The 514176-nt window shown below is 38.2% G+C and overlaps 5 protein-coding genes and 1 non-coding gene across 19 annotated transcripts; 4 read left to right on the top strand and 2 right to left on the bottom strand.

Annotated features, from left to right (window-relative positions):
• Positions 1–4640: 4640 nt before the first annotated feature.
• RP9 (RP9 pre-mRNA splicing factor) lies at positions 4641–11078 on the bottom strand. Its single transcript, XM_040083639.2, has 6 exons — positions 10876–11078; positions 9338–9368; positions 8428–8557; positions 8029–8120; positions 6530–6591; positions 4641–5437 (listed from the first exon to the last, which is right to left on the bottom strand). Exons 1-6 carry the CDS (start codon positions 11076–11078, stop codon positions 5218–5220), a joined length of 738 nt encoding a protein of 245 aa, XP_039939573.1. The 3' UTR covers positions 4641–5217.
• An 18094-nt stretch (positions 11079–29172) lies between these two features.
• On the top strand, positions 29173–46064 carry FKBP9 (FKBP prolyl isomerase 9). Its single transcript, XM_040070060.2, has 10 exons — positions 29173–29444; positions 33154–33299; positions 33903–34092; positions 34733–34878; positions 36319–36508; positions 38559–38704; positions 39883–40069; positions 41926–42071; positions 43738–43901; positions 45253–46064. The coding sequence occupies exons 1-10, from the start codon at positions 29188–29190 to the stop codon at positions 45433–45435; spliced, it is 1755 nt and encodes a 584-aa protein (XP_039925994.1). The 5' UTR covers positions 29173–29187; the 3' UTR covers positions 45436–46064.
• A 6147-nt stretch (positions 46065–52211) lies between these two features.
• NT5C3A (5'-nucleotidase, cytosolic IIIA) lies at positions 52212–79578 on the bottom strand. Of its 4 annotated transcripts, none has more exons than XM_040061458.1 (10): positions 79324–79463; positions 64340–64446; positions 57657–57755; positions 57145–57214; positions 56418–56464; positions 56186–56271; positions 55840–55929; positions 54559–54721; positions 54043–54243; positions 52212–53321 (listed from the first exon to the last, which is right to left on the bottom strand). In XM_040061458.1, exons 2-10 carry the CDS (start codon positions 64439–64441, stop codon positions 53220–53222), a joined length of 960 nt encoding a protein of 319 aa, XP_039917392.1. In that variant the 5' UTR covers positions 64442–64446; positions 79324–79463; the 3' UTR covers positions 52212–53219. The 4 variants fall into 4 exon arrangements, with proteins under 4 accessions (XP_039917392.1, XP_039917383.1, XP_039917403.1 ...); XM_040061449.2 differs by lacking the exon at positions 79324–79463 and adding an exon at positions 64836–64963; XM_040061469.1 differs by lacking the exon at positions 79324–79463 and adding an exon at positions 61763–61813.
• A 345-nt stretch (positions 79579–79923) lies between these two features.
• Positions 79924–365949, top strand: BBS9 (Bardet-Biedl syndrome 9). Of its 9 annotated transcripts, none has more exons than XM_040068434.2 (23): positions 79924–80102; positions 81176–81296; positions 84623–84773; positions 86316–86380; positions 88815–88928; positions 111861–112035; positions 115657–115741; positions 117477–117660; positions 119399–119528; positions 134371–134552; positions 137795–137871; positions 140043–140096; positions 141962–142064; positions 143018–143122; positions 145109–145123; positions 146729–146869; positions 149038–149133; positions 153312–153484; positions 155306–155458; positions 208642–208824; positions 226760–226982; positions 253114–253224; positions 362893–365949. In XM_040068434.2, exons 2-23 carry the CDS (start codon positions 81185–81187, stop codon positions 362937–362939), a joined length of 2679 nt encoding a protein of 892 aa, XP_039924368.1. In that variant the 5' UTR covers positions 79924–80102; positions 81176–81184; the 3' UTR covers positions 362940–365949. The 9 variants fall into 9 exon arrangements, with proteins under 9 accessions (XP_039924368.1, XP_039924323.1, XP_039924333.1 ...); XM_040068389.2 differs by lacking the exon at positions 362893–365949 and adding an exon at positions 325958–326077; XM_040068399.2 differs by lacking the exon at positions 362893–365949 and adding an exon at positions 296717–296889.
• Positions 219372–219563, top strand: LOC120764433 (U2 spliceosomal RNA). The gene has a single exon (XR_005704219.1). It is a non-coding gene; the product is annotated as a U2 spliceosomal RNA (small nuclear RNA).
• Positions 365950–380392: 14443 nt separating the features above from the next.
• Positions 380393–484185, top strand: BMPER (BMP binding endothelial regulator). Of its 3 annotated transcripts, XM_040072327.1 has the most exons (13): positions 381080–381194; positions 382012–382097; positions 405265–405364; positions 417272–417354; positions 418839–418929; positions 420107–420189; positions 455407–455506; positions 458790–458899; positions 459553–459693; positions 461947–462051; positions 468187–468232; positions 476453–476782; positions 483845–484185. In XM_040072327.1, exons 1-13 carry the CDS (start codon positions 381080–381082, stop codon positions 484183–484185), a joined length of 1731 nt encoding a protein of 576 aa, XP_039928261.1. The 3 variants fall into 3 exon arrangements, with proteins under 3 accessions (XP_058277834.1, XP_039928261.1, XP_058277835.1); XM_058421851.1 differs by lacking the exons at positions 381080–381194; positions 405265–405364 and adding an exon at positions 380393–380463; XM_058421852.1 differs by lacking the exon at positions 405265–405364 and having other exon boundaries at positions 381178–381194.
• The last annotated feature ends 29991 nt before the right edge of the window (positions 484186–514176 follow it).

Raw genomic sequence — 514176 nt, 5'->3', positions numbered from 1 at the left:
GGTAACAGACTGATCTAGGTGAGGTGGATAGCTCAAAAATATGTAACTTTTCTCCATGTCAATGAAGGCTATTATCACTGTGTGAGAAGAATAAATATGATATTGCCAGTCTTGAATGATTCCCAAATACAGTGGTAGTGTGAGTGAAGAAGATAGGCAAACAACAAAAAAAACCAACCCAACAAAACAAACATCTGGTTTTCCTTAAAAAAGGGTGGTGTGAATGGACAGACAGAACTTACCTTTTGCCTCCTCTCCCATGTTCTTATTCTGACTGTGTCCTTAGAGTAACCTACATGGATAAAAGTGACAGGAGTCTTGTGACTGTGTTCAGGTTTTGTGCCTACTTTGACCTGTAGCTGGAGTTATGCTGTTTTCCCTCTCAGTGAGGAGTACTGATGTTTCCCTACCTAACTGATCCTTATCTCTCTATTATTTTTAATACCACCTGCTTAACAGTTAAAGCTCTGCTATAGCTACAGCCTTTACTAGAAGCTGTTAGGGGAAAGAAGTCATTGTGATGACAAGTTCTCAATTCCTCAAGCAATGAATAGGAAATAAATGCAATAAAAATACTGATTTGGCTTCTGTGCTGCACAAAATCTCTGCATCAGAACCTCAAAGAATAAAACAAGGAATTCAAGCCTGGAGCTTTTTAACACCCATTTCTGCTGATAGCCTTTGCTGTATCTTTTGTTGCTTATCTGATAAAGGAATAGTCATGACCTCACCATCAGATGGCATTCTTACTTTTGGGAATGGGTAATACTTGACAGGTACTCCAAATGATCATGCTGGTCACCCTTTTACAGATCTTGCACTATTCAGTGTGATTTCTACTCAGATGCAAGAAGCAATTTAGGGCCTGGTGAATGCTCCTGAGAAGATGTGAGGGAGTAGCAGTAGGAGAGTTTACACAGCTCTTGGTTTGAAAACAAATGCTATTTTAAACGGTTTCTAGCTTGTACTATACCCATGCTATGCCCAGTACTTAAAGTAGTATGCATGAATGCTTCAGTGTTCAAGAAATAATTCTTTGATAAGGTTAGATGCAGTGTATTCTACTCTAACAGTACTAGTCCTGTGACCTTAAAACTCCATCTTCTACTTGGCTTTTTTTCCCATTCAGTAGCACGGGGAATTTGTGGATTGCATCGTAACTGGTTTACAGTTGAATCTAATGTTCCAGTGAATAAAATGGCCACACTTCACAAAGGCTGTGAAGTACAAACTGCATTTAAAAGGCTGTGAGTTCAAGCCTAGGCTCTTTTTATTCAGCCAGGTAAGTAGGCACAGTGATATTTAGTTTTGCAGATGCACATACGTGTCAGCTTTTGTTCCCACTGAGCCAGACTGACTGCCCAGTGACTCACTGCAGAGCTGGCACTGCCGCGGACTTGACTTGTAACTGTCGCAGTACTGCATTGCCTTGGAAGTTCTCACATGCTCCCTGCAGCATCTTCTGAAAGGCAGCTGAAGAATCTATTTGCTGCTTGGCACACCAGCAACAAACCTTAGAGGCCTCTGGGATTGCCATACTGAGAGCATTGTTTGGACAGACTTACTGTCTGTGGCTCAGGATTTCTAAATCGTTATTTGTAGCTAACTGAAACCTCTGTTGCAAAGTGGGTGTGGTGTAGCTAGTGATGTGGAGCTGTGGGTTCTGCTGGCTTGCCAGGTATTAATTCTGTATTTTAATTTTCAGTTTGGTAGTAGCTAGATGGCATAATTTTTTTCCCTTTTATGATGTCTCATGTTCTGCCCTATACTGGAAAATAATAACTTAATAACTATGGGTCCTTCTATTAAAATCAAACAAAGGAAGATCAGAGCCAATGGCAAAAAAACCAAAAAATCAAAAAAACCCAAAGCCCGTAGCATGCTAACTGAAGGCGTACCAAGGAAAAACAAATTCATTCTTTTTTTAGAGTCTTTAGCTTCCCCTGACTTACTGCCACTGTCTGTCTCACTCAAAGACTATAAACCCCAGCTAATCGAATGGCCAAAGAAATAAGGAAGACATCAGTATTTTACCTGAAATACCTTTCTGACAAAAATGGTGTGGAATATTAAGATAAAAGACCTGGGAAGCTGCCTTTGAGGGTTTTTTTTTCCACTGCATTTTACACTTATTTAGTTTCGTGGGACTATGTGATTGTTATTACTATCATTTGGGCTTCAACAGAGCATTCAAATGGAAATACATGTCTACAAAGAAGGCAAGGGGAAAGAAGTTTTTTGAACTAAAACATTAAATAGTTATGATTTTTAAAATAATGCTAGTCAGTCTTTCAAGACTGTAACTTTCTATCCTGCTTTCTAGGTTTACTTCTACATAGGACTGTTTTTCATCAAGCTAAAGCAGTGCTGGTATTTATCTCTGGTCTACACATTTTTAAAAGACTTATCTTAAATGACAGCTTTGGCACTGTTTAAAATGCCAAATGATGACTTGAATCATGCTTCTCAGCACCCTAGCCCTGGCTGCTAAAAGTGCTCCTATAAATCTTACTCTATTGAAACTGTTAAATTTTGAAATGCTACTTTTATGAGTTGCAGTGAAGACCTGCATGGGATATGACAGAGGCTTATAAAACTGGAAATTATATAGGAATCAGTTATTCACATATCTTCCACTGTAAGATTAAAGGTGTATGAAACTAAACTAGTATAAAGCGGTGTGAAAGCCAATTTCTAATTAATAAATAATGAAGAAGAATTAGTTGCTGAGGAAAATGGCAAAGTTTACAAGCAGTGAGTGGATATAAAAGGAACTATATATACAAGGCCAGTAAATACTAAAATCTAACCCATGGTTCTAAGTACCTGCACCACACGTACTCCAAGCAGTAGAAGCTGAGAGAGCATTTCAGTAAAGTAACAGAAATAAGAGCAGACTTTGCACTGCTCTGCTGTAGAGGCATCTTACAGGACTGGAAAGACATGGATGTAAGAGACCTTTAGTCAGGCATAGAAAAGTGATTTGGCATCCCAAACATTTAAATTAGATTTGATGCAAGTTAGAAATGGTCTCCTAACATATTTTTCTTAATTGTTGAAATAATAAACCCTGATAGATACAAAGAGAGAGTTCCATTAGCAAGTAAGGGGAGTGTAAAGCAAAAACTGAATTTGTTTTTATTAAACTAAGCTTCAGAACAATCTTAAATGACAACAGCTGAAGCAACTGAAGGACTCTTCACTTAGCCCTGCTCTAGACAAACTGGAGTAAGAGTTCTCTTGGAATGTATTAGGTGAATATCAGGCTTCCAGCATCTGTTCAATAATCTATAAATGCATTAATCTCAGCACCAAGTGTGGCAATACAAGAATCCTAGAATGGTTTGGGTTGGAAGGGGCTGTAAAGATCATTTAGTTTCAATTCCCTGCCACACACAGGGCCACCTCCCACTAGACAACGTTGCTCAGAGCCCTGTCCAACAGAATCAGTCCATTATAGATCTCCCTATGCTATTTCAGCTGTTAAGTCCTTTTCTGGCGAAAGAGCAAGGGCCTTAGAATTTGATGATGATGCTGATATAGGGAACTACAGCAAGTCACCAGTAAATCTCCCTATCACATGGAGATTTGCTAAATACAAGCAAAAACATAACTCCTCCTTCAAGCTCTGAGAATATGATACACAAACTTTTCATAAGTAGGCCTTGCTTATCTTGTTTTTGCTCAGAACATATTTGCCAGTGAATGACTGGTAAGGAACGGGGGGTTATTTTTACTAAATTGCTCAGACATGTAGGAGGGAGAAAAAGCATTTTAATTTATACTTTCCCTTGTCCTCTCTTCAAAAGCTTTGAAGAAATTTTAAAAATATATGCATTTTAGTCTATGGTTCCTTGAATTCATTGTTAATGTTCACTCTACTGTATTAGAGCTTTATCTTGGGGAGGTTTTTTTTTTCAATCTTAGCATACCCACAAAGGCTAAATTCTATAGACGTTCTTTCAAAGCAAATCTAATTTTCTCTTTCTTTTTGCACAGTACCAATATCCATCATCTAGTTCCTCAAGTCACAGCTCTGTACTAATGTACCCTGAGGTTTCAAAGAGTTGATTACTGTAATGCTGTTTATGGCTGTCTCCATCTTCCTGGTTCAGGCTGCAAGATTCTTTAAAAGAAAAGTGTAGTCAGTACATAAGGTCTAAGTACACAGAACTTTCTCTTCTTCCTGCTTACAAGTTCTTTACTATTGCTCTGTGGCTTCATGCATATAGTTGAAAACTATTTTGAGAGCCTTACACATTTATCACATTTATATTCTTGTTACCTCATCAGATCTAGTAAACATAAAAAGTGGGAATTTATTAGCCCCAAGCCCTTCAAAAAGGAAACCTCCCTCAACTTGTATGAAAACAACTGATATTAAAGAATATGCAGAAATTAATCTTTTTAATTTGTTATGTGAAACTCCCCCTGTTTAAATAACTTAACCCACTACCTCTTTACCGTTAAGGTAAATATCTAACATCATTACTCTTAGCTCCCACGTCATTGGTTTAGACACTGTAGATGTTTCACTTTAGATGTTTCAGAACTGTGTATTAATGGTAGTGATATTGAGATTTTGTTACACACACACACACACTCACACACACAAAAATCAAGTCTTCCTGATTCTACAATTTTGTCTTAAAGTAAATCCCCTTGATTACTTTTTTCCCCTGCAGCAATCTTTATTTCCCTAGCTGCCAATATTAGGATAAGTACACAATTTCAGCACGTATGCAGAGAAGAAAATACAGTACAAACTGCTCGTTATAAGCACTGTAAGGGAACTCTTAGTGCTCTGCATGGTGCAAACTGCAGTCCTGTTACAGTGAGGCTTTGTATATAATAAAATAACTTCATGGAGTAAAGATACTTCAACAGAGAGTCTGCTAATGCTGCAGGTTTGTCGGTGATCCCTTGGTGGTAGCCATTTTCTGCTGCTGGTCACGGGCAGCAATGCAGAGGTCCCATCTGACCAAGCTGGATGACTCTCAGCATGGGTTTTACAGCACAAAGATATGGTTTAATGCAGCTTTCTTCTTTCTGACTGCAGAGGGGCAGAAGAGGATGCCAGTGTAGGATGCTGTGTGCATACACATGTATGTTTCAAGTTTAATAAAGCCCTTTCTGGTGTTTTCTTCCTCATTTTCTGAATCTTTCCTCGCAGCTCACAAGTAGAGAGGTCAATGAGCATGCAGCAGGTGACTGCTGTCAGTCAGATTCTGACTTGTCATTAGATTTGGATGATTTATGCTTCCTCTTTTTCTTCTTTTTCTTTTCTTTCTTTTTCTTTTCCTTTTTTCTCTTTTTCTTCTTGTGTTTATGTTCTGAGGAAGTGGAGCTGCTGCCATCTTCATCATCCTCATCACTGTCATCACTGCTATCAGATTCTGAGGTAGAGTCCTCCAGGAGCTGCTTCAGTTGCTGTATCCTGAGTTTAAAATATGTGAATGAGAATCCTTTCTAGCTCTCTTCTACCTCTAGTAATTTATCCTAGCTTTCATCTTTCCTTCTGGGCTTGAGAAATGGAAGCTGCAAGCAAAGGGCAGGGGAACACTTCCTCTTTTGCTTAATTACTCTCATTACAGATAATATCATGGACTGATAAAAGTAACTCCTTTGAGATAAGCAGACGTTCTGCTTTCAGGGACTTCCCATCCCATTGGATAGGAAAGGCAGACTAGCTTATTGGCTTATTTATGTGTGCAGAATAATAAGGCAACAGCTATCACCGGCCCACCAGTTGATAAGAAGTTCTATGCTTACGCCTACAAAGGCACATTGGGATATTATGACATTCATCGCCCTGCTGATACAGAGGGGATGTCAGTGAGGCTGACAGAGTAGGCTCTACTCTGGATGCAGAAATATTTTTGCAAGGCACTCTTCCTTTGAACTTTCAAGGATTAGTGGCAAATAGGGACTAAGTATTTGCTTATTTTATTGCTGTCTTCTGTATCCTCTTCAAGGATTCCTCTCCAAGAGTGCTGCTCTATGGGCTACCTATATTTGTGCAGTTATCCCACTGAAGCAGTTCAGGCAAGAAAGCATCAAGAACTGCCACTTTATATACTAAATAATGACCTCACAAAAGTAGCAATATCAGATGCCTAGAACTAGCTTTCTAACCACCCCTTAATTTCTACTGAAAGCATTCTGACAAACGAAATTTTAAAAAACATCTCAGTGATGTCAGTGAAAGAAAAAAAAAAAATCGAACTGTTTTTTCAGGCCTAAACCAAAACCACACCTAAGTACCTGAATATTATAGCATAAATACATACAACTGCTCTTTAAACTTTGAGAAAAATACAGAAACTAAAGAATCAAAGTGATTGGAAATACTAAAGAGTGATTATTTAGAAAGCAGAAATGCATTAGTCTGTCAACATAAAGAAACTGCCATTAAAAAAATGTTCTGAGCAAAAAATAACTTTCTTAAAAAGGTCACCTATACATTAGTGCCACATTACCAAAATAAAAACGAAATTGAAAATGCAGTTTTTACTACAGACACACTCACCTCTTTTCTTTTTCATGACGCTTATTTTCCCTTATTATATCATACATTGGATCTTCATGTGCCTTTAAAATGGAAAACAGGAAATACAATGTTATCACTAATGGTTTTATTTCCTAAAAAAAAGAAACCAAAGCAACCTAATGCAAGAGGCTTTTATCAAAAGACGGAATATGCTTAGCAAGCTCTTAATTCACTGTCAGACTCAGCACTGTTCACCTGAACTGGTGTAATTGCTTTAGGGAAAGGTTATCATCTCCAAAGAAGAGGACTCTCCTTAGGTATGTATCTCCCTAACTCTCCAATCACAGCCAACGATGAGAATCCCATACATAATCTGTGGGAATATAGCTAGACACAGATGGAATAATCAAGTTCAAAATAATGAGCTGTACCCTTACGGTATATTTAAAAATTTAAGATATAAACAAACAGGAATACAGGAGCAAGGCATGTAAGACACATGGATAATGAAGTTGCAGTTGTCCTATCATGCTATGCACTACCATTACTGGTTCTTAAATCAAATTAAATGGGCATTGCAGCAAAAGAGAGCTGTGAAGGAAGACAACAAATAAACTTTGCAGACATTTAAGGTGGGTTCATGCCATGCAAGAATGCAGAAAAGAGGTGGGATGTTCATTTCTGTTGGACAATTAAGCAAACAAGTCCAAAAGAGAGGAGAGATGGCAGATGCTGACCAGAGGTGGGAACTGAAATGTCAGGAGCAAATGAAAGATGTTGGGAATGCACCATGAAGGGCCTTGGACATACAGCAGGAGTTTGATGCAACAAAGAAACCCAAGGGAAAATGAAGAATAGAGGCAGTCTGGTCATGGGAAATGTCTAAAAATACTCTGTGCAGTTGCATACAATCAGTATGAATCCAGAATCTGGACAGACTAAGCCAAGATTACATTTTTCAAGGATAGAAATGAGGACATAAGACATGAAGTGATGACAGCTTGAAATATAGGTTAATGATGCATAGCAACAGAAATAGTTAAAGAGACCACACAGGAAGAATCTGCAGAACTGAGATGCAGCTTCGTGTAGCAAGAGATCAGACTTGTAGACAATGACTGGATTACAGACCTAGACAGCAGCATTCATGATGTGGTTGTTCACAGCAAGAGCAGAAGGCTTGAAGCAGCTGTAATGTGGGCAGCTCAAGCTTGACTAAACATTTTTTGTTATGTTAACATTTTAATCACAAAAAAAGAAGAATATAATGGTTGAAACAAGTTCTTGAAGATTTCCAATTTATATGTAAAAAAATATTAGTTTTCCTCTCGTAGAGCAGATTTTCTGCAAAGCAGTCAAACATCCAACCACATCTGTGGCTTTTTCTTTATTAGGAGATTTTCAGCATCTATATTATACTAGAGACAGAGGAAAAATCCTTAATAAAGCATCATCTAACAGGCTTATCTTCAGTTGCAAGATTATACATTATCTGTACTAAAAAATACAAACAGTAATACTACAATATTGGTACTCACTACTCTAAATTGCTCCAATTTCTGATTGCCTTTAATAAAGAATGGGCACTCCTTATCTCCTGTTCTGTGTCCATAACGTTTACATCTCCAACCTTCAAAAAAAAAAAAGCAGCAGTGAATTGCACCTCTGAGACAGATCAGAAGAAGCCAAAACCACATTTCTACAAAATATTTTCAATCTGTTGGAAGAAACAGAGAGATACAACTAGTATATTGATAAATGTAATGTCCATAAAATACAAGGCCATTACAGCCTTCAAGATACTGGTTGCTTTTATATCAATATGATGTCAATCTACCTGGACTTCATCATCTGTCCACCAGACATTCTGCCCTCCCCCAGCGTAAATGGATGGATATATGATGGTCCAATGACATCTGGAATATTTTCAGCCTTACACTGCATAACTTTGACTTCTTTTCCCAAAGGCATCCAAAGCCCTTTTGTTGGGGCATGTGCCAGGAATTCTCGTGCACTTTCATTGCCTGGTACATCAGGTATGCAGTCTTCTGGTTTTGTTTCATTCTCCTACAAAAAAAAAGAGGAAACATAAGGACAATAAAATAACTTCCTTTTTTTAACTTTGCAAAAACTAATACTTCAAGTGTACAGACCTTCATTTAACAGGAAACCTGTTTCCCCCATTACCTTTTTCCCTTGTAACACACAAAAGATCTAAAATACTTGACCCTTTCTTTTCTTCTCTTCTCTTCTCACCCTTGAATTTTGCAGCCAGAACTTTGCTGCACAGGAATTGCATTCCTTCCCATCCATTTTAGTAATTTATTTAAATAAATAATAGAAATGAAAACTTAACACAAAGCAGAGACTTTGTTATCTTCTTCCTGCTAGTAAGACATAACAATTACAATGAAGCCTTTACAAAACAGAGCAGTTATTTTTTAGGCTAAAAGAATTGCTTTATTGCTTAGGTATATAAATTTGGCAAAAGTAATGATCATAATGAAAGAATGATTTCAGCCTAAGCAATAGAGAAGAATCCTGAAAAGATGTCATGCAAACTGAAAATCTGCTTTCCATAAATGACTCCCCTCTGCCCACACTATTAAATACTGCATAAAATGTGCTAGGAGATGATGAAAGACCTGGTGTCCTATCTGATTCTGGGCATTTCACTCTGGATCACCAAGACAAAGTGATCATGTAATGTAATGATTCCCTGAGTTTTTCCTGGGAAGCACTTATTTCTCTCTGTAATTTATATAGGCAACACAGACACTTAACACATAAAGAACACATTTTGTGAAAATCCCTCATAATCCTAAAAAATTACTGCTATTTACCAACCTTAATTAGCCCAGGGGGAGGTTTCTCATAGCTGAAAAGCAATAGAAATATTGTTACTCTGCAGCTTAGCACAGACAAATAAATTGAAAAAATAGAGTTCTTCAGTAGTACTGAGTTAAAACCTTCAGCTCACATTTTTCCTTAAATTTTACCCTAAAACTAATAACTAAGAACTACAGCAGAACACAGATGCAGCAAGCTGAGACACAGCATTTATCATATTAGTACATGTTTTTTGCAAACTTCTTTCAGATTCATATTCTTGTGGGAGCACTACTTCCTGGGGATATGTGGGATATCTTCTTTAGCTCCAGTTACCATACATGCATAATTCTCTCCTCTTTTTCTTCTGCATCCCTCCTCAAGATCTCCAAACTTCTTTACTCCAACACTGCTGAATCACATAGCTGAAAATGTCAAGTCAGACTGTTCCCTACATCTAGCTTTGCCAGCCAAACCTAATACAGAGTAATATCATCATCTTCTGTGTATTAAACCTAAAGGCAGAACCCTACTGACCAAAGTACCATACTTTCTCCAGCGTTTCTTTGGGGTTAAGAGCAGATAAAATATTCGTTAAAATCCAAGTAGCAGACAGGTATTACACAGAGCAACTGAGAAAATGCATGTGCTAAGGAGTTAAATGCCAAAGCAATACAAAATGGTCCTGGAGGTAAAGAACACACAAGATGAAGGTCTGTGTAAGTGAATTTGTATTGGGTTTTTCCCCCTAAAATCTCATCTGCATTTTAACAGATACACTGTTTCATGTAAACTGCCACCTTAGTGAAAAGTGTAGAGTGATCTTAGAAGAATGGAGATTTTTTTGGTTTTGTTTTTCAATGGCACAAGAACGGCACTGTGCAAACCCAGAGCCCCGAAATCTTCTGCTTTATGGAAGACTCTTCAACAGGACTTTCCAGACATTATCCACATATGAAAACAGCAGGACGTGAAACATCTGTACTGGCTGTGCATCATTTTAGGTCGTAAGTTTGATGGCATAGATAATATTTCATTGGCTTAGCAGGGAAAAGGTGGTTAAAGTATGTTCATTCCATCTTTATAACAGTAACTGCGGAGCACCGTTTGGTGCATTTAATAACAAACTGATTTTCACTTCCACGCGGAAAAGAAAAAACCAAAATCATGTTCTTGTGTACCTTCTGACCTTTTTATTCCATTAAAACAATAATTCCTTTTCAGAGAAATAACATAAACCTTTTACAGCACCTTTTTATCCCAAATTATTTTTTTTTTTTTTCCCATTCTAGTGGAACAACCTCTGCTGTACCTCTCAGACTTGGAGGAACCAGGGAGAGCCCCTTCTGAGCCCCAAGAAGCCCTTCATAAGTCACCAAGCGACTCTGCAAGTGGCCCCGAAGCCCTTCTGCCGCCTCACCCTTAAGGGGACAGGGGAACAATAATCACCACCCCCCAAACCCTGCACTGGAAACGAGCCCCGAACGCCGGCGGGGCGCGCTCAGGGCAGAGCCGGGACGGGAGCCGCGGGCAGCCTCCCCTCCTCCGCTCCTTACAAAGACTCCAGGTGCTGGATCTTCTGGAGCTGCTGCGCCTCCTGCCTCTTCCGCTTCCTCTCATGCCGGTCCTGGGTCCTGCCGCCGCTCGCCGCGGGCTCCGCATGGCTCCTGGCCCGCGCTTGGCTGCCCCTCGCCGCCTCCCCCTCCTCCGCTTCCTCCTCCTCGTCCTGCCCCTGCCCCCTGCGCGCCCGCTGGGCCATGGGCGCGGCGGCCAGAGCCGCGGCGGACGGCGGGGCCCCGGCGACGCCCCCTCCCCGCCCTCCGCATCCCGGTTTCCGGCCGAGCGCCGACTTCCTCCGGCGCCGGCAGCCCCCGGCACCCCGCCCCTCACTGGCCCGGCCGGCTCCGGGCTCCCCCCGCCGCAGCCTCAGCACGCCCGGCGCCTTACCGGGGCTCAGGAATAACGTGTGGAGTGTTGTGCCTGCAAAACACCGATATTTAATTTAAAAAAAAACCATACCGACGTCCCAGTCATTTCTCCCTTGCCACCGCTCCGGTAGCGTGAGACCCCAGCTGCAGTGCTGAATCCAGCTCTGGGGTCCCCAGCACGGGAAGGACCTAAAACTTGGAGCGCGTTCAGAGGAGGCCACCAATGATTAGAGGGAGGGACCAACTCTCCTGTGAGGAAAGGCTGAGAGAATTTGCGTTGCTCAGCTTGGAGAAGGCTCTGGATGACCTAACTCTGGCCTTCAGTACATGAAGGGAGCGACAAGAAAGACGGAGGGGGACTTTCCACAAGGGTGTGTTGTGACAGGACGAGGGGGAGTGGCTTAAAACTGAAAGAGAGTAGGTTTGGATTAGATAATGGGAAGAAATTCTTTATTGTGATGGTGGTGAGGCATTTTGCATAGGTTGCCCAGAGAAATTGTGTCTGCCCCATTCCTGGCAGTGTTCAAGGCTGGGTTTTTCGGGGCTCGGAGCAATCTTGCCTGGTGGAAGGTGCCCCTGCCCGTGTGGGGAGTTGGAACGAGGTGATCTTTAAGGTCTCTCCCACCTCAAAGCCTTCTGTGATTCACACACACGACTGAGAGGTGTATGGGTACACATGGGGGAATATGGCAGTGGGTTGGCTCTGAGGTGTCAGGGAGCCAGTGTCTCCAGGGTGGAGGGGAGGCTGGGGGAGCTGCTTCCCTCACCAAGTTGAGGATGCAGCTGTGGGGCCTCTGAGGTTGGGGAAAGGGTATGGAAGGATGGCCCCATCATAGTGCTCAGTGGACATTCTTTACTGTGCAGGTGGTGAGGTACTGGAACAGGTTGCCCAGGGAAATTGTGCATGTTCCATTCCTAGAAGTGCCCAAAGCCAGGTTGGAGGGAGGACTGAGCAACCTGGTCTAGTGAAAGGTGTCACTGCCCGTGGTGAGGGAGTTGGAACTAGATGATCTTAAAGGTCCTGTCCAACCAAAACCATTCTATGGTTCTGTGATTCTGTGCTTGCCAAGTGACCAAAATACATGTGGCTAGAGGGAGGAGAAGGTCAGCATCCAAACCAAAACCCAAAGTTGGGTTTGGTTTCTCTTCCTTTTATTTTTTTTTTTTTTAATGGGTGAGTTGCTGCCTCGGAAGGTACATGTTGGTTATGGGGCAAGGTTCTAACGCCAAAAAGTCTGTAAATAGAGACTTTATTTTGGAAGCAATTCCAGCAAGGTCTGGCTAGGGCCATGCTGCTGTAGTGGGACCTAGCTGACAAGCAAGGGCAACCTCCTCTTCAGTGTATGAGCACCACTGGAGAGGGAAATCTACTCCCAGCCTTTGCAGCTTCCTGCTTTGGCTGTGATCTCTCTATTAGGGGATGAGCAGCAGTTGTAGATCGGTATTGGGAAGGCAAAGTTTAAATTTCTAGTTTCATTTCATACTGAAATTCAAGGGCTCATGAGGTTTTGGGAATTGCTTAAGAGCTGAGTGAAAATATATCTAAGAAAGTATATCTTAGAAGTCCAGGAATTGAAGGTGTTTTTAACTGTGATCATTGTTGTGCTTCAAAAGTGCACATCAAAGGCAAAGGATGGCAATTGCTATTACAGCACCCTGTGATTTTGAATTCAGTAAGACAAACATGGTTCTGAGAATGCCTGTCCTTTACAAGGTAAAAAACAATCTTACTCATTATTTAACAATGTGATATTGTTAATCAAACACTACTTTAATATTACTTTAGCTTTTACTCAGTAAAACCTTATCTGGGACGAACATTCACGTCTCGTGTTTCTCACTTGCATTCAGCTAAGTGGCTGCCATTGTAACTTGAGATCCCAGGAAACTATTTTTGTCCAATTAATTGTCACAGTCCTTTTCAAGGCAAAAGGTGCTTATTTTAATGTTTAAACAAAATAATCTAGCTTTTGCATGTAATGACGCTAATATATACTATTGATGAAGATTTCTATTTCATGCACCAAATTTTGTAGGTTTACTGGCCCTGGAAAGAATGAAACGGCCGTTCTTCCACAAAACAACACTCAGCAGCAAAGCAACATAACCTTGCATATACACTTGTCAAAAGAACCCAACTCCTGCTCTACATAAACTAATTCCGACCCATCCGTCTGGCTGAGATGTCATAGGATGGTGCATAAGTTGTGAGTAAACCATTTGCATTCATCCCATGGGCTTGTAGACAGCTTGTGTATTTTCCTTAGCAGTGGGCCTTTGGGGAGCAGCCTTTCCATGGGCCTAAACTCAGAACAGGCTGAATTGCTGGCATGTCTTGAACAGGCAGATCACAGCAGCTGACTCAAGGTGCAAAACTCCATTAAGACCGCTTGTCTAAAGGCTTAGAGGCAAAATCAGTTTATTTGCTAATCTGAGTTAAATATCTGTGTATGAGGCAAATGCAAGGTGATGTGGTTTAATATAATCCAATGTGAAGTAGATGACTGCATACTTGCTGGAGGCTAGGAGATTTGCTGCTGTGACACTCCTGGCATGTGGGAACGTGTCAAACTGCAATCACTCCCTTACATGGTCACGTATCTTCAAGCAACAAGTGAGGTAGGAGAAATATTTTTAGGTGTTGCAATTACATTTAAAATGTCTGGAAGAATTGAGATGAGACACATTATCAATTTTTCACTCTATTTAGAGAAACAGCAATAGTTACTATTACCAATACCTTGGGACGAGCTGGACTGATGCCTACTGAATAGAGACTTTATGTTGGAAGCAAACTGAAGTGATATAATAGAGTTTTTTGGCCCCCCTTTCAGGCCAGTGTTTTTATTTTCAAGCGCCTTTTTACTTCACTTTTTCAAACCAACAGATTAGTCAGACTCTGAGACAGCTTTCCAATGTGATAGGACAGTGACAGAAAACCGAATATGATTCCAAGATGGAGTGTTTCTAGTTCATGAATGGTATTCTGTGGGAGAGATGTGTGCAATAGCAGAAGAGACAGGAGTTTTCCAAAAACCCTGCCAGTCCCGCTTTCATACACTCTTGACTGTCCTAACTTGGCTGAAGACTTCTGCCAGTTTGGAGAAGGTAAGGGCCTGGCTTAGATGACCTCAGATTCAATGACTTCAGCTTTGACAGAATAATTGGCACAAATTCAGGAACTAAGTGCATGGTCTCAACAAAAGTGTGGGGTTCCAATGGAGGTAGAAGGACACATCATAGTATATATAATCCCCTTCTTACTGTTAAGTCAATGGGATCTTGGCTGTGTTCTTTGCATCCCAGTGGCTTGGACACCTGGGCTGTAATTTCTGATCAGATCAGGACATTTGGATATCATCTTTACTGCAATAACTTAATGGGCCACACAGGACATAAAATTTGGTAGATACATAAATCCACAGTGGTTTAAATGTGTTCTTCAGTTTGATACAAGTAATTTTCAGAGTATTTTCTCATCTGTTTTGGAAATGAACTTTATCACTTTATTACCTGTCTTATAAGTACTGAGATGAGGCTTTTTTAGTCAGAGATAATTATTTAAAGCTGTAGGTAGCTCCAAAGTTTATTTTTTTCATCCTTTGCTGAGAAGAAACCCTGGATTCCTGTGTTACATGCTTACCCAAGAATGCAATTGCTTTCATATTAGTCCTTAGGAAAAATCAAACCAAAATGAATTGTGGAAAGGAGGGAGTAGAAACAAATTGTTACTTTCATTTCTGTTTATTCTGAGGCAAAGGTGCTCAGTATCTGTAAAATGCTTAAATCCATTCTATTTAAAAAGGGTTTATATTCACTGAGGATCTGGTTCCTAGTACTTAGAAGGGTATTTATTTGAAGCTGTGGGATGAGTTTCTGTTTCCTTTATATGAGTGTAGTGCTTCAGTCATTTCAAGAAGTTAATTTTTTGGGGAAATGCTATCTTACAACGGGTGCCATGGCACTGTACTTCCAGCGTCATCCAAACATCTAAGCAGAAACATTGTTGCATTGTGAAGTATCCAAAAAGCCATTATCTTTCATGGTATCCACTACAACTTTATAATGTTTCAGCTACAAGCGATAATACTGGCACCGAATTAATTTACATCTATGTCATCCCATGGGCATCAGTACTCCGGAGAGATTGCAGCCCTGGCAGAATGTCAGCCAGTCTGTTTTTCTCCATTTTTGGCTAGCTAGAGCTTTGGGCCAGGATCTGTTTCTGATTATGTGTCAGATATTACGCATGAGAGAGGAATCCAGAACCTGTGTTAGGCTTCATGGGAAGTTAAGCACCTCCTAATGGGATCCAGAAGAAGCAGATCTGAGCAGGCTGAGCGGAGCACAGTCTAAATCCAGCATGCCCAACCCATGGCTGCCTGAAGCTAGATGGAGACATTCAGAACAGAGCGAGTCTAAGCTCTGGACCACTTTTGACCACAGGGAAAGTGGCCTCAGAACAGCAGTGGGCCTTTAATCACTTGGGAATCTCAGCTATTTGGAGAGATGCTAACATCCTTTCTTGCAGAGAAAAGTTTTGTCTGAAGTGAAAATGCTGGCAGTTTCTTTTGATACCAGTTTAGCAATTAGAAAATTTGGTTCCCTCCTTGGTCTGGGTATTCAGTGGTGGGAGTTCTGTGTCACTGGGATAAAATACCCCCTTAAGCATCAGGCTAACAGCTACATCAGTGGCTGCCATCCACCTTTTATACTGCACTCTTTGGAAGCAGTAGAGAAAAGCATTTGAGATTCATGGGGCCAGAAGGACAAGTGTGTTTGAATTTGGCTGTGAGTACACTGAGTGCCCATCCATCAATGGAAACTGTACTTCTTTCTGAGATAGAAAATCAATACTCTAAGCAGGGACCAGAGCTCAGTTCTTCCCTGTTTAGCACCTTTTCACCGGGTGACAGTGTTGTGCTCCTAGTTTCTACTTCTCAGATTAATCTCGTATTTACAATGATACTGCTCAGCAGTGAAGTGTTCCTACACATCTGAACCTTTACTGTGTGTTTACTACCATATGTCATCACATAAAAGGAGTGAGTGAGTGGTATGATCCAGTTGTTGAGAGATGCCTCACCAGAATGTACTAACCAGCCTTACCTCCACTAGGCTTGGAATTAGCATCTTCCTGTTGCAAAATCTTCTCTTCTGTGCTTATCTTGAGTTCCTGATGTGGTGTTTTATCATTCAGCAAGTTCCTTCTGAGGCCTTGAAAGTGTCTGAGACAGGCAGTTGTGATCTTTAAACCTCTTGCAGGCAGCAAATGTCTGAAAGAACAGGATGGCCACAGCTGCATTTTGTACAGTCCCGATCCTGGTGGTATTTGATATTATCTGTACATGTCCACAGGGAAATTTGATATTACTTGTATTTGATATTATCTGTACATGTCCACATGCCTTTTAGGAAAATTGGGCAGAAGAACATCAAACATCCATCAAAGCTGGATTCAAACCAAGCACAGGTGTGAACTAAGCATTGAATTGTTTATTTCTATAAAGACTAGGTTACTATGTAGTTTATTCAAAAATGTGCACTTGCAGGGAAGTTTTATAGCTAAGCAAGGAAGCATCTCTGGAAATGAGTTGAACGAAGTGATTTGAACTACAATTTTAGTCTGAAGTCCCTTGAACAGCTACATCCCATTTTAAGCACTCAAATATTTTTATTGGATCAATCCCAAAGTCTGATAAGCTGGAATTTAAAAGAGGAATGTGTCACCGAGACACACAAAGCAGTCACACACAGACAAGAGATTTTCGCAGAGGTCCTTCCGATCCAGCTCCCAGCTGAGAGAGCGGAGAGAAGAGAGCCCCTTTGTTTATTTCTTACTTTTTATACATTTGTGGGTCTAGCAGAAGATTGGCTTTTTGGGGTTTCCACCCCTCAACCTCAGTGGCCAGACCAATTGTCAGTTACAATTGTTTTCAGGTTAGAAATATGCAAACAAAGGACAGAGAATGAAAAACAAAGGATTTGTTTATGTTACATCTGTGGGAAAGGTAGAAAACTGCTCTTAATATTGTACAATAACTAAGAATATCTGATTCCATTTAAGAAAATCAAAAGGCTCAGAAAAACCAGGGTAACAGGAATGTTCATCTTCCTTTTTGTAGATTCTGTCCTTCAAAGCTTTGGTAGTTGATTGCATCAATGAACTCCCTCCATCCTTCTGTGGAGATACTGTCTTATTTATCACTTGGAATTTGTACAGTCACCTGCAGAAGTGCAATGCATGCCATCTTTTCAAGCCACCACTCAGTGAAAATAACCTTTCTTTAATCTTCTTTCATTATTTTAATTCAAGACATGGAATTTTAATTATGGACATGGAATCACTGAATAACTTACATTTTTCATTGTTTTTTTCCTTTTTCCCCTGATCTTTGTAAATAAATACAAATAATTGTAATGTAGTCCCAGACATTTTGCCTTTTTTTTTTCAGGAAGAAAAGAGTTGTCATCTTTGACGAGTGTATACTTGTGTGGTACACTCTTGATATAGCATTGCACTTCTGTGTGTACGCTGACATTGAATCATGGAATCAGTACAGCTGGAAAGACCTCCAGGTTTATTGAGTCCAACCTCGGACTGATCACAGCCTTGTCAGCTAGACCAGAGGACTAAGTGCTGTGTCCAGTTGTTTCTTGTACACCACCTGGGATGGTGACTCCACCACCTCCCTGGGCAGCCCATTCCAATGCCTGACCTCCCTTCCAGTGAAGAAATTCTTCCTGATGTCCAAGTGGAAACTCCCCTGGCACAGCTCAGTGCTGTGTTCTCTCATTCTATCACTTGTTGCCTGGGAGAAGAGACCAATCCCCACCTTCCTACAGCCTTCTTTACCTTCAAGGTACTTGTAGAGAGCAACATATTGTCTCTTCTGCTAACAGAGAACCCCAAGTACATCGTTACAGAGACAAAAGTTTTATTTGCCTTCAAAAGGCTTTACATGAGTAAGGACTGATCCCATTTGGGAACTGTGTGAGCAGTAGGAGCACTCAGATGCTAATGGCACGTTATATAACAGTAGGGAAGGGAGATTTTGGCTGACAACCCTTGGACAGTCTCCCAACTTCTTACAAAACATACCATCCTTTGTGGGATCACTTGTGCCCAAGCTGTGTGGCCAGGACTTTGGTTTCACAAGAAACAGCCAAATGCAATGAAATCCATATTTCCCTATATATATATATATATATATATATTTACAGATGAGAGTTTGAGTCAGCATTGCTGTAATTTGAACCCCTTATTAGGGGGACAATAATTATTTCAGATTGAATGTTTCTCTTGTATTAAATCTATTTATTTATTTATTTATACGTTGCTTCTTAAACCCTAATGGTTACAGTCTTACTGTCATTAAAGTTGGCAGGAGTTTTTCTACTGACAAAGTAAGAATCAAGGCTAGATTCTGGTAGCCAGTTGTTTTTTGGGTTTTTTTCACAGCTGCAGGAAATTCCTCCTTCTGAGCTTTGGCTATATTCTCAAATCAGTGATGGGTTTACAAGAGCTTTTTCCTTGCAAAAGCAGATTCCTTTCCTGAATTTTGTCTCTATAATGCAGTGACTGATAAAACAGTTCCCGTTTAAATGATGCCCAGCGTATCAAGTAAAATAGTCATCTTCAGAGCCAGCATCTGTCCTTGGTATGTCCCTTCTGAGCTGCCAACTTTCCAGTGGAACCTAAAAAGGCTCCAGTGTTTACTAATGGGTTACAGAAACTGCAGAAATAAAGTGATGAAAAATACAATCTAAAAAGTTGAAGGCAAAGATTCTTGGTTCTGCTTGCCACCTCTATTAAATGGGAAGATGACTTGTTAAAGTAGCTGATCTGTTAGTTCCATGCAAAGCAGAAAGCAGCTCTTCCCATTTAACGGTAGTTTTTTTTCAAAACTATCCAAAATTCACAGCTCTTTAGCTTAACATACTTCCCATATGTCCACTCACCAACAGCTTTCTAGGTAACTGAAATGGAAGGAATGGAAAGTCACAGTTCTAGACCTTCTTCTTTCCCTGTACATCTTGAGGGTAATATTGAAAGAGTAGTGTAGCACTGGCACAGCAATTAAGCAAGGATTAGTTAAGCAAGTTGACCTAGTAGTGTCTCTGACAGGAATGAGAAAAGAATTCTCCTATGGAACAGCTGAAGCTCATGCCAAACACACAGAAATAATGTTTTCCAGTGGTGGGCTAGGAATCTCTATGTTTCTATTCCGTTATGCTAGTTTTGCTATGAATGACATCCAGGAACACTCCCTCATAGTTACTTTTGCTTGAAAGCTACTGTCATCTGTAGTTATATAGATATAGAAATGGATAGATAAATATATCATTATAGATAGAGAAAACCACATTCTTTCCTAGTCCACTCTAGGCAGATTTGTGCATGGTCTGCACTTCTATTTGTCATTTGTGGAGTGTGCAAAAAAAAAAAAAAAAAATCAATTTAGCATCCTCTAACAGGGCTTTCTCCTGCCAGCCTTTCATGATGCTTTTTTTGGTCATGCTTGAATAAACTAAGAAATGAGAGGTGTTCTGCCCAGTTATAAAGTAATTTTAATAAAGTACCAGTGTTCTTGCCAAAACATGTTCTTGCCAAACATGGCTACAGGTGGTTAGACTGTGTTCAGAAAACATTAGGTGAGCTATCTGGAAACCACAGCTTGGAGGCTGTAGATTAAAAAAACAGGGTGTTTTGGGCCTCCCAAATGCAAGTACCAGATAAGAAAATTCAAGCAAAACAGAGGCCTCAGGACCACGACACAAACCACAGACTGTCAACCACAGATCATTAAAGAAATGAAGCCTTAGGAGTTGAGTCAATAGATTTTGTGCTTTACCTGCAGTATAGGTAAAACCTATAACCTGCAGTAAAGTGAGATGTAACACTGAACTGTGAGCCAGCAAGGAAGAAATAAAGTTGACAGACTGGTAGTGAACATGAAAAATGACCCCAAGCAAGACCTTGAGTGAGGAGGGTTTAAAAATACACAACATCATTTTCCTGGCAAAGAGGAAGACAAAGTCATAAATATTAGCACTGTAATTAAGGCAAAGAACTCAGGATGCTGACAACTTACTACAGCCAGCCCTTGCTTTTCCTAAAGCCTGATTTTATTGACTTTTAAACCCAGTGGAAAGGGGAGCATGAGACCAGAGAAAAGTATAGGTAATATTAACTTTGTGCATAGCTGTTCTAATTATAAATTTATTGAATTTGCCTCAATTATTAGCTGATTTGGACAATAAGTCTTAGCGTGATGTTAGCCAGACTAAAAATAACAACTCTTTCATTTGGTAAGGCTTTAATTCTTGGCTTTGTGTTTATGGAGTGTTTCTTTAGTCCACTTAGATTGCATGGGATGTTTGGTCTAAACTATAAGGACATACAGATAAAACTTGGGTGGAATAATTAGTGGAGAAGACAGGCAACAGAGCCTATGACTTGTGCTGCAACAGCTCAGCAAACCAGGAGTGGGTTCAGAATGTGCCCAGCACTCAGAATGATCTTAGCAGCTCTATGCAAACACCTAAGGATTGTTGAGTAATGTAAAAGTGCCCAATTTTGTGAGCCTGGGCCTAAAACTGTTCTTTAGTACACAGATCAGATGGCTGGAAAAGTTATTGAAATACCACTCAGAAGTTGCTCTACAGAAGGACTGTTCTGTTAAAGACTCACAGATGTAATAAATATCGAATAAATCTGTGTGAATCTGCTTCCAAAAGAATGCTGACATTTCTAGTAAAAGTGAAATGTTAGGAGCTGATGTCTGAATACATGATTATTTCTCTCTTGAGATGCAAAATGTTAATAAAAATTCACACAAGAGTCACTAAATACTTACTAATTAGGAGAGAAGACTGCTGAGATCATCTTGCACTGGTCTCCTGGTAAGCACCTGCTTTAATGCTTACACACACACACACACACTAATAAGAACCAATGAGCACTGTTTTGTAAAACCTAGGAACTTCAGGCAGTTCCCAGGGGATTCATATGTGAATATTAATGAAGGAGGGGAAAAATAACAAGGTGTCCTGTTACCAGTTTGCTTAAGCAGTGGCCTCTGGCAGCTACAGCCCTGGTATGCAGAGAAATGAATGACCTTACTTGCCTCTTTTCCAATCACTTCTGCAAATAACCCTTTTACCCAAGACATGCAAAGTGAGATTTGCAGTGTGCTCATTTCAAAATGCAAGCGGGCTGTACCCCTGGTGGAACAGATAGGTTTACATTTCAGGAAAGTCTGGATAGTTTGTTTTGTGCCAAGTTGTTTGCAGATGAACCATTTTCTCTTCTCCTCCCAACATATGCAGCTTTCAGAAGGCGTTTTATATGGAAAATATTATAGGCAGGGGATGGGTTGATGTGGGGGTGGGGGTTAGACTGGAGCTCGGATAAAAGGGTTCTGTCTTTCTGAGCAGGAGTCGTAGTCCGCACCTAATTTGCAAACCAACTTTATTAAGGCAGCTTTGTTTAAAAGAATGTTGGAACAAAACATTATTATTTTTTAATTATAGCACCATAACAGTTCTAGCAGTCAGAGTACAGATCAGGCATGGTAAAACTTAAGCATGACAAGTTACTTATCCAGTTGTGATCATTTGCTTTTCAGACCTTAGTGTCTACCATGCTTCTTGAAAAGCAATTTAGTCTTCGAATAAGTACATAATGCTTCTGCCCTCCCTTTTGACTGAGTGAAGACCCTTTATAACACGCAAACTACCAGTCATTGTTTGATTGTTTTTAATGCATTTAAGGAAACCAGTGTGACCTTGTTGCAGGAACCACCTCTTTCTGCACAGCTTGAGCAACACAGTTCTGAAATTGTTCATGCTACATCTGAAGGTTCAGTGAGACTCACTGTTTTGCGTTTTGTATGGCAGAAGGCTGCAGTCAAGCCTCTTTGTGTGTGTGTGTGTGTGTGTGTGTGTGTGTGTGTGTGGTGCAGTCTCCTAGATCCTTTCCATTGCAGATGCAAACCCCCACTCAAGGGAATTTAGGCCAGTGGACAGCAGGCTTCCTTGCCACTTCTGCATGACACTGTAGCAATCCCCAGACCAAACGCCTGTGGTTTAACTACATGTATCCTTTAGGAATAGGAGTCTGTTGTATCCGTTAGGAATATCCAAGTCTTTCTGCAGTTTAGTATAAGCAGTCCATTGTTTCAAAACCATTCTTTGACTTTGTGGGTACCTGCAATATATATTTAGAATATGCTTTAGTTTAGGTTTTAATAATTTGTTATGCATCACATTTCTCATTTTTTCTTCAGTTACTTATGTTACATTTGGTATATCCCTTATAACCAGATTTTTTAAATTTTAGCCCTCCATAGATTAAGTTTTCTGAAAATCTGGTTACTGATTTTCGTACTTACTTTGAAATGGTGAATTTTAACCTCTGCGTTCTCTACTTTCAAGGGTATTAAATTCTGAAAACCCTTTCCTTCTTTGTGAGGTGAGGGTGAAGGCATTTTGTTGGAAATACACATATAGGTATATCTTGCCTGATAAACTTAGCATGAACTTTGAATGGAAATTGGTGACATTTAAATATATATGGTTGTAAGAAATGCATAGGGTAGTTTTTCTGCAGTTTCACACTGGCACATTTACACTGAGGCCAACACCAGTGCTCTACGGTAATTAGAAAATAGTTTTGCCCAGAGCTGGCTTGCCACAGTTATTTGTTTGCTTCTAGTAGAGTGCAAACTACAACAGTTGCAGTGCAAACACAAAAGCAGGCGTGACTGATGCCTCGGAAGTGTGCGATCCGGGCCTCTGCTTTTGACAGACATTTGCCTTATAAACAATGGCAGTGTTGGTGGAAGACAACAGTCAAGTGTAGCGAATCCTCGTGTTTGGCTGTTGGAGCCACTGCCTCATCTCTGGTGGCAGTGGCCTTTTGTAAGAGCTGTCTAACTGGTTTCCGCCAAAGCGAGCCAGACTTGCTAAATCTCTTGGATACTAATTTAGCGTGGCACATTTGGAATGATGGGCTATTCATAAGCACTAATTAAGACAGCTCTGTTGGTGTATCTCGTTATGCTGTGACATCCAGCAAAAGAATTGCTGAGTACCTATGGCAAGTGAGACCCTTCTGGCTGGGCAGGGTCTGCAAGAGAGCACTGGTTCACAGAGCTACCCTCTCTTTGACTTTCCTTAGAACATCCGTAGTAGGTGGAGCAGAGATACACTGAAGATGGATTGGAGCAGGTGAAATGTATCTCGGAATCAGAAATTTAAAGTATATCTGTTTCTCTGATACTCTGTTCTTTATGTTCACTGCTAAACCACTATCAGTAATAAATCAGGATAAAAGCTGAGTGTTAGATAGCCTGTGGAGTGGCTGAATTGTCCAGCATGACTGGGAAGAGTGAAGAGTTCCATGTCACAGTATTTCTCATGACTCACCAAGGAAGAAAGAAGCCCAAGTCACCTGGATCATGTTGGTCACCAAAGACATTTAGGGTCATGTCAGTCCCTTGTGACCACACCATTTACATAAATTACATGCAATTAAATCATTCATGACTGAATTTATATTACAATATTTTGGGTGCAAAGAAGTATTTCATGTTCCAGATGCTCTGTAATAATCAGGTAGCCATATAAAATAGAAATAATATTTCTTCAAAATCCTGTTTACTAAAACCTGTACTTACTGAGAATGTTTTGCAGTTATAGTTTAGCCATATTTCATAGTTAAACCCAGTGTTTCTATTGTTGTTTCAAAATATCTGAAGAGCTCTACAACCTTTACAGATCTTTAGAAGCAGAAGCTTTTAAATAGCAATGAGCTTTTTTTTTTTCTACCTTTCTTGAAGTACAGTTCAGCAGTGAGAGCACAATTTTTTTTTTTTCATATTTGTTGTAATCCCAAACTATTCTCTAAGAAGCTCCTTAGGATTTTGAGAGTACATACCGAGGCAAACAGCTGTGGAAAACTGCAGAAGATAAAAATAATTGAGAGTCCCTTGTCACAGTCCTCCAGTAGACTATACAGCCAAAACCAGCAGCATGTCTTGATCTTTATGAATTGTTAAAGCAGATAGATGTTTTTTAAAACTGGACTTCATATCAGTTCAAGCTGTGATTTCCATTTTTCTCACTTTTTTTACTTCCGGTATCTTAGTTATCTCTAAATTTGCCTGCCATAATTTCAAGATATCGGCAAACTGCAGCATTTGACATGCTCTTTCTAAGAAAAAAAGGATTACCCCTGTTTTCCTTGATCTATAATTAATAGAGTATTTAGAAAACGTGGCAAATCCTCTCTGTGTTTTCTGTCTAAGTATGCCATCCTTTTAGGAAACCTCTGTATCAAAGCACAATGCAAACATAATTGAGGGCATCCAGGGACTCAATCTTTGGGCCTGTAATTTTAGCTGTGAGAGTGGTAATTGACAGCAGTCAGTGGTAAAGCAGTGAGTAAGTCCAAGAGCTACTCAGCACAATATTTTACTAGTCACAACTCCTCCTGTGTTTATGTGACCAAATGTGTTGTGAACATTTTCATTTATATTAGACCCACCATCTCATGACTGCCTGGTGCTTGGCTTCAAGCACATTCCAAGAAGCAGGGCAGCATCTCAAGTTACAAACCAGTGGGATCTTGCCTACCTCAGACTCAAGCTGAGGCTTTATTTCTTTTTTCCCAAGTTACCATAAATTAATCTTTAATTGAAGTGACTCATCAACGTACTCCTCAGCTTTCTTCAGTCCTTCTGAGACATGATTTGAATCAAGTAGTGTATGAAGGAATTTTCTTATCTACCTTCTTGGAATGTGGGCTTTTGGATTTCTCCTCTGTGTGATGCACTTAACGGTAATGCCGGTGTGATACAAGGGCGAACAATGAGAGCTGACACTTTACTTCCTTGCCCTTCCAAAAGATTTGGGAATGGCATCAAATCTATTTTAGATTGATAAAACATAGCTCAAAGCTAGGAGAGCTGCAGCCCCTTGGATGTTACATGAGGCACATTGTGTACTCCAAAGGCATGAATCGCAGCTCCTTAATCCTCATTTAATATCTGGCCTGTGGCATTCCTGAAAGCTAACTTTTCAGAAGGAGACTGAAAACTTACCTCAGCTGTACTGTGTTTTAAAGTTTGGAAAGGATGATACTCCTTCCAGGACCAGCTTCTCTAGGAGGTTCAGGCATGTCTGTGTTTTTCTCTCACCCTTCTCACACTGTGTTAGCCATTGCTGTGTGTAAAGCTGACTGAAGAACAGATCTGATAGAGATCAGCATCCCCAAAATTCTTCCAGGGAAGCTGGGTTACTGTTCAAACAAACTGACATATAAATAAGAAGTTGTGTGTGCTTGCCTGTGTATGTGCTTTGAAAAGACAGCAAAATTATTAAATTGACATTTCTAAGTGTTTCTAAATGTGCATTTGCACATTTGCTCCTTCTGTGAACACAACTATAGGGACAGAAGGGAATGCACCTTTCTGGCTGACAGCTGTCTTGAGCTCTGTATGTGCTTATGGAGAGACACGTGGCACATTAGCCATGGGGCAAATGGAACCGAGGCATGAAGCGAGCAGGTTTGGTAGCACAGAAGGGACATTTGGCTCTTCTAGGAGTTAATAAAACTGGAAACACTTAGAGCAGTGTTGAGGCAATGGTAATTACATCAGAAGTGGAGAACTATTATTGACACAGGTGAAGAGTAATGGGTACAAATCTGCATAAATATTAAGAGGCCAAGAAATTATTTTGAAAACATAGACCTTCTTAAATAAACATGCAAAAATAAAGATTGTGTCACTGCCTGGCAATAAGAAGTACCGAATTCAGGGTAAGCTTTATCTTTACGTTGGTTGTATCAACATATTCCAATGGTGAACTATGAGACCTCCTTGAAAAAATAAATTGTGTCCACATAAACCAACATCAAAATAAGCTATTTAATTCTAGGCAACTGCCAGACAATTTACATTGCTTGTTTAAAAGACTGATTTGGAATGTTCAGTGTGACTGTTTTTGGAAGGAGGATGTGATTTGTAACCTCAAATCTTGTTATCTTTAAATAACTGTCCAATTTGCTAACTTTTTCGACTGGTTAGGTCATCGAGCAGTACCCATTTCCTAGCAATGCATCAATATTGTACAAGAGCACTTTTGAATGCACTTAAAAAACCTTTGATTTGACTGCATCCCTTCTGCTGGGTTGAAACAGCTGGGTGGCAGATGTACAAAAAGTGGGGAACTGGCCCTGTGAGCTGTCGTCTCCCCAGCTGCAATGCTCAGGCACACCCTCTTCCCTGGTTTTCGTGGGTGTGCAACCACCCAAGAGTCCACTGTGCTTGTTTAATAATTTGTCAAAACCAAAATCTTATCATTGGTGTTTCTTACATCATATTCCTAGGGTGCCTGCATTTCCAATTGGTTGCCCCAATCCTGCTGTCATAAATTTCTCTGCTTTTCAAAAATATCGTATCATTTTACTTAATCTTGCTTGAGGCTGGTGCTTCACGTGCAGATGCTTAGCTTTCCCATCCTTATTCACTGAAACCGGTTAGAATAACAGAGAAAAAACCCTAAGTTCCTCCTCATCAGTGTGTTCGAGATCAAAGAGAGAGAGGGAATGGGATTGCTGGCACACTGGGATGGTGATTCCTTTCAGATGCTGTGTCTTACTGGGTGCTTGTCGGGTCAGGTTCACGACCACATAAAGAACCTGAATATACATCAGTCTGTGGAGCCTGATGAGATGCATCCCAGAGTCCTGAGGGAATTGCCTGATGTAGTTCCCAAATGCCTCTCCATGATATTTGAAAAGTCATGGCAGCTCACGAAGTCTGAAGTGACATCTTTAAAAATGGAAGACTCTGAGAACCACAGACCTGTCAGCCTCACCTCTATGCCTGGGAAGAACATGGAACACATCCTCCTTAGAAGCTGCACTAGGGCATGTGGAAGACAGGGATGTGATTCAGGACAGCCAGCACTGCCTCACCAGGGACAAGTCTTGCCTGACCAACCCAGTGGCCTCTTGTGATGAAGTGACTGCAAGAGTGGGCAAGAGAAGGGCTATGGGTGTTGTTTATCTGGACTTCTGTAAAGCCTTTGACGTGGCCCCTCACAACATCATTCTCTCTAAATTGGACAGAGATAGATTTAATGTGTGGACTGTTAGATAAATTAGTGAGTAGTTGGATGGTCCCATCTGGTCAATGGCTCAGAGTCCCGATGGACATCAGTGACAAGTGGTGTTCCTCTGAGGTCTGTACTGGGACCAAGTGCTATTTAGTATCTTCATTAAGGACGTTGGATCAAGTGCACCTTCAGCAAATTTGCAGATGACACCAAGCTGAGGGGTGTGCTTGACACACTCAAAGGACAGGATGCCATCCAGAGGAACCTAGACAGGCTGGAGAAGTGGGCCCATGAGAATCTCATAAGGTTTAACAAGAACAAGTGCAACGTGCTACACCTGGGTTGGGGCAACCCCCAGGATCATCACAGGCTGGGGGATGAACTGATAGAGAACAGCCCTGGGGAGAAGGACATGGGGGTGTTGGTGGATGAGAGGCTGGACATGAGCCAGGAATGTGCTTTTGCTGCCCAGAAAGCCAAACAAAGAAAGCCAGAAAGCCAAATGTGTCCTGGGCTGCATCCAAGGGAGTGTGGACAGCAGGGTGAGGGAAGGGATTCTGCCCTTCTGCTCTGCTGAGACCCCACCTGCAGTGCTGCATCCAGCTCTGGGGTCCCAGCACAGGAAGGACATGGACCTGTTGGAGCAAGTCCAGAGGAGGTCACCAAGACAATTAGAGGATGGGGCACCTCTTCTATGAGGAAAGGCTGAGAGAATTTGGTTTGTTCCGCCTGGAAAAGAGAAGACTTCAGGATGACCTAATTGCAGCCTTCCAGTACCTGAAGGGGACCTACAAGAAAGATGGAGAGGAACTGTTTACAAGGGGGAATGGATTCAAATTGAAGGAGAGTAGGTTTAGATTTGAGATTAGGAAAAATATTTTTACTGTGAAGGTGATGTGGCACAGGTTTCCCAGAGAAGTTGTGGATGCTTCATCCCTGCAAGTGTTCAAGGCCAGGTTTGATGGGGCAGAAAGCAGCGTGGTCTAGTGAAATATATCCCTGCCCATGACAGGGGTCTGGAACTAGATGATCTTTAAAGTCCCTTACAACCCAAATCGTTCTGTGATAGTGTCTTTTTCTCTGTGTCATTTGTAAAGGACCCCCGCCAGGGAGTTGCAATTCCCTGTGACAGCACTGGTGTGCATCAGTACGCGTTTGCCAAACACAGCCTCGTTATCTTTGGGGGTTTGATTTAAAACGGAACAATTGCGATCGGACTTTAAGCTTGCAAATCTTTCAAGCACACGAAGTCGTGCACCGAGTACGTGTGCAAGGCAGAGTGACAAAACCCCCTTATGAGGGGGGCTCAGTTGCCGCGTTTTCGGTCCCTCCCAGGGCGTCCAGCGGCCCCGCTCCCACGAGCTGCGGAAAACCCGCGGGAAATGGCGGGGTTGTGTCTGCGCGTTTGCGACTCTCGGGGTCCGCCCGTCTCCCGTGCTACCTTCGGGAGCGCAGGAGCGCCGGGCGGGCGGCCGGGGGCAGCGCCACGTCGCACCTGGGGCCCGGGGAGGGAGCGGGGCGGGGGCGGCTGTGGCACGGCTCGCTCCGGACTGCGCAGCCCCGCGGCGGGCGGGGGGAGCCGGCGCCGGGGCTGCTCCTCCCCCGTCCGACCCGGGTGGGAGCGCTCCATCCACGTTTGCAAGTTTGCAGCGGTGGGAGGGGGAAGAGCGGGCGGGCCGGGGCGGGCGGCTTCACTCCCTTCCCTTTTTTCCCTCCCTTCCCTTCTTCCCTTCATTCCCTCCCTTCCCTCCGTCCTCCCTTCCTCCCCTCCCCGCCGAGCGCGCCCTGCGGCTGCCCCGCTCGCCGCGCTCCATGGCGGGGCCGGCGGCCGTGCGGCGGCGGGGCCCGGGCTGCGGGTCGCTGCTGCTGCTGCTGCCGGCGCTGCTGGAGAGCTGGGCCGCCTGCCAGGCGCCGCCGGTGCCCGCCGCCGAAATCCCTCCGGACGGCACGGAGCTCGGCGTCGAGCGGCGCTTCGTGCCCGAGAGCTGCCCGCGGGCCGTGCGCCCCGGGGACTTCGTGCGCTACCACTACCTCGGCGCCTTCCCCGACGGCACCCGCTTCGACTCCAGGTGTGGCGCAGGAACAGCCCCGCGGGGTTTGGTTGGGCGCTGTGAGGAGGGGAGCGGGAGGCGCTGTCCCCCACGAGGGCGGCTTTTTGTGGATGTGCGGAGATTGTGGCGCTGGGTGGAGGTTCCGTTCAGGTGCCCCTGCTTTTCCCAGGGGTGCTCCGTGGGCTCTTTCCATGTGACCGGTTGGAAGCGGGTCAGCGGCAGGATGGGCAGTGTAGTACATGCGGGACGTCGAGATCACCATGGGAAGATGTCTTTGAAATATGAAGGGCAGAGAGCTGGGGTGTGACCGCTGGGGACGTGGGGCGAGACCTCTGTAGTGCCTGGGTCCAGTCCGCAGTAGTTTGCTTGCCCTTACGGATCCCCGCCGCGTTCTGTCAGCTGTTTCTCCAAGGCGCTGAATGGGAGCTTTCTGCTCCAAGAATGAAGGCCATTCACTCTTGGAGCAGAATAACACCATACGTTATTCAGCTAGCCGTAGCCAGGTAAACAGGAGTGTATACACAATCTCTCACAGTAGTGATTTCCTGCTCGTTTCATTTCCCTGTGTCTTCTCCAGGCTCAAACCTACTCGAATGCGATTGTTTCTGAATCATTATCCTTGCCGAAAACAGGAATTATCAGGCTGTACTTACATAGAATTTTTTGGATACTTTATCCTTGAATAAATGTGACCTATGCACAGTGAAGTGCCCAGCTGGTTTCCTGCTGTTATTTTGGGATCGGGAAGCCTAAATAGTGGGATCAGGAGATTGTGAAGGATGCTGCTGCTGCTGACAGCTTATTTGTTTTTTCTTACTTCGTTCATTGCCACTGATCCAAGTATTATTTAGAAAGATAAAGCAAGATGTATTTTCAGTAATCCTGGTAATCTCCCTTGTGCTTCAAGGAAAATCTGCAGCCTTAGGGAAAGGACTGTCCTTCAAAGCTGAGTTCTCCGTCTGGAGCTGTCTGTAGTTAGTATGCCAGTAGTGCCATATCACCGGCACTTCTCCGACTGAAATGTGGGATGTGATAGCTGGCGCTTCAGCTGGTGTTGGCACAGACAGTGAATCCATCGGCGTCTGAAGGGCTTGGAACATAAGTCTTAGCTGTGGCACGTAAAGGCAGCATCCTCGTGGCTTATTTTATAAATATGTGACAATTGGAAAGCTGGCCACGTGTTCAGAAGTGTGTTTCTGACTGCTACTTGTGCACTGAGAGACAGGGCGCCTGGAGGGGCTGCCCGTGTGCTGGCTCTCATTTTAGTTCCAAGTTCCTTGTCATTTTGTTCTGAATTACTTGGGGCAGGGCTGTGCAGAACTGTACAGCATTTATCTATTTGGATCCTCTAAATATTGGTAAATAAGTAGTAATGATGATAGTCTAGTCCAGCTTGAATATTTTTGTGGCTGCCTTCATTTCAAAAGGGTGCAAAATATCAGCTTTCTTCAGCTTGTTTTTTTTTTTTTCTAGATGGCAGCTCATGTTGATGTACACTTGTGTTATTCAATATATTTTTTTAAGGCTGATGACAGTGTTTAATCATGGTAAGACATGGAAAAATAGGATTTAATCTTCTGTAGGTTAATATTTTGGAGTGTTTGTTCTAAAATCTTTGGTGTTCCCTGCCTATGAGTTAGAGATTCAGTCAATTTATACAAAGATAAGCCCATCTTCTTACCTTATTTTTGTTTGTTTGTTTGCCCTTTTTTTTTTTTTTAAAGTTTATGAGCATGCTTGCCAGCATCAGTTTAATTGAACACTACTATGAAATCAGTCCAGAAAATACTCTAGGTGTTGAGCTAAGCGCAGTTTTGCTTTGTTCCTTCTTCAGCTCTTGAGAATGCTCTTGAGTTTTAAAATTACTTTTCTGTATTTCCAAGAAGCAGGTAGTGGTACTGCTCCTCACGTTATCAGGCTGTTGACAAAGTCTTAGTAAATGAGCATATTATTATCATTAGCTGGTTTGTTTGTTTGTTGGTTTGTTTGTTTGTTTTTTTGCATCAGCATTTGCTTTTTTTATTTCAATGGCCACAAAATGATTTGCATTTAAAAGTCGGAATTTAATTGCCTAGTCATCTCCTATTAATTTGGTCAATTCCACTAATAGAAACAAATTTGGCTTAGTTTTAAGGAGCCCACAAAGTCAGTCCTGCAAAGCTGCATGATCTGATCAGTGCTTTGTTCAGTTCTCTGCTTTGCATCAATGTTCTCTTAATTGTACCTTTATTTTACCAAAAAGAAAGCTCTTCTGTTCTAAGTTCATCCCAGATGTATTGCCAAGCTTTGTCAATTGCTACAAAATACCATTTTGGAGGGTTTCTTAGAACCTACTATGTTACGAGTCTTAACAAGTTAATTATGGGTTTGTGTGTATAATAGAATTTATCAGCACCTAATTTAAATATTTGCTCTCCTTTCCTGGGGGTGGGAATACTACTGCAACCAAAAGTGAATGCTCAGTAATTGAGGGTTTTCTGCTTTAAGAGAAATATTTTTCAGAAGAAAAAAAAAAAAAAAAAAAGAAAGATGGAGCAAACAGAGAGATCACTCAGTAAAATATTTGAGAGATTCAAGGCTGTGGGACTGTTGGGAGGCTCAGTCTGTTGTGGAAGTGATGTGTACAGTCTTGAAAGGAAAGTTTGACATCATTTCCCTAGGGATGTCTAACTACTGGCTGCTTTCCAGAATTTTAGCATGCAAAAGGCACAAGCAAATTTTTTTTTTTTTTCTTCCCCCAGGTCTGACTTTTATATGTGTGTGTATATATCTAAATGTAAACAAAACAAAACAAAACAAGTCCATGAAATTGTAAAAGGGATTTGGGAAAATGGAAGTGGTGAAAGTTCAAAAATAGGCATGAAGCTTTTGATGCTGCTTGACACGTGTTTATATATTGCTTCATAAAGTCCAATAGCAGTAATTCTGGCACATCAAAGTGGGGTCATTGTGCAGATTTAAGGTGGTGAAATGCACCATGTAAGAAAATGTTCTGCTGTAGTAACGCTGCTGTTCTCCATCCTCTAGAAAACGGAGTCATTTAAGCATCATTTATTTTACCTTTTGAATATTCATGTACTATCATGGAGGAGGATCATTTGTTTCTTGATTCCTGGTCTGGCAAATCTGCTGTTTAAAACAAGTCTCTGTGCTTTAAATGAGAGCTGTGAAAATGGAGGAGAAAATAAATAACCCGTTGGCAAACCTCACAGCTACTACTTAAAAAGGCATCTTTTTCCCTTTCCCCTTTTCCCACGGAGATTGGAAGTGTGATGTCTCACATTGTAAAGCTCATAGGTCTTATATAATATTTTTGTGATGTTACTGACTGAAATCAATGTGCCAAGATCCTGCTTGTGGGAACAGTTATTCTTTCATATCTGATAACAGTGTTTAATTTTTCTTTCTCATCCTTAATTTTCCAGTGCCGCTTTTAATATTAGCGTGTCAATTAGCTGTTTGTAGTTCTGACCTTCAGGTGCCTGTAGTACACACTGCACTTGCTAGAATGTGTTCCAGGTAGGTGATGAGCAGTGAACACAGAAGGAGACCTGTGCTGAGGTCTCAGGAACACCTTGGATTTGCCGCTTCCTTTAGGAGCTATCTTGTGATAAAGTTGTTCTAACGGGGCAAGGAGGGAGGCAAGATGCTCTCAAAAAAGAAAAAAAAACGCTGGAAGGGGGTGTAAATGAACCACTAACATTTCTGCCTGCTTTTCCCCCTTCAGCTATGACAGGGGATCCACATTCAACGTGTTTGTGGGCAAAGGTCAGCTTATTGCTGGGATGGACCAAGCTCTGGTGGGCATGTGTGTGAACGAGCGCCGCTTGGTGAAAATTCCCCCGAAGCTCGCCTACGGAAGCGAAGGCGTCCGTAAGTACAGCACCGGGCCAGCTGCTTGTGGGAGGGATTCAAGGGAGCAGATAGAAAACAGAGCCACGGAAGAGAAGGATAGGGACTGCAAGTCGTGAATTTCGGGGAGGTCATCCCCTGTTTCTCAGAGGTGCTAAGGCTACAGCCTAAAGTAATCTCTCCAGGCTCCCCCTGCATGCTGAAGGAGGAGCAGTTCACTGCAGAAGATCTTCAGGAAATGAAGCTTGCCATGATAGTTAACTATTTATTTATATCTACCTCCCTGTTCAATACCAAATTAAACCAAAACCGTGGTTTGGCGTTGCGGCGCTGCACAAGGTCTTGTCAGTTCCAAAAGTATCTTTGTTCTACAGCCTCAGAGAGGCAAGAAATGCTAACTCAGGATAGTTTGCCTGGTGGACAGCTGTGACAAGAGTTAATCTTGCCGGAATTCCCTCCATAAATAGCTGCAGCAATGGCAAGGGGCCAAGGAGTTGTAAGCACAACAGGAAATAAGGTGTGCATTGTGCAATTTTTTTTAGGGTGGGTGTGGGTTGGTTCCTTTTCGCTGATACCCTGTATAAAAAGGGAAAGAAAACTGTGTGTGTTGTTTTGCTTTTGCAGCTGGTGTGATACCCCCCAATGCTGTGCTCCATTTCGACGTGCTCCTGATAGATCTGTGGAACTCGGAGGACGAAGTGCAGGTTCAGACTTACTTCAAGCCTGAGAAGTGTCCTCGGACAGTCCAGGTGTCCGACTTTGTACGGTACCATTACAATGGAACATTCTTAGATGGGACCCTGTTTGATTCAAGGTATGCTGCTGGGCTGTGTGTCTCTGTGCACTTTAATAGGTATCACACCGTCATTTGTGCCCCTCTGACCTGTGTAACAATTAATGCTAATTGCCCAGAAACACAGGAAAGGAACCCTGGCATCGGATATGTGTTAGTAATTTATTCAGGGATTATAGGATAGCAGTACTGACTCAAACCAATAAAGCTGTGCATTATTTCTTCATGGGAATCCAGATGCTTTTCTTAATTTTAAATTTCGTTCCCTGTATTTTTATTACTATTAATTGCAGTCAGTTAAAAGCCTTTATAAGCAGTACAGCTGATCAGATTAGATACGAGTTTTGTAAACTTAGCAGGTTTTGTAATGAAAGTGAGCCCCTAACACTTTCTTACTGAGATTTTAAGTGTACAGCATGTGTGCTTCATTAGAGCCCAGTGGAAAATGATGCTTTAGTAACAGCTGCCTGAGAGCCACTTCTCAAAGCCTCTTTGAGGTTCCTGACATAGCTGAGCACTCTGGAGAACTTCCCACTGATACTTTCGAAGTAGTGAGTTGTGAGTTACACTGTGCACAGTATGTGGATTTAAAGGTTAATGTTGTTCTTTCCTGTGCCAGTCTGACATTTGGTTGTGATTTTTTTTCCTTTCTCGTGTTTAGCCACAATCGGATGCGAACTTATGATACCTATGTGGGAATTGGATGGCTGATTCCTGGTATGGACCAGGGTCTCTTGGGAATGTGTGTGGGAGAGAAGCGCATTATCACAATACCACCTTTCCTGGCATATGGAGAAGATGGAGATGGTAAAAGTTACTCCTTTAGTCGTTGCTCTTGTTTTTTTTTCAATCCCAAGTCATACATGTTTTAAAACAATCTTTCTGTATTTTAAATTTATGGGGCAGCATTATTACCCTGTTCAGAGAGACGCTGCTTAACAGACATACTGTTGATGCAACTGTAGTATTTATATACTGAAATTTTGTTTCAATCGGGGAATATAATCTGTGATTAATGTCTAGTGGCACCAAAAACTTGAAGGCGGGTGACTACATAATTCTTTCAGACTGCCACAGAAAGCAGAAAACTTTTGAGATAAAATGTGTTAAATGTATTTTCAATTCCAGAGAGGTTTTGTTGACTTTTTTTTTTTTAACAAATGCTCTAGTGATAACTGCAAAATGGATTGTCTTGGGAGACTATGCAGCCTGCAGATCATACATAGCCATCCCCATGTTAAATAATGGGGCAGTTAGGTGTAGTTTGTGACTTTACCTTATATTCTTTCTTTGCTCTGGTATTTAAGGATGTGTCTGTGGTGTACAAGGTTTCATACCCCTTCTGTGGCTTCATTACCATTAACTTAAATTAAACAAACTCGATTGTGTACCTGGAATAGGGCATCCCTGGTGGTGTGCACAGACTGGGCAGTGAGGGGCTGGAGAGCAGCACCGTGGGAAGGGGCCTGGGGCTCCTGGTGGATGACAAGTTAAGCATGAGTCAGCAGTGCCCTGGCAGCCAGGAGGGCCAACCTGGGCATCAGGGACAGCATCACCAGCCAGGCAAGGGAGGGGATTGTCCTGCTCTGCTCTGCTCTGCTCTGCTTTGGGGTGGCCTCACCTCAAGTACTGCGGGCAGGTTTGTGTGCCACAACATGAGAAAGATATTGAGCTGTTGGAGAGAGACCAAAGAAGGGCAATGAAGATGGTGAGGGGCCTTGAGGAGAAGCCGTGTGAGAAGCAGCTGAGATGACTTGGTCTGTTCAGCCTGGAGCAAACTGAGGGGAGACCTCACTGCAGTCTGCAGCTTCCCCATGAGGGAAGGAGGAGGGGTAGGCACTGAATTCTTCTCCGGTGACAAGTGACAGGACCTCTGAAGTTGTGTCAAAGGAGATTTAGACTGGATATTAGGAAGAGGTTCCTCACTCAGAGGGTGGCTGGGCACTGAAACAGGCTCCCCAGGGAAGTTGTCACAGCACTGAGCCTGACAGAGTTCAAGAAGTGTTTGGACAATGCTCTCAGGCACCTGGTGTAATTCTTGGGGTGCCCTGTGCAAGACCAGGAGTTGGACTGATTATCATAATGGGTCCCTTCCAACTCAATCTATGATTCTAATTTATTTTGGGAGGAGAGGTGCTTGATATATGGCAATATCAAGCTAAAGTTAGTTTTCTTCAGCAAACATGCTTCAGCTTCTGCTAGAACACCTGCTGTTTCTTACAATTTTCTGCTCTAACACTTTTGTAGGTAAAGAGATCCCTGGCCAAGCTTCTCTTGTCTTTGATGTGGTTTTGCTGGATCTACATAACCCCAAGGATGGCATTGCTATTGAGAATCAGCTCGTGCCCGAATCCTGTGAGCGGAGAAGCCAGACAGGAGACTTCGTCCGATACCATTACAATGGCACGCTTCTGGATGGCACATTATTTGATTCCAGGTAACCAAACCTTTCGACTCTACAGATTGCATTTCCAGTTTGACTCCTCTCTCGTGTCCATAATATGCTCAAACACAGGTCTTTGCTTTTCCTTCCTTTTTGAAAGCTTTGAGTCGATTTGGAGTCTTTTTCAAAGACTCATAGAAAACTTTTCCATATGGGAAGGAGCGGAGCTGTTTTGCACCGTGGCTTTGTCACAGACGCCATCTAGGGGTAGTGACCCACCCGGTGAGCCAAGTGCTTTAGGCACACAAGCCTGAAGACTCTTTGCCCTATAGATTTTTTTCTGCCAAATAGGTAATACCACTGAAGAGAGAGAATATAGATACAATTCCATTTTATGTCCTGAGAATTGTGAGTCAGTGTGCTAGTGGCTAGTGTGAGGTTAGTCATATTTATACTTGAAAACTCCTTGCATTTTGGAGGCTGATGTCTTTCAAGACTGAAGTATGGAATTGCAGAATTCATTAAGAGGGATTTTTTGGTGATAAAGGAGGAAGGATTACTGTGACAGTAAATTCAAAGCTCTATGGGAACATGAGCCTTGAGTACAGAATCAGATGAATAATAGCCTTGTAGCTTTCTGTGACTTTGGTTGCTTTTAGTGGAACAGTGCTTTACTGACCCACTCCAGCTTTCGGAACAGCTGGCAGAAGTAGCTAAAAGGAGGTGAAAATGTTTTACGAAATAAGCTCAGAGAAAAATGTTTAGTACTACTGCAGCAGCCATCTCTGTAGACCTTGATTTACAATTTGTGAAAGCTTATAAGTTAAGAACTCAAAGCTTATCCACAGTGTACCTATTTCTCTTTTTTGGGATATGAGTACTTTCTCTAGTAATTAATCAATTTTTGAAAATAGCTGTAGTATTTATATGAGGGTTGCTGTCAAGAAATAGTAGTAAGTGCTTTGTAGACAGCAGCCTCTACGTCATTCTGAAGTGCTGAGAGTTGTTAGAGGGGTTGTTCATTAAAACATGGTATCCTGACCTCCTTCAGAATTCATAAATGAAGAAATAGAGCAGCAACAATAGGGATTGAAAACCCTGGAGCTATCCAGGACAAAGTTTCTCACTAGTACAGGGAGCATGCCAAAAGCTCTGCAAATGGCTGGGGTTGAGAGCTCTAATAATATTTTCCTTTGCCTTTTTACACTGAATTATTCAGATGCAGAACTGTCCTGGCAAGGACAAGCCAAGGCTGTCTGGACTTAGAGCAGTTGAATAAACCTCTGAATTACATCAGGGTCTGGTCTTATAGTGGTTTAATTCTTTGCCAGAACTACCTTGTAAAGATGAATTAAAACCTTTCTGCCTTCTCATTCTTGGCCTGTGCCTTTGTGTAACATGCCTTGAAGCAAGGCAGAAGACAGTCATATCCATGTAAGAAACATAATTTGTTGTTGTAACTTTGTTTTATTCTAACATGAGCAGATCCTTTGACCTGTGTAAGTGGTTGCCTTGGTTTGGAAGGGAGGGATGGTGTTGCTACTGTTTTGTTGTCATGACTCGTTTTCGTGTTGAGCATCCCAGGAGAACCTATTTATCCCACCTGCTCCTTCTAGTAGTTGAACTACATAGCTGTGGTTGCAAAATGAGATAGTCTGCAGGGTGTCTCATGAGAATGAAACACTTATCAACCACAGCTTGTTGATAAGTGCTTATTAAAGTGGTGTCAGGGCAGAGGAAATTTTAAAGGAGTAAACAATTTTTTTTTTTCAGCTACTTGTCAAAACCTGTTTTTCATTTAGTTTAAAATACCTAAATAAGTGTGATTTTTCTTTCAAGATACAGTAGAAATGAATTTGCAAATTTGCTGGCTGTTCCCTTGCCAGTGTCTCGCTGCTGGGTAATCCGTGACCCACGTGTCACTGACTGATGAAACCCGGTGGCCTGGATTCTTGGGACACAGTTCCTTTGTCCCTCCCTGGTGCTGGTTAATGACTGTGTGTTTGACCTTAACTGGTTTAAGAATTGTGTTGCAGAGCTATTGCAAGAGCCCACGTTTTCTTGAGTACGCCTGACCCTGCTAAAATGCAAATATTTTCCGTAGTTATTCGCGAAACCGTACATATGACACCTATGTTGGGAAAGGTTATGTGATTGCTGGAATGGATGAAGGTTTGCTAGGTGTATGCACTGGTGAAAAGAGAAGAATAATAATCCCCCCTCATCTTGGATATGGAGAAGAAGGGAGAGGTGAGCTTGGCTTTGCATTCAAGTCTTCTGTAGTTAAACGTTTATTGTTTAGTTAATCTGTGTGTATTTTCATTTTTCTGGCATTTGAAAGGTTTATGAGTTAGTTCATTATTTTATGGACATCAAACTGACAAGATCACATCCAGAATTTGCAGGATTATTTTGATTAGCTAAATGGGTAGGGCAATATAGTACAGAACAATCTCACGTGTAACTGGTAGCCTGACCTCATTTGGGTAATTGGTGTTTCAGGCAGACTGGTACTTGGATGCCAGAAGCTCTGCTGTGTGAGATCTTCCTTCCTGTGTGTCTTAAACTCTCTGTCCTGAAGGAGTTCATCATGCTAAGTTTTCTTTCCCAGTCCTTCCACAGCCACAGATTTTGTGGACTTCTAAGCCACCTCTGTTAACGGTGGGTGCACGTAACAGTGAAATAACCCTGTATATGTGACATACAATTAACATTTCTTTGGGAAAACCCACTGCTATCTAAACAGATTGCTGTGAGAGGCCAAATATGGTAACCCTTCTAGCTGATCACAGCGTTGTGGCTGGTGTTTCAAAAAGTGCCTCCTGGGATGTTACTTGGATAAGTGATTTGGAAAAAAACCCTTTCTTCTGGGAATGCAAGTTCTGTACTGTTGATTTGGAATTAGACTCCTTTACTGACAAACTTCAATCCTAGGCCTGGATGTGTCTTGTTAGTGCTGGTAATGCACATCATTCTGGGAACAGGAGGAAGAAGTTGCCTGCTTTTAGGATATTTTTAGGAACTGTAACCTTTTTGTTAATGACATTCCTTGAAGCATGAGAAGTTCTTGAGAATTTTGATGATCAACATTGAATTGATACATGAAACACAAATGAGTTATTTAAGATAGTCACAGGAAATACATGGTTATTGCTTCATTTGTGCATAACTTTAAAATTCAGGATGACAGGCGTTCTTCCTTTACCACTGAGCTGAGTACATGCTTAGAGCTTTCCCACTGGTTGTCTTTCCTATGCTGGATGCAGCTTCCATCTGTCACATCCTTCAATTCTGAATGAGACGAGCAAAATGACTCAGTAGCAGACACAGCAGGAGTACATATTTCTACAGGGAATTCCTACCTGGACATCTTCTGCCTGTTTGGGTACCATTTCTTTCTCTATGTGTCTAATTTTCTTCCTGTTTAGGAAAGATTCCAGGATCTGCAGTGCTGGTCTTTGACATCCACGTGGTGGACTTCCACAACCCCTCAGATTCGGTCAGCATTACTGTTCACTACAAACCTTCCAACTGCACTGTACTGAGCAAGAAGGGGGATTACCTGAAATACCACTACAATGCTTCACTCCTGGATGGAACCCTGCTAGACTCCACGTAGGTATTTGAATGATCTGGTTAGGAAAATACTCCCAATAGCACTGAAGGCAGAATGAATTCCCTGTAAAGCAAGGTGGCAGGGAATAAAGAATTTTTTTTTTTTTTTAACTGACTATTTCTGTAGAATGTATTTTTCTCTTTATGGCTGCCTGCCAAAGGTACATAGGAGGAGGAGAATTTAAAGACAGTCTGTCAGCATAAGGAGAGAACCAAGAACAAAAAGGATGTAGCAGTGTGTTGGAGAAGAATGTAAACAGTATGTGAGGAGTGATGAAACTTGTTGCATGGCATTCTGTTTAAATGGGCCAGTTCAAGTGTCTGGGCCGGTCATGCCAGGACAACACAGGTCTCTTCATGAATGAGCTGTCCAGGTTTATTCAGTTTCTGGGGTAGGATTTGTGCTCTGTACTGATTCAGTGCTCCTGAGAGAGGTCTGGTAGCGCTACTCTTTGTGGTCTTGTTCAAGATACCTGGAGTGTGGTTTATAGTAAATGGTCACCTGTCATGTCAGTAGCACATTGCTGCTCCTGTATTGTAGTGTGGCTTTAAGTGTCGGCATGGAGAAACTATCAGAGGGCTTGATTGTGCCTGTGAGGATGACACGCCTCTTCCTCCTCTCTCTTGGCAGCAGATTTGTGAGGGAAGCAAAAGATTGCTCCAATCTGTCTCCTGTAGCACTGAAGTGAGCCTGGCGCACAGCTACAAGAGTATTTCTGTTAGCTTCCTTTTTTTTTTTGCCTTAATCTTTTGAATAGTGCAAGTCATCCAAACAATATTTTATTTTTTTGGAAGGGAAGTTGGGAAAAGCTATTTTTAACCAGGTTATAATTAACACAGGAAGCAGCTCATAGGTTTCACAGTGTACACAATAGCTTGCAGAGCTGAAAAGCTGCCTTAATTTGGAGCATGTGGTGCGATGCTGTAGGCAAGGACGTATACAAGTAACGTGTTTGGATTCAAGGCACTGTTTATATGTTAGGAATGCTCAATTTCCATTTTTGTAGCAGGAACCAAGGGAGATCGAGGCCATCTTATTCAAAGCAGTTTTTAGAGAATCAAAGAGCATGAATCATGTGCTCCTAATTTTAAGGCTGACCTCTTAGCCACTGAATTGTTTTCCTTCCAAATAATACTCTGTTGTACAAGCATGTCCTGCAGAGGCACAGCCAAGCCAAATAACCAAAGAAAGGCAGCCAATAGAATAAAGAGTCTTAATGCTGTACATTCTGCCTTTAGAATCACAGTATATATTTGACTTTTAGGCTTTTAACTGGTGATATTTTCTAATTTTAGAAATGAGCCATGGGCAGCAAGATATAATTCAAAATTTAATATGGTTAAATAGTAGTAGTAGTAGCTATTCATGTTAAAAACTACTACATTATAGTGACTGATTTCATTAAAGAGATGGCTGATCCATGAGAATGCCCTCAGATCCTTATATGGAGTTGGTAGTCCTGTTATGAATGGACATCTGGAATTTTTACATCTGCTGAAAAGTCCAATTACAGCAGTTTAAAATACATGAAAGGAAAAAAGCCCTTATTTCAAGATAAAAAATACCTTGGGGTTGTAATTGGCAGGATTAATGATTTTAATTGGATTTCATTCAAGAAGCCTATAATTTTAGTGCCAGAGGACATGTCAGCAGCAGAGACTTGTCTGTTTGGTGCTGGCTGTAACTTGAGAAGAACTTCAGGTAACTGGTAGAAACAGCATTTGGTATTAAGTTAATTTTTGGCAATGACAGGACACTACTAGAAACTGCTACTTCTGTGGTAATTTTGAACAACAGAAATATCTTGTATGTCGATTTTTTTTTTTTTTTTCCTCATTTTTCTCTTCCTTTCCAGACACAGCCTTGGCAAGACCTATAACATAGTTCTGGGATCTGGTCAGGTGGTGCTGGGGATGGACATGGGTCTTCAGGACATGTGTGTTGGGGAACGACGGACAGTCGTTATCCCCCCTCACCTTGGGTATGGAGAAGACGGAGTTGGTGAGTGCACATCCACTTAGCATCTCTAGAGTGACTGAAACACAGGCATGCATGTTTTATTAGCTGCTTGAAGGGATTTTTTTGGAGGTTTTTCGTGTCATTATTTTAGACACTCCCCCTCCTCCCTGTTCCCCAGCGGAATGCACATGCTGTCTGTGTTGCATTTCAAGTCACGCTGTTGCTGTGGCCAGTAGAAAGCCCATCACAGTACAAAAGGGAACACGCGCCCCCAGTAATGTTGCTTTGTCAGAACAGAAAGCTCCAGGCAGTCTGATGTTGCAGAGAGATGCAAACACTCTTTTCCATGATAGGGAGCTGGGTGCTTGTGTTTGTGGGACGTGTTATTCAGGAAACAGAGGAAACAGGGGACTGGTCAGCACTAATATGTCAGGAAATTCAGAAGATACATAAACTGAGTGTAAGGTGTGAAACAGTGTATTTATTGGTGCTGTTAAAACTCCAATACAAATGCATTTTAAGGCAGCTTTAGGGCATTAAGGCTAATCAATTTTTAATGACATGGACAGCAGTGATAAAAAGAATGATACAGAAGTGACAAGAACTTTCATGCCCAGGTATGTTGTTTCTGGTCTTCCTGGTTAAAAGATTTGAGGGAAAGGAGTCTCTCACGAGATCACCAAGATCACCAAATTCTGTTGTGTATGGAAACAGTTGCATAAGTTGCTGTGTTCTTGGAGTAGCTCCAGAACAGTTTGTAGTTTATAAAGACTGTCAAGCATCATGTGCCAAGCTTAATGGAGAATTAATTTGCATTAAGAGATAAGAATGCATTTCCACTTGTACCCTTCTTCTGTGAAAAATTAAGAGTATTATATACATATGCAATGTTTTATACAAGATTTTCTCTATTATGCATTATAGGTAATTGCATAACTCTACATAATAAATTAAAAATTTCCTCATACCATGAAAAGTCTGCTGTGTAAAACACCTGTCATAAGTATTTGCCATTGTTCAGGTTACATTTGATACACATTCTGAAACATTGCATGATTTGTTAGTGTGTTGGTATATACCCAGCTATCTGAAGAAATGGCTTGTTTGCAGTCTCTTGCAAACAGATTAGAGGTGAGTTTGATTTTTCCTTTTCAAAACTAAATTAAACTGCTTCCATGGTTTCCCTGAGGTAATATCCCAAGCTGTTGCAGCACTGTTGAGTCTCAGAGAAGTATGCTGATACACAGTGTATTGGCGAGATAAAAGAAAATGGATTATTCCCACAAGTTTAGTTTTTAAAAGTAAAAAAAAAAAAAAAGGATGCAATTAGAATCATGGAATTATAGAATGGTTTGGATTGGAAGGGTTCTTAAAGATCAGCTAGTTCCAATCCCCCTGCCATGGGCAGAGACACTTTCCTGTAGAACAGGTTGCTCAGGGCCCGATCCCAACCTGGCCTTGAACGTTCCTAGGAATGGGGCACACACAGCTTCTGTGGGCAGTCTGTTCCAGTGCCTCAAGTTTTATTATGAAGGGTTCCTCTTATGATCACCCTTGGTGAAGTGATCAGGAAGATTTGATGGGCTAGGGATCACACTAGAGAAGTGCCTTTTGGAGCAGGAAGATACATTTAACTGTGGATTAAAAGGAAATATCCCCTTCAATGTAAGTGAGGATAAATACCTCTTTTTGCCGTTTGTTGTGACAGAAGGAGAAGTGCCTGGTAGTGCTGTATTAGTTTTCGACATCGAACTGCTGGAATTGGTGTCTGGCTTACCTGAAGGATACATGTTTGTATGGAATGGGGAAGTCTCTCCCAACCTTTTTGAAGAAATAGACCAGAATCACGATGGAGAGGTTCTTTTGGAGGAGGTAAGCTGAGACGATGAAAACACCTGCAGTGGTTTTCTTCTACCCCTATCAATGCCAGTGTTGAAGGATGGAGTCTTTCCTCATTTTCTTCTCTTCTTCTGGAATGGTGTTTGTCATCAAGTGAACAGGAAGGCAGGGTGTCAGCTAAAATATGGTTATTCAGCTTTAGAGTTAAAGAAAAAAGGAAAAAGGACTGTAAAAATGGCCATACTGCCATTTACTGTTGTGGTTTCCTTGGTCAGCAACAAATCTTTAGGACATAAATGTGAGAGGCAGAGTTCCTTTGCTTCATCAGCCTTCTTGATGTCTGTCTCTGTGTTAATTGGCAGTTTGTTGTGAATTCTTGAGCCAAAGCTGAGCCTGCAGCAGTACATCCAGGAGCTGTTTAATCTCTTCTGGAGCCTGGCAGTGCTAGTGGCCACTCCTTACAGATGTGAATTGTGTGCTGTGCAGTCAAGATTTTCCCCTTGCTTGCTTTTAAAGTCTGCATTGTGAGAATGTCATTGGGTGCCCCAGTTGAATGCCACTTGCTTTTGCCACCATCTCTGATGACATAAACCTCTGCGAGATTTTCCTCTGCCTTTTCTTTTAAATCAAATTCTATTTTTTTATTCTCTTCTGAAGTCTTCTTTATCACTTTTATCTATCCTTCTGTTTTGTCCCTTCTTCTTTGTCCCTTCTTTTCTCCCTGGAGTGGTGCTGCCTGCAGTGCTCACAGGGCAGGCTGTGGCCCTGTGGAACTTGTGAAATGCCTTTGAGGATTTAAAAGCCTAATAAGGGAAAATCAAATTCTTGTTTTCCCTTTTCCTAGCACTCTTTTCCACCTCTTTGTTTTCCTTCCATCTCCATCTTCTCTCTTATGTTTACCTCCACATCTGTCCTTGCAGAGAAGAAAAAAGCTTTTACTGGTTTAGAGAAGGAGGTAGGGTGAGGCTGTTGGTGTCCACGTCAGCAATCATTCTTGTGTGTTGCTCCCTCTAAGATGCAGGTGGGTTTCTGTTTTACAGTGTGAGGTTCATGTATCACCATGCAAAATTACCGCCCTCCATCTGTACAGAGCCGTTCCTATGTCCAGCTGTCCAACCCATCTTCCTCCTAAATTATGAAAAAGAATTTTTCTTGTTATGGGTCCAAAACCCACTGTAATGAGTGAGGAAATCCCTGCTGAGCTCCACAAAGAGTCATTTAACCTCATGTGTCTGTTCTGGTTAGTCCAGTTTGAGTGGTAAACTTCATAGGGTAGTAATGGTGTCCCACCTACACTTAATAAGTAGTAAAATACTGGATACTCTTAATTTTAAAATGTCCTTTTCAATATGAGCTGTTTTCTTCTCCTTTCCCCCCCGCTTAGTTTTCAGAGTACATCCAAACTCAAGTTGATACTGGCAAAGGAAAATTAGCTCCTGGCTTTGATTTTGAAAAGATTGTTAAAAATATGTTCACCAATCAAGACCGGGATGGAAATGGCAAAGTTACTGCTGAAGAATTCAAGTTGAAAGATCAGGAGGCCAAAGAGGAGCACGATGAACTGTAAAGATAAGAAGAAAAACCAGGAATCCTGAGCTGACCTACTGTTCAGACGCGTGTACCAGAAGGAGTTTTGGCGAGCATGGTTCTGGAAGGATAGCCCTTGGATAGCCTGTTTCTGCCTCTGCCTGGGCGTGGGTAGGCTGTTAAAATAGGATGAGATTTTCAGCTGGAATTGTTAGGTATACCTGAAAAAAGTGTTAAGTGCCTCAAGGTGGGATGTGTAGACAGGTGAGGAGTGTCCTGCTGTATGTGGTGCCGTGAACCACATGTTTCTGTGGGGTCTGTTTTTATGCTAAAGATCCAAAGTTCTCATTGAACAATACACGGTCAGTTGGGTGGATGGTAGAGAGAAAACTTCCCAAGTGCTTTTAAAAGAGTTTTAAAAAACCCTTCTGTATCAGAAATATCTGAGTAGGAAAATGAACCAAAATATTCCCCGTAACAATAACCTGTAAAAATTGTCAGCTGTTGATCCCAGTTCCTTTCAGAAGGCATGAGCACTTTTCCCAGTAGCTGAAAAAACTCACGTGGATTTTTGCCAGCAGAAAATCTGATTTGAAAATTGCAGAACGTGGCTGTGCCATTGCAAAATTTACTTAAGCTGTGACTTAAATTAAACAGACCTAGAATTGATACTGTGTATGTGTTGGTTTTTTTGTCTCACGGAGTAAAAGTTTCCTACCATCTGTGCTGCGCTGAATTAATAACCTTGACTCTTGCTCGCCAGTGTTCCCATCAGTCATTCCAAAACCTTTCTTCTTGCAACCTTATTTATAGTTTTGTTAGGCATTAAAAATTAACATACAGGGTCCAAATGCAGTCATAAATACTGGACACAGTTGATTTTGTGTTGGGCTTCTGCCTCCTATTTTGGGAATTGATAGATTAAGGAGTAAATACTTAGAGTTTAAGCAGCAGAGCAGTCTGCAGTGGCAAACAAACAGACAGTGACAGAATCAAGAGACAGGCCCATCTGTTTGTGTTTGCTAACGTTCTGGTCCAGCCCTCGACACAAAGTCAGCCCTGGGAGTGCTGCTCAGATTCTGTGATTTGAGACAGTCACCTGTTAGCTCGACAAGTGCAGCAGAGCTGCTCAGTACTAAATACACGGAACAGACCCATTTTCTGGAAGGTCATGGGATCCCCCTCAGTACATAGCATGCAGAGAGCACAAACACATAGAGTGAGACGCTGTCAAAGAGGAGTGGGAAGGGAGTTGTGTTTCCATTATAAGCTTTGTGTCTAGTTTCTTGCTTTCTTTGATCTGTACATGTGGGATGTAAGCTCCCTGAGATGCTCTTTCTAAAAATCGATATTTCAGTTGGATGAAAACATTTTGTACTGGTTTTTAATGCAGTTCTTACAAAAAGTGCAGTGAATTTTTTTTTTTTTTTTTCAGTTTGATACCATTAAATGTTGGATAACTGATCTTTTTGTTAAATAAAATGTTGATCGACTATTAGTTTTAAAGTTTCTTTTTTTTTTTTTTTTTTCCCCTGGAGTTTTGGTGAGTTGTGACCACGAGTTGAAGCAAATACTCTTCCTGCAGCTCTCTTCTCTTATACACAGCAGGCTTACCCTGAATATGTTCAATACTGCCATTGATGTCTAGAAAAAATATTTTAAACTATGATAATGGATGATTTTATACCAGATGTAGAAGTTGTGGATATCAGGGACAGGCATTTCCATTCCAGAGTTTGGGTCCAAAATGGCTCCTTACCATCTTGTGAAAGCAGCTCTCTCAGCAGAGTGTTTTTCCCTTTTGGTTTACTTGGAAGCAGGTTGCTCAGTTTTTGATGTGGTTCAGATGCAGTCCCTTCTGTGTGCTGACAAAGCTGAGAGAAGGAGTGGGAAGCAAGTTGTGGCTGGAGTTCTGCCAGAAGCAGAATTCAATGTGGAATGAGCTCCTTACTCTGTTCTCATATGTACACGCCAAAACCCAATATCTGTCTTGTGGATATCTTCCCTTCTTTTGGGGGAATGGAACTCAATGATCTTTAAGGTCCCTTCCAAACCGAACCGTTCTGTGATACCCTGAATTGTCTGAGAAAACCTTAGTGAATGAATCCAATGTTCTTGCATGGAGGAACTTCCCCGAAGGATCCCAGGAGGTGGGCTGAAGAGTTCCTGGTAAACCAGGATAACAGAGTTGTCCTCCAGGGCAGATGCAGGGGAAAGAGCAGCCATCAATTGGTGATCCCAAAAATTGCTCTGCTGGATTTTTTTGGAAGTGCTTGTCAGTGATGGCATGGCAGGGATGACTTTACCAGAGCCTCTGGCTAGGGTAAGTACATCTGAAATTCTCAAGCCATTGCTCCTTAGGACTTGGCAAACATGGCTCGTGATCCACCGAAAGATGTGTTTCCTTCAAGAGAAAGTTTCTGTTGCCCCCTCACCTCATCCCTCCAAGCCTGCAGGTTGCCATTTCGGAAATAAGAATGCAGCTTTGGGGAAAATCAGAGAATATATGGAAAAGCTTGCTATAAAATAATGGTGTTTATTTGGGAACTTTTGCCCAAACAAAGACAACAGAGGCCAGGTCTGCCTGGCTGTATTAGGCTAAACTGCTTAAAATCCAAAATTTCTGATCACTAACACAGACCCAGTCCTTTTCCTTTCTTTTAGCTGCTATCAGCTTCTCCCTTGAAGGAAGGCTTGGGTTCACCTTCCTCAGCAAAGGGTTGCAGTTAGGTTGAATCCTCTAGCTATTGCTTCTCAGGGTGTGTGGCAGCCCCTAAAAGTGAGGGTGGTCTGCCTTGCCTGTTTACCAAACCAGAGCCTGGGGGTGACTGGAGCTGGCTGGGAAGTGAAATTTTGCTGGTGTGGACTGAGAGAGCTCAGAACAGCCCCTGCAACTCAGCTCCAGTGATAAATAAATCCTTTCAAGTCACCAGAAGATGGCCCATGAGGAGTATGGCTGTAAGGGAGATATTTTCTATATCAAAGTGTAAAATACTGTTTTATGGAGAAAGTAGCTATTTAGAATTTATCTATCTATCTATTAGAATTCATCTATTTATTAGCATTTTATTGTTAGTATTTAGACTTTGCCTATGTAGAATTTATCTATTAGTGTCTACTATCTCCTGGTATTTAGAACTTACCTATTTAGAATTATCTGTAGAATCTCTCTATTCTGGATCTATCTATCTATCTATCTATCTATCTATCTATCTATCTATTTATTTATTTATTTATAGAATTAGTATCTAGATGGTTGTTTTACCATACTTAACTGACATTACTTTATAAAAATAGATAATAACTCTCAAGGGTCATTGAGAACCAGATGTAACTGGGTGTAGCTAACGGGGGGCACTCCAGAACTCACGCTGTTTCGACTCCTCTAATGAAACAGGCAGGTGCTATTCTCAGAGCTGGCAGCTGACTGCTGTTAGGAAAGGAAGTTGCTGGCAGCCAGGGTTGGCAATTGGTGACTGAATTGTCAGAGGCTCAGTGGAAAAGGAACATGGGTGCATACCCAGAACAACCCAGGTATTTATGATTTTTTTTTTTTTTCTGTGTGATTTTTGTGTCCTAATTTGATAGCAACACTTTCTGCTGTATAACTCCATCTGGTCCAAGTATAACAGACACTATACTTAAATCAGAATATGCAGTTGTTGAACTTGAATATTATGTTTTTCTTTGGGAAAAAAAATTGGATTTTCCTTTAAACTTAAAAATGACTTAAATATTTAGCTAGTACGGGGTGCAAATTTTTAGCTCAGTTCAGCACTATCAGTGTTTGTTTGACAGTGAGAGGACATTTGAGCTGGCTGCAACACCTGCTAAGAGGAGGATTCATTTTCAGCTAAATAAAGGTCCCAAATACTTGACCTTGGACATGTACCACAAGACAGAACACATATTGTGAGTAGAGGAAGAAAAAAGAGCAACAAACTTACTTAATTTTGTTTATTTCTTTCTTTTAACTTTAGATATACTCTTTCAGCTATGGGAAAATGATCTGGGAAATGCATCTCTCTTTCCAAACTAAATCATAAATACATTTTTAGGGTTTCTGGTTAGAAACTTTATTTAGAAAGACATACTACTCACAGTTTTTCTTTCTTAAAACTGAGAGTCTTGATAGCAAGTGCAAGAATTAGACTGGCTGGAGAAGGATGACTTGACCTGTAGCTGTAGAATTAATTTTGCTTGCAGTTAATTTTGTTCACGGTTTTGGAGAGGCAACTGATAATACGAATTCTAATTTCTAGCCAACAGTCTAGTGATAAAACAATGGGATTTTGATAAAGTGGAGGAGGATATTTAAAAATGCATCTTTTGTTTTCCCATAAGTATTACATAAGCAAGGGTTATGGTTGGCAGTGGGATGTGAGACAATGAACAGACAATGATAATCTGTACAGCACAACACAGATTTTTAAAATCTGATCTCCTGGTTCAGGCTGATTGCCTAAGTACCTGTTTTGTCTGTAAAGCTGTATGAATGGCCTTTCAAGAAGTAAATTATTTGGCCCGGAGATACCCCTTGTACAGCAATGGGGTTCTATCAGGTAACTGCCACGTGGCTTAATTGCTTTTGAGTCCTAGCAAAGGATCTGCTCTAGCATATCCTTAACACAGCTTCTGAAACTCACAGGATTTAGTGATAGGAGAAAAGAGTGCTGGACATCTTAACTTACCTGCATCTTTGTGGAAGGGCAAGAATCCTTTTCTTTAAGTGACTGTCATTGTGGACTGAATATTTGGTGACTGTACATTCATTGTCCACCTGCTTGGAGGTGAGATTGGAAAATCTTCCTTACATAATGCTTGAAAGATGGTGGTTTCATCTGAAATCCTCTACCAGTTTTAGATTTCCATGTAGCTGGAAATCCATCTTGTTTCTTTCTGATGCGGGTGGGTTTTAGGGAGGCTGAATGCTAATTTCTGTAACTCAGATGAAGATATAGTTGGAGATCTGTTTTGGTAACTGTTTTCAAAGATGCTTCCTAGTCCTTTTCTATATTGCTCAGCATGTGCTCTTCTATATGTTTATTTGTTGGGTTTATTTTAAATTGTGGGTTGAACAAGATTTAATTATGTTGAAGGAGTGGTGGCTTGCTCCCCTGCTGCGTGAGGCTGAGGAAAACTTCTGGAGAGAGGATCTATGGGTTTATGTGTATCCTGAGGCAAGTTGATGAAAACATGGGACACTCTTCCCTTCTCAGAAACGCTGCACAGAGAGACCAGAACGGCTCCCCTCTTCACTGGTGCTGGGATAATCAGGGGCATCCATTACACTTGTAGTCAGGTTGCTAGAGTGTTGCTGAAACATCTCGTGCTGTGAGGCTGTGACTATCAGCTACACTTTACATTCTCTAAATTTTAGCTGTTATCTATACTCCAAAGATAAACTGCCTGCAAATGGAAAACTTTGTTCCAGTGTAAACTTTGGGAGTAATGTCTGGTAATTAGACTCTTGAAACGAGAGGCTGGTTGAGTAAGCAGTGCATCCAAACACCTTCATGTTTTTCAGAAGGCCTTTGCCTTTTGGACTTTTGTTTGGCAGCTGTGAAAAAAGAGCCAGCATGATTGCATGTTTAAAAAAGCTCTCTAAACCCAAGATTGACTAACCCTACTCCCCCTCTCCCGTAACTGTAACATTACCCCAGCTAATATAAGTTCTGCAGGTGCCTAAAACCCCAAAAGTAAACTGTTAAAGAAATTGTGTCTGCTGAGCTCCCCTGGAAATGCTGCAGCGTTCCCCAAATCCTTGCTGTGCCTGGGTGGTGCAGACCAGGTCACTGGGTGGGCAGCTCTTGCCGATGCCCGTGAGCTACGTGTATGCTCACAGGTAGCATGGCCCTGCTTCTCCTGCCCCTGGTGCTGAAGCTGCAGTGCAGGCACAAAGGAGGCTGTAGGAAGGCTGCTCCCTCTCTCTGTTTTCCCATGACCATCCTACCCTCCTTCCTGCCTCAGGAAAATGGAGGAGACAGGGAGAGAAGCCGCAGGGACTGGGACAAACTTCACACTGAGTCCCTGTGACCGCTGACTCAGCAGCTGTCACTGCTGCCTTCAAGCTCTCCCCATCTTTTGGCTTTGGCTGACAGGCTCTTAGCAGCTGTTGCTCCCATCTCCTCCTGTCCCTGGTTCTTCTAGTTTGCTGCTGCTGTCTAAGTCACGCCTCTGGAATAGAAGGCAGCCAAGGCACTATCATCAAGATCCTCACCTTGGCTGTCCTACTGGTTTTCTTCTCAAGGTTCCCACCTCTGGTCTCCTGGCTGCCCCTGTGTTAGGCCTAGGGAATTGCACGACTGTAGGTTTTGTACAAGGAGGACATCATCCCTCAAACACTCTGCCTGTTCAGATGCAGGCTGGAATTTCTAAAAGGTCCCTGATGGCACAGCATGTACTCTGTGATTTGTGAAAGGATGCTGACACTACCTCAGATTGTGCATTGAGCCCCTGCCCTGCATTCAAAATACAGGGATAATTAATTTCATTTTACTGCAGAGGATGCAGAGGTGAGGTATGGAAACTATCCTCTCTCTTCCCTTCTTGGAAAAGTTCTAGCGAGGGTAATAACAGATGTAAAGCTGCTGATTTGGAAAAAATGTGATAGCAAGTCAGAATTTTAATAACAGACCACAGGCTGTAAGGAAAGAGGCCATTTCTTGAGATGTGTATTAATTCTGGTGGAAGATAATGCTTCTAAGCTCTCCCACATTTTCATTACCATTCCTCAGGGAATGGAAGATGGCACAGTTTCTGCTCTGCATAAAAGAAAGCAAAAGGGAACAATGATTATATTGCACATTAGGGCAGTTGTACCATTTGCTCTCTTTTATTAATGAATAGATTTAGTACAGCTGAGACCTCACAGGAGCAGGGTCACATCATCTTTAACTTATGCTGCAACATATCTGAGCAAGCTTCTGAAATTGTGGCTGTATTAAGTTGTATCACTCTGTACAAAATGCTGAGAGGTGCTGTTGTGCTCACTACAGGGGAAATACTTTCTGAAGGATTTTTTTTTGTGGTGAGGGTGGTGAAACTGGCACAGGTTGCCCAGAGAGGTGGTAGATGCCCCATCCCTGGAAGCATTCAAGGTCAGGTTGAACAGGGCTCTGAGCAGGCTGGTGTAGTTAGGGTGCCCCTGCTCATTGCAGGCGGGCTGTGGACCGTCATCTTGTGAAACTATCTGTTGTTACAAAGATGAGAAATTTTACAACATTCTTCCCATTTCACAGTGGATAAAGAAACAGTAAGGATAGAGAATATTTTGCACTGATGCAAAAATTTGAAGAAGAAACACTTTGCCTGAATTGGGTGAATAAAAGCATTTTTTACTGAAGAAAAATATACGTATGAAAAATTTGTGTGAAACTACGTAGCATATGAGTAAGACCCTTCAAAGTACAGCTGAGACTGAAATGTCCTTGAAAAGGCAACAAACGCACACTCTCTTTACAGAGCATTTACACCTTCAATTTTACAAAATAGCCACGTTTTCTAAAATGTTCCTCTGAAAAGCCTGATTAAAAAGGACAGCGAACCACAGTATCCCATCAGCAGCAGTTTATCACATCTGTAAATCCAATTTAGATCTCATTATAACAGGAGTGTGAGACAATAAAGAACAGTGTAACAGCAGTAAAAGGAGCTTGTAGTTGACAATTGATACCATATATATTCCATAATACCAAAATGAAGATAAAAGTTTTAAATTAAATCAAACAGTTCTGTAAATGAGTAATAAACACATCTAAGCACATGTGCGCTCTTCTGTCCAGTTGCCTCCTGGAAGGAATGGAGTGACTTGAGAACTGCAATTTACAGGATTTTCTGTAGAATGGAGTTGGCAACTTCCAGGGATTCATCTTTCACCAAGACAATATCATAAGAGTCCATGTATTTTTCCAAAAGCTCGTCTACCTAATTGTAGAAGGGATGAAGAGAAAGACTCCCTTAGTTATAGAATCAATTGTTGAAAGCATTTTTGTCATTAAAATATTGCTCAGTCTTTCCACCAAATTCTGGAAATAAGCCATGCAAATAATGTATCACTCCTACAAGTGAATTCCACAGGAGGACACAGTAGGAGTGGCCTGACCTAATGTGTGTTCCAGGATGTAATAACTCATGTTTATTCCAGGATCTCACACATAGAGATACTGAAAGAAGAACTACTTCTGGAAGGGCAGGGAGAAATATAAAACGGAAGTTTTCTCCCTCCTCAATGCAAAAGGATGTTCATTATAACTTAGCAAATAATTAGTTAAATGTCACTTAAAAATGCCAAAAAGTAAAAAGGAAAGACTTCCTGAATTAGTGAGATTATATTTTTTCTCAATTATCAATTCAGTACTGAAAGGGAGAGGAGCCACAGGAATTTAAGAGAATTAATTTTTATAGCCTCTAAATTTTACTTCTCTAGGAGACACCTGTTTGGAAGAAGTTCTGTACAAAAATCAAGGCAATATATACTTGTTGCTCTGAGCTTATAGGTTAGAAAAAAATCCATGAAAAATGTTTGAAATTTCAATCCAAATATAAGCTAAACACTTGGTTTGATATTTGAACCATATTATAATGAACCTGTTTCCAACTCCCAGTGCTCCATTCAAAGCTTACAAGGTTATCTAAGGCTACTTACTTTATCATTGAGATAGCCAATCTTAAGAATGTGCTCAACATTTGCTACTCCATCCGCCATACTCAAGTCTCCTTGAGAATCACCCAGGAGTATGATATTGCTGTTGTCTTTTAGCTGTTTGAAGTACTCTGTGTTTTTCAAGGCACCATCATGTTTGTTGTAAACGTGAATCAATTCTCCTTTAAATCCTTTTAATATCCCCTATTGAAAAAAGCAACACTGAAGTTATTTTTGGTACCATTCAGACAGGACAGAATCTACAATGAAAGAGGTGATGTTACTGTTGAGCCAAGACTGAACTACATAATCTGTGATGATGAACAAGATAAATTAGTTTAGAGTAATGTCACGGCTGTGACAGCACAGTTAAGAGCACGCAGACAGTGATTCTCCCTGCTTGGAGGAGTGTATATATCTATATCTATATCATCTTGTAGTGTGTAAAAAAAAGCTACTAAATACCACAAACAGTGTGGTATTTATCAAACATATTTGATAAGAATGTGTTATACGTACATTTTCATCAAAATCCATGAAATTGGAAACCACTTTGACATTAGAATGGTAGACCCCAGCCTGGTGGATGACTTCCTCAAGAATGTCGCCAATCCCAGCAGAAAATATGAACACAGGAATATTATGTTCACTGAGCTTATCAAAGAAGTTCTCATACCCTTCTCTGCAACACAGAATGCAAATACAAATAAAATCACAAATAAAGAAAGCCAAGAAAAGTCTGAGTTTTTAGGAGACAATTACATCATCTCTGGAAAAGAATCTTTATTTCCTGAGCACTTTACTACATTTCTTTTACTTCACCTTTGCATGTCAGCAAGAACCATCAACCATCAACATCAACCATCAACATCAACCATCAACCATCAACAAGGCATGTTTGCAAGAAACTGCTGCATCAGCTATTTAGACTTGGTCTGTATAATTTTTCCCCCTAAAACATCTAATCATGTTTTAAAGATTTAAAAACACTTCCCCCTCTCTAAATACTCCAGAACAAGCAAGGAGCTAGCAGAACTCACTCTAGATACTATCAGGCTGTACATCTCCTTTCAATCTTCCTCATTTAAATATGTGACTTTCTATAGGGTCACTATATTAAAACAAATTTTGTTTTTAAATTTTGAAAACATTTAGTGTTGCTCTCTCCTGAAAGTTTTTTAGTAACCAGTACCCTACGTATAGTATTCGAGGAACAAATAATATTATCTCTATATGCTTTCCCCATACAGACATAGATGGTAGAATTTTACATTTTAAACAAGTATTGTGAAAGTTCTGGAAAGAATTTTAGCTTGTGGATGAAGATTCAATCAACATGGACTTAGGCTTTCAGACAGGCAGAGATTTGGTCCTTGTCTGTTGTACAAAAAATAGATTCAGCCAGTGTTATAAACAAATACTTCCACAATTTAAATTCTGACATTCTGTTTCAGTATTCTGAAATTTACAGATAGTTTTAGAGGGCTTTCAAAAAGAAGGAAGTGCAATTTAAAGAGAATGAAAGTCTACAGAAATTAAGGTTGTAGAGAAGGGACTAAAAAGAGTTCCAGATCTCTGCTTTATACAGTAAGATTATTGTCTGCATTTAGAAACAACACCAATTAAGTGGGAGCATGGAGAGCTCAATGTGGTCCAACGTTAAGGTGTTACAGTCTCAAGAACATGTGTGGGTTTTGTTAATTCCCCCTTTCTTCTTTTTTCCTCCCCCTAATACTCAGGAAGAATCTACAGAAAATGCTCTGAAACAGACTGATATAATTCAAATCAAAAGGAACTTACTTCAGCATAACATCAGATTCCCTTACAATTTCTGCAAACTTGTCCTTCTGTAAGCCTTGTTCAATGAGTAGTGCATGAGATTTATGGTACCTAGAAGATAAACAAAAAATGGGTTGAATGTTGCTCACTAAAGTTCACCTATCATTAAATTTCATGATGAAAAACATCGTGTATGCTTAATTCTTGCTCATTCAGGTTAAGAGCAAAACAAAGCCAGTTGTAAAAAACATTAAGAGATTAATTCAGTTAATGTGATGGCTAAAAGCTAAGTACTGCCATTACTTTGCTTTTAAAAATTTACTAAATCTAATCTTAATGCAACCTGAAAACAGGAGGTGTCTCTTACCATTCTACCATATATGGGTATTTCTCTTCAATAGTGAGAGCTGGATCAATTTCAATGGCATAATAGGTTTCTTTCAGCTGCAATAACTGAAGGGAAAAAAACCCCATCAGATGTTTAATGTATTTCATGAAATACACTGGTATTTGGTCTAAGCAATCAAAATAACATTCTTGCAGGGAATAATGACAGATGTTTGTACAGCAAACCAAATGCTTGTAGGTTTTTTGTTTACCTTTTTCCGACATTCATCCGTGATGATCTTGGAGTTATCAATGATGTCTGAAAAAGGGGTGAAAAAAAGGAGAGGTAAACAAGATGGTACATTATTTTGCTCTACAACACTGTAAATGGCACAGATGACAATGTCTAGTGACATACCAATATGCCTCCTCAGAACTTTTCTTACCAGCAAAAAGCACATTTTTCTTCATAAGTGTAAAGATGCTCTTCTCTTCATCTCTGAATTACAAGGTCAGTTATAAGCTTTTGAATCTGTTTCTTGAGATTTGTTTCTGAAATCATCCTAAGGCATCCTTTATGTTTTAGAGTTCCCACTTCTCCTTGTTTGTTCCAAAAAGACTACAGTGTAAGGATAAAATTGCCAAGAATTCTAAGGAGTTTACTATCTGGTTCTTGCAGGTGTCAGGACTACGATGGGCTCTTGGAAAACAAAAGTCAGCCATACCATATTTAGCCAATAACATCTGAGAGCTCAAAACTTAATGCTTTAATTGTGAATGGCAACTTATCTGATTTAATTCACACAGATTTTGATTAATATATATATATACACACATACACACAAAAACAGTCACTAGAATACTTTGTCAGTAGAATGTATAGATTAGGTAACAAGTCAATATAAAATCTCATTAGGAAATAAATTGAACAGAAAATAAAATATAGGAAAAACTAAAAGGAGTGAACAAATCAATCTGTATTAAAAAAAAAATACTCACTATGACAAGTTGGACATCTTTTTCCATTGTAGGAAAATCTACTTAATGTCATATCAAAATCTGTAATAATCTATTTAAGGAAAGAAAAAGCAAAACTGTCTTACAACATGGAGGAACAAAATAAAGAATGGCTAGAAATTCTGAACGATCAACAATAGCTGCAGCTGAGTAGCATGTGTGGCACAGAAGCCTCCCTATTCTATTGAGCCATTGTCATGGAAGCTAGCATATCCCAGAAGAGTAACTTTTTCTAACAAAACTGTTTTTCTCATTCCTTTGGTGAGAATATTTCCTGAAATTACTAAGCTTCTATGCTTCTGTCATTTACTTAACTAGTGTCTGGCTGAGTTACAGATGAATCAACAAGGACTATTACAAGAGTTAACCTGTCTAAGCTTTGGGCATTCCTTGAATATTGAATTCTATTACATACTTATAGATATGCTTAAATTTTTTTGGCATAGTGTAACAATCCCACAGTTGCTTTTATTCCAAACTGGTTACACCTTTACCTGAAGTTTGGCAGCTCCACCTTTGATGAGGCCACAAATAATCTCCTCTACTCTTGCTGGGTCCTTAATATGGACAGTCTTCTTCTGAAATTCTGGCATCTATGAAGGGTAAGAACAAAGACAAAAATACACTTGCAGAGGAAAACTTAGGCAATAGCTGCTATCCATCAGATTGAAGCTCTGCATCTACAAACGGTTTCATGTGACGTCAAGACATGGTTAGGACAGAAAGACAAGAGTAAGAAGAAACAGAAAATACTCTGGATGTATTAATTAATGACCGCATACTGTTCTGTTTGCTTACACCTGTTTTCATTTCCATTCCTAATACCACATTATTCAATAAGTTGACACTCACAGAAAAGGTCATTATATTTGTAGGAACAGAACATATGGGATCATCTTGTGATTCAGACATGTCACTAGAAGATGGTAAATCCTAAAACTAACTCTCTTTGCAATTAATATGCCCTTAAAGTATCAGCAGAGATGAAGAAGACATCCATTGTCTCCTTGAGAATGCTGAATGAGTGTCAACTGAGTACTTCAATACAAGGCTGTGTAGTAATCCCTCCTGCCTAGCCAGTACATCAGTTGCTACTATTTCACTGCATACTTTTGAAATAACACATGATATCACACTATATATTCCTTTTAGATAAAGTATATTTCTTTAATATTATGATAAATGCTGAATTTGGTGTAAAAGAAGAAAAAAAACCCCACAAAGCCCCATTCTTCTCCAAACAATTCCCCAAGCCTTTGTTTACTCTCAGAGTTTATCTTCAAACTTGCAGAAAGGTAAAATAACTATTTATTTACAGGAAATTCCCAATATAGCATGTATTTATTTCCTTTATAATTACGTATGGATCCATTCTATAAAAAAGGCATCGGACATCTGCAATCTGTCTAAATGGGCATTTACGAGTAGTAAGCTTTATTTTCTGTTTATAAAACTTCAGTGATAATAAAGTGTTAGGAATTACATTTTTAACATTCTGACCCTTCAACCTTCCTTTTTTTATAGCTAGCATGTAATCTTTGCTGCAATGAGCTAATTAAAAAAAAAAAAAAGGTGGGGGGGAACTTCTCTTTCAGGACATTGCTGGACCTAGAGTTCTTGTATTACCAATAGTCAGTAAATCATGCAGGATTCTTTCTTCCAGCTCTTGATGCTATTAAGTCTTTTCTTCATTAGTAACAGCCATCTTGCAGTCAAATTGAATTTGTTCATCACATAAGAAAAAGGTGGCATTTTAAAGTATTGCAGACATATGTTTTTGTACAGGAAAAGACACTTGTGTGCCAGACACAAGAAGGATCCGGACACACTTTGAAATATCAGCTCTAGTCCACTTACTTCTCAGGTGGGAGCAAAACATTGCAGCTACATCCTTACCAGATGAGCAGAGGCTAATCTAACTCATTCTTCAAAACCCCCACTCCCATATTCCTCATTTTCCTCAACTACCTTTATGTTTACAAAAGTTTGCTTAATGTCTAAGCTTGATTACAAGGTCTCAGCTGAAGGCCCACTTTGGCCCTTGTCTTCAGGCAGCATCTTTGCATGTACATTAAAATACCTGCCCTGTGTTAACAGTAATATGGTGAGAATGATTCAAATTCAGTTGGTAATGACCAAATATTCTTCAAAATGACTCCTAGAAAGAAATAGGTATTTGTGTATAGTGTTAAATTTTACATTTAATCTTTCTGGATTGTATCTTTTCTTTCATGTCAGTTCTCAGTTTCAGTATAACAAAATAATTCTAATCCCCACTGTTCTTACTGCTACTTTCTGGCTGATATCCTCAAAGATACTGCTGAAAACAGAAATTCTTCTAGAGCCCTAATCATGAGTCTCTGATAAATTTCCAGGTTTTTCTAACCATTCAAAAGTTTCACCTATATCACAGTATCTTGTCAAAAATTCTGTCCTGAACAGGGACATATTCACTACTCCTTTCCTTTAAAAATGCCATAAAGAAACAAAGTGTATTAATTTCACTTCGATCAGAAGAATTAATGTTTTCCTTTCCAATCCTTTGGCAAAGACAATTTCTGTAAAAGTAGTATCTCCTAAGCCAATATCCCTCAATTCCTTGTGTTGTTGCAGTGCCTTGCTGCTACTTCTTTTAGCACAGCAAAGTCACAAAAAGTACATTAGGACTGACTTCCAGCTCTCAGCTACTTCCCAGGCTGGGAGTCACAGAGAAAGCTAATGAGTGTTGACAAGAAATAGAATTCCTGAAAAATACCCATTACAGAATTGACTAATCTTTTGAGATATATCTTTACAAAGCATTTCTTTATTCACAATTAGCAGCACATCTAGCTTCACAATAAATATTAATAATCTGTAACTCTTTAAAGGTGCTTTATGGTATTTCTTTTGTATTTTATATGATGCTGGTAAACAAAAGTAAGCTTTCCACTTTTTTCTCCATATACCATATTCTTCATAATGAAACACAAAGCACTTTGACTTTGGACATTTACCAAAGCACTTTGACTGGGATCGGTAATTTTTTTACTGTAAATGGACTAATTTAATTCCTTTAACTTTCAGCAAGTTATATATGTATTTTTAGATTTGGAATGCAAAAATTAAACAGTGAAATCTGAATGCATGCTTTTCTAAGAAGTAGTTCAAGCATTATTTGGTTTACTTAGATACTAAGCAACAGATTTCCTAATATAACTAATTTAAACAGATGTTGAGGTGGATGGCGAGATCAGAAGAAATGACTGGATGAGGAAAATTTGATTGTTTGGTACTGTTTTATTTCAGACTGAGCCCTTTCGTAAGTTTCTGAAACAACATGAGGAATAGATCTTGGTAAACACTTTAGTAGATCATGTTAAACAAGACATTGCTTAAGATTTTAAGTATGACGAAAGCTTCCTGCTTTGATGTTGTAAACTCCTACTCAAGATCAGTTTATAAGATTATAATTTATTTCTAACGCACTTTTCATTTTTGCCCATGAACTGGTTAAAGAGTATTTTAATTTAGGGATGGGAGGAAAGTCTTCTGCAGCAACTACAACCCAGATATTTTCAGACTCATAGGCACTTTCAGAGGAAAAACAAGTCTACATTATGGGCATGACATCTGATAAATCCTCAGACAAATACTGTTAGACAAAATAGACACTTTTCCCATCACTAGTTCCTTGTATTAATATTTGCAAGTGAACATTAAGTGGCAATTTTTTTATTTAGTCTTTATCATTATCATAGTAGAGTTAAATGAAACTGTCTAAGGAATGTGCAAATGAAACAAACTGCAGCCACCAATATTCTGGGAAACTGTCTCCTCCAGTGTTTTACACTTCTTCCCAGTTTAGCTGTTGTTTCATTGTTGCATATTTGGCATTCTTCACAGTTGAAAGAGAAAAGCAGAGTCTAGTTGGAAAGAACTGATAAGACAGATGAAAGAGCAAAGGGCCAAAAGTTCAGTCAATTTGATAAAATTAGTATTTCTATTTACTGTTTAAGAAAATTCTAGCAGTCAACTCCGTGTGCACATAAACCTCCCCAAATTCTGATGCACCAGTTGACTGGGATGAGCACAGATAGAGAAGCAGCCAACCAAAAATCTCCACAGCACTTAACCAAGTCAAGAAAGCTTTTCAGAACCAGAAGCTTCTACATACAGAACTAAAACCGTATAAGCAGAAGAAAAGGAAGTCAGAATTCATTGTGACCTCTGAAAGTACATCATGTTAAATCACTTAAGTGCCCCTATTTATTCTGTCATATTATAAAAGTGTGAGAAGAGTTTTGCTTTTTTACCAAGACTATCTATATGCTACTGAATAGCTCAGAGCCTGGTGGGTCTTAAAACACATGTATGACAACTCCCAAAGGTATTTTGTCATTGGCATATACACTGGCCACAAATACATTTTAGTTTCTAGTCTCTGACATTTTTAAGGAGCCTTTGAGAGAAGGAAGAACAAAACTGAAAAAGATTATTTTAAAGGCTGAACTTAGTTGGATTTATGAAAAGGAAAAAAATTATTTGCTTGTTTGTGATAGCAGATACCTGAATAAGGATGCAGGAAATAATTTTGTAACTAAGAATGTTATTGTCATACCTTGAGGAATGAACAGTAATGGATTCACGCAGGTTTGGAAATCCCCCAGGCCTACAAACCACAGAATGGGTCATTTACAACAAGGATAGTTCTGAAAATTACAAATCTATTTAGTACATAAGACATGAATCTGTGTAGCTGGGTTTAATAAACAGAAGTACTTGCCATAAGGACCATATTGAATTCTAATTTTGAAATGGAGTTTCTTATATACCACTGGGTAACAGAACCGCAAACAGAACTGCTTTTATGTATCCAGGTGCTGCTTAATATGTAAGTTGTCTTCTTGGTATGTGAGGCAGTGTGTATCTAAGTGCATGCTGTGTAAATTTGATTATAAAACAGGAGCTGATGATAAAGCCTGTTGTTCATTTTAGTGATCTAGAGTGCATTTACAGCTGCCATGGTAGGCATTTCCAATTAGGTATCCCAGTAAATTAATAACTGTATCCACAAGGAGTAATGTCATGTTCTGGAGCTAGGATTATACTGAATTTTTCAGTCTGAGTGTTGGAGGTAGAGTAGTTACTTTCCTCCCTCTACACATAAAACAAGTCCTGATGATTAACACAAAAATTAAAAAAATGTCAAATAAAAAAACTCCATATAAAGGACAACTTAGTGACCTTTTGTTTTCACTGTCAGTAATTTTAAGTAAGGAAGGATGAGTTGATGAATTACTTGCTATCTTAGCTACATAGAGATATGGCTCATTTCACAATCAACTCTAAACACAGAGCCTGAAATAATACTACTAATAACCCAAACTGTAGGAGGTTGTCATCATAAGTCTGCTAAGTAATGCTTTGACGAAGGACATAAAAAAACTGGTGCAGAGTATTTTTATACTGATACCCTGTAAGCCTACACTACTTGGCAAATACCAAGTTTTCTTGTTTTATAAAGACTCATCTAGTATGGAAGCCTCCCATAAACCAAATAATTGCTTAGAAAACACCCTGGATTATTGGTGGACAAAATTTTGAGAGACCTTCTCTATAAATCTCAATGATTGACAGAGTACTTTGTTTTGATGTCAGTAATTCTGAATCACAGTAAGAACTGTTCTCACACTTGTAAATATATTTAAAATATTCCACAAAATTTCAGATTACCATAATGTCATAAAAGGGATAGGGCAATAAGTAAGATCTAAATAAAGATCTAGCTGTAATGCGCTTCACAGTAAGTGAATTTCAAGTATAACAAAATTTCCATTTTCCTACTTTGTTGGTAAACCTGCCTTAGACTAGGCTAGGTTTCAAACCTGTTATCTTTTGATATAGAGAAAACACAAGGGTGGGCTGGCAGCGAGAAAGAGCTATCCATGTTATTTCTGAGCAAGGCAAATGGACATTGAAGTGATAAATTGGATAGGGGCCAATTATTTGTAAAATTTATTCTAATCTATGGTGACAGCTTCCAGGTAAGAGAGTATAAACCAAGACTAAATGACATTTATTTTGGGAACTGCAGATGCCCAATTTCAAGGACATGTACCAAAAAAGGCAGAGCATGGCAGCAGTGATAGCTGTGAAATTTGATAGCCAGAAGCTACAGAAAACTGGTTTTGGTGTTCTTGGTGGAAGAAAGTAACAGTTTAGTGAAAATATAAAGAAATGGGGCACATTCCTTAATTTACATGTTATTTTCCAATTTTTTTTTTCTATTATTACAGAACATTACTTGCTCTAGAAAACAAAGCTTACAAAAGATTTCTGAAAAGCATGCAAGCTTCTCCATGTAACTTCTGCTACTTGCAACATTTGAGTTGCAAGAAGCGGGGGAGCTATAATAAAATCCACAGAATGACACTGTGGGGATCTTTTCCTCCATTATGTTTTTACTCATAAATATATATATAAAGCAAGACTGCCTATAATTCAGACAATTTGAATTCTGGCCCATGAGGGCAACAGAGGTTTCTCTTAGCTGCCCCAGCTGTTAGTAGGCTTATATTTTACACAGGAACATCAAAGGTACTGGACATGAGTGTAACCATAGCAGTCACTCCATTATGTGCAGGTTGTCAGAGAACTCCACTAGTTATTGGGCACTCTGCTAGCATAATCTGAGCTCAGGACAGAGATTTACTAATTTATAATTCCCCAAACCATAATACATTTTATATTCAGATGATGCAAGATCAAATATGGTAAGAAATCCCTAGTAACTAGTAATTAACAAATTACTATTTTAGTAGCTCTGCCAAGAAATAGCCTTAGGACTACTTAGCTAAAAAGTAGTTATTATGGGAATGAAACAACAGAACCCTAAGTGTCTTCACAGCAGCTTGATAACATGCTGTAAAACTAGATACCTAGCTACAGGTTACATGAAATAACTGAAAATGGGTTCACTGCCTAAGCTATTTTAAGACATGCAATAGGATGCGCACTAAAAATAATTTTTCCTGGCTTACTTTCTTTATTTATTTACATCTTTTTATACTTAATGTGCTGGGTTCTGATACTTTATTTGGAGAAACAAACAAACAAACAAACCCTTATAAAAATCTGGAGAGAGTGCTTTCACAGAGAACATGACATTTCCTCTCATCTTTTTAAAGGAGAGTACCTGTGCGTTGAGCTTAGGGCACTCCTGATTCTTCTGTCCTTGATTTTGTCCTACTGCAACAGCATAGGTGGCAAGCAGAGTCCAGAGATGCAGGGCTTGCATGCAGGCTGCCAACAAAAACCAACCAAATCCTTTTAAGAATTGGTCTGCTATATTATGTGATCTTTCTATTCCTGCTGTATAAAATAAAAGCCAACATGCATGGCACATAGCGACATCACTGTGAAAATACCAACACTTCAGAATAGTCTGGTACATACTTAATAGTAAAGGAATATTTAAGCTGAATTAATCTATTAAATGAAAACCTCTAGGTATACTCATTCCTTTGATGCCATTGCTTTTTCTGTTATCAAATTTTTAATTTAAAAATTCATTTTAAGTTTTTTCACAGTCACAATTAATAACTGTAAGTAAGCCCTCAGCTCATAACCTTGGCTTAAAAACACAGGCAAGAAAACAGAGTTGATACTGCTGTCAGAAGCTGTGCACTTACCAGAGGGTTTTGCAGGAGCAGCTGCAGAAGCAAAAGAAAATTCCTCTTGCTTGAGACACACTAATATAGCAGCACAGGGTGCAGTTGAGGGCGTTTCCAAATACAGCCTGACTAATCCCCGTGCAAAACCCCAGGGTCCTGTGACGCACGTCAGCAATGCACAGCAGTTTGTTATGCTCAGCAGTACAGCCCGACGGGCTTACAGATCATCAGCTGGTTCACTAACAACAAAACCTTTGACCTTCACTGAATGAACAGCTTTCATGGATGCAGCAGGCAAATTTGGGTTGCTCTAACAAAGGCAGGCACTTGTTTTTCAAAGCAGAAGTTTACTACTTTGTTACATTTTAGCCTTTTTACAAAATCTTTCCAAATATTTTAGGATTTCCTGTCTTACAGTGCCACAAATTACTTAGAGCTTCACTGACATGGTTTCATTAATGTTTACTAGGTAGCACACATTTATTCATGTAGAAGGAGCAAATGAATTAATTAATCCTTGTTTTGGCTGTAATTATCTGTATGATACTGAAACAGGAAATGAAGGAACCTTGTTTGTCAGGATTTTTGAGAGACAAGGCAACTCCACATAGTTTTAGAAGTTTGTCATTAGGCATGCTGCCTGATCAAAGACCATAACTAGGTGACATAGAAGATGGATTAAAAAGAAATATTTTTTAGAGTGAGGGGATGAAGGAACTATTGTCTAATCGTATTTTACATTTTGGAGTTGTGTAAATGCTTGTGTCACGCAAAGCTGACTATTGCTATAGCAGCAGTGCAAGCTTCTCTATACTACTCCATAACTGACGTTCACCTTCAGGTTTATGATCCCTGTTTCAGGATGCCAGGACTAACCACAATCATCAAGCCAATTCATACATGGCCACCAATGTGACCAGTGCAATCCTCAGGGCTGAAGCAAGGGCAGGTTACAAGCGTAGCATGTACAAAACCTTTAACACTATAAAAACCCCCCACAATGCAGGACTCTAGAAATTCATTAGTTTTGAAAATTTCCTTCAAAGGAGGGTGTGCTTTCTACATTAAAAAAACACCCCAAACCAAAAAAATAAACAAACAAACAAAAAAACAACAAAAATCCAAACCAACAGACTTTCTGAATGGTCCAGTAGATCCATGTTTTGTGTCTACATTCCAACTGTAGGCTACTACGTAGTCTATCAGGATTCCTTAGTGTATCTGACCTACATCTGCACTTTCATTTTGTTTTCAGAGGTGTTCTCTGTTCTGGTCCAACAAAACAATTGAAGTGAATACTTCAGCTAATATAAAACATGCAACTTTAATCAACACTTAGCCTCTTAGAATTGACCAAGATCCCCATAAATGTATGTGTTAAGGTCTGCTGTACCCTGAAGCAACAAAAGAGTTTGAAAGATATGTTCAAAATATAACGTAGTCCCTGCAATGTCTGTATACAGTAAATTGAACTTACCTGGCATTGGTGTTGTCAGGATTCATAGCTACCACTAAACTACTTGTTATAGCATTTGTACACTGCTGTAATAGGTAACATTCAGAGAATTTTACCCTTCATAGTATTTTAATATAGTCAGCATGCTTTTCATTAATATTTTTATAATAATGTTTGGGAAACGTAAGTGTAGTGCAGTGTCTCGAACAAATATGAATTATTTGCACAACAAAAAGCTGCAGCTTGTGTCCCTGCTAGATTTCCAATGTTAAAAAATCTTATGAACAATGAAGTAAAATACACTTGCTAGATGAATCATGTAGTTCAGGTAAGACACTACTTGATACATTCAGTTTGCAGAGAACCTGCCTTTGAGCTTTTATGTATTTCAGAGGTGACTGTACTGATACATAAATGAGTCTTGTGAACCTCATAGATGAGGCTAGGATTTGGTGGGTCAACAAGCTGGCCTGTTGCTATTCTGGTACTTCTAAGCTGTGATTCAGTGAGAAAATTACCTCCAGCACTGTCAAGAATCTAAAGAAAGTTAGTTTCCCTTTCAGAAAGCTGAAAGAAAATATAGCCAAGGTGGTTTTAAAAATAGTTATTTTATTAATTTTTTTTTAACATCAATAGAAAGAGTTACAGAAATTAGATCCAACTCTTACAGAATGTTTCTTGGTACACCAGACTAATTGGAATGCATTCTAAATGAACAATTACAGTCTTAGTGAAAGCCCTAGAAAATGTCATGAGCAAAATTTCTGTAAACATTAATAGAGCCAACACCTAATTCTTAGAAAAACATCTACTCTATCTTTATCAACAGTGTACTTTCACTTTAGTGAAAATGCCGTACATGAAACTTCTCATCTACAAAACAAGACTGTCTTTGCAACTCCAAGAAATCTTTGAGTACAACACTTAAATTACAACAGCTCCTACTAACCACATTATATTACTGCTGATTTGAGTCTGTTGAGCATTTTGTTTACAGTGTTTAATGCCCGGTAAAAGAGTTAAAATGAACACTGATTTTTCTAAAGAGAGAGAAATAAACTCCAGCATGACATTTCTACTCTTGAAATATGGAAGGTAATTTAAACATATTTTAAGAACCACAAACTGGAGAGGTATAATTATATCAACAGATAGAATCTATTTTAACATTTTCTCTTTGGCTGAGGGCCATATCTTGACTACAGAATTTTCTGCACAGAAAAAGAGAAGAAAAAAGGAACAACACTGAAAAGACTAGATGATTTAAAATTTATGTAAGACTGGGAAAAGGTTCAACTTTATATGCTCGCATGTTAGGTGACCTTGGTTTGTAGAGGATGCTCTCTAATATGAAGCACTGCAAGTTTTAGTCTAAAGCAAAGAAAAGCTGGTTCTACCAGTCCTTCCCCACCCGTGACCTCAGTTGCATCTATTTGTGAAAAGAATTAGCACAGGTATATTGCCTAAGCAAGTAAGCTGCGCTTTTTCTTTAATAAATTGAAGATTTCAGCTAAACTGACATTAACTTTTAAATATCAACAAAGAGGTCATAGCTTTTTAGAGTATTTCCTACAAAATTTAGAGGTGATTGAATCCTGTCTGCAGTGTAAACATTAGCTAGTGTATTTTCATGAGCTTACTAGCTTTTATTGCTGTTTAGTGACCCTACCACAACTGAACAACTTTTGAATATATCTCCATATATTTATTATGTTGCTCGACTTTACCTGAGCAATACCTTGCTTTATTGTAGGGATCAATTTTAAACATTAAAGAACTGTATTTGATGTCTAATTTTGCTTTTGTAATAAGTTTACTTAGTACATATTTTCCAAAACAGCCTACTTGATATAACCTCATGAGACAGGGAAAGGTACCTGAACCTTGGTACTCAAGTACCAAGAGCAAGCAGAAGAAAGGATTCAATACAACACAACTGTACTCAAACAGGATTATTATTCATGCCCTAGTGAACTGAGTTAATGAACAGCATAATGGTTCCAGGAATAGCTTTTTATATCTGTGACAATTACAAGGAAAGTAAGAACAATGGTTAGTTTGATGAAGCTGGGGTACGTAAAGGTTTCGAAGGCCTTGCAGGAATTTTGGATACCACTTATCCTTGTAATACAGGTTTGGTGTAAAACCCATATTTACAGTTGCTATGATGTGATACAGAACTATGATTTGTGTATGAATGTGGGTATCTGTCATAGAGATCACTTGTGGGGAGTGTAACTTGAACAACACTTTTTATGAAAAAGTGCTAAGAACATATTAAAGACTGAATTCAACAAATTGTGATAAATCCAGAGATGACACATGCTTAAAGTGAATGGTATCACAAGACAAATTCAACTGCTTTTTTAACAGAGTTTTTTGATATGATCAGAGACCCAGCTTTCTTTACAATTCATGAGAAAACTGGTGATCATCTAATAGTCTGATCATTTATGGCTGTACTGAACACAAAGCTTAATGTCAACACACACCCTGAAACAACTCTTTAAGCATTTCTTCTTCTTATGTTTAATACATCTTTCTGATGAGAGAATAAAAGATATTGCGGCATCATTTTCCTTTATGCAAGTTTTCTTGTGCTTACAAAATCATTCTAAAAGAAGAGTTTTCTGCTGGTGATAGAACAACAGACATTTTGAATCTTATAAGAAGATGAAGAATTAATAGTAACTAGGGTCTACATTTCCAGTTTCTCATGTGATCCTGTCAATTACTAGTTTGGGCAAGAATTTAGTCTGAGAGAATATAGGAGATACAGAACATACAGAACAGTTCTGTATGTTCTGGGGTGAATGAATGCAGCTCAGAATAGGCATTTTTTTCTCTGATTGCATGTTAGGGGAATCACCTCATCTCTGTGCTTAGTTCCCATTCTTTCACTGTGGAGAGAATTAACTTTTATAACTGGCAGGCTAAAAGAAAAGGTATGTATTATTTAGTTATCAGTGAGTATCTGGAAATGATGAAGAGATCTTCAGTCATTTCTAATGAGTATCTAGGAAATACCACACCTACGTAGCCAAATGTAAACTGACAGGGTTTTTTATGTTCATTGTTTCTCTCCTGTCCTTGTAAAAAGAAAAGAAAATTATATATATATATATATATATATATATATATATATATATATAATATTCTAAATGTAAGCAAGTTCAGATCAATACAATTTATCACATTACGCTTACATTTTAAAAATAGCTTCTAAAGCACCAGGATTGAAAGAAGAAGTCAAGGTTGTGGCACCCTTTCATTGCTTGGGAGAAGAAAATGGAGGCTTTTTTCTTGGCCTTCATACACACATTTCACCGATGCCTATGCTTACCAGGACTTTCTGGATAAAATCTTTGTAACGTCATTATGAACTTGGAGCTTAAGTACCAAAACCAGTTCTGGTTTCTCTACCCTACAGGGAGTAGACTAGAACTGGAAAAGGTGCTGAGAAGGGCAGTAAGAATGAGCCATGAGAAAAGATTCATACAATGAAGAACTGAATATTGCTAGAATTCCTTAACCTGGAAATGCCAGGGTGGCTTAGAAAGTGTTAATAGGGAAAGATTGTTCACAATCTCTTCCAGTATAAGAGGCAGAAGTCATCAACCAAAATTTAGAGGCAGGCTCAAAACAAAGGAGTCAGCTACAAGTCACACAGGAGTCACACAGTTAGGTAAAGTAGTAAAATGTGGAATTCCTTTTTGTTGATAGTGTGAATTTGCTTAGCCTCAAAATGGTACTGGGTAATAACACACAAAAAAGCTCATCCTAAATTACAGTCACTGTCTCTGAAATACAAGCTGCTGGAGGAGAGAAATCATTCTAGCAAAAATCCCCCCTTTGCTATGCTTTCTTTGGGCTTCTGTTATAGACCACTGTGAGACACATCATGCTATCAGTATGAGCTAAGACTTCATGGAAGGTAACATGTAGGGAGAATAATGTGCTTTTCATGATATTGTTTCAGTTTGATGACAAGTATCTTAGTTTTAACTCCATCCTTCCTTTTTCTTGCCAATTCTTCTTCTGAGAACATAGATATAGAAAATTAATTTTTGACATAAGTTTTTTGGTGGTTTTTTTTTTTTTTTTTTTTTTTTTTTTTTTTTTTTTTTTTTTTTTTTTGAGTGGTACTCTCATTTTCCTTTAATACTGCTATGGAGTATTTTGGAGTCTGCCTGCCTGAAAGATCCATTTCCCTCTCACATTACACAGAATCTAATGCTTTCTTAAAGAATGCTTACAGGTAAGGATGCTGGTACAAATAATTTTTCTTCAAAATACTTAGGCAAGCAGTGTGGAATTCTAAGAACTGGCAGTATGTAAATATACTGTGGTACATTTACAAATTCTTATTTCTTAATTAGCTATCAGGAACCTTGCATAATAAGGTAATTTTGATGAGCTATTCTATTTTCCTCCTGAACTGTACATTTGCATGTATACCTTCTATAATTAAATATCCTGTATATATCTATATGGACATGCATTGAAAGAACTTAAACAAATGCTTGTTTCCCTAGAAACTTCCCATGTAACACTATCTAGAATGGAATTTGCATTAAGGCCAAGGCTTGGACTGAAGCAGTTGCTGCTGATTCTCTTCTTCTCTTATCTGCTTCTAAGAAAAAAAAAAAATCTGCTTAGATTTTTTTTCACTAAGCCTAAGAACGCTGTATCTAGATCAAATAAACTCTGACCCTTGAATAGTGGAGTTGTGGGACTCAGTTTGAAAGCAAAGTCAGCAGGACAAAGTTTAATCTACAATACCTTACAAGACACTACATGTAAGAATGTAGTGCTAATACAATATTCCAATTAAATTACACAATGAGACTAATGAAGTTTTTAACTATTAGGTTCTCTTTGATTACAAATCCTTTTTTAAAGTCCTTGGGAAAAAATTCCATTAACTCCAATGATGAAATACAGCTACCAAATACTCCTTTTAAAGGCAGAAGCATCGACTTGAGGCATGAAGGATTGTTTTGACTACACGTCTCATTTTATGGGTGTTTCTCACTGCTGAATCCATTCAAAGATGCACTTGGATGCCTTATTCCTTGTACCTCTGTGTACTTGCCTTCTGGAAGTGTTCAAAACCAACAGGTAATAATATTACCACTACTATTCTTTGCACTCTGCTACTGCTAAAATACCGATACTGCTACTGCTTTGTGCTAATTCCTACCCTTCAGTTTCACGTAGGTTTTCCGTGGGAACATGCAGACCAAACTGAGGCTTACCCATCACTACAAAGGCAGATGCAGCTGATAACAGTAAGTGTTGTGATAATAGCTGCGAGTGAAAAAATCACATTTTTGGTCTCATAAGTAGTAAGTTTCTGACAAAGAGGGAAAACTTTAAGGGAACAAGATTAATGGAACATTTCAGTGGTATTCATTCTGTTAGATTAAGGTGGAGCAAAACAACTCCTGGGTAAAAAAAAACTAAACCACAAATAAACTTGGATTATTTCAGTGATCCAATTTGCAGAGCAGACAAACAAATCTTTATATGTGCTGGAAGGAAATTACAGTTATTGAGTGGGAAACAAGTAAGAACAAGCACATTGAACATGAATTTTCTTGGTGGAAAACCCAGCTCAGGAAGTCTGAAAGTCTGCATTCAGACACTTAATGAATCTTCAGTGTCCAAGCCTGGGCTTTCCCCAGCCCTTTCAATATAAAATAAAATGACAAATTAAATAAATTAATTATTTTTTAAAGATTGAGATATATGAAAGTAGAAGCCACATTTCTCTTTAGGAATAGGTATTATTGCTATGATTTAGAGAAATGTTATTTAAACTTATTTTTGAAATTATTTTCTGAGGTAAGTCAGTGCAATTCTCTATTCTTTTGAGGTATTAGTGAATGAAAATAATATAGTTACTTTAAGTATTTAAACATGGTGACTTCTTTGATCTGTGTGCTGCAACCTTAAACATATGTCTGCTTGTACTGAAAAATGCCTTCTCTTTTTTTCATATAAAATTCATATAAAGCATTCTTGATGATTAGCCAAATTAAAACAATTCTGTGGACTTTTAATGGACACTGATTTTATTTTTCTTGAACCACCAAAAGCTACATACAAAAAAACCTAAGAAGGAGTTGATGAACAAAAACAGCAAGAGATTCCAATTTAATGGCACACTGCCCGTCAAGCTGCTGCATGACAGACATTGGACTTAAATTTTGCCTACTGCAATCATAAGTTCTCTGATGTGTTACAGCAGCTGAGCCCTGGTGATTGATGACTTTTGGATGGGAGAAAGAGACTGACATCCAACAACTGGTCAAGATAAGAGCTGTATGAAGACTGTGCCCCAGGAAGAAGCAGTCGTTGCAGATCAAATGCTGTACAGTGCTGTGACTGCAAGAAAGCCAGTCAGACTTCACACCTTAACTTTTATTTTACACACCCTCCATGACAATATAATCAACTCTCTTGTCCAGTCCTATCTGGCCTTCTATCTCTGCACAGCGGTTAGGAAAGGAGGCTCGGAAGTGTAGCCGTAAGGTGTTCCTGCCTCTCAGCTGCGCTCAGCCTGATTTCAGCGCTGAGCACCCGGCAGGCAGCAGAGACGTGGCTGCTGCTGTGGGACCGGTGCAGCAGGAGCAATTCAGCTGAACGTGTGCGGCCGAGAAAAGCCCTCGCTGTGGGCCACCATTCATTCCTTAAGGGACACGTGCCTTCCAAAGCAGCGGCCGCCGCCTCGGACACGGCTCGCGCCAGCGCCACCTGCTGCTGGGAGCGGTCCGCTGCAGCTCAACCAGCCCAAACTCCGCCGTGAAAATCAATCACTCTGACAAACGCACCGAAACGCAGCAAGAAAACCGAGGTCTGCTTCTCTTCTAGCATTTTCCCTTAAGCTCTCTCCAGTAATAACAGTTCGTAGGAGGTGAAAAGTACACTCTAGTTCACTTGCACAAAATACGCTGATGGCTTGAAGACTATTACTGCAAATTGGAGCTAGCCAACACAGAAAAGAATGTGCATTTTGCATGTATGATGCAATTCATGCAAATGAAATTAACAGGTAAAAGACAGCTCTGGTGGTGTTTTTTTTTTTTTTTTTAAGAACTTCAAAAGTTCAGGCATTTTGCAAGTTTCCAGTCCAGACTTACACAAACTGTGACGTTTTCACATTTACAGGTGCATTGCTATTGAATTCACTGCTAGTATTCTCCCACTTATAAATGCATGGATCCATACCCTGGGTCTCTTCAATGCTTATATTGATCAGTTTAGATACTTTTTATAAAAGCTGGTAGCTCTTGTTAACTCAAGACTGAATGATATGATTGGAATGCTATGCAACTTTAATCTATAATATGAACAGATTTGCAATGATATGCGTATTCAGACTAAAACTAAAAAATCCCTTATTACTGTTTATATTGTTTCACAGTTAGAGGGAACATGTTTAAGACTTGCAGTATTTGCTATTGATTTCAAGCCATAAAAAGAGTTTAATAGGACACATGCCATTATAGCTCAACTGGTAAAAATGAATTATCACAAACAACAGGAGAAAAATCACTTAAAAATATGACTTAAGACATAGAAAGCATTTATAAAAAGGTAAATATATTTCAGAGTAGAATGAGTAATTGAAAGATTACTTTTCTGTCTTGGAGAAAGACTATGCGAAAGATAAATGAAAGCAGCAAACAAGCTTTTCAGAGCCCATACCTACAATCTATATTGTATCCTGACATGCCTACACAGACTCCTTGGAACTCAGTTTTCAGGCATCAATACATTTTTGGTAACTGCTATAACTTGCGTAAATGAGTTCTAAAGAAACTAGTGCAGAATTATGGATTTAATTAATCTTCCCATACCCATCCCTTGTAAGAATGTATGTTTCAAGACCTACTGAATTAAAACAAACAAGCAAACAAACAAAAACAACTAAAAACCCCACCAACAACATAGGCAGCAGCCAATTCCAGAAGATTAAAACCTACTTCTGAAACAGCTGCATTGTAGGATCAGCTTACTATACTAAATGAAGTAAAATATTAGTATTTATAATATAATTTTGACAGTGAGAGGAGAAAACAATGGGATTCAGTCAATTTTTATTCTCCTGGGATACAAATTTCTTAAATTTCCAACTGAATTATTTTACCGTGAGAATGAAAAGAGTTACTAGTATCCAAGTTGTATCAACATGCATTGTCCCTAGCGTTTTTCCTGCCCTGTGAAAACTTGCTTTACAAGCTGCAACTTAGGTGACTTATACGATGCACAGTGGCTTACATTAGGCAGCCTGACATCATGCATTATCTAGGTGGCATATATTATGATTATATCTGCAAACAGCATGTGGGCAAAACAACCTTGTTTTAGTAATTGGTGTCTACTACCATCAATTGATATTTCTACTGAGGAATACAGTCTAAACAAAACCCAAGGTTTATAGAAATAGTCATATAGCATCTCCAGTATTCATGTCAAATTTAACTTGGTTTTAAAATGTTAACAATAATCTAAAAATTATTCTAATACTCTAGTAATATAAGGGCTCTCAGTCATATGTCAATAGGTGGTATAAGGCCTCAGCAGTCCTTTCACTTTTCACTACTTAGGTTCACATATCACAGCACCATTCTTTTTGAACAATATTCTTTCCAAATGGATCATATCACTGCATGGCTCTCGAGCGCATCCAGACAGTGACAATGTCCTGCAAAGGCAGAATTAGAGGGAGTCCATCTTCCTTCCATTCCCCTTTTAGTGATTCTAGTTCACTCAGACTCATACTCTCCTTCAGCTCTGTACAGGCATAAGGTACATATGAAGGAGTTGCAAACACCAACCACTTGGATTCCTGAATATGTATGTTACACATTACATACTCCTCTGCTTCTCACTCTACTGGGAGGTCAACCTGCCAGAGTAACGTCACAGTTACTATAACAACTAGTTACCAGCAACAAGACAAGAATAAAGAAGTGGTGTGTGATTGCTGCCAGTTGTGTCTTCATCTGTGGTACAAATGCTCTTATGCCCTACGAAACAAGAACACAGTCTCACCAGAGACTGCCAGGTAAACAAAAATAATAATTAAAAAAATACCCTCTCCCTCCAAGCCCTCTAAGAGTCATACAGATAATGTGCCTTTATTTCTTAGGCAAGTAGATAAATACTAGTTATTAATTAAATATCTGCTTATAAATAACTGGGTTATTTATTAATTCCTTGTTTCTTATTAATTTCTTTATTTCCCTCCAGGTAATAAACTCTAATAAAAACTCTAATACTGAAAAAATCCATGTATTTCTTTCCTCATTTAACACAATAAAAAGTGCACTGTCCAGAGACGGTTGAGCAGTTGAAATGTTTCCTGTAAACTGAGAAACTGCTTTGAATTTGATTTTAATTTGTTGTTGCTGAACTTTGATACAAAGTCTCTTTAAATGTAATTACAGCTCTCACTTCAGAGGCAGATTGGAGAAATAGACCAACGTAACTACACATTTGCCCTGTTTTTTAGAAAACAAACCTGAGAGAGGAAGTCTCAGTTTAAGGTATTCTGCTATTCTGTTTTCAGCAAATTCTATTATGTTTGTTCTAATAAAAAAATACAATAAAAAGCTTCAAAACCAAAGAGTGAGGAACAAGCAGATGAAAAAATCCCCAAGATTTTAACAACTTTGTTTATGAAACAGACAACAAAAATACTGTTACTCCTCTAAGAAGGTTTTTCTTATGTTAACTTCATATTTTAATTAATTTGGGCTACTGCTTACAGGTGAACATTTTTGAAAGATTTAGGCAATGTTTTTCACTTTAGTTTGTGAACACCTGTTTTCTGCTGAGCAGATAAAAGGCTCAGCAGAGAGTAAACAAAAATTGAAGTCTATTGGAAGGACAACTATTTGCTGTATAGGAATCCACAACTTAATTGCAAATGTGCTTGTGATTTGGAAATTCCAAATGCCTGAACGCTACTAGAAGGTTTAATTTCTTTCTAAAATAGCTGGGAAACATTTTCTAAAAAGTTACTCTGAAATCTAATTAATTGTCAACCATCCCCTTAAATTAAATTAGCAACCTTGTGGCTAACTTTTGCTTTCACCTGACTTTGGAAACACGTTTCACCGAATTGGCAACATGGCTGCGCAAATAACAGAAGGCTGGGAGAGATGGTTGTTTCTTACTGCACGCCGTGAAACTTCATGTGCCCATTACTATTAATGCCTCTGTTACTTCAGAACTGGAGCTGAAGTAACTCTATCTACATTCATGAGTGCCTCAGGGAAACTCCCTGTTTGCAAACTACACACCTTGGATGAAGACACAATATTAACATTTCACTTATAAATTGAAATCTTTTTTATCAAATGAGATGAAGCTATTTTAAGGTGTCTCTATTAAGCTTGAATATCAGGCTAATTGGTGTGCTTAAGGAATTCATCTACTGAAATGGAGCTAGGTATTCAAGAATTATTTGATTTCGTTATTCAGCAAGGAAAGCAGGTTACTCTTCCCCACAATGCTTGTGAATCCTTTCCACTTTTCTTCAGAATAAACATTCTTGGCATCATAATCCTTGATATTAACTTGTCTTCTCCATGTTCTACTTGATTTGTAAAAGTCCCTATCTTTCTAGCACTTAAAGACAGCTGTATTTTTTTTTTTTTTTTTTACTTACACTTGGGTTTTATATTAATTTACCTTTATTTTGACTGAGAAAAAAAATTTAAAATGTGCTGTAGTTAGTTATAATGAAATAATATTTAATTCACATATCTAAGGTATAAATAGGCCCACTCCCTACTGCTTTCGATAAAAGTTATACATCAAAGTAATTCTGAGCCTAATGTGGATATAAAAGTAAAGTGTAATGTTCCTCAAAGAAAATTTGAAGCAGAAAATTTGCTGAAAATACAAGAATGATCCCATAATTTTAATCTTACACAGAAGACCAGCCTAGTGTTGGAAGAAAATACATTTCAATAAGGCAGTATTGTTCCTTACCACAATCCTAAATTACACTAAGTTACAGACTGAAAAACAGCATCTTCTCCTCCACAGCTCAAAGAAAGGTTTCTCTTGTCAGAAAATAAAACTGATACAGTGTCTTGTAAATGACAAACACTGAATCAAATCTGCATTGGTGGATAAAAGAAAGTTCTTCAGAATGGAGCATATTCAAGTAAAATGCAAGTACACATTTTTGCCCATACTTGACAAACTCAACTCCTTGGAATGAAGTTTACATAACTATTTCACTTATTTCAAAGAAATTGCACAGCCTGAATGCGTGTCCACTGGAAATACTATTCAAGAAAGAAGACTTGCATCTTGAGAACTATCCTAGCTGAGGAAGCTGCCAACCTGAATAACAGCTGAAATGCTCACTCTCTGAGTGTGAATGTGCTGCATCCAACTGATAAAATGTTTCTGCGTGAGAAATCGGACATGCCTTCAACAAGCTTATTTTTTTCCCTTGAAATTTAAAGCTGAGAAAAGCTTTAACCACAGAAGTGGAATTTTGGAAATATCTACTTAGGATCATAGGTTTGTGTCCAAAAACATAGCTCTGAAAATGTTATCTGAATTAAATACTTATGAAAATCACTTACCAGAAATCAATTTAGCACTGGCATGATGATTTTTTTTCCCTTACCAAAAGAAAACTCTTGGCAAAGTTCATGTCTTCCCAGCCATAATCCACTTAAATATCGGGCAGAAAGTTAATATAAATACATTTTAGCAATTGTTAGGTACTTTTTGAACTACAGCTCAAATCAGGTATTGTGAACATGAGTTAGTGAAACTATTGCGTTTGCCTTTTGAGCAATTATTTTTTTAATTATTATTTATGATCCAGCTTTTGGATGCTGTTATTTTATTGTCCACATAACTCACAAGTAAGTTCCAGTATTATAGTACTAGAACTAAAAAATTTACAGTTAACCAGTGTTATGCACTGTAAGTTTTCAAATGAGTTTTGTAAAATCCTACTATAGAGTCCAAAGCCTTTTCACAGCAATAAGTCTAAAACCTCTCTAAAGTGGCAATCCAAACTTTCTGCTCTCCCACAAGCTGTTGGAAGAGGGCTTGGAGAAACTAGAAAGCAAGGCATCCCCCTCCAAACTGTCAGATGACATGACTGATAACTAGAAACAGTATTTTTTCAACAGTAAGTGATGCCTCCACAATTAGCAAAAACTCAAAGTAGAATTCTTCTTTGGAGCCACGTTATCACAAACTGCACCGCATGAATTCCACGGGCAAGCATGGCAATGCGTGGCCAAGTGAGTACTTAGCTCGCAATTTACATACAGAATCCTATCTCTTACTAAAATCTCTTTCCACGTGCAATTATAAAAATTCATCAGAGCTTTCAGTAAAATTCAGCAGGGGAGATTACAAAATTCCCATTAGCTAACATCAAGTGCCTTGACAATTTCTGTTCAGTTCTTCGGTGGTGCCCAAATCACAAAATTTGAAGGACTTCCACATAATCAGCACATTGTCCAATCTAAGATATTTTACGACCCAGTTATTTACAAGCAGATATTAAACAATTTCCTAAACAACGAGTATAACCAGGGCAGCAAGGGAGAGCGAGCTCCATCTTCCTTTTATAGTAACCGTGAACACACTGTGCTTCCCAGTTTCAACAGATGGTTGAACACGTGTGTGTGCGTGTCCATTTCGCTTTTAAACAAACTGCAACCGGCTTGTAAATTACCACCAAGACCCACGGGTACATATGTATCCTACAGGTATATATATACGGGCTGGACACGACAGGGCAGGACGGCGCAGACCCTTTTCACACGCCCCTTTTCCGTGCTAGTGGGTCACGCTGAGGTGGAACAGCTGACTCCTGCCTCCAGCGCCCGTCCGTACAGAAATCCCAAACGGAGCTCAAGGTCCCCCCTCTGCCCATGGGATATCCGCCTGGCTTCACGCGGGCGGCCGTGGGGAGCCGCCGGCCGCAGGAGAAGGACAAGGAGAAGGGCGTGCGCCTGGGGGCCGAGGGACTCTGGGCCTCTTACCACGTACCATCTCGATGATCTTGGTCTTCTTACCCGTCTTCTTCTTCATGGTGAAGATGTACTGCGCCAGCACCACCCCGCCCACCAGCGCGCACACGCTGGCGCTCGCTACCGCTCCCATCTTGGCCACGGCGGTCCTGTCCATGGTAGTAGTTCCCGGGGCGCCGGGAGCCGCTGCGGGGAAGCGCGGCTGCGCCCTCGGTGTGGGCGAAGGAGCGGGACCTCGGCGGGTCCTCCCTGACCGACCGCCGGGTCGGCAACGACGGCGCCGCACGCGCCCCGCCGTCCCGGCCCCTCGCCGGCCCTACCACGCCACAGGGGAAAGGGGGAGGGAAAGGGTAGACGCACCGGTGGAGCTGGGCGCCTCGAGAGCAAGAGGTTTCTGTGAAGGGTTTGAAGAAGAAACAGAATAAGTCGCCGAGTGCTTAGGGTTTATGTTTTTTTTCCTCCTCTCAGAAAATATGAAATAAATGCTTCTCTTCTTTGCTCTTCCCCCCAAGTACAGGACGAAGTGAGAGAGCCCAACGGCCCATGGCGCCGCTTCCCAAACTACATTTCCCAAGCTCTCCCCGGGGCGGGGCGTGGGGCTGTGAGTCGGTGCTGGCGGTGAGGAGCGGTGGGTGCTGGAGATGGCGGCGGCGGTGGCAATGCGCTTGTAGCCCTGTAGCCCTGCTGCTTTGTGTCTCGCCTCGGGCTGCGAGCCACGAGCCCCTGTGAGGAAGCGGGGCTGCCGCCCCCGGGCGGCTCGGACTACGCCGTGCCAGGGAGCTACCGCCTCCCGCCCAAGTAAGCCATCGCCGGGCTCCTTCTCCCGCTCCACGGGGATGAGTGTGTGTGTCCGTGTCCGTGTCCGTCCGTGTCCCAGGCTCGGTGTAGGTGCCGAGCGTGCTCAGGGGCTCTGTGAGGGAGGGCAGGAGGGAGTGAGGGAGTGTGTGTGGAGGGCTGTGCTGTGCCAGCCCGCACCCGGCGGCAGCAGGTTGCCTAACGGACATAGCGACGGGAAAAAGGTGGAAAATAAGTGGTTTTGTTTGCCGGACTTGGTTTCCTTGAAGGAGGAAAGGCGCGGGCGGGCTTGCAGGCTGCGTTTGTTCCGAATCTCATCTTTTGCCCTTCTTTTCCCCGGAGCTGCTGGTGCGCGGCAGCCCCTCGGCCCCTGTGTGGGCTGTGGGGTCGAGTGTGTCCGGGTCCACAGGCTCCGAGCTGTGAGTTTTGAGCTAGGATAATGTTACTGTCAAGCTGCCCGCAAAGGGATTAGTCTCCTCGCTCCTTCCCTCCCCCCTTCTTAAAATAACATCAGGTAGGGAGCAGAAAAGCTGATTTGTGCCCTGTACGACCGAGTTATTTAGTCGTGTCACTGGAGCATCTTCAAGGCGATTATGCAGTGGAAGTTTTGATGTCGTCCGTTTATGTCTCCTTTTACTTGTCTAAAAATAATTTCTCTTGCAGAAGACTTGCATCAGAATTTTTTTCTTTTTTTTTTTTTTTTTTTTTTCTCTTCTTGGTAAGAGAAGAGACCTCAGTTCTGTGACTCTGAAAACTTTTTTATTACTTAGTGTTTGGAAAAGAAGGCATTTAGCATTTAACAGTTTTTACAAGCCTGTTATTGTGTTGCCTTTTTTCATATAACTATCAGTGTCTATCACAACTAATTTAACAAATGACTATAAGATTCCTGAAGTTGTTTTCTGAACTGTGTAACCAGAAAGTCCAGACTTTCTTAACATGTATTTAGCTCACAGTAGCGCAGTGTGAAACTGAGAGGTATAATATACTTAAGTAAACCTAACAAACAAAAAGCTTTTGAATAAACATTTGCATGTATTAGTATAAACTTTAACAATGGTTTGTTTCATTTTCAGTAAAGAAGAATGTCCTTGTTTAAAGCTAGAGACTGGTGGTCTACCATACTTGGAGAAAAGGAAGAATTTGACCAAGGCTGTCTGTGTGTTGCTAATGTTGATAATAGTGGCAGTGGACAAGGTAAATTCAGGCTTAAAATTGCTGGCTTTTAAGCCACATAGCTGTAGGTTTGCTTTGACCAATGCATGCTGAAAGCTTGTTAGCCAGGCTAGTTGTCTAGTTAGTTTTAGGTGTGCTATCTTTAATGTGTTCGTCTAGGCTTTAGAAGACAAATTCAGTGCTCTCTGTCTTTCCATATTTGTACGCTGCTAAATATGTTAATTCTTGCTTGTGTTTACTAGTAACTTCTCTCATGCCTTATTCCCTCAATGGTAGATATCTTTACAATACAGAATTTACAGTTAGTCATGGAAGCAGACACATTGTGACTTGTAAAAACCCAAGGGGAGAAGAAAGGAAGGTGAGAGCTAAAAATTTAAGAATTTAGATAAACAAATAAACAATCTTTTTGATCTGGAAAATTAAGTAATGTTTGAAGTAAGTGACTCTGCTTGAGTAAACCTGCATTTCTGTGTAGTCATTAATAATGTGAAATGATCTTTGCTGTCAGTGAGAGTTTTTGTGTGTGTATTTTTTTAAATTAATAAATTCTTGGTGTCTTTATGGTATCATGCTCGCCTTGGAACTTCGTTTTTGCACAGTAGAGGGGCTTGAGTTTGATTCCTTGCTGCCATACTCTTCTAAAATTATTTTAATGTAAGATTCTCCCTTTTCAGGACAATTTAAATAAAGTTGAGTTGTTACTGATTTGGTATACAATCTTTGCCAGTAGAAATTCATTAGAGTCATTTAGGTTGGAAAAGACCTTTAAGATCGTTGAATCCAACAGCTAACCTGTGTTTGCTAGTAAACCATGCCCTTGAGCACCATGTCTACACCTCTTGTAAATACCACCAAGGGTGGTGATTCAGCCACTTCCCTTGGCAGTCTCTTCCAATGCTTCACAACCTTTTTGGTGAAATTTTTCCTGATATCCCATCTAGGTTTTACAGCCCGTGGTGCACCTCTCAGCCCTTCACTGGCTTTGTTGCTGTTCTCTGGTCATGCTCCAGAGAGCTCCACCACCTCCATGACTTTCTTGTAGTGCGGGGCCCAAAACTGAGTACAGTATCTGAGGTGAAACCTCACCAGTGATGAGGGGCAATACTTCTCTGGCTACGCAGTTTCTGATACAAGCCAGGATGCAAGTGGCCTTCTTGGCCACTTGGGCACATGCTGGCTCATGTTGCAGCTGCTGTCAACCTTCACCCTAGGTACTTTTCTGCTGGGAGCTTTCCAGCCACTCTTCCCCAAGCCTGTTCTCTTGCATGGGGTTGTTATGGTTGAAGTGAATCACCCATCACTTGGCCTTGTTGGACCTCATACGATTGGCTTCAACCCATTGTTCCAGCCTGTCCAGATTCTTCTACAGAGCCATCCTACCCTCCAGCAGATCAACCCTCCCACCCAACTTGGTGTCATCTTCAAACTTACTGAGGGTGCACTTGATCCTCACATCCAGGTTGTTGATAAAGATATTGAATGGGACTGGCCTCATTGCTGAGCCCTGGGGAATGTCACTTTGACTGGTCACCAGCTGGATTTGACTCAATTCACCACCACTCTCTGGGCTCAGCCACCCAGCCACTTTTCTACCCAGCAAGTAATGCACATGTCTAAGCTGTGACTGTCCAGTTTCGCCAGGAGAATGCTGTGGGAAATGCTGTAAAAGATATATTAAAGTCGAGGTAAACAACATCCACGTTCTGTCCCTTTTCCTTTAAGCTGCTCACCTTGTCATAGGAGATCAGGTTGGTCAAACAGAACCTGCACTTAATAAACCCTTTCTGGCTGGGTCTGATCCCCTGGTTGTCCCATACAAGCTGCACGATGGTGCTAAAGATGATATGCTCCTTGACTTTCCATGGTACTGAGGTCAGGCTGACTGGCCTGTAGTTCCCTGGATCCTCCTTCTGACCCTTCTTGTAAATGGGCGTCAATTTTGCTAACTTCCAGTCAACTGGGAGCTCCCTGGTCAGCCAGAACTGATGACAAATGATGGAGAGTGGCTTGGTGAGCACTTCCACACTCAGTGTTCTTGGGTGGATCCCATCTGGCCCCATAGACTTGTGTTTGTGTCTAAGTGATGTAGCAGAATGCTGACCATTTCCCCTTGCATTATGGGGCCCTCATTCTGCTCCCTGATCCTGTCTTCCAGCTCAGGGGCTGGATACCCAGAGAACAGCTGTTACTCTACTGAAGACTTAGGTGAAGGCAGCTCTAAGTATCTCAGCCTTTTCCTCATCCTTTGTCACTTGGTTTCCCCCCTATCCAATAAAAAATGGAGATTCTCCTTGGCTATCCTTTAGTTGCTGATGTATTGATAGAAACATTTTTATTGTCTTTTATGGCAGTAGCTAGAGTAAGTTCTAGTTGGGTTTTGGCCCTTTTAATTTTCTTCCTGCATAACCTTACAATTCAGCTGATTCAGCCCCCCTGATTCAGCTGCCCCTTCTTCCAAAGGTCATATCTCCTCTTTTTCCTGAGTGCGCTGTGCAGCCAGGATGGTGTTCTTTACTGCAAACTTGTGTTTTGACACACAGGAATGGCCTAGCCCTGTACCTTTTAAGGCTTCTTTTGTTACAAATGTTCAGCCTTTGTGGGCCCCTATGCCCTTCAGGACTTCCTTCCAAGAGACTCTGTCAACCAGTCTTCTAAAAGGGTGAAAGTCTGCCCTCAGGAAGTCCATGACAGCCCTTTTGCTGTTTCCTCTCTTTCCTTCTCTAAGAATCAAAAATAAAACTTTGTGATTGCTGTGCCTGCTGCAGCCTCCAACCACTGCATCACCTACAAATCCTTCTTTGTTCACAAACAGCAAATCCAGTGGGACACCTTCCCTAGTTGATTCTTTTACCAGTTGTGTAAGGCAGTTTTCTTTCATACACTCTAGGAATCTCCTAGACTGTTCTTCTCTGCTATGTTATATTTTCAGCAGACATCTGGTAAGTTGAAGTCCTCCACAAGAGCAAGGGCTCTCTCGAGGGTGATTGTGAGACTTCTTTAAGCTGCTTGTAGACTATTTCATTGCCTCTTTGTCCTTGTTGGGTGGTCTTTCACAGACTTCCACCATGACATCTGCCTCATTGGCCTTTTCCCCATTCTTACCCATAAACACTTAAACCTATCCCTGCCATCACTGGTGTTGACAAATATTCACAGACCTGCAAAAAATGGCATCACTGAAGTTAAACTAGAAGACATAATGAACATTAATTGAATCATGTCAATATTCTATCTTTTTAGGGTGTTATTTGAAGCACTCTGCAGCAGATTGAATTCCATGTGTGCTATTGTATTGTGTAGTAGCCTATGTGTTGTTTTTGCTTGTGTGTTTGTTTGTCTTTTAGATAAAGTTATTGTGGGCAGTTATAAAGGATATCTCAGAATCTTTAATCCACATCCTGTGAAACCTGGAGATGAAGTACAACCTGAAGACTTGCTCTTGGAAGTGCAGTTGCGAGAACCAATATTGCAGGTGGAAGTGGGAAAATTTGTTTCGTAAGTAAATGGCATGTTATAGTGCTGTTTATTTAAGTCTTAGATGTGATTTTCTTTCTTTTTTTGGAGGGTGAGTTTTCAGTTTCTAGATGGACAGTTATGTGGGAAGACAGACAGACATAGTGCTGAAGGCAATCTTGCCCCTGATATATTGCAGCCGTGTTAATTACCAAAGAGTAGGAACAGCCTTGCCCTCATGGCTGTGGGTGTGATAAAAGAGTGAGTTAGCTGGTAGAGGATTAGTTGGAGTCTTCTGGCTGTGCTGTGAGGAGAGAGGGACAGGAGGTTGTGTGAGGGACAGGCAAGGTTAGGTGGCCATGCTAGGGACAGGAAGGAGCTAGCTGGAACTGCAGATGGAAGAGAGACGAAGGAGAGAAAAAGCCAGAGCTGCCCATGGGAGGCTACGTAGAAAAGGTGTGAGAGGCTTTTAGACACCAAGGTGCTGATGTTTGAAGCTTTCTTTGGTGTTAGTTGTACCTCCTCTGCCACAACTGTTAATTGCATCTATGAATCCTATAATATGCATTTGATGTATTTTTTGAATCATTTTCATTTGAGAGAATTTTTACTTAAGGTGTATATATAGAGGATAATCTTCTGGATAGTTATACAATTTTGTGGAAGTATGTAGAACAGGAAAAACTTAATATTGAAGGTTATCTTTTAAGGCATTAAGAATACTTGACTAACTTGTTATGGTCTAGGATGTAACACTGGCCAATTGTTTCCTGTTTGATAGAGAATAGAAGATCCTTAATTACAATGAATTTATTGGAAACAAGTGTCCAGGTAGAGGAGAGGTACTGTGACTCTAAGGAAAGCACCTTGTAGTTAATTGGTTGTAAGAGAATCTACTTAGGAAAACTTTGTTTTAGTAATTAGTTCTTGAAGGTTTAATTTTAATTTTGAACTTCTAATACTGTAGCATGATTTAAAAAATGAAAGTAAGACCTGTACTAACCATGGGAAAGATTCATGCTCTGAGACCAAATGGTCAAGTACTTCTGGAGTGACCCTTTGCAGGAATGATGTCTTACTCTGTGAAATCAACTAATTTGTTGTTGATCAACTAACTTTGTATTTACAACGCAAATACTTTGCTAGAAATACTATTTGTATTTGGAGGAAGAAGAATGTGAGGGTTCGAAGGGTCCATGCAGTTAGTACGAAAGTGAATTAAAAAAAGTAGTGTGATATTGCTGAATAATACTTGTTTGGAGGGATGATCTTCATATTCTCCCTCCATGAAGGATTATCAGCACCTTATTTCAAATGACTTTCAATCTAAACTGGGAAAATAGTTGGGTTGCTCTTTGTGTTTGAATCTCAAAATATGTTCTTAAAGGATTCATTTTGATTTTGAAATTAACTCCAAATACTTTAGCATGAATTTAGGAAGATCAGTACTTCTGAGTTTTTATGCTAGTATCTAACACCCAAACCTTTGCATGAGAGCAATTTCAACATATTACTTGAATTTTATCATTTATGAATTCTATTTGAATTTATCTAAAAATGTGTTCTTTATACCCTTTTTTACAGTGGTACTGAAGGACTTCATCTGGCTGTGTTGCATTGCCAAAAACTCTGTGTGTATGCTGTTTCAGGTTAGTTTACAGATCAAGGCTTTCCAGTGATTTTAAGTGTATTCTAAAGTCTGGATTAGGTGAATGTTAAACTTGGTGTATACAGTGTTTGCTCAGCATTGGTGAAGAGTTGCAGTCATGTTTTTTAACTCAAGCTCACATATGAAGAGGAGACATTAGTAATTAGGTTTAGCAGAGGTTTGCTGATCTGCTCCCTGCCTGAGATGCTGTGATGTGTATGATGGTCTGTGGTTAGCAGTGATTGTGAACAACTAGTTCTCATTGTAGTTTTATGAATTGCTGTTTTTGTTCAACATGCTAATGAACAAATGGGTGTATAATGCCAACCTACTTAGCTCTTTAAAAATGAACAATTACTATTCTTCCTGAACTCACAAGTCCAGATAATTTTTTACAAAGCCAGAATGTTGGTAAGGTAGCCCATGAGAAGATAGGACGTTAATACTGGTAAGAAGTTGAAACCATTGTGTTTTGTCTTAAATCCTCTTTCTTCTACTCCTTTTGGCTGGAAATTCTATGTGATGTGTTCTCTCTGTATGTGAAGAACCTAGTTATGAAATACATATTCTGTGCTTTTTGATTTTTTTTTTCTATGTGCTCAGAGCAAAGCACAGACTTGAGAGATTTATTAATGGTACACCTATCTTCAAAATTCAATACACAGCATGGTGTTGTTCATTTTCTCTATGCATGGACACACTCTGTGATTCCTTTCATTACAATAGCATGGTTTTCTTGTAGGAGCAGCTTGTTTCCCATTTACAGCCTTGTAGTTAGGTGACAAAAATGTGCTCTCTTTGCCTATCTGGAGACACCTGTGAAAGTGGTCTTTTCTGAGGAGGGATTCTTAGAGATGTACTGCAGTTTTTGTGCTTTCTCTCTGCTGTAATAGTGTTTATGCCTTAGGATTGTAGCCTACCAATTCAATTTTTATTAAAACAATATTTTAAAATTTGCATTAAGAGCACATGATAGTAAGTCTAGAAGTCTTTAGTAGTTATAATTTGCTGTTTGGTCTACATGGCTTAAGCAGTTAAGTAATAATAAAAGTAAAATTTTGTTATCTTTTAATAGACTTTTCATACTAATCTGTAAGCATTCATGCTTTAATGGCAATTTCTGTCATCTGAGTGAGTACTCTCAAACAAGCTCCTTTGAGAATGAACTATCATTACTTCTTTATGCTTTTAAGGCAAATTCCACTTTCATAAAGTGGAATCTTTACTTGCTTTATAGATGTTAGCGTAGCTGTTATTCATAATAAAAATGGCTATGCTGCTTCTTTTGACAAATGAAAGCATCCTTCAGGGCTGACTAAAATATGGCCTTGATATTGCATTACAGTCAATATACACAGACTGACTACTTTCTAAGTTGTTTATCTTTAAGTGTTGCTGATTATCTAGTTACTTGAGTAGGCTTTGAGTAACTTGAGTAGGCTTTCCCCCTCATGTCTAATTCAGTCTTTTCCCTCAAGTGGATCTGCTTTAGGGGTACTTAAAACTCTTTGATTGGAGAAATTCCCTAAAAGGTTATTGTAAGCTACAAATCTTTTATAGAATGTTGTTGAAGTTGTTGGAATAATCTTTGTATAATTAAAACTGTGGTAGGATTTAGCTCAAAACACCTTTTCCCAGCTGATGTGATTGTTATCAAAGGTTTTGGTTAACTTTTTTTTGTTTGCTAATATTAGTCTTTAAGTATTACTTTATGTAATGAACTTTACTTTCTTCATGGGGTTCAGGAAAAACTTCACTCTCAAAAGAGGAGCTTCAGTTTCTTTAGAAAGACTTATTTTCTGCTAGTTCCTTGAAGGAGTCAGGAAACTAAAATTCATAGAGACCTTTTCAGAGAATGTGATGTTTATCACAACATTATTTTTATTACTGCATGTTTGTCTTTCATCTTTGCATTGCTGATCACTCCATTCAATTTCAGGCAAAGTAAAGGCAAGTGATGAGTGTACCCTAAACACAGCTATGTCAAATGTAGCTAATGAGCAGCTACAGCTTAATTTGAGATAAAGACTATTGCAGCTGAAGCTGGCTGTTGGATGTAGTATATTTATCAAATAGCTAGAGAATCATAAGAATTCCCCTTTGAGTGGGGGGAATCAAAGCTTTTTTTTTCCTGATCTTAGAGGTATGCCCAACATGAAAAATACATTTGAGTAATAACATCTCAGCCTTTTGTGAGGTCTTTATACCATGTTTAGTATAATGAGACCTTATTTCTGGTTCTGGCATTTAGGAATTTTGTAGCTTGGTGATTTTTTTTCCCCCCCTCAGAAAACAGCAGTGTGAGCCTACATATCTCAAAAGTCACTGGAAATTAGGTTACATTTTCTTCAGATTGTTTACACTGATACTCCTCTGCTTCTTCCACAGTGTGTGGTTCAAATTAACAAGTATTTACACTTTTTTTTTTTTTGTAGGAACTCAGGGGAATGTGGAACATGGGAACCAGTATCAGATTAAACTGATGTATGAGCACAATCTTCAGAGAACTGCTTGTAATATGACTTATGGACCATTTGGTGGTGTAAAAGGTAAGCTCCTTGTATGTTCTTTACAATTAATTGTTTAACTGAATTTTGAAAGACAGCATGATGCTTCTGTCTAAAGGACATCATCTTTCTAGGCATGATGGTACTTTTTATCTGATTGATATTGAAAATAACTCAAATTGAAATAAGTGAAGAATATTAAATGCTGAGTAGTTTTTTTTTTTCTCCTCACATTTTAAACTGGATATGAGTTTACAAGGATAATACTGATTTTAAAAAATGTGACAAAATTACTGGCTCTTCCCTTGTAAAGTACTTCAACATCTAAAAATGTTTTCTTCTATACTTCAATTCTGTTTTACTTTTCTGTGCTTGCTTATCGTGGACAAGTTAAAAAGTTAACATCTTTTGCTGAACCTAAGGTGTCAAGTGTCTTGAAAGACGTGTAATGCAGACTTCTAAAAAACTACTTAAACTTAGACTGGGAAAACAGAACAGTGGACAGTAATATTTATGGTGTATTTGTAGATTTGAGTGAGTTTAATAGGTATCAGTATTTTTTTGAACTTGTTTTTGTGTTCCAATGTGGAAGCATTTAGATTGGCTTTGCATAACATCTCCTTTTCTACAGAAGTAAAGATTGCCCAAATATATTTGATGTTGGCAGTTGTCAACAACAGTAGTGTCACTAAACTGTTAGTGGAGTGATAAGTCACTTTCCAAGGCAGAAAGTCTCCTGCATCAGTATGGCAAATATATGCAGACAGTCCCTCAGTTCTGTGCCTGTAATAACCTTCCAGTAATAATGCTACAATGCTTTACCCTAAACTCAGACTTGTCCCTGGGCTTAAATACAGCTGAGCAAAATCCTTACTGATTGAAGAGATTTTCACCTACTAATTTCTTACATCTCCCTAGAGGAAAATGGTCAACTCATGTGGGTGAGAAGGTATAAGGGCTATGAATATCTTGAGGAGTGAGTGTATATAGTATGGGCATGTTCCTGTTAAAAGCAGAATATGTGAAGACAATACAGAGGTTCCTAAATCTGAGAAGAGGGAATAATGTTCTCTGACATTCTACAGTGTTGCAGTAACAAATGGATAGGGGATAGTAAACTAAGTGTTGTGAGTGTCTGTTAATGGTTCAGAAAGAATAAAACAGCTAAACTTGTATCACCATGCAGTTCTGCAGAAGACATTCTCTGGATTTTTGTCATGCATGTTTGTTTACTTTGGAGGTCTAAGTAGAGATCTGGCCACCAGCTCAATTTTGACTCCAGACTGGTCTCATGAGCTGTGGTGGATGCAAGTAATCTGATGAAGAAGGTGTCTTTGCAAGCTAGGGAGAAAGGAGGTAATGTTTAACCCAGAACCTACTCAGCAAGGCAGACACTTTTCAACACCTAGGATGGTTGAAATGAGAGCCAATCCTGACAAAGCAGCAAGAGTAGCAGAAAGAACTTCTGTAAACTTTTCTGAGTTTTCTGTGTTAGCATGTCATGTGTTAATTACCTTTTCCTTCACCATGTTCCAGTTGACATGTGTGTTTATTGCTGTTGGACAAAGAATGATCTCAAGTCATAACATAAATCCCTGCCTTCTTTGTTTATTTATGTAATGAATAATACTTCTTCCTATTGTAAGATCAAGATGCTTTCTGGGATGCTAAATCTAGGAAAATGATAGTGAATGTTGAGGTACTTGATAGGAGACTAATAAAGCATGTATTGAAGCATCACAGAAATTGCAAAATGGACACTGGCGAAAAGTCCTTTTTGGGAAATGAAGGAATATTCTTTTTTTTGGTAGATTTCCTGGACTGAATGTTCTTTGTGACTTTTCTGGACTATCTGATTAGATTTCTTATCTAATATTTCTTATCTTTCTTGCCCCAAGCCTTTTGCAGTGAATCTATTTCAGGCTTTTTAAGTACCATTTTTAATATCTTGTTCTGTCCTTGAGGCTTATGAAGGACAGTATTGTGGTTTTATTTCCATCTTGCAAGACCAGCCAGAGTGAACCAGAAAGGAGGTCCAGTAAGTGCCGTTAATTTTACTAAACAAATGCCTGTCCTGGTCTAGCCTGCCATGCTATCTATGTATATCTGTGTTTGGTGGGTGTTCTGGTGTGCCACTGAGAGTCTGTAAATAAATAAACTATTTTTTTTTTACCATCAGCCTTTCACAGGTTGCTCTGGAATTCTTTTCAGGCATCTACTAACTGTGTCTCTTGTCTTCAGTAAAGGTTAGTTCACAGTGGTGCAGTAAGCCTACAGCAATGAGCTTGCTTTGCTAACAATCTGCCTTCTGCAGCACGGTCTGGAAGTAGAATAAGAAAATAGAGGGAGAGGTTTTGCATTTATTGCTGTCTGTTGCTACTGTGGCTAATATGTGCCTTACTGTTATACTCAAGCATGTTTGAAACAATGTGAGGGTGAAAGCTGCCCTTCACAAGTCATGTTCACAGCGCTACTGAAGCAGACATAGCAGAATGGCAGTTGAACAGAAGGAGGAAAGCATGCGTACAGGGGAAGTGTGCCATGGGAATGTTGGGGAGAAGGGCTTGTCAGTTCCCCAGGAACAGGAATTTTCATCTGAGTAAGCAAAGAATGCTGTGGGAGTTGACACAGAGAACTTGATCTATGAAGTTGCTCAGTCTTGCTCAGATTTCTCTTGCTGAAGGTTATACTTTTTCCTTTTTATGAAGCTCTTAATCCTGTACCTTCAGTGGTAAAGCAGTGCGTTCTATACAGCCGTATGATTTAACACTGACAAAAGGAAAAAAAGGTTGAGTTTGCAGTCCTGAGAAGTATGGGACAGGTGAAAAGTAAAGTCAGGACCATGAACTTTAGGCAAGCAAACTTCCCAAGGAGTTAGTTGGACCCCTGGTGAAACTGCCATCAGGAACAAGGAGTCAGAACATGGCAGATCTTCAGGGATGCCTTCCACAGAGTGCAAGAGAATCAGGATCCTCAGGTGTGAGAAATTGGGAAAGGAAGGCAAGAGATGGGCATGTCTGAGCTGAGATCTTCTGGTCAAACTAAAGGGCAAGAAGGAAACGCGCAGCCAGTGGAGACAGGGAGAGGTGGTCTGGGAAGAATATGGTGATACTGTCTGGTTGAGTAGGGATGGGGTCAGAAAAGCCAAGGTACAGCTGGAGATGAACTTGGTGAGGGGTACAATGAACAACAAGAAGGGCCTCTACAGGTACACTAACCAGAAAGGGAAGATCAAAGGAAGCAACACTGTTGAACTGGTAACAGTGGACAAGTGGAAGGCTGAGGAACTCAACAACTTTTTGTCAGTCTTCACTGGTAATCTGTTTTCCCACACCTCTCAAGTCGTAGAGAGCAGAATGGGCACTGGGCGAACAGAGTCTCTCCCACTGCAAAGAAAGATTGGTTTTGTGACCACCTAAGGAACCTAAGTCTATGCAGCCTGACTGAGAGGCATCTGAGTCCTGGCAGAATTCTCTAATGTAGTTGCCAATCTATACTTCATGAATCTTGAAAAGTCATGGCAGCAGATGAAGTTCAGGGTTACTGGAAAAAGGGACACATTGAAAATGTTTTAAGGGGGCTGGAAAGGAGACCCTCAGGAAGTAGTGACCTCACCTCTGTGCCTGGAAACCTCTGGGAATAGAGCTTCCTAGAAGCTGTGCTAAGGCACATGGAGATCAGGGATGTGACTCTAGACAGCCAGCATGGCTTCACTAAGGGCAAGTCCTGGCAGATCAACTACTGGCCTAGTAGTAGAATGCCATGGAGTGAGTACATCAGTGGATAAGGTAAGGATTATGGATGTCATCTATCTGGATTTCTGTAAAGCCTTTGACACACTCCTTTACAATATCTGTCTCTAAATTGGGGAGAGATGGTGTTGATGGGTGGGCTGTTCACTGGATGATGAATTCGTTGCATCTAGAGAATCATAGAATCACAGAAAACCCTGTGTTTGAGGGGACCCATCAGGATCATCCAGTCCAGCTCATCCCTGTGCAGGGACACCCCAAGAATCATACTACATGCTTCTTTAACTCAGACTTGGTGGTGTGACCACTTCTCTGGGGAGTCTGCTCAGCTACCCTCTGTGTGAAAAGCATTTTCCTGATATCCACCCTAAACCTCATCTGACTCACCTTTTTGTCATTTCCTCAAGTTGTGTCACTGGTCACAAGAGTGAAGGATCAGTACCTGCTCTTCTACTTCCCTTCACGAGGATGTTGAAGACCGCAATGATATCTCCTCTCAGTTTTCTCTTCTCTAGGCTGAACAAATCAAGTGACCTCAGTCACTCCTTATAAGGCTTCCTCTCCAGACCATTCACTATCCCACAAAAGAATAGAATGACAAGTGGTGCTCCTTGGGCTCCTGTAGTAGGACCAGTGTTCTTTAATGTCTTCATCAATGATCTAGGCAGTGGGATTGAGTGCACCCTCAGCAAGTTTGCAGATGACACAAAGCTGTGTGGTGAGATTGGTACACACAAAGGATGGGATACCATCCAGAGGCACCTGGATAAGTTTGGGAAGTGGGCCCATGGGAACCTGACAAAGTTCAAAAAGTCGAAGCACAAGGTGCTGCACCTGCTTCTGGGCAATCACAGACATGAATACTGATGGGGAGATGAACTCATTGAGAACAGCCCTATGCAGAAGACCTCTGGTGTTCTCGTGGGTGAAAAGCTGGATGTGAGGCAACTGTTTGCAATCACAGGCTTGAAGGCCAAGTGTGTCCTGGTCTGCATCAAAAGCAGCATGACCATCAGGGTGAGGGAGGTGATTGTCTCCCTTGTGAGACTCCACCTGTAGAGCTACTTGTAGCTCTCGAGTCCTCATCAGAGGAAGGACATGGAGCTGTTAGGGCAGGTCCAGAGGAGGGCCATGAAAATGGTCAGAGAACTGGAGTACCTCTCCTGTGAAGATAGGCTGAGAGAGTTGGAGCTCTTCAGCCTGGAGAAGAAAGATTCAGGGAGTTCTTAATGTGGTCTTTAGGTACTTAAAGGGAGCGTAAAGGAAAGCTGAGGGACAAGCATTTTATACTAAAAGAGTGTAGTGATTTCATGTTCACTAAATTTTGGTTGCCAAATTTAGTGTAGTGGTCTTAGTGTTTATTCTCTTTTTTGTGGAAGAAAGATTAGGAGAAAAGCAAAGCAGGCTCAAGCTTAAAAAATAAATTGTTTTATTAACACACTAAAAGAATAGAAAAGGTGGGAGAAAAAAAAATTAAAACAGTGAAACTTCAAAACACTCTTCCCTCCCCCTACAAACTGTTAACTTTTCTACCAAACAACATAGAGAGACACAACCTGTGATTTTTCACTCAGTTTCACCATTTAAACAATCTTTCATCACTTTGGGAGAGGAGTCTCTAGAGTCTTATGGAGACACTTGCTACAAGACTACAGCAGTCTAGTGGCTCCCAATGTCACAAATCTGCAACCGCCTGGAGCTTTTGCTCCCACCCATTAGCAGCCTTTCCCCTGGCTACTTATAGGCCTCTTAGTGTATTTGGGGTATTGTTTAAGTATTCTTCTTTTAGTACAAAACAAGGAATCTCTTCTTCTATCTCTAAAATCATCTCTATCTCAAAAGAAATAGACCTCCTTTTACCCCAGGAGCCGAGGGCTTCAAATCACTTTTTCTCTAAAATCATCTTTTTCTCAAAGGCTGAGACCTCCTTTTAACCCAGGAGTGAGGGCTTTAAGGTTCTTAATTAAATCTCAATCATATCCATCCTGAATTTTGATTACAACCAGTGTTCTCCCAACAACATTAAGATGTTATAAGGAACAGTCCGTTTCTCCATAGTTTACCCCAGTGAAGTCAAGTTAAAAATGTCCACTTCCTCGATTCCACTTTCCAATGATATCAGTTCTTTCACTCTTGATCCACTGACTTCATGTGGTGTCTTTTCTACGTACGCTCTGTCTCTTTCTTCTCGCTCTCAGGGAAGGGTTAGGCCTTGGAAGCTTCATGTTGCCAGGAAAGGGTTAAATTTGCCCAGGCCTGCAGTGGCCATGTGCTCTCTGCTGCAGGGCTGTAGAGACAAAAAGCCATGCTGATGGAAGAGGCTGGTGCATGTCCTCCTTTCCACCTCTCGGTCTCATTTAAGGCGGCTCAGCTCAGAGTAGTTATAAAGCTGCAGGCTTTATTTCTCTGCTGCCAACTGCCCCTGAGCAGATCGTGGTTTGGCCCCCTCTGGTGCGGTCCCAGGCACCTGGCCAGCATTGCTGAGCTGCAGCTTCCCCTTTCCCCTGCCGGGAGCAGGGGGAGAGAGAGGGGACTCAGCCAGCCCAGGCTGCTCCCCATGCAGGCAGTGGCTTCCTGAGGCCAGGCCTGAGGACAGTAGGGCCTGAACTGGGCCCCCTTGCTGCCCATGATGTTACCTCGTGGTCAGCCTAGAAGGAAGAGGCTGATCTGCTGGGAATCAGGGTTTTTATATGGATACTTCCCAAAGTCACATTTGATGTTCTCAGTGGTCAAAACCGATATCCCAAACTAACCTTCTGATAGGTTCCTGTCCTTTCTAAAGCAATTCCTAGGTCCTGACAGGGAAAAAACACTTGACGATCCTCCATAACTAAAAGCCTGTGCCAACCCATGACAAAGAAGGAAAAAATAGATTGGATATAAGGAGGAAGTTTTTTTTACAATGAGGGTCGTAAAACACTTAAGGTCGGATTGGATGGGGTTCGGAGCAACCTGATCTAGAAGATGTCCCTCCTCATTGCGGGGGAGGTTTGGACTAGATGACCTTTAAAGAACCCTTCCAACCCAAACTCTTCTATGATTCAATGATTTTAATGTCTCTGGAATTGTTTCATGTGTTTGAAATATAGAAACAAACACCACTAGATGTGTATTGCATTCTTATTCAGCATCTTCAATGTAAATTTTTGATGTTCTGTCCCTGTTAGTATACGGCAAGCTTAGACCCTTCAAATATTTTTGGTCTATTTGACAGCACATCTCTTTGGCTGAAATCTGATGGAGATATAAAACATACAGTGTACAACTGTCACTTCTCAACTGTTGATGTTTTGTCTCTTGTATTAAGAAAAAAGCTATTAGTGATTTCTCTGTGGGGAGTGTTGTGAAGTAAAGAAACCTATTTTGTAGCCTAGTTTCTAAATTTCATTCTTGTTACTGTTTTCAGTTAATGATTTGATCTATTAGCAATTTTCATATGTGGAAGGATTGAGATAGATGTTCTCATAACAGGAACAGATGAAGAAACAACAAATTTAAACAAAAATTATTATCATAGGAAGTTGAAATCTAAATTAAAGTATTAAAGCTGTGGAATAAAAACCCCAGAGACTGAAAAGCTGCCCAGTGGCTTGCATAGATTAACAGTGTACATTTTTCTTAAAAATAGCAGAGTGTAAATTGTGGTTGTCACCACTAGATGGTCCTCGTACAACACTTACCGGTTAGCATTTCTAAAGCTGCATTTATTCTTGAACTGATTCTACAGGTGTATTTACTGCAACACTTAGTGACGCATAGACAGCACAAAAGCACTTTCTGAAAACCTCTATAGCTAAAAGTCTTTTATTGATTGAAACAAAATGTATTCTCTTGGTTGTAGAACTTTAGCAAAAAGGTGAAATGAAATTGACTCTTACTTTCAGCAGAACTGTTAAAGGCCCAGGGGTGTGAGAAATAACTATGAAATCCCTTGTAAGTTTTGCTGAAATTCTAAACAAAGCTAATGGAAATGTTTAAAAATAGTAAATGGAGAACACCTATAAAGATGAAATTATAGAAGTCAATAATTGACTTCTATAATAATAAATCACACAGTTGGTTGTGACTTAGAACTTTAAAATCTTTGGCAAAGGATTATAATGCAGATCTTTACATTTCTTTGGTGCTTTATCTATGTTTGTTCTTTGCTGTCTCTGAACACTGGTGCTAAAATGAAAACAAGAAACTATCAAGAAGGGACATAAGAAGATTAGCTATTTTTTAAATATTTAAAATCTAGTATTGTTAGCCCAGACTTTCAAAAGTTGAACTTAACTTTAAGACATTACCTGTCTCGTTTTCATTTTTCTGAATTCTTCCTCATGGTCTTAGAGCTGCAAGTTGAGTTTGTACTCCAATTCTAGCATATGGGTCACTTTAGAAAGGATGATTCATGATAAAATCATGAGTCAGTAGTGCTGAACCCTGGTTTTCAACCAAGTGAACTCTTAACCTAGCCACAAAATGTCACAGCCCTTAAGTAATGAACAGATTGTAAACTTCATGGTTCACTTCAGATATAAAATTTAAAGACCTTGAGGGGTACTCTACCTTAAGTGTTTGGTTTTTTTTTTTTTTTTTCTTTTTTTTCTTTTTTTCTTTTAGAAAATGAATGTGAAAATGCATGTGTCTTTATGATTTATGATGCACCCTTATTTATGGTGAGGATGCAGGTTTACAAAAATTTTATTTTATATAAACCCATTAGTTGCACAAGTTTTATAAGGTCAGGTTGTACTATTATGGCATCATGCAATTACTCCACTGGAGACTGCTGTGCTAAGAATTCAAATGTCATTAGATGAAGTGATGTTTGCTGACAGTTTACACTAGCTTGGAAAGTATTTTCGGTTTTCACATCTGTAGTATGTTCTGAGTCTTTATGAGTCAAATACCAATGACCTGGTATTTGGCTCAAGCTCATCGTTTAAGATGATGAGCTCATTAGAGGCGTTAAGCTTGGAGGCAGCCTGGGCTGTGGTGACCCTGGCCTGGTGGAGCTTGTGATCTCAAGGAGCATGGTCTTGACAAGAAGCAGAGTCAGGACCCTGAGCTTTGGAAGAGTGAACTTTCAGTTGTCTAAGGAGTTGGTGAATGAGATGCCCTGAAAAACTGTCCTTAGGGACAAAGCAGCTGACCAGAGCTGTCATTTTTCTTAGTGTTCAAAGCTCTCCATTGCAATGTTTGAGAAATCAAGCAAGGTAGGGCAGACACTGGCATGGATGAGCAAGGATCTTGTCCTCAAACTGAGAAAGTAAGAAAGAAATGCACAGCCAGTGGAAACAGAAGACATGTGGCCTGGGGAGAGTACAGGGGTATTGTTCAGATGTGTAGGGATGGGATCAAGAAAGTCAAAGCACTGATGGAACAGGACTTGGCAAGGGATGTGAAAAATAACAAAAAGCTATTCTTTAAGTACACAATGCCAGAAAAGAAAGGCCAAGGAGGGTGTACTCCCTAGTAAATGACAAAGGAGAGCCAGTAACAACAGATATGGAGAAGACTGAGTTACTCAATGAGTTTTTTGCCTCAGTCTTCACCGACAGTCAGGTTTCCCACATCTCTCAAGTCCCTGAACATCTAGTGAGAGCTGGGAGAGCCAAGTCCCTCCTGCTGTAAGCAAAGAGCAAGTTTGTGACTACTTGGTGAAACTGAATAGCCACAAGGCTGCGGGGCCTGATGACATGCATCCCAGGGTCCTGAGGGAACTGACTGATTTTGTTGCAAAGCCACTCTCCATTGTGTTTGAAAAGTCATAGCAGTCAGGCAGAGTCCTGGTAACTGGAAAAAGGGAAATACCTCTCCTATTTATAATGAGAAAGGAAGATCTGGGGAACTACAGGCTAGTGATCCTCTCCTCTGTGCCTAGAAAAATTACGGAGCACACCATCCTGGAAGCAATGTTAAGGCATTGCTTCACTAAGGGCAAATGGTATCTGACCAGTCTGGTGGTTTTCTGTGATCTATTTACTGCTCCAAGTGGTTGACAAAGAACAGTGAACGGATATCATCTGCCTAGGCTTCTCTATAAGGTGTTTGACACGGGCCCACATGGCATCCTTCACTCCAAACGTGAGAGATGCGGATTTGCTGGATGGACTGTTCAGTGGATAAGGAATTGGCTAGATGGCTGCAGCAGAAGAGTTGCTGTCAGTGGCTTTATGTCCATGTGGGTGCTGGTGACAAGTAGTGTATCTTAGGGACTCTGTCTTGAGACCAGTGCTTTTCAATATCTTTGTCAGTGATGTTGACAATGGGATTGGGTGCACCCTCAGCAAATTTGCAGATGACACGAAGCTGTATGGTGCGATTGACACACCTGAAGGATGGGATACCATCCAGAGGCACCTGGACAAGCCTGAGAATTGAGCCCACGGGAACCTGACAATGTTCAACACATCAAAGTACAAGGTGCTGTACCTGCTTCTGGGCAAATGCAGACATGAATACTGATGGGGAGATGAACTCATTGAGAACAGCCCTACGGAGAAGACAGTTTTAAGTGTTGTACTTGGCTGGTAAACCCTAAGTGATGGAAATTTTTTTTGCTGATTGAAAGCTTCTGATAATAAATGAGTTATGTGTTTCTTCCCTGTTAAAAGATAGGAATGGACCGAAGCAAGTGAATTTGATATAGTGTTTTAGTTGAGAATTCCTTTTCTTCTTCATTATGCAGTGTGCCTCCAGTTCAGTTTCTAAGGCATAAATCTGGTATGAGTCTAGAAACAGTCAATTCTTATTTAAGCAATATTATTTAGTCTTAATAAAGTTAAATCAATGTTAATTGAAAAACAAGTGAGAAGGGTTTATTTCTGGTAGCTAGGTAGTGACTGGATTTTGAGCTAGTATTGTTACATTTTGCTGTTGATATCATCTGGTAATAATTTTATATCATTCCTATGTTTTATTTATGGTTACACCAAAATCATGTAGGTCTAGTTACTTTAGTTAAAATAATGATGAATTGGATCTGTTCTACCAGTGCAGAATTTTGGTTAATCAATTTGCTATTGTTGACATCAGGTGTATGAAATTGTAGTAGTAAACTATATTCATGTAAAAATATTAGAACTCATTATAGATGCATAATCACACAGAGACTGGTTGGGATAATTATCAGCTGTTTAAGAATCTCGTGAATTTACATATTGACACAATAAAAGATTTGCGGGGAATGGGCATGAAGCAAAACTCAATTTTGACTCAGTGCAAATAAATTCATATAACTTCATAATTAATTTTTATTGTCTTTTCCTAACACAATATTTACATAATTAGTGCTTAAGTTACCTTAATTTTGTACCTACGACATACAGAATAAACTCTGACCTGTGCCTTGACTTTGTCATGTCTATATTGGAGGTATTTAGACATGTTATGTTTTCCTGCTTGTAGAGAAATCTGAGCAAGAAGACAGTAGATTGGAAAATGACTCTTACTCCTACTTTACCATTTTCTGTTCGATGGGTTAGGGACTTAGCCACTTTATAGTGCGCTTAAGTCCTTCTACATCTTGAGAAACAGCCAATGTACTTCTTGTGCCTGACTATTCTTAAGAAGAGATTTACTGATGTGGAACCTGCTTATAAGAAAGGATGATATCATGTGTTTTATAGCAGAAGAAAAGTGCCTTTATTCCTTTGAAAAAGTTTGCAAATCTGGCCACAATATCATTCTTTGCCTTGTTCACCTTGAGTCAGATGTGACTTATGTTTGAGGAAAGTATATGCAATAAATTTCTGCTGAAGTAATTGTAAAGAGTAGAGAAGGGCTTTAAAGTAAAAACAAAACCACTGTTACTTGAAACTCAGGCAGCTTTACAGATTGTCACATAAATTTCCTGTGGTCAGCTGTGCATTAGACTGAATGCTGGGCAGGATAGTCGCACTTGTATGAACAAACAACAGTGTGTAAGGAGTGAATACTGAAGTTCTCTGCTTTGAGGACTGGTGGATGAAGTGCAGGTTTCCGGAGCTGCTCTCTGAAGTGTTTAGGAAGTGTGTGAATGATCACATGCTATAGTAGGAGGATGCCCTTTCCCAGGATAGGATTGAGTTCTGTGGCTGTTCTTCAGGGTGTTAGTGGTACATTAAGGTGGGTGTATAAACACTCTGAATACTTCCAGTTTTCTTTTTTCCTTTTTTTTTTTAACTTTTAAAAATTTATTTATTTATTTATTAATTTTAAAGATTTCTTTAATATTCTTAAGAATTAAAGAAACAGCATATTGATAGCTTACCAGCAGGAGACACAATCTATAGGGTTGTTCTTGAACAGAATACTAATTTTATTTAGTGATAGGCAGAAATTGTAGTTTAATAACTTTGCTTTCTTAGCTGCTGAATTATTTTTGAATGGCATTTACTTACAGGTAATGGTTTTGCACTGTAAAAACACCATTACTGCTTTGTGTGATTCCACACACTTGTGTTATCTAATAGTTAAGTTATAAGTGATTTAACCATAGTTTTCTATAACTCTTCAAAGGAGTTGATAAATGATTTAGTATTGGATTCCCCTATTAAGCACAGGCTTTGAAATTTACATTTTTGTTTGAAACCTTAATGTCTTAAGTCAGCTTCCACAGTAGTTCAGATTTATTTGAAGTTGTTTTGTGAAAACTCTACCAATAAAAGCAGATAATAAAACAATAGCAAAAGGAAGAAAAAAAGAAAATACAGCTTTGACATGACAATGTTACAAGCAGAAAAGTGTGAAAATACCTTGAACCTATAATTTGCTCAGTGAATGGCCTTGAATTCATTTTACTTTTATAGTGCTGGCCTAGAGGAAAAGTGTGTTTGAGTGTTACAACAAAGAGAGTGCTATATGGAGAAATTTTTTAATAATGAAATACAACATATGCATAATCCATGCAACCTTGTAACAGGAAACTTTGTGAGGAGAGTAGACTGTGTTTAACTTTTCTACAATTCTTCAAGAATAAATTTTATTAGGTGTTAGTCAGAAAAAAAAATTATCAGCTGAGTTTTATGCTGTAAGGTGAAATTATTCTTATGAATATGTTTAAATACTGGAGCAGTATAAATTCAGACTTTGATTTATTGGCTAGTTCTGTTAAGGAGCATAATATTTAATGGCTGCCTTCCTGTTAAATTGCTTCTGCATAAGGGCAGATTTTTGGAAAGGTTTGGGCTTTGAAATTTTTTCATGGAATAGATCTGCTGATGACTTCTTCTAAATGGTTTCTCACTCAACTTTGGAAAACTTAGGGGTTTTAATTTTTTTTTTCTCTTAATAATTGAATTAGAACCTCTTCTCTGAATTGAACAAGTGAATGAAAAAATAATCAGGGAAAATATTCTGAGTGTCTTTCCATCTGTTTACTTTTCCTTCTTCAGCTCTTCTTAACAGTAAGGATTGTAGCCTAATGATCACAGCCTAACTGAAATAAAAATTCTCATTGCCTTCAGTATGCCAGAACTTTGCCTCAATTATGAATTTCTAGATAAATCTCTTGATCAGCCATTTGTTTAAAAAAAGAACTATAATTTAAGTGAAGTAAAATCAGTTGCAGAAATACATAACTTTGGGAACAGTTGTATATGTAAGTGATAGTTTGTTTTTCAAAACTTAGGTGAATTTTATATGACAGTTTTTCTAATTTCCCTTGTTGAAGTTTGGTGCCCAAAAGTGTGCAGTCACTGTGCACTGGTATTATAAAATGTTCGGTATCTTACATGTGGGATTATGGATCCTGCAGTGCTCCTGCCAAGAGTCGGTGAGGTCCAAGGCAGAACAATAATTACCTCATAAGTTTTTAATAGCACATGTATATTAATTATGACCCAATCTGTCTTTTTGATGACATATTGTTGACTCATTTTATTTCATGTCCTACTCTAATCTCCAGACTCTTCTTTGTGCTATTGCCTGCCGTATTCTGTTTTCTTGTGAGTCAGTTGTCTGAGATCACATCAGATGTTTTATTTCAATTTTGAGATGCTGTCTCTAAAGTTTAGAAATGCAGTGTATGTTATTTCCCTCTCTAATAAATAGTTTGGCATGATGAATTTTCTGTTACTTTCAACCTATGTACAGCTTTATTATTTACACATGTACTTTCTTATTTAAATGTTACAGCATTTCATGTGAATGCATTTGTCTGCAAGATTTGTTTGCTGCTGCATACTTTTTCCTCCAAAAGAATGCAGTTTTAGTTTCTAATTATTTGGTCTATTTTGTCTTCTCAAAGGGTCTTTCAGAAGTGTGTGTATGTAGCTTTTGTTTATTTTTCCAGTGGTCATCAGTGATTACTCCATTACAAAAAAAAGTCTCCAATCTATAGGAATTTATTTGGAGAGTCACCAAACCCTTGTTAGTTGCTTTACCTAGAGCGTTGAAGTGTATCTTTTACAAGGTATAATGCTTTATACTAATTTTATTTTGGGTTATTATGCTTGGTGCAAATAATTCCTATAAAAAAATCACTCTACTACATCATTGTGGTAGCTTAGTTCCTAAGCACCACACAGCTGCTCGCTCATTTCTCCCACTTCATCCTGGTGGAATGGGGAAAAGAATCAGAAAAAGGTAAAACTTGTGTGTTGAGACAAGAACAGTTCAAAATTTGAAATGAAGTATGATGATAATAGTAATAAAAAGAAGAGAGAAATGAAACCCAAGAAAAACAAATAATGCACAGTACAGTTGCTCACCACCCACTGACTGATGCCCAGCCTGGCCCCCATCAGCGATCAGTCCTTTTACAACCAGCTCGTCCTTTGAGTGTTCTCAGTATGTTTCCAACAGTTTTAAAATACAGGATAACAAATTGTTCCTGCTTATTAAACCTGTGATGTCTTTTCTGAGGTTGCCAAGAAGGAAACTAATAGGATGGTGATTTTTTTTTTTTTTTTTTGGATAGAGATGTAATTCACTGACTCATTTGACCACAAAGTAAGAGTTAAGCTTTTCTGTATGTTGGTTACTAGTCTAGGATATACATATATATATATATATAGACAAATGACTTGAATGTGAAAAGTGGCTGTGTTTCCTTGGTGTTTTTTAGCAAATTAAGTCAAGCTTTTAAAGTCAAGTTTATTTCTAATTTTTTAGGGTATATTTGAAACTTGAAGATATATTGGACTTTCATCTAATACTCCATACAGTAAACCCTCACTTTTGTGTTGTAAGCTTCTGACCATCTGACTTTGCTATAAATATTCTCAATGAGTTATTTGGATGTGACTGCAGTTATTCTGGAGATCATTTTTCAGCACATACCTTTAACAATTCTTTAGCTCAAAAAAATTAATAAATAATCATACAGAAGGGGTAAAGTTGGAAGGTACTCCTGGAGGTCATCTAGTCCACAAACCCTGCTTGTCCCTAAAGCATGTTACTTGGGAGTTGTTTCCAGATGGCTTTTGAATATTTCCAGAGAGGGAGACTCCACAATCCCTCTGGGCAGATTGGTCCGGTGCTCATCCACAGCCTCACAGTAAAGAAGTTTTTCCTTATGTTCAGGTGGAATTTACTGTGTGTAGCAGTTTCTGCCCATTGCCTCTCATCCTATTGCTTGGCACCACTGGGAAGCATCTCTGTCCGTCCTCTTTACACTCTCCCTTCAGGTACTTATGTACACTCCTTTCAGTCATCCTCCTGAAGCTGAATAGGCTCAGCTCTCTCAGCCTGTCATCATAGGTGAGATTACCTCATCCCTTAATCATCCTTGTTGCTCTCCCCTGGACCTGCTGCAGGAGCTCCATGTATCTCTTATAATGAAGATCCCAGAACTGGACATAGCATTCCAGACGTGGCCTCACCGGGGCTGAGTAGAGGGGCAGGAATACCTCCCTCAGCCTGCTTGTAATGCTCTCCTAATGCATCCCAGGATATTGTGGGCATTTTTGGCCACAAGGTAAGACTGCTGGCTCACCCTTCTATTTCCCCCAAGTTGTTCTCCACATAGCTGCTTGGACCAGCTATCTTAGACCCCTTGTCCCTCTAGGGCATGTTGCCCTGGGATTCTTCAAGGAAGTCCCTGAAGAGGCCAAAATTAGCTCTCCTGAAGCCAGGGTTGTGATCCTGCTCACTGACCTGCTTTTTCCTCACAGGATACTAATGGTCTCATGGTCACTGTAGCCAATGTTGCCCCCAACCATCACATCTCTTATCATATGTTCTGTGTTTGTTAGTAAAGGTGCAGCAGCACACCTTTCCTAGTGGGCTCCTTCACTACCAGTGCCAGAAAGTTATTGTCAGTGCTTTCCAAGAACCTCCCAGGTTGTTTATGTCTCACTGTGTGGTTCTTCCAGCAGATGTCCAGGTGGTTGAAGTCCTCCATGAGAACCAGGGCCTGTGGCTGGGAGGCTACTTCCAACTGTCTATATAAGACCTCATCTGCTTCTTCCTCCCCTTCAGGCAGCCTGTAGCAATGACCCACAACAGTGTCACCCTTAATAGTTTGTCCTTTAATCCAAACCCATAAGCTCTTGACTCACTCATCATCTTCCCTGAGACAGAGCTTCATTCATCAAAGTGCTTTGGGAAGTGCTTACCAGTCATGAAGCTTCTTAGTCTAAGGAGACTATAAAAGGAGAAGTAGGAGAAAAGAGGGATCATGTAATTCTGTTTCATTGTAAGTTTTCAGGTCTGTTTTAAATGGAATTTTAAAGTTGATAGATTTATTTTATAATGGTGAGTTAATATCTTACTGATAGCTTTTGAAAGTGCCTAAAATATTGAAAAATAGGGCATGTATTCAGCTTAGTGAAAGGTCTGCTGTTGATTTATGATTCACTACAGACATCCGTGTACCTGAACTATTCAGTCAAATGTTATGATTTCAGAGGACAACTGGTGACCGTATTTGTTTGTGGGAGATTTGCTAATTCAGCAAGATGTTCTGTAATATGTATGATAGGTATATTACTTCAGATGAGAGCTGAAAAGTTCACAGACTGGAATTTCTCCTACTTGCTTTAGGAAAAGTGTGTGCCTGTATTGTAATGCCTGTATGAATGCAAGGCTCTTAGAAGCAGATTTCTGCATTTGCCAGGGCCTGAAAAGTAGTTACTGAACAAGTTAAGACAACAGGCAGAATTTAGGGAGAAGAATTTTACCATCTCTTCATGAATTGTCATTATTTAAGCTACATCCACGCATAAGCCATTTTCAAGACCTCCTCTGTTTATGCTATCTGTAATTAATCTTCTGCATTAAAAAAGAGAACAACTTTGAGTGACACTGCTTTCACAGCTGCCTGAACATTTTTACTGAGAGTATTTCTTTTGCTAGGTGGAAACATCCACTTTTATTTGTAGAAAAAATTATTCACCTATTATGGAAGTTGTAATAAACAAGCTTTTGTACTATAATCTGTTTAGGGGAAGAGACTTTACCTGTCATGTGTACACAATGCCAAATACTTAATAAATTTTAGTATGTTGGATGTTGCAACTATAATACTTTGAGGTCTTCATACTCCATGCTGGTCTATCCTACCCCTTTGAACTGTACTAGTGTTTTTCCTAAGGGTCCTTCCACCACCTCAGGTTAATATGAGATTTAAAGGCGTCATTTCCAAGTCTCATAACTATGTCATTTTTAGTAAGGCTTGAATCAAGAACAAAGGAGTATATCACAAGTCTCTAAGGGATTAATTGTGTAAGTGATGGCTGACTGGCCTTTGGAGATATTTCAATAGTTCAAGATTCTCTTTCCATCTGAAATCCTTCATATGTTTTATGGCAGGAAGAAATCTACAAGGGGTTAGAATACAGTAGGATGGGTAAGAGAAGCAAGGGCAATTTTTTTTTCTTGTGGCAGATCTGACTCCGTGCTTTACTATAACTTGGTCAGGGAGGCTCCTTACAGAGAGAGCATCCCTTGTGTTGGGACATATGAATATGTTTTACTGCAATGCTTTAATATCCAGAATGGTTTAGAAAATAATTAAAGCTAACATCAGTAGAATAAGGACTTAGGGTTTTCCTTAAACACTTTGAGTTTCTCCTAAAGTTCTTCTCTTCCTATCCACTACTCTCTTTTTATTTCCTTCCCATTGGAGTGATTTTTCAATTCCATCAGAAAAGCACCCATCAGTGTCAGCTGGAATATATGTACACCTTGTGCATCATTTGGGATAGGTACTTGTATTAGCACTGAGCTATACAGGGCAGTTTTCTTCTCTGCTTGTATTCAGGGTACTGGTAGTGAGATCCTCTCACCTAGGATGAATGGCCACAGCTGAAGCCCTGAGCTTTGATCCTTTCTGTAGTTGTGCAAGGATAAGCCACCAGACCACTGAGCTATTAAATGCAGAGTTCTTTCTGAATGTACACTGACATGTGCTTCCTGCACTGGATTAGGAAGGTGATGTAAGACTTGCCTTTTACTAGGCATACATTTTTTGAAGAACTGCTCAAGTTATTTTCAAATTGTTTTTCCATTTGTCAGACCTGATTCCTTGAAGCTCTTTTCTCACAATTGCCCCAGATCTGCTTTGCTAAAGGAGCTAGGGTCAGCAGCAAATAGAGTTTTCCAAAATGGGTTTGAGCTGGAGAAGTCTGTGTTCCCTGTGCTGTGAGAAATCTCAGGGGCAAATTTCAATAATGAGGGAAAAGGAAAACATACTTGGTTGTTTCAGGTCAGGACAGGAACTTGTCTTCCTGTGTGTGGGAATACAGTTTATGTGCATCACTTCACTGGTCACTTTTTTATCACATTAGGAGAGCATTTCCCATGTATCACTAGAGGGCTCTTAGGTTCCTGACTGTGCTGTAAATGCCAGTTTATCTTTTAATTTTATTTCATTGATGCTTCCTTCCACACGAGGCTTTTTTTAGTGAGGCATTTGATTACCATTAAAGGCAGTTAAAAGTTTTCTCTGCTGATGTCTTCCTAAACTCTAATTTTATGAAATTTTTTTCTGATTTCCAATTTATCCCACTGCAGTTTTCATTGCCTAATTTCATGCGGTGCTCAGGCCCTGTGATTACGTGATGTACATTTTATGAAAATGATTTGGTGCCAGAGGGGAAGCTCAGAGTACAGGAAATCATTAACATGCAAAAAACCCTGAGCTCCAAAATAGCTTTAATTAGAAGCTTATTTCAAAGAACTACCACCTGCCTCTCATTTTGTCCTTGCATTAGCTCTAAAAATACATTGTGGCTTAAAAATATGATGTAAATATATTAATATCCTGCTAGAATAACAAAACTACAAAACAACAGTAGCTAGACTTGTGCTTGAAAGTAGCACTTTCTGGCTAAGGGACATTCCTCTTGAGATGCAAGCTGAGGAAACTATGTAGAGTACACTAAGTGATTCCATCTGATATGCAGAGAACACAGTGGTTTATATTTTCACTTTATAAATGTGTCACTGGTAAGGCCAACTGGCTGCAATAAGCTTTTTTGAAATGGACATTTCTGGTTGAGTGTTTGGAGGTCTGCATTTCTTAAAGTGAAATATAAAAACTCCATTTACTAGGCACACGTTAAAAACAAATGCTGAAGGAAATAAGTTGACCTATAAAAAGCTGGGAAATAAGAGTCCATACACAATTTAATTTTCTTTAATTATGCTTTACATGTAATTGTTTGGATAACTGGAGTTTGATTCACTAGTATAAGCTAATTAAAATCCAAATTTGAAAATTAGAGACGATCAAGGTGGTGAATATATTGAGAAAGTCTGCTGTACTTTTAAAAGCCAAAAGAGTTTCAGTCTTGTGCCTTGTTTCTTTGAACAGTACTGTTCAGTACTGCAGTGTCCTTGCAGATCATGGGAGCACTCTTAAGAACTTGTAATATTATGTCATGTCATATTCAATTGTGTCACTACTGTTAAAACAGGAGAGATTTTAACAATGATATTTGTGTGCGGTTGCGGATTATGCATGCTGAAGACGAACGCTTTCATTTGGCGTGACATGTAGCTTCATATATATTGCAGGAAGTGCTGTAGTGTTTCTCTTCATCACTTTCATGATGTTATGGAATTGGCAAGAACAAGATTGATATTTCCAATATAGAGAAGAACAGAAGCTGTTACTATTTGTTACTTAAGCAGTAATCTCAACATTTGTAATGACAGTTTTTTCCTATTATTTGAATTGTAATATGTGAATTAGATTATCACATTGAATCAATTGCATCTGCTATAGTTTTCATCAGAAGAGTAGAAATTAACAGCTTAATTGTATTTTAGACAAGCTTAAGCCCTAAAGATTGTGATCAGCAGTTCTCTAAGAGATAATTTTCTCACTACTGTCAGTATAACCAGGAGTACCTGAAATTTAATTCTACTATAAAATGTATTAAGATTTCTGTGTTAGTAAGGGCATTTACTTTGCAATTAAATGTCTTTTACTTTTGATCTACATCAAACAATGTTTAGAACTTTTCAAAATGTAATAGCAACATGATAAAAATTTAAACATACTTAACATAGTTATTTTTTTCTGTGACTGAAATAGTTTTATTTGTAATTTTAATTTTTCATGTTTGTTTTTTTCCCCAACTTTATATTTTTCTGTGTAAGAAAAGATGAAAACCAAGAAACCTTAAAAACTCCCAAAGTGCAAGTGTGTTATACCACTGTGCCCTTTAAAATAAAAATTTCCAGCTGCTATCTGTAATCAATTTGTCTTCATGTTACAGGTGCCAGGGAGTTGCCCTGAAGTTAGAGGCTGAAAGTTAAAGTTCAGGAAACAGGGCGGTCAGACAGCTGCAGATTTCTTCTGCAGCACACTACTGATGGTAGGAGAATTCACAGGAGACTTTGGAAGGGAATTTGAAGATTTTTCATACCCAGACTTACAGTGTTGCATTCTTGATAAAAGTGTAAAATAGAAGTGGAACCAAACAGTTAGCTGCTGTAAAGAGACAAGAAGGTTTACAGCATGCTTGATGCTGAATGTGAACATATGTGATTTTGAGGTAACAGAGGTAGAATGGCTGTGGTCACACAGACACCTGGGTTATGAAGCACTGTTTTCTTGTATGCCCAAAAAAATGCTGCTAGTTTTTTGTAGTAGCCAGTAACTATACTTCAAAATAACCGTATCTGAGAGAGTGTGGTGACAACCAGTAGGCGAGCACCTTTTACTAGATATCAGTGTTTATACTAGTTTTTAAGGGAACTTGTACTGGTTAACTCTTATTTTGTACAGCTGGCTCACTCATACTCTTTCTAGGCTGCATCAGCAGTGTGACAATAATGTCAGCAGCTGTTGGAAAGTGGAAGCTGGGTATCATTGATGTTGGTAGCATACCAGTACAAAACTTCTCAATTTTTCCTGCTGGTTCCTAGTCTTTTCTGATTAAGGGCATGTGATAGGAGTAAATCCTGTGAAATTTCACAGCTTAGAGGAAATCTGCTGTCGATGCCTTGGAGTAGTTCAGAGATAAAAGACAGAATGACTTCTTTGAACGCCTGATTTGAATGATTCTTCTCTTGACATCATCTAGTCCAATCCCACTTCCGGAGCAGGTTTGGCTAGAAGTTGCTCAGGATTGTGTTCTGTTGTATTTTCTGTATGTCTATGGGAGAAGATTTTACAACCTTTCTGGAAAATGGGCTGTAGTGTTTGATGACCTTCACAGTAAAAACCAAACCAAAACAACAAAAATCTTCCAACCGATGTTCAGATAGAATTTCATGTGATACAGTTTGTTAGTTTACTTTAGCCCTGTAAGTGGATGCCACAGAGAAGAGTCTGTCTTGCTTTTGTCTTTTCACTAGAGACTGAAAGATTCAACTTTGCCTCAACCAAATGAATAACATGAATTGCACTTTCAAATGTCCTTCTTATCACATGGTTGTTATTTGCAACAGAGTTTATGATACGTGGTATGAATTATATGCTGAATCTAGAAAAAGAGGATGGTAGATCTTAATTTTTAGAGAATAGGAAAATATATTTTCCCCTTCTGTTTTTACCCTAAGCCAATTTTTGTGTTTTTCAATCACAAGGACAAGTAATGACACATACTTTCTGGCCTTTTACACTGCTATTCATTTTTAAGTAGGTAAAGTTTCTATGAAGAATCACAGTGAAGATGAACAATGTTTTGCGCTGTATATTTGTTGCTTTTCAAATATTGAATATTTCTTTGACTTTTGTTACCTTTATGGAACTGTAAGAATGAAGCTTTAGTCTATTTTTGTTTTGCTTCACCTGCCTATGTTAGAAAACTTATTGAAGGATTGAGTGTGGAACTTAGTGAACAGACAATTTATTTGGGTCATTCATGCATACAGAATCATTCCTGAGACAAAAGACAGTATTTTAATTGAAGTGAATAGACATTTTGAATTAGATTTGAGTAGACAATAGACATTTGAATATTTCATGTAGTGTTTACAAGATAAGAGCTTATCTATGAATTTAGGAGAATGCATCTATCAGCTTCAGAAAGTGATAGTCTTAATGGAAATAGCTCTTTTTGAATGCCTAAAAATACTGTTTGTACGAATTGTTACTCTTACATATGAAGTGCAATCTGCATAATCAGCTTCTGATCTCAGAAATCTTCCCAATGAGTCTTTGAATTTAGGTTGGTGTACTTGAGGCATGACAAACCATGTCTTATGTCATGCTTTATGGCTGCTGAATAATGCATAAAGCTTGAAGTAATTTACTCCAAGCTGAATTTTTTTTTATTTTATATTTTTTAGACTTGCTGGTAATACAGAGTTGGACTTGATTTGTTTTTTCTTTCCTTGAAGACAAAATGTGAATGTAAAACGTGGAAGATATTACCATTGTATTATTTTCACAACAATACATATTTGTGAGACTTTCTGTTATGTCGCTTAAGTAGACTTGACTAGAATTATTTTAAACCACAGCTGTTATGAAGGTATGGAAGCAGTTAGGAACCAGAGTAATTTGGCGTTTTGGGAATATTGAAATGCTTCTTTAAGCTGAAATTGTAATAGTTATATCCTTAGGAATTTTGTTTTGAAATATCTTTTTATTTTTTATTTATTTTTTTTTTAATGTATTCTGAATGTTATTCCCCCGACAATCTTGTTTGTTTATTTTAGAAAGTAAGCTTTTATGAAGGTTGGAATATTTAGTGTTTTTCCTCATAGTAAACAATCCCAAAATGAAAATTTACTTTTGTTAGGATTACTTATGAGTACAATTTTAATTTAATTTAATTCACAGTTTTAGTATCAAAACTGCATAAATAACATTGCTTTGTTTCCTTTGCACTTCTTTCTGTTCCTTCCTTAGGTCGAGATTTGATCTGCATACAGTCCATGGATGGGATGCTCATGTTGTTTGAACAAGAAAGTTACGCTTTTGGCCGGTTTTTACCTGGTTTTCTTCTGCCTGGTCCCTTGGCTTACAGCTCTCGCACAGACTCTTTCATTACAGTGTCCTCTTGTCAGCAGGTTGAGAGTTACAAGTATGTGTTTATGTTCAGTAGTTATAGTATACTTCAGTGGTATCGTTTACTAGGCAAACACATTGAAAGTAATCTTGTTTAATTTTTAATGCCTTTACTAGAGTATCCAAAAGCAAGCAGTCATAGGAAAGATGTTACATGTTGCTGAGTGATTACTGTTTTAGTACAATCATAGAAGAAAGTGCTGTGAGTCCTGAGGTTTTATGGTCATATTTTATTTTTATAAAGGTAGTAAGTCTACTAGTTTATCAAGCTTCTGTTGCTCCCAAGTGCCAGGTTTTTTCCTTACTTCAGTTCAGTCTAGTCTGTGCTTTCAGCATTGAAACATAGATGAAACTGTCGTGAGCTATTTTAGTTTGTGACCATATTAAGTTTATGTGTTCAACATTTAGAAAAATAGAGCAGTATGGAAAGTAGAGACGGTGCAAGATTTTGAAAAGACAGACAAGGCGGTATTTGTGTTTACTGTGGAGGAGCAGCTTGAATCCGTGGGGCTCTGATGCAACCACCATGTTGAGAGTTTGTCAAGTATCCATCTGTTTAGAAGCAGATGGATGCTTGAGCAGTGGGACATTGTGGTGGATATCTGCTGTGAAGCCTTTCTCAAGCAAAGTGAGAACTGTTGCAGACCCTTGTTCTCACAGAGGACTAATGTTAGTTATTGAATCTCTATCCCTTGAGGTATTCTGGGGTGTGGTGGTGTTTGAGGCAGGGCTACTACCTGAGATGACAAAAATCTACACCCCTTAAGATGGATGAAAAAGTGGTAGAACTGTCAGGCTTACAGAGCAGAATTTGTTCACAGTTCTAACCAGCAGCCAAAGATGAGTGATGATGATACTAGAACCAGTATTTCTTTAACATCTTAATCCTGGATAGAAGGACAGAACGGGTGTCCTGAAATTCAAGGACAATGTCAAATTTTTGGAAGTGGCTAATAAAAAAAGGTTAGATAGGGCTGCCATTCAGAGGAATCTCATGAGGCTGAAGGAATGGGCAAGTACCTTAAGGGTTTTTTTCAGAGGTAATCATACATATTAAAGAAAATAAGAATGCCCCTTTTTATAAGTAATGATGTGGGGTTCTAATCCAGGGAATGTTTGTCAAACATGATGCTTTGTCACACTGCTCTGTTCTGTCACCTGTAGTTCTCAAGCAATATTCTTTTTATTTTGCTGCTTAAGATTAATCAGATTATAGGTACCATATATATGTGTATATCATGTATACTATATTGTTTTCTTAAAACTGGACAAGATATATATGTTGTAAGTAAAAGTAATTCAATAGAAAATTTGTAATTTTCCTAAGAATTGAGAATTAAAATTGTAATACAATATTTGAATAAAATTATTATATTGTTTATTAATGTTGTCAAGGATTAAAGAAACATTTTTTCCTTTAAAATGAACATCTCATATGTTTAAATCATGTTCAGATTCTTGACCTTTACAAAAAATGTGACTACAATTATTTATCAGTCTGCTACTAATTCAAAAGTATGCCATCCTTACTGTAGGGATATAGTTTTAAAGGAATTTTTCACTTGGTTATTGGTCTTCAGTGTCAAATGTTATGACACTAATGGAACTAATCTCTAGTCTGTGTCTGAAATATTAGGACATTAGAACAGAGTTAAGTAATCCTTTTAAGGTGAAGGAAACAGATATACTAAGGAGAGAAGACGTTATTTTTATGGTATTGAGTAAAAATGCAACAGTTCTATCTAGTGTTTTTAGCAGAATAAGTTGCCAAACTTCAAATTATCCATCTTCTTATAGCTCTTACAGACCAATGGCTACATTTGAAAGCAATTTTTACTGTGTTGATCCTGAAATCTTTCAAGATCTAAAAGCAAAATGCCTCTTATATGCTTGATGTGATAGCTGAATTGAAAGTGGCTAGAGTTTTTTTCAATCTGTGACTTGATTTTTTTTTCATGTAAGACTATATGTGGGTAGCTGGTACTTAAATATCAGTATGTGTTGCTGTTTGAGGTGAGCTTGGTTTGAAACCTCTGTATTACGTCTCTGGTTAGTTAATAAAATGTTAAGGTGCTTTCCAAGACTATCAGTAAAATATGGTGAAGAGAAAATTTTATTAGGTCAGAATCCTTCTGGCTCCCTTCCAACTCAACTTATTCGGTGATTCTGTGAATCTGCAACTTCTCTGACAGTACAGAAGAAAGTTAAAGACATCCTAGTTGTACTAAAAGCAGCTCTTTCAGTATCATTAACTATATCGTAGCATTCACCTTAAACAATAAGATTTCTTACTCCAAGTATGTAGTTTACTTTTGTAAGTAAAACAATTTTAGAAAATAAAATCTTTCAGTAGGAAGCAGAGAATCGCTGGATAGTTAGGGTTGGAAAGGACCTCTGGAGATCATCTAGTGCAAGCCCCTTGCCAAGACAGGGTCACCTTGAGCAGGTGACCAGCAGATCCAGGTAGGCTGTGACTGTCTCTAGAGAGGGACACTCCATGACTCCCTGGTCAGCCTGTTCCACTCCTCTCCCTCCCTCAATGTAAAGTTTTTCCTCATGTTGAGGTTGAACTTCTTGTGTTTTAATGTATGGCTATTATGCCTTGTGCTTTTGCTGCACCACAATGCATGCATGAAATGTGAGGAATATCATTGTCATAATTTTAAATCTCCAATTTTGACAATGAAATCTCCAACTTTGACAATTTTAGATTGAATTGGAACATTCAGAATTGTGTTGGTTTAAGTTTAGGAGCTGATGGCACTCCATGACTTCAAGAATTAAATGCTGTATTTTTGGATAAGTTTAGGTTGGGTCTTACTCTATTGTTTATTACACTCATGTAGAAGCCTTCAGTATTCCACAGATTATCTTTGTGCATACACAGGAGATGGGGTAGATCAGTGAGTTACGATACCAGCACAAATTCAGGAAACAGTTACAGAAGAATCAATGAGGACACAGTTTGAACATTGAGGATTGCATAGGTGTAAAAAGGACAGACAGATGTGCAGAGCTTTTATGGCAATTGATATCATTTGGTCAAATGTCTTCATTGCCAATTTTTCTTAGTATGGTTTGTTGGCCGTTAAAATAATAAAACCACCACAAACCTTCCATTTTTTTGCAAAATGTGCCACCTATGGATTCCAGTTTACTGTGGTCTCTTCCATTGGAGCCACTTAGTTTTACTTAATGGAGGTGCTTATGAGTTTCACTATTAGATAGAGCAGATCTGAGTGGTTTAGGAAGTTTTTTAGAAGCTTAATAAGAGCAAAAAATGTAATTTTTGGTTAGAATTCCAATTTTACAATTTGATAATTTATTTCTTCTGTCTTTGTGGTCTGTACTTCTACCTACTAATATTTAGATTGTTGAATTTATTTTAACTCCGCATAAAATCAGAATACAAATGCTTGTTTTAATCTCTACCTTTACACTTGGTTGCTATCCTACACTGTTACTAGTCTTAACATCTTTGCTGATGGTAGACATGTTGCAGTAGGCTTTCTAGCCATCCTTTTAGAATGTGATTTTACTGTGTATGTATACTGATGATAATTATTTTTTACTTAATGTAGAGGTACTACAAAGGTATAATTTTTTTTTTTTAATATTTTTAAACTGCCTGTAACAGGTACCAAGTGCTGGCATTTGCGACAGATGCTGATGAAAGACAAGACACAGAACAACGAAAACTCAGTTCTGGAAAAAGGCTTGTGGTAAAACCCATTTATTTTACATACTCTATATGAACACTGCACATATACTGAAATGACTGATGCTAAGTAATGAATGGAAACATTGTCTGCTGACAAAGAATCTAATCCAAAGGATCTGATCCAACTGCTGCTAAAGGCAATGGAAATACTCCAGTAGAATTCTATTAAGGTTTCTTTGGGCCTCAGTTGTTTAAGGCTGGGTCTTAAAACTTGCTGTTGTTCTATTGAGAAAATAAAAAACAATTGTGGTGGAAATAACTATTTCCAAGGATATCTTTGTAATGCAGAACCTACACTGTAGTAAAATAGAGAAACAGGTACACCGGAATTATTGCTCATGTTTTTAACTGAAGTCTGATGTGACTTTGTATTGTAGAAAATTAATCTCATTCTCCTTGGGGAATCCTTCAGAGAAAAATTCACAGTAAAATGTTTCCATAGATAGTTTCTGAATTTAAACATAAAGAGTTTCTGGACTGTTTTTGTCATAAACCTGTGGATTCAATAGTCTTCTTGAGGTCCCTGTCACTAATTTGTTTAATATTTGAGCTGCCTCTTCTTAAGAGGAGGAGAATTTAATTCTTTGTGGTCCTGCAGCAGAAGCTGCTTCTCTGCTAAATATAGTGCATATATAAAATGCTACATTCATCATATTTCAGGTACAACAGTAAAATATTGTGAGAGCATCTTCCTTCCACTGGCTAATTGTAGAATTTTTCAAATACACATAGGCTGAATCCTGCATATAGAAGTAGGAGAAAGCAATTTATAAATGAAAAACCTGGAGACTTCATTAGTTATACTGCAAATGAAAGAGGTTTTTTTAAATCTAAAACATGATGCATGCATGGAAGCGAACATAATAAGCTGGGTTTTTCCCTTTAACTTTTAAGATGGCACTTCCAGTTTCATATATCAGATATGCCAGGATATTTGCTGACACATTCTATGCTCTTTAAGCAAAATGATTGATGCTGTTCATATAGGAAGTGCTGACGGTTGAACTTTGATATATTTTTACTTCAAAATTCTAAATTTCTGTTTAATCAGCTTGGCAGAAGTCAAAAGCATTTTTCACATGTGTGTTTAGCTGAAATTTTTCAGAGGAGCTGAAGAAACAAACCAATGGAATGTGTCAGTAAGCAGTAGTATTGTTTAAAGACAGGTGAGACAGGATTTCTAAGTAGTTGTTTATTATATCAATGTATGTAGTTGGAGAAGTAAACAAACTATGACATACACGAGAATTTTCCAGGTTAAAGGGTGTACATGAGTGACTGCAAGCATAAATGTTTGTCTAGTTTTCCATTTACATATATTGGTAGAATAAATTGTCACCTTTTGCTCTCTATGCTTGTCCTTAATAATCAAGAACATGTATAGAGGCAGATGAAAATGATTTTAAATATCTATTCTTGGATTCATTAGTTAAAGTGAAAAGCATTTCCATTTTCAATGGGATGTGTATTTTAAATTCTAAATGTACTTAACCGAACTGCATAGCCAACAATTCATGACTGTTTTAAAAAGTAGTTTTTGTTGCTTGAGTCACATTAAGGAAAGTTACCGACTGCCCTCAGAGTAAGAGGATAATTCTTATCCAGAAAAAGACCTTGATTTTGCTTTTCTGTCTATGCTAATGACCTGTACTTTGATTAGTTCTGAGCCTTCTCAAAGTCTTATCTTTAATATGCAGTTCTCATTTGATTTCTGGAGCATGCTTTTTCTTTTGAAGGTGGATTGGGTTTTAAACATCGGAGAGCAAGCACGGGATATATGCGTTGTCTCATTTAATCAGGGATTTTCTTCAGTTTTTGTGCTTGGTGAGAGGAACTTCTTTTGCCTAAAGGATAATGGGCAAATACGATTCATGAAAAAGCTTGATTACAGTCCAAGTTGCTTCATTCCTTACTGTTCAGGTTTGTAAAAGGAAGATTTAACTTCAACTTGGTTACCTTTTTTTTTTTTTTAACCACTGAAATAAATTTTTCTGAATAAACAGTAGAAAGTGTCCCTGCCCATGGCATGTAGGTTATATAGAAGGAAGAAATTCTTTATTGTGAGAGTGGTGTGGTACTGGAACAGGTTGCCCCGGAGCTGGCAATGTTGAAAGCCAGGTTGGATAATTGATGTGGCTCTCTCTCCCCCTTGGAGCCCGTGCTCCGTTTTAGCCTTGGCCAGCTTGAGAGAGAGCCCACAGGAGAAGGAATCTTCCTTCACCAGGGTCTTTAAAGCTACCCAGAGAGGCTGCTGGAAGCTTTTTCTTTAGAGAGTATAGGAGACCGTCGATGGCAAAAGGAAGTCTGCTCTCTGTCCAGGGGGACATCACAGCTTTATTCTGGGGTCCTGCCCGTGCCGGCCTGAGCTCAATACAGAGCCCTGTCCCTGTCCAGTGCCAGAGAGATCGAGCCCCCGCCATCCCGGGGCTGTTTCCCAGGGGGGACGGGCCTAGAGGCAGGGACAAGCCACTACCCAATCAGGGACAAGGTGGGAGTGGAACAGAGTTGGGTTACATTCCAGTGTGGGGGAAGATGGGTGGGGCCGAGCAGGGACAAACCATGTGATACATTATCCAAGGGAACAGGGGATACAAAAGAGAACCCAATATAAAAATGAAATACAATATAAACCCAATTAATGCACTGCAACAGATAATGCCTTGAGTGACATGATCTAATGGGAGGTGTCCCTGCCCATTTAGTGGGGGTTGGGACTAGATGATTTTTAAGGTCCGTTCTAACACAAGCCATTTTATGATTCTGTGAGTCTGTGATCTGTAGAATCATAGAATTTGGAACTCTCTTTTTGAACAACGCAGGTTTATTTTCAAATGTTACTTTTTGTGAAGTGTCATGATTTTTGGAATCTAAATATTTTCTTATCACCAAATTGAGGTGCTTGTCTGGTGCCTAGGCTATCAAAGCAATAAACATAGAAGAATGACAGTCTTTGGAAGAGTAAACTAGTGTTTGAGGACCTTCTAGTTTATGATCTTCTGATATTTGCAGATTCTTAAAATACCAAAGTTTATTGTTATTACATTGGTAGAAACAACTTGGTTAGATACTTGGTTAGAATTACAGACACTTAATAACTATTCTCTTTTAATGTCTCAAAAACTATCTGATAATTTTTGACAATATGTCTCCTTTTGAACTTAAGATACCATTTTAGTCTTTAGAGATTTGATCTTAGCCATCTTCACATTTTATACTTTCTGATTTGACGTATACTATAAATAAACCCTATACATGCATACACATTTAATTGGTATTCACAAGTTAAAGAATTAATGAATAATGTGAGTAGCAGGTATTTAATCAATGTGTATTTTGTCATATCTATCCAGGCATGCCAACATGGCAATTGTGAGTCTTTGTCATGTTTTAAATTACCAGACATGGCTGGCCAGAACCTTAGAAAATTATGGCATAAATTGTGTAATATGCAATTGAAATTGGTATCCATAATTAATCTCATATGTCCTTGGTTAGTGTCAAGGTAACTTTATTATCTTTTGATGCTTTATAATGAATTAATTTGTAGCAACTAATAACTTAAAAATAAAAGAAAACACAACTATATAAGTCGCAAAGGAAAGTACTGGCTTTTGAAAAAACTTCCATCCTAAAATTGCTTTTTTTTATCTTTGAACAGTGCAAGAAGGAACAACAAACACTTTAATTGCAAACCACAGTAAAATGTTGAATGTTTATCAAGATGTTACATTGAAATGGGCCACTCAACTTCCCTGTGTTCCTGTATCAGTAAAAGTAGCGAATTTTCAGTAAGTAACTTGTTAAAGTTTACTTTTTACTTAATATCTGGTTGTGTGGTTTGCTTCTAGATCCTAACAAACAGTTCTGAGGTATGTAACAAATAAGGTAACTTTTAGAAGGAAAATTCTAAGTTTCTTTCCTTTGTTTTGTAAAATGTTCATGTCATTAATGAGTGTACTAGAACAATACTAGAATTGCTCTATTGTGCTTTAGGTTTTCTGGGTTTTTTTGAGTGAAGTTTGAACCTGGAGTCTCGTAGCTCCAGCCCAGTAGCTTCTTTTTGAAAAGAATGAAAAGTGTGGTTGTGCAATCTGGCAGTGTCCTTCTCTGAGACTGGAAAATAGGGAATCTCACTGAAAATCTGTTCTTCATTAAGCATTTGAGAGCATATGCATTCCAGAGATGATTTGTTGGAACAGATTATTAAAATCCAGTGTTAAATTATGGAAATTAAGGAATGTTTAAATTGCCGAGGGCTGCACTGCAACAGACTTTGCAGTCTTTTTGTAAAATAAGCATAAAACAGATTAGGGAAAAACTGCTTGGGTGGGGGATTGGGTGAAGGTAGGAATGTTCATAACTTGTGATGTGACTGTCACTGAAATAAGCAAATGACAGAAATGTTCAGCCAGTGTTTTTATACAATCCAATTTATGCCTGTGTTGTGTTCCCCCAGAGCTGGGCTGGGTGCTGGTTGCCCAGTGCCTATGACCATAGGGGATGCAGTAGGAGTGTCCTTGTCACGTAGATCTTATGATCCTCAGCAGCCTGGTTGCTCCTGGGCCAACATACGTTTGCTAAACATTTGATCATAAGTCAAGAATTTTACCTCCAAACAAATGGAAATAGAACATCTGACTAACTAGCTTTACTGAGTTGTGCAGAGTAATCTGAGGGATGTTTGTGTTTTGTTTGTTACTAATAGATACCTATTTTTTTTTTTTAATTACTCCTCATTTTTTTTTTTTTTAGACTCTGGAGAGATTTGGGCTGGCTTTCATCCAGCAGGTCTTAACAAGTAAAATATAATGAATAGTCTCAGTGGGCTGCTTAGTATAACCCAGAAGTTAATTTTGCAGAATATGATAGTACAGCTTTTGAAGTATGAAAAAAATATTTGTATTACAAATATTTGAAAAAGACAACAACAAAAATGTTGCTTACAATAGCAGATTGTACTAACATTTGTATATACAAGTACTTGTTTGGAAACTCATTACATTGAACCATCTGTTTCAATAATGTGTCTAAAATGTTTATGCAGATTTTGCCTGTTCCCTGTGAACTTCAACACTCAGCAGTTTGATATTAGGGAGAAATCTGAGAGCCTAAAATCTGTCCCAGCTCACTTTGCCAGTTAGATTCAGAATTCCCACAGACCTACAAATGCCAGGGTTTGACTTGGGGTTGTGTTCTTTAGCAGGTAGAGAGACAGCAATCTAGTTATGCAAACCTCTTTATACAGGTACTGATAAACAAAGAAACATCTGTATGCTTACACCCAATGGCCTGAAAGGCAGTGAGAAGTGCAGGGCTGTGTGTTTCTGAGCTATGCTTTTTTACTGTCTATTGGAATATATGCAGTATGCTTGTACTTCCTTCTAGCATTAAAAAAAAGAGATGAGCTAAACAGCAAAAACTGTAGTAAAGCCTGTAGAAGTAGTAATTTGGCTTAAACAGGGCATATGTGTATGTTTTGGTGTTTTTTAAAATATTTTGAAAGGGAATTCTTTGTGGGTCAGTGTGATAATGATTTTCTTGTACTCAGGCAAGACCTCAGTCTTAGCTGGGGCCTCTGAGCACAGCACTACTGTAACATAAATAATATTAAGGACTTTAATAAGCATAAAGTTGTTAATCCTACTCTGCTGAAAGATTGAAGTGCCTTAAATATGATGTATGCCAATTAATTACTTTCTTCGCTTTTATTGCGATAATACTTACAAAGTAAATGGAGCATTCTGAAACAGTTGTCTCTACAGTTCATACGCATTCATTTGTATTTTCTCCTTTAGGCATAATGTCCATTACATCTAATGTGTGACTCTAGCTTGCGGGATAAGAAAAACACAATTGTAAGATATTTTATGTAAATCCCTTGGGGCAGCTTGTAATTCCAGTGTATGCCCCTCCTTATTATATATGAATTAATATTTTTTCTCTTAAAATAACATGTGGTACAGTATTTCTCTATTGTAATACCAGTATAAAGATAAAGATAATAATATACTACAACATTTGAGATTAAATTCCAGTATAAACTGCTTGAATTTCATTACATTTTCAGAAACATGGAAGAAAAAATAGAATCAAGGAGAAGCGGTTACTTAGAACATTTTTAGATGTTTCTGCACTCTAAAAGTTATGCAATTTTAAGCTGTTAAATGACACTTTTTTTGCCTTCTGTTAAAACTTGAATGCTCTCTGTCAGGGTGTTGAAAATTTACTATAAAAGCTTGTGATCAGGAATTTGAACTGCAGGCAGAATTTTGAGTGTTTATCTTATTTTGGGGTTTCCCTGAATATCTCTATAACTAGTCACTGAACTGCAAGTTCAGTTCTAGTAATTGTTATAGAAGTTTGTCCCTTATTTTGTTGGAAGTTTATAGTCTGGTTCTGCTAATGTATATTAGTTACTGTTTCTGACTTATTTTTAATGTCAAGGGGACTCCTACATATTTCAAACTGACTGGATTGCTTCAGAAGTGTCACTGCTTACACTGACAGTTTCAATTAATTTGAACTGTTTATGCCTCTGTCTCAGCGCAAATTTATCTTCCCTGGAGATAAGCAGGGGAATGGATAAGCCTGCTTGTGCAGTTAATTTTTGCTTGCCTTGGGTTGTTACCCTTCGAGTTATGGCTGTGCAAACACGTTCTCACTGAAGCTGAAACTCTTGAAGAAAATGGTTTAGGTGTTCTGCCTACTGATTAAAACCCCCGAACATCCCTCCACCAGATCTACAAATAGCCCCTTCCAAACCTTTCTGGAGTGATTTGAAGAGAAATTGTCCATATGCTGCAGTTGAAACAGCTGAAAGCTAGGAAACTTACATAAAGGAATGACAAGAATTCCTACTCTGCTCAAAATGACAGTGTTGAAATTGTAGTTGTAAGCAGCAGTATTTGCTTGGTATCCATCACAATTATGTAAATATCTTCAAAGAATTGACTTTAAAGTCCATTCCCTTTTTTCCTGCTCTTGACTTTCCATTTTCTGTTTCATGAGAGACCTCTTTTCTAAGACCTTCTTTGTACCTCCACATCTCCTTTGCAAAGGAAATTTCATGAGCTATATCTCTTACATTTACAGGTTATAAATGCCATGAATTGTCCCTGGTTGATTCTTCTTGAGATGTATTAGGATTTCTCTGTCTCTTTCTTTCTCTTCTCATGTTTTGGAGCCAATCACAAGTCATATTTGTTTTCTGTATCTGAATTATTCTGTCTCCATGTGCTTGACCATAAAAGGTCCTTGGAGTTGATTATAATACCTCAACAGCTGTTTTGCTATTTATTTGACACTTGGCAGAGCTGTTTCTAGGAGTACATCTTTTAATGGCTGATTGATTGCACTGAGTATTAATTACTCTGTCCTGGTTGGCCTGAAACTAGAACATTATGTTAAGGTGCATTCAGTCTGAAGCAAAATAGTTTGTGTTGCTAGCCTCTGGGATATTTCTGTCACAAACATCTGAAATGCCAGTGTGGGCTGAGTTAGAACACATAGATAGAGTATTATATATACACATATATAGAGTTTGGGTGTAGTCTCAGGAATGGGATTTCTGTTTTGGTTACTACCAAGTTATGAACCTATGTTTTGCCTATGTATAGGAAAGCATGAAGCCTTTAAATTGGGGACTTTTTTTTTTTCTTCTGAACATTTTAAAAGTTCAGTACTCTCCACTTTATTTCTTGGTTTTGGTTCAAGTCTTCAAGTTATATCTGATAAGCCTGTGAATGTTAAAAGGTAGCCTGACTTCTTTCTTTTAAAATGAATCAGACTGCAAACTTGCTGAAATACCTCTTTTCTTCAAATCTGTGCTTCATGCTGTCTCTAATTTTGGTTATTTGCTCTTCTGACTGTCCCCAAGAAATTAAGTCTGGTGGTATCCACATAGCAAAAAAATGTTGATTTCATTTGGAATTTATCAGTACAGTTCTAACAGGAAGTTGACCTTAAAGTTTGGGGGATGTGTTGTGGGAAAGAGATTTCTTCCATCCCTATTTTGCTCGGGACTCTTAGTAATTTAGGCACCATTTATCAGCAAACATAATGTTTGAATGAAGGATAATTTCCCCTTCAGCCACATTAGAATTTGGTTAGTAATACCCAAAGAAAAAAAATTGAGAGCCACTGTAATGAGGCAGAGATTTGTGAATTTGTGCTTGGGGAAAGTCACTTGTTCTGAATATGGCAAATTGTGGTTTAATTTCTCATGTTTGTGACCCATTACTTCAGAACTTGTAGCTTTATATAGTCAGCTGTGCACACTGTTGTCCTGTGCAGGGCTAGGAGTTGGACTTTTGTGGGTCCCTTCCAACTCAGCATACGTGATTCTGTAGTACTTGTCACTAGGTAATTGGATGCTTTGCATATGTAATGCCTCTTGTTTTCAGAAGCTACATCTGGGAATTAGAATACAGTAACCAATTTTGTTTGTGATCATTTCTATGTACCTCTATATCTGTGAGTAGGCCTGTTCTTCATGGAAGAAAGATTCTTGAAAAGAATAAACCACATAATGATATGTGTGCCTTGTAAAATGTGAAGTTGCTTTTATTACCTGGGGTTGACAGGTATAGGCATGTTGATGAAAGTAGCTAGAATATTTGCTTTCACTTTCATTTATTTGACAGATAAATGTACTTTTACTTGGTAGTGGAACAGCGTGTTTTCTTAAGAGGAAATATAAAGAAGTATGGAAAGGTTTTTTTTAATGTGGAAGTAATTTATCACCTCCAAAGAATCAGAATTTCTGAATTTCCTAAAGTATTGAATTTCTAGCACTCAACTTTTTAGCTTGAGTTAAGCTAGTAAATACATTTTCATTATTTGAGATGGGGAAAAATATATTTTCTTTTTTGAACAAATAAAACTGTTGAAAAGTCAGGAAATAAAGTAGACTTTATATGTTCAAGATGACAAGCAGGGTTACTTAGCAAGCTTTATTCAGACTTCAGCTCTTTATGGACTTCAAATCTGCCTAGGTTTATTTGGAACAGTGATCCCATAAATATATCATAGAGTCCCACAGAATCACCACTGATTCTGTTTTGCTCAGTTTTCAATCAAGGAGTGATTTCTGTCTGTGAATTGCTAGTACTGCTTCTCCAAGTATGATCGCTGCAGTCTTGAGTGTTGGTGTTAATTTTTTGACATATGCAGTTCTGTATTTGATTTTGCTGAATTAGAGACTGAAATTTATTACTTTAGGGTTGCATTGTGGAGGCTGAGATGAAGGAATTGCTGCAGCTTACTGAATCATGGAAAAATTATTGATTTAAGTTGCTGTAGTAGTGTCTAATTTTCTTACAAGACAAAATGGTGAATCATTACATCTAAAAACTTGTAATTTTGTTCTCGTGTGACTCTTTTCCCTTGCATAAATAATGAAGAAACAGAGACTATTTAACTAATGAAGGGACTGAAAATTAATTTTCTATGTAATCATGTTAATAAGTGTTTGAATTTAAAAGAATATTAAAATCTGCAATCAATTTTTAAGTGAAGAAAGTATTAGCCTGGTTCAAATATGAACTTGAAATTAAAACTTTTTTCCCAGCACAGAATTGTAGTACGTTGGGTGGTTGGATGGATGTGCTTTATATGTAGTTCCAAACAGTAGAAAGGTAACAGGAATTGAATTTAACTGGAAAAAAACATGAGAAATATTGCAGTTGAATTAAGTATATAAGGTGTAAAAGTGCAACCACATATATGGTAATAGTGTGTGGAGTCAAAATAAAACTCCCCTCATTGGATTTTTTAGCTATCCAGATGCTTGAAAATACTTTGTTCTTCATTCCAGCCCATCTGTTATTCCTTATTATAACTGACATCACCACAGCTACCACAACTGTTAAAGAATCACTGTATAAAAATGGCAAAACTTACATAAAAACGCAGCAAAATTTAGCACTTATTATACAGTTTTATGGAAAGAAAAGTGCAGGAATCAAACTTTATAGTTTGTTGAAAGATTTTCCCTTTCTGTGTAGTAGTACTGTAATAGAGGCAATGCCAGTTATGACATATGGTATGAACTGTTCAGTTATATACATGTATATATATACATTTTAATTTGAGGGTTCTCAAATAAAATGTTGCCTGATCTGAGAAGTTAAATGCAGAGATTTCTAGAATCTTTATACTTAAACATAATTGCATTTTAAAGAAATGTTTTTAAGGGAAAAAAGAAAAAAGATTGTATCTGCTTTTCTTATCACTGATTTGCCACCAGATTTTTGAGAGATAGCATTAGAAAACATGACCCTTTTCAAGGGTCTCTTGAAGAGATAAATTTATTATGTGTATCCTAGCCACAAAATATGAATATGATTGTATTTCTTTTTCTTTAGTGGGATTCTGATCCTGAAAGACTTAGATGTGCCACATACTATGTCCGGCAAATACTGTGATTCAGGAGTGGCTTTTCTAGCAAGCTAGCTTCAAATGGTATTTACTCTATGATGCTAAGCACATGCCCGTATTGCCAGTTCTAATTTTACTGCGTGCCACTTATTTGCTTTTTCAAAGAGCCTACTTTTTACAGTCATATGATTTTGTAAGCGTTTCAGCTTCAGAATAACACTTAAAGTATTCCTACCTTTGTGGTTCTAGAGAAAATCGTAAAAGTGGAAATTCTCAAGAACAAGAAGGCAAGTATCTCCCCTCTAGTATTTTAAATAAGATCCCTGAGTTTAAACAAATACTTTTTTTTTTTTTTTTTTTTTGGCTAACCCACTATTTGTCTGTGCCAGTTGTGACAGAGTGGGCTATAACTTGTATCAGGTTCCGAACTCTCAGTCTTGGAGCTGGTTATTGAGCAGAGGGTTGTAGTTTATGGATGTATTCTCACATTCTACCCATGAAAGTGCTGGATGTCATGTTTGAAAAACAGTTTTATGAAAAGTTTCGGTCTGTTGGTTTTGAATGTCTTGATTACTATGGTGTTAAGCGGAAAGATATTTTTTTTTTTTACAAAGAGGAGCACATGGGACATGTAGAATTGAGAGGCAGCAAGCAGTGCAAAGTGCTAAAAATGCTTTGAAAAAGCAGCTTTGTTCTTTACCAGACAGGGTGTGGGCACAATTATAAATATTGTTAAAAGTAATAGTAAAAAGTGTGCATGCTTTTTCCTTGCTGAAATACTGGCGAATTTTGAAACTTGCAGGCAACCGTGAGGATAAAGAGATGTAAACTGATTTGAGTGTCTTAAATTTATGTAATTCTTCAAGCTTTCAGAATAAATCTGTTTTAAAGACACATTGTGGGTATTCTTAACATCTTTATAATCTGTGCATAGTTTAATTTTCCTGGTGTATCTCTCAGTATTATCTTATAGGAAGCCAACTGTTTGGAATAAACTTTATCTAAAATGATAAACTTAGAGTGTAGATTTTATCAGTAAAGCTCCCTCCATCTCTTTTATGTTGGAAGCAGAGATCCTAGGGGCCTCTCCAGCTCGCCTGAAGTGATGTGGGCCATAACCACCATCTTGAGGTGGGAGATGAGAAGGCTTAGAAGAAGGACAAACTTTTGAGGCTCTCCATATCCTAAATTCATGTGGCATAGCTGTTACTACAACCTTGGAAAGCTCTTATATACCTGCCTGATACTGCGGGAGCTTGGGCTTGAAACAGATTTTAGATTTCACATGAAGGAAGTGCAAATGCAGAAATATGCTCTAAGAGAGAATGAAGCATGGAAATGTTTTAAATGTGTCATGGTCTAAATTTTTTTCTTGTTGCTAATGCTGGTACTGTTACAGAGGAAATCACAATGCAATTTCACTTGTTTCATATTATTTAGAGCTCTGACATATAGGCTGCACTCTCACTAAAGTAATCAGATTTTCTTGTCAGTCCTCACGTTCATTTTCAGTTCTGCTAATGCCACTGTCTTAAATATGGAGCTGTGATACTACGAAATGCAACGTGTAAATTATGAATTTTTCCTTTAATACATTGTACTTCAGTGCTCTTTATTTTTTTTTTTTTTTTGCTTAAAGCAAGAACATATGTTTCTGGAGGCCTGTGTCATCACTCTGAATATTATGTTTTTATTCTACTTGGTGACAAATTTTCCTTTAAAACTGCATTTTGGATAGCTATCTGCTGTAATTTTTAAATAAAACTTTTGTTGCTTCCAAAATAGTTTTGATTTTATATTTAAAACAACAAGAAACAAAGTTCGTTCATTCCTTAGATTAAATTTTGTATTTTGTCGCAACTTTTGTAGCATGAGCTTAAATTTCACGCCTAGCCTGCCTTTGTTACTGTGTGGGACCAGAAGGTTGTCTTGTGCAGAGATGTCTGTCCCAGGGCATACATTGTTAAATATTAGCCTGGTAAGATTTCCTTGTGCCGAGGAATTACACAAGGTTAAGGCATTACACTAACTCTGGTAAAAAAACTCCCACACCTGCTCCACATAATGTGATGTAGCTCTCAGGGCTCACCTGTATGAAAGCTCTGCTGCCCCGCAGGTGGCAGTAGTGCTCTGGCAGAAAGGACCCCCGACCCAAACTTCTGTGAATAGTGCTTGGTTTTAACTTGGCAGTAAAAATAAAAACAGTCGATCCTCTTTCCTCTCCTTGAGAATACTTCTTTTTATTTGGTTGCTGGACGACATTTTAGGCTAAGAGTCTCTTTCAAAGAGAAAACTACACAAGGAGAGCTACAAAAGCTAAAGCCTGGTGGGAGTTTGTCTTGGTGCTGGCTAATTTGTTGTTTTCCTGTGTAGTGTCACCACATAAAGTTGCTTGTGGAGATGTCTTCACTCACAAGTAGGAAACAAAAGCGCCCATATAGGATTTGCAACGTGGACAATTCTTCAGCCGTTTCAAGTGGCCACATTCAGATTTTACTTAGTTCTGGCTCTCTACATTTCAGTGTTTCTAAGAGGGGATAAATGTCAACCTGTTGTTCTAGCATAACTATTTTTTAAACTGCTTTTCCATTGGTTATCAAGATGAAATTGTTTCATTTCCCTCTTCTTCTTGCATGTATTTCGTAATCTTTTAAACTAGATTAGTATCTGGTATTCTGTTAAGTTTAGCCATCCTAAGGTATCATACAAATGGGAAAGATGAAGAATGCTTTTCTGTAAAGCAGCCACTTTATGCTATTTAATATAATTACATATTGTTAAACAATTATATTGGAGCACTATATTTACATTATTTGTCTGCATGCCCTCTGTGGAGTGTGCAAGGCATGTTAAATATATAATATAAATTGTTTAAAAAGAATTCTAATTTTTGAGAGTAATTTGATTGTCTGTTTGCATGTGTAATAGCAGAATGGGGAAGACTTACACATACAAGCATTGCTTCTAATGTAAGTTGAACAAAGATTTTTTTTTTTTTTTTTTTTTTTTTTTTTACTGAGGAAAGAATTTCAAAGAAGCCTGAGAGTGCTCCACAGATGTGCAGAACAGGTATCAGTAGCAGCTTGCACTGAGTCACACTGGATGTACTTTGAATATTTAGCTGTGGGGGTACTTGGGATTTTGAAGTGTGTGTTTAATAAGAGTAAGGTGGGCTTTTTACTTTTATTCCCATTAATTCATGTTAGAAAATTCTTATAGTTAGTTACTCCTAGTCTGATCTTGCTTCGGTGTTTTATCAAATGCTTCATGTAGTTACAGCTTAAAATGACACTGAAATGGTAGTGAACATAGAAAAATTTAGGTTTTCAAAAGCACTAAACTAAAAAGTGCTATTGAGCTATGCTCTTGCCTGTAATTACCTCAGAGGGTGATAAAATGAGGAGAGAAATGGATTCAAAATGCTTGAGCACAATTCCAGGAATTAGTTTCCTAATTTAGTAGTTTTTAAATAATGCATTATCGATAAGGAACGGACAGTAGTATTGCAGAGAATCTTGTTTTCTAAAATGGTTGGTTTGAGTAATAGCAATTAAGACTGCTTCTAAAATTGAAGTAGAAATTTTATGAGCTATTATAAATATAAATAATTAAAACTGCAAATGGTGTCAATAACCAGACCTTGTCCTAAGAGTTGTTCAAAGCTTAGCATGTGTTGTTCAAGTAAAACACAGATCTGCAGGTTCAATTTCTAAATCAATTGTTTGAGTGATCAATTTGGTATTATATAACTGGAAGCATGCAAAGCATTTTAATTTCTTTAAGAACTATGTTGTGAGCAATTTCTTTAGTAAGAGAAGGCCTACAAAAAGCATATACCATTATTATTATCCAGAATCCAATAAAAGATAGTTTTTCAAATTATTACCATATGTGTGTAGGAGCTGCTTTGTACTGTAAAGTTATTTTAGATATCAAAATAATTTGTTTTGTACTTTGAGTTCCTCACTGTTAAAATGTCCCGTTAGGTTTACTATTACTCTGACTATTGTGTGATGCATAGTAAAAAAAATATCTTAAATAAAAGAAATTTAACAAGTAATTGAAATTCCAGATTGTATGTAAAATGTGCAGAATGAAGCAATGGTATTTGCAGGGATATTGTGTGAGAGCAGTAGCTGTGGGGAAACTACTATAAAACTGTTAAATATGCTTCCCCTCCCCCTGCTGTCTTTAACCACTGTTAAAAAAAGATTGAGAAAATAATGCAATTTTGACTGGCTGACAAACATTCCAACAGAGAAATGAATGTATTATAAAAGATATATTAGAACTGCTTACCCATATTTTTCTTATTGTTTCTATTGATGTGCATATTCATGGACCACTTTTAACAAGGAAGGATTACTGAGAAAGGCTTTTTTATGCTGATATGTTTTATGTTGAGCAGTCTTCTTGGGACCCAGCAGAACACTAACTGAAGCAAAGGAAAAGTGTAATTTGTAATGCTGCTTTCTTAAACTAATGCTTTTGTCTCTGAGGCAGTGTAGACTTCAAGGATGTCATGACTATCAGAAAAGCTGGTTAAAATGAGTTCATTTTAAGTTAGAGTTTCTGAATGTGCATTCTATAATGTTGACTCAGAAGTTAAGCCAAGCATAATCTACATAGGTAAATCACCTCATTGATTTAAATGGACCTTATTTGACAGCATTATTAGCTGCAAATAACTGCTAGCTTAGAGGTGTATAACAAGGGTTGTATTTACAAACCACTTTTGAATATATTATGCCTTAGTAGTATATCATCAAAGATTTATTGCTAACTTTGTAGCTATATTTCTTCATGCCCTTTTGATTTACATTCAGATGTCCTCATGGATCTTTCCTTAGTAGATTAACAGATGCATACCTTTGGGAAAAAATATTTAAGATTGTCCAAAGCTGTTGTGGGACAATTCTAGAAATTGTTTTGTTTTCAGAAGTTTTCTTTCTCCAGTTGTAGAAAGAGCTCCTGATGCTGTTTCTCTTGTTGTGCCTTCCCAGCCCTTTAAAGGAAAAAAAAAATTATTTGCTATAATTTGATAGCAAAGAGAGGGGCAGTGTATTTGGTAGCATGCTAGCATCTGCCTCAAACAATGCCCCATTTTTAAAGACTTTGCTGTATCTCTGACTCTCGAGTGTTTCACTCGAGATTCGGGTGGTTTCAAAGTCCTTTGCCTTCTGAAAAGCCCTGAGCCACATGCAAGAATGAAATGGAGTCTTCAAGTTCTGATTTCTCAAGGTTTTGTGCTTTGTTTATTATTTCTTATCTTACAATTCTTTCTGTGCCCAGCCAAGTTCTTTGCAGCTGCTCGGGCACCAGGCAATTCCCCCCGTGCTGGGAGGTCATTGTCTCTTATACTAATTATTATATGTTCTTTATTTATAGTTACTTGCCAATACCTGCTACCTATACTAAGCAGGTCATCTCTACTCTGACCCAGTCTCCTTAAATTACTTGGTGCCACCGTCACCACAGAAAATGGAGTGAATGAAGAAGAAAGAAGCAGCATGGGAAAACGCCCAAAGTCCTCCATCTTGCTCCCATCCACTTCCATACTAAAGAACCCCAAACTATAATTTTTCACCCTGTGATAAACAAAACTACTATCTTTCACACTCTTGTCTGTAATTCATCTCTCAGTGTAGGATGCCTTTCTCATGGACTGGGTTCAAAGCCAGTGTCTTCCTGGGCACTGTGCCAGGGTTTCAGACCCCCCTGTCCAGGTCTCAGACTTCTCTGCTCAGGTCTCTGACCTTCCAGGGTGACCAAAGGGATGCCCTGGACTCCGACATTTGACCAATATGACAAAGCTCCTTGCAAGTATTTGGCAGGCGTTGACAAAATCCTGTTCATTAGGTGTTATTTTCATGCCTTATTAAGATTGTGTTGCGGTGCAAGTATTCATAATAATCTATCTCCTCACATATAGGAGAATCTTCTCTCATATAGGAGAACTTAGGGTTAGCCCAATGTACTTGTTTCATGTGCCATCCAGAATTCTGTAAATATACCACAGGTTTGTGTTGTACAGAGCTTTTTGGACTTAAGAAAATTAGGATGGGAAGTTCTGCATGTAATTAAAACAACAGACCCAATCTTGAGCAAGGAAACCAACTATAGTCAACAATAAATATTCACTTAGTGAGAGAAACTAGGACTCATTCAGTTCCTGCTGATAGTTTACAGTTTGTCTGAAGGTCCCTTTAGGATGCAAGCCCCAAGCTCACAGGTCACAAAACGGTCATGATGTTCACAGGGTGGCTTCTAGCACAGGTACTGGATATGTAAGTTGAAAATCAGTGTTAACTCTTCCACTTTCTTTTCTTTAAGTATTTGTTGGGAGAGTCTTGGCATCTCCAGCCTTACAAAGACAGCTTCCTGTTACCTATTTGGTAGGGAATGCATGTTAAAAATTTCTGTGGTAAATGGAAGCTTTTCTGTGGTAGTAAGCAGTAGTCCCAAAAAGAATAGTGTTTTTGTTTAAGATGAGCTTATATGGTAGATAAGGGGAACTTTGTGTTTGAGCCCTTTTATGTGTGTTCTTTTCCAGAAGGCAGTTCAGATTTGCATGTTCGTTTAGTGAAGGTCTGACTGAAGGTACTGTTGTCCAAAAAACCCTCACAAGCAGTTTCCATACATTCATAATTCAACAAGGAGATTTATTTCTTTCACTCAGTAACAATTTCTTTCTTTAGAAAATAGAAAGGTTAAACTTACCTACAGCAATTACTTATTTGTTTAGTGCCCAGTAGGGTCTTCATTCCTGTGTGAAGTTATAACTATATAGAGTTCAGATGATCTCAGTTACAGCGTAGTTTTTCCAGATTATTTGATTGCAGCTGTAAAACCACCACTGGGATTGTAGCCTTAGTGTACTATGAAAAGTCATTTTGAACAGTGAAGTTGGACCATCAGTGGTCAAAATTAATCTGTGACGTTGTTTGGCTTTCATAATTGCTATTACTATGGCAAATTTTGGATTGAGGTTTCCTATCTGTTCTGGAGCCATGCTACAAGACGGTATAGGAAACTTTCTATAGGAAAAAATTCTATTTCTTTTACATAGCTACCTGCCTTTTTATTGTACTAGAGGAGGCATTTGAAAGGTATCAGTGTGTGTAAGTTAAAAGAATTTTTGTTAATTCTCTATGCGTTATAGTTTGAATACCTGCATGAATTCAGTTTTTTACAAGAGTTTAATTAGTAATAGTGAATTAGGCCTTCTTGTCCAAATCACATTTTATATCTAAGAATTAAATCTGATCTATCTTTGCTTTTTATGGCAATTGTGTTTGATCCAAAGGCAGTATCTGCTAGAAGGTATTCTAAGGATGGAGTAAGGGCAAATTACTGGCATGAATGTGTAATGTTGTGATTATGAAAGTGAATACAGTCTTTTAATTTAATCAAAAGTAGGCATTTAAAGAGATAAAGTAAAAGTTTATACTCCTAGTACTTGCTGTTAACATCTATGCAGGGCTTTACTGTTAAGTTTGTCTTCTGTTAGGAATAAGATTCAAATTAAGCAAAATACTGGCAGTAGTATCTATTGTCTCATAGTTTATTAAATACTTTCCTAAATCTTGCATTTGCATTGTATGGATCAGATAAACAAAAAGAGTGAGATTTTTGTAGGAGCAATGAAGTACTTTTCCCCTGAGAGAAAAGAGACTATAGTGTAGCTAATAAAACACTCACTTGTATTGATTCAGAGGAGTGTGAAGGGAATGCTCTGAATCCATGTGGTTTCCTTTCAGATGGATACTGCAGGGAGCAGCCAGCCAGGGTTTGAAGACAGCACAGTAGCTGAAATAGCAGCCAAAGATGGTTAGGGGAGCTACTGATACCATGAAAGCCCTAAAGCTGTTGTCTTTGTGAGCATCTTCCATTTGTTCATGATTTCTTCTAACTCCTCTTTCCTCTTCCCTTTTATTCCATTTAGCAAATTCCTTTTCCTGCATAATAACCTAAATATTGCAACTTCAAAAGATTTAGATGAATAAATAGGTTATAATTGTCCAGTCTATTCAGCTTGCTTGCTCTGAGCCTTTCCATTACCTCTCCTGACTGTACAGATTCACAGATTCTGAGGGCCCTTTAGTCATCTAAGACATTCTTAGTTGTGATTGCACCAAGTGGGAGTAATATTAATGAAGCTGTCAGAATTAAGGAATAAATATTATTATTAATGTTATTGCTTCTGTGATTCTTCCCAATTTCTTGGTAAGCTTTATTTTTTATTTTGTGCAGAGACTTGAAGGGTGTTATAGTCACTCTGAGTGATGATGGCCATCTTCAATGTTCATACCTTGGAACTGATCCTTCACTCTTCCAGGCTCCTAAGGTTGATTCTAGGGAAATAAACTATGAAGAAATGAATGCTGAAATGAAAGAGCTTCAGAAAATCATCAGGGAGGCCACAAAAACACAAGGTATACTTCTTTCTTGTTCTATATTTTTACGTATCTTTTTAGCAATTTAAAATATTTTATTTTCAGACTTTAATCATAGTTACATTTCTGTAGAAAATTTAGTGTTTAAGACAAATAAATAAATAAATCCTAGATGGTAAAGCCCTTGGATAAAGGGTTTTTTCTTTGTATTTTCATAATGCTGTTGGAAGGTGAAAGATGTTTACATTGGGTTGCAAATAATTCTCACTAGTGCAAGGGTTCAGAATATAAACCGATAGTGCATGGACTACCCAAAGGCAAGAAAACTTGAATTTCAATAGTCTGATATAGTTAGGCTTCAGAGACAGTAAAAGTACTGCCAAATTCTGTTTATCAATAAAAATGACTTTTAAAGTTATGAAATTAACAAAAAAATGACTTTTTTTAAAAGCAGCATTTCTGTTGGTTTAACTGTTCAAAAGCATATTTGTAGAACAGACTGACATATCTGATGATGATAAATTCTGGAATTTATATACATTGCTAATAACTTGCATTGATTTTATTCAAGTAAGGGCACATAATTTCTTCAGAGATCCTTCAAAGTTTATGTTTTCATGACTGTGTTTTTAAGCATCCTGGCTTGCATAGGGAGTTGGAAGCATGTGATTATACAGGAAGCTGTGGAAAAATATTCAACAAATAGAAAGAACAAATTAAATATTTTCCTTGATAAGTAGCATGTTCTTAGAGTACATTAAAGAAGTAGTCATGCTTTTCTATATGGAAAATAAAAAAAAGTGAAAAACCCTGCAGTTGATATTCCTAGGAAATAAAAATTATTTATCTACAGGCATGAGTTTGATTCTACAACACAAAGATCTTTGTTTTGTAATTATATGTAACTTCATCCATTATCACGGTAGACTTATATGAGGATTTTAATTTTCCAAATCCAGTAACGTGTTATTTAAGCATATAGATGTGGATAAATTCCACTGGTTTTTACCATAGTCCATCCTTATAAGTATTTGACAGTTTTGTCTGTCTATCATAACCAAAGGAAAGAAAAACATGATGGAAAGAACAAATCCATTTGAAGTGAATCAACTTCAGCTTGATAGTTTCAACGTGTTGTCCAGAAATTCTAAGGAGAGAGAAAGGAACTGCAGCTATCCTTTTAAAATTTTGTAATAACTGTCATGAATGATAAAACTGGAACGAATGATAAATTTGCTATGAATATTTTTTATTTTTTCACCATTCCTTTTCCTTTATTTCCTTTTCTTCCTCATTTTATCTAATCTGGTCTAAGTGGTATTTTCAGATGAGTTTTTATGAATGCCCTTTTTATTGTGGAGAGATGCTCTAATGATGTTTTATTTGGCTTTAACTGGATGTAAAAGTTGTACGAGAAACTTTTTATACAGCAAAACATTTTTCTTATGAAGAATATCTGTCAATTTTGGATGTTTTTGCTTTGTTTTATTTTGACTTTTTTTTTCTTAAAATTTTAGCTTGAACCTTGGTTGCCATTAAGTTGCTCCTAAGCGCAATCTTTAAAATGACCTGTTGACTTTCTTGCCTTTTGAATTCATGCTTGTGCAGTCAGAGCTTGTGTTGTTTTGAAAATATCTACCCTTATATGGAAATAATTTTTCTTTGTTTCATTTTGACTTTCAAACGTGGAAGGTATTTAGAATTAGGTCATTGTATTAAAAAACCCCTTAGAGTAGTTATTTCCATAAATGTCTTGTATTTCTGTCCACTGCTGACCATTAAACCATTGAACTTAAGCTGTTTTATACATTTCAAAGAATAAGGATTTACAGTATAAACTGATGAATTTTTTAAAATCTTAACTGTTATACTAAATTAAATCTAACGTTACTTGCATCAGTCTGGATGACATAAGTGATTAAACATACATGTTTTGGCTCAGTTTAATAGTAACAAAAAGCTGATACTTATATGTAAGCTTTGATTATGATCTCTGTTGTACTTCTAATAGAAAAATGACTCTATGACAGAGGTTGCATCATAGTTAGCTTGAAGAAGCAACCAGAAGAGAAATGGTTAAGAAGGGATAGAAAAAGAATGGACCATGCTGAGCTATATGTAATTGGCAGGACCAGTTCTTTGCAATTGTGGCAGTATGAAACAGGCCTAAACTTTTCTAGATGGTATTAGAGAAATGTATTTAGGTTTTGCTTTTTTTTCTTGTAGTAAAGGAAGGCATTTCTCTCTGAGCACAAGAAAATGAATACTTATTTTCTGTCTTCATCAAAATGTTTTCCCTTGACCCTCTTATTAGAAAAAGATAATGTGCTGTCTACTAGTTCTGGGTCATTTTCAGGACCCTCTGTGTAATAAAATTCTTGCAACTTTCTGAATGTGCTCATGCTCTCAGTTATTCACTATGTTAATTGCTCCTTTACATCAACTCTTTATTCATTACTTTAGGAACTATATAGTTCCTGTTCAGATTTTTCATTTTCCCATACATTCAATGTGTTCAAAAATGGAAGTGCTCATCAGAAAAATACAAATACCCTAAAGCTCTGCTTCTGGACTCTTAAGAGAAGGATGTAGTGTATGTAATTCCTCAAGGTTTTTAAGGCTTTAATTAGTATAACTTGTTTTTTGCATGTGTGAATCAGCAAAAGGTTTTTGGATATAAGTGAGTTCATAGCATTCTTTTGCCTTGTATGTTGACAGTCCTGGAAGTCATCTCATGACATACTTTAATCAAGCCACATGTAATTGTCTATACATAAAACTTTGATATACCTCCTTATACAGAGGAATTTGCTGAAGATTAGACTGTTAGACATAAGATCTCTTTTTTTTTTTTAAAAAAAAAACTTATTCACTATAAAATTATTTAGATGAAAGTGCCATGAGATGTGTGGTGTTATTTTGGAGGTAGTTATTCATTGTATATTGGTATATGCGTGTGAGGACAAAAGTTTAAAAATACCTTACAGTCTCTGAAGATCATGGATATTAGGTGTAAAATCTTGTTATAGAATGCATCTAAATTCTTTTTCATACATAAATCCAAAACCTAGAATGAGATCCAGGTTTAAGTTTGTAGAAATCTAATAAAATTGTGAAGTTTTTTTTGAAATTTCCAAAATCATGCACATTACTTTTTTTTTTCTTTACACTAGTAGGACTTTGAGACTTGATGCTGTTGAAGTTGTATGATTTTTAGGAATGCAGCTGAATATTTCTTAAAGGAGAACTGATTTGCTTTTTCTTTTTTCTTTTTCTTTTAGACATTTTGCCCGAGTCTGAAAAACAGAGAGATGTAACTGTCACAGCAGAAGTTTCACCTAATTTGGATGAAGAATCTGTATGTACCTGTATAAAAAGGAAATTACTCTGAAAAAAACCCATTGATTTCAGATGAGTAAACAATTGACTGATCATGCATAGTGATTACTATTTACATTTATGTGACTGAGCTTCACGGCCATCAGTTTTTCCATCAGCTAGAACCCACTTTTATTAAAGATTTTAACTAGAATTATTAAAATTATTTATCTTCTGTCAGGGGACCTTTAGATTCTTGGCTAAGCAAACATAAATGAACAAGGACTTAGGGTCTGGAATAACTTTGTAGTGGTGAGAAGTTGTAAACATTGGGGGAAACAGTCAAAGTGTCACCCTTGGATTTTTCAAAGATAGAATACTCAAACCACTCAAGCTGCATTGTAAGAAATAATCTTTCTCCAACAAGCTGTCACTCAATATTCTTTGGTGCTTCAGCCTAATTATTTATTAATGTCGTATACATATGTAGTTTACAAAAATTATTCAAATGAAGGTTTGGGAGAGCTTACATTGTCTCTTAAAACTCTTCCCTTTAAACATTTCAGAACATACTTGTTGCACTATAATATCTTTACCTGTTTCTGGCCACTAGTTTTGGCAAAATTGATTTTCACAACTACTTACTGTTTAAAAAATACATTAGGATATTATTCTTTGATAAATGGACCTCTTTATAATGCGTGCTAGTGACCTAGCACTTGTATGTGGAAAAAAGAACAGTGTGACCTGGTCTTGGCTAGCTGCAATAATCTGCTCACAACACTCGGAACTGTTAGGTGCACTCAATGCTCTAATGCTGCTGTGCTCATTTGCTCAATTTTCCAGATGCAACTCGTCTGTTTCATATGTAAGTAACTCAGTCTACCAAGCAAACCACAGTCTTGAATCTTTATCTGCCCATATTTCCTGTGTGGCCGGCTTTTCTGCAGGTTCTTTCAGTAGCTGCCTAGGAAGGGAAAATCTGCTAAGATACTTTGTGGGGAAGGATCAATAAGCAATTTTAGTGCTTCTGCAGTTACCTTGGGAAAGACAGGATTTCCAATGCTACTTCTGCACCTGTGAAAAGTTTGAAATTGCAATGTGTGTGATGAAAGCAAAGAGGATGTAAGAGTATTAAAATTGTGTAGATAAACAAGGGGAGGACCATTCTGTTACTTAATACCACCTTCTGTGTGCGGCATCTGACCCAGGAAATCCAGGTGATTTCTGAAAGCTGAATAAGGTTCCAGATATGGTAAGGTTCCATATCTTTATACCCCTGCTATTGTTTCAGAATCAACCACTGGTCACCAGAGAGCATGACAATCCAGTATGAAAGTATCTGTCTTTTTTCAGCTGAGAAAGGTGCACAGTGTACAAATGAAAGTCCTACTTCTAGAACCCATAGAGTCTACCAACTTCCCGACTTCTTAGGAACTTTGCACACCCTTATACTGTTTTTAATTTACTCTTTTATAATGAGAAGGTCTAAGTTGAAATCAGTAATATGGTATTATAGCAGAAATCAGAGAAGTGTTTCTTTATAATAGTTTAATTGGGAACATTTTCTTTAACTGTAGTGACTGACCTGTTTCAAAATGAAATATGATATAATATATAAATATTTTATATTTATGAAATATAAAATAAAATTAAAATAGACCACAAGGTCAAGATAAATTTTGAAACAGATGGAATTGCCTATTGAAATAGAAATTAGCAGGACTATTGAAGTGCCTGCTAGAATTTTCTTTTGAAGTTTCAGGTATATTTCAGATTATAAAATAGTGTGTGATGACTTTATAGCAGATGCTATGTTGTGTATATAATGGCAGATTGGAAGTCACCTTTCCCTACTGAATAGCAGAAGTTAGTTCAAGAATTTGAATAAATACTCAGTGAAAAGTAGCATGCCAAACAAAACAGTTTCAAATATACGTATATGCATCAGAGTGTATTAGTTTCTTATATATACAACATTCATGACCTTCTGCTATCCTTTTTGCAGGGAATTTCAAACAGAGACTTCACATTTTCAGAAGGAACTCAGAAATGTATTTTGTGTATTTTAATCTGTCATGGGAATGATAAGTCCTTTAATGCTAATACTGTGTTTACCAAGTTGATGATAGGAAAGTAATATTGCTTTTATTGTGTTTTCTTGTTCATGTGGAACATTGAATTTGCTCTGTTTGTCTTTTTTCTTCACAGCAAGCCATCGACAGTGAGGTAAAAGCAGGGGCAGTACCATCAGTCACAGTAAAGGTAATGTGCCTAACCTAAACAGTAGCATTTGAATAGTGGTGGCAAATTTTAACAAGCCTGTCACTTTCTGTGTATTTCACTTAAAACATGAAGATGAGTAGAATTTGAAATGCAAAATACTTATTTTTTTTTCTCCTTAGTATGATAAGGTGTCATTCTAGCCTTCTGCTACAGTCAGAAAGCGATTGGAGTTTTATTTTTGATAGGCTTATCAATAAGCCATCTCAGAAACATGATTAGGATGGAATGAAGTAGTTTTGGAAGTCATGAGAATATTTTTTCCAACGGTAATAAATGTTTGGTTACTCAGTTGGGAAGTTTATAATCTTCAGCTGCCTTTTTAGGTGTCAATAAACAAAAATAGACTTTCTTTTGTAAAAAGACTTTCATAGTGTTAGCAATTTTAAAAAAGGTAGGAAAATGTAATTAGAAAATTGCAGCTCTTCATGAGAGCTGGTGCCTGTACCTGATTGTAATGAAAGTGTGTGCAAATGCATGTGCATGCAAGTGTAGTTTTTCCTCAGTATTGCCTAAAAAGGATCATGATTTTTATTTCTGACTTTGAGATGATCTTCTAAGGATATCAGTGGAGTTTCATTTTTGAGAACCTTGCAAGTTCCCTTTCTGTCTAGAGTGAAAGATTCAGAGGGAAGCTGAACTGTTTGAACCAGATCCCCTCAGACTAGTGTGGTTTAATTGTACTTGGTCCAACATCTTTCTCTGCCTTTTTAAGTGATTAAAATGATCCAAGATAAAACAGCTGTTTTGATAAAGTCAGTGATAAGTTTGCTAAAAGAAGTTCAATTGAATTATATATTTTTATATTTCATAAGCTTTTTAATGGGAAGACATAATTAATTCCCCATTCTCTATTCTTGTTTATGCATCTTGTAACTTTTAGTGGAACAAAAATAGTAAATGTAGGAGTTACCATGAATTCAATTTTTTCTAGTATCTTTGTTTCTGTGATAAGTTCCTATAACTAATGTATTGTTAAACCTAAACCAATGTTGATGTTAATTGTTAAACTAGTCAGATTAGTTTTCTAACATTTGAGTAATTTTATAAGTAATATTATTCTAAACTGATTTAACCTGGCTGTAGTGGGCTCCTTGGTATACCAGCAATGCAAAATAGATGATATTAGATATATGGTCTCTGTCTATGCAGACCACATTCAGATCTCAGTCACCATTATACTTTCATTTTGGATATGAGTATGGGACACTGTTTTGATATCCATTGGTTTTGCAGTGGAATAATAATAGTGCACAATAGAAGCAATGAGGGCCACTCTATGTTTAGCTGAGCTTTCACTATCTGAAGTTGTTGTGCTGAGTATCCTGTATATTGATTTTCTTATTTTGTTTGCAGTAAAAAAACACCCAAGTAAAACTTGAAGTTATTCAGAAGACTATGCATTACTGTTTGCAGTTAAAGGAAGTAATTTCTTTGGTTATCTTTAATTTTTTTTTCCTTGATTTTTTTATTTCACTATAGTCACCTAAAAATTGCAAAATTTTATATTTGGTTGGATTTGAATGAATGCTCATGACACTTGCAGGGTCTTAAACATTCAATTAATACTTTGGCTTTAGTTTGTCTTGGGTTAAAATTGCAAAAACTTGATAAGTCCCCTCAGATTTTTCTTATCTTTCAAATTACTGTATCTCATTATTGGCTGTGAGTAAATAAGAATTGTAAAATGAAAATACTAGTTTTCAACTTGAAATTTTAGGTCCTTAATTGTTGTTTCTGAATTGGTCTTTGCAGATTTTTCATATCTTTCCATTGGCTGTGGATTTTTTTTTTTTCTGCTGTGGAGATTAATTAATTTCTTCCTTTAAATCTGTCCTTTGATCTAGATAACGATCCAGAGCAGAGTGACTGCGCAGAAGCCAAACCTGGCTGTGTGTGTGCAAGCTCCATTAGCAGTGACCTGTGATCAGTTTGTCTTTGATGATTTAGGTAAATTATCATCACAGCTGTTGTATTCTATTACTTTTTCTGATGTCTGAAAAGGTGTAGCCTAGCCTCAAGTGAGTGCATTGTTGCAGACGTGCAGTGTATATCTGCAGATATACAGATATAGCAGTTAAAGCAATTACAAGTTTGCCTTGCCTGCACTCCACAGCTTCTAGACACTGCTTGGTGGAGGAAGACAATGTAGATAGGAATGGAGTTGTTTCCCTGGTTGTGGTATGACAGGTGAAGAGAGACAGGGTGGCATCTTCATGACGGAGGCAGAAACCCCTCAATTATTCTGTGCTACTTCTGCTGCGTCATTTTGCTTTGCTGACATTTCTGTCTATGTAGGAGTGCTAGTCTTGATCTACAAATAGGGACAGTAAGTTTGTCAACTGAGGGACAGTCTAGCATCTGTTCCCAATGTAGCATCCACTGTTAGGTGATCCTAGCTTTTTCCAGCTCTGTTGGTAAGACTGCAGGTAGGATTGCCTTTAAGACTACATGGAGCTGAAGGTCAGACAAGTGTGCCTGCTGCTTCAATTTGAACTAAAGGCCATTTATGCTCTGAAATGGGAAGTAACAGGCCCTGTTGTAACAGAGCTTTACTGACTGCTACTCTCATTTGAAGGGGCAGTTCTTATATTTTCTCAACAGGTGATAGGAGCAAATGGCTGGTGGCTTTGTAGAATACTAAAATTGCAATGTAAATCTCATTTCTTTTTATATTCTCCCTGTTCACTGTGCTGAATTGTTTTATAGGTTATGTTTCAAGTTACTTGGAGGCTCTAGTTTGCCTTTTACAAATTAAGGATGAAAAAAAAGCACATACAGTGATTTGATAAAGGTGAACTAATGGAAACTATCATAAATTAGTAGAATAATTCCCAAAGTGCTAGAAAATACATTGCTCTCATTTGGATGCTCCTCTTACTTGATTTAATTTTGTATTTTAGAACCAGATTCATCTGAAACTGTGGTTCTGTCTGTCTTTTTGAAAGAGAATTGTTCTCCATCTGAACTAGAAGGAACTTGTATGGTTTCATATAACATACCAACAGGTAAGCCACTGTAGATTTGAAAATGATGTGCTTTTTTTTTTTTTAGGCCTTTTTCCTAATGCATTTCTTATAAATATGCTTTTGAAATATTCTAAAGGCAGTAGTAATTAAAGAAATAATGTTTGTCTAGTCTTCAGTTTTAGTTAAATTTTTATATTGCATCAATTTGTGTAATTGGTCTTAGGTAAAATCATAAGCCTATTGCTTGGGAAAGAGCTGTACCAGCTTTCTCACCCTGTCCTATCAATTTGCTTCTGTTCTGCTCCACCTCTTCGAGTGAGAAGTTTATTACATCTTTTTGACTATTCACCCTTCTGGTCTGCCAACAAATGTGACAGTAATGCCTCCTCACAGAGAATGAGATCTGAATAAGCATTTGGAGTGATTATTCCTCACTTTCTAACAGGTGAACATAGTCATTCCAAACAATAAGCTAACCCAAAGAAATAGAAAACAACTTGTTATTTTACAGTGTTAGTGTCCTAGTGATAGAATATGTAAATTTATTCTGCTATCCATAATTGAAGGTTTATTAGCTTACTGTTCTACACAGCCTTGTGAATGTGTCAGGCTACTGAGAAGCTGTATTTAGGCAGGGCTTCCATGTTAAATGCTGCATAAAACAGTTTAAGCTATCAGTTCTTCACTTCTTGCTGCTTGGCTTTGCTCCTGCACCTCCTCCCCTGTTGTGGTCACACAGTCACCAGTTGTTTCTCAGCCAGATTTGCTGATTTGTTTCACTCTGTAAAGACAGAGCTGTGCCAGCACAAATGGAGTAGATTGGCGTGAAAGAAGTGCATGTGTACTAATGGCTTCTGTGAAGGGTGGTGGTCTTGAGTACCTTATTCTATATTGATGCTTTTATGTAAATATTTTCTGTGTATCACTTCACACTTGAAGCATTGTGTTTATGATAGTAGTCTAGGCTGTGTGGTGACTGAAATGTTTATTTCTAGTAAAATAATGAAATGCATGCTTTTAAAGAAAAGGAAGCCCTCCCTTTTAATTGAGAACCTGCATGAACAGCTTGTACAACTTCAGTCCCTCTGTCTTGTGATTCTGACTGCATACTCCTTGGAATGAGATGTTGTGCATTCGTAACTGTCCAAATTAGTGATGTGACCTTAGACAGATTTTTGGCATGGCTGAATATGTAGCACACTAGTGAATGTCTTGAATACTTTGATTTTGAAAGCTTGCTTTTTGTTTTGCTGGTCTTGTTTCTGTAGTTTTGCTTTCTAAGACCAGAAGATTAATGTATTATTTCTTTCAGGTAATGCCATTTAAACTTACATTTGTGTTTTAGAAATTAAGTTGGATTTTGCAAGGCTTTTTATTAGGGAAATAAGAAAGTCTTATGTGTTTGGTGGTTTATATGCTATTGAAAAATAGAACAAGCAGACTTGACATCTAACAGAATTATAGAAACTGAAGAATAAATTTTAAGAACTTGTCTTTGGTGGTTGAATTTCAAAGTAAAGGAACATAATTAGGGTTAGGACTAGGATCTGCCTTTTTCTTTTGATATTTATTGAAATTATTTATCTGAGATAGTTTATCTGAGATAGTTTTGTGGAATTACATACGAATATTAGTGCTACTTGGCCGTCAAATCCTTGAGTGTGATAAACTAGCAAACAAGCTTTAAGTGCTTTTGTGACTTCATTTTATCTGAACAGAGACGGTTTCCTTTTTAGTTTTTTAAGATATCCATAATTGTGGCCAAATCACTCTTCAGTCTATCTCTGTGGGATTCATACAGCTGAAGCTTGATGAGTCAGTCACTTGGATGGGGTTGCACTATTGATGAATGTGGTCTCATGTCTGGTTTTTGGCTAGTATTATGTCTTTATATATTGTCTACTTAACAAATGTGGCTTAAATTCTTAAAAGCCTATTACATTTCCTTTTTTTTTTTTTTTTTTAATTTGAGTAATATCTCATGCATTTTTTTTCCCTTTTGTCCTGTTGCTGGTCATATGACAGAGCTCAATCCTGAAGGTGAGTGAATACAAAAGATTCAAAGTTTTATGAGTGGCAGTATATACTGAATTAAACAGACTTGGAAGGGAGCTGTATTATTTCTATAAGTTCTTATTATTCTTGGTTTGATGCTATGATGATGTGGGTGTAGAGAATAGAAGACCATAAGGACATTTCTTGGTGAAGCATATTGCACTTTCTCATATGTAATGTGGGAATTTTGCAGAATATTAAGTTCCTTGTGCACTGGGATTGGAAATTGGAGACAATTATTCTTTCTATCTTATATCTGCTTTTTTCCCAGTTTTAGCAGTTAGGCAGCTATATTGTATCTTTGATGCAACTGAAACAGCTATTAGGCATTTATGCTGTTTGGGCTGAGTAGCTCTGAGAATGATGTCACAACATGTCTTCATTCCAATTCCTATTGCAAACATCTTATTCAAGGCTGCAAGGCAGCTTTGTGTCTGAGACTACCAGCTGTGATGTGAAAGTGTAGCTGTGATTGTGGTAGATACAATTCTTGGAAAAGTTACAGTTAAGAGACAAAAAAAAGAGGAAAACTAACTTATGTATATGTAGACTAAAATGAGAGAAGGGTGGTTTTGCAGTGTAGTTGTAGATGTGTTGAGAAGCTGAAGTGCTTGTAGAAGATATTTTATGAATTTTTTTTTCTGACCGTAACTTACATTTGTCTTTAAAAATCTATTTTGTTAAATAAGGTTTTCCTGTAGGTGCTTCATCAAAAAATTGTCCTTAAAAACCCCACAATCTGTCTTCTCAACAGAGCAAGTACTCCATATTTCATAGCAAGTGAGCATTTTTTCCTTTTGCATGGAACATACCAAGCAATCACTGACATGCCAGCAATTTGAAACAAATATTTATATCTGAAAAAAAATTTGACACATTCAAGTGTCTTTTCTTAATGTTAGTGTTTAAGCTTCATCTTTTCTCCTGCACCATTCTGATGAAATTTTTTGTGATAGTAGATCCCAACATTCAAGGCAGTAACCAGTTTGTTCTACGGTTCTGTTTTATTATGATTCAATAGGTTGAAAGATAGAATTTATTATACATTTGGGTAATAACCTCCATTGGATACATCCTTTCTCTAAGCCACAAACCTCTGACAGATAATATGAAGGTTGCATAGATGTTACTTAAGAGTATATAAAGAAAGAGTAAATATGCTCATAAAAAGCATTTAGTTTGTTATATTCCTGATGAAAATGTTGATGCTTCAATTCTGTATTTGAAGCATCGGGAGTAATAGCACAGCTGTTTATGTCAAAGTGGTATTGTTTGTCTAGAGCATTTAATAAAACTAATCTTCATTGCATGTTAATTAGTGCAAGTACAGTATGCAGTAGTTTTGTTAATAACTCTTGCTTTCCCATCCATGTATTTAAAAATGTTCACCTGAGAAGATAATTAGAATTATTCAAATTTAACGATATTTTAGGTGGAAATTAAAAAAAAATGGGAATGATATAGTTTTGGTTTTAATATATTCCTTAATCACATTACATATCTTGTTATACCTCTTTGAGGACAGTGGTGTGAAGTATCCTGTATTCAGAATGTGGAAATGAAAAATGAATCTGTGTTCTTTCATTTTAGGAATACCAAGAGTTTCACAGTGTAGCTTCAGTCTGCCTTTGAAGTTAGTTTGCTTTCCAGCTCCACCTGCAAAAGCAGCAAACCACAAACTAACTATTGATACCAACAAACCTCCCATCAGTCTTGTCACTATTTTTCCAGGTAGGTTTTTAAACATAAAAGGTGTTAGAAGGTCCCAACACAAAATGTTTGTCCATGTGAAGTAATGAGGTAATGAAAAAAAGCTCATGTACTATATTAAAAAATATATTTTGAAAGAAATGATGGCATAATATTTCAATAATAATATACCTGGGCCTCTGGTAAAACTGCAGATTATAGATCTAATTTTTATGTATGCAGACAATAATATTACATAAAATTGCTTAAGTGGTGTTGTAATGGGGAAAAAAGGCATTAATTAAAAAAAAGGTGTTCTGGGAAAAGCAGAAGTGGTAAATGTTGGTAGATACATAAGGGGTGCATTTGCTTTGGAGGACGACTTGTGGAGTATTTGATGTATTGGTCTGAAGCTGATTATATTTAAAAATTTCAGTGGCCTTCTTGGACCAAAAAGAAGACTTGAACATAGCATTATTTTCTGATGTGAAAATCCAAGCTATGTTCTCTATACAGCATTATATTAAAGTAGCATGAAGTAGAAGTTCATTTCCACTTAGGACTGGAAAAAGAAGAAAGGCATTGAGTACTATAAAGTGTAATGTTAAGAAAATATGTTTTACTGTAATTATGTGCTCACAATGTGGGAGAGTGAGAAGGTGGAAGTAACCACAGAATTACTTTGCGGTACAATATGTTGTAATCAACAGCGAACAAATAAAAATTGAGGATGCATTACAAAAAGTGTTTTTATGGAGGAAACCAATATCCTGTTACTGTGCACTGCCAAACTGAGTGCTAGTGGCTGATATTAAATAAAATATAATGTATATAACTCAAAAGTGTAGAAAAATGTTATCTAGAGATTTCAAGAGAATTTAAAGAAAGTGCCTCATTTAGCTTAATAATACCCAGGCAAAAAAAGGTTGACTTCAGTGAATATTTTGTGGCTATATCATGGGTCTGGATGATCATATTAGCACAAGAGGAAATTAATAAACAGCTTACCAAGTAATTGTGAGTACGTTCAGTCTGGCAGTGATTAAGTTTTTGAAATCCAGATGACTAAGGTTCTGGAACAGTTTGCTGAGAGCTGTATGGGCTAACAACTTTACTGTTGTATTTTTAGGGAGTAGCTGCATTGCTTTTAAGGCTTATGTAGTATATTTGTCTGAGAACAGTGATGTAGGCTTTGTTGGTGTAGGTTTTATGTTTTTAGCATGATTCTCTTAATTTTAAGGGTAAATATAACTTTTCTCTCATCTGGATGTGCTGTGTAATACTTGAAACACAGCAACATTCTTTTTTTTTTTAGGGGCACTATTTTGAAGTTTTAATAATGGGCTTCCATTGTGGCTAAGTAATAATGCTTTCAGGATAGCACATTTTGTAGTATTTTATAGTATTTTATTTTTAAGCTAGGGATGCATTCTTGAGAATACAACACAAAGCATAGGACCAAGAAGGCATTAAAATGTTCCGATTTCTGTTCATTCCCTTTACAGTGATTAAATATAAAGAGTATGCTGTTTATAATGTTTATATTTATTATTGTGATGTAATTTGCAAACAAACTTTGAATTATTGGTGAATGCAATAAAAGTTGTATCTCTTCTCCCTGTTTTGCCTTAATTTGAGAAGCAGTTGTGGGAGTAGTGGTGACAGAGAATAGTTTTTAAATTTTGGTATTCTAAAATTAAACCTTTTAAATTGGTATAATCCACTACACAGAATGAAAAGAAAGATGGACATGGATGGACTTTGCAGAGTAGCTAGTTTTAGCAAGCTGGATTTTTTTTTGCTTTGAGCTGAAAGCTAAAAAGAGAGCGGGCTTAAGCATTTTAATGATAACTTCTGCAAAAGTTTTGCATAAATACCTGAATTAAAGATGACCTTTCATCTGGTGAAAGGTGGTAGTCTTTGGGCTCTACACTAATTGCAGGTCTTTTAGAATGTACAGACTGAACCTCTGGGAAACCAACCTTTTGTTTTCAGACTGGGGGAGGGAAACTGTGTGGCTCACATTCCACCTGTGAATGAAGGAAGGGTGTACCAAACTGCTGATATTTGGGGTTTTTTTTGAACCTTAAAAAGGGAAACAATCTCATTCATCGGCTTGTGCAAAAATTGATACAGTCCTGGCTGTGGATTGAGGTTTGCTGAATGCCAGTATCAAATTACAGAAAATGGTATTTAACTTTCTTTTCCAGACTTTGTTGATTCGTCTGAGGGTGATCAAGCAAATGCTCTGGGATTTCAATTTTTAACTGGTTCAAAGACTACTCTTCTTGCTTCAAAAACATCACGTAAGTTCTCTCAGTATTAGAGTAAAAGAAGCCTGATCATCAGTTAGAATATGTATAAAATGAGAATGTGGATCACACAAAGAAGGATAATCAGTGTTTGCAAATTAACACAGGAATTTCAAAGTATTGATTGATGGTTTCTTACCTCCTCTCAAGAATAAAATTTTATAACAAAAAATCATACTCAAAGTATTGTACACTACAGTGGTAGTTCTCTGAAGAAACTGGATTTTCTTAAAGCTTTTAGTGATGTTTTTATTCATAAACTAATACTGTCATTATAATAATGGAAAAACCCCTCATCTAAAAGGAATTTCAACATCTGTGTTTGGAATTAGTCACCTACTGAAATTTTTGAAAAGGAATAAAAACCAAATTTCTAACTTCCTGCTGACTTTGAGTAATCCTTGACTTAAATTAGGCATCAGACTCTGCTTGCTTCTCTACATCTAAGTAAATGCCAATCTCTTCTCTTTAGGTGCCTGTATATCTTTAAGAGATTATGGATTCAAGATCTTTCTTATTATGGTTACAGAGTGTATGAATGTATATGCAGATAGGCTGTTACCTGGTCCAGTATCTCTTGTATGGAGTAGTTTGTGGTTTAAATAGTCCTATTATAGCCACCTGTATTTGTGCTCTTTGAAAGAGATAGGTTCTCTTAATTTTCAAGAGTTTATGGTCTTGCTCTGTACAACTAACTGCTCAGCTTGCTAAATTCTTTCTTGGCATGTGTCTTGGAACCAAATAAGTTCAATTGTGTTTAGCATTTTCCATGCCAGCAGAGCACAAAGTCTTCATTTAATACAGCAGACTACAAACTGAAAAGCTAGAGAAGCAACTGTGCACTGCAGAGGGTTCAGTTAGAACACTGTGTGTTTTTCAACACAGAGTTAATATTCCTCGCTGTTTTCAGAAATCCATATTTGTGATGAGCTATATAAATATTGATGGGGTCAGCTGTGAGCTATGAGATAATATTTAATACTTTTTCTAATGTGTTTTCGTATGTGTTAAAAGCAGAAATCATCTGGAGAGTAGTTTTTATTGTACCAAGAATCAAGAAAAATCAAGTACCAAGAACTTTACATTTCTAAGGATCAAATCCATCTGTATTGTTTTTTGTATGTGTTATTTACATGTTGATTTATTTGTTACTTTGTTTTTAATATTTCTTTGAATAGGAGATCTTAAACAGTTTTAGCTAAACTAGAAGTGCAATGATAGTTTTTAGAAATGAAAGAATTGAAAGGATTTACAAATAACTTTTTCCTGGATTGCAGTTTAAATCGTTGATTTGGACTTTTTCTTGCATGGTTGTTAAATCTGATTGCTGTAAGGACAAATTTATTTCTATGTAATTAATATCTTTTAGTTTCTACTGAAGGCCATAACTTTTAATCTCACACACCCCCACCCCCAATCCTCAATCTTTTCCTCTCAGGTTTGTTTATTCACCAGCTAGGAATGATGCTTGCAGTCTTAGAATAAACTTTCCCACACTGCTTTACTTGTGAAGTTCACGTTACAATGGAGCTTCACAATATCTGTTTTTCTTAGTGTGGCTACTCATTTAATGTGTATGGGAATCCTAACTTTAGAAAACAAATGAGTAACATGATGTCACTTTCTGTGATAGCAGCCTTCCAGCATCCACTTCATACATTTGATTGAATTGGTTAGAGAAGGTCTTAGGGGGAATTGACTCATTTGAAATGGTACCTAACTAAAACTTATTTATAGGTAAATATTTATGAAAACTGTGATAGTCAAACGTAACTCAGAATATTTTTATAATCAGAGACTATTGATAATACAAAAGCATTTTTTGCTAGGATATCATGATACTGAAATGATTTTCTTGACTGAATAGATCTTCTGTGAAACTAATGAATGTAGATGAAATTATGTATTATTTGGTAGGTACTTACTCTGCTATGTAACACTGAGCTTATGCTTTGTAAAAGTACTTATGTAGCATTTTAATTGAGGAAGTGTTCTTCAAAAAGAAACCTGTATGTGTAGATAAATTTTGATTAGAAGTGATGGTGTCTCAGAAAAGTAAAAGTTTAAGATCAAGCCTTATTTCTAGTTTTCCATGAAAGGAGTTTATCATGGACAGTAGAAGAAGACCTCTTTCCAATATTCCTTATCAAATGGACCTTAAGATCTGGATGGGAAGAGTTGCATGTAGCAATGAAGATTGTCAGGTTTGGTTGGGTTCCATTGCTGAAGCTGCAAACAGGAGCAACATCTATTTTCATGTTAGTTTTTGATTCTATTAGCCAATCCATTTTGACCAGTGTAGCAATTGAAGATATTACTTCAGCTTGTCAAGACTGTTGTAAAGAAGTCCAGCCTGAAGTATATCTTGACAGAAAATATATATTAAAAAGTAGCTCACACCAGCTAAATTAAGACTTATAAAGGTGGGGTTTTTTTTCTGAAATTTTTAAAACTGTCTTTTAATCAAAGTGTAAGGAAGACTTGACTGCTAACTGTGGCTGGGTTGTTTTTTTTTTTCCTTCTGATGTGGGTTTCCTAGCTGAGAAGTGAACAGAACCTTCTAAACTTCCTACTGGCAGAACAGCTGTTCCTAATGCAGGTTATGCTATTTGGACAGCCTGTTGTGTGAAAACACTATGTAACCTATTTAATCAATTGGTTCCCCACAGTTTCTTGCTTTTCTGATAGAGAATTTTCAGAAAATCTGTTATAATTTTTTGTAATGGAGCTTATTTTAACAAAAAGCTAATACAAGTTGGTTAACCATCATAAAAGAATGGGATGAACAGAAGCACCATTATTTCTTTTTTCTTTTTCACTGTTTTTCTGTTTAAAGCATGTGTTTGGATTAACTACAGATTCTCAATATTGTAACATTTCTAAGTCTAGTTTGTCTTTTTTGAGACTTGGGAGTTCAAGTGAAGCAAATGATGGCAATGTTCTCTACTCAGGAGTAAAATTCTCTACTCATGGTAAAATTAGATTTTATTTGTATTGACCAAAAAACAGTATATGGAAACTAAATGTGCAATTTGGAGGAAATTAGTTTTGTCCATTTTAAACCATTAATGTATTAGATATGTCAATTATAAATGGAATGACTGTTGATTTGGCCTGAAAACATCTGAGCTAATTTCCGTGAAGGAAAAATCACTTAAGGCAAAGTATGATGATACATCCAAGTAAGTCCAGCCATTACATTGTGAGTGTTTAAAAAATGGGTATTAGGTCAAATGCTATCTGTAGCAGATGGTGTTCTTTTCTTTAACAAGCGTGTTTTTAAATAAAACTTGATTCTTTCCTGTTACACTGTAAACAGAATTTGTCATTCTGTATTCAGTGAAATACATATCCTGGGAATGATGCCAGTGGTAATGTCAAACAATCTTGAATTACTAATGTTGAGAAAATTTAAAATAAGTACATTCAAGTTTAGAAGAACTCTGGTTAATTTGATTTACTGAGGACCTTTTTAACAAGTGCAAACAAAAGGAACGATTTTGTGTCAAATCCTCATAGCTGCATTTCTATCTATCCTTATTTTGTTAGTTATTGGCAGATGTGTAATGAAAAGATGTAAGGAACTTAGGTTTGAAAATGCTTTGTCTGAAAATATTAACATTAAAAGGCTGCTATGATTTTCCATAATGTTTTTCTCAACTTTTATTAGTTACTATCAGTTAATTCTGTTAGTTAAACTATTATTAATATTAATTCTGACTTCCTAAAAGCTTGAGAGAGGGTTGAAAATGTGAACTAGAAATGAAATCTCATTCCACTAGAGCCTGGTACTTTGAAATTCACTGAAATCTGATGAGTTAAATTAATTTGCTGTTATAGATAACACTAGCTATCAGGATTTAATTTTTCACTTCAGCTTATATTAACACTTTTCATTTCTGCACTGAGCCATTTTTCCAAAGTCATAGTATGTAGTTGGATAAGAATTACTTTCTACTAATATTAGTTGTATTTAAAGTGAAGCATAGCACAGTCAATAAAATGCAAGTATTTCTTTAACACTAGTGAGTGTACATGTTTTAAGAAAATCTCATGTAGGCTTTGGATATAGTTAAGAAGTTCTATTTGCATGTCAGCTGAACTGTTTTATAGCAAATTTATGCTACTGAAAACTGTGTTTATTAGTCCTGTATTTGTTCTTGTACTCAAAGAACGATATAGGATTCAGAGTGATGAGTTGGAAGACCTTTGGCTGGTGACGAAGGAGCTCGTACACCGACTAGAAGAGCATTTCAAGAAGAACAACTGCAAGGATTTTGCATGTACCTTTTCCGGTTCAATTCCCCTGCAAGAATATTTTGAACTAATTGATCGACATTTTGAGGTATGTTACATAATATGTGAATTGCTAATGGTCTGGTAGTTTAAAATTGGATTTTAGTGCAATGATTCATCAGATTATAGCTATAGTATCACAGGCATTTGGCTTTCAGAAAATACCAAGCTGTATCTAAGGGAATGTCCCTTCAGATTTAAAAGAACTCCTACCCTTGTAGAAGTAGCACTGGAGCCTCTAAGAAGTTTGCCAGACCAGAACTAAAAGAAATGTGATTACTTTTTCCTGTTTGGCTATGCAGGTGACAATGAGAAATCTCCAGTGGTTCAGCTAGCTTGTAGGTACAGCTAATAAAATAAAGTTTATGCATTCTTTCCCCTATACCTTTCCAATAAAACAAAGAGAACTTGAAAATTTCTATTAAACTCATGTATTTGAGCAAAAGCAACAACATATGTGTGCAAGAACGGGAAATACTATTGGATGTTCTTTCATGCTGCCAAATTTTCTGTGAGGTAGAGCTGTTGCCTCACAGAAAGATGGAAGTTGTCACTGGGATTTTCTGGGATTTTTTAAGGAGTCAGCCTAGATCCTGGTCTATATTTCAAGCTCTCAAGTAGTTATTCTATTGTCTTTCAAGTAATTTGAGAGTAAAAAATGTTGATTATTTTTTTTTTTTTTTAATTACTCTTATTGTAGAAACACCTTAAACCTAGGGTTCTTTAGATTGCATGACAAGCTTAAATACATTGAAGTTCGAAATACAGGCGTGATTTCTGGGATGCTAATTTCAACTCTAATTAAGTTGCAGCTGGCTCTTTTGAAATTTCTGAATTTTTACTGTAGTTATGTGGTCTGAAAAAAATAAAATTATGTATTAAAGACATTCTTAGGCTTCCACCCTTGTTAGTTTCAACACGCTGGTTTTTTTTGGCAAGTTTAGGAGAATATTACCTGAGTTATCCCCTACCTGAGATGTCCCTTTTTTCCTACTACTTCTAGAAAAACTTCATTGTATTTCTTTTTCCCCTAGCACCTCTGACCTGTTTTTCATAATAATGTACTAACAGAATGACATTTGCTTATTTTTAAATATAATCTAGTATGTAAACTTAAGAAACCTACCTTTTCTCTTCATTTTGGGGCACTTTTGCTTGCATTTGGAAAGCTGTGTGTCTTGATGTTTCTTCTGTTAGTTATAACATCAGCTGTACAGAGGTATCACAGCTTTTTGAAAACCTCATCTTTAGTAATTTTTATTTTCGAGTTATATACTGGAAAGTGTACATCAAGTACCCAGATAATAAATATTCCTATTTTATCTTTTAATAATTTTATCTTTTACATGCTCTTTTGTGAACACTTTAAGGAATTTTGTTGCTGTTAGCTAATCAGTATAGATAAAGGGAAAGAGGATTTAACTTAAGAGAGAGACAGTCATTCAAGCAGTACATAATTTAATACTTCTATGCATGCTAAGGGAATGACCATTTGCTTCTTTACTGCAATGAATATCAAATCCGGTATACCGTATATGCATCATAAATAGCACACCAAACCAAGAAGAAGCCTTTGTGTCTTGGTGGTGAAATTTCATCTTGTAAATTTGCTTCTTGATGAGATATTTATGCATTTTCACAGATTATTGTGGCTGTTGACAACTAGTTTTGATTTCAGTGGCAAATGATAATTCTTGAAAGTGTTAGGCTTTACAAAGGGTATAAAGTATGAAACTGGCATAAATGACATCATATTTGAGTCCTACACTCTGTCTCAAATTTTCCTATCTTTCTCCCATTTCATTTGGAATGTGCATACATAAATGTATATGACCCTTAACCTGAATTACTGAAAACCCTTAAATTTCAGCTACGTTTGAATGCTGAGAAATATCAGGAGCTGTTATCTGAAAGGGCTGTGCAGTTTCGAGCTATTGAGCGGCGACTGCTGACACGATTCAAAGACAAAACTCCAGCTCCTCTTCAACATCTGGACACCTTGCTAGAAGGAACATTCAGAGAGGTCAGTGCAGTTTGATTATGAGTCTAACCTTTCTTTATCTTGTTGGTAAAACCCGGCTTAAAGCACATAAGCTATGCTTTCCTGGTTACATTTGCCATCCAAGAGACCAGGAAGCAGTAATTTGTTTAACCTAATAGTCCCTGTAACTTTCCAGATGATTTGCAATAGTTTTATTTAATCTGTGACCACAAAATTTTTACTCCTGGGTCATACCAGCTTGACAACACATCATTCTTTCCTAACTAATGTTGATAGTGTAAATATTTTATAGTTCATGTGAAAACATTTTATAGTTCATAGCTTGTGTAAATATTTTATGGTACCCTGTAAACTGGTGGAATGGTTTGGCTGGTGTAACATTCACAACAAAATTGTCTGAGACTGACCATGTCCTTCCTATGGGGATTTATGTTCTAATCATTGCAGAATGTGATATCTGCAGAAGAACAGTGTTTTTTAAAAATAAATCCTTCCCAAACCATCCCTTACAGGACAAGGAATAAACCAAATTTTTTTCCTGCCTCAGCTCTGCGTTGCTTTAGGATAGTTTTTTCATGATGTGTCCCCTCTGTTAAAAAGTTATTTTACCTGTTTCTGTGCTTTTCTGTTGGAGGATCTGATTTTACTTTCTGATGTGCCTTGTTTGAGAAGCTGAGTCACAATTAAAGTCCTTACTAGAAAAAAACCTCACCTTTGCAGTGTTGTCTATCACAACAACTAAAATCCAAGGGTGTTAAGGAAAAGTATTTCCCCCTACTTTTTCACCTAAGAAAACATTTCTTTAGATTGGAGACAACTGCCTTTCCTTGTATGATTATATGTAAGTCAGATTTGCTTTTATTCCAGTCTGTACTAACTTCACATGCGGTGATCTAATTTTGAAAGTGGGGATTTTCTGGTTGCTTTATTAAATGCTAGGTATTGTGCTTGATGGGTTATTCTTTAATACTTCAAAATGGCATGACTAAATAAGCCTGAAAGATTAACATAAGTGAGTTTTCTTCAGTCTGCTTTTGCTGTGTAGAGCTTTTTGCCTTTAAACTTAAGAGCCACTGGGATATGCTTGACAGATTTCTTGTGTAGTTGATGTGAAAGCTGAATTCTGAGAAAATGGCAAAAGTTAGGTTATTGAAATAGATGCATATTGCCAAAGCTTATTTTATAAAGAACTTCAGACTAACACTAGATGGGTGCTTTTCTTAACATTACTGTTGTAGGCTTTTTGGATTGGAGTTAGTGTAGTTGAAAGAAGAATGAGGAAAAAGATTTCTTTTAAAAAACCAAATGTTTACATTTTTTCATAATTGTTTAAACTTGGTAGATTTCTTGGTAGAATTCCTTTGTAGCTTCTTTTCTTTGTGGGAATCCCCTTCCAAAAAAGAAATGTTATTGTTACTATAAACAAAGTGTAGTAAAATGGTGGTTTCCATAGAGACCCCACTGCTGCATTCGTTGTTTTGGAAGTGAGAGCTGTGGTAGGATTTAATATTGGCGCTTCTCTGGGGGTGAAATGAAATTGCTCAATGTTGCATTCTCTATATTAGAAAAGACCTTGTTTTCTTTCATTCAGTATCATAATCTGTCTTTATTTGAACAAGTATGTCTAATGCAAATAGTTGAGGTATTCAAAATATGATAAATGTGCTTTCTGAAAAGGAATAATGAGGCTGTTTAAATATGAACAGTATGAAGTCTCACTCCAAAAATTCTTTTAGGCGTGTAACTTTTTGACATTGAAATAAATATGCCGTTTATTTTCTTATAATCGTCTGAGAATCTCATCCCCTCTATTATGTTAAATATTTTTATAATGAGAAGAGAAAAAATTGCCTTGTTTTATTCCCTCATTTTTCACTAAAGTATGTGCATAGCGAAGCGAAGTTTTTTTGTTACTTCTCACATTGTGTTTTGTATCCAGAAGGGAAATTCTGTGTTTTGGTTTTATAGTGTATTGCAAACCTTCTCATCTAGAGCAGAAAGGGGTTTCTAGTTGGTGAGTGTGTGATTTTATTAGTTTTTTAACATGAAATCTGCAGGCTTTGGGCACTATATGAATTACATTCTTAGTAAAATACCTATTATAGCATGGGATTTTTCTTAAATTGAAGCTTTAGTATTATAACCTCTGCAAATCCACAGGGATATATAGATGCCTTGTATTGCTGCCTGTATTTCCTTGCAGATGTATAACCTTTTTATGAACAACCTTTTAAATACAAATAAAATAATGAATATTCAACTTGGGTAGTTTCATTGCCTAGGTGCATACTTTAAACATGTTCTGTATGGTTTCTTTTCCCACCTGCAAATTGTTATGATTTGCTGAACTGATTCAAATTTTACAACTAAAGTAGATTGTAAATGTTAGTTTTCAGATTTTCAACTTCAAATAACAGTTGTGTTTTTGTGATCGGTAAATGTACAATGCACGTTAAAGTTATAGATGTCAAACTGGAGAAAATTAATCAAGCTGCATTTCATTCCCTGGTAAAAAGCATTTCTATTTATGAAGTAATTTTTTGCATTAATCCTTGGTATATTACCAACAAGGCAGGCTATATTTAATACCCCAATGAAACTACTGATTGGTCTATTATAAGAAAACTTTAGCTCTAGTTTCTATCTTGACAGTAATGAAATGTGTGAGCAGGCATCAGTGTGTGCAATGACGAAAAGCTAGCTCTTAGTTTTATAGTCTTGTTTACATTTTCTCCTAGAATTTGACTTTCTGAAGTAATATTTTAGGTCTAAATAGATTCAAGTGAGTGTTAACAAATAGTGACATCAGGTGTTCCATTCTGGAAGGAAAAGTAAATCTGTTATGTACATAGTCTTGTATGTTTGAAATAGGAAATGTTATTCTTATGATCTTTAAGGAGGATTTGTAGGTAGAAAGAAATCTGTATTTCATTTGCTATGAAAATAATGAAAAATGTCAATTTGCAATAGGTGGTATTTATATGCCTATGAAATTCTTGATCTGCTGAAAAAAATTTAGCAGTGCACTTGGACATGCTGCTAGCAGTTGTGCTAAGAAAGGATTTTAATTTGATACATTTAAAAGCCATTAAATGGGAGTTGAGATTCCATATATGTTTTGTAGTTTAAAGGACTTCAAATATGAAATGAGATTGCAGCAAATCTTATGGTACCTGTTGTAAACAGAATGTACTTTGTATAATGCAGCCCTACTAGAGACGTGTTATTGCTTGAAAGTGCAGTTTAATGATCTTTTATGTCTACAATGTGTTTTCTGTCATAATAGAAAAATATATTCATAGTTTGGCAGTAGCTGCATGTTCTTACCCTGAAATCATAATTTTCATGTGTTGACTCTTGGCAAACATTGCTTGGATTTCCAGGTACAAGCTGGAATTAATCATTGTCGTAAAAATGAGATGCTTCAATTTCTTATTTCAGCCACATGGATTTTATCCTACCAAATATAAGCAATATTAGCTGTAAGCTGTGTTTAACCCTTTTTGGAAGCCCACCACAGTTATATTCTTTTAGGGAAGGAGGAGGAGGATGAATTTTAAATATGGGGTGGAGTACTCTTAGGGCACTGCCTGTTCTTTAACCAATTTTAAATGCTTAAAGTATGAATCTGAAACAAGATTGAGCAGTTCCAGTTTACAAAAAAGAAAGTAATTACAAAGCAATCACTTCTACCTTGCATTGCTTCTGTTTGTATTACAAAAAAATCAGAAAAAGCGAGACAAACCATGATTTTCCCTGTATCCTTGCACTTCCAAAATATATAGTGTAGTTCTCTTCCTATTTTTTGACGGCGCTATTGTGCAGTACCTCAGGGTTCCCCTTGTTCTGAGGTCTCTGCATCCCCACCCTGTAAAACCACTGACTTTCTTGTGCTTTCTAATGATGAGCTTTTATCTTTTACCCTTGGCCCCAGTATCCCTCTGATAGTTGCTTATTTGTGCACTGTTGAGCCAGTGCATGAATTAATGATGAATGGCAACAGTCACCCAGACAAGGGTGATGCCCTCTGTCTCAGTAGAAAGAGTTAAATAGTGTTTCTCCCCTCACAGTCTGCAAATTAAAAAAACAACCAAAACCCAAAAAACATAGAGGAACTGAATGATTTCTGGCTCTTCATGTTACTTTAAAATTTTGTGTGGACATTGGAAATGACAGTTGCTAGGAATGGGCTGACAGAACAAATCTGACATAGATGGCCAATGGCCAACACAGTTCCATACCATTAGATATCTAGACTTAAGAACTATGTATTTTCCAAATTTATTTATTTATTTATTTAAGATCAGTGATACATTTTTGCTTTTCCTTCAAGTACTTTATAAATTTGAGACCATCAGTGAAAGGACCTAACAGACTTTTTGAACCAGAACTAATTGATGCTGAAAATTTGCTTCTTTTATTTTCTCCTAATTCAGCTATTCCTCTGTGTTCATCTTACTTATATTAGTATTGAATAACCTGCCCCTCAGAAGTACTTGGCTGTAAGTAGTAATAATGTGATTTTCTGATCCTCCTCAGTAAACAATTAGAAGCTGCCCAGATTATTCTGCTTTATTTAGTGCACGGTTTGTATTTATCTTGGTCTTCCATCTTGTAAATTCTGTATATGAATTGCATCTTGAAGAGATAAATGCGCATGAGAATTTTTCACCTTAAATTTTTTCTTGAAATAAGTGGAAAAGCTTTAAAATAATTTCAAATAGCTCATAGGTTTTTCTTTTAAGGTAGTAGGAAATGACACAGCTCCTGGAAATTTGTTTTCCAGTGTGACTTTCCTTGTCTGTTCTCTCTTCTGAAAAGTAAGTGTAGATTTTTTACCATCAATCTGTTAAAAGCTGTCAATAAACACAATTGCTTCCAGGTAGAGACACCATGATTCCTCATTTGGAATAAAAAAGACAATTCCATCAGGAGAATCAATTTAAATTACTTCCCTAGCAGTGAACTGTATAGGAATTTGTTGCCTGTTACTGAGAAAGCTTTATCCATATATAAAGGTAGCCCTTTTCCTTGAGGTCTGTGATGTCAGCTGTCCCTTCATATACAGCCCTGGATGTTCGTTGGGCATCTTGGAGCATTCAGTAGAGACTTTTGAAGAAACAAGTGAAGGATTTGGAAGCCAGATGTCTCTAAATGAATGCACTGGTTCTTTTAATTAGTAACATCACAGTTGTTGTCCATTCTCTTTCATATGGAAGCCTTGAAGAAAGGTGCATATGTTTTCAGAACTTTGTGAACTTCATTACATGGCTGTTTCTTTGACATAGCCTAATTTAAACAGAAGGATGGACTATCTCATGTTTTTGAGATGAAATTTAAGCAACTGTGCTATGAATGCCAACTGCAAAAACTTAGGACTGGCCCACAGTTTTATGTTGCAGCACAAGATTGATGCTTAAGTGTCCTTACTTTTGTTGTTTGTTGTAGGTGTGGATTTTTGTGTGTGGTTTTAAGGTGTTTTTTTTTTTTTTTTGCAACTCTTTTGATCCTTTTGGAACTTGTTGGAGTCCAGGGCATTCCTTTGGTTGCCCTGGAGGGTCAGGGACCTGGGCAGGGGGGTCTGGGACCCCAGCCCAGAGCCCAGGGCTCAGAGAGACACTGGCTTTGATTTCAGTCCGTGGGAGAGGCTTCTTGCACTGCAGGAGACATTGCAGGCCACAAGAGTGTGAAAAATAGTAGTTTAGAATATCACAGGGTGAAAAAACAGTGGGTTTGGGATTCTTGGCATTGAAGTGAATGGGGCAAGATGGAGAATTTAGGGCGTTGTCCCTTTCTTCTTTCTTCTTGTTCCCTCACTCCATTTCTGCAGTGACGTTGGCACAAAGTAGTTAGTGAGGATTGGGTCAGAGTAAAGATGACCTTTCTAGTAATAGTGATAGACATTGGTAATAAATAGTAAATAAAGACTACGTAGCAATTAGTATAAAAGATAAGGACAGCCCAGAGACAGGAGGAGTCACCAGATGTCCGAGCCGCGGCAAACATCTTTTGGACACTGAGAAAATTGTAAGATAAGAACTAATAAACGAAGCATGTAACCTTGAAGACTTCGTCTTTTCCTGTGTTTGGCACAGAGCTTTGCAGAGGGCCAGAACTCTAAAACCGGGGAATTTAAACTCCTGAAAAGGAGCCCCCGACAACTGGCGTCTCTGGGATGGGCAGAAACAACTCACCGTCCCTGAGATGGGACAGAAACAACTGGAACCCCAGATGGGACAGAAACAGGAACTCTTTGATCCCGTGTCATTTTGGCATGTAAGATCAGATTTGCAGCTCAAAGAACATGCAGTTCACGTTAAATAGTTCACTGATTTATTTAAAAAAAACCCAAAAAACAAAACCCAAAAACTCTAAAAAAGAGAGCTGTGATACAATAAACTTTCCAATCTAAGTGTATGGAGAAAAAGAAAATCTTTTTCATCCCTGAGCAAACTTAGAAGGCCAAGGGAAGTGCACGAAATATTTATGTTTCTTGAGATTTCAGCAAAATGTGTAATAAACTAAATTTTGGACCAAATTTAAAGGAACTTACTTAGAATCCCTCTGAGCACATCTTACTTAACCAGACAATTGGGAGGAATTTTTAGCCCAGTGTTACTGATCATGCATGTTTTGTCTCTCTTTTGTTGTGGTTTGTGATTAAGCAAGAGTGTTGAAACCTTGTCAAGCAATATTTTTTGTATTGAATTACTGTGTGTTGGTTCTTGTCCATTTTAGAGTATTTGACACTATCAGGCAAAGTTAGTTTTTGGTGTAAATAATTACATGATTGAGAGAAGTACTTGATTCCAAATTGTACCTTCCAAGTAATATGATTTCCTCTCTGAAATTTGGCACTTCATATAAAAACCAGTTAACAGCTGACAAATATCTAAAGGTTAGCATATTTTGTCCTCCTTGTCAAACACATGTGATCACTTTTCTGTGCAGATCATTAGCTGATTTAAGCCCTCATTTTTCCTGAGAACATTGTTATAAGTCATGGGGTTCTGCCCTTGGACACAGAGACTTGCCTTTTGCTGGGGGTATTGTCATGCATCTGGTTCACCTGCCTTCAGCATCAGCTAGATGGGAATGTGATGCCATCTGGAGGCTTTACACCTGTGTCAAAGTCAAACAAAAAGGTGTATTTATACACCTTCCCATAGTACTGCACTTCTGTGGCTCCCAGATGAGCATGGTTCTCCATCTCCTGTCTTTCAGCTATGTGACTATCTGCACCATTCTCTGCAGCTCTGATTTAGTCTTTTGCTGGGCTGTTGGGTGCTGTACCAAGCAGTACTTCAGGTGCTCTGTCTTTTGGTCTCTAGGTACATGCTCTAGGTTTGATCTTGTATATCTCCCGCTCAGAGTTTTCTGGAGTCCAGTTAACTCAGACTGGTGACAACTCTTCAAGGTTTGTCCAGTTCCTGGTATTGCATTCCTGCACTACTGAAAGAATGTGTATTTGACACTTACAGTACTTTATAATTCTGTGAAGGAATTTTTAAATGTGCATGTGTACATGAATTTCCTTGTCATCATGAAAAATACAGACAGGTGTGTGGTACAGTGAGCCACTCCAATTGGAAGGTCCAAAGTTATTTTCATTTATTCAGGAAGAGATTTGGATCTCATTGCTATGTTTGTGCTTCCTTTCTCCCTTCTTTGCTCCTGTTTGTTTCCCATTTTTCTCTTCTCTCAGAATAAGATTCCCCCAGCTATCAAATTACACCCTTACATATGATTTTGAGTCTGTCATTTCTGGTTGTTGGTAGGAGACTCACATGATTGAGCTGACTTCTGGCTAGATTTTTTTTTTTTTCAAGGGAGATGGAAATACTCTAAGTTAGTAATCCTTGGTGGTTTCAGACTGCTAGACAAAGTAATTTCTTTTGATATTTCCATAATGATTTCAGCATAAAGATGGAAAATACATTGAAGGCAAGTGCTTTTGCCCTCCTTAGATGTCAGGAGGGCACATGTGCACATGCATATCTATAACTACCCATAATTCATCATATCTTCATTTTAGTCTTCAGAGTTGTTCCTGGGTGTCTTTTTAGTATTGTCTATATAAAATCCAGATTTCTACAGCTACGACAGTTGATGCTAACAGGTCCAGCGCCTAAAGTACAGCACAAAAAAGATATTCTCTTAATTTTTCTCCTTATCTCTTATATCTACTGATTAGGAAGCCAGTCTTTTATTTTCTAATCTGTAATTTACTACACTGTTAGGTGTAATACAAAGTAAGTGTGTTCATTACAATTTCTGAAGTAAATATAATTTTCTAATGTTTCGAAAGGCACTGTTCCTTGCAGTATATTAACACTTGCAGTGTGTGGAGCAGCTGGATTGTTGGTGGTTTGTAGTCAGTGGCAAATAAAACTCAATATGTCACTAAAACACAGGGAATGTCATTAAAGATCCGTTAACTTTTTGTTCAAGCCCCTTAACTCTTTTCCTTGCTTATTAATCAGTTGATAAAAATCTAAAACGTGATCCTTAATGATTGAGTATTCTCTCTCCAGTGGCACTTCTGACACACAAGGCCTCAGGAACTTGGCATTTAGGGAATGATTCATTACTTGATTAGTAAGGACTTTTACCTCAAAGCAAAACCGTTAGGGTTTATCATGCATGACTCAAAGGCTATATATCACACTCTCTCCTGTAATAGTCATTTTCCCCAGATAATGTCAGTGAGAGCTTACACCCACAGTATAAATTAGCTCTTTTTGGCTTGAATAAATATGCTGTTCCTTGGAGGAGTTATATTTAGCTTCTCTTGTTTTATTGCTGTTTCTGCTAAATGTAGTTTTTCATAGCCACTAAAAGCAGCTTGTTGGCTATTACATATAATTAAAATTCTCAGTTTTACTGGTTTTCAAGTAGTGTTATGTTTCTATTTCTTAAGACTTATTTAACTTTAACAGTGGAATACTTACAATATCATCAAAGCCCCTTTTTATTAGAAGATGTATTCCAAAAATGTCTGAAAGTAGTTAGCTGTGCTTGGGAAGCATATATTAGGATTACTGGCAAAACTCTTCTGTCTTTGGTCTGTGGTAGCAATTACTTATTTCACTGTGGGACAGTCTTCTGACAGGTTAGTCAGTTTGTGGGACAAATAGGTAAAAATTTTCACATTATCAGTGAGGTGGAGGTGGTTGTGGTTGTTTTTTTTTTTTTTTTTTTTTTTTTTTTTTTTTTTTTTTTTTTTTGTGGAGGGAGTTAGATACATGTAAAAGTTGGAAACAGCACAGCCATCACAAGAGAAAGAGATTGGCAGTGAAGTATTTTTGTGTGGGTAGATATGGCAGAGTGTGCTTCAACTGGAGTGTGCTGGACTGCATTCAGCCTGGTCTGTCATATTTTCCACACAGCAGGGTTCCAGCTAGCTGTGCTGTGTCCCTACAGCCCCATCTACTGAATTACTCCCCTTGGACCTGTGAATAGCCGGCTTTGAGCATCCACTGCTCCATTCAAAGCAGTAAAGGACCAGAGGTGTGATTTTTATTATTTTTTTTCCGCCCAATCCTCTTTGGGATAGGATTCCCACTTTAGACCTATAGCACCTTTGTGACCTATTGAGGGATTCCCCACACATTGGTTCAGTCCTCAGGGGCATGGGCGGATTGTTCCCTCTGGTGTATAAAGCCAACAGTAAAGAGTAATTTTTGTCACTTCTTGTGATGTAAACATTCTCTGGCACTTTCTGTGACATTTGTTTCATTGGCTTATGACTTTTTGAAGGGGAAGAAATAATATTCCTTTGTAGTGGTAGATCTTGTATCCTCAGCCTAATAGGAGGTCACCAGACCATGTATGAGGTCTTTCTGTAGGAGCTGAAAGAGCCTGTGTTCACCTGAATGAGTGAAAATGGGACCAGTTGGCTACAATTCCCCAGTGAAAGGAATGTTGAAGTTTTATTTCTTTGAAAGAAATGTCACATCAGATAATCTGAATTACTGGATACCCTTGTAGAAGTTTAAATCATCGACAGTCTCACTGGGAGAAGTGTAATCCATAGGCAGCGGAGGAAGTGCTACACAGTAGTGTAATAAAAACTTGAATAAAAAAATTGATATCATCTTCATGGAAGGAGGGAAACACTCTTATTTCATGCTCCCTAGAAAGTTTTCTGTATCAGCCCAGTAATTTTGTAGTATGGAAGCATTTGAGGCATAAAAAATATATAGCTAAGAACTAGTTACCACATCTTGTAGAAGTCACAGTATTTACTTTGGGAGTTTCTATACATGATCTTTGTGAAATTTCTCATTTTGATTGAATACCCCAGCTATGATGAATTAAGTGACTATTACATGATTATCAGTTTTGGTTGATGCTGTACTAAGAGAATTTTTGGTGGCTTGGGATGTAATTTTAATAGTTTGCCTTTGGGTGGCTACTATATGCCAGTGTGTACATGGGTGCTGTGCCTTCAGATAGCTGCGATACCATTGAGCTAGATAATTTTCTGCTATAAGGTCAGGATAAGTATACTTGATTTCTTTGATATATAGTAGTTGACAGTTTTGCGTTGTGGATGGATGTCAACTCTATGTTGGTTTCAAATTCACAGAGTAAATATTTCACCGACTTTGATACTTGGATTCAGTGAAATTCCTGGTTATACATTCATTATACCAACGATAAATACTAAGGGGGAGAGCTACATAATTCATATAATTCAATAGCATTTTATACCAAACTCGTATTTAAAACCAAACAAAAAGATCTCCCTCCCCCCAAAACAAAACCAAAAAGCACGCAGGAAATAAGTATTCGATGGCCAAATTAACTAAAATATTTACTCATGTAATGCTTGCAGGTCTTGCTATGAGTTGGGTATTGAAGTGGATTTGGTTTCTGTTGTTGCTGTGTTGTAAACCCAGCAATACTGATCTATTTTGTCGGCAAGCTTAAGCTAAAAATGTTTTACATCAGTCTGTACTACTTATTTCCATTACCATATAGAGAATGAGTATCTAAATTACTATTCTGATGTTCTTGAGTAGTCTTGTAGATGTGAAATATGATTTAGTCACTGGTGATGGCTGGCCCCAAATGACTTGTACAGACCAATGTTAAAGGTGGAAATAACACCTCACATTATCAGTCCCCTGCTCTGCACACTCCTGTTCAGCTCAGTTAAGATTCTGCGTGGTATTACTTACAAGGTGCAATATAGTAGTAGACTGTGGGTTCCTGAAGAAAAAAAAAGTCAAGAATAGTATAGGTGATTTATCAATAAAAAATAAAAATGCTTCCTTGTGTGTGCATCCCTTGTAGTCAGCTCAGAGTTGCTGCTTTTACCGCTACCTTTCTGTGGAAAAATGTAACTTGGGTGGTCATTCTCCCAATTTAGATCTTTTTAATAAAAGGTACAGTTTATGTTGGAGCTAAACTATTGGTAAAATCTGTAAACTGACAAAAACAATAGGGAAAAGAACTTTCTTCTCTATTTCTTTCTGCCAGTTGGCATCTCAACAGGTCTATTTTATGTCTCAGTTGTGCTTAACTACTAACTTCTACAGAGTAAGTATTTCTACATTGTGAAGCCTTTAATTATTCTGTTGTGAATAGTTTAAATCAGTGTGAAAATGGCAAAGTTGGTTATTGAAGGAAAATTTGGCATAATGAACTGTGGAGTTCAGAAGTCAGGAATGAAGAAGGCAGTAATGATGAGTATCATAACCAAAGACACACTATTTTCAGGCTTTTATTAAGTAGAGTGTTCTCTCCATTGTGCTTGCTCTGAGTTCTTTGACAAAATTTTGTGGCTGCCAATTTCTTTGTTTAATATTAGCAATTTGTTTTGGATACAGACTTAGTGTTATTTACATATCTTAAAATTAAGTGTTTGCTTGAATTTCTTGTTGGATGGACAACAAGGACCCTGAAATGTTGAGCTGACAGAGTTTGACCAGAACAGCTGTAAATCCTTCTTTTTCCAGAAAGCTTCTTGGTGAGCTTAGAAAACTATATGTATGGCTGCTGAAGGCTGTACTTGCCAGTTAAATTCCTGTAATATGGGAAGGACAAGTATGGAAAAAGACATTATATATCACAGGAACTGGAATTTTAAAAATGGTATTTTTAAAGGAATCATTCCATTTCTCTTTAGGAAATTTGAAAGTATTTGGAATGGATAACATAATTTTTATCTTGTTCATTGTTTATATTCTTCAGACTAGTCTACTTAGAAAAAGCAACACCTATTAAAGGCCTTTGAATTCAGAGTCTTTCATGTTACAATGAGTCTATTATTGCTGTCAGTAGGCTTGTAATATATTTAGCTTGAAGAGGTTAACAAGCATACCTTGGAGTGTTACTTTTATTTTCTGTTCTGTGACACTTAGCAAAATCCCATTATACAATTGAGTAGTATTATAATGTTAAAATGTTAATTTGTTCTGCATTCCATTAAAATTGGATTTTTCTTGTGCACTGGCCCATGCATTTTGTATAAAACCTACAATTTAAACACTACTCCATAGAAATGCTCTAAATTAGTAACCTTTTGCCTTTGCTACCTTAATTACACCTCATTATTTAGTACTTAAAGAGCAACCTCTAGCTTCTGGTTAAATATTTGCTAGGTAAATAGATTTGTCTTGTTAAAGAAAACAGTAGCGCTTGCCTCAGTTGTAACGTGTTTAGGATTTCAGAGTTTTGAGAAAATTATGTACTGCGTGTACTTTAACTTCTTTGAATTTTCCTTAGTTTTTCATTTCTCCTTAATGAACATTTTATTAGCTGTCTTCTGCATTTCAATAGGCAATTGAAAGTCTGTCTTAAAATAAGTATTTTGAAAAAGGCTTGTGTTTTGACATGGTCTGTCTTCGAGTTAGCTGTATTCCTTTTAGATTTTTTAAGCATCTGACACAGTAAATTTCTTGTTTTATTGTGGAAGCAAATAAGAAACTTGTTGGCTACTAATAGCTATATATTGGATTTTTACCTCCTTTTGGAAGGAGGGCTGAATTGTTTGACCATAATCACAAGGAATAAGATTTATTAAAACATCTGATGAATTGTGTTTTCTGACAAATTTAAAGATCACTTCTCTTTGCTCTTTATTGTATGCAGAAATTATATGGCAGAAGTTATTAACAGCTTGCAGGATGACTTAATCTTCAGTATTACATTCACATCCACTAGATTGTATTTTTTTGTGTTTTTTTTTTTTTTTCCTTTGTGTTTTGCTATATTTTAATTTGTATAAAACCATATGGAGAGATTTATAATTGCAATCAGTTAGAATTCCATAATGGTGAACTCCCTGTCATATGCAAAGGTATTCTGTTTAATTTCCTATTTTACCTTTTTTTTTTCTTTTTTTTTTCCTCCTCAAGATCCACAGTAGTGGAAGCTTGTTTACAATAGATGTGTCTATCTGATTTGATTCCTACCCAGTACTTAACGACTGCTCTCCTTATCTAGTTATTAATTTCTTGTCTGCACTGTCTATTTGCTTTTGGAAGCCAGTGTCTCCAAAAAGTTCCTTCACCAGTTCTTCCCATATATTTTCTTACATTACAGGTTAAAAATTGCAGACTGGCATGGTTATAGTCTGAAGTATATCTGTACATTTATGCGTATGGTTGTAATACCACTGGCTTTGTTTTTAACAAGGGCAACAGGGGCAAATGGAGAAAAACGCATTGATGCAAATCTTTATATTGTTTATGCGTACTCGATTCTGTGGGAAACCATCTATGGAACTGATAAACATTTGCCCTGTAGCATATACTTTTGCTCCTGTAAAAATCAGTTTTAATTCCTGAAACATGTTAAACTTTTTCTTAGAAAAAGTTAAATGATAGGGGGAATACCAGCCATCCATTTACAGGAAAACTGATTGGCCTGTCCAGTTCTAGGCTAAGTACTTCAACCTTAGAAGTACATAGTTTCTCTCAATTTTTTTACTTTTGATTTTTTACTTATTGTCTGTATTTATTCTTGGGTTGGAATTCAGCCAGTCAGTCTGTAAAGGCAATGAATGCCTAAGAGGCCCTGTTTTATGTATATGTATTTCTTTAATTTTTTTTTTTTTTTTGGCAAAGCTAAAATAAGATTTGTGGAAATCTTTTCTGAGAAGTGTTTTTGAGATTTCTGTGGGCTACAAAGCATTAAGAAGGGTCATTCCTTAATTTTCTTTACTAGCAAAAATGCCAAGATACAATTTTAGCAGGTATTAGTAAAATTGAAAAACATGGTTTGTGTTTGGGGACTGGTTCCAATGTCTGTGTGTGCAACATCCAAGACAGGTCTAAGAGTAGAGGCTTTTCCTCACTGCCCTCATTGGAAGACTGCAAGAACATGCCTGTGATATTTCTGTTCAGTTGCATCTGTGATATTTACTTCCCCTTAAAAAGAAAAAAAAATTTTTTTTGGGAAGCCAATGGCCACTGCAAAGGAGTTTTTACTCTCTGGAGAGAGGGGAAGGAAAGAAGAAAAGTCAGAATATTTTGTTTACATAACAGGCGCATTTTTCTAGTAGGAGGTCACATTTAATTTGTGTAGTATGTTTTGGTGGTTCTGGAGCAGATCCTCAGCCAGAACGAATTATCATGGGAGTTGATATCTCTGAGTTTTAGTACAACCTGGGGTCTGTTCTCTAGCCCAGGTAAGTTTGTTCATTTTTTTTTTTTTTTTTAAATCGAAACAAATGCAACTCAATTTTAATATTTCATTTAAAAAATTGCAGTATCTTTTTAAAAGAAAGTCAAAGTATTGTCTCATTTTCTGTGAAGGTTATATAACCCATGTTGTCTTTTTTTTATTTTAATTTTTTATTTCTTTTTAATTTTTTTTTGTCTGTTTGTTTTTAATTTTGTTTATGGATCAAATGGAGAGGGCCAGGTGTCTGTGCATATGTTCCTTTTCAGAATAACATGTATTAGGTGAAGAATAGCTAAAAGGATGCATTTGCAAATCCAGGCTCTTCCAATCGCTGTTTCAAGAAGCTTTTCTGTGCCTTATTGAGACACTTAATTTATTGTAGTTTTATTCTGAACTTGAGGAACCCTCTTTAATTCTATTCTATCTAGGAGTGTTTTAGATGCTCTTACACTGAATATAGGCCACTTTATTAGGCAAACTAAATATGGCTTTAAATGTCTAAACTCTGGTTTGACATGTTCTTCAAAAGAGTACACTTACAAGAAATAAATTTCCCAGATTTTTGCCTCTCTCTTTTATTAACTTTTGCGTCGTGTATGGAACAGATTTGCTTTCAGTGGAAAAATGGATTGTTCCAGCAGAGAGCAGCAAAAGACAAATATTGTAAATAAGTTTGGGTGTCCTGTCAAGAGCTGGTATGTTGCAAAAAAAGAACTTAGATAAGGAGCCCATTATGCATAAAATATCAAATTATGGAAGAAATGTATAAGAAGATTGCAGTCTACTTAAATTTTTTCTGCTATTGTTTTCTTCTGAAACATTGATAGAATTCACAAGGAAAATTATCATTAAAGAAGTGTTAATCTATAATTAGATAAATTCTAAGATCTCTCAAACATTCCTGGTAAGTAGAAGCAGAACTTTGAACAGTAGGTAGCTAAATGCTACTGGTTAGTGCTTTATCTGAGGCCGGGCAGCAATCTGATGAAGAATTGAAACTACAATTCAGGGTTCTTGCCTTCTTCCCCATACTTAAATTATTAGCCTCCCCTGTCCTTTATAATTTTAGCTACTAATTTTTTTTTTTCCCCCCACACTTGCATAATTGCTTAGAAGTTTGCAAGTCTAATGGTTTTGGCTTTTGTTTCACCATAACATACTAACATTTTTCTTTAGCCTTTTAAAGCCTTAATTTAATTGACCCCATTAAAAAAAGATTATATAGTTGCTGTGACCCTCCAAAATGTAAGTAACAGTGGTATGCAAATAGAACTATGTGGATAATACATACAATTTGATTCAGTCTTTGAGAAATCTTGAGGGGAAATTCCCAATGATGCCAAAGGATTCTTCCATGTTCCCTATGTGTCTGCATGTCTAAACTCACTTAAGGATGCTTTTTTGTTTTCATATAGGCAAAAGTTTGCCGGATGGCAGCAATGTAGAAGTGAAGACACCATCTAAAAGTATAGTTTTTTATAACACTGGACCCAGTAGTAGTTTTCAGAAACTGAAAAGAAGAAATTTAGCCTAAAACATGTTGATGAGTCTAAGACTTACCTGTATTCAGTGTTTTCTTAGTGAAATATGTATATTCAAAAATTGAAAGTTAAATTTGATGTATAAAATATTTCTTAAGAAATTTCAAAGGAATGTTGTTTTCCTTAACCTGTCTGTTAAAATTCATGTAATTTGAATCGAGCCATAGTTTTTTCTAGTGTTGTTCCCATGTCAGAATCTGGATTTAGAGCAGGTTTATGTTTTCACTGTTTGGGTTGCAGCCTGATCCCCTGGTCCTCCTGATCCTGGGTTTCAAAATTCCTTGCACTGCCAAAGTTAAAGTGGGAACTGTTCCCAGAGAGTTCATTCTCAGCTCATTAATCAACATGAGCAGGTCAAATGAGAGACTGAGGATGAGTGAGTCTGCAGGGATCCCCATCCAGTCGTTTGTGGGCACTGGTGACCCATCACCCCCACAGTCTGCCTCCCATCTGTCAGCGGGTCCCCTTCCCCACTTGCCACCAGTGGCCCTTCCCTGACACTTTTGCCCAGTAGAAGTGCAGGATTTGTTGCACCAGTCCCTTCCCCGTCCTCCATGCTGGTCAGATGAGGACAATTCCCCAGAGCACAGTGGGAGAAGTAGCGTGTGGAGAAAGTGATGTTGCCATGCTGAAAGGGTAGGAATGTTTGGAGAGAAATCAGGTCAGGGCTTTTAGGAGGCTATCCTGACATTTCAGTCTGCTGCAACCAATAGTTCCCTAGTTCTCCATGTTCTCTGGCTCTAGCAGCTGTTGGTAACAGCCTCTGTGATATGCTGAATGATTATCTTCTACGGTGACTTTGGATCTCTCTGGAGGCAGTAAAAAAAAAAAAAAAGTTTCTGTTAAATTTAGAAATTCCTGTGTTTGTTTCTGATCAGGTTGTTCAATAAGTGTGAAGTAATTAAAGTTTTGTAGTACCTACAGACTCTAGTTAGTGTCAAGGCATCCAGTGCATTGCGTGTTCTGCAAGCACAGAATGAAGTTTTTTCTTTTCCCCCTGAAGATTTTGTCATTTCAGTTTACCAGATCCTAACCAAGTTTTGAATTTAGCACATCTACTATCCTTGGGTAAGGATGAGGGCCAGAATGATAAGAACACAGGGGTATTTAGGAAAGCTGTTACACAATAAGATGAATCTTGTTCATTTATTGGCTTTTAGTACTGTTTTTTGTTTAAATTTTTGGATCTGTCTCAGTCTGTAGTCTGAAGGGAATTAGTTACTGACCTTTCCCATACCAGGAGAACTTAACAGAGCAAGAATGGTGTAAAGCTCCTCTGGTATTTTTCTGGCCTTAGATTTCACTTATGAGAGGACAAGGGGGAATATACTTAAGAATCACTCACTAAAGAGAAAATGTGATTGTTGGAATGGCCATTATTCCTGTGAAAGTAATAATTTTACGAAGCATGTTGTTAGTTTTGGTAAACTGAAGAAAAAGTGATCAACAAATACGGGCCATAAGGTTCACAAAGAAAAGTTTAAAATTTTCTCCAAATAGCGTGGGACATGTGGCTATGACTAATTTTAGTCCTGCTCTACACTACTCTTTCACTCTTAACATTTCTTTTGTGGTAGCACACTGTGGCCACACTCAAGTTGGAACCTTTCTCTGTGGGCAGTCCAAACTTAAATTACCAATCATTGCCTCAAATACTGTACAGTATTTCTCTTTCTTTTTGTAGCATAATGGGTACCTTCACACTGATGGATTTTTACTGATTTTTTTACTTTCTAGCTCATTCAAATTTGGAAAGAAGGGAAAATACAAAATAAAGACAAAATCCATGTTATTTTACAGAAGCATTGCTTTAATACTATAAAAATGAATATTTTAAATTGGAACTGACTGCAGTCAGGAGCTGGCCTCTGACTTTGACTTCTGGCAGGCTCATCTGTATATCTGCCAGCACAATGGACTTCCTGTGTAGGTAGTTTTTATTTGTATTTTCAGGTGCTGGTTGCTTCATGAATTCTGCTAGGAAGACCACTTGTAGATATGAAATCACAATTTGAAAAACTTGCAGAGTTTTCAGGTGGCTGAACGATGTATCATTGAAAAGAGTAACATCAATAATATAATGAACCTGAACATAGTAATAAAAGCCTTTAGTATTGAGGAGTCTTTTGGATAATCATTACCCCTTGATAGTTATCATGATGGGACTTGGTAGGTTGGTTCTAAAATTATTATATGATGAAGTCTTTAGTCTTTGAGAACTACTTTCTGTAAGTGAAATGAAGATTTCAAAAACTGAGCAAGTGGGAAGAATGTTCTAAGAAAGCGTCTAAAAGGAATAGGCTCACTGGAGTTTTTTGAGATGGGAAAAGAGAAGGTAGAATGATAACTTGTACCCATATATTTTTGCTTCAATGATGATACAAACTATATGCCCCTGGACTGAACTGTTTTACTACAGCATGTGAACTGCATGCAGGGAAAGAGGAGAGTTTCAAGGCTCTGGAATACAGAGATGTCTTTGTTGTCATGATATGAGAACCTTTGCAGCCTTCTTTTTACTTTTCCAAGCACTGCAGCTAGTAGGGGGTATTTATGATCTGCACAGAGTCTGATTGTTCTTGAAGCTGTGGGGCAATAGAGAAGGAGATCTAAACCATGGATGGATTTGTGAAGCCCCCGGGAGAGATGGGTGCAGACAACTTTGAAGTAAGGTATTGTGTAGGAAAGCACTTTCTACATATAGTTTTCAGTGCTAGTGAGACTAACAAAGGTAGATCTTAGCTCAAGGGAGGCATGTATGTGTGGAATGTTGTTACTTTTGGGTAAGAAAATAAGAATTTAGGAAGACCGAAGACCAGAGAAATAGAGTAGGGATTGTACTTGGGATAAAAGATGGCTGAGGTGACACTGTAGAGAGGTAGAGAATTTGGAACTTTCAGATAAAATGAGGCAAATCATTTTTACACATACAACTTCACCTTAGTTTTTAAATCCCAATCATCCATGGAGGCCTAGAACTTATTTAAGGCAGAACTGGGCATTTAGATTTTGTATGTTGTGATTGGGAGGGAAAGCAGGGGGGAGGGGAAAAATTCCCAGCAAGTACAGAAGCTAGTCATGCTTCAAAGAAATAATAAATATTTGGTAAAGAGAGAGCAACATTTATGCTGCTTTTACACTTTTGTCACTAGTTGATTTTTTTCACCTAGTAAAGATAATAAATGAATAATCATAAAATATTTGTGTTTGGAAGTTCTTCCTTGGTGTTCATGAAGAGTATTTATTTTCCATCAGCCTTTTACAGTGTAACATTGATTGGTGTGTATAATGTATTATTCATACTGTTCTAGTTTCATCCCATTAGCAATGCCAACATTACGCTGAATTCTGCAGTGGTAATCTTGTATGAAGTCTTTGTACAGCAAATTCTGCTGTGGTTGAGATCCTGTTTCACATTTAGTGACAAGATAGAGTGAACTGTGGCACCTTATTGATACCACTCAGATTTTGTTCCCCTTCCTCCCTCCAAAGAAATGAGAATTATAAATGTACTATAGACCTATAAAGCCAAAATGTGAAAGGTAGAAAGTGTATCAGAAATGGTTTATTTTGGGTTCTTTATTTTTTCTTTGCTTTCCTGGTAGCTAATGCCTTTAGAAGAGCCAAATTACTAAACCCATCATATTGAAAAAATAGCAAGAGCAGAATTAAAAACAGCCTTCAGATAAAAAAAGTCTGGCATTTTGGTCCACTTGTGTGATCCTATGGGTACAAATTTGATTGTGCAAATTGTTCTATGTAGTGCTGATTTAAATATGTGCCAAATCCAGCTGCTCTTCATGGTTAAGATTACTGAAGGCCTGCCTAATGCTAGTACAAAAAAAAAAGACGTATTTAATTTATATCTTTAATATTTGCTGCTTTATAATTTAGTATGGGAACTTTTTTTTCATGTACAGTCGGCCCAACCCAACATGCATGAGATTCAATGATAGCCTGCTGGTTGAGTGACTGATTTGGGCCTGGTGTGCTTAGATGAATACTTAAGCTTTGGGTGTTTTTTTGTTCTGAAAAAAATGAACTTCTTTGTAGACTTTTCAGAGAATCTAGGTCACAATAAATTGAAAGCTTTAGACCGGTGATTGAAGATTAATTTAAAAATATTGTAGTTCCTCAATACTTATGATGTGGAATAAGAAGGAAGTAAAATTAGAAGTTTGAAGAAATTTTTTTTCTCAAATGTTTTAATTGTTTAAAACAGCTGCATAAACAAGGAAACAGTCTCTTCTTGGCATGAATACTTAAAGAAATACAAAATCCCTTGCTTTAAGGTGGATATGTCATCAAGGAGAAATGGTTGGCCTCTGTGAAACTGTATTTCTTTGGATTTTTTTAATCTTTGTATACAGGGAGAGCCTGAACAAAGGTGGGAGGTCTGCTGGGGAAATTGGAAGCTCACAAATCAACCAGACCCGCAGTTCTGAAAAAAAATGAGATGAGGGTGGCAAAGAGTCTAGATTTTAAGGAGTAAATAAGATGAAAGAAAGCTTGAGGGACAAAAGGAATAAATTCAGTAGTCAAGGAAGAGTACACTAAAGGAATAGAAGGCGAAAGTTTTACTTTTAAATGGTGATGATGGGAGAGGGTGATTTTTTTTTGGTTGAAGATGAGTGCTTATTCCAAGAGGCAGGATTGTACTATGGTCTTTATTGAAGCTGGGAAAAAGACTTGCTCAGCGTTTTGGAGAATAACTGGTCAAGATTCTTTAACAGACTCTAGATGTTCTGAAAGACATTTGTCTTATATGTGCAGATCTTTTTCTGTTTCTCTGGAAAGGAAATGTGCATGCTAGAACTTATGTCAGTAAAACACTGACCTTTCAGAACTTAAATGAGTGTGAAATAGAGAAAACTCAGTTATTTACAGCGGTGTTGTCATGTCTTAATTATAGTAAAATTGTGTGTGAGAGATCTTGACTAGATTTAATACAGAAAATCTGGGTAAGTTAGTATTCCAGTAAAAGCTTACATATTCATGTTTTCTTTGCTTTTACCATAGTTTTTGTAGAATAGGCTTTGGTTCATTGCCTAATGTGTTTATAGTCAGTTTTTCAGAAACATGCTAGAGTAGACTGAGTTCTTAAAATAATCCATTAATTGCAGCATGCTCATATATGCTGGCAGAAAATGATAACAACTTATCTTTTAATAATTAATCAAAATCCTAATTAAAACAGTATAGGATGAATCTATTTGCGTGCAAAAACCAAAGAGACTCGATTATCTGGCTGGTTCAATAATCAGTGAAACCCACTCCCCAGGGTATTTCCTCCCCCCTATACCTGATATAATCCAGCATAGGAGGAAAAAAGATTTTTATAATACTTTATGTGGTATTTGACACTCATAATAGTAGTTACATCTGAATGCATTCCATTGAGTAGCACAGTTATGGGGAAAGAATTTAGTCTGGCCAGAGTAGGATATGCCACAGCCAAAGAGCTCAGTGGATTATAAGATATTTCTTGTCACTGTCTTGCAGTTTGTATTAATTTAATTTCTGGCATTATAAGTTTTGCATTCCCTACTTCATTTGGGTCCAACTTTGGTGGGTGCCATTCCAGGGTCTTTTCATCCTGATGACTAGGGAGCTTAATAGGAATTAAGGAGGTTTGGGACCTGGAATCACAATTCCTAGGGCAGTGGTTTAACCCCTCTATAAAGGGTCCAGTGTAAAGATACAGAGCATCAATTAGACGCTTTCCTGGATTTGGCTTTCTGAGTCTTCAGGGGGTAGCAGGAGCTACTGTAAAGCCCCAAACTCCCATGGTCTTTCCAGCTGCAGCATGCTGAACCAGTAGTAGAGTTATAGAGACAATATAGACACGAGGTGATGTTTTGTGCTGGAAGAGCAGCTGGTCCCAGTAAAAAATGCAATCTGTAAGGAATCATTCACAATGCTGTTCACACACTGTAAAAAGCATCCCTTTAGAAGCTGGGAACCCCAGCACCACCTCTAACCTATGCAGTGTGCAGGGCAAACACCACCTGTGGAACAGATTCTCCCTTTTGGTCATTCCAGCTATTTAAAGGATTATCTAGGAAAACAAGCTAACAACTCTTTTAAGTAATAGGAATGGAATTATGTCCTTGGGAGACCTTGCTGCATGTTCAGGTAAAGACAAGGCCATGCAGGTGACGCAATTGCTGGTATAGAGCTGGAGCTGCCAACAGGCTCCTCTGCACAATGTGTTGGTTCTCGGCCTCTCTAGTGGCCGAGGCCTTTGTGCCATACAACACAAATTTGGTCTTCACCTCCCCCCTGCTTTCCCTCCCAATCACGACATACAAAATCTAAATGCCCAGTTCTGCCTTAAATAAGTTCTAGGCCTCCATGGATGATTGGGATTTAAAAACTAAGGTGAAGTTGTATGTGTAAAAATGATTTGCCTCATTTTATCTGAAAGTTCCAAATTCTCTACCCCTCTACAGTGTCACCTCAGCCATCTTTTATCCCAAGTACAATCCCTACTCTATTTCTCTGGTCTTCGGTCTTCCTAAATTCTTATTTTCTTACCCAAAAGTAACGTTTCACACATATGTACCTCTCTTGAGCTAATATCTTTGTTAAAGTCTCACTAGCACTGAGAAGTATTAGTAGAAAGTGCTTTCCTACACAATACCTTACCAATAATTAAAAAAGTGTAAAAAATTCAGCAATAGGATAAGTACTGTTTTGGCATCAACATTTCACTGTGTATTTTAGTAGGTTTCAAAAGTATTATTTCTACCAGGTTTGCTTGCTAAATTTTTATCCTTATACTTTTCTGTTCAAACGTTCTAAAGTCAGAAGCTTAGAGCTGTCTAAAGATTAGGAAAACTAACAGATTAATCTGTGCCGTTCAACCTCTAGATGTAAAAAAACCCCTTGATGGACTATGTTAGATTGTTTTGCTCATGGGATGCTCTCTTCCAGCAATTTTGAGTATTCCTTCAAATGTAGCTTGCAATCCATGTGACTCCTGTTTTATCATCCATTTCAACTGCTGATTGATTTTAGCAGTGAAGTTGTAAACCTGGAGCATAAGAAAATGGAATTTTCCATGTCTTCACAAATTTCACATTATAAGCCTGTGGAGTGTGTAAGGAGTAGTAGGAAGACTGATGCAGAATGATATTCAACTAAACACAAACATCAGTTTTTCAATGTGGGAGAGGTGCAAAAATAGTCTTTGTGAGGAGTCGTAGTAAATTATGAGGAAGCAGTAGAAAACTGCTAGAAGAATTGCACTAAGGTGGACCGTGAAGAAATTTGGGAGTACTTGAGCTTTGCTGAGGGTTTGCAATGGTTTATGTTTGGATTTTTTTCTTGAAGAGAAAGGTATACTGAAGGATACTGAGACTGTACAGATATGCACTGACTATAGAGACTCGTATGGCTGAAATAGTAGGAGAAACTGTACTCTACAATCACTGTTGTTAAAGCTAATGCTACTACCAGAATGGATGTCTTGTTCCACCTCAAGGTTATTGTAATATTGAAAGCATATTTAAGGCAGTGATTTCATAGCACAGATTGTCATCTGAAAAGAATAATTGCTAAAATATTTTGAGCTTGAGCTGGAAGTAATGTTATTACTTTAATTGTATTTTCTTCTACAGCTTTATGATTTTGAGTGTAAATGGGAAGTAATATTATTGCTTTCATTGTATTTTCTTCCACAATTTTATTTAATTTGATGTCTTTTAATGCCTACGAATCTAGATGTCCAGGGGCCACTTTTTTTTAGCATCCTGAATGTTTGCTGTAGATACGTGTCTTTCATGCTTTAATTTTTTTCTTTCCTTTTTCTGCCACACTAAACTTCTCCTTTTTATGTTTTTACTACACATACAGTATTATTCTGGATGATGCTGTCCCTTCTCTGGAGCACTTTAGTTTTTTTGATGGCGTATTTTTTCATCAGAAAATACCAAATTACTAAAATTGGCCTGTTAATTAGTATTAGCCAGGCTCAAGGCTTTCACAATTACTTATAGTTGTCAGCGTGTTCTATTCAAACTACTTCTGTGTGAGATATATGTGAATATTTCTTGTTCATCTAGAAATCTAAAGTGATTTGTATATTCTAATGCATACTAAAGGAGGAAATTGGAAAGGTAGTATTTTGAAATGAAGAACTTTAAATATTATTTTCTGCTCTTGATATTTTTTTGGGTTTTAAATGGTTTTGTATTGTTCATATTGATAACATGACTCTCTCAAAGCTCAAACCACACAAAATTAAATGGCTCAAAAATGGAATGGTTTCATAAATTCGACTAGAAAGTTTTAATGTTATGGGTTTGTTATTGAGATTTTAAATTGCCAAATATTGTGCAAAATCAAAATGTTCAAACTTGCACTTCTTGTTAATCATATTTTTCAAGATGTTATTCAGATATATTTTTATATTCATTAGAGAGGGGAACCATGTAACAATTTCTTGCATCAGAGAGATGTCTGAATCCTTGTTCTCAATTCACTATTCTCAGTATAGCATTCCCTTTCCAGCTAAATTCTAAAGGGAATCCAGATGTTTATTTGAATATTCATAACACAACTGCTGTTAGAGCTGGGAGGATCATAGATACCTGTGTTCGTTTCACACTACATTCATCTTGTAGTTAAAAATATCGTATTCATTACAGTGCTAGCAGATGAGCTCTTTGACAGGAAAAGGCATTTTTTCCCTCCTCTACAAGCAAGGCTTTATGAAAAGGAGGCAGTAGAGCTGTCTCAGAAAACATAATGTATTGAGTATTGACCCCAGCCTCACAAAAGAAGCTTTGTGTACTGTATTTAAATATTGTATTTTCAAAGAATTCTGAATTTATTTACACTTGCCTTAGTACTGGACATATCTAGAAAGGCCGTAAAACATTTTAAGGAGCCATTAAGATGGAACTGAATTACACATTTAAGGTGGGGATTTTATTGCATTGTTGTGGAAAAACTTTACTATCTTGCCTGACAATCAGTGAAGTGAGGAGGAAAAAAATTGAGACCTGCCAGATTTGTATTAATTTGTAAAGCATCTGAAAAATACTATATATTTGATGCTAACTGACAAAGTTTCCTAAGAATTATGATGAAAAACTTAAATTTTAAGCATATGTTAACTGATAAGTGATGAAATCCCAGTTTGTGTTAACTGTTTGTAGTGGTTTCATGTTCACTAAATTCTGGTCTTAGTATTTACTCTTTTTCTGTGGGAGAGAGACCAGGAGAAAAACAAACCAGGCCCGACCTTAAAAATAAACAAATAGTTTTATTAACATACACTAAAAGAATAGAAAAAGAAAGTTGGAAAAAAACCTAAATCAGAATGAAACTTTAAAAACACTCTTCCCTCCTCTTACAAATCGTTCACTTTCCTACAAAACAACATAAAGAGACAAAACTTGTAATTTTCAGTCAGTTTCACTATCTGACAATAGTCTTTCATCAATTCTTTAGGGGAAGAGTCTCTCTTAGAGTCATGGATCCCACTGACACCTTAGAACTGTTCTCTTGTGGGTTTTAAACAAAAACAAAAACAACCGCCCTGAGAAACCTGCTTTTGTGACCCTCCAAGGAGCAGTTTCCCAAGCTGCTTATGGGTCATGGGTCTTTGACTTTTGCATATTGGGGTGTCACCTTTTAAAGATGAATAACTCCAAAGCAAAGGATTCTTCATCTCCAAGTACAGAGATATCTTCTCACTTCTTCACTGGCGCAGAGGGCTTCTCATCTTTACCTCTGTTCAAGCATCTTATAAGATTAATACTACTTAGTCGATCACAAACACCTTTGCTCAAATCCACACACAAATTTAAACAATCATCTTTCTAAATGCTTATCTTTCCCATGATTTAAAAGAATGATCTAAATATAGAGTTCATTTCCATGGCTCAGGTAAGAATGGAACAACCAACTCTTCAACCTTCTGTCCCAATAGTCTTTTCACTCTCGCTCTACTGACTTCATGCTGTTTTTTTCTTTATGTTCACTCTGTCCTTTCTTACTCTCTCAGAGAAGGGCCGAGCTCTGGAAGCTTCATGTTGCTAAGAAAGGGTTAAATCGGCTCAGAGTCTTTGTCTCTCTCTCTGTAGCTTGTGGTGTTAGATGTTCAAGGTCGCAGTGGTGAGGGAGAAGAACTCACACAGAAACATCAGAGATTGGGGCAACTGGGCAGTCCAGAATCACAAAAAAACCCAGGCAGGGTCATGAATGCCTTCTCAGCCCACCCCTCGGTGTAAATCGGGGTAGCCTCAGCCTAAATGGTGCCTATAGCTCTTATCAGGGGCCTGGCAGAGATCTCTCCCTGCTCCAGAGAAGTTTAGAGAAAGTAGTTGTTGTAAAACAGCAACCTCTCCTTCCCCCCACCCCCCCCACCCGGGAGCCGATGGAATCCAGCCAGGTCTCAGGCCAGCTCCCCCCAAAAAGGGGGGAGCAGCAGGCCCAGCTTGATGTTGCCTGTCTCTCTCTGGCCAAAGGAAAGAAGGAAAAAGACCCACCTACAGGAAATCAAGGGGTTTTATATGGTACTTCCCAAAGTCGTAGCCAACAATTTTCAGTGGTCAAAACAGATGCCATATTCCAACTAACCCTCTGATAGGTCCTTGTCCTTTCTAAAGCAATTCCCAGGTCCTGACCTGGAGAATTATTCTATATTCTTCTATAACTAAAAAACCAAACTGTACTAACCCATGACAATATTTATATCAAGCCTTTTTTTTCCCTTCAGGTATTTTTGCATGAGTGTAAATGGTTATGGAGGTAGAATGTGTAGAATGTGGTATGTAGGATATGTATTAATCCTGGAGTAGAAGGGAATGTGTACGGTGAAAGGAAATTTATGCAGCGGAGCGTGGACGCCACCAAACAGGAAATTTGTACAGAAAGTCATGGGAAGATGCAAGCAGCAGTGGGAATCTGTAAGGTGAAAGGGAGAAGAGGAATGTGCTTTTCAGCTATTCTGAGAATATAAAGCATCTGTAAATCTTTCCAAACTGGTACTGAACACTTCTGCTTTTCTTCTTATTACGGAAAATGGCTCAAAGTCACGGTCTCTCCTTAAAAGCTTTAAGGGAAATGCAAGAGTAGGGAGGTATGATTGGTAATGCTAAAATACATAATAACTTACAGTCAGCAAAGATTATGTAGATTACTCTGTCAAATTACTAAGGCCCTGACACTACTCCATTCTTCACTTACTTAAGGGTGTACTCCTACACGTTATACTATGGATTTAAATAATGTATCTAAGAATCTAAAATGGAAATTTTTATCAAATGAGAGCTGGAGCATTAGAGGAATGCAACAAGATGAGCGAGCACAGTTTTTATAAGACTGTTGGAACATCTTCCATGGACGATTAGGTACAAATGGTGCTTTTTTCAAGATGTTTTCTTTCATCCTTACTCATGCATTCTTTTTCCAATATGGTATCTTGTCTAGGTATCACTGTTTGCAGCTGTGACTTTTCCATTCAGATTCAGACGATGGTGAATGATGATAAAACATATTTGCACTCTAAGCTCATAGCACTGGCTTTTTATATGCATAATAATGCATTTAAAAGTTGTTTGTGGAATGTCAAGCTTTATTTGGAAGACAAGTAATTCCTGTGGGTATGCAGTATGTACCATTACTGTCTGAAAGAGCTAGACAGGTATTTGAAACTACTGGGTTTTTTCATTCCTTTCAAACCCTGGGAAAATAGTTGAATATACATTGAATTTGTCAGAGTGAATGGTATATGTAGGAAGTCTTAACAGTAAGGGGGCAGAAATGAGAGCTTTAAATGCCATGTCAGGAATAGGGTTCATGAACATGAAAGAGGTTTGGTTCCATCAGGTTACCTCATCAGAGAACTGGATCTTGGGACAGAGCACACTCAGAAAGCTGTGCAACTCAGCAGCTGCAGTGCTACATACTGTACGATTCGAAGCTTACTTTCTTGTTTCCTGCAGTGAGCAATGATAGTGGGAAGTACTGGTCGGTAGGGATAAACTTTAAATCAGTCATTGGGCTTCCTGCCATGTTTCCTGATGCTTGGGCCACCTCATATATAAACCCAGGAGAGTTTAGTAATTATTAGAAGAAAGTGTAATTAATTTATAGAGTTCTAGTTATTTTGCTGAGTACTGTCATTGGAAATACAATGAAGCCTTTAAGTAACATCCAGTCACTGTATAAAGCTGTCTTGTGGCTGCTAAACTTTCACATTATGCTGAAGTTGGATATAAACACTCCTTTTATAACTTGCATGTCACTGAAGTACGCAGATGTCTTGGCTCTGAAAGCACGTTTATGAAACGAGTGCAGTACTGGAGTTATGCCAGGATTGAAACTCGGTAGTTTGAGGAGGAGTCCTAATACCTCTCAGGATGGGAGGTCAGCTCAGTAAGTGGGCCTCCGTTGTTCTGGAAGCAGAATACTAGTCCTGGGAGAGTGTGCTCTCTGCATATTAGTTGTATTGTGCTACAATTCGCTTCTGAAAAGTCTGTGCTGTAATACTGCTTTGGTTCTTAAAAAAGGCCAATTTTGTTTAGTGCAGGCATTTCATGTTAAAGATGAAAATTAGAATATAAAAAACCCCAAAACAGTAAAGTCGTATTATTTTTTGACCTAAACTCACAACGGTTTTGTGAAAAGTGGATAGGAAATGTATGGATTCCTCAAGCTACTTTTACATAGCTGATATGTGGATGTATATTTATGTAGTGTGTAGTATGTTATATATAATGTGTGCAAGTATGTATTTGTGTGTATAGATTCATATGAATATAAAAAATGGAGTTTATAAAGGTAACTCAAGAATACCTCTAGCAGCGTACATTCTGTTTGATTTCTAGAATGTTTCAGTTTCTTACATGTGAAGTGCTTGTACTAAAACAGGTGGGATAGCCTTGTCTCTCTGCTGATTGAAATGTGGCTGTACTACATCCAGGTTGGATATTACACTTTCTCTTGTTTAGACCTAATATGTTATATAATCTGAGAGAAATTTGGTGGAACAGAGTTCTTTTTTGGGTAATTTACATTGTAGTTTTGATCTGTCATTTGAGACTGAGGTGTGAGATTTTATTCTAGTTAGTTAGCACATGAGGAATTGATGGCAGAGAGTTGAGCCAGGAGTTGAAGCACTTGTTTTTTCAACACTCAGGCTCTTTATTCCTCTAGTGATAATGATGAAATGTGAGCTAAAATTAAAATTTGAATCATACATATTTTACATCTCAACATTACCTCTATTTGGCAAGATCATTGTCTCTGTGGCAATATTGCAAATAAATCCATGAGAGTTATGCTTTTGGTAGGGTTTGTTTACCCACCTATAATAGGCAGATAAGAGTTACATCTGGCTGTGCTGCAATTCTGAACTCAGTGTGTGAAGTGCTGTTCTTGAGATTACTGCTAAAAGCACCTCAGTAAAATTTCTGGCTATGGCTGTCTTGCACCTGACTGAATTGTTCAAGTAGTGACTGGAGAATCCTGTGCCATCTGTACATACCTTCTTAGATTTGGGGTTTTTTTTAGATCCTTCTAGGAGGATACAGAAATACCAGTTACTCATGAGACCTCTATAAAGGGTCATGCACAAGAACCCCTGAGGTTAGATAAATTGGGAATAGCTGCACAGTTCCTATGGCTGCAGGTAACGAGAAGGGAGTGGCTCAGGTCACTTCTGCCAAAAGACAGCATAATGCGCCAATTGCCCAGAGCTTGGCCACATTAGAGAACACGACCCCCTTATTTCTTTCACATTATTCCAAGGTATTAGGTGCTATCTTTCAAACCTATAATGTTGTAAGACACTTAAAAATTTTTTATGCTCAAATGTTCAGGTCTTGTGTAGTTAGGTACTCAACCTTATAGATGGTGTGTGAAATTGCTTTTAAATAAACACCAGATTTAGGAAAAAGGTATTGTTGCTTTTAAAAAATTGTCTATTTTTTTTTAAAAAATGGCTAATGTATTGAAACTAGTTGCTACCAAGAGTGAGATAAAATATTTAGTTTTAGATATTTTTGTGCAATGTTTTTCTCAGAAATACTAAGTGTAATCCTTGGGAACAGGATAGAACAATTGTAATATCTCCTGGCTACTGTAATACACTGCAGTTAAGCTGTAGAAGTAAAAAATCTGGTTGTGTTCCCCCAGCTCATTAATCTAAATATGTGTTCTACCTTTTTGCAAGTAAGTTTTGCTTAATGAGCAGCATAACAAATTAGCCATAGATATCAGAAAAAAAAATTGATAGGGAAATGCTACATATAGAGTGACATGGAAATGCCTAATGTTAGTCAACAGAGTCTTTATTTTAATATTTAGTCCTTTCACCAAAATGCAGAATGGTTTGGGTTGGAAGGAACTTTAAAGATCCCCTAGTCCCATTCCTTGGTGCTATGGACAGGGACACCTTCCTCTAGATGTATACTTGCATGAAAGGTTTAAAGCCATTAAAGCCATTCTCAGGCTGCCCTTTATGTGCATTACTTCTGATTTCATGTATTAATAATACTAATCTACTGTGTCAATACTATTGTAAATACTATTGGAAGCACACTGAATTAATTATGGATTCAAGAATATGAATTCATCTAATTATTTTGGTGATTTATTTTGTCAAGAGCTTGGCAATGGCTTTCTCATTAAAAATGTTATTTTTTAATTAATATTTTCCTTAACAAATAAAAAAGCTAAATATAAATGTTTGAGTTTAACTATTAGACCTCTATAGTATCTTCATAAGCAATTTTACTGCATGTGCAATCCTTAGACCTGTCTGACATAAAATTTGAGAAAAGCATTGGCTGTCATGTTTGTATCTTGCCTCTTAATTATTAGTATCAGAAAAAGGACCTGTCTAATCTGTTGGGGAATTTGGGGAATTCTGTACCTTCTGTTTTGCTGTCACGGGCTTCAAATGAATTTTGTTTCGGTCAAAATTACTCAAAGACAGCTGTTTTTGGGGTAGAGTATGGGGACATGGTATAGACTCTCTGACCATATTGCTTTTAGAGAGAGCCTCCAGCATTCCCTTAAACACAGGGATGACATGCTAGCATGTCCCAGATGTCATCCAGAGCACATTGAGATCTTGGCATCTGGGACTACTTATGGGCTCTATGTGCTGTGGAGCAGCTCTCAGGCCCTTTGTGGGGCAGTGGGTATAAGGTAGAACCTGCTGTGCTCCTTGGGATGGTAGAGGCAGTTTGGGCAGACTGGCAAGGAATCTTGCAGGCACAGAGCAGGCTTTGCTGCTTTGAAGTTTCTGATACTGGAGGAAGCCGTGTAGGAAGTGACCCCCATTTTGGCTTAGATGGTATGCATTTACTGTGTGTTAGCAGAAAGCAAACATCTGCCTGGTAACCAGGATGTGGTCCACTACAACTAAAACAGTGTGTATTTATAATGTTGCATCAATCCCTCATGTTATTTCTAACCACTGTTATCTACAGTTCTACAGCACAGTCAAAAGAAGAGATGACTGATGGTGATAATAAAAATGAGAGTGTACAGTAATAAATGGCAGATGGGTGATTTTTTTAAATATTAAAAATACCAGTCTTTACACTTTTGAATTTTATATAATCAACTGTAGGTTCCCATGCCTTATTTAGGTACCTCAAATAACAATGTACTTTAAACTACTTAGAGTATTTGTATTCTCCAAAATTACTGGAAGAGATTTTGTGCATTTCAGCGTCAATTCTGTGGTACTTAAGTAGGCTACATATTTCTGATTTTGCACTTGTGACTCTTACTTGTTGTTCAAAGGAGTAGTGAAATTGTCATTTTACTTTATTATTTCTTTTTTATTTTCAGCAAAACCTAATATATATATGTGTGTGCGTGTATGTATATTTCCATACTGGAATTTTGCAAAAATGCTGTGGATAACAAAAGGCTTATTTTTTAGAACTTTGAGTAGTTTTGCAGAGTAGAATGTTTATCTGTTTTATTTCTGCGTGTTTGCCTATTTGTTTTTGAACTTTAGAAAGGTAGCTCTATAAATTTGAATGACATAATTAATGAATGAGAAGTGTTGTGCACTTTGTGGGTTAATAATTTACCTCATTCATTCATTGTTTTCTAGTGTATATTTGTGTTAAGTAAACTAGACTAGTGGCACTATTTCTTTAGGTGGAAAATCTGGAAGCTGTTTCTGTTTCTTTTGCTGTTTTCAGGCACTGTTTGAAACACCTTAGATAAGTAGTCAAGCTGAAGGTTGCAATTAGTTGTCCAGAACAGGGGAATGGAATGCTGGTCTGGCATAGCCCAAATGAGTTGTACTGAATTTGGCATGGAGCATAAAAGAAGGTGAAGTCACTTTTAATGATACGTCCCATTTTGTAAACAGGTGTTTGCCCAAGGGGAACACACCAGTCTTACTTTGCAAACATTATGGCAGAGTGATTCGCTGGAATATGTGAGCATTTCTAACCCTTTCCTCCCCCAAAATATATTATGTCAATCCTTTTAGCAATTCATGTTCAGTGAGGTATTGCTTGCAGCAGTGAAAGAGATTGGATTCCAGAAATTGTGTCCCTTTTTATCTATTAACTCATCTAATGAATGGTGGTTTAAAATTTGATTGGCAGCTTCTTTTTCCATCTTAATTAAATTGCTCCTTCACCCCCGAGTTTTTGAAGGACAGAGCCTTTGTTTCAGATGTCAAGTTAGTCTTTTATTTTTTGTTTCTGTGGGGAGCAGAGCTTGCTGACAAGTTGAGATAAAGGTGGCGAATCAAGAATATACTTGTTAAAATGCTAATTTAGAAGGTCTTAATAGTACTTACTAGGACAAAGAAGGAAATGTGCCCAGTCACATTATGCTTCTCTACCTGAATTGCAAAGAGCTTGTAACATTTCTACTATATAAAATTCTTTACTGAAGATAAAGATTAAAAAGAAGGCAATAAGTAATTTTGGAGAACACAAATACTTCTGAAAACATGAAAACAGTTAAATGTGTAGAAAAAAAAAAATTCAGTCAAAAAGTATTCTGTTTCTTAGACAGAATCCTTGCTTAATTTCCACTGAAGTGAAAATATCAAATCAGCACTGCAGAAAAATAATACAGCTGTTAAGGGAGGAAATATTGATGGAGAAAACAGTTGATAAAGGTCTGCTTATTAAAATATTTGGTTTTAAATTAAGTGGGGATAAGAAGCAGATTATTTTAAGGGCAGCAATTGAGAATTTTTACACTAATCTCCTAAAATTTGTGTTTTAATATGCACCAGTAGAAATTGCTTTCTTGAAGCCTTTCAGGGCTTTATTTGTATATACATTTGACTTCAAGGGTCAAAGTGCAAAATGTACTATTTCAAGTTAATTGACATTTCTCACATGGATATATTCCTGTTCATCAGAACCAGGTGGCTGTAAAGACGTTGTCAGTTTAGTGAGACAGAATTTTCCTTGGCTTGAAGAAGACACAGAAAACCAGTTAGAAACAATAAAGGTAATCTTATGCTGTGAGGAATGTGTTTGCCATTCACATTAACCTTGTGGGTGTGGATGACTGTCGCTTGTAAAATTGTCCTTTATAGTCACAACTTTTTCCAAGGTCTTGTGCAGATTCTGACCCCTTGCAAAATACTTTGCTGGCAACTGAAATAATCTGATGAGGAGTTGTACTTTGGTATATAGCCTATAGTGATGTACAGTTGTGCTTTGTACCTAGGGTATGTTTTATGTTCACTTTTTAAATTGACTCACCCTTTGTTTTCCATCATGTTTTAATTAAGCGGGCATGCAAAACTTTTGATAAGCTGATACCACTTATGGAAATGATGTTAAAATTGCCCTTAAGTGTTGGCACTATACTATATGATAATTGAGTGATCTTAGGCAAAACCAAAGCATACCTTTATTAAATGGAGATTGAGTTAAGACTCAGAAAATATAGCAAACTGATGTAAAAATTATCCAGATTAATGATTCATATTAAAGGCCTTTCAATTAATGCTTTCTAAAGCAATTACAAATCACGCTGGAATGAGAAAAAAATCAGGTTACCATGTTCTAGCAGTGAAATGAAAAACGTGGTGGGACTTTGCTAACTTGCTCTTCTATTAGTTTTGGAATGAAAACACTATATTATAGAAAAAAAGATTAGGGAGACTTTTTTTTTTAAAAAACTTTTTACATTAAAATATTTTTATGGGCTGCCAAACAGTCAGAGTAAGTTTGGAAACAAAGTGGTGAATATGCAATGAAAACATTCTTGCTGCCCACACAGTACATGGCACCATTGGTTAATGTATTAGGCTTTCAATTATAGGGATCTTGTTCAGTTAATACATGGAATATATTTGTTTTGACAAGTGTATTGGTACCTACTATCACATCATCAATTATTTGAAGGTCAATGAAAGTAGTTGTAATGGGATATAGGGAAAAGCTCTTTACTTGTTACACTCCTAAAAATTACCAGGAGTAAGTCCAGACAGAAGTCTCATGTTTTGCCTGACAATTACTCAGATTAACTGCTAATTGCTTTCTTGAGAGAATAGTGAAGATGTAGTCTCTAAAAAGATCCTTTCTATATTATATATAGAATATGCATGTTGTCCATATATGGAGAAAATTACGAATTCTTCTCTCAAAATATCCCATTCTATAAATATGCTAGCCTGTGTTCTCCCTAGCTGTGGAGAATAAAACCCAGGAATCTTCAGTAATTGAATCCTCAAAATCTGAACTCCCATGATGAGTCCTGAGTACAGCTAGTGCCCCAGCCAATTTAGAGGGCTGTGCTTTATAAACAAAATCTGACCCTTACTGGGAAGAAAGCACCTTTCAAATAATGCTGTATTACCACGGAGCATAACTGCTTCCGTGCTTCCACTTTATATGGAGCTTGTGTAGTACAATTAGAAGTTTAAAATACTGTGGAAAGTTTAATTACAGCCACCCAAGACCTTGTTTGATAGTATAATCATCTTGTAGCAAATTGATGAAAACATCAGTTTTGTAGTCATAATGCCGCTGATGCTTTCCAACACATTTCCCGATGCATTTACATTGTAAAAAATCTGTATACTTACTGAGATACTTTTCTCATCCTTTGAAATTGAAGAACACACTGATAATAAAATATAAAGTTTATGTGTAAATAAACTGAACTCTTAGAAAATGAATTATCAATTACTTTATTGGGTTAACATAGATGAGCTGATATTTTCCTTACTGAATTTGTGGCATTAGATATTTTTGAAGCAGAGTGGAATGGAAGGAAATAGAAATTCAGTTGTTGTAGTTGAATTTGTGACTAAGATTAAGGAAAAAACTCTAAGAATACATTTAGTGCAGGTGTGAGTTTTCTTTCCTGTGGAGGTATTTGTGTGTCTTGAAGCAGTATCGGTTGAGTTGAGAACAGAAGACAGAGATAAAAGACCTCAGCACAATAGGGGAAAAAACCTGCTTGATCCCCTGCCTATTTAAGTTAATTAGTTAATAACACATTTTTCCTAAAGCTTTCTTCTGATTGGTTTTGAAATGCATGTATAAGCATCTGTATGAGAGAGCCATTCAGCAAACAGGAACGTTAGAAAGTTATATAGTGTTTAAATCTTTTAGAATCTGTAGAGTTTCAGTTACCTGAAACAGGTACATTCATACTTTTTGCCAATAGAAGTGTGTTACTTTATCATTTGTTTAGGTTTTTTTTTAAACTATGATGTAATATAGAACTTCAAGAAGAGAAATATTTATTATATATTCTTCACTGATTTAAAGGGAGATGTTTTTGGGCTCATCAAATGATTTAATAGTTTCCAGAAGTTACTAAGAAGAATATTAAACATTACTATAAAACTTCCAAAATCTTCAGTAAGTTTTACTCATATTTAAGAACAGAAAAAGTTTGGACAGACAATTCTGTGTTCAAAGAAGGTCAATAAGAAGTGACAGAGGATGGCAGTTATAGAGAACTGGGTAAAGCTGATATTTAAAATATAGATGAAGACTGAGATAAGTGTAAGGATATTGGCCTGACATTAATCATAAATAAGATAATGGAATGGCTGAAATGGAATGATATTAGAAAGTTATTTAGGAGTATAATGTAACCAGTAATGGTTGATACAACTGTGTGGAAAGATATGAGATTTTTATTTCACTTCTTTTATTATGTGTTTAGTTTGAACTATTAAAAAAATAATTTACTTCTTATTGAATTTTACTGTGCAGAAGTTAAGGAAAAAAACATTTTCAGGATTGTTGTTATTCAGTACAGTTTGTCTCCCACTTTTACTGTTTGTTCTGGATATTACTTTGCAGAATCACCACAAAAGGACAGGGGAAATTGCAAGTACCTGAAAATAAAGGAGAGGGGACAAAACCTGTACTTCTTTGCAAAGACTTGTAAATGGATTACAGATTCAGATAATATTATTTTTTTGTAAAATCTGTTTTTATGGCAGCTGTGAAACATCATCATCAAAGCTGAAAGAAAAAAACGTCTTGATGTCCTGTCATAAATAAGGCATGCTCCTAACTCATCCACCAGTGAACAAAAAAAATCCTTTGCAATATTTTCATAGATTGATAATAAATAAATAAATTGAGAAATACCCAGATGAATCTTGTTGTAAACTGGAAGATATTTGAAAAGAGAACAAGTAGTTATGGAGGGGTAAGACACTAATGGAGCAGCAGGTGAATTGAGAGAGGCACTGGCTGATATCACATGGAGAAAAACAGATAAGAAGAGCACTCACTAGAAAAGACTAAATGAAAGAAGGCAGTTTTCAATTAGCAGGGATAATTACTGGCAGAAGTACCCCTTGCCATATTGGAAGGAATTTTGTCCATCAGTACTTTGATAGTACCTCCTGATAATAGTAGTCATCTTCGAATGTTGAAAATTCTAAATATTAAATTTGAGAGAAAGATTTATTTTATTTAATAGAGAGCTACTTTTTATCAAGTGAATTATTGCATCAATGTTACTCTTTTCTTGTTTGTTTCAGTTTTTCAGTTTCTGTGAATATTGTTATGACTGATAGCAGCTGAACATGTTTCCTTCACGCACAGAAAACTGCTTTTTAAGAACAGAATTGTATATTAAGAATTATGCATATATATTTGTATCTAATTATATATTAAGAATTAGGATTATCTATTAGGAAAAAATGTGTTTTTCTAGCTTGCTTACATTCTGCATTTTTTTTTCCTTGTGTTAAATCTCAGTTATGCTGAAGTCAGCGACAAAGCTTTCTTTCTGGTTTCATTAAAGTAGAATTAATTTAATGTTTTATAATTGGTCAATATTTAATTTTTTTTTAACAGAATCACTGTAGAACAACTGTGAAGCAAAAATCTATGTTTTTAGACTTGTTAACAAATGAAAAAGATGTTAAGAAGTTTGACCTGCATATTCCATGTTTAATAAATTTATTTCAGTTAATTTTAAAGTGCCCAGATCACCAGATCATACTAGAAAAGATGACTGCAGGATACAATGATGTTTTTTCACTCAGTAAAGCCAATCACATCAGTGAGATTTCCTGAAGCAATAACTTCCTATTAAACATTTAGGCCACATTCTGCATAACTTGGCTTGTAAGCACTGTGACACCCTAATCTACCAGAGGTATGTGAGGTATATTCTAAAATGTAGTTTTTGAGTCTTTCTTGTTAATGCTAATGTGTTTTATAGTACGGATGTGTGGTTAGATCTGCAATATCTGATACTGTGTTTCAAAACCTGCTTGCTATATGAACTCAGTGTACAGTTGTCTGTGATAAAACTTCAGGTAAAATACTGTTAACAGTTTTCAGGTAAAGCTTTAGATGCTTATAGCCAGAATTAATTTTATTTTGGGCTTTATAGATTATGAATCAAAACATAAATGTACTAAAGTTTTCTTCTTATGGGAACTAAAATATTTGTAGTTAAGTTCTCTGTGGACCACTTTTCTTGTTGCTTTTGCAGATTTAAAACGTGTTACTATTCACAATAAAGGAAAGTTTTGGTAATTTTTTGTCTTAAATACTGGGCTGCTATATGGAAAAGAAAAGTTGTGGTGAATACCAGTATGTAACCTGCTTTGATCTTATTTCTATTCTCCTTTTTTAATTTTGCTGTCATGTGAAGACCTGACTCTGATAATTCATGCCTGGATGTGTATGCACCTCAAGACACTTATTGTCCTTCAAGGGTATACTGAAGAGAAATGGATAAAGGAAGGAAGGGTAGACTTCTGTGGTCATTTACAGGAGACTGGTTGTCCCAGTCAAACAGTTGTGGAAAACTGAACCTAATGATATTGTGGATAGTTTTGTATTTGATCCTAAGGAATTATTGAGCTGTGTCTCCAGTGTGCAGAACAGGAGGACTGAAAAGTGGTGTAATAAAGTCATTGTTCTATTCCCTTGTTTTAAGAAGGCTTAGAGTAGTGCCAAGCAAGCTGATGGTTTTGGGGATAGCTTTATTTTTCACTCCAAAAAAAAGCAATGAAAGTGGATTGCAGGACATATACCTCTCATAGAATATCGTGAGTTGGAAGGGATACATAAATGTTACCCTGGTTTTTCTGAGTTTCTTTATTAGCCTTTTGATTTTCATAAATGGAGTCAGATCTTTTAGTTGCTGTAGAACATTAGAGCAGTTTTCTACCTTTCCGACAGAAGTAATATAAACAAATCCTTTGTTTTTCATTCTCTGTCCTTTGTTTGCATATTTCTAACCTGAAAACAATTGTAATTGACAATTCGTCTGGCCACTGAGGCTGAGGGGTGGAAACCCCAAAAAGCCAATCTTCTGCTAGACCCACAAATGTATAAAAAGTAAAAAAATAAACAAAGGGGTCTCTTCTTCTCTCCGCTCTTTCAGCTGGGAGCTGGATCAGAAGAACCTCTGTGAAAATCTCTTGTCTGCGTGTGATTTCTTTGTGTGTCTCGGTGACACATAAAGATCATCAAAATCCAACTCTTTTGAAGATGAGCAATATTTTTAAAAACAAATAACTTAGGGATGCAGGTTTTTAATGTATTTTTTAAACTATTTCCTCTACCACGGCTCTGTATGTGGGTAGTTCAGTCTTTCTACTGAGATGTGGGGTGCTAATCAGCCAAGTGACATGCAGACTGTAATGTACAGTAATTCTGTAAAGTGGTAGTTAAAGCTTTGTCAACAGGGTGTGCAGAGAGTCAAACCGATACCCGAGGAGACTTCAGTGCGTGTACAGTTATCCATGTATGTGCTTTGAGAAAGAACTGTGCCTTTAACTGAAAGACCTCCCTGTAGGAAGTAGTGGAAATTGCTCCCAATGATACTGAAATGCTGGGAATGCTTCTCAAGTAGAATTAATGAACTGTCTGTGCAGGAAATTAGGAATAGCTAACCTACAAAATTGGTTACCATGCTTTTTGAATTGGTAGATAAAAAAAATTTAAACAAGATCCTTCAATGCTCGGTACAGTATTAAATTCCAAATGTTCCCTTGATTCCATATGTCATTTTAAATGAAATCTAAAAAATCATTCTCATCACACAGACTTGACTGTTTTCTATATTTTGTTTTTGTAATGGGGTATTGTGAACACTGGGGGAAAATGCCATTCATAAGCATATGTGTTGCAAAAACATTGATCTTAGTTTATTTCATTATCACTTGAGGGTTGATCACTAACTCATGCCCATACATGCTGTATTAAGGGTATCTGGTATTGTAAAAATTAAAATTTGTAATCTCCTCCAACCTTTATAGTTGTTTTTAGGGAAGAAGAAAGCTAAGATCTCCTCCACCTCCATGCAGTTTTAAGCGGTCCTGATACAGCATTGTGAGGCCTGAGAATACATCTGTACTGAAATACTCAAACACAGCAACAACTTGCTTACAATCTGCTGGTTGCTTGAATAACCAGTTAAGGGAAAGACATTTACTGATAATGAATTGATTTGCTCTGATGAGATGAAACTATCCTCATACAGAGGATAGTCTCTCATACAGACTTCGTGGCTAAGGGATATCTGTGGATATCCCTTGAAAAAAGTGGGAATGCTTTGCTATGATATAGGTGACTGAGATTCACAAAAGCAGATTTCATCTAGGGAAACTCGATTTTCTCTATAGTCAATGGAGATAAAGAAGAGTCTTCTGGAGTCAAAGATACTGAAAATTCCTTCTTTTTATCCAAACCTTCTTTGGTTAAAAAATGGATAATGATCTCTCCACTCTTTTATAAAGAAAATTAAAAGAAACTAGCCACCTCATCTTACAATTTGTCTTTGTGGATCTAAAGCTGTTTTAAACAGCTGTGGTCTTGTATTTGCTCCACAAGAAAGCAGGAGTCCATATCTTCCTGGTTCCTCAATTCTTTGCACTGTGAGGGTAGAAGGCATTTCTTCCTCCAGTTCCTTTAACAGTAAGCTCTGCAGTGGAGTTGTCTCCTTTGGGAAATTGTTTTTGTTTTCTATATTCCCCTAGGAACTTTCCATTTAGTAAAGAGCATCATGTTTGGTTCATATTCTCATTGCACAGCGGGTTCTCTTTAGTAGCTCTTTCCACAGGAATGGTGCTCAGTAATTCTTTCCAGTCATATAATTTGACAGCATTCCAGCTGTGTGCTTCCTTACATGATCAGTGGAGCTCAGGAAGCTTTTTCTATACCTGATGTGAGGTTTTATCTGTTTTTATATATTTTCACCATTAACTTTTGACAAGTGGCTCAGCATCACTCTAACAGGAATTGCTTACGTGGAACCTGACAATGCAGTCTGATTTCAGCGGTGTGGACCTGCAGTGTGAGTCTCAAATGCCATCTTTCTTTATGGACTCCTTTATGGACACTGTTGATAACAGTGGAAGCAGGCACTGCAGGTGGTCATGGAAAAGATATGAATATGGACCGTTCATATATGAGTGAAAGTACGCAAATGTTTTTCTTTAAGTTCCTATCATTTTATCCATGTTGAATTTTGCCCTCATCCATAACAAGTCTTTCTTTTCTTCCATCTTGATTACCCTGACAGATGCTAAGGAAGAGAGGGTTGCTACTCTTTCAGGGGGATGTAACTGTATAACTTAGGTCATGTTTCTGAGCTCCACCAACTGAAAACATCAAAATGAATTTGTTCTGAGATTTGGCCAACTTATTTAATCATCCCTCTAGACAAAACGTTTATCTGGATTTTTGGTCTGCAGTGTGGCTAGAATGTACGCTACCCAGATGTGTTTTCCTAACTTTGATGAAATAGAATAAAGGAAACATAAATACCCTTTTGAATACATCTTTTTATGGCCAGTAATAGTTGAAACTAAGTTAAAACTATTAGATTTGACTGAACCGGGGCATGAACCTCAGCTGTATTACATCAGGGGAACAAGAAAAGTTTAAATTAAGCTTTTTTTTTTTTTTTTTTTTTTTTTTTAGAAGCAAAATCTTTTCTTATCAGAAAGCCTATCTCGGCCAAAATCAGTAAGAGCATTTGTTACTAATTTAGTGGGGTGTGTTTGCATGTGGTTATATATTAGTGTTGAAAAGCGAGCGCTTTCCTGTTCTACGTAATTGAGTGTATATCCAGTAGAATTGTGCTTAAACTTCTGCTCAGACAATGAAGAGATTTTTCTAGATTTAAATCAGAGAAAGTTACAAGGTTAATTATCACATTTCAGACACTGAATTGTACCTGACTCTACCCTATGCTCCCCTACCTCTAGCAGCCCCTCTGGGAGTCTCAGTAGGACTTAAAAAAGACTATATATCTTGTCCCATCTCCTCCATGAAGTCAGCTGTTTGTTAGAATAAAGGAGAAGCTGAGGAATCAGATATTTGCATGGAAGGTTGTTATCTAAATACATTAAGGCTTGTGCATTTGATGGTAGGCTATTCGTCAAAATTTTCCTTCATGGATAAAATGGCTTTCTTCTAGCAAGTAATGTTGAACTGTTAATCTTTTTGAGTGTGACTCCAAAGACTTTTCAAAGGTGACAGATTCTTCCTTTTAACTCCAGGTGGCCTGAACTGTCTTGCTTTCCTAGCAGCATGCTAGGGTAATAGATAGTGAGGCTAGGTCAAAAACTGGTAAGTTTGCCAAAGAGGTCTTTTTCCAGTAGAGAATTGGTATTAAACATACTGGGAGGTGTTTCATTATACAGTTTACTAGCTCTTCTGTATTTTCATGCATTTGAAAGAGAAAACAACGAGGGGATATGAGTGGAGCTAGTAATTGTCTTACTGCTCATAGGTAAAAAGTCATATTTCCAAAGATATGAGTGAAGAACTTTTGCCATTACTTTGACATTTATCAAAGAATAAGAGACTATAAGTGCAGCATTAAATACTATATTTTAAAATGAAAGAAAGCCATATAGCTTCAGCTATGTTTAGAAGTGCAGCAGGAGAATGACATAGAATGTTATGATTAATAGTAAAGTCTCACTCCTGTGAGTAGGTATGTGCATATATAATGGCATACTTCCTTTTTTTTTTAAAACTAACTCATAGCCTATGGTGAGACATGCTTACTTCATTAGAATAATCCTTAGATAAAATGATTTTTGCACTCTAAAATAATCACTTGTATTGTGGCTCATCTTATTTTGAACATAAAATGAACCAGTTTGGGGATGAATCTTTTCTTATTTTGGTGGGAGGTGGTGTTTTTTGGTGGTTTTTTTTTTTTTTTTTTTTTTTTTTTTTTTTTTTAGTTTAATTTTCTTTTATTTCTGCCTAAGTTCTAAATCTCATGTTTACCAGGCAGAATGCACTGCCTGAGTTTGTGTGGCTAAGGCAGGTGTGCATGTAAAGAAAACTGCACCTGGTTGTGTACCTGTAGGCTTTGTGCTTGTGAATTAGCAGGGTATTTCAGGTGGGAATTTTCTTAATTCTTCACTTTGAGAGAAGAGACTTAGAAGGTGCAGTTCCAGGTGTGCAGAAGAATGAGAATCATTGGCCATTATCATTGGCAGCACAACTAATTTGATGACCTAAAAATATATGTTCCTTTCATCAACACCTGAAGATTTGCTGTTGAACACATTGTAATGTTACTTCAGGTGTTTTGTTGTTGTTGTTGTTTTTTGTTTTCTTTCTGTAGATCGAGGGATTCAGGCAGGGATATGATAAGATCTTTGCTGCTTCATTATTAGGTTAAGACTGCCTGCTGTATGACTTGGCAGTAGGATATTTTTAGTCTTACAATACTTATCTTGCCCCCTGAAACTACCTCACGGAAAATAGTCGTACCTGTATGGCAGTACCTGTTGACTTAGAAGTTTAATGTCATATGAAGTAGGATGCAGCTCGTAAAGGTTTTTATGCTGGGTGTTGTTGTGAAGCAAGCATTTATGTGACTTGTGCTGTGCTTCCTTTGTGGAGAAACACAAAAGTTTTCTTTGTCTGAAATTTATTGTTGTAGCACCTTGAATGAACAATGAATTTTTACTTTCCTAAGTGATACTTTTGGAATAATTTTTTTTTTCTAATAAATCCAGTAAGACTGGAACTTCAATTTCTTTGCTTAATTTTCTTCAAGGTTTATAAACTGTGTTTTTTGACTGAGTTTTACAAAACCTGCATTTCATCATGATGTTCATATGTTTGGAAATGGTTATGACTCTTTCAGTAAAAAAAAGAATAGAAGACATTATGGGAAGCTTGTAATTCAAAGAGAAAGTATTCAAGCAAGCAATTCATGTATGGCGACCTTTGCACTTTGAATTGGGAGGCTTGTTTTATTTCCAAATGTACTGTCACATTTGTCCAAGATTTGTTCTCAAGATTTTACTAATAACAGAGAATGTCTAGAAATGTCTCAAAATACAAAAGTAATTTTAATGAGAAAGGTCCTGAAATTAAGTGTTACAGTTAAGTCTGAGCTTCTAATTAGCCCGCCATTGATTTTCTTTGATTTCTATTTGGAATTTGTTTCCAGAATGTGTAGTTTTAATTTAATCATTCTTGGTCTTACTTTTACTCTTAGACAGTGTATTATCAACCACAACATTTTTTAATCACCTAAAATTAAATACTAGCTCAATTTGAATGACGAGTTCTGGAAATTTCTTCAGGTAATTCAGTATAAAGTGTAAGTGCCAAAATTGCAAGTGGGATTTGTTGGAACCCTGGAAGCTGAGAATTTCAGGCTTTCTGTGCTAACAGGCACTGACCCACAAGCAAGCACTACATTTGACTTGAGGCCGTGGAATAGGCTTCTGAAATTGAGTGATAGCACTGGGATTATGGGTGTGTAGTTTGAATAGAATTGTGTGATATCACAGGGTGCAAAACTTAGGATTTAAGGTTTAGTATATAGTAATATATATAAGGCAAGATGGAGGACTTAAGGTGTTGGCTAAGTTCTTCTTTCACCTTCTTCCTCATGGGTTTGGGTGGTGTATTATAATTGGGTGAAAAGGTCCCCATAGCAGGCCACAGGTGTCTGGTTATTGGGTTAAAAGTGAAAATAATATAGGTGGCATCTCATTATTGGACAATTAGTACTTAAAACACCTTGGAAAGAGTTAGAGACAGAGCCATTTTCTACCATGTTAGCTTGAACTCACAACTTGTGAGACTGTACTATAGATAAGAATTAATAAACAACTGAGTCCGAACATGAAAACTGCATCTCTTGAGCATTTCATCCTGGGCCTAACAGAGGAAAAGAAGATACCAAGCCCACAGGATTAGCAATAGCTTGGAATTCAGGTTAGAACTTCACTGTCTTCAACTGACTTGCTGATCTTTTTGATGTTGATACTTTTATTGTTAAAGGTCTCAGAATAGTATTTGGTGGAATAGCTTTGTGTACATTTATACAGAGAGGAAAATATCTATATTATGTTTTACTTGGTTTTGTTTTTATTACTTTTTCAAGATGTGTTTGTCAACACGTTTTTGTTTTTCACTATTACAATAAGCTATAGATATGAAACGAAGCTGTTCTAGGACATGTTTTACAGTGTACTTTCTGGGAAGCATTAATTTGTGAATTTATTCTAGATTTCTAAAACTACTCTCATCATGTGCTATTTAACATGCTGCAAATGCTTTTTTTTCCCCAGTAGGTGCATATGACTGATGACAGTGAAAGTAGTGGTCTTTGATAGGATGAAATTCTGCCTTTACTGAATGGATGCAGTGTTCCCACTGGAGTTAATGAATCCTTAATTTAACCCATAGAGCTTCACTGTACATTAATTTTTGAAGAAACATGATCTAACGTGTTTGTCTTGATTTCTTGGACTTCCATAATTTGCACTGACAGGCATTTAAAAATTTTTAGTTTGGATCTCCTGTTTTTTAAACTGTTTAGGTCCAAAGCTTTTTTAAACATGCAAAGCATGCAACTTCAACTGTTTAATTTTTTTTCCTTTATTGTAAAGTTTTTTTGGTCATCATTATGTAATGCTGTGTATTTGGTGATACAGACCCAGCTCTCCACCTCTCTGTCTCCATTTAGCTCATGTTTGGCTGTATTTTATGTACATTGCTGCCAATTCAACCACAGCTTCACAGTGAAACTCTGTCTTCAACGTTCATTGAATATCACAGATTCTGTGACATATCTGTGTGCTATGTAGCACATCCCTTTGCCTAAATAGCAATTTTGTTTTGAAGGGTTAAGTAAAGGATTCATTGCAACTCACTGTGTTCTTGGGTTTTATGTAATTTGTAACAGATGTTACTTCACTTGGATAAGCTACTAATTTTATAACTCCACTTTTAAATTTGGATTTTATAATGTAGAACTTATTTTTAAAGGTATTGCAAAGTATCATGTATATTTTCAAGCATGTTTGTAGCCTTCTTTCAAGAATTTTCTCACACCTCCCCCCCCCCCCCCCTTGCATCTTGGTGTTTAATAGTTGTACCGAATAAGAATTGGTTACTTTTATTCACTGCAAATTGTCACATGCAAAACAGCTTGCAATATTTACCTGTGGATAGGCCATGGAGAGGAGGTGTCAAGTATTTAAATAATCATCTTTGTATTGCTACTATTGACTATAATAATTCAACTGGTAACTCAAAAATGGTAAACCCCTAACAAAACCCCAATCAAATACAAAAAGCCAATAACATATGAAAAAAGAAGCCAATAGAGATGAGTATATTAATCAAGTTAAAATAATCTTAACTGTAATTCTTACTGCAGATGGGACACCAGAGACAAAAAGAATTCCTCATTTCTATTCCCATGGCTTTACACAAGGAAGCTCAGTTAAGGATGGGCAGCAGTGTAAAGCACTAAGATGTGTTTAAATAAGCAGTAAACTAGCAACAGTGATGGGAACAAGTAGGTTTCTGCCGCTACATCAGTAATGCCAAGACAAAAAAAATGGAAGTTGATTTATACGCATGAAGAGCTGCATGTCTAGAATCAAAGGAATATGAATTTGCTTACTTCAATTAGAATGTACTAATTTAAAGTAGAGCTAACCAGGTGGTCTTCATGCTTGGATTTTACTGGAAAGGTTGTTTATATACTTAGTACAAACAAAATAGTAAATTCTTATGGAACAGGGTGACATTTATCTATCAGGGTTTTAATGTATAAGTAATCAAGTACTTTTAGATAATGCCCTCAGCTGTCTAGGGTTCTAAAGCCACTAACTATTTTGCGGTAATTAAAAAAAAAATTCTATTCAGACTATAATGGTGTAGATAAAAGCTGGGGAGAGAGGCTTCTGAAGAAAAAGTGTATTTTCTTATTGTGTATTCTAAAGAGAAAAAATTAAAAAGCTGGAATTTTTTTTTTCCTTTTGAACTGACCATATTCATACTACTATGCTACTGTATAGCTGAAATTAGATTTACTTTATTGCCAAAGATTTTCTTACTGACATCATTGTCACTAGTTCTTAAAATGAAAGAATTAAAATAAATGATGCAACATGATTCTCTGCTGCAATAATCCACTCCCACTTTGGTTTTGTGGCAGTAAGACACAGCTTTGATACTTGTGAATTTTCAAAAGAGGGTTCTGAATTTACAGTATATACATTTGGCTCTTGTAAAGCATTTGAGTTGACTGTCATCAAAATGTGCAACCTTTGTTATGCTTGTAGACAGTATTGCTTTGTGGCAAAATCCAATTTCGAAAGGTGCAGTAGAGCTGTTAGTGATAATTCTGTCATGGAAGCAACAGAAGAAAACAAAACCACACAGCTTCCCTGACAGTCCTCAGTATTTTCTTAATCTAACTCTTCTTGTCTCCAGAGGCACAGATTGCCATAGTATTACTCGTGATAATTTCATGTTCATCAAGTGAGGCAGTAGATTTTCAGGAGGTAGCTGTGTGCATCCAGATTAAGCATGGATCATCATGCAGCAATGTCTTTTGTCTCTGCTGTCTTCTCTCATCAAGGCCATGTTGAGCTTCACTTGAAAGTCGAGTATTTGGCGTTTAGTGAATTGATGCTTTGTTGTCATCATGGTGGTCCTGTGCCACAACTTGAAAAGCTGCAATCATGGTTAGCACAAGCTGAGACATTCTCATAAGGGTCAGATGATTGTGGCCTGGGGTACTTAATCCCAACGTACGCTCTCAAGTCGCCACTGCCGTGCTGTGGGAATGCCATGGCGTTTAGAAGTGCTCCCTTGTGAGAGGGACATGGTTATTCTTCCTGGTGATGGAGTGTTTGATAAAGATCGCTCTCTGATATGGATATCTCTGCCCGCATTCCATGAAGCTTTAGTCACCTGTCAAAAGCTCTGTGCACAATGGCTGTTGAGTGAGATGGTCTGCACAGGAATCAGGCTGCTAATCACTATATCTTGGAAACTACTTTGAGAGTTGCCTGTTTAAAGAAACCCGAAAAGTTTACTCCTACAGTAAGGATTTTAAGAACTTTATATATTAAGGCGAACAAAGGAGCTTGTAAGAAAAAACATATTTGACTTTGAATGCTTAACGAATCCTATGTGAATTAAGATACGTGATGGAGACTTCTTAAAACTACACAAACAAAATGGTGTTAAATCTTGTTTTAGGTTTGGCAACTGAGTTGTATTTCCTTCTCTAAATTTGGGAAAATGGTGAGACTAGTAGTAAATATCCTGTGTCAATAGCAATGAAGAAGCCATAATTAGCATTTCTCAGGTCTCCATTTTTTCCTGCTTTATGTTTATTACCATCCTGCTTTATGAAGATTGAATTCTGCTTAAAAACAGTTGAAAGGTGATGGCTCAATTAACTTCCTTGCAATGTTATTCTGTAAAAACAATTGCCAGAAGAGACCTGTGAGCTTCTTCCTCCCTGTGTTCCTTTCAGAGTAGTTAAATTTCCGATGCTATCTTTCATATTTTAACAAACTTTTCATACAAGAGTCACTTATAAGTGCTATGGATGACATGTAAAGAAATTCTTTATTCCTTAAATGCTAAAATTCTGTTTCTTCAAATTTAATTTCTGCTAAAAATAAAGTTCAATACTTAAAAATTCCAGAAGCTAAACCCAATGTATTAAAACTAGATGACAGTAAAACTTGTTGGCTAATTTTTTACCAGTGGTGAATAGCTGGGTTTTTTTCCCCTTCTGTTAAAACAAAAAAAAGAAAACCAAATTGTCTATCACTTTTTCTGTTCTCCATTTTAGGATATGGTATAAAATCTGGCAGAGTTTTTAGTCCCAACGGTGTTAAGGAGTCCAAGAAAATCTACTACCAACACAAAGGAAGCTCCCTGGAACTTCATGGTCATTTCTTGCCCTTTACTTTTTCAGTTTTCTTCAACTTCCTATCCAGCTAAGAAGAAGGTGTTTTGTATTTTTGTAATTGTATTTGTATTTATTTTAATATTATTAGAATAAGCTTGGGAGAGCATTATTATGGCCGTTACTGCCTCAAGAAATTTGTCTGCATGTACAAGAGTGGGCTATGTTGCAAGCCTTTTTCAAGAGTAATTACTAATTTTGAAGTTATTGCTGGATGTTAAACAATGACCTAAAAATATCTTAAATTATCACTAATGATGGAGAACACTGGTTCTAAAACTTGCATCAGCATTAGTTTGCAGTTTTCAAATGCTTGAGATCTTACATGGCATACTTAGCAATGAAACAAGCATGGAGAGACATCTTTCTTAAACACTTAAGGCTGAAAACATTGAGAAAAGTTCTGTGCTTGGAAATTATTGAAGTCAAATCCCTGTAATAGTGTTGGGGTATGAAGTTCTCAAGATTATAAAAAAAATCTGGATTTCATCTGTACCATTGCAACTCTGAATATGAAATTAAGTAAGAATCTCAAACGTATCTTTGTTTAGAGAGTAATTCCTTACTTTTTTTTTTTTTTTTACAATATACTTTCATAATAACTGGCCTTTACCTATCTGTAGTTACGTGTATTGGAACAGAGTAGGAGTCTGCTAAGAAAAAAAAGTAAAAATAATATAACTTAAAGGCAAGTTTTGATCAGTTTTAGAAATATGTTCAATATTGTACTTCCACACTATTTTAGTATCTCTTGAATATTTCCTGCATCAAATACTTTCTTTCATGAATTTTTGAAAGTAAGTTAAAAAACTTATTTTTACTTCTCTTTGTTTGAAAGCTTTGTGGTATTAAAGAAGAAGAAAGAAAAATGTCAAGCAGGCAATGATAGGTCTTATGTAATATAGGTGGACTTTCTACTTAATAGTTTCCAGTTGGTCTAAAATCTTTATATGTAAGCTACATTTGAGACTGTCAGTTGCAATGTATTTTCCTACCTATCCTGTGAATCTTTTAATAAGATTTTATATCTATTTAGAAAGATGATAAAATAGATAATAAACAGATTGAACAGCTATTCTGAGAACTGAAAACAAAATTAGGAAATTATGGAGAATCATGAGTCTGAAGAGACTAGAATCTCAGATTGCAAAGGGTACAGATCCTTTATCTTCCTCAAATATTACAAAATATAAAGAGAGATGTTCAGGTGAAGATAAAATGACTAAAAACATGAATGTCATCTTGTTAAAACTCAGTCATTCCTAAATTCTGCAAGTGTTTGAATGAAGAGCCCCAGGACCCTTCTAAAATTTGTAGCTCATGTCCTGGGAGATTTTTAGAGTAATTTTACTCCATAAGAAAAGATTTCCCTTTTCTCCCCCCACCCCCTGTATCAAGTATTTACTGTGTAACCAACTGTATTGTCAAGGAATCTTTAGTCTTGAGGCTTTAAAAAAATTACTACGTCTGTGCATGCCTACAGTATATTGTGGTAATTCATATTGTATTGTCCTGTGTCCTGGATATTCCAAATCTCAGAAAGCTATATTGGGCCACTTCATCTGTTAAAAGAATAATTAGTACTTAGAAGTGTTTTTTCCCCCTCCTTGATTTTTTGCAAGTGTAAAGTAGAACTTGCATATATGCAGTTATCTAAAGATTTAATTGCTATGTTTCAGTGACCTGCAGTGCTTAAAGACTACACTTCCCCTTTAGAAACTTAGGTCTACCTCTTTTATAACATTTGCCTTACATTGTTGTGCATGAGAACTGTAGAATTTTGTACCAAAGAAGCTTTTAATAGTTGTTCTTCTTAAGGGTTTTTATGAAACTATTTTCAAAATAGGTTATGGACTTGTTACATCAGGTGTTGTTTGGGAGTACTGGGATCTCTATTTTACACCTAGAGCCTGCAAAAAGTTGAGCATCTCCTTTGTTCATGGTTATAAAATGGGAAGAAAACCTATCCTAAAATGAAGACTCTATAAGGTAAAAGGCAATTCAGTTACTCCTCTTTATGCTATTTGCATTTCTGAAGTACATGGGAGAGTGTCAGTTGAAATATAGCATGGGGTGAGAAATTATGAATTATAGCACAGGTGGGAATTTATGAATTACTCTAGAAAGTAGCCTTTGCTATATAAGTGGGGCTCAGGTAGTTGTAACACAAGGGTAACTCTATTTGCCTGGATCTTCAGCAAAATTAATATCATCTGAGCATTATCCATAATAGGATACAGGTGGCTTGCCAGGAATTCTGAACTGTACTATCCCAGCCAGTGATGACATAGGAAGCATACCAGTGAATAAGCACACCTCATCACCATGTTAAATTCATCTTCATTCATTGGTCTTCCCAGATTTTCAGTTGTATATTGGACAGGAAAAGAGATGACATATTTGAAGGCCTCTGTTAGACTGAGGAACATTTTACTGTTGTTGCTTGTCTCAGAAAGATGAAGCTGTATACGGTGCATGCAATTACTGGCTACGCGGGTCAGAGACAGCTGATGTAGGTTGCTACGTAGTGTGATGCTTATCAGGTGGCTTTGTCACCCAGAACTCTCGGAAAGTGACCGTGGTATGGAACTTCATCTTGTGTAGAACATGAGGTGTGGAAAGCATCAAGGCTTTGATCAGGACAGATTGGATGCCAACACAAATGCATCAGGTGATATATTGGTGATATTATTAGTATGCTCTGACCAAAGTATGTTATGTTGGTTTTCACTGCTTGGGATTAACTTCTTGGTTCTCCTTCATGTGGTTAGCTGGGTTTTTTTGTTTGTTTATTTTGTTACTTGGCTCTGATTTATGTAATGTTTGGACTCATGGGTGTCCTGTGGGTTCTCTGCTTTATTTGGAAAGATTACATTTTAAAATCCAAAACAAAAGCTATCAACACATTTTGTTTGAAATGTTTCATATTTATAGTTCCCTAAAATTCTGTTTTCTTTATCTTCCCAGTCACATGGGACATTGGAGGGAACACACATACATATCCAATGCCAGCATTGCAGGTTAAAAATAGTTTTCCTCCACCAAATGCTAACAGCTGGTTGGCTCTCTTTCCCTGCTGAAGATGCATCATATAGTATTTTCGTTTTCCTGCTGTTGCCAAAATGTTAATGGATCAGGCTGTGCAAGTTTTGCTTTGTAAATTCTGTTGTAATACTAATTACACTTTTACTGCATTTCTGTGAGGCTTTTCACAACTCCAGTTAAGCACCTATTACCCCATCTTGCAGATAAATAAACAGAAAGTGGTTGAGAGAGGTGTTTTGTGTTGATTTAAATAACAATCAGATAATAAACACTTCTGTAAACTAAGTGTTATTTGGGTAGCATGAAGATGTAATGGCACTCCTGAGATCAAGTCTTCTAAGCTGTGCTTGCCCGGGATGAACCCCTAACCTGTATACATTCCGTTTACTTGAAGTACTCCAGTGTAGATGCTGTGGAAAGTGTTTTGTAATATTGACATTACAACAATTGCCTATTGAAATCACTGTCATCTTCTCTTTTCACCAGTGATGGAAAATGTCTAAACATTCTATTTCAAGAATGAATACATTAATGCAAATATTTTTTATAAATATCTTTGTTTTAATGCTGTGAGTGGACAATGTTTTATACACTGACAGGTTGTTTCTTAACCAAGTAGAGTATCATGTAATAGCACTTCTGTTTTTTCCCATCTTGAAGTACTCATCAAAACTCTTACAATATTAGAAGAAGTGAATCTGCTACTTTTATTTTATTTTGAAAATTCGTTCATAATGTCTGGCACTTAAAGTGATATTGCCTTCATATACATGATCCATAATGTTTACATTTTGGCATAAAAGCTGAAGAAGCTAGGGCAAAACATGGAGAGACATGAGAGTTAATAAAATAATAGATGGCAGCTGTGTTCCAATGGAAATAATTATATACTGCCTTTTTAATAGCATAAAATCAATGTGTTGTTTTTGATTAATACAGTAGACTTAATGGTCATATGGAGATTAGTGTGTGATGTAAACCTGAAAATCAGTTTGTTGTCATGTATTATGTGATATGATGGGGATCAATTTCAGGATTGCCTTAAAAATATGCTCTAAACAAAATCCTTTCTACACTGATTGTCCTAGATAGATTAATCCTGTTGCCATATGGACTTGAAATTGCCTTGGGTATGCAAAAGAAGAATCTAGATAAATGATAACTCATTTAATATTTTGTGGTTTGTGTTTATGGAAAACAGAATTCCTCAGGATCTTCTAAAGGAAAACAAGAGTGTGCCAAAGGTAATTTCAGCATTGAGTGTTCATGGATGGTAAAATTATATTTAACAGATGTTTGTAATTTTTGCAGGTAATAGCTCTAGCAGATGCAGCTGAAGAAAATCAAGCCAAGATGTTTCAGGCATTTGCAAAGTTGAAAAGTGCCACCCATCTGGTGATTATGCTGATTAGTTTGTGGCAGAAGCTCAGCACTGATCAAACTGCTATTTTGGAAGCTACGCTTTTGCCATTAGCAGAAGACACACAAGAGCTGGTAAGAATCTGTAAGAGCTGCTTGAAAAATACTCTCACAGAGCTTTAAGCCCTTAAATTTCTGTAATTCTCCCTGTACTTTGCTGAAGACTCTTCTTTGAAGTAATTTAAGTAGCCTTATTAAGTAGGTGTTCAATTCAAACTACACTGATTTCACAGGAAAGTGGAAAAGTGGGAGTAGATTATAGAATGTTTCAATAGAGGATATGGGTGGTACCAGTTAAATTCTGCTCAGCTTTTCCTTATCAAGCCAAGTAGGAGTGTCTCTCATAAATTTAGCTGATTTTTACCTTCTGTCCTGTAGTTAGGACAAACAGAATAAGGTCTTGAGGACTAATATAAAATACTGTATAGCATACATGTCCACATTCCAATAGAAATATAAAAGGTACGCACAGCAAATACAGTATGTACATTTAAGTCTATAAATAATTCGCCATACTTTGTCCTTAGTGTATTTAGAGTAGTTTATATAATGGATGAAAGTTATCTAAGCAAAATACTGTGAATAGACAATTTCCTTGTATTCCACACCGTGCTCTATATACTTCTGCATTCTGTAGATGTCTTGCTAATTCTGTTTTTATTTAGTGGCTGTGACCAGGTGAGACTGTGTATAAAATCCGGGGGATGGTCTGTGAAGAAAAGTAATGCTGTTTATATCCACACCTCAGTTCCACTGAGCTAAATACTTCTATAGTTGAATTAAAGAGTATTCTCAACTTAATTAAGAGTAGGTCCCAAGTTAGTTTCAAGACTTATCTTAGGTACACATTAATTTTAATTTACATGCTCTACACATGGTTTTTCAATGTACAGTGAATCCAGATTTTGGTGCATACCTGGAATACTTAGAATGGTTCGTGGTCTTTTAGAATGCTTGTGCTGGGTTCCAAGTGAATGTAGGATCTTCTGCCATTTCCACCGGAGTGCAAAAAGTGTTTTGGCATTTTACATGATATTGACTCATAGCAGGCAAAGCAAAACAGTTTTGTTGGGATTTGTTTTGGATTTAGTCCTCTTTTAAACTTGGAAAATCAAGCTTCACAACTGAGGAACGTGCATTCCCGTGAATTGAATTCAAAAAAAGTTCCTATGAATCTCCTATAAGCCCAAATAAACATCTTTTTACAGGACTACTTTTTATTTTGCCATCAGGAATTGGGTTGCTTTGATGCAAGTTTTGATAAAATACAGTACAATTTGTTGTATCCTGTAATGCAGGATATTGCTTCAGCCTATATCTTGGTGTGGTTTAATGCGGTGGTTAAGAATGTTCTATGTTGAAGCTGTAGGACTTCATATAAGCATTGTAAGGATGTATATCCTGCAGAGCAGTCAGGATGAAAAATGTAAACCAACAATAACTAGAGGTGGAAATAGAAACAAAACCTTTACAAAATACTGAATTACGTGCCATATTGAAGTTGTTATGGTACCACAGAAATCTGAATGTAATTTAAGAAGCTTAGGCAGGGAATGGGGAAATCTTTTCATATACCAATGATATTTACAGACAGAAGCTCCTTGCTGGTGTTCAGGTTTCCTTGTAAGCAGTGAAGTAGAACACTGGTGAAAGAAAATACTCTGGGGAATTTTTATTTACTCTTCAAACAATTCTGCACAATGGTTTATTGTATTTTTATTTGGAGGGAATATGTTAGAAGACAGTTTGGATGCAGTCTACAGCTCCAGAACATTTTCTGCCTTGTGAGCATTAAACTATGGAAGTGTTTTCTTAAAAAAAATTAAATGTTTGGAATACAGTGTTAACATAAAAAGAAATGCCTCTTTTACCATAACATCAACATTATTCTCATACATGCCATTTCATTTAGAACAGATTGTATCTTGTTTTCTAGACCTGGCAATCCCTTCAGTTAGATATTTAGCAAACGTGAAAGTAATATTCTCAGTTCTCATTGTGTCACAATTTTTTTTTCCAGACTGCTAAATGGTTTCTGTTGCTGCAAACTTTTGTTTAAGAACATATAAAATTTGGGTTTTCTTGTCCACAAAGATATAGTGGAAGAAATACTGCAAAGTTGCATATTTTCTGCAAATAACAGATATTTGGCATCATAATTTGTTTCTAGCAGTATACTTCTAACTAATACCTAAATAACACTGCTTTGATAAAACTGACAAAAAAGGTTGTTCAGTGTTGGAAGTACAAGGGTGTTCCTCTGTTTCAGTGTATCTTTCATGAATACTACACAGTTGTAGAAGTTGGAAAAGTCAAAAAAGCCATCAGAAATTGAATGAGATCTCTTAAGTCTCAGTGTGATAAATGAGTTATCTTTTACCTTACGCTCATGAAGTCACTAAGAAATTGATGCCAAAACTGAAGAAAAGTAGTTGCAGGGAAGTTAGGTGTGGTTTTGTCCAATGTACTTTGCTACTGTGGTGTTTTTAGTACTTTTGGAGACGAAAGAATCCATGATTTGTTAAAAATGGACCACATATTTTGTTACATGATTCATTTTTTTCAGGAGAGTTGATCGCTATTCTGCTATCCTTACATATTTGTTATTAGCTTGTTACAGGGACTGACAGCAATTTTAAGTACTCTGAAATTACCCCCCCCACACACACCTTCCTCCCCCCCACCATTTCTAAGTGTTTTTCAGTGATTATCCTTTACCAAACTGAGTTTTCTGGATAGAGAAAGATATTTGAAAAAAGCTGAGTTTGTGATAAAGCATATGTTTACAATAGGAAATCCATTTGGAAGAGGAGGGAATTTGTCCAGGCTAACTTGAAGGGTTCAAAGGGTTCATGCTACACAGGGTAGTTTTGATATAATGGTTGGATGGCGTCTGGATTGACTGATGGCTCATATGCCTGATTGTTAAGGTATTAATGCTTTCTTTGTTTAAGGCATTACAAAGCAAGGATATGTCTGTCGATACAAACATTCTTACTTTAAGACTGATGGAGGGCCCTTGGCAGTACAGCCATCAACAGCAACTTTACTGAAGAGTAAATATTTTCATAGTTCTCCTGATGTTACCAAATAATGATATACAAGTGCTTCATTGCTTAGAATCATTCTTTGCTTGTCATAGTCACATTTGTATTGCTGTAGTTAATAGTAACAGCTATAAACTAGTATTGAGGAAGTACATTTCCATCTCTCTTTATTTGTGTTTGGAGTCATGCCAACCAAGTGTCTGTATTAGATCTTAAGATTTTATTGAAGTTCTAATTTGAAAGAAAAATATGCCTGAGGGTGAAATGCATATTTTAATTGACTCTATGAGTTACAGTAATTAACTTATGTTAGGGACTATAAATTTACCACTTTACAGTGCTGACTAGATAAAGTTGAAAAATATACTTTAAGGCAATGATGAAAAAGAAATGGTGTCAGAAAAAGTTCCTGAAGTGCTTATAAAAGTCACAGGAGTTACTGTCAAAACTGTCTCGGCTTTCTGTAAGTTGATGGTCTGAATGTAATTCATGAGAAAAAGAAAAGATCCTTTGGGAAAGACTAGATAGCTTGCTAGGTTTTATGCATGATAGCAAATGGATTTTACTCTAGAGTTCTTGAGTAATGTAAAAAATGCCATTTTGTGGAAAGAATAATTTACTGAGATTAAACTCCTAAAATCAAAGATAAGGTTATTTCTGTAATTCCAGCAGGATTAATTCTGTCTTGACTGACATTAGAAAAAATTTTCTCTGAATTTTCCATTGCTGTCGAGTACTTTTGAAGCTTCGAGCTAATAGTTGCATCTTTGGCAAGAGTAATTTTTATGTACTCTGAATTTTAGAATTTATTGGAAATTGTCACTTTAATTCTTGTAATTAATCCAAACTAGCTCTTGATTGTATTACAAATCATCTGGAATTAGTTTTTTGTGCCTTATATTTTCTATATTCCACTTGTCATTGTAACCACTTTTTACATGCAAAGCCCCAACTGTGTACCAGAATGAAATATTTTAAAATAGGCTGAACTCTTTAATATTTTTTTGTTTGCCACAGGCTAGTACAAATCATCTTTTAGTTAAAATTTCTTAAATGTAACAAAAAAAACCCACCCCAAACCCAATAAACTAAAAAAATCCCAGAAAAACATCTCAAGGCAGTGGGCCATGATGATGGGTAATTTGGAACCAGTTTTCCATATGGTTGTATTTTTTATTTTTGTGAACAAACAAGTTTACAGCAGATACATTATGTTTATTCCCCTCCTTCTCTTTAGAAACAAGGTGGATGATGCATCTTGCAGATATATGGTTTTAGAGAGAAAAACACATGATTTTTTTTTGCCTTTTTTCCAGCTTGGAAAATTACATTAAATGACCTTGAATAACTTTTTTTAATGATCAAAACTAATAAATAAGTCTTCCTCCTATTTGGATCAATGCCACGCAACAGAACCATTCAGAAAGACTCTTCTGGTACAACGAAATATCTAAGTCTAAAAGAAATTGGGGCAAAAAAAAGTAAGTCTTAAACCCTTAACCACCAAGATAAAAAGAAGGTGCTTTCAGCTTTTCCCAAAAAAAACCCCCCTAATTTTTCAGTAAAAAAGATCAGTCTCAGCCTGAAGTTTAGTTTGGTTCAGGATAACATAAGATGGTCAAGTTAGGGGAAGAAGGTGGAGAAATGAGATTACCGCTCTCCCCTGGGCAGGGGAAGTCCTATATTAGGGAGAAAGGTTAAAAATGGAGTAGTGGTGATTCCTGTTGATGTCCTTTGCTCATGCTTGTGTATGTGACCCAGCTGGACAATAAGAGAAGTCAGAGAGCATGGTTCAAGTACCTCAAACATTCTTTTATATAGTATGTTTTGATATGGAAATCAGTGCTCTGCCTGCTAGCCTGCTTTCAAGAGGACCAGAGTATACCAGAGATAACTAGAATCAAAGAAGCTTTAAGGCTGGATAAGACATGCAAGATCCTGGAGTCCAACCTTTGTCACATCCAGTCATTTCCTGAACACCTCCAGGGATGGTGACTCCACCACCTCCCTGGGCAGCCCTTCTGATGTCCAACCTGAACCTCCTCTGGTGCAGCTTGAGACTGTTGTCTGGTCCTGTTGCTGGTTGTGCAGGAGAAGAGGCCACCTCTCACCTGGCTAAAACCTCCTTTCAGGGAATTGAAGAGTGTGGCAAGGTCTCCCCTGAACCTCTTTTTCTTGGGGCTAAACAATCCCAAGCTCTCCCAGTCACTCTTGAGTAGGTGAACAGAAGGACATGTGGTTGTAAAGCCACTAGGTTACTGTGACTGTTTCTACTTTTATTTGTTATCCTTAGAAGCAGAGTTTCAAATTGATCGATTATTTGACAATGTTAAAATGTCTAAACACAGAAGATCAAATGTTAAGTAACTTGGACAAAAGAGGGAATTTGAAGACCAAAGATGTTATCTTACCAGTACTGCCAGCACTATCACAGTTCCTTTAACTCTCTGGTAATCATTTTTTTCCTGCAGTTAATTTTATTTACTGAGAAGACAGTGGGTTATGGTAGCAATAGCAAGTTGAAGACAATTGCACCACTGTCTAGTGATGTTTGTTTGTAGCTAAATTTATGTGATTCCTCACAGTGAATGCTCTGGGTAGAATAGAAAAGTGCCAGTGTTCTGTTGGTCTGAGAAAGAAAGGCTTAATGTGATCTGCTGGAAACTTTTATGGATGAGTGAAAATCTATAATATATCTTTATCTGATGCTTTCCACTTCAAAAGATTATCAAAAGAAGCTATGACCAACTGTATTTTCAAATTTTTTATCATTTGCTGTTTTTCTGGTGTTTGATAAGAAGGGGCTCTAAGATTTTAATTTTAACAGGCTTGCTTCTGGTGGTTGGCAGTAATAATGGTTTTCAAAAAATAAAGCTTTTTCTATTTCTTCTGGATGACATAAAATTGATTTAAACAAAATTTTGCAGAAATAGATTTGGTATGCATTATGAATTGTCAAAGTTCAAAGGACAGAAAGAATTGTTGTATTCTTGTCTTGTTTAGTTGTATTCCCTGAAAATTTATCATGTTAGAACAAGCATTCAACCTTGGTAAAAACCTTAAGCTAATGGATAATCTGACATATCTATTGGTTATATATATTTTAATTAAAAAGTATTGAGAATTTATCTTGGGTATTCATCTTATTTCTTCTGCTGCTATTGGAGATCCTGAAGCTAGTCTTCAGTGTGCTGTCTCTGTTGTAAGCAGAGACCTACTTAGGAATCCTATTTCTTGGTGTAAATTAGTCAAGGCAAAACTGTGTTCTCCTTTGACTAGTTTGCTTCCAGCATATATCACCTCCTTTTAAGGTAATTTGGATACCCTGTGGAGTACTGCAGTTGTCCCAAGAGATGTACTCTTTGATAAATTAAATAAGCTTCTGTTATCAGACATCTTTTCTTTATGTAATATTGTGAGGGGGACCTCTAAACTTTCTCTTTGTTAGGGTGATCTGTCTAGTTCAGGTACAAAGAGCCATTCTAGTGTAGTAGTAATTACTGAGTATGTGGTGCATACCAGGAGCTCAGATCAGTTGTCATCTAAACTGCTTAGTGACAAGAGTGATGCATTACAGTGATTACAGAAATGTTCTTCAGCAAAGGGCCTTAACACTCTCTATATAATCAGTGTATCTTTCTTTCACTTTTATTTTTTTCTTTTAAAGAAATTTTTCAGTGGAGAATTCCCTTGATATTGTGTCCTAACTGGAAGATCCTCAGACTCTTGGTATACAGTCTTCCAGTAAAAGGGTTTACAAGAAGGATAGAGAGGGATTTTTCACAAGGGCATGTAGTGTTAGGTCAAGGAAGGTAGGTTTAGATTAGATAATAGGAAAACATTTTTTGCTATAAGGGTGGTGATTCACTGGAACAGGTTGTGTACCCCCATCTACAGAAGTGTTCAAGGCCAGCTTGGATGGAGCTTTGAGCAACCTGGTACAGTGGAAGGTCTCCCTGCCTATGGAACTGGAGGATCTTGAAAGTCCCTTCCAACCTAAATCATTCTATGATTCTGTGTATTGATCAGTACAGTACTAGTATATTAAAAATATAATGGGATTTAGATTGCAGATTTCTGGTGGAATTGCTTATTTGCGGAAACAACAAATCTGTTTCAGCATCATTAGAGTATGACCTTTATGTTTCTTAATAGGACAAGATTTATAGAATTAAAAATTCCATATTTTTGTTGTTTTTTTTTTTTTTGTCTGGCATCAGTTCAAAATGATGATGCTTTTATTATAAATACTGTAGCGCTATGTTAGTAGTATTGTATCTAATGATACCTCATGGCGTTTTCTGAGAAAATGAGTTACTCCCAATAATTTTATGAAGCTCTCTGTTTATATTGAACACGTGGGAATGTTATGCAGCTAAAGTCATCATTTTGCTTAGATCTCACGGTCAGAAATGTTTCTGAGAGTGTGTATCAAGACCTAATTACCAAGCTAATTTTTGTTTTTTGGGGAAAGTGTGGGGGACCATTTGTGGTGAGACTGCTTTTGGTTCTGAAGTTGTTGATGGTTGTTCTTGGTTCTAAGTTGCAAACATGTTGCATTTTTTTGGTCATTACTAGATAAACTGTAACTATTGCTCACGTGGTGTGCTGCTGTATAATCTGTCTACTGGAATTTACAAAGATATCATGTCACACTGATAGGTAGATAGGGATACAGCACAGAAGATGTCATATGAATTTTCATCTTGTTGCAAGATCCCAGAAAAAAAAAAAATCCCTTTTTTTTTTTAACCATGATTTTCAGAGTACTAATTTTTTCAGATTTTTTTTTCCTTTTAGTTAATTGTGAGATGCTTTGTCTTAATTCCTAGATTAAGAATGATATGCCAGTATTCTCATATTTGCACAGGTAGTGAGAGACTTACATTAAAATAGCCAGATTAAAGGAGAATAAAGATTGCATGATTTATGTCCTTCATAATATCCTGGCTTTTTCAATGAAGTAAAAGTTTGATAAAGCCAAAAATATGGTTTAGATACCTCAAAAATTAAACAGCTTATAAATCAAATCTGTACAAACTGTGGAGGAGTTAATGAACTTTGCTTAAGAACTTTGCTTAAGTATCTTTGCTTAAGATACTGTTGTAGAGAAAAGAACCCTAAAACCCCCTAGCATAAAGTTGAAAGTTGGCTATCCAAGTAAACATGAAAGTCCAGTTTACCACTATCCTCTTTGTCCTCAACTGTGCATTTTGGGAGAGTAGAAATTCCACAATTTGAAGCAACAGAGTTGAGTTTAAAGATAGTGCTGTATAGATCTAAACTAATGTGAGAATTTAAATAGGAAAAAAAACTTTATAAAAACTTTTTTTTTTCCAGATCTAAAATAATTTAGTGTGTGTGCTGCCGTATTTCACAGGTTTTGGAAACACAATCTCATTTGTCAGTATTTCATAGCACAGTGTATTGGTAACCTAATAAGAGATATAGTGGAAGATGAAAAGTTCCTCTCCAAGAATATCAGTGATATAAAAAATGGAGTATGGTCTGAGATGCAATGAGAAGTTTCATTAACCTTATTTTAGCATATGTTTTATCTACTTTTTCTTCCAGGCTGAGTGTAACAAGGTCTGATTCCTTTTCCTCATGTTAAAAATTATCTTGCTGGACCTAATTGTAGAGTTCATTTGTGGCAGATCTGTTGCTGGATGTGTAGCATTCTTCAGCAAGATGCACAACTCCTGGTGTGTTTTCTTGCCTGCAGACAGCTTTGGCAATCACTGCAAGACCCAAACAGCACCTCAGTTTTCGTAACTAACTGGTGAAAAGTTATTGAGGAAAAGAAATATGAAGTGTGAGATGATTTCAGTGCTAAAAATCAAAACAATAGACTTCTGAAGCTGGCAACAAAAGAAGTCAAGCTATTCAATTCATGTGGTGCTTACAAGAGTTTCTTTCATCAGTTTCCATAAGGGATCAATGATCATAAGAAGTCAAGCTAAAAAGAAAACTAAGATGAAAAAAATCACTCCAAAATTCAGGACTGGGGAATAGTGTCTACAGAAACCCATGAAGTGTATGAACTTTCACTATTCCAGATAGGATGCATTAATATTACAACAATTAAGCATTACTAGATGAAAAATTGTAGAATTAAATAGTTAGAACTGATCTTTTGAAGAAATATGCCCTTTTCCCCGCCTCTTACCCACTCTTAAAAGACTAGTGGGGAATAGTGTCTACAGAAACCCATGAAGTATGTGAACTTTCACTATTCCAGATAGGATGCATTAATATTACAACAAGTAAGCATTACTAGATGAAAAACTGTAGAATTAAATAGTTAGAACTTATCTTTTGAAGAAATATGCCCTTTTCCCCGCCTCTTACCCACTCTTAAAAGACTATTGTTGCCCAGACAAAACCACAACAAAGTAGGTGCTAGGAAACACTCTGTCTTGCTCTAATTTCAAGATATGAGAAAATTTGAAAGAAGAGTTGAGTAAGACAGACTCATTACTTGTCAAGAAGAAGCCTACTGATCTAATTCTAATCTAATTTTAACTTGATTTTGAAAGTCTTTCTGTGCAAATGAAGAACACCCAATGTGAAAGGATGCAGCCCATGGGGAAATTTGGCTGCCTATACAGAGGTTAAATTTTAATGGAGGAACTAATGAAACCATCATCTCTATTCATCCTGGTATATAATTTTTTGGTGAGGCATGCACTTTCCAGAGAGTAAGCTGCTAGTCTCAAAAGCATCTAAGGGTTAAGCAGTGTTGAAAATATTATAACTATGGTGCCCACCCAGAGTTTTGCTTTCTTACAGGTTTTGCTTTCTTATACTCTTTAATCATGTTACCAGTTTCATTAATACAGAAAATGCTACAACTGCTGATAAGCATAATGTTGCTGTGTGTTATTTGTTTTCATATTGCATTTCATTTTTATATTGGGTTTTATGTTATAATGGTTTGTTATGTACTCCTCTGTTCTCCTGGAAAATGTTATATCCCGAGGTTTGTCCCTGCACTTTTTTCCCTGTCAATCCTCCCATACTCCTCCCAATCCCCTCCTACAGCCCTGTCTGTTGTTCGGCTGTTGCTTCCAGCTTCTGGAGAATTTTGATAAGGACATTGAATCATAGGGCAAGAGCCGAGGAGGTTCCTCCCTTTATTCTCCCCATTGATTCCTTTGAATGTCCCTCCAACTCAGTTCTCCTCCCACCTTATCCCTCACTGGGTGTTGGTTTGTCCCCTCCTCTAGCCCCTCCCCTCTATATAAGCGCAGCACACGAGGCGGGGGCGATGACTTGGCATGAGCTGTGGACCGAGGCAGACGTCCAAGCAGGATGGGACAAAGTCTGGAATAAAGACCTTGGACTCGCCCTCAGATCAAGCCTGACTCCTTTCCTCCGCCACTGACGGGGTCTCTCTCTTGTGATAAGGGGAAAAAGCCCCTCTGCTGCTCCCCAGGTTTTTGGGACCCAGGGGAGTTTTCCTGTTTGTCGCAGTCTCGAGCTAGCCTGGGCGAGGGTCAGCAGCACCGAAAGAGACAAGCGACAGGAGTGGTGCCCAATGTGGGGCTTGAATCCACGACCCTGAGATTAAGAGTCTCATGCTCTACCAACTGGCTAGGATCGAGTGTAGTATCTGTTCTTATCAGTTTAATATATGATACTTCCTCAATGAGAGGACTTAATATTAAACAGATTTTTGGGCTCGGGAGTTGGACCCGGGGCTTTCTCCCTCCATTCCATGCATCGTCCCTGTACTGCAGTGCCTCCGGGAACAGGGCACCCCCACCGGGGACTCCTGTCATTTGTCTCTTCCAGAGCTACTGGCTCCATTTTGCCCAAGCTAGCTCGAGACTGTGACAGACAGGAAAACTCCCCTGGGTCCCAAAAACCTGGGGAGCAGCAGAGGGGCTTTTTCCCCTTATCACGAGAGAGACCCCGTCAGTGGTGGAGGAAAGGAGTCAGACTTGATCTGAGGGCGAGTCCAAGGTCTTTATTCCAGACTTTGTCCCATCCTGCTTGGATGTCTGTCTTGGTCCGCAGCTCATGCCAAGTCATTGCCCCGGCCTCGTGTTCTGGGCTTATATAGAGGGGAGGGGCTAGAGGAGGGGACAAACCAACACCCAGTGAGGGATAAGGTGGGAGGAGAACTGAGTTGGAGGGACATTCAAAGGAATCAATGGGGAGAGTAAAGGGAGGAACCTCCTCGGCTCTTACCCTATCATTCGATGTCCTTACCCGAACTCTCCAGAAGCTGGGAGGAGCAGCCGAATGACAGACAGGGCCTTCAGGAGGGGACTGGGAGGAGAGCAGGAGGATGGACAGGAAAAAAAGTGCAGGGACAAACCTCAGAATACAACATTTTCCAGGAGAACAGAGGAGTACATAACAAACCATTGTAACATAAAACCCAATATGAAAATGAAATACAATATGAAAACAAATAACACACAGCAACACCATAACTTGTTTGTGAGCAGGATTTTGCTCAGAGTTTGACTTGAAAAATAAATTGAAACCTGAAAATATAGAGATCATAACCTCATGCATGCAGCTTTCAGAACCTTTATTTAGTAATGCTCACTTTGCTAGATTTCTAAAATACCCACTGCTTTTAATATTGCTCTTCTACAGTTTGATTTTTCCATTGGATTAGTTTAGGAGCACCATTCCTAAAAGAAAAATAGTCACCTATTCTACAAGATAATTTTAAAAGCACTATTTTGATTACTAAGCCATATGCATTTTTAACTTTCTTTCCATATTTGAAGACACTATAGAAGGATAGTTTTGCAAACTTTGTTTTAAAGTTAAATTTCCATAGAATAGAATACTCCAAAACCTGCATTTACATTTAATGCAGAAGTGTTTGGTGGTTTGTGAATTGAACTTCAGAGGACAAAAATACCAGAGAAACTTTTAAACAGCAAGTATACTTTCCAGGAAAGAGTCTTTCATAGAGATTTTTCTCAGGTGAAGTTGCCATAGGCTATCAGTATATGTTTACCAAGTAGGACTCAAAATGAAAAGTTCTTGTAGAGAGTTGTTTATGCTGCTAGAGTTCTATTAAATAAATATTTCTACATGGAATTGATAAAGTTGTTTTTTCTGTTATGACTGGTAATTACAGTATAGCTGTGCAGGAATTACAAGTTTGTCTCTGACAGACTTTTAAATGACCCCACTTTATTCACAAAGGATTTTTGCTAAATCTGATTTTTGCAGTCTATTAACCTCAAAATGTGAGAAACTAGTATTTCAATTACATGTTCTTAATTAGCTGGAAAATAGTTGCTGGCATAAATTCTTAATATTAAATAACTGTACACATCTGTTTTGCTATACTTGTACCAGTTTAATAAATAGTGTAAAAAGATCTCATACACTTTCCTGTACAAGTCTTGATTCCTTTCTGCAGTTTTTTATTTGTTGTTCTTTATAGACTGTTCAAGCTTTTATCTTAAATATCTGTTGTGCCAGGATTCCTACGGAGCTTGATTGCTCGTGTTGTGGTCAGAGTTATCAAGATGTAACCTTGTACTTCTCTGGGATTTGCATTTTCTTCTGTCCATTTGGCTTTTATTTCTTGTGTTTCAAGTAAATTGTAATTTGTTTGGAGTAGGCAAATATGCTAAGTCTAAATCCTTAAGAAGATTTAAATGTTCATAATGCCTATAATGTAGCTCTTCATAGCAGGTTTACTTCAGAATACCATCTCACAAATAAGGATGGTTTCCATGATTTAAAGTGATCGATTCATCCACTGTTTTGAACTATTTTTCTAGAACTACACCTCATACTAATTTTTTTCCATTTTTTTTTGTCGTTCTGTCTCTTTGTCTAGGAGGTTCAAGTATATCCTCACTTTGATATTGCTTTCATCAGTCTGTGAATTCCTATTAGAACTGAATTTCTTTAAATGGCAGTAGAAGTCAAAATCAGATCAGTTAATATTCTGAACATTATGCATCATAAATGATTTAAAGAAAGATACGACTAGAGAGAGCAGGTTTAATATAAGAATTTCAATTGTGATTTTTCCATCGTGCTCAATACAAATGTCCTTCTTAAGCACTTAATAGATTTGGAATGTATTTAAGCTTGAGTCATTTGTCTGGATTTTCATCAGACTTGAATTCCACTAGTCTGTAGGATTTTGCCAGTTCCCTGTTTTTTAGTTATCCCAGTGGTAGGTTGTTTTATATATATATATATATATATATATATATATATATATATATATATAATGCAAAAGTGAATTGTAGAAGATTCCAGATAATCTGTGATTGGTGTTTTGAATGTATTCTGTTAAATAAAACTGGTTATATATTGTCACAAGGATAGTTCTTCAGCCAAGAACAATTATTTTCTTAGAAAAACTTTTCTTAAAAATATATTCTCTTGACACTGTTCAGAGGTAATACATTAAGACTTCAGTAATATTTTGCTGCATTTTTTTCTGAGTGCTAAATAGGTATTGAGTGGATTGGTTTGCCTTTTTCTTTTCATTTGTTCCAATTATTTTCAAAAGGTCTCTTAAAGCCTTTATCAATTCTTTTTTATCCGTAATTTTTCAGGAACAATCCCAAGGAAGGTTTGTAATTTCCATTTCTGACAGCACAGGCAGAGGCTGCATGCCTACTTTATGGCTTCTGTGGCTTTTCTCTCCTCTTTGAGACAAATAGATCAGTTAGAAATATAGAATATGTTTGAACAATATGAGTTAGGAAGACTGGTACCACAGTAAATTCCTGGCCAAATTTGCTGATGGTCTGTGACTGTGTGGGTGCTGACCTGGTAGTATCCATGGATTAGTGGATTACTAGTTTGCTTGTGTAACAATAAGATAATTTTTTTTAATTGCTGTAAAAGCAGAGTGCTGAGAGACACATGGCTGGTGTTTCTTGTGAATTAGCATATACAATGCTTTCAGATACAGAAACCTTTTCTTTGGTGGTTAAGCATAATTGCCAAGATTGTAATTCATATTGTGAACTTTCAAGTATTCTATTTTTGAAAACTCATAAAATCACTATTGTGTCTAAAATAAAGAAATAAGATATAGCCAGGCAAATTCCTGAGTTAACAGCTGTAAGAATTCCCATAATTTGGCTGGCACCAATTTTGAATAGTTTACGCACTGTAGTTCACATTGCATTTGGATTCTTTCAGAACTGCCTTGGTTGTCAGTCCAGAATAAGTTACATCATAGGCAGCTCAGAAAATGGCTTTTGCCTTAGGAATATTATTACTAATGATAAAGGCTTTCAAAGTAAAAGATACACAATCAAATATGTCTGGCTTATGCATACAACGTAGGAATCTTGTTCAAGTTTGACTTATATGCTATTAGAATGCTTTATTTGTACTTCAGATGAATAGTACTCATTTGTAGATCTTTGAAAAATGCTAACTGTATAAATGCGTTAAGAAGGTACACTATAGAAGTAAACCTGCCAACAGACCCTATCTCAAACTTCTTCCTATGTATATGTGCTCTGTGTATCTTAACAACAAAAATATGGAAATCCTTCTCTCACTCTCACATCTAGCTGACCTTGTTTTTGACCAGCTAAACTCCTGGGGAGTGGAATCTTGCAGCCAAGTGTCAGGCTACAACCAAGGTACTCTGGATGAGGCCTTAAGCGAAAGTGAGATTGAATGTATAATTATGGTCACACTCAGATATGACATGATATCTGAGGATCCTTCATGGCAATTTGTATGGAACACGAGTGCTGCATACCAATATAATATCAACCATGCTAGTATCACATATCTACACTTCTTCAGACTCCTGCAGTGTATTTGACTTGGTTAAAAGAAAGTTCCAATCTCTGCCTGTTACCTAAAAGAGAAAAATAATAATGTATTTATGCAAAACATGAAGCCTAGCCTTTCCCAGTGAAAAAGTAAAATTTATGAATTAAATATATTTTTTATCTATTTCAATTACATGAAAAATTTGGATCACTTAATAATGCCTCTTTCTGTGAGACATTTATTGTTGCAGTCACGGCAAAGCTCGCTGGTCATGGAATGATGGATTACTGACATCACACTCCTGTTGAAGGTGCTCCTTTTGGTCCTCAAATATGTAGAATACTACACAAAAAGGCATTAGTGAATATTACAACTGTGGCAGCAGAAACATTCTGCAGTGTAGGTTATAGACAAGAATATTTTTATTTTCAAAGATATTTCAGCTTTTTTAGCATGAGAAGAATTTTTCTTATTACATCAATTCTCCTCTTGCACCAATAAAAATTGCTGACAAATGCAGTCTTGTTTGCAGCCATTAATTCTTAGTTGCACAAAATCACCTGAACGGTTTTCCAACGTGGTGGTTTTTTTGTTGTTTTTTTTTTTTTTTTCCCATTTAGAGGTAGCTTTTGTATACTCTTTCATTAATCATAAAGGCTGCTTTGGATTTGACTGGACTTACTAGGTCAACAGACCTTGAATTGGAGAAGATAGTTTTATGGTCTACTGAGAAACCAGTTTTACATGGAAATGAAATACAAGAACAAGGATTGGAAAATGTTAAGGCTGTGGTATAAAGTAAAACATACCTGTGTGAGCCAAGGAGAGAATACTAGCCACTTTTAATTTCCTGACTTTTGTTAGCTTGTAATTCAGTGCTTTTATTTAAGTGCTTTTGCCTGCATTTTTACAACTTATTTGGAGAGACATTGGCCAGCTTCTGAACTACTGTATGCTGACAACAGTTAATCATGTGTTTCTTTGTCTTTTAGTGAAACTCAAGATTCTCATGTTTATGTTGTTCTTATTTTTCATGATTTGTAGTATAATTAGGAGTGGCTGGCTTGGCTGTTTTGGGGCTTTGTACATATTGAGTTTCATTGCCCAGTATGTGGGAATGTAGACAGCATTTACCAGCTCATTAACCTCTTTAAATTGGCTGCAGAATGGATGATTTCCTGTCACCATCACAGGTCAGTGGATGCATTGCATTCTAATGGACTCTTTCTAGAGTATTTGAAAGGTGTTAAGCTACTGCAGCATTAATTGATTGGCATGATTTTTCTAATTTATGTGATTTTTGTTCTAATTTATGGATTTTTTTAATGGGGGGCAAATCCAGATAAGATAATAGGTTAATGTTGTTTTTCTGAAGTTAGAAAGGCAAATGCTGACTCAGAAAACCTCACTACATGATCCTGTTCCTCTACAAATTGTGACTATTTTATACACGCATATCTAGGATATACACGCATATTTCCAGGACACTCAGTATAGAGAATGTTTGGACAAGGACGACGTACATTTGACTGTGTGGTCTCACTGGTGTACTTGACCACTAGTAAGCATCTGCTCTGGATCTGTTCTTAGGAATTTAACAAATTCAGAAAGGTGGCCTTTGATTCTCTGTGTTAAAAGTAGTGTCCTTCACTAAGCCATTATGTATTTAATTGAAGAAATCCAAACCCCTTATTTGCTCAGTTGACTATGGCAGGGTTGACACCATCAGTCTTTCAAATCATACTCTTACTGAGTCATGTAAATTTGTATAGGTAGGCAATTTTGCCGTTTAGCTGAGCATTTTCAATCAATAGAATGCATTAGGAGAAAGAGCTTAAAAACAAGAAGATACCTGGGTCTGGCAACCTGAATTTTCTTTTCTGAGTACTTGCCTCATAAAGAGCAAACTTGGTGTTACCTTCTGTTAGTTTAGCAGCAAATTGAGCTGGGTGGTTCCAGATTGTTATGTTAAAACTTCTGAAGTCACTAAAGACTTGCCAAAATAAGTCCCAGCCTACCAGGAACATTGAGAGAGCAGACACAAATACTGCAATGATTAAATATACCTTTCTGTTCATGTAGGCAGCACATACATAGAACTTGTGTACAGGTGGCTGAATACTAAGAGATGTTATGAGTTAGACCACAAAGCCCTTTATATATTAATTGATAACTCAATCCAAGCTCTTTAAGATTGTCATGAAAAGACATGAGAAAACTTTGTGACTGTCTTGCAATTCATTAATTATAGATGGTGTGTATTAATCACATAGGATCATCACAGAATGTAATTTAAGATTCCAGAATGTATCAAGAGGAGACCAATCTGCATGTCATACTGCAAAAATGAGATAGATGTCATGTATTATATTTTATGCATTAACCTTTTAGCCTTGTCACCAAAAGTGAGACTTCTCCTATCCAGGATTCTTACTTAAATGAATGCCTTTGATTTGTTTTAGTTACTGAAAACTCAAAGCTAATTCAGACTCAAAGCTAACTTTTAAATGTGCTATTCAAGGTGCTTGGTGAAAAGAAACTTACTTGCTTTTACTGAGTGTAATTTGTTTGTTTTAACTGGAAGTGATTACTAAGCTGGTCTTTTCATAAATATTTACAGCTTGACGCTATGCTGAAATCAAAGTCCTTGTTCATCACAGCATCACACAAACCTGTGCTCATAACCTAAGGTTAATTGATCTGATAAATGGGTACTGAATACTTGTAGCTTTGTGTTGCAGTCATGATGTTCTCTGCTATTGGCATATTATGAGAATCTTTGTGATTCCAGGGAATGTATAATTGGATACGTATTCTTTTCTTGGCTTTGACATATCATCCTCATCATCATATTATATACAACATATTATGCTTTTATTTACATCTCCATTCTGTTCTTGATTTTAAATGTCACAAACAGGAACTTCTATTTTTCAGTTATTAACGCAATGACTGAATTTAACTGTACTATCACATACTGTCCATACGTTGTTATTATTGAAATTAGATTTCTCTGTCGACCTCAATATTAGAACAAGTTTGTTTTTTCAACTTTTGCTTGTACAAATTGCAGTTGAGTGTTCATGACACTCATTAGCCTCAAAATTATGTCATGTATCATTATAGTTTGAAAATTCTCAGTCCGTGATTAGTTACCTTATTTGTAATATGCTATATCATATGGTAATTCACCTAATTTTATTTAATTTCCTTGTCTCTAGGGTTGGGAAGAAACTGTGGATGCTGCAGTCTCTTACTTGTTAAGAACTTGTTTGTCAAAGAGCTCCAAGGAGCAGGCCCTGACTCTCAGCAGCCAGTTGTCCATGCCCAAAGATACCAGCAGACTGAAGAAGAACATCACACTCTTCTGTGATAGATTAGCCAAAGGTGGTCGCCTTTCATTAAGTACAGACTCGGCCACTCAGCAAGCTGCTGTCATGCCAGGTAAGACATGAAACTGATAAATGTTCAGAATCCAAAATACTTATTTGCATATTAAAACTAAAAATTTTGCACGCTTTATTTTTTTGGCAGTTTGTTTTTCATTGTTTGTGGAAACCAGACACTGTTGGTTGTGTTGCTTACAGGTAGAATGACTTAGGTAATAAGGTAATTTCAAGTCTGAGGTATTTTTCTCATTTTATTCAACACTTACTGTTGCTCTTACATAATATGTTCAGTAATGCAGCAAATGAAACACAGATGGTCATTGTTATGCTGAAAATTCTTATCACTTACTTCTTTGCACTATTCAATTGGATGTGCGTATGTGTATGTTTCTAATGTGATAGAAAAAGGAGGAATGAAATGCCCTGCTTTCTTGTTAAAAAATCAATATATTTGTATTAGTGGCTTTATGGCATCTTCATATGATGAAGCATGAAGTAGTGATAACATTAAATAACTTAGAGAGTACTAGACTGGGTATTATCTCACAGAAAGAATAAAATTGAAGGTGAAACTAAGTTAAGTATGTGTTGAGTAGTATTTCGCATACAGAATAAGAATGTGGGCAAGATTTCACAGTACACAGATTTACATGAATGTCATGGAATTACTATTTTTAAAGGAAAATTTATTATGTCCTTTTTTATATTCCTACTTTTTGGTTGTAGTAGGAGCAAAGTTGTACTTTTTCTGTAGAGTCTGAAGTTTAGCACCTTTTTACTGTTGCCAGACATTTTCTTCCTACTGTTTTCCTCCAGTGAGACAGATAGATAGACAGACTCTTGGTGAACATCAGATGCTCCTGGTGACTTGGAAATAGGTGTTTTTTCCCCGTCTTTCTGCTCCAAATCTGGATTGGTTGTTTTTCCAGCTTTGTACTCTCCTAAACCATAGTATCACTACAGTCTTTGACCTCAGTGCCTTCCTTCTTCTACAGCAGTTCTTCACATCTGTAAGGAAAAAATTTGTATTTTATATATACATCATGCTTAAAATCAGGAGTTTATTTTGTTGATTTAATGGATATTGTTTTTGATAAAGATTGGGGTTGTGTTAGGGCAGTATCTTGATTACCTGTATTTTGCTTTCTTACATTACAAAGAATAATTCTTGTTAAATTTAATATGAATGATCTGTACAATGTTTCAGCAGCACAAAAGTCCTTGTTATACAGCCCTCCTTTGCATGTGCTACTATAAATGATCTGGTAAAACAGCTGCAGACTATGTAGGGGTAGAAATTCTAGAAATATGTATTAATTTACTTTTGTATTACACTGTTGCCGTATCTAGCACCAGACTCACAATCATGTGAAGTAAGGAAGCGAGGCAGAGTAAGTGTCATATTAGCTTTGCAAATTTCTGTTAGTATTTTTTTGCAAGACTAAAATATATGTGAAAGGCATTTCATTTGTTGAACTTTGATTATTATAGCCATTGTTTTTCCTTCTAAGAATTTTGAAAAGGTGTGAAGAGCTGTAGTTCAACTTTTTCTGCCTAAGCTAATTAGGTGAATTGATTTAATAAGGAAATTCACTTCTTCCTATTCAGGTGATTAGTGTTATTGATTTTGGGGAACTATGCAATTAGATTATGATTCTGTTAGGAAAAGAGTAAAACTGCTGAAAGAATATAAGTTTTGAAAGCGGTCGAAACTAAGAAATGATATCTTAATTAATGATAAGCTCATTAGAGACAAATACTTCCAAGAAGTATTTGTCTCTAACGAGCTTCTCATTAATGCTTCGAATAGCATAGTATTTAAGTGGAATGCTCAGAATAGCGTTGTATTTAAGTAGTTACCCTCCAGCACAGGATGTGCTGCGTGATTTGAAACTGTGGGTTTGTCTTTGAACGGAATGAGAAAACTTGGAACTTCTTTTTGAGGATAAAGGTTTTACTGACACTTTCTAAACATGTTTGTCTTGTCACCTGTTCAGGTTTTCTCTGGCCACCTCTACCTTGGCAAGTAACGTGGGTCTGTAGAAGCAGATCTGCAGGCAGAAGGAGTTGAGGCTGGCAACACGTATCATGTTTGTGTTTTGGAACTAGCTCTGTGCCTGTGCTGGTTCTTCATTAGCAGTTGGAGTGCTCTAGGTACATTCTTGGAATTCATCTGCCTGCTTAGATTTACCTAAAAGAAATGAATTCCTTTCATTCATTCCTGTGAATTCACACTCCTCAGTGTGAAAACAGTGTCATTAGTGGGGATAATCAAAACATTTTGACTCACTGTTGAGTCCAGCTAAAAGCACCTATTCTGTCCACACATGGAAGAAATTGAGAATGATGTCTTATAAAGGGAAATGAGTATATAACTCGAGAATAACTGTGCTGTTGAGTCAAGCGCTCTTTGATAATGCCTAGAAAATAGAGGAACTCCTTTTCCCCACCCTTAAAGGAGAGAACTGGAATAGGTAGAGGAGAACAAGGTAGAACCATATGTGGAGAGAGAGACGGAGAATTGTATTTGCATCTGAGGATTTATGGTTAAATACTGGATGGTAGTGTAGGGGGGAAAGTTCTTCAGGATGTTTAAGCTCCAAGCCAAGCCAAAAATGGTCCCATAATTATTCAGTAGGGTAACCAGCATTAGCTTGAGGATTTTGTTGAATGCCACTTTTTCTTAAGCCCATTCTTTTTCTTAATGATTGAAACCCCCTTTTTTCAGTGCAACCAACTTTTAAAAATTTCTTTTGAAGTGCCTAGGACCCTTCTAGTAGCACTGTAGCAGTAGGCTCAATTTCTATAAGTTGTATTTAATACATTCAAGATGGTGTACCCTGAAATCTAGAGAAATTGCCTGAAGCCACATTGAAAAGCTGATGATTGTCTTGAAGTGTGCAACTATTTGAAAGATGCCTTCAAAAGTAGTTGTCAGTATTTGTAGATATTCCAAGAGTGTATGTTAGAGGTAGACTATGGTCTCTCCTGGGTCTGGTTTTGTTCGCTATTTTCTTTAATAGCTTCAGTGATGGAATATGGGCATGAATGTTAAAATTGTGGTTTTGCAACAAGCTTGCAGTAGTTTGAGGCATATTGAGAGAGCAGTAATACTGATCTTGATAAATTAGAGGAAGGGTCTAAAGTTATTAAGATGATTTTCAGTTAAGACAAGAGCCAAGGACTCTACCAAGTAAGAATCTGACAAACTAAAATTTGAGAAATAATTCCATAAGCACTATTGCCATAGGATAGGCTCATGGGGTTGTAATGGACCATCAAGTGAATAAAAGACAGCAATATGTTTCCACTAAAGGTGAATTCCAACTTGTTTGTAGTCATATGACTTTTAATGAGGAGATATGATTATTTCTTTCTATTCTTTGTGAGTAGATTTCAAAGAGAAGTACAATTTAAGGAAAACCTAGACAAATTGAATAGAGTTCAGGTTTTTTTCTTCTGAGGGAAAAATAAAGAGAAATTTCAGGGGAGACATGATAGTTTTCCAGTATGTAAAATGTTCTTATATGGGTGATTAAAATTTAATCAGAATCATTGGCTAGATATGATTTCAACTGTAAACCACATTAGGCTATATCGTGACCTGTGTTGCCTTTGGCAATGCATAAATGGCTGGATGAGAGGAATGGTGAGGGCTTAAGGAAGTGGTGCCAACGCAAAGTGTGGGTCATTGCCAGGGAAGTGCTTGGAAAGGTGCTGTAGACCACCCACATTGTCATGTATTGAGTTTAATGGGTGTGAGAATTTATAGCATAAATCCTGATGACCTTCAGTAGGTTAATTCTGTAGCTTTTAATGGTCTCTTATAATATCTCTGTGTTGCGTGGGATTGCTTTTAAAACCTTGATGAGTATTAAGTGTGAGTGTTTGAAGACTTGTTTAGATGTCAGTCTGATTGGAGCTCTGTTTACAGTACTGCTTCGCCCTTATTTTGGGAAGCTGTTACCCTTTGACTAGAATGTGATCCTGCTTTTCCTATAAAAGTTCCTGATGTGATGTGCAAATAGTGCCTGTATCAGTTCAAGGCTTTGTTCAAGCAATGATTTTTAACTTTAAATAAGGACTTTATTTTTCTTTAGACCATCCTTCTTCTTCTGCCTTGTTTTTTTTTAACCTGACTGCAGTATTTTTTCTCTTTTGGCTTCATTAGGAGATCATTGTACTATGCTTTAGCATGATTTACTCACATAGCTGAACGTACCTGGAGCAGTGGAGAAAATCTTATTTAACCGGAAAGTCAATTACTGATCTCCATCATTGAAACCTGTGGAATGCTAAAGACTGTCATCTTTGAAGATGGCTGAATCCTTAGAACTGAAATGATAAGGAAAAAGAGAATACTTGCATCTAAGAAATAGGACTTACAAATAGTTTTGTGTATGTGTAATATTTGAAAGTTATATAACATTAGAGCTAGAGGGCAAGATGACTGCCCATCTAGTTTTCCCCTTTGTATTGCAATGGGGCTAAGGGATTCAGAGCACCAGTGACCAAGTTTATCTGAACTCTTAAACACTGAATGATGTCTTGATAGCTGTTATAATAGCTTAGCATCCTTGTTGGAAGGTTTTCTTAATGCTTGATTTACGTGGTTTGTCCTGCAAATCAAAGTGCTTTATTGTGAATAGTGAAAGAGGAGCTGGCAATTAATGATGTTCTTTAACTGTTTAAAACTTTGGAATGTTTTTAGTACATTCCTCCAGTTACTTTTCTTTTATACTTGTTGTGAAAAAAATGCAAGCATTCTTTTTATGAATGATTTTCAATCTTACTCCTTGATTTCTGAAACAGAATATTTTTCCTTTAGTTTTTGCAGGAACTGTACTCTATCTCAATTTCAAGACCCTTTTCTACAAATTTGTCGCATAACCAGGTGTTTCCCATTCTGTATACAGAATCAGCATAGTAGAGTTTGCTTGACTAGATACTTTGTTTTCATATTTTTTTTTTTAATTTATCAAGTTGATTATAATTTTACTTTGCATAATAATGTTTTTGCCATTTAGATTGTGAATGGTTAAATGCAAACTTTTAAGGCAATGTTCTTTATCGCATTAAGTATATATATGCACCCAGAATCTACATTCATAATTTAGAAGACAAATTTTTCTAGGGTTTCTTTTCCTTGCATAAGGTTATAAAAACCTGTTTTCAAAATCCTGTAGTGGTATTTGTGAGTGAATACTGCCCCTTTGAAAGCTGTTTTCTTCACTGGAAAACTGGGATGAAACAGAATGTGTCATATTCCTTAAGGAACTCTCTGTTTACATGCTATTAAACTTGGGGAGAATGTTAGTACTAATTGGAAAAACATGTGGATTTGAGATCCTAGGAGAGTAATATTAATTTATGTATGAGAATTAGACATAAATATTGCTGCAAATTCTTAGTACACCGAGTGTATCAGAAGAAAGCCTAGTAATAGTTTGATCTGGAGAAATATGATTTTTGTAGTTGCAAATTCCTCTCTTACACCCTTAATTTTGAGTTCTTCAGTGGTCATTAGTGGAAAGGAACATTCACTATAAATCAAGTATTCTCCAGCTTTAATAGACTTAAATTCAGAATGTCTTGAAAAATGTAGTGGCTTCCATCTGTACTCACACAGATTACAGTCTGTATTTGTAACGTTATCTCAGTAGCAATTACAGTAACTTTTTCTTTTTTTTTTTTTTTTTTCCTTCCCCTGGAGAAGTTAGAACCATGTAGTTTGAATTTCAAGTAACCTGAAGGCAGCACAGATACAGAAGTTGGCCCTGAGGCCCAGACAATGCTTTTGAACCACCAGCAGATACTTATAAAAACCATGTGAGGCTGACAGAGCATGCTTTGAGATCTTTTCCTCTAATTTAAGTATTGTAAGCTTGAAACCATGATGCGTTGTCAGTTTTGTGTAGCCCCTCATGGTGGTGCAAAGATACATAGAAATATGGATCATTTCTCACAGATGTGACACAAGTCCAGTGTTGTTTATTTCTGCAGAAGACTATAGTCCATAATGAAGTATGATTCTCACTTAAGATATTTTCCATATATTTTCTGTAGGAATAAAATACAGAACTATGTTCTTGTTTTTCCTTTAGTAACCCTTAAAATAATGTTTTTAGATTTTTTTCTTATTTTAGCGTCAATATGTTGGGTGTTCATAAAGCTTTTTAGGACTGCTTATTAAATCTGTTTAAGGAAGAGTATTCACAAAGGTTGTTGATGGTACTTGGAAGGATTTTGTAGACTTGAGCACTGTTCAGCACTGACTGGTGAAACTGGTGGTCATCGACCAAATTAGATTCAGCATTTTACCCATCTTTATCATAGTATCCCTCACCTGTTTCCACTATTCCCTACCTGCTTCTGTTCAGGTAGCATTTACAAAAGTGTCTAAAGGACATTGGTAAGGGCCTTTGAATTCAGGAAATCTAAACCTTAATAATAGTGCTTATTTCTCATTGAAAATCGCTTTGCTAAGGACTTTTTTCTTAGATGGAGGCTTTTACTGCCCAAAGCACTCTGTCCATTGATTCCTACAGATTTCTTGGCACAGGTCCTTAAATACGAAGTTGACATGAAGTGACTCTAACTGTTGCAAGGCAAACTCTAACTCATCTTTTCTAACTTCTTTACAAGTTTTCAAGTGTACTACTTATAGTGAAACCAAAAGAGATCTATCATCATTGTAAAAGTCTTTTTGAAATTCCCATATTTTTCATACTGCCTTAAGGCAAACACACATTTGGTAAAATATATACTTTCTATCTTCTCCTTTTAGTTCTTCCTTCTAGTAAGGTTACCAGTATGGCTCTGATTAATTTTTTTCTAACTCTGGTTTTCCTTAATTGTTTTCTGTATTTCTCCTCTCTGCATTTGGCTTCACTGGTTTCCTTCTTCGTCCTGTGCCCTTTGACGTCCATGCAACTCCATGCACAGTCCCTTCACTGCAATAGCTGGAACAACTAACTCCATCACTAGCCACCCAAGGGAGTAAATGAGTCTGACAGAAGAGAGGTAGGGTAGGAACAAAAAGGGTAGGAAGACTTTTCCTAGTCAGCTGTCAATCTGGGGCACCCAAAGCAGAAACTGCAGGGAAAATCCTGTGGTACCAGTCTGGATCTAGCAGACTGAAAACTGGAAATCTGAATATCAGACGTGGGAAGAAAGCAGGGAACAATGTCTGAGGTGGTCTTTAATTTTAATTCACTTGGTCAACTTTCATCACCCTACAGGACTCCAATCATATTTCTCCAAGTGGTTAATTTTCAGGGATTGTGTAGACAATGGTAGAGTATTGGGATTTTTTTTTTTTTTTTAATTGAAAGGAAAGCACTAATAGAATATATATGCTTTGCTTTCTTCCAGAGCATTCCAAGTTCCAGAGTTGCGAAAAGGGGAAAAATAAGATGTAAGAGTAACAAGACACATTTTTTTGTAGGGTTGTGAAAGGTTTTTATTATGTTGTTTAGAACATCTCCCCTCCTCAATTGATATTACAGCTGGCAAAAACCACAGGGGGAAGGAGTACAAAGGTTAAGAAGGCTAAAGCAATAACATTAAAAAAAATGAATAATTTAAAGAGGAAAATGTCATGCATAATGAATAAAAAAGAAATCCCTCTTGAGATTTGGGATTCATTCATTTGTGGTACTATGAAATTTAGTTGGCAGCATTGCGATTCCAACTTGCCTCGACTAAGTACAGTTCAGATCAACACATTAGTGCCTTGGTGCGCATGATTCTATTGCTGGCTCTTTGCGTTGAAATCCATTAAATTTTAATGTGTCCTACTTAGATATAAGTGGTCACAAATGATTCAAAATGTTGAGGTAAGCTTTTGGTGAAAATAATTGTTGGTTGAAAAAATTTCCCCTAATGATCCTGCTTGTTACTGGACTTTATTTTCTATGTTGTTTGAAACTTTTAGATACCAAAATAAACTTCTAAAATCTACATTAATAAGGAAATTGTTCAAAATGAATAAGAATTGCTAATGGAGAACGTATACAGTCTCTGACCTTCCATTTCAGAAGATTCAAAAGTAGCAGGTAAAAAAAGTAAAGCTAAAACCTGGACAGTTATTTTGAGAGGCTGAAAAAAATAAGCCATTAAAAAAAAAAAATAAATCCAAACTTTAATAATATAGCATAATAATTTTATTTAAGGTATGATATTAAAAAAGATTCAGTCTTTCATGTCTAGATAGTCTTTGGATTTCCACTTACCAGATTTCTTGGTTCCTCTAAGCTTTTTTTTTTTTCCTGTGGTATTTGAAGAACAGCCTGTGAGAACAGCCTACATGATGAAGTGCACTTATATTTGTACATGAGCTGTAGGCATTTGAAGACCGTAATTACCTCTGCAGTATGCATGACATTACTTTTCCTTTCCAATCCCTATGTGGACAAGACCACCAAAAAATTACAGAGATTATCTACTTTTCTTAAGTACAACTATGGCAAATTATCCGTCCACAAATAGTTACAAGCGGTGAGATGATACAGATGAATGAAGCAGGGTATGTCAAGTATAATGACTTACTCAGTTTCTCCTGACTGGGAGTAGCATCCTTCTGTCAGCAGAGATGCAACTGTTTACATATCAGGAGATGTTGTGGCCATTATTTCAGGTAACATAATCCATTTATTTTGCATTTGCTATTCTGCTTGGTTTTCTGGCACATTGGAGTGCCAAAAACACAGGTTGAGTTAACCAAATCCTCTTATGCTGCCATAAATTAGGTGCACCTTAGCTGAAATTGCTAGTTACATTATTGTAGACTGTCCTTAGCAAGCGTGCCCAGAATGACATAGTTGTTTGCATAATTATTTTTATACAAATGTTATCACTGAATTTGTCTTAGCTTTTGAAAGTCCATTTAGTCTTCAGTTAAAAGAAATTAAGGGAATGTTTGGTCTTCATTAAACAAAAAATAAAAACCCACTTGAACAATAAATGTATTAATGTTATTTTTTTTCTTAATATTCAGATCCCTTTAAAATGAAAGTGTTTGTATATGTGGGATTGATTTCATAATTTCTATTATGTAGGCAATATAACATGCACAAGTCTATGGAACGCTATGGTGAATTAGCAGTGTAAAACTATATGTACATCACTAACACCATTTACAGTGTATTTGCTCTTCCACATTACCATAAAGGAGTCCAATAAATCTAAACCTAGTGAAAATTTCATATTTTGTACATGCAGAACTGATTTTTCAATTACTTCAGACTTTTTCAGAGCCTAATCCAATTCCTGATGAAATCTGTGGGAGTTTTTCCATTGACTTCAGTAAGCTTTGGCTCAGGCCCTCACTTTTCAATTTTTCAAACAGATTTGCCAAAAATCTGCAGAGAGCCAGGCACTTGGAAAGTTTTTACTTGCAAAGTACAGCTGGTTTTGAGTTGCATACAGGAAAGTTCCCAGTGCTTTTCTGAAACAACAAAAAAATAGTTTTAAAGGTCTTTTAACTTTAGGTAAAAGAGTGGAAGAGTGGCTTTGACATTTGAAGCTGAAATTGCCTTGGGTTGTAGTCTAAGCATGACAAACTCTGTACTACAAGATTGTTTCTAAAATGCTTAACTGTATGATAACAAAACTTTAAACTGCAGTTTTAATATAACTTTAGCTAAAATTTTCTTGGGTTATGAGTTTCAGAGAGCCAGGGATGTCTGTACTAATAAATGATTTCTCTCTCTCTCTTTTTTTTTTTTTTCTTTTTTTTTTTTTCCCCCATGCCATGGAAAACTACACTGCAATTAAAGACGTATTCCCTGAGGTTAACTGCACTAATTTGTGAGAGAGCTCTTGAACTTCAGGGAACATATTATCCAGCCAGATCCATCTGCTGATGTAGGGCAGTTTTCGCTGCCTCTGGGTGGTTGGATATCCCAGATTTGGAGGTAGATGAGGTAGATGTGACTGGACATGCTGGGTTTTAGAGAGCATGAGACACAGCCAGTGCCTGGGCAAGCATCACTCATACCCATGCACCGCAGCCTAAGAATAAAATAGTGCTAATAGTAGCGTCTTGGGTTCTGGATGACAGTCAGTGAGGTGTAGAGTCTCTCTCAATTTCACTTTTATTTTTTGTCTTTTTGAGTGGTCACCTCTAGCACAGATTGGATGCAGATCTGGCTGTAGTAGTGTTCTCAATAGCTATGTTGAGAAATGCACCCCCACGGTCTTGGTGGGTTTTTCTTAGGGAGGAAAAAGGGCAACATCTTCCTGAGTCTTAGTGCCTGACATTGTTAAAAAAGCTGTGTATCGTCAGTATTAAACTTGCAGATTTTTTTAATTCTGGATTTTCAAAGTATGAGAGCATGTTTATGACTGTTCCACTTTTTTGTGAACTGTTAAGTCTACTCATGAGCCTACATGGCATGCCTGCTACAAGGCATGCAAAAGCAAAGAGTTCATAGACTTGAATCCTTAAGCTTTTTTTTTCATTCAGTTATACTTTGAAGCAAAGATTTAGCTCACGCTCTACTAATTAGAATATTGCTAAAGAGCTAGTAAAAATGTAATGTGTAGTTAGCTACATAATGCTGAAGTACTTTTTTTAGGATTGTAAAAGCCTTCAGCAAACTGATAAAAACTGCAGGCTTGATGAGTTTCATGCAATTATCATGGTAGGCTGCTTATCTGGTGGGTGTTTGCTGCATGTTATAAGTGCAAATACCACAGCAGGGTGCATTGCCAGGAGATCTCTTCTTTCGATGAAAGATGTACTTTATTAATTCTGACCCTAACCAAAGCTAGACTTACTTCATTTTAAGAAAACTAGTTAACTGTAAATTAGAGATATCACCAAAAAGGATATTATTTCAAAGTTGGGAAATGATTAGGAGGATGTTCCACTGTTTTAATTGAGTTTCAATTTTAATGACTTACTGTCTTCTATGTAACAATAAACAGCTGTGTCACACTGTGTTTTCAAAGAACATTTACTCATCCTTTAAATTTACCATTAGAGATCAAAGAGAAGGTCTGATGTATATGGATGATGGAGGATGCCTCAATTCAAATGAATGGGTGAACAGAAATAGTGCAACTAGAGGTAATAAATATTATGAACAACCTTTTAAAGTACATTATGTGGTGCTGAACTATATTAAATTTTACAGCTACACTGAGAAATCTTTTGTAATTATCTTAAAACTGTATCAGAGTATTGATAAGCATGTGTTTCTTCTAGCACTTTTTTCAAATAAACTTTTCAGTCAAAACTGAGGATTTTTAAAGGGAAAATAATTTCTGGTGACATTCTTGAAACCAACTTAGAAATAAATGGGTGCTTGAATTACATATAGGAATTTGTGGAGGATATTTCTGGGTAAAATTTTGCTGAATGATCAGACTTTCTAATCTTAAAATCTATTTAAATAAACATGAATTTGTTGAGTTTTGTTTTCTCTAAAATGGAGCAGGTTTCTTGTAACTGGAGTCTTCATTAGGGGTATTAGGTTGCTATTCAGAGGTGCTTAAATGAAGTTATGAACTGACATTCTCTTTTGAATCAGGTTGTTAATAAAGCATGGAACAATGTGACCGGAGTTACGCAGGAGATTAAAGTTAGTGCCATAAATTATGTTATATATCCTGGGTCTGGTTACATACCAGAAAGTTGTTGAGATGGAGGAGATTCTATGGAGTAATGTAAAATAGACTCCAACCAGATATGATGAAGTAGTTAAAGATATTGAGATTTAGCAAGGGTCATATTACAAGTTACACACAGGATTTTCTTATGCTCCTGGGATTAAAAGTCCTGAAAGTAAGGCAAGTTCTTATGATGCCTTTGGCAGTAAACAACTGCCATGTTTCCCTACAAAGGAGCTGTATTGGCAGAATTAATACTTTGCAATAATTTCCCAGTGTGAGGAGAAAAAATGAAGCAGTTGTGCTTGGTTACTTCATTTAATTAGTTATCAAGGGAAAAATGCTTGCTGTACATTTTTACAACAGATTTCTCAAATATTTCCAAATAAAAAAATACCGGTGTCTGTGTCAAAAAGAGCCTTATTTTTGGTCATTTTTGCAGCAGATTAAAACCAGTTTTCTTCTAGCTTAGTGTGAAATTGATTCTCATTGTGTATAAGTTGATTCTCTCTGGCTATTGAATTGCATGTACATGACATCATTTTGGTTAGTGTAGCTACAGTGTAAACCCTGTGAAGAAATAGAAAAGGTGTTGAGTTATACAATTCACAGTTAATCTACTCTGAATTTGAGTCTGTGGTATGTAGAAGATATTCCTTCCAGTGTGTACTTTGTGATTCACTGGAAAATAGGAAGCTTTTTTTTGTAACACAGCATTGCCAAACCAAGAAAGCACTTTTTTTGTTGTGTCAAATCATTCTTATTTAATGCAGGTATGCCACTTCTGCAGGCATTACCATCAGTGGTTGGGAATAGGTGTTAAGGGAGTGATAATAATTCATTTGCAGACCTGTGGTAAGGTTATGCTAAAGAGAGCTTTGTTATGTCTGGCACATTTGCTAATATGAAGGAAAGGTCTTTGTTGTCTTTGTTGTGGATGTTGTTTATGATGTTATATTTTTGTCAATTGAAGAATTTACCTTAGTAGAATGAAGAATAAATAGTTATAGAGGTGTATATACAATTGCAACTCACTATGGTATACCAGCAGCTTTAAGAAATTCTTGGCAGGTGCACCAGTCTGGTCCTTCTGAACAGTGAAATAATTGCTTTGATCAACAAGATAAGGATGAAATCCTGGCCCCATTGAAGTCACTGGGAGTTTTGCCATTGACTTAATTTAGTCAGGATTTCTCCTGTTTACTTGACAATTCTCTTTTACTGTTCTACTAATATTCATGTAACCGTTGGTAACCTGAATTCCAGAATACATGAGAGTGAACTCTGAAGTAGACTTCTTTTAAAAGTACCCTCAGAGTCTGAATTCACATCAAGGCGGTCTTTTTTCAGTGTTTGGACTAAAGGAAGTTACAAAAGATGTTTTTTATCTTATTGCAGATTTATGATATTAGTAGAAAGGAAAACACAACTATGTAATTCTGTTCTGGGAGGAAAAAACTAGAGGACTGCAGAAGACTTATTTTTCCTTGTAACATTCATGCTATGATGGGCAGTGCTATACTCTTGTCTTTGTGACAAGTACAGAGAAAAAAGTATAAAGAAAATATGGAAATTGCATTGATTTATTTCTATTAATTCCTACAGAGCACCAAATAGGAAACTCTCAATATGCAGTATTAATAGCTATCCCAAATCCTTTAGGAAGACTGACATGAGCAAATCCCACAGATTTGCTGACATCTTCAAAGGAGAAGAAATAGAAGGACTCTGAAAGTACTTTTTTATGTTGCATTTGTTGTAAATCAAATACAAAGAATCTTATGATGCGTTATCACTTATACCATAGGCTGTAACAGAGAAGGCTTTTTTTATAATTGGTACTTAACAAATTCAATATAGCTGGTACGTATACCATATAGCTGGTACACAAAAACCCACATGAGTGTTAGAGAGTTCACAGGCTAAAATGGACAGTTTGCTTTAAGTAGCATTTCATGTTAGAGAAAGTGCAGATGCTGTGGCAAGATGTAATATATTTCCATAATCAGTGATAGATAACAAGAATTGTTTAACAGTCCATATCCTATATGTGCACTTAAGCCATGAGCAGATCAATAAAAAAGCATTAAGCCTGGTGCCAGCTGAAGATATTATACCTGCAGGCTGTTTGGCTACATAATGGAAACTGGAGCTGGATTTCAGTAACTCTGTTTAGGTAAATCATTATCTAGACAATGTCTTTTCCAATTTCTCTTTTAGTTCTGGGTAATTTGGAAAGGGAAAAAAAAAAAATCTGTATTTAGCCAATGGGGTTTCTTTTATAGCATTTCTAACAAATATTTTTTTCTACATTTGAACAAAATATAGCTAGTCTTTTAATTTTTTAATTTAAATTATGTAGCGCTTCATAACAATAATCACATTATCTTTTAAATGAAGTTAATAATGAGTTCATCTGTTAAAATTAATTAGAATAATCTTTCTCAAGACTTTTAAAACTGCTAATATGTTGTCATATACTCAGAATGTTGAGGTATGTGTTGCATTCTAGATATTGGTCTGATTTCATAAATTTTCAATGAGGAGGAAAGTACATTGTCCTGTAGGGAGCCTTTGAATAAGAAATCATGATTAAAACTTGAAGTTTCAGGAAAGAACAGAGTTAAAAAGCATTTTAAACGTCTTCAGATGGGACACTGAATCTTCAGTGTGAAGTCTTACACTCTCAAGATAGGCTACCATTGCGCTGCTTCGCGTGCTGGGTGTTGTAGACATGACCAAATTAAAGCAAAGGGGTACAGAACACTTTTTTACCAATGAAATGTATCCTTGGCCTTTGATAATTCTGTTTCTGAGGTCATTAAGCTTATTTTACGGAGAGAAGCCAAGACAACACAGCATGTTTCAGTAATCTTGAGAGAAGATTACTTGAAGAGAATAGAATCATAATGCCACAGTAAACTTAGCTATAGAACAAATTCTTTATATGAAACCAGACTTTTCATGAAAGGAAATTAAGAAGAATGATGTTTACATAGTGGGATTTTTTTTGTGGTGATTTGTGGGTTTCTGGGGTTTTTGATGGCTGTTGTTTATTTATAGAAATTGTCCCACATCAAGTTACTGTTTTTGATGAAGGAGTTCAGATCTTACCAAGGTCTGGAGGAGTTTTGGTGCTGTTGGAGTAAAAGTTGATAACAAGTCCAAAAAACCCTCAACCCCATTGGTCAAAATGATATAATTGTTTCTTCATATTGACTACTTCTTCTGTCTAATGACATGAAGAGGACAATATTTGATAATAGTGTTTGTAGTAAATTTGACTCTAAAATATTTAGATTAACTTCATATATTCCAGAATTGTGGGCACTAAGAAGTTGCTCATGCTATTAATGAACTATCAAAAGAAGTTGATATCATATATTATGGGTGTGAAATCAACAAGCTACAGTGATGGTCTTCAGATGCCAGATTTTTACATGGTCTTTTACATGGTTTGCCACTCAGATACAGGTATTTGGACTAATTAGTTTCTTTCAAGTAATGTACAAGTAGAGAAAGTACAGCTAGTAAGTCAGTGCAGTGGTAAGATAGTTTAAAGAAAGGACTGTAAAAAGAACCAGTAAAGGAAAAGTTTCATTGTTGAAGTATAGGAGAAGTAGCAGGTGTGATGTTACTTTAATCAGAAAAGTCCACTGAATAACTTAAAGCATATCAACATTTGCAAAATCCTGGCTTTGTTTGAGAATGGCTTTAAACAATAAAAACCAATTTCAAATAATATTTAGCTTTCCCAGACCAAGTAGTGTTTATAGCCTAGAAAAAGGGATGCTAGTATATTCTTTTGGTCTTATTCTTTAAGAGGGTGTACTGAGTATTGGCTGGATTTTGGTAGCAGGGAGCTGCAAGGATGGCTTCTCTGAGAGACTGCCACAAGCTTTGCCCATGTCCAGCAGAGCTAATGCCAGCCAGATCCAGGGCAGGCCCATCACTGGCCAAGACCCAGCCCATCAGGGATGGTGGCAGCACCTCTGAGACAGTGTATTTAAGAAGGGGGGGAAAAGTCTGTTAAACTACAGTTGGAGGGGGGAGTGAGACTGTGTCAGAAAAACAGCTCTGCAGATGCCAAGGTCAGCAGAGAAGGTGGTGGTGTTGGTATTCCAGGTACAGGAGCAGAGATTCCCCTGCAGCATGTGGTGAACACCATGGTGAGGCAGGCTGTCCCCCTGCAGCCTATGAAAGTAGATGGTGGAGCAGATTATCCACCTGCAGCCCATGGAGGTGGACGTGCCCAAAGGAGGTCGGGACCCCATGGAGATTGTTTCCTCTCTTTTTTTCTTGATTGGTGTGATTTGGCAAAGCAAGCCGTAAGATCTCTACAGTTTTGTGTTATTTGTCCAATACTTTTAGTTGTATTTGAAGTAGTATGTTTCATAATTTAGTCTTTATCTTGCTTTGTATACTTTCCTTGAAGGTGAGGTAGACATTTCTAAATTATGTTTTATTTAAAATAAGCATTACAAAATATATCTTTAAGTTGAAATACACTTTATCTCGTGTGTACTGATGTTGTACAAAGAAATATGTGATTTGGAGGGGAAGAGAAGTAGGAACTCTTCTTTTCATACAATTTTCACTTTGTACTTTAGCAGATTTCAGGATATCTAATCACGTTTAGGAATATGGTGTGTTTTAAAAATGAGTAGGCCCTTGTCCTGGTTAAGCTACAAGATGATCCTTAAAAACTAGAGAAATAAATAAGCATAAGGCATAGAGGTAGCAGACTGAGAGCATCACTTGCTCTGTCACTTTATTTATTATCTTAGACAGTAGCAGCAATGTCAGCTTTTAAATAAAATGAAACAGAACAGTTAATCCTCTGCTTTCTCATATAAAAAGCCACTTTGTTTCAGATATAGCATTTTTATTGTAAAAGCAGACCTTGCTTTTGACAAAAAACCCCCAACTAACCAAAAAAACCCCCACCAAAACAACACCACAAAACCCCAAAACAACAAAGCACCAAAAAAACCCCACCCACCCCCTCCGAATTCGAACAGAGTTCTCCCTAACTATTCATTATCTTCTAGTGGATGGAATTTGTTTTGTGATGTCAGTCAAACTGAATCTCTTCTCCATCTCTGAAAAGTTCAGTGCCAGGATTCTTCCCAGTTATTAGAGATTTTTGGAAGCATGATTTTTCAGATCTTCGAATACCTTGTGTTCAATCAAAAGATACTTTGCAATTTTGTAAAACCGATTCTATTTATGGTTTATCATATGAAGCGCATGAATCTCCTGGCTACTTCTTAAAATGCTTGCAGGACATATGACATAAAATGTTTATATATGCAAAATTGTTTATCCCTCAGTTATATCATTTTCATAACATATGAATGGTAGTGACTTTAGTAAAATTGCGTGATTTACACAGGTAAAGGTTTACACATAGGTGTGGTAGTAGTGAAAGAATAAAATTCTATGCAGTGTGTAGAGTAAAATTTTCTGAATAGAAAGTTCTGTAAACAAAGGAAGAAGTTCTTCCTATAGGATAAGATGTAATTTTAAACTCTTATGTACAGTTTTGTGGTAATTTCCTCCAAATAAACTAAGTTATTCAAATGATGATATGATACTTGGTGGAGCAAAAGTTGCCTTTACTTGATTCCTCATAAAGTCAATCCCAGAGATTTTAATGCTGTTGAAGGTTGATCTAATGTAAGATAATGCTTGGATTTATTTGGAGTATATAGTAAATGAAGTATTAAATGCTAGTGAAAATAAAGTAAATATAAGTAATTTATGTTTCTTTTTGCAATGTTAGAGCAAAGATGGGTTAGTATAATTGGATTGATTCTTAGCTCCCAGTGCAATGAATAAAAGTCATAGTTGATAATTATGTTAAAACAACATTTTTAATGACTAACAAATGCAATGTTATTTACATGTTCTACATATTATGGACAACTCTAATATTTAGGTACAATTGAGAAAGAAATTTTCAATACATGAAAGCAATGCTATGTTTGATATAATTTACAGAGAAGCATGAATTTTCAGCAGAGTTTGGTTTTCAGTTGTGGAAGGGAACTTCAGTGTTATAAAAAACCAGAATTCTCTTTTATCCTTATGAATGCTTTGATTTCCTAAACTCATTTTGGCCAAAGGATCTATATGCAGTTTGTTTTATAAATCTAGCAGACATATGTTGGTTTATTTCAATAACATTAAAAGAGAATGCTTTTATTCATGTTTATTTCATCACTAGATATATAAATGAATAGATAAATAGAGAAGAGTAACTTATTTAAGTTCTAGGAATTGGATGACTATTCATAATTAGATAACAGATAATTGGATAATTTCAGAATGCTAATAGATAAATCTGTATCTGTTTTGACCTCTGTTCCCTATATTATCTATATGGAGGGGATGGAAGGGAAGGAAGAAAAGAAACCCCTTGTTCAGAAAATCCATCTCTATGTTAGAATATGGTAATTAAGTCTCATTCGTAAACAAAATTATTTACCTCCATGGTTTCTGTTCAGGGATGATTCAAAGCCCTTGCTCTCTTGGTAGTCAGAAACCTCGTTTCTAGTAAAAAATAATTTTTGAACAATTCCTTCTTGTTCTAAGGGGGTCTTCTATTTTTCCAGACACTATGGGTTTCTGGCCTAATTGCATTATTGATAAAGATCAGTCTGTTCCCTTTTGAGTGGTCGTAGCTCAGCAAGACTGGTCATCTGTTCAAGTGTCAATAAGGTATATGATTCCTAGATGATCTTAGTAATTGTCAGCTGAAGTTTTCCAGCTTTATTTAGCCTGTCAAGAACATGGTAACAGGAATTGAACTCAGTGTTCCAGGTGTCTTACCCGTGTCTTATTCAGTAGTGTTACTCCTTTCTTGTTCCTTACATGAAGCATTTTCAGGCGGATTTCAAAATTTTACTAGTCATCACACTGGGACCTTTTCCTTCTGTCAGCCTGTGATTATTTCTGTGGGTTTTGTATCTTCTTTCATTTCTATAATACCATCATTTCTCACTCTCATAATATTAAAGTAACTACAATCACTATTAAAAAAAGATATTTGTGTTTTGTTGCTAAAATTTGACATTTTTTTGTACTAAACTGCTTTACAGTGGTTTTCCAAAGTGACCGATTCTGTATATTTCTTTCAGTAGCCCATCACAATATCGCTAGGAAGTATTACTCTACCAATTTAATTTTGTTTTTCTGAGCAACATGCATTTTTCATGTTTCATTCTACTTTTTAATCCCAGTTACTAGTCCACTGTCTTCTGTTATCCACATCATATCTGATATTACATCTGATGTCAGTATGTTTTATTCCTGTATTCTGTAGCCCAGAAAAATGCATTAGCATACATCCCAAATACTTTTTCTTTGATTTCACTCTGTTTCTCATCTGGATTAGGCCTAGGTCCCTCATCAGCTACTTCTGCCTTACTACTGTTCTATCAAGGCTGTCTCAAACATCCAAAATCCCCAGTATAACATAGCCTCATGCAGCAAATTACATGGTCCTTTCTTTCTTGTTCACAGCTAAGATCAAAATCTCATTTTCACTAACCTGCTTTTTTAGTGCTTCCTCCTGTTAAGTGTTCGGTTCCCTGAAGATAAATAGTTATTTGTTCCCCTGAATCAGTCAGTGGCTGCTCACTTCAACAGCCTTTGCGCTATGGTTTTGTGATGGAACACTTTGGTAGCTCATGGGTTACAGCACTGCAAACCAGGCCACAAACATTTACAGTCGCTTCAACTTCTGAGTGCAGGGAATAAGGACTTGCTCTTCCTTCACTTGTAAATCCAAAATTTGTGTGTGTATGCATATACATACAAATATATAGTGTCTGTATATGTGTCTTCATAATTGAGTCTTCAAGTAGAAGAAAGTTTCATATATGTGCTCCAGGAAATACAAGTGTGTTAAACGGGAATAGGAGCAAAATATTTCTCTATATTTTTTACAATGATGGATACCAGGAGGATTTGTTATCAAGACTATAAAAGTCAGTTTTAGTCTGTTTACTTTCACTGTATGCTGAAGAAAGGTTAGAGACTACATAAAGACAATACTGTGAAAGTTTTTTTGACAAGCACGCTCCAGAAATCCCAGCTGCTGCAAACACTGTCTGAGGTGCACTCTATTGCATTTGCCGATAGAAACCAGAATTGATATTGCAAATTCATTGAAATATGCTTTTAGGAAAAACAATCAGGAAAATGTTTATCAAAGGGAACATTACCTATTAAAGTTTTTGATGTAAATTACTATTAAAGTCTAAGGGTCTAGTAGCCTCCTTACAACTGTGTATTACCAAAACATTGCAATGCAGCTCTACAGATTAAAAAAAAATCTTACTAAAAAAATATTTTGTATGAAGTTCTTTATGTATTTCATATGAGCATATGCCCTAATACATATATGTATATTTATGCACACAAAATGAGTTTATCTTTATAAACCAAAACAAAAGCCTTGTATTTTCTTCTTGCCCAGCAAAAGAGTAGCATGAAATTAGTTTGTTACTGGATGGAGAATGTTGTCCTGAGAATAGATTGATGACAGTATATTCTGTAACTTTGGCCTCCGCTGTATTTAAGCATTTTGAAAGAAAACCATGTCAGGTTATGATAAACAAAAGTTATACTTAGTGATACACTGATTATGGGGAAGAGGATGTGAGACCCAGTTAGTAAAAACCATCAGGTGTTTGATGAGGCAGTGCACTCTGAAAAAAAGTGATTTTTATGGTTATGTTGTTTGTCAAGAGCTGATATTTGCCTTGAAAAATTCCTTTGTAAACTAATTTTTCTTTTCTGTTATGCAAAAGCAGATGGAAATCCTCCAAGCACTACAGAATTCAGTAAGTTGCCTCTCCCAATACATATCAGAACACAGAGCATCTTTTTCAGCCAGTCTGTGCTCATCAGGTGAATAGGTGGTTGGATGGAACTGTGTGTATTTGTGGCTGAAGCGTAGCTGTCATCGTTCGTCTTTTGTTTGCAGTGTCTTTGCCTTTGGTATTTGGTATAAATGCCTGGGTGGCATTTATACATTTCACTGTTCCTGCATTCTCCGTCCTGAGTTAAAGGGTACTACTGAATGTTGGTCTTGTGTTCCTGGCCGAATGTCCAATAATGTGTCTTTAATGAAAACAGATGTTGGATCTGCTCTTAGCAATGTGTTTCCCAATGCCATTCGTATGACTTGCATACCACATGCACTGAACCTCATCCTGGAAGAATGGCCAAGACTCTTTCACAGTTCAAAACCACAGTTGCTCCCATAAAAGAACTTCTGCTGCCAAAGAACCCTGAACTTTGTAAGTCAAGTTTTTATGAACTCAGGCGTGTTCAAAATATTTGAATGGGCTACAAGCTCAAACAGAAGCCACACAATTGGTGTGAATTTTCTTTGCATAGATCTCCATGCAAATAGTTGTAACTCATTATAGGGAAAAAAACTATGGAATTTAAGAACTGGAAGTTTTGCTAAGAAGCATTTCAGTAAAACATGAGTAAATCAGAACAACAGTCTAGTATGTCTCAGTCTGCTTCTATTGAAAATATGTTTTGGTGATTTTCTATGACCTTGGACTACATATTCCGTTGGTATAATTTTTTCCCCTAATTTATTATTCTACTGGAATGTAGTAGAGAAATATATTCTGTCATTTTGTTGAATTTGGTTGTTCAAAGCAGACAGAAAACAATGGAATTGTGTGACTGCAGGATTGTTAGACTGCCGCTGTTAGACTGAAATGATATATTCTGAAATGTATAACTGATTATTTAGTGACTCTACATACTGCAAGTGAATATCCAAACTGGGTATTGCAGTCCAATCTGGACTGTTATTATGAATTGTAACAGTGTTTGTTACCAGACACCCATTTAGGAGCAGCAAATAAACACATCTTTTTCTCTGTCTTCCCTTCTCCTTCCCCCCGCCTTCCTTTCTGTCTTAGTCCCCCCACCCGCTCTTTCTCCCCCGCTATTTCTCTCTCTTTATTTTTCCCTTCCTTATAATTCTTCTCTGTCTTTCTCCTCAAACTCTGCAATGGAAATGTGTTTGCATTCCTGGAATGTGTCTGTTCAAATGATAGTCTCTAATCCAGGGCTGGTATGTGAATAAATGTTCCATGGATCTCATAATACATTCAAATATGTATTGTTTTCTTCTATAGATTGTGTTGTTTTATCTTCCATTTGAAAAGCAGCAAGAGCACTTCTTATCTTCACTACCTGCATTTCACAATCTGTTTATTTCAGCAGGCGGGCTACTTTGCGATAGGCAGGTCCTAATAAAATTTACAGGACTTGAGTAAACGTAGCTAGCAGAATCAGTACAAGTAATTGATAAACTCTTTTAGAGAGAATAACCTCTAAAGCATTAGGCTGCATTTTTGGTGTGCACTTTCCTAAAATTGTCGACAGAATAGAAAACCCAAGTGAACATGGTCTTGGGTATAGCTTTTTGGAATCTCTATGAAATAATTTTACTATTTAGATTATCTCCATTTTATGATGGTATACATATGGTTGCAAAACCTGCTGTTTACAGAGCTTCCTGCTCACATTTTGACTATCTTGCTGCCAAAGACTGCTCAGGAAGCTGTTTTTTCTTCTTTCTGTGGACTCTTGTAAGAGCTAATTTCAGAGGAAAATGGAAACTTTATGCATCGTTTAGGTTGTGATTGAGTGGAAGAGAAAAAGGAAACTCAAATACTCTGTCTCAAAGTGCCTTTTCATTTTTTCTCATGTATACCATTTTTGTTTTCCTGTTTTTCCACCTTTAAAGCCATGTTAAATGCATAAAAACATGGTGATAGGAACCTGTAGGAAAACTGTCAGTACTTAATTTTTGTTCAATATGTGTTATATGTTTATGTTTCCTTTGGGTGTGGGTATCTTTTTCCAACTTAAGAACCAAAAGTGTTACAAAAACAGATGTAGTGAAAATAAGCAAGAGAAGTCTCATTTCCTATAGTTGAACGAAGTTCACAATTAGCTTGACTGTAATTTTATGCATGCTGTACCCTATCAAGCAGTTTTGTTGACAAAAGCTTTCTTTCTTGGATTTATCACAACTGATAAAAGATCTGTGATGCAAGACAAGAATTTAGCTGCACAGAAAAGGGGGAAAGAGTTGGTCAGATGTAATAACATATTCTAGATGTTATTCCTGCCAACAATTAATGGGGAAATTCATTTTATGAAGCTCTGTTTACAGACTGACATCTGGAGGACTTCTCAGCTTGGATAATTTCCAGTGTGTAGATTTATGTACTACTATTCCTCCTCTTTTCCCCTTTTTTCTTTAAATATTTCACTTTTCTGATCTGTACTATTCTGTTAATTGTGAATGAATGTGAATTATTTTCTTGCTAGGATTTCTTTTAGGATTCAATGTGCATAAAACCTGAAAATGTTTGCTAAAACAAACATTCAGTGCATACCTATTGAAATTTATTTAGAGATATAAAAAATTCAGAGTTCTTTTAACTTAAAATGTTCTGACCAGAGAAGTCAGAATATAGACCATGAGTAGAATTTTTGAAGTATGAAATGAAAAGCTTATAGTCCTAGTAGAAAAGGTGGTGTTTAATTTTTTTTTTTTATTTTTTCCCCTATAACTGTCCTTCTGAGTTGTAAAATTTTTTGTATCACAAAATCCTGGTCTACCATGGTTTAAATATTATATTCAGTAGTGTGTATTTGTGCCTCATCCAGTTTCTTTTTCAGTCTAGTGAAAGTTTGAAATGTGCTTTGAATATTTCCCTTCTTTTAGAGTAACAATAGTCTTAGTGTGGTCTCCACACCGTCCTCCCTGTGGGAAATCGTAGCATGTTGCTAAGGGTATCCATTGTTATCTTAGGCATGTGTTATCTGTGCAGATTGAAGCAAGAAAGTGGAATTTCCTGTTAGTTTCATTGGAGGAAATGAAAGTGGCAGGCCATGGGTAGATGAGTGTCCAGCCATGCTACCCAGCCCTATGCATCTGGAGAGATTAAGGAGCATGTTTAGCAAATTTGAGTAGCTCCCTTATTTAGAAGGTAGTACTGGTAGTAGAAGAGCAAGGTAGAAATGATCCTGTAATCCTTGATCCTGTAAGGCTCGTTGTCTCAAAAAAAGGTAAAACTATTATAGTGCTTTCTTGTCTGGTTACTTATTTAAATAATTATTTTACAAAAAATCCTAGTGAAATCCTGCCCCACTGAGAACAGTGCTTTTAGCACATGGAATGTCTTTATGAAACAATAGTATTTAAAAAATAATTCATAAGAAACAGTTATTGGCATCCTTGCAGAAATAACATGTAATTTCTACTCTTAATATTGATGCTGGTAGTACTGCTCTGTGTGTTCTAAATTTTCTTTTCACGTAAAATAGTATGTCACTGGTAATATTTCAGTCATCAGTATTCTCAGTAAAATAAACTTATGGAAGAAGTTAATTTTGCTTTTCGTTGTAATAACTTCTGATGGTATCATAACAAGTAAATCTCAATCTCTCACATTAAAATCAAAATCATGACATCCTGCTTCCTTTTAACAAGTAGTGTGTTGTAGCTAAGGGCAAATAGATCTTTTCCATCTCTTATTCAGTTACTGTCAGCATTGAAAACTAATGAAATATTTTGGCACCAAAGGCCATCAATCCTCAAGGCTATGTAAGTTACTGAATTTTGGGTTTTCGAATCAATGTTGGAAAAGTTCTCTATTTCCATTCATTCAATAGAAATTGAATATTGAATATTGAATATAGAAATTCAATAGGTACTAAACAACTTGGTTAGATATTGCTCATGCTGTTACAAAATGTTGTAATATTAAAATGTAATATGCCATTCTTAATTGTTTTTGGGGCAAGAAACCTTAATTCTGTATCCTGTATTTACAGGCTAATGTTTAAGAGTGCAGATTTTATCTGAACAATAAGAATTTTAAAAATCTATATTGACTTTTAAAGCACTGATTTCCATTTTGTTAAATCTCGTAGTTTACATTTTAGTCAAAATTTTTAAATGGCAGTAGAAGTATTGGTTTCTAGGTATTTATTTTCATTTAGGCTGTTGGTACATTTTTATTTAATGCAATGTCAGACATGACCCCACTCTTACAGTATTTTAATATGAAGAGGTTTTTCTAATTTCCAACTTTCTTTTCCATTTTCATAGCATTTTCAACATTGACACATTTACTCCTAACCTTCCTTTCTTACTGACAAAATTTGCTTGCTATCGATCACTCATAAATCCTGTGATGCACCTTATACTTTCTCTCAGGGTATATTTTGGATAAAGCAACTTGTGTCTGTACTCTTGCCTAGGAGCAAATGATGTTGCATTAGTTCTTTATCTGGTAGGATTGAGTGTTTTCAAAGGGTTCATTGGAGCTGCCGAGCATTACCCTTGAATTTCTGCAAGACGTGGTCTGTTGGTTTTCTGCTGCTTCTGAAACTGCCAGGGAGTATGCAACTCTCCTGCTTAGGAATGCAACCTTATTTTTAATTATTTTACTCATTTAGTTTAGTAAAGGGAGGATAGCCTGTGTTGCTATTTGATGCACTTTTTATGGGGCTTGGATTAGAACGTGTCTTTTCAAAATAGAGCAATTCTTACATGAAGATAAAAAGTCTTTGCGCACTGTTGGGAGTTGGTTTCAGCTTATAAATGTGCTTTCAGAGCACAATATATGAGTACATGGATTTGTTTGCTTGCTAGTGGTGTTCCTGGGAGGGCTGTGAGAAAAAGATGCAGCTCAGCTGTGTACTGTGTTGTTGGCAGTGCACTTACTGTGAGGCCATCTTTTTGCTGTTCAGTAGTGACGCATCCTCCAGAATCCTGACCACAGCTGTTCTGAAAAAAATGTACGTCAACCTATATCACTGTAAACCACTACAGCTGGTATTACTACTACCAGATTATACCTCTCTTCAATTTTTTAACATAGGCATTTAAACATATTTGAAGAAAAAGCTGTAAGTAATTGTGTTGTCCAATGAATGGCTCATAAAGCAACGTTGAAACATGCAAAGATGTTATACCCTACATCCTATAATCACTTGAAATGGGCATATTATTGGACACTGAAAGTGTCCCTGTTCTTCCATATCTTTAATAAAAATACTGTATTCAGTAGCCCATCCAAAAAAATCAGCATGTCATTCTTAGTGGCACGCTAATGATCTTCATAAGGTTTGTTGATTTTGTAAAGTTATTTCATTCACACTTAATTACTTTATTACAAAAATAGCTCACAGAAATCTGAGCTTTAACACAAATCACATTATTTTCCATGTTTTATGTGGAACCAGTTTTGCATATTTTGTGGCCTAAATTCATTTAAACTTTTTTCAAGATGACATAAGTAGTAGAGAGAAGTCATTAAAGCATAATCAGCCTTCCAAACAATGGTAATAGTTTTCTTTAACAGATGTTTCCTTGAAGTGAAAGTAAGGACTATTTTAGTTTTATATGTTCCTGTCAACTAATTTATCGCCTCTTTTCCTCAACTATGCACCAGAGAATTTGTTTTGTTGCATATACACCACATTAAGTGTCTTCCATTTTCAACTAGGTGGCTGTGCTACAATCCCAGAGTCTGATTTAGAAGAAAGGACTGTTATACCGGGCTCCACAGTGATGTTTGCCAGTCATGGGCAGACCACAAAGAAGAAATCCAAGCCTGGTAAGAAAAGGAAAATTGTTATTTCACTTCGAGCTCTACACCTTTTCAGAATGCTTGTGGACATATGAAATGACTGGCATATATTTCAGCCTTTGTTTCAGCATAATTTCTAGCTTTTCTTGCTACAGTAGTACAATGTGTAGGATTCTGAGCTTATTCTGCTTCTTCTGTCAAGAGTGGCTCAACTCTTGACAGAAGAAGATCAGTCTTGGAATTAAATAACTTCACAGTTGAAAGGTTTTCTGCTACATAATACTTGAATGAGAGTCTCACAGGTTTTAGTCACTATCTCTTTACCATAGAGACAAAATGAAACTGAGGGCATTTTGGTGTAATAAAGGAGGTTTTTTTTCCTGTGGTATGATGGTTATACTTTGTGCCAGCGATTAAAATATAGTCATTACTTATCTTTTGTGGGGAGACTTCCTAGAATTTCAGAAAAATATTATTGGATATAATAAAATGAAATTGTACAGGCTATAAAATATGCTGCATACAGTGATGACACATTTTCTGGAAAGACTTCATGCTGCCGGGAACTGTGATATAGTGTTAACATATTTTAAAAACAGCACTGTAAAGTACTGCCTTGCAGTTTAATAAAGTGTCTGGTAAATTCTCAGGGTTTGATTATAGCAATTTCACATTTTGCTTACTAAGTTGTACCTTCACACTTCTTCTTCCCTCTCCTTGTCTGATTTTATCCTATAATATTTATTATAAAGTGTATTTAAATGTTGCTTGTAAACCAGAAGTGTTCATTATGGATGGTTGTTGAAGTTCAGAAAAGCAGCTTAGAGGTTGTACCAACAGCAGTCAAAAATAGAAAGTCCTTATACATCTGCAAAACCCAGTTAATTGTGTGTTTAAAAAGCGTTCATCCACTTGTTTGCCCAGCTAAGTGTAGCACAGACAGGCAGGGAGTTGGAATAGATAGTTAATTTCAATAGCAGAATTTACATTAACAGATTTTTTAACAGTGGTCAGGAAAGAAGGATGTCTGGTACAGCAATGTATAGTGTCACAGTGTAACTTAAAAATAGTGCCTGCTTACAAAAACAACCTGAAAAATCACCTGAAAGCCTAGAGCTCTGACTTTTCTAGAGTGCTAATTACTTGTGGTCCTCATGGATTTCAGGTCATTAGAAGAAGAGAGCCTGTCAAAGTTGACATAAATATAGTTTAACCTTTGCCATCTGGATATATTAAGTAACCTCCTGGTAATGGAAAAATATATAATTTCTCTGATGTAGCATACAATTCTGATAAAATTCCATCTACAGACAACTAGACTAATAAATCACAAACATATGGCAGGTTATTTCTCTTTGTCTGATGCTTCAGTCTTCTGATCAACACCTATTTGTTCTTCAGTAGATAGTATTCTCCTATATTTAAATAACCTTATTATTGAAAGGACTAGCATGAGTGGAAAAGCGTAGAAATGTATTCATGAGATCCAGAAACAACAGCATGGGGACCTGCATATCCTAGTGTAAGTCTTAGCCCATGATATAAACTGAGACTTACGTCACATAGCTGGCTGTTGTTGCTTTGTAACTATAAAAGGCAGAATGAAAACTTTGAAAGCTTTTAAAAAGTCTTTAGGTTTACAGCCATGTGTTATATGAGTGAGTTTAATTCATTCATGGTAAGAATTAACTGCCATCTTCCAGTTAGTGCTGCAATATAGAGAACACCTAGAATATCTGCCACTGAGCTGTCTGGAAATTCTAATTGCTATGAGTGTAAGAGCCAAGGGAGCTACTTAAACCTGAAAGTAACAGTAGGCATGAAATCACAGCCTTTCAATGTTTTTCTGTACATGATATTTTTGGACTGAGATCTTGCTCAGGCACCACACACTGCAGCAAGACCATGGTGATTACAAAGAGCCCTCAAAGAGTATTTCCTGTGTCTTATGTATCTTTTTATTTGAGTTTGCATTTAATTTAACTGTGTGCAGTAAATAAAAGATAAAAAAGGACAAAGTAGACTAGAAGTATTTTTTCTTGATATAGCTTCCTTCATTTCCTAATGGAGTTCAAGATAGATTTTCATTATAAGTTGTAAATTGGTTGTTTGATGACCCTAGTGGGTCACATCCAAATCAAGATGTTCTGTGATTATATGATATATGTGTTCCATGAGCTATGCAAAGATCTGAGGGAAATAAGGGACTGAGACCTGGAAGACTGTTCTGTGAGAAAGTGTGCTGTAGGGCATCACCCTGTCAGACTTGCAAATTATCTCATGCAAAGTATTATACTGAGACTTTCCAGGCAGCTGCTAAGCATGTGAGTGAGACTTTTGGCTTTACTTGGAATAGTTACTTGGGAGGGCAGAAAATGACATCTAGTAGTCATCTACAAGTCTGTGCAAGAACAGAACGAATGGCTTTAGCCTAATCATGGAGTCTCTTTGGAAGGGGAATTACTGGTTTTATGATGTTTTCTTTCAATTGCTGAAATAGTTCTCACTGGCTTGTTTCTCTTATTTTTTTCTAATCTAAGTATGTTGTGATTTCATAGTAGAGAATGGGATCACATTCATGATGTTTGGAAGCTAATGGTATTGCAGTTGTAAGAGTAGACTCTCTTAGATGGCTTTTGCTTTGAGTAAGTACAAAATACTTCCTTGAATGTTCTCTGGCCCAGTGAATGTAAAATAATTCTTCCATTTCTTACCATCTGAAGACATGGAGTCTGTGTGTGTTGCATTGGGAGGAATAAGGTTAGTGTGATAAATACCTGCTAATTTTGTTCTTGTTGATTTGGTTAGAAAGTGGACAGAGCAGCGTATATTGCATATAGACTCTGCATTTAGACTGCATAAGCCTAGTGGAGAGTTTGAATGTAATTTGAAGTTCACTTGTTATGTCTTCGCTTTTTTCATGAGCTCACAGCTATAATACCAATGCTGACCTCTACTGTAATCGCAAGTACAAATGTAGTGATTGTAGATTCTACGTAGGTATTGTGGAGTTTCTTTCTCTTTTGGTGTACTCTTCCTGCTGTCTTTTGTTTTCTTCTTTACAATTTATGGATTTCTAACTGGAGTTGCATCTGCTTTAGTGGTTTGATTTTATGGAGAAGTTTTCATGTGTTCTAGAAGGTAACAATTAACAGAGATTTGCAGAGCACCACTTCTCAAGCTCTCACTTGTGCTAGAATATTTCTGATGGAACGAAGTGAAAATATGGTTTGTCACAAAGAGGTATAAAGAAGTTCTTGTACCTGCAGGCTTTTTAGAGAAATATCTAAGAAATAAGGGGAACAACTTTAAAAGAGCAATTAAACTGTGCTGGTGGTGACCTTTAGGATGTAATAACAGATGCGTTTATCAGGCTATAGTCCTTAAAGTGAGTATTTTGAACTCCTTATATGCTCTGTGCTGCATGGTACTTACTGCGAAAGAGAATTTCCTAGGATCTTCTTTTCTAACCAATATGCCTAATGAATATTTTACACAGAAAGGGTCTGATAGATTTTTAAGAGTAAAGAGATTTATGCTGATAAATCATGACTAATTTCACTAAATTGATGGAAAAGCACATGAAAAGTTAGTGTGAATAAAAGAATGTTTGGGTTGAAAAAGTGTATCTTTGGGGTTTTTTTGGTTGGTTTTGTTTTGGCCTTTTATTTTTTGTTTCTTTGGTTGTTTTTTTTCTGTGAAACAATTGTCATGAATACTTTGTAATTTCCTTAATTGTTCAGGATTTTACAGCACCCGGAGTCAGATTTGTCAAGTATGATGACACGCAGGTATTGGAATTTTCACAACTTGTAAGACTTGATTTTCCTGGCAGAATTTTTCATCTAAGATCCCTTAAACCTATTCTGTAAATGATCTATCTAAACAAGAACAAAAAAAATCTTTAATATTTAAGGGAAATATTTGCTTGACTTTGCCATGATAATTCATAGTAATTGTCTCTTCCTGTGAGAGCAGTATGGCTCAGTATTTACATTTATTGTTTAAACACAAATATTTCTGAGAAGCTTGCATAAAGACAAAAGATTAGCATTTGGATTTGCTACTGTGCTTCCACTGTTTTAGTTAAATTCTTTGTATGTTGCTGTCATGCAAATATTTAGATGACTTTAAGTTTAGATTTTGAAGTTCTCATCTTCTATGATTATATTTAGTAAAGTAAATAAACTTCCATAGTTTAATATTCAAAGCATCTAAGACCAAAACTGTGTCAGCATTTATATTCATGATTGAAATAGATTTTTATTTGTCTTTAGTTTGAGGCTTATTGTTTTTGATTAAAAGACAGGCAGCTATACTTAGATGACTGTGAGGTTGAGCTATAAAGTCCAGTAAATCAAGACATTCTGAGTTAGATTCTCAGAACACCCTCCAAAGTTGCACCCAGGCATTGTATAGCTGCACGTCTTTAGTGTATTTTATTTATTTTGTTACTTTTTATCCATCATTGAATGGCAATGTTCATGTAAATGTTGTAGGTGCCATTTAAGAGTATCTTTCAACTTCACTCTTCTGATAAAAGATTGCTGTTTTTAATAGCCTAGACAATTTTAGTAACTATCCCATGGTTCCAGCCCACAAAGATGCTTAGTTGCACTAACTTTTTAATAAACAAGATTGAATTGATTGATTATTTTCCTTTAAAAGGTCCAGGGACACATTTGAATTTATCTATGTGCTTAATTTTTCTAAGACTACACAACTGTGTGAAACTGCAAACTACATATGCTAAGTAGCTCATCAAAAAGTGACATAAGATGAAATTTTATGATAGTATTTCATGCATTTGATTTTAGAAAGGAGTGCTCTTAAACACTTGGCTTTGTACAAAGAGTATATATTTGGATATAAATTGCTGTTATATCTTCACTGAATCTTTTTATTTTGTGCTATACTGTTCTTAATATTATTTATTGCCTACATATATAAGGAAAGGCATATCCTGGAATCTGTTTTGAAGGGTCCCTAAATTTTCTGTAAAAACTCTCAGGCAGGTCTGTGAAAGATTTTCTCTCAGACATATATTGTTTATATATTGGACTAATAACTGCCCTACATTTTTAACTTGCATGATTAAGGTACTGATTGCCTTACTGTTGTTATTGTAATTATCATAATTTGCTGCACTAGTAATAATTTGGATACTGATGTTTTTGCCAATTACAGCAAAAGTATTTGCAAATCAATTCACTTTTCGAGGATAGACAGTATAATAGGACAGAAATCAATTGTAATATTAACAGTATAGTACATGAGATTAAATAAAAGGGAAATGTTTAAGCAAAGTTCAAGATAATTTTGAAGAAATGTCCATACTATCTGGAGAGGGATTTCATGCCTATAGTGAACTTTCTAAACAATCAGCTGAATGAATCAGTACTGTCAGCAGCACAGCCTTTTCACCTGCTCATGGCTACAGTATTGAAGCTGAAGTTTGGTTGCACACTCGTGGCAAGAGTAGAGAACAACAGACTTTTTTTAAAAAGATCATTGAAGGCCCAATTAACAGGGCTCATCTGAAGGGGCAATTGTGATGCTGACAGTTTGAGTACAGTTTCAAGAATTTTGACAAGTGAGTTGCAACACGTTTGGTCATTGGCTAGCAAAGAATCCTGAATTAGAAACAAATGGTCAAAAATGCAGAAACTTGTGATGGCCTCAGGTAAGTGAAAGTTCTTTCAGACCTAACCTCATTAGATGCTCCCTTAGGTAATTCCCACTGATGTATTATGAGACTAGATCCTTGTTTCTTTCTGTATGGACATTGCTATGCAATAGGAAAGATACCAGGAGCCTGCAGCTGGGCCCACCTAATACTTTAAAATTGCTAAGCTAATTGTTTCCACAAGAAAAGGTGCAAAGAAAATCACTGGGCTACAAAAAGGCTATTTTTCTGGAGAGAGCTGAAGAGATTTATGGAGGTTTTCTTTTCCACAGAGTCTGTTTTTCTAAAGAGAAGTACAGCTTAAGAGATTAATGTGAGAATTCCTTCATTAAGTCAATACCAAATGAAGTGTGGTTTCTCTTTTAGCAGGAGCTTGTATACACATCTCCTCTGAAATGTAATATAGCAAATGAGAACACAGCAAGTCTTATGTATGTTCTATTATTTGCAGATTGTACTGTATTATAATGTATATTGCCAACTGCAGTGAGTAAAGAGATCAGTCTGCGTGTTTGCCCCATACCAACTGATGGTGTAGTGTTTTACAAAATGTTTTCATTCAGAGGTTAAAAAAAGCCTCTGATTAATTCTGCTTTGTTTCATGACTGTCAGTGTAACAAAGAACTGAGGACTACCTCACACTGCTTTGTGGGTTGTCTCAGAATTTGCTGTGACATCACAGAAAAGAAGCAGGAGATGAACAAGTAATGGTATAGAGAGCCTGACACTTTTCCTTCAAATTTGGTGGCTTCAATAGAAAGAATTGTTTGTGTAAAGTGCTTTGTTTTGCTTTTAATGAAGAGAGAATTCAAAGGCACTCTTAAAATTATTAGCAAAAGGTTGCTATATTGCAGTTAGGGAGCAGCAAAGAGTGATACAAGGCATAACAACATATTCATGACCATATCCTAAGCTTTCTGGAATCTAGCAAAAAGCCTTTCCTTATTTTTAACAAGACCTGAATGTGAGAAATCCTGACGGAAAATGGAAGGTAAGGAACACAAAAGATAGGTTGAGAAGAGGGGGCCTGCTAAATATGAAACAACCCTAAAAATCAAATCTAAACACATTTTAAAGAATTATGATTAGGTTTGGAATTATGATTAGGTTTTGTAGGCAAGAAAGGGGAATTGTAGCACAGTGGAAGGAATAAAAAAAGAGACAAGTTTAAAAGGTTTTTTTGTGACTGAATGTTGGTTTTTATATTTCCTTGAAAGTTTTCTTGCATAACTATGACCTTAAGAAAAGTAGATGATTATCTGTCGCTAGGATTCATTCACACACTTGTCTTCTGCAAGTAAAGATGGGCAGGAAAGAAACTAGTCAGAGTTATCTGTTATTTGCGGCTGCTTACTTTTCATCTGTGTTGGTCCATTTTCCTTATGAGTGTTTAAAAGACTTCTTGTGTTGCTTTTGTTTCCTTACACTAGTTATTTCCTCCACTGCAACAAGTGTTGTCATTCAAAATGCACACTACAAATATGCCCAGCATTTTGTACTTTTTCTCGTGGTTTTAAACTGCTGGCTACTGTTTGCTTTAGCTGGCGTGAAATCTTTTCACTGAATGTTCTGTAAAGCTTGTTTCTCAGCGCATGTTCAGCTACCTAATGCATTACTGACTCTCAAGTTCTTCAACAGAAATTTTGGTACCTAGTTTTTTGTTTAATTGGGAAATCATAATTTTTGTTCCGAACATGGATAGCTTTGAATTTCATACATTCTTTGGATTAGTGCATTATTCCTGGCTTCACTTCTTTTGTCAGATCTTTGTTGGTTTGTGAGATATCTGTACACAGACATCTGTATTACTTTCTTGACCTTATAGAATAGTATCTATAAAATTTCCATTCTGCTGTTGATTCTTTGTTTATTTGTGTTAGATATTAATGGTTCCTGTATGTTCATGTCAGTTTTTGAGAACTATAAACATTTCATGCTGTTCTGGTTTCTAATGAGGTGTTATTAAAAAAAAAAAAAAAAAAAAAAAGAAGAGAGAGAGAGAGAGAATAAAAGGACAGAGGAACTCATCCATGTATTATTTGAATGCCTGCTCAACATTCCAAGCCAAGAAGAATTTAGATACTGCCAGGCATATTGAATCCTGCTCAGGTTTTCATAGCCTGGACAACACAGTTGGCAGACAGACACTTTTGGCTTCTGCCATCCATCTTTGCATAAAAGAGGTAATTAAATCAGAGGCACTCAATAGCACAAAACAGAGCCAAGCACTCCACTGTAAGATCTCCTCTACTGCTGAAAACTGGTATTGCAAATTTCAGGAATTCCCAAAAACTCATTGAGCACTCCAAGGAGGCTTTTTTCTGATGCAGAAAATTGGAATTGTATGACTTACGTTTTACGTAAAAGTCAGATTACACTTAGTAAGGGTTACTTCTGTCCTAAAACGGTTTCACTACCTTTTTTAGAACCCTCAAGTTAATATTTTTGTAATCGTTTGATATATCAGAAGAGTTTTAGTTTGTTAATTCCAGGACGAGCCTTTAAAATGGTTTTCCAGGTCTTTTTTTCCAGGTTATACAAAATGCCAAGACTCACTTTCTAGCTTGTCAACATTGGCCACCAAATGGAGATTAACTCTAGATCTTTAGGAACTGTTTGCTGGAAAAAAAAAAAATGACATTGTGGAGGTGTTAGAGGTTATTTTCCAAAATATCTTCTTTTAGAAGTAATTTTAGTGTCTTGTGCCCCTTTCTCCCCTCATCGTTCCAGAAGGCAGCCATCCATATTATGAGCTAATGGCTTAAACGTTCTTTAGAAAAAAGGACTGTTTTTGAGATACAGGATTGCATGAAAGCACCTGAAACTGCTAAGATCAGTTCTCTCTCCCTGAGGGCTGACTCTGCAACCCCCTTAAAAATATGGGATTTGAATGGAAACAGTGATTCTCATTTAAAGAACTGCTGACACGCCTCAAAAGAGGGAGCACATTCCCACATGCTCTTTGTTGGAGAGTGTTACTGGAACTGCAATTATGTTTTCCATGTCATTTTGTGGAAATTATCAGTGCCATTATAAGCCACTTTGGAGCTTAGCTAGAGCTTTGAATTGTCACAGAATGGATATTATTGGTAATATGGATGATGTATATTGCTAGTTCACTTCATCTTAGTTAAATAATATTGTGAATAGTATTGAAATATTTCTGGGGTTAAAATCATATGTTTTTCCTCTTAATTATTAGAATGAAATAGTCAAAATGGTGCTACTGCACCATCAAAGTTCTACTATTCACAGCTGTTCTATAGAGCCAATGTGATTGCCATGCTTGTACAGGTAGGTGATAGTGTGATGCTGGTATTGATATGTCTCAGAAGAGGCTTGTACCCCAGATCCCAGTAGACTATTGTAGATAAAATTTTTTCTCACTTTGGTCTGCTGGAGCAGTAAGCATTTTGGTCTTGCTGGCTGTAGTTCTTAAAACTGGTTACTTAAAATGGACACTAAAATTCTTATTTTACATTTGTATGCCATAGTGTTAAGAGCTCTTCCACACTTTTTAAATTCTCCACTCACTTCTCCAGGATGAACGTATGCCTAATCCACATTCTACTTTTAAAAGCAGTATCTTTTGTGGCCCCATCCCTGTGTGCTGTCACAACCATCATAGCCGTTAGACTGTCATGAACTCCTTGATTCGTCAATTGGTTCTCATTGCCTGTGGTTGTGAGATGCAGCACATGTGACTACATTGTACCTAATACTTGAATCTATCTATTTTTAACTTAACTGGAGAATTAAATGCAGTAATTATTGACACTTTGACTGTAGTTAATGCAGGTCTTCTGATGCTTACTGATCAAGGGGCAGATCAATTGTAATGGCAGAATTCAAAAGTCAGGCTTCCAGAACTGATTCAAGTTCACCACACTGATGAGGGTGATTGGATGACTTTGTTAAGGAATTGTTTAGTACCCTGGAACTAAACAATATTACACTTAGGATGATTTCCACAAAAAAGACAAGCAACAGCAGAGCAGTAGCTCTTGTTTTTAAAATCAACAGTTCCAACAATGCAGTGCTTATAACTCACCCTGAGGTAAGCAGTTATTTTGTCAGCCTCATCAAATATTTATCAGCCATCTCTGCTAAGCACATTCTCATTCTGAGTTTTTTTGTATTGTTGTATTCCACAGAGTATCCTCTCAGCTATTTCACCTGTTAGGATAATTATGTCTTCCTGTGGTTGGGTGTCAACCTCACCAACTTAGTATTAACTGTACCAAAATGTTTTCAAAAGTACGATATGAGGCTGAAGTTGGAATGAATGAAAAACAGGGCAAGTGCTGAATTTTGTAATAACGACTGGAACATACAACTGGATGTACTCCTGCTGCATGAAGCAGTGCATGAAGCAGGTGTGTCTTCCTAGCCTGTGTTAGTGTATGTCTGTACCCATCCACCAGGGTTACTAAGCAGTAGGTCAGTGCACAAGGCTGTATAAGTTTAGGACTTTGGTAACATAGGCTAGAAGCAAAAATAGTTTGTATTTCTTAGGACATATTTTGTTTTTAAAGCTTGGTTCTATTTTAAAAGGAAAAATAGAAAGAAGATTTCCAAAATATTAATCAGAACAGGATATGATATTTAGAGTGGTGTTAGAGCTGGGTCAGACTCCTTTCATGGTACCCCCAAAACAAATGCATTATATCACTTAATGAAGACACATTTCTTTTATTTATATCATGTTATTTTACAGCCCACATTGCCTCACAGGACAAGGTAAACCACAAGAGAAACCCTGTAGTTCCTTAGCTTGCTCAGTTTCTAAAGAGAGTAAAACATTTTGTGGCAGTGGTAGGCTACGTAGCTTTTCAGCTCACTGTGTAGTTACTATCTAGCAAATAAGATACTATTTAATAAAACCTGAACTCTTCATTTAGTTGTCTTTAAAATTTCTTTAGGGCCCTTGCCCTGTAGATGGCCCTTGCCTTCATGTTCATAATTGGATTGAATCAGTGATTTATTTTTTTCTGAATGTATTTTGTCTCATAGATGTCTTCAGATCTAATACCTTGAGTGTCATGGACAGAGTGATGGTCTGTGTGCAGTACCCCAGCTATGTATTAGCACCTTGGAGAATACTACTTTAGAAGTTAGAAGCTAAGTTTGTTTTCTGGAAAATAGCCTTAGTAAAATGTTGTAACTTGGATTTTGATTTGATCTCAATCCCATTCAAGAAAACCTTAAATGGAAAAGTTAGGAGTAAGAAATAGTAAAATTATATGCAGTTAGACAGAGTCAGAGGGCTCCTGTGGCTCTCTATATCAAGCTAGCTTTATTCTGTTGTGTATATTCCAGAAAATGTTATATTTTTTTCATGTTTATGAGTACTAACAATTTGTCATTTTGAGCTTGGCAACTGCTGTCATTGCTGGTGAGAAAGATGAAAAAGGAGCAAGGTAAGAGCAGGGAACAGAAGACAATAGCACAGTAGAAATTAAATGTACCCCATCACACGGGAGTTAGTTCTCTCCCCTTTAGCCATAATTTGGTAAAGCTTATAATTGTGAAAAGCATGATTAAAAACACGTGCACACTTTCCTCTGGGCTGCCGGGCTAGCTAGCAGCATTAAAAACAAGCTATCACTGCTACTGTTCCTCAGACCTGTTTCAAAACATGCCTGAAAAGATGATTTCTGCAGAGCTAGGCTGCCAGCGGTACCTGGGGTAGCTAACTCAAAACTAGACTGGTTGTATCCGAACAAGCTACAGCCTACAGTGGGGAAGTTGCTGTGGCTTTATGCTCTCGTCCCCTCAGCCACCAAGTGTTTCTCCAGTCACTGGTGCCAGCACTATTTATAATGACCAGGTAGCAAGGCAGCTTTATGGAGCTGAATGGATTGAAATCTCAAAATGTGCTTCAAGCTGCTATTTTTCTAACCTTTATCTTTATCCATACAGTTAGACCATCAGAAGGAGAGGTTCCTATCTTTACTGTGGGATCAGTGAGCTGTAACTGTGTCCACAGCTGCAAAACTGCTGTGGGAGAGGTTGGTATGTGCATCATGATGCAGGGAGGAGAGCATGAACATCCCTATGGCAGCAGGCCATAGCTGTGGCCTGTGCTGTCACAGTAGCTAAAGCACAATCAAACCCTTAAGTAGGAGCATTGAGAAAAGACCCTAGAATGCTAATAGATTTTAAATTGTGTGGTATGCCTTATTAAGTGTAATTGTAAAGTTATTCAAAGTTCTCTTACCTAATGAACCAGTGCAAGAAGTACTAGTTTATTTTTATGCCATAGAAGGTGGTTTGTGTATGATGGGGAGTCTCTTCATTCTTGTGTTTGCAGTCCATTGTGCCAGAACTCATTTAGGCTTTTTCCTGGCAATTTTCTCACAGCTCTAAAATTGTGGACAGAGGACCTAATCCAACAAAGTTTTTAAGCTTGTGCACTGCCAAGCATATGCAGTCTCACTGGACTCACAAGGGAGTATAGTAGGCAAAGTGAAAACGCCCTCTGGTCTTTCTATGTCAGCTGTATTTGGTCCTTCTTGGAGTAAAATTAGTTGTAAGCCTGAAAGAAATGTCATATTAGGACAGCTGCTTCTCCTATTCTCCTTAGCATTTGCTTGGTTTTGTCAAATGGAGAATAGGTCAAGACTTCATAACGAACACAAAGCTAAGCCAACACATAAAATACCCTTGAGCAGCAGTTTTAACATTTTGGAATATTTATAGCCAACAGCTAAATTTTAGGATAACAAATGTTGAAGGTCTGTGTTAGTTCGTTTTCTCTAAAATACAATTTTTATTCTGGGTGAATTCCAGATGTCTGAGCAAGGACTAGAGATCAGTCTGGAATGGTCTAAAATTAAATGCCATTCTTTCTTTTCTTTTCCCTTTGTTAACAGGACTTTGCAGAGAGGCTATATGATAAACACAATATCAGATAGTGTAATAATGTGTAATAACAATAAATGGGACTAAAAAAAATAATAACAGTAAATGGGACTAAACAAAAAAACTTGTTTTTTCTTTTGCTTTCTGAAGTAGTGTTCTGACAATTATGCACTGACTAAAAGTCCTGTGTCACATCCTGTATTTCAGAGTTTCTTTTCTGGATCCTCAATATTTGATATTTACAGTTGTGTAATACACCATTATTGTGATCTCGAACACAAAGACCAACTGGAAAACAGACTGTTTAGCCAAAATTGGTTTGTTTTCTCATTAGGTGACAACTCTTAAGATCTGTATTTCAGATTTTTTTTTTTTCTGTTGATCAGCTTTGTTTTGAAGTGATACCCCTTCTACTCCCACTTTCTTTTTTTTTTCTCCAGTCTTGGAGTAATTTTGCTTGAGCTTGTAATATTCAGTAGAGATGTCGAAGGTTCTAGCAATTATTGGTAGTTATGAAGGTGAAGGTGATCAGGACTGCTGGATTTTCTGTCCAGATATGATGTTTGCTCTGTGATTTTGTAGTCTGGGTTTCATTCAGAAGATTTAGGTAACTGTTTCTCAGTGTGTTCCTGAGTTTTAATGAACAGTCATAAGTGGCATTTAATATTTACTATATTACATTTAGAGAAAGGTAGTTGAAATAAATGCAAGATTTCAATAGTTTGCTCAATTATTAGAGTATGTTTTCCCCTAATTGAATTTTGTCTTATCTGTTTTTACTATCAGTTTGTTTCTTCTTTTAAATTCAGGGCCATTTCTTAAGCAGTTTAGGTCAATAGCTATCAGGGTTCCCTGCAGAGCTGAGCATTGCCACTCAGTTCTTATTGCTCAAAACAATCATTCTCCGCTAGGTTGTATTCCTGAACTTCTCCAGAAGTGTGAATGAGAACTAATTGTTATGAGCAGGAGTTTACACATAGGAAGCTACAAATAAGGTAGCAAGGGCATTGGCTCAAGCTGTTCCAGAGGTACCCCTCACAAGGTTGCGTGTGAAGCTGATCTGCAGAATCACAGAAGAGAGGTGAGAGTATTATATAATATAATTGTAATAAGAAATAAAAAAGTAGGTAACTAATAGTAAGTATCCATGAAACTCAGTCTAGAAAATCAGAAAGAGTTTTCAAACTTAATTCTGTAAAACGGTAGGAATGCATTTGTGGAAAAGATGGTAACAATTGAAGTTTATATAGGAATTAAAACATTAATATAAGGTAAATTAGGTATTGTAAGCAGTTTCCTAATTCTCAAAATCATCTACCTAAATCACTATTTCAAACAAATGATTTTTTTTTTCCGATGGTTATTTGGTCTTGGAATTATCTGTGGTTGGTTTCAGTACTTCTCAAAGTAGTCATCTTTCATGGTTTACCTGCTGAGTAGTACCCTGTAGTTGTGGGAGACACAGCTTATAAAGGTTTCGGTTTGGGTGGTGTGTTTTTATTTTTTATTTTATTTTTTTTAGTTGCAAAAAGCAACCTAAATGCTAATGTCTCTAATTTTCAGAATAGCAGCTTTGAAACGTAATTGGTTCTTATGTCCCAAAAGAAGACAAAGAAGGTGGAGGGAGCTCTTTCTTAACTCCCAGTGACATATTCTGCTAACTCTTTGAAAGCAGGTCTTTCATGTTTATCTGGTCACTATTATCTGCTTGCACAGAAAAATAGAAGTTGAATTTGAGTTCCTAAGGTAGGCTTTTAAAAGCCATTTTAGGTCTTTGGAATGTGATTTTGCTAGATATGTATTATTGTTCATATTGTATATCCATGGTGATGTGCTTTGTTCTCTATTTTTACAGCAAATGAGATGTATTTTAAAATCTGCAATATACATTAGGCAATGCTTGTTGCCTGATTTTGTCATAAGTAACAGTTTCAGGGGAGACTATTCTTGGCAGGCCATGCTTAAAGTAGAATTAACAGGCTCATCATTATAGAGATACCAAGAGACCTTTGCTCTGTACAGATATAAAATAACTGACAAAACTTTCCATAAGAATCTCTGTATAGACGTTCCTTTTTTTTGTGAACCTCTTTTCTCCCAGAAAAATATCCATCTCTCCTACCTGTTCATATCCATTTGCCCTGTCACATGACACCTCTTTCCACCTGCCATTCCACTAGAAGGTGGAATCATTATTTTTGAGAAAATATAAGCTTTTCTACCTTTGGAGGATATGCCAAGATCTGTAGTATGCTTCAATGGTGTACTTGAAACCTGAAAGTATGTTTAGCCAAGTACATTACTAAGCATGTGGTAAAATAAAGAAAACAATGCTAAACGTGTGTAAGACACTCCTTTTGCTTATGTGACTTGAAATATGTGTCCCCCTGCTTACGTCCCTTAAATTCTATCGAGCTCAGAGCAGTGGAATGATGCAAAGCTGCCAGTATCTTATATATCATTCATTAAAACTTTAAACAAAAGTGTCTTACTAAATTATGAACCTTTTAAATCTCTTCTGAAATGAACTTCTGAGTTATTTCAGGTACAATTTATTATTTAAAGGTTGTGACTGTGTAGTTTTGAATTCAGAATCAGGATCTGTGTAAGATTTATGTAGAGCTATTCATATTTAATTGGAATGTTTATCCAAATATTCAGGTTATTCACTTAATCTATTAGATTTAGAAAGAAGCACACTTTTGCCTTCTCCAAAGGTCAACCCTACTAGATATCTAGCATTTTAAAAAGATAAAAAGGGAAGACAAGTTTCTACTGTCTCCAGTGAATCTATAGATCAGAGTTTTGTTCCACTGACTTCACTATTCAGTATAGTGAAAGTAGATGGCATAATATTTTCTTAAATTATAGATTTTGAATATTGCTATTGGTTAGTATATTGTAACACCAATAAATTCAAGATCATTCATACCACTGATAGGTTGTCTTTTAAATTAAATGCACTTTGCATCAAGCACGAAGTGAGTATTTTGACTACTCACTTCAGGCCCCTAAGAAAATGTTTCAATACCTGAAAACACAAGCTGAGCTTTGGTTCGAACCTTGTCATTCATTCTACCTACATTAGCAGCTTTCAAGTAGTTAGTGAACAAAACAGTTTCCTCTAAAGAACTAGTGAAGATACCCATATCTGCCCTTATCTTTCCGTGAATTGTTTTGGAGCTTACCCTCGTGCCTGAATTTTGTGCAGGGGGCCACATGGCATTTGAGGGAAGCTCTACTAGGTTCAGGCATTCATGTCTGATGGTACCATTGTTTCGGAACTTCTCATGCACATTTTGCTAGTCCCACCTCAAGCAGTTCTGCCAGCCACTTCTCTGTACAGCTGCAAAAGTGTTTGAGTCAGTCCTGGAAAGTTAAATGGTGAGTGTGAGAAGAGTGTTGTTGCCGATTTCGGAATGAGTGTTGTTTATGCTCTTTGACTACATTTGTAGAAGTGTAGCATCAGCAGGTTATCTGTCTACCTGGGGCTGTGGAGACCAAGAGCTCTTTAAGTCCAGATTCCAAAGAGCAGGAATGAGTAACAGGTTCAGTGCAGTTTGTACAGTTTACACTGCAGTACTTAAAAGCAAGTGCATGTGACAGTAGGCATAATTTGTGGTCTAAAAAGTGATTGTAATGGCTGTGCTAAGCACTGCAGGGCAAAAACCACTCAACATTTGTGGAAGGAAACAGTTTGTGTGGAGAGCTTGATGTTCACACTATCTATATTTCAGGGTGTTTCACTTCCGACTCTCTCTAATCTGGTCCAGTGGACTCCATTAGTGGTTGGAGTACATTTTCTAGCATTGCTCCATCTAAAGGACTCTCATCTGTACTCTTTTAGTTCTGTGATATATGAACCACAGTACAGAAACTGGGGATGGCTTCAAAAGCTCACTTCTGTTCCAAATTTAAGTTGCAATATAAATGCATCCAGTATATGTTGCTGGTAGTGGCAACAGAATTAACTGAACGTGCTCTTCAATTTTTACTCATATTTGAGTAAAGCCTTTCAGTAATTGGTTTTTAATTATTAAATATTCAAATCCTGACTATGGTATTTAAGTTTTAAACAAAGTATTTTCTTACAGTAATTGCAATTGTTTTCATCTAGAATATTTTGTCCTCCTATCTCTGTTTTTAACTGAGTACTTCCTGTTATGGATCATTCAAATATTGATTGTATTTAGGTGTATTCCCACATTCAAGTAAAAATTGAAAAGCATATTTTAATCTCTAATCTTCCTGTTCTTACCTACACACCTACAGTTTTCCCCCCACTTAGAATAGGAAATGTTGCTACATTATGACATATGACTTAAAGGAATTTTTCTTAGTGCATCTATCACTGCTTTATACTGTTATTAGTTGATTTTGTGTGGAAATTTAGAGCAATATGAGTTTTAAAAAAATTGAACATCCTTGTCTGGTAGGGGCTATCTTACTATGTGAAAAACTGACCAAATGTGTCTTTATCAGTGGAATGAAACATAAGCTGAATATTTAAGTACCCGGGAGATACCATGCAGTATGATCCATGATCACCTTTTGCAAGATTAAAAGTGTGCCTTTTTGATAAAAATTTACTTCTGTCTGTCTTCAATACTAGTTTAGTTTGCCTTTTACTACTGTCCAGGACTTCTCTCTTCTAAGGCTGTGAAACAGCCTTTGCAAAATTGATCAGCTTTTCATTCTGTTTTGTGGATGCACTGTTAAGTTGATCTTCATGTAGCAGTCACAATTACATTTTCCATTCAGTGGACGTGTCTTTCGTATAAGCAGAATAAAAGTTAACTAGGTTGTGTGCTGCACAATCTTTTTAATCTACAGCCCTTTTTATAAATCTATAAATAATAATCAGGAGATGATGAAATTTTAGAATTCTTCTAGTCTGAGAGCTTAACTCTTATCAAATATTATGGGAAGTTTTGAAAGTCTCAATATAATTTTGAAACTAGCTCTTTATTGCTCAGGTGCAAAATTTTCCAATCAGTTTACACTTATCCATCAGTGAAGTGAACATGCTTTATTAACATGCTCAGTGCACTTCAGGATCTGTGTACTGTTTAAGAAAGAATGGCTTGCTCAATATTAGCCAAATATGTAGAAAATTAGATTTTCATGTGGTTTGGATTTTTTCAAGGGTTCTTTTAAAAGGAACCGGCTTGAACTTTGATATTACTTGGTCACCTTTATCCTCTATGTTAAAGCTTCCCCTGTACATAAGTCAGTCTAAAAGTGTCTGCCACAGCCACTTTTCTTATCCTTGCTGCCTCTTTAGACTATTGACTGTACTCAGTCTGATTTAAATGTATTTCTATTGAGAAAGGAAAAATACAGCTGTACCTTATTAGGTTTATGCATCCAAACCCCTCTGATTCAAGCACATTTCCTTTAGAAACCGTCTTGGGAAAAAGGACTTCTTTGAGGGCATATTCCCTTAGGCTTTGCTGGTCTGACAAGCAAAATCTTTTCTCAGAAGAATGATGTGCAAGGCATGAATATATTTTAACTCACTTTTTTCTTAGCGGAATTGAAATTTTGTTTAGTTTTATATTCTCTTATCTTGTTCTGCAGGATATAGAACAAAATTTTGAAGATTCATTATAATAGCTTTTAGGATCAACTATGTATTTGTATTCAGTTCTAGTTTCACCATTTGTATGCATGTTTTTAATATTCCAAATGGACTATTCAAATGTAGCAAAAATTCTGTGCTTGTTTTGGGCCTTGTTTGTAAAGCTATGACAATAAATTGGTTTATAAAGCATTGGTGCTATTCATAGACAGGTGGTTTGCCGAACTGAGGCCTGAGCCAGTTCTGGTCTTTTTAGTTTGTCCAGTAAATATTTATCTCTGCTTTTTTTGTTTAAGTGTAGAAGTATTTTGAAGTTGAAGCATTTCACTGCCACTCGAGAGCTGTGCTCTTGAAGTATTTTAACTATTTTGAATTACAGAATTCATAGTTGTTCTTATGCAATGTACCATGAATTTGTGGTTCTCTATTATGTTTCAATGAAGTATATCAAACTATTTTTTTGAAATGAAGTGTAGGACAAACCTGATTTTTTTACGTGTTCTTGTAGTTTAATTCTTCTATAAGTCAGTATGTGAAAAGTAATTTGTCCTCTATACATAAAAAACTGTATCTCTTGGCTGTGCTTCCTTTTGCCCGTGTTCAGTTATCATAAGGAGTGCTGTAAATTGCACTAATTCACAGGCTTAACAGGGGCAGAAATTTAAAGACCTACCTCAGGAAAAGACCCAGAAAGGAAAAAGCAACCAAATTGGCTTGATAATTGGCTCCATTGTAAAACTTCATAATTTTGATTCAACAGAAATGTGGAAGTAGTTACAGAGAGGGGGGTTCTTTTCTCTACCTCCAGTTCACGTTGGTCAGATTGGATGGCTTCATGTGTTTGAACTTGTCCACGGGCTTTTGAAGGAAAAGAAAAAAGGGTATAATGGCTTTATAAGCATGGTAGCTTTAAAATAGAGCACCTTACATCTGTGCTGGCGTAGTCTAAAGTGATTCAATAACTTCATCCACAGAACAGAGAAACCTCAATTAGAGCTTTGTTTTAATCAAGTTTGTAAATTAATTTGGCTCACTTGGATCAGATCTGTTTAATTATAAATCCATATGGGAGATTAAATACATAGCTGTTACTGATGAACGTCCTACAAAGTTCCTTTTATTTTAAATTATTTTGTTTGTTTCATTCTAACAGAAAATTCCATTCTAACTTAAAGGCCTTTGGGTGCTGAAGTGTAAGGATCAGTTGCTTTGCAAACCTCAGAGAAAGTATAAGGAACTCTCTCTCTTTTTTTTTTTTTTTTTTTTCTTCCTTCTTAACCTAGGGGGTTGTTTTTGAAAGATGACCCATAATTTTGTAAGCACAAATTTATTTTTGCTGTTTAACTGCAAAGCCATATTTTGGGATTTAGTCACCTACTCGCTTGATTGCACCTGCCTACTAGGTAGTTAGGTGACTAACCCCCTTAATTTGATTCTCCACTTAATTGCAAAAAGAACTCTAATAGAGTGAAATACTGACGACTGAAATAAAAATAAAAAATGGTGCTAGATTTTCTTCCTCTGGTAATTTTCTAAAACATAGTGTAAGATTGTTTACCAAGATTTTATTGCTGTCTCCTCTGGCTGCAGCCTTGTCAAAATTTAATTTTATTAGTAGATTTCACTGACGTTATGTTTTCTGACATTTCTTATTTTGACTGATAGTGTTGTATGAAAAGGTCTCACTGTGTGGTATATTTAACTGTGGTGGAATTTTACTTTCCATTTGTATTCACATATTTTTGTTTTCTGTCATACAGGTGGTGTGTTAAGTGGAATAAATGGTTGCAGTGATATTTTCAAAGTTGCAGTCACTCTTTTAGTGGTGTGTTTAATACACGTTGGAAACATGTCTTTTTTTAAAGAAAAGAGACCAGCTTGTCGTCAGTGCTCCTGATTCATAACCCATTATGTCCCGCACTAAAGATAGCCTTGCTCATTTATGCTGATCTCATTCCAGGAATGTGTTGTGTAACAGCTGGCAGTACACAACCAGAGGTGTCATCCCAAGCGACTGCAAATTATTTCAACAGAGGCTGTAGTCTCTCAGTACCTTGCATGCAGGGTTTTGTGCTTCCCAACATATGGCACCTACTGGCTGTCCTCATACCCTCGTGCTTTTTTATCTATTACCATGGTGCTAAGCCAAAATTTTAAATGTTTTATATTCTTGTTGTTTGCAAGTTTGTTGCTGTTTTTTAAGTTGGCAGGAAGGGAGGTTTCTCCTGAGGTATGGAAGCAGCACCAAACCCTGTATCTTTAACTTTCTGCCAGAATTACTTTTCCTCTATTGTCTTTCTCAGTTTTCTTCCTCTGAAACAGTATACCTGGTTATTGTTCACTGGGCTGTGTGATTGACAGTTGCTGGCTCTTTTTACATAGGCAATACCATGAATAGTGAAGGTGGGGGCTGCAATTACAAATAAAAGTTCACTGAGATACCATACAAAATTTGTTCCTGGGGAAAGTTGTTGATTTCTCTTCCTCCCCCGAATCCTGTACAGTGTATATACTCTTTGACAAAGCCACCGTGAAAGGATACATTTGAGAATAATTATTTTTCAAAAACAACTTAGATCTTTATTTTTAAAGAAGATATACAGTAGTTTATCTGTCTATCGTATTACATAGTGGTGTAAGGACTTTCCATGGTGGTGTACTGTACTGAAATTGATTTCACAGTGTGTTTTCTAAAGGCAAGATAGGAAACACCTGCTTGGTGTTTAAAATAGGACTTAGAAGTGGACAAAATTCCTAAGAGAACAGTAGTGAGCTTATGCTCTACTTTAGCCTTAGAAATGCCCTAAATACACTAAGAAAGTCTGTTGGATTGAAAGGTCCCTTATTTCACTACCTCTCACCAAGCTAGACGGGGATATGCCTGAAGATTCCTGGAGTCGTGTTCTTCGAGCATTATTAAAATACACCCACAATGTCTGCTTCAGAGCACAACTCCGCATGACAGCTATACGGACTCAAAATCAAGAGAGGATTTTGACCAAGAGACAATGGCTGTCTTCAGTGGAGACTTCTGTCCTTGATCACTTTCAAATGGAGAATCTTGGTAGGCAGTTGTGCTTTTGATAAAGAAGAGAGATGAAGTTCCATCACCTGTTTTTACATGTAATTACCATATATCCTACTCACCGCATTTATTGGCTCTAAACACCGCTTTTTGGGGTTTTGGACCCTTTGAAGATATTTTTTCTGTGACATTCATAGACTTTGTTAGGCAAGTGACCAGGACTGCAATCTGGAATCAAATGTCCACTTCTTAGGCATTTCAATCCTTAACTTAAAGATTCCTGAGAAGGTACTTCTGGATCTCTCCCATAATTCCAATTCAGTTTTTGACACATTGTCCATCCAGTCTGCAGAATCAAATGCAGAGTAAATTAAACTGCTGTGTTGTTGCCTCTTGTTTTTGCAGCCTGATTTTCATATCCAGATTTGCAAGTACACTTGGGGACCTAATTTCCCCAGGATTTGAGTTTGTCCTGATTGTGCATAGGAATGCATATGTCTATGGAAATTTTGGAAAGTATCTGAATGCCAAGAAGATAGATAATCAGTTCTAAGGAAGGGAAGGATAGAGACAAGCAACTCTAAGGAGTCTGTTGAAGGTGTCAGGAATACAAGAGGTAGATCAATACAGCCGGGGGCATGGAAAGGAGCAGTGAGGGCAAGAGGATTTATCTGGGGGGAAAAATGTGAAAAAATGAAGCCCATATGGATTTCTTTTAGCTGCTTTTTCCATTGCTGAGTTCTGCCTTGTTTTGGTTTATAATGATTTTCCAAGTACAACATACTTAAAAATAAATCACTGTTTTCATCAGAGTTTATGCACTTGCAGTCCTGATTCTGTTTTTAAAGTGCAGCTGTTGAGAATCACTCAAGATAGCTTACATTTCTTTGTGTTTTCCCTGATAAGTTATAGTTAGGGTTTTTTGCCTGCTATTTCTCTCACAATGTCAGAATTGGACATGTAAAAATGATTGAAATGGAGTTGACAGGCAGAACTAACAATTCTTGTGGGTTTTAATGCATTTTTTTTTTAAAAATTAATCTTACTTCAGACTCAGTTTTTAGGCTGACTGATCTGCTCTCTGAAAAGTAGGCCTGTAGACTAAGGCTCAAGACACTAAAAGATTCTATGGTCATATATAATATTTTGTGAGGGAATAAAACCCATTAACCATGCTGGAGGATTAAAACGAGTCCATTAGGGAAATAGATAACTATTTTTAAGAACTGTCTGTGAAGCAGAATGAATTAGCTTGAAGATATTGGTCCTGCTCATGTACAAGTCAATTGAAGGGCTTGTTTGAATTTTTCTAGCAGTTAAAACTATGCTTTTGATAGGTTAAGCACACAATAAAAACTTTTCTATAACTCTCAATGCATATGTGATACATTACTGAATGGATGCTCTAACTGGAATATTCAAACAACAAAAAACCCCCTCCAACCAACCAAACAACAGACAAATTCTCTACTTTAATTTTTTTCTTAAGTGATACTATCATCAACATTATGAATTCTCCTATTTATGGTTTTAGACCAGTAAAAAGGTCTTATGTTCCCATTCATTCAGGAAATGCTGTGTAGTCAAAATGTTCCCTGACACTATAGCTTTTTGCAAGAGATACTTGAGGTTGGACTATAAGATCTGTATGTTCCTTGACAATTATATTACTACAAGAAACAACAACATCTCTGACAAAACTGACAAATTTATAAATTGTTCTTAAATTTTCTCTGTGTAATTTAGATATGCTCAGGTAATTTTTTTTAATTGTTTGTGCATGACTTGGATTGTGCTCATTTCAGTCTGAAGAACTGATTGTATCCTGTCTAAACAAAAGTGGATTGGGCTGACATAATTCTAGATTATCTCATTATTATGGGTGCCTTGTCTGATTTTTATGTGTTTAACCAATCATCATCCTGCATTTTTTGTATGTCTCAGGAGGATAAAAGGAAGACTATATTTTAGTACGTAGAATTCCATGTTTAAGCAAAAGAAGATTGGATTAAATTGAAGTGAATCGGGAGATGACTGGATCTTCAGGTTACTTGAATAGACCCTGAGATTACTGCTTTCTCCTCCTGTTGATCTTTTGCTGATCTCCCTTTTGTTGCCTGTATTGTCTTTGCTTCAGTTAGAGATGTGTTATTTTTTAGGGGTTCACAGGCCTTCTGAGAGAAGAGAAGCACTTGGAAGAGGCATCAGAACTCAAGTTTAGCATCTTGTGGCACACTTTATATGTCAGATGATGGAGAGACTATAGTACCACTTCTTATCTGTATTCCCTTCATATGACTGTGGTTATGTCCATCCTATGAGTTAAAGAGGTTTAAAAACTCCCCAAAGTTCTTCAAGGGCTGTGTTTGTATTTATTGGCAAGGAAAGATTGCCAGTTTCCTCAAAAAGATTTTCCCATTCCCTGTATCTCCCAGAGATTTGGCCACATCTCTAGATATTCTAAACTAGCTTATTCTTTCCTTCATGTTTGATAATTTAAGTGACACATGAACTAGAAAACAAAAGACTTCTCTCTACGTATGAAAAATGCTGAGACTTTCAGCCTCTTGCCTCAAAATTTGTTCAGGGTATTTCTGATAAAGTGGAATGCAGTAGAAGGAGCTTGCTTAGTGTCTTGTCTAATTTTTGTGTCATCACATTTTATAAAATTAAGCACAGATTTTGGTCACATTGAATAATTTTTTACTAGTTTATATATTTTATCAGATGTCAATATATTGGATGTTCTTCATTCCAACCAAAGGAAATATTCATGAATTGTCTATGTTTTGTAATTGCTATGATTCTGTAAGGCTTTGTGTTTTTCTTATAATAATTATAGTTATTTAGTAATTTCTCCTGCAGTTGCAAATTATTTGAATTTATTTTCTGGCATTACTCCAGAGGTTGAAAACAGTAGCAGCTACATACAAAGAGAACAAGTACCTATTTACTAGCTAATAATGATGAGAAAATAACATTTTATAGTCTAATACTTACTATGCAAATGAATGGGGCCCAGATTTTTCAGCTATCTCTCTTCATAATGGCATTTAAATCACTGATGCTATTAGGATTTTGTGATGGAGTAGCCACAAGGGTACCCAATTCATTAGTCGCCTATTTTAGTGTGATAATTGTGGTGTTCAGACCACTGAAGTGAATGGTTTCCAGAATGTGTTTTAATATCAGTGGGCTGTTATACTGAGTAGGAGTGGATTTATGCATGTGATTATTTCATGCACCAAGCTGGAATTTAAAGCTATTAACAGTCCTTTTGTATGTGCAGGCTCTCTTATTTCTTTTGCTATCGCAGTATGAATATTAAGTTTATTCTCACATGTTTGCAGGATGTGTTATACCTGGAATTATTTGCTCTAATATAGATAAAACTAATATTTGTTTGACACTAATCTTTGTGCTGCATTGCTTTTCTGCCATCTGAAATTTTCAGAGTTCTTTGGTTCTACTGAACTCCAGTATTAACTACTTGATAAACTATGTCACATTCAGCAGGAATTCATACAAATCAAAAAGATGAGCCTTTAAATATGATGAGTTTTCTTCTGTTGATGAGTGACCACAGAATATCACCTGATTGTGAATTCTTCACTGTGCCTAATGACAGCTTTGTGATAGAGTTCCAGCCTATTTGCCTGCTTATGATGGGATTTTTTTTTTTTGTGTTACTAGTGTCAGCTTTCATTGAAAAAATAATTAAAGTAGGGAAATATTTAATGGAAATTTAACCTGAGTCACGCTGTTCACGACAACTCAGTCTGTTTAAATGTCATGAGTGACGGATTAGGAGATTTACACTGGCTGTTGCTTTTCACTCAATGGTCAAAATAGAACCAGCTCAAGAAGAAGGGTAGCAGGAAAACCAATTAAGCTCCTGCTAAAGTCATAGGTTGAACTGAGACTTGCGAGGCAGCTTCTCAGAATTTACCGCATACTTTCATAAATGATATTGTGTTGACATTCAGTTTCTCAGAAGTTCCAAGTGTTCCTTGGCTTTGCTTTAGGCCTCACTGCTATTTGCAGCTCCTGCAGAGCTTTTAAAGCTTTCCATAGGGAATGTGTGTATCTACACTTTATGCATACTGGCTTCAGATTGTGAACTCCTTGCATATACTTTTATCACACTGCAAATTTCATTTCTATTGGAAAACTACTTGCATCCTTGCCTCTTTTTTCTGAGACTTTTTCTGAGTAGAATTCCAGGCTCTTGGCACAGTGCTAGCAATGGAAAAATTTTGCATTCTGAGAGAAAAGATGGGTAGGTCTAGAGAACAGGTCTATCCAGATATATTATGAAACTTATAACTTTTTCAAAGACAAACACCTTTGTTGAAAAAATGGCTTAAACTTAATTCTTATTTATTTTTCACAATTTTGAATTCTAAAGCCACTGCCCTTTTTAAAAAAATGTTTCTGTTGATTGCAATTTTCATCAATATGGAACAGATCACAAAGTAAAGATGATCAAGGGTCGTCTGCTTGATAACAGCCACTTTAAAAAGGTTTCTTCTCTACCAAGTAGTTTAGAGAGAAGAAAAAACTCAAAGCAAGGAAAAGGAGGAAAAGAATGGGAATCCTGGATATGTGACAGGGACCTGATTTGTACCCACTGAACTCCCAGGAAAGGGAAGGAGACAGAGGCTGTGAAGGTCACACAGATCATTTATTGATTACTTTGGTATGTAAAACTCTTTCACTAAACAAAGGGTAGTTGTTTTTATAGCTCTTCTTGCAATTTTTTTCCCCTTCATTTAAACACTGAAGGTCTTGGAAGACTATACTTTAGCAGATCTGTGGATGCTGAATTTTAGACCTCTGATTCTTTAGAAAAGTTACAATTATTTATGCTCAAGAAATCTACTAGGAGCAAGAAAGAAAATGTAGCACAAAGGAAAGCTAAAAGCAGCTAGATCCAATGGTGGGACTTCTTGTAAATTAATGAGCGAGGTGAGTGTTTACCTCAGCATTGGCTGTCCTTGTTTTCTCCAAATTCTTGGACATATGACTTACCCATACAATGGCCTGGCAGCACTGCTTATGATATCCCTTGGATATAAATGTTTTCAGCAAAACGAAGGATATTAGATGCAGAAGTATATTTGATTCAAAACTATTAATGTCCCTATTTCAGGCTAGGTTGGGTTTTTAAAGCAATGGTTCTTACTGTGGTTTCACTTCCTTTTTGGGGGTCTTTCTGTGTATGACTAGATAATATATTTGGTACTGTCTGTCTCTAAATAATGCAGACACTGATGCATCCAAAGTATAATATATAAAGAAGTGCCTCCAAGAACTCCACTGTACCTTGAAGCTTTAAATTACCCTGAGGCGTCATGGGATTTAGCGGTTCTTTTTAGACCTAGATTCACAATTAGGGGATCCCTTGTATCTTTCGCTTCTTTTAGGATGAGATACTTTTACGGCTGTTAGAAAAAAAAAAATAATGGTGCTTTTCTACAAAAACTGCTACAGGGAGTTGCAGGTGCCTGGGGGATTTGTGTTTAGTTATGATAGATATGGGGGTTTTGTTGCTGCTCTTAGGTTGGTTGGTTTTTTTGTTTAATTCGTAGTAATCTAGAGATGATAATTAATTGGCAAGTGGAGAGGAGTTATGTTTTGTACTCTTTATTTTTATCCCTGTGTCTTGGAAACTGCTTTTGACATTTTTAAATGCATGGATTTTGATGGCATTTCAACTTCAATGTGTAATTGGTTACTGTTCATAACAAATTTTTGTTGTGAGGGATGAAAAAGTAATTTGTGTGCATTCTTCCTTAGTTATAATTTATTGTCACATTATAAAGCTGTCCTCATATTTGGGATGCAACAGTTTGCTTCTGTCATATTTTGACAGTCTGCTTATTTCAGTCAGTTGATCTATGGCTAATATAATGTTTTTCAGTAACCAAGCACTTATCATTTTTACAGAGTTTTACTCTCCCTCTCTATGCTGATTTTAATAAGTAACTTTAGCAGAGGTTGGTGTGTTTTAGCAGATCTACACTTGATTATTAAATATATCAACTCTTAGATAAATATAACCTGCTCCAGGTAGATTGTTGCTTTCTAGCTGAATGCATTGCTTTTTATTACTTCTTGCCAAGATAAAATAATTGCTAAATAAGTCAGCACTTCAACAGATCCAAAGCACAGTGATGGCCTTTAACAGCTTCCTAGTAAAATTCATTCAGGCCAAGTGTAGTCTTAAGATGAATTTTGGTAACTTATGAAACTGTAGCCAGCAACCCCACATAACTGGTGTCTGTAATAACTGGGAAATTTCTTTCAGTAATTTATTCCAAAAATAGATTACTAATGTGCTTCTTTTACTTATTAGTGAGTATTGTATATTTCCACTCCTTGCTATTTGAAGGTAGGTATTAATTCTGAGCAATGAATTGCATTCAATATTAAGAAATACAACAATCCAAACAACACATGATTCATGATATGGTGTCTTTGAATTCAGCACGATTTTTTTCCCCACAGGATTTAATTGGCCAGTATTGGCCTGGATGGTGCAGATTCCTATCATGTGTAGCGTAGCTTCAATTATAAGTAGGGTACTTATAATACTAAATATTAACTACTAAGTACTTTGTATTTTAAGGCAATATGTCATTTTTTTATTATAAATATTTATCTATTTTTAGTCCCACCTGTTGGGTTGGAAATTTGAACCTGTGTGTTTGCAATGAGCTGAAAAACCTAAATGTGAGGACGAAAGAACTGATCTGTAAAAGAGCCTCAGAATAACTCATAAACTATAGCTGAGAGCACCTCAGGACTAGTCCCAGCACACCACACAGGAACTAGGATTGTATCCACTTAAGGCTACTGGAAACTACTATAGTGGGAGTGCATTAAGATAAATAGATAAAATTACACAAGTCACTGCTTAAGACAGCTGATCTGTCAGGCAGAGGCATGTTTATATTGCTTTTATATTTCTGACAGAGGTGATCTGATCATTAATCAATAGTTGTCTTGCTAGATTTAAGGTAAAGGGTGGCCCGAACAACATTAAGTGAAGGGTTGTGGTAGAATGCTCCTTTAATAAATAACAAGATTTTGCACTTACATTGCAAAATGCCTTTCATCTAAGCAGGATAGAGATATACAGAGGTGGGTGCATTCATTTTAGTACAGGAGGAATTGATGTATATTAAGTTTGAAATTTAGCAAAGGTTATGCAGAAAGTCAGGATCAGAAGTAAGTTTTAGGGTTCAAAATATATTCTTAAAAGTTATACTTCATGCCAAATAAACATAGCTATTCCTTGAGAATTGAAATGAGCTGTATGACTAGTGATTCAGCCACGTCTTACTGCTCTTGCATAATTGCTGACCAGTGGAACTGCTTATGGAGTAATACCTCATATCAGGGGCTGAGCGCTTCCTTCCCTGAAGTAGGTTGGAGTACCCTCCCTTTGACTGCAGTATATCCAGGGTCCCAAAGTGTGGGTATTGTTAGGACAATCTACCTGCTCCATGGTCTTTGGAAGCTGCTACTGAATTTTGAATTGAGCAAAAGCTGGAGATAAATTTAGAAAGCTAATCCCTTGATAAGAAGGTCATTTATAGAACCCTGACATTGTGTTGTTTTGTACTAAGGGAGCTTTCTCTGCAGAATGCATTCAGGTGAACAGTGATTTTGACTACTGTTCTAATGGACTTTTCTCCTGAGTTTTAAATTTTTGGAAAAGAAAATACAAATTATCAACATGTACAATAAATTACTCCCATTTATTGACATGCAAGAGCATGTCAGTACTGTACCTTAGAATGGTTTTGCAAAAATCAGTTACTTTAAACTGGATTGTGCTGAGTTGGGTGTGTCTTACAAGATCACTTAAACTTGGGTAAGAGATTTTAAAGGCACCAGCTTAATTTTGTTTTCAAGCTGTTACTGCTTTTAATTTCTTTCTCAAAAATCATGTTGTACCTTAGGAATCATAGCAGGTGAAAATAAGGTACAATAAAAGTTGAATTTTTTTAATGTAAAAAGCCTGCACACATGAGAAAATAATGAAATATGGAACGTTTGGCATGACCTTCATTCTAGAAGATTACATCGTACCACAAATATCATATTCTATTAAGTCATATTCTTATCAACTGTGTAAAATGAGATTTAATTTAAAATGCTTCCAGAGCTGAATTCCGGCTATTTGAGGTTTTTCTGACCTCAAGGATACCTTGTAATCAAAGACATTTGCATTAGCATGGCTAGTGATTCTGTTCATTTGGCTACTTCCAGAGCAAGAGGATAAAGTCCAAGAACCAAAAGTTCCAAATGTTTTTCTACATTTGGTATTATCCTCACTTGGCAAACACCTTGCTAAGGGCATTGGTTTTGGTCTCATGGTCTGGCACTGATCTTTCCTTATTGGAATCATGGGTCCTACTGTTCTAGGCAATCTGAGGAGCTGAATGATGTTGCAGTAGATTTCAGAAACATCTTTTTTTGTCATGTAAGGCAGTTCAAAATTATATGGTTTGTCTTTATACAATCTAAATTCGCATTATTCTTGTGGTTAAGTATACTAATGCTCGGGTTTTTTTCAGAATTATGGAGTAATGACAAGTAAACTTTGAAAATGCACACATTTGCAAATTATAACATAAAATATATGTGTGTCTCTGCTATCCAGAATCCTTGCACTTCAGAGCTAGAAATGGTAACGCATGCAGAGGCAGTTAAAAGATTTTTAAAACAAGCCTGACTCTTTATTTACCTGGTTAGTCTAATTCTAATATGAAGAAGTTGAATGCAGTTATGGTTATATTACTCCTCTCCATTACATTTCTATTCAGTTTTCTCTTCCTGGCTGCTGTATTCCTTACATTAACTCTGATTCAGAAAAAACAAACAAACAAACAAAAAAACCCATGCATCTTGCTTCTGCTTATATATACACTCAAGAGGATTTTTTTTTCAGAAAGACTCTTCGCTATATGCTTACATCAATTCAGTAATAATTTCTGCTTGAGAGGCATGAGAGAATTCTATTCCACTCCATGAAAATCTTGATCCTACATATTTTTAGCTAATAGGAGCTTTGCCTTTGATTATTATTGTGAGCAAGATAGCGGTCAAACTGTCTTTTTTTTTTTCTATACCCAGTTTTATCTGTCTTGAGCCATTGCTTCCCCTTCTCTTTCAGCAGTTTTCCATGTGTTGTCGCAGACTATAAAGCTACTTCCTTGGTTATACTTTATGTTGGTTGCAAAATTCCACTGTTGAGTGTTCACTCTGTGTTATCCGTGTTCTTGTGGAAACATCTTTTAATATATATGTTAAAATAATTTCCTAGCACTAATAAAGCACCAGGATAGAAGGGGCCGTTGTGTGAACTTAGACTTGTTGCAAAGACCATGCCACAAGGAAAAGTTTAAAAGCCCTATAGGAATCTACAGATGAGAGAGGATATTAATTAAATGTATGTTTTGGAGTAGTGCTTTCCTTGGGGAGTAAGACCAAGGACCAATTCAATCGAGTTACACTAGGGATTAATTTGGCCTGCTGTCTTTGATGTTAAAAAACTGGGGACAAACTCATTTCTTTGGTATCTGCTTTGAAGAAGAAAATGTATAAGGGTGAGGCAGCGAGTTTGCATATTGCCAGAGAGTGTGTGGATGGGGTTCTGAAACAGTCTGTCTACTGACACAGTATTAGATTTCTGGTCCTGTTCTGTACATGGAAGCAGTGAATACTTGCGAATATTTGCGAATATTTTAACTACTTTTTTTTTCACATACATGTTTCTAAGTGCTACAGAATGGGCAGTATTTCAAAATGTACAGTATTAAGACAGAAACACTATTTTTAACAAGTAAATTAGCAGAAATCTAAAATTAAAGTCAGCAACACTGGCCAGATTTCTGAAGAAAAGTGAAGCTATTGGAACAGGCAAGGGGAAAATTCTCTGAAACTGGAAAATTGCTGTATTCCTCAGGCAAAGCCTTACTGATAAAGGGTAATCAAACTGACCCCTTGGTGACAGTGAAAGTCCTTGTAAAATTTGGTTGTTGATCTGTAACCTTACTCCCTTTACAGCTCTCCACATAAACTTATATATGTTCCTTGTGAAATCTTTAACAATAGACATTGTAAAACGAATACATAATGCTGCAGTGTTTTCCTTCGGGAAGAAAAAAGGATAATGGTTGTAAATAGTTTACCTCTTAAAATTTTTCTGCTACTTAGGACTAGGACAGATGTGGTGTGTGTACAGTGACAGCTTAAATATGTATAAAATCATCTGTGTATTAGGATGAAATTGGAGATGTAGAAGGCATAACTTTTCCAATAATAAAGTGAAAAGTGGTTCTATTTGTGCCATGTGTCTATTCAGTCTTAAAGATTTTGCCCAGAATCAGTGTACAGGGGACTTCCCTGTAGACCTGATAAACAGAAAGTCAGTTTAACAGAGATGTAATATTTTCAGTCATCATTGTGTAAACTGGAAGTTTTTCAGAAAATGTCTTTGTACTAAATTCCCATGTGCATTAACAGTCAGCCTAGGAAGGAGCTTTTATGGGAAGATTTGTATTTTTTGTGTGGGTAGTGTTTTTCTTCTTGCTGTTAAAAAGTCAGAATGGGGAAGGTAGTTAAATAGAAACAGGCTCTCTAGGATTACTTGTTTGTTGGTTTTGATATTGTTTTTTGGTTTTTTTAACTGAAATGCTGCTTTACTGTGCAATTAAGTTTGCAAGATGTGAAGGAAGTAAATATAAAGCTTTTTTCTGTATTTATTTAGCCTTCTTTTTTTCCCTTTTTTTTTAGAAGGGTTTGTTTGCAGGCTGATCAAAGAAACAAATGTACACTTGTGTATTATTTGATAGCTATTTTAAAAATCACTACTAAACGGGTTAAGAGTGTGGCTATGCATCCAAACTAATACTGGAGTTTGAGGCAGTAAAGGACAATCACTTCCTTAGATGTGAAAATCTGCCAGCTGCCTTACACTTTGGTAAGTGTTGGTTATTGTCTTCAGACCACAGAAATACATAAGGTGAAATTCAGTTTTATTTAGATACAACCATGCTTAGTATAACTTTTAGTATTCCTTTTACTTAGTATTTACTTTGTATTACTTTTGAGACTTCTACCCAGAAAGTTTATCTTTATTTGTAGTTATGATATCTATGGTCACCAGAAATGAGATTTTTCAGGTGTGTCATTGTGTCGTCTTGTTGATTTTGCTCCACTTACTGCTTTACTTGGTTCTGACTATGTAGGAAAGTATAATTTCAGCTGGAAGTTGTAGCAAGTTTATACATATATTTCTGTCTTAGCCAAAATAAATTTTTATTTTATGATCCATAGCTCAGAGTTTAATAAAAAAGAAATTATAAAAATGAATTACAGAAGTGCATTGCACACATCTCTTCCAATTCCCTTTTTATTAGCACTGATGATTTCAATCACTGAAGTGATTTTCAGTCTTTCTATCAAAGCATCAAAAGTGCCTGATCAAATCAGACTTTTGTAATGAGAAAGATATCGACTGTAAAAGTAATATTTGGCCATCTAGAACAACTGCATGAGATAATGAAGCAGTAGTTTCATTCTCCTGATCTCTGATCATGAGAATGGACCCTTACTGACAGTTTGACCCGATTAGAAACTATTTGTTTGTTATGTTAATCAGAGATATCTACTTTCCTATTAAAGTATGGGATTGCATTAATTTCCTTTGGTCTCCCTCTAAAAAAAAAAAAAAAGAAAAAAAAAAATTGCTGAAAGAAAGTGTCAATGATATTTGAATGCATTCAAGGATTCAAATGGCCCCAAGTAGTGATATTCATATTACCTTGAGATGTCTGAAGATGAACACTGAAAAGTGGTGTTTTGGCTGAGTTTATTGCTATGTATTGGTAAAGAGAGAACTTAAAAGTATTTTCTAAGTTATTATAAATATGCTATCACCTTTTCACTTTTTAAAAATTATATTTATTCACATTCAGAAACAATTTTAATTTTGTAATCATGAAGCTTTGAATTTGCGTAACACAGTAGAATCCTGAATTTAGCCAAATGACTACTTGGGTGCAAGTCATTGCGGCAATGCAAACTTCAACTGCAGAAGGGATCTTAGCAAAATCTGTGGCTTTTTAGTATTGGATTTACTATTAACTAAATTGTTTAACATCAATGAATAAATTAGCTACTCAGTGTGGTAGTCTATTAAGTAATAAATTATGCAGTTATGGAATTTAAATTTGTGAAAGGTTATAGTGAGTGATATGTGATCTTGTGTGCAGCATAATTGTTTTCCTCATGGACAGCTAAACCATAATTGATGGGTCTGTGCTTAACTTGTGTTGGAGGTTACATTTGCTTAATTTTCATGAACAGTCTTTTAGAAGACTTGGGTGTAGGGGAGAGAAAAATCCCTTATTTATTATAGGATTTTATAAATTAATTCCAAGTCAGAAAGAACTTATTTAGTGGCACTAAATTCACTGAGTATTTACTAAAGAATCTGTGTGATTTACTTCATTGTCTATTTAACTGTTTGTTCCAAAGAAAAGGAAAATCAGACATAGCAATGGTACAGATGCCTTCATGCCATATTGCCATGGTATATCTATAATTTATTTGAAAAACTAAATCAATGGATATATAGTTATTTTAATTTTTGGCCTCTGAGGTTGTCAACTCAGAGTTGCTGGTTGTTTTCTAGTGTCCGGGCTTCTAATGCAAAGTTCTTTAAAATTTAATAATAATTAAGGCCTAAAATTTCCAAAGATCTAATAACTCTATGCATTCTAAACATGTCTGAAGACATTAATAGAAGTCAGTTTTGAATCTTCCCATAGAAATCTGAGAGGAATGTAATTAAATATGATAGAAGTGCCAGAAATGTCTGTCAAATTCTTTACATATTTTTCATGGTGTTGATTTCTTACCCACTGGTACAGTGATTAAAGACATCAAGATCCCTATACCAGTGGTACTGAATGCGATCCCATAGGAAACAAAGATTTTGAATTATTTTAATAATTCTCCAATTCCTGATCTGTTTAATCATTGTGGAGATAGTGTCATAGCGAAACGTAGGAGATATATGGAATTGCTCACACATTTTGTATGAAACTAGTGGGGCTATCAAATATCTGAAGACTAGATTTTTATAATAACAGCCAAATCAACACTTTGAAGCAGATGATTGAATGGTTTTAACTCTAAGATGCTGCAGAGGAAGCAAATGCCTGACAATAAGTCTTTCAGTATTCTTTTTTTATTCAGTTAATTTTCCCAGTAAAACTTCTATGTGGGGAAAAAAAAAACCCCAAACTTGTAATATCTTGTCAGTGCTCCCTGTCATTCAGCTGTTTAAGAAAATTAGTCAATTTTTTTTGACAACCTGTAGAACAGGTCTTTGCATTTATATCTTCTTGGAACTAAGATGATGAATTTGTTATAACTGACCCTGAGAAGTCGTTTTATTTATCTTAAAATATTTATAAGGAAGAAGGCTGGCTTACCATAGGAACTATGCTTGGGGAGAAAACACTGCTATCAGAGTGAGGAGTACGCATTTTTCTCCTAGCTTGTTTTTTTTGTAACCTCTGGACAGACCTACCACAGGCGAACAGGAAATGCCAAAATGTAGTAGGTTAGCTCGAAGAAAAGATGAACAGAAGGTTGTTTCTGGATTTGTAATCCATTATTATTGCTAGAAGCAATGTAGGATCCAATGATTTACCTCATTAAACTTAGCTGTGAATTTTCTGACAGCTTCTTTCCAAATCGATACTGTTTTTTCAAGATTCATAAGGATTATTGCAGTAATAAATGGAGAGGACACATTTCTCAGTGATTTTAAGAAGCAAGGGAGGGTATTGTTCAAGGGAGCTCTTTGCCATCTGCACTGATGATTCAGTTTTTATTGTCTGTCTAACAGGCTCACTTGTGAAACAGTTTGGCCTTATTAGGTTCCTTGGGAATGAGCTACAGCTCTTGAAATGTTTTCAAAGTAGAAGCTATTCCATTCCTCTGCTTATAGAGGTAGCCTGTAAGAAGTCTAATCTTAACCTCACTCATAATTGCGTAATTTGCGTGAGCACAGATTAAGCTTGTGTTACTGATAGTTTGTAATGCTTTCCCAAAACATACCTTCAAACTTACTATCAATAGAACATTTTTGTTAAGATCTTGCTGTTTAGTTATTGAAGGTATTTGGGAAAATTAATTCTTCAGATGTACAAAGTAGTTGTTTTTGCCTGGAAATCTCTATTAATACATCTCAAGCAAGTTGCATTGTCATATGAAATCAGTGACAGCTTAGCAGTTAGAATGATAGTAGAGCAACTCTCTGCTCTACTAGTTTCAGTTTGCAAGAAGGCATAGATAACGTCCCCCACCTTAAGTAGAGAAGCTCAAATTTATGTATCTCTTTTAAAAGGGAGAGAGATGATTCTTACTCATTACATGAAAAAGCTAATTGCTCTGTATACCAAACAAATAATATGTCCTACAAGCAGGAACTGGGTGACGAAACATATTTTCTATTGCTAGTTTTGTCTTTCAATAGAATATTTACTCATTAGTCTTATTTATATGAGGATGAGGGGTGTGTGGATGATATGACACTGCAAAACATATATAGTTATGCATGCCTTAGAGTTGTGTAAGCCAATGGAAGTGATCCTTGTTAATGCTTGTGGCTGAGGATTCAGATATTTTCTTGTTTTCCAATGCTTTTTCAATTCCTGTATCTGGAAGAAGCCTTTCTCTGTCAGTAAAGAAAGAGGATGACAGTTACTTTGGTGGAATACCACTTCTATCAGGAAGTCATTGTACTGAGGACTAACAGCATAAAAGCAAAAAAAGAAAGTAAAATATTAGGATCAACCTTTGTGAAAGGGAAACATTGTATTTTAGATATTTATGGCTGAGATTTAAGCATAATACTGGCTTTAAAAGAAAATTAAGTCTTCTACAAACTTTTTGCTTTTCTTGTTACCATTCGTGTGTTTGATTTTATTGGTTTTTAATGTTTTCACTCCTTGGAATTTTTGTACAAACATCATTGCAAAGTTGAATATATTCAAATAAAACCTAATAAATCTGACAGAAAAATATTGTATTACAGTTCCATTTAGATGGTGAGAACCCTGCCATTAAAGACTCCTATGGCTTTTTTATGACTTTATTTTTTAATGTTTGGTTCCTACCTTCTATAAATTATGCATGTTGGCTTTTCATTAACATAGAAGGCAAACATAATTCATTGCAAAGAATTCTTTGGTCACACATGATTGAGAAGTTCAGAAAGATCAAAACCACTTAGCTTTGTGGTAGGAACAAAACTGTATTTCATGTGAAGGCTCCAGCTCCCTGATTTTTAATATTGATTTCCCCTCCCAGTTTCACAAAACTTCAGGAATGCTGATACATTACACAAAGACATTTTGTAACTGCTGGAACTTGACAAGGAGCCCACAGAGCAATGTTAACCTCTTCCTAACAAATGAAGAAATTGTTGCATTGGTTTTTTTTATATTATGGAGCTCATGCATTACAATAATTATTTTTGCCTACAAAAAGATTTAAGGTACTTCTTTTTTTTTTTTCAAAGACATTATGTTGGTTGAGAGAGAAGATTGAAGATACTGATCAAGAAAAGATCAAGATGACAGCAAATAAGGCAGGCTTTGTTACTACAAGCTTGGTAGGGTTTTGTGAGGTTTGGTGTTCTAGTCTGAAAAAAAGTTTTATATTCATAAGACTTCCTATGAAAAGTGACATGAGAAAATAATGACTGAGAAATATGAAGGCAAGGAAAATGCTTTCTAAAATGCAGCAATGGAGAAGGATTAAATTTCATAGTGCCGAAACAAAGAGTTTTCTCTACTGTGAATATAGAAAGCAGAGTACAGCATGAACCTGGTGTATGGGTGGTCCAAAGTGAGGAAGAACCCAAGCAGGGGCATAGAGTGATTTTAGCGCTTTGTGTAATAGAATAGTTATAGCAGGAATTAGTCCACAAATATTGTAAGCTAGAGAAAATGAGAAATAAAATATGGAAAGCTGGTGTGAATTTTAATACTTATATCTGATAATTTCTTGTTTGAATAACAAAACTATTATGAAAAAAATTCTACTTCTTTACGTGCAGATCTATTATTTCTAAACTATACCTGATCTCTGAACAAAATGGTATTTAAATGTAGTTCTTGGTTAAATAGACACTCCAAAACCAGTACATAATGACAGATGTTGATATAAATAAAGTATAAATAAACTGTATACTCAGAAAAGGATAGCCTTTAACTTAGGAGTTCATTACAGTATTAGGATATGAGGGCATGAGGTTTATATCCTTTTCCATAGTCTATTATATTAATATTTCTGATTAATGGCTACATTTAGATTAACTTAAGTAATTGAATAAAAAAACCCAAGCAAAACAACGCTCCCCAAATGTTAAAAAAAAAAAAAAAAAACAAACAAGCAAAACCACTGTCAAAAATCCCAAACAAACATGAAAATATGCATATGGGCAATACTGTGTTCAGTTTTGGTCCCCTCTAGTACAAGGAAGGTGTCAGCAAAATTGTGTAAGATCAGCAGTGGACTATGAATTTGAGAGGTGGAGTTTTTCTGTGAGGAGGAGTAGAGGCAATGGGACTGGACTGGAGGATGCTTAGGATGGACCTTGAATGTAGGTTGCCAGTACTGAATAGGCAACCTTCAGTAAAGGTTTTGAGAAGAAAGAGCCTGACTTTCACAGAGCTGCAAGGCAGGAAAAGAGAACACAATAGTGAATTGAAACAGGAAAGGTTCCCAAATGTTATAAATGGAAGAAAACCCGGCAATTTCTTGTGATGAGGACATTAAAACTTTGGTATAAGCTTCTGTGTGACACTGCAGCATCTCCTTCCTTGGAGGTGTCAGGCGTACTTAGGTTAGATAAAACTCTGAGCAACGTAATCTGAATTCAGTGTTGACTCTCTTTGGAGCAGGAGCTTTGATTTAGTCTATTTTATCCAGAGTTATTGTATGAATCTGAGGAATAAAATTCTCATACTCTCTTAGTATTGATTTAGTGTGTAACTGAAGTGCAATTTATATGCCACTGGATAAGACAAGTGTAAAAGACATGAAATTATTGTAACAGTTTAGAGAGTGTAAAATAGCAGGAGATGCTTTCTTCTTACATGTCTGTGTTAATTTTTGTATTTAATATGCCTAGGTTTCACTTTGCAGGCGCCTTGTGCAATCTTTCCTTTGTTATAGTTGTTTCAGAATCACCAATCTCTGTATGTGCTCCTCATTTTTTCCCTGAATTAAGTCAGTGCTGATTGTGGTCTAAAGTTTTAAAATAGTTTTTTTCAAGATCATCTTACTATTGTGCTACTATAAATAAGATATCACTGGAAAAGGCAATTGTAATTTGAATAAAAAAAATATGGCTATTCCCATTTTTCAAAGGGACGTCTTAAATATGTTTCAAAATACATCCTGAAAGCATAGTGTAATTTTGGTTAAACTGGGTGTACCTCTCAGTGCCAGCCTAGTGTCAAAGCCTCAAGATTAATTGTTCGTGTTGTAAGGCTTGACTTAGGTATCGCACTGCCATTTAAATAATTAGAATGGATGCTTTATATGGGTAATGCTTGGACACTAACTGCAAAAACTTGCAATATAATCTTGTGAATTTGTCCTACAAAATTCCTGGCAACTGTCAACAGAATTCAGTGCACTGAGATGGTATTCAAGTACCTGAAATTGAAATAAATCTCGAGATTCATTCTTGCTAGTAATTTGTAAAAGACAAGTATTTAACGCTTTGTAATTCACCCCTTAGACTACCTCAATGAGTTGCAATCTTGTGTAAATGTGAGTATGATATTTGTTACTTTTACAATGAATTATCTCAAAAAAAGGCAGTCCGTGTAAGTAAAATTTAAAAGGTAACCGTTCATAATAAACAGACCAAATTCTGTTATGTAAATTCAGGTTATTACCAACAACTTGTTTTATCCAGATTTACATGGGGGATTTTATGAAACTGTAAGTTACAGATAACTTTCACAAAATCTCTGTTAATTTAATTTTGAAACTGATTCCAAATTAGGAGACCGAAACTGAAAATAATTATTTTGAAATTAAACAATGGCTTAACCCCAAATTTTAATAAATATAAGGTGGACAGAATAATTAGTTATTCAATTAAAAGCTTTCAAACTCCTGCACTATTTTGATTCACAGAGTAGCAAGCCACAGAGTTATTGGAGCAAAACAGTGTGCTGAGGCACGTGTAAGTAATATTATGCACTTTATTTTTGAAAAGTGGCTGAGAGTGAATAGGCATAGTAGGCCATCTCCTCCATTCTAGTTTTTGAGGCCAATGGGCCACTGGTTCTCTGTAAATCTAATCCCCAAATCTTCGCTCAAATATAAAGCTTGCTGAAAGGTAAAAAGCAGAGGAGGCACAGGTAACCTACACGGGTGTCTCTTGAGCTTATTCCCAAGTTTTCCATATGGCTTTATGTGGGGCTTAACTACTACAAGGAGCCTTGCAGCACTTTTGTACATATCAGCTCACAACTTTTCTAGAGGGTATTAGAAATGCAGTCAGATACTGGATTTGATCCCACACCTTGGAAAGTGGTCAAAGCATAGTACTGTGAAAGCTGGCTAATGATAGTCCTATGAATTGTCAGATATAAGAAATACTAATGCTTTCTGATATATCAAGGTTGGGAAAGGGAAGTTATTGGGTCAAGAGTGAAATGCAATGCATGGGATGTGTTTTGCAATTGCTGGCTACATGTATTGACCTTTTCCAGTTTTCTTCTGAATAGCTGATGCCCTGTGAACTGGATAAAATGTTAATAGTTAAAATAAAGTGGCCCTAGTAAATCCCTCAAATTCCATAAAAGATGATAAATTAATGTCTCAGAGTGATATATTCGGCATGTGTTTCATTTAGGTCTCTGCAGTATTGGGAAATAGTATTTGGCACGGCCACGCTCCCATCATAAAACAAGTAAATCAAAATCTTTCTTCAGAACAAGCACTGAACTGCATTCACAATCAATTAAAATTGGCATCTCTACTGCCTTCATATTGATCTAAAATGTCTGAGCCTGATAAAAAGTTATATTGCAAGCCTTTTCTTACCTCACCACCTGCACTTTCTAACCAGAAGTTCATTTCTCAGAGGCTGGTTGTAGCTTTTAAGGTAGCGTCAAAGAAGCTTGACTAAGGCAGGCAGGAAAATATTTCACTTGGGAAAATGGGACCTAAAATATAGCTAGATGAGGAGATGAGTGTTCTCCCTGTGATTCTGCTTGGCATCCAGAACCTTCAGAATACGTTAAAGAAACTGGTTTATGACTCCTCTCACAGAAGTTAAGGAACCATTCCTGTACAAGAGTTGGTGTTACTATGTTCACTGGTTAATATCAATCGCTTTTTAAGTTTATAATATAATTTTTATGTAAACCCCTGTAGAATGCCAGGCTTTCCCCAGTGGTTTATAGAATCTTTGTCTACAAATCTATTTCTTAATGGCAGTGTCACATATATATATATATATATACACACACACACACACACACACACGTATATATTATAATAATTTTAGTTTAACCTTCTTGTGGTAAGAAGCGTGACTGAAATTGATAAATGTGAAATGGTAACTTGGAACAATGTTATATGTGTTCCTAGAATGCTTTTGACTGCAAGCACGTAGAATACTGTGGCTGCATTTTTTTGTGTATCTATACTAAAAGCTTTAACTTGAATTGAACCGTTTCATGTGCCTAATCCATAGCAGCTGTAATGGTCAGTGAAACTATGTCTGTAAACCACTTCTATTGGCATTCTGAGCTTCTTTTAGTATTGATTTAATTTTAGTCAACCACTCGAACTTTAACCAGAATAAGCTGGTGCCAGATTAAGCATTAATGACATATGTATTCTGTATTCTTCGGAAACCTCGCACAATTGCAGATTTCACTTGCCTATATGACCACTTTGTAACTAATCAGACCAGACGTGCCACTACAGAGAAACCACAAACACAGCAGTATGCACTGATAGATATTAATACAGTCCAGTCTGTTAACAAAGTGAACAATTGCCCAAATAATGATTTCCTGCTGTGGAGTTTTTATGCTTTGTTTGTTAAATCCTATTTTCCTTCCTACTTTCCTGTTGACTACAGCAGAACTGAATTTTATTCAAGCTGACTTGCACTGGGTCAGCAAAACTCTTCACCTTTGTGGGAGAAAAGTTAACTCATTGAAGCCTGTGTGGATTTGAACATACCTTATTGGTGCACTGAGCTCCCACCCACAGCCAAAGGGAAGGGGTTAACAGTGCTTTATGAAATGTGGGAGAAATGAGGCGCTGAGGAACGTATTTGCTAATGTGTTTAAAGCAAAGCCAGAGTTCACTGGACCATGATTTGCTGTTTTCACGTTCTAATTGTTCATTCTTTTCTTTTCTTAGTATTTGCTCATTGCTTTTGCGATTTAGCAAAAAGCTGTGCTAGATATATTGAATAAAACATTAGCAGTGTTTGCTAGCATAAACATCACTAAAAAACCTGAAGGTGTAGTGGAAATTAGTCCTGTGGAATATCGTATCACTAAAGTGAATGGCAACAGCTCCTCAGCATATTCATTCAGCTGCTAACATGGGGATACTGGAAGTAAGGTAATTTGTGACATAATTTACAGAAATATATGTCTAAATACATTTATATAATGATTTGCAGAAGCAACTTTGCTGTTGTATAGAAGGGAAATAATTTACCAGCATTCTGGTGTTTGCATGCAATGTAATTTTGTGCAAATTTCTAGGAGGTCATTAATTAACGTTGCTGCTTTCTATCTTTACAGTTAGAATAACAAACAGTCCAGTAGCCTTTAGGAAATTAGAGCTGTTGCGAGAATTTTTTTGTATGGAATAACTTTCTTGCAAGTACAGGAAAAGGAAAGGTCAGAGGGGTACATTTTTTGATCAAGAAGGCTCAGTCAAATCTTTATAACTTTTGATGACCTTCCTCTTTCATAATTTCATCCATGGGTAATTTTCTTCTAATAAACTTACAGGTGCCACACGACCTGCTCAGTTTTATACTCTGAAAATATTAGGCCCACAGGGATGCAAATGTTATTTATTGCCACAATTATTCATCAGCAGATAAATGATAAAATAAGTTTTTTCCTTTGTATTCTGTTTTGCACACTATAAAATGTATTGTGTGGATGTAATCAGTTGAGTAAAGATTCCATGCTAGCACTTTAAACCCTTAATTGCTACACTGACTTTCAATTTAAAAAAACATGTTTTACCAGAGTGGGAAATTGTCACTGTGGTAGGTAGAAAATACTACATTTAAAGCAGTAAATAAGTTTAGAAAGTTGCATTTTCTTTGAAAGAAAGAGTTTCATATTGTGGCTTTCTCTGATCTTCCAAACCACCCAAAACATCTGAATTACATTCATATTTTCCCCATTTTTATGTACTCTCATCTACTCAGATGTTGGGACATACAAAAACGGAAAGCTTCTCATATCTAGGAGAAAAAGGTCTGAATCTAAGCCTCCTCAAATTGCTTTCAATTGAGCAATATTTGCACAAGTCATTGAACTGATCAATGTCATGTTTCCTTTATCCACCCTTTGGAGTTTGGAAGGGCATGCAGGCATTTATTTTTGAATTCTGGCATAAAACATACTTCCAACTGGACAAGTTGCTCACCCCAGAATTAAGAAAATGTTGTATTTGGTCCACCCCTACAATATAGAAAAGGGGAAGAAAAAAAAAAAAAAAAAGCCAACTTCCAAGAAATTTAACTGTCATTATTTAAGGACATCTGCCAAGAATAGATGCTTTGTGCCGGTGTCCAAAGTCGGTCATATCCAACAGATATTAGTTTCTTTGGAGGAATCCCTGAATCAGTTTCTGTCCTTCAACCACAGTTGATGTTCTTGTTTCTCTACCTTATTTCCTGTCCAAGAAATGATGCTAACTCTTTGATGCACAGTGTCTTAAACAAACTTCAACAGTATTTTGCAAGAGGCAGCTGTGTAGATGAGGATTTTTCCATGCTCATTCTGCAGATCTGAGCATAAGCATTTTCTAGATTCGTCAGCAAAATGGTCAGTGATGCAAGTAATAGTAATTAGATATATGTACACAAGGAGAAGCTAAAGCAGACACATTACATGAATTAGATAAATATAAAGAGGAATTAAGGACCAAAATATAGAATTTACTTAACTTGAATCTTACACTTAGTATGTTAGACCATGATATTTTTATGATGTGTTTTATACTTAATGGAAGTCAAATTCTCTAATTGCAGGAACATATTGGAGAAAATTCAGATATAACCTGAATCACTGCCCTGGCTCTGAAAAGCTGAGTTTTTCCAGACACTGATGGCTCTGATTTCTTTTCACTTGAAGCTCGAAGAAAGAAAAAGAAGCTCAGTGATTAATAATATTTCAGAATAAAATAATGTATCTTCTCTGGCTTGTGGGGGAAAAAAGGGCTAAGAACCAATTTTAAAATCCTTGTAATTAGCTCTGCCATTTTAGATTTCCAGTATGCAGAATTCATGAATCTTCAAAGCCTATCTGTTCTTTTGTTAAAACTTCGCTCTGTTATTATGGGAATTATTCTTCTGTATTGAAAAAGGCAGCTTCTGTAGGGGAATATATAGCTTTTTTTTTTTTTTTTTTTTTTTTTTTTTTAAGATCAAGAGAAGGCAGTTGATGACCTAAGCATCTGCATTTTTTTCTGAGGTAAATAAGCAGTCTTTTGTGTATATTACACATGACAGTTAAATGTTACCTTGGATCATCACTAAAAAACTTCAGTGGAGCTGGAAAAGTGCAAGTTGGTGTTCCACCACCAGCTGCTGTGTTTCCAACCACATGATTTACTATTTTTCAAAGTTTTGAGAAAAACAAAATCAGTTTCAGGCTACCAGTATCTAACCAAAAACATTTGAGGTGTGATATTGGACCAGTGTTTGCTTATCAGGGAACTCAGAAGGAATTTTGGTAGAGAGGCAGGACCTGATATGAAGGTCAGACTATGGACCCCCTAATCCACAGAATGGGGGAAAAATCAATTGCTTCTACAAGAGAAATTATGTTAGTGCATTTTTATTGTGCAAATAATGAAAAAGAATGTTGGGCTCAAGGTTTCTTCATTACGTTTCTGTTTTATTGTGTTTGGTTCAAGCCAAAATTTGTGCATCTGTCTCAGATCTGTGATTACAGTCAATGTGTTTAATTAAAATGCAGCACCAAAATCCCCTCACTGTCTAATGAGGTAAAAATTTACTGCCATCACTTTGGCATAAACTGATTGTATAAGGGTACGTCATTGATTTAACATGGATTATCATAATATTAACAGAAGAAATTGCAGTCCAAAATTTTGATGTGCAAATGGGTTTAGGAAAGAGAAATTAGAAGGTCACTAAAAGGTCTGATGTCCTGTCCAAGAAGGCACTGAGGCAGGCATGTCAACGTGCTTGCATTTCCTGCTCTGAGTTGCAGAACAGGCATAAGTCATCTCCAGTAATCCTGCTAATACATCCTGCCCAGGGCATGCTAAACCACTTGACTATTCTGCTCCTGTTTTTTTCAAGGAGACGTTTAGATCCTGAATCACATAATTTTTACTTCTTTGAATTCACAGACTCCTGTCCTCAGCAGCTGGTAAGCCATATAATATTTTTCCTGGCAGGAAATGCTGACTCAGTCCTGGTTTGTTTTCTGTATGGTTTTATATAATGAACCTTGTGAGATGGAGCATAGGATTTTGCATGTTTGTCTAGACTGGCAGTGACACTGTGAATGGTCCTGCCTCTCTTGTTACACTTGGTTGTCCATGTAAAACTAATTTTGTGTTACATTTCTAAAGAAATGTAACTTTTATCAAAAAGCAGCAAGACCTTATTAAATCTTGGCCCCAGACAGAACTCAAATATTATAATACACAAGTTCCTCACATCTCCCTGTAATACACTGGAGCAGTTTTGTTTTGCCAATATTCAAAGCTGAGAAACAGCCTTGTAAAGGCTTGGCAATCCTTAGTGAGGCCATGGGTGTCGCAAATTACTTGAGAGACACATCTGACCTGTATCCAGAATGAACAGGAGAAAAGCAAGTAATTTTTCCTATTTAGATGCTAGAAAAGTTATAAAAATACACCTTTTTTTCCTCCTTTTAAATATGATCAAATTTATGACCTTCCCATTTCTAGAAGCCTGGTTTTATCTATATTGTTTCTTTGATGGAAGAAGATAAATGAAGCATAAATTATCTTTGATTGTGGCACATATATTTGAAGTGGGAAATTGGAACTTTCTCCTTAAATTAATTCTGCCAACAAGGAGGCAACGAAATTGCATGAATCTCAGATTTCATTATCCACAATGGAAATATGGTTATCTTTTTTCCTTTAATTGTTAAAAGGATGTTGGGGAGGGTTATGTGTGATTCTATAACTCTTCTGTTTCCTTTTCTGTTGGAGAACTGTTATTGTTCCCTGCTGCCCTTGCAAATAAAACAAGTTCAGTGGTCAGCAAACATGTGCAACCTGATGTATGAGGAATGAAAAATAATCCTTCACCTTAGTTTTCTTTATCATAGGCCTTTTTTGTGTGTGACACATCAAAACAGATAACCCAAAATTTTATAGAAGTTTATCTGCTACTGGGTGCCTACATTTGGGGGTGACAAACATTTTGGGGTGGCTTTAACTTGTTTTCTGGATGATTTGGGACTTTCTCGATGCTTTGGGACCAGTGAGGACTAAGCATATTTTTCAGCTGACTAGGGCACTAAGATTTAAAGATTCTTCCTGAAAATATTGCTGTTGAACTTGCTTGTTCCTATTTATGGTGAGAGAAGATAATTTGTAATGCGATCATTAAGATCTGATTAAAAAAATCTGAACGAGGTCTCAATAGGGTTTATACCCATATAGAGATTAGTTTTTCTGATGAGCGATAGAATTCAAACTTGATCAATCCCAACCGGGAAGGAATTTAGCAAGCAGTGGAGCAGTACAATTATGCATTTCTTGAGAATTTTCAGTGGCATATGTGTGCAACTTTCCTGGCTAGCAGTAAGTTGGTTACCTCTCACTTGCCTGTACATGTTTCTTCAGGTTGTGTGACAAGAAGTTACCTCCTTGCTTGATGTTTCCCTGACCCATTCCAAGAAAATCTTTGCAGAATGATTGCACAGAAAATAATTCAAAGATTTTAGCAATTATGACTGACCACAGAGGACAGGTTTATTTTTGTCCCTATTTTAATGTGGAGCTAGAATTGTGGAGCCAGGTTGTTTCAGCAACAAACATCAAAAGTAGATTTTTTTTTTTTTCCTGCTGTTCTCTTTCTTGCTGGGATTTTGTAGCTGGAATTTCCACATTTTTATTCGCCTACTGGAAAAAAAAAGAAAAAAGAAAAGCCACACTAACCTGCCTGTGACATTTAGAGATGAAAGCATTTGGTGCCAGCTACAACCAGGCATGATCACTGCAGTGAACCAGTTTATTGAACTCCTGCCTGAATCCAGCTGGCACAGTGAACAGTGACTCAACTTCTCCCTGTGGCAAGACATCAGCACACACTCACTGCCTGCCACCTTTGCTGGCTCGGGTGGTCAAATAAAACTACTTCTCCTGGACTGGGTCTGAGACCTGTGGCACATTTTAATGGCCTGAGAGAAGGCACGAGCAACTTGGTGTGTCTGGCACTGTTAATTCAACACCGGGGGCTGGATTTGTACTTCACAGAAGCGCCATGGTAGTGTAATGTAATTTGAGATGAGCTGCCTGGCTTAATCCAACTAAAAGCATTTGTAAGTGTGATTCTGGTCTGAATATATCTGTTCTTTCTTTTTCTTGGCCTGTTAGCCAGTAAGTTTCCATTTTCCATTATGCCCTTCCTGATACAACCACATCAAGGTACTTATTCATCTTCCAACTCCGTTCATCACTTTGCCTTTGGCCAGTATGACCAGATGTAGCTGGTGACCTCCAACTTTCCTCTCAAAGAAGCAGTTGGTGATATTCCTGTCCATTTGTTTCCTTTTGATTCTGCTGTTACCATTCACTTGCTGTAAATCTGCTGCTAAATATTTGTATTTGGCTTTTAAAGTCTAGTTTAAAGAAAGTGATGCATGAACTGAATATAGTCCTAAAGAAAGAGACATGATATTGTGTTGCTTGATCATACAGAAAGCAGCTGAGCTCAACTGATCCTTCTTCGTGTGGAGTTTTGTTACCTTCTGACCTGCCTTTGAACTTTCATAGTTGCCGCTACACCATTTGTTTTTGCAGGCTAATCAGGCTGGGTGGATGTACATGCAGGAGATTCCTGGAGTCCTAAAGTATGGTTTTGTCATATTTTGAATACATGAGATAGGAAGAACAGACAATGTGTAGTGGCGTGTCACCATAGCTAATGCTCATGTTACCGCTTTCAGTCAAATGATGGCTGAACATGCAGATACTTGAACTGATGACTTATCTCTAGAGTCCTGAAATTCTGTGGTTTTAGATGCTAAGAAGTGCAAAAAGTGCTTATTGTTGGGTAGGTGACATAAGGGTTTTTTTAGTTTGTGGTATGTTACTTTGTTCCCGGTGAATAAAATAAGTTTCAACATATGTTTAAAGTTTTACATAAAGGTGGGGATGTGGCTAAAAGTAATGTAGAATAAAATTCTGAGTTCTAGTTTCTCAAAACATAATAATAATAATCTTTAATAAAGAATAATAATAATTTTTAAAGGATGTACAGAAATGAAGTGTGTGTATTTGTGGTTGTCATATCTCTTGGTCTTTCTGGCAATACAACCCAGAGTCTATGTTGATTTGAAAAGAACAGTCAAAAGCCAGTTACATGGCTTCCCACAGTTTGTAGTTGGGTTAAAAGAGGTGTATAAATATTATTTTTCCCTATGTGTGATTATATATAGTACATGAAATCTTAATTTTCTGTAATTACTCTATAAAAAATTGGCTGAAGATGTACTAATTATAGAATTTGTAGCAATTTCTTATAATGAAAGAAACGAGTAATGGGTATAAGCTTTTGAAATAATCCTGCTTTGCTGTGTATTCTCTGTTCTTCTATCTGCACTTACTAATGTCACTGGGGGAATGGGTACGTGTGTAGCAGGAATGGCTCACAATATGCTTATCAGTTCTTGTAACAAGGAAAAGTGAAAAGTAGGTGGAAGTTCCCTGTTCCTGCAGCAAGCTGGTAAAGTCTACTTCTGGCACACTGTTGCTGCCAACATTGTTTTTTTTCTAAAATACAAGGCAGGATGCTGTGGCTATCAGGAAATTCCGGCAGTTTTCACAGCTGGATATTTTCCACAGGGGTTACAAGGAAACTTGCACTGTTCATGTCTAGACCAAGCTGTACCAACCAGCTACTGCTGGGAAAAATACTCTAAGAATGGATGGAGTATACAGGACCAGTGTAGTCCTGCATACTCCATCCATTTCTGTCTCATGGTAGAAACATGAGGATGGCTTTGCTGGTAGCAGAGGAGTGAAGATTGGGTTGCAATCTTCCCTCTCCCAGCTGCACCTCCCATCCCACTAGGGCCACTTAGAGCCAGTGCAGTGTCAAGAGTAGAAAGATTCACTAAGTGAAGCTGCATCCTACCTGACTAGATACTTTTTTTCCACAGGACGGAGAGTTCAGGTACAAATGTGTATTGAGTCGTAGCCTTGAAACTGGAGCGTTTATGAGGGGGCTGAGGTCAGTGTGGGGTGGTGTAAGTTGTTCTTGTTGTGCTGGTGAAGGTCTTAGCTTGCACCAGCAAAGGATCTGCCTATAAAGTGCTTTGCGTAAGTCAAGCAGAATTTCAGTAATTTTCACTAACAGCCATCTATAGTTCATTGTGGAAAACTGGATGATTTCATAAATCAGGAAGAGAAACTGCTTAAGAAGCCACTGGGAATCATGCGTCACCAAAATATACTCAGTTAATTTGCTCTGACAGGCCTGTTGGCGGTGGTTGTTTATAGTGTTTTAGTGCACTGGAATTTGTTTCACAGGCTGTGACCCTGTTATAGTAGGTGCTGTATAAACCGAGAGCAGCCTGGCAGCCTGTGCCCGAGCTTTCAGTCAGACAACAAAACAGGAGGGAGGAAGTGGAAATAGAGAAGACAATGAAGTACAAGGAGACAGTGTTAATATGCATGCAAAGCAATGACTTCAGCATGCTTTAAGCCTTGCTATTCTACTGCTGATTTACTGCTTGATTTTGTGGGAGGTGGTAGAAGTTCCGATAATGCTTCAGGGAAAATTTTGCTTTAGAAGCCATAAAATGCCTAATGTGTCCTGAAGTGGGAGCTTAAAAGAGGAAAATCACCAACAACCTGGCATTTCAGTATTCTAGGAGGAGCACAGAGTAGATTTTAGTCCATTTTACAAAAGGGAACTGATTCCTATCTCCTGCTTCTTCAAATGTGTTGTGTCCTCTAGGCTGGCACTGGAGAAGGTAAATGCACATGTGCCTTGCTCAGTTATATGTGCTGCCTGAATCCCAGTAGGTGACACTAGTAGCTATTACTACAAACTTTTGTTTATTAAGTTCTTCTTAATTGCACTGTGGAGAAACTTGACTCCATCAAGTCATTACTTAGGTCTCTCACCAAATATAGGTAACCTAAATTCCACTCACCACATCTTCACCTTGTGTTTTATGTTTAGATATTTCTGCAGGTTTATGCCATGGAAAGTGATGCAGGAACAGAGGTGGAACTGATTCCCTCTGATGTAATGTATAGTGGTATAATTCCTAAGATAGTTGTTTGATCCTTGCCTTTAAGCCTTACATGTTAGGGACCTGAGAATTCTATTTTCCTCGCTGGAGAATGGTAATACAGAATCTCTGTGTGCACCTGCTGTGCAGAGGAAGGCTGTATTTGCCATCTGAGCCTATGTGTTCACTTTTAGTCTCAATTGTAACGTAACACAGTCACAGCCTTTAAGAGAAAACTTTGAGACATCCTAGACTCACCTGAAATATGGAAAACTATATATGCTGCCTGGTCCATGGGGCTTATTGACCTCACCTGCCTTTAAAATATTGATGTGGCTGGTGCTGATAAGAAAGGAGGCATTGAAGAAGCTTGGCCTCATGGCTGCTGGGCAGGCAGGCTGTACAAATAGCCTGAACTCAGAAAAAGAAAAGTATTAAGTTCTTGGTCATGAAGACAGCCTGTGCTTTGAAGTACTTGGATGATCTCCAGCCTCAGGAGAACATAGACCACAGGCAGGCAGAATTTTCAGATTACTGAGAAGCTTTGTGGGCAGGGCAGAATGGCACAGAGACATATATGTTTCTGTTTTGTGAAGGTATGATTATGCTTATAAATGTATTAATTCATAATTTAATATTTAGTACTGTAAAATACTTTACATAATACCATAAAATGTTTTCACTCAGCAGCAGGAGACTCAGGGCCATCTTTTTGTGCTAAAGCTGTGTTCAGGTAAGCTTGCCTACCTTTTGAGGTACTTGAAGAGTTAGGATGGCTTGGATTAATGAAATATGTTGCTTCACTTCATGGACTATCTAAGGGATATCATTTAATGTAACTTTCCTGAGCCCTTTGATGTATTATTGCACTCACTGTGGTAGTGAAGGATAACTCATGCCCTTTATTACAGAGAAATGCAATGCAAGATTCTTTTGTTTCATGGATGAGAAAAACATATAAATCAACTGGATATAGTGAAGGTTTTGTTCTCTAATTAAGCCATCCTTTCTCATGTTTTTACACAAATAAAGCATTTTCATTTTCATTCATTTTCAGGCTAGTGATTTATGGGTTTGGCACTCTGTACTGATGCTGTAGGAACCCTGAGATGTTCATTGTTAGGCTCAAACTATTTCAATAATTCTCTTGCTTTCTGTCTCCATGTGTAATTTTCAGTCTAAGATTTACAGTTATGCACCCCATGGATCCTCATATTAAATTGTATCATCTGCAAAAACGAATATAAATTAGTCCCTTGGCTATTTTCTTCATAGTTACACAGCCTGCATATGGACAGCACACAAGAATAGTCACTGCTATTGATGTAAGAGCCAAGTCATGTTATTGCCACTGGCTGTAGGTGCACTTTTTATAACATTGTTTGTAGGATAGCATTATCCTTGCTTAATTTTGTCCTTTAATATGTCTTAGCTATGAAAAGCAGATAGGTCTGTGTTGCAGAAACATTTACAGAAAGTTCTATGTTATGTTACTCAGAAGGCAACCTCTTTCTCAACTGCACTTAAATTGATTAATTTTTTTTATGGTCAGCTTCAATAGTCACCATATGTTGACCATAGTTTGTGAACAAATTGGGTTTTGAAACCACCTGGGAGTTACTCTTTAAAACCTCGTTTAAATTAAAGAAAAAAAAAAAAGCACATTTTCTTAAAGACATAGTTTTGAACTGTAGAGTAAAACAGAATGTCACCTGTAGCTTTCTAACTCAAACATGAGCCATTTTCCTGTTACAAAAAAAGGTGCACTACTCATTTTAGAAATTTCGGTTCTCAAAACAGCCTGATACACAAAGATTGGTTCTTATGGACTCGTGTCATCCCCATATAGGCATGCAGAGCCCACAGTTCTTCTAGCTGGATTATTCTTTCTTTCTCATATTTTTTCTATCTTAGACAGTTTGGAGATGTGTAAATCTGTGATTTTTTTGTGTAACTTCTTAGTGTTTTGTGTAAGTGATTAAAAAAATATTATTTTGGAAATAAGCATATACAGGCTGGGAAAGATATAAGGATAGCTATAACAAAAGCAGGGTTGTAGTAGATGGAATACAGCCTTTTTTCTTCTACAGAGAACTTTCTAAAATTCTGATAGATTTCAAATTACTCTTTTCTGGGTTTGTTTCGTTATGCAAAATCACTGCTATTCTGTTTTGTCTGGTTTTAATCAGAATTCTCTGTGCATTAGTAAGTGTTGCTTTTCTGTGCACATCACTTGTGATTTGAACATATTTGCTTTTATCTGAGATGTATAAAATAGTGGGCAGAGAAATTGACTATCCCAGAATTCTGGCTTCAGTAAGTGTCAGGGGTTTTTGTTTGACTGTGGTTTTTTTTGGGATTTTTTTTCCCCCAATCCTTCAAATTGCAATCCGCTTTTTTTTTTCTTACTCATGTTACTGAACACAAAAAAAGAAGCTCAAATACAGCACCTAATAAGACCTTTGCATGACTCCATAAAAAGCTATGTCTCCAAGCTAAGAAGGAGGTTAGTGTTGACATACAAATGAAATTTTGAGGAGAAAGAGTCTTATTTTTGATTGCTGGTTATATCAGTGCTGGAATAACAGTTCGATCTTCTAAGAATTTGATTTTTTTAGTTGAATTAGTGCTGGCATGCTGCTTAGAACTTTTTAAGTGTTTATTTTTCATTAATTTAATTTATTTTAATTAATTAATTTACATTAATTTGTCTAATTATAGAATCAGAAACAGAGTGCTATTTAATTTTGCAATGTGTAAGTTAATCATATGCACTATTAGAGGTGTTCCTTTGGAAAAATAACGTTTACTACTAATTGGCAAAGTAAAACATACCTTTCACGTTTTCTGTGATATTTTTCCACACATCAGCCACTGAAGTTTTCCAGATTAATGAGAACAGGAAAGTAGTTTACTTACTATTTTTTTTTGCTTCCCCTTTGCTGTTCTTATACTTGGCTAGTTTTAAAAAAAAAGCTTCTGTTATTGCCCTACATTATTCCTATAATGGAATAATCTTTGATTTGGTTGCACATCATACAAGTTCATACTAAGTCTCAATTAGCGGCATAAACTTCATGGCTTTGGGTTCTTCAGTATGGTTAAAGATACTTGATCTTATCATTGCTTCACAGTTACTTTTCACAGTCAACCATGCATTACAAGTAGCCTTCAGTTGTGAAAAAGCATCTATTATATCCTTTTGGGAAAGTGAGCTGTTCTCTGTTGCTCTGCTTAAAACCATCGTGTCCTGTGTGCATACCAAAAACAGGGCCAGGGAGGTGGGGGAAGGCTAGACACCAAGGAGTCACTATATATAGTAGGAGTCTTTTTCTTTCCACCGCTTAAAAAGATAAGTAGCTGAAAGAGAGTCAAGTGTTGTTTCTCTGTAAATTGTGTGCCAGCAGGTTTATCACTAAATGCTGTAGGTTATGTTGAGTGGAATAATCTGGAGGAAGAAAGGGAGGCTAAAATAACAAAGCAGTAGGACTATTTTGACTCCACAATCAAACTCTCCTTGACTTTTGCCCTTTGGGTGGAAAGTGCTTATGTTACAAAACAACGTGAGGTCAACCTCTGGGTTCTGCAGTTGGTTTCTTTCTTTGCTGATCTACACTGAGGGAGTAGTTACCTCCTATTCTGTGTTCTGGTGCTAAAAGTCATGTACTTTTACTATTTAGGCAATAAGAATTGCAGTTGCTTTTCCTACACAGTGGGAGAACTGCTGAACTGAAGAATGAAAAATTGCCTAGATGGCCATTGAAGAGCAGTCCATGCCTAGGCTCAGAATGAAGATATCCTGAAAAAGATGAGCGCATCAACTTTTCAAATATCTTGTTCCCTCAAAGGCAGTGTACAGTGCTAGGGGTATTTTTACAGTTGTGAAGTGGATATATTAAAAAAAAATGGCTTAGGTGCACCCAATTGATAGCACTCTATAAAAATTCTACAGAGTTGTTTCAGAAAGATAGGTCATACATGGTCTAGTCAGGTTTTTTTCAGAACTATTCCCATCTTAGGATGACAAGTGCTTGGTTAGTGATCCAGTGATAGACCCATGATGTAGAAGAGGTGTGGGAGCCTGAGTATATTATTTAGTGGCTTTGGTACAGTGGAGGAGGCCCCAGCCAGGAAGCAATAAAGTAGTTATTGGGTAATGACTGTGGAGGCACCACATGTAAGGTTAAATTGATATATGTAAATCACCCACTTCAAGATGCCTCTTGGTGCCCATCTTTTTTTTACACAAGCAGGGATCAAATAGTCACTGTTTTGATAAGTGGTGTGCTGCTAACCTACATTAAAGACCTTAAGGGAGTTGAGCTCTTAATTTCCTTTGAAACATAATGGAATTTGGGTGCCAAGAACTCTTTTTAAAAAAACCCAAAAAAACCAGTTAGCTCATTTGCTTTTATTAAACTGTTTTTTTAAAAAATCATGCAAAGCCTTCAAAAGTAGCATAGGGTATACAAGCAAATAAGGACGTCTTATTTCAAAGGGTGATGGCAATGGCAGAAACCAGCTAGGATTAACTATTGATGGCCTTCTACTGTTGTGTGGAAGTGTGCTGTGTAACACTCATGGGGGTTTTTAGAGGTCTTTGCGCAGGTTCTATGGGATCATTTGAACATAAGTGTTTCATGTTGGTTGGTTGGGCTCCATAAATGTTAGTGAAAAGAATGTATTCTAAAAGTGAAAAAACCCTGTAATTTATTGGAAGTCCAACTCCTGTCTTGTATGTGATCCTAAAGTCAGCAAAATCTATAGGAATGTGCCTGAGTAATTTTCACTTTCTTATGTACCTTGTCTGCTATAAAACTGTATCTGAAAATATACCTGTTAGAAAATCTGGTGTGATTCTCATTATTACTCAAACTCAGAATAGATTAAACAATGCTTAATGCTCTTGAATTGAAGTCTCAGTCCTTGTGTAGTATGTAGCATTAGGGTATCTGTAGGGTATCCTTGTGTAGTATGTAGCATTAGGGTATGTATAAAAGTTTATACCTACAGTACATAGATAAAAATGGGTATGTTTGTGAGTAAAATACATATACACAAGATGTTACAGTGCTCTGTTAACTGCAACTTCACAAACAAAACCTGAGATTCTTTTAGGAATGTATGATCATTTCCACTTTTGAGGTTTGAGATGCCTTTTCCTTGTTCGTAAAAAATCAATGTTTTGTATTGCAGTATATTGAGTCTGTTTATGGGGAGCTAAACCCAACAAATTATCCTTCTTCAAACTAGTTCTACTGGGGGTGGGTCTGCAGTTTGATTTTCCTTTCTTTTTTCATGACTGTGCTGCAACACAAGTACAAACTAAAGTATCTATGGGGAACGGATTTTTTTTTTTTTTTTTGTCTGGGTTAGCAGCCTCGAAGGTAGTTCATCCTACTGAAACAATACAAAACAGTTTTTAGTTGGTTCTCCTTTCAAAAACATTTGTCAATTTTTTTAGATTGCAATCTGAATTATTCACCTTTCCATTTGCAATGAAGACTGTTAGGGGGTTTTTCTTGGCCACACCCAAGACTCTTTTGAACAATGTTGAATTATACAGTTATTAAGAAGCCGAAACAAAAACCAAAACAAATACTTCAAATCTTACACATCTGTCAGGCTTTACAAAAACCCCCTTGGAAACTATGAAGCACTGTGACAAGTGAGTAAAACAGAAAACTATTGCAGTCTGCATTTCTTAAGAGATACTGGGAATTAAGTCTCTGCATAGGCTTGCAGTTAATCTTGTGTACCCTGCTGCCTTGGTGTGGGTGATCACCAGGGGAACAGACTTGCTTTTGTTTGTGAAGGTATGTGAAAGAAATGCACAGAAAACATTTACATAACATCTTATATAATGTAAAAAATGCAATGAAAATGAAACTGAGTCAAGTGTATTTTTTAAAAATTTTTTTTAATTGTGTGAGTGCAAATTTTGCAAGTCTTCAGTTATAAATTCAAATTTAAATTTGAAAGTTAAGCTGTAAAGTTAAAACAGGAAAAGTACCTTAATCACAGTTATGCAAACGTATAGAATCAGCATGAAAATATTTTTGTACTGCCACATGTGATATATCATTGCTTTGCTATATAAACACAATTAAAGAGTGCCTTGGGGACTTCCTCAACAAGAGATTAAACAGGGAAACAAGACTGGCAATTCTAACACTTCGCATCTGATGACTTAATCAATCCATACAGGCTTTCATTCCCAAAGATTTCTATTCCCTGAAAATATGCATTATAGGAATTCACCAGTGCAATTTTCTAATGGATCACAACCATGGGTTCTTATTCTGCTTCTCAGTGAAAGAAATAATTTGTAACCTTTTCACAGATAAGCATTATTTTTCTCTCTCTCTTCCCCCCCCCCTTTTTTTTTCCCCTTGTTCAGAGATTAGCAACACTTTAGATTTGTGAGTGGAGCTAATTGCTGAATGCTGTCTAAACTGCTTCAGATGAAATTACCTTACTTAGAAAAATTCTACTGCTTAAATTCTTACGTCAAGCTCATTTGTTTTGTCTGAAATAAGTTAAGGAAGCAGATTGTAGGCTAGTCTGGAGAAGGTGGGCATTTTTGCATTTCTGGTGGGGAGGGTTGAGATGAGTAGCTAGCAAGCTCTTCAGGGAGCATGAGTTCCCTTTGCTGAAAGAGTGGCTTGCTGAGCATGTATCAAGTAAACTTCACAGAACTTGATCCCGACAGGCTGGAATGATGGGCTGAGACCAATTGCATGAGGTTCAACAAGGCAAAGCTCTGGGTCCTGCACGTGGGTCACAACAGCCCTAGGCAGTGGTACAGGCTGGGGGAAGAGTGGCTGGAAAGCTGCCTCGTGGAAAAAGGCCTGGGTTGTTGGTCAACAGCTGCTGAACATGAGCTAAGGTGTTCCCAGATGGCCAAAAAGGCCAATGGCATCCTAGCCTGGATTAGCAATAATATGGCCAGCAGGAACAGGGCAGTGATTATCCTCATGCACTCCCCACTGGTGAGGCCACACTTTGAGTCCTGTATTCAGTTTTGGGCCTCTCCCTGCAAGAAAAACATTGAGGGTGCTGGAACAAGTCCAGAGAAGGGCAACAAAACTGCTGAGGGGCCTGGAGCACAAATCTGATGAGGAACGGCTGAGGAAGCTGGGCTAAAGTCTGGAAAAAAGGAGGCCCATGAAGGACCTTATCTCTTTCTGCAACTACCTGGAAGGAGGCTGTAGCAAGATGAGGCTGGTCTCTTCTCACAAGTAATAGGATGGGAGAAAATGGCCTAAAGTTGTGCCCAGGTTTAGATTGGATATTAAGAAGAAATTCTTCAATTTCTTTCAAATTCGTCAAAGGATTGTCAAGCATTGGTATAGGCTGCCTGGAGAAGTGCTTGAGTCACTATCCCTGGAGGTGTTTAAAAGACATATAAGTGTGGCTCTTGGGGACCTGGCTCAGTGATGGACTTGGCTGTGTTAGGTTGACAGTTGGATTTGATAATCTTAAAGTATTTTTTTCAACCTAAATTATTTGATAATTCTTGGAGGACAAGAAAAATTCCATTTTGTTAACTTAGTTTTGATGCAGGCTGTGTTTTGGATTATAAAATTATTTTCAAAAAATTCCAGATGGTTAAAATATTTTGTAAAAGAAAACTAATTTCTTTTTGGCTTGAATTGTTTTGATTGTCATCCTTATATCATAGCAAAAATGTTAGAAGAATTCCATTCATATGCCAAATCCTAGAATGCATACTGCACCATACTGCTTAAAGTCTTTGTCTTGGGTCAGATTCAGTCTCACCATGGGCAGGGTATTAACTTTTCAACAGGTTTTTTTTTTTGCCTCCCAAAGTGTGTCACACTTTTGTCCATCCTTGTTTCTAATTTTGAGAAGGCTAATCAATGACACTGCAATAGTTATGAGATTTGCATATTTTGCAAACGTAGAGATACTTATGTATTTATGTCCTTTTATAAGTCGTGTGCAGAGAATGCATCTCATCTTTCAGTCATTACTGTGATCATATTGATCATATGCAGCTATTTTTGAGGAGTTTTCTCTTCCATGGCTTCCTTACTTAGTCCAAGCTACTGGAAACAGTTATGAAAACACAGTCTTTGTAATGGACTCTAAATTCCAGCACCTAACCAACCTGATAAATAGATTGTGAGAATTGTTTACAGCTGTTGGCTCTTAGTGAAGAGCACTCACAGCTTTACAGCTCTACAGTTAACTTCTTTTCCTTCTCCATGCTGCATCTGACGTGCAATGGTTCTCTAAAACAAGTTTTATTAACAATTCAATTGTCCTCCTGCTACCCAGAGATTTCCTTTAAAGCAATAAAATTCCTAGTAGCCTAATCCAAAAAGATTACCCAGAGGATCAAACCCCCTCATTAGCTGGTTGTGAAGATAGCCTAATTTCAGAAATGTAGTTTACGCATTTTCAAAACTAAATCCAGATGAAAAATATTGTCTTTTTAATCATCTTCATGGGCTCATAAGAGGGGAAAAATGTATTCAAGAGAGTAAGAAGTAGGAGTGGCGACATTAAAAGACTGTTCTTTAACTGTTCCTCAGCCTCAGTGCAGATGATAGGAATTGGTGAGTTGAAACGGTAAGGCATGAACTAAAATGAAACTTTCAAAAGAAAAATATACAGACATGGTATGTATTTACGTACTTGGTTCCAAAAAAGTAACTTTAATTCAGAAATATTGTACTGTTACATCCGAAGCCTTCAACAGTACTGCAAAGTGATGAAATGTTTAAGATTTTTGTTAACTGTCCAGGAATATTCAGTAGCTAAAAAATAAATAACAAATGGTAAGGGAAAGGAAATGGATTTTAAACCCCATTTAAAATTAAACCTGTGTTTATTAGTATCAATCCATAATAGTAATACTTGTATTTGAATATACTGTTACCAAGAGGGAACATTCGGTCTTTTTGGACATGCTGTGAGATCCAGGCAGCTGCTGTGCCTTAGACATTCTTAAATAGTTAATAAACTGGCACTCCTAAACCTGACTTATTTATTATTATGGACATAAAATCCCACAAAAGAAAGCCAGATGTTTTGGGGAAACAGTTTGGTTTCAGGGTTTTGAGCTGTGTGTCATGCTTTTCATTATAAGACTTCCTATTCCCAGTATCTGTATTTTTTATGTCTCCTGATAAGGCTTCCAAAAATTCTCGCAGATCACCCATTCCCCGCATAAATGAGTTGAATGAAAATTTTAAGGATAAAATGTGTGTGGTTCAAATGCATGCTTCAATATTTAGTCTGTTTTCAAGACTACTGTGAGTTTCAGTGTTTTATTCAGAAAGAGCAGAGTTGCTTTTAAAGGTTTTTGCAGATCTTGTTCAGCTCAAGTCCCAGAAAGTAAGCTTATGAAGTTTCAATCTTCAGAACGCTATTGCAAACATGTCCTTCATCAAATCCCACTCCATGTGATTGAACTATGTGACTCTTCTTGTTCTTTGTCCCATTTTTACATTGTTTTCATTTTCTCTCTGAAAAATTCCATGAACTCCAGTTTGTTTGTGTTTCCTTTCATATATATCACCCTCCCCTCATTGGCAGTGTTGAACGGCTTGGGTTTTGCTCTTCTCTTGAAATGTCTCATGTATTTCAAATTTTGTATTCATGTAGACTGAATGTTGACCCTCATTGAAATTCTATTTTCAAGCATATTTCTGTGTGGAAGCTTACACTGGCATATTAATATTAATTTAATTATATGTGCATCACAAGAAGGTTGATGGTTCATCTTGGGCACTATATTTTCCCAAAGAAGGAGTTTTGTAGTATCAGTGACTTGTTGTTTGAATTGTTTAAGATTTGTAGTTTGTGTATAGCATTTAATTAAATTTTATCTGTGGATTCTCTGATTAAGTGGGACTTGCTAGGGAGTTTGGAGGTCAAAATTACAACAGTAGAAGAAATCACGGCCAAGCAGAAAGTAATTTTGGTTTAGGAAGTATTCTTATTGATTATAGATAATGACTGTCTAATGGTCAATAAAATGGAAGAATGGAAGAACAGGCATGGATGTGGGACGTGTGCACAGTTGTGCACAGCAAATTTTTAAGAAGCAGTGTAGGTACATTCAGACTGTGACTTGACTCTGGAGATAACCTGAAATGCCATATTTCATCTGGCCTAGGTTAATAAAGCAGTTGTGAATGATGCATTTTTTTCAGATAATTTTCTGAGAAGAACAGTTTTCTTGAACAGTTCTATTAACTGTTGCAAAAATTTGTTACCAGGGAAGAAGAGAAGGAGGAAAAAAAAAAAAAAAAAGAAGTCCAGGTAGTTAAATAAAGAAGTCATTTGTAACTTGGATCTTTTCTCTTCAAGCTGCAGTTTTCTGAGATCTTTGAGACTTGAAATTGTCTCAGTTTTAGTTGCACAAGAGAAAGAAAGCAGTGAAGAAAGGAAAAAATAAGGTATGCATTTTGCACACAGAGAGTCCTGAATTGCGCTAAACTTCATCTGTCCCTGACATATGTGAAATAACAATTTAGTAATTTTGTGGCCAATACCACTTCAGATTATGGATGATGACAGAAAAATATTGTTGTCCTTAGGTAAGGGGTTTTTTTCAGTGCTGAAATAGTTAATATATGCGTACCAGCACCGATGTAAATAATTATATGGGAAACAAAGAGAAGGCTAATGTATATCAACATGCCTAATATTTCGTAGAGGGTAGTTTCAGTGGCTTGTGCAGAATTTTAAAATCTAGAGAGCTCTCCTTTTTACTCAGTGGCTACCGGTTTGATACTTAGAGCACAAAAAAGTGCTGTGTGCACGTGTTCATGCTTTATCATATTTATGTGATTAAAAAAATGTTTTAAACAGTGTAGAGACTAGAGAAGAAAGAGGGAATATAGATTTATTTTCAATTCTTGGAGTAGATGCTAAGCATAATTAATGAAAACAACGGAGTACACTAGTAAGTTGTCTTTGAAATAAGTATGAGAAGGATGCAGAGGGATGTCTTCTAAGATTTAGGATTGAAAATCTGAATAAAGATGTTCAGAAAAAAAATATCTTTTAAAAGATAAATCTTGTAAGATTTCATCAAAAGAATTTATCATAGCAAATAGTAAATCTTAACGGGCATTAAGAAAGCAACATATTAATTTGCATGCATTTTCCTCTACTTCTAGATGTGCTTTGAACAAAATGTTCTCAAATCAATGTCATAAATGCTGCTATTTACAATTTGGAATGCACTCTTATGGACATGTGGGTTCATGCTTAGATGTGTAGGTGCCGTTCATTTTTTGGTGAAAAAATCAAAGGCTAAAAAAAAAAAGGATTGAAATTACTTGAATACTGACATGGAACCTGAAGTGTCTGTTTATGTAAATGGTGGAGTTTACGTCATTTGGATGTTAACACTGTGACTGGAAGGTTAGTTATCTTCTCTTTTTATGAGTGCAAATGAGTGGAGCATTTCCAGCACCTGTTGGCCCCAAATTTAGCCTTTTAATTGTAATTAATTTGAGCAGCGCATGTATTTTTATTGGGGTTTCTGTTGTTTTCACAAATTGTATAGAACAGTATTGTTTTTAGAATACCTCTGAAAAAAAGGCTGTTCTTTGGACATGTTGCAAATTAACATACATAGAAGATGATCTTAATTTCAGTCTTTCTCTTTTTTTATATCCCTCTCTCCCTCCAAGTTTGAAAATTAAATAATTCGTATTTGGATTTTCTTATTGCTTGTATGCATTGCAAAATATTTAATTGCAGATACAATACTTTCTATGACAAAAGATTCTTATATTTTCAGTGGATTTTTAAAAAAAATTTAGATAAAATTTTGTTCCAAGTCTGAAATTAGTAAATGGAAAATAAGATTGTACAGTATTGTTTCTCTAGTTAATATAAATATTTATTTCATGTATCTAGATAGCCTAGCTTTACATAATGAATGTGTTTATTACAGGTAGAAGTATAAAGACCAAATATATCAATCTATACCATCAATTTTACTCCAGGTATCTCTCATCAGATTTGACCCTTTGCACCATGTATGCCTGCTGATTAAAAAAAAGAAAAAAATTAAATGAACAAAACCCAGTACCCATGGTTGCTTCTTAAATAGAGTCAGAGAAAGAACACAACCCATAAATGGTTTTCTGTATTGTACAATCACACCTACTATTACACCTCCAAACCTCAATCAAGGGTTTGTTTCTGTTCTACAGACTCTGGCTGGAGCAGGTGTAAATGGAAAGCAGATTTCTGACTGCCGAGCCCAGCAGCTAACAACTTCCTGTTGTAGTTGCTCATGCATTCCCTGTAGGGCTCCTAATTCCTTAAATAAAGTAGAGGTGCTGCTGGATAAGGACAGTTATCAAGGTGATAGTTTAAAGTGAATTCCATGTACTGAGGTACCTAACTGGTACCCAGGAGTACCCAGCTGCTGCCTGGCAGTTTCGGACTGGTTACTGTGCTCTGTACACAACTGGCGTGATTTCTAGGGCCAAACATAAAAGTAATGCGCTGCATTCATATGATGTATGGACACCACACCTGCATCGTATTTTATTCACAATCATATCATTAGTTTCACTGAAAGCAAAGGTCACTTTCCCCTTTCTTAAGTTGCTTTCTGTGTGTAAATATTTTTGTATCCTCGAGGTCTTTGCTATGCAGTAGCTTTTTTTTTTTTGAACTTTTATGTTTAGGCTTAGCCTAGTTGCTTCTGACCAAATCTTGAATGGTCTTGAACACAGCAAAATCTGATACTGTATATACTATTTTGATTAGATTGTCTAGTTAGTTGTGGTAAAATATTCAGCATTTTTGACTGGAGATGAGCCTGCAATATAGTATAGGATTCTGATTTTGGATCTATAATATCATCTGTGAAGTTCAGAAGTGTTCATATGGCATATGAATGGGAATGGCGTGTACGTACAAGTCACAGTAAATATCTGGATACAAAGCCAGGAGTGATTTACAATTGAAACATAATATAGATTAAATACAAGTTAATATATTTCAAAAATAATTGTATGTTACTGTGCTATTCTGTGGTCTGCATTAAAATGCAGAGCAAAGGGGGTTGCAAACCTTTGATTAATGTGCTTTTCACCAGGATGTCAATAAAACCCCAATGCCAGCCTTGTCTGTGAATAAAATACCTATAAACACAGTATATAACACGTTTTTACATAGTTGACCTTTTGAACAATTCCATATGGTTTTCATTTATGTGGAATTGTTCTCTCTTACTAGACTCCATTCAAAAAAATTTATTTTAGACTTGGTTTAAATAGAACAGACACCCTAAATATCTTAACAAGCATAGCTGACCTTTTGGTAGAATTCTTAAAAAAAGGATTGTCTGCAGCTGCCATGCCCATGGTGTGCTTTTATCTGGGTTGTGGAATGAATAAGGCAGAGCAATCCTTGGAAGAGTTTGTACAAGTGGAGTGTAAAAGCTACATAGGGGGAAATATTGGCACTGGTCAAAGAAGTGTATGAGGTACATAAAATTTCCCAGCAGTTGTGCTGCAGTGCATTCACATACACAATATATTGGTTAACTGGTAATAGGAAGCCATTGTTTTCTTTACAGATCAGAAACATTAACTCCTGGCATGTCATATGAACACGTGCATAATGTAATAACTTAAATGTGTGTCACTGTTGTAAGGCAGGTGTGAAACAAGGATATTCAGGCTGAAAGACCCTACAGCCAGCTTTAGACTCAAGAGAAAGTGCAGGAGGAGGCATGGTCTGGAAACAGACAAGTGCTTTAGGAAGTTGCTTTCATTCTGTTACATGGAAAATATACATCTTCATACATAAAAGTCATACTTAATCTAATTCTATTTTTTTTCCCCCTCCCTTCTGATCTGTGGGGGAAAAAATCAAGGTACCTTTTAATTGTTTATTGTTCTTCTTGTTTTTCTTTAGCTATAAAAGTACTTTCAGTTTTTCAATACCTCTGTAGTGAAAAACAGAACTTTGCATGCTTGGTCTTAAAAGGAATAGGTTTTTACCATTTTTGAGACAGAGAATTCATATTTGACATTGTAAAACCAGATTAATCTCTATTATATTGAATGGGCAAAATTGTTTGAAAATAGTTGTGCAATAATATTAATTTTTATTAATTTTTATTTGATATAATATTATTTTGAGTATTTGATATATAGCTTTCAGTATTATGTCATTCATCTGTTCTAGCTACTGAAAGCAGCAGCTCTTAGTCTGATGACAATCTGTGCTCTAAATAGTAATTTCAAAGTATGTTCATTTCCTTTTTGTAATGAGACAAACTTTCTCTGGCTCATAAACCCCACAGCAGCTTTAATGCAGAAGTAAAACTGAGGAGTGATTTAGCCATATTATGATCTTGATTTTGGATTTAGTTCCCTCCTTGTTGCTAGGATCTTTCAGAACAACAGATGTTTTAAATGTATAAAATGAGATTTTTAAGTACAGAGCAAATCCAATGGATAAATCACAGATTCAGAGTTCTATAAACTGTCTCTCTACTACAAAAAAGTAATATTAACAATCATTGTGGTATAAGGTACGTCTAAAGTTACTTTAAAATTTCCTGTATCAGATATTTAAATGCAGGTTTTATCTATTTATAAATCCTTCACTTGTGGATTGGGATAATTTGCAGAAGCTACCCACTGTTTTCCTGAATGGTATGCGTCCCCATTTCTTTTCTAACTTAGTAGAAATTCTTGTAAGCGTGAACTTTGTGTAGAAATTACTCCCTCCACAAAATCCTGAAGAGTTAGAAGGAAAAGAACATTTTAATTTGTCATTGAGACTCAAATATTTCTCATTCACAGGGAAAATTTATATAATATAATAATAATAAAAAAAGGCACATCCCCCCCCCCCCCCCCCCCAAAAAAAAAAATGAAGCTTCTGCATGACAGTGAGAAAGAACAAGAGAGTGAACCGTTCATAAATTATAAAAGTGGGGATTTGAAGTCAAGGGTTTTCTTTGCTCCCTCCAAACTTGTTGGTGAGTAGGCACTAGAATGGCTCTTCAGCATATTCCTGCTCTCCCCAGCTGTCAGCACCAGCAGGGTAAGTGTAGCTTCTGCGAATGGTGTGCGAAGCCTTGATGTGAAGCAAAGGAAGTTTGCCGCTAACTACAAGAGTCTTTGGATCGGGCCCTGAGCTTTTAGGTCTGTAACTGTCATGGAAAATAAATACTGCACTTGAAGGAGCAAGCTCCAGGGTCTCCTAAAAGTAGCTTAAATAGCTCAGAGAGGAGCAGTATAATAACTCCAGCTTTCATATAGTAGGTTCTCACTAGTTTTACATCCCAGGGATACTGCTGGGACTCCCAAATCACTGGTCAACAGTGTAATGATACATGGCAAATTACCTGGGTAATGGCAGTCGGATAAATCACCTCCAGCCAATGCTGGTTAGTCAAGCGAGGGGTGTGCTATGTATTAACTGGAACCAATTCCCCGAAGACAAAATCAAAGGGAAAATGGACTTGAGAAATTTTTTTTAACCCAATATGATGATTAGTGGTCATTAGTGAAGATGATTTATTTTTCCTTATGGAAAGGCTAGTGAGTGATTTAGAAAAGCAAATGTGAATGTGTAAGTTTTAACAGAAATTGCTGGAAAGGATCAGAGATCTCACAGCAGAGCTGTTCACCTTTATGACTGAATTTCTGTTTATGTTCTTCAAATAATGCAAAACAACACGATGGAAAAATTTCAGGAAATTCTTGATTGCTCCTAAGGTTACAAACCAGACACGATGACTTTGCATTATCATTTTTGTGAGAAAGAAGGAAACAAACAAATCTGCCAAATGTATTGTGAGGGGGTGAAATAAAATTGAAGATCAAAGTGCTGTCAACTTGATAGGAATTGAAGGTGCTGAATGTGTCATAGGATCTTGACACAGGAACGTGCTATGACTTGTCCTAGCCAGAGCACAAACTGTTTCTGGAGCCAAACCAGAAAGTCAACTAAAGTCACAGAAAAGTGTTATATCTTTCATACCTCCATTCAGAAATGTAGGACTTCTAAATCACATCTGATGATCACACTGAGCTGTGGAAAAGTGAATGTAGTTTAGGCCGATGCCAATTACAATAATAACTTGGATCCTAGAATGTTTCAAGATATTTTTCTGACAGTAATGGATCATGTGTTAGTAAGTTGAGCAACTAAAGGAAGGTGTTAATGAAAGGTAGGTTCACCGATGAGCATTAAGTACATCCTGTGTTGGGCAGTGATATATGAATCCATGGTGGTATTTTTGGAACTTCCTTTGTGGAGCATTGTTGAGTGCTAGAATTATCACCTCTTTATAATGGCACAGGCAGGAGAAAAGGACTTACCTATTTCTGTTGCAGAGTTCAAATTGTAACTGCATTATTTTCAATTTGGGCATGTGAACACAAGTCTAGAGGCTCCCATCTTGTTTAACTGATCATATGGCTGGTTTTATGCTGTTGTGATGTTAGTGTATGTGAGTGTGTCTATGCAAGATTTGCACATATTTTGATTTAAATAATTAAGATGATGACTCTCAGAATCACTCATGTGGTATGCCATCTGAGGCTTGTAATGATTTTTATGCAACATTCAAAGTCCTCTGACTTAGAACTGTTGTTTATATTTTTCTCTGATGAGCTTGCTTTCCTAATGTGACCTGCCCACCTCTGACTTCCCTGTAATGTTTCTGACAAAGAAAAAAATCCAAGACACTTATTCTTTTAATGCTGTGGTCTGCAGTCCTGACTAATCTTTTTTTCCTGGTAACTTGGATATAATGCGGCAGGAGAGAACCAGATATGATTCATCATCTACTGTAAAGTGCAGCCAAATAATACATTAATTCTAAAAATGAGTAGAGGTTGTATGACAGAAGGGAAGACTGAGGCAGTCACAGAGGATTTGTGCTAGCACTGAATACAAAGAACCTGAGCTGCTGCTTGATTAAAAGAGCATTTACCTTCTCAGTAGCTTTTCAGAGAAGAGTAATCCCATTGATGAATCTTAATCTTTGCATACTTTTCAGTATTTAAATTATAGACAGCATAATGTATCTGGAAACTCTGTTAAATTCTTCCTCTGTGACGGTGAATTCCATGGGCAGTTATATTAATGACATAAGAGGAAGTGAGCACCAGTGTTCATAGGAATGAATTTCTACTTGTTTTAAATACTGTCCAAGTGCTGCAGGGGCTTAGGCGGATTTTTATTAAGGATGTGGCTAGAATACAAAGAGGAGTAGTAGCAATTGAATCTTGTTTCCATCTTAGCTGATGCTTTGAAAGGTTTTAAGTGGTACTTTATTTTTTCTGGGATTTCAGCTTGTTATTAACAGCTAAAGCTGGATTGAAGGTCTATTCTTTAAGCATCTGTGGTTTCTTTCTATACTGAAAAAAATTAGAGGAGCTGCGGCTTTCTCTTCTGAAGAGGAATTCCTAGTGTCTGCAGAAACCACTGAGTCTTATCCATTTTTCAGACTTTTTGTAGGTGAACTACTTGTCTTACAGAGCTGATTCTTCTCTTTCCTAAGGAGTGCACAGGGATGATTTTTCTGTCCCTAGGAATTTGTTCCCTCATGGTGCTATTTCTAGTTTCAGCCAGTTCTCACTCATCTGAGAATGACTTCTGTAGTTTTCTGGCTGACTCCTCTCCTCCCTCCTTGCTCTTTTAGCAAAAAGGACCAGAAAGCTCATGACTTTATGGATCGTGCTTCTGACCTTGCTTTCAGTCACTGATGGAATCACAGGCTACTCTCAGCATAATTCCACCTTCGCCGCCCCACCCCCCCCCCCCAATAGATTTTTTTTCTTGCTAGTATCTGATCAGGAGAACCACCCAAATACTGGTATAAAACAGGAAAAAGCTATTATTTTCAATGGGATAAAGAGGTCAGGGGTCTATTTTGTTGTTTGGCCTTACAACAGGTTACACCAAAAGGAGAAAGTGACTCTTATGAATCAAGAGAACAGTTTAATGTTTCAAACTGGCCAAGAGTTTTTTTTTTTTTTTTTTTTTTTTTTTAATTTGGATGTTCACACCATTCTTAAGTGAATAATGAGTGAGTTGTATTTTCTTTGTGCTAAAATTTTAATATGGCTGACCAAAAAGGTTGAAGTTATGCTCCCCGACAGGAAATGGATCAACTAGAAGTCGTAGTCCTAGGCTGCCCGAGTTTGCCACAGGAACAAAATATCTGTTTTTTCATAACATTAACTTTTCCAAGATGCCTCCTAACTCCCAATTTGAGCCTTTCCTTGTATGTAACTGAAAAAAAAAGTTGTTCTTTCAGCGCATCTCCTAGTTTATTTAATGGATTCCATTTTTCTTTAGTTAATGAGAACATACTTTCTACTGTTGGGAAAATATTTCTTGTAAACAAAGAAAACAAATGGAATTTCATGCAGACTGGTTTATCTAATCAGAAGAGTGCTTAAAATAAAGTCAGGAGGGATTAAAATTCCTGATGTATCCATCAAATTGGATAGCCTTCCAAAGGCTCAGAGAAATGGGAGGGTGGGAATAGAAGGCTCTTGTTGAAAACTGCATACTATATGTTATGTTACACTTTGGAGTTCTTAGCAAACTGAAAGTTGACCCTTAAATGGGACATTTACTGTGATTCTATTTAGCTGCTTTGTTTGCATGGTGCTGATACCACAGTCTTGCTGAGAAAGAAGATTTGAAAGTCATTAAAACTGAAAAAAAAAAAAAAGATCTAAATAGTAAATATTTTTTGTCAAAATCTCTGACAAAACAGATACACAATTAGTTCTAATGTAACCTGCATATCCACCCATGCCAGACCCTTGTATAGAGGTATAAAGCCTAAATCTGCTGAACCAAGTTATGCTGCTGATAGTGTGGCAGTCTTAGTAACCAAGCTGGGCTGGGGAGAAACTGGGAACTGCATGTACTTAATTCCTATGGCAATGATTTTATTAATTACTATGGCAATATTTAGACAAATTGAAGGAATACTCTAAAATCATTAATTGTCCAAACGATAGATCATATTTTGGAATATAAATGATGATGTATATCTCAGTAGCAAGATAAACTCCTTAAAGAAACTTTGGCTTCCACGTCTTAGGTCTCCTTTTTGACCATTTGGAATTGGTGAGTTTTGAAGAATAAAACAGAACATATGACATGAGAACATAGCTCTGCACTATAACTACCCAAAAAGAAGGAGTGTCCAAGCTGGGGCCTTGTGGCCTGGAATGGAGGGACAAGTAGGTGAGCAAAAAACTGCCTAAAAAGTAGTTTTGAGTCACGCTCAGCCTGGAGGCCAGTTACAAATGAGATTTGTCTGTGACTAAATGTTACAGAACAGCTCTATCATCCATCAGGAGGAGGATAAGGGTGTGCTCTCATCAGGTGTGCACTACATGAAATTGGGGTGAGCAGCTGAGACCCTCAAGATCAGGGCTGCCATTCAGGACAGACCCAGCAGGCTGGAGGAAAGGGCCAAGAGGAAATTTTGTCAGTTTGGCAAGGATACTGTGAAGTGCTGCAGCTGGAAGAATTAACCCTTTGCAGTGATATCCAGGAGGGGCTGGCTGGGAGCTGTGGCTGAGAAGGGCCTGCAGAGGTTGGACAGGTTGCTGAGTCCCCAGCATGTCCTGGCAGAGATGGAGAACAGCACTGAGCCCTGAGGGGCAGGAACACAGCCTGTAGGTTGAGAGAACATATTTTCCCCCCCCTCCACTTGGCTCCTGTTGGATACACTTGGCCACATGTAGGTACTGCATCCAGTCTGGGACCTCTGGAAAGGAAGGATACCAGCGAACTGGAGCCAGTTCAGGTGGCCAGGGCTGGAGCTTCCCCACCAAGGGCAGAAGCTAGGGGACAGGACTGGTTCACCGTGCAAAATCCAGGTGTGCCTGCTTAATTAAATGCCTTCAGTAGATTCTGTAGTGCTAGTTATTCTTTACTGTTTACTTTTAGATGGCTTTAGTTTCAAAGTAACTTTAATGAGAAAAATCAATTTGAATTGTGCCTATGGGTGTGTTTTGAGATATTTAATGACTCACCTAAGCAGAGGCATGACCATGGCTCTCTTAAGACACAGATGAATGTGTTTGCACCATTAGCCATGGTGATAATTTTGAAGTGATTTTTTTTCAGTCTCTTCTGTTGAAATAGTTTCATTTCAAATAAAATATTGACGAGAGGGAAAGACCACAGTGAAGGGTTGTGCCATTGAGTTCCCTTAGGAAATAGAGATTTTTGACTTCTTGTCTTTGCTTCAGTGAATTTTAGTAATAAAAAATGTTGCATAGAATGAGTCAACCACCTCCAAGGAGCCAATATACTGATAGGCAGGGAATGCCCAGGTAGCTGGGGAAATAGTGGAATTCAGCTCTTGACTTAAAGACTCGTCTTTTCGAAGTGTATCCTCTACCTGGAGGCAGTTTTGTATTCCTTGGTTTTTGAATTGGGAAAATTTGCATTTTAAAGTTTAAAAAGTCTATTGAAAACTACTTGATGAGTTCTAATTTTAGTTTGATCTGTAACATAATACTTCAGATTTTTAATGCTACTTTTCTTCTTTTTGTGTTTATCTTTTCTGCTTCTCTGGTAATTTTTATTTCCAAGTATTTTCACAAAAACACTTCTAAAATCTTCTGGATTTAGAACTATTAGAAGTGAAACTTTTTTCTGTAAGACTAGTAGCTAGGGTAAGGTGGAGTACTGTTCTCGCCAACTATAGAACATTTGTTAACAATGTTTATTATCATAATGCTAAAAGTATGTTATTACAAACTTTGTATGAATAATATTTTTGTGCAAGTTACAGCACACAACAAGGTGTGCATTATAAAACATTGTGTCTTTGGCTGAGTGATCTAAGTGACTTGAAAAGTAGAATTTCTCTATGTATACACACAAACTTATTCATAGCATTAAAAATTTCCAGAACGAATTTCTTTTGAATGGTATGAGAGGCTAAAAAGGGAAGAATTATTCTGTATGATCTTGTGATGGAAAGAACTTTGAGCTAATAACTGAATTGTAATTTATAACCTCTTCCCATTTAATTTTTTTTTCAAGGTGGTTGTATGCTTTAAGTATATTGTAGTTTAAGATGGAAACAATACTGCATTGTAATTTTAAGGGAACTTATCTTCAAGGATTTGTTGAAAAACATCAGTGCTACATATCCTGTCTATTTACAACTCATATGGTTCCACATAGTTTAAAAAAAGTGAATTTCTGATAATTGCTATTTCATAATGTAGCAGCTAATATGTGCATTCTGCACTATGATTAATTTGTCTTTCAGTATGAGGTATGCTAAGAAAAAGAAAAAATGAAATAGCCAAATCAGCAACTTTTCATAATTACAGTGTCAAAGTCAGATATGTGATCAGTGCTCACTACTTGGACTGCAGAGTATGCAGGAACGTAAGATAGGGTGAAATATCAACATGCTCTAAGAGAGATGTTTTACGTAAGGATAATAGATAAGGATATGGATTAGTCTGTGGCTGTGAATTCCTTTCTCCATTATCTGTCAAAGGAGACTCTTTTGTACTATTGGAGCAGACGCCTAATTTTGCATAATTACCAGTGATGAGCTGAATCCTACTCTCCCTCTTCCCCCCCCCATTCTCCACATAATGAAGTCAATTGCTAGATAAAACTAAAGCTGGTAACAAATGAAACATTAACATTATTAGTGTGTCTGTATGATCGTGTTCTCATGCTTTGAAAGAAATTGTGCCTTTACTAAACCCCCAGAAATTCATTCCATGTAAAAATCAGTGCTGTTTTACTGAAGTCAATGGATTTTGCTGATTTTATGTGAGCTGAAGATCTGGCCTGTCTTCTGGAGCTAGTGTGGAGGACCTTCCATGTTTACTTTTACTTTGTTAAGGTCTCCAAAACACAGTGCACTGCCATATATTTGGGTCAGTCACTTTTTAGTTATTTCCTACTCATGAAACATGTAAAGATTTGGTAATTGATTGTTTTACCCAGAAGTAACCAAATGAAAATACAAAGCGGCTTTTGCTGTCTGGGTGTTGTCAGGAAATCAAAATGTTAAGCTCTAGTATATACCTGAAGTAAAACTTGACATAAAACAATGAAATGTTTAGAGAGGTTTGTTTCACTAATACTATATTGGCATAACAGAGGGCGAAGTTCTGCTTTCTGTTGAATGGAATTCAATTTCCTGATAACATTAATATGAAAGGGGAATTTGGCCTCCATTTTCTTAAGCCACACTGTCTTCGTTATTGATAAGGAAATGGTTGTCTTGGTCCACTGTGATGCTGTGGACTTTAGATTTGAGACTGAAAAAGAGAAACTCTCCTGAGTATCAAGAAATGTGGTATGTAGGTGCTGTTTAGTCAACCCACATTTACTAGCATCAGAGAATATGATGGATTGCACTGAAGTGAAACTGTCAGGTTTTTAAACAGAGTGGTTCCTTTTTTGGTTTCGAGAAAAAGTTTCAACCACTGGATAAAATTATGTGCCAATTATGTATAACTTCTTTACCACTAGAATAAAGGAAGCCATAATTCTGTGGACTTATGTTTTATTGAGTTCATCTGTTTTCATTTATAAATAGAATGTAAGAGAAAAAGAAATCTGTGCCGGTGGACAGTGAAATAATGCAGCTTTTATACATTTGCAGTGAAATGGTTTCTTTTCTTGACAGTTTGAAAAAAGACTCAGAAAAGCCAAATCTACTTTAAGGATGTCAGTCTCGAATAATGAAGTTGTTAATGTTGATCTTGAATATTACAGTTAATAATCAACCTGCTCATTTTTTACAGCATATTCAGACTCCTCATGGAATGAGGAAATCTGGGAGGAAGACAATTCCTTCAACAATTCTTCAGAGAAGAACTTAGGTTAAGTCTATAAAGCCCCATATTTGGGGCATAGTTTTTTTTTAGTTGCTTCAGAAATTCCTGTGGATGTAATTTCATTATTTAGAATGTTTAAACTTGTCCTGTTGTGTGAAACCTTTTAAAATTAAATACAACTTAAATCCAAAAAGCCATGGGGACATGAGGTATGTAGTACATAGGAAAATACATAAACTGGGACAATAAAGCAAGAAATCCTAAAAGTTTCTGTTGCCTCTAGCTTGGATGATTGCTGTCTGGAAAAGCAAACTATATTTTTATTTTAGATAGACAGACTTGTTCATATTAACTTCTTGAGAATGATAAATATATGTACTGTTAAATCTTGCTTCTATTTGCTACTCAACGGTAATCGTTTGTTACTTCAAAGCCTTGAAATTAATCCCTGGAATAAATCTTAATTAGGGAGGCAAGTGGTACAAACAGGAATGAAGTATTTAGTATACCTGTCACTAATGAAGAATTAATTTCTCTGAAGTATATTAATCTAAATATTAACATATAGCTTGCTAATTGAATTTATGGTATATAGAGTACAGGATGAATATATTCTAAAGTATCCTCATAGATCCCTTTAGTAGTAATTAGGACTGTAAGGACAGCCTTGTGGTATTTTCATTGCATCATTAAAATGAAATGATTAGTTAAGTAGTCTTTTTCCAGAGCCATACCAAAGGGGTAGTGTTAACTTAAGAAAGGGACTTTTTTTACTTCAAAAATTTAGTAAATCCATGATTAAAATAGTATGTGTGTATAGATGCAAGTATATTAATTACAGAGAATCTGGAAAAATCACTTACTGATACTAGTCATCGAAGGTAAACTAACATTCACTACAAAATCAGGTGTATGCAGTCTGTAACACCTCCTGTAAATTCCCAAAACATGATAGGTCCAGATTTCAGTAAATTTCAGTGAAATTAGAGTATTTGGGTAGTCGCTAAAAACTACTGCAGTATTTGCAAATTTTTATTGTAAGAGTGTCTGAGCTTCAATGAGCATCTCAAAGAAAGCATCTTCCATAGCTGGGCTGTGAAGCTCTCTGTGGTAAATTTCAGTCTGAACTGTGGACATCTTTTGGTTGACATCAAGTGCTGTATTTTGTAGTTGTGTGGTGCAGTGTGAACAGCAAACATCGAATTTTACTTTTCTGTAAATTTAAGATAATTAGTTTTCTCTTGATTTTGCCCCAAAATCTTACATCTTAGAGCAGTTCTTCAGCAGTGTTTTTCTAATCCCAATCAAAAACTTAAATCCTAATCCTTGACTTTGTTGTTTCAGTGTTGGTTGTTGGTGGTTTTTTGTTGTTGTTGTTGGGGTTTTTTGTTTGTTTTTGGTTTTGTTTTGTTTTGTTTTGTTTAAAATTAAGCGTAAGAAGAAGTAAGACTTCTACAGAGTCAGATGGGAGGTGAGGGGTGAAAGTTGTTTCCTGCCAAGAAACAGAGATATTTTGCCACTTAATGTTAACTCTTAGCAAGACACGTGTGGACTTGGGCTTCTTACTGCATGTTGTCTACATGCTTACATGTCTAGGCAGGGGAATGAATGTGACTTCAGCACAGGAAGCTTTACTCCAGCATTGCTGGTACCAGCAGTGGCAATGTGGTGGCACAAGCCAACAGTTCCAAAGAGCACTGAGGCGCAGTAGCAGGCTTGTAGTTTGACTTTGGGGACACATCTTCACAGAGGTGCCCATTAAAATTCCTGATAAGCTTTCTCTGTCTCTGTGGAAATACATGGAAGACAAACAAACTGAATCTGTGGAGAATTGTGAGATAAAAAATTGTGAAAATTGAGCCTCAGAAAAAGCAAAGACTGAGCTAAGATGAGGCCAAATCTGGGGTGAAAGGCAAATAATATCATTAGTGAGAATTTGCTTCAAAGAAACATGCAACTTTCTCTTCATTTTCTCTTTGTAATAGAAATACCCTAAGGATGCTGTATTTTGGTTTCCTGCTCAGGCCAAAATGAAGGAATGTTACTCATGCAAAACTCCCAGAAGATCTGTCCAATAAATTTGTGTTACTTTCTTTGATTGCCCTTTGCTGACTTACCAGAGATTTACATGACCTAACGTGCATGAGCAGTATAGATCTCTTTGCTTCTCTGTTGCGTTCAAAGTCATTCTTCTAATATCTATCATAAATTACACGTACCTGTTCTAAACCCGAAAAGCTGACAGCAAGATCCTACTCAGACTTAGGGCTACTACAGCTATTTTGCTTTTTTCCTTACCTTATTACCAGCAGGTGGGATGTAAGGAAATATAGGAGTCATTATACAGAACATCTGAGAGCTCCTTTGCAAAGGTGAGCCATCTGTTTACTACAGAAAATAATTTTTAATGATTGTTTTTCAGCACCAGAGCACCAATGAACAACTTTTAAAAGGTCAGAATGACTGCCTATATTTTGCTGCCATGGGAAATCCATCAGGCAATAATTTAACCTGTATGCCCCTGCATACACATATGCAAGTTCCATATTGTATTACACATCTGTCATCTACTTTGTATTTCCCCAAACAGTCTTTTTGACTCGTAAACTGTGTTTTCTTTAAAACTGTAGCCTGTATAATTCTCTGTGGAGACAGAGGAAAGGAAAAGAATTGCAGTGAATTGTTTCCAGAGTGCTTGTATATAGAGGGATGATTAAGAAAGTGAGAGTGAATTTACTTAAGATTGAGAAATAAAGCATGTAAACCAAAACTGGATGGATGCCCTTGTGAAGGGTCTCATTTTGGAATTCAGATCATGGTGGAGTGTGCCACCAGGGTGCTAAAAATGTAACAAATGTTATTTAATCCATTTGTCTTCAAACTTTTTTGCTTAATCACTTTAACTTTCCTGAATGAACCCAGATGCATGAGGCTAATCCGGCTAGTGGAGCACTGCCTCACTTCTGTGGCAGTAATGTGAGGTTTCTTTGGGGTTTAACTTCATCATGTGAACAGAAGGGGAAGATTTTGTTGAAAAAAGCCCGCAGCATTTTTCTGTGAAAGTGAGAGTGGCATGTGGAGAGTCATTGTAACACAGCCATTGTGTTACACTTGCCACACTTAAATATACCGGGTATTCCATAGCACTGTGTAGATTGACTGCCTTGGTCTTCTTCAGTCTCACTGAAGAAAGACCACTGCAAGAAAGTTTGGTCTCTTACTAAATGAAGAGTTTTTCATGAGAGACCATCCTAGGAAACTTTTCAGGAAACCATAAAATGTAAAATGGTGTAATTTTTTTCAAATAACACTGGGTCAATAATCAGTGCTGTAAGAGGATGGGGCTGCTCTAATGTGAGTATACACCTTTAAAAGATGCATTACTGATTTAATTTAGTAACTCTTTACTGTGCTATCTCATTTTTAGTTAGTGAAAAAAATAGTTCTACAAAAATATTTGATTTACTGTTATATGTTTTGAAGAAGAACCAATAAGGTTGGAGATAAAAGATGATGGTGTTCTTAAAAATTTGGTGTGCCAGGTCAATTATATTTATTATATATATATAAAATATATATATGTCTATATGTATAAATATATATTGGTATATCTTTATTATAGATAAAATATATAATAATAATTTACATTAATAATTTTGTCTTAATAAAGTTGCTTCTTCATTATAATTTTTTTATTCCTAATTTAGTATAGTCAAAATTCTATGAAAGCATAAAATCAGTAGTAGAGTTTTTGGGAGATGGAAATATTGGAATATAGAAAGTAAGGAAATAAACCAATAGATATATTGAGAGACTTTTTCTTTTTTTTTTTTTCTTTTTTTTTTTTTTTGTATTAATGTCATACATATTTTGCTTTGTTTTAAACAGTGGTTCTAAAATCTTACAAAGTTTGTGTTCAAGTCTATTTATCCAGCTCTAGGTTTTAGTCACAAATTTTACTTGAATAATGTGGAGGAAAAGTGACATAAGCCTGATAGGTTACTTGCTTCAAAATTTGCAGCTTATTCTTGTCTTTGTACATGTAATGGAAAACCTGTAGCAGAACTACGTAATTTTGCAGTGCCCAGACGACATGATCTTATCAGAATGTCATTATCCATATTGTCAAGATTGCAGATATCAACAGTAAATGTATTTTCCTGTGAAAGACTGGAAGGGGCACTGTATTCACAAAAGCATCTTTGGTATTTTCAAGATGGTTGGAGTTCATTTCAAACAAACCAATTAAGTTCACAAACTATTTAATAATATTGATGTTTTCTTTTGTTGATGTTTGTGGACAGTATTAATTTTTAAGAAAATAAATTACATGTCCTAAACGAGCATCAGAAAAATATGTCAAAAAATCCCTGTCTATCCAAATACTGGATAAATGTTGGATACATTTAGTCACTTTCAGTTTTTCTCCTGCTCTTTCTAAAATGAGGGATATGTAATTGACTGATTCTTGAAGAGGTATTGGTAATTTTAAGATTTAATTGAAACATCTGAATCTGCAGGAATTTTTCCTGTAGTATTCATGTAGTTGTTTTAGAAGTTAATACATTTGAAAAGAATTCTTTCCTATTTCTGCAGCAGTCTTGGCTGTCTGGCTGGGGGAGAACTTCAGTGTCCTCCCCTGCAAGGCACAATAGCTCAATTTATTAGTATTCATTATATGCATTATGTTTCCATTTAATATTTCTCCCTTGTCCTTTATGTCCCTCTCCATTTTCTGTGCATAATGCTCATTCTTGTCTAAGTACAGGAAGAACCAATTAAAGTTATAGTATTTCAGTTAGGTGACATTGTATATTGAGGTATATTAGGCATTTAGGAAATACCACAGATAGATGGCTGATGGCTTGCCTGCTCTGACATTTTATTCTCCCAGGTTACAGACAGCCAGGCTGTGTTTGCTTATGCCTGTGATCTTTGGGGAGCTTGTGTCTTTAGCCCAGCTATGACTAATGATCTTCACAGATATTACAGAGAGATGTTTGATGCAGAATTTTAAGATAGCCATGTCTGTGTTCTCTGTTCAAATAATGAAATATCACTAAATTTATATAAGGACTTAGCAACAGAGATACTTATGAAATAAATGAACTAGTGCTTATTCAAATTCTTTCGATTTGTAAATTATGTCACTGTTTCCAAAAGAGCTGCAGAGCTAAAAATGAATATTTGTGTTTTCAAGGCCTTTAGTTGCGTGTTTATTACAAATTAAAAATGCCTATTTTTGAATTTTGTTAATTGTCATTCCTAAGTGACAATTAAGACAATTCTCATAAAAGTTTTCTACTGTAAACCTCAGATTTTTGTCTTTTACCCTTTATGTCCTTTCTGTCATTCCCTTGACAGTTACAATCTTGTCTTCTTCATAGCTTCCTCTCCCTCATCTGTCGTGTTTAAAAATTATGCAGATTTCTTTTTTTAGGATAACTTTTTCCTCTGTCTCTCTGATGATATCTATTATTCTGTCTCTTACCACATCACACGCAGTCTCTCTACAATCTAATTTATAAACCAAGATATTATCCTGCAATAAAGTGTGCTTTATTCACAAGATGTTTTAATCTTACTATATTTTTATAAATATGTTCTCTGAAATCTATACAGATAACCCTTTTTTAACTTCTAAATATAGGACGACGGTAACACAGAACATTTCATCTAGGGTACAAGTAATCTAGCAACAAAAATGCCTGTGTTACAAGGTTTGAGTTCAAATGTTCAAGGGTAGAATTGGCTGTAATGGTATATCTGTGAAAAAAATAAGCCTGTGGTGAAGTTGGAACCACAGTGCCAAAGCACAACATATAATTGGGCCTAATTTTTTCCATATGTATCAACAAAAACAGTCTTTGCTTCCATGAGAGATGAAAGCTTTCCTTTCTGTCATATTTTTATTTTGTATATAATTCCTAACTCTTTATAATTTCATAGGCCTTTAAAAAAAACATGCCTAGATTTAGGGAGAGATGAGCTGTCACCCTGGATTTGAGTTTATATTTCTAATAGAAAAGCCTTTTTTGGTGGGGAAGGAAAAACATGGCTATTTCCCCTCCCCTGCCAAAAGGGCTACTATGTTAAAATCCTTGTACAGTGCCTGTGAGCTATCCAAGTTGGCGTGGAACAATCCATTTGTGAATTGATTTAAATACCTCATTTAAAATAAATAATCTAGTGGAATTAGTGTCATAAATCTTCATAGAATAAGCTTACTATTTATATAAGACCGAAGAAGTGTTAAATACATTTCTGTTCTGTCAACAATGTATGGCGGTGTTTCTCCCTCCGTTCAATTTTATGCCAAGTCCCAAATAAAGGATGCATATTTTTTTATGCATTTGTTCTGTTGTTTAATGTGGTATCCTTCCAAATAATCTTTCTTCCTGCTGTCTATAAGTCCAGTTAACACACAGATGAATTCTGTAGAAGACTGATGGTCTAAATTACATTTCACCTATATCATGGTGTATTATTTTACGTTCAATAAATTCGCTGTTATCAGGATTGTTGAGATAGTCTCTGTGCTGTATTTTACCTTCTCTTGGAAGTTACACACCCAGGCACGCAGACATTGTTGTGCTTTCTGCTTCAGTGCAGGGCCAATCAAAACTGCCAAGCAGAGTATCCCAAAAACCTTCTTGCAGGTGACATTGATGCAATGGCTGCTACATCCAAGTACTTTGCTACACGTATAAGCAATCTCCTGCCACACCAGTCTGCTTTCCCTGTTTGTGTAGTGGCAGCCACTGAGACTCCCAAGTGTTTGACTGTGTTCAGAACATGGTTAGTTAGGGCTCCGCATGCTGCTTAAACAGCCTTTCTGTGTGTCTCCTAAGGAGGAAAAAAAGAAGTCAGACTTCATGGAAATGTCTCACAGGATGCCAGCAGTACCTTGCTGGTTTACTAGTTCACCTCACTTCAACTCTAGTTACATCTAGAATTTGTTTTGTAATTTATCCCTTCCTTAACTGATTCCATGGACGTGAAGGGATTATTTTTCTCTCTGCCTTTACATCTACACAGAGTTTAAAACATTTTGCACTAGACATGGTTGTTTTGCTCAGAGAAGAGCTGAAAGTTGCTCTGGCAGTGGAAGGGGATGCCACTGAAGTGACCTTTGAGTTCCCCATATTGCTGGCTGTGCAGACCTTACTTGGATGCGGATGTGAGCTAAAGTCATCTTCAGAGTTGTTACTCATGGGCTGTTATGTATCCTATAAAGATAATGTACATAGTGCAGAACACCTTTCCTAAATTACTTTATACATTCGTTTTCTGTCTGTTAGGGAGAAAAAGAAAAAGCAGGCACTGAAGGAGGAAGAAACAGTTTTCTTCTTCTGATGAAGCGAGACAGCATCTAGCTAAAATCAAGGAAGGCATGTCTTGGTAACATAGCTGATTTCCATGGATCCCCACTGATGTATTTTTGTAGAAGCTGCCTTACGCATCTTTGCTGCTGGTTTAAGAGACTCCAGAAAAAGGAGCCAGGTCAGAAGAATAAAGCAAAGAAAATTTTCTTGCCTTGTTCCCATTTCAGGTCCACCAGAAAAATATTCTCTTGGACCATAGGTGACCACCAATGCCAGGGCCCTCATGTAGCAGGAGAAATCCTTTTGGATTTCTTCCAAAGGATTTCTTTCAGCCTTAATGCAGGTTAGCCACCTTGGAAAGAGGAGCTGCTAGTTTTGGTGTTTGCAGCTTCCAGGTGCAAGCCTTTTTTCTTCAGTCTGCTCCTGTCACTTGATTCACTTGATTGTTTTCAAGTCTTAGACTAGTTCTGTTTCCCTTTGTTGTATCCATTCTCCACATGTACCATGCAGACCTCTGAAATCCCCAGGCAATGGAACCTCACCTTCAAGTATAGTGCGGACAGAAGTGAGAAGTCTGGCCTGTATGCCCACTTCAGACTTGGATCAAACCCACCACTGAGCTGCTTAAGGCACTTCTACAAACCCCTTCTGACAACCAATAACCATATTCCTTCCACTCAACTATGTCAAATAAACTGGTCTGCAAAGTAGATACATCTCTTGTTTCCTCTATTGACAGCCACCGGTTTTATTTGCTTCCCTTAATTACTGACTCCGGTCTGAATCACCCATTTTCATCCTCTCATTTCATTGCTTTTAAACTGTCCTTTCAGACTTGTGCTTTTCCTGCAGCGGTTCCTCTCTAGCTGCTCCTAACTTGTCTTCCAATCTTGCCAGTGTGTTTTTATTCCAGTCTCTGAGTCTCCTCTTCATAAACTCCAGCATTTTGGACTCTTTACCTTCTCAAACAGGATTTCTTAAGCCAAAATTTTAGGAATGTAATTCTGGCCCTACTCAGTTCAACTGGCTGAGGATTTTCCCATCTGTCTGTGTTGGTTTTTTCCCATGTGTTTGGGCACTATTTGCATACATAATTGTTACATATGGATCTGTATTGTAAAAAAAAAAAAAGGCAAAAAAAGAGCTGAACTTCATCCAGTCTCTGTATAGTCAGATGATTGATATATGACCAGTATAGACTAACAAAAAGAACATTCTCCAATGCGCATATTGCTTTGATTACTGTGGTTTTTAGAACGTCCAAATGCTGTACAAAATGAATAACAAACATCAGATGTTTGAAAAGTTAACTCAATAGAAGTCAAGGACATAATGCTTAGTAGCAACTTGCTACAAAGGGTTCAGATTTTTCTATTAATGGAAAATGACACAAAGATGCCCTTAGGCCAGCTCAGTATTTGTATTAGTAAGTGACCAAAACTGTGTGTCAAGGCACTCACACACATACTAATCACTTGCATTTGTAACTGCTTCCTCTGTCATCCTGGCAAAATATCAGCATTAGGAAATTGTGACTAATGGTATGAAAAAAGAACACTGAAACACTTATCTTAATAGGCACTTTATCGGAGCAATTTTTATAGGTGTCAAAGAAAAAATAAAATACAGTTTGATTAACCTGAATAAGATAGAGTGTGAAAGAAGCAGGCAGTTCCTTTGAAATGTAAGTGAAAGTGACCAAAACAGCTCCTACAGTTTGCTTTTATTACTTATTATTTTTTATTGCGTTTGTTAGGAACATGAACAGTGTATGTACTCATTCCTTTAACCCAGAATCATTCCTTAGCCCAGAAACAGTTTTGTGTGTGTACAAGCATGAAAGAAAGGCAAGTCTACAGTGTTCATCTGTTTTGATTTTTGGATATTTTTACTCCTTTTAAAATCTAATATTTCTGGATAAAATTTACATCCTTTGTTCCCTTATTTAAAAATAGGGGGGGTGTTTTTGTTTTGAATAATTAGTTGTGGCGTCTGATTGTATAAGAATTGCTCTATTGTTTGGACAGTATGACAGCCTCTTGTGTTTTAAGGATTTTTTTCAGGCAAATGGCTTTTGAAAATGGCAGCATTTCAAGATTATGAAACTGCCGCTGATGGTAATGGCTCTGTGATAATTAAACTGTCCACAGTCTTTTTTTTTTTTTTGTGAAACTGAGACAAGGGTAGTTGTGATTTCATCAAAGGCTTTGTTTGAGCTCTGGCATCTAGCAAGGCAGAGCCCTCTGCTAGCAGACTGAGTACCGTCCTGAAGAGTTTTCACTATGCATTTCCTTCATCAGCTGCATATTCACCACATTTCATCTTTGCCCATCTTGTAAGGAGACTAGTCAACTTCTTGGTGTTCTCTGTTGACAGAATGGCCAATTTGTCCTCTTAGTAGTAATGTATTAAGATGGGTTTTGGGGAGCTTCTTAAGCTGACAGTGAGTTGGAGTTTTGTTCTTTGCATGACAGTTGTGTAAGAAAGCACAGTAACCTAAACTGCCCTTAAATTAAAACGAAAATGATAAAGCATATTGCATTCTTGCATTAAAATAATGTTTTTTCATAATTCTTTAAAGAAATCTGCATCCTATTCTCTGAAGATGTCTGCAATAGCCTGTGTGTCTAACTTTACACAACTGTGTCGTTCTCATTATTGCTTTAGGACTGGTCAAGAGTTTACAGTTAAGGGCAAACACAGGTTCTTGTAGCTGGAGCAGTCCTGAGAGGTTTTCACAACTGCTTTTTTGTGAGTGATTGTGCCATGTAGGCAAGAGATTATCTACTGTTTTCTGGAAAAGCATCCTTGTAAATTGAGTCTCTAGAGATTCATGGGAGCAGAGCTATACAGCCTGGCATATAAACTTTGTTCAGATCAGTGGTGGCATGTTGTTGTTGAGGCAGTACATTTATTTACTGCTCAGTTGGTACCCTCACATTAAATGCGTTGGACTTCTGGGCATTCAGAACCTCATGGGATCAAGTCCTTCTACTGGGGATATTGCTCAGCTCTTATTCTGTCCCTTTTTACACAGTTTTTCATTCAGCACTGCCTTATAACGCAGTCTAATTAGATCTAAATGTAAGGTGGAGAGCCCATAGATAGAAGGTGAAATTAAATTTAAAACTTACTTATGGTGTGATGTTTGTCACACATTTTTGATGGAGGACTGACAGCCTCTTTTTACAATAAATGCATCATTTGGTAGCTGTATGGTCCCTATTGACTTGTGTGTGTGTTATTCTTGGGATGAGATTCTGTTGTGGTGTGTACAACACAACTGCTGCCTGTTTTTTGGGTTAGGAAAGAGGCGGAATTTGTTCACTAGCAGAGAGAACAAACTGAATCTTCTGAGAGCTAGCTCCAAGGTGAGGGCTGGAAATTCAGAGCTGTTAAGGAAGGACATAATTGTAATAGGAAGTATAACTGGGCAAATTCCACTTCCAGTGAACAAGTTAAAAGAAGGACAGCATTTTACTATGAGAAGTATTTTGAAGAAATTTAGTAAAAGATACAACAGTAATGGAAGATGAAGGGGATTTATACATAGAGAATAGGGTGTTTTGGAGTTTGGGTAACTAGGGAATGCAAGAGTCAGCTAATATTCAGCAGAGCTTAACTGGTGAATTCTAAGAAATTAAAAGCTAAGAGGTTAAGAAAGAAAGCAGGAAGTCTACAAATACTGGCAAACAATGATTGGACAAAAGGTCTTTAAGGGTATTTGAGATAAAAGCCTGAAGTGTTTGCAAGTACAGCACTACACAGGCTGTACATATTTCTGGTTAATTCTCAACACTCTAGCTTGTGGCCCTTTCCTCTAGCGTGGAGTTACATGAGATGACTAAGTTGCTCCAGGATCACTCCTTGCTGGAAAGAGGAGATTGTTCCCCTTTCTCCTGCTCCTGCCTTGCCCATGTGCTAGCACTTTGTTTACTAAACCATCAGAAAATAAATGTTTGCGATTTGTATCACTTTAGCTTTCCTTTATGGGATAATTCAGTTGTGAAGTCTGTTGGTCTTAGCACCAGCACGAGGAAGAATGGAAACAAGCAGCTGGAGTAAGAGACAAGAGTTAAGCACTCCATTTTGTATTAATGACTCCTTAGAGCAGCCATCTGCCTGTCTCTACGCTGTGGCTGCAGTTTTACAGGCATCTGAATCATTTAAATTCAAACTCCTCCTGAAAGGAGCAGGAGCTGTGCTTGCCTCTTAGCCATGAGTTTTCTCTGCCTTGTGGTGACATGACCATGGTGGGATGGTCAGCTGAGCTGAGCTGAGCTGTGACAATTACCAACCTGACAAAAGAAAAGATCTATTTTCAGCAGTGTCATCGATTGCCTCATTTGGCTGTGTGAGCCCTGTTTGCAGGGACTCAAGAGGAGGGAGGAGAAGGAAGGGTGGACCTTCATTCTGGGCTGCAGCCCATACTTTAACGAGCTTCAGCCAAGGGTGAAGCCAGCCCATAGGCTTTTCTGGTCCCTGCTGCATTAGATTCTGGTTCTGTAATGTGGATATAGATTTACTTGCCCAGAGGGAAGAGAGTTGTAAATAAAGAGGCAGTTCCCGATGATACGGTAAAACTTAGCTTAAAGTGTTAAGTTCTTCAAGCTTTTTGGATAAAAGGCATTGTATAAATACTGTTTATATTAAACTGCAAAAATAACTGTTTAAAATTTCTGGAATAGCTGCAGGAAATAATTTTAGGTCTGTGTAAGGAATGCATGTTATTTTAAAAGAGGGAAGAACACTGAGAGAGAAAAGTTACAGCAGAGGAAAGGATAGCTGGGATAATGTAGTAATGTGGGCATTTCAGGTATGCCAAATAACTATATCCAAGTTCCTTAGGAAAGAAGAAGATCTTACTGAATTAAGAAGGATTCCACTTGAAAAGTGTGTAACTTTAAAGGGAGTTGAAACAGTGGGCCTTTAAAGACTTTTTGAACTGTAGTCTGGGGCAGAAAATAAGGAGATGTAGACAAGACCTAAAGTGCCATGTATGAAAGGAATTGAGGAGGAATTGCACTCAGTTGCCTTCTCTCTAGAAGCTCTAAAATTTTAATAACTGTTTACAGATGGTTATTAATATTGCAGAGCTTCCAGAGAGTAGGCAACAGAGAAGAAACTATTGCAGTTTCCAGAAAAGAGATGGCTAAGTATTTGAAAGAAAATATCTAGTGAACATATAAGGACTTAAGTGAGGAGAATGTCCTAGATGTGTTCTTGCTCTGGATGAATGGATATCTGTATGCGAATTGTTCCTACCCCATGGTGGTAAGCAACACAGGTAACAAAAATACGTGCCAGGCTCTGAAAGGGTGAGTTCGCCATGGAAGTTGTGGCATGGTTTTGGTGTGTATACGCTGGTGCAGTCACCAGATCTGACTTCTGTGGTTGCATGTGAGCAGAATACTCTGCAGCTGGATCAGTCTTTAGGCTGGTGGATGTTTATTTGCTTGTCAAATTGCATTGTCGTATAGTGCACATTCTGTGCACTATATTATCTTGCTTGATGCTGGTATTCTTGTGCTTTTTCAAGAGAATGGGTGTTTTCTATGTGGTTTTACTCAAACTGAGCACATATTTTTTTATATGCAGATGGCAATTAGAGTGAATATATATAGGGCAGCGATTGGGACTTCCTTCCTTTTGACCACAGCCTCCTCTGTTCCTGTGTAGTTACCTAACATAAAAGTAGTCACAAGCACTCATGCATACTCAAAAATGGTTTCTCACAGCAGTGTTATACAACCTGTAACTAGATGCCAAACCCCCAAAGTGCACCGAATCAATAAAAATTCCTCTTGGTCTGCATTGAATAAAGTGATACTGAAATGGAGTAACCATATCGTTTTATGTACCCACATCCTTCAGTACTTTCTTGCAGGTGACAGAGTTTCAGCATTCCTTCCCTCGTTTCCAGACTGCAAAGGAAATAAATGGTGACAGACAAATCTCAAAAGAATTAAAAGCTTGATTTCTACAGTTTTCTGTTTAGAATATTTATTCATATTGTTTTGACCCAGGAAGTAAGATGGGAATTTCATGAGAATGAACATTTTCATGAGTTTTCTGGGATTTAATTACTGTTTGAGTACAAGTTTTACATGTTGTGACATGATTTTAATAATTCTCTGTGTTTATGCTTTTTAGAAATGCATTTCTTATATAGTTTTCAGCTACGTGCCATGTAAATGGCTGGCCTTGGTTTTCATGTTAACAGAGCCCTTTGATTATAATTTTTTTATTTTTTTAAAAAAAGGAGACTAGGGCTAGGACCTCTTAAATGTCCTAGTTTGAACATATGAAAAAGTGTATTATTCTAAATGCAGTCAAGGAGGCTGAGGAGAAAACCCCATCTCTCCAAGCTATTGTTTTCTTCTCTGAAAACAATTGTTTCTCCTGTCTGTAGACTCAAGGGGACGATGGTAGTTGTGGCTTGCATTTTCCTTTCATCGTGCTATTGTTACTCAGGACAGTTAGAGACTGGAGCTAACTCTCCAATAGCAATTGATTGCTAATTGCAAAACTGTCAACTCACTGAAGATCCAGGACCTGGATATTTTGTATCTAATAAAGTTGCCTGCAGAGTGGATTACAGGTAAAAGGCAGCTATCTTCTTCAACAGTGATGAGGTTTGAAGTATTGAGTGCGCCTTTTTAAGTGGGCTAAAGTTAAAGCTGTAAATGAATGAGATATTAGTATGCTTTGTCTTGTGTAGCTCTAAAATGATTATTTAAATTGAAAGTGAAGTTAGGAATTGTAAAGGTCTTGAAAATGAAAACAAAATTAAAAACCAGGTTAACCGATACTTCAAAACTTTTACTTTGAGGAAAGATTTATGTAGGTTTTTAGTTTATTCAAACTGCTTCATCTATCCTTAGAAACACTAATAGTACTTTGGATTTCTGTAGCACCTTTCATTTGAGAACCTCAAAGCACTTTGCAGGCATTAATTTAATTAAGTTTCACAGCACTCCTGTGAGCTAAGTAATGTTTAAATAAGATCACTTCACCCAGTACTGAAAGGGAGCCACCCCTGGGGTGGAATGTGGTAAGTATTCAATAGCACATAGCAACACTCCACAACAGCTCAGGAGAGTGTGGAGAAAATACTATATGACACTGAGACTGCAGGGTGAATCTTGTTAAGAGACCGTATCTCTTTGCCTGGTACTTCTCCTTCTTAGTTGTAAGTTACATTCCACCATCTTTTTGATGACATTGAGAGCCTCGGAGCTTGCTGCTAGGTCCCCCCAAATGATCTTTGCTTAATGATCTCCACCTGACTTAGCTCAAAATGTTGTGACACTCTATTCCACAGGGCGTCCTCTCTAATAAACATGGTCCCTCTTGCTTTCATGCCTTGGTACTGTGATACTGGTTTAAAAAGAAGAGGATATAATCTGCTCTGTCACCAGTTGTAGAGTGGCAAGGCTTTTTTCATGTGCCTCTTTCTTGCAGCTGATTTTACTTTTATTTTTTACTTTTCAAAGACTGAGCAAATGCATTTAATCAACAAAGTCTGAGACCCAAAACAATGCATTTTTCCATGGAATCTTAACTTTCAATGTGCTCTGTATGACATCCAAACTGGAAAATATATCTGAGGTGGGGAAAGGGTGAAGGGACTCATGCCAGTTGTGCTTAGTTCTTAGTTCATGCTTTGGTAACCCATATTGGGACGTTGATAGGCCAACAACACATTGGTTATTGAAAGCAGATGGACATTTTTTTCCTATTGTCTGCAATGATGACATTATCTTGAGATAAAAAGAAATTGCTGTAATAACTCTCACTTTCTTTTCCATTGCATTTTGCACTATATGTTTTTGCTTTACTAACCCACCAAGGTGCTGAGTGTACCAACTATTAAAAAAAAAAAAAAAAAAAAAGAGAGACTAGGTTTTTGTTTTTAACCTCCTTTGTATGCATTTATCCTTTGCAATTGTCTTTCCTTTTCTAGCATGACACTGAAAATCTCCTGTCTTGTAAGGAGTATAGGGGAATAAAATGAGAAATTCTGTTCTGTCATAGCCAAGGGGCAGGTGGTTTCCATTATAAGCTCAGCTGGAGCTTCCTTCCATGCCAGCAGCTTCCCACAACTGAACTGCAGTGCTCATCTCTGCCCTTTTTGGTGGGAAATGTGGAGAGGAAGTGGAGCACAGCCCTGACAGATAAGGGATTACTCAAATAGCTTGTGTCACTGTTTGGGGATTAGGTTTAGGTTTGAATCCATTTATTTTGTGAGTCCTGTTTGTACTTGTGGCAGTCATGAATGAGGACATTCTGCTGGCAGGAATTTGGCATCTAAGGAGCAGGATTGGAAGCACAATGTCTGGAAGGGTGCAAGGAGGCACTCTAGCCAGTTTGGTACCTCCTGTCCCTCACCTGCTTGGAACAACAGGGCCTTTTACAAACAGGAGTGTTGTCTGTACCTGTGCGTTCTCCTCTTGGGGCTGCTGCAGGAGGGAAGAGTACGTGACTGGAAATCTTTTTGGAACAAAGTCTGACTGGGAGAAAAAGAACCTCGTAGTTTACCCAGCTGTGACCACTTACCCAAAGAGGGACAAATTCCTACTTTAGTTAGGAAATTGGTGTGCAGAGGTGATAGACTTACTAAGGCACTGACAGGATCTATTAGAAAATGGAGAGGAGAGATGCTGCTCCATGAGGACAGGAAAGACAAAGAAGGGGGAGGAGACCCATTTGAAGGACAAGATTTAAGCCACAGCCAAGGTGCTTCTTGGTAACATTTTCTAGACTAGAAGAGAGGCGAATGATGTGACATAGAAAAGCTTGAATGGTGTGCAGTAAGTCAGGACATCTTCAATTAGATCAGTTTGCTTTCAGAGCCCTGTCCAGCCATACCTTGAATGTTTCCAGTTATGGGGCATCCACAACTTCTAAATTCTCAAAATGCTAAAATTAGGGCCATTGAGTGAAATATCAGGAAGAAGGTTGCAGAAAAATAAAAGGGATGCCCTTCTACATGATGTGTAAATTGCAGTACACCTTCCTGCAGGATGTTGTGGAAACCCAAAATGCAAATGGATCGGATGAATTTATGAAAGAAACATCGAGAGCTAACAATATCCTGTGCTTTTATTTAAGTAATGTTTGAAAGTTTATTTTTTTCTTAAAGGTAAAGAAAGGTTTGGTTTTTGGCAGAAACGGAAGGCACAGAAGGAAATGGAAAGCAGGAGTTACCTAGTTTATTCTAAAAAATTGGATCATGCTTGACTCTAAACTTGTGAGTAGTGATACAGAAATAAATGGAAATATGTGTGTGCTAAAATGTAAGAAAAAATTAAGTTTTTCCCTGGTAAAGTGCCATGGCACGTGGCACCATGTGAACATTGCAATTGCAAGTCAACAGATTTTTAAATTTTCTTTTTCCCTGTAATTCAGTGTGAAAATAAGTGTAGTCATTGCCAGAGAAATTTTGGGGTTTTTTTCCCCTCTATTTGTTAGTTAGGAATTGGAATCAGTAGATAGTGAACAAGATGTGTAGCTCTTTTGGGGCATAAGAAAATAAAAGGGTGATCAACAAAAGCACTTCTTTCTCTTCCCACCCTGCCACAACTGAGGGTTATCAGTCCAGCTTACAAGGGCTACAAAATGTGCTTGCTCTGTACTTTCTGGAAATAGATTGTAAGTACCCATTTGATTCCTTTCAGGTTCCCATCACCATGCTAAAAGACTGCTAAGGAGAATAATCATAATCATAATCATGTTCCAATGATATCTGGGTAACTCTGAACTCATTTGGGAATTAAAGTTCTAAACAGAGTTTTAAAATGCTGTTATTCCATTTTGCTAAATTGACAAGTTAAATTTTTAAGCAAACATGCTACCTGAGCAACTTTAAGATGGTTTTTGGATTATAGAGTTTACTTTAATCCTGAAACTTAATTTTGTAGGAATAACTAATCTCCAAGTTAATTAAAAGTGGATAAATTAAAACTATGAGATATGAGATATCCATAAAATGTTATAATGGATTTGTTTATTTACAAAATTCTTATGATATTACAATTTTAAATGCAATTATTTGCAATATGACATGCATTTACCACAAAAAGACAGGAATCCCAGCTTTTTAACACAGCAAATGACTTTTAAGGTAATCAATAAAATAAAAAATCTAGTTCTCTCCACAGAGAAACAGCTAAAATAATGTTAATCTTGTTCTTTAAATTTTATGTTTTGGAGCCATTTTTACTCCTGTGTCTGCATTCATAGTTAAGGAAATGAGCTGAATGATAGCTTCAAACTTTAAGAACTTTTCCCAACTTAATTTTCTTTGTATTCCAGAAATAGCTGGCCTCTGTGTCCCAGGTTTTGAATGAACTTCCAGTTTATTTACACAGCCGTTCTTAAATTTGGTTTTCTATTTCAGTGATGGAGCAAATCTTTCTAATTGTCTGAAAGAGTTCACCAGATACTTCAAACCAGAAATATTGGCTTAGCTGGCAACTGGTCTGACCTGTGGCTTAGGTACCAGAGAATGAAATGGCCCCATCTCCTTGCTTCTCTGGTCACAAATTGCAAACTGTGCAGTATTCTTGTTGCTCCTCGAGGGATATTGTTTATTTTTGCAAATCAAATATAAACCAGGTGGGAAAAGACTAAATAGCCAAGCTGTAGTCAGGAAGTGGTTAGAAACAAAACAACAGTAGCCTGTTGATTTTCAGCCGGGTGACCCGAGCGGGGGACCTGGTCCCAGTATCTGTGTATATCTAAATTACTGAGCTGCTGTCTTCTGTCTAGCAGTGCTGCCTTCTGTGGAGCAGCTGCCAGGAATGACTTCAGGACTTGAGGCTATGGTAAAAGATGATGTAGATGCGGGTGTAACCATATTCCTGGTATTGTTCTTGGTTTGTTGATGAAGATGGTAAAACGATATTTTTCTGAAATGTTATGTTTATACTATGAATTCTGTTACCTCAGTTCAGCCAGTGTCCCACAGAGAGCTTGCATTGCTCTGTCCCTGCCTGCCATTTATTCTTGCAAGCCTGGCTGAAGATTTTACGACCAGCCACAGTCTTTGGTCAGTGCCATCTGTCAGAGGTGATGGAGAACCACCCATGGTTCAAAATTGGTCTTGCCCTTCCCTCTTCTACTGATGCAGCTTGGTGCAACTGTACTTCCATACTACTTGTTTTCCTACTTCATGTGCTGAAATGGTATTTTTAGGCCACTGTACAATGATGTAGTTTGTCTTTATCTCTCTACATGCTGCTCCTCTGACTTTCCTAATTTCTTCTTTGTTGATAGTGTGCACCTTTCTTAACAAAAATCTTATTCTACCATTGTTACTGTGTTATGGAACTGAAATTGAAGGCTTCTGGGGAAATATGTCTGCCAGCACCTTCTAGTGAGGAAAACATCAGCATCTTTCCTAATCAGTAGGGAACCTTCTGGTACAAAGTTTCAATATGCAGAGTAGCAAGTTTGGTAAACAGAAGTGTGGTGTCTCTCTCTCTCTCTCTCTGTCTCAGAGCCCCGGCTCTGTTTTTGCCTCGGCTGGCTTGAGAGACAAACCACAGTTGGAAGGATTTTTCCTCAGGGCCCCATAGATCCCAGAGCAGCTGTGAACCTTTTCCTTTAGAGAGAGTAGGTCTCCATCAATGGCAAAAGGAAAGAGTCTGCACTTGATTTGGGGGGAATCCGGGCTTTATTCAGTCTTTCTCCTGTGGTTCTGTCCCCGCAGGGTCAGGAGCCCCGCTCCCTTGTCCCCATTCCTGAGCCAAGAGGCTTTTCCACGTGGTTTCCTGGCTTTTATCCAGGGGGAAGGGGCTAGAGGCGAGGACAAGCCACTACCCAGTCAAGGATAAGGTGGGAATGGAACAGAGTTGGATTACATTCCAGTGTGGGAGAATGGGCGGGGAAAAGGAGCAGGGATAAACTTCAGGATGATACATTTTCCAGGGGAACAGGGGGGTACAGAAGAAACTATTACAAAACCCAGTATGAAAATGAAATACAATATAAACCCAAATAATACATAACAACACAGTCGTACTGTTAGTTTATAAAAAAATTGATCTTGCAGTAGAATGACTTGATAAAGTAAACCTTTTGCATAAGCCAGGTTATCTGGCTTTCAAATGCACTGTGGAAGAAAGACGGAGAAGTCCACCAGATTATTACTTATCCTGTGGAGAAAAATCTGCTGAATCTGCAAAAGCACAGTGTAGTGAGTGCAATTTCTGTCTCCTTCATTCCTTAAGTGCTCCCTGACAAATGAGGAAACTGTCTGTGTTGGGCATAATGTGCTTTGCCTAAACTTAATCCTTCTAGTACTGGCAAATTGAACTCACTATTCAAGCAATGGCAATTTCAGTAGGCAATGTGTGTTATATTCCAGATCGCTATCTCGTAGTTTGTATGTCACTAGCCATGAGATTAAGTGCTCTGTAATGTGCGTATTACAGCTATTTTTTACTTCCTCTTGTGTTTTGTTTGATGTAAAGTAGAGATGAACAAAAGCAGATAATGATTTCAGAGCCAATGTATTGCATACGTACGTGCCTGGAAGGAAAAGCAAGAAAAATTTGGACCTAGAAATAAAGGAAAATTTTGGGCAGAGAGCAATAACTTCCTTACAGATGTGATTCATTCTTCACTTGAAATTTTTACTTCAAAAAGCTCAACTTGAAGTTAACGGTTTGTTGAGCAGATTATTGGGTGAAATTCTATACTCATTATTATTCCAGGCATCTAACTAGATGGTTGTATTGAGAACATCATAGTTGAAGCCCTTCTGTTCTTTAAAATCTGTGAAAAGTGAGGGTTGCTTGCATATGTGTAGAAATTGCTTCCTCCCCAACACATATGTTTTCATGTTACCATGCTTTGTTTCCTGAAGTGGTGTGCCCCAGTGAACAGCTGCTCAATAATACCCGGTTTTCCTTTAAAATAGACAAATTCTGCTCAGTTTAGCTCCAGCTAACAATTTTTTTAGTTCCTAATAGGGAGTTTCACTGACACAGAGGTGCCCTGTGTTTGCTGTGCACGTGCCAGGTGCGTAATTACATCATCCTTTCCCCACTGATCCACTGAAGTCTCACTTTGGTGGTGCACCTTTAGGGTTGTACAGTAGCAGCTGAAAGAGCTCCACATCATACTTATGCTTCTGAGGATGAGGACCTTCAATTTAGGCTTCATCCAGGACTATATGTTTGAAAAACAACCCCCCCCCCCAAACCTCATTATTTCCTTTTGAAAATGAGCACCTGTTTTGCAAACCCTTACTGGGAAGTTTTTGCCCCAGAGATTCCTGTTCTCTTCTTTATTCTGTGGGCAGCGACCCACAGAAATTGGCTTCCACATTTTTCCTTGAAGTCTTCTCTATGCCTTAAGAGCAGCTGAGGGCCAGGAGGGTGAGCAGAGGAGTTACAGCTCTCCTTGTCACACCTCTGTGGGGCCTGCAGTGCTGGCCCTTGGTTTGTACATGTGCATGGAGGTATCTGATCCTGCCAGTGTGTTGTTCGTACCCATGTGGGACACAGCTTATGAGCCCCGTGCTCTGTTCTGCGGAAACATGAGGGTGAAAGTTTGGCATTCTCAAATGGTGTTGGTTCTTCCTGTCATCAAATGATGCAATTTTCAGTACAATCCTTTTACAGAACTTTTACAATCAGGAAGGAATTTTTAGAGGTATTGAGTTCACCCTGCTTTTTAAATTATGGTTGTTCTTTAATGTGCGTCATTTTTATAAAGCTAACTGGTGGTAAAATCGTAGGGTTATTTTTTGAAGTTTAATACCAGCCTCCAGCTTAGAAGGGCTTCTTTATGGACTATTTTTCTGGTCATGTATGTAGTTAAATGTCACGGTGTGGCTTTTGACTTTGAAGGGTTTTTTTGGTTCTCCAAAATTTCTTATCTAAAGTTACTCTTATCCAAGGAAAATCATCAATACCATTTTTTCCCACTGAATGGAAATTAGTGATTAATTCATTTACTTTTATTTTCTTCAACTTTTTCACAGAACTTCAGTGAATATTGCTGAGACATGTGGATTGTAGGAAACTAAGCTGAAAGTGCATCTATTTTTGTTTTTGAAGGAATTGGACGTATTGAAATGGGGCATTTAAATTTGTTGAGCTAGAACATATCAAAATTATAATTTCAAAATGGTTTCCATCCAGTTGTCTTGTATTGAACAAAAATACCTTTCATTTTTAATCCGCTTTGAAACCTTATGACACCATGACAATTGATTCGTATTGTCTCCTCACCCTTGTTCAACCCTCATGGCCAGTTTCTCCTGAAGAGAGATAAACTTCTCAAAAATGTATAATTTCATACAATTTTCATAGAAGTTTCCAGATGGGTATAAAGGAGAGGTTCAGATTACTAGAGGGAAGGCTCAAAAAATAATGAATTTAGGTCAGGAGTTGGGTTTAATATGAATTTGAATAAGTACGGCCTTAACTCAAAACCAGCCTAATTTGTGGTTCTTGCCTGGGAAGAAATTAGTAGATGTGAAAGGTACTGTGTACTGTGAGGTGAGATGAGAGGAAACATTGGCAGGTTTAGCTGGGCAACCTGTGGGAGAACAAGTATGTAAATCTCACAAAAAATCAGAAATAGGAATCAGCATGGGAGTTTTTAATTTCTTTTTTTCTCCATAGCATTGCTGATCTGAAACTTAGTAAAAAGTCTCTTTATTTGCCTTATTTACATGTTTTGATATAACAAATACCAACATTTTCCATAATGTAAGCATTTCATTTCCAGAACTGAGCTGCAATTGCAGGCTTTGTATTGTTCCAAATATATTTATACACCTATACAGATTTATACAAATATTTATACACCTATATATACATATACATACATATGTATGTATACATGCACACATACATATATACATATATGTATACATATATTTATGTCCAGTACCAGCATTGGAAGTCAGCCTTAAAAAATTTTGATTTCATTGTTCTGGCCTCTTGGCACTTCAGTGCTATATTCAGATCTCAGAACTGCCTTTGCCAGTTTAGGTGACGGTTCACTCCTTGACAAGTCAGATTTCAAAGAAAAATGTGTTTTTACAGTCACCCCTAATTTTAGTATTTGATACCAGCCATGAGCTAAATTTATGTCTTTTAAATGAAAATAGATAACTTGAAGTGGGAAGAATGAAAGACACTAGAAAGTTGCCTGTCTTTTTAATACTTCAGAGTGTTTCAATTTGATTTATAGCTGTTATTTTATCTCAACATATTCAACAATCAGCAGATTTACCATGTAAACCTCTTCTTTATCTACTTTGTTTTTCTTTCTCACTGTTACAATTCAACATAATGAGATGCAAGTTATCCTTTTATCTTCTTCTTACTTTTAAGTTAGCAAAAAATAATGTGGTAAAAGTTTTGTTAGCAGCTTGTGAATCTTTAATGACTGAAAAAGATGATGCTATCTACTGTTTACAGTTTTAAAGAAAATGGTCTAAGGAGTGTTTTCCAGCTATCAGATCAAATATATATAATGGTGCAGAATTTGGCAGAGTGATATAAATATGTACATGATTACCTAATTATATATGACTGTATAGGTATATTTACATCATGATAATAATGTTCTTTTTAAGTTTTAATCTCAGGTATATTATCCTTTAAGTTTTCACCAGTAACCTAAGGAATTTGAAAGAATCTGACTTTAGAAAGTTGTTTTTTTTCTTATAGATAATGTCTGTTCATAATGTATAAATCACATAAGTACAGCACAGTTCACTAGGAAAATTAGCTTAGTGTTCTCAGTTTAGTCCATGTTGGACAATTCAGTCCCATGAAGTGTTGCTCTTCTTCTGGTTCTGCTGATGGGTGTGAGGTTGGAGGGCACACGTTATTTGGCACAATCAAGTGGCCTCACTGTAGGAGAAGTAAAAGACTGAATAAGCATAGAGTTCTTATTATTTGAGTGAGCTGAACTGTACTTAGAAGGATGAGAAGCCCTTGTGCTGCATCCCACCTTCTTTCAATTACACTGATTTTATAAGCACTGGATTTACAGCAAAAAGTCTCCCAGAGAAATGCTATTCTTTCTTATCGTGTATAGATGAAAGGATGCATAGTACTGCCTTTTATGTACTGTGTTGGTATAGAAAAGAAAAGTTGTGCAAGTTTTTTAGGAACATTGATAAAAATGTTAGTGCATATTTTAAACAGAGGATGTTTTTCAGAAAACCAATGTGAGATATCTTATATTCAACAACAACAAAATTTTGTTATGTTGTCTATTGCTCTTGTGCCTTGCCTGTTGAACAAAACCTACTTTTAAGTGAAAATGCCCTTTTCTTTGTCCAATCTTAATGGCTCCTTGGTAAAACATTCGCTTCTGTTGGGGTACAAGTCTTAAATTATGCATTCAGTTCCTGTGAATTCTGATGTGGGGAAGGATGAGATTCATGCATTAAGAAAGAAGTCCTTCCAGTCACTGGAAAGTGTGTCTTGTGCTGAAAGACTGTAACAGAATAAACTGCCAGTAGTGAGCTTCCCATTGTGGAGGTCTTCACAAAGAGTCTCAGTTACCAGTTGGAAAGAACTAGCTCAAAGACAGGATTTAGTCAAAGCATGACAGAAGTCCTCAGTCTGGTGTGTCTGATGCTTTGCTCGGAGGTGTTGAGCATGGGGGCCTGAATTTTCAGACTATGATTGCAATAAAAGGATGGGATTATTAAATGAGGACCTTGCAGTTGACTCATGAGTTGAAGAGGAGCTATTGAATTTTATTTCAAGAGGGAAATGAAAGAGACTGTGTTCTGTATACAGCTCTGTCTTGGACCTAAAGTTGAAATGCACAAGGCATTTAAGATGGCTTGAGCTGAGGTTAAATAAATAAACTATGAAGTTAAGTGCAGTTATCAACTGCTCAGTCAAACAAAAAATAAGGCAGCCTTTTTCATATACTCTTGGCCTTCTTGGAGGTTCCAGAGGAGGAACTTCAGAATTAAGAGTGTTGAAAATAGCTAGTAAAGCAGAAGCCAATGCTAATAAACAGTTTTGGAAGTACTATGAGTGGTTTAAGCATAGTCTGGATTATTGTTATTACTGTGTTAAATCACAGCAATCAAATGGCCAAGCATCGCTTTGAATGATTAAGTGGAACGGCCGTCAATGAAAAGCCTTCAGGCTGCAAAGCAGACACAGGGATGGGTGTGGTCGTGGTCAGCTCTCCCAAACATTACTTTGGATGCTGTTGTAGATACAAGGCAGGGTGTTACATGATATTTTCAGGACCTGGCAGATTTTAGTTTGGTTTGGATGTTTTTTATGTACCTTGGCAGGCACGCATCTCCCTGCAGCCATACAGCACTCGGCATTAATGGCTGAAGTAACACCTACTGGTGAGGTAGAGTCAATCAGCAACAGCCTGCAGTTGACTCATGATCCCATTGAGCTTTGAGGGTCACTTTTGTTCCCACCCTGAAGGCCAATGCCAGTTCCTATCATGAATTTGAGTACCCATTGATTAAGCAAGTAGATGATGTGCTTTGTGGACAAATGAGCCAGGGTCTTTAAGGGAGTTATGGCAGGGCCTTGTATTATTTCCATCAGTTAAATAAGTTAATTAAAATGATTTATCCCTGTTCATAATAATCTACACCCAAGGTTTTAGGTAGATTGCACTAATAATAGAATTATAGAAGCATAGAATTGTCTAAGTTGAAAAAGACTTTTAAGATCATCAAGTCAAGCCATTTAGCTCAGTGTGCCATTGAGCCCAGTAAAGAACTCACTGTGTCCACAGGATACAAAAAGATCTCACAAAGAAAGGGATTTACTTCAAACTGTGTTCAGACTTTATCTTCTTCTTCATATATTTTTGTCTCTCCTGTAAGAGCATGGAAAAACAGATGAGTCTTGAAGTATGCCAGATCTGGGTATTGTCTGATGTAGGCAGCATCATGTGCTAGATAAAGGGATTTTTAGATGAGATTTAGAGAAAGAATAAAGGAAGAGAGCAATTTGATCCTGGAAATCCTGGAATTAAAAGGTAACAAAAGCATTAGAAACATTTCTATGGTGTCATTTTAAACAGTCTTGTCTTGAAAGGGAAGCAGTGTTGCAGCATCTCTGAAGATAGATATCTCAATATGATCCACTTCAGTTTTACAAATATTAAGTCATTTAGTTTATCATCCTATATATGATGGTAATAAATATGAGAACAGCAGGTTATTTTCAAATATGTATGTAACTTGTTAAAATGATTGGCCCTCCTTTTCCAAGCTACTGCACAGGAACTCAGGCTGGTAAAAGCTATGGAATATTTCAGACAAATACTGTTGCTGATGGCAGAATTTGATTTCTCCTGTGTGAGTGCAGAAGATATGGTTGTGTTAAGCATATTCCACCATGCCTAAAGGAACTATCTCTCTTGAGCTGCTGGGTAGTCCATAAGCAACCCGTTAAATTTGGATTCTATTATCTGGACCTATTTCAGCAGTGCTTCAGTTTTATTGCCTTCTGAAAGGCACGAGAAAAGGGTAGGTGCTACATTAAACAGTGTGTTTGAAAATTTGATACATGTTGTTGTTCATGTTTTACTGTTTTCTTGTTCATCATCTCTGGATTAAACTTGTTATCTTCATGCTTGAATGAGTGATTTTCAGTCATTCAATCACGCATTTCTGCTGGTCGTTTCATTCAGGTGATCATACCTTTGCACCTTTAGCTGAACATACTGCGAGGATGATGTTTATGTTCTTATTTAGTGTGATTTCATGGACTGCAGACAATGATTTCGTGGATGAGAGGCTGCAAAACACTCTTGCCATTCCAAGTAAGGATTAAACCAAAACTGGTCTATACCTTAACTCACAGCTCCTTTCAAAATATTTCACTTAGGAGGTATATTGCCCTTCTTCCAACAATACCACTGATTGCAGCAACAAGACCTGTAAACCGCAAATGCATTGGGAGAGAAGCAATAGCATCCTGCTTGCTTTAAGATCCTAACAGAAGAGATAATGGGCAGGCACAGTAGGAATATGTCTACATTTTGATAAATCTTCATCTACTGTATTTGGATTTCACTTTTGCTATAACAAAATGTCTCTCAGTAACATTTCTCCCGCTATAATTTTGCTGAAACTATCACCTTGAGAAGCTCCAGTGGAGCTTTTGGAGCTCTTTGTGAACTTTGATGTAAAGCTCTCCTGCAGTGAGAGACCAGAACTGCCATGTGTAAAAGCAGAGGCTCCTTTGAGAATACTTTCTTAGGAAACAAATGCTTTTCAGTCTCAAAAGTTTTAAACAAAATTGTATTGAGTTAAATGTAATATAGGACTTAGGCATTTCCTTGGGTGATGTCACCAGATTCTTTTTAGACTTAAAACCTCCCACAAAAACCCCATATCAACATTACTTGCAAGTCATGGGTACAGTAAAGTCTGAAAGATTAAAAAAAAAAAAAATTGTTACTAAATGTATGTTGTTATCAGGGAAACGTAAATTTCATCTTTCAAGAGAGATCATTGTTTGCATTAATTAATAATATTTAATTGGTAATATTATACTACTCGTCAGAATAGAAAGAGAAAACTGGTTGGCAGGTTCAAAGATATATAGTATGAAAATTAGGCTCAACTGCAAGCATTTACATGTGTGAGAATTCCTACAGGACTCTTTAAGTTCAGTTGAATTACTTATGCATAAACCACAGTAAGTGTTTAGAGTACCTGACCTTAAATCAAGGAATTTATTTTTTTTTTTTTAAACTATCTGTGGTATACCCTTTAACTATGCTGGGATTCGGCACTTTGTTTCAAAATGTGCCAAGCCACTGATGTTGTTTAAACTTCCTCCAGAGTTAGAAAGAGCTGCATTGATTGATAAATTGAAACATTGCACAACAAAAGGTCTCCTTCTCCTTGTACTTCAGTGTATTTTCTGCAATTTTTAATAGTTTTAAATCTTTTGCGATTGTTTTTTTGTTTAGCGTGTTTGTCTTTGCTTTCTCAGCTTTAGTCAGGTACTTACCCTCTTAATCAATAGTCAATGTAATATAACATTATAAAATCACCAGAATGAAACCTTGCTTTTCCTAGCGTCCTGTTTGTATCCAGTTCTGTGAAAAGCCTGTGATCAAGGAGTCATGTTGCATTGTAAATTCACATCATTTTCATGACATGAATTTATTTTGAGCAGTATCCTTGCAGAAGACAGTAATTTCAACATAACCTGCATTTGTTGTGGGAATCCCATAGCAGTGACATTTCCTGAAAATTTGTAATACTGAACTGCCTGTCTATAAAAGTTGAGCATGTTTTCCCTAAAGTCACAAAAAATTATGAAAGCTATATTGGTTTCCTGCAGTCTGACTGTACTTAGTTTTTATTGCTTCCTGAGCCCATGAGAAAATCCATAATACATTTAAAACTGTTACTTTCATCATTCCAAGCCTTAGATGCCGGTGTGTTGGCTTCTACTCTCTTTCTGGAGGTTATAAAAGGCTCTGTCCCACAAAGCGCTGCCTTTCTTCTGGTTCTGCTGATTGGTGTGAGTTTGGAAGACAGAAATTTCTAGTTGTTGTTCAGCTTTGGGCCATAAGGATCCTTAATTGGATCATCAAATTTGGAGCAGCTTTATAGTTTTTGTTGTGTGTACTGAAATTCCCATTTTAGTTACTATGGCCAAGATATGCCTGTAAATATTCAGGGGTGTAGTAAGGGGTAACTCACTTCCATTTGTATGAGACAAGACTGTTAGCAGTGGGAAAGTAGTGGATATAAGAAGGTCTTTAGTATGTTGAGATATTAAGACAGTTTAGAAGACATATCAGATAAAAAATACAAAGTGCTTTTATACAGGAGTTGGACTTGATGGAGTTGATCCTCATGGGACCCTTCCATTTGCAAATATAAGATTTTATGAAAAGGGGCAATGACACCATAAAACACCAAGACAACAAGAAAAAGCAGATTAAGAATGTTGGTGGGCAATAGAAAGGAGTTAAGTGTCCCTTTATAACACATTTAATCTGTCAATTTAGTAAAGGCTCTTTTTATTTTGTTCTTTTGCCTTTAAGCCAGCTCTGAGACTTATCAAAAGATTACATAGAGGAAAAATCTCCTGCAGCATTTTTCTCATATACTGTACCTTAAAAAGAATGTGTGAAATTCAAGATTGGAAAGTATTATACAGAAGCAGATTTTCCTTTTTTTTTTTTTTTTTTTTAATTAATACATTTTTCCTCAAACCTTCTTCTCTACCAAAGTCTTTTTTTCCCACAAGACTCCAAAGGAAAAATGACATCAAATGGTAAAATCCTGTTGTATGTTATTTCCAGAAGAATCCATGGAAATCTTGAATATGATTTTATCATTTGCACGGTAATGTTCCATTTTAACAAGGAGCAACATACTGAAGAGTATTCAGTTGCTGAATACTTGATGGTAAGCAAAAGCTGATGTTTTTTGTGAATATTACACAGCACTTAGGAATTTGCAGCACCTCAGATCTGTTGTACGGTAATAGAAGTTAGAAATGGAAAACTCTTGTTATATCAGCTTGACCATCTTCCTGACCACCAGATTTTTGTCTTCACTGTGGTACTAATTTACAAATGTCATAAGCCATGTGGCTTCCACTACTTCCCCAGGGAAAATACATGGCATTAAAGCAGCCTTGAATATTCCTTTCCTTGACTTCATCTTCTTGATCCTTTTTCATATCTGTTTTACTGAACAATTCCTAATGTTGCTGTGCCTTTGGCTATTTTGTTTCCCTCTCTGCTGTTTTCTACAAAATCACACAATTATTTATGCTGTGCCATTTGGAATTTTTTCTATTTTGTTATATCTTTCTAGTACTGAGGAACCATTGGCCTAAATGTACTGTAGGCTATAATGAACATGCTGTAAATCTCTACTGGAGAAACTGATGTTTATGTACAAAGGTACTGAGTTTTTTTGCAGCCCTACCGTTTAACCTCATACAAGAAGCACAGTACAGGCCCTAAGTACAAGTTTGTGTCAGACTCTTTATTCATGAAAAAGTGAGGGTTTTTTCCCCCCTATTAACTTAGTAAACTTTTTATTCTGTTTTACTGGAGGTGGTGTTGGATAAAGCTGCCTGCACTTTGTATGGATGTGTCATAGATAAGTTTGCTGAAAGCTTCATTCTAGCAACGATGTCCTGCTTATTAAGATGATAACTGCACTATTTTGTCTTAACTTACAGGTACACAGTAACAAGAGTAGAAGTCTGTAAATAACTGGTTGGTTTGGGGATTTTTTTTGAAGTTTCTGACTTGAAGAAAAAAAGATTGGAAAATTTGTGGGTTTGGGACAAGCTCCAGTGATTTGTTCAGGTTTCTTTTTTTTCTTCTTGAATGAAATATTTCACTTAGACTTCATATCAACTAACTTATTTTAAATATATATATATTCAAGGAAGTTTATTTGCAATGCTTCAGTGTGAAATAAAGATTCAAAGAATTTTTAAGATTTAAAAAATGCTATAGTTATTTAATTTTTAGCTAAATTGTTCTGATAAATTCAGCAGAAAATTGACCTATTCCTTATTTGACCTGTATAGATTTCAAATGAAAATAATTTCAGCTGAAAAGTTTGCTCAGTATTAGCTCAAGTGACATTATGTAGATGAGGAATGTTTGAAGATGGAACTTGTAGGTCTTCAAGATATCAATTATCAGCTGCAGCCAACCTGTAGGAGTAGAAATTGACTGTAATATATATATATATATGGTATCTGTGAAGGCTCTTAGATCTTCCTGCAGGCAGACACTGGGTGGCTGTCTCCAGGAGCAGGATTCACTGCTATTCACATGAAAATGGTGGAAAATCTTGCCCTAAAGCTAACCTACCCCTGGAGTTTTGCCTATCTGTCATGGTGATCGAAGATAAAGGATTTGTTAGTAGTCAGCTGACTGGTCGTCTGTCTGGCAAGTCAACACAACAGCACAACGAATCAGGCAGGCAAACGACTGATTGCTACGGCATTGCTTCTCCCCAGGAAAAAGCCAAGAGCTATGTCCACACAAAAAAAGACCCTGGTTTTAATATAGTATAGTCTGTTTAATCTCAAGGTACGTGGTCCAAGTGTTATTTTTTTTTTTTTTCTGAAAGCAAATTCTTAAATACCCAACATTTCTGAAAAGCTTATTAGGCTTGTGGGCTGCAGTGAATGGGAAGATATAGGCATGATGAAGAATAAATTGAAGCAATGGCATTTGTATGGCCATAATTACTTAAGTCTTAGATTTGTGTTGTGCATATTTGGCTTAGAAGCCACTGAATTAATTTACCACCTTGACAAAGGCAGATAGCCAATTAGAAAGAAGGGAGGTTTGGCTACTGAAAAGCAAACTCATTTGTAGGATTTACTTCCTGGCAAGAAATATCAGTTCCAGCTGAAATGTGTCATTTGTGACTTCTTGAGATCATCTCTAAATGAAAACAATCAATTTTTAAAACACTTGCAAGCTTTCCGAGAAAAATGTCCAGGATTTGCCAGGTGATTGTGAGAAGTCAGACATTTGGAGAAAATGAGTGGTTTTCATCCAAAATTTTGGCTTCATCGAAATGATGCTTCCTATAGTAATGATCATTGACATAATTTTAGATAGGTAACTGTTTTTTGAAACAGCTTGGCATCCTACAAGCATACTCAGTTTGCTCTGTATTAATTTTTGGATTTTTGTTGTTGTTGTTGTTCCTCAGTGGAACTTAAAACACTATTGTTAGAGTGCTGCTTACAGTGCTCTACATTGCTTCAAATTAACTAGCATCCCGTTCATCTTGATCTCCTTAATATCTATATATGTAAGCTGGATTTGGTGGCTTGACGGCCCCTTGGTTCTTAGAGAATGTGTTTATTCCAACTGTGTGTATGTGGAGTGCATGTATGTGTATATAGAAATATTTATATATACACATGTATGTAACTGGGGTTATTAGTATAAGAAACTGTGCACCTTGGGAAATTTTAGTGTTGCCACTGGATGTTTTTCCTGGTTTTCAAATTTCGTACCTTTATTTGAGAAACATTGCATATGTCCTTGGCATTTTCCAAGTGAATCAGAAGAAAGACCTAAAGGAAGCATACTGAGGGCTAATACCTAGAGGCATGAATGCACAAGAACTTTGTAAGGTGTTTAAAACTTAATTAAAAAAAAAAAAACCAACAAAAACAAAACTGTGCGGACACTTGGTAAATGTTGCCTTTGCCATTGTTACCTCCTTATTAGCTCCATTCTGTTACACTGGCTACTACATGTCACTATTAAGTCAGAATGACAAAAGGAAGACTTTAGCAAGGTTTTTGTGGGTTTTGTGGGAATAGACCCTCCTCTTTTCCCATGGTCAGAGCTGCCCTTGCTACCCGTGCTATTTTGTGGCATTTAGAAACTTAGCAGTGGATACCTTCGTGTAGGTTGGATTTGTCATGTTAGTCGCAGTTAGTGGGGGGCACATTTACAGGGATGGAAATGGTTGTCTCACATAATCCACCCTGTGATGTATATGGTCCCTTAGGACAAAGCAAAGTTCACTGAATGAGGCCCCTTCTCTCAGTCACACTAAATGAAAAACAAATTTATTTGTTTTACACCATTCTTTAATAAGTGAGTCAGCCATGCTTCCCACTTGTTCAGCTACCATCACTCCACTTTCTGATACAAAAATCTGAGCATTTTTAAATTATGTGTGCAGTGGTCAGTGACTCATTGGTGACTTGGGGAGGCAATGCTGAGGCCCCTCTCAGCTTATTAGCCCATTAAAAGTGATACAGAATACCAGTGAAGTTCAGCTTGTCCCATTAAAGCAGTATAGGAAAGTTTGCAGCTTGTTGATTTTACAGTAATCCATTTTTCACTCCTACTAAACACTGTCTGCTTGATGAGCAAGACTGGTGCTTTCCTCAACTTTTTGAAAAGCCCTTTGGATTGTGTTTACAGAATGAAGGTTAAATACTAAGATATACATTTCCTCAAGCAGTTTTTAATGAAAAGAAAATTATTAGCAATGAAAAGATGGGACTTCTTGAAAGAAGAATTATGATTTTCAGAAATATGACTTTAAGGTGCTGGGAAAAATCTGTCATCTTTTGTTAACAAAAAAGCAGAAAAGCTATTAACTTTGTTCTTTTGGAACATTTAGTTTTGGATCCAAAATTTTATGAAAAACAGTTGCTTTAAAGCTGTAGTGTGTTCTAAAGCTGTCTTATGTCAGGTCTGGAAATAGCAATACTGACCATCAGGCCATGAGACGGGGTGGGCTTTTTTCCTCTTTTAGGTGGGAATAGCTGAAGAACAGGGTGCCTCCCTTTTCTAACTTAATCTGAACTCAAAATAACTTTTGTCTTGTTATTACGACTCTTTTCTGAGTCACTGTATGAGAAAGAGACTGGAAGTATTGGATATTGTAGATCAAACACTTCAAAGCCAACTTTGACTTAGTTTTATGCATGCTTTAGAGTAGACTAATGTACAATAGTATCCAGGAAACTCAGCCAGTAATTCATAAGGGTCCAAAATGTTCTCCTCAGGATGAATCATAGCAGCATAAATGATAGGATTGGAGAAGATCCTTTAGGTCATCCAATTCAAAACCTGTGTATCTTCCTTTCCACTATCCCCACTAGGATTTCATCTGCCCTATCTCTGCAAACTTCCCATATCCCTGACTCAGCCACCTCCCTGGGTAGTTTCTTCCATTGCCTAATTATTTAACCTGAACATGTTTAAACCTTACACCATCACACTTAGTGTGAAAAATGTAGGAAAATGATTCTTTCTCCTCCCTTCTGCCATCATGCTCAGTATCATCTCTCCTTTAAAATGTGTCATTGGATTGTTTTCTTTTTTTTCTTTTCTTCTAACTGCATGAACAGTAATCCCAGGAAAGTTGGGGTTTTTCTGCTGTCTTTGGTGCTTCTGTCCCTGTAACTGATTTTCTTTGAACTTCTGGTTTTCAAGCCTCAAAAGTACATTTTGATCTACAAATGAACTTTCTGTGACTCAATGATATGTGTGTATTAAGTCATGCTTTTGAAGAGGTAAATAACATGACTGAAGTATTATGTGTCTTTGTTTATAGAAGCTGCTTTCTTGAGGGTGCTAATTGACATTTGTCATGACATTTGAGGGATTTAAGTGACTTTCTTGGTGTCAGATATCCTTAATCTCATGTTACTAATCAGGACAGTAATATAATCATATATTCTGGCTCTGTTTTGAAAACTGAACTCCAAAAGCTCTGGTAGTTGCTTGGAGTTGCCTACTGCTGTGTTAAAATTTATCATGATCATTTCAAAAAACAGCTTTCCGGTTTGTAGCTCTGCTGATAAACAGAGACACAAACCTTTCAATATATATTTCTCTAAGTGTATGTTCTCAGATCAGTGTTATTATGATAGGATTTCTGGATGCTCTATAAAATGAAACACTGAGAAATTCATAATGGGGGATATGAAGATGAAAGGAAGCTTTTTATTCCTGATAAATGAGGTAAAGAAGCCTTAATCTTCAGAATTTATATTTATATCCTGTATTTTTTAGCATCTGCCTAAGCTTGTTGGAATATGCTAATGAGAAACCTCTCTGATGTTAATTATCTCATCTGCTATAACACAGAATGTGCCAGTTAGATCAATGTGACATTTATGTTGTTCTCCTAGATGAGTAATAAAAATTGCATGTTGGAAAAAATACAGGGTAGAGGTGGGAAGGCTGATTATTGCAAGCTGTATTTTCCTGATTCTGTATTGCCTTCCATTTTGGAGTTGCACAACAAAAACAGCTGCAGTCTGTGCCTCACCTGTCAGCTCACCTCTCCCACAGTTTACTCACGTACTAGTTCTTTGATCCATGCAGCAGTATTCCAGGTTCCCTGTCGCTGGAACCTACAGAGCTGTTGTGCAAACCTGTGTGAAACCAGGGTAAATCTTGCTCTGTGACTTCAGTTCTGCCAGCCAGTAATTACGGTAAATATGTTAGATTTAGTGGATCCACGGCTTTTCGTGAAAGTAACCATTCATGGTTCACTTTGGCATGGCAATTTGTAGAAATAGACACAAGGGGTATTTGTAAGAAGTTAGTGTCAGGGAAGTAACAGATTCTGAAGGCAGTGTCTTGGGCACTGGGCACTATTTTTGGGCTCAAAGAATTTTTTTATAAGTTTATAATTACACTGTAATTTTTAACAGGCTATGTTTTCAGCCTAACAAAGGAAAAAAATGCATTATGATATGATAGCCTTCTCATTGAGAGGTCGTGTCCTGTCCTGTCCCCGTCGTGTCCCCCGCCCGCCCCCAGATATTTTTGTAAACCTCCCTTCTTTAATTTCTGGTTTTTTATGCTTCTTAGAGGTCCTGTAGACAGCCAGTTCTTGAATGTCAAGCAGCTGAGGGTACAGGGCAGTGGCAGTGTCATGGCTTAAACAACAATGCACACTTGGTAAACTCTTGGTCTCTGGTAAATCTGCAGCCATTCTTTTTGGGTACAAAGAGCTGGCCGTAGTCATAACTCCTTTTTTCTGTTTCTCATTTGGATTATGTGTGTGTCCAGCTTTTACAGAAGTGTGCAACAGGCAGTTTCATAATTCTGGCACTATTTTCCTTGACTAGGGTGAGAAAGCAATGTATTCTCTGGTACGTTTTTAATGCAGTGCTCTAAACAGCTCAGTGAAGCTATGTGGTCAGGAACAGTGTTAACTGTAGCTTTGCAGTGGTTTCTACACTGCATCGAGCTATGGTGTTTCGCTGCCAGTGCATAACTTGAACACAGATACTTGCTGAGGAAAGCCCTGCAGAAGCAGCACAGATGAAAAAGTTAAAGTTTGTTATTTCCACGGTGCATTTCACACGGTGTCTCTTATCTTCTCTCATATTTTTTAATCTCTTAGTCCTAGAGCAATATTTCTTTCTCCTCCCCAGCGTTTGTAGCTCATCTTGGTTTCCCGTAATCCACAAGTTTCATTATCATGCTACCTACCTCCTTCCCCATGATCATTACTGAAACAAGATGGGACCTGCTGCTGGTCCCTTTGGCATCCCAGCATGTGCTGCGTGATGAGAGCTCTGAACAAAGGAACAGCCATTCCAGGGCTGACCTTTGGAACCCCAAGTCAGTTCTTAACATGGTGCTTTTAATTGTCCTAAGAAAAAAAGTAGCCACTTCAGTAAGGGGAACTTCTTAGGCCCTTGGGGCCTTGGGCTTCCAGCTGTTGCTGAAATTTTACTGCTTTAGTCTTTTGTATCTCAAGGCTTGAGGTAGCATTTGTTCTGTTTAGTACCATCACCCATGAAAACCACTGTAAATACTAAAATCCCCGAGCACCAAAAATATTTGAAGTATAAAATAAAAGCTGGGAAATAAATCTAGATGGTTTTGATCATGTGAAATTGCAGATCTAAATGAAAGCATATTGATTTAAGTTTATGTAGGTTGTTGGGACTAAATTCTTTGTGAACATGATTGTGAAAGCAGTTAGGCTGACCGGAGACTGGCGGCTTTGGTTTAGACCACTAGATGGTCAAATTTATTCTGCTGACCTGCTGGATCATTTCACTGTGTGTTGGAGGATTTCAGCCTTCTTCAGAGAAGGAAAAAACCATATCAACACAAATCTCATAACATATGTGTGTTATTTTAGTATTACTCATCTATCATTTGGAGATGATGCCAAATTAGTTTAGATTAAAAATGATTTAACTTAAATCCTTTCCTAATTAATTTAAGCAATCCAAAATAAGAGTGCCTATGTAAGACACTTCTGGGTGAAATAGCTACTTTTAATTATATTAATTCAAGTATGTCTGTGTAAAATTTGTGTGATTATCCACTGTTTTCCTCCTCCCTAGATATTTCAAGCAACTTTTTATGAGTCTCTACCCCCTTTTCAAATTCAAACACAATTATTTTGTTATTTCCAAGATTATTATCCTATCCAAGACTGATTAATCTCTTGAAACAATATTTGAAAATGTGATAAAACTCAATTTCTTGGCTTAGGTAGAAGTTATCATCAATACAAGAGTTTGACTATTTTCCTCTTACCCAAGCTGATAGTCATTTCTATATATAGAAAAATATATATATATATATATGTGTGTGTGTATATATGTATAAATATATATATGTAGATATAAAAATATATCCTTGTTAATGAGTGTGTGTATTCAATTTTCTATTATTTTGCAGCTTGTACTGTCATTTTCTTTCCCAGAAAAAGGGACAGGGTAAATGCAGGTAGATTGGAGTAACTGTGTCTCAGTTATGTCTCATATGCCCAGTTGTTCTCTGTCCTTTTTTTTCTGATGCAAATTAGTCCATAATTTTGTAGTTTGAACTGTCATCATCCATGATACATATAGGAAAAGTGATGTGAAATTGCCTTTATTGCATTATTTTTTTCTTATTTTCTGAACTTGTGAGTGCTTGAATTTGCAAGTTAAGCGTTTTTACACTAAATGTTTTGTATGTAATAAATTGTTTCCTCCAGGTATAACCAAGGCTTTCACAATATTGAATCAACAATATAGTGCATGTAGCTGCTAACTGCACTAAATTTTTAAGCATCTCCTTTTTGCTTTACAGGTCTGTCTGAGGATGCAGCAGAGGAAACAAAAAGCCACGATCTCTGACGACAACCCTCAGGAGAAATTTCTGTCTGATGCCAGATGAATTTATAATGCAGCAGTACCAGTCCATCTTACTCTGTAGTGATTGCAGCTTCCAGAAGGAGAGGACTGTGCTAATTCATATAAAAACAAAAAAGTTCCACTCTAATAACTTGGTTGGTTCTCCCTGCCAACTGCTATCATCCTTTCTGTGAGCAAAGTTTAAGCACTTACCCAACTATGGTCGGGGTGTTGTGTTTTGCGATATATCATCCCTTTCTAAGGATTCAGTTGATTGATCAAAGACTGTTTATACATAGTTAAAAGCAACCTTTGTTTCAGGATATGTTTTGTCTTTTTTAAAAAAGATATTCTGAACTGCACCTCCCTTTGAGATTATATTAACATTTGTTATACCACAGTTTTGACAAAAGATAACTATCTCGTTTCCTCCTGTACTAACATTCATGATTCCAGACAGCTGAATTCACCACCAGGAGAAAAACTGGTGATCCATCAACTCTTTTCTCCCCTCTCTTATTGCTTATACAGACTCCTGCTCTCTAGAGATATAGAGTAAAATATGGTTACTGGACATAAAGGGCAAACCCTTTTGCCATTAACTATGCCGCTATGAATGGGAGTAAAGTTTACACTGTAAGTACCTTGAGCACAGCAACACATGGGGGTTTTTTATACTTACCTGTGATTTCTGCTTTTCTTGTCAACCAGTCTGCTCTAGTTATGGGCAAGATTTTCATAAGTAACTACCGATTTTTGAGTGCCTTAATTTTTATTAATCCAGCTGGATGGATTTGAGTGTTGTGTATTTAGAAGGTGCTGTGTATTCACCTTCTGAAGGTCAGGCTCATGCAAGGAGCCTGAAATACAACACCCAACAACTGAGGCAAATTTTGAGAGCATCTTGTCCTAGAGTTTGGATTTCTGAGAGTGAATTGAGATGTTACTGAAATACACTTGGAACTGAAAATAACTGGGACCTGGATCAAATGTATAAACAGGCATTTGAACAATTGTTGCTAGTCATACCAAAATATAAGTTGCAATCTCTTGGATGGCAAATACAAAATGCACTGATAGCTGCAGTTTAGTTTGTGGTAGATGCAATTGCATGAGCCATCTCCACATCCCACACTCCTGTTGGTTTCCTCAACAGGGGTTCACCAGCTCCTGTTCTAGCTGTACTAAAGGTCCCTCCAACTCACTTTTATGCTGTTTCAAAAGGGGTTGTAACAGTTGCTGTGATCAATGCTAGCTTAATCTACGGATAATAAGGAAACACTATTTTTCAGCATGTCTTAAGCCATCAACCTTCATCATCTCCCTGTCTACTTTCAACTTTCCATCCACCCACCCCTAAAACAAAACCAGCTTTGCAGCCCTTGTGCATCTGCTGCTTAACCCTCTGGACCTACTCTGGCTCAGTACACAATATAACTGCTTCAAGAAGCCTTTTTTCAGCATGTTAGCTATTAAACAGCTCAGTAGCCAAGGAACTGGGTAAGGCTTCTGACACCTCTAAGGCTGAAGTGAGCTGTAACTTCCAACAAAAATGACTCTTTCCCCAGGAGACCTCAGATTTATCTACAAGCTGTGAGGCCAGAAGTCTTGCTTCTTTCCCAGGAAGGAAAAATCCTACCCCCTGCTTGTTATGGAGTGATTCTGCTCTCTGAGTTTTCTTCCCTCTGATCCCTCCCCCATGGTTTTTGTCAGGAGGGTGGTATCCAACCCATTGTCAAGGTACCCTGCTGTGCTGTGAAAATTACACAATAAAATAATCTCCTGTAGTTTCTGTACACACCTCAGTGACCAAAGAAAATCCATGGAGAACTAATCAATTACTGTAGCTATTAGGCTTAAACGTTAACTATAGATCTCAAATCTTCTTTTGTCCTCTTGTCAGCAGCTCCTAGGGAATCTAGAAAAATCAAGCACAGTTTACTACAGAAAACATGCCATAAGGGTGTAGAATCCTGGACCAAAGGATCCTAAATTATAGGCATATAATATAGCTGGAAAGGACACTGCTATGAGACTTCTGTGAAATATATTACTCTGTGATGATTCCCATTATTATGATCCCAGGCTCAGACCTGCCTGGCTTTGTTGGGACTTTAGGGCAAATGACAAGTAGGCACTCAGGTCAATTATATCATCCACTCTTATTTAAGTTATTTTCTGTTATTTTAAGATGTAATGCTCAGAAGCACTCTTATTTGCCTTTTCTGCTCGATGCTTTGCAAAATAAGGTCTCACGAGAATAGTTTTACAAAAAGGAGAAAATATGCTGGTAATAAAGTGGAGGGGGAAAGGAGGAAAAAGGTAGAACTGTCTATAGTAGTAAAGCATGACCTCTTTGTATATTGTGCTAAGTTGCAGTATTTGATAGTAGCATCAAGATTTAAAAGTTACATTGAATAAAAATTACCTATTTTCCCCCAATGCCAAATAGTCCATCTAATTCAGAGGAAGGAAGTAATTGAAACGTAGTCGTTTATGCAGCAGCCTAACAGGAAATATTGTAAAGTAATTCTTAGCAGTTCTCAAATATAGTTTGAATTTTTAAGAAAGTTCTTTTTGGCTGGAAAAAAATCAGGCCAATTACAGGAAGTTTGGAAGCTAGAGAGGTGTAAGGAATGTAAGGAAACATTGCTAGTTTGGGAGAACCATATGTTTGGTTCTCATCAGCGATGTTTCTGAGGCTGAGAGAGGCACTGGTGGCCAGTCAAACTGTTCTGAACAGGATTTTAGAGTAATGCCTGGTCAGCTCTTCTGGTCAGCTTAAACATGCAGCCTATCTGCACATTTAGCTATTGGAGTAGGATTTTATATGTTTAAGTGACTCACAGACTAAAATTAATTTTAAATGACAATTTTATTGGAAATAAATCTAAAAGGATTTTTGTGACATTTTGAAAATAATATTGTGAGTCATGGCATCTTTATTATCTAGAACTTTGCAATACAATTTCTAAAATAAGTCGTAACATAAAGCGTATATTCTCTGTTAAACAGGTAAATACTTCTAAAGTTTATTTTCTTGATAGAAGTTTATTTTCAGAATATTGTTGTCCAATTGCTTTTCTTTAATTTTGTTTTTATTCCATTGCATTTTAGAAAAATAGATTAAAACAATTGCTACTCTGATGACCAAAATCTGGAGGTCTGGACGCTGCTCATCTTTTGGGCTTTGTACACAATGCTGAGTTTCCAGCCCCAGATTCATTCTTCTGTCCAACTATTATTCAACTGTGACACAGAAAAACAACATTTTTCTGCTTTCAAGGGGTTGGGCTTTGCTTTGTGATATCTTGTTATTTTGTCTTCTTTGGCATTTACTGTACAGAGACAATTAGAGATAAGTTTTGGTATTCATGTATTGCTTATAAAGAATAATTTACTGCCATGAACTGAAATTTGTTGAGCAGAGCTTGTATTTCTATGTGAAGTTCTTCCAGCATCAGAAAAAACCCAAAAAACTGCAAACATTACAGGGTATGCGTCATACTGAATCAGTATCTTTCCTTCTTATCAGCATCTTCTGTTTATAAATAATCTACTAAAAAAATCCCCAAACCTGGTGCAAATGTACTGTAAAATATATTGCATACTCCTGAAACCAAGCTTCTGTATCACTTCTTCATTTGAAATTAACCTTGAGTTTTCCACAGTTTTGTTTGTTGTCACCCCTTCACATCTTGCTGCTTTCTTCATTTACTCCTTTATAGCATAAGGTTGCTCTGGTATTTATGTGGTATCTTCATGTGCTGTTTGCAGGTGACTTAGCTCCTTTGCAGCTCAAAGGTAAAGTTTGTACAGCATTATGCTGCTCCATGAGCCTCGATCTTGTCGAGGGCACGTGCCCACAGGGCCAGGCTTATAATTAGCGAAATTCATTCAAGCAGAAAGTGGTTATGAATGCGTTGTTTCAATGAGAGTTTGTCCTAATACTCTAGCTAGACCAAGTTCAACACGAGTTTATTACTTATATAAACACTGAAGAAATTTGCTTTAGAGTCTTGAACCTCCTCTCTATTTTTTTGTTTCCTGTCTTGTAAATTCTTGTAGTAGTCAATAGTATTGGGAATGATTGCTTCTATTCTCCTTTGCAAGAGCTGGTTGCTTGCTGCATAGAAGCTGCTAACCTGGGGGAATGTGCTTTGTGCAGGAGACCAGCAGATCACAGCAGATGCTTCGCACTTCTATTTGCATGAAATGTATGGCAAGTGCTGTAGTTAATTATAGAGTGGAAGCACAACCCAGCGAATTGAATTGACCTGGTTTTCTCTGACAGTGTGTCCTGACTGCTCTATCTTTACATCTGCCATATCAAGGAGTACGAACAAATGCAACATGAACGTAGATTTAAATAAATATAATTGTTATTTTAAATGACTGTGGTATTTTTCAAGAGTTTCATGTTGTTGCAGTCAGGAAAGGGAGTAAAATACCAATTTATTTTCATGTGCAGTTATTGTAGGTTGATGTTTCTTTTGCATGATTTTGGATGTGTTTGGATTTACTATGTCTGTAAGAGGCATTCATGCTTGCAGATGAACCCACTGAATTGAAGATTTCAGTATCCATTCTTTTGCTTTAAATGAAAGGATTGAGCAAAATCCTGCATACGCATCAGGTAAAAGATCATGAAAGTAAGCAGAAGCCCTGGAAGAGATCCCCACCCTCAGGCTACACCATGTAAATTGATGTTAACTCTGATGGGAGTGTTTTCCATTTGATATAGCATCAACATATTGTATTGTTCATTTGTTTGTTAGCGCCACTGTAACATCACACTGTCATCATAAAAAAATATTCCTTTGGGAAATTATTTTTTGCAAAACTAGTTAATGCTCTAGAACAATGTGGTAACAGTGTTTGATATTTTCATTCATCTTTATGAGCAGAATAGAGACTTGGAGTGCTTCCTAAGTGGGAATGATCAGTGCCAATCATAGCTCTACCCCCACCACAGCTCCAGCAGACTGACAGCATATTCAGCTGCAGAAACAAGATAAAAACAGTTCCAATTGTGTAAGCTGCTGCCTGGCCTGAAATCTTGAAGGGAGGTCAGCCATCCTGAATCATTACTGTAACCTGATTAGAGGCCCAAATCTACTTTTCATAAATTTAAGTGAGTGTTTTGCTATTGATTTTGACAGGAGAGCATCCATAGTTTACTACTGGGGGCTGCATGTCAAAATAAGATGACATATAAGCACCACTGAACTCATAGCTAGACGATGTAATAAATTATGAGGGTCTCTCCTAAAGGTGCTATTCCTAAAATACAATATGCATGAGGCTCAGCTAGTGGGTATTCATTAAATAGCTGCCACCCTGCACCCTAGAAGTTATCGCTTCTCTGCAGAGTGATGCTGCATGTTAAATAGGCCTTTGCAAAACAAAACAAAACCCAAAGCATTTTATTCATGTTACTTCAGCCACTTATAGATCAAGTCACTCTTAGGATGTTGCTAGCAGCTTTTCAACAATCATAGCAACACTACGAATAGTTTAGGAAATGGAGCAAGGAGCAGCATACTCTCCCTCTGCTCTTCAACCAAGAGCATGTGGGAAGAAAGTGTCTCCAGGACACATTCTATTAAGAAGAATGAACTTACTTAATTTGACATTTGATCAGCACAAAGCTTGGCCCTCTTTAAAAAGTTGCAATGGTTTCTCTAAATTTATTTCATTTGTTCCAATTACTATTTCCTGAGTTTCACATACTATTTAAAAATTTGAAGTTCTAGTGTCCTCTGACTATACTGAGACATTTTATCATTGTTAATGAAGGTAGCACCGGTGCTATTCTTAGACAAGCTGAGGAACCAGCGAGGGTTTTGATCCAAGGATGACTTAGACCAGTCCTCCTTACTTTGTGAAATCTGATGAGACTGTTTGTAAAGTTTACAGTCTCTCTGGGAAAAAAAAAAAAAAAAAAAAGAGTTTTTACTCTATTGATTTTAATACTTCACTTTTTTTAAAGGATAGATCAGTCCCACAGCATCTTGGAAGTTTTAAAGAATATATGAAAAAGTTGGTCTATAACAGATGATATTCCAATTCATTATGAAGTGAGCAGTCAGTAATTAATAGTTACTTCAAATGCTCACAATATTTTATAATCATGGTTGGATTCAATTACAAGAGGCATGAAGGGAATTATTGTACTTTTTTTTTTTCTCCTGATGGCATAATGAAGTCAAGATCCATAAATATTGGAGAGCAGTCAAGTTACTGCATATATAACAGAAATTGCTTTTTCCAGCTGCCTGGATGTGTAGTGTCTTCCTTCTATTTGAGCAGTGAAGGCCTATGAACTTGTAAGAATACAGCTTGGTTAATATGGGGTGATTGCTTCTGATCCAGTAGAAACAAAGAGAATTTCTCTCGGCAGTGTATTTGAATGCCCTGTTCCAGCATTAACTGGATATTTCATGGTGGTACGACATGATTCTTTCGTCATGACACTGAACTGCCTATTTCAGGGTGCAAGTCTCAAAAGCAGAAAGGAGGAGTGTGACTTGTGAGGGGAGCATTTCCCCCTTGTTCTGGGCAACAGTATGTCAAATATAGAGGTTTGTCCCTTCTGGCTTCTACTTAGAAGGCATGGAAGGATGAAGAGGAGACCCAAAGAGCTGGATTCCCAGCAGAATCATGTCCAAATGCTCCCATGCCAGTTGCCACAGAGAAATGGGCTTTCCCCCCCTATTTTTGTCTCTTTTATAAAAAAGTCATTCCATGTTTAGCATTTATTAGCTCATTTCATGGGGAGAGGAGTCTTTGCTTTTAGTACTTCTCATCATCCACATTTTTGTAGGTAGCAGTCAGCTGTTTCAATCCTGTCATTCATTTCTTTTTCCTTTTGCCTTTTTTCCTACCAAATTCCACTGACTTTAAATTGATGATTTTGCCCAGCAGCCACTTTGTAGGTGTGTTTTAAAAATCCTGAAAGAAGGAAAATTTGCAGCAAACTGTGTGTTTTGGTTAAACTTTTGAAATATAATGTATCTATTATTCTCTGGGACGAATAACATTGCTTTCACCATCAGGAAAATAATGAATGGAAAACCAAATGTGCACTAAAGAAACTGATGCTTTTTTTTAAAGGGCTACTGCCCAAGTATGTCATCCAATGGAGGAAAGTTGGTAGCTGCATTGTTTTTTGTTCGACAGCTACCCAGACGGTGATGTGATACCTTTTATTGGGCTAACCAAAGTTAAAGTTAGAACTGAGCAAATAAATCCCAATGACTAACAGAGCTTCGCGCATTTAACCTTTCTTGCTGTGCTCACCAAGATCAACTTTTTCAAGCCTAGCCACTGGTTTTTGGCTTCCAGTTTACAGAATGCTGAGAGATGCTAAGCCTGGTAGGCTCCCTACCTTCAGCTTGACAATTTGATTGCACAAAACCACAGTTTGGTCCTCCTTGTTCAGGATCATTGCACTGGCCAGAAAAACAACTACAAATGCTCTTCCAGTTCACTGTCATTTAGAGATATCCAGAACACTAATCTGAACCCTGAAGGGTTTACCTGAATTAGACTTCTTAGATCTCAAACCAGTGAGTGTGTCCATACCTTGGGGGCTGAGCTAGGAAGTTCAGGAATTTACCTGTATACTTTTTTACTTGGATTGCTGCCGTAGAGCTGGGGGAGGCTTTGCCATAACATTTATTGAAATCTGCATGCACTGTGACTTTTTGTATTCCTTTCCAAATCATTTCCAGGTTAACTTCTGATTGGAAATTTATTTGTCTCTTTCTGGTGATTGCCCTCACTACTGTGAATTTTTATTCACCAAGTTCAAAGACAAATTATTCCTTCTCCATAACATTTTTACTCCTGGCTACCCATCCTTCAAAACTGGTTGTGCACAACCGCAGGCAGAGAGAGCAGCACAGCAGAGGTAAGTGGGTGAAACCTCCCATAAATAGCAAAGTTGTATAACTCTCCCTGATTCACCATCCCACGGGTGTGGTGCAGCAGCTCCCAAAATGGTAAACTTACTCACCAATGTGGCCAGGGGACATTTTTGTTCAAACCACCCACCCCCCTCCCCCCAGCCATGGGGCATAAGCAAAAGGAGCACCCTTCTTCTTAATTTTTTTGTGCCTACTTCATCATTGCTCAAAGCTAGATTGTTAGTCATGTGGCTTCTGTGGTGAACAGTGTGGGTTTTATTCTGAGCAAGGACAAACCAAATCTGGGTTCAGTCAAGGCTCAGACAGTGTCCCTGCGCAGCCCCAGAGCTATGCAGTAGCCCTTCTTCCCCTTCCCCACACCTGCACAGGCTCCTCTGTTCTGCTGAATAGAGCAGAAACGAGTTTTACAAAGCAGTTTTACTTCTCAAGGGTAAGTCTCCTGCTCCAGCACACAACTCCAGCAGAGGTGGTGCTAGCATCCCTTAAAACTCACCAAAGATTCCTGCAGCTCTGTGCCTTCACCTGGTTCATGTCAGACGTGTATTCTGGCTCCCCTTTATATATTTTCCACTCATTGTAAACTATACCACAGAGTGGTGCTTAGAAAATACCCACAAGCTGGTATTAGAGTTTTTTGCCTTGCCTTACTGTTTTCCACACCTCTCTTGATCTTCACTGTGTGCCCATGGGAATATTGTGGGGTTACTGTACCACATTCTGCTAGGGTTGGTTCAGTCCCTGTCCTTTCCCTTGCTAAGGCCTGAATTATCAAAACTAACCAATAATTTTTTTGATTGCACTCATTTTTAAATTAAACTAAAGGCCAGTGGCTCAGTGTGGGAACTCCAGATTTGGAGAAATTAGTTGTGGGAGAATAGAGCTATTGTTTGGCTGCTCTCATGCTCATACCTTTGCAATCTGGCCGGATCCTGCTAGCTGTAAAAAAAATACTTAGTTTGCATTATCCCTCTTCTAGGACAAAACAAAGTATAGTTTTCAGAGCCATATTTTCTTCCTGATTCTTCTAGCTTGCATCATGTAAATTCAGGCTGTCTTACCTTAATCTTTCTTTGCACTTGGGCCAGCAGCTGAAAGCCTGTGAAAGCATGTGCATTTTATCCTCTGTGTGCTCTGTAGAAACAGCTTTACAAACCACAGACTACTTTAAATTAAATGGCCATTTTTTGAAATCCTATCATTACAAAGCTGAGGCTTGATTGTTGTTCTCAGTGTGCTTCATGGCAGCAAAATTCCTGCATTTTGGGAAATGTGCTGCCTATTCATTCAGCTGGAGTGGATCCAAAAGCAAAGCGCAGAACCGTTGTGAGTGCTGGCTAGTGCTCACTGAATTACTTTGTCTAATGGATGGTCTGCATTGTCATTTTGTGAAATGCTCAGATGAGAAATCATCATCATTTGGATCACGAGGTTGATTTTTTTAAAATACAGATGCACAGAAATGGTCTTTTAAGAAGTCCAGTTGTTTTCATTACTGCTGGCACAGCAGCAATTGAAAGCAGCTCTACTGTGGGACAGAGAAACCCTCAATTCTGTAATATGTTATTTGATATTTTTCTTTCTTCACAGGAGCATTTATGAAAGTAAACACTTCAAAACAAACCCGTCTAAGAAAGTTATTGTGAAAGTTTAGAAATGCCATCCTGGGTTATCTCTAGGGAAAGGCTGGGATTCTCCATCTTGCAGCTGTCCCACTCAAGCCATCTAAGAGATGCCAGTGGGCAGCCAGTCATGCAGCTTGCATGGTGTAGTCTGTAAGCATGGAGCCATCACGCATCTTTTCTCCAGAGGCTTCCAGTTGGACTTTTGGGTTTCTTTCTGTCTAATTTCCATGACACCACTTTGTCCCAGGGAAGCCTGGGAGACCCTAGGTGCGAACAGCTGCTTAGCTGAGTTTGTGGATTATTTTAGGGCTGTTGCCAGTTGGATAACTGTACGGGATAACTAAACCGGGTGGAGTGTCCTCAGTAGCTTCTGGACCATGATCATGTATCCTCAGGCCAGAGGTGTGGCTGGCTGGCTGCACAGCACTCACTGCTGCCACTTTTAGAAGGCTGTGGACCCAAATTTCTACTCTTGGCAGCTCCCATGGAAGAAGGGACCCATTCCTTTGGTAATCCAACACAAAGTGAACCTTGAACACAGAGGCACCCTGATGCTGCAGTCACCCCACTTTTGAACGGAGTTATCTTGGCTTCCTCTGGGCACCTGCTGCAACAAGTGCCTGCAGGAGAGGACCTTCTGCCCATTATTCACACTGACCTCATTAGGACTGCTCTAATGTGTGAATTCAGGGAAAGGGTCTAAATTATGTGGTCTATTAGCATGGTGAGCAGTTTCTGAAATACTTTCAGCACCATAATTTTCTCTGTCTAATAATAGCTGTCTTATTTATTATCTGACTTCCATACTGATACAAGCTACCCTACAGCCATATAGACTGACTTCAATTTAATCCAAACATAGGAATAATAAAGATAATTTGATCAATATTAAAATAATATTTAACAATATTAAAACGGATTAGAATTTTAAGTAACTTGGTAAAGAGGCAGTTCAGTGTTGTTTTTCAAGTTAGCTTAATTAAAACTCCAGATCCCCTAAGCCACAAATTCTTTTCTGTCTGAAAATAGTTTATCACCAAACAACCTCTCAGAAGATGTTTTTTTATCTTGGAAGACCTGTCAGCTGCCAACTTGAGACTTCAGAGTCTAGGTTTAAAGATACCTAAAATAAATAGTGTACACCACATGTAAATACATATTTAAAAATCTGTGAAGCCTTAAAACTGTTGATTAATTGTTTTCTTTGGTCACAAGTAATTCAGCTGCCTCTCCTGGGTTTAACCTGCTAATATATACAAGACATGTGACTGATACTTTCCCAAAGTAAATACTATTCCCTGTCTCCGTTCACCTCATGCTTCTAAATGATGTATTTGGAGGTATGCTACTGTCAGACAACTTGGGGATTTGGCAAAAACTCCCTGCAGATTTGTGTAATGACACCAAAAGCCCACCTCTGGCACATTTAATGTTGCTCTCATCTCTTGAAAGAGCTTTAGATAGCTGAGAGGCAGGTAGATGAATTACACTGCCTTCTGGAAGTACATTTTTTTCTCTTCCCTGAGTGGCTCTGTGTTTTCTTTCTGGTGAAGGTCTGAGATTAATTTGACCTGGGTAAATCAGTAGCAAAATGAAATACATTTTTAATGAATTTCTGCTTTGTTGCTAGTGTACTTTCTTATTTCTGCCTTTTCTTGTGGGTGAGTGTGTGTGTGCACACATCTACTTGGTTTAAGTGTACGCAGAATATCCGGGGTTTAATTAAGCCAGTGGTGGGCAGCTTAGTATAATTACTAAATCTTGCACTATTGCTTCTTTAATAATGGTTACGTTACTCATTATGAAACTGCACAGCTTGCAGAAATTTCAGCAGATCAGCGCAGGTTCGCCCCAGTTTGCTCAGCTGCATTATTTGAACATATGCTGATGGATGGAGCTTTACCAGGCTGCTTGTGATTGCGGGATCATTGCTTTCCGTATGTGTGGTACAGTCAGTCAGCAGGACTGATAGGGTATTAATGTTTAATTGAGTGCGCTTCACTTAAATCAGAAGTCAAGAAGAAAGGGTAAGGAGCATTTCTTATCTGTAACGTTGTATAGCAAATATTCTGGAAATAAAAGGGAATCAGTAAGTTGATCGGGCTTTGTGTTTGGAAAATAACAATAAATAGGGGTTCTTTGTAAAACTCTTTTGTTTCCGGATAAAACAAGGCCTGTTGTACTAACCGCGGGGACAGCAAAAGCGAGTGTTCTGTGCAGAGACAAAGCCAGAAGAGTGAGAAGCCACATTCAGAGAACAAACCAGGGGAGTGTGTTTTTAGCTTTAAGGCAGGGTTAAGCGCCGAAATGAATGACCGTGCAAAAGCCGGTGCGGGAGCAAGGCGCGGTGGCGCGGGGGCCGGCCGGCTCGCTCCCAGCGGACCCGCGCCCCGGGATAGCCGCGGGAGCGCCTCCGGCCCGTCCGGCCCGGCGCTCCCAACGGCGCCACCTGCCGGCGGCGGCCCCGCACAGCGCCCGCCCGCCGCCCCCCGCTCCCTTGGGCGGGAATGAGGGCGCGCGCGGGACAGAGGAGGCTCCCGCTCGGCGTATCGCCTTCCCCAAACCTCACCTCTGAGTTTTCAAGCGTTTGGATGTCGTTCAAAAGAAAAAAAAAAAAAAAAAAAAAAAAGAGGCAAAAAACCAACAAAACCAGAAATTTTGCTGTGAAAGGAGACCAGCAGCAAGAGGAATGAGCTCATGGGGTACACTCTTAGTAGGTGAAGTGACGACCTTACAACATGCATGCCACGGACACTTGTTTTTTAGTAAAAATGCAAGCCTTTGCTTTTCTGTGCTGGGTAGAGGTAGCTGCTTCTCAACTGGATCCTGGCTGGAAGGAACAGTCTTCTGTCCCAATAAAGCATATCTTGGTTTTTTTGCAGGGGCAGGGTGTGGGTTAAAGAACCTCTCTAGTACAGACAGGGTCCGTCCTCATCTGCAATCAATCAGTTAATCAATCAGTCTTCCATTTTATAGAACGTTTCTTGAGTACGTCTTGTTTGTTGCACTCATCAGGTAGTAGAACAGACAGGCAAAATGCAGGGTTTGGTTTGTCTCACAAATTGAAAACAAAGCAGTACTTCATCTGTGCCACTCTTCATGTGATTTCATTAGCTCTTATCCTTTATCAGACACAGCAGATGTTTCAAGGGTAAATGTAACCGTAACCCACATAACTCACACAAAATAATTTTTAATTTCTCTGGAAGGCAAGCGATTTACAGCAGTGAAATAACAGAAAGGAGTACCAGCATACATCGCTCTACTCTGTTTGCTTGGCCTGTGGCCTCTGGAACAGCTTCTGCTGGGAATCCCATCACTAGGATGGCCTCAACATTTCTGCAGTAATTTACTTCTTTTGTTGTTGTTTTAGCATATTTGATATGGACTATTACAGCAGACTATTGTGTCCATACTGGAGCCATATTTTCTGCTGCACACAAGCATTTTTCAGTTCGAGGTAAGGCCGGCTTTTGCATCCAGTTTAATTTATGCTGTTTGGTTGGTTTGCTTTTCTATGAATACAGATGATGATGATAATCTTGAATGCTTTTGCAACCAGAAGCTCCCTTTTATAAGCTGTATTCTTTGAGTTCTTAGAAAATATAATTTAAACAATAGAAGTATGTAAGTATGACTGTGCCAGGACGTTCTATGTTAATAAACTTTTAAAATGCTGCTCATTATCTTTATCTTGCCACAAATAAATTAAATGCTTTGCATGTTCCAGGGGTTTATGGAAAACTGTCAAAATTATGAGTTGTTTGATAAAATTTATAAACATTTATGCAAGTAAGTCTCACTGTAAAGTTTAGATACGTTTTTTACTTTGCTTTTATTTAAAGACTTTGACCATATGTGATTTTTAATCGTGTTACAGTTTTAAAACCTCTTGGTGTGGTCTCCAGACCTTGCTTGCATCCATTTAAGTTTTCTGAATATTTTGCAGAAGGGGAGATTTGTCAGGAGCACCTCTTTGACACAATAAGGCTACTCTCAGGGTTTATTAACATCATCTCCTAGAGGAGAAGTGGCTGTGCAAGAAATACTGTTTGCCCACACTGGCAAATACTCTTAACTTTGAAACAGGATTAAGCACTGAAATGAGTGAACATGCAAAAGCATTTCAAAGGCTGCAGCCCACTCAGTACTGAGGAATGAACTGCAAACTCCCAGCTGCTCTCCTGCAGGAAAGTGCCATGTCTTCATCACAATCCTATGAGTTACTACTGAGCTTCTCAATTGCTGTGTGCCGATGCACCACAATAGTAAAACACTTTCCCAAATTACAGGTCTCTCTGCAAGAATTTTCAGGGCTGAAACTTATCGGACCCACACCCCCCAACTACAGCAAATGTATTCGCCCTGACCCTTGTTTTGATGGTGTAAGTTACTGGATGAGAGTTCCTTATCTTTTGCAAGTTGTTAATAACAATAGAAATGTGTAAGCTTGATCAGATATGCAAACCACCTTCAGTACCTTGTAAATGCATAGTTGTTTAGCAAGCCAGAACTGGAAACAGTAAGTTGTGCCAATTTACAGAGCCTTCAATACAGTGTATATCTGGGTCATATTTTTATTTTTTTTTCCTTAATGCTGAGAGTCTCATAAACACAAAGAAACTGTGTTAAAATAATGTATTAGCAATAAAAGCAGGGACACTTGCAGTATTGATGTTGACGCACGTTTATTACACTCTTTCTTGCATGGTTGGGAAACCCTAGGACAACCTATGTCCAAGACCCAGTAAAATTACTTCCCTAAAGAAAACAAAACAACCCCACCTGTTAATTCTAATGACTAGTTGCCTTCTGCCACTTCTGGAAGAACTCTCTAGCCCATGAAGAATGGGCCTTGTAGTGATTTTGACTTGCCAGTTAAAATCTTGAAGAGAAATATGAATGTGACCACTGTCTTCTTCACTGTTGCTGTTGTTAACCATAAAGCTTTGTTTTTCTTTTAGGGTGGGTGCTGAGTGACCAGGTAATGTGTGACATTCTTTTATGGCTGACCACTGAGAAAGCATCCCTGGAGAAGGAGCTGAACGACACACAAAGTGGTAATTGTCAACAGCTACCTCTCCATCAACTGGAAGAGCCAAGGCCAGCCACTAAATAGAGCTAATGAACGTGTCCTTTCAATAACAACTGATACCATGTAATGCTTATACAAAGGAGGTAAGTGGTTTGATGACATGACTTCTGTTTTAACTGCTGGCATACCACAAAACCACTGTATGCATCTGATAGCAGGACACTGTTTTTTAGTGCGACCCTCTGATTTTGCTAAACTGACCACAGCCTTGACTGTTGTTTGGAAAAATAAGTACCTCTTCAAACAGGGATACAAAAGGAAAAAAAAAAAAAAAAGACCAATCTACCTTGAAACTCAACACAACATTACAACAAAAGGATGCTGATCCCTGATAAGGCAGGCTTGGGAGAGTGGGTAAGGGAAGAGATAAAAAGCCAAGACAAACCTGTAGCACTGAGTGGGTGAGACTAAGGTGGGGAAGGATTAAGATGGTATATTTCCCTCCCAGGCTGGGTTTTACTTCATGAGAGATTTAAATGAGTGATCTTCCCCTGTGATATGTCATCATTATCAATATCAAGGAAGCAACAAAGGTTGCTGCTAAGGATGAGCGTCTCTCTCATCTCCCCTCTTCCCAGATGACAGAGGAGATAGGGAACCAGGGAGACTCACAGGCAGCACCAGTCCTCTTCCACTGGACAGCAATAGGCAGTGACGTGTGGAGTAGGAATGGTACAGGGAGACCTAAATTCCCTTTTCAGGAGGTACTTCAAGCAAGGAAGATGGGCAATTTCCTCACCTGAGCACTGCTGCTGCCATGGAAGATGCACAGATGGAGAAAACTCATCCCATGGACAATGTTTTCATGCTGCATGTGTTCAGAGGTAAGTTTCAGGCCTAATCAGTGTGTTGAAGGTGCTTTAGTGACGATCACAATGGTTTCTTTCCATGGGAAAAGGAAAATCACATCACAAATATATACATATTGCTTTGTGACTGCCCTGCCTTAGTATGATTTCATGAAGTATTTGTCTTAAGTGAATGAATTATGGCAGTGATTTAGTGTGATGCTCAGTTGTTGTCACCTCTTGTCTTCATTTCATAAAGAACTTTCCTCTTTGCATTTTCCAGACTATTTTAGTATGTTCCCTGCTGTTACTTGGATGCCTGGATTGTTATTTGATGCCCTCATTGTGATTTGTATGTTTCTCACACCGAGTGATGTTAATATTTAATGAATTTTAGACCAGGATAAAGAGAAGATTCGATGCATTCGATAATATAAGCACTCTCCTGTGGTTGTTGTCACTTAAGAAATTATTAGGGTAGATTTATTTTTCCTATGGCTGTTGCTTTAGAAAGGCTGTGGCTGCACTGTAATTAGAAAAGGGAAATGTAACCACTGATTACAGACAGAGAAGTAAGAAAAAGCCAGTGTACCAGAGGATTCAGTACATCTTTCCAATGGAAAAAACGTGGATGTGTGAAAATCTATTCTGGAGTAGTGCATAATAAAATGTACCTCTACAGGCTTATCTTTGTTTAAAATACATGGAAATGTAAAAATGACACTTCCCAGAATGAAAAAAAAAAATTCCAATTGCGTGCATTGTATTTATATACTGAGTTTATCATGTATTCTACACAGCATGGAGAAAGTTTAGGACCGCACTTGTATTTTTAAGGAATATCTTATAATGGCATCTAAATTATTCTGTGTTCCTAAGCAGCTTCAACCCGTACAGACTGAGGTTGGAAGAAAAAAGTAGGTTTCCTTTCCTGAGGGAGAGGGATTTTGATAGTGATGTCCAGAAGGTGATCCATATCAGTTTTCTGTAGTCCTTCCCACAGGTACAATTTCAGCTGTTTTAGGACTTTTGCTTTCTACCCTAAAGGTAGGTGACAAGCTGTATTGGAAATGAGGTGTATGCATCTCGCTTTTTAAAACAAAGCTGTAGACTCTCAAAGGTCTTGGCTTTGGGGTTTTATTCACAAAATGAACTTGCAAATCAAATTGTCTTGCATCTTCTCGGGAAGTAAAATGTATTTGAAGCAGTCTTGTATACACCAGCCTGCCATGCACCTGATTTGCCACCGCTTGTAAGCATTTTGGAAATTGCAGCTCACATGCAGCCCCCAAAGAAAAAAAATAAGAACGTCTAGGAATATGAAAGTATTTTGCACCTTGCTGTCAGACCAGTCTGTTTCAGAGCGTTCATTTCCCCAAATGAAACATCACAGTTTGAAAGAAATAGATTTGTAAAACAGGATCGGGAAGATCCGTCACAGAAGTGTCCCGCCAAAAGCCACGAGTGTCACCCCGTCCAAGACCCGCGCCTACCTGCGAGCGCAAAGGCCGGGCGTCGGCGATGTCTATCGCTACATTGCCCGTGTTTACACCTGAAAAGGCAAATCGCGGACCTGCAAACGGCAAGTGTTAAGGAGGAGCTGCGAGGGCTACAGCGGGGAGCGACGGGCCGAGGGTTCCGCTCTGCGGGCCGGGCTCGGGGAGGGACAGCGCGGCCCCGGGCGCTGCCCCGCGGCTGCTCCGCAGCGCCTCGGCCGAGCCCAGACCGTGCCGAGCCCCGGGCGCCCCGAGGGGGAGAGGCAGCCCCGGAGCCGGGCGGGGAGGGCCGCAGGGAGCCCCTTCGGGGGGCAGCGGCCCCGGGGAGCGGCCGGCTCCGGCTGCGGCTGGAGAGGCGGGCGAGGGGAGCTCGGCGGTCCCGGCCCGGCGGGCAGCCGGGGAGCGGAGCCCCTCCGCCGAGTTCCCGGCTGACAGCCTCGCTCCCTCCCTCCCTCCCTCCCTCCCTTCCTTCTTTCCCTCCTTCCCTCTCGCCGCTCGCTGGCGGCTGGCAAAACCTGCCCGCAGCACGAAGGGCACTGACACAAGCCGGGGACGAGCCCGCCGGAGGCAACCGGCGCCGACGCGCTCTGGCCAGGTACCCCGGCCCTGCCCGAGGATCCGCGTTTTCTCCCCTGCTACTCCTCTTCTACCTTTTCCTCCTCTTCTTCTTTCCTCCTCTTCTCCTCGATCCTCTCCCCCGCCCCTCCCGCCGAGCTGCCGCGGGCGCAGCCCCCCGACGCCGCCGCCGGGCCGGGAGGTGCTCGGCGGGGCCGGGGAGGGAGTGGCCGGGCATCTCCCGGCAGGGAAACGGGGTCTGGGGCTGGCAGGCTGTCTGTGCGTGTGTGCGCCGGGGGGGAGGGAGGCATGGGGGCCGGGGGGTGCCGGAGGAGGGACTATGGGGAGAGGAAGGTATAAGAAGGGATGCGGGCAAGGGAGGGGGGTGATGGAAAGAGGGGGTGCGCGGCCGAGGGGCAGGCGCTGACAGCTGCTTTCCCCGCACCCACAGTCCCCTCCCCCGGTGCCGCCGTGGGGTGGGACTCCCCGGCGGGCCGCGGTCTCCCGTCCTGCTCCCCACCCCCCCGCCGCTGCCCGGCGCCGGGGGTCGGTGCTGGGGCGGGCGCACCGGGGGTGGGCGGGCTCCGCCGCCCGACGGCGCGTCCCGGACGCTGCCCCGCAGCCGGCGGGTGGGCAGCGGCACCCCCGGGACGATGATGCCGCGGCTCGGCGGGGGCTGGCCGGCCGCCCCGCGCCTCTCCCCGGCCTCCGCCGCCGTCCTGCTGGGCGTCCTGTGCCTGCCCGGGGCGCCGGCCTCCTCCCTGCTCACAGGTACGCGGGGCGCGGGCTGCGCGGGGCCCACCTGCGCCGGGTGGCATTGCGCGGGGAGGGCGGCCCCAGGTGTAGCCGCGTGGTGTGGGGCAGGTGAGCACCGTAGCCGTGCCTCTCTCCCCCCCACAGAAAAAGTTTTCTTGTTCCTCTTCTCCCTCCTCCCCATTCTCCCTGTTTCCCCTCGAGGGTTTTAATTTCCTGAGATCTGGGGCACGGAGGGAAGTGGGAATCAAATTCTAGCGCAAGTGAGGAGCCGTTAGACTTGAGGAGTGATGCCAGCATGACAGAATACCGGCTAATCAGCATTAGGGCCGTAAAGGGTTTCCTAATTTGATTCCGTTTGACAGTCAGCCTGCTAATTTTGACTCATTTGCCGAGCGGTTGCCGCGCATGAAAGGGATGCTTGGTTTAGGGCTTGTGCTGGTTGCAGTCCTCAGAGCGCAATGGACAGCTTTCTGCTGATTTCAGTGGGCTCTGGATCTATCGTTATAGACGTGTCCTGCTTTGCATGGAGTACTCGTTATTCTCCACACGTCATCCGAGAGAAGAAAAAGCGTCCTTCTTTGCTATAACTGGGCACAAAGAAAGTCTAGGTTTGTGCAGCAATAGAAGGCCACTCATTTCCCCGTTCTCTTTAGAACCTTGCAGAGACGCTGAACATCCTTGCCTGATTAAATTGGACAAGTGAAAGCAGGGTTTAAAATCGAAGGCTAGGAATGGAGCAAGGGTTAAACGTGAGTGTGGCGAGGATAGTTTCGAAAACTGCCAGGGTAAAATGAAATATGCTAGTACTTAAAATTTTTTATTTCTATTTCAGGATCGGTTGCAAAATGTGAAAATGAAGGGGAAATTCTGCAGATACCTTTTATCACAGACAACCCTTGTATAGTGTGTATTTGCCTGGTAAGTGTGTATTTCAGCTAGTAAGAACATTCAGACGTGTACTAAATCTAACTACACAGAGCGGGAAATGTTTCACATAATCAAATCTTGGGTGACTCTGTTGCCTTTATGTAACACAAGGTTATCTCAGAGCTGAGCTAATGGAAAGTAACCCAATACATGATCTGGCAATCATTTATTTGACTTTAAAACCCGGGCACAAAATTGTACATGACTTTATTTCAGGACATTGTGCAGCCGTGTTTACCATGTGAATTTGTGGGGAGAACTTTCACAGAGTTGGGGGTGCACCCAGAAGTCTTTGCTTGTAGCTCAGCAAAAAAGAAGGAAAGGTTTGGAAACGCTGTTGCTTTGAGCTCCCACCTGCTCCCTGTCACAATCCTGGTGGGTGAGGAACTCCATCAGGGTGCAAGGTGAAGGCAGCAACGTGACTGTATGGGCTGTAATAACATGACAGTGAAAGCACAAGTGATGCTTTCGTCAGAGTGCTTTGCCTGCTGGGGTGGGAGTTCAGTGGTTAATGGTGTAGCTAGCTGATACACATTTTGGGGAGAAACGTTCTGCTTCCTTGTTGTTCTGTTTCAGAGTTAAGCATTTTTGGGAGCAGTTCAGTTGGACAAGCCAAGGCTTAGGAGTTATCGTAAAACAGTCATTCTAAATAAAACTTCCTATGATATTTTTAAATAAAAGCCATAAACCCTAATTTGCTGTTGAATGCAAAGAAAAGTATAGGCTAGAAAGCCCTATATTTTACATTTTGGAATTTAGAGAGTAGCTGAATGTACAGAATGTGTTCTACTTTAGGATTGAAATATCAACACACCCTCTCCCCATAATATTATTGTTATTATTATGAGTCTATAAAAGATGTAAAGAATTGTTTCAGACTGCCTTTTAGAAGGCAATTTTGGCAACTGTAGCACCAAGATCATCTTGAGGCCCTCAAGGTTGATATCTGTCACTGCGCTGAGTTCAGTAGATTTTAAGTGAGACTCATAGATAACATTTTAAGAAATATTGATAAAGAATTCATTATTGATTTCTTCTGAGCAGAGTTGGATGGGAAAAAGAGGAGCATGGGATGTGGCGAGTAAAGAAATCAAAGGGAAAACAAAAAGAGAGACAAAGCTGTGTTTTATCATGGATCACCTTCCCAAATATGTCTGCCACCACTTTTGCTAATGGAAGCTAGTGTTAACCAGCGAGGAAGCAATTTATCTGTGAAAGAGCAGAAGTTCAGTCTTGGGCATCAGGGCAATAATGCATGAGGGTAAAACACTTGTATTTATAGATCTCTCTAGACCTTGGCTTTATTAAATCAATGAGCACCCTTTTAGTGTGCGAGCATGAAGAACTGCAAAAAGCATTGGATGTAAGAACTCTAAATCCCTGTGGTTTGCAGGGCTTACTTTAGTGAAATGGCAGCTGAGGGCAGTTGGCTCCCTTCTGTGCCAGGAGAACACTATGTTTTATTAAGTGCACAGATGCCTAGTGAGTTACTGCAGTTACCTGCCCTGGCTACACTCTGCTTTATTTCTGCCAAAGGATAAATGCAATCTCTGTTTCTTGGACTGGAAGCTGGGAGACTTGGTAGAGGAGAAGGAAACCAGTCTGGAGATACTGGCTTTAATGCTGTGCAACATCCACAGCATCGACTTATTGGACTGCCCATTGCTGAAATCTTTGTTTTGGCCTGCCACAAGGGAAAAGATCAATTTTAAGACATCTGGGAAGAGACGAAACAAAAGAAACAGTGGGGTGATTTGTGACCAGGAGGGAAGAGAAAACCAGATTGCCTTACATTCAACGAGAAATAATGATTGTTTAATAACAATTCAGTGAGCTTAATAACAATTCAACTTTCTCTGGGAGACTGATCATACTCTTCAAGGGTAAACCTGATGGATGTTCATACTGTAAGAAGTGAGCAATTAAGAAGAGAGCTTGATCAGCTATTACAGAAAGGAAGCAATTACTGTTTAAGAGAGGACAGAAAATTCAACAGAGGGCACCTATGTTAAAAACACCAGTAATGTGTGTCACTGAAATTGCAGATTGGATTATGGCATGTCTTCCTTAGTGGTGATCCATTTCTATGACCGCAGGTTGCCATAAATAACAACACAAGTTATGGAAATCTGAACAGCTTGGGGGTGAAGAGGAATATCTAAATAACTGAATGTCCCATCCCTGGCAGTGTCCAAGGCCAGACACGGGGGTTCTGAACAACCTGATCTAGTGGGTGGCATCCCTGTCCATGGTGAGGGTTTTGGAACTAGGTGATATTTGGGGTCCTTTAATCCAAATCATTCTATGATTCTATTAACTCCCTTCCAGGACTTTGCCCCTCTCGCAAATTAGAGGACACAGAACTGAAATGCAGGGACTGTAACATCAAGTGTTTGACAGAACTTTGCAGACTGTCCTGTGGAGCATGCGGATGCATCCCAGCAAGAGGGAAGCAGTATAAACAAAATGATCTCTGGCTTTCTCTTAACGGGCTAAATCATTTTGGAGGGTAAAACAACAGGTAGTTCTCTAAGAGTAAATGTGGTAAATATTGGAAGCTCATGGATTATGAGTAAGTTGCAATAATGAAACGAAGAATGCAAAGAGCAATTACAAAATCAATTCCTTTTACACCACTGGAAAGTCTTGGCAGGAAGACCAAAACCAAAAGTTGTCTTTCTCATTGATTAGCAGAGACAGGGTGGACTGATCTTCATGGTAGGAACATAAGCAGAAGAAATGCAGCTAGGGCACAGACTGCTGTCTGTGGACACTGCTTTGGTTGAAGCTTCTAGCTCTTGTTTAAAATTTTATTGTTAACACAAACCCCTGAATCTTGAATACAAAAGGGACATTGGTGAGGATCTTCTGAGAAACAGCCAAGTTTAGCTAGCAAAACAGATTTGCTCATTCTTGAGCACTTGCTCTAACATGTGAAAAGAGAAGTTGAGGTGATAGAGGGGTTCACACGGAGGGTTTGTGCTGGAGGTTTCATATATAGTGTGAGGTAAGCCATTCACTTATGAACTATAGATAGTGCTTTCTAATAAAAAGGCACTGCACCCACAGTGAGATAGCTCTGCTTTGGATGTCCCTGCTTGTCAAAATGAAATGTGTTGGAGTGCACGGAACAGCTCTGATTCTTGCCTTTAAGGAAAAAGGTAAGACTAAGGGTGTGTAGGTGTGTGTGTACATAAACACTGTAATGCTCTGCAAGCAAGAACTACCAGCTGAATAGGTCTCTGTGCGTAAAATCTCGACTTCCCAAATTCATAATTTATATGTCTCAATGGTCTTAATAATGCTATAAAAATGGTCATTCTTTAATATCTCTAAGACAATAGTTTCAATGTGAGCTTTGACAATTACCACACTTTAGCAATGGCATAAACATGAGTGAATTTGATCTCCAAAGAACTTGTCATTAATTACAGCTGAGTGCAACAAATGGCCATTTTGTTTTTGCCCTTTCAGAGAAAAACATCAAAGTCAAAGAACAGAATGTGGTTTATCCACAAAGAATTTCTTGGTGGACTGATGAAAGCTCAGGTCTCCTAACTCCTGGTCTAATGGTTTGACTACAAAGACACTGCTTTTTACTTCATGCACTTCCACTATATGAGTGGATGGGGGTGATACAGTCGCAGTCTGAACATACTCATTTTCTTTCGTGTCTCTCTGACAACAGGCAGGCTGCACAGATGCCAGGTTTTTGGTGTGTCTGCTCTCCTGAGCTTCTTCTGAGGCGTGGATGGGCAAAATACAAATTAAAGCTGTCTTCATGATCCAGAGGTTTGGTGAAGCATGCTTTATTGCCTTGCTGTTGCTATCTGCAAAATGCTGTTAGAGCCAGAGTGCTCTGGTGTTCTGCCCACTTCCACTCTGAATGTCTTGTGGCTCTGCATCTCCTTGGAGATGCACTGTCTGTGGAAATGCTACATCCTACTTTGTTCTCCATAGGATTTGAGATTTGCCCTACTGGAAAAGGTCAAAGAAGGCTGAAGGCAACTGAAAGTACCTACTTTCAAATGCATTCACCTTAATATGCCATTGAACACAGACATTGGAGAAAGTACTCAGAGCTGATGGGTAAAACAGATACACAGAAGTTGCACTGGAAAATTGTTTTTCTGATTGTGCCGTGGCTGAGCATCCCATTGCAACTGTGTTTATAGCTAAAGACATTTCTGATGAAAGGATGGGAAATGCTCTCAGCTGCATCAAGTTCTGTATCAGATGAAGGTAAACACTCACAGGAAATGCTGGATGTGATGGGCAGTAAGTTAAACAACCCTATGAAGAAAAATTTTCAAAAAAAGGAAAACTACTCTTTCAGATGATGGTGTGGCCTCTGATGGTAAAAAAAAAAAGTTAGTGAGCATATGATTTTGACATTATGTCATGCTTGATGGCCAACACTAAAAACGTCTTAAGTTTTGTTGGCTTCTGAAAATCAAAGTAGTGAAACTGTGGATTATGAAGATGAGTGAAAAAAATTTGTGTTTTAGGGAACTAGTTTGAATTGGTAATGATGTTTATAGGTAAAAAATAATCTTGATGGTTTCATAATGGAGTTCTATTGATTCACTTTGAGAAATTGATTCCAGTTATTAAACTTTAGGACTGCAAGTGATTATAGCTACACTTCCTAATGCAAAAATTATCTTCTAAAATTATCCTCCCACATCTGTGGAAAAATGATCTTTTTTTTAATCCATAGGAGCACTTTGCACATCTTGTGCAGTTTGAGGACCCAGACATGTTGTGTATGACAGTTTCAGATCTTTCCCTTTTATATGTGAAAGTTTTAGGCTAAAAGTAGTGGAAGCATAAGTAAATTTCTGTTAGTACAATCAAACAAGGCTTCATAAATATGAAAGCCTTGCACATTTTGGTAAGTTTGGGACTTTTTGTATATTGAGGATTTTGAAATGTTAGGGGGAAAATGCTATTAACAGACTATTAAGGGAATTTTTGATTAGATTCCTTTTATTTGAATGTCAGCATTTAAAACAAGTGTGGGATATTTAAGTTCAGCTCTGGTACAAGTACGGTAAATGACCAAATTCATCAGAGTTTTTGTTGGTACAGCTTTTTGTCTGGAAGATATCTAACACTCAAAATAGAAGCAGGCTCACAACTGATATAGCATTTGCTTTCAAGAAATACACCCTTCAACATACACGTGGAAAAGACATAAAAGTGCTGCAGTCAGTCCATCAGAAATAGGTGAAATGAGAACCTGTGCATAATTATAGGGTGAGAATGTAAAAAGACCACAGGATTAACTTAGCCTGAGTTAAAGTTCTGAGTGCTGAGTTTTTTGAAGGTGAGATGAGCTCAGCAGTGACAACGATGACAGGTGGTGGTGCCAGTGGTGGTGTGGAGAGTCATGTCATTTCGTGCTGGTTTGTCATCATCTCCATGGACCCTGAACACCTTGCCAGAAGCAAGCAGGGATCCAAGAATAATGTATCTATTGGCCAGTGGTATATGTAGTTTCAAAATGAACATACCAAAAATGCAAGCTGAAATGGACAGGATAGACGTGAGGAAATGCAAAGAAATAGATATGTGTATCTCAGCTAATGGTGGTCTTGACATTGCAAGGGCTTTTAGAATTGAATGATTTGAGTTTTTGTATGGTTTTAATGGGGAAAAAGGGTCTTTTATTATCTTTTTTTTTTTTTTTGCCCAGCATAGTTTAGAACAAAGTGAGTTGTGTCGAGAAGTAGCTGATAAAAGCCAGCAGTGATCTTGACAAACCACATCTAAACCAGAGCTGTCTCCCCCACCTTTCCTCCTCCCCTCTTCCCTCATGCTTGTGCCTCAAACTTGCCAATTGCACCTGAGGAGTGGTAATCATATGTCTCAACCTTTTATCACCTAAATCCAGAGCAGAAGGAAATAAATGTAAGCCAGAAAGGATAACCAAGTGTTGGAAATCTGAGAAACGTTTGGAGACAGGAGTTCAGGAAACCAGAAATCAGAGCTTTGATTGCCATAAGTTTTATTCAGCATGAAACATCATTCCGTAGTTTAAATTTCCGCTTTTAAATCCAAATGAGCAGTGTATAATTTGACCTTTGCTCATAAAAAATTAGGTTAAATTTGTCATTTTAACACCTAGTGTTCTGCCTAGCTTGAACTAATAAATTTGTGAAACCAAGTGCAAGTAAACCGAAAAACTGAAGAACTAACTTGGACATTTGTTCCCCCCTGCACACACATAGCCCCTGCCAAAAAGAAGCCCAGTCCTAAACCCCATGTCCTCATTGCAGACTACAGCAAAGCAGCTGCTAGATGTGCTGGGCTTCTTTACCTATAGCATAGCTGATTTCTGTGGCACAGTGCACAAGTTAGAAGCACGTAGCTAGCCTGAGAGCAAGTGTTTGACACATGTTCAGTGAAGATGGCAGTGTTTTAGTACATGAGGATTCAATTGTTGTTGCTTCAAGGTATAATGCGGCCCAGATGACTTTTAGTGGAGTAGTGCATATTAAAAACCAAACAGAAAATCATCAAACAATTCTTTCATACCTGTTTTATTTAATTTAATTTCAATAGTTTACGTACATCAGCTACAGAGTCTACCAAGACTGCATCTTCTTTCAATTTAAATATTCTTGGTCCTTATTACTGTATAATACAATCAGCTTTCTCTTCACCCACAAAAATAATAAACAGAGGGACAAAAAAAGCCTACGATACAGTAGTGTACTGATAGATTTTGCCCCCATATTACTCCGAAAGAGAATGCTTTTTCGATCGGTGCACGAAAGGTTCCTGAAATGCAAACATGCTCCAACATGATGAAAGTTTTATTAGGTTTTTTCCCAATTACAGATGTATATGCCGTCTCTTATATGAAAAAACCCAACACCCCTCACCCCAGAAAACAAACCCTGAAAACAAAACCCAGACATAACACCATGTCTGGTGCAGCAGGGTGTCCCATATGGGCTTTGTCATAGAAACTAAAGGAATGTATGTATGAATATGTATATATCTGTATATACGAAGGTCTTGCAAGAGAGGAGTGGCTTGGATCAGGACCCAGAGGTGGATTGTGAATGCTTTGGTAGGATGATTCCGGTAGGTTCACCTGTGCTTGTTCTTAATTCATGCAAAACACCTGTGAAACAAGACTTAGACCTGCCTGACAAACTGTGTGGTAGAGGATGGTTACCCTGGCTTGATCCGTGAAGTTTTCTATCAGCAGCTTTGAGGAATGTTCAAGTCAATTTAGTTCCATATACAGGTATGCCCATCCTGGTCAAGTAGTGCCACATGCAACGTCTCATCTGATTTCCTCTTCTGGGGAATGAGAAAGGATTGTATAGTATTATTTGTTGTGTCTGTGCCCTCTGTGGAACTTCTGACGTCCACTTTCTTCACTTCATATCCAAGAGCTGCCTCAGACTGTGGCACATCCCTGCACAGGTATGCTGGCCTTCAGATCCCTCTGCTTTGTTGTGACGATTATTTTGGGGATGCGGTACACAGTTGTGTGTAACAGCTTATGATGAAACCTTTCTGGAAATCTGTAGGCTGGAAGAAGCTATTTCATGTTGTTCTCAGACCACATGGGATAGTGTAGAGTTCACTACTTGCACATTTCTAGCATAGTCAGCTGCACTGAGCTGATACACATATGCACACAGTGCTGAACTGATTATAGGTCTTGGCAAAATCCTCCTGGAAGAGAGCTGGTGATATGTCACTGTAACGATGAAGAAGATCCAATCCATCACATATGAAAATGAGATCCTCTTTGGTATAATTAAAGGATCAGATTGCTCAAATACAAAAGAATATGCATAAATAATACATGGAAAAGTATGAAGGGCACAAAAATGCCATAAACTAAATGGAAAAATGTAATATAACTTGCAAATGTCTTTGGAATGCATCTACAATAAGCACAAAATGGATCGGTCTAAGTTAAGACACTTTTTTATTGCCAATAAGAAAAACATTATTAAAGAGCTGGTCCAATATCAAAATGGCATTTTAAAAGCATACGGTTACCTGTATATAGTTTTTATTAGCTTTCAAGTTTCTTCCATTGAGTTGTTAATGGTCCTTTTAAGAATTATGGTTCTGTAAGTGAATGGCTCACAGTGTCAGTACTTCTGCTGCTCTGCTTTGTGCTGCTGTATAAAAATAGATATTTTTTCCCCACCAAATATCTGGTTTTATTTCTCCATCATGTTTTAATAGAAAATTATGAGAGAAGAAAAATAATAAAAAAACAACCAAAAAATCAAATGAAAGTGCAACCTCTTTATATTGAGCTTATGGTCAAATAAAAGGCCATTGTGAAGAAAAAACCCCAATATTACATAAAAGCCTTTACCTGTATTCCTACTATTAAAATGACTATCATACTGGTACTTGCTTATAGTGTACCTAATAACTGGTGTGATTGCTTCCTCTGAGGCCTCTTGGCCTCTTCATCTTATGCATTAAGCTGCAGCTAAAAAACTCCTAGTGTGACTGTTTGGCCGATTGAGCTCTGTGCAGTATTTTGCATCCAGCTAAATCAAGTACTGAGCTCTGGGTCCAAGTATATCATGGATCTCATCCCTTATCATCCCCAGAAGCTGACCTTGTGTGCTGACACCTGAATTTCATATACTTTTTGTCTGTCTCTCCATTTACTTATTAGACTCTTTTCCTGGCTTTTTTTTTTTTTTTTTTTTTTTTTTTCCCCCAATTTCCCCCTGTGTAGAATCCACTTGCTCCAGATAGTTGTCCATAATCTGGTGTTAAAGTAGGACTGTGTACCACCACCTCGCTGAGCAAATAACTTGTCTTCATGCATTGTCTATGATTTGCAACCTTTTTACTTGTTTTGTCATCCATTCTACACATCAACCTCCTGGCTATAGTTTTCATTTTCTGTACTGTATCCCAGATTTTTCAGAGTGGGAACCATTGTACGTGTGTGCTGGGAAGTGCTATGGCAAAAGGCAGTACGGTGAAACAGCATTAGAGTTGAGATATATTTATTCTTGTGAGTACTAAGGATGGGGATGTGATAAAATGCCATGTAGAAAAAATTATGCCAAAGACCTGATGTTTTCCCAAATTGCAGTCTCAGTTTTTTTGAGTCTCTGTTTCAAGTAAACCTTTGCCTGAAGCTTCAGTATTAGAGGTTGAGTGGGGCTATCTTTAACTCAGCCTCAGAGCTCTGCTGACCTGGTTTCACTGTGTTTTGCTCCAGAGATAATCTAGTTCACACCGGGCATCGGCAGTCGCTCACCTGGTAACAGTGCAGCCTAAAGTGTGTATAAACCTCAGCACGCAGTATTGAAACTTCCTGTAAGGCTTGAGAAGTTGGAGACTGCCATTTCTGCTTCACACTGAAAACCAGGTATAGCTCAGCTCTGGGCATCCCAGGTGTGCTCAGTGTAACCCCAGGCTCCTCAGCTGGTTGCAGGATCAGCTGCTCCCTTTCCCCATGAGGCCATGGTGTGGCTCAAATCCTCTTTCATGGCTAAACCTCTTGCTTGAGGCATGGCAGCAGCACCTTACGCTCCTCCACAACCAGAGGGATGCAAGCAAATATGTTGCATAGCTCTGTCCAGGAAAATCAGATTTCTGTCAGATCATAGGATAGAATTCTATGTGTTTCATTGTTCAGGTTTTTTTTTTTGTTGTTGTTGTTGTTTGTTTGTTTTTTTGTTGGTTTGTTTGTTTGTTTTTTTTTACCTGACCCTGACATGTTTATGTTCAGTTATATCGAATGGCTTCAATAGGAAATGGGAGTTTCCCCAAGGCTTGGAATCATCAAAATTTGTTCTGATGGGCAGCTAGAGTCATATGTTTGCATTTGTTTTTCTGTTTTGTCTTAGGACTTATTAGTGGATGAAGAATTACAGACCTTGGTGGTCCTGAGATTGTCTCCTTGTTCTTTTATATGTCTGGATGTATGGTTGAGGTATGGTTTGGGAGAGATGGAGAAGAGCTGATAAACGACTGCTCTAGGGCTACTTAATGATTATGATCTGATTGTGCCAATTAGTGAAACATCTTGATGTTGTGTCACCTAGAAACCACTGGGGCAGGAAGGAGCCAGGCACGGCGGCTGGCTTTGAGATAAGGCTGTTAGCTGAAGGATTGTCTGTAGGACCTAGAGCACTGACAAACCAGAAGACTCTCCTACTACAGGGAGGTTGTCCATCATTTGCTTGTGACAGAGAATTTATTTTTTTTCTGTACGTGACACTGCCCAGATGATAATTTTCATATGTAGCACTTTACCCTTCTACCCAAACAGTCCTGGGGATAGCTAGCCTGGTGATTCAATCTGAAAAATATTTTTTATTTAAAAAAAAAAAAATAAAATAAAATTATTTTGGCAGACAAAATGCAAAGCATAAAAGTTGTTTAGCCTGTAAACCAAGGTTTGGTGGATGTTTGTAAGTACAGTGGATAAAAACTGCTGGAAAATTAAATTTGCTACACCTTAAAATGTTGGGGTTCTGGTAGTGTAAAAAACCTTTTTTACAGATGCATGTTTGAGGCACTGATCCATGATCTGTGCTTCTGGAGGAAATTGTTGATGTAGACATTTAAGACGCAGCAAAATGCACTGATACTGAACCAGAACTTGTTTAACATGAAAATGCAGAGGAAACTAAGAAGTCTGCAATTTGCATGGGTTCTGAGAAGTTGTCTGTGTATGCTCAGTTTAACTTGGCAAGGTTTTCAATCCTCAAGCAAAAATCATTTGAACCAAAATCAGTCTGAAGCTGAAATTTATAAAATATCTAGAACTTGAGACTATGATAGTAAGAAATTTGAATGGTTTAATGCACTTGTTATGTGAAGTGTACGTATTTGCTGCCTAAAACTTTGTATAATCATTTTAGTATAAAAGTAGTATCTTTGATGTCATTGGGGTTTTTTGAAAATAATTAAACCAGTCCACATACAGAAACATACAAATGTGGGAGCCAGAAAAGGGAAAAAGGAAGCAAATCATGTACCAGAAAAGGGAATTTCACTGGAAGGCAGCCATTTGGAGAGAAGAGTAGGCAGCTCCAAGCCCGTTCAGTGGGCACAAGGACTCCTGGTGGGAGAGGATGTGGTTGCAACGTGACTACAGGAAAGCTATGCATGGCTCTGGAACCAGAGATTTAGAAGGATTTGAAGTGTCTTCTGGAGAATTAATTCGACTTCCGTGTGTTTGTAGACAGCTTGTGACTGTGGCCACAAGGTACTGTTCCCCTCAGAGGATTTAGGTTAACCCACTGAGTGGTGCTGAGGTTGGGCTGCTGCCCCAGGCAGCCCATGCTTTCTGTCTTGTCTCCTCCATTGAGAAGACAGCTCCAAACAGGAATTTCTTAGGGCCGTCATGCTGAGCAGAGAGCTGACAGCAGTTGCTGAGTACAAGGCCTTTCCCTAAACCCCTCCTCTGTTTCGGGGCCAAGCATCTCCTGCTGTGCCATTCAGGGTTCACTGCTCTGACCTAGGTGACAGGAGCATCTGCTTCTGTATCATAGAGCTTAATAGCTGGAGGCTGAGGGAGAACAGCAGTTTATTGTGTGGAGCAGTATGTTGAGAGTCACTGACCAAGAGATTAGCGATCTCACCTCGGCTGGGAGATTTCCCTCTCTTCGCTAGGGTAGAGAAGTGCGTTTCAATTGCCCATGTAAAACGCAGCAGTGTGGACAGGCTGGATGAAACAGAGTTTCTCTTCTAATCCAGACCTGGCTGTGACTTGGCAACAAGGACTTTCTCTAACTGCAGAGGAAGGTACAGTTAATAAAAAATTAGGTTTCCAAGACCTCAGGTGGATACTTTTTTAGTTTTCCTCGGTTCAGCTGCAGGTTCTCTGTTTTACATGACATTTGAGTCTCTCATCATAAAGAGCCCTTCTTGTGCTAAAGGCGTGAAACTTTTGGATTTCAGATCATCTTTCTGTCTCCCCTAGCTGTCCAGGTAGAAGGATTGCTGCCTGAGTTCTTGCTCAAAGGGAACAGTGCTGTCCCACACAATGAAATCATGTCTGTCTGCCTTCAGAGCACTGTGGACTTTGAGCCAGGCATAATCTGTTTCCTGACATTTGAGTCCCATTAATTGGGTTAACAAGATGCTATCTGCGCTCCATACTTATGTAAATAGAACCTGCTAGCAAAGATCTTAATGGCACCTGATATATCACACTGCCTTTACATCTATCAAGAGGTACCACCGCAGGAGTCACTTCCAAAAGCAGGTTGTGTTCTTGGTCCCATGGGTCCCTTTATAAGCTGTAAGAAATGCTGGTGGTCAAGGCCAACTGTTCAGATGTCTTTCAAGTGTCTCACTGGTGACCAAATCTCACTTTGTCAAGATGACAAATGACTTGTGCATACCCTGTTCACCTTCGAGCTTTGCTCTAATGTCAGCTCCATTTACTTGTCAGAAACTGGTATTTTTTTTACTTCCCACAGTGCAAGTGGAGCAGAGGAAAGGAAGGAGTGAAGGGAACACAGGCTGGGGAGAAAAAAAAAAAACCTGCTTGTATGGCTTCTATTCAATGTATTATTATAGTTGAGATTTGCAAGCTTTGGACATACCAGAATCTGTTTGTTTGTACATGTGCAAAACAGAAAGAAGGGAATTTGCTTTTCAGAAGTGAGAACTGTCCCTGCAGGGCTATGATTATGCAAAAACATGTTTTAACCACTGGATTTTTCAAGAAGAAAGTGGTTGTGCAAGATGAGTTTCTTATTTTGGACAGCAAATTTTTTCCGGAGCAGCATTTAAAAATAAGTGTTTAATTAACAGGGTCTACCCAGAGCATAGGGCATTGTGCATGTGTCTGCACTGAAGAGCTCGACTCAAAGCTCTGAGCTCTCTCATGGGTGGTTTCATTGACTGCAGTGGTATTGTTATGTGGCTAAGTGATCGCTGCTGTGATTGCGGGCTGTTACATCTCGCCCAAAAGCAGCCATGGCCAGGCCACAAAATATGGTCAAAGTCAGCTCAAGGACTGTGAAAGTGACATTGACAGCTTTGGCTTTTAGTTTCTTCTCAATGACTTCCATATCGCTTTTGCTTAGTCCACAAGTCAAAATATGCTTTTTCTCCTATTAGCTACAGCATTGGCTGAAGTTTTGAGAGTCACAAACTTACTTAATTTGGCAGTGTGATTAATCGTAACAAAGGAAAACTTGTTCTACCTTTCTTCTTTTGCGTCTGATGGGAGCAAAGCAGTTTCAGTAGATATGAAGTAGAAACACACAGAAGTGCGATGTGTCAAATTAAACATCATGGTGTCATAAGATTTTCTGACTAATTCTCCTGTGACCTTGAGCCTTCCTTTGCTGGCAGCAGCTGGATGAAGACAGCTTGAGGGTGATGCCTGCCGTGAGTTGCCCATTACCCAGGATGACTACAGCCCCTACGAGATTTTACTAGCAGCCAAGCAGCATTTGCAGCAAAAATGAGTGAGCCTTTGTGAGTTGAAGGCAGCATTAAAAGACCCTGAAAGCTTTTGCCTCCTTCGCTCCTACTCCTTGTCTCTTCCTGCTCTTCTCTGTGCTGACTGACGAGTTGGAGGCTGTGCCTTCTCTTTGCAGACTGCTGTGAATAACCTTTTTTTTATTTTCTAAAGCCACTGTGTAGCACAGGCAAGATCACGTAAGAAAACAAATTCAGGGTCAGTGCTCAGTTTCCTTGCAAGTTCATTAAAACAGCAGTGTCTGGAGGCCTTTTGCCTAAATAATTTCATAATAGAAAACAGACTCTCGTTGCTTCTTTCTTTTGGGCTACTATTTTTATTTGGTTGTTGTTCCTCAAGTGTTTTGGTCGTATTTCAAAACTTGTTTCAATTAAATGAAGACACTATTTTTTTGGTGCTTTCTGGTTTAAAAGCTGTACGGCAAAACTTCTAGGAGTCTTCTGGATTATAAAGCTACAATTGACAGATTGACAGGGATTTTCCTTTCAAAATAACATTAGAAAACCCCGAAGAGTAGCTTAAAGATTTGAAAGAAAATAAAAAAAACCCTCCCCTTTCTCTCCCCAAGCTGAGATCTCCTGTCGCTGCTTCTGGCATGCATCACATCTTTGAGGATACAGTATCATGAGAAAACTGTCACTTGGTGATGTATTAGGGTAATGTATCATGAGAGCATCGTTTTTTTAGAGGATATGGGCAGTAAAAGACATGATTCTGGCCAGACAGAGCAGCAGGGGACCCTGCTCTTTTTCTTTCCTTTTCTTTAATCTAGCCCTGTTTTTGTGTTGTACAGAAGTGAGTTTCTTCATGGGATATGACTCGTTGCAGAGTAAGTTAGGAGGCCCATTGGGCTTCTTAAAGTCTTTAAGAAGTACACAGGCCTCAAGGGCTGCTTTGTTCAAAGTTTTTAGAACAGTCTGAAGCCCCAAACTAGAGAATTTGCCACTGCTGAAATCTCCAGTGTAAAGACTGAGTAAGCAGGCTTCAGAAGAGGAGGTAATAAAGATGCAATGACAGGTAACTCTTGTTTGGATAATATATTTGTAGATTTAGCCTATCAAAATTTGATGAAATGCTACTTATTTAAAAAGCACTCAGTGCATCTCTTTTTAATAAATGTAAAATGAAATTTTAATTCACAACATTAGAAGAAAAAATACTATTGGTCAGTATTCAGTCTCTAATAGAAAATATAGTTCTCAAAAAATAGTAATTCTGAACAGATAGAATTTGATTTTGATGTGCTTTGATTTTGATGTCCTTTTTATTGTTTTAATGGCTTTGTTTTTCTCTTATTGACAATATCTACTGGAAAATAACAGTGTATAGTACTGGGATAACATTAGTAAAGAAACAAAAGCAGGATATTGTTAGGGCACTCTTTTGATGGGCAGGGTTAATTTTTGAGATGAGCCAGAACATGACACTATGGCTTGATTTAAAATCTGCTGAATTCAAATGATTTAATTATTTGTTTTAAACCTTTGGTGTAATTTGCTTTGCCCTCTGTGAAATTGCTTGATAATTCATGAGTGTCATCTTCAACGATTATTAGGACTAGAATTTATTTAGGATGTTTTCAGACCAATTTTCTTGGCAGACTTGTCCTTCTCCAAGCCATCCTGTGGCATTTAAGGGGGACCTGAGTGCTCCAGGAGTTAATACACTCAGGACAGCAATGCTATTCCACGTCTGCTGAGTTCAGCTGTGTTTGGTTGATCAGGCTCAGGTGGTGGAATCTTTTATGGCCCTCAACTGCCTGTCACTTCCCTGGGAGAATAAATTCTCCACCAGCTTCAGTCAGGGTAAACCAGACTAGGATTAGGCTGGACCAGCATCACCCATTTAGCTGAAAATAAGTTGGGCAGTAATCACCCAAAAGGTTTTGCTGGCTGATCTGTGCAGCTGAGAACATCCAGCAAGGGGAAAATCAAAAATTCACAGGGCTGGGTCAGTGAGCTGTTACCTTTTACAGCAGCATGGGTACAGGCTTCAGAGCTTCAAATTGACAGGTATTGCTTGTGATAACCTTTTTCTTAGGTATTGTCATCAGATTTAGATAACTGATAGTTAATTCCAACTCTTCATTGACAAAGTAGAAATATAATCCTGGGAATTAAAATTCACAGAAAAAGCTGTGAATTTTAAAAGTATGCATCTCATGAAATGTGAAGGTGTGGTCTCCCAGAAGAATCCCTGTGTGTAACCCTTCCTTGAAGTCTGGCTCCTGGATTACTATGGGTAACTTTTTCACTACATTATGAACTACTGGGAATTTGTGAAGACCCTGTCTCTTATTGCTAGAAGACTGCCATGCTATTCTGCTGTAAAGACAGGTAAAGAGCGTTGCCTATAACTGTGCAGCTGGAGAGCTCTAATCTGAAGCTGCCCTTGGAGGTTGAGGTGGAGGTGGGGAGACTGAGAGCTACAGGATCTGGATCCTGCTCTGGCTTTCCATCTGACCCAATCTTCAGTTGCAGTAATTGTGTCTGGCCATGTCTACTTTGTCCCTAAGCTCCCTGGAGCAGGGATGTGCTGCAAAACGTTTGATGTTCTGGGATTCTGACCCCAACTGCAGCCTCAGTATTAATGACAATAAATGTAGGAGGAGGAGACGGTGCTTTCTTTTCACCAAATACTGGTGCAGAGGGCTGCTTTCAGGCAATGCTGGGTTTGCAGCAGGCCACCAAGGTCACTTTCCTTGTGCTTGTGAACATCATTAAGCACAGTGAAAGAATTTTAAAAAAAATGTTCAGTCTGTAAGGGGTTGTGAGTGATTTGTCCTGAATCACTTGCACATACTCATGTCTTCCTCACAGCAGTGGGGAATACCCATTTGAAGTGAAATTTGGTGTCATCTTTCAGCAGGGCCTTTGTTTTAATCATCTTTCCTAGGGAGTGGGGAGAGCTCAAATTATGAAGGGGGATGGTTGATGCTGGCTGAGCATCACCACAGGGAAGGCTGCAGCCTCCTGTCTGCTCACCCTGAGAGGCCAGATAATCTAAACAGATTACAGGGAAGAGAGGACAAATCAGAGGCTACCGAGTGCTCTGCTCAAAAAAGAAAGAGAGACTGTGAACTGAACTAAAATACTGTCACTTGTATCTAATGCAATTCATGCTGAAATCATGGTCATGTTCTGCCACAGGCAAGGACCTAATGTTGAAGGTGCTGAAGGTACTTAAGCACGTGTTTGACTTCACTCCTGTGAGTTGTCCAATTATAATTTTACATGCTTAAAATAACGAGACCTTTCTCTCTCTTGGGGAAGCGTATGCCTTGGTTTTTGTAGGTTTATATGGGAAAATGGAGAGAACTCTATCATTTTCCAGAGAACCAACATAGTTTCATAGGGAAATATTTTTTCCACCTTGAATTTAGAAATGCATCTAGTGTGCTAAGCCATTTTTTTATTGAACCCACAAAATTTTTTTTGCAAGGGGAAAAAAAACCCCAGCAGATAATTGGAAGGGAGCAAGGGAAATGAGACCTTGTCCTCATCTCCCTTGACAGTGGTTCAAAGGGTCTGCAAACATCTCTCCTTGGGGAGTGATGTCTCCTCCCTGAAGCCTGATTGTGTGGCTCCTGCTCAGGTAAATAAATGCTCATGGAAGACAGCACTCCCACAGTTTTAGCAGGGATCTCTTGTCTGCATCAGCTCTGCCAGTTAAATGAGGTTTGTAAATCGGACCTGAGACAGATTTCCAGGCAGGAGTGCCAAAGAAGCGAGGGTACTATTTTCAGAAAGCGCCTCAGGATTTGTCTACACCATGAGTTAAGCATGTGTCTGAGCCTGTTCTTGAGATCAAGTTGGCCCAACATGGGGGTTGTTTGCACCTAAATAGAGGTGCAGGCACAGGCTTGGGAGCTCCCAGGCTTTGCTGATAGCAAAGAGCCTGTGACCAGTGCTGGCCCAGACCTTTGCTCCTGTGGCCTGTGTGGCATGAATGTGGCTTCTTGTGTGCTTGAGAGGATGCTCTGGCTGTGTGCAGCACCTGGCAGAGAGCCCAGCAGCATGGCCTAGGAACACGGGGATCACGGCACGTGGTGGGAGCTGCGTTCGAGCCTGCCCTTTGCATTGCGGTGGAGAGGCTGCCTATGTGAATTGAATTCACTTGTTTCATTAATTTTAAATGGCTCTTTCTTCTCCTTCTCACATGCGTATATTTGAAAGCTGCATCCCGAATTCCTTGGGGGTAACTTTGGCTATTGTTTGAAAATTGTTATTGTTTTCATGGGTGATCCCACTGGCTTTTCCTGGCAGAAACCTAAGGACACCCTGAGCTACTTGATGAGGAGTCCTATCAGAATTACTAGCGGGACTGTGATGAATAATGGTAAAAAATGAATGTTTTCAGGATTAGTCATTAATGGTAGTTGGTATTTCTACCTCATCCGTCTCTCTTGCTTTTATTATTTTTCTCTCCACAGCATTTTTTTGGTTAAATGAAAGTTTAAGTAACATTTTTCCCATTCAGTATAAATAATTAATACCTTGGGGTATCAGAAATGCAGTGCAAGCTTCCTAAAAGCATTTTCAATACATAAAAAGAAAGAAAGAAAAAAAACAACCCTAGACCATCACTGTGGACATCTGGCCCCCTGAGAAACCACATCTGCAGCATTTTCTGCAGCCAGCTGTTGCAGCACAAGAGTGGGCTTAGGATACCATTGGTGGAAGTGCTCCTTGGTACAGTCCTGAAGAAACGAAGCAGACTCCTATTTTTCTTTTTTTTTCTCCTCTTGGAGCCAAATCCAGGTTGAAAAGAGCCATCCTCCTGGTGGCTGCTGAGAGCCGGCAGGAGTCCAGAGGGGAACCCTGTAGAAAGTTGGCCGTGGCTTCCAAGCTGTGGTTTGGCACATATCCTCTCCAAGATCTCTGCCAAATATTCAGACTCCTTTTAAGTGTGTGTGTGTGTTTTGTTTTTTTTTTTTTTTTTTCTTTTCATGTTGGCATTTTATTTAGCTGTACCATATGAGTTTAAGGCTGTTAGTTTGATATAATTTGTCGCCAAAATGGGCTGTTTTGTCTGGGGTTCTTTGATGGAAGGTAAAAATATGAGGTGTATGTAGAAGGTGAACAAATTGTGTTGAGAGAAGGTTGTAGTAAAGGTAACACGAAGCAGTAGCAGTGATACTGGGTCTGCTTAGTGTATCTCTCCTGTATGGGAATTTGACATCACCTGTACATGCCAAGTTCAGGAGACCCTTGGTTCTCACTGCTAAGTGTGAGAGAGGGGAGAAACATGGACACCCAACAAAATTTCTGATCATTCCCCTAGATGCATTAAAACACGAGTTCTCCAGCAGTTGTGCTTGGTGAGTGCAGCGAAGAGTCCAGTGTGATCTTCCAGCACTTCCCTAAATTTTCCTTTTCAAGGGAGTCTGGGATTCCAGAGTGAGCCCTTTACTGAGCTGAGCACTGACTGGGGAGTTGCGTCAGATGTAGCAGCATTGTTCTGGATCAGCCTGACCTCTTTTAAAAATATACGTATTTTTCCAACACTAATAGAAACCTTAGCTGAGGTTCTCTCCCTTTCTGTGTATGTGTGCTTGAGCACTAAATTAAAAAAAATAAAAAAATCCCAGATGTGAATCTATAAACCATCTGTTTAAAATAACTGTTGTGCAGGACTATAATTAAAAGTTATTTATTATGAATCTTGGGATCCTATTATGGATTTGACTGACTCCCAGGTTTCTGACTTAGCAAACAGTTTACGTATTTATGGGCCATGTGTCTCTTCCGCACTTCTTGGTGCCAGAGTGCATGTTCCTTTAAACAAAAGGGAAAAAAAATTCCCCTACCCTCCCATAACTGTTGGCTTCTTACTGCTGCCGTCTAAGAAGTTTTCTCTTAAGAACAGCAAAAAGTATCAAAGTATCTGAGAGCTTTCAACAGATTCAGAGACGCTGTTGACAGCACAGATGGAGGTTTGGTAATACAGCTCTCCTGCATGCAGCTACTTAGCGACTTTCTAAACGTATGGCTGGGACAAAGAATGAAATGTTGTGATTACTGGGGGTAGGAAGGGACATAATTGGAAGGAATGGATTTGTTGCTTAAGTCCCATTTGCTCTTAGCCTCCACTTTGCCCTTGTGAGATGGGAGGGGAGGAGGCAGCAGAAGTGAAACAAGCAGACGGACAGTAGACATTAAGAGCAGTGTTTTGGGCAAGTGGGTGAAGAAAAAACCCCAGCCTCCAGATGACAATTACGCTTTTGTTTTATTTTTGTACTTTTACACCCAGTGGACCCAGGAGATCTGCACTGGATAATGCCTGACTGCAATAGACTAAACAATGATTTACCAGCCCTGCTTTATCTGCTGCAGGCCTGTGATGGATCAGCAGGGTACATTAACCCTTTCCTCCACATCTGCTGACCTTGTTTTTCACAAGGTACAGCATTGAGATAAAACAGCAGGACTTTTTAAAAAGAAATTTGGGGTAATAGTAATAATACTAATAGAAGCAGCAGGAGGATCCTCTTCCCTGGAGCTACATTAATCTCTTCTTCAAGAGGGATTTTGCCATGAGGACTATGCCAGGGCAGCAATGTGTTGCAACTGGGGCTCTACTGTATGTTTTTTCAGCAAAAGGCCCCACAAGGAGTGGTGGGGCTGCAGCCCTGAGTGATGCTATCTATACCTCACACCCTGGAAGAGAAGCCCAGCCCTGATGACAGGGAGTTAGGCAGTTTGGGATGACCTCTGAAACAGCCTGTTTTGGAGTTGTCTGGGCCTTGCCCATAACAAGCTAGAGAGGGTCAACATCAGCTTTGCAAATCCTACCCTGTTCCAGTGCTTAGCTGCTCTTCTTGTGCTGGCAAAGATTGGCTCTGTTTTCCTGGGATATGTGGAGCTGTCCTTTAAGGCAGGAGGATGCAGCTTCTCCAAGGGACAGAGTTAACCTTCCTTTTTAATTTGGGGGAAAAAAACACAACAAACAAAAAACCAAACCCACCAAACAAACAAAAAGTGCAGTGGGTGGTGAGTGTGACACCTCTTCCCCACCTTTTAGCACTGTGCTGTAATAACTGAGCTTTGAGTTTGCTGCCCTCCACATCCAGAGGCAATTCAATGACTCGTGCTTTCCCCACAAGTACCTCGCTGTAAGAACCAGTGACTTGTGGGAGCGCGAAGAACAAGCCCCTTTCTGCTGAAGGCAGACTGAACATCAAATAGTTCAAAGTCTACTGAGATAGAGGAAGGAAATGTGAATCCAGTAAGCTACTGCTTAAGACATCCTCCTAGGGGGAAGGACCCTCGAGTTCCTATCACGGTACTGTGGGCCACTAATATTCTTCATGTGGAGCAGCTGCTTAATGCAAAACAGCCCTTGGCATCAGCACATGAATCCCAAAATCTTCCCTCCCAGAAAACATGCTAAGCCAGCAGCTTTGCTGGTGATAAGGAAGGAAGAGCAAGACCCAAATTTGGCTGGCCCCCTGGGGCAGCTCAATGATACCAAGCTCCACACTGGAGAGAATTTTTCTGATTTTTAGCAATGTGGGGGGAACAGGAGGCTTCGACTGGGAATAGTAACTAGCAAGTAGCTCCTGTTTGAAGTATGTGTGTTAGGGTCATCCTTAGGAACTCCCTGCATTCCCAACGAGAAGAAACCATGTCAGGATGTACCTGAGGGCAGAAGGAGGCAGACAGCACTCAGGGGAGAAATTGCCTGGGAAGTGAGACTGCATGAGGTATTTGCCCCAGTAGGCCTCTGTCAACCAGGGAATTAAAAAAAAAAATACAGAGCTGTGTCATTTTTTGTCCCTCTCACTGCCCTCTGCAGCAATAATGTTGTCCTTGAGGAGGGAGTCCAATGGGTAGCTGCCCACTGGCCCCCCTTAGACACATCCAGCCCAGCTAGGTTGGTTCTGAAGGGCACTCTGCACCTCGCTTCTCTCAGAGAAGTTGGGTGAACCATGTTCTCCACAGGAACCAACTCTAAACTGGGTTTTGCCTTTCCTTCACACCTACTTTCATCAGGCAGATTTTCCCTCAGATGAAGGTAGCGGGACTGATAGGCTTATTAAATCTTTCCTTAAGCAAACTCCTTAAAGAGAATCAGATCTTACCAGAACCCTTTAAAATACAGACTGTAGTTGAGTTGGTAAGCTTGATTCTGCTGCCCTTCAACAGAATTTAAGGGGGCACCATGTTCCTGTAAAGGGAATCAAGATTCCACTGAGCGCTTTATAAGAGATATTGAAGCAGTTGCAGTTCCATGTCATGGCTGCTTTGTGCCAGTCCAAAGCTACAGAGCTGCTGGTTAAATTGCATTTATGGTTGCTCTGCAGTGTTGGAGTGATGCACAGCGGCCAGCACGTAGCAGTGACCTGGCTTTTTACAGTAATCGTTTGTGTTGCTGCAGCTGCGCTTTAGGGCCTGATTCTCATTTGCTGATTTCACACTGTCTTGGTGAGAGTGAGTCCTCATTTACACTGATAAGATTGGAGTGCCTTTATAGCTCCCATCAGATCAGGCAGTGACTTTGAAGTAAATAAACCTCTGATTTTAGACAAAGGGCTGGAGTGTAATAAAAGCTGCGTGTTATTCTTCACAGGCACCTTGAATAAGGCCACAGGGAGCAAAATAAAAAGACTGGGAAGCAAAGCTTCTTTTTCTTTAGTTTTATGATTTACATTTTTCTAGCCCTTTGATTTTTTTGGTCTCTAATTAAGTCATAAGATTGGGTGAGGTGGGTACTTGCATGTACTAGATGGCCACCTGTGTCACCTAATGAACTGAGCTACTAATTATAGGTGGAGGTGACTTCAGAGGACTACTTTAAGTAAGGAATTTGAAGTAGCAAAATTATACTAAAAGAAACACCCCAAGTATTTGTTTTCTGCACCTATTTAATGGCAGGGAAAACCAAAAGGGTTAACACCACTGGGGCAAGGTAGGCAATAAATGGAATATTTCTGCTGCCTGCTGTTGCACATCCTCCATTGACAATCCTTAATGTGGTCAATATGCTCTTTGGCCTTGGGAAATCACTGGCTTTTTGCCATAGCAAGATGACACTATAATGTACAGTGACTCTGTCTGCTTGTGGTGTTTCATTGATTCGCATCATTTTGGGGAGAAAGATGAATTACAGTAATCATTTTGCCTTATACAGTGCATAGTAGCCTCTTTTAAAAAAACTCTAGATAAAACTTCAGATAAAACACTTTAGATAAAAACTCTAGATAAAAACTCTAGATAAAACTGTTTTCTGCAGTGGCAGAATTTTCTCTTTTCTGAGGTTACCATGTCTTTCTCTTCTGTTTGTCCTTCCGTCACTGTGAGAAGCGATTCCTGACCTGTGCAGTTCATGGGGCAGCTTCTCAAGACCCCAAGGATATTTTAACAAGCACATCATGTAGGTAGTTGTTCATTTAAGTAATACGGATTTCTTCAGTGCAGAACATTTTCTGTACGAGACTGGGCAGCAGTCTTGAATTATTGTCTAAGTGGGTCTTAAAAGCCATTTACTTGGGCTCCTGGATTATTCAATGACTGTTTTCTACTGTGTTCCTTCAAGGGAAGAAAGACGTATTGAATCACAAGGACCTCTCCTGAAGCAAAAGAGCAGAATGCTGGCCCCAGATTTTATTTTCTGAATTGCAAGAGATGGTAGCCTTGGGTTTGGTTTGCTTGCAATAGCTTTTGTCTTTCTTTTTTCTTTTTTTTTTTTTTTTTCCAGAATAAGGAAGTGACGTGCAAAAGGGAGAAGTGTCCAGTGCTCTCCAAGGACTGTGCTCTCGTCATTAAGCAGAGAGGAGCTTGCTGTGAGCGTTGCAAAGGTGCCATTCCTTTCCTGTCATTTTCCCTATTTTCAAAAGTTTATCAGTGCACATTTAGGTTAAAGATAGGACTAAATTCATAGCTTCTTGACTGTCACAAGAGGTTAGAAGGGGGCAGTAACCATAATTGAAATATATATGTTTACAAAGCTGAGGGAAATACATAAATTCACATATTTGTCCTGCAATTATTAGTCCTTGCACAGCAACAATCCCTTAGAAATACATCTTTTTGCTTCATCACTCTGTTGTCAGTTTTTTATGAGATACCCCTAATTTTATGAGAAATATTTTAGGTCTACATCAATCTGCTAGTGGTCACCAGTCAGTAAGAATCTCTTTAACTTTTTATGTGGTTGGACAGAATAAGAATAATACTTCCAAATAATAAAAGGCAGGATAATTGTCCATGGCTATTCCTATTTCTCCTCATACTGGAAACCCACCAAGCAAACTTTATTCACTGTATTAAATGTTTCCTGATTCAAACAATAGTACTGTGGACATTTTAATGAAAACCAAATAAGCAACAATCTTAATATTATACATTTATTTATTGACCAATATTGTATATTCCTAGCTGTTTAAATGAGAGGATGATCAAATAATAATAAAAAACGGTGTAAGCATTCATGGCATGTATCTGCTATGTTTAACCACGTGAAAAATATGCTGGTAGATGAAGTTGAAAAGTAGTCTTTTTTGTTTATATTGATGCAGTAAGTAATGTGCTCTAAAGCACAAATTTTGCTGAGGCACTGCTTCCACAATCATGGAGGTGGAGAATGTCACATTCAGACAGCTTTATTTTATTTTTCCTCTGTAATTTTTAAATCTCCACTGGTGGTTGCGTGGGATTTAGAGGGAGGTAGGGTAGGATAAATTGTTGGGAAATAAAAGCATTTCTTGCTTTGCCAGCGGCAATACAAATGCAGGAAAACAGATTTCGCTGAAGTTCAGATGGAAGAGACATGATGGATGCGTATTTTTCCTGGAAGGTTGCAGAGGTGTGTTAGATGCTCTGCTTATGATTTGCTTCTGTGCTGCAGCTTTGGAATAGGTTTGGCAAGCCCCAATTCAAGGATTTGTCTAGAAACTTGACACTTAAAAGAGAAGGAAATGAACTAGAAAAAATATTAAAGCATTACTGGAACAAGAAATTGAAATTACAGATTTTACATAAATTACATGTAATTTATTTCTTTTGTCAAACCATGTTTATTATCAGCTACATAGGAAAAGATTGCTAAATGTTGGTTGGATTAAGATGGAGTTTGATTTTATAATGGGATGTGTATTTGCTCAATGGTCTGAAAATTCTATATACATACATATGCATATGTGCATGCATGCATGCAAAATGAAAAGAATGAATGTTTCAAAGCTGAACAAACAATATTTTAATTCAAACAGTATTTTAATTCAAACTCCTTTTAAGATTTTCTGTTTAACCTGAATTGGGGTGAGTACCTACAGAACGTTATTGATAGGCTTGAGCCTGGCATCTGCAGAGTGGTATGCTTGACATCTCTAATGGGATAATTAATAGAAACTATTCAAAAATTGAATTAGGAGGCACATGGATACTTGTGATAGAAGAGGGATGAGTTAGCTAGGGTCCTTTGAATATATCAATGGACAGAGAGATCCCACTTGTTCAACAAGATCCCTCACAAGGAAATTGCTGGAGAAACTAAGCAGCCCTGAGTTTTAGAGCTACTCTTCTCATCAGCAAATAAGTAACTAGTGTATGGTTGTTTTCATAGTAAAAAAAGGTTGCCAGCATATCCTTGCAAAGATCTCAATTTGTTGAAGTGCTCAGAAATGGTCTAGAAAAGGGGTGCAGAGGGACAGGAAGTTTGCTGCTGTTTGACCTGATCTCTGTGGCATAGTAAAGCAAGAGGGTGGCCTGTGAAGAGCTGCAGAAGGTTCTCAGGGCACTGAACAACTGATGACAAAGCAGCAAAGGAAGTTAGCATGAATGGGAATAAATGGATGCACACAGGACAAAACAGTCCTAACTTTACAAATACAGTACTGAGCTCTGAGTTGACAATAACTGGATGGCAACTGTTTCCAAGTGTTACAAAAGATACTTCTGTGGCACCATCGACTCATCCCTCAGAAGTTCTTCAAATGGAAAACTGAATGCTGAATTTCTTAGGAAAGGAGCAAGGTACAAACTGAAATGCACTGTTTTCCCTCTGAGTCAAACAGGCTGCTTATTCCTGGCCTTCTGGAGGCTAAACTATAGCTATGGACCTTGGTCTGTATTTTTCACACTTCCCAAGGTGTCTCTTAGTAGCTGCTATCAGACAAAAAATTATTGACTAGAAGAAATCTTGGTCTGATCTAAGATGGCAGTTTCTATGTCCTTAAAATGCAAGAAAAACATTAAATTTCCTATTTCAAAGAAAAAAAAAAGCTCTCAAGGATCAAATTTTCAAAGTAGATGTGAAATTTCTGAGTAAGTTTTTCTGTGCTTTCTGAGAGGCAAAGCAAAATATGCACCCATAAAACTCCTCCAGTCTTGACACCACACTCTGTCACCAGGTTGTTCTGGTTCCAGGGGAAGAGGCTGATGATACCACCTCTAATCCCGGGGAGGCTGCTTGCTCTCCCAGCACTCTGAACACTGCTGAAGAGCCTGCTTTGTTCTGTGTGAGACCTAAAATGAGTGTCCCACGGGGAGTAACTGGGGAATCAAGGCTACAAACACCAGCCTGGCAGTGTAGCTATTCAGCTACTCCCTTTGGTGGCCCAGCAACTCCCCGGCACTCCCCACAGAGAACTCAGCGCCAGCCAGGACTTGGCCCTGCAGCATTTATTCTCAGTTACTATTTTGTCAAGCTGCCAGAGTGCCCATGGGGAATGCAAGCAGGAAAAAGGAAACAGAGATTTTTTTTTCTTTTCTTTTTTTTTTTTTAACAAGTTGCATTTCATCTAAATGTGAACAAAAATGTTACCCAAGGAAAGACATCAGAAGCTGATGTCTTTTTTTCTTGGCTTTGCTCCCAAAGCCTGGGAGAGTTTAATCAGGCCTTACAGGCTCTTTCCAGCTCTCTTTGATAGCTTCACGTCTTCCTACCTTGTGAAGAAATGAATGAATGGGTGAGTGAAGGAATGAATGGCTGCTGTCATCTGGGTGCAACATCGGGAGGACAACCTTAAGACCAAAGGGCATCTTTCAGAGTGGGCTTGTGTAGGAAGGAAACCACCACTCACAAGTCATTTGGGACATCTCTGCCAGTGCATTTTATTCTATCATGAATAGCACAAGGACGTGCCTTGCCCATGGCAGAGGGGGTGGACTAGATGACCTTGCAACCCAGACTGTTCTACAACTGTATCTGCAGCAGTGTACACACCTGAACTCTCCTATTCAGAGCTTTGCATAAAGGGGGAAACTGAATTGCTGGTAGAGAACTTTGCCTGCAAATGGTTGTGTGCTGAGCATAAGTCCCTTGCTTCCATTTGGGTATTAGTATGCTGCTGCAGTAGAGATGGCCAAAGACACCTGTTTTTTCATGCACCATAGCCAATCTTTACTGTTCTTAACTCATATTTATATGGTTTTCTAAAAGCATCGTGTTTAATTCTAATTGGTTAGTAACTTTTGGCTAACTCAGTTCATTGGTTACTAGTAGTAGCTTGTGTGTGTGTCTGTCAAAAACTTTCCTGTCTAACAGTGTCTCATACCTGTCTCCTGAACAGAAGATATTTTACACGGATTAAGTCTTTCTTCTCACCAGTGCCCATTCTTTTCTTATGGGAACTGGTCAGGCTAACTGTTAGCTGTACTTAGCTGAAGCAGCAGGCCTGAGCCATGGTTTTAAAAGGCCTTTATTTCGTGAGGTTTTACCCATATGCAACAGGATGCTACTTAGATAATTTCTAGCACTTTTTTTTTTTTTTTTAATATATATTTTGTAATAAACAGAAAAAGTAACAGCCACTAGTACAGCTTTTGCAAGCAGAAAATTCACTGTGGTGGAAACTAGCATATGAAAAGATTCAGCTTTGCTTTGTTACAGAATCACAGAATATCCTGAGTTGGAAGGATACCACAAGGGTCATCAAATTCTGACTCCAGGCCCTGCACAGAATAAGAATGTGCCTGTGAGCATTGTCCAAATGCTTCTTGAACTCTGTCAGGCTTGGTGCTGTGACCACTTCCCTGGGGAGCCTGTTCCAGTGCCCAGCCCCCCTCTGGGTGAAGAACCTTTCCCTAATATCCAACTGGAACCTCCCCTGACACAACCTCATTCCCTCGGGTCCTGTCCCTGGTCAGCACAGAGAAGAGACCTGTGCCTGCCCCCCCGGCCCTCTGCTTCCCCTTGCGAGGAAACTGTAGGCTGCAATAAGGACTAAGATTTAAATTAAGATTTAAGATTTAAATCCTCCAGCCTAGCCATGTGTTTTAACACTGCTCCTGACTTTAGGCCCATAGGATCTGGATTGTAAAGTCGGTGGGGCAAAGCTCACTTTTGCTGTGTGTTTGGGAAGAGTCTGGAATAAAGAAATGTGGACCCATGATTATGGCTCCCTGCTGCAAGGAGAACGCAGGCGACTCAGTCTAATAGGAAAAGTTTTCAGTAAGACTATTCTTTTGACAGATATTTACTGTAGTTTATAAAACATACCACATACCTCTAGCATGCTATTCATTTTGAAAATACTAAAATATTAAACCCTCATACTACTTTTGCATAGGATAAATAGGCTACTTTTCATCACTCATTTTATTTAATATATTTAATGAAAACCTATGAGGTCACTGAGATTATAGAAATAGATTTGGCAGCATTATCTTCTTTAGTTGGATGGAGGCCTGTCACTTAGATATAGAGCTCTCTACACATCAAATAATAAGTTATTTGCACTCTGAAGTGGTATTAGTGGCTAAGGACTGCATAAAGTTTGCATTTCTAAAATTGTGTGCCATATTTTACTCTCTTATCTTAAGAACTTTAATCTTCTATGGATGTGCAAAGACAAAGTTGGTGGGAATTCTTTTACAATGAAGAAAATAGGTTCAGAATTTTCTTTCCCTTCCCATGTGCAATTTTGCATTTTCTGAACTTTCAAGAATTAGGTTTTTTGGTGGTTTTTTTTTTTTTTTTAAATTATTAATTATTGATCTTAGAAATTCTTGTGCTATGCTCTGTTGATATGGAATTTACCAGAGAATGGAATCCCAGCCCATGCAACAACAGTGCTAGGTCTACTAAATATTGAATATTCAAAGACATCATAATTAATTGTGCATTTCTTGGAAAGGATATAAAATACTATGGTTGAGGATTACAGCCAATTCCAACTATTAGGGCTGGCTTGTAAAAGAAGTTAGAGGGAGGTTGTGAGATTATCGGTGTTCTGGCTGCTCTACTGACACGCTGCAGGATCCATATGTACCTCTGTACTTCGCCTCTGGACACCCCTAGTACGAGGTACCCAACACCATTTTAGTGTCCTGCTGCAAGACTGATGGGGGGGCCTTTTTGTGGGGCCCCAGGGGGGGACTAGAACTTGCAGCCCATCCTTGCATGCTCTAAAGCAAGCTGTCAGAGGCAAGGGATAGTACATGGATGGAGGGGGATGGGATGTGAAGATAATATGTATACATTCCTAAAGAAATTTCTTTTACCTTCAACTGAATGATCTAGACTCGGCTTCTGTCAGGGACTGGCTATGAGATGGTTTGAGGACATAATCAAGTCTTAACTTTTCTTCTGACTCTTCTCACTGTTTCTGAGTCTCTTGGTGTTTCAGCTCTAAACCAGAAGTTTTGTTTCTTGAGGCTGGAAGTACAGGTTCATCTCAGTGTTCATTTAGATGTTAGCTTTGTATTTGAAGAAAAGGCAGAAGTTTTGAAGCAAATAGCCACCAGGGACAGTACCATTTCAGTATCATCACAGATCCACCTTTGATTACTTCTCGTTATGCCTAAGAGAAGGTCTCTATCTCTCCATCCTTTCTTTGAGTTGACTCTTCTTACAAAGGTCTTAGCAGATACGTTTGACATCTCTTGAATGTCTGGTGTATACTGTTGCAGTCAGTAGCACCTCAAATTTCAGATACTCTTTTTACCTTGGTGAATATAATTTTCCATTTATGTAAGAAACTTTTAATGAACAGTCTTGTTGTGTTTTGTCATAAACAGTTTTTCAAACATCAGATACCTGGATTTTCACATTGATGGTTTTACATGTAACGTTTCTATGGAACAAAATGATGAGCATGTTAGGACAAGTAGTACTGGAATAAGAATTTTTTTGCTATTTATTTTTGAAGGCATAAGCTGCACAGATCATGGATGATTTTGCTGGTGTGAGAAAACTGGGTACAAGAGCAAGTAATTCTGTCACTGAACAACATCATTCATGACAGCCCTCAAAACCCTGAGAAGAGAAAGTTCTCCAGCTGCCAGGCTCGGCAAGCACATTGAGTAGCAGCTCAAGATTCAATGGCAGCTCTAACTGTATGCCATTTTGAATTGCAAGGCTCTTAGGAACACTGCAGGGCAATTTTTTTTCACCCTATACATGGAACACAAGACATTTGGGAAGGGAAAAAATCCATTCCAGTGGTGTGCAAGGGGCAAAGACAGCCCTGGGAGGAGTTGATGTCTTTGTTTCTGCTGCTATTTGCTCAGCAAGTATGGGCTGCTTTGCATCCTCTGTGTGTGAAGTGTGCGGTCCTAGCATAGCTCACCCCCATGGCCTCTTCACTCTGCTGACTCTGCTTTTATATGGCCCCTGTGCATCCCTTGGGTATTGTAATTGCCATGGCTCGGCTGCAAATAGGTTTGCTTGTACTTGGTTACAGAGGAAAGAGTTGGATTTTCACTGTTTAGAGCTAGACTTGATAAGCATGGGAGGTTTTGTATACATTTTCATGCTTCTGTGTTGACAAATGAAGAGCAGGGTTACTTAACAGGAAGTTTAATTTTCTGGTAGCTGTCAATGGCTCTGCCATCACTATGACGTGAAAATATATTTCATAATAGGTATATGTGTGATTCACAATCCTTTTATTTTGGCTAACTGACTTCATGCCTGGGAAATGCCAGAATGTGCAAGTTATTGGTGGTGTGGTGGTGTTTTTGTGGTGGTGTTTTTTTTTTTTTTTTTTTTTTTTTTGGTGTGTGTGTGTGTTTTGTTTTGTTTAAGATTTTGGGGTTGGCTCCTTTTTTTTGGCTAGAACTGGTATTTAGTGTTAGCATGCCTGGATCCCTCCCTGAGGATTAATTTATCAAACACTAAATAAAACATGTCTTCTGACTCTTTTCTTTTTCCTAATGTTTATTTTCCATGCCAATAGAGAGGTTACGTTTTTAAACAGAAAGTGGAGGGAAAGCAAAAAAAGACTTAATAGGAGAAGAAGCTGAAGAAATGAGGGATGAGGAGCCAGTCTATTGTGCACCAATCTATCACTTTCTCTTGGGAGAATAAGGAAATGACTTGTCTATAAAATTCTCATTAGACTAAAATAAGCACAAGTTTCTTCTGGAATCTAATTAGGCAATGTCAAATTGAGTAATAAAGGGTTGTTTTTTAATGAACTCCTGAGGACACTGGCTGAGCTTTAGCACTACCAAACTGTCTGTTACAGTCAATTTTCCCATCTTCATGGTACTGTTATATGGGTGGGTATCTGGGGAAGAAAAAAAAGAGTTGTACAGATTTGGAAAGACAAATGGCATCCTCATCATCAGCTTGTCCACATGCCAATAGAAAAATCTGCTATAATTTGCCTCCTTTGTTATTTTAGTCCAATTCTCTGTAAGGATGCTTGTTTTAGAATGAAATTGTTCTTTCAAATTAAATTGGCCAAGGGTTGGTTTATTATATTTGAAACAAAGGTGTCCAAGTATGACATGCAAAATATTGAATCAAAGAAACTAAATAATTATATTGGAAGATATTTAACTATTTAGCTTTTCGTTTTTGTTTTGTGCCAAAAGAATTAAATCTGGAGGACCATTTTGCCTTTAAGAGGTGACTAGAAGGTAATTACCATTAGTTTCTACTGCATATGCAACAATTGACCAACTTCAAAGTATTTAGTGGTTTGGTTAGATTCAGATAAGCAACTTTAGGCTTGCATGTTTATCCAGGACTTATCTGAACTATTTGGGTTGAAGGAGGTAATGGCAACAAAACCTACAACTAACTAAAAGTTAATATTTTACATTAATAAAACACTAGCTATTTTTTAAAGAAAGGAGCAGTAAAGACTGAAAAATTAGGACACGCTCCTTGACTGATATGAATCACTTTAGCATTTTTAAAATTGATGTAGACCACTAATATTTAACTTTCTTCCATATGTGGAATCCTAAAGGTTTTCCTTATGGGGAATATAAGAGAGGATCAAATTTACTTCTTAATGTCAAATCTTTCACATACTCATTAGAGCGTTCTCAGGCTTTTTGGGTTCCCTTCTTGAAAACTTCCTCTGTAACCCTTTTAAAGTTTTCTTTTAAGTAGGTATTCAGGCAGAAGTAAGTAGATAGTGTTTAAGTGACAGTCTTAAGCTCTGATCTTTCTTGATTTATTGTTTTCTCCTGCTCTTCCTTTGAATAGTGGATGGAGAAAGTAAGTTAATGTACTAATATTTCCAAAGGGCATTTGGAGAAAAAAAACCCAACAAAACTTTAAAATATTTTTAGGGACTTCAAGTATCTTCTGTCATACTCTGTTGTGGAAATTGACATCAGGGACTTTGCTGATGCCCTTGAACACAAAGTATTCATTGACTCCTACCTTCCAGGCCAGATATAGTGGACATTTAACCATGAATGAGCCAGAATGGCTTGACTGGGTTGGCACATAGAATGGAGCAGGTTTCACTCAGATAAATTTAGGTGAGGCTCAGAAATTTCCATGCTATGAGTAGGGGGACTAGGAAAGTCGGGCTATATGTTTGCAGGTGTCAGCTGAGAGATTTGTACATTGAAAGTGAGGTTCAGAAAAACTAGCTGGTATGTGGTCTTTGTTTCTTTTTCCTTTTGAAGACTGAGTAGTGGGTGTAGCTCTGGGATGTCGAAAGGGCAGAGTGTCAGGGCACACCTGTTGTCAGAGACAGGTTAAAGCGTCACCCAGAGATTGTAAAACACTCCTTTCTTGCTCTTTTCAGTTTTGCCTGACATTCAGCCTTCCCCTATCTCTCCTTGAGGCTGCTTGTTATACTTGCTACCTCTCCCCTTCCTTCATGCTGCTCCTTCTGCTGAGCATCTGCTGAAATCCAGCTCCCACCATGCCCCGCACTTGTGCTGGACAGGTGCTGCTCTGCCTCCCTCATTCAACCCGCTGGCCCGTGCCAAAGCTTGAGAGCAGTCTTAGTAGCTCCAGTGCTCCTGCAGTCTTTTCCATTCTTGTTTCTGTTTTTAAACTTCCCTTTAGGTGCCTGCAGACTCTCCGTACCACGGTTGCTTCTGGTATGCCATCGCCTTGCTGCTTCCCACTGGGACGAGGGCTGGTGCTGCAGGGCAGAGGATTTTGTAGCATAGCTTGGATATGCGCTTCAAGCAAGAGCAGTGCTGACTGCATGAGTGCACCACCTTCATGCTTTGTTGACCAGACTAACCCTTGAGCTGAACATTTCAGTTTAATATGCACATCTGTACATGTAGATTAGCCCAGGGTCATTAGCTTTCTTATACAGGAAACATTTTACATTAAAGAACATAATTACTGAGCAAATATGTAAGGTATTTTGCAGTTGCTATTGTCCAACGATTCTTGATTCTGGTAAAATACACACAGAGCTATTTAATGACACAGCTCATTCCATGTTGCGTGTCCTGCACACCTGTAAACTGTTTCTCGGACCAGTATGACCTGGGCTTCAGCAGCTTGGGGATGTTAAACACATTGAATAGGCTCTGTATTCATCAGGGTTTTCAGTGAGCAGTAAGTGAGACCGTGCTGCAAGATTAACTCAGTGTTTTCCAGAATGGAACTTCAAAATGCATAAGAGGAGTGTAGGGCTTCACACTCCTCTCTTCATATGTTGTCCCGCATGTATTAGAGGCCAGAGAACTGTATTTAATGTACTGAGAATTGGAACATTTTTTTATTATTCAAACTAATTTCAAAAGGGCTTTTCTACTTAAAAATATGAGGCTCAGATGTTGTGCCTTTCAATGTTTGTCAAAGCTGAAATTATCTGAGCCAAGTTTGAGACTATTGATCATCTCTTTTTGAAAGATACCTGTTTTGGTTTAGGTAAGTGAAATGGCCACAGCATCTACAAATATCTCCCTTGCTGTTCTGTATCCTGGAAAAAGTATTTCTGATTACTGCAAATCACTATTCTGATACCTGCAAATGAAGTGCAAGTCTTCTGTTGTTTAGGAACTTAAATGGAGGCAGTTAACACATTTGCAAATGATCTTTAATATATCATGATTCCTTTAAATTTTGTGTTGAATTCAAAATGATTTTAAGGAGATTTTAAGTTCCTGAGTACCTCAGAGCTGTGACTCTCGAGCTTTCCTTTACAGTGGGCTCAAAGATTTACTGGTGCAGGGCTGATAAATTGCCTTTATTTTCAGAAGAACATAAAACATATTCTAAAGCAGGACAGTGCAACCTACACAGCAGAGAAAGACTTAGAGTTGTTGCTGAGGTAGGGTGTGGAAACAGAATGGTGCCATGGGCATTGTTTGACTGATTGTAGCTTTGTGATTCTGTAGCTCTATGTACACGTCTGTGGTTCAAAGTCTTTGGCAAGTCTCCTGCTGGTTTCATGGGCTCTTTGATCCAGCTAATTTTGAATAAAAAATACTAGGAAAAAAACCCTCAAACCTAAAAGCAATAAATGGAAAATGGGCATTTTTCCCACAGAAAATGGGGTATGTGTTATTTCCAAAATTTTTCTCAGAACCAGCTAGGTCTCCAAAGAATTATTTTTTAGTTGAAACAATTTTGCATTAATAAACTAACTCTTTTAAAACAAATATTATATTTCTACTTTACAAGTATTTTCTGGTTTTGCTTCTCTGGTGAGTTACTTTATTATTTTCCTTGTGTTATTTTTTGGTTTTATTTTTTGCAAAATAACAGAAAATGGCAAAAGAGAAAACCAAAAAGGAAGGGAAACTAGTAGGAACTTGTAATCAAAAATGGGAAAATTAATGTTTGTTTTGGTGTTTGCTTTTTTCAAATGGCTCCATGGAAATTCATTTTGCACAAAACAAATGTAGGCTGATTGAGTACACGAGCAAACAAACCTGTTTTCTGTTAAAAAAGTTGTCATATATCACACAAAGACGAATAAAGCCAAACTCTGATAGAATCCAAAATGTCTCCGCATGGAGATTCACCACACATACATGAGAACTTGATGGCTTTTAGTTCATGGGGATGGTGATCGCTCCTGTCATGAATATGAAAAAGCATAAAGGAGAGGTAGCTCTGCCAGTGTCAGCTCATCAATGCTGAGCTGTGCTTGCTGAAGAGCTCTCCCAAGGACTTTGGTTAATGGATGAAGATAGCATGGCCAGGATAGATGTTGAATGCTTCCAGCTCTTCTTTTACTCTCTTTCCTCCCTCTCCTCATTCCAGTGCTGGAGTAACAGAGTAGTTCCTGAATGGACTGCAGACTAAGCACTGACATACATTTCCAAGTGAATTGTCACTGATTTTGGTTTGTCTCGACCAGTCGGAGTTAGTAAGGAGTTTGGCCAGTTGGGCATCAGCAGCAAGTGTCTGGGGCAGTGCTGCCAGTCCTCCCAGGACACAATCCTTCTTTTCCTCCCAGCTCTCAGCTCTATCTCTTCTGTTAACTCAGGGTATGATAGGGTGAGTTGCATTTAGGATGCTGCCCTGTGATCCTCAGCAGCAGCCTCCCACAAGATTTTGTTCAGCTGAACTGATGGGTTTCTCTCTCGTCCTCTAGATTGCAGTTTTGGAGGAAATACGTACAACAGTTCCATGAAATGGCATCTCCCCAGCAATCCCTGTGTTACATACCAGTGCCAGGTAAGGATGTCATAAAAATCGTGCTAATTGAGTTGTAAGCTTTTCCCAGGAAATCCAGAGCCTTCATTTATCCAATACAAATAACCTGAAATATTTTATGCCCAAAGCACAATATGGACTTTGCATTTAAAGTAATTTAAATCCACTCAGATGCAGCTAGCTATAACCAAATATTCAGAAATACAGGTTTTAAGTTACTTCAGTACCCCAATACCCAAACTTTGCTGAAGGAAAGGTACACAGCCGTGCCATTTCCTGCTGTCTTGACCTTAAAGTAAGTTCTCTTTTCTTCAGCATTCTAAGCCTTTTGTGAGATACAAATTATTTTAGTAACTGGACACTTCTGTGTGTATGTGTCCATAGATTTTACCTTTCTTTAAGAAAAACCCACAACCCTTTTTTTTGGGCTCCTGCACTGCTAACACAATGGTATTTTTGGTACCTTGGCTATCTGCAGCCATAACATTTTCAAGATTGTTGCTTGTCAGGCTCAAAACAAGTAATTGTGTAGGCAATTTTAGGTTATGTCTGCAAATAGGCCTGCCATTTTTGCTGACAATTTGATCTGGTTTTAATAGTAACACTCAGGCAGCTACTAAGAATGCAGTTGGAAAGAAGAGAATAGTGAGTATGAAGATCTTCTACTAAGAGGAGAAGAGAGTTTCAAGGGTTTTTTTCTCTTTTTCTCTAATACTTCTGCTCTGTGACACCAACTCATTTTTGAAAATAAGTACACTGAGTTGACTGAAGCTGGAGCAGTACTCTGTATCCTTGCACTTAATGAAAATAAACTCACTGAATTTAGATATGTTGCATGAAATGGTCATTCTTTATTGCCTGTTTCAGTGTCTACATGTAGAATTGAGTGATCCTGTTTACCTTAGGTTCACACATTTTAAAAAAAATATTGCCTTGCCTCAAACAGCTGTAAGCAGAAAAAACCAGCAGCTTTTGTGCATAGACCCTCACACCCAGGTTTGTTGAGGACTCTTGACTTCTCGAATAAGTACAGGAAATGTTAATTTACTAATACTTATCAGGCAAAATATCAAAGATAAGCGTCTCCCCTCTACAGAACAAGATGCTTTCATCTGTTTTCTAAGTCCATTTTCCTCCAATAGGAGAGGGAGGAGAATGCCTTGTGTCTGGCCTGTTTTCACCAGAGCTGCATGGCAGATTACCGGGGTTAAGGATTCCCGATAAAGCAGGATTCCTTTCCCTAAGAGGATGCTTGGTTTTTTTACCTGATGCATTTTAAGGCAAATCCCATGTCTGGAGTCAGGGAGACTGAAGTGGGTCTTTTGACTGTGGATTAACCTGAATTCTGATACCAGGCAGAAGGTACAGAAAGAAAAGGAGTTCTGAAACCCGGTGCTTTGTGGCACGTGCTGGGCTTTAGTTCTACTGGCAGTACTTGTGAATTTTTACTTGTTAAAGCAGCCACAACGCTAACAATGAATGTGTCTAATCTGCTTCTTTTCCAGGAAGGAGTGATAGTAGAATCAGAAGTACAGTGTGTTGTTCATTGCAAAAACCCTTCCAAACTCAGGGGAATGTGTTGTCCTGTGTGTCCAGGTGAGATTTCATGGTTAAGATGCTGTTCTACATGTGCAGCTGTGTTTCTAACGATACCCATCATCACCTGGGAGGCTGCCTTCTCTGTTATATTCGACAAATTACTAAAATGTGGGCTGGTGACTCACAATGAACAAAATGACACAAGATTTATTTATTATGTTTTAGTAGAGGACATGCAGACCAGGGGATACATAGGCAATATCCTGTGCTAATATTCACAGGTGTGTTTACGTCATTTTTTAGAGGGTCTGTTTAGGTTGGTTTGTAAAACTGATGACCATGATTTTGTTAGGAGGGGAAGGGTAAGACTAATCGTAAAAAAGGAGATCAACTTTTTGAAGGGGAATGAGAATGGGTTGCATTTGTGAAGCACAGTGGCAAATTCCCTTGGTTTTTTAGGTTTATTTGATTTTATCAGAGATTTTGAAGGTAAGCACTGCTCCAGTTGTGATAAAATGGATTTATTATGTTTTGGTTAGGTATAATATCTGCTAATATCTAATATAAACTCAGGGAGTAAGAATGAATTATTAAAAAGCAAACAGCCTAAAAAACAGTTTTAAAGGCACTTCTAATGGGAGACTTAGCCTAGCCTTGAGTTAATTTTTGCAAATTTATCTGCTGTAGAGGGATGCTTTCTTCCCCCCTCTGCCTCCCCCAAAGACATTTATGGTTTCTCAAGGATTTGTTCAGGATTTTGCAGTGATTTGTTTTCTTCTGAAGTGATTATCTCTCTACAGCTACCTGAAAGGAGGTTGTAGCAAGGTGGAGATTGGTTTCTTTTCCCAGACAACCAGTCACAGGACACGAGGACTGAACTCAAGCTGCACCAGGGGAGGTTCAGTCTCCCCTAATGACATCAGGAGGAATTTCAGCATGCAAAGGGTTGTTAACCTTGTAATGGGCTGCCCAGGGTGTTGGAGTCACTATCCCTGAAGGTGTTCAAGAAATGACCGGATGTGGCATTCAGTGCCATGGTCTACTTAACTAGATAGTAATCAGACAAAGGTTGGACTTGATATCTTGGAAGTCTTTTCCAAGATAACAATGCCATGATTCTGTGTTGGAGAGGATGGTACCATTTACTTTTCATATTGCTGTGTAGTAGGGGGGTGTTAGGGAGAAGACTCAGCATTCTATCTTGAGTTAAACTTATTTAAATGCTGTTTTGCAGGTTGTGTATTTGAAGGGAGACTTTACAATGAAGGAGAAGAATTTAGGCCTGAAGGAAATAAATGTACCAAGTGTTCTTGTATTGTAAGTATTTGCCTTTTGGCATTGTATCTCCCTGTATGAACTTCAAAAGGCACATTATTATTGCCATAACAAAGCAAAAAATATAAGGAATCCAACACTATTATGCTTTCTTCTCTTGGAATTCAGGTCTCTTTTGAAGAATTTATGGCATTAGTACATTGTATCACTCACATTTTGAGTTTATAATCTTTTTTGTGACCTTACACTGTATGTAGATGGAGCAGGTTATTTGGGAGAGGGCTGATCTGCTGAATTAGTGGTGCTTTTTTTGTGATAGGATCATGCAGGAGGAGACAGAAATCTTTTTGGCCTTCATCTATTGATCAGCATTTATTAGATACTTCCTTAAGCCAAACTTTTCCAAGGACTCCTTTCAGCTATATGCAACAAGGGCCTTTGCTCTGAATTACTGAGTGAAAGAATGAGGGTTGCCTCCTGAGACTGTCCCAGGTGTATTTTTGGCTTGACGCTTGATGAAAAGGTCATATCCTGGATTTTATTCTTGACTAGCAGCAATACAGAGAGGAAGTAATAATTGCATCCTTTGAGTAATGAGTGCAGGCTTCTTTTTCACTTCCATTAAGTTAAAAGATAATGCTATATGAGTTGGGGCAGATAACTTTGGCTTCCTTTCTGTAACCTGTGAGAAGAGTAAAACACAAAGTTCAAATCGCTGCTTTTGTTGCAATTTGTGGGCTGGTTATCAGCAGAATTTGTAATGCTTTACATTTCAGTAGAATGCCAAGAAATTAGTCAGTACCAGATACAGCTCTACTGCATCATGAAAATAAAATAAAAAAAAGGATGAGAGAAAGCTAGACTTCAAAAATAATGTATCTTTACACATATACACACATTTAACGAAGGTGCTGCAGAGTACTTGAACTGTTCTGTGGGGAAAAAAACTTTGGTAATCTGCAAAATTAATTTACATTAAGTCATCACTGCTCCTGTGGAGATCAGGGTGCTCAGGTGGTAATTTTTTTTTAATTTTTTTTTTTTTTTTTTAAAGTTTTAATCCTGTAGTAATGAAAACATACTGTCACACATGTCACACTGATATATGCCCTGGGCTTCTGCTCTGCTGAATGCCTTCAGTCCCAGGCTGAGAACTCCCTCTGTACTTGGTGGGTCCTCCTCTCATTTCAGCTTCAGCTGTAGAGCAGTAGCTTTACAATCTGGCTTTCCTTAGTTATGTTCCTCAGGGTAAGGCAGGTCTGAATGGTTGAGAAGTCTGTGGAGACGTGTGGGTTCTGCTTTGCTCTTTTCTAAGTACTATACTGATATTGCCTGTTGCCCAGTTATTGATGTGCCAACATCTTGATCAACTTTCCTTTGTTCTCTGACTATCAAAAGCTTCTGTGTTGAGAAGAGCATTAGTGGGAGATAGCTGGGGAGAGCAGTGTAAAGAAATAAAGAATAAAGGGTCACACCTGAATGTCTGACCTTGAGAGTCACCAATCGCTTGGTTAGAGAAGGAGCTGCATCAACTATTGAGAATAAGAAGTTTAAAGCCACTTAATTATCCCTTTCAAGAAAGACAGCATGATTGTTTTGGATGTTAATGACATCTTTATAAAATGCCCAGCTCTCAGTCTGAGTCTTTCTGACAGCTAAAGAAGTGCCATCTATGTGTAAGCCACACCAGACCTCCCTTCCCCTTCTCTGCAGAGCCCTTTTTACCCTCTTACCAGTTTCCAAGTAAATAAAGAGAGCATCCTCAGGGCTGTGATAGCAGTTTGCTGCCTGCTTTGCATCCATTCCCTTTTGGGAATGGGTCCTCAGTGAATCTCTTATTGAAGCAGTTGGTGGATGGATGTCTTATTTTAAGATATCTATCTAGTCATGCAAAGTGATGGAAACAAGCTTGTGTGTGATGAGCTGTAATTTGTGCAGGTTTTAACAGATGGAGGGAAGCTCTTCAACCCAAGTAAGATTTCTTCTGGGATTTCAGTCTTTTGTGGAAACTTGGCATAGGAAGGAGCACAAACGGTTGCTAGGGTATTTTGGGGATGTGTATATAAGGATTCCAGCTACTCTCACTTCAGGGTGAATTCTACATTTCTTGGGAGCAAGCTCTTCAAATGATGGGTGATTATGGATTCCACAGGCCGTCATTGTCCCAGGGGTAGCTCAAACTTGGGACTGCCACTGAACAGATGCCATGGAACAGGAAGAAAGTAAAGAGGGATAACTGTGGTTTGTTTTCCTGGAGAGATGTGGGTTTGATCTGCAGTCACTTAATGTATTAAAATGAGGAATTACTTAAATGAAATATTTTTATTGTTGCAAAATGATGCACCCAGAAGTAAGTACACATCTTCAGATCTGGACTGTGGGAATGCTTTTTGCGACAGCACTTTGGTAGTTCAGGTTTGTGGTATTATAAGCTCCAAAGAGTGCCTACTAGATACTACTGAGCTCCCAAAGAATGTGAAATGGCTGTTGTTTGTTTATTTGTGGTTTTTTTAGACACTGTTTTTGTAAATGAGGACAAAACTGGGATCTTGGGAGCCTGGGGTCCTGATCTTGGTGGATCAGGCTGGCCAGTTGCAGGGCTTCCAATGTGTTCCATGGCCCTGAAGAGCAGACAAAGGCACGACATGGCTGCACCTGGGCAATTCACTTGGTCCTTACCTGCCTGGCGCTCAACTCATTAATATGGTTCCAATTTAACACCACTTGTGGTCCTAGCTATTGTCTACTGAAAACCAGACCTAGCCCACCAGCCTCATTTCATGGAGGTCAGTGAAACAAACTATTAGTTAATGAACTAATAACTTTTGGTTTGTTACTAAGCCAGGCTGTGCTCATGACAGCGAGGAGGAGATGAAAGGCCCTGTATTCCATTACTGCTCTCCTAAGTGAGCTGCTCCTTGGGGCGACTAAGATTTCTTGCTGAAAATGAGAATGTATCACCTCTCACTCAATGCATATTGCCTGTCAGGAGCGAACGAGCTGGCTTTTAATGACTCAGTTTCTCTGGGGAGAGGCATTTGTGTAGGAAAGGTGGACGGGATAATAGGGATCTCCTCGCACCCCGGCTGAAACCCAGCTGTCTCACAATAATTCATCTGTCTGGCCTGTTCCTGCTTTTCGTGATAGGCCAGTGGCCTGTTCTAGAGAAACCCTGGCTGTTTTCCCTACCATAAGCACCTACTTAAATGAAGGACTGGCTTCTTTAATCAAGTGTTATTTCTCAGATACTACTTTTATGAGGTCGAGAGTGTGTTTCTGCTTGCACAGTAAGAGCACTTGGCTTACATGTTTCCTTTCCTACAGCCTGCATTAAAATAGTCAGACTGTGATTATCGTAAATGTTTTCATTTTCTCCTTTGATGTAGCACGTTTGGGGAAAAGAAAAAAAAAGAAAAAAAATTGTAGAGGGGGAAGGAGACGGAGCCAGGGAGGGAGGAGAGGAGATTTGGCAGGAAAGTGACCTTGCGTGAGAGCGGTAACCATGGAGAAGCTTATCTTTGGGCGGTAGTATCCAAACTCCTAAGCAGCCCCTTTTGACTGCTTTGAGCGCTGTTACCCAGAGCGTGGGCGCTGCGCGTTCCGGCATGTGCGGCATGCGGCCGTGCGAGGCACCGCCACGCTGGGAGCGCGCAGCCCCGCGGAGACAACGCGGCCCCGCGCCCGCCCTGCTCCGCGCCCCTGCGGGGAGAAGGGAGGCGGACCTGCTCGGGAAACGGAGGCTGGGTTATGGCATTGCTGGGGCGCTTGAGAGCTGGGAGGGGGAAGTGTTGCGCAGCGTCTGTCTGTCCTGCAGAGACGTGTCCCCGGGACGGCCGTCAGCAGGGAGGTTATGTGCGTTTGGTCCCCGACCGGCATCGTTTTACAAAAGCAGCGCTGTTCTCTCAGCTGCTCCTCCAAAATGATTTGGAACAAATAAAACCCAAATAGCTGGAAGCAGAGTGCAGGGATTGGAGGCTCTCGGAGAACCGAGTCAGAAAGGAGCCCTTGCTCAATCTCCTTTGCATCATCGGGGGCTTTTAAGCCGCTGCTCAGAGGGGTTCAAGATGTGCCCAGCTACCGGTCTGTCTGCAGGTGCACTTGAGGGTGTGTGCGTGCAGGAAATGTCTCGTCGCTTATATTCCTGAGCGCTACGGTACAAATACTGGATAATAAAAGTTTTGCACAAAGAAAAGGAAATCACAACAGCAAAATCTGTTTCTAAATCAATGAGTAACAGACGTTTCAACTGTGATAAGTAATGAGAAACTACATATGTAAGTGTTTTGGATGCTGAGGGTGGAATTAATCTTGTCTAGCTGCAGCTATTCAGGAGTAATGCGTCTGATCTGAGCTACTTATCTGGGCTCCTCTTCAGTTAATTCAGAGAGAGAGGTGGGATGGATTACTCTCTGCAGATGCTTATCTTCCTCCACTAACTAGAGGGGGAGCCTGCCCAGCTCCTGGCTTCAGAGATGGCTGAAGATAGCCAAGACCGATCCTGCCCCTGCAGTCAGCTGGGTGATTAAGCACCCTGATACTGCTTTAAAGGTTTGGCTTTAACCGATATTGGGAGCTGCTGGAATACATTCCCACCACAAAAGACAGTGGGGGAGGTACACCAGTCTACTGGGAAACTCAGGGGAACGCACAATTAAATGTATCCTCAGTGAAGGCTGAGGATAATTCAAATTCAAATTTCCATCCTTAGTGCAGTGCCAAATACTGATCTTCCCAAATTTCCATGTATTTCAGCTGCTTTGATTCAGCTCCAAACTGCAGCAGACACTGTCTGCCCTTACTCTGGGGCTGAGAAACAGAGACAAACAGGAGGTGTAGTGCGGGGTGGAAAAGCAATGAGTTGGTCTTTTGGTAGGAGCAGTGTTCAGATTGTCAAAGTTAGTGACATTAGAAAAGTGGTTGGTTTATGTGTGGATGCAAAATGAAGACCAAAAAGGGAGTGCTCAGAAATGGGATGTGGAAGGTTGGTCACTGTGTCTCTCTGGGAACACCCCATAATTTTGTCTGCAGATTTTTTGCAAGGCTACAGAGTTTGGCTCTCCCAGTAGCCTCATAAAAATCTGTCCTGCAGGTAGGTGAAGTGTGGTTGCGGAGGTGGGTGTGGAAGAGCTATGTGCTGAACTTCAGCAAGAAAATAATGCAGCATGGAGACATAGGCATTCTTCTGCTATTTATATTTTCTTTATCTGATTTTCTTCAGGCTTCAAAAAGTATACCTGTTTTCATGAAGATTGTACACTACCTGGGCCATGTCTAAAATATTAAATTCCTTTAATTTTGGACATACCAGTGTTTAAAAAAAATTGGACATTTAAAAATAAAAGGTTAAAACAATTTTTTTTAGGTTAAAAGGTTAAAAACAGTGTTTTTTTCTTTTATCAACATGCATAGCCATTTTTAATATTTTTTTGCTGATTTCTCTCAAAAAACACATCTCTGAGGAAAAAATTCTTTTAATAAGAGTAGAGAAGCAAAGTTAAAAATAAAAACTATTCACAATTTTTCTGAAACAGAAGTAAACTGTGCCATAGCAGTGCAAGTGGGCACAATTCAGTGGAATTAATCACTGTAAATAATTTTTAATCATAATCACTTCATATCTTAGAATCTGGGAGGCATTTTTCTGTGTCAAGTTCTCATTTCCTCCCTCTGTGGATATTTTACTTTCATCCTACATCTCTCCTACCTCCAGAGCTTCCTAGCTCACCTACTCAGAGTATGTCCACAGATCAGGCTGCAGAAGCCCTTCATCATACTTGTAATTTTGGTGAGGATCAAATGAATCTTTCTATGCAGCGAGAGACTGTGCCCTGTTTGGGCGCATTCCCAAGGGAATAGAGGTATTGAGCAGCACCGTGAAGGTCCAGATTACTCTTTAAGGATCACAGGCTCAGAACACACAGCCTCTTTCTTATATCCCTTCCTTCCTTAGAGCCTTTTTTCTTGCCCTTCCTACTCTTCCAATTTGCCTTCCATGTTTCAGCGTGGCTCCTGTTCCTCTGGCTGTGCAGTCAGAGGAGTCTGCCTCCAGCTGTTCTCCCTTGTCTATCCTTTCACACAGGTAGCACTATCCAGTTACTGTTTCTGGGATGGCATGTATGGGCAGCAGGAAAAGATGAGTGCCTGTTGTGCTTTATATTCTAAAGACATGTATTCTGTCCCTGAGAGAAAATAAATGTGGAAAAAGTTTGTGAAAAAAGATGAAAGCATGATTTAGCAGATTCCTGTGGGGAATCTTTCCTGTTAAAAAAGGAGAGTGGAAATGCTGAGAAATTGGAGAGCTTTATAAAGCTCTTGTTTAGACAGAGACTGTCTTTATAGTTTTATGATCAAAGATGGTATTGTGATAATGAACGAATTAAATGATACTAGAAGCTATGAAAGACTTAAAGCTTCTTGGGTACCTGAATGGCCCAAACGAATGCTGATTAACAATACTCCTGAACAGGGCATTGCAGAACAGAGAAAAAGTGTCCAGGACTTCTTGTCATTTAAAGGGAATAAATACACAAAGCAGGGTGGTTTTTGCATTCTTAAAGCATATAAAGAAAGCAATAATGCAGTCTGACCACTTTTAAATGGTGATAATAAGGGCTTATACCTCGAGTGCATGTTGCTGTTGTTCCTGACAGAAAAGGAACAGAGCTTATGCTGTCAGGTGTCTGTTCCCTCTTAAACTTCTCCTAATTAACAGGCTGAGATTGATTATTCTTACTGACAAAGAAGAATTAACTACACTGAGCTTTAGCAATAAAGGAGAGCTGTTAACAGGCAGCTTCTGATGAGGGGACTATTTTTTATTGGCGTTGGGGTGCAATGAGGACTACAAACATCTCTGCTTTAACTCGCTCCTTGCAAAGGCAAGGGTCTGTCTTAGGGTAAAAACAAAGAAGTAAGATGGCAGAAAACAAAGAACCTGGTTAAAGTAAGCAAACAAACAAGCAAAAAAAGAACCTGCTGTCCATCGGGGATGAAAGGGTTGCACGTGGTTCCAGAAGCGCCCAGTGAAGACAAAGGTTTTATGAGAGAGGCTGTAGCACTTCTTGTAAGTGGCTTCAGATGGGAATGCGTGTGGCATCTCATGGGAACACTTGTGTGCAGAATTGATTTGGGTCTAAAAGATTCCCACAAATTGTGGTAGGAAGCAGTAAAAGCAATAGCTTGTCAATTAACAGGGCCTTTGTTTGCCAAACATTTTACGGAGAGTCCAAGACCCTTTTGGCTGGTGGTACAATGAAGAAAAGGCTGAAAAGAGTAGGAGTGCTTGGCTTTCATGTTTGCCATCCTTTCAGTTTAAATAAACTTGGATGTTGCAGGTTTGGGGCTTGTTATCAGATAGCAATAGTTAATGATTTTAAACTTGCAGACAGTCCTCTGTGTCCCTAGACAAGATGGTTTAGTATACACAATCCTGGTAAATGAATTTAAACGAGAGCTTAATTAACTGCGTAACACCTACTTGTTTTCCTCTCTCCGATTTTCAAAAGCAAAAAATAAAATAAAAATAAAGTATTGGAGACAATATATTGTTACATGTGGAACTTTAGGTTTTATCGCAGAGTCATAGAGTGTTAAGGGGTAAGAATAGGACCTTAAAGGTCATTTAGCCCCACCTCCCCTCCCACTGGACCAGGTTGCTCAAGACGTTAAGCAACCTAGTTTTGAAAGAAAATGAATCTTAACTCAGTTGTCTAGAGCATGGTACTAATAACACCAAGGTTGTGGGTTGGATTCCTGTATGGGCTGTTCGCTTAAGAGCTGGACTCAATGATCCTTGTGTGTCCCTTCCAACTCAGAATCTTCTGAATTTCTGTGATTTTTCCGCCCCTCTTTCTTAAGTCTGACCTTGTATCACTTTGGGTATTGAATTATTTTAGTTAATCATGTTATTGTTGTTGACATTGTTCATATTTAATATATTTTGTAGAAGATGTAAAGTGAAACTTGGGAACAATAAGTTTGAACTGCTGTTGAGCTCTAGTGTGGTTGCCAAATTCCATTTTGCCTTACTATCACTGCGTAAGTTCTCCTTGCTCTTTCTGCTGCATCCTAGAGCATCGTTTTTGTTTTCTGTCCTAGAAGCATTTTGTGTTGATAAGAGAGTAAGTTTCCAACTCTAACTGATAAACTAGTCTCTAGCTGGGAAATGTTGCAAATTAACATTTTGAAAAACAAAGCAGTCATATTGAAAGGGTGGCTATAGCTCCTTGGATTTCATCAACTTTTTAAATGTTAGCAAAAATACTTGGTGCTTTTGCATTATTTAGTGATTGGAGACAAACACACTGGATAGTCAAGGGGAGTAAAATGATACCCAGCAAATTATTTTCAGGATTGTTACAGGCTGTAACTTTTTCATACAGTGCATCCTGTTAGGCTGAGAGCAGAATAGGCAGAATAATTCATTGGCTGTCAAAATAGACATGGGAAACAGAAAAGAAAAAAAAAAAAAAAAAAAAGAGTGCTTTGAGACATGACAGTGATTTACTCCCTCTGGTTTAACCTGTCAGAAATAGAATGTGACTAGCTGCTAAACTATCAACATCCTTGGCACTCTGCTGTGGGTACGTCAATGTGAAGCAAAGTTGCAGAAATCCTTGCAGGCAGCAAAGGGTCAGTAGTGGGATGTAAACACCCAGCTTCCGGTGTGGGTGCCTGGATATGAAAGGTCACGCCTTAAAAATACTTTCTAACTCTAGCCATAGAAATTGCCTGAATCTCTTAGCTTTCTTCCAGGAAGTTCCTCTCCCATGGTACCTAAACTTCTGTCCCAAACATGACTAGAACACCATTAAACTTAACAACTCCAAGGTTCATTGAAAACCCAAGAAGTTTTCAGCTCTCTGCCAGAAGCTTTGTAATGAAGCATCGAGATTTTCTGCAGAAAGCAGATGTGTGTGTGCATGTGCTGGTGGTTTATTTTATTTTATTTTATTTTTTTTAAACTGGAGTTACTGGCATTAGTTGTTATTTTGTGCCAAAATCATTGGCATGGAAACTTCTTTATTGCCCCTACTTGGGCGTCAGTGTTGATGCAATTGAAGGACCAGATTTCCAGCATGCAGATCTCGTGTTTGAGGCATTGGAACCCAAAAGGATTTGAGTAGCTTGTGCGCTTTGTGTGGTTCCTTTTCTCTTTTTTCTTTTCCTTCTCCAGAACTCAGCACCAGGAATTTTCTGAGAGTAGGACAGAAGTTAATGTGCCTTTGCCAATAGAAGTTCTTCACAGGAAAAAACAGCCAGTCTCAACTCCAAGAGCATAACAATGAGGAGAGTCTTGTTCCTTTTACTACCCTCTGCCTTGCACCCAGATATTCAATATGCTCAACAAAAATTTGAAAATGAGTTAATGCATGTGAAAATGATTAACTGCAAGAAGTGTAAGGATTTTCTTCTCTTCAGTGCTCAGTCTGTTCTCTGCCCTCTCTCCTAGGGGCAGCATAACTTTCCTTCTCCTGGATGCAGCTGAATAGCAATTCCTCCTAGCACTCTCAGTTGCTGATGTACTATTTTTTCTTTCAGCAGCCAGCTGAACTGCCCTGCTCCCTGTCTTTTGAGGTCAGTTTTTTAAATTCCCAAAGGTTCCTGCAATTACCATTCCTCCCCCATCTAGGTTTTTTTAGTGCTGCACTTAAGCAAGTATGTGTATGTCTGGGATGATGCAGGGAGAGAAAATCCTATGTTTATTATATCTTCTACTCTCCACTGCTTTTTGTAGTTGACAGGCACAGGTAAAATCTCTTATCTGTAGTACTTGCACAGCATCTGCTACTGTGACTTTGTCTTTTTGACTGTGAGCCTGATTCTAACTTTGTGAGCATTTTATAAAGTAGCTAAGTGGGAAAAGGGCCCATAAAAGTTGACACCTGGTGGAAACCAAGCCAGGGAGGCATTTTCTTTCCTTGTGGTGGTGTTACATTCCTTGTGGTCTGCAGTAATAGCTCTGCCTCCTGAACTATGGGCTGTGGGGTTTTACTCCATGTTCAAATTGCCATCACTTGAAGCTTTAGCATTTGTGGTATTTGGAGGACACATTTTCGCTTCCTGAGCATTCAGCACAGCAGAGGTAACAGCAAGTGAATATATAAAATGAGGAGTAAGTTACAGGCTAGTTTCAGGATGGAGGGAGATGGAAGGAGAAGAAACTCTCTTGTTCATCAACAGAAGTATCATCAACCTGTGTAGTTTGCTGTCATTCTCCTGAGAATGGTATTCTGCAGTGTTTCTCTGAGAATACTATTAATATATCTAAAGGATATAATGAGGCTATTATTAATATATCTAAAGGCACTTTTAATATGACCAAAGATATTTTTTTGCAGTTTTCCTAATGAATGCCTGTTTCTATTTCTAAATATCTTGTCTTTGTGCCTCTCATTGCTGACAGTCTCTGAGAAATTCTTTATCTCAGGGTTCCTTCAAACTTACGGAAAGGTGGCAAAGTTCCCTAAGTAGACTTGGATTTGACTTGCTTTGCTCCCTGATACTGCTCTTCAGACTTCAGTGTGTAGCCTGCTATACTCTGATTACAATAAATTTTTGATTCCTTGTCGGAGTTTTCTTGTAGGGCAATGGGTTGCAAACAGAGAGGATGTTCCCTTCTCCGTATGTGACAAGGTTTAGCGGAAGGGAGCCAAGTCATGCCTAGGGAATAATTTTGTCCTTCATGATGTAGGGGTTGCAAGATAATGTGTGAAGCACACAGTGCTCTAAGGTAGCAAGCAGGGCTCAGACTGGCTGGCACCCTGGAGCTGCTACAGAAAACGAAGGTGCTAGCTTGCCCATGAAAACCCAGGGGTATCCAGGCAGTACAGAGATTAAAATCTATAATTTCCAGCTCCACACAAAATTCTTCATCTCTCCTTCATTTTGAAGTCTATCTTTTTCTAAATACTTAGATTTATTAAGGTGGGGAAGCATGCATAAGATATATCCTGGAAATGGGCAGATGAAAGCAAAGGCAAAAAAGGAATTAATAATTTCTGATGTACAGGATTTATAAGATCTTTGTGCTCTTGCAAACAAAGTAAACCAGTCATGATGGGAGTAGGAGCTTTGAGTCAGTATCATAAAAATAATTCTAAAATCTCATTTGCAGTTCATCTCAACTGTGATCAGATAGCAGATTTCTCCTAGGGATGACACTTGCCCACAGAAGGAAAACTAAAATAAAACATAGCATACCACACATGCCTAGTCAGAATAGCCTGGAATATTCATCTCCGGAATGCCAACAAGCATATTTGTGGTTCAAATAAATAACAAATAAATTCTGTGGTACAGAATAAATAACAATTTAATACTATTAATTAAAATTTATTTAAGCACACAATCTCTGGGTAGTGTATAATATGAAATGTATTTAACTATTAAACTCTTCTTCCCCACTTCCCCAGCGCTGAACAGGAATTTGGATAAAATCTACTCTTCTGTAGTAGCTTTCAAAAATACTGGTTTAATAAATCAGAACCAATATGTTGAGAATGTGTAGGAGTTTGACAATTTGTCTTCAACAGCCATAATACCAGAATGAGGATGTGTCAGCCCTATGAAATATTATCAAGATGTTTCTTTGCAGTCTGTTGACAGAAATGAAGTTGCTGGATTTTTTTTAGCATTCAGGATTTCAGCATTTCAGTGCAGGATGGAGAGCAATGAAAAGAAATAGGATGGAAATTTTCAAACACGATAACTTAAGATTGTGCTCTTAGTTTTGGATTTGGCTCCAAAATCTGCATGTCTTCAAAAAAGACAGTGCTGAATTCCACCACCTCATTCTCAAGTGAGAAAGTCTCAACAGCACTGGCTTTGAAAAGCTGGCACTTAGAGAATTTTCTTCTGGTCCTATTAAACCAAATTTCATTTAGACTCCATGTCTCCTCCTTTTATCTGAATTAAACAATGCTGAACTTAAAAAGTTACAAATATTTTAAAAAATGTGGTTTTCCATGATAAAATTGAGATAACTTTGTTCATAAAAATGGAAACCGGGAGCTGGGTTAGATAAAAATGAGGAACTAATTATGTCCACTGCATAATTTTATCACCTATTGCTAGTGCTGTCATAACAGCAGACTGCTGTCTTTGAAGACGACTATGTGCTATCTCTAAATTTTGAAAAACAAACTGGTTTTTGTATAATCCCACACAAACCCTGATTTCCTGGTTTAATTAGGTTCATTTCAGTAGTGCTAACTCAGAGACAGATTGAGTCTTGCATTTGTAACTTACTGTTTTGATACTCAAGAGCAAATACTGGCAAGCTTTACGTTAACATCCTGCATAAAGAAAGGCTTGGAGGCCAAATGGAAAGTTTCGTCTAAATGGATTGTTTTGCCATGTCGAGAAAAAGGGATTTGAATGGGGGGGAAGGGGAGCGGTGGTCGTGGGGAGAGGGCATTTTAAAAAAAAAAAAATTTGTTCTTTCGTTCTTTTCTGGTTCTTTTGCTCACTCTTTTGATCTCGTGTTCTTCCTTGGAACATCCCCAGTGGCATGGGAAAAGCAGAGTGTGCGTGGGTCCTTCTGCCTGTGCACACGTGTACATCTGTGTCTTTGCACGCGTGCTGCTGCTGCCTGCCCACGCGTGAACGTGTTTGTGCGAGGACATGCACCTGTGCGCACGGCCCTCGGTGTCTTTGACCGCGTGTCCCCAGGGGTCCCCGTGTCCCTGGATCCTTCCGTCCGGTGGGATCCCCGTGTCCCCGTGGGATCCCCGTGTCCCGGCGCGTCCCTGTGGCTGGCTGCGCGTTCCCGCCCCGCCACCAGGCGGCGCTGCCGGGCGCGGCCCCGCGGCGCGCGGGGTCTCGGCGCTGTTACCCAGCGCCACCTGGCGGCCGCGAGAGGACAGAGCCCCGCTCCGCGGTCCCGGCGCCTTTCCAATGGGCCCCCTCACAGAACAACGTGGCAACCTGCTTGGGATGGCAGGTTTTGTGAGAAAGACCAGGAGCCGTAAAGTGAGAAGGCGGCCAGAGAGGCGAAGCCTGTCGGGTGAAGAGTGACTTGTTAAGATGAGTGATGCTGATCCTGCAGGCACTTGGCAGGGTCACCTCAGCCATGCCTTGGTGGCTCAGCCCGAGGCAGGGCACACATCGCACCAAGGTGTGCCTGAGATCCATAACCAAAAAGCAGGAAGACTGCAGATGGGAGAAACAGGCACCAAATTATCCCCCTGGGCCTGGAGGAGCCGCTCAGGGCGTCCCTGGGCTGTCCGTGCAGGGTGTGGAGAGGTTGAGCCTGGCCTTCCACCCGGCCTGGACAAGGAGCACTTGCCTTTGCCAGCAGCACAAGGAGCTGCAGAAGGGGATATTTGATGAACAGTGGTAAAGAAGGGGTGGTTACACCTTGTGACAATAACTTACCAGTAGAAATGCACTGAGAAGTGCTACAACAGCCTGATGGGCTATCTTGAGTTCAGCAGCACCTAAGCAGAGAAATGGCCAACTATGACTGACTGGGCCATTAATAACAGACGTTTAATAGGAGCCATATCCAGAGATTCCATTAGCTCTGTTTCTGCAGTGAAACCCTGATTTAAATATAATTCCTTAGAACCTGAAAATACTTGACCCTTTTTTCTGTATGAGTTGACTTCCCAGCTGGTGGTGTTCCTGTGTGTGTATTTGTGCTAGTGAGGCCTTTTACAAGCGCTCCTCTTCTCTGCTTTTGCCTCTCCCCATCATCATTTCTCTGGTAAGGAAACTCAGGTCAGCAGGGTGAAATTGCTGGATTTGATTTCTGGTGACAGTGCAGTTTTTGAAGGAAATTTTGCATATACATATTGATAAGAAACTGGCAATACTGGAATAACAGGCATTAAGTTATAGCTTTCGGTTTTCAGCCTAATTAAAATCATAGGAGAATACAAACAAATGAAACCTGAACAGTTGTGCTCTACTGGGGGGAAAGAGAGTATTGAGTTGGAATCTGGTCAGCTGCAAGTGCTAAGTTGGAGTTGTTATTTATTATCAGAATGGAGATAAATGAAATCACCAGTCATTAACTCACAATATGTAAAGAGCTCTGAAATGCCTTTCCACACATGCAGACTCTCAAGGGGCAGCTGCAGCCTCTCTGCCTCCTTGCAGCAGTTAACAGGATGCAACAGCTTCGCTACAGGGTTATTCACACTGGGCATACCTTCTCTTGGGCTAGTTTGGTGGGTAAGATGTGCCCGTGCCGGGAAGCAAACTAGAACCAGCATGGGATAAGTGGGTGACTTGGCAGAGGGCTTGACTTAGGAGGTGGTGGCTGGTCAGTGGGTGGGTCAGCTGGTCAGCATTCACATTGCCACTGAAGTCACCGTGTAGGGGACAAATTTAAACTACAACCTTAAACTTGATAATACTGCCAGTTTTGCAAGGCTGGCAAAGATTTAAGGGAAGGGAGGCATTTGTAACCACCTGGAAAACAGAAAATCATTGCTTGGTGATTGGCCTCCCTGTTTTAGACTTAAGGGGAGGAAGTGCCAGAAGGCACTTGCTCCTCTTGTTCTCTCAGATGAGTTAGCAGGAAGATCCACCCCATGAAGTAAGTAATTAGGAGTGCCTGTCCACAGAAATGTTATAATTTAGAAGGAGAAGTAGTCTATATCCTAATAATTCACATTTTATATCCCTTGTCTCTGAAGTGAAGGGCCTGGAGGATGGTGTAGCAGACATGTAGAATAAAATGTAGACTTTTTTATTTTTCTTTTTCCACTTTCCTTTCTCTCCTTTTCACTCTAGTAGAGAAAGCCTTGCTAATCCTGGGATGAAGCACCCACATGAATTTCTCTGGGGGCAGCTCTGGCTGCCACGTGCTTGACTTTTCTCAGGGAAACAAGGAGGTTGGTTGAGCCATCACCAATTCACTCACAGCTGAATATTTAAAAATAAATATCTCGCCTACTTAGCCAGTGTCTTTGTGTTCACTAGGACTCCTAAGGACACCTTTCCATTGTGCCTGCTGCTACAATAACCTGTTTAGGTGCTCTGTATATCTGAATCCTCTGTTTGCTTGTTCAGACAGAAGAATTGACAGATTGAGGCAGAAGAATGGTTCATCTGGGCATGTGTCTTGTCTCCAGCAGTTCCTACAAGGAGGTGTTAATTTAATATTCATCCTAATACAATGTATCAAGTTTTATCACAGTTTCTTCAGTTGACTGTAAGAGATGCTGAGGCCAGGAACGTGGTGATTAAAAAGCATAGTAAAACTATCAATTACAAAACCTTGAGTAGGCCTTAATTACATAGAGCCCCATCATGCAGTAAGGAGAAGTCAGAGGGTCAAAGGCATTTTAGAGTTGGATATAGATAGAAGAAATGCCACAGGTTTGGCTCTAGGCCATCCCACGCCCTTGAGAGAGCGCAGTGGAAGATAGAGAGGAGGAGGCCAGTGCTGTCTCATGTAATAGAAGCTACAGGCTCTCTTCAGCGTGCAGAGGGAGACTGGCTTGATTTAGAAATAGAAAAGGTGCTTGAAATGTTGGGGGAGATGAAGGAGGTAATTTGTTATTTCCTAAACGTTTAATCATGCATTTGGGTTATATTTTTTTGCTCCACTACTGCTATAGCCTGTGCTCTCAGTACACACACTCTCTTAACCCTAGTTTTCTCTTGCTGGTAAGGTTGCTTCTAACTGACGTGGCACATATTTACTGTACGGTGGTGCTCCTTTGACTGGGATATTAGGATGCTCTTAGTAATTACCAGCTTTCCAATGAGCTACTGCAGTGTAGCCAGAGCATGGTGGTGAGCACCTTCCTGGGTCACCTACAGAGATGACATTCCAAGAACAAGGAGAGGGAGAAGTGTCTTCAGTAACTAGCAGTAACTGAGAAAACTCAGGCATATGGCACACTTTGAAAAGCACTTCTGCTTTTAAAGAGAGAATGTGACATACAGATGTTGGACTAGCATTAAATAGTTACAAATGAAAACTGGACAAACATGACAAGTTCTGGGAGCTTGCATCCTGTGAGCAGAGCATTGCCTCTTGTTGAAGGAGCAGGATTACAAGTTCTCTGTGACCTTTGAGTTTAACTGTGGGCGATGGAACACATTATTTGTAGCTTTTACAAATGGGATAAATGATTTTGTGTTACTTCAGTGATTGCTCTAATGATGAAAAATTTTGGGAAGTGGGGAAGGTCCATATGACTCAGCTACAGCTATATCCCTGGTAACACTTCTGGGGAAAATGGGCATTTGGCCAACCAAGCTTAAGTATGAGCTCACCTTCCACTGGGACTGCCTGTCCTGCTTTCCTGAAAAGCATCTGTATGCAGGACTTATTCACAGTGCTCTTTCCTTGGTTGTAGCTTGTCCTGTTGGAGACAAAAGAGAAAGCTTGATCTGGCTTCACACCTTATCCTTTCTCCCCACTTGAAGGCAGGCAAAGAGCCAGCAGGAGAGCAGCAAAACACATTTCAAGCTGGAACACTTTATGCATTTTCCCAGGAAGCATGGCTTTTCCCTTTCGTTGCACAGTATTTTCATGGTACTGAACGTTGTCCTTTAATCTGATATCCTTGAGAACTGTCAAAAATAGAACACTCATGTGAGTTGCAGGATTTATTTACCTTCCCCTGAAACGTGGAAAATTCTCAAAACACAGGAAATGTATTAGAAGCATGAATTATTATACTGTGGAGTTTGGTACTTTTTTTCCTGCTGCAATTCAGACCATTAGGAACAATGGCAGAGGTGTATTTAGCCAAGCATGGGAAAAACAGAGCACAAATGTGTTCCTCTTTCTCTGTTGGTAGAAAGCACAAAATTTCTGTGTAATTTTCAGTGGTGGAAAGGGAACTGAGAGATGCCCCAAGCTATGCTGTACTGAGCTGGAGGGGAGGCAGGAGGTGGACAGGCAGAAGTGCATTTAATGAAGCTGAACAGCCTTTGATAGAAGTCAACAGTGAAGCAGCCAGAGAGAGAAGTGGCTTCTTATGTTCTCAGGCAGGAATTCCCTCCCCAGACACAGCTGTTTGAAAACTTTGTTGGCAAATGAGAGCAAGAGACTCTCTCGTTGATGTCATGAGACTAGGAGAGCCTAAAGACATCACCAGTAGGAATGTGTGAGATGGAGTAAAATAAGAATTGATTGCACCTGGGAACAAAATAAACTGCTGTGAGATACAGGCAGTGTTAGTGGTGATTTCAAGCTGGGTGAAGCCAGCAGTGCCTGGGAGGCACGCTGAGAACAGGGTATTTCCAGACCAGAAAGATTTGTGATAAACACTGTGTGGTGTTTCCCTTCCACCTGATGCTGCTCTTTCTGTAACCTGGTGTGCATTCTCAGGTGGGATTGACATAACACTCAAGATCTGCTCTAGGGCTTTGAATTTCCAAATTCTAGAATTCTCTGTGTCTTAACCAACATCCTTTGATTATGGTAACACTTCCCTCTGCATGATACAAGGTGTACATGACATAGTTAGCTGCATCCAGGGGGCTTCCAGATCTTCCACAGTGCTTCAGAGTGGGCCCCAGTTTGTAAACAATGGCTTTGGCTGTGTATGGGACAGCTGATTGATAACAGTTAATTACTGGGTGCAAAACAATGTGAGGCTTTGAGAACCAAACCAGGTGTTATGTTCTTTAGGAAAGAAGTAGTTTGAGGTAATCACATTATTATCCAACATATATGCAGTACTGCTCATGCTAAGAAGTCATACAGAATATTCTCCTAGGTGTTGTTTCCTCTCAGGTTCTTTTCTGGATCATTTACACAAAACTTTCAATAAAAAAAAGTTAGTGTGCTTGATGCTGCAATACAAGTTAGCTGTTGATATACAAAGGAATCTATCCATGGTAACACAAACCATTGCCTGGGCTAATTTACATTGTGGACAAACTTGGCTGTGGCCAAGGTACTTAGTGAGGGAGCAGATACTTTTACAGTATGCAGATGAGCTTGTGGGAGAGAGCATTTTTCTTTGTGAAAGGAGACCTGGGCAATAGGCAGATGTTCACTTTGCCGGCAGCTGAGCTGGTTAAAATGTTACCATCCCCAGATGCTCGATATTCCCATCTTGCATACATTCTTGTCTCCTGAATTCTGCCAGTGGAAGGGAGCCAGAAAGCACTTGCTAAACAGGCAAAATCAGCTTCAAAAGCTCAAGCAGCTGGTATAGGTGAGATAACCTGACCACCTTTTTCTGAAGCTGATAGACTTGGCAAACCGCTGAGTATGGGATATCCTCCAGCTGGCACTGTTAAGATCTGGAAGGCAACCATCAGCTGGTGGTCTTAGAATCACAACTGCAACCCTTATTCTCATTTATCCCTTCTCTTGTGTTGGTCAGGAATGAAGTAAATGTTTTATACCGTCTTCATTGGCCTTACATTTCTGAATTGGTGGAGGCTTTGTCCAGGTAATGGATCTCACTCAGGGCTTCTCCAATTTATTTCGTGTTTTTAGGTCTCCCTGTAAGATTAAAATTCAGTTCTTGTTCCTTACTTCCATCACTCAAAGCAAAACTGGAATGAAAGTTCTAAGCTGGCCCAGCACTGAGTGTGGAGGACCTTGTAGTGATGGGGCCTTGGAGAGGCTGATTTTACTTGCAGTATTTGACATTGTGAATTCTTACCTGAGCAAAGCATGATCCAAACTCACCGACACTCAGGCTTCCCTCCATCAGAGTGGATAGGTGCCTCCTGGAAAAAAGTGGGCAGAAGATTACCAGCTCGGGGTTCATTGCTGTAGGCATTTGGAGGTTCTCAACAGAATTCTGCTGTGTACAGGAAAGCATTTTTCTAACTAAACTTAGAGATTTTGGCAGCCTCCCTGAAGCTGTCTAGCCATCTTGCCTAACGACTCCCGGGAAACAGTGAGATGAGTGAAAGTAAACAAGGTCTGTTGTGGCATAAGGGAGAGAGGACTCAGCTGGGGCTCTGTCCAGCACAGAGAGTAGAGGAGAGCATCATGGCAGAATTGGTGCTGAAGTCATGTCAAGCAGGAAAAAAAAAAAAAAAAAGGCAGCATAATTCAGACCTGTCTTGATTTAATGAGATTATTATGAAATTGACTGAGTCTGATAGAATTTGCTAGAATAAAAACAAAGGGGAAAAAAAAAAAAAGCAAAAAAAAAAAAAAAAAAAAGCGCAGTTGCCATCTATCAAGTTAGAAGTGTGTGTAAAAATTACATGAGGATTCCAGAGTTTGCCTCAGATGCAATAATGGCTTCATTCTCTAGAGTGATAACGTGACTGATTATCCTTCCTTGCTTCCTCTTAGAAAGCAGGGAGGAAAAAGAAAAAGGGAGAATAGTAATGCATCTCCTGTTTCTAATGCTGATATGCAATCCAAAGGGATTTGAGCCAACTTGGAGTGCTCTTTGAAACCACCAGTAAAATTAATTAAGAAAGTTTGAGAGGGCTATGGTCAGGAGGGATAATGCAGAGAAGATTTCATTTAGCTTTGAAGAAGAGCCCTTCCTAAGCAAGTGTTTCACATTTGGGTAGAGGATGAAATTGCTAAATAATCCCTTTCTCTGTACATTTATTTTGGTTGCTCCTGATTGTTTGAAACAGAACTGAGTTGACGGGGAAGGTCTCACATGCAAATTGTAGTGCTGGTATCCAGAGTGATGCGCTTTCCTCTGTGTCTTCACTCTAAGGACAAATCTCTTGCCTCTGATACGTATACTTACGTAAATGACATGGAAAGAATAGTCAGTATTTTGAGGGATGCTCTTGGTAGGAATTTCCTTTTGTCCTTACTTTGCTGTTTCTGCTTCATTTATATGTAAGGTATGAGCTGTGTTATGCCTGTGCCAAATCAAGAGCCCCATACTGCCTCTCCAAGGACACCTCTCTTGCTTATGCTGCCTCAAGAGCAGCTGGGACACAGTGGGCATTCTTCCTTGAAAAACAGTAGATTTCTAAATGGATTTTGGGTTGTTTTTCTCTGCACAGGTCTTAATTAGTGCTAGGGAAGACAGTTTGTGCTTAAAAATTACCATCTGAACAACCTTATTATGTGATTTTTACAGAGGCCTTGAGAGAAGGGAAGTCTCAAAGTTGAAAATGACCTTTTTGTCTAATCCTGTTTCCTCAATATTAACCAGGGCTTGCAAGTGTATGGGATTTGGCAGAGCTGTGCTTACACTTTCAAAAAGTTCAAACCAACCTTTTTCTGCAGTCTGAAAATGCATGAGAGAAAAAACATTTTCTCCTAAAGAAATCATAAAAATATTTTGGAAATAAAGTCCCTACAGAGTCTTTGAACTACAAAAAAATGGTGTTGCCAATCAGACTCCCCTAGTGTTACTGAAAAAATACAAGCTTAATGTGAGTCGGAATAATTTTTCCTTTACATTTTATGTATGATCAATCCTAATAATTAAGAGTTCAGGAATATTAAGCATAGCTAATGGAAAAAGGTCTTGTCACCCACAGAAAATAGTAAAATAGCCCTTAGCAAAGGCTGCTGTAGAATCAGTTTAATTTGGACAGAATTGCAGAGACCTCATGCAGACCTCACTTGGCAACTCTTAGTTTCTTCAGTCTTCTGTTTCTATCATTGCTATTTTTAGCCCCATCTGTAAAAATATGTTTTTGCCAAAGAGCAAAGGCAGGATAAATTGCAGAAAGCTTGTAAGCAAACAAAGAGATCACAAAGCTTACAGGACAGTCACTGTTGCAGTTTTGTTAAGCTGCTTCCCGTTTGATCCCTGGCTTTGTATTACCTATTTTGATCATAAGGCTGCCCAGACAAGAACTTGGTATTTAAGCATCTTTGTTTATGCTTAAAGCCTGCAGCACATTGTTTGTACCTATGTAAATAAATTGCTTACTCTTATAGGAGAAGATCTGCACTGCCCCACTCCAAGGAAAACTGGGAATATTTTGTTAAGTAATTTAGTGATAGCACTTTGTGCAAAGTGCCCCTATAACGGATGTGGGGAGCCTCAACTTCTCAGCTCATGTCCTGCTCTGAGCCGTATTGCCTCAGCACACTGCCATACTGAGAGGTCAGCGTGGCCTGCAGGCAAGCCAGAAGCAATGTCTCATCTCTGGCCAGCTCAAATCGTTGAAATATAGAGATTTGTCAGCACCTTTCTCTGCAACCATGCTGGAGAGGTTCCACTGTCACTGAAATGTTTAGGGTAACAACCTGAGCATTGTCTGAATAAAAAATAGCTGTCTGTGGAGGGCAGCTACCAGTTGGGGTAGGACAGCTTTTGGTTATTCAACATAATTTTTATGCAGTTAAATAGAGCACCTGGCTGCTTGCTGTTGTGCCAGGGAGGTATGGATCTTCAGTAGTAAACCCTTTAACATGTCTGCAAGTGCTATGATCATGAATGTTTTGGATAGTCACTGGGGATGACGTGGCACAGGTTAGCGACATGTAGGTGGATTTTACCCAGAGGGGCTTTTTAGCCAGTCTGGTCCATGCTTGCAGCAGCTCTAATTGGTTCGAACTGCTCACTAATTGTAAGATAGTTTATCTTGGGTTGCTGATGGTTAGCAGACATCTTCTAATTGCTGTTTGTTCATATGTCTGTTCGTGGTTTCGATGTACAGAATTATCCTTGAGTGATGTTTTCTATTGGAATGCATTTCTCTGGAAGGCAATGTGAGAACTGCAGAGATCTTCTGTGATGTAGATGTTCTTCATGTGTTTGTAGTAAGGTATAGGGCATCATGCTGTCTCTACTAACAATACTACGTAAATGATTAAAAGAGCAACAATTACTGTACTAAATACAAGGAAATGAATTATAGAATGGTAGCTGGGTGACCCAGAAGGCTGGACTCCTTGAATTTAGTAGAAAGTTTAGCTGTGTGGAGTGGTGTTGTGGTTTTTTTTTTTTTTTTTTTTTTTTTTTTTTTTTTTTTTGTTGTTGTTGTTGTTGTTGTTGTGGTTTTTTTTTTTTTTTGTTTGTTTTTTGTTTTTTTTTTTTGGTTGGTTGGTTGGTTGGTTGGTTGGTTGGTTGGTTTTGTCCTGTTTCTTAAAATATCCTTTAATCTCCAGTGACACCAGGAGCTACGTACAGTATTTTTGTACTGCATCTCATAACTTTAGCAAATGCAGATTCACAGAAATGGAACAGTCAGGTGGGAAATTCCTGTTGGGGAAGTGCAAGCCTGCCTCATTGCATGGGGAATGGGCAGTGGAAAATGCTCTCTATGTCTAATCAGACCTAACACATGTAGCACCAGTGACGTGCTAATAAAAGTGTCAGGCCTCCGGACCAGTAATTTACACCCATGTTTTCAGATTCTCTGTGCAAAAAAAAAGAAACTCTCATTGTGGGTGAAAAATGATGTGTGAGTCTATAAGGCTAGGCTGAAAAGAAGCAGATGCTGACATTTCTAGAATTAATATTTTTTGCCTTAAAGACGCATCTGTCATCAGTCTCCACTTTATAAGAGTGAAGGAGCACTTGTCTAAATAAACATGGCAGCTGTTTTAGATGATGGGTCTGTTTTTTAAATAGTAAGAAAATATTGTATAATTTTGAAAGGTATAGGGCCATTTATGTTTGCTTTCAGTAATAGTTTGGTGTGTGTTGCTATTCTCTGCTGTAGAATAATTTCAAATGACACTTTTTCGCATAATCAGAGAACCACCCTGCATGATTAGAGGGAAGGGTAATAACTGAAAGTGTGGGCAACTGAGAGCACTGCAAATGCTGAAAACTTGCTGAGAGGAGAGTTCTGCATTGTAATCTCAGGAGCATGTTAAATAAAATTAAGAGTAGGGAAAAAAAGACAAGAGTTTTGGAGAAGCAAACTATCAAAGTTCTCTGCTTATGGATGATGGTTGCAATATAAATAATTCACATTTTTTTCAAACGTCTTTGCTTGGGCAATTAGAATACCTTTTTTCTAGTACTACATGTGAAAATGTATGTTTCTGTTTCCTATGAGAGTTTTTAATGAGTTACTTTACACTGATTTTATGACCATTTTACATCATTAGACAGGTACAACAAAGGAGACTTAACAAGGCCCAGGAGACACCTACACTTGCAACCAACTCCAGATTTCATTTGCTTGCTTATTGTCTCTTTGAGGGACTAATAATGGTTTTCGATGATGAGGCAGTAAGCCAAGTATAAGAGTGATAGTAATTTACATTTCTAATTGCATGTAGTGTGCCCCCCTTTCTTAGTGTTAATATAAGTATTTTCTGAAATGTAAAATGCAGAAAGATCGTCCTGTGTGAGAAGTCCCAGATGTAAAAAATTCTTCTTGGGGTACATACCCCTTTCACTAGGTTCAGGAAACATACTCCTTCTTTCTAGACAACCTCATGGTTCATATGATTTTTTTTTATTTTTGACTGCTCTGTACTTCTATTTTGAAGTGCTTTGGTTAGCAGGACATTATTGTAAAGGTAGATACAAGCATTTCCACCTCTTCTGTCCATCTTTTTGAATGAAGTTGGTCATGTGCTGTGGCCTGGACATGGCCTATATATACGGCCTTGCAAAGAATTTGGGTATGGCCATCCACTTTGGGAATCTCATGTGAGCTTAACTTGGAGATAAGTTCCAAGCTGGTTGGCTTGCCGTAATGGGGCTGACACAGACCAAGAAGGGCAGCAAGCCTTTAGGCAGGTGCCAAAAGGGCTGGACTGCCCAAAATATAGCCAGGCTGGTGTGCTAGAAATGCCTAAATGGCATAATATTATTGTAGATGGTTCACCATGCCTAAGGTGTCTCTGAGAAAATTGCCATCTGGCCATCAGCCTTTTACAGGCGCTTTGCTGTCAATGAGAAGCTGTTAATTAGCAACGGAATCCCATCCATAAAGGAACAGCAATACCTAGACATGAACTTCATTGTGAAAAAATTAGAAGCAAAGATATGGAATATTGAATGTGTGTCATGGTGGGGTGTAAAGGAGGAATGGATTTCTTAGGGTTTCATTCACCCTCTCCCCATGCATGTGCAGATTGCAAGCTAGGACTGAGAGAAAAAAAACACTGTTATTCTTTTATCTATCTTGCTAGCCAGGACTGGGAAATGTCAAAATCAGCATTTTCTGCTGTAAGTCATTACCCCTGGAGGAAGGAGGAAGTGGCAGAGGAACTCTGACTTGTAAATGATTCCTAATCAAAATGCTTCCCAAGGCTATTTGAGGAGAACTGCAGATTCCTCAGCACCCCTTGCTCAGGCTTGTGTTTGAGATTAAAACACGTTCCTTTACCTTGATCACAAGCCAGAGTGTGCCCTACCCTGCAGTAGAGCCAAGTCACATCTCTGGGGATGGACACCTCTATGTAGTACAAAGCAGTGGAATTATGCACTCTAGTATTACAGAGGTTGCTCTAGATAGGTACCACTGGCTGACAGAGAGTCTAGTCTTATAACAATTTGGGTCGATTGAAGCTGTGACTACTTCACTGTAGGAACAGTTTCATAACTTACTGGTTTCATAAAAGTAGGCTAGTTTTCCTAAAGCTTTATTTTCCAAGAAATCCCCTGAGTGAGCTGCAGTTTACCTCTTTCTCAAGTAACATTTTAAAGTGTATTTTTAACTCACTTTGCTAAGTGCCTAGGACAAACAGGATCTCCTGTTAATGAAAATCTTTGATGGATGCATTAAGGAAGCAGTGTGTATGTAATCCTATATTTCCTGAGGTTACCTCACCAGTATACATGGAGAATAACATTAAGGAGTGTGGATGCATGTATGAAGGTCTTGTAAAAAGCTAGAAGCAGTGTCAGTGCTACTACTGCAACAGTATGATTTATTTTATTGTGGGTGTTCTTCAGATACCAGTGTGCTATATCATCAGACCTTGAGGCAAGGGCATCCATAAATTGTAGAAATAGATGTTGAAGGATTAAATCTCAGCCTCTCCAATACCTCACTGCCCCAAATCACAGAAGGAGATTTGTTCTCTTTGCTTGTGAATGGAACAGTGATTTGATGTGAATTATTCTGGTAGGTTTTCACCTAGTAACAACTTTTCAAAATTAAGGTGTGTAAGTATCTGCTTCTAAATTGTGTGCTTTTTTCCTCTTCATAGAACAACCCTAATTGATTTTATGAATGACTTTTTTTACTTGTTTGCATCCCAAAACCTGAAGTTCCAAACCATTCAATAAAATTTACCTTCATATTGTCTACAAGAAAGTATCTGATGAATAGAAAGTCTGTATCTAAACACCAGATGTCAGAATTTGGGCATTTAGAGATTTAATTCACTCAAGTCTTGAAATTTATTCCTGCAGATAACTTAAGGGGAATTATTTAAACTAATGCTCTAAGGCAAAGCTGTGTGGAGACATCTGTAGAGTTTCTGGTTGTGACCAAGTATTTTAAAGAATGATGATGAAGTGAGAGTCAGAACTGTCACCTTTCTCAGGGCCACAATGGTACTAGTATTCTGTGTGTGCAAGAAACACCCTAGGGACACTGGAGGGATTTAATAACTGTATCTCTGTGAACAAACTGGTCAGAGGGAAAAGCTGTTCTCAGAATGGAGGTCAGTACTGCACTATAATGGGGGGGTGAAGGGTGTCATCATTGCCAAAGTGTGGGGTTTATAGGAGTACCATTTATTGTGGGATGTAGTAAGAAAAGAATGTGAGGAACTATCACAAAGCGTATGCTGTAGAAAAAGGAGCCAAAAAAAAGGGAAAAAACCACCCTTTGTTCAAGTTTATTTTATGAAAAGTAAATAATCTTAATATAAATACATTGTGGCATTGGCTATCATTTTGCAGGCATTGAGTTAGGACTTTGAAATGTTATGCAAATGCGCTGGTGGTATATACACAACTGTACACTCACTGGACTGTGCTTCATGTGTTCTTGATGCCAATGAAAACAAAGCAGGCTCCAACTGATTTAGGGGAAAAGTCATGGCTGCAATAAGCCAGGACCTGTTTTACAGAGCTACTGCTCTGCTTCTAATAACTGAAGATAGGAAAGTCCCTTAAATTTACCCCTAACTTTCTTCTTATCTGGAATAGGACACAAATAAGATGAAGAAGCTTGTTAGTGGTTTATAATAGTTTTTCTGGCCACAGACAGTTTCCAGCTTAGCATGTTTTGTTGCAATTTTTCATAAAAACGCTCCTTTTTAGAAGAGAAATAAATAATCATGTGGCTAACAGCAAAGCTTCCATAGTCACTGGAGACCTCTGGTGCAACAGCTAAATTAATCACGAATAGCTGAACTCCCTTCTGCAGTGGTGTGCCAGAATTGTTTTCTTGCCAATGTCTTTGCTTCCCATCTGCTGTCCCTGCAAAGCTGCAGCTCTTTACCCCCAAGGTGGTGAAGAGCCCCCTTTCTGCAGTGTGCATCTGCCATCCTGACCAATTCCTGCCTAAGTGATTGTCTTGGATCATTTTTCACCTTTGCCCGTGCAACTTCTGGGACTTTTGTTCAAAGTGTTGTCATCCAAAGTGGACTGAAAATCAGTGGAAAGACTCCCACTGGGTTGATTGACCTTTGGGGAAGCGCTTGCCTACATCCTGCCTTAAAATCCACCTCTTCCACCTGGTGAACATGTTCTAACCTCCAACCTTGGCTCTGTTTGAGTGTGGTCTGTGCAGCAACTGGCAGGGAGATTAGAGGGGGAAGCATAGCCTGTATAAAGATGTCTGGTTCATAGAAAACACCAAGGTATGTGGAAGATAGGGGTATGGGTACCCGTGGTTGTGGCATTACTGTTAAGTAGCTGCCTATTAAAAATGAGCTATTTTTAATTTCAGAAGGCTAAAGTCTTTTGATACTATTACCCAGCATGGACTTTATAAGGCACAGTGACAGCAATCAGTTTAAAAAGTCCTGCATCAAGGAAGAGTTTGATTAGTAAGTGGATGAAATGGCAGCAAGGGATGGAGATGATGTGAAAGGATTTACACTAGAGGAAAAGCTGGATTTGAGATGCTGGACAGTCATCTGCATGCTGAAAGCAAGAACTAACCTGCTATGTAGAATTATTAAGGCATTAAGTGTTGTTGGTAAATTTGAGAAAATTAAGGTAACTTTTTAGATAGTCTCTCACTGGGAAAAAAATAAAGGAAAAGTGTTGATCTGTTGCTGGAAATAGTGCCTGGGATAATTAGACAGTCCACAAAGGTGCTTGTGATGCAGTGTGAATCCAGCCATCTCAGAGTTTTTGAGAGATACTGTTGTTTCTGGTTTTTAGTTAGTTAGTTGGTTAGTTTTTGTTGGTTTTTGTTTATTTTTTTGTTTGTTTGTTTTGTTTTTTGTTTCTGTTTTTTTTCTTAACTCACTATCAACCAGCAGAAAAAAGAATAGATTATGTTGTTGGAAGCTCTGCCTTCTGAATGAAACTTCAGAGACATTAAAAATCACCTAATGAAAGACAGTATAATCTGTGGGATACATCACTTCTGATTACAGGAGAGATTTGTTGAGAGGAGCAGACCTAACCCTGGAAAAAGCCTCAGCTGTTGAACTGTCCAGGAGAAGGATCAATAAAATAATGGCTCTCACAGCAGAACAAATACATGGGCTGCATCTGAAAGCATCCAGCACTTAGGATAGTTGATGGCTAGTCTGGAACACAGGTGTTATGAGTCCTTGTAGGTACTGGGAGTAAAAAAAACACCACAGGAATGGCATGAAGAAAAATGCCTCATCTCATGGGTAAAGTCCATTAGGTATGGGAAACTGATCTGTCTTAGGTACCACTGTCCCTGTTAACCTAGGAATAGAGATTATGTTCCCAGAGCAGCAGAAGCAGCAAAACTCTATTTCTACAGATGTGTGTCACTTAATCTGTCATATCTGCAAAAATCTTGGTGGTTTTTTTTTTTGTTGTTGTTGTTGTTTTGTTTTTTTTTGTTTTTTTTTCCAGCACCTCCATGACACAAGTGTTGAATGAAAGGCAGAAGGTCTGGGAGATGCTGGCTGGAAGGCCAGCTGCTGCCTAACACTGTAGGATGCTTTCTGGAGTTCCTCCTAGGAGAGAAATTGGGGGCTCTCTAATCTCTGAAGCAGCCTGGCTTTGAAAAAAAAAACCCAAACTTGTAGGAACCTAATGTCCTTGAGATTGTACTGTCATTTTGCTTTTGGCTGTTTTGTCTCTATATAGCTTTTTCAGAGTAGTCCCTTGATCATTTGTGGCTAGAGCTGGTTGTGATTCACAAACTACAGGTGTCCCTGGTTCCCGCCTGCATAAGCCTTCTTTCCTTGGGAAATCAGCCTGAAAGGGACTAAGTATGCACCACAATTAGACCTTTCAGGGCTTCCAAGAGAAGGGGGGCTATTTACAACATCACTTTCAACAGAGCCAAGAGCTCAGTGTGGAAGCCCTGGAGGGGAGAGGGCTGCTGGCTGTTCAGCTGTGTGACTTTGCAAGTAAGCTATTGGGTCAGTAAACTATTTGATTTCAGCTGGATTGTGAAGCCAGATTCAATATCATCCCAGCAACACTTCTGCATAGTGCTATTAGACTGGAGAAGTGTGGCCAAGTGCTGGTTGCACTGTCCCCCAGCTGAGAGCAGGATGCTGTGACCTCCTCCAAGGAGCCCTTCTGCAGTTCCAGCAACCGTGAAATTTAGGACCAGAGTCTCTGCCTGTGCATACCTTAAAGAAAGTTACTGTGCATCTCATAATTTCATGTCCCAGAATAGTCCCTTTAACCCAAGGCAGTAAATACCCCAGTCTTCCACCTCCTCCCACAGGACACTCAGTGCAACTCATGTTTTTGTGAAACTTGAAAGAAGCAGGACCAGCAGCCCCCCAACACTCTGATTTCAAAGTGGAGAGCGATATCCCAGAGGAGCATACTTCAGTCTCTGGGAGGATGCTGGGATATTTCACCAAACAAACAGCAACCCACTTCCCTCTATAGAAGAGCAATCTATTTTCTTAATCTAACCAATCCCAGGAAAAGTGGCTCTTGTGAACTGAAACGAGCGGCAAGACTGGATAGACCTGGCACATACATGTCACTTTGTACACACCGTATTTGGTTAACATAACACATAATTTGGAACATGTGGCAGTGTTTAAAGACCTCATTCTATCCTAAATTACTAATTAATGAATTGATGTAGTTAATCCTTCAGCAGATGGATGCAACTATATCCATCCAACACAGTTACTTCCAAAAGAGAGAGACGTTTTGGTTCTTGGTTTTAGGTCAAGATCTTCTAACTCTGTGACACTTTGCAACTGCACTTGCAATTTGCTAGGAATTCAGGGGCATATATTTAAATTATTTAGAGACGACTAGTCAGTCTTTTTTGTTATTGCAGCTTGTTGATGACACAGACTGTACACATAACAAGATGCATCCATATGCATCACAAGTTGCATATGGAAAGAGAGATGGCGGAATTCAAACTTTTACCTGCTAGAAATTGATGTAATTGTGCTTCTTTTGCTGTGTCAATGAAAGTCTTTGCATCAGATTGTGATTAAAAATTGAAATAATTTCAAGAATTGTGCCTTTGCTTTGCTCCAGAGTTAGTTTAGTAATTTATTCACAAGAATCTTGTATCTTACCATTTCTAATCTTTATAGATTTTTAGGTGATTTTTAAGAAACTTTAGAAGATTTATTTATAGCCACACTAATCTGTATGACCTGGTATTAAAATGTATGTGAGCTATGTGAGCATTTGCTTCACACGCAGTTCTTAGGACACCACTTTAGACTGTCACCAGGGCCACTTTCCAAAGCCTTGAGATCTAGATCCAGAGTTTAAAAATCTGGTATGTACAGGACATTATAAATAATACCTGCTGTTTTGAATTGAAGTTCAAGATCTCACTATTCTGAATTTTATCCAACATTTTCTAGAGATGCATTTTTAAAATCCTAATCCAGATAATAGGTCAGGCTGCAGGGATGTGGGGCGCTCTCGCCTGTCTGTCTGATTGATGTGCCAATTACTTTTATGCTGAGAACTGTATTGCTACTTTGTGCATTTCCTAAAAATCTTCTTCTTCCTGTGACCCTTCCAGGGAACTCTCATTCCACATGGCATGGCTATTCCAGGGGGCCTGAAATACTGTTTAGGGGTGAAGTTATTTCCAGAGGCTGTCCACCCTGTGCTGCACCAGCATTCTTACAAGGGGAGTGTTTTTCATCTAATTTGAGAGAAAACACCTTTTCAGATTAAATTTCCAGATTAAACCTACACTCTAAGTAGAGTATCCGCCCTGTTTTTTACCTGAAGTCTACTTACACATGGCACATCAGGGACTGTTTTCTGATTGTAAACTCAAGGTATGGGTCTTCAGGGCATGTGATTCCTGAGGCATTTTGGAGATGCTTGCATAGTACATGCTGCTGACCTGGTTTATGTTTTTAGTACACTTTTGGGAAGTGGTCAAAGTCTTTATTATCACACAGTAGTTAATAAGTCAAACAGACTTAGGAGGCCACCAGGTGTATGCAAGCCAAAACACCATCCGGTTCACCTAGGAAGCCCTATACACATCAGCCAATGTGGTATAATGAAATGAGTCCCAGAATGCCTCAATATTTTTTTAATTCCCGAATGGTAATACTCATTGTTATCTGAATCTTACATAATATGTCCATCTCTTTATTAGTATATGTCTATTTATTCTCTTTATGCCTTTGCTGTCACAGAAATGATAATGTTTCTTATGTTCCTGGTGGCTGTATTTACTTGCGCTGGGGGAGAGTAGTTGAAGACAAACAGCCACAATTGTGTGTTTTTTTGGCTTCTCTTGCCACTGTCATGGGGCAGACTTGCTCAGTAGTGACCTTGTTGAACTTTCAAAGTTTTTTTTTCATGCTGGTGGCGTAAAATCTTTCTTCATAGCTGGAGACAGCCTTGAACATCTGTCTTAGTTCTTACAACAACCCTGCTGAGTCTATAGTGTGTGTCTGACCTTGCTCTTAATGTCTGGAATATGTATCCCAGAGTTGAGGGTAATGTTATTTTGATATTTCCTTTTATTTCTTTTTTTTTTTTTTCTGTAAGGCTAGGCTCATTGGTAGCAAATGACACCTTTCATACTTCTTCTAGAAAGTAAAAAATAAATGTTTACAATCCACTGAATCCTAATGCCAGTCAGCACTTAGACAAAATATTCTGAAAAATCTATGGAAATTTTACTTCTGTTAGAGTATGAGAAGTCTTTCAAGTGCAAGGTGAACACAGGGCAAAACTAAAGAGGAATCTTTTTAAGATGATTAATAGCTTCACTGAAGCACACAGATGAAATCTGAAAGTCAAATGGAAAATGAGAGAACCATAAGAAACCTGGTTCTTCGTAATACTGATATTAACCTTTAACCTTAAATAACATGTATGTAAAATATTATTAAGTTTAGACATTATCAGTAGCAAACAAATTGGGAGTGTGGAAATCTCTGTCCTACTGGGATTTCATGAGTGCTTTAAAAATCTGCTATAGACAAGCTGTTGGTGGTGATCACTTTCTTGCTCTCATGGTAGATGAAGCCCAAAGTTCTTGGGGATTAATTACAACAGACTCCCAACCTGCAGACATTTTTTTTTTTTTTCCATCTGTCCCAGCACACAGGCTGTGCACCAGGCACGCGGGCAGCCTACCCAGAAACTGCCCTTTGTCCTCCATCCAGTGTGTCCAGTGGTCGGTGACAGCCTGGATGGGTGTGTATCTCAACACTGCCAAGTTACTTATGTCCTTATTAAACAGCAAAATATCATAATTGAGATAGGAGCTGAGAAGAAGTGACTGGATGGCTAGATGGACCAGCTCCATGCTTTCATTTAAAGAGGGATTCGTTATCTTTCTCAAAGATGGACCTCTCATGGGAGCATTAAAATTGCTGTTTAATCTGTCCCCCTCTTATCTCTTGAGAAGATTGCTTAGACAAGATGAAACCTCAGTCTACACCACCTGCTGAGCTGATGCTTCAGAGCCTTTCGGGTTGTCTTGCAGATATGAGGGGGCAGCAGGAGGTACAGTGGTTTTATTTTTCTACAAGGTGGAAAGTGAATCTTTTATTTGTAGACAGTAGATTTCTTGCAAAATCTCTTATCTCCAGGAGATTCTGAACTGCAGCAGCCTCCCCTGATTAAAGTTTCATATTAACTATTGCTCAAGGATTTATTTGCCTAGATCTTGAATAGCATTTCTCACAGGAAGCAGATGTCACTTGTACTTTATTGGTCTGTACTGGCTTTCAATCCAGGTTTGGTTTTACTGGAACAACCGGAGAGTATTGCTTCTGACCTGGAGCATTCTGTCTGCCTGGGAGATATCATACAAGGAAATGTGAGCTAAAAGCTGTAGATGCAATTGAGAAGTGGAAGAAGAAAGGTGTTCACTGTACAGTTCCCATCCTATCTTAGGTCATCCAAAGCTAATCTTCCTCTCCTGAGTTATTTTTTTCACTGATTTTGGGGTTTTGTTGTTGAACTTTTGTTGCAGCCATTTTTTCCGACCCTGCTCTATTCCATGCAATTTAAAGCACTGGATGCACCAGCTGCTTTGAAAACAGGTATTCTGAATGCTTTGTGAGTCTTGAATTATGATGACTGAGACTTTTAAGAAAATAGATATATTGTGTGTGTTTTAACATTCAAAGAGTGCCCAGAGAGAATTATGTCTCTAAATTCTACAGGGCAGGTAGAATTATTCTTACTTTAAATGGAACAAGTTCGTTTGTTTCAAACTGTTTTTGAAGTTGCACCAGCATGACATTCAAGCCTGGGAGAGATTATCTGGGACAGCAGTAAGTTAGAAAATAGTTTGGTGTTAAAAAGCAGCATTCCAGCTGGAAGCAGGAGTAGCAGTGAGGTGAAGAGACAGGTGGAACTAGTCTTAGTTTTGTGCAGAGAGGCCAGTACAAAAAGTAAGGCAGGAGCTATAAACAAAAGGCTGAAGTGAGAAAATATTTTACATTATCCATGCTATTTTGTATTTGTAAAGATATCTATGCAAGAGGCTACATCTCAATAGTGTGCTAAGCCTGAGCTTTGATTCAGTCTATCAGAGAAGCAAAACTCCATGACAGTTCTGCAGAGCCACAGCTTATGTGAGTTTTAAATGCAGCAGCAAGATTGCAAGAAAGGATCTGTGCTCATCATGTGTTGCAGTATTGCTTTATCTTCACAGAATCATAGAATAGCTTGGGTAGAAAGGGACTTTACCAGGCTGCTCCATGCCCCATCCAGCCTGTCCTTGAATACTCTCAGGAGTGGAGAGAGACACCACCTCCAACAACCTGTTCCAGTGTATTGCCACTCTCTCAGTAAAGAATTTATTCCTAATACCCAATCTAAAGCTGCCCTCAGTTTAAAGCCGTTTCTCCTTCTCCTGTTGCTAGATGCTCTTCTAAACAGACTCCACCTTTTTTGTAGGCTCTCTTCTGGTACTCAAAGGCTGCAATTAAGTCGCCTTGAATGCTTCTCTTCCAGGTTGAACAGTCCCAGTTCCCTCAGCCTTTCCTCATTATCTTCCATGGATATATCCCTGATCCTGTAACTAGTCTGGCTGAGACATCCATGCCCTGCTTTCCCTTTTGCTGAATTGTCACCGAAGTTTGAACTTTGGCTTCTTGCAGCCTTTTTCCCTGGGGTGAATCACAGCACTACTTCAGAGAGCCCTTCTTTGTTTTTTGTTTTTTTTCATTCTGCACCTGTGTCTCTTCTCACAGAGCTATTCCCTAAGCATACTAAGGAACATCACTAAAGAATTAATTTAGTTTTGTCAAGTTTCTGGTCTGACCCTTAATTTAGAGCAGTCGTTTCAGTCTACAATAAGCTCTGTGTTTCTGTGTGCCGCAGTGAAAGAATTACGAGCAGTCCTCAGCCATGTGCACTCAGGATGCTTTGGTAGTCCCATGAGACAGGTAGACTTCAGTGCCTGATAACTTATTATAGAACGGGGGTACAGTCAGTACGTTGTTTTCTGTGCAACAGTGGATCTGCCTACATGTAAAAGCTTTTACATGATTCACTGAGGCCATTAGGAATGGAGTGGTATGCCATCATTTCAGGCACAGAGTTCTTCAAAATGAACAGCTTTTGCTTCTCCCCAGGGAGCCCCAAGAGCTATTCAGCATATAAGTTGGAGGAGGCTGCTCATAAGCCTTCAATCACAGCATCAGGAACGCAAAAGCTTATTGCTGGGATGAGCCTGCAGCTCTGAGTGATAAATAAGGCATGACAGCTAGGTGAAAAAAACTGACTTTCCTTGCTTAGAAAAAAGTGGACTGACTTTTAAAGTTTGGCAACCTGGACCTCTCATAAACATTTGGAGCACAAGTTGGTAGAGGATATGGAGCCAAACACAAGATTCTGAAAGCACAATGAAGTAATCAGGCAACAGAGCAGAATGAGAAATGAGATCTCTTTTAACTGACTCAATCTTTGATATGTTTTCTGTGCTTTTGTCTTTGCCTCTGTTTCTGGTATTCATTGATACACCAGGATATATCCAGTCTAGTTTCCTTTCCTTTCCTTTCCTTTCCTTTCCTTTCCTTTCCTTTCCTTTCCTTTCCTTTCCTTTCCTTTCCTTTCCTTTCCTTTCCTTTCCTTTCCTTTCCTTTCCTTTCCTTTCCTTTCCTTTCCTTTCCTTTCCTTTCCTTTCCTTTCCTTTCCTTTCCTTTCCTTTCCTTTCCTTTCCTTTCCTTTCCTTTCCTTTCCTTTCCTTTCCTTTCCTTTCCTTTCCTTTCCTTTCCTTTTCCTTCCTTTCCTTTCCTTTCCTTTCCTTTCCTTTCCTTTCCTTTCCTTTCCCTTCCTTCCAAAATTTCATATACTCACTTTGTTTTCAATCCTTTGAAGAAGGCAGACCTTCTGGGTTTGCATAGTTGGCCTCGGAGGCTAACAGCAATGTTCTTTCTTAAGTGATTTTGGCTTATTTGGCTTCTGAGGTCACAGACATAAGGGAAGAACACCTGCTCTCATCTTGCTTCAGCAGTTAATCCCTGTCCCAGACAAGCCTAGAAGGGCACGACACAGGAGATGAAGAATAATATGAAAAATTTTCTCAATAACTTCTTGGAACATCCGGAAATGTTCATGGATAATGATTTTATTTTCCCTGGTTTTATCATATCCACACCAAGAAATAAGATAGACACTGTTTCTTCAATTACTACATTCGTTGTTTGAGAGACTAAAAAAAATATGGATAATCCAAGGTCTCTGCAAGTAATATAAAAAGTCTTGAAGGACAGTTGTACATGTCCTGTATGCCTGATGCAAGCAGAAATTTCTGTTGGAAAATACTGCTTTGGTAACACTTTTCAAGATCTTGTTGCCTCTCTGTGTGTGTGTGTTCACATTTACTTGATATTTTGCTTTAATTTTTTTTTTAATCGAGCCTATTTTCCTTCAGGGTGGAAGGACACAGTGTATCCAAGAAGTCTGCCCCATTCTCTCATGCCCCCAGCACCTCAGTCATATTCCTGCTGGACAGTGTTGTCCCAAATGCTTAGGTGAGTGGTTTTTTTCCCCTAGGAATTTTGTAATTAATACAGTATGTTTGTGCATAACATCTTTTAGACCAGTATTTCACAATACTGGTAAATTCCAGGAGGTGAATGAGACTCTGTTACTCAGAGTTTATAATCCACAGATTTTGAACAGGTACTCTGTGTTAGGGTTGTGGTGAGTGGTACTAAGCAAGCAGCTGCAGAAAAGCATTTGAGCATAGACCAGTTGCCTTGCTTAGAAGAATATAGGGATGCTTCCCACCTTCATTATATATTTTACAAAGGAGGTTGAGGTGGGAGGAAATGTTCCTTTGGAGTTTTCCACAAGAAAAAGGCCTCGCCATCTCATATTCTTACTCATTACTGGAGTGAGCATTTGCATTCTCGGTTTTGAGGAAATGCAGGTCAGAGGAAACTTCTGAACTGACATTGCATTTTTAGAAACTCTTGTTAGAGAGGCCATGGATCCAGGAGTCTATCTCATGATTGCCTTCTTAAGGTGGAATCACACTGTCATCCAGGAATATTTTCAATTACATCTTTCCAACACATTTTAAAGGTGTGAGTCATAGGCCTCTAAGAAGAGCTGGTTCTTCCAGGTCACGACAAGCAAGGCAGTGACAAAATGAGGCACTGTCTTGTTTTGTTCTTACTTTGTCCACAGATCCCACAGGTTAACATTCCATCTATTTCATTTACAAGGATTGCTTACATCCTACCAAGTAAATTGACTTTGGTTTGGTCTAGGAGTTATAACTAGGTTTGAAAAACTTTCAGAGCTAATTACTCCCAGTTCTTCAATGGAAACTTTTTGTAACTTTGACTGTATTTTTATCTGAAATCTCTTAACAGGTCTAGGTTAGGTATATAGAGATGCTTGGCCTTGGAGCCAGCAAAGCTATATGTAGTTCTGGGTTCTGATAATACTTTACCTTTTTGGTTACTTGAAACAAACCTGAATTTATTTATTTGCTAATTGAAAAGTGCTACAGATAGATAAATGTCTGCCTGGAACATTCAACCACAGTACCAGAGAGTAATGCAGTGGAGGAATTAAATGGAGAGGAGAACAGTCCGGAATGAAATGGAGAGGAGAACAGTCCAAATGCTGAGCTTCTGTTTTGGCTGAGGACATTTTTCCTTTCCTTCTGAAAACTCCCCTTCTCCTCTCCTCCCCATGCTTTTCCTGACTGAAATTTCCCCTCCTTGAACCAGGCATTCAAAATGCAGCTTTAATTTTTGACTGCTTCAAGGGGATCTTTCTACAATTTCTTTTTTCCCTTCTTAGAATGTAATCAAATTCAGCAATGATAATCAATTTCATTTTATATGGTTTTTACTCAAAAGCATTTCATATACCTGGGAATAAATTATATCTATTTACAGCGAGAAGCGTTAAAAGTTTTGGTGGGGAGGTAAAGTCAAGGGATGAGTAACACTGCATGGCAGTCAGGAAAGAGAAAATTTTCCAGGGATGCTGAGGCATGGTTTTTAAGTATCATGTGGAGGACCTCCCTGCACTTGAATTCCTGATACTCAGCGTACATAGCTTAGAAGAATGCTGTGGACTCTACTGGGACTTGAATTATTAGTTTAACTAGTGGTTATGAGCCAGCAAAGACAACCATTAAGCCAATATCTTCATCACCACATCTTTTAAAGTGGTGCCTCATTTGACAGTGGTTTTTAACCAGCTATTTGAACTGGGTTGACCACCCAGAATTGTGCTGAGCAGTTTGCAAGGCATGGCAAGAGGGTGTGGGAGAGAACTGGACTTTTGTTCACTTGCTGACACAAGCTCTGCAGTTGAAGTCCTGGTCCCACAGAGAGCAGCAGAAGTGTTGTTACAAGGCAGGACTATGGCATGGCTTTGCTCCTAAGTAGTGTATGAATGTAGACCAGTTTCTTTTAGGGCTACTGAGCATCCTGATGTGATTCCTTATGTCAGTCCTGCAACAGAAATGAAACCTTTTGAGACACACATCCCATGAAAGGAAGGCTGGATATGCAAGCACAAGTTAATTCCAAGTAGCTAATTTGCAGTAGAGGGATGCTAAATTGTGTCAAACTGAACAAAAAGCAATTCTTTAATGACTTTAGTTTAACGTTCAATTTGTAAAAACTGAAGGCAAATCCGATGGATTTTGCTGTGTGCCTATCCTCTTGTTCACTTATATCTAAGAGGAAAATTGAACTTTTAATTTTTTTTAAGATGCTCTACATTGATCAAGAATTAATGAAAAAGAAAGAAATTACAGTGTGCCAAGACCTGATGGTTTGAAAGCTAAAATATTGGCCTAGTATTTCATACTTCTACTATGTACTTAGACTGGGCATTCCCTACCTTGGATTTGATGCCTATTAAACATTAGACCTCAGAAATTATAAGGTAGGAGAGCAACAACCACTCATAAAAGTACTTATTAGTTGTCTGCCTCCAAAAGTAAATGGGGCAGTTCAAAATTAGGAGGGTAAGTATAGTGTTTTTGTGAAGAGCTCATGTATAAAAATAACTTACTGGGAAAGAAGCTGAGGAATAAGACAAGCTTACAGGAGTGCAGACTGTGTTTTAACTTGGGTCTGAAAGTGCTTGCAGGGTTGCATGACTTCAGGAGGGGTTTGATTTTGGTGCTGCCTTCCCTGTATAGTGGCCCAAACCCATGCCTCACTCCCATTAGACCCAAATAATTTGCAGATCATGGAAACTAAATATCTTGTGTTGCCTTCATTCTGTTCATAAACAATGCAAACTCCTGTATTTCTTGCAGCCTCTTTTTGAACACCAAGCTATCTTAATGAGACTGGACAAACCTATGATTTTTTTGGATCAGTGTCACTGATTTGATTTAGCTTGGCTGCTGTGAACCCCTGAGGTAGATATGCTAAAAGAAGTTAAGACTGCTTTATTTGATAAGTTATTGCTTTAAGTTAAAGATTGTTTAAACTAGTTTAAGTGTACCTACCTTAAGAGTTTGCAGTGCTTACTTTTTATTGCTTTAGCTGCACTGTGCACTTTATGATGAGAAGGAGAAGAAAGATTTTTCCTATATAAACATGCCATAAATCATTTATTTTCCATCCCACGGTAGACTTTATAGAGATGAATGTGTACTAAAAGAATAGTGAACTGTTAAAAGTACATATTTTTTTTCACACTGAAGTGGAAACACATAGCAAATGAAACATTGCACATGAATTTGGTCTGGTGACAGTAAGCCCTACTATTTTTGTTGACAATGTGGTGTACATTCAACCACATTTTGTTTCTATTACTGTTTATTTTCAGGACAGAGGAAAGTGTTTGACCTCCCATTTGGAAGCTGCCTCTTTCACAGCAATGTGTATGATAATGGTTCCTCATTTATGTACGACAACTGCACAGTGTGTACATGCAAGGTAAGTCCATAGTGCTTTGAAATTGTGTGCTGATGGTTGCTTGGCTTAGCAGTAATTTGTAGGGCTGTGGAATTGTAACTCTGATACTGTTCTTTGGCATCTTGTGTGGTCTCAAAGAATTTGATCTGAAAAGCACTTGCAGTTGTGCTAGGAAAGTTTAACTCTGACTTAAAGTTTAAAGCTGACTCCCTCAGCTGAGACATAATGCCTGATCCTGTGTGATGCAAAATAAAGTTGCTCACATTTTGTGGTCCTCTTTAAGACTGCATTAGAATGGAAGAGGAGTTTCTAAATGATGAATTACCATGTTTCTGCTGAAAGTCAGTGGTTTTTATTTAGTTCCCTAACATGACTGCAGCAACTTACACTTTTTTCACCAAGACAAAAAAAAAGAAAAAAAAAAAGAAAAAAAAAAAAAAAAAAAAAAAAAAAAAAAAAAAAAGAAGGGCCACTTCGCAGGCCAATAGAAGTACAAACTGAGCTTCAGCTTCACAGACCATGAAAGACTCCCTTTATCTATAAATAATATTCAAAGCAGTTAGCCTGTAGCTTGGGTGGATGCAATAATTGAGCAAGTAGAAATATATAAGGACTCACAGGAGCAAAAACATCTTGGTGATGATTTTATGATTTCCTTTCACCCTTGTGCCTAGGATTCAACAGTGATATGTAAGAAGAGGTGCTTACTTCCTGGTGAATGCAATAAAAACAAAGACCACTGCTGCAAGGAATGTGTCTCTTACATCTCTCCTGAGGAGGTTAAAGTGTGTAAGTTTGGCAATAAGATCTTCCAGGTAAGATTTCAGGTGTGGCTCAAGGGTAGATGCCATTTTAACAGCCAAAACAGTATGAGTTTGCTGTAAATTAGTATCGTGGCTTGTTTTTAGCAGAATTCTCACCATCCTGGTCAATGATGGGACAACTCAGAGGCAAAGCTTTGCAAAATTTTCCATCTGTTTATTTTCTTTTCTGAATTTGCGTAAATTCTGCTGATAGTCAACAGTTAAATATTAGTTCCTCCTTGAATGTTACATGTTGTCTCCCCCTCTGTATGTAGAGGTTCAAGCTGCTGTTTCATGACAATTGATGCATTTTTGGAGATACTAATGCTCTGCTCTCTCAAACAATACTCACTGATACTCATGGAGGAGATATTCTGAGTGGTATGTAGGCTTTATTGGCTGAGCCAAAGAGTCTTTTCCATAACTGAGCCAACAGGAGCTTTGTGAAGTTCGTTTTGGCTGAAAGTTCCTTGATTTACTACATTTCTCTGCTAAGGACAGCACCCCTGACATCTAGTACTGGGATAGCCATGTAATAACTGTTACCTACTGCACTCTCACCCAATGTATTCAAATCACAAGGGATTCCCTGCAGAACACTGCTGCTGTTTCTGAGGTCCCGTTTGTTTTTCCAAGTGGTGCAGCTTTTTTTCACACTGTGTCAGAAAAAGATTCTGTCACCTCATGGGCCATCTGTGAATTAAGAGACCCTTGAATCAGATCAAATGTTAAGTCCTGTGTGAATACTTGGTTTGCTCAGCCAGAATTGCTTCCCATTTATTCCATCTTTTGTGTACATAGCAGAAGTGTTTATTCTGGAAATTACATGTGAACCTACTGTACGCTGAGACTATGCTCCATCTGATTGGCACTTTCACACTGGCGCCATTGTGCTTCAGAAACAAATGCCTACTTCTTAGGCACCCAACTAAAATATTCTGCTTCTTGTGAAGATTTTATTATATTACTAGTATTATATGGAGTGTGAAAAAATAACGAGGCAGTACATCCATTTCTGGCCTTGTGTGCAAAAAAGTAAATTCAGTGCTGGTCTGTTGAAGTCAATGGTCTAACACAGGTAGAATGGGCACCACAAATGTGTTTTTGCACTCCTGTGCAAAACCAGCTGTAAGGCAAAAATTCAGGGCAGCTGCATGCAGTCAGCTGTTCTGTATTCTGGTACCTTGGCAGATGCATGGTGAGTGGTCATTAGGGACCAAAGAACATCAGAAACACCAGGCAATAGAAACATACCCTAGAAACAAAAAATAGGAGAGAGACAGCCTTTGAAGCAAGCTGAGCTGAATAAGTTAGGCTCCTTGGCATTTCAGATATAGTCTGTTTCTGTTTCTGGTCAGAACATCATGTTGAGGTGGGCACATAATTATTCACAGCTGTCTGGTTGAACTGCCTGTTCCTGTCAGGTCTATCCTCACCCTTCCTTCCCAGCAGCCCTGTAAACAGAAAACATGCACAGTTTGGCTCTAGGCGGACTAGCATAAGACTGTAAGTGGGTGAGACAGAATGTTTTAGGAACCACACTTGGCAGACGCAACACTGTGTAAAGAGGAGCCAGGGCAGTTCCACAAGCAATTCATCCCAAGTGGGGACAAGACCATGAGGCATATTATGCCCTGCACTTCATATTTTCAGAGCTATACATAGGCTGTCTTACCTACTCTGCTTTTGAGAGGTTCAGCACTGTATCTCTTCTCTTCTAAATATTTTCAGATGTTTAGCAGATCAAATACCCGTGAAAGTGCTCTAGTAATCTAAATTAGAATTATTTGACCATTCCTGCCCTATATTGAAATGATGCTACATATGGGAATAAATTCACTATCTCCTGACATCTTAATCAAATATTTTTATGTGCAACAACTTAAAGACATCACTCAACCCAGTGATTCAAGTTTTTCTAATTATGTGAACTTAAATGAAAATTTGTGGTAGGTGTGATCACAACTCAGATGCTTATTGGAGAGAAAACAAGGCAAATAATCAGGACACTGTTGAAAAATGCAAATGTGATTTGGTTAGCTTTGGAAAAATGAATTACCAAAAAGGCTAAAGGGAAGAAAACCTGGCTAAATTTGATCTCTGTCTTGAATCCAACTGGCTATGGACAGACACCTCAAAATAATTTAGACTAAACAATGACACAATGCCAACAAAGAAACTCATTCTTTCTTGTGCAATGATACATTGCTGAAATAGCTTCTTGTTGCCACCCCAGCTGATACTATATCATGTTCCCTCTTGCAGGATGGAGAGATGTGGTCCTCTGTGAACTGCACCATCTGTGCCTGTGTGAAAGGCAAGACAGAGTGTCGCAAGAAGCAGTGCATTCCTGTCAGCAGCTGTCCTCATGTGAGTTTTTTAAAAGAACTGAGCTTACTTTTCTGCTCCACCATTATCTTTTCCAATATTTCTTGGAAGTGCGTGCATGACAGTAGAGCATGCTGTTTGGAAAGGAGGGGTCATCTGGAATGTTGATTTAGGTTGGAATTCCCCAAATGTGCTACTGTTATTCTGAGTATGTCTTCCTGCCTCTGTCCTTGCTCTGAAGACTCTGTGCTCCTCCTCTCCTCTTTTAATTTTCTCTGTCCCAAATGTTTGCATTAGAACACTTATTTTTTACTTTTATTTAATAGTTTGATAGAGTGGTGAGATAACTATGTTAATATTTCAATAGTGTGTATATTGTTAATGAAAGCCACAGGATGTTGATGTACTTGCATTTCCAGCGCCTATGAGGCTTAATACTTGAAAATGTAAATTAGACAAATTGAAGAAAATTAGTTCAGCCAAGCCATGCTGCTTTCACTGAGGTTGTGGCCTCTGTATTTTTTATTTGGAAGTCTGTAGTGAACCCAAAGAGTGCTGTAATTGTAACTAAATGGCATCAAAAATTACCTATTGTAACTTAATGGCATCAAAATTTATCTTTACTTGAATCCCTGAGCTAAAGTCAGCCTTTGTTTCTTGGATTTCTGACTCTGACAAATGATTTTGGTCTTATGGCTCAAGCTTTCAGAAGACGGAGCTCTAAATAGCACTTCATGTAGGGGCAGATCTGTGAGCAAAACTGCAGAAGAAAAAGCCAAGTTGTTAGCATTACGCCTCAGTGTTTCCTTCTCGATCCTGGAAGCCAGTGGGGAAAATGTGAGTCACAGACACCTAGATATAAAATTTTTTAAATTAAAAATTCATAGTTTGTAAAATTTTATATGTGTAAACTTTTGACAGAAGCAGTGGTAGGATAAAGAGCCTGCACCTTGGCACCCCCCATTCTGGTGCGACAGTGGGATTCAAGATCCTCAGATGAGGGAACAACCTTTTCCTGTCACTCTGGCACTCACTTGCAGTGGGTAGTCCTTGTCTCAATGGGCCTCACACAGGATGCTGCATACACATCAGGAAGTGTGAACAAATTGAGATGTTCTTCTGGGAATGTTATATGGCTCATGACAGTCAGGTTTGCTACCTTCATGCCATTCACAGTATAAGCAGGAAGTGAGAGCTTGGGCTCCTTGGGTCTCACACACACTGCATTGCATTTATATTTTCCTTGTGCTTTAAATGTTTAAGGTGCTGCTGAGATCAAGTAGCTAATATGACTTGATAGAGATCTTCAGTGAAGTACCTCACTTCAGCTGTATCCATATTTAAATCTGAGCATTGAGATGACCATCTGAAGTGATTTCTAAAATGAAAATAGTGATGGGTAAAAATTCACCACTGACAGTGCTGCAGCTTGTAAGTGAGACTGACAAACTCATTCAATGCTGCTATAGAACCTGCTCCAAGGCTAATGTGAAGTCCTAAACTGCCCTTGACCTCTGAGGTGAGTCCACAAACAAGGTCTGGTTCCTTGCGGCTGGAAAGACCAGTTTTGTTACCATGCAGTGCCATTCCCCCAGTATATAACCAGTCAGCCAGGTCGTCACCTTAAAATGCAAGCTGCAAGCAATCCCACCCTCCTCCACAGGTGCACGTTGCATTTCTGCTCTTCAGAGCTAAATTGGAAGAAGTAGGAGAAAGAATGTAAACTCTTCAATAAGATTTATTTTCATATTCGAAGTGGGTACAAGTAGTTTTAAAGCAAATAATGCAGGCTAGTTGATTTAAGTATTTTACTTTTCATCTCTGCTCCACTACCTTTGATGAGACTTTCTCTCATAAATATACAAACAACACTTAAACACACCACATTTTTCAAGATAAAGATATATTGGTGGTTCTGATACTGACAGTCTGAATATCATGCATGGAGCTATGCTGCTCTCTCTGCAAACTGTAGATGTGTCCATTCCTTTTCTCTCTTCACAATATTTTTGACAGTAAGCGGTCTCCAATGACTATTGAAGACTGCTGTGGAATAAAATGTGGTTTTGTGTCCCTTAGGTGTCAGGCAACAAAAAGTTGTCTCATTAAACATATATTATTATACAGACAACTGGGTGTGAAAGGATTCAAGATTCAAGAAGATTTTTGAATATTATTCCTGGACTTAAATGTTTTACTATGCAGTTTTAATACTCTTTCCAATGATATTGAGGGTGGGTTTTTATGGTTATGGAATTTTATTTTATTTTGCTTATCATAATAAATTTTGTCCAATTATTTCTTGAAATTATGGGTTTCAAAGTGGTAATTCTGCAGAAATTTCCAATACTGCACAACTATTTGTATTATTCAATCTGTTGGTTGCAAGTTGACATATTTTTAAAGACTGTTTCTGCTATTTCTTTATTTTTCTTCATAGAGCTAGACACAAATTTCTGTTTCTTTTTTTCTTTTCTTTTTTTGAGCATTTAATCTCATATCAGCAATTGCAGGAAATATCTTTCTTAGATTTTTTCATGTGCTGTGGAGGCAATATATTTTTCAAATTCAGTCCTGTCTGCCACATTTATAGTAAGACTGGTCCTCCTTGGCATTCTAGTGAGCCTTGTGGCTTGTGGTTTCTGTTTCTTACTTTCTGACGACTGACTCCACAAAGATACTCCCTCTCAAGTCACCTGGACTGCCAGCCTGCAAGGTGCGGTACATACTGGCCCCCATTCAGCAAAGTTATTAAGCATGTGTCCAGTTCTGCTGAAGTTAGTAGGCCCTCCATGTGTGCTGAAACTTAAACACATGCTTAAATACTTTATAGGAAGGGAACGATCTCAACATTTGGCAAGACTGAGTTTCAGAGTACTTTTAGACTTCTTACTGAATTTGCTGTTTATTTGCCCTAGCTCTGCTCTGTTCTGTTCCTTGCCTTGTTCCATCTCCTTTCTGATTACCCATCCTTATAATTTGTCACCTTGCCCCCTCTCCTTCTGCCTTTGCATTCCTCACTAATATCTTAAGTCTGTGGTAATGATTAGTGGTCATGAACATGTCTCTTTTTTGTACTGCTAGAGGAAGCTTGGTGAATTTTACAGCATATAACCTTTTCTGAGCTCCAAGGCTGCGCAAAAATTAATAGAATTAAATTCACGGCAGGTGAAGACATCTGAAGAGTTCGATTCTGTGGGTAAATTTTGAACCCGTGAACTTCAAGTGAGCTGAAAATTTATTCAGAACACGTTCTCTCATCTCTAGCACAGACTGTGTATAATGTTATACACATCTGTTATTATTACAAACAAAAAGTTGCTGTTTTTACTCCAGTGCCAAATGAGGCACAAAAAAACAACAGCTGTTGCTATTGCACAACCAAACAACCCCCTTTCCCCCAGCAATTAGTCTTGCCTTAAAAAAAAATAGGAAAAAAACCCTTCAGACACAAAATTGAAAACCCCATAAAAAGGAAGAAAAATCCCCGAAAATAAGTAGACTCAAATGTGGTCTGCTTATAAATATTCATAGGGAAAAATGGGATCACATCACTTAGCTCACTCCTAAGGGAACCCTCAATGCTAACGAACTCTTGCAGCACATGTTAGCAATAATGGGTTTCCTTATTCTACAAGACAAAAACAGGATCTCAGGCCAACATGGTGGCTCAAGTAACCAGCCTCAGCAGGCTGCCTTGGAGATTCCAATTTCACTTGAATTCTTGCCACTTCCAGCTCAGCTGATGATTTCAACTCTTCAATAAACTCTGTTTATTGAAACAGAGAGTTAAGGCTGTGCAGTGCAGTGTGTGGCATTCAGCTGCATGTCTCCATTCCTGCAAATATGTGTTGTGAAGCTCCCTATTTCTGTGTGGTTTTAAGGGTTCCTCCTTTAAGGAGTTCTGTTCTAGCAGGTGCTTGGTTGGCCCCCCTGCTGCAGCCTGGTCCTCAGCTGTTCTCTTTGCCCAGGGACCTGGGAGTCACACAAACATTTAAGTGCTGCTCACTCTGTCAGTGCAGCTAATCCAGCCCTTTTCTTAAGTCAGATGCGTCTCAAGTCTGTTCACATGAAGTCGCATATTCAAAGACGAGCTTACACTGAGGTGTGGTTGACGTGCCCAAGTGCATTCATGACCAAAGATTCATTCATGATATGTGTGTACATCAAGCAAGAGCAGGATGGAACATGCCCCACTCCAGTTCACTAGCAGATACTTGGAGTTCATGCTTTCCCATGCACATTGTCAAAGCTTGGCAGCACTGTAGGCAGAAAGCAAGGCACACAGCAATAGGGCTGCCTGTGCCCATTTCCCCACTCTTTGCATACGCCTGTCACCAATTTTTTGCCTGTTTTCACAAGTTTTCTGTACTGTTTAGTGGGTAGGCTAGCACAGCTCCATATGCTCACTCTTGCTGTCCTCACCTTGCTCACCTACTTGGTGGGAATAGAAGCAGTAGTCACGCAGAGGGGACCTCCTCTGTGTTCAGCTGCTGTTGGAGCAAAGGATCAGTGCTGGGGAACAGCACAGCTCCATATACTTCTTCATTCCCTGTGTGGAAATATGGGTGAGCTCCTATATCACTGTAAGTTCTGTTAAAACATCAGTTTTTGCTTGGAAAAACACATTGTTCAGTCTGAAATTTTTCAGGCTTCCCTGCTACCTTGCTGATTAACTTTAGGCAATTTAGGTGAAATCAGAGAAAATGTCTTTTAAACTGATGGAGACTGAAGGAGCATAAATGTACATACAGAGAGGCAGACATTATATAAGGCATAACCAGAAACTGAATTTACCAAGTTCCTTCCTTCCCTCCTTCCTTCCTTCCTTCCCTCCTTCCCTCCTTCCCTCCTTCCTTCCTTCCTTCCTTCCTTCCTTCCTTCCTTCCTTCCTTCCTTCTTCCTTCCTTCCTTCCTTCCTTCCTTCCTTCCTTCCTTCCTTCCTTCCTTCCTTCCTTCCTTCCTTCCTTCCTTCCTTCCTTCCTTCCTTCCTTCCTTCCTTCCTTCCTTCCTTCCTTCCTTCCTTCCTTCCTTCCTTCCTTCCTTCCTTCCTACCTTCCTTCCTTCCTTCCTTCCTTCCTTCCTTCCTTCCTTCCTTCCTTCCTTCCTTCCTTCCTTCCTTCCTTCCTTCCTTCCTTCCTTCCTTCCTTCCTTCCTCCCTCCCTTTCCTTCCTTCCTTCCTCCCTCCCTTTCCTTCCTTCCTTCCTTCCTCCCTTCCCTTCCTTCCTTCCTTCCTCCCTCCCTTTCCTTCCTTCCTTCCTCCCTCCCTTTCCTTCCTTCCTTCCTCCCTCCCTTTCCTTCCTTCCTTCCTCCCCTCCCTTTCCTTCCTTCCTTCCTCCCTCCCTTTCCTTCCTTCCTTCCTCCCTCCCTTTCCTTCCTTCCTTCCTTCCTTCCTTCCTTCCTTCCTTCCTTCCTCCTAGCTCCCTTGTCCTTCTTCGCTTCCTCCCTCCCCTTTCCTTCCTATCCTTCCTCCGTCCCTTTCTCTTCCTTCCTTCCTCCCTGCCCTTTCCTGTCTTGCCTTTCCTGCCCTCCCTTTCCTTCCTTCCCTTCCATCCCATCCCTTTCGCTTCCTTGCGTTCGGCTCATCCCTCGCCTTATGCCGCTTCCTTCCTTCCTTCCTCCCATAGTCCCTTATCTTCCTTCCGTCTCTCCTCCACTCCGCTTTCCTTCTTCCTTGCCTTCCCTAAGGAGAGCTCCCTTTCCTTCCTTCCTTCCTCCCTCCCTTTCCTTCCTTCCTTCCTCCTCCCTCCTTCCTTCCTTCCTTCCTCCCTCCCTTTCCTTCCTTCCTTCCTCCCTCCCTTTCCTTCCTTCCTCCCTCTCTCCCTGGAATAAACAGGAAAGGTATATATTTTGGGAAGGTGGGGGAAAAGGTAGCGATCTTGTTAATCTAGTCACTTTTTAAACTATATCTGCAAGTCCGAAATTCTCTCACCCTCTCTCTAAAGAGAAAAGTGGTAACAGAAAACCCTTGTAGTATTTCATTTCTTATAAGACCGCCAGGAAGCTCATTGAATAGGTCTGTCTGTTTTTAGCCCCTGATATTTGAAGTTGTAACCAGGACACTGAGTTCAAACATAACTTGAACTATTTTCAAAGGCTTATCCAGTCTTACAACATGACACAGTCATTGCTCCAAGAAACTCTTTCATTAAAACAGCCTGTCTTTCTCTCAATTAGGGTAAAATCCTGAACAGAAAAGGATGCTGTCCGATTTGCACTGAAAGTAAGTCCTTTCATCATATTCTTTAAATTATTTTTTATTCTTTCTGAGAAAATAAATATGCAGAAGTATGCTTGCTTTTCTGCCTTCTTTTTCGAGGCAGCTAAAGGACAAGTTGTTATTTTTAGCCATGAATTTTGCCTCCTATAAATCTGTAATTTTAAAATAAAATGCTCGGGTATTTTGTTTTTATTTTGTTTTTCAAAATGATGCTATTTATGTCAAATTTGAGGTGCTGCACTTTGAAAGATATAGTTGGTCTGTGAAATTTGTAGGCAATAAAACAAGAAAATGAATAGAGTTATAACTTTTAGGACTTGGGTACCTTTTTCACCTGTAACTAACAGTCCAGCTATGTGCATATATAATCACAACTTTGTAGATGATTTATGAGAATTTAAAAAAGGTGTGCAGAAACCTGAGACACAGTCTGGGGCAGCAGTGGAAAGTAGAATAGAAAACTATTTTTCTTTGTTTATGATGTTTAGTTCAACCCTTATGTTCTTATCCCTTTGCTCCTCTCTTCAGGAATGATAATTAAATTGCAGTATCACCCTCTTAGTCAGCAAAGGACTTAAACAAGTACTTATCTTTAAGCTTGTTCTATTTAACTGAACAGGGAGACTGAAGTTAACAAGATACTATTACGTATTTCCTTCAATACATATCTAAGTATTTTACTAAATAGGGACAGACTGCTAAAATGGGTTTTATGATCTGTAGGAAGACTTTTGAAAGAAGAAAGTGTTCCTTTTGTCTAGAACCAAATGGTTTTACTGTTTAACTCAGTTTTGGGTTCTCTTGAATTGCACAAATCCCATATGCTAAATATCTGTTTTTTCACTCTGTGGTTCAGTTATTTTGAAGTGTGTATCTTGGGATAAAATAAATCCAGCTTGCAAGTCTTCATTATCAAAATGAGAGTAAATACAAGGGACAACCTCAGAAACACTTGAAATAATACTGAGCAAAGGAAGAAATGAAAGAGGATTCAATTGACTAGCAGCTGATTTCGTGTTAGCTCATTTTCAAGAGAGAAGAAATTTGCATAGGTGTTTGCTCAGATATGACATACCATTAATGTAATGAATTTATCAATCTCTATCTCTCCTCTTTTTTTAATGTTTCAGTCTCATTTAGCCTTTCTCTGGTGTTCTTCCTGTGTTCTTCTGTAACATGAGAGGGGGAGGAGAAAAGTGGGGTCAGCCATTCCCTCAAAGCACAGGCGACCTTCTACTGTAAGAGGTTCAACAGATGACAGTACAGTGATTCCGTCAGAAATGCTGCCAGAGAGTGATGACTTGTGATAATTGTTTCATGGGACAAGGAGGCAAAAAATTACTGTTCTTCAAAGTTAAAGTAGCTGATCTATGAGCCAGGTTACCTAAAATCTCAGAACTTCTTGATGATATAATCATGACTACAAACTTGTGAAATTAAGGCCAGATCATTGTTGCTTGTCCTCTTGCCATGCAGATCTGTAAAGAGCCTGGCTCTATCTTCCCAGTGACCTCTTTCTATGTACTGGCAACCTGCTATTAGGTCTCTTCAAAGGTTAAACAACCTGTACCCTTATGGGAAGGGGTCAAGGGTCTTAAGGGTCCTACCTGCATTGCTCTGCCTGTTTTTGAGCCTAAGATGCTTGTTGTCCTGTCTCACAGTCCCATGCTCCACTGTTGCACATGAAACAGAAGGGTCTTTTTTTTTGCTGAGTTATCTCACCGATTTAGTACTTGGAGAAGAGCTGATTCCAAACTTTTATGATTAACAGGGCATTCTTGTCTTTTAGAAAATATAATCAAGGAGCTTAAATACCCAGTGTCATGCAGCAGTGGTGGCTACCACTAGCTCTTTTTACATTGATATTTTAACATCTGCCATTTGCATAGAATTATTCCACCTTTGCAGCAGAAGTGCTGTAAATCTCATCATGACTATCATCTGATAGTAATTGGAAACTTTGCTAATTTGGCCAGTTTCTGATAAGATGTACACACAGCCCCTTCTCTCACCCACTCACTCATGTTGATCCTGATCCTGTCTCCACATACTAACACAGCAAACATTTCTGGTACTCCAGCAGATATTAATTTTCCGAAGTAAAAACAACATAGGGAGGTACAAGAACATACTGTACACGGGAGAGTTTTGAGTACAGTTTAAATGCAGCCAATTTCTGTGAAGTGGGTCAAAACCAGTCACGTTGTGAAAGGATACACTTTAAACTGAAAAAAAAAAAATAATCAAAGGATTATTTTCAAAGCAGTTTGTTACAAAGAGAAAAAGTACCTCGTCTCCTAAAGGGCTGGAGAGCCTCCTTTGTCTACTGTTGCTGAAGTTAACTATAGTTAGTTTTGGCATGTTGCTTTTTAAGCTCCATGGCTGGCGTACAGTTATCACTAATTAAACACAGTGGTCATACCAGTGGAAAATTCAACAGTTTAGTTTATGCTGCTGTAAAAAATGTAATGAAATGTACTCTTTTGGGCTTGATTTAGAAAAATCACCACTGACGTCAATTCCATAAATTAGTAATTCTATGTTAGACCAAGGTAATTTTCATATTAAAAATAAGAAAAAGCTAAACCTGAGTTCATATAACATTAACAGACTGCTCTCAACTTCAGGCAAAGATAGGAACTTGTAGTGGAAGTAAAATCTTTGTTCTTGACAAAGAAGAATTCATAGGCCTTGCTGAAATTACGGTACATAGGATGAAATCTTGTTACTAAAATCACATAGATATGCTTTATTCATTATTAATAGTTGTAACACAATCTTACACCAGTTGTTGTGAGATTTTGTGGTTGAAGTTTTTTTCAAAGTGGACTGCAGTCATTTAGGTTTGCATGTCCAGTACACATAATTAATTTTTCAGTAAATTCTGCTTTTGGGACAGAAAATATCATTCATCACAAATTATTCCACAGTTTTTTAATCGACAAAATGATCTACAGAGCTAAACCAATAAGGTGGGCATTTGGACCCACCTTAGGAGTAAGAGGTTGGTACTTCCACTTGGTCCTGCATCCTTTTTATGTGTTTTTATAGAATTACTGAAAAAAAGCACTGTATTTAAAAGAATAGGAAAAAAAAGGAAAAGAAACAAAGTGAGGTTATGCATTGTGGGTACCTGTGAGAGTAGAAAATGGGACTAAAGGACCACATAGGTCCCTGTTTTTTCTGTTATTTCCTTTCCTTGCAGAAATACAAGCAACAAAAAGACTGCAATTGTTTATTCATAGTGGAATACTGTTCATGATTTACCTCCCATTTTAGCTGTGATGATCTACTGTATAAATATGTATTTGGACAAATTGGAATAGGTATTTTATTTATGAAATAGACCATAAAGACTCCTGTGGAGTTTTTGACACCACACCTTGTAATGTGTATTATATCAAGCTCTACTATGCAGCAGTTGTGAGGAAAGTCCTCTATGGCTAGGCATTTTTTACAGAAAACCTAATGAAATTCTATTATGCGTGTTCTGTAGCTAGTATTTAGAAGTCAATAATGTGTTCTGTTTGATTTAGGGCTTAATTCAGCATGTAGGCTAATTACATTCAAAGTTTCATTTTATTTCTAAAAAGCTGAGATATTTTTGAATTATAAATCTGCTACCGGAACACCCTACACTGGTAAACTTGTGTTTTTTCCTCCCCCTCCATACTTAGAAAGTGTCCAAACCGATTTTAGTAATAATTTAAAGTATATTTTTCTTGGCCACTCTTAACTACCTACAAACCCAGCAGAGTGTGACCAGACATCTGGACATCTTGGACTTCAATTGACTGCTCTGATCTCCTGAAAAAACAAAACAAGCTATTCCATGAGCACCACAGCTAACAGAGCCTGGTTTCCTATGGATTTGTGTCCCATTTCCTTTATATCCCAGCAAATAATAAACCCAGCTAGCGACAATATATCCTGTGGCTGGTCTGGAGCTGCAAGTGTGCTAATTGCCCAGCCAATATGCTCATGCTCTCGGCTGGTCAGGATGTGTGTGCTGACTGACTGTCTGGCCCCCACCACACAGTATATATATTTTGCCTTTCTAAAAAGGCTAAATACTGTCTGGGGGAATGGAGGCACTGGGTGAAAGGCAGAAAGCTACTTTTTGGCAACCACTTAGTTTAATAAGTAGTTCTTACCTGTACTCAGTGTACTACTTACTAGAAATGAGTGGTCTTTCAGACTTTTATCCCTCTGCATTGGCCAAACAGGTTGTGATTTTTTTTTTTCTTTATGAGAGTATGTTGAAACTTAGGAAATGCTAATGTGTTCTTTTCCATGCTGTTGCTTTTTTAGCTTCCTTTTTTGTACAGCTACATGTGTTTTCAAAAGCACTGCCTTTTCTAATGAAAGTCACTGTTTCATTTGAATTGGGAGCATGATTTGAAAATTCAAGGAAAATATGCCAACAGTTCTATAGTATTCACTTTTAGCACCTAAATAGTATTATTTGCGTGTAAGCAGTAGAGCCTTAGGTGGGAGCTGAGCAAACTGCATTAATCACACATGTAGTTTAATATTTTAGTCAAATGTAAAAGTGTGAAGTCCGTATTTAGTTGCTTAAAAAACAAATGTGAAAGCTGCCAAGTTCCCAAAAGCTTTTCTGAATGCCAGAAGGTCTGAATATTGATTTGGGAGCAACATGGAGGATTTCCAAAAGACGTTTAGTGGTGTTTGCATTCAGCTCTCAATAATGTTTAATCAGAGTTGAGTGCCTGAGGTGTTTTGAAAATCACAGCCTACTGAACATAGCTCTGGGGCCCTCCTTCGAAAAATCTGTGTTTTTCAAGGATAGAGAAGGAATGGGTAAATTTGCATTCATGTGCATGTCTAGATGAGCAAAAGAAGACACCAAAGATCATGAATGCCATGTTCAAAATGAGGAAGAGGCAATGATTCTTCATTTCCTTTGCCCAAGGATGTTGTACATGCTGAAAATATTTTTGGACTGGAAAAATTCACAGAAAATATTTATATCAAAGTTTACTAAATTAAAAGAAACTATGTCTTTCTCAGTCCCTAATCTGAAAGTAGTTGGAAGTTGGGGGAGTCTCAGGGGGAAATATTGTATACAATTTCACTTTTCTAGCTCTACCTTAGACAGCTGACACATGGAGTGTTTGCAATAAGCTGGGAAAAATTTACTGTAGGGAAGAAAGGGAAAGATCTACACCTGGGACCCTATGCCTTGTTATCATAAACTAGCAAAAATCATACTCCAGGATTGGGGAACATAACTTTAGTGATGCAGCAGCACATCTTCATCTGTTATGTCCCAACAGAGAAGCAAGTCACACACAATCCTAACTAGAGATCGGTGGTTCCAACAGATTTCAAAAATTGCCAAGTAAAAAGACTGGATTGTTTCAGAAGGGAAAAAGAAAAGAAAAAAGAAGAAAAAGGAAAAAGAAAAATAAGCAGACCATAAAATATGATGTGATTGAAACTCTCCTAAAAGGAAATAAACAACAACCCAAAAGCTAAAAATGGAAGAATTCTTTTCATGTTGACCATCTTTTGCAGTCTTGTTACACCGGGTATTTAAGGTTTATTCCTAGGCCAACCAGTTTTTCTTACTGGCAGTGCCTGAGTTATCACACACACTCTTGTAGGGTGTGGATTTATTTTTAAACCCCACAATTTTAGCAAACCTTTCAAGAATGTTTTACACAGTGATATCAGAGAATCAATTATTCAGACTGTTTTTAGGTGGATTTTCCCTCCTCCATTTCCTTGGTTATTAAAGAAAACAGCAAAATTTGGATCAGACCTTCAGCTATCCAGTCCAAAATACATTTTTAACTGCATGGCATCAAGTTGACATATGACGTGACACGATGTAACATAACATAAAACAACATTACTCTCCATAACACATTAGAAATTAAAAAGAAATATTTCCTTTGGATCCCATTGGTACTATCAATTTTACTTGCACATCTCTAAATTATGTTTGTTCCTCTCATGTCTTGCCTCTTAGTCACTTGCTTAGGTGAAGAATCAGCTTCCTCCTCCCAATAGGTTGGTTTAAAACGTATAAGATGTCCAGATTCTTGGCCTTTAGAAATACAGAGAAAAATCAGATCTTTCCTCTAGATTCTTCACTGATGTTTAGTTGACTTCTTTTTTTTTGTTGGTAATTTCCTTGTTTTCATAAAAGTTGTCATTAAATTTAAGAAAAAATGAAAGCTGGAGTAGCTGAAGTACAATCTGAGCTGCTAATAACATGTATCTTAATACTCGTCATACAGATACTTAGATGTATACATAAGGAAATCGGAAACATGTTAGTGTGATTTAATACCATGTAAAGTCAGATGGTCTCCATACAAAAACTATACATTATTTTTCCTATTAGTAGAAATGATGTTGTTAATTAAAAGCCATATGGTTCCTGCCAATTTATGGAGAATCAATGAATCTTTTAACGAACTTTGGAAAGCAGTTATTGACATGCTCATTGGTATCAGTGAGGAGAAGAAAACTCACAGAAGTGCACATTTTTTAAAATACTCTCTTGCCTAAGTGTCTTTGTGTTAAGGATCTGCTTAAAGTCTGTTGTGCCTGTTTTCTGGAGATGTTGATCAAATATAGATCATTTGGATTTCTGATGGAGTTTTCAACACAGTGTCCTTGAGAAAGTGAAACATTTGATTCCTAGTTGCTCGACACAGTAGAGGGGGATAATAATGATGCCAGGATGAGTTACTGGTTTAGCTAAAGAAGCATTCATGTAGCCAATTAGGGGTAAAGTACAAATCACGCAGGTACCAGGTCTGTGATGGCTCTTTATCATGTGGTGAGGGGAAAGTGAGATTAGGCTTTAGGAAGACATTTCTTGCAGCAGGGACAGACCAACACTGCCAGAGGTGGCAATGGAGTTGCTGTTTCTACTGCTTTTTATGGGCAGGTTAGATAACAGTCTGCCAGGAATAATATAGGTGCAGGTGATTCTTCATTGCAGCTGGAGAAGAAAAAGGTAATGTCTCCTGGGGCCTCCTTCAGCTCCATTTTCTGTGTCTCCATTTATGTTCCCTTGGGTGCTCTCTACAGCTAGAAAAACACCAGAAAGAGTACAGTTACTTCAGCATAGCACTCTGCCTAGGCTGAAAAACTCTGTTAGGAAAGGTGTGTTGTGTAGTTAGCACTGTACTGTGCTCCAAAGGAGGAATTCCCTTCCCCTTCTCTATAACATTCTTGTCTCCTTCTTTTTTGTAGATTTGAATTTGGCTTTTTTAAGCTGGTTTTTCAGGCAAGCCATTGTTAGTTAAACAGGCATCATCTTTCAAAAGCAGCCTTAGCCCGTGGGTATACATCTGGCAATAGCAGTGTGCATTTCTCTGCCTTGAGACTCCTTCCAGGAACAGCAGCAATGTGGTTAGAACCTATTGTTATACGAGAAGACTGCAAGGCAGATGTACTTGCTACTATCTTTGGTTGTGAGGCAATTCAATCAGTTGGTGGGTAGCTGCAGGGTAACTCAACATCATTTCTATGAATATAGAAATTCTCTGTCTTTGCGCTGTGACTTCTCTGACCAGTGTTGGTTTCAAACATCCATAAGAGATCTCCATCCATCTGTAATGATGCAAATGATTGATAGACACACCATGCTCTTTGGCAGTCATTGCATCATGTTAGCCATGTACTACTGACTTTTAGTCGGTAGTGTGATATCCAGAACTACTACGAGTCAGTTGTATATAAATGACATATACAATAACTTGTAACACTGAATAAAGATGCTGGTTCTACAGGTATTTTGGAGAAAAAGCACGTAAACACATCTAGTTTATAAATATACAATATTTATAAGTGTGTATATGTAAAATATGAACCAAACCAGCTCATGCTAAAGTGATCTGATAGTTTTTAATTTCAGAGAGTCACTGAAATTTGAAAAAGTTCACAGGCATTGTAGCAACCTAAACTGTACGTTATGTTTAAGGGACAAAGCTACAGGTTAATCTTCCCATGCTGCCCCAGGGATGAACTGGCCTTTGGTTATCAGCCACTTTGGGAAAGACTTCTAAAGCAACAAAGCTTTTGTTTTTCAAAGATATATTTAATCCCAGTGGATGCCAGTCAAAATCTACCCTGTAGAGCAGATAGATTAGGTGAGAGCAGCATCTCTAAGTTCTTATCAACAGCTTTTTTCCAACTTTGATTGATCCTGATATGGCGCTTTTGTTTCTCACTCACCTGCAGAGCCTGGAGTTTGCACTGTATTTGGAGATCCTCACTACAACACTTTTGATGGACGGACATTTAACTTTCAGGGAACATGTCAGTACGTTTTGACAAAAGACTGCTCCTCCTCTGCCTCGCCCTTTCAGGTGCTGGTAAAAAACGATGCCCGTCGGACCCGCTCTTTCTCCTGGACAAAGTCAGTGGACCTTGTGTTGGGCAGAAGCACAATCAGTCTCCAGCAGCACCTCACAGTGAAGTGGAATGGGACCCGAATTTCACTACCTTGCGAGACACCGCAATTTCAGATCGATTTGGATGGTTATTTGCTGAAAGTGACAACCAAAGCAGGTAAGACAAGTATATGTGTGTCTGTGTATATGTTTGTGCGTGTGTCTGTCTTCTTTCTCTCTGAAGAACTTCTGAAGTTCAACATGAACAGTAGTCAGTAAAAAAACATGATAGTGGTAATAAATATCATTAAAAGTCTTTAGAGATCAGAGAAATTCACAGTGCTTTCAAATTTCCCACAGCCCACAAGCAGACAGAAATCCCAGCTATGAGTTTGAAGTCTGCAGGGTATTGCTAAGCTGTGTTTCATCCTGTGGCTGACAGTTAGCTGCCTGAATAGACAAATGTGCTGTGACTTTCACTTCCAGTAACTTAAAAGTGGCTGATGGAGAGTATGGTGGGTTGACCCTGGCTGGACATCAACCAAACATGGCCACCAAAGCCACTGTATCACTCTCCTCCTCACCTGGACAGGGAAGAGAAAATATAGTGTAAGACTCATGGTTCAAGATAAGGATGGGTAGAGATTCCTCAGCAATTACCGTCATGGGAAAAAATAGACTCAGTTTTGGGGAAATTAGTTTAATCTATTGTCAATAACATTAGGGTAGGATAATGAGAAATGAAGTAAAATCTTAAAAAAGCCTCAACAATCCCCTTCTTCACAACCTTAACTTTGCTCCCAGTTCTCTCTACCTCCGCCTGCTCTGAGTGGTGCAGGGGGGATTAGGAATGGGATTTGCAGTCAGTCCATCACATATTGTATCTGTCAGTTCCTCTTCCTCAGGGGGAGGACTCCTCACACTCATTCCTTGCTCTGGCAATGGGGTCCCTTCCACAGGACACAGTTCTCTGCAAAGTTCTACAATGTGAGTCCCTCCCATGGGCTGAATTACTTCACAAACTTCAAAAATACAGGTTCCTTTCCCAGGGTGCAGCCCTTTGGGAACAGACTCCAACGTGGATTCCCATGAGGTCACAAGTCCTGCTAGAAAATATGCTATAGGATGGGCTCCTCTCTTCATGGCTCCAGGATGGGCTTCCCACAGGGTCACAGACTCCTGTGGGTATCCATCTTTTCCAGTGTCAGGTTATCCAGGGGCTGCAGGTGGGTCTCTACTCCAGCATGGACCTCCATGGGCTGCAGGAGGGCAGCCTTATCTCACCATGGTCTGCAGCCTGGGCTGCAGGGAAATGTCTACTCCAGTACCTCCTCTTCCTCCTTCTCTACTGACTGCAGAATTGTTTATCTTACTTTCCCTCCTCTTTCTGACTGCAGTTGCACAGGGCTTTTCTCCCCCTTCTTACATATGTTATCCCAGAGGTGCTACCACTGTTGCCAAGGCCAAGCGCATCTTGAAGCCAGCTGGAACTGGTCCATCTCAGAGCCAGCTGCGATTGGCTCCATTGGACATGGGGGAAGTTTCTGGCAGCTTCTCACAGAAGCCACCCCTGTAGCTCTCTGCTTCCCAAATCTTGCCATACAAACTCAACACACTGTATCATTTGATTCTTACAGATAAGAACAGAGAAGATATCAGTTCTTAAACGTATAATTCATGTTTAATTCATGTTTTTCAAAGTTGCAGCACCTTGCAGTTAAGGTGATCAATTATATAAATTCATAGTTATAGATAGCTGGAATTATGTAAATTCATCCTTATAGATGGCTGGAATGAGTTTAATTTGTAAAATTATGGAAATATTTCACGGGGGCCATCCAGCAAAATGGAGGCACTGGTTTGAAAAGCACGGTCTAATTTACTGTTCAGTGCCATCTTATTTGGCTTGCTTTGTGCCCAAGTAAGAAGTTGTCTGCAAGGAACAAAGTCTACAACACCACAAGCAAGAGGAAATTAGAAACTTTATAGAATGTGTTACCTTATTTCTAGAATCAGGGAAGGGAAATAGCATTCTCTCAGGTCTTTTGAGTCTTAGAAAATACATTAATTGTCAAAATGCTAAACCAGAGGCCTTACTTTTGTTTTGATAAACTGTTCTGAAACTGCAGTATCCTTGCATAGATAAATACTGAGGGGAAGTTTAAAACTTTCTCATTAGCATGTGTTAGGTACTACTGTAGTCCTGAGAGATTTCACTTACACAGTGAAGTACTGTTTCAATGAAAATACTGTTTACTGTTAATTCAATTAAATGCCATGTGAAAGCAGCGAAACCAGTCTTTCTTATGGACTGATGCGGTCACAGGCGTGATGCATAGTCATACTCATTATCTAGCATACATTTTTTTCAATGGGAACACTAGCACCCACTGTTGAGCTGAGAATTTAGACACCTGTTCATATAGCCTCTGGAAAAGTGAGTCTGCATAATGTGAATCCCAGCTCTGGGTTCATTCCTTAAAGTGGCAATGCAGATTTTTGTGGCTGTCTGTAAAATGCACACAAGCTGACCATTATTCACAACTTCTAATTAGAAGCATCTTGAGGGTTTTTCTTTGCAGCCAGCTGAACACCATGAATTCAGATGATGTGGATTTCATTAGCCAACCACAGGCCAAGGAAAGGTTTTCAACTGAAGATGAATGACAGCTAATCCTGCTGCTATTCCATTTGTCTCTGGTGCAAGCCTAATAAATGACTACACACATCCTTGTCCATGTGTTGGCAGAGGAAGTGCAAACATGGCACATGACAACATACCAAACAGTGTGTAATCACTGCAAATTATAGCCTGAATAATTCCTTTCCTTAACGGAGCAAGATCAGGTTTCTCTTGCTGAATACAGCATGATGGGCCAAGTCTGCCTTTCCTCAGCACATAGGGCCTGAATAGTAGCAGAATGACCTGGCTCCATTTTGCTGGGAGAGGACAAGCAGAAGAGAGGATGTAGAGAGGAAGAATGTGCTGAGTAGAACTGGTTTAAAGGCAAACATTTTGTTCCACAGGAAGTTCTGAGTGCCGGGGGAAAAAAATTGGAGAAATTTCTGTTTCAGAGGGAAACATGGAATTTAAAAAAATATATGCTTTCCCAGTGTAGGGTGAAAAAAGAGAGGGAGGAAGTAGTGAAAAATCAGCAAAACTGCTACACTAGAAGTAAAATTCAAAGTAAATTTGGGCTGGGAAATGCAGGGTCTGGTGCTTACAGCTCAGCCAGCATTCCCACGGATTTTGGTTTTCCTTTTGCAGAACTGGGAATTGAGCCTTGGATAAAACAGGGAAGCACAAAGCTTCAGGAAGTCTTGTGGTCCCTGGCTACAGGGCAATGTGCATGGCAGGGACGTCCTGGAGTTTCATACCCTGATCACTCAGGCTTCCAGGCAGCCCACCAGGCGAGCTGGCAGGAAACCAGATTGGAGCCTTGCCGGTGCTGTGTTGGAAGTTCATTGAATACGATATGTCTCCCTGAAGCATTTCAGTTCTGATGAATTGGCATTTTCCAGTGAAAACCTGTTTTGTTGCTAAATTCCTCACCAGCTGTAGCCCTGGATGCCACGCAGCAGCAGTCCTTGCGCTCTGCACTGGCAGCGATGGGTGTGTTTGGGATGTGTTGAGTCCTTATCCAAATTTGTGTGTTAGAAAGACAAAAGAGTAGAGTTTCATGGGGCCGTTGTTGCTTATCTATTCCTCTGTTGCATGAACATTTTGCTGTTGTTTTTGCCCTATCTTTTGCACAAAGCCACTTTGCTGCACTTTTTCTGTACCACTTTGTCATTTAATCTTTAGGGAAGAGTTGTTTGCCAGTTCTTGAGAATGCCTTTAAATCTCAAGGATGCCATGAAAAATCATGCAGAACAATTGATGAGAGCTCCCATAATGGGGAACTCAGTGTGTGATATCATAAATCCAGAAAAGTTTTTTTAAGTGGAGTAGAGCAGACAATGTACCAAGTTAAGAAATCAAGTAACAGGTTGGTTAAGCATCCTTCAAAGAGAGGGGGTAATTGGAAAAAATGAAAAAGTAACTCAGAGAATATTCCTTTTCTGCACATCCCCAGATGGGACACATGTTGCATCCTTTGGTTTCTCATCTCTTTGATTCTGATTCTTGTCCAAGTGAATGGGAAACTCATCCATTTTGGGTGGGGGGAAGAAAGGGGGGATATAGGCACCAAGAAATTCTTCCAAACAGTTTCTCTCTGCCAAAGAGACCGTTTCAAATGCTGTTCTGTAGCACAATCCTATCTGTCACAGCTCTTACTGGTTTACGGAAACTAACTGGACTTTCTACTTGTGAACAAACAAAAGGCACATACTGCACAGTGTGATCAGGCTCCAACAAAATTATTGTGCATGTAGGATTAAATACCCTTCCTTGTTACTCCAAAAAGGAGTAAGTTCTGTTGTGGACAGAAACCTTTAGGCTGTTCATCAAAGCCAGAAATTACCCTTCCATCTGAGCAATTACAGCAGAATAAAATGTAATTAAGCCATACCAGCTAGAGGAAAGTATGTTCATGTGGTGATTACACAGTGAGTCTCTTGAATGAATCCACTAATCAAGGCAGGAATCTCTAGATTTCAAAATGTACATTTTTATATGCTGAGAAAAAAAGCCATAATTTTATGTTATTCTTCTGCATACCTGCATTCCTTTTGCAGGTCTACAAAAGCAACATGTAAAAAGTAAATTAACTCAGGTGAAGAGGACATAAATATTCGGAAAAAATTTTCAAGTTAACCTTTCATAATTAATGTATTTTCACTGAAGGTCAGTAAGTTTTGTCTTAAGGGAAAGAAAATAGTCCTAAAAGGAAACTTAAGGCAGAATCCTCAGCCAGTATTTTCTGACTTCGTTTAAAGTGGGGAGCTTGAGAGGTCTTCTCTTGGGGAAGAACTTGAACACAGCCTTAAAAAATATAGTTATTTTCTGAAAAGAACTTTCTGAAAATTTGGATCTTGATGCTTTAAACTTTGAGAAAGTTTATGTGACTCTCAAGTCTGAAGAAATCCTGGTTTATGAGTTAATGGCGAGTATTTTCTAAATGCCAGTACGGCAGTATTAATCTTGTGTCTGCAAATCAAGCTGTGTTTTGTTTTGTTCAGTGTTGTCAGAAGCAAAGACAGCTGGATTTTGAATTTGCCCAGCAATGATAATGTATGAAGCAGCTTAAAAGGCAGCTTTTCCCTTTGCCACTGTGCTGGCCTCATTAGCAGTTGTAGTCTTGCACAATTTCTCTGTTGGCTGGGTGTAAAGTGCCTTTGGAGGAGGAGACAGTGGCCTCATCCATGCTGGGTTTCTGAGGCAATTTGAAACTGATTTCAGACATAGTTAGCTCAGGATAGATTTGTGCTACCGTTGCTAACCTATGGTGGTAAGAAAACAGTGTAATAGACAGTAGTGACAGCTGATGCAGAATTACCTTCACAGCCTTGATGATAATTCCCAGAACTCTTGGAGACATGGTGTAACCTACACAAGCACCGGGGCAAGATGTTAAGATGGACCCATTCTATAGCCATAATTTCCTCTTGAATTTCACACTGTTCCTTTTCAGCATGGATAGGAACGGTCAAAGAAGGCAATGGGATGTGTTGCTGAAGGAAGGGTTCCAGCTTTGAACTGAGTCACTGGTATGTTAATTCCTTACATGAGGATAGGGTAGGATTTGGATCACACAGTGGCAAGCACTGATTTACAAGAGGAAAGGGTGCGGCTAAAGCAGCCCACACAGCAAATGGAGAAAGCTGGAGTGAAGCCCTGGTCCTGCACCTAAGAGTGATGCTCTTTGGTATTCTTGGCTAAGCAGAGGAAACAGGGTAAAATCTGGATTACCCTGTTGAAAAGCAGGTTCTTATGTTTATCCTTAACTAATGGCTGTTCATAGGTATTATATGAGAATGAGTTAACATCAGCAAAATGATTTGTGATCTTCAGATGCAGGGTTCCTGCAGATGTGACATAGAGCCATTCAGGAGACAGTAGTAGTAATTACAAGAAAGGCCATTTTTGGGTAGAAGTTAAGCAGCAATGTTTCTTGCTATTGTTTTTATGCCAAATGATATAAAAATTGTTTTCCCTTATGAGCTGCCTATTTACTCCTCAAAGAATGGAATTAATTTCATTTATAGTCACTCAGGTAAAAACTAGAAGTTTAATCTCCACCTGATCTCTGACCTCTTTAGAGTACTGGTGGGAACAGAAAGACACTCAGAAAGTAGTTTATTCCTTCTGCATTAGACAATCCTGTTGTGATCCAGAGCTGCCTGTTTTACTCTGTCAAAGGCTCTAGACAGCTGACTTAAGCTAGACACCTAGCTTTTAGATGGGTACAGACAGATAAAATGGATTTCACTCACAAAAGTAACTTTGATTTCGGTGTTCCAGAAGTGCCAAACCTTTCTGTAAAGCAAATTGTAGCAGAGGGCTTAGATCCCAGCCACTAGATGAAGGTTAGATGTTTGCCATCATTTCTCAGTGTTGATAACTTAAGCAGACAACTTTAAGAAGTTGGTAATTAATGCCTTTTGAATGAACAGTTTGAATCCAATACAGAATGCTTTCTTAAAACAGTTTTGCCCATCTGATAAGTCTTTGTTGTAATCTTTTAAACTCTTTTTACTCCCACAAAATAAGGTAACTTTTATTGGAACAGTTGTATACACCCCAATGAGCGATCAGTGTCAGCTTTGTAGACAAGAATAGGATGTTTCCTATAAGGTCATGGCTGGAGTCTCATGGGACATGGACGTCTTTGTATGATCACTACCTATGCAATGGGCAACAATGGTTGAAATTCTGGGCCCCCTGCAAAGTCAGCTAGAAATTTACCATAGCAAATTCAATTTGCAGAATTTTGCAAGAGCCCTCCTTTGATATTGATATCCTGCCTTGGCTCCATATTTTTTAGGATAACCCCATTCATCAGCAAGAAGCAACAGAAATAAGAAGAGACAGGCGTGAATGTATTGTAATTGACTGTAATTTAAGAAACACTGCACTTGCCAGAGGCACTTACTGGCAGCTATTTAGAAGTCTAACAGCATTATCAGAACTAAGCCAATGGCTTTGTTCAGGCTCCCATTAGCACTGTTTCACAAACATAAAGATACATAAAGTGCAGTTTATTGTCCTCAATTTCTTCTTCTTTCTCTTTTTTATTCCTCACCCCCGCCCCCTTTTTTTTTTTTTTGGTACTTTTTTATCTTATGTTTTTATTAGGCTTGGAAATCTCATGGGATGGAGACAGTTTTGTGGAAGTCATGGCTGCACCTCATCTGAAAGGCAGACTCTGTGGCCTGTGTGGCAATTACAATGGGCACAAACGAGATGACCTGATTGGAGGGGATGGGAATTTTAAGTTTGATGTGGACGATTTTGCTGAATCCTGGCGTGTGGAGTCCAATGAGTTCTGCAGCCGCCCGCAGAGAAAACCTGTACCCGAGCTCTGTCATGGGACAGTCAGGGTGAAACTCCGAGCTCACCGGGAATGCCAGAAACTCAAAGCATGGGAGTTTCAAAGCTGTCATTCAACCGTGGATTATACCACGTTTTACCGGTAAGTGTGGCTTGCTGTGGAGGGAGATACTAAGTTAACTGCGTGAGGAGAAAAACCACGTAGTAGGCCCAGTTTCAGTAGCACTTGAACATGTGTTGAGAGATCTTTGCTAAGAATTAATATACAGGCTTATATTATGGGAGGTTTTCTGAGTCTAGAATCAGAAGAAAATGGTCCTGAGAAAATAGAGAGTGAGCAGCCAACAGTGAGAAAAGCAGGCAGGCTTGTGATAACACAGAGAAAAAGTACTTTTGGAGACTGAAGAAAGAGGGGGAAGAGGCTTTAAAACATTTTTGTAAACTCCCTCTGATTTCAAACTCAGTGGTAAAGTTGAGGCTGACTTTAATTGCTATTGCTTGTGGTCCACAGAAGAGTGTCTTCCCAGAAACATTTGAAAATTACTTTATTAAAGCAGGGATATTAAATATGTCTGATGCCTCTTGGATGGTGTGGTTTGTGGGTTGGTAATTTGAAAGCGGAGAGTTAACAAAAAATTCCATGCATGGCCTGTCCTGCCATGGGAGAAAAGAAAGACAGATGAGGATCTAGAATCCTTGTTTGTGTGAATTATTTAAGATTCTTTTATCTTAAAATGCTTACAGTCTAAACCACATATTTTCTGTTCTTTAATTGGCTGAGTTTATTTACCCCTCAGTCAGTAAATACAATTCTCTATTCTCTATTCTTCTGATTGCCTGACATAAAAGGTAAGAGCAAGCTGAGTCACTCTTGTATGGTTGTGGATGGAGCTGCCTGATCTCTGTGTTCCCAGCTTTCCCCACTTGGGCACATCCACTTGATTTATTAGGAAAAACTTTCTAGGATGACTTGCTTTCCCTTATGAGTTGCCTTTCCTCTTTTTTTAATAATGAGACAGAAAGACTTTTATCTAATGCAGCAGAATACATCTGAGACTGGGAAATGCTAGAAGAAGACATACAGCTTGGCTTGTAGTCCATGTGCCTCTGCACTTATTTTTCTATGGTGTATCCCTGTGCTAGGAGCCTGGCAAAGAGTAAAGATTATATTGTGTGCAGGTTTTAATACTTTATCTTTTCCAATGGCTGAAAGCACCACAGAGAGCACTAGAGAAGCTAACACACACACAGGGTCTGTTGAGTGCATTTCAACAACATTCCCATCTCACTTCCATCGTCCTTTAAAGGTAAGTGATGACAATGCAAATGGAAAACAGGCGCAGAGAGATTTGTTTAATTTTGCAGTGGATTTTTTGTTCCGTTTTTAAAGTAGCTCATGATTAATTTAGTGCAATACACTTCCTGACACCACAGCAGAAAGTGATTTATATTTTGGCTACAACAGTCAGAAAAATTCTACATGCTTGCACTCAAGAATTATCAGAGAGCTTTTCTGTTCCTTTAAAATGATGTCTAGTGTTTGTGCTGGAAAGACAATGAAATCAAGCAAGTATTTAATTTGATTTGATTGTGTCCTTTTGTGGAAAAGTGTATTTTTCCCTCAGGAAATATAATGAAATGACCATCATATTTTGTCAGAAGTAGCTGTTCATTTGTTTCCATTTAGAGGTTGCTAGCTGTTAAAATGCTCAGCTTCCAACAAAGGAATGAAGATAAACTATAATTTATAGCTAAATAATGGTATGCAATGGAATGCTGCTTCTTGCAAGAAACTGATAAAGTTGCAGCAAGGAATTTTGTCAATGACCATGGCCATTTTTCATAGCAGGAAGTGTCCACAAGGAGGTATTGATTATGGGACACCCATTCAAGAAAGATTTGCATTTTTCATTAATTTATTTTCAAAGAACTCATTACTGGTGATATGCTTTTGCAGAAGAGTTAAATTTCCATTAAAAGAAATTCAAATTAACACAGCTTTTAAATGAATTATTTTGAAAGCATATTTTATTCTCTAATTTCAGGGTAAGTTTAACTATAATTTTTTAAATTATGCTTTTAAAACTATGAACAGGCTCCTAGCAGTAAAAAAAAAAGAGTGAGGAGGCAGAATGACATGATTAGATTCTTTCATTTTTTCCCAATGTCCTCATTGAATTAAATAGCTTCTCAGTTTTTACCCCCCAACATTACATATTATGGAACTTTTCCTTTTGAAATACTACATTTTCAAAAGTTAACCTTTCTTGGTCATTCTTGCCTATAGTACTGACATTGCTTCATTTTCATTTTTTTGCTCGGGTAGTGACCTGCTGTTAATACAAATTCTCAGAAATAGAAATAAACTCAGCAGGAACATTAGGAATTAGGGTGTGTTTTCTCCAAATACCAAAAAAGGCAGCGAACAATGCATTGCAAACATTTGTCTGACATTGTGTTACTGAGGAGATTTCTGTGAAGATATCTCAAATTCATTTTAAGTCTCATTCTTTTTACAGCTGTAGTTTCTCCTTTTGTTAGCTGTCCAAAAAACATACAGCATGATTGTCATGATTGTTAAGTGAAAAGGATATAGTTCATGTTTTAAAGAGTAGAGACCTAGCTGCATGTTAACTCCTGAGCTTGACCTTGTGAGATCTGTGACACCTTAGGTTTTGCACCTTGCCCTTAACCCTCTTTTTTTGGTGATGTTGTGACTTTGGTGACTTGTGTTTCCCTGCAAAGAATATGGCAGAAGAAAGTACAATGCAAGTGTGTGAAAAAGGATTTTGAAATAGTCCTGACTGCAGACTAACAAACTTAGTATCTAATTTTACACCACTTTTTAAGTTCTTTGTTTTGTAACTAAACACATTTTATGTTTGTGGGGGTTTTTTTTGTTTGTTTTTTTGTTTTTTTAAATTGTGGTTTTCTTTGTTTAGTTTGGGGCTGGTATTTTTTTGTTTGTCTTTAATGCATTTCTATTTGTTCAGTACTCATGAGTAATACTCTAAAAATAACCCTTAGGGTTCAACAGTTTGGAAGCAAGTTCATTAAACAGGGAAACTATTTTGAATTTCTAGGAGATTTTGGTAAATCCTGTGTGAAGAAGAGATTAGCAGTTAGGGTCATCACCATTGCCACTTGTCTATTTTGGTATTTCATTATGCTCACCATCCTGGAGTGGTCCTTGGGGAAAAAAAAAAAAAGTTACCAAGGTTACTCAGTATCAAGTTTTAGACAAGATATTTAAACCATGTATGTAATAAAGCTGTCACTCAAACTCCTGAAACTGCTCTTGAGTATAAGCAGAACTAAAAATAGGTGATACTATCTCAGTATCTTGTGCTGTTGTTACCAGAAAAATCTCTACCACATTATCGGGAAATATGGTACCATTTAAGTTCATGAATGAGGATTTGGGGATCTCGGGTGACTTGGAAAAGGAGAAGAGGACTTTCTGATTTCATGGTGCATCTTTGAGCTGTGCTGTAGCAGCAGCCTGCAGGTGACTCCAGCAGGTGAGGCCAGGGAGCCATGTGATCATGCAGGGCAGGTCACCAGTGTGTGACAGTTGCATCAACAGATTTGGAATGTGACATGAATATGACATCGACATGATATCAGTAGATCACCCAACTCTAATACACCTACTCAGCAGTTGACTTCATAAATGACTAATTAGGCAGTGCTTGAGCTTCTCACTGCTGCCTCAACTTCGGAAACAATTCAGTGTCTTGGTTTTGCCCTGCAGTAGATTTGTCTATTTTGCATTGCAAAATTTGTCTCTAACTCTTGAGAGAGTATTTTTTATGATTATTACTCTTCATATTATTAATATATGTTTTTCCTATTGTTATTATTATATTTTTAGCAGGCAATAGCGCTCTGAATAATTAATTACTCTTTTTCTCTTTTGTAATTGTTCTGAGATGCATTTTTCTCTTAAACACTTCAATTTAATCATCAGTATTTTAAGGCAAGCAATAATTAACATATTAATAGCACCATTTGTTTGAATCTGTTAATCACATGCATTCAAGAATTACAGATCTACTTTACTGCAATTCTTGACTTAAATGTTCCTTGTGATATGATGCCATTACTCCATCTATAGATCTGGGTTAATCAGGTAATGAATTTCTATCTCAGCCTATTAATTTTATGCAGTTAATCACTGCAGTCTTGCAGTTTTTCTAAAATTTTCCACTGAACTAGAGAAAATATTACTGCTTGGAGTTAAAGCATAAATTGCAATGTTCTTTAGCCTGTTGGATCTCTGTTACTAAGATTGGCAGTGATGCTGTAAAATGGCTGCAGGGAACATGTGAGCCTCTGCATTGCAAAGATAATTACAAACTCTGAAAGACGATGACCAAGAGTTTGTGGCTTTCAAGCAAAAGGTTGGAAGGTCTTTTTCCCTGTTAACAATGATGTCCTACAGCTGTAAAATTCATGTGGTTATGCCCCTATGTTCACTCAGCAGGATGGTGCAAAAGAAATGTATGCTGAAGAATGACTTAAGAAAATCCTGTTTCAAGTATTTAAGGGGTGGATTGAACTGGGATCTCTGGAACCCTCAGTTTACTGCCAAGGTGCATATTGCAAAATTCTCCCCACAAGGTTTTCAGGTCCTAGCTGTTAATTAGAGCGCAGCAGTTGCTCTGGCTGAGGCCAGGCTGCTCCAGGGCTCCTCTGTGGTGTAAGTCAGGGCAGCTGTAGCTCTTAGTGCTCACCAGGGTAACTCCTGTCCTGGCTCCTTCTCCTGAACCAGTCTCCACACGTCTTTCCCCGCACCCTAGGGCAGAGCTGGCCTGTGTCCCCCTTCAAGATAAAGCCAGCGGTGTTGGCTCAAGAAAGGGACAGATGACATGAAACTGTGACTAGTCCTTTTGCAGACCTGGCACAGAGCAAGGGTTGGCTCTTGCTTCCACTGGCCCTTGTGCTGAGGAATAGATGTTTCTGTGCCTGTCAGACTATCTGCCTGAAGCTGGCCCTGAGCCTGGGTACTAGCAGCAGCGTAACCACAACAGAGAGGATCTCAGGATGAAACAATTTTTTTAATTTCTTGGGCAAATTGTCATTGAGCAGCTGCACAATCCAGGGAACTTCTGGTTAGAAAGAAATTTAAAAATATTTGAAACAATTGTTGATTTTTTTTTTTTTTAAGCAAATCTGCATGAGGCTATGAGTTTTCTATGAATCACAGGATCACAAAATGGGCAAGGTTGGAACGAACAAGAATGAGGTCTTCTGGTCCAACCTCCTTGTCCAAGCAGGATCATCCTAAAGCACATGGCACAGGATTGTGTCCAGAGGGTTCTTGAATATCTCCATTGAGGATATTCACCTCCACATCTTCTCTGGGTAATCTGTTCCAGTGCTCAGTCACCTGCACAGCAAAGAAGTTCTTCCTCATATTTAGGTGGAACTTATTGTGCATCAGTTTCTGCCCACTGCCTCTTTTCCTATTGATTTGCACCACCAAGAAGAGCCTGGAAACATCCTCTTGGCACCCCACCTTTAGATATTTATACACATTAATGAGGTCCCCTTTTAGTTGTCTCTTCTTGAGGCTGAACAGGCCCAATTCCCTCATAAGCAATACACTCCAGTTCCCCAATCCTTGTTGCCTTCCCTGGACCTGCTGCAGGAGTTCCATAACTCCCTTGTACCCAGGAGCCCAGAAATGGACACAGCACTCCAGATGTGGCCTCACTGGGGTTGAGTAGAAGGGCAGGATTGCCTCCCTTGACCAGCTGACAGTGCTCTTCCTGATGCACCTCGGAACACCATTGGCCTTGTGGGCCACGAGGGCACACTGCCAGGTCCTTCTTTGCAGAGCTGCTTCTCAGCAGTTTGGCCCCCCCAGCCTGTGCTGGTGCATGGGGTTATTCCTCTCAGGTGCAGGACCCTGTGTTTGCCTTTGTTGAACTTCAGACGCTTCCTCTCTGCCCATCTCTCCAACCTGTTGAGGTCCTTCTGAAGGGCTGCACAGCATTCTGGTAGTAGATGCATAGGCACTGGGAGAGCCAGTGTGTCCCCAGCCCCTGCAAGAGCTCTGGTGCTTGGGAGCCTGTTCTCCACACATACCTGTCTGAGCTGCCTGCTGTCTTCTTTTATGCCCCTATATGAATTGACATTATCCCCCAAACCACTCAATGTCAACCTGTGCATTTTGTGTAATGCTGTGATGAACTGCTTGGAATACAGGTAAGAGGCACCATGACTTAGACTACTGGTGTCTAACAGTGCTAACAACGAGAGAAAATGGACTTTGTGGTGTCTGATGTGTTTTGGGATTCCTAGGAGCAAGCATCAAACTGTCCTGCCTATATGCTAATGGTAAGGACTAGTGCAAAACTACTGCATATATGTAAGTCTATAGATCACCACTGTTCTAAGACCCCTTGTTGAAGTATTTTTCATCTAATATAGCCAAGAGTGAGTGAGTGCAAGCTGCCAGAAAAATACTGTTTAGATGTAAAGATTAGAAGTTTGGACGTGGACAAATGGGTTGAGTGGTCAGAAAAGATAAATCTAAAGCCAAGCTGAGCTCAGTTATCTGCAGATCATGATTCCTCTTTGTTGTTCCCCACACCCCTGACCCTGGTGGGGTATTTTTCATGTAACCAAGTCCCATCCACTTGTGACTGTTTAGAAAAGTGCCTCAGGAATTTGGGGCTAGAAAACATTCTTCTTTTTGTATCAGTGGTTATTACAGCTGTAAAACATCGAAGCAGTGCCAGAGGATTCACAGATGTCTCCTTTCCTGTTGAGGTATTGGGATTCAGTGGGGGGGAGGGATTAGGGTGGAGAAGGCTCCAAAATCTGACAAAACAGTGGTGTTGCATAGACACCATTCACCTGGGACTGTCCATAGCTTGCTTCCAGCTGAGAAGTGCATGTTTCCCCAATGACCCACTTTGTACTTCCCTATATGGAAAGTAATTTTTTTTTTTTTTTTAAACAAGGAGAGATCTGTTATAGGAAAACCAGATGAAGCAGCACACTATACTACTATGTGATTAAACCCCTGTAAGTTTCCTTTCCTTCAAAGGATGGCTCATCTGGAATATGTTTGTTTTGCTTACCCAGTTACATGATCACAACCCTACCTGTCCTTTTACACTGAATGAGATGTTATTTCCTACAAGTGCATTATAAGGCCTCATTTCTCACTTTTCCAGGAAAGAACTTCATTTGTCATTATCATGGATGGAGGTATATAGAGACTAATGATGAAAACCTGCTTCTGCCTACTAAGGCTTCATTTCTTTCTGGTTTATTACCTGGCTCAATGAAATTCAAGTCAGGTATTTCATAACTGATTACTGTCTTCCTCATTGTTCATTGTCTGACAGATATGAGACTCTGCGTGTGAAACTGTAAGGTCGGTTTGACTGAGACAAAAGTTATCCTGAAGGATGGTAGGCACTATGGAGTAGGGAGAAGGAGGGGAGACATCTAACAGAAAAGCAGAGTATGCCCAATGCCCTTATCATTTGTCACTATGAACTGCATTCTTAGAACTTGTTGTTCCTGTATTACTCTTAATAGAGGTTTGGTAGTTTGGCTTTGCTTTTTTTCCTACAGTGCCTTGAAGTAATGAGGTAAAACTCTGTTCATTTAAGTCAATGGGAATTCTGCTGTATTTGAGTGACAGGTTTTCATCATTATGGATTTTCCTGTCCCAGGCAGCTGTATTACAGTAGTCTTTGCATCAGTTAGTAATCCTTGTTTTGTCTTCCCACCATTTGCTGTACCACAGATAATTTCAGAAATCTTCAGCTAGTTGTTTCATCAGCAGTCTTTACTGGCATAGACAAAAGAAAACACATTCATATCTGGACACCCATATTCTGTTTGCTGGTCTCTTTTTTCCTAGGGGAAAACTAAAAGGTGACTTTCCAAGGCAAAAACCATGATTTTTCTGGAAGCAGGCAACTGAGAGATCCTTTCTGTGTTTTGCTGACTAGAATTCACTTATGGCTCTTTTTTCTTGTCTATAAGCATCTTTTAGAAAAAAACGGCAATGATACATCTGCTGTCCCTCACATTTTTCAAAGCTTGTTTGATAGGCTTTAAAAATGCTCTAGACATAATTTCTTTAATGTAGAGTTCACCATCATAAGTATCCTTATTAAAGCTACAATATTCAAATGCCACTATTTCATAGTGAGCATGAACATGCTGCAGGACTGCCATGGTGAAATACAAGCACATTCCTGTTGCATACACTAATAAATAGTTTTTGAAAGAGCCCTTTCCCATTCTGGAAAGCACCACTGATGTTCAGTATTATAATAAAATGCATGATGTTTAAAAAGAGGAGAGAAGGTGTGGAGAGGAACTGGTAGAAAAGCAGAGTATTTTCTCCCTTGAGAAAATATTTTAAAAATATGCCACTGGCCAGTCAATGCAACTTAATCCATTGCCAAAGAAAAAATACCAGCTACACTGAAGTATTTCTTTTTAGCTGCAAAAATTAATCCCATTTTTGGAGAGATGCTATTTGGAAAAGTTTTAAACATCATCAGAGGAAACCACCATATGTCTCTGTCAGGTACCATAGATTTTTAACTACAGCTTCTACAAAATCCAAGACCTCCGTTTGATCTCATTTTAATTAACCTCTACAACAGCTTCCCAGCAGGGCTTTCTTTGCAAATTTGTTTTAATTTAATTTTAGCTTTTTATGTTTTAAGCTTTATTGCAGTATTGACTTTAAATAAAATACAGAAATGTTTAGCTGATGGCAATATGTCTATTTCTGTAAATAAATAATTCAAGAAGCCAACCCATCAGATCTCATATTCTACCTTAGGGAGAGGTCCGTTAAGTGTTGCAAGGGAGAGGAAACCCACCCATATGGTAGCTGGCCAAGTGTGCTATTTCATATATCAGGGAGAAATCCTTTCAGGCCCCTGAGATGATCAGCTTACATCTCATAACATGACATTTTAATTACCTTTCCTTCAGCATGCATAACTGCAAAACTACTATTTCAGTTCCTATTTTGAGCCACCTGCAGTATATTCTACCTAATTAGACACACTGCAAAGATGAGCAAGGGTGTTTATAAGCAGGCAAATGAGATGAATTTGTGGGAAATGTTTTAAAAATAAGCTTAACCTAACCCTCCTGTTATTCTTATGAGTTCATTTATGTTTCTGGCAGGATAACCAGACAAAGCAGGACATGAGCTGTGACCAGCACAAAAAAAAAGAAAAAAAAAAAAAATCCGTAGAAAGTTTGCCTTAGGAAAATTTTGACAGCTCCAAGGAGCTTATCAAGCTTGCTCTCCTTGTATTTTGGAGAGCTGACTTGCTGCACAAGAGGGGTCCATTCTAGAGACATTGTATAGGTTGGATTTAACAGAAAGCTTTCTTGTGGGTGTTTTTAATAGTTGGAGATGTTTTCTTCAGTTTTGCTGTCTTTTTTTTTTCAATCTCACAGGGCATCCAAAAAATCTGGGATCTTCCCAGGCTTTGAGATCTCTGTGGACCTCTGCATTATGTCAGCTTTTAAGTAGCTGTCTGTGGTATAAAGCAGCAATCCGGGGTATAGGCAAATCTCCTTTCCTGTCTGTCCCCATAAGGGCTTGCTATACTGAGAGATGTGTGAAGATCCCATACTCCACAGTTGCTCTCTCAAGTGTAAAACTGCTAGTCTGTAAAGCAATTAACTTTTAATTATCCAAGCCTCATTTTTCTATCGTTTTTCACAGCACCTGAAGGACTCAGCACTTCACAGGACTTGTGATTTACACAGTGCCTCAAACAAACACAGCACAATCCTTTTTGGGCTCCTCTCCTGTTGTTATTCAACCTGCAAAATGTTCACACCCTGGGCAGTGAAGCTCTGAGAGCAAGAGCAGGTGCCAGCAGTGAGATGAGAGACAGATGCAGCCCTTGATTAGTTGTGAGCACACAGGTCCTACATATGTGGCAGGACAAGTGCTGGTGAGGGCTTGGGGCATGACAACAAAAGGTCATGACCTCCCCTGGCAAGTTTTAGCACCTGAGGATTATCGAACCCTTGGGCATCGCAGCACCAAAGCGAAGAGCAGACTCAGTGGGAGCAGACAAAAATGGTGACACAGGTACTAGGGCTTGTCCAATAGTATGTATTTATCCACCTTAAATGTTTGCCACTACAGTCCCTAATGTCATGTGTGGGTATATATGTTGGGTTCACCCACTCTCAACCCACTGTTGAGATGCCCATTGGAAACACACATATGGTTGTGCTCCCATAATTAACTCGATCTCTGGTGGATTCATCAGAGCAGACACAGACTTAAGGAGATTGCCGGTGTCATCCTGGAGCACGGGTAGAACTAAAATTCCACTGGATCCAAAATACACTATAACGAGTACCTTCCTCACTCAAAGGGAGCCGTAGGGTTTTATTTTCACCCAAAACAGAGGGATGTGCATATGTGAGAGCAGGTGCTGTGATTTCACCCCTTCATCATGATATGCAGAGGACGAGAGTGTTAAAGTCTCTCTCTGACTCCTCCACTTAAGCCAGTTGAAATTAAAATTGTTGGTGAATATGCTAGGAATACTGAAGGGTTGGAGCCATATGTTTCCTTGCATTCCTGGATACTCCTACAACTAACATTCTGTTTACATAATACTCCTAAAACATAAAAGCTAAAATAAATCTAGCATGTGAAAATTAGTAACAAGTAATTTGTCCTATGAGAAGTCCAGGGGAAGCTGTTGTAAGTGTTAAGGTATTCAGACAGCTGATTTTTGTACATCAGCTCTCAGATGAGATATGTAGTTTACAGAGAGCGAGTGCTTAAGCTTATGTAGTCTATGAGTACATGGAGTAAGAGCTTATTGAGGATGGTGGATACCATGGCAAAGAAAGAGATTACAAAGTTCATTTCTCAAGTGCTCCTTCTTAGCACTTTACATTTTCAAATCACTGTGTAAACATTTAATTCTCACTGTACCCTGGTTTGAAGTTGTTGAAATGAAAAAAGACTTCTTTGCTGTGCAGGAAGCCAAGAGCAGAGTTAAGATTAAAACATGAAAATGCCTGCTTCCTGGCCTCAAGCTCAAGTCCTTCTGATGGGATTTAAGAGGTTTCACATGCACAAAAAGTGTACTGTCTTATTGTTGTCAAAGCACAAATTCTCAAACTTTCAGAAAAAAAGCTTTACTAGTTTTCTTAAGGGGGCACTAAATCTTCTCTGCTCCTTTAAGGCTCAGTAGAGATGACAATCTCATTAATATTCCCTGCACCAATGTGTCTTTGGCAAGTAAGAGCCTTAAAGTAAGTCAAAACCTAGTAATGAATGGAGGCATTGGCTATAAAACACTTGCTTTTGGAGCAGGAGGAGACAATATGCAAGAAAACCCCTACTGAACTCTGTTCAGATATCAAAGATTTGGCTCAGGTTTAAAAGCCCATTTTTGTTGTTCTGCTCATCAGTCTGTCTACATGGTTTTTCTCCATTGTATTAATTTTTCATGCCATTGTTCATGAAAAAAGATTTTCATACTTTATGGAGTATGGCAAGGCGATGACATAGATTATAGATGTCCTTGTTGTTTTCAAAGGATGACATAAACTTTCAATAATTTTATGTTTTACTGTGGTTATAGAAAACATTTTCAAAAACATCTTATGGACTGGCTGGCACAAGGAATACCCTTCTTGGCCTTGTGTCTGAAGGCAAAGACGATTTGCTGACAGTATAGAGAAAGATCACCACTATATCACTAGAAGGGGTTGAATGTTGTTCGGTAATCAGAGAAGAACTTAGATCCCACAAAAAAGTGCCTATTTTATCTGCCATTGAGTTTGTTAATATGATCTCAGGTTCTATATGTTAATTAGGCTGTGTTTTGTCAGCATCTGAAAAGTGTAGTTCCCACTATTTGTATCACAATTCCTCACTTTACAGGAGGTCCAAGTCTTCACTGCAACCATTAGCAGTAAAGATCTGACTTCAAAATATCCAGTAGCCCAAAATCAAAATACACTCCGCAGGCATTTCAGCCCATTTGTAAGGGATATTTCATTCGTATCCCAGCTCTCCTTTAACTCACCTGCTCTGATTTCCAGATCATTTATCTCTCTGGTTATTTTGATCTCTATACAGTCATTTTAAACTGGTGCCTGCCCATACCCTGCAAATGAAGAATCCAATTAACAGGCATCTGTGAATTGTGTACTCTGTACAGCTGGGTGAGATCACACCAAACACGGTGGCAGAGAGACACCAAAGGAACAAATTTCTCTGCCAGGGTGTTCTCACGTGAGTCTGTGCTTTCTCCCAAGTTGTCTAGACTACTGCCTGATTTGACATAATCTATTCCATAGCCATAGTCCATATTATGTGGTAGCCAGTGATATCCCTGGCCAGGGTTCCCATCTGGTTTTTGAGGCAAGGAATTCACACTGCATGGTTCTTTTTATCAGCTGCATGCAAACTGTGCGCTGTAGCCCCAAGAATTTTCTTCACCTACCTCCTTTATTTCTCTTTGTTTCTCAGTGCTGTTCATATTTCTCTACAAATGATAAAGTATTTGGTCAGGAACACTTCTTAGTTATGAAATACCACAGGGATTTTTGTCAACTTTCTCCATCTACAGAAGTTAAAATTTTCCAGTGGCACTGGAAGTAATAACATTAAAAGATGCTATTTATTTTCTTCACTGTCCTCGCAGCAGATGTGGGCTATGTTTAAAGTTATGCCAGGGTTTAAAATGTAAATGCTCGTAGAATGTTGGTGAAATATGTTTTAGTTCCATAACTGTGATGGGAGCGATCGACAGTGGTCTGTGCAGAATGTTTAAAAGCTTTTCCATATGACTAGGAAGTCAAGAGTTAATAAATTTCCTCAGTGTTTATAATTAAAACCCAGAAGAAGATATTAAACATTTACTGGTTTCTATGTTGTGGTCAATATTAATATTTATTGACTTGAGGACCAATATTGACTGGGGGGAAACTAGGCCTGATTTTTCCCTTAAGACCTACTAAATCTGGATGGTGAATGAAAGCAGAAGGTTGCATGGTTTAGACATCCAATAGAAAACTATTTCAAGTATAAGAACGTCTTTGGCTTTCTGAAAGACTCCAAAGTTTTTTCTAATGTTTTTTTACAATGCTTTAGGTAAATTGGTATTGCAGTAATGCTTTTATGAGCCTTATATTTGTGGAAATGCTCCTTTGACATACAATTGTTGGCGTTATGTGGACTGCATGAAAATGCTGGATTGGCAGCCTGAGGGAGTTTTTTGTGTTGAGATGGTAGAGTGTTGAGTGGGTACAGTATGAACAACAGCAACAGAAGTTTCTTGTAATTTCTTACTGTTGTGTTTCCAGCTCAGGGTGTGACAGCACAGCTTGCTGAAGTCCACAGAATCATCCCTGTATCTATCCATCCTTGAATGTCTCTGAATTACTGCCAACAACTGATGACTTTTGTGACATAACTGCTCCTTCCTGAGATGCATGAAGATGCACCTGAACTCATTCCAGGCGACTACTACTTAGGCTTTCGTGTTAAAAGTTTTATCATTTGAAAACATCACATGCTTGAGAGTTTGAGCCAGGAAAGTCAGAGATCAGAGTCTGATCTCATAAACCAACATATTACGTGACTATCACTCCTACATACACAACATATGTATTTTTGCCTGCTCCTAACTATTGCCTGAATTATATGCATTGCTAAAGATCTGAACACAGAAATTAATCTCTTGCAGATGCTGACTTGTGGCTGGCAGCATCCTTCATTTTCAGGCGTAAGGTACTAATAAAATGCTTAAGTCTGCTTTCCATTCAGATGTGAGAAAGTCATCCAGATTGACATGAACCAAGTCGTTGATTTGTTTTTTGTCAGTGGCAAGAGTGGACCTAGCTCATGTCTCGGGGTTCTAGACAGGATGGTATTTCATGAAATAGCCCAGTAACCTACTCAACAGTTAGATCCAGCAAAGTAGTTTATCCAGCAGTTTTTGACACCTCCCTTCCTGGGCGGCTTGGAGCCCATCAAATTACATGTTCAGACTGAATTCAGACTTCTTGGTGGATCAGCAAAAGGATTTGTTATGAGCTGAGTGTGGAATGACCAAGAGAGGATTACTGTGCTTATGTGCAGTAGGAACAGAAATAATTTTTGTAATACTGAGTGTCAGCTGCAAGAAAAACAGATTTACCTTAAGGTTAGTGGTATTTCTGAAAACTGGCAGACACAGGGATTGATTTTCAAGGCTTGTGTTGGTTTTGTCCTCTTCTCCTGTAGTGTCCACGGTCTCCTTTGAATGGAAAAGTGACACCTTATCCTAGGAAAATGCACTATATTCAGATAGCTAGTGTTTCTGGTAAACGGTTATAACTTCTTACAGATTTTACCAGACACCAGTTGCCTCAATGTTAAAAATTTTTAGTGTTCCTTTATAGATCTTGTAAATATGAATGCTGTCTTTCTGTGCAGTAATCCAAATGAAAGTGTGAAAGAATATATATTCCTTTTATTTTTGCTTGAACCTTTGTTTTCCCCTGTTGTAGTAGAGGTGTTGCAGTGATGGAGGAACACATTTACAAGTCTGTGGGGCTGCTGGAAAAAAGATCCCTCCCAGGGCTGTTCACAAAGTGAATCCTTAGCCTGACTGTAACAATAAATACCATGACAGAGAACATGGAAGGATTTACCCAAAGGTCACATTCACCCAGAAGGTTTCTCTGCTGAAAGAAGCTCGCAGCTGTGTTAAGATTAAAGAGTGTCAGAGAACCATAATGTGTGTGATTTTTTCACTCTGAGTAAATTATGAGCTGTTTGTCTAACAGCCCCAGGTGAGGGATGCTAGTGTCAGACTGCCTTGGGGCTGTCATATATATTTCCAGTGGGTTTTTAGTGTTCAGGAATAATCTCCTCTTTGATACATCTATCTGACACATCTGAAACTCCTGCAATGCCCAGGAGGAGAACTTTGTTCCGCTATTCTGACTACTTTAATAGTCACTCAGAAAAGAGAGGCATAATGGGAACAACTCAGACAAATGACTGAGGTCTAAGTTATGCCCCAGAAATGGAAATAGTCCAAATGAATCACTCACCTTCTTACTTGAATATTCTGGTGGGCTCGGCTGTGATGTAATAAGCATTTTATTTGCAGCAAGAGGCAGCTGCTTGGGTGTCTCATCACTGGTGGGCTTTGGTGAAAACCCTTGTGTGAGTTTTTATGCATGCATGGAGGAACACAATCATGTAGTTCAGTATGTGGCAACATCTCTATGGTAAATCTGGTTAACTTGCTTCTTCTTTCACTGATAATATTTTAAAGTCAGGAGTGGTGTCATTAGTCTAATACTGATTTAGAAGAAAGAGTTTTTCTTTTAGTGGCATAGGGTGCACTGTAGCCCATGGTTCCATGAAGTCTCTTTTAGGTCTATCCTTAGCAGATTGCATCTGTTTTCTCCTCCCTTGCCAACAGTGAGCCTGGCTCTCTGAGCTCAGGCAGGACACCTTGAGCTTTCAGAATCATTCTCAAGAATGGCAGTCCCCAGTAGATGCTGTGGAAGAATAGGCGTGGCAGAGAGGGATGTGGAGTGTTGCTGTACTGAATGTTCCTTGGGAAGTAATTGTGGTTATTATTGCATCTGTGGCCAGTAAACAAATTAATTTTCTGGCATGTTGCAGAAAACACCAGAGAAAAACCATGAGAAAGTTTTATATAATTTTAATAGTACTTTGTAATTTCCTACCCACAAGTCATTTAATTTTTCATCAGAGAGCTCAGCATTGGAAGTGCCCATGTGGCGAACATGAGGGAGAGAAGATCTGCTGATCTCTCCTCCTGGGTTTCCATTGTGAGTTGATTTTTCTGAAAACACTTAAGTGGCATTTTTTTCCTCGTATTTTACAGAAGCTTCAAGTGATCACCTCATGAGAAGTGGACCCTACTAAGGACGGCAGAACAGGTTATAGGCAAATATTTTAACAGCCCAGCAAGAACTCTTTAGCAGCCATTTAGCAGGTTTTGTATTTACATATGGAATTAGAAGTGGCCTTGATTGACAGCTCTCTCAGCAGTGTAGCCATGCTGTTTGTTTGGATCATCTCTGAACCTGCTTTCTGGCTCTGAGTCCACTTGGTTCTTATGTTGGCTTGATCTAGGGATTCATATAAATGATTGTGGATTGCTATAAGAGATGGGTTTCCACGTATGATCGCTTTTCAATATGGAAAATTGCCATGAAACATGTGGAAAAAGGAAAACACCTGGGGCTGAACTGGCATCATGTTTCTGTTTTACTTCCGAAAAACCTAAGATTTTATCCCAATTGCACAAGATAAAATACCTTAAATTAGTTGTCTTACCTTGAGCAGAGCTCCTAGAGGATCTTAATCAAAGCAAAGCACACAGCTTTTGACAGAAGACCTGGAGCTTTTTGTTGTTTGAGGGTTTTTTCCACTTGTTTAATACAAAGATGATTCAGTCCTAGTGGAGAGCAGCCACTGTAATGAAATATTTCTCTGTATTATTATGATAGTAAGCAGAAAACCTGTAAGCAGTGCAGTTATACTCTCTGTTGTAGCCTTGTTAGACACAGGAAAAGACCAGTGTCCCATTGTAAGGAAGTGATTCCTTTTCTTCAGGTGGCCTTGGTCTTTCATTTTTAATCTCCAAAGCTTTTTGGTAAGCATATATATATATTTTTTTTAAAACCTTCAAGAGGTGGCCGGTGTTTTGGTGGTGAGTGAATGGGAGCCATGAGGCTTGGTCCCAACTCTGTCCCATGTCACATATAAACCAACTCAGGGATACCTTCTTGGTTCTCAATACCTGAGTATGCAAGATAAAGCCACCAAAATCAGATAATTGGTTGTCAGGTGCTATGGTAAAGTCTATCCATCTCCACTGACCTTTTGGTGCAGGTGGGTTATCATCTGTGCAGAACATGGACTGCCATTTAAACCACTGCCAACCAGTGCGGAATTTTGCAGATCCAACCATTGCACCAAAGGCTGAAAATATGTGCCTGAGGCCTCCAGGCAAAAAGTACTTCAAAATTTATTTTTTTCTCTTTTAAAAACTCACTTCTCTTTCTCTTGTACTCTAGCTTTATTGATGCATGCTTGCAAAAGAAAAAAAAAATAATAAAGTCCCTCTGTAGAGAAAGACACTGAAACAGTGATCTTCTTCTGAACTTTATGTCATGGTTTCCATTTGCCATCATGATTGGTGCAGTTTGAAATTTCCTGGCATCTTATCCATTGGCTCAACACCGCAGTTTTCACTTTTCTTCATTGCCCAGTTAGTGGGCAGAGACCAGGAATGTGCTTCTGTAGTGTCTTCCTCTGCTGGGTTTAGGTCTCCAATGAACTTACCCAACAACTTCGCTGCTGTCAGCGTTCTCTGCTGAGCTTATGTGGAAGTGTTGCTGGAGAGTGTGTTTCATGGAATACAAGTTGGAGAAACAGACTATAAAGTTTAGATTTGACACCTTTTTCAGTTTGATGACTGAAGCAGAGAAGTTAGCACCAGATTTCAGAGTTGTTGTGAGCTGGAGATAGGAGGGGAATCCATTGCTGAGGGCAGCAGCTAGCTTGATCTAGCAAGTGAGAGGTGTTTGCCGCTTAACTGATCTCTGGTGTCTGCATTTCCTGACTTGCATGCTGTGCGCTTCCTGTGATGGCTGGAAACAGCAATAAAAGTGGATTTAGAATGAACAGATTGCATTCTGCCATGTGGTCTTTTAGACTGCCATGGGTTTTCCTATGCAGGTTTCTGGGAAAAGGGCTGCTTCAGGGGCCAGAGGTGTCTACTTCATGTTGTAGGAATTTGCACTCCAACCAGAATATGAAGCTGTTGGAAATTCCCTGGAGATAAGACCATGAGTGTGACTGACAATGCCAAGGGGCTATCTAAATGGAGAAATTTACTTTGACTGTTGCTGTATAAATGGACTTTTTTACGGGCTCTGTCCCTTTGCAGGAGAGAATATGCAGAGAGCTAGGACTGCATATTGCCAGTTTCACTGGCTCCAGGGCATACTCTCAGTACAAGCCTGTGGCAGGACAATTTCTGCAGGTCTCTTCCATCTTACATCAGCTGTGGGTCAGACCTTAATGGCACATTTTTCATCTGTCTCATTACTTGAGGCCACCACAGAAAATCACATGTCTATTTAGGATTAGTGGGGAAGTGTATTTTAAGCCTACCCTAGACTGCTGTGCAGTGGGCCTGTGGGTTCTGCTGCATAAAATAGTAGAGGTATTTTGGTTGGTAATACAATAATATTAACAACAATAATTATAAACACTGATAACAGGGAAGAATTATTGCTCTTAGCCAAGTTCTTCTATTTAACTTTTAACCTGATATTTCCCTATTTTGTCTCGTGAATGGAAAAACATCTCTGGGAACTTTATTGCACAGAAAACAGGAAGAAGAAAATAGGTGCTGGTATTGTAATTATGGTTGATGAAGTCTAGTCAGTTTACAGATTTTTCACAAAGTTGCTGGAAAACGGGTGCTGTTTTATTTTAGATTATAATATGGGATAGCACTTGCTGCTTCTGTTATCAAGAGAAACTCTATGTTTTGAATGTCACCCCTCATGACCCCCTTTTTGACCTGGATAGCTCAGGCCTGATTAATCTAAAATGACGCTGCCAAGACCTTGGGCCATGGGAGTGTATGTCTGTATAATCTGGTAAATACTAGACAAGTAATATGATAACAGTGGTGAGGTAGGGGCATCTTCCACCTCTGTGCATATTTCCCATTGCTTTTGGAAGTCAGATGCAGCAGATTGTGTCCTGTGCTTCCCTCTGCAAAGGGCTGGGGTTTGGAAAGGCCAGTTAGAACGTCTGCTGTGCTTCAGGCAGCAACAGAGGAAGCTCTAGGAAGCACTTCTACCCCAAAACATGATTTACATATCACTCTGTGGTCACAAAATGTGATCTGTGTGTTTTGTTCATCCTCATGAATGCACTGGGAGGAGAAAAAAAAAAACGAGAGAGGCTCTGCTACACTCAGATGGTCCAAGACTAAAAGACTAAAAAGCAATGAAACACCTTGCAAGACAGAGGAATGGCGAGGTCAGGAGATGGGTCAGGGTCATCTCTGCCCATTCCCCCACTGCTGAACACATGATTTTTGAGTATGTGGGACAAATCACTTCCCAAACTGTCACCATTCCTGTGCCTCCCTATAACTGGGTCCCAGAGGTGAATGTATAGGTTCCTTGGTTGGGTCTGCCCACTGCCTTGAGCTTGGAAAGGACAAACTTAAGACTTGGTGTCATTTCCTGCTTGCATCCCACAGATGTGAGATCTGACTGTCAATGCACATAATTTGGCTACTGCCTCTGGTTTGAACTCAGCCTGGGGTTAAAAGCTGTTTGCATTCAATGAGCAGTATGCAAGTTGCATTAAATGAGATGGTGTCTTTCCTCTCTTATTGGAAATTTATATAACTAATTAGCAGCAAAGTGGTATCATCAGAAGAAGCTGTGTAAAGGTACTGGAGTGTTTCCCCACCTGTACAGCTGGATCATTTTTAATACTGTGAAAATGCATTGCTTCCCTACATTTCTTGTTAAATGGGAGATTTTAATGCTAGGGCTCTTAACTTGCCTGTGTTTTTTTAAGTGCAAAATTTAGGATTTTTCACAAGTTAAGAAGTGCACAAGGTACACAAGCTTAGCAGGAAACAGATGGAGGAAAATGGCATTTCAAGCTAGTCTGACTTTAAAAATATTTACTGTAATAGCTCATGAACAAAGGTTTGAGGCTCCAGATTGCCCACTTACTTGGTGTAAAATGAAATATGGAAACAGAACATGGAACAATGAAATGTTTCTGAGGCTTTACCTGCTGATCTCAAGGTTTGCTTGCTATCATTGCAGCTTCTTACTGGCATAAAACTCACCAAGGGGTACAATGGCAATTACCCTCATGGAGTTCACGGTGCAAAACCACAATTCATTTTTGTGTGACCAGCTCCCTTCCCACCTTGCAATTTGCAATCTTTGGAGCATGTCAGCAATATATTTCAAATTTTCTCAGCTTTTGGATTCTATTTGAATGTAAAGAGATTCTGCTTGAATGTGAAGAGAAGAGCACTTTCTGGGAAGAGGAGGAGCAGCTGAGGCAGGGAGGGGAAGGGAGGACTCCTTTATCTGGCATCACTGTGAAAGCAGTTGAGTCAAGGCCTGAGGTCAATTAACTATCAGACCACCACAGCTCCCTGGAGAGTGTCTCAAACTGACTGGCTGCCTAGCTGGAAGATGCTTCAACCCTGGCTCTTTGGTGCTGCTTGGCCAGCCTGCTCAACAGCTGAGCAGTAAGGGACTGACTCCAGCCACATAGTCCTGGGCTCCAGTGTCCCTAGAGCAGAGGTTCAACCTTGCTGTCTTTCACAGCTCTTCTTTTTCCTCTTGCTACCATTTTCCTAAAACAACAGGGGTTCAAAGCAGGGTTGACAAAAGATGTGGTTTTCATGTGATTTCTGAACATGGATACTAGCCCTGTGAAGGACCAGATGTGGAAGGGTTAGGGGGAACAGACTCATAAATTGTTGCTGATGAGACTGTGATTGCATGTGATACTATTCTACTGCTGAAAACAAATATAATGTATTGCTGCAGAGCCAGGTTTGGAGTTAGGAAAGTTGGGTAGAGATCCTTGCCTGGGGCTCTCTGTGAATCTTCTCTCTTTCTAGTGAAACTGAACTGATTTATGGTTGTGTCTGGAAACTAGAAGTGGCCCAACATAGATCCAGAGGCAAATATTCTTAAAACTGAGTGTTCCATTGTGCATATGTGCAGATATGCATATGGGGGATGGAGAATGAGTTTAGTTTGTTACTAAATTGGAACAGATGTCAGGTCTGGGATTGGAGATTTTGGTTCTTCTCCTTGTCTTGTGGAAACAATGCACTCCTATCATTTAAACTGGTGAGCTGGAGCTGGTGTGCAGCTTAGGTCTCAGCTTTATTACCCTCTGAGCTCTGAGGATTGTCTGAACTGAAAAGTAAAATACAATTCAAATGTTATGATCCCAAAAAAACCAAAATGGAAATTGATGTTGGGAACAAACATTGATACTTCTATGGACAGGAACCTTGCACCTTACTACTGTTCTTCTAAATGGGTCAGTCTGTGGGAGCAGCTTAATATCATATATCAAAAAGTAGATGAACTGCTTATCCTCTGTGTGATAGAATTGAACCTGAAGGATTTTTTAAGACTTAATCCTTCTATTCACCATTTTGAAATATGGCTAAGGAAAATCCTGTGTGAATCAGACAAAACTGGCATACAAGAGAAAAACTAATGAACGTACATACTGAAAGGGAACATTTTATTCTCCCCAAGTAATTCATGCCATTTTATGGTTTATTTGAAATGAAGTAGTCAGTCCTGGCAGAATAGTGAGCTACTTGGCACATATGTTCGATTGCATCCATGGAGAAAAGAAACAGCTCTTTCTGGAGAAAAGTCAGTTTGTGAGCATGAGAGAACTTTTTCAGAGCTGGTCGTGTAGGATGAGACGTCAGAAGCAGGTGGCGCTGGCCAACCATACCTGGCATTACAGACAAACAGGATTTTACCCTGGGCTTCAACAGGCATGGAGTTAGACCAACACAGTGTTTCTGGAAAATGTTAACCATGAAAGAGCCTTCTTTTCTCAAGCCAGGTTGTGTCCTCCTGTAACCAGCTTTTCAAGAGAAGGGAGAAGTTGGCCTGAAGTTAACCACCACATGCCCAACTGGGAGCGACTCAGAGATGGTGAATGTAGAAATGCTTAAAATATAATCCTTAGCCAAAGCTAGTGCCATTTGCCTAATATTCAAACACCCCAAACAATTTCTTAGAAACACAGTCATGTCCAAGTCCTAGCTAATATTATCATTTAACTGTAACATCAAAAAGCCTTACTCAGAGGTTAAGATCCTAGGGTGCTAGTGTCAAGCACATATTAGAATCTCCGTGATGCCATCAAAAAGTTTAAGTTTCAAAGATGTATGTTTGTCTGGCTGTCAGAACAGCCTGTCCTCGCATTGTTCTGCCAGTACTGAACTTCATTTGATAAACAGTCTGCTTAATTTCCACAACTTACCTGTCAAAGTGCTTCTTCCACTAACTTGAAAAGCGGGTGTATTAAGAAGCAGAAAGAGGGAATCATGATGGGGTGTCTGTAAGATTTCCTATCTTCATTGTATATCACGTATATATGTCACATTCTCCAGCTTTTCTTCTTAAGAAACATAGTCAGATCTCACTAACTCAGCAGAGTCAGGTTAGAGTGCTGCTTACATGGAGTACCCTGTGGGGTTGAAAGCACACACAGCAAGAAGTTTGTTTTAGGACTTACTATACGGCATGCTGCCTTGGAAGGCAGTGCTGTAATATAATCATCAAGATGCCTTATAAAAACAGATCTGAAGGAGTACAAAAGAAAGCTATTTGCAATGCACAGCAATACATTTTATTGAGCATACACAACCAAGAAAGGTATTTTTCTGTACTTCTGAGAACATCTGGAGACAGCGCTACAAGTATACACCCGTGGAAGTTCGCTTTTCCCCATGAGAAATAAAGACCAAAGACTAACCACATGTGAGCATAAAATTAATGTGACAGTTTGCATTAAAAATAAAGGTGGGGAAGGGAGAGAGTGTTAGTGCTATTAACATAGTATTAAGTTTTAAGTTTTAGAGTTTCTTTTCTAAACATTTGATTCTGACCACCTCAAGTCTCCCTTCACTTTTACTTAACTACACCCTTTTAACTTTCACCCTTCCCATTGTGAAAATTGTACGTTTCTGTGAGATGATAAACAGGTGTTACTTTTCATTCTGGCAGCAATGGCATTTAGTGCAGGATGAAATAATCCTACCATTAAATGAGAAGCTCACAGTAGTGTTGTGAACCTTAATTTGTTTGGAAAATGCTTTGCAGTATTCAGATAAAAGGCACTCTGGATATTCAAAGTATTATTGCTGCACAGCTGGTGGTCTACATGCTGCAGATGTTTCTTCCATGCTGTTGCATGGTTACTTAAGTGGCTTCTTAGTGCAGATGTTCATGAGTGAGCATGCACAACCTCCTCTGCCAATGTTTTTTGACATGGATTTTATTGCTGCTTGACTTTTGATCTTGAAAAAAATATTCTTATACTGGTGAGGTGCTACGTGTGTCTATGACTACATCCCTGTTGGTTCAGCCACCACTGCAAACAACAGCATCTGCAGATATTTACTGTGGGCCTTTCTCTTTAGCTTCCATTTCCTTCTGTGGCTTTTACTCGTTCCCACAGTGTCTGACTCTGGGGATTCTGACTCTTCTGTTAATACTCTATCACCATCACTCTCTTCATGCAGACGTGATGATTCCCTTTGTACTCTTTGCCCAGATGGGATCAAGAACTTCATTTCATCTCGATTCTTTCTTTCCTTGGCTGCTGCCACTGTTACATGAATGGATCTCTAAGAATTTCTGGACTTGCCATTCACAATCTCTCTGAAAACATTTGAAGATGAGATGAACTTCTAATTTCTTCATGTTCTGCGCTAGTCTTTCTTGCAAGTAGAAAGAATTAAGGTATGACTTCAGCTGACATCCACATGGAATGTGCTGAACATGTGCAAATCTCCACAGCTGTATGATTTCATCAACCTATTTGGTGAGAGAACTAATGCTAAAATTTACCTTCCTCTTGCTTTGCTGTATTTCCATCAAATGGCAGGATAACCAGTCCGATACAAGGGCAACTGAGTAAACAATATTTTTTGTCTAACCTGAAGTGCAGTGGCTTACTGACCCAAGAGTAGGAAAGAACCAAACCTGTACACACACCCATTGTGAACAGACAGAAGGAGGAAAGTACAGCAGAATGGCACTGGTTCTGGTTAACATAGACCTTATTTACAAGATTCACATGGAAGACAGAGAATATGGTACAATATACGGGAGCGTTCTGACAAGTATTTAAAAAACCTGAGCTTTCTGGATAGCATATTAAAGAGCCACAATTTTGCAGCTTAGAGGAATGAGTCTTGGCCTCTGTGAGAAGGCAGATGCTTAAATCTGACTGCATCTAGACAAATAACTTCAGTAAGAGAAATCCTTCTACTTTCTATAACATTTTACGCAGAATTCAGCATAAATCATAGCAAAAGGCTCAGGCTTTACCTGTAATAATAAGATCTGAAAGAAAGACAGCTTGAGAAGGCTAGACCCTGGCTACATTGTGAGATGAATTGCACCTTAAAGACTTTCTCCTTTCCCCTTATTGCTAAACATGTGACAATTTGTCAGTGCTCATGAAATCTTGTAAATTAGATCCCTGGAGACTGTGGCTACCTTAAATACACAGAACTCATAGGGTTTATGCAGAGGTATACCCTACTGCAGTGTCTCATCCTTTCTCTGGGTTCATCTTGATAGACATAACTTTCATTCTAGTGTCTCTGAACTACAAAAATTGCTACACATATGTGTAACAGGATTTACCCCACTTAACTTCCCCATTATTGCTGCTCCAAGAGGATAGACTTAGAGTATTGCTACTTGTCCAGATTCCCATATAATTTCATCCATGACTGCTGATACTGCAGTTATTCCTCTTTTTTGGTGCACTTATTCCTAATATTGATATGCCCAGTATCACTGGAAGTGTAGAGGGAGTAGAGAGGGAAAGAAGGAAGGAAGGAAGGAAGGAAGGAAGGAAGGAAGGAAGGAAGGAAGGAAGGAAGGAAGGAAGGAAGGAAGGAAGGAAGGAAGGAAGGAAGGAAGGAAGGAAGGAAGGAAGGAAGGAAGGAAGGAAGGAAGGAAGGAAGGAAATACTTGTAATTACTCACTTCATTTCTCCTGTTTTATGACCAATACCTCCTTCCCTCTTCTGATATATTCCTTTTCTCATTCTGATTAGGAATCCCAGCTGAAATCAAGTCATCATATGGGTAACATTTGGATTCGTGTAATTTTGTTCATTATGATGTGATCATTTGTGATTTACTATTGCTTGATAACAAAAGATTCTTTTACACATTATAAAAATTACATTAAATCACTGGCCCCAGAATGAGGGCTGAAAATCAATGAGGAGGGGCGTTTACTCCTGCCACTTTGGCTTGAGTTTGAAATGTTTCACACAGTAGCTCTGCTAGGAGTAAGCTGGGCTTCCTTACTAATGTAATAAAACGCAGACCATCCTAAGGGGATGAGGGAATTGCATTCCAAAACTTGCACTGCAAGTGACCAAAGTTTAATGGAAAATGTTGAAAAGATTCTATTAAAAACCAATTTTCCTCCTGTATATCATAAACTCTATTTTATGCTTTCTCCACTCCCTCCTTTTTTTTCTTACTGGCACAAAAACAGGATCTTTGTTTTGACAGAGCTAATCTGCTCATGCTTTCATATGGGCCCTCAGGCTCCCCACCTGTGGAAAGATCCATGGGAGCAGAAAAACTACTGAGTGAGTTCCACGTGCTCACCTCAAAGTGAAGAAATCAGTGGCCTCACAGAGGTATGGCCTGTAAACATTGTGGTTCCCAAGGACCCTTGGAGAACATGAACACAATCTCCTGCACAATTTGCACGATTTCCAGCAATAGCTTTTCCTTCTTTGTTGCCTTCTGAGATTTCTCTCTCCATCTATCAGCTGGGCTTCTTCAGGAGATGTGCTGTATGGGCTGCTTTGCTGCAGTTCTGCTGCCTCCCTTTTCGCAAAGTCTGAAAGGCACACTTGGGGCTGACAGTTTCCCCTGCAAACTTTGCTGGTGAGAAAGGATATAGTTGCTTGCTGCCACTGCCAAGTTTGACAGCAAGCTTCATAACAAACTGGTACAGCTCCGAGATCTCTCCACTGCTTCTGTAGGGATGCCAGGGAAGATTTTATGGGGTGAAAAGTGATGGAGAGAGAATGAATTGCTTTGAGGCTCCCTTAGGCAGCATGTTCAAGGTGGCCAGCATTGAGCACTGATCTGTTCCATAGTCTCTGCCCAGCCAACAAAACCAGGTAAAACCGTATTTAGATGTTTAGTACTTTGTATACAAGATTAAGGCCAGAAATGATCTTAATGTCTTTGTCATTGGACATGACCCTCAGATGAACAGGAAAAACAACCACTATTATCCTGCAATAGGGAGAGTTTGCTCATGTGGCTGCAATTTGTCATTAAATTCTGCTGATTTACATCAGAGCTGCCTTTGTATCTAGCCAAGTAAATGACCATGCCCAAACGAGCTCACTGGAAGGTAAGTTTCGAGAACAAACCTTGGCTCTGTCTGCTCATATCATCTCATCCCACTTCACCCAGTATTAGGTCATTCTGGCTTTATAAGATCTGTGTTGGTTTCTGTGATTCCTGGGCCAGGCTGATACGCCTTGGAGTCACTATGTCTAGTACAGGAAATTTTAATTTATAGCATTCAAATGCATAAAGCTTGAATTTAATGTTCAGTGGTGTCCTGAATGAGTCTGGATCCTTCAAAGCCTTCAAGTACACAACTGGGAAAAAAAAAAAAAAGCTGATGACAGTTCTGAGTCTTGGCTCCTGTGTTATCAGCAGGAAAATCCCCATCCATTTCACTGAAGCCAGCTTTTCATCCACTGTGTTCTCATGCTCTGTATGGTGTTTTGCCCTTGAGACCTTGCTGTTGGGAAGGTTAAAGAACTGTGGCAGTATGCAAAGCGTACCTTATCCAAAGTTCTCCGCATGTGAAGTAGCAGGCTATGTCAAACTGGCTAGAGAGCAGAAACCAGGTCTCTGCCTCCTGGCTGAATCCCTATCACTCTGCTTACCCTCTGCTTCTGGTCTGTTGAATCCTGAATGGGACATGGCAGCACTACCGCTGTTTTAAGACCGCCATCCTTGATGGGCCTAACTGTTGGGGTCTCAGTCAGGCTTTATGCCTGCCAATGCCCACGTGGTCATGAGAACATGCAGAGCAAAAGCAGAGGTGCCTGAGGAAATGTAAAGGCAGGAACTAAATATCCATCGTGAAAAAGATCAGCCTTGCTGGAGTCAGGGCAAGCCTGCCAGGACTGGAGTTTTGCATTCATGTGTTTGAATCCTGTCTCAATCATGCTTTGTGAGACTGTTTCTTTGTATGGGTCTGGGCCAGGACCACACAGGAAGCCATAAAACCCAGAAAACAGAGTGTTTTTTTAAAAGTTTTCAATTCAGGTAAGTTAGCTGTTGTGCCACTTCATCCAAGTCCTATTTTTATCTACTATGATGAAGAGCAGAGAGGGAGACCTCAGAGGTGAAAAGCACTCTGAGGATGCGACTGGCTAGAAGGCAGCATTCTCAGTGAGTCTGCTGAGATGAGAGTTTGGCTCTTGTTTTCCAAGGAGACCACGATGAGGGAGAAAGCTGTTTTCTAAATAGCAGTCCTATCAAGTCTTTCCCTTGCTGTCTTTCATTCTTATTCCATCTGGAGCCAGCAACTTTTTAAATGCTCTGCAGCCACCTAGAGGAAAATAACTGCTTGACTGAAGTTAATTTTTATATGGATTAAGCCAAGGAGTGGGCTCTGCAGAATTTAAGAATGTGGGTTTCTAAACTAGCCAGCCTAGTTTATTATTGTATCACAAGACCTCCTTGGAAATATATACAGTGAATCATCATCAAAAGCTGAAGATAACTTCAGTTTATGTTTATAGTTCAGAAATATTTCCTGCTTCATGTTCTCATTGTGCTTGTTATTGGATATGACATATTTTTTTGACAGATAGTATAGCAGGGCCACAATACATTTTTTCAGCAGACAGAAGGAGATGATCTGGTTTGAATTTTTATTTTGAAGATTTAAAACCTGTATCATTTTATACATTTATCTAATGACTATGACAATATGCTTTTGGTATATCTACATGGTTTATGTTTCTGTAAGGCCATGACTTCAAAACCTCCCAGTATTCCTGAGGTTCTATCTAGGATGTTTATAAGCTGATGCAAAACCTCTGGCTTTTCTCAGATGAGGGCTGTCACACAGAATACACTAATGGGCTCTCTGTCTACCAGAGCAAAAGTTGGTGCAGTCATATTAGAAGCGTTTAGTCCATACCATGTTCATTTGCACTGCATGAAACAGAATAACAAAGTTTAACTGTTGATTGGAAGTACTTTAATGTATAAAGTTAGATATTAAAATATGTCTGTATTTTTGAAATTGAATTAAAATTACTAGGGCTTTGCCTTTTCTAGATAAGGGATGGCAGTTCAGTCTCCACTTGACTAGAGAGCTGGGGGAAGTATTCTTTAAAGATCAAGTCTAGACATGGAAAAAAAGATAAAATTTTATGTCAGTTACATAATGCAAAAGATCAAAACGATGATGGATTTTCCTTGGTAGCTATGCCAAGGACACTGACAATTCCATTATGATGGAGTATCTCTGTCATACAGCAAATTCACTTTAGCAGTGTAAGTGCTAAGCTAAGCATTGCATGCAGTGAATGGAAATGTAGAATATTAATACGGATATTGAAAAGGTCCACTAACACATTCTCCGTTTCTTTTCCTTTCTTAAGAGAGACTTGATATATGCATATGAAGTGGTCAGTTGAATAACTTGAACACTAATATGTTATGTCAGAACGGGATCTATGATAAGGGGTCTTACTGGCTTAAGAAATCCTAAACTTTATGAAATTTAGGAATTAGGTCCTGCATCCAGCATAAAAAGAACATCAACCTTTTGGAGCAAGTCCAGAGTAGGGTCACCAATATGATTAGAGGAATGGAACGCCTCTTGTACGAGGAAAGGCTGAGAAAATTTGGATTGTTCAAGTTGGAAAAAAGAAAGCTTCAGAGTGACCTAATTGCAGCCTTTCAGTACCTAAAGGGAACCTACAAGAAGGATGGAAAGAAAGGGAACCTACAAGAAGGACAGAGAGGGGCATTTTACAAGAATTTGGAGTGATGGGGGGGGGAATGGATTCAAACTAAAAGAAAGTAGGTTTAGCTTAGATAGTGGGACAAAAATCTGTTTTGTGTGGGTGATAAGGGACTGGAACATATTGCCCAGAGAAGCTGTGGATCCCTGTCAATGCTCAAGGCCAGGATGGATGGGGTTTTGACTAACTTGGTCTAGTGAAAGACATCCCTGCCCATGCCAGGTGGAACGAGATGATCTTTAAAGTCCCTTCTAACCCAAGACACTCTATGATAAATGATGGGGTACCGGAAACACATAGTAGGTCAATTTGGCCATAGGAAATCAGTGATGAGCACTGTGCATCTCAGGCCCCTGGGCCTATGAAAGATGGTATTTTTGGTAGAAAATCCTTTAGGGGTTGACTTTAATTCTGAACATTAAACCTGTAGAGCATCTATAGTATTTTTTTCCAAAACTTTACATAAATGCCTGGTAAGCTTTATCCTATAATCATATAATATAATAATAATTTAGATATACAGCTACTGTTACCTTTGCCAGTTATGTGATGGATGTTTGCAAGTGGATGACTATAGATATTAGTTAACTGAAGAATTACATATCTTCAGAAAGCTTTTGAACCTTCAGTGTCAGATTTCAGGTCATACTCCTAAATTTGGTTCTCTTATACTATTGTTGATCCAAATATTTTATTGCAAATCACTTCTTTATAAGGGATTTGGATATTCTGCTCTAGTGCAGTGTTGTTATGTCCTGGCATTTTCCAGCTAGATATACAATCCAGAGATCATGCAACATATAGGCAGCCAAATCCTTTTTGCAGTAATCTCTTCAAAAAAGGTGGAACAAACTTTATTTATACCACTCCAGTATGCAAGTAAATTGAGATTATTTTTGGTGGGGATTTTCAGCGTTATCTTGGGCATTTGTTTGCAATGGTTTAAGAGTCTTATGTCTTTTTATTCCAATAATTCCAGTGACAGAGTTGTATGTAATGTGCACAGAGGAATGTTTTTTAATTGTTTCACTTCAAGGATATGCCACATATGAACTCAAACCACTTGAGTTCTCCTGCATACAGTTTTTTTTTTTTTTTCAAAAGCCAGGACTATTTATTTCAAATTCCATGGCTGCACAATGAAGGTGAAACTCTGCATGATGCAGAGAAACAGAAACAGAAAAAGAGGAGGTGAAAACTCTTTTCCACTTTCTGAAAATGTGTGGGAGTGCAAAGGGTC

Source organism: Hirundo rustica, chromosome 1, assembly GCF_015227805.2.
Source record: "Hirundo rustica isolate bHirRus1 chromosome 1, bHirRus1.pri.v3, whole genome shotgun sequence".
Taxonomy (NCBI): Eukaryota; Metazoa; Chordata; class Aves; order Passeriformes; family Hirundinidae; genus Hirundo; species Hirundo rustica.
Note: the sequence above shows the minus strand (reverse complement) of the source record. Positions and strands in the feature narration are given on the sequence as shown.

Bases quoted from the DNA above. Each gene is read 5' to 3' on its own strand.
- RP9 (XM_040083639.2), bottom strand. From the start codon at position 11,078: ATGGCCCAGCGGGCGCGCAGGGGGCAGGGGCAGGACGAGGAGGAGGAA. The intron at 9,369-10,875 runs GTAAGGAGCGGA...ATTGCTTTTCAG, and splicing joins ATCCAGCACCTGGAGTCTTT to CTATGAGAAACCTCCCCCTG. The intron at 8,121-8,427 runs GTAAGGCTGAAA...TTTTTTTTGAAG, and splicing joins AGAAGTCAAAGTTATGCAGT to GTTGGAGATGTAAACGTTAT.
- FKBP9 (XM_040070060.2), top strand. From the start codon at position 29,188: ATGGCGGGGCCGGCGGCCGTGCGGCGGCGGGGCCCGGGCTGCGGGTCG. The intron at 29,445-33,153 runs GTGTGGCGCAGG...TTCCCCCTTCAG, and splicing joins GGCACCCGCTTCGACTCCAG to CTATGACAGGGGATCCACAT. The intron at 33,300-33,902 runs GTAAGTACAGCA...TTGCTTTTGCAG, and splicing joins CTACGGAAGCGAAGGCGTCC to CTGGTGTGATACCCCCCAAT.
- NT5C3A (XM_040061442.2), bottom strand. From the start codon at position 79,461: ATGGACAGGACCGCCGTGGCCAAGATGGGAGCGGTAGCGAGCGCCAGC. The intron at 57,215-57,656 runs GTAAAGGTGTAA...TTCCTTAAATAG, and splicing joins GTGGAGCTGCCAAACTTCAG to ATTATTACAGATTTTGATAT. The intron at 55,930-56,185 runs GTAAGAGACACC...TTTATCTTCTAG, and splicing joins TACCCATATATGGTAGAATG to GTACCATAAATCTCATGCAC.
- BBS9 (XM_040068389.2), top strand. From the start codon at position 81,185: ATGTCCTTGTTTAAAGCTAGAGACTGGTGGTCTACCATACTTGGAGAA. The intron at 84,774-86,315 runs GTAAGTAAATGG...CCTTTTTTACAG, and splicing joins GAAGTGGGAAAATTTGTTTC to TGGTACTGAAGGACTTCATC. The intron at 226,983-253,113 runs GTAAGACATGAA...ATTTTCAACTAG, and splicing joins GCAAGCTGCTGTCATGCCAG to GTGGCTGTGCTACAATCCCA.
- BMPER (XM_040072327.1), top strand. From the start codon at position 381,080: ATGCCGCGGCTCGGCGGGGGCTGGCCGGCCGCCCCGCGCCTCTCCCCG. The intron at 462,052-468,186 runs GTGAGTTTTTTA...TCTCTCAATTAG, and splicing joins CTGTCAGCAGCTGTCCTCAT to GGTAAAATCCTGAACAGAAA. The intron at 476,783-483,844 runs GTAAGACAAGTA...TGTTTTTATTAG, and splicing joins GAAAGTGACAACCAAAGCAG to GCTTGGAAATCTCATGGGAT.